The sequence below is a fragment of the Pseudophryne corroboree genome, chromosome 2 (genome assembly GCF_028390025.1).
Source record: "Pseudophryne corroboree isolate aPseCor3 chromosome 2, aPseCor3.hap2, whole genome shotgun sequence".
Taxonomy (NCBI): domain Eukaryota; kingdom Metazoa; phylum Chordata; class Amphibia; order Anura; family Myobatrachidae; genus Pseudophryne; species Pseudophryne corroboree.
The window spans coordinates 236,227,149-236,731,260 of NC_086445.1; the positions used below are offsets into that span (position 1 = coordinate 236,227,149).

The 504,112-nt window shown below is 46.4% G+C and overlaps 2 protein-coding genes, 1 long non-coding RNA gene and 1 pseudogene across 4 annotated transcripts; 3 read left to right on the top strand and 1 right to left on the bottom strand.

Annotated features, from left to right (window-relative positions):
- The first annotated feature begins 7,661 nt into the window (after nucleotides 1-7,661).
- On the top strand, nucleotides 7,662-102,585 carry LOC135011722 (retinol dehydrogenase 7-like). Of its 2 annotated transcripts, none has more exons than XM_063952484.1 (5): nucleotides 7,662-7,974; nucleotides 11,693-11,951; nucleotides 60,152-60,304; nucleotides 101,252-101,266; nucleotides 102,375-102,585. In XM_063952484.1, the coding sequence occupies exons 1-5, from the start codon at nucleotides 7,662-7,664 to the stop codon at nucleotides 102,583-102,585; spliced, it is 951 nt and encodes a 316-aa protein (XP_063808554.1). The 2 variants fall into 2 exon arrangements, with proteins under 2 accessions (XP_063808554.1, XP_063808553.1); XM_063952483.1 differs by lacking the exon at nucleotides 101,252-101,266 and adding an exon at nucleotides 65,454-65,474 and having other exon boundaries at nucleotides 60,152-60,301.
- LOC135011748 (uncharacterized) lies at nucleotides 69,696-159,307 on the bottom strand. Its single transcript, XR_010210798.1, has 3 exons — nucleotides 159,040-159,307; nucleotides 73,794-73,830; nucleotides 69,696-69,901 (listed from the first exon to the last, which is right to left on the bottom strand). It is a non-coding gene; the product is annotated as an uncharacterized LOC135011748 (long non-coding RNA).
- Nucleotides 159,308-159,398: 91 nt separating this feature from the next.
- LOC135050688 (retinol dehydrogenase 7-like) lies at nucleotides 159,399-478,156 on the top strand. Its single transcript, XM_063957097.1, has 5 exons — nucleotides 159,399-159,490; nucleotides 418,731-419,076; nucleotides 420,206-420,464; nucleotides 426,964-427,127; nucleotides 477,743-478,156. Exons 2-5 carry the CDS (start codon nucleotides 418,758-418,760, stop codon nucleotides 477,958-477,960), a joined length of 960 nt encoding a protein of 319 aa, XP_063813167.1. The 5' UTR covers nucleotides 159,399-159,490; nucleotides 418,731-418,757; the 3' UTR covers nucleotides 477,961-478,156.
- Nucleotides 229,018-229,136, top strand: LOC135051829 (5S ribosomal RNA; annotated as a pseudogene).
- Nucleotides 478,157-504,112: the final 25,956 nt, after the last annotated feature.

Below are 504,112 nucleotides of genomic sequence, written 5' to 3' on the forward strand. Positions count from 1 at the left end.
CCTGCCCGAATGACTGAAGACGGAAGTATGGGAGTAACAGGACTGTTGTCTTGAACTGGAAGAAAACTGCGTGACAGGGCATCTGCCTTGGTATTCTTGGAACCTGGCCTGAAGGTGATAATGAACTTGAAACGAGTAAAAAATAAAGCCCATCGAGCCTGCCGGGCATTCAGTCGTTTAGCTGATTCAATGTATTGAAGATTTTTGTGATCAGTCAAAACTGAAATGATATGAGTCGCTCCCTCAAGCCAATGCCTCCACTCCTCGAAAGCCCATTTAATAGCCAGCAATTCCCGGTTACCAACATCGTAGTTGGATTCAGCAGAAGAGAATTTTCTGGACATAAAGGCACAAGGGTGTAATTCAAGGGAATCCGGATCCTTCTGAGATAGGATAGCCCCTACTCCAACCTCTGAGGCATCAACCTCAACAATGAAAGGCAATTCTGGGTTGGGGTGTCTGAGGACAGGGGCTGAGACAAAGGCTTGTTTCAAGGCCTGAAAAGATAGCTCGGCTTCACGTGACCAATTGGTAGGATCCGCTCCCTTCTTAGTCAGTGCCACAATGGGAGCAACTAGGTCAGAGAGAGTGAATAAATCTTCTATAGTAGTTCGCAAACCCTAAAAAGCGCTGAATTGCTTTTAAGTTGGTGGGTTGCGCCCAACTAAGGATGGCTTGGAGCTTCTTTGGTTCCATACGGAATCCCCGAGGGGAAATAATGTATCCTAAAAAGGATACCTCCGTGACATGAAATTCACACTTCTCCAGCTTGGCATATAGGTGATTTTCACGTAATTTTTTTAGAACCTGACGCACCTGGGTAACATGTTGTTCTACAGAGTCAGAATAAATCAAAATATCGTCTAAGTAGACTACAACGAATTTTCCAAGAAATTCACGGAGCACATCGTTAATGAGATCCTGGAAAACTGCCGGAGCGTTAGACAGGCCGAATGGCATAACCAGATACTTATAGTGGCCTGACTGAGTACTGAATGCCGTTTTCCACTCATCCCCTGACTTGATTCTGATGAGGTTATATGCTCCTCTCAGGTCAATCTTAGAAAAAATCACAGCCGAACGTAGCTGATCAAAGAGGACAGAGATCAGTGGCAGAGGGTAAGTATTTTTTACTGAGATTTTATTCAAGGCTCTAAAGTCAATGCAGGGTCTGAGTGAACCATCCTTCTTCTCTACGAAGAAGAAGCCTGCACTTAAAGGGGATTTAGATGGCCTGATAAATCCTTTCCCTAGGCTTTCTTTAACATACTCATTCATGGCCACAGTTTCAGGTCCGGACAATGCATATAACCTTCCCTTAGGCAAAGTGGCACCAGGAATTAGCTCAATAGCACAATCATAAGGCCTATGGGGAGGCAGAATATCCGCATTGCCCTTGGAAAAAACATCAACAAAATCCTGGTATTCCACAGGAATGGGTGCGGGAATGGCAGCAGCTATTCTGATGGGAAGCGTAATACATTCCTTATTACAGATGGTACCCCATTGTGAGATCTCCCCCGACTGCCAATCAATGATGGGATTATGAAAGGCCAGCCAAGGGTGACCCAGAACCACTGGAACTGCTGGGCAATGGGTGAGGAAAAACTCAATTTTTTCAGAATGCAGAGCTCCTACCGAGAGTAGAACAGGAGGTGTACAGAGAGAAATAACCCCATTGGACAAGGGACTCCCATCTAAACCATGCATGGTGATACACCTACCCAAGGCTAACTGAGGAATACCTAAGGTCTTGGCCCATGTCAAATCCATAAAGTTCCCTGCAGCTCCACTGTCCACAAAAACAGAGACCGAGGAACAGAGGCTGCCAAAGGAAACTTTAGTTGGGACTAACAGTGAATTATTTGAGGAGATAAGCTGCAGACCAAAGTGAACCCCCTCACAATTCACTTGGTCGAGACGTTTCCCGACTTGTTCGGACAACTACGGCAAAATGTCCCTTACCTCCACAGTATAAACAAAGACCAGAATTTTGCCTTCTGGTTCTTTCTTCAGAAGACAGTTTGGAGAGACCTATCTGCATAGGCTCCTCTATGTCCACAGGGATGGAAAAAACACAAGGAGTTGACCCGACAGATGCTCCTTTTTCAGCCCTCCGCTCTCTGAGCCGACGATCAATCTTAATAGAGAGCTCCATGAGTTTATCGAGAGTCTCAGGAGCGGGATACTGAAGGAGACTGTCTTTTATAGACTCAGATAAGCCGAGGCGAAACTGACTGCGCAGGGCTGGGTCATTCCATCCACAGTCGTTCGACCAACGGCGAAACTCCGTACAATAAATCTCTGCGGGATTCCTACCCTGTCTGAGAGCACGCAACTGACTCTCGGCGGATGCCTCTCTATCAGGGTCATCATACAATAGCCCTAAAGACTTTAGAAAGGCGTCTACAGAAAATAAAGCCGGATCGTCTGTCTTTAAACCAAAAGCCCAGGTCTGAGGATCCCCCTGAAGCAGAGAAATAATAATTCCAACCCGCTGAGCCTCCGTACCTGAGGAGACTGGTCTCAAACGAAAATAAAGTTTACAAGACTCTTTAAAATTAAAAAACTGTTTTCTATCCCCAGAAAAACGGTCAGGCAGATGCATTTTTGGTTCAGGAATGACCCTCGGGGAAGTCCGTAACAGATCTTCCTGTGACCTCACCCGAAGAGACAGATCCTGAACCATCTGAGTAAGCTCTTGAATCTGGCTAACTAGAAGCTGGCCAGGATTTGGCCCGACACCGGTGGGATTCATGAGGCCGACAAATCTCCCAACTGAACAAGGGAAAAAATTAACTCCTGTTTAATTTTAAATTTAGTCTGGCCGGTGATAATGTTATGATTCCCGTACTCCAGACCAGAGGAGATCTTATGGCAGAGGTCTGAGTACTGGAAAGATATACTGGTTGTGGGAGCAGGAGAGCCTAGTAACCCCTGGCGCCCTAACTCCGTTGTCTCGCCCGTGTTATCAGAAATCCCCTGCGAGACTATGGTTGCTTGAGCCCATGGCAGCCGCGTTCGAAGGGCGGATTATGTCTGCCCAACCCCGATGCCCCCTCAGGTCTTAATGGGAGACAAAGGGAAATCCGAGACAGGGTGATAACAAGGGGCCCTCTGACTAAGCAACCAGGCCAGGGGTTACAAGCTAACTAACTAAACCAAAAAGTATGTGCGGACTAGCCGCCAGGGAAAAGGACAACCAAAGATCCACTGATCCGTAACTCCTATCCAGCACCGCTGGATACCAGAGTGGATCAGGGGGAGCGGAATCCTCCGCAAAAGCTCCAGAACACAAAGATACAAAATAATAAACAGTAAGCGGTCAAGCCGCAACACACGGCTACGCCGCGACTCACGAACACCACAGGATGTTAAAGGTGCTCGGTCAGACTCCAGGAACAGATGACAATTTCCGAGTACAGGATCACTGAGGACAGCAACAACCGGATTGAGCAGGACTGGAAACTCTCTGTAACCAACACAGGCAAACAGGAAGCTATCACCGGCGTCTGTGAGAAGTCCAAAGGGTGCTTATAACTGTGAGCTCCCCAATCAGGAGCCAGACTGGGTAATCACAAGTAATGCCGTGCAGCTTGCATGCTGCACGGCCAGCACACCATTATACAATTAGAAAAGACCCAGCAACGGGGAACGCGGCCCGAACGTGGCGTCCCCGTTGCTAGGGTCTGAGCGGCTCCGTGCGCCCGGCGTCTAGCGTTGCCAGGGAGCCGGCGGCTGTACGCGCACGGCGTCCCTGGTTGCTAGGCGCCGGGCCGCACCGACGAGCGGACCCCGGCGCCTAACACTACCTTGCTGAGACTTGTAGTGCCACACAGAAAAAAAAAACAGAAAAAGCAGAACACTCGTAATCAGAACAATTATAATAAACTCTACAATTTAACATGGAGTGAATTTAAAGTTCTTAGCACAATTTTTGGCAAAAAACGGGGATCCACCTACTATGGCCAGGTGTGTCCATATCTCACGCTCGCTTTCATGGTTCTCTGCACTCACGGAAGCACACACTGCTCTACCTCTACAGCTCTGCTCTCCACCACCCTGCATGACCACTCGGTTGGCTCCGTTTCAGCTTCTCCCGCTCCCCTCCTCATAACACATCCAGCTCCTTCAATGGCTTCTCTCCAACTCCTCCTTCTTCTTCCCACAAGGCTCCATTTGCTCTTAGTCTCTCTGTTGAATCAGCTCTTGCCACCTCACCAGTACAGTGACCTGTCTCTGGTCCATACTTTAACCACTGCTGTAGCAGCAAAACACTCTCCAGGTTGCAAATACTGTGATTTCCATGTTTAAAGGACCACACACAGTTTTCCAAGATGCTACACTAAGCCTTGGAGAGTGATGGAGTGGACAGAGATTAATCTATGTTTTAAGACTTGGAGGTCTATTTATCACCATCTGCATCTGATGATGCGGATGACAGGTGATCAACTCGACGAGACTCGCACTGCAATTATTGAGTACATCGCATGGATGTATCAATTATCGCATGCAGGGATAGACTGCGAAGCCTCTCCGCAGGCTGGGTCACCAAACTCCTCTTCTTACCTCTTTCCTACAGTACTCTTGGACTTTCTCCTAACAATTGGTCATCCTAAACCAGCTCAGGTGGATTGATCTATTTTCTGAAATTCTAATGGTTAAAACATATTCAGGTGTTTAATTATTAGATCCTTATTAGTGTGACACATTTTTTCATAAAAAATACCCCGATATCCTGCTGAGCATGCACACCGCCGGGATCCCCCCCATCGCTACTACCCCCACCGCCGCAAACCCCTCCTCCCCCAGATTTTATACTTACCAGTCCAGGAGCCGGTGTTCGCTGCTCCAGGAGGCTGCCGGGCGCCGGGTCCTTCCTCTGTGCTGTGACCCCTGGTGCTGTAAAGTGCACTTCTGCTTTGCAGCATCACATTTGGAGCATTTCATGAAAACTGCTCCAAATGCCCTTTAATACATTTGAGTGATACTTAAATAATTTTTCACATTATTTTAGTAAAAATAATGTTAATAAATAGGCCCCTAGGAGAGAGAAAAAGGGAGATATTTAATAAATAGGGCAGTCCAAAATTCAAATAGGGAAGTCACACCAACTGCCAGTCAGTCCCATATGGCGATGTTTGGCAGTGTTTGGGGTGGCAGTTGGTATGGCTCCCCTATTAGAATTTTGGACTGTCCTGCATCTGCCACTGGAAAAGAGATATTTATCTCTTTTTTTTATATTATTTTTTAGATAATTGTGTTTATTAAATATCCCCCATAGTACCAACCAATCAGCTCCTATCTGCCATGTTACAGGCTGTGTATGAAAAATGACAATTAGGAGCTGATTGGTTGGTACTTTATCTCCCTCCATTATATCTCTCTCCAAGGTTTAGCACATAGACCACAAAGTAACAGCCAATCAGCTCCTAACTGCCATGTTACAGGCGGTATTTGAGAAATGACATGAACTGATTGGTTGGTACTTTATCTCTTTCCACTTTTTCACTCTCCAAGGCTTAGTACACCTGACCTCTGATACATGAACTTGCAGAGTGAAGATCTCGCTTTTGGGATCTGTCCTGCAGGTTTTTGAGGGGTTTTCTGCTGCTGCATACAGCTGCGTGCACCAGCAGAGTTTGCCCCTGAGTGTGAAGTGTCCTCAGCATGCAGCAAACCACACCCTCTGTCCCGATTTATTACATTCTTCCAATGTATGGTGAGACCTCTGACTCTACTCAAAGTACATTTTTCAATTTTCCACGCCTACATATTGCTATTTACAAAGGTAGACCAAGGTGTATTTATAGTACCAAAGCATAGTAATGAGCTGTACAAAGTCTACATTTTTTCAGTACTGCAACAATTGCTTTGATTTTCACAAAACAATTATTCTGACTACTATAAGGTAAGTATACGTGTTGATATGTTTATGTTGACATTACATTACCATATAGCTGTGACTGTGTGGTCTGCACAGTAGGCCACTGGCATGTTCTTTAGTAGGTGGTCTGGATAAAAGTCTGCAAAGTTGGTTATGACAAGGATTCTTTATAGATGACAGTGAATGTAGAAAATGTACTTGAAAACCTCTTGTGGGTCCATTTTACTGCAAATATAAGGTAAAAACGAGGAACCAATCTGTTATAGAAACCATTACCCTGGGAAGTGTTTGTCATGTTATTTACTGTATACTGGAATGATGTCATAATTAATTGTTGTAACCCACAAACATCGAAAACATCTGAAATATTAAAAGGAGAAAACACCATAGAGTTGTATGTTGTACTTATTTTTCTTCTGAGCACCAATGGAGAATTTATGTTTATGAGAGCCAGGGCCGTAACTACGTGTGTGCCAAGTGGGCTTGGCACACAGCGCAGTTGCCCTGAGGGCGCACGGCCAGCGGCATATAATGAGTGAAATTGACTCATTACATGCCGCCTCTAAATCTGCGCCGTGCGCCGCAGCTGCGCTGTGCAGGGAGGAGAGCTACAGGCTAGCGCCGGGCAGGTGAGAAGGAGGAGGAGGGAGGGGGAGCAGGGAGCCGCAGCAGCGCTATGTCATTGGTAGTAAGCGCCGCTGCAGCAGCCCCCTCTCCTTCCGTATAGGCTGCCCGGCACTGCTGTGGATGCTGGGATGCGGTTCCTCCATCCCAGCATCCACAGCAGCGCCGGGCAGCCAATACGGAAGGAGAGGGGGCTGCTGCAGCGGCGCTTACTACCAATGACATAGCGCTGCTGCGGCTCCAGTCCCCCTCCCTCCTCCTCCTTCTCACCTGCCTGCACCAAGGGAGATGCCAGCACGAGGAGCCTATCAGCGGGGAGAAGGTAAGTATGTATCTCTCTCTCTCTCTCTCTCTCTCTCTCTCTCTCTCTCTCTGGGACACCGTCTGCCATAATGTGTAAAAAGGGGGCCTGGCTGCCGCAATGTGTAAAAAGGGGGCCTGGCTGCCGCAAAGTGTAAAAAGGGGGCCTGGCTGCCGCAATGTGTAAAAAGGGGGACTGGCTGCCGCAATGTGTAAAAAGGGGGCCTGGCTGCTGCAATGTGTAAAAAGGGGGCCTGGCTGCCGCAATGTGTAAAAAGGGGGCATGGCTGCCGCAATGTGTAAAAAGGGGTCCTGGCTGCTGCAATGTGTAAAAAGGGGGCCTGGCTGCCGCAATGTGTAAAAAGGGGTCCTGGCTGCCGCAATGTGTAAAAAGGGGTCCTGGCTGCTGCAATGTGTAAAAAGGGGTCCTGGCTGCTGCAATGTGTAAAAAGGGGGCCTGGCTGCCGCAATGTGTAAAACAGGTGGACTGGCTGCCGCAATGTGTAAAAAGGGGGACTGTCTGCTGTAATGTGTAAAAAGGGGGACGCTGTCTGCTGTAATGTATAAAAGGGGCTCTACCTGGTGTAGTGGCGCTACTGTGCAGCGTAATTTGAATAATGGAGACTACTGTGCACCGTAGTATGAATTGCTATTATTTTGTGGCCACGCCCCTTCCCCATGAAGCCACGCCCCTATATATTTTTTGCGCGCCTGCGGCGCACACTGCCCCTATCTTGCATGGGGGGCGCCAATGTCATTTCTTGCACACAGCGCTAAAATGCCTAGTTACGGCACTGATGAGAGCTATGTCATTACCTGTCTACCACAGTGATCAAATTCTGTTGTGGTTATGTGGCTCCCTGTGCTGGCGCTGTTGGGTTTGATATTCCTGTACAGATGGTACAGACAGAGTCAGATACTGGAGAATCTCTCAGATAAATATGTCTTCATTACCGGATGTGACACTGGTTTTGGGAACCTGTTGGCGAAGCAGCTGGACAGACGTGGAATGAGGGTTCTGGCTGCTTGTCTGACAGAGAAAGGAGCTGAGAACCTGAAGAAGGAGACCTCCAGCAGGCTGCAGACTGTAATACTGGATGTTACTGACAGCAAAAGTGTGAGCTCTGCTGCCAAGTGGGTTGCTACCATTGTCAAAGATAAAGGTCAGAAGTACATTTATTATTTTATCTTTTAATGGTGGAGATGTATCAAATTTGGAGAAAGATAAAAACTGGAGAGAGCCAATCAGCTCCTACCTGCCATGTTACAGGCTGTGTTTGAAAAATGACAATTAAGAGCTTAGTGCATAGACCCCAAAGGCTCCTGGCAAGCTTGTACAAAATCTCAACCAAACTAAACAAAGATAGATTGCTGTAAGAATCTACTTGAGGTATGCTAATACACACAAGCTTTAGACCACAGGTTTTCAAACTCGGTCCTCAGGACCCCACACAGTTTATGTTTTGCAGGTCACCTGTAGATTTTTAAAATGTGACAGTTGGTGATACACAGTGCAGCTGCTGGATGACATGGAAAACGTGAAACGTGTGGGGTCCTGAGGACCGAATTTGAGAACCACTGCTTTAGACGAATAGTGTGATCGGGCATCTGTTTCTCAGTGTATTGAACACTCTGGGGAGTATGTGTTACAATGGTTTGGGTGAAATTATTACTGCATGATAAACTGCATTCAGAATGGCAGCTACAGTACCAGATTGCAGTATTTGCCCTGAAGAACTGTGCTCCATTTGTGCCAATTAAGTTTTAGAAGGAGTTACTTAAATATTTTGAAGGGGAAAAAATTCTGTAAAGCAAAGATATTACAATTGCCACTATTTTATCAAACAGTACAGAAGAATCAGTGAGCATCCTAATGGTGATATCGATGATAGATGTTAACGTCACATACCACCAAGTCTAGTAAACAGGCTCACAAAAATAGTAAAGTCAATACTAACATATTAATAATAGGTGAGAATTCTACATCAAATCAGTGTAGAAAATAATTTGCAACTCATTTAATTACAGTTTATTACATACAACACAAAGTTGTTTCATGTCACAAACAACATTATGTTCTGCTAAGCGGCCATACTGTTACAGTTGTCCAGTAAGTCCAAGTCGTTTCCAGTGGCCTGCTCACCAATTTGGATCAAATTGGGTGCAAAATACCGGCAGTCGGTATTCTTTTAGGAGACCGATAGCAGGATCCCGACGGTAAGAATCCCAACACATCCTAGTAAGTAATTTTAGTCTACCCCTAACCGTCTCCTTCCACAGCCAAACCCTAACCTACCCCACCCCTGCAATCTAACCCTAACCTTCCCCACCTCCGCAACCTCACCCTATCTCTTCCCCTAGTTCCAAACCCCAATCCTTGTACTTACCTATGGGATGTGTCGGTCAACTGTCTGTTGGGATCCCGACTGCTGGTATTTTGACCGCATCCCTATGGGTCATGGTTATTTGCTGCCACTGCCTGTACCTGCTTACAGAGGATCATCCATCCACGTACCTGGTCCTGGTCCTTAACATTATGACACATATCAATAGCAATGGACTTTTAAAACCTCTGTCACTGACATCATCATGCGGTGCCTTAACCTCAGACTGTTTAAGTGGATTAATCCCAATCACCTGTGCTTGGGTATTATAAGTCTTTCTGCCTTGTGTTTGCAAACTCTGAAAACCTCTCCAACATATCTGGTATTGTGAAATTGCTAAATTCTTGCAACTCCTTTTGGATTCTCCTTGTCTGTACCTGTTTCTAGCTCTTTATTATCCTGCTCTATTTCTACCTGCTGGTACTTATCCTGTTACCTCAGCACTCCAGGCATTGGAATCTACCTTGACAACGGGTACTAATTTACCTTATTCTGCAACCGTCCTGGCACAAACTGAGATGAAGGTCTTGCGCCACTACAAAGCATTGTCACGCATGCAAAAGTGGCCATGCTCACTGTGGGACATTTCATGCTCTTATGAAGTACTAGGTCACCCCACTCCTTCTCTTCTATAAAGAACTGTCAATTACCAGGCACAGCAATGATAAGTAGCATGCCTCCCAAATTCCAGGCAGTCAAGAGAAAGGTTCCAACTGGCAGTAAGGCTGGACTATAGCACCTAAATCAGGACAGCTAGAAGGTATTTGGTTAAACCAGTGGTTCCCAAACTGGGTGCCTAAGGACACTAGCAGGGGTGCCTTGGATTAGTGGTCCAGGACCAATTCAAACTATTTTTGATCAAAGTACTAGACAAAACCAGTGCTTGTGGCTGCCAATTATAAAATATGAGGACAAACAGAAGCAAATATTGTCCCGCAACACACTAAAGAAACTAAGGATGACACATAAACATCATTTACTTATTGTTTTCTAAAATTGTCAAAGACAATTTTGGCCTATGGGTGCCGTGAAAAAATTCTGATACTCTATGGCGCCATGATTAAAAAAAGTTTGGGAACCACTGGGTTAAACTGTATTTGCTTACCAATCCCAAACTCCAGTGACTGGTGACATGAGGTGTACAAAGCAAAGCCTTGTAAGTAATAGGAAGTGATAAATTATGAAGGTAATGCACCAATGACTTTGAAATAATGCCATTTTGAAACTGGTTGCTAACAAGGAACATCATCGCTATGTTAACTCCAGTTGTACTCTTTTCATTTCAACTCTGTTTCAACTCCCATTAGATTATTCAGACTTGTGCTCCTCTATAATTACTATCTACTTTGCCCCACACAATCATGCAGTTTGGTGGAACTTTATGTACAAATCCCAAATAAACAAAGATTTTTTTGATTAGAGTGTTTTCAGGAACGACCCAATGCATACCCTCCAACATTTTAGACATGAAAACCGGTACAAATTAGGAAAGGGGACGCGGCCATGGGTAAAGGGTGTGTGGCCACGCCCCCTTTCCTATACTTTCAATGTCAATTTAGATAGTCAAAAATCAGTACAAAGCCTTTTTTGGCAGGTACAGACCATAAAAAAAGGTACTGTACCTGCCAGAAAGGTACAGTTGGAGGGTATGCCAATGGCCAGAGCCAGGGCAGCATTCAGGGGGGGACTGTGGGGACTGGTGTCCTGGGCCCTTTCAGAGAGCGGTGCCCACCCCTGGTTCCTACCACCAATACCTGGAGAGCTGCACCAGGCTGTGAGATAACAGCGGGCTGATGCACAGGGAGCACTTCCTAAAACAAGCCTTCCCTGTGGATCCGCTCTTTGAATCGTTCCTGTAGGTCCACCTTATTATTACAATGTATGACATCACATAGGGGTAAAGTGGTTATAACACATTATTGTTTTTTCACTATTGTTTGCAGTTGTTTTGTTTTATGTTATCACTCTTTCCAATTGTAAAGTGCAATGGAATTTGCTGCATTATATAAGAAACTGTTAATAAATAAATAATAGTGATATCCAGGCTTCAGTACAGATGGGTAAATCAAAATAACTGAAGTACTAATTAAGTCACCTGTGCTCAAGCCTGGATAACCCTAAAACCTGGGGCTATGGCTAACCCTTGGGGGTGGCAGCTAGGGCTAACCACCCCCCTAGTGCCTAACCCTAACCCCCTCAGTGCCTTCCCGGGCCCTAACTCTAACCCTGATACTCCCTTTGGGATGTCAGCTGTCAGTGATCCAGTGCCATTCTCCTGAGTGGTGTCGGGATTCCGGCGTCGATTACATGACCGCCAACATCATGACAGCTGGGAAGCTGAACGCTTCCCCTAAAATGATAGTTACAGCCCTTAAATGATGTGCATTCCCACTCAGGTAGTATGGCATGGAAGTCCCCCTCAAGAAATCTTGCGTTTGTCCCTAACTTCATGATGACTTTAATTTTCAAAACAATGGTTTCCCCTTTTTATTTCCAGGTCTTTGGGGACTGGTGAACAATGCAGGTATTGGAATCCCTAGCTGCAACAATGAATGGCTGACTAAAGATGATTTCCTGAAGGTTTTGAATGTAAATCTGTTAGGGGTTATTGAAGTGTCACTTAGTCTCCTGCCGCTGATTCGGAAAGCGAGAGGACGGGTTATTAATGTATCCAGTGTGGCTGGAAGAGTAGCCATCTGCAGTGGAGGATACTCTTTGGCCAAATATGGAGTAGAATCATTTTCGGACAGTCTACGGTGAGTAGGCATGCCGTTCTAAATTTATTCTTACATCTTTTGTATGCACTCTCAAAGTGCTTTAAGATTTTTCTTGCTTGTATGTGTCTTTAGCTATAAACCCTCTGTCATTTTGCATGCTTTTTTATGCTAATAAAAGCACAAATTAAACACATGTTCTAAGTGAAACACAGCAAAAACATGAAATAAGTGATGTTTTAAAAAAAATGCTACAGTATCTCATTGGTATGCAAGTAAAAATCCCATTAATTGTGGTAACATTAGGAATGATGATCTATAGCATCAGAGCCATGTGATTCATATGTAAAAGGCCACATAAATGAATAATTAAAATGTCAGTGGGTCCACTCCCTTAAGGGGGAACGATTATGTAACTTTTGCTAACGAACTGACACGTTTTGAATCTACTCTATATGCTCCCACACAACTAACCCATTTCACACATCCTCAGGTATCTGTAAAATTTGACTAAGTAGCTTGTTCATCTTGAAATCCCCCCTGTATAGAAAAGTGGGACCAGAATCTCATGCCCAGGGGCATTCAAGTAAATTTGAAGAAAATTTATCAAGCAATTAATGTTTGCTCCTGTAGCATTGAGGTCTTGGAAACACAATACAAGGTGATGACCAGGCGGTATTACTTTCCTAATGTCCTACACAAAATGTCCCAGAGTATCCCCTCTCAGCTGGAGGTGCCGTGGAGAAGCAGGTACACTAATTCACATATGGTGGGATTGTCCCCTTATTCCATTGTGGTTAAATATTCTGGTCTTGGCCTCAGTGATTCTGGGTACTACAGTCCCCTCGGGTCCTGACATTTGGCTCCTATCCTGCTCTGATTTCCTTATTTCTAGCTATAAGAAGTCATTGATTAAGCACTTCAATAATGCAGCTAGGGAAGGCATTGATCCCAGTACGTTGTATGTATTGAGACTGTTTTTAAACATTTCTAGACAAGAGACCTCTAAGAGTGTGTAAGGTGGATTTCATAAAGTAGGATCTACGCAGATAAAAGCTCTGGCACCAAATTAAGTATTGGTGTTACTAGAAATTGTTAGGAGTCCTTCATCTGGCTGTGTTCCTCAGATGAAAGAATGAATATTTGATCATGGCTGTCACCTGATATTCAAGTGTTAGGTCACAATCAAGGTCAACAGCAAGATTTTGTACAGGATCAGAGATTGGCAGCAAAGAACAAGCTTAAGCCCAGACAATTGATCCAGATGCAGTCTTGTCCTTTGAATGTTAGCTCCTATCACACGATTATTAGTTTTATTAGGCTTCAACTTTAGGCATTTGCAACTGGCACTCCATTCCTGGAGTTCAGTTAGACCGCAACTGAGAACTAATATACAGTAGGTGTCTTAGTACAAGGAGTAAAGAACAGGTACAGTTGAGTGTCCACTGCATAACAATGGAAATACAAGCCAAAACAACTGATTATTTCACAAGTGGTACCATTAAAAGTATATTGCAAATAGCATGGAGGGTAGGATATAGCAATGTGGACTTCCACATGTCTCTGGTGCAGCAGAGCATACTCCTGAAACATTATCTGTGACCTACCAGTGAGACCTACCAGTAAGAAACACTTTGAACTAATAAAGGACTTTACTGTGCTACCAAAATTTACTACTGAAGGAGCAAACATGGGTGGGAACAGGTCATTCATGCGTAGACAAAGTTTAGTGAGGGCAACAGAAATTGTGGGCTATGAAGAATTGTGCATATGCGTAGTTATGCCTGTATGGATCTTTTGAACCAGAGATAGGGCTGATGGAAGTGCATACTGATGATGATGATGATGATGATGATGATGGCTATGAAACCAAGTATACTGATAGGGGCAGTCTGAATGCAGAGATACGTACTGTTGTTAACATTATATTTTCTCCTGTAAATCAAGTCTGCAGCCTGGGTCTAATCCTTGACTCCTGCCTCTCCACTAATCTCCACATTTCTCTTCTACAATTACTCCAAGGTCAGACCCTTCCTAATCTAGGAGGCTACCAAATGTTTTATTCATGCCCTTGTCTTCTCTCACTTGGACTACCTCAACCTCCTACTCTCTGGCCTTCCTCTCTTCCACCACTTCACTAATAAATCTATCATCTGTGCAGCTGTTCATCTTACCTCCTAGCTTCTTGCTCTGTATTAAATACTCCTGTTCATCAACTCCTTTATTGGCTTCTTTTCCGTTTTCGGAATCCCATAAAAGTTACTCACCCTCATTATCACAGCTCTCAATCGCTCTTCCCCAGCTACATCACTGACCTCATCTCAGTCCACACTACCTCTTACTCCACTTTTTCTCTGATTGTCACCTTGTCTCTGCACTGATTACCTCCTCCCACTACACCTGTGCTTCCTCTGGAACTCTGTCTGTCTGTCTACCAAACTGCATGGATTCAGATGTGCTCTATAAATGTGCCTCTTCTTCAAAGTTCAACAGCTCTCCTCATACTCTTAACTCTTACTGTAGTTGAATTTGTACACTGGAATCTCTCTCAAAGAGTAGTTCTCCTATAACAAGGTTTTCTCCTAGTAAAATGCAGAGTTGTTCCATGAGTATTAGTTTTTCCAAGATTGAAAACAGTTTCTGGACCTGAGGATGAAACGCATTGATTCTGCATTTTAAAGACTGATCTTTTACCTTGTTCATACATGTTGCATAAAATATAATAGAACTACCTCTTTGCATTCCACATAATAGCTAAATATGTTCTTGTGAAGTTACAGATCTCGGAGCATATTTACTAAAGATCGATTTTTATCAATTCTTGTTTTATCAATTTCAAATAGATGGAAATCGATCTAAATCCATGTTGTACTTAGAAAGGCTAAAACACACATTTATTAACATTTAAAAATGAAAACTCAGTTGTTAGCCCCTGAAACCAAACATCAAGTGAGATCAATTTTCATCAATTTGTAATCAATAAAAATGTATGAAAATTGTGCACTTTGATGGGTTTAAATAGCATAATTTTATCAATTTCTCTAAAGTGCTCAATAATAGATTAAATTATGTTTGGCAGGTACATGGAGGTGTTGTATGAATGGTTAGGGGTCTTATGAACGTACAGATGTTAGCTTATAGTGTTTTTTCAAACTTGCATAAAAAATGGAAAAAATCACTTTAGAGACATTTTTATGTACCCCAAAAACACTGTAAAGAGTTTAATTTACTGAAAACAGTTTTTGGCTATAATTTTTCACCTTAATAAAAAACGTAAAAATCAGCGATTTGACACCTTTTATGACATGATCCAGGATAGCCATCTTCAACATTCATTATGCGAATGTTTGCCTCACAGAACACTTGCTGATTGAGTAAATGGGCCTTCACCCTTCCTTGGTGGTCGAGCCCACTATGTGTACATTCTATAGCTCACAGGTCAGTAGAATAGTTACTGTATATCACTTCAGCAAGTTAGCTGATTCCTGTTCCTGTGAGTTAATAATCAGCATCAGCTGTTCATCTGTGGGATCTGCTGTTTACCACTTGTCTGGCGTGGTTGCATCAGATGCGACCACACCAGGCTGGGCTTTTCCTGACATGGTCACATCTGATTTGACCTGTCAGAAAGCTCACTGTATGGCTGCAGGAAGAGAATTTTCCTGGAGATGCTGCTACTAGAGGTCCCTATGATTCCTGGTTCCCTCCCCTCTCTGCCTGATTCCTGGTTCCCTCCCCTCACTGCAGATTGACCAGCCCAGCAGCACCCCTTATCCCGCAGCTGCAGACATTAGCAGCCGCTGAGGAAATGTTAATAAGCATCCCATTAACTTTCCTCTGGACCTCACAGAGGACCTACAGAGAGAAGCAGGCACATGAAAAATATGAAGTTGCAATGTTCTGACCATCGAAGACCTGATGTTCTGCCCATCTATGTATGAACCAATGGTTTTTATTTATTTATTTTTTATTTATTTATTTTTTTTTGGGGGGGGGGGTATTATTTTTTTAAGAAAACCGGATTGGATATATTTTAAAAAGGTGTTCTTAACCCAATTCAATAATTAAAAAACAACAATTTCTGAGCTGTTTTTGGAAAAAACTATTAGCTAGTTAAGAGGTTTAGTAACATTCTGCTGCAGTCAGTCAAGATGCCTAGTTCCAGTGTTCCAGTGTTCAGACTCTTGTTCAGCAAAGCACCTCAGCCGTCTGCTGCGTCTAATATGTTGCTATTGTTCTCCAAGCCTGAATCCAGCTTCAGCCTTTGCCTGATTTAAATCTGGGTACACACTGAGCAATATGCCGGCCAATTCGCCGGATCAGGTGGCATATCAGTCAATATGGAATATATTGGGCAGTGTATATGCCAGAAATGTGTGCTCCCGCGGTCGCTAGCGATATCGCTAGGTTTGATGTGCTGCACATCAAACCTAGCAATATCACTAGCGACCTTGTTTATGCTAATGAGAGATGCTAATGAAAGATGGCACCATATTACAAAAAGGATATCCTGGAGCTAGAAAATGTTCAGAGGCGGGCGACTAAACTAATCAAGGGCATAGAGACGCTGGAATACGAGGAAAGCAGAGGCAGAACTCTGGGAGGCAACGGAGTCAGCTGCCGCCGGGCTCCTGCTTTGAAGGGGGGCACCTCTCCTCCTGTTCTATGTGTTCAGCGACATTAATCAATTAAGTTAATTGACAGCAGCCGGTACCTCTTCCGTAGCTGACTTCCCCACTAGTCACTACACCTTACAAATCACACCCTCTTTATTATAGATATACTGGAAGCAGACACCTTACTGATGAAGCTATTTGCTCCTATAAAGGAAGCATGAGAATTCTAACTATAAGTAGTTATTTCTCTGACAATTACAAGTAGCTTCATATAGTTAGAATTCTCCTACTTCCTATGCAAGAGCAGATATCGCCATCAGTAAGGTGCATGCTTCCAGTGTAATAGGTTGTGGGTTCTAATCCTGGATATGACACTTGCAAATTTATTGTCAGAGAAATAATCAGCATTGGGAGTGACTGAGCAGATCTATGTAGGGTGTGGCTGGACCTCTACATAGATCTGCCTAGTTGCAACGATTTTGTAGTAGCTTTATATTGGCCCTCATTCCGAGTTGTTCGCTCGTTCTTTTTCATCGCATCGCAGTGAAAATCCGCTTAGTACGCATGCGCAAAGTTCGCACTGCGACTGCGCCAAGTAACTTTACTATGAAGAAAGTATTTTTACTCACGGCTTTTTCTTCGCTCCGGCGATCGTAATGTGATTGACAGGAAATGGGTGTTACTGGGCGGAAACACGGCGTTTCAGGGGCGTGTGGCTTAAAACGCTACCGTTTCCGGAAAAAACGCAGGAGTGGCCGGAGAAACGGTGGGAGTGCCTGGGCGAACGCTGGGTGTGTTTGTGACGTCAACCAGGAACGACAAGCACTGAACTGATCGCACAGGCAGAGTAAGTCTGAAGCTACTCTGAAACTGCTAAGTAGTTAGTAATCGCAATATTGCGAATACATCGGTCGCAATTTTAAGAAGCTAAGATTCACTCCCAGTAGGCGGCGGCTTAGCGTGTGTAACTCTGCTAAATTCGCCTTGCGACCGATCAACTCGGAATGAGGGCCATAGTTAGAATCTGCAGGCTTGCTATGCAGGAGCAAATGTGTGTGTGTTAGTGATGTGCACCGGAAATTTTTCGGGTTTTGTGTAGAGATGAGCGCCTGAAATTTTTCGGGTTTTGTGTTTTGGTTTTGGGTTCGGTTCCGCGGCCGTGTTTTGGGTTCGAACGCGTTTTGGCAAAACCTCACCGAATTTTTTTTGTCGGATTCGGGTGTGTTTTGGATTCGGGTGTTTTTTTCAAAAAACACTAAAAAACAGCTTAAATCATAGAATTTGGGGGTCATTTTGATCCCAAAGTATTATTAACCTCAAAAACCATAATTTACACTCATTTTCAGTCTATTCTGAATACCTCACACCTCACAATATTATTTTTAGTCCTAAAATTTGCACCGAGGTCGCTGTGTGAGTAAGATAAGCGACCCTAGTGGCCGACACAAACACCGGGCCCATCTAGGAGTGGCACTGCAGTGTCACGCAGGATGTCCCTTCCAAAAAACCCTCCCCAAACAGCACATGACGCAAAGAAAAAAAGAGGCGCAATGAGGTAGCTGTGTGAGTAAGATTAGCGACCCTAGTGGCCGACACAAACACCGGGCCCATCTAGGAGTGGCACTGCAGTGTCACGCAGGATGGCCCTTCCAAAAAACCCTCCCCAAACAGCACATGACGCAAAGAAAAAAAGAGGCGCAATGAGGTAGCTGTGTGAGTAAGATTAGCGACCCTAGTGGCCGACACAAACACCGGGCCCATCTAGGAGTGGCACTGCAGTGTCACGCAGGATGTCCCTTCCAAAAAACCCTCCCCAAACAGCACATGACGCAAAGAAAAAAAGAGGCGCAATGAGGTAGCTGTGTGAGTAAGATTAGCGACCCTAGTGGCCGACACAAACACCGGGCCCATCTAGGAGTGGCACTGCAGTGTCACGCAGGATGTCCCTTCCAAAAAACCCTCCCCAATCAGCACATGATGCAAAGAAAAAGAAAAGAAAAAAGAGGTGCAAGATGGAATTGTCCTTGGGCCCTCCCACCCACCCTTATGTTGTATAAACAAAACAGGACATGCACACTTTAACCAACCCATCATTTCAGTGACAGGGTCTGCCACACGACTGTGACTGATATGACGGGTTGGTTTGGACCCCCCCCAAAAAAGAAGCAATTAATCTCTCCTTGCACAAACTGGCTCTACAGAGGCAAGATGTCCACCTCATCTTCACCCTCCGATATATCACCGTGTACATCCCCCTCCTCACAGATTATCAATTCGTCCCCACTGGAATCCACCATCTCAGCTCCCTGTGTACTTTGTGGAGGCAATTGCTGCTGGTCAATGTCTCCGCGGAGGAATTGATTATAATTCATTTTAATGAACATCATCTTCTCCACATTTTCTGGATGTAACCTCGTACGCCGATTGCTGACAAGGTGAGCGGCGGCACTAAACACTCTTTCGGAGTACACACTTGTGGGAGGGCAACTTAGGTAGAATAAAGCCAGTTTGTGCAAGGGCCTCCAAATTGCCTCTTTTTCCTGCCAGTATAAGTACGGACTGTGTGACGTGCCTACTTGGATGCGGTCACTCATATAATCCTCCACCATTCTATCAATGTTGAGAGAATCATATGCAGTGACAGTAGACGACATGTCCGTAATCGTTGTCAGGTCCTTCAGTCCGGACCAGATGTCATCATCAGCAGTCGCTCCAGACTGCCCTGCATCACCGCCAGCGGGTGGGCTCGGAATTCTGAGCCTTTTCCTCGCACCCCCAGTTGCGGGAGAATGTGAAGGAGGAGATGTTGACAGGTCGCGTTCCGCTTGACTTGACAATTTTGTCACCAGCAGGTCTTTCAACCCCAGCAGACCTGTGTCTGCCGGAAAGAGAGATCCAAGGTAGGCTTTAAATCTAGGATCGAGCACGGTGGCCAAAATGTAGTGCTCTGATTTCAACAGATTGACCACCCGTGAATCCTTGTTAAGCGAATTAAGGGCTGCATCCACAAGTCCCACATGCCTAGCGGAATCGCTCCCTTTTAGCTCCTTCTTCAATGCCTCCAGCTTCTTCTGCAAAAGCCTGATGAGGGGAATGACCTGACTCAGGCTGGCAGTGTCTGAACTGACTTCACGTGTGGCAAGTTCAAAGGGCATCAGAACCTTGCACAACGTTGAAATCATTCTCCACTGCACTTGAGACAGGTGCATTCCACCTCCTATATCGTGCTCAATTGTATAGGCTTGAATGGCCTTTTGCTGCTCCTCCAACCTCTGAAGCATATAGAGGGTTGAATTCCACCTCGTTACCACTTCTTGCTTCAGATGATGGCAGGGCAGGTTCAGTAGTTTTTGGTGGTGCTCCAGTCTTCTGTACGTGGTGCCTGTACGCCGAAAGTGTCCCGCAATTTTTCTGGCCACCGACAGCATCTCTTGCACGCCCCTGTCGTTTTTTAAAAAATTCTGCACCACCAAATTCAAGGTATGTGCAAAACATGGGACGTGCTGGAATTTGCCCATATTTAATGCACACACAATATTGCTGGCGTTGTCCGATGCCACAAATCCACAGGAGAGTCCAATTGGGGTAAGCCATTCCGCGATGATCTTCCTCAGTTGCCGTAAGAGGTTTTCAGCTATGTGCGTATTCTGGAAAGCGGTGATACAAAGCGTAGCCTGCCTAGGAAAGAGTTGGCGTTTGCGAGATGCTGCTACCGGTGCCGCCGCTGCTGTTCTTGCGGCGGGAGTCCATACATCTACCCAGTGGGCTGTCACAGTCATATAGTCCTGACCCTGCCCTGCTCCACTTGTCCACATGTCCGTGGTTAAGTGGACATTGGGTACAACTGCATTTTTTAGGACACTGGTGAGTCTTTTTCTGACGTCCGTGTACATTCTCGGTATCGCCTGCCTAGAGAAGTGGAACCTAGATGGTATTTGGTAACGGGGGCACACTGCCTCAATAAATTGTCTAGTTCCCTGTGAACTAACGGCGGATACCGGACGCACGTCTAACACCAACATAGTTGTCAAGGACTCAGTTATCCGCTTTGCAGTAGGATGACTGCTGTGATATTTCATCTTCCTCGCAAAGGACTGTTGAACAGTCAATTGCTTACTGGAAGTAGTACAAGTGGGCTTACGACTTCCCCTCTGGGATGACCATCGACTCCCAGCGGCAACAACAGCAGCGCCAGCAGCAGTAGGCGTTACACGCAAGGATGCATTGGAGGAATCCCAGGCAGGAGAGGACTCGTCAGAATTGCCAGTGACATGGCCTGCAGGACTATTGGCATTCCTGGGGAAGGAGGAAATTGACACTGAGGGAGTTGGTGGGGTGGTTTGCGTGAGCTTGGTTACAAGAGGAAGGGATTTACTGGTCAGTGGACTGCTTCCGCTGTCACCCAAAGTTTTTGAACTTGTCACTGACTTATTATGAATGCGCTGCAGGTGACGTATAAGGGAGGATGTTCCGAGGTGGTTAACGTCCTTACCCCTACTTATTACAGCTTGACAAAGGGAACACACGGCTTGACACCTGTTGTCCGCATTTCTGGTGAAATACCTCCACACCGAAGAGCTGATTTTTTTGGTATTTTCACCTGGCATGTCAACGGCCATATTCCTCCCACGGACAACAGGTGTCTCCCCGGGTGCCTGACTTAAACAAACCACCTCACCATCAGAATCCTCCTGGTCAATTTCCTCCCCAGCGCCAGCAACACCCATATCATCCTCATCCTGGTGTACTTCAACACTGACATCTTCAATCTGACTATCAGGAACTGGACTGCGGGTGCTCCTTCCAGCACTTGCAGGGGGCGTGCAAATGGTGGAAGGCGCATGCTCTTCACGTCCAGTGTTGGGAAGGTCAGGCATCGCAACCGACACAATTGGACTCTCCTTGTGGATTTGGGATTTCGAAGAATGCACAGTTCTTTGCTGTGCTGCTTTTGCCAGCTTGAGTCTTTTCATTTTTCTAGCGAGAGGCTGAGTGCTTCCATCCTCATGTGAAGCTGAACCACTAGCCATGAACATAGGCCAGGGCCTCAGCCGTTCCTTGCCACTCCGTGTGGTAAATGGCATATTGGCAAGTTTACGCTTCTCCTCCGACAATTTTATTTTAGGTTTTGGAGTCCTTTTTTTACTGATATTTGGTGTTTTGGATTTGACATGCTCTGTACTATGACATTGGGCATCGGCCTTGGCAGACGACGTTGCTGGCATTTCATCGTCTCGGCCATGACTAGTGGCAGCAGCTTCAGCACGAGGTGGAAGTGGATCTTGATCTTTCCCTAATTTTGGAACCTCAACATTTTTGTTCTCCATATTTTAATAGGCACAACTAAAAGGCACCTCAGGTAAACAATGGAGATGGATGGATTGGATACTAGTATACAATTATGGACGGGCTGCCGAGTGCCGACACAGAGGTAGCCACAGCCGTGAACTACCGCACTGTACTGTGTCTGCTGCTAATATATAGACTGGTTGATAAAGAGATAGTATACTCGTAACTAGTATGTATGTATAAAGAAAGAAAAAAAAACCACGGTTAGGTGGTATATACAATTATGGACGGGCTGCCGAGTGCCGACACAGAGGTAGCCACAGCCGTGAACTACCGCACTGTACTGTGTCTGCTGCTAATATATAGACTGGTTGATAAAGAGATAGTATACTCGTAACTAGTATGTATGTATAAAGAAAGAAAAAAAAACCACGGTTAGGTGGTATATACAATTATGGACGGGCTGCCGAGTGCCGACACAGAGGTAGCCACAGCCGTGAACTACCGCACTGTACTGTGTCTGCTGCTAATATATAGACTGGTTGATAAAGAGATAGTATACTCGTAACTAGTATGTATGTATAAAGAAAGAAAAAAAAACCACGGTTAGGTGGTATATACAATTATGGACGGGCTGCCGAGTGCCGACACAGAGGTAGCCACAGCCGTGAACTACCGCACTGTACTGTGTCTGCTGCTAATATATAGACTGGTTGATAAAGAGATAGTATACTCGTAACTAGTATGTATGTATAAAGAAAGAAAAAAAAACCACGGTTAGGTGGTATATACAATTATGGACGGGCTGCCGAGTGCCGACACAGAGGTAGCCACAGCCATGAACTACCGCACTGTACTGTGTCTGCTGCTAATATAGACTGGTTGATAAAGAGATAGTATACTCGTAACTAGTATGTATGTATAAAGAAAGAAAAAAAAACCACGGTTAGGTGGTATATACAATTATGGACGGGCTGCCGAGTGCCGACACAGAGGTAGCCACAGCCGTGAACTACCGCACTGTACTGTGTCTGCTGCTAATATATAGACTGGTTGATAAAGAGATAGTATACTCGTAACTAGTATGTATGTATAAAGAAAGAAAAAAAAACCACGGTTAGGTGGTATATACAATTATGGACGGGCTGCCGAGTGCCGACACAGAGGTAGCCACAGCCGTGAACTACCGCACTGTACTGTGTCTGCTGCTAATATAGACTGGTTGATAAAGAGATAGTATACTCGTAACTAGTATGTATGTATAAAGAAAGAAAAAAAAACCACGGTTAGGTGGTATATACAATTATGGACGGGCTGCCGAGTGCCGACACAGAGGTAGCCACAGCCGTGAACTACCGCACTGTACTGTGTCTGCTGCTAATATATAGACTGGTTGATAAAGAGATAGTATACTCGTAACTAGTATGTATGTATAAAGAAAGAAAAAAAAACCACGGTTAGGTGGTATATACAATTATGGACGGGCTGCCGAGTGCCGACACAGAGGTAGCCACAGCCGTGAACTACCGCACTGTACTGTGTCTGCTGCTAATATAGACTGGTTGATAAAGAGATAGTATACTACTAATATTATATATACTGGTGGTCAGGTCACTGGTCACTAGTCACACTGGCAGTGGCACTCCTGCAGCAAAAGTGTGCACTGTTTAATTTTAATATAATATTATGTACTCCTGGCTCCTGCTATAACCTATAACTGGCACTGCAGTAGTGCTCCCCAGTCTCCCCCACAATTATAAGCTGTGTGAGCTGAGCAGTCAGACAGATATATAATATATATAGATGATGCAGCACACTGGCCTGAGCCTGAGCAGTGCACACAGATATGGTATGTGACTGACTGAGTCACTGTGTGTATCGCTTTTTTCAGGCAGAGAACGGATATATTAAATAAACTGCACTGTGTGTCTGGTGGTCACTCACTATATAATATATTATGTACTCCTGGCTCCTGCTATAACCTATAACTGGCACTGCAGTAGTGCTCCCCAGTCTCCCCCACAATTATAAGCTGTGTGAGCTGAGCAGTCAGACAGATATATATAATATTATATATAGATAATAGATGATGCAGCACACTGGCCTGAGCCTGAGCAGTGCACACAGATATGGTATGTGACTGAGTCACTGTGTGCTGTGTATCGCTTTTTTCAGGCAGAGAACGGATTATAAAGTAAACTGCACTGTCCTCACTAGTAAACTCTCTCCACTCAGTCTCTACACTTCTACAGTAACAGTACTCCTCCTAGTCAGCTCCAGTAAATCTCTCTCAGTCTCTTATAATCTAAATGGAGAGGACGCCAGCCACGTCCTCTCCCTATCAATCTCAATGCACGTGTGAAAATGGCGGCGACGCGCGGCTCCTTATATAGAATCCGAGTCTCGCGATAGAATCCGAGCCTCGCGAGAATCCGACAGCGTCATGATGACGTTCGGGCGCGCTCGGGTTAACCGAGCAAGGCGGGAAGATCCGAGTCGCTCGGACCCGTGAAAAAAAACATGAAGTTCTGGCGGGTTCGGATTCAGAGAAACCGAACCCGCTCATCTCTAGTTTTGTGTTTTGGTTTTGGATTCGGTTCCTAGGCCGTGTTTTGGATTCGGACGCGTTTTGGCAAAACCTCCCTGAAATTTTTTTGGCGGATTCGGGTGTGTTTTGAATTCGGGTGTTTTTTTTACAAAAAACCCTCAAAAACAGCTTAAATCATAGAATTTGGGGGTCATTTTGATCCCATAGTATTATTAACCTCAATAACCATAATTTCCACTCATTTTCAGTCTTTTCTGAACACCTCACACCTCACAATATTATTTTTAGTCCTAAAATTTGCACCGAGGTCGCTGGATGACTAAGCTAAACGACCCAAGTGGCCGACACAAACACCTGGCCCATCTAGGAGTGGCACTGCAGTGTCAGGCAGGATGGCACTACAAAAAAATAGTCCCCAAACAGCACATGATGCAAAGAAAAAAAGAGGCGCAATGAGGTAGCTGTGTGACTAAGCTAAGGGACCCAAGTGGCCGACACAAACACCTGGCCCATCTAGGAGTGGCACTGCAGTGTCAGACAGGATGGCACTTCAAAAAAATAGTCCCCAAACAGCACATGATGCAAAGAAAAATGAAAGAAAAAAGAGGTGCAAGATGGAATTGTCCTTGGGCCCTCCCACCCACCCTTATGTTGTATAAACAGGACATGCACACTTTAACAAACCCATCATTTCAGCGACAGGGTCTGCCACACAACTGTGACTGAAATGACTGGTTGGTTTGGGCCCCCACCAAAAAAGAAGCAATCAATCTCTCCTTGCACAAACTGGCTTTACAGAGGCAAGATGTCCACCTCCTCCTCATTGTCCGATTCCTCACCCCTTTCACTGTGTACATCCCCCTCCTCACAGATTATTAATTCGTCCCCACTGGAATCCACCATCTCAGGTCCCTGTGTACTTTCTGGAGGCAATTGCTGGTAAATGTCTCCACGGAGGATTTGATTATAATTCATTTTGATGAACATCATCTTCTCCACATTTTCTGGAAGTAACCTCGTACGCCGATTGCTGACAAGGTGAGCGGCTGCACTAAACACTCTTTCGGAGTACACACTGGAGAGGGGGGCAACTTAGGTAAAATAAAGCCAGTTTGTGCAAGGGCCTCCAAATTGCCTCTTTTTCCTGCCAGTATACGTACGGACTGTCTGACGTGCCTACTTGGATGCGGTCACTCATATAATCCTCCACCATTCTTTCAATGGTGACAGAATCATATGCAGTGACAGTAGAAGACATGTCAGTAATCGTTGGCAGGTCCTTCAGTCCGGACCAGATGTCAGCACTCGCTCCAGACTGCCCTGCATCACCGCCAGCGGGTGGGCTCGGAATTCTTAGCCTTTTCCTCGCACCGCCAGTTGCGGGAGAATGTGAAGGAGGAGCTGTTGACGGGTCACGTTCCGCTTGACTTGACAATTTTCTCACCAGCAGGTCTTTGAACCTCTGCAGACTTGTGTCTGCCGGAAAGAGAGATACAACGTAGGTTTTAAATCTAGGATCGAGCACAGTGGCCAAAATGTAGTGCTCTGATTTCAATAGATTGACCACCCGTGAATCCTGGTTAAGCGAATTAAGGGCTCCATCCACAAGTCCCACATGCCTAGCGGAATCGCTCTGTTTTAGCTCCTCCAGTCTCTCCAGCTTCTTCTGCAAAAGCCTGATGAGGGGAATGACCTGACTCAGGCTGGCAGTGTCTGAACTGACTTCACGTGTGGCAAGTTCAAAGGGTTGCAGAACCTTGCACAACGTTGAAATCATTCTCCACTGCGCTTGAGTCAGGTGCATTCCCCCTCCTTTGCCTATATCGTAGGCAGATGTATAGGCTTGAATAGCCTTTTGCTGCTCCTCCATCCTCTGAAGCATATAGAGGGTTGAATTCCATCTCGTTACCACCTCTTGCTTCAGATGATGGCAGGGCAGGTTCAGGACTGTTTGCTGGTGCTCCAGTCTTCGGCACACGGTGGCTGAATGCCGAAAGTGGCCCGCAATTCTTCGGGCCACCGACAGCATCTCTTGCACGCCCCTGTCGTTTTTTAAATAATTCTGCACCACCAAATTCAATGTATGTGCAAAACACGGGACGTGCTGGAATTTGCCCAGATGTAATGCACGCACAATATTGGTGGCGTTGTCCGATGTCACAAATCCCCAGGAGAGTCCAATTGGGGTAAGCCAATCTGCGATGATGTTCCTCAGTTTCCGTAAGAGGTTGTCAGCTGTGTGCCTCTTATGGAAAGTGGTGATACAAAGCGTAGCCTGCCTAGGAATGAGTTGGCATTTGCGAGATGCTGCTACTGGTGCCGCCGCTGCTGTTCTTGCTGCGGGAGGCAATACATCTACCCAGTGGGCTGTCACAGTCATATAGTCCTGAGTCTGCCCTGCTCCACTTGTCCACATGTCCGTGGTTAAGTGGACATTGGGTACTACTGCATTTTTTAGGACACTGGTGACTCTTTTACTGACGTCTGTGTACATTTTCGGTATCGACTGCCTAGAGAAATGGAACCTAGATGGTATTTGGTACCAGAGACACAGTACCTCAATCAAGTCTCTAGTTCCCTGTGAATTAACGGTGGATACCGGAAACACGTTTCTCACCACCCAGGCTGCCAAGGCCTGAGTTATCCGCTTTGCAGCAGGATGACTGCTGTGATATTTCATCTTCCTCGCAAAGGACTGTTGGACAGTCAATTGCTTACTGGAAGTAGTACAAGTGGTCTTCCGACTTCCCCTCTGGGATGACGATCGACTCCCAGCAGCAACAACAGCAGAGCCAGCAGCAGTAGGCGTTACACTCAAGGATGCATCGGAGGAATCCCAGGCAGGAGAGGACTCGTCAGACTTGACAGTGACATGGCCTGCAGGACTATTGGCTTTCCTGTCTTAGGAGGAAATTGACACTGAGGGAGTTGGTGGTGTGGTTTGCAGGAGCTTGGTTACAAGAGGAAGGGATTTAGTGGTCAGTGGACTGCTTCTGCTGTCATCCAAAGTTTTTGAACTTGTCACTGAATTCTGTTGAATGCGGTCCAGGTGACGTATAAGGGAGGATGTTCCTAGGTGGTTAACGTCCTTACCCCTACTTATTACAGCTTGACAAAGGCAACACACGGCTTGACACCAGTTGTCCGCATTTGTGTTGAAATAATTCCACACCGAATAGGTGATTTTTTTTGTATTTTGACCAGGCATGTCAATGGCCATATTCGTCCCATGGACAACAGGTGTCTCCCCGGGTGCCTGACTTAAACAAACCACCTCACCATCAGAATCCTCCTTGTCAATTTCCTGCCCAGCGCCAGCAACACCCAAATCTTCATCCTGGTGTACTTCAACAGTGACATCTTCAATTTGACTATCAGGAACTGCACTGTGGGTGCTCCTTCCAGCACTTGCAGGGGGCGTGCAAATGGTGGAATGCGCAACCTCTTCCCGTCCAGTGTTGGGAAGGTCAGGCATCGCAACCGACACAATTGGACTCTCCTTGGGGATTTGTGATTTAGAAGAATGCACAGTTCTTTGCTGTTTTTTTGCCATCTTAACTCTTTTAAGTTTTCTAGCAGGAGGATGAGTGCTTCCATCCTCAGGTGAAGCTGAACCACTAGCCTTGAACATAAGCCATGGCCTCAGCCGTTCCTTGCCACTTCGTGTCGTAAATGGCACATTGGCAAGCTTACGCTTCTCCCCAGACGATTTTGATTTAGATTTTTGGGTCATTTTACTGAGCTTTATTTTTTTGGATTTTACATGCTTTCTACTATGACATTGGGCATCGGCCTTGGCAGACGACGTTGATGGCATTTCATCGTCTCGGCCATGACTAGTGGCAGCAGCTTCAGCACGAGGTGGAAGTGGATCTTGATCTTTCCCTATTTTACCCTCCACATTTTTGTTCTTCATTTTTTAATGTGTGGAATTATATGCCAGTAATAATAAGAATTTACTTACCGATAATTCTATTTCTCGTAGTCCGTAGTGGATGCTGGGAACTCCGTAAGGACCAAGGGGATTAGCGGCTCCGCAGGAGACTGGGCACAAAAAAGAAAGCTTTAGGACTACCTGGTGTGCACTGGCTCCTCCCCCTATGACCCTCCTCCAAGCCTCAGTTAGGATACTGTGCCCGGACGAGCATACACAATAAGGAAGGATTTTGAATCCCGGGTAAGACTCATACCAGCCACACCAATCACACCGTACAACTTGTGATATGAAACCCAGTTAACAGCATGATAACAGAGGAGCCTCTGAATAGATGGCTCACAACAAGAACCCGATTAGTTAACAATAACTATGTACAAGTATTGCAGACAATCCGCACTTGGGATGGGCGCCCAGCATCCACTACGGACTACGAGAAATAGAATTATCGGTAAGTAAATTCTTATTTTCTCTGACGTCCTAGTGGATGCTGGGAACTCCGTAAGGACCATGGGGATTATACCAAAGCTCCCAAACGGGCGGGAGAGTGCTGATGACTCTGCAGCACCGAATGAGAGAACTCCAGGTCCTCCTCAGCCAGGGTATCAAATTCATAGAATTTTGCAAACGTGTTTGCCCCTGACCAAGTAGCTGCTCGGCAAAGTTGTAAAGCCGAGACCCCTCGGGCAGCCGCCAAAGATGAGCCCACCGTCCTTGTGGAATGGGCTTTTATTGATTTAGGCTGCGGTAATCCTACCGCAGAATGCGCCAGCTGAATAGTGCTACAAATCCAGCGCGCAATAGACTGCTTAGAAGCAGGAGCACCCAGCTTGTTGGGTGCCATCAGGATAAACAGCGAGTCAGTTTTCCTGACTCCAGCCGTCCTGGAAAAATAAAATTTTCAGGGCCCTGACTACGTCCAGCAACTTGGAATCCTCCAAGTCCCCAGTAGCCGCAGGCACCACAATAGGTTGGTTCAAGTGAAAACCTGAGACCACCTTCGGGAGAAACTGAGGACGAGTCCTCAACTCTGCCCTATCCATATAGAAAATCAGATAAGGCCTTTTACATGACAAAGCCGCCAATTCTGACACACGCCTGGCCAAGGCCAAGGCCAACAGCATGACCACTTTCCACGGGAGATACTTTAGCTCCATGGTTTTAAGTGGCTCTACCCATGCGACTTTAGGAAATCCAACACCACGTTGAGATCCAAAAAGTGCCACAGGAGGCACAAAAAGGAGGCTGAATATGTAGTACTCCTTTAACCAAAGTCTGAACTTCAGGCAGTGAAGCCAGTTCTTTCTGGAAGAAATTCGACAGAGCCAAAATCTGGACCTTGATGGACCCCAATTTGAGGCCCAAACGTCACCCCTGCTTGCAGGAAGTGCAGGAATCGACATAGTTGAAATTCCTCCGTCGGGGCCCTCATGGCCTCCCACCAAGCAACAAATCTTCGCCAAACGCGGCGATAATGTCTTGCGGTGACATCCTTCCTGGCTATGATCAGGGTAGGGATGACTTCCTTCGGAATACCCTTTTCCTTTAGGATCCGGTGTTCTACCGCCATGCCGTCAAACGCAGCCGCGGTAAGTCTTGGAACAGACAGGGTCCCTGCTGCAGCAGGTCTTGTCTGAGCGGCAGAGGCCAAGGGTCCTCTGCCAGCATCTCTTGAAGTTCCGGGTACCAAGCTCTTCATGGCCAATCCAGAACCCCGAGTATGGTTTTCACTCCTCGCCTTCTTATTATTCTCAGTACCTTGGGTATGAGAGGTAGAGGAGGAGACACATAAACCGACTGGTACACCCATGGTGTCACTAGAGCGTCCCCAGCGATCGCCTGAGGGTCCCTTGACCTGGCGCCATATCTTTTCAACTTCTTGTTGAGGCGGGACGCCATCATGTCCACCCGTGGTCATTCCCAACGGTTTACCCGCATTTGGAAAACTTCTGGATGAAGTCCCCATTCTCCTGGGTGTAGGTCGCCCATCGGAGAATCCTTGTGGCTTCTGCCATCGCCATCCTGCTTCTTGTGCCGCCCTGTCTGTTTACATGGGTGACCGCCATGATGTCGTCTGATTGGATCAGTACCGGCTGGTTCTGAAGCAGGGGCCTTGCTTGGCTTAGGGTATTGTAAATGCCCCTTAGCTGCAGAATATTTATGTGAAGCGAAATCTCCTTGGAAATTTCTTCCCTGTGTGACTGCACCCCAGCCCCGAAGGCTGGCATCCGTGGTCACCAGGACCCAGTCCTGTATTCCGAATCTGCGGCCCTCTAGTAGATGAGCCCTCTGCAGCCACCACAGCAGCTACACCCTGTTTCTTGCTGACAGGGTTATCCGCTGTTGTATCTGTAGATGGGACCCGGACCATTAGTCCCACAGGTCCCACTGGAACGTCCTTGCGTGGAGTCTTCCGAATGGAAGTATGCTTCGTACGAAGCTACCATTTTTCCCAGGACTCGTGTGCATTGATGTACCGACACCTGTCCTGGTTTTAGGATGTCTCTGACTAGAGATGACAACTCCTTGGCTTTTTCCACTGGAAGAAACACTCTTTTCTGGTCTGCGTTCAGAAACATTCCCAGGAACAGAAGACGTGTCGTCGGGACCAGCTGTGACTTTGGAATATTGAGAATCCAGTCGTGCTGTTGTAGCACTTCTGCTACCCCCACTACCAACTGTTCTTTGGACCTCGCCTTTATCAGGAGATCGTCCAAGTACGGGAAAATAAAAACTTTCTTCTTGCGAAGGAGTATCGTCACTTCGGCCATTACCTAGGTAAAGACCTTCGGTGCCGTGGACAACTCCAACGGCCGCGTCTGGAACTGATAGTGACAGTCCTGTACCACATATCTGAGGTACTCCTGGTGAGGGGGGTAAATGGGGACATGCAGGTACGCATCCTTGATGTCCAGGGAGACCCTGTAATCCCCCTCATCCAGGCTCGTAATAACCGCCCTGAGCGATTTCATCTTGAACTTGAATCTTCCGATATAAAAGTTTAAGTAATTTAATTTCAAGATGGGTGTCACCGAACCGTTTCGGTACCACAACCACTGTGGAATAGTAACCCCTTCCTTGCTGAAGGAGGGGTACCTTGACATAGAGATGAGCGCCTGAAATTTTTCGGGTTTTGTGTTTTGGTTTTGGGTTCGGTTCCGCGGCCGTGTTTTGGGTTCGAACGCGTTTTGGCAAAACCTCACCGAATTTTTTTTGTCGGATTCGGGTGTGTTTTGGATTCGGGTGTTTTTTTCAAAAAACACTAAAAAACAGCTTAAATCATAGAATTTGGGGGTCATTTTGATCCCAAAGTATTATTAACCTCAAAAACCATAATTTACACTCATTTTCAGTCTATTCTGAATACCTCACACCTCACAATATTATTTTTAGTCCTAAAATTTGCACCGAGGTCGCTGTGTGAGTAAGATAAGCGACCCTAGTGGCCGACACAAACACCGGGCCCATCTAGGAGTGGCACTGCAGTGTCACGCAGGATGTCCCTTCCAAAAAACCCTCCCCAAACAGCACATGACGCAAAGAAAAAAAGAGGCGCAATGAGGTAGCTGTGTGAGTAAGATTAGCGACCCTAGTGGCCGACACAAACACCGGGCCCATCTAGGAGTGGCACTGCAGTGTCACGCAGGATGTCCCTTCCAAAAAACCCTCCCCAAACAGCACATGACGCAAAGAAAAAAAGAGGCGCAATGAGGTAGCTGTGTGAGTAAGATTAGCGACCCTAGTGGCCGACACAAACACCGGGCCCATCTAGGAGTGGCACTGCAGTGTCACGCAGGATGTCCCTTCCAAAAAACCCTCCCCAATCAGCACATGATGCAAAGAAAAAGAAAAGAAAAAAGAGGTGCAAGATGGAATTGTCCTTGGGCCCTCCCACCCACCCTTATGTTGTATAAACAAAACAGGACATGCACACTTTAACCAACCCATCATTTCAGTGACAGGGTCTGCCACACGACTGTGACTGATATGACGGGTTGGTTTGGACCCCCCCCAAAAAAGAAGCAATTAATCTCTCCTTGCACAAACTGGCTCTACAGAGGCAAGATGTCCACCTCATCTTCACCCTCCGATATATCACCGTGTACATCCCCCTCCTCACAGATTATCAATTCGTCCCCACTGGAATCCACCATCTCAGCTCCCTGTGTACTTTGTGGAGGCAATTGCTGCTGGTCAATGTCTCCGCGGAGGAATTGATTATAATTCATTTTAATGAACATCATCTTCTCCACATTTTCTGGATGTAACCTCGTACGCCGATTGCTGACAAGGTGAGCGGCGGCACTAAACACTCTTTCGGAGTACACACTTGTGGGAGGGCAACTTAGGTAGAATAAAGCCAGTTTGTGCAAGGGCCTCCAAATTGCCTCTTTTTCCTGCCAGTATAAGTACGGACTGTGTGACGTGCCTACTTGGATGCGGTCACTCATATAATCCTCCACCATTCTATCAATGTTGAGAGAATCATATGCAGTGACAGTAGACGACATGTCCGTAATCGTTGTCAGGTCCTTCAGTCCGGACCAGATGTCAGCATCAGCAGTCGCTCCAGACTGCCCTGCATCACCGCCAGCGGGTGGGCTCGGAATTCTGAGCCTTTTCCTCGCACCCCCAGTTGCGGGAGAATGTGAAGGAGGAGATGTTGACAGGTCGCGTTCCGCTTGACTTGACAATTTTGTCACCAGCAGGTCTTTCAACCCCAGCAGACCTGTGTCTGCCGGAAAGAGAGATCCAAGGTAGGCTTTAAATCTAGGATCGAGCACGGTGGCCAAAATGTAGTGCTCTGATTTCAACAGATTGACCACCCGTGAATCCTTGTTAAGCGAATTAAGGGCTGCATCCACAAGTCCCACATGCCTAGCGGAATCGCTCCCTTTTAGCTCCTTCTTCAATGCCTCCAGCTTCTTCTGCAAAAGCCTGATGAGGGGAATGACCTGACTCAGGCTGGCAGTGTCTGAACTGACTTCACGTGTGGCAAGTTCAAAGGGCATCAGAACCTTGCACAACGTTGAAATCATTCTCCACTGCACTTGAGACAGGTGCATTCCACCTACTATATCGTGCTCAATTGTATAGGCTTGAATGGCCTTTTGCTGCTCCTCCAACCTCTGAAGCATAAAGAGGGTTGAATTCCACCTCGTTACCACTTCTTGCTTCAGATGATGGCAGGGCAGGTTCAGTAGTTTTTGGTGGTGCTCCAGTCTTCTGTACGTGGTGCCTGTACGCCGAAAGTGTCCCGCAATTCTTCTGGCCACCGACAGCATCTCTTGCACGCCCCTGTCGTTTTTTAAAAAATTCTGCACCACCAAATTCAAGGTATGTGCAAAACATGGGACGTGCTGGAATTTGCCCATATTTAATGCACACACAATATTGCTGGCGTTGTCCGATGCCACAAATCCACAGGAGAGTCCAATTGGGGTAAGCCATTCCGCGATGATCTTCCTCAGTTGCCGTAAGAGGTTTTCAGCTGTGTGCGTATTCTGGAAACCGGTGATACAAAGCGTAGCCTGCCTAGGAAAGAGTTGGCGTTTGCGAGATGCTGCTACTGGTGCCGCCGCTGCTGTTCTTGCGGCGGGAGTCCATACATCTACCCAGTGGGCTGTCACAGTCATATAGTCCTGACCCTGCCCTGCTCCACTTGTCCACATGTCCGTGGTTAAGTGGACATTGGGTACAACTGCATTTTTTAGGACACTGGTGAGTCTTTTTCTGACGTCCGTGTACATTCTCGGTATCGCCTGCCTAGAGAAGTGGAACCTAGATGGTATTTGGTAACGGGGGCACACTGCCTCAATAAATTGTCTAGTTCCCTGTGAACTAACGGCGGATACCGGACGCACGTCTAACACCAACATAGTTGTCAAGGACTCAGTTATCCGCTTTGCAGTAGGATGACTGCTGTGATATTTCATCTTCCTCGCAAAGGACTGTTGAACAGTCAATTGCTTACTGGAAGTAGTACAAGTGGGCTTACGACTTCCCCTCTGGGATGACCATCGACTCCCAGCGGCAACAACAGCAGCGCCAGCAGCAGTAGGCGTTACACGCAAGGATGCATCGGAGGAATCCCAGGCAGGAGAGGACTCGTCAGAATTGCCAGTGACATGGCCTGCAGGACTATTGGCATTCCTGGGGAAGGAGGAAATTGACACTGAGGGAGTTGGTGGGGTGGTTTGCGTGAGCTTGGTTACAAGAGGAAGGGATTTACTGGTCAGTGGACTGCTTCCGCTGTCACCCAAAGTTTTTGAACTTGTCACTGACTTATTATGAATGCGCTGCAGGTGACGTATAAGGGAGGATGTTCCGAGGTGGTTAACGTCCTTACCCCTACTTATTACAGCTTGACAAAGGGAACACACGGCTTGACACCTGTTGTCCGCATTTCTGGTGAAATACCTCCACACCGAAGAGCTGATTTTTTTGGTATTTTCACCTGGCATGTCAACGGCCATATTCCTCCCACGGACAACAGGTGTCTCCCCGGGTGCCTGACTTAAACAAACCACCTCACCATCAGAATCCTCCTGGTCAATTTCCTCCCCAGCGCCAGCAACACCCATATCCTCCTCATCCTGGTGTACTTCAACACTGACATCTTCAATCTGACTATCAGGAACTGGACTGCGGGTGCTCCTTCCAGCACTTGCAGGGGGCGTGCAAATGGTGGAAGGCGCATGCTCTTCACGTCCAGTGTTGGGAAGGTCAGGCATCGCAACCGACACAATTGGACTCTCCTTGTGGATTTGGGATTTCAAAGAACGCACAGTTCTTTGCGGTGCTTTTGCCAGCTTGAGTCTTTTCATTTTTCTAGCGAGAGGCTGAGTGCTTCCATCCTCATGTGAAGCTGAACCACTAGCCATGAACATAGGCCAGGGCCTCAGCCGTTCCTTGCCACTCCGTGTGGTAAATGGCATATTGGCAAGTTTACGCTTCTCCTCCGACAATTTTATTTTAGGTTTTGGAGTCCTTTTTTTACTGATATTTGGTGTTTTGGTTTTGACATGCTCTGTACTATGCCATTGGGCATCGGCCTTGGCAGACGACGTTGCTGGCATTTCATCGTCTCGGCCATGACTAGTGGCAGCAGCTTCAGCACGAGGTGGAAGTGGATCTTGATCTTTCCCTAATTTTGGAACCTCAACATTTTTGTTCTCCATATTTTAATAGGCACAACTAAAAGGCACCTCAGGTAAACAATGGAGATGGATGGATTGGATACTAGTATACAATTATGGACGGGCTGCCGAGTGCCGACACAGAGGTAGCCACAGCCGTGAACTACCGCACTGTACTGTGTCTGCTGCTAATATATAGACTGGTTGATAAAGAGATAGTATACTCGTAACTAGTATGTATGTATAAAGAAAGAAAAAAAAACCACGGTTAGGTGGTATATACAATTATGGACGGGCTGCCGAGTGCCGACACAGAGGTAGCCACAGCCGTGAACTACCGCACTGTACTGTGTCTGCTGCTAATATATAGACTGGTTGATAAAGAGATAGTATACTCGTAACTAGTATGTATGTATAAAGAAAGAAAAAAAAACCACGGTTAGGTGGTATATACAATTATGGACGGGCTGCCGAGTGCCGACACAGAGGTAGCCACAGCCGTGAACTACCGCACTGTACTGTGTCTGCTGCTAATATATAGACTGGTTGATAAAGAGATAGTATACTCGTAACTAGTATGTATGTATAAAGAAAGAAAAAAAAACCACGGTTAGGTGGTATATACAATTATGGACGGGCTGCCGAGTGCCGACACAGAGGTAGCCACAGCCGTGAACTACCGCACTGTACTGTGTCTGCTGCTAATATATAGACTGGTTGATAAAGAGATAGTATACTCGTAACTAGTATGTATGTATAAAGAAAGAAAAAAAAACCACGGTTAGGTGGTATATACAATTATGGACGGGCTGCCGAGTGCCGACACAGAGGTAGCCACAGCCGTGAACTACCGCACTGTACTGTGTCTGCTGCTAATATATAGACTGGTTGATAAAGAGATAGTATACTCGTAACTAGTATGTATGTATAAAGAAAGAAAAAAAAACCACGGTTAGGTGGTATATACAATTATGGACGGGCTGCCGAGTGCCGACACAGAGGTAGCCACAGCCGTGAACTACCGCACTGTACTGTGTCTGCTGCTAATATATAGACTGGTTGATAAAGAGATAGTATACTCGTAACTAGTATGTATGTATAAAGAAAGAAAAAAAAACCACGGTTAGGTGGTATATACAATTATGGACGGGCTGCCGAGTGCCGACACAGAGGTAGCCACAGCCGTGAACTACTGCACTGTACTGTGTCTGCTGCTAATATATAGACTGGTTGATAAAGAGATAGTATACTCGTAACTAGTATGTATGTATAAAGAAAGAAAAAAAAACCACGGTTAGGTGGTATATACAATTATGGACGGGCTGCCGAGTGCCGACACAGAGGTAGCCACAGCCGTGAACTACCGCACTGTACTGTGTCTGCTGCTAATATATAGACTGGTTGATAAAGAGATAGTATACTCGTAACTAGTATGTATGTATAAAGAAAGAAAAAAAAACCACGGTTAGGTGGTATATACAATTATGGACGGGCTGCCGAGTGCCGACACAGAGGTAGCCACAGCCGTGAACTACCGCACTGTACTGTGTCTGCTGCTAATATATAGACTGGTTGATAAAGAGATAGTATACTCGTAACTAGTATGTATGTATAAAGAAAGAAAAAAAAACCACGGTTAGGTGGTATATACAATTATGGACGGGCTGCCGAGTGCCGACACAGAGGTAGCCACAGCCGTGAACTACCGCACTGTACTGTGTCTGCTGCTAATATATAGACTGGTTGATAAAGAGATAGTATACTCGTAACTAGTATGTATGTATAAAGAAAGAAAAAAAAACCACGGTTAGGTGGTATATACAATTATGGACGGGCTGCCGAGTGCCGACACAGAGGTAGCCACAGCCGTGAACTACCGCACTGTACTGTGTCTGCTGCTAATATATAGACTGGTTGATAAAGAGATAGTATACTCGTAACTAGTATGTATGTATAAAGAAAGAAAAAAAAACCACGGTTAGGTGGTATATACAATTATGGACGGGCTGCCGAGTGCCGACACAGAGGTAGCCACAGCCGTGAACTACCGCACTGTACTGTGTCTGCTGCTAATATATAGACTGGTTGATAAAGAGATAGTATACTCGTAACTAGTATGTATGTATAAAGAAAGAAAAAAAAACCACGGTTAGGTGGTATATACAATTATGGACGGGCTGCCGAGTGCCGACACAGAGGTAGCCACAGCCGTGAACTACCGCACTGTACTGTGTCTGCTGCTAATATAGACTGGTTGATAAAGAGATAGTATACTACTAATATTATATATACTGGTGGTCAGGTCACTGGTCACTAGTCACACTGGCAGTGGCACTCCTGCAGCAAAAGTGTGCACTGTTTTAATATAATATTATGTACTCCTGGCTCCTGCTATAACCTATAACTGGCACTGCAGTAGTGCTCCCCAGTCTCCCCCACAATTATAAGCTGTGTGAGCTGAGCAGTCAGACAGATATATAATATATATTATATAGATGATGCAGCACACTGGCCTGAGCCTGAGCAGTGCACACAGATATGGTATGTGACTGACTGAGTCACTGTGTGTATCGCTTTTTTCAGGCAGAGAACGGATATATTAAATAAACTGCACTGTGTGTCTGGTGGTCACTCACTATATAATATATTATGTACTCCTGGCTCCTGCTATAACCTATAACTGGCACTGCAGTAGTGCTCCCCAGTCTCCCCCACAATTATAAGCTGTGTGAGCTGAGCAGTCAGACAGATATATATAATATTATATATAGATAATAGATGATGCAGCACACTGGCCTGAGCCTGAGCAGTGCACACAGATATGGTATGTGACTGAGTCACTGTGTGCTGTGTATCGCTTTTTTCAGGCAGAGAACGGATTATAAATAAAACTGGTGGTCACTATCAGCAAAACTCTGCACTGTACTGAGTACTCCTAATGCTCCCCAAAATTAGTAAATCAAGTGTCTCTCTAATCTATTCTAAACGGAGAGGACGCCAGCCACGTCCTCTCCCTATCAATCTCAATGCACGTGTGAAAATGGCGGCGACGCGCGGCTCCTTATATAGAATCCGAGTCTCGCGATAGAATCCGAGCCTCGCGAGAATCCGACAGCGTCATGATGACGTTCGGGCGCGCTCGGGTTAACCGAGCAAGGCGGGAAGATCCGAGTCGCTCGGACCCGTGAAAAAAAACATGAAGTTCTGGCGGGTTCGGATTCAGAGAAACCGAACCCGCTCATCTCTACCTTGACAATCACTTGTTGTGATTATAGTGTTGAATATCCACCAACACCGTCTCCCTGGCAGAGGGAGGTGCCGGTAAGGCAGATTTTAGGAAACGGCGGGGGGAAGAACGTCTCGAACTCCAGCCTGTACCCCTGAGAACCTGCTTGAAGGACCCAGGGATCCATGTGAGAGAGCCCACTGTCCGCTGAAATATCTGAGACGGGCCCCCACCGTACCCGGGTCCGCCTGAGCAGCCCCAGCACCATGCTGTGGACCTACCGGACGCAGGGAGGACTTCTGCTCTTGGGAACTAGCTGTGTGTTGCAGCTTTTTTCCTCTACCTTTGCCTCTCGGCAGAAAGGATGAGCCTCTAGCCCTCTTGCTTTTCTGGGGCCGAAAGGACTGTACTTGATGATACGGTGCTTTCCTTTGTTGTGGGGTAGCCTGTGGCAAAAAAATTGATTTCCCAGCAGTAGCTGTGGAAACGAGGTCTGAAAAACTATCCCCAAACAGTTTTACCCCCTTATAGGGCAACTTCCATGTGCCGATTCGAGTCGGCATTGCCTGACCATTGTCAAGTCCATAACCCCCGTCTGGCGGCAATGGACCTAGCGCTTATTTTTGATGCCAGCCGGCAAATATCCCTCTGAGCATCACGCATGTATAAGACCACGTCTTTTATATGCTCTATTTTCAGCAAAATATTGTCCCTATCCATAGTTATTTTCCGACAGGGAATCTGACCACGCAGCGGGAGCACTGCACATCCATGCCGAAGCAACGGCTGGTCGAAATATAATGCACTAGTGTGTGACCATATCTTATAGGGTAAACTCCTGCTTTCTATCAGCAGGTTCCTTCAGGGCGGCCGTATCCAGAGACGGTAGTGCCACCTTTTCTGATAAGCGTGTAAGCGCTGTATCTACCCTATGGGGTGTTTCCCCGCGTGACCTATCCTCTGGCGGGAAAGGGTACGCTGCCAATAACCGTTGTAGAAATTATCAATGTCTTACCGGGGGAAGACCACTCTTCCTCACACACCTCATTTAATTTCTCAGATGCAGGAAAAACTACTAATAGTTTTCTCTCACCAAACACAATACCCTTTTATGTGGTACCTGGGGTATAATCATAAATGTGTAATACATTTTTCATTGCCTCAATCCTGTAACGGGTGGACCTATTTGGAGGGTACACCAGTCTCATCGATGTCGACACTGGAGTCAGTATCCGTGTCGACATCTGTGTTTGTTATTTGAGGTATCGGGCGATTTTAAAGCCCCCCATGACATTTGAGACGCTGGAACAGGCACAAGCTGAGTAGCCGGCTGTTCCGTGTCGTCGACCTTTTATGTAAGGAGTTGACATTCACATAATCCTTCCATAAGTTCAACCACCCCGGTGTCGACCCCGCAGGGGGTGACAACATATTTACAGGCATTCGCTCCGCCTCCACCTCATTATCCTCCACATACCTGTCGACACAGCCGTACCGACACACAGCACACACACAGGGAATGCTCTGATAGAGGACAGGACCCCACAAAGCCCTTTGGGGAGACAGAGGGAGAGTATGCCAGCACACACCAGGGATAGCACCTATAAAAAAAGTGTTTTCCCTTATAGCTGCATATATTTGTATACTGCGCCTAAATTGTGCCCCCCCCCCTCTCTTTTTAACCCTTTCTGTAGTGTATTAACTGCAGGGGAGAGCCAGGGAGCTTCCCTCCAACGGAGCTGTGAGGGAAAATGGCGCCAGTGTGCTGAGGAGATAGGCTCCGCCCCCTTCTCGGCGGACTTTTCTCCCGCTTTTTCTGGAATCTGGCAGGGGTTAATATACATCCATATAGCCCTGGGGGTTATATGTGATGTATTTTTGCCAGCCAAGGTGTTTATATTGCTGCTCAGGGCGCCCCCCCCCCCCCCCCAGCGCCCTGCACCCATCAGTGACCGGAGTGTGTGGTGTGCATGAGGAGCAATGGCGCACAGCTGCAGTGCTGTGCGCTACCTTGGTCAAGACTGATGTCTTCTGCCGCCGATTTTCCGGACCTCTTCTTGCTTCTGGCTCTGTAAGGGGGCCGGCGGCGCGGCTCTGGGACCGGACTCCGAGGCTGGGCCTGTGTTTGGTCCCTCTGGAGCTAATGGTGTCCAGTAGCCTAAGAAGCCCAAGCTGGCTGCAAGCAGGCAGGTTCGCTTCTTCTCCCCTTAGTCCCTCGATGCAGTGAGCCTGTTGCCAGCAGGTCTCACTGAAAATAAAAAACCTAAAACTAACTTTTTCTAAGAAGCTCAGGCGAGTCCCCTAGATTGCACCCAGCTCGGTCGGGCACAAAAATCTAACTGAGGCTTGGAGGAGGGTCATAGGGGGAGGAGCCAGTGCACACCAGGTAGTCCTAAAGCTTTCTTTTTTGTGCCCAGTCTCCTGCGGAGCCGCTAATCCCCTTGGTCCTTACGGAGTTCCCAGCATCCACTAGGACATCAGAGAAATATCAATAGCAATGGCCTACTACTATATATACTGCGCACAACTGAAATGCACCACAGGTATGGATGGATAGTATACTTGACGACAACAGAGGTAGGTAGAGCAGTGGCTTTCTGTACCGTACTGCTATATAGTATATACTGGTGGTCAGCAAACTGTGCAAATCTGAAATGCACCACAGGTATGGATAGATAGTATACTTGACAACACAGAGGTAGGTAGAGCAGTGGACTACTGTACCGTACTACTATATATATAGTTATACTGGTGGTCAGCAAACTGTGCAAAACTGAAATGCACCACAGGTATGGATGGATAGTATACTTGACGACACAGAGGTAGGTAGAGCAGTGGCCTACTGTACCGTACTGCTATATATTATATACTGGTGGTCAGCAAACTGTGCAAAACTGAAATGCACCACAGGTATGGATGGATAGTATACTTGACGACAACAGAGGTAGGTAGAGCAGTGGCCTACTGTTCCATACTGCTATATAGTATATACTGGTGGTTAGCAAACTGTGCAAAACTGAAATGCACCACAGGTATGGATGGATAGTATACTTGACGACACAGAGGTAGGTAGAGCAGTGGTCTACTGTACCGTACTGCTATATAGTATATACTGGTGGTCAGCAAACTGTGCAAAACTGAAATGCACCACAGGTATGGATGGATAGTATTCTTGACGACACAGAGGTAGGTAGAGCAGTGGCCTACTGTACCGTACTGCTATATATTATATACTGGTGGTCAGCAAACTGTGCAAAACTGAAATGCACCACAGGTAAAGATGGATAGTATACTTGATGACACAGAGGTAGGTAGAGCAGTGGCCTACTGTACCGTTCTGCTATATATTATATACTGGTGGTCAGCAAACTGTGCAAAACTGAAATGCACCACAGGTAAAGATGGATAGTATACTTGACGACACGTAGGTAGAGCAGTGGCCTACTGTACCGTACTGCTATATATTATATACTGGTGGTCAGCAAACTGTGCAAAACTGAAATGCACCACAGGTATGGATGGATAGTATACTTGACGACACAGAGGTAGGTAGAGCAGTGGCCTACTGTACCGTACTGCTATATATTATATACTGGTGGTTAGCAAACTGTGCAAAACTGAAATGCACCACAGGTATGGATGGATAGTATACTTGACGACACAGAGGTAGGTAGAGCAGTGGCCTACTGTACCGTACTGATATATATTATATACTGGTGGTCAGCAAACTGTGCAAAACTGAAATGCACCACAGGTATGGATGGATAGTATACTTGACGACACAGAGTTAGGTAGAGCAGTGGCCTTCTGTACCGTACTGCTATATAGTATATACTGGTGGTCAGCAAACTGTGCAAAACTGAAATGCACCACAGGTATGGATGGATAGTATACTTGACGACACAGAGGTAGGTAGAGCAGTGGCCTACTGTACCGTACTGCTATATATTATATACTGGTGGTCAGCAAACTGTGCAAAACTGAAATGCACCACAGGTATGGATGGATAGTATACTTGACGACACAGATGTAGGTAGAGCAGTGGCCTACTGTACCGTACTGCTATATAGTATATACTGGTGGTCAGCAAACTGTGCAAAACTGAAATGCACCACAGGTATGGATGGATAGTATACTTGACGACACAGAGGTAGGTAGAGCAGTGGCCTTCTGTACCGTACTGCTATATATTATATACTGGTGGTCAGCAAACTGTGCAAAACTGAAATGCACCACAGGTATGGATGGATAGTATACTTGACGACACAGAGGTAGGTAGAGCAGTGGTCTACTGTACCGTACTGCTATATAGTATATACTGGTGGTCAGCAAACTGTGCAAAACTGAAATGCACCACAGGTATGGATGGATAGTATTCTTGACGACACAGAGGTAGGTATAGCAGTGGCCTACTGTACCATACTGCTATATATTATATACTGGTGGTCAGCAAACTGTGCAAAACTGAAATGCACCACAGGTAAAGATGGATAGTATACTTGATGACACAGAGGTAGGTAGAGCAGTGGCCTACTGTACCGTTCTGCTATATATTATATACTGGTGGTCAGCAAACTGTGCAAAACTGAAATGCACCACAGGTAAAGATGGATAGTATACTTGACGACACAGAGGTAGGTAGAGCAGTGGCCTACTGTACCGTACTGCTATATATTATATACTGGTGGTCAGCAAACTGTGCAAAACTGAAATGCACCACAGGTATGGATGGATAGTATACTTGACGACACAGAGGTAGGTAGAGCAGTGGCCTACTGTACCGTACTGCTATATATTATATACTGGTGGTCAGCAAACTGTGCAAAACTGAAATGCACCACAGGTAAGGATGGATAGTATACTTGACGACACAGAGGTAGGTAGAGCAGTGGCCTACTGTACCGTACTGCTATATATATATATAGTTATACTGGTGGTCAGCAAACTGTGCAAAACTGAAATGCACCACAGGTATGGATGGATAGTATACTTGACGACACAGAGGTAGGTAGAGCAGTGGCCTTCTGTACCGTACTGCTTTATATATAGTTATACTGGTGGTCAGCAAACTGTGCAAAACTGAAATGCACCACAGGTATGGATGGATAGTATACTTGACAACACAGAGGTAGGTAGAGCAGTGGACTACTGTACCGTACTACTATATATATAGTTATACTGGTGGTCAGCAAACTGTGCAAAACTGAAATGCACCACAGGTATGGATGGATAGTATACTTGACGACACAGAGGTAGGTAGAGCAGTGGCCTACTGTACCGTACTGCTATATATTATATACTGGTGGTCAGCAAACTGTGCAAAACTGAAATGCACCACAGGTATGGATGGATAGTATACTTGACGACAACAGAGGTAGGTAGAGCAGTGGCCTACTGTTCCATACTGCTATATAGTATATACTGGTGGTTAGCAAACTGTGCAAAACTGAAATGCACCACAGGTATGGATGGATAGTATACTTGACGACACAGAGGTAGGTAGAGCAGTGGTCTACTGTACCGTACTGCTATATAGTATATACTGGTGGTCAGCAAACTGTGCAAAACTGAAATGCACCACAGGTATGGATGGATAGTATTCTTGACGACACAGAGGTAGGTAGAGCAGTGGCCTACTGTACCGTACTGCTATATATTATATACTGGTGGTCAGCAAACTGTGCAAAACTGAAATGCACCACAGGTAAAGATGGATAGTATACTTGATGACACAGAGGTAGGTAGAGCAGTGGCCTACTGTACCGTTCTGCTATATATTATATACTGGTGGTCAGCAAACTGTGCAAAACTGAAATGCACCACAGGTAAAGATGGATAGTATACTTGACGACACGTAGGTAGAGCAGTGGCCTACTGTACCGTACTGCTATATATTATATACTGGTGGTCAGCAAACTGTGCAAAACTGAAATGCACCACAGGTATGGATGGATAGTATACTTGACGACACAGAGGTAGGTAGAGCAGTGGCCTACTGTACCGTACTGCTATATATTATATACTGGTGGTCAGCAAACTGTGCAAAACTGAAATGCACCACAGGTATGGATGGATAGTATACTTGACGACACAGAGGTAGGTAGAGCAGTGGCCTACTGTACCGTACTGATATATATTATATACTGGTGGTCAGCAAACTGTGCAAAACTGAAATGCACCACAGGTATGGATGGATAGTATACTTGACGACACAGAGTTAGGTAGAGCAGTGGCCTTCTGTACCGTACTGCTATATAGTATATACTGGTGGTCAGCAAACTGTGCAAAACTGAAATGCACCACAGGTATGGATGGATAGTATACTTGACGACACAGAGGTAGGTAGAGCAGTGGCCTACTGTACCGTACTGCTATATATTATATACTGGTGGTCAGCAAACTGTGCAAAACTGAAATGCACCACAGGTATGGATGGATAGTATACTTGACGACACAGATGTAGGTAGAGCAGTGGCCTACTGTACCGTACTGCTATATAGTATATACTGGTGGTCAGCAAACTGTGCAAAACTGAAATGCACCACAGGTATGGATGGATAGTATACTTGACGACACAGAGGTAGGTAGAGCAGTGGCCTTCTGTACCGTACTGCTATATATTATATACTGGTGGTCAGCAAACTGTGCAAAACTGAAATGCACCACAGGTATGGATGGATAGTATACTTGACGACACAGAGGTAGGTAGAGCAGTGGTCTACTGTACCGTACTGCTATATAGTATATACTGGTGGTCAGCAAACTGTGCAAAACTGAAATGCACCACAGGTATGGATGGATAGTATTCTTGACGACACAGAGGTAGGTATAGCAGTGGCCTACTGTACCATACTGCTATATATTATATACTGGTGGTCAGCAAACTGTGCAAAACTGAAATGCACCACAGGTAAAGATGGATAGTATACTTGATGACACAGAGGTAGGTAGAGCAGTGGCCTACTGTACCGTTCTGCTATATATTATATACTGGTGGTCAGCAAACTGTGCAAAACTGAAATGCACCACAGGTAAAGATGGATAGTATACTTGACGACACAGAGGTAGGTAGAGCAGTGGCCTACTGTACCGTACTGCTATATATTATATACTGGTGGTCAGCAAACTGTGCAAAACTGAAATGCACCACAGGTATGGATGGATAGTATACTTGACGACACAGAGGTAGGTAGAGCAGTGGCCTACTGTACCGTACTGCTATATATTATATACTGGTGGTCAGCAAACTGTGCAAAACTGAAATGCACCACAGGTATGGATGGATAGTATACTTGACGACACAGAGGTAGGTAGAGCAGTGGCCTACTGTACCGTACTGCTATATATATAGTTATACTGGTGGTCAGCAAACTGTGCAAAACTGAAATGCACCACAGGTATGGATGGATAGTATACTTGACGACACAGAGGTAGGTAGAGCAGTGGCCTTCTGTACCGTACTGCTTTATATATAGTTATACTTGTGGTCAGCAAACTGTGCAAAACTGATATGCACCACAGGTATGGATGGATAGTATACTTGACAACACAGAGGTAGGTAGAGCAGTGGACTACTGTACCATACTGCTATATATATAGTTATACTGGGGGTCAGCAAAATTCTGCACTGTCCTCCTACTATATACTACAATGCAGCACAGATATGGAGCGTTTTTCAGGCAGAGAACGTATAATACTGCTGGTCACTGGTCAGCTAAACTCTGCACTGTCCTCCTACTATATAATACTGCTGGTCCCCAGTCCCCACAATAAAGCAATTAGCACACTGAGCACAGATAATTACAGCACACTGAGCACAGTCAGATATGGAGTGTTTTTCAGGCAGAGAACGTAGATATTTGCACTTGCAGCACACTGAGCACAGATATTTGTAGCACACTGAGCACAGATATTTGCAGCACAATTTGCAGCCCACTGAACATAGAAACTGAGAGGACGCCGGCCACGTCCTCTCACGATCATTTCCAATGCACGAGTGAAAAATGGCGGCGACGCGCGGCTCCTTATATAGAATACAAATCTCGCAAGAATCCGACCGTGGGATGATGACGTTCAGGCGCGCCCGGGTTAACCGAGCAAGGCAGGAGGATCCGAGTCTGCCTCGGACCCATGTAAAATGGGTGAAGTTCGGGGGGGTTCGGATCCAGAGGATCCGAACCCGCTCATCACTAGTGTGTGTGTGTGTGTGTGTGTGTGTATGTATATAGATAGATAGATAGATAGATAGATAGATAGATAGATAGATAGATAGATAGATAGATAGATAGATAGATATAGGGGCACCAATATTTTCCTTGTCTCCGGGCAACTGGGTCAAACTTACGCCACTGGAGGAAAGGCTTGCAAGGCTAGGAATGTTTACATTGGAAAAGAGGAGACTAAGAGGGGACATGATGAACATCTACAAATATATAAGGGGTCAATACACAGAGCTCGGGAGGGACCTGTTTTCTATAAGATCAGCACAGAGGACACGTGGTCACTCGCTTAGGTTAGAGGAGAGGAGTTTCCGCACATTGAGGCGAAAAGGTTTTTTCACAGTAAGGACAATACGTGTTTGGAATTCCCTGCCTGAGAGAGTAGTAAATGCGGACTCAGTCAACACCTTTAAGAATGGGTTAGATAAATTCCTATTGGATAAAGATATTCAGGGTTATGGTGCGTAGTCACGCATTATAGTTAATATAACTTTTCCTAACATAAAAATAACTAGTCCTATAATAAGACTGCAGAGGAGGCCACAAATAGATTGAACCCGATGGACAATTGTCTTTTTTCAACCTTAGTTACTATGTTATGTTACTAAAAAAAAAGGAAAAAAAAAAGGAATGTGGTCATTCTGTCCTTTATTAACATCGCTGCAGTGTGTGCGGGCTGTCTGGGCAGATAAACATTCGTTCAGATGTCGAAATGAATGCCAGTCATCCCAGTGTGAACCCAGCTTAAGTCTTCAGCAAGCTTCAGCCTTTGCCTGAGTCAAGTCTGCTGCAATTAACCTGCTGCAACAAGCCCTGTTGCTTTGCTCACCTAAGTCTTCAGCCAGATTTAGCTTTTCACTGATTCAAGTCTTCTGGTGTTAACCCTCCGTGACTACAAGTTCTGGTTCTGTATTCCAGTATCTTTTCAGTGTCAAGCACACCTGCCTGTTCTGGTACTGCACTTAAGTTTCTAAAAATGAAAAATGGTGCTTTTGCCCATAGCAACCAATCAGATTATGTCTATCATTTTCTAGGATGCAATAGAAAAATGATAGACAGAATCTGATTGGTTGCTATGGGCAACATCACCACTTTTCAGTTCAAGAAGCTTTAGTAAAATAAGAATTTACTTACCGATAATTCTATTTCTCGTAGTCCGTAGTGGATGCTGGGAACTCCGTAAGGACCAGGGGGGAATAGCGGGCTCCGAAGGAGGCTGGGCACTCTAGAAAGATCTTAGACTACCTGGTGTGCACTGGCTCCTCCCACCATGACCCTCCTCCAAGCCTCAGTTAGGTACTGTGCCCGGACGAGCGTACACAATAAGGAAGGATTTTGAATCCCGGGTAAGACTCATACCAGCCACACCAATCACACCGTACAACTCGTGATATGAAACACAGTTAACAGTATGAAACAATAGAGCCTCTCAACAGATGGCTCCACAATAACCCGATTTAGTTAACCATAACTATGTACAAGTATTGCAGATAAACCGCACTTGGGATGGGCGCCCAGCATCCACTACGGACTACGAGAAATAGAATTATCGGTAAGTAAATTCTTATTTTCTCTAACGTCCTAGTGGATGCTGGGAACTCCGTAAGGACCATGGGGATTATACCAAAGCTCCCAAACGGGCGGGAGAGTGCGGATGACTCTGCAGCACTGAATGAGAGAACTCCAGGTCCTCCTCAGCCAGGGTATCAAAATTGTAGAATTTTTGCAAACGTGTTTGCCCCTGACCAAGTAGCTGCTCGGCAAAATTGTAAAGCCGAGACCTCTCGGGCAGCTGCCCAAGATGAGCCCACCTTCCTTGTGGAATGGGCATTGACAGATTTTGGCTGTGGCAGGCCTGCCACAGTATGTGCAAGCTGAATTGTACTACAAATCCAACGAGCAATAGTCTGCTTAGAAGCAGGAGCACCCAGCTTGTTAGGTGCATATAGGATAAACAGCGAGTCAGATTTTCTGACTCTAGCCGCTCTGGAAACATATATTTTCAGTGCCCTGACAACGTCTAGCAACTTGGAGTCCTCCAAGTCCCTAGTAGCCTAGGCACCACAATAGGCTGGTTCAGGTGAAACGCTGACACCACCTTTGGGAGAAACTGGGGACGAGTCCTCAATTCTGCCCTATCCATATGGAAAATCAAATAAGGGCTTTTACAAGACAAAGCCGCCAACTTTGACACTCGCCTGGCAGAAGCCAAGGCCAATAACATAACCACCTTCCACGTGAGATATTTCAAATCCACGGTTTTTAGTGGTTCAAACCAATGTGATTTTAAGAAACTCAACACCACGTTGAGATCCCAAGGTGCCACAGGAGGCACAAACGGGGGCTGACTCTGCAGCACTCCTTTTATAAATGTCTGAACTTCAGGTACTGAAGCTAGTTCTTTTTGAAAGAAAATCGACAGAGCCGAGATCTGTACCTTAATGGAACCCAATTTAAGGCCCATAGTCACTCCTGCTTGCAGGAAATGCAGAAATCGACCTAGTTGAAATTCCTCTATTGGGGCCCTTTCGGCCTCACACCATGCAACATATTTTCGCCATATGCGGTGATAATGAGTTGCTGTAACCTCTTTCCTGGCTTTAGTAAGCGTAGGAATGACTTCCTCCGGAATGCCCTTTTCCTTCAGGATCCGGCGTTCAACCGCCATGCCGACAAACGCAGCCGCGGTAAGTCTTGGAACAGACAGGGCCCCTGCTGCCGCAGGTCCTGTCTGAGTGGCAGAGGCCATGGGTCCTCTGATATAATTTCTTGAAGTTCTGGGTACCAAGCTCTTCTTGGCCATCCACGAGTATCGTTCTTACTCCTCGCCTTCTTATTATTCTCAGTACCTTTGGTATGAGAGGCAGAGGGGAGAACACATAAACCGACTGGTACACCCACGGTGTTACCAGAGCGTCCATAGCTATCGCCTGAGGGTCCCTTGACCCGGTGCAATATCTTTTATAGCTTTTTGTTGAGGCGGGACGCCATCATGTCCACCTGTGGCCTTTCCCAATGGTGTACAATCCTATTGGAAGACTTCTGGAGGAAGTCCCCATTCTCCCGGGTGGAGGTCGTGTCTGTTGAGAAGATCTGCTTCCCAGTTGTCCACTCCGGGAATGAACACTGCTGACAGTGCTAACACATGATTTTCCGCCTATCGGAGAATCCTTGTGGCTTCTGACATCGCCATCCTGCTTCTTGTGCTGCCCTGTTGGTTTACATGGGCGACTGCCGTGATGTTGTCTGATTGGATCAGTACCGGCTGGTTTTGAAGCAGAGGCCTTGCCGGCCTCAGGGCATTGTAAATGGCCCTCAGGTCCAGAATATTTATGTGTAGGGAAATAACCTGACTTGACCAAAGTCCCTGGAAATTTCTTCCCTGTGTGACTGCCTCCCAGCCTCAAAGGCTGGAATCCATGGTCACTAGGACCTAGTCCTGTATGCCGAACCTGCGGCCCTCTTGAAGATGGGCACTCTGCAGCCACCACAGTAGAGATACCATGGTCCTTGGAGACAGGGTTATCAGCCTATGCATCGGAAGATGCGATCCGGACCACTTGTCCAACAGGTCCCTCTGAAAAGTTCTTGTATGGAACCTGCCTAATGGGATTGCTTCGTAGGAAGCTACCATTTTTCCCAGGACTCGCGTGCAATGATGCACCGCTACCTATTTTGGCTTCAGGAGGTCTCTGACTAGAAATGACAACTCCTTGGCTTTCTCCTCCGGGAGAAACACTATTTCTGGTTTATGTCCAGAACCATCCCTAGGAACAGTAGACGTGTCATAGGAACCAGCTGTGACTTTGGACTGTTTAGAATCCAACCATGCTGTTGTAGCACTTTCCAAAATAGTGCTACCCCGACTACCAACTGCTCCTTGGACCTCGCCCTTATAACGAGATTGTCCAAGTACGGGATAATTACAACTCCCTTTTTTTTAAGGAGTATCAACATTTCGGCCATTACCTTGATAAAACACCCTCGGTGCCATGTACAGTCCAAACGGCAGTGTCTGGACTTGGTAATGGTAATCCTGTACCACAAATCTGTGGTACTCCTGGCGAGGATGGTAAATGGGGACATGCAGGTAAGCATCCTTGATGTCCCAGGATACCATGTAATCCCCCTCGTCCAGGCTTGGAATAACCGCCCTGAGCGATTCCATCTTGAACTTGAATTTTTGTGTTCAAGGATTTTAAATATAAAATGGGTCACACCGAACCATGCGGTTTCGGTACCCCAACCCGTGTGGAATAGTAACCCCGTCCTTGTTGAAGTAGGGGCACCTTGAGTATTACCTGCTGGGAATACCGCTTATTAATTTCCTCTAGCACAGCCTCCCTGCCTGAGGGAGTTGTCAGCAAGGCATATTTTAGGAAACGGCTGGGGGGAGACATCTCGAATTCCAGCTTGTACCCCTGAAATACTACTTGAAAGAAACAGGGATCCACCTGTGAGCGAGCCCACTAATTGCTGAAATTTTTTGAGACGGCCCCCCACCGTACCTGGCTACACCTGTGGAGCACCCGCGTCATGGTGTGGCCTCACAGGAGGCGGGGGAAGAATCTTGATTCTGGGAACAGGCTGACTGGTGCAGCTTTTTTCCCTCTACCCTTGTCTCTGTACAGAAAGGAAGCGCCATTTGACCCGCTTGCTTTTCTGAAGCCGAAAGGATTGTACCTTTGTCTGTGAGGAAACCTGAGGTAAAATTATTTCTTCCCAGCAGTTGCTGTGGATACGAGGTCCCAGAGACCATCCCCAAATAATTCCTCACCCTTATAAGGCTCTCTATGCGCTTTTTAAGTCAGCATCACCTGTCCAGTGACAGGTCTCTAATACCCTCCTGACAGAATGGACATTACATTTATTTTGGATGCCAGCCGGCAAAATATCCCTCTGTGCATCCCCCATATATAAGACGACGTCTTTAATATGTTTTTATGTTTTCCAACTAGTATCCCTGTTTGACAGGGTCACCGACCACGCTGCAGCAGCACTATCTGCAGGTCTCAGTCTAGTACCTGAGTGTGTAAATACAGACTTCAGGATAGCCTCCTGTTTTTTATCAACAGGTACCTATTAAAGTGGCCGTATCCTAAGACGGCAGTGCCACCTTTTTTGACAAACGTGTGAGCGCCTTATCCACCCTAGGGGATATCTCCCAGCGTAAGTTATCCACCTGGCGGGAAAGGGTACGCCATCTGTAACTTTTTATAAATTACCAGTTTCTTAACGGAGGAACCCACGCTTTCACACACTTCATTTATTCATCTGATGGGGGAACAAAACACTGCCTGTTTTTTCTCCCCAAACCTAAAACCCATTTTTAGAGGTGCTTGGGTTAAAGTCAGAAATGTATAACACATTTTTTATTGCCGGGATCACGTCACGGATGTTCCTAGTGGATTGTGTATATGTCTCCACCTTGTCGACACTGGAGTCAGACTCCGTGTCGACATCTGTGTCTGCCATCTGAGAGAGCGGGCGTTTTTGAGCCCCTGATGGCCTTTGAGACGCCTGGGTAAGCGCGGGCTGCGAAGCCGGCTGTCCCACAGCTGTTACGTCATCCACCCTTTTATGTAAGGAGTTGACACTGTCGGTTAATACCTTTCACCTATCCATCCACTCTGGTGTCGGCCCCACAGGGGGCGACATCACATATATCGGCCTCTGTTCTGTCACCATATAAGCCTCCTCATTCAACATGTCGACACAGCCGTACCGACACACCGCAGACACACAGGGAATGCTCTAAACGAGGACAGGACCCACAAAAGCCCTTTGGGGGGACAGAGTAAGAGTATGCCAGCACACACCAGAGCGCTATATATATACAGGGACTAACTGAGTTATGTCCCTAATAGCTTTTATATAATATACTGTATACAGTGCCATTTTTAATGCCCCCCCTCTCTTTTCCCTCTTACTGTACTGTAGAATTGCAGGGAAGAGCCAGGGAGCTTCCCTCCAGCCGAGCTGTGAGGGAAAAATGGCGCCAGTGTGCTGAGGAGATAGGCTCCGCCCCTTTTTTCGCGGCCTATTCTCCCGTTTTTTATGGAATTCTGGCAGGGGTATTTACCTCATATATAGCCCCTGGGGCCATATATTGAGGTATTTTAGCCAGCCAAGGTGTTTTTATTGCTGCCTCAGGGCGCCCCCCCCAGCGCCCTGCACCCTCAGTGACCGGAGTGTGAAGTGTGTGAGAGGAGCAATGGCGCACAGCTGCAGTGCTGTGCGCTACCTTGGTGAAGACAGAGTCTTCATGCCGCCGATTTTCCGGACCATCTTCTTGCTTCTGGCTCTGTAAGGGGGACGGCGGCGCGGCTCCGGGACCGAACATCAAGGCTGGGCCTGCGGTCGATCCCTCTGGAGCTAATGGTGTCCAGTAGCCTAAGAAGCCCAATCCGGCTGCAAGCAGGCGAGTTCGCTTCTTCTCCCCTTAGTCCCTCGCTGCAGTGAGCCTGTTGCCAGCAGGTCTCACTGAAAATAACAAATTCTAAGACTATAACTTTCTAAGAGCTCAGGAGAGCCCCTAGTGTGCATCCAACCTCGGCCGGGCACGAAATCTAACTGAGGCTTGGAGGAGGGTCATGGTGGGAGGAGCCAGTGCACACCAGGTAGTCTAAGATCTTTCTAGAGTGCCCAGCCTCCTTCGGAGCCCGCTATTCCCCCCTGGTCCTTACGGAGTTCCCAGCATCCACTAGGACGTTAGAGAAATATACTTCTCAGAGTTCAGCTACTACACATCCGTTCACTCCAACTATGTGTGTGTATAGTGACTCACATTCCGGCATCTTCTACCGTAAGAGATACATCTGTGTTAATACTACAGCTATCCAGCTCCCACATTCATCTTATATCCTGTAAGGATATCATCGTCCTTCCTAAGGACTCTAGCAGCCTCTCATTGTGGTCCTGCCAGTGCTACCTTCTGTCTGCTATGCTGCGTACAGGCTCACCGCTAATCAGGTCCTACCTTATCCAAGGACATCCACTATTGTGCTACTATTGTTCAACATACACAGAAGATTGTATTCCCCAGCCTGCTGGTAATGAGTGACTGCTGTTCTGTTCTATTTCCTCTGCAATATTCAATAAAACTCCTTTTATGGGATGTATTCATGTGACTGGCGGTCAGGAGACCGACGGTCACCTAACCTCCCCCTACATCCCGAAGCCTCACAATCCGGCATGCTGACCAACAGGGACTATTCCCACTGATGGGTGTCACCCTTTTATGAGCTGGAACTGGCTTAGACCTCCAAGTTTTCTCCAATAACCATCCATCTGTAATTACACATCAGGAACTGACATGAATCCAGAACAAAAACAAACACAAATCCTGACAATTACCTACAGCCACTGTGTAGCCAGAGCCGGCCTTAGCTATAGGCAGTCCAAGCATGTCTCTGCAGGATCTCATGTTGGGAGGGACAGTCTGCAAACTATCTGTTACTTTCCAAATGTATATTCAGTCAGTACTTGTATACACTGCTGGTTACCAGGGCCGTAGCTAAGTGTGTGCAGAAGGGGCACCGCACATAGCGCTGCAGGGTACGGGGCACTGTTGGCAGCACTTGTCAATTATCTGTTTTAATTACTTTCACCTGCAGCTTCTCCCCTTTTTGAAGCCCAGCATCTCCTGACCACCCCTGTGTGGTACCCTGACCCCTTCTGTCGCTAATACCTATACAATATTCATGAACTCAACTTGAGATTTCTTTGTTATTCGGTCACACTTTCCTTTATTACGTTTCAAGATGCTGATATTCCCGGGATTCAAAACCATTGCCTGTGGCATTGCAGTCATCTATTCATTGCGCTATCTGCCCTTGGATAGAAAGGTATATAATTCTAAGCTAGAGAATTCTAATTATTTGAAACTTACCTTGTACTTTGTGAAAAAAATTTCAGCATTGCAGCTGAGCAGATCTATGTAGTGTGTGGCTGTAAGGGATTGAATGTGTGGCTGCACACTACATATATCTGCTCAATTGCAGTGCTGATTATTTTTTTTACATGTACCAGTAGCAAGTGTTCATAGTTTCTATGCAGGATCAAATAGCTGAATGAGTAGGGTGTTTGATTAGAATTCAACAGGTAATAGGTTTGACTCCTGGGTATGGCAGCATATTAAATGTGTTATTTAATAAAGGGTATTGTAACTGAATAACAGCGAGCTCTCAATGTAAGTGCATGAATGTGGTATAAAGAGGATTTGTGTCCAAATCCATTTTCTTGCAGTGGTCTATAAATGTGTATGTATATATATATATATATATATATATATGTGTGTGTATTTATGTGTGTATATATATATATATATATATATATATGAAATCATAAATGAAAATAGGCACCTCCTAGTGCATTACTAATGACAATTCGGTACCCTCCATCAATTTACAACACCCTTATGAATGGGAGGTGTACCGTGCAAGGTGGAATTCCAACCACCTATAGACTCAGCATGTATTGTATCACAAATCAATGTGCCCACTGCCTTTTCAAACCTCACTGTAGAGTTTTTCGGTAATCCCTCATAAATGTTCCAAAGTACATGAGATTGAAACCAAAAGGCAACAAATAGTGTAATACAGTTTTTAACACATTTATTAAACAAAAAATATGGTCCACAGGTATAACATTGCCCGTACAATAAAATAATTTAAAACAGCTTATCTGGAGTGTGAACTTTCCAATCACACTGTCTGTCTCACTCAACGTGTTTCGTCCTCTGCTAACGATGCTGGACTTCCTCAGGAGTGTATATATATATATATATATATATATATATAAATGTGGGAAGGGGCATCATGCCCCTTCCCCACAAGATATGTGCCTTATGTCCCTATTGGAAAAATGGGGGGAGGGGTGGGCACCAATCCTCTCTCTGACACATGGCACCAAAAAGTCTAGAAATGGCTCTGCTGGTTACATTTGTCAAGTAGATTGCAGACAGTCCCTTAAACTCTCTTCAACATGCTTGAATTTTGACTTTGACTTTTGAGACCTCAGACAGCAGAAGCCCGGTAACTGCAATTCCTGGACCTGTGACATTTTCACTGACTATATAAGGTTATTACTGGATGGCTCCTTATGATACTACATGTGTATTTTGGAAGACTGTTCCACATAATACTGAAAACACCTATATTGCTTGTGCTTATAGTGTGCACATGAGGGAGTGGGACCCTGCCATACTGTGTGTGTCCCTTATCCCTGTGCAAAGCCCAGGTGTCTGCAGGGATGTAACATGGGCAGTGTTCTCCTCACAATTTATTTCTCAGTCAGTCTATGCCCGTAAAATTACCCTGTAACCCAGCATTGTAACAGGTAAAACGGCCGGGATTCAATACCTGGATTGGAACCTCCAATCCCAGGGATTGTGGGATTTACCTGCCCCATTGGTTTGTTTTGTTTTTAATGCCAGGCAATGTTGAGTGTCCTCAGGAGGCTCAGATCTTGCCCTGCTCCCCTGCCTTGGCAGTGCGTACTGTGCAGCATGACATGATGTCATAGGTCACGCTGCGCAGTCTGACATGCACCACCAGGATGCACCTCACCGCCCGCAGCCCTCCCACAGTAGTGAGTCTGACACCAGCCACCCTCGCCACCCAGACCGCACCTCGCACCCGCAGCCCGACTTCCACCCAAGATGGTGAATATTTGTGTGGGCTGGCCAGTTCTTTAACCCAATCCTGGGTTTGACCTTTTTTCAATCCCAATACCCGGGATTGAAAAAAAGACCCGAGATGGCCTTCCTATGTGTAACTACTGTGTTGAATTATGTGTATTTTGAGCATTGCTAATGTGGGGCATATGTGTGAGGTGCATAACTGTGTGGAATTGTGTGTATTATAGGCATTACTAATGTGGGGCATACTGTATGTGTAAGGTGCATTACTGTGTGGAATTATGTGTATTATGGGCATTACTAATGTGGGGCATATGTGTAAGGTGCATTACTGTGTGGCATTATGCACGGTTGAACTGGTCCACAGGACCAACACCCCAGTGGGCCCCACTGCCTGAGTGTTGCTGGGTCAGATGCAGAACTAGCAGCTGCACTAGGGGGCACTAGCCAAAATCTTGCCTAGGGCATCAAATTGGCTAGGGCCGGCTCTGTGTGTAGCACATGGATGTGGCCCTTTTTATATGTAGCATGATGAAGATCAGACCAAAGGAAAGAGCTTCCACACAATACTGCCTGTCTGAAGCAAGTCATTTATTTGGGTCAAAGTGAAAAAGTGAATAGTGAGGAAGCTGGCGCTACTATTATGGGAGGTGAGGTGGATAGTTTATGAATTAAATGGGTACAAATTATCTCCAGTAATTGAGGTGTTAACTCCTCGTATAAGGTTATAAGGTTATAAGGGCTTCTTTTATATACTGATTGAGTAAGATGTTACATGAACAGCTAAAACACCATTAAAAACACCTAACTCACAGAATGAAAGGCGTGATAATAATACACATCAAGGTATCTTTCAAACTTTATGGAAAGATACCTTGATGTGTATTAACACGCCTTTCATTCTGTGAGTTAGGTGTGTTTAATGGTGTTTTTAGCTGTTCATTTAACATCTTACTCAGTCTATAAAAGAAACCCTTATACGAGGAACCTACTTACTTTGTAAGTAAGGTACACCCATATATCATTGTAACCAGGATCAGACTGGCCCACAGGGAAACCAGGGAAACCACCGGTAGGCCCCACTGCCTGAGTGCCCACTCCTTCCTCTAGGGTTCAGGTTCCAGACTGTGCATTTGTATTATACATGGTAGATATGTTGCATTACACTGCACTAGACTATTGTGTATTTCAAGCCTCTGTGGAGGCTGGCCACACCCCCTTTGTAGGCTGGCCGCACCCATAAGTATGGGCCTCTATTACTGCATTCCCCCGGTGGGCCCTTCATGCCTCAGTCCGACACTGATTGTAACACCTCAATTACTGGAGATAAATTATTTATAACCATTTCATTCATAAACTTTATATCTTTTTGAATAAGACATTGCTACACATTGTGTTCTATTCTGCTTTATTTTCCATATGTCTACGAATGAATTGGAGTACACCATCGAGGGACTAAGAACCCTCCTTGTGTTTATTAGCTAAGTATCATCAACTTGGTTTTTTTCACCTCACCTCCCATAATAGTAGCGCCAGCTTTCTCACTATTCACTTTTTCACCTTATTTCAATTCGGACCACTCGGGGTAGGTCAGTCTGCTAAAAGTGACATTTAGTAAATGTACCCCAAAGCTTGCTGGCTTACCAAAACCAGAGTTACAGTAGTCTTTATTCATCTGTATGTAAAAAAATGTTTAATGCCATAACTCTATTGTGTTTTACTTTATAGTGAAGTAAAATAATTTGGAATTCTAGAATGGACTGAACAGGGTTTATTAGTACACTCTTAACAAACCACATACTAAGCCTGAGTACACACTAGAGTGATATTGGGATGATTTGCCGTTTCATAGCGACACATCGTCTATTGTGTATGCACAATTGTGCGCTCCTGCAAACATATGCAACACCATATGCTCAGCCATTATGTGTAATTAATGATGGAACGAGGTATTGTTCCGTCATTCATTTACATTGTGTAGTGTGTTCGGCCAATCTCCCATCGGGACAATTAGCCGTTGTTACGATGTGTAGCTGAGTTAAGCATCCAGGAATGCTGGTAGCTGTGACAAGGATTCTGCAGAAAGGTAATTCCTTTTATAAACCACAATCTAACTGACAGGAATAAGGGAAGCTGTAAAAAGACTCTGCATTAAGATAATTCCTGCAAAGCTTTGATTGTCAACCAGGGCCGTAACTAGGTGTGGGCAGAGGGGGCGCTGATGGTGGCACCTGTCAATTCTCTGTTTTAGTTACTATCACTTGCAACTTCCATCCTTTTTGATGCCCAGCATCTCCTGACCGCCCCTATCTACTTAAGGGGCATACACACTTTAAGAATATCTGTTCATTTTTGCTGGTTGGAATGAAAATCTGGACAATTTACTCCCAAACATTGACTATGGACTATTTGCTCCCAAACACTGAAAACAGACAAAAATGGTCATTAAGACAAATTGGTTAAATCAGTTTGCTTTAACCAATTTGTCCGACAATTTTTGTCTGTTTATTCCATTTTCTGACACTTGGGAGCAAATGGTTGATTGTCATCTGCCCTCATATATTACCAGATTCTCATTCCAAACAACCAGATAGGACAGATAATCTTACAGTAGGTCCCTAAACTGTTCACTAAGCAGATAGCATGCACTGACAAACCCGTAATTGCTCCTGAATTACAGGGGAGAATACATTCTCGCTTGCACTTTAATTATTTGCCTTGTTTTGTATGTATACATAAATGTTTGTACGTCTATAGTATATCTGTTCCCCTCCTTTTATTAAGTGTAAAGTAATAAAAGTTAATTTTTAAATTGCATAAACCTATTCAAAATTGTGCCCCAGAAAAGACACGTAGTTGCTTTTGTCTTTTGTCTTTGCAAACCCTTATTTTTGTAGTTTCAAGGAACTATTATCTGGAAGCACCACCAACCCAGTGCTAAATCTATCTGTATAAAAAGCCGCATGTTGGTTTGACTTATTTGTTTCATTTACATACTGAATTACATATCCTGTGCAGATTTATACTACTTTTAGTCAAGGATTAATATTTAGCAATTATTCAGATTTTGTTTTATAAATAGAATACTGGGGGTTATTCCGAGTTGTTCGCTCGCAAGCTGCTTTTAGCAGCTTTGCACACGCTAAGCTGCCGCCTACTGGGAGTGAATCTTAGCTTCTTAAAATTGCGAACGAAAGATTCGCAATGTTGCGATAAGACATCTCTGTGCAGTTTCTGAGTAACTCGAAACTTACTCGGCATCTGCGATCAGTTCAGTGCTTGTCGTTCCTGGTTTGACGTCACAAACACACCCAGCGTTCGCCCAGACACTCCTCCGTTTCTCCAGCCACTCCCGCGTTTTTCCCAGAAACGGTAGCGTTTTTTCACACACACCCATAAAACGGCCAGTTTCCGCCCAGAAACACCCACTTCCTGTCAATCACAGTACGATCACCAGAACGAAGAAAAAGCCGTGAGTAAAATTCCTAACTGCATAGCAAATTTACTTGGCGCAGTCGCAGTGCGAACATTGCGCATGCGCACTAAGCGGAAAATCGCGGCGATGCGAAGAAATTTACCGAGCGAACAACTCGGAATGACCCCCACTATTTGCTATTACTTTCCTATTTAGGCGTGAAATGCTATCATTTGGAGTGAATGTGTGTATAATTGAACCTGGCTTTTATAGTACACAAATAACCAGCACAAAGTTACAAAAACAAAATGTGAAACACTGCTGGGAGCAAGCCACAGAAGAAGTCCGGAAAAGCTATGGCATAGAGCAGCCGTGGCCAACCTGTGGCTCTTGAGCCGCATGCGGCTCTTTCTTTATTCAAATGTGGCTCCCGACACTCAGTCACCTGACCACAACAGATCCTGGAAACTGGTGCACTCCAACCAGACACACAGCAGCACTACAGCGACTGAAAACTGAGGGAGCCAGATACTGGGCTGTAGTGACATATGAGGGTGGGCTGGAGTGACACAAGGGGGAGCTGGCTGGAGTGACACAGCAGGAACCTGGTAGGAGAGACATAATGGGGGAGCTGACTGGAGTTTTCACAGGAGGGTGCTGGCTGGAGTGACACAGGAGGGTACTGGCTGGAGTGACACAGGAGGGTGCTGGCTGGAGTGACACAGGAGGGTGCTGGTTGGAGTGACACAGGAGGGTGCTGGTTGGAGTGACACAGGAGGGTGCTGGCAAGAGTGACACAATGGGGAGCTGGCTGGAGTGACAAAGGATAATCCTGGCAGGAGAGACACAATGGGGAGCTGACTGGAGTGACACAGGAGGGTGCTGGCTGGAGTGACACAGGAGGGTGCTGGTTGGAGTGACACAGGAGGGTGCTGGCAAGAGTGACACAATGGGGAGCTGGCTGGAGTGACAAAGGAGAATCCTGGCAGGAGAGACACAATGGGGAGCTGACTGGAGTGACACAGGAGGGTGCTGGCTGGAGTGACACAGGAGGGTGCTGGTTGGAGTGACACAGGAGGGTGCTGGCAAGAGTGACACAATGGGGAGCTGGCTGGAGTGACAAAGGAGAATCCTGGCAGGAGAGACACAATGGGGAGCTGACTGGAGTGACACATTGACAAATAGGGGAGCTGGCTGGAGTGACACATTGAGGAGCTGAAGTGTATTATGTGAATATGGCTTTTTCAATATATTTTATGTGGATCTGGATTTTTTTATTATTTTATGTGGAAGTGTCTTTTTCAATGTATTTTATGTTGATTCTGGCTTTAAAATTTATTTTATGTGGATCTGACATTTTCATTGTCTTTTATACCAGGGGTGTGGCGTAGCAGGCACAAGTCACACCCCATTTTTGCACACGCGCCTTTGGCTTGATGTCGACTTTTTGACGTACCTAACAAGATTTTTTGGCTCTTTGTCTCTGACTGGTTGGCCACCCCTGGCATAGAGTATTTTGAAAAAAGTGAGTCAACCTATGATTAATAAAATTAATCATCTTCAATATATGATGACACTAATTTATAAAGTATAAAGATTTTTTCTTTAGAACATGTAATAAAGTATGGTTAAATATTAATCAAGAGTAGTATAAAAGTAAGCCAAAACAGTAAAGATTATGGAGTAAAAATCAATTGTTTTTTCTTAATTAGTCTTGAAAATGTCATTAATTTAGCTATAATTCTAATATAAAAATTGTAACTACAGCTGATTAGAACAATGTGTAAAAATACTGTTGCTTAATGTGCACCAGTAAAGCATGATCATTTTATTAGACATTTTTTAAAATAAAATAAAAAGTAGTTCAAAAAGAATTTCTAAGAAAGTAGAACTGCTAATACATGCATAAACAAAGTTAAACCAGTCTGAAGAAGCGTTCAGTTCTGCACCATCAGCATATGAGCCAGTTAATGTCCAGCATCCTTTTCTTTTATACTTTTATCATGATAGCAAAATATGTCTTTGCTATTAAGATGGAATAATGTAGAAATACTCGTAAATACAGCAGGTAGAACTCGCCTTCAAAATGTTTTTGTTTTTATAAAGTAAACAAACTAGTGTATGTCCAAATCGACATCAGTCTTCTTTTCTGGCATGCTCATGGCCTGATTCAGAGTATTTTGAAGGAGCATGTAAACCAGGGTGCCCAAATTTGCCTATATTTAGTATTCCTTTTTTTTTTTAGGAAATAAGTGACTTTTTCCACAAGTCTGGGAGAGGACGGGACATTCTGCAGAGCAGCGGAGAATGGTAGATCTGTCTACCTCTATGGGAGATTGGTTGGGCAATCTCATAGATTTCCTCTCCGACACTCCTGATTACTTCACTCAGTGATGTGCAGTCAGGGATGGCAGAGCCTCACCTGTCATAATGATTGAAATAATACACAGAAGATATTTATAACACATATTCTGTGTCATAAATAACTGATTTGTATTATTCAATCATTATTGCTGTGAAAATGCAGCCAGATCTAGGTTACTATAATAAAGTGTCTGAAGCAGGGGGGAAGAGGGGGGAAGGATGAGGGGGGGGGGGGGGGCAAGCCCTTTGCCAGTAAAAGCCCATTGAAAAAAATTAGGAAAAGCGGCACCAGCACGTCTGCCTCATTGATGGGGCCATGCCTTCAACCCTCATCAAGGCAGGCCCTGTCAGTGAGGCAGATGATATTGGACAGCGCTGACAGGAGCGGACTACCAGATGATCCCCAGGCTAGCCATGCTTTCACTGCTCTCATCTCCTCCTTGGACCTTCATCCACCGGAGCTTGTGACACAGAGGTTAGAGGTGCCACTGGACATGCCTGCTGACAAAGCTCAACCACAGAGCTTCCGCAGCTATGCAGCTCAAGAGCAGCTCGACCTGCAGCTGCTTGGTTGCGGTCCCCTCCAGCTCTGCAGACATCACCCCCTCTCCTCTCCAATCACCCCCTCTCCTCTCTGTCCACTAACAGCTCCCTGCAGCTGCGGGTGTCCCTCACCTGTTGCTTGATTTGCACGTCTGAGGCACATCGTATACGGCTGCTGCAGGTGAAGAGAGCTGCTGCGGGGGGAAGAGAGCAGGGAGGGTTGCTGGCCACTGCCGGCGAAAAGAGATGCTGTTGGGAGAGAGAGGGGGGTTGCCGGCTGCTGCGGGGGTGAGAGAGAGAAGGGTTGCTGGCTGCTGCAGTGGGGAGAGAGAGAAGGGTTGCCGGCTGTTGCGGGGGAAAGAGCTGCTGCTGGGGGAGAGAGAGAGGGGGGTTTGCTGGCCGCTGTGGGGGGGGGAGGGGGGGAGCAGAGAAGGAGGTTGTTGACCGCTGCTGAGGCAAGAGAGGGGGGCTGCTGGCACTGCTGTATATTGCGGCTGGGTGTCAGCTACTTATGTGTGTTGAGTCCCTACTGGGGTGGCGGTACAGTGTGGCAGGAGGTGGCAGTGCAGGTGGGCACAGTGTGGCAGGGGGTGGCGGGGCAGGTAGTTGCAGAGTGGCAGGGGGTATCAGTGCAAGTGGGTGCAGTGTGGCAAGAGGTGGTGGTGCAGTGTGGCAGGGGATAGCAGTGCAGGTGGGTGTAGTTTAGAAAGGGGAGCGTTGTAGATGGGTGCAGTGTGGCAGGAGGTGGCGGTGCAGATGGGGCAGTGTGGCAGGGGGTGTCAGTGCAGGTGGATGAAGTGTCGTTGGGGGTAGGGTGGCGGTGCAGGTGGGACCAGTGTGGCAGGAGGTTGTGGTGCAGGTGGGGGCAGTGTGGCAGGGGATTGTTAGACCCACCTCCATGTGTGCCTCCTCAGGCACTGACCTCACCACACATCACTGACTTCACTTGGCCCCTGCCACTTTGCTAATAACTTGCTTTCATGAATAGGCAATAACTGAAGGACTTTGTTCCCTAATGCAAAAATTATATTACGATTATAGAGATGTCTTTGCGTTTCCTGATGTTTATGGTTAAGCATCTGTATGGCATTTTTGAATGTTATTTTTGAAAAAGGCTCTCCCCTGCTATTAGCTGTTTTTCCCACACTTCTTGAAGAAGGTCAAGTACTCCTTGCTGTTAGCTCCCATAAAAAAAGCTTAATGAAGCAAAGCCAGTAGAATCCTGGGATATTGTATCTCCCTGACTGATAACAAGCAGGAGAGAAGCTCATCAACCCTTTCTCTGTCTAAATAACTACTTCAACATGTATTTCAGGGTGAAACCGTTTTAACTTTAAACAACCTTAACACCCCCTGCATTAATTTGGACATGAAGTTTGTCCCATGGTCGCCAAGGACTCTAATATAAAATAGCTCCAGTAGCTTAGTCACGACCTGTTTGGCTGTAATGACCCTCAGAAAAAATGCCTCTGGGTAGCGGGTGGCATAATCTAAAATGATGGTGTTTTAATTTGGCCTACTAAGTCAACCCATATTTTATCAAAGGGACCCATACAACAGGGAGGGGATTATATGGAGCATGAATTGGCCTCTTCAACGCTGTCTTTTGACTATGAACAGGCAACACAAAACTCAAAAATTCAATCCAAACACTGGCCAAAAGAATTGGGTGGTTATCATTTTAACCATCTTATCATGGCCTAAATGGCCACCCCAAGAAATTGTATGGGCTAAAAACAAAACCTAATTTTTGAAGGGGCCTGGCACCACTAACTGCTGTACCATTTCCCCCAGTTGTTTGTGCTTGACTAGGCGATATAATTCTCTTAAAGCAACACAAAACAGGAATATTAATTCCATTATATGGGACATGATGCTAACCATGAAATTATATTTTCAAAGGCCCTTTCCAGAGCAGGATCTTCCCAAGACGCAAGGGGAGGTGTTAACACTTCTTTATTGATATCACTTATCTGCACCTCAATGCTACCATCACTACTCCCATGGTCATGTCTAGTGGTCGGACCACAGACACCCACGAGAGTCAATCACAATTCCGCTAGTTGGTATCCCAGCGGTCACAAAGCCGACGCCGGAATCCCACCAGGTGGTGAAATGCCGCCACCGGAATAATGGCGACACAGGCTACTCTCCCTCTGTGAGCTCCCAAGGGGCTTTCTAGTACTCACCCCACTGTTGGCAGACTGACGGAAGGGATCCCGCAGTCAGAATCATGACAGCTGAGATCCCCCCCGCCGGTAATCAGTACAGATTCCACACTCACATAGCTTCTAGACACATCACGGTTAGATAAATCATAATTAATATGCACATTGTGAGCAGTAGTGTTACTTTAGTCAACTTTAGTGTTACCAGCACTTCATTAGAAAGCCAGTCTATGTAATTCCTCCTATATTAGTTCCAGGATTAAGGGACTTTATGTGAGACAAAAACAAATCCGGAGAGAAGGGAAATCTCAGCAAGGGTCACTGAGGATACTCAGGCAAGAACCCGTTCCTCAGGCAGGACCAGAGTCTGAAATTGTGGCCAATCATGACCTATTAACACAGGACTGGTAAACATGGACACACACCCACACATAATTTAGTAGTTTCTCCCCTGATTATCAAAGGTACCATAGTGGTAGGATATGTCTGAAACTCCCTGTGCACACAGCAGATGCAAACTAGCTTATGGGTCAACAAACACTAAAGGGAAAGCAAGTTTCATTGTACCAGGGTAGTGGTGGAGCCAAAGTCTACCAAGCCTTGACTAGTCTGTGTCCTACCTGTACAAGTACCCGTATCAGGGGTGGGACAGGACAGTATTCAGCAGTGGGAAAGCCCCAGAAAAGGAGCTGTCCATCTGTGTATTCTCTCATTCTTATGCCCAGGTTAGCCCCATGTTGAACACACCTGAGGTGGAGGTCAAAGGGAACTCACAAACTCGGAACCACTAACTTCCGAGAAGAGGACGGCCATCACCTTCCCTGTAGAGTGCTTTCTGGGGCTAAAGCCTCTTGATGCACAGTGAAGTGCAGAACTGTTTATCTGGATTTTGCCAGGGATGGCTTCTGATGAGAGAACTGGAGCCTGTCAGATTTCAGGCCTAGTCACATCTTGCATGGAGGCAAGTTTCGCTGAAGAGAGAAGCAGAGAGACCAGTCTGGTTAAGTAAGAGAGGTTTGCCAAGATTTCACTCTCCATCAAAGCATTCACCACGAACAGCCAGACCTGCATTTTGGGAAACACTGGAGCCGTCACCACTGCTTCAACGGTTATTCTGCCCCATTACATTTCCTTATGGAGAGCAGCTCTTTCCTCATTGAAATTCTTCTGCTGTTTCTGCAAAAAGTCCAAAAACTGATGCATAATAGACTCTATGTTGATTTGTTTAGGTATGATGGGATAGGACCCACCTGATCCCACTCTGACACCAAACCTGTAGCCAGTACATTCAGGTGAGCACTTGAGACTGAAGTGCTTGAAAACTTATAGACTTTTATTCCAGAAAAGAGTACAGTTAGTGCAATAGCTTTTTACACAGGAATACAAACAGCAACACAGGAACAGAACAATACAGCTTCACATGAGAACAGCAATGTGGTAAGTCAGGGTATGCAAAGTAAAATACACAGAAGGATGCCAAAGGTGCGTACCCTCCTATCACTCCCAGGAAATGACCCACACAAGCCAGTGTATATGCTGTACCTTAACTTGTGTTGATTGAAGAAAGAGTGTGTTCCTGCTCCACAGAAGGTTAACCCTTTCTTCAAATGTGGGAGTTTTCTACCCTGCCACACCTGCATATTTTCATTTTTTCAATAATAGTGTAGCCATGTATAAAGTGTATATATATATTGATATGTATTAAATAATATATAATGGTGTATTGTTCATGTATGTGTATGTATATGGATTTATTAATTTGTGTGGTAAAAGATGTATAAAATAGTGTAAATATAGGGAGGTGGGAACTGCTGTACAAAAATATAGAGGGACAGACTCCTTTTAGCGGCGCTGAAGGGGTTAAAATACATTACATGGGGCACTATGGAAGAAGCTGGGGAAGCTTCCAGAGTGTCCCCGCGCTCATAGAGCAAGGGTTCACGCGGGCAGAGCGGGAAAACAAGGGGGGCCACGAGAGGCTGAATGGGCCGTGTGCCACTGACGGGGAGAATATAAAAAGCGCTCCCCGTCAGCGGCAGGGCAGACTGCTGTTCCCCCTGTGATTACGCACACCTGGATCTCCTGCCCCGCTGACAGCTGCATATTGTCACTGCAGCCGGTGGAGTCTAGGTGATGTAGCCGGAGCAGGGCTGGCGTAGGAGCGCTGAAGAGTGGCAGGGCGAGTACTATTGATTGTACTCACCGCTGTGCCAGCGTTGCCGGGGACGCCTGTGGGATCCAGGAGGCCGGAGGGCTCAAAGACCCTGGTGCTGGAAGGCGGAGGAGGTCCGGCGCTGATCGGGCGGAGGAGTGCTGAGGCACACTGCAGCGGTGACGGCAGGACACGGGAGGCAGCGAGTGCGGAGAAGGGCTGGCGCTGGCAGAAGTAATGGCCCATAGCAACCAGAGAAGCTACCCTGGTTGGTAAGCAGAGCAGTGCCGACGCCGGCGTGAAGCAGTGAGGGATCCCAGCCCGCCCAACACCTCATCATTGAACAAGAGGAGGAGTCGGGGGAGCGGTCAGCTCAGCGGCAGTACTACTGAAGCGTGAGTGAAAAAAATCATCATGCACCTCACTCGCACCCTAGCCTAGCACTACGAAGTGACTATCATATATCCAGTAACCCTTATACAAAGGCTATGAACATCAGTGCTAGGCAGCATTAATTAAGCTGGGGACACATATATATATATATATATATATATATATATATATATATGTATATATAGAGTAACCGGAGTGACTTACATTAATATATCCTGCATTACTTCAGGGAGAGGAGCATAAAATGCATATTATTCCTATATGTAAGAAAGTAGTCTCCTGTAACCATTGACTATATTATACAGTGCAAAGAGTATTAGCAGGATCTGAACTAAGGACATTATATGTTATGTTGCTGGGACAGTGAACAAATGCTAGCACCAATTAATGGCATACCACTCAAGCTTATGCACTAACTCACAGCGCGTTGATCTAATTGTGCCATATATATATGTATACATATATATATTCGTGAAGCCATAGGAAAGAGCAGTCAGCGGCTGAGAGAAGGAGAGTTGGGGAGTTGTTACTGCAGCGCTGGGGAGCGGAGGTGTTGGTGCATTTAATCTGCTACCCTCACCATATACTAGCAGCAATCAGGGCCGGTGCAAGGTTTCTCGGCACCCTAGGCAAAATTTCTGCCTACACCCCCCCCCCCCCCCATCCTCCCGACCCTCCCCTTCCCCTGTTGCTTGGACAGTGGAGTGATCACGTTATCTAGAGGCTGTGTTAACGGTATGTTGATCCTCCTGAAGCAGCCAAATAACAGCAAAAGAAAACCTGACAAATATTATATTAAATGCACACAAGTTAAAAAGCATCCAGCCCCACATCCATATATAGTATAATACCACAGTCTGTAGTTTTATACAGTATTATAGATAGGCATCAGGGTTGTAACTAGAACTTTGTGGCAGTGACGTGCGGTGAGGTCATTGGCTATATATATATATATATATATAGTGTTCATTCTAGCACCCTGCACCTTTCAAATACTGTGCAGTTCCTCTTTCCTGCCCGGGGTGTCGCTCTCTGCTGTGGTGCTTCTCCGCACACTCTGATCTGTTACTCAGTGCTGTGATACAGACCTGTGTGTGCTGAGAAACACCAGAGCAGAGAGTGACACCCCAGGCAGGAAAGGGGAACTGCATGGATTTTGAAAGGTGCAGGGTGCTAGAATGAATACTATATATATATATATATATATACACACACACACACATACATATACAGTGGTCGAAGTAGACATTTTGAAGTGGGGGTATGGAAAAGTGAAGGTTGCAATTATGCGCGCGCCTCCGGGAGAGGGGGTGTGGCCACTCAAATGGGGACGTGTCCTTCAGTGTATTAGGACCCCTTATACTATCTAGAAATTCTTATACTATCTAGAAATTCACATTACAGCACACGGAATGAGCCGAAATTAACACTACAGCACATGGTATGAGCCAAAATTCACACTACAGCACATGGTATGAGCCAAAATTCATATTTTACCACACAGTATGAGCCAAAATTCACATTACAGCACACCGTATGAGCCGAAATTCATATTACAGCACACCGTATGAGCCGAAATTCACATTACAGCACACCGTATGATCCGAAATTCATATTTTACCACACAGTATGAGCCGAAATTCACATTACAGCACACGGTATGAGCCGAAATTCACATTACAGCGCACGGTATGAGCCGAAATTCACATTATAGCACACGGTATGAGCCGAAATTCACATTACAGCACACGGTATGAGCCGAAATTCACATTACAGCACACAGTATGAGCCAAAATTCATATTTTACTACACAGTATGAGCCGAAATTCACATTACAGCACACGGTATGAGCCGAAATTCACGTTACAGAACACGCTATGACCCAAAATTTCAGATTTTACCACACTGTATGAGCCGAAATTCACATTATAGCACACGGTATGACCCGAAATTCACATTACAGCATACTGTATGAGCCAAAATTCTGATTTTACCATATGGTATGAGACGAAATTCACATTATAGCAAACGGTATGACCCACAATTCAGGGACAGGAGAGAGAGTGACAGCAAGGACTGAGAGAGTGACAGCAGGGACTGAGAGCGTGACAGCAGGGACATAGGGTAACATTACCTGATATGTGCAGCGGAGGTGCGGAAGGGACTGTGGTTGTTGGTGGCGTATGAGCCCATGGTCTGCGGGGGATGCGGCGGTACTAAGCTGTCCTTCTTCGCTGCGGCGTTGATGTCCCTCTGACCACCGCCAGTTGTGGTCTGCGGTGGTCAGCTTTCAATGGCGGTGCAGCGTGCAGAAGTGAGCGCTGGTCAGCGGTGGGAGGCGGGCAGCTGTGATATAAATATATAATTTATTTACATTTATTTTATTTATTTTTCCCTGTCCCTGCGTCCAAGTGATCTGGGGGTGTGCTGCAGTCCAAGTGATCTTGCCCAGATCACTTGGCCTGCAGCTCACCCCCAGATCACTTGGACTGCAGCTCACCCCCAGATCACAAGGCGGGGAGCTGCAGTCCAAGTGATCTGGGGGTGAGCTGCCCAGACACTTGCCACCAAGCACAACTCCCCCACCCCTCGCCTTAGTGGTCCTGGTTCCTCAGTCCCGGAGAAAGCAGATGCTGCCGGAGATGCTGAGGGCACGGAAATAGAGGTAACAGCGCTGCCTGTTGTCTCCGGAGCTGCCGCTGCTGTAGGCAACTCCAACATCGGGAGGTGCGGGGCGGCAGGGAGGGAGGGGATAGGGAGACGTGGAGTGGGAGGGAGGGGATAGGGAGACGCAGGGCGGCAGGGAGGGAGGGGATAGGGAGACGTGGGGTGGGAGGGAGGGGATAGGGAGACGCGGGGTGGAAGGGAGGGGATAGGTAGATGCGGGGTGGGAGGGAGGAGATAGGGAGGCGCGGGGCGGCAGGGAGGGAGGGAGGGGATAGCGAGACGTGGGGCGGCAGGGAGGGGATAGCGAGACGCAAGGTGCGAGGGAGGGGATAGGGAGACGCGGGGCGGCAGGGAGTGAGGGGATAGGGAGGTGCGGGGCAGCAGGGAGGGAGGCGCGGGGAGGGAGGGGATAGCGAGACGCGGGGCGGCAGTGAGGGGACAGTGAGACGCGGGTGGGAGGGAGAGGATAGGGAGACGCGGGGCGGCAGGGAGGGAGGGGATAGGGAGACGTGGGGTGGGAGGGAGGGGATAGGGAGACGTGGGGTGGAAGGGAGGGGATAGGGAGATGCGGGGTGGGAGGGAGGAGATAGGGAGGCGCGGGGCGGCAGGGAGGGAGGGGATAGCGAGACGTGGGGCGGCAGGGAGGGGATAGTGAGACGCGGGGTGCGAGGGAGGGGATAGGGAGACGCGGGGCGGCAGGGAGTGAGGGGATAGGGAGGCGCGGGGCAGCAGGGAGGGAGGCGCGGGGAGGGAGGGGATAGCGAGACGCGGGGCGGCAGTGAGGGGACAGTGAGACGCGGGTGGGAGGGAGAGGATAGGGAGACACGGGGCGGCAGGGAGGGAGGGGATAGGGAGACGTGGGGTGGGAGGGAGGGGATAGGGAGACGTGGGGTGGGAGGGAGGGGATAGGGAGACGTGGGGTGGGAGGGAGGGGATAGCGAGACGCGTGGCGGCAGTGAGGGGATAGTGAGACGCAGGTGGGAGGGAGAGGATAGGGAGACGCGGGGCGGCAGGGAGGGAGGGGATAGGGAGACGTGGGGTGGGAGGGAGGGGATAGGGAGACGCGGGGTGGAAGGGAGGGGATAGGGAGATGCGGGGTGGGAGGGAGGAGATAGGGAGGCGCAGGGCGGCAGGGAGGGAGGGGATAGCGAGACGCGGGGTGGCAGTGAGGGGATAGTGAGACGCGGGGTGGGAGGGAGGGGATAGGGAGACGTGGGGTGGGAGGGAGGGGATAGCGAGACGCGGGGCGGCAGTGAGGGGATAGTGAGACGCGGGGTGGGAGGGAGGGGATAGGGAGACGTGGGGTGGGAGGGAGGGGATAGCGAGATGCGGGGCGGCAGTGAGGGGATAGTGAGACGCAGGTGGGAGGGAGAGGATAGGGAGACGCGGGGCGGCAGGGAGGGAGGGGATAGGGAGACGTGGGGTGGGAGGGAGGGGATAGGGAGACGCGGGGTGGAAGGGAGGGGATAGGGAGATGCGGGGTGGGAGGGAGGAGATAGGGAGGCGCGGGGCGGCAGGGAGGGAGGGGATAGCGAGACGCGGGGCGGCAGTTAGGGGATAGTGAGACGCTGGGTGGGAGAGAGAGGATAGGGAGACGCGGGGCGGCAGGGAGGGGATAGGGAGGCGCGGGGCGGCGGGGAGGGAGGGGATAGAGAGACTTCTCTTGTCTTTCAGATGTTCCAATTAAATATATTTTACACAAAAAAAAATATATTTTGATAAGTAAGCCCAGACCAGGGGCGGCCGCGGCGAGGGTCTAGCCTGCCACAGCCGTCAGTCACCTCACCTACGCCAGTGTGATTTCCCTGCGGCTGCTCCATGTCTCTAACAGAAATAGACGGAGCCGCGCGTATGAGAGAGCAGGTCTGGAGACTGGCGCCACACAAGCGCTGACGTTCGTGCTGATGGCGCCTAGCAGGATGCGTGTTAGGCTGTCAGTGTGGGCGGCGCCCGTCTCCTGACCTGCTCTCTCATACGCGCGGCTCCGTCTCTTTCTGTTTAGACATGGAGCAGCCGCAGGCCCGCAGGGAAAGCAATACACTGGGCTGGTGAGGTGACTGACGGCTGTGGCAGGCTAGACCCTCGCCGCGGCCGCCCCTGGTCTGGGCTTACTTATCAAAATATATATTTTTTTTGGTAAAATATATTTAATTGGAGCCTGCCGCCCTCCAGTGGCCAGCGCCCATAGGCAGCTGCCTAAAGCTGCCTAATGGTAGCGCCGGCCCTGGCAGCAATATAACTTTATTTGTCACAGGAGAGGAACAGATCATATTAGCCTGCACAAATAACTATGGCACTCCCAGTTGTCAGCAATAAAACAGTGTTTAAGCGCTGGAAAGAGGCGGAGTTAAATTGTCCAGGGGATTATTAGGGATAGAAACCTAAGTCACAGCTTCAGTGCGTGCAAAGTGGATAAAGGCAAAGTCAGTTAATAAATAGTAAGGAGATAGCTCTACATCACTCATACGGAGGAGTTTATTGTCCAAAAGAACCAGCCATATTGTATGTAATTGCGAAGAGACTGGCAGTTAAGGGCTGGAGTATTCAAATTAACTGAGATCCACAGTATATTCCATATAGTGTCTTTAACTAAGATATTGCTTTACCTAAGAGACAGTATACATTTAAGCTGCATCAGGATAGAGAGGACACTAAAGACCAGGAATACTAAGGCATGCAGTTTGCTTAAGGAACACCGCTGCCAGAAATAAGAATTTCCATATTTCCAAGGAGTTCAGTATAGAATTGTTCAGCCACATCCACACTTTTATTGCTTATACAGTAATGGAAGAACTAATCTACTGCTGATGTTTGCTACACCAGAGGAAAAGATACTTTTTACCTGACAGACAAAAGAGAAACATAGGTGGCAATATATTACAATATATTTGACAGCAATTGCTACAGCAATTCTGTATTGAGACAAGCACTTCTCCCACAGACTGTGAAAGGAGAGGAGAATATTATTACTAAAGTGTGATGTTAAATGTTTAGTGTCAATTATTGCTTCTTTTTATGAGTTTTATGGGCCCTTATAGTGCACTACTATATCAGGAGTACCCGAGTCACTCTAACACCTAACGGTGTTGTTTAACGAAGGTAATTTTTTGTATTGCATGAAAAGTAACTTGTATAGGTTATAAAAGGGGGGAAATAGTGGGGACTAGCCCCAAAGAAAATTCCTTTTTTGGAGCACTCTTTTGAAATGATTAATAATATGTTGTGTGAAGAATAAATGGCTAATATTAAAACTTAACTTTTATTTCTTACCCATCTAAAATAAAGGGGAGAATATACAAAAACAAATATACCAACATTAAACACTACAATAATTATCACTCGTGTTCAGTGAATATCACTATCTCCCATTAAATCAAGAGTAGATAAACATGTGCATATAGTTACTTTTATTCTTTTTACTTTTTTCTTAAAAATGCAATTGCAAAGCACTATGGTTGGAAATAGTGGGACAAGATAGTAAATGTAATTTGTCTTACTATGCTGGTAAAATGTGTTTGCTTTTAACCTTTAAATACCTTTATGATGAATAAATACCCTTACTTATACTTACCATATGTAATGTGATTCGAAAATTCCATCCGGAGATCCTGGAATGCAAACAGAAGAACAGGTATAATATTGTAAAGAATGTGTACAAATATACATTTATGAGATAGACTGATTTGCAATTTTTATTCATCACTAGAGAAAGGCTTACCCAGGCAAGCCCAAACAATTAGCTTGGGTGGAGGCACAGATATTGAGTTATACCGCATTCAGATCGCAAATGCCGGATCCCACCCGGTAAAAGAAACGTGTCCTTACCGGGTGGGATCCGGCATTTGCTCCCCTCTGCTGGCTTTCCGACCCGGCAATATACCGGGTCGGTTGCCATAGCAGCGGGGGGGCGCAGCAGCAGCAGGGGCGGGGGTGGAGGCGGCGCTGGGAGATGAGCTCATCTCCTGTGCCGCCTCTCCCTATGCTGTGAATGGGAACCGTGTCGCATCGACGCGGCTCCCATTCACACTGCACCTGACCCGGTATTCAACCCGGGTATAATCCTTCTTTTATACCGGGTTGAATTACCGGGTCAGACGACCCGCTAATTCTTGGAAAGTGCTTTCACATCGCACACTGACCCGTGTCGACACGGCAATATGCTGTCTCGATACCGGGTTATTTGTGCGATGTGAAAGGGGTATAACCATCCCTTGGTGAGATAATTAAGAATCTCATATTAGAGTATTAGGGGAGGGGTTACAATAGTGAGATAATATTATACAGGTATTTCATAAAGCATGAAACCAACTCTAATATTATGAAACATAGCAGAACACTTGTTTACTGAGAAATGAGAATACCAATCCAATGCCACACCCACATGATGTTGACATTGTGCTGAGGGAAGGGAGTCCCTATGACTCCTAAGTGTAAGACCACAGGGTTTATGCACCCCCCCCTGGCAGAGAATGCGCAGTGTGAGATTTCTGAGCATTCTGGGAGGGCCATAGTGACTGCCATAGCTTTGTCTTCTGGTTGAGAATCCCTTATTGGACACAGACACAACATATATATATATATATATATATATATATATATATATAGATGTAGTTATGTGACCGGCAACTACATCCCAAACAATCCCGACAGTCGGCATGCCGACTAACAAGGACTATTCACGAATAAAACCTGAGGCGAGCGCAGCATTCCCGCAGCACCGATCCTGTTGCAGCGATCCTGCAGCACTGATTCCGCAGCACTGAGCCTGCAGCATGGCGGGAGCAGTGAGCCCCGCATGGGGCTTCGTTGCGCTCGCTCCCCCACCAGGCATCTCAATGCCGGGATGCCAGCGTCGATATGGTGACCGTTAGTCTTCCAACCGCCGGTCACGCGATACCACACCATGTAATAGAATTTTGGTTGCCTACCGGTAAATCCTTTTCTTGTAGTCCGTAGAGGATGCTGGGGCAGAGCCGACCCTAGGCATAGGCAAATTAAGCAAATGCCTAGGGCATTTGGTATGCTTAGGGGCACCAGCAGCTTATGATGATTAAAATGATAAGCGGCATGCCTATATTCTGTGTGTAACTGAGGCTGTATCAGCATACAAAATGCTACGTTGCAGTGTATTCCTGGAAATCACTGTAATTTAGCATTTCATATGCAGATACAGCGGCAGTCGGACACAGAATATAGGCATGCTGCATATAGTGGCGAGATTCATACTAGCTCACACAACAGGCAAATCCGTCGAGATTCATACTAGTTCACACAACAGGCAAATCCGGCTAACATGCCGGAACAACTCAGCAACAGCTGAAACAGTAAATAACGCAGAACTTACCTAGGAACCAGGCAGTACTGAATTATTAAACCAATGCAGGAAAATGCAGCGCTGGGTGGGCGCCCAGCATCCTCTATGGACTACGAGAAAAGGATTTACCGGTAGGTAACCAAAATCCTATTTTCTCTTGCGTCCTAGAGGATGCTGGGGTCCATATTAGTACCATGGGGATGTACCAAAGCTCCCAGTACGGGAGGGAGAGCGCGGAGGCTCCTGCAACACTGCTTGACCAAACTTGAGGTCATCAGAGGCCAAAGTATCGAACTTGTAAAACTTGGCAAACGTGTTTGACCCAGACCAAGTAGCTGCTCGGCAGAGTTGTACAGCCGAGACACCCCGGGCAGCCACCCAGGAAGAGACCACTTTACAAGTAGAGTGGGCCTTTACAGATTTTGGACACCGCAATCCTGCCGTGGAATAAGCATACTGGATAGGGCAGTACGGATGGTGTAATGGTTAGCATTACTGCCTCACAGCACTGACGTCTTGGGTTTGATTCCCACCATGGCCCTAACTGTGTGGAGTTTGTATATTCTCCCCGTACTTGCGTGGGTTTCCTCCGGGTACTCCGGTATCCTCCCACAATCCAAAAATAAACTGGTAGGTTAATTGGCTCCCAACAAAATTAACCCTAGGGTGAATGTGTGTACATGTGGTCGGAAATATAGATTGTAAGCTCCACTGAGGCAGGGACTGATGTGAATGGCCAATTCTCTGTAAAGCGCTGCGGAATATGTGTGCGCTATATAAATAACTGGTAATAAATAAATAAATAAATAGTATACCTGATCCAACATGAAATTGACTGCTTAGAAGCAGGACACCCAATTTTCTTGGGATCATAGAGGACAAACAGAGAGTCAGTTTTTCTATGACGAGCAGTCCTCTTCACATAGATCTTCAAAGCCCTCACAACATCCAAGGCCTTTGAAGCAATTGAGGAGTCAGTAGCCACTGGCACCACAATAGGTTGGTTGATATGGAAAGCCGATAAAACCTTAGGCAGGAACTGTGGACGAGTCCTAAGTTCCGCCCTGTCTTCATGGAAGATCAGATAGGGACTTTTACAAGATAAAGCCCCCAATTCCGACACGCGTCGAGCAGAAGCCAAGGCTAACAGAGTGACCGCCTTCCACGTGAGAAACTTGATGTCAGCCTCCATTAGAGGCTCAAACCAAGCTGATTGCAGGAACTGCAACACCACATCAAGATCCCAAGGTGCCGTTGGCGCCACAAAGGGAGGTTGGATGTGCAGAACCCCTTTCAAAAAGGTCTGAATCTCAGGGAGGACAGCCAGCTGATTTTGAAAGAAGATGGACAAAGCAGAGATTTGGACCTTGATGGAGCCCAATCTCAGGCCCATATCCACACCTGCTTGCAGGAATAGGAGAAAACGTCTAAGTTGGAACTCCACCGCAGGAAATTTCTTGGATTCACACCAAGAAACATATTTCTTACAAATATGGTGGTAATGTTTAGACGTTACCCCTTTCCTAGCCTGAATCAGGGTAGGAATAACTTCACTCGGGATACCCTTCCAAGCTAAGATCTGGTGTTCAACTGCTATGCCGTCAAACGTAGCCGTAGTAAGTCTTGATAGGCGAACGGCCCCTGCAGTAGCAGATCCTCCCAAAGAGGTTAGGGCCTTGGATCCTCCAGCAGAAGATCCAGCAGATCTGCATACCAAGCCCGCCTTGGCCAGTCCGGAGCAATGAGGATTGCCAGAACCTTTGTTCTTCTTACCAGCTGCAGAACCTTTGGTATCAGAGGAAGTGGAGGGAACACATACACTGACGTGAACACCCACGGTATTACCTGTGCATCCACTGCCACTGCCTGTGGGTCTCTCGACCTGGAACAGTACCTCCGCAACTTCTTGTTGAGGCGGGAGGCCATCATGTCTATGTGAGGACCCCCCACCCACCAACCGGTTACCTCCTCGAACACCTCCGGACGGAGACCCCACTCTCCTGGATGGAGATCATGTCTGCTGAGGAAGTCTGCTTCCCAGTTGTCTACTCCCGGAATGAAGATTGCCGACATCCGCACCGCGTGCCTTTCTGCCCAGAGGAGGATTCTTGACACCTCTGACATGGCAGCCCTGCTCTTCATTCCGCCTTGTCGGTTTATGTAGGCCACTGTGGTCACGTTGTCTGACTGCACCTGAACAGCCCAATCCTGTAGAAGGTGTGCTGCTTGCAGAAGGCCATTGTACACGGCTCTTAGCTCCAGAATGTTTATCGGGAGAAGGGATTCTTGATCCGACCACCATCCTTGGAAGGTTTCCCCCTGAGCGACTGCTCCCCAACCTTTTAGACTTGCATCTGTGGTTAGAAGGACCCAGTCCTGAACTCCAAACCTTCGGCCTTCCAGAAGGTGTGGTAGTTGTAGCCACCAGAGGAGCGAAATCCTGGCTTTCAGCGACAGACGTATCCTCTGGTGCATGTGTAGGTGAGATCCCGACCACTGGTCCAAGAAATCCAGCTGAAAGGATCGAGCATGAAACCTTCCATATTGTAGAGCCTCGTAGGAGGCAATCATCTTCCCCGGAAGGTGGATGCACTGATGAACCGAGACCCGGGTAGGCTTTAAGATATCCCGGACCATTGATTGAATCACCAATACTTTCTCCACCAGCAGAAACACCCTCTACACTTCCATGTCTAGGATCATCTCCAGGTAAGACAGCCTCCTTGTTGGCTCCAGATGAGACTTCGGAAGGTTCAGGATCCAACCGTGCTCCTTGAGCAGATGTGTCGTAAGAGCAATGGATCGCAACAACTTCTCCCTGGACGACGCCTTGATCAGGATATCGTCCAGATATGGGATTATGGTCACCCCCTGCTTGCGGAGGAGAACCATCATCTCCGCCATCACCTTGGTGAAGATCCTCGGTGCTGTGGAGAGGCCAAGTGGCAGCGCCTGAAACTGATAGTGATCGTGCAAACCTGAGATATGCCTGATGCAATGACCAAATGGGAATGTGGAGGTACACATCCTTGATGTCCAGAGACACCAGGAACACCCCCTCCATCAGTCCTGAGATGACAGCTCTCAGAGATTCCATCTTGAATTTGAACTCTTTGAGATAAGGGTTCGAAGACTTTAAGTTCAGAATCGGCAATACCGAACCATCCGGTTTCGGTACCATGAAAAGGTTCGAATAATAACCTTTGTTCCACTGCTGAGGCGGAACTGGAACAATGACCTCTGACACCACCAATTTTCGGATGGCTTCCAGAAGAACTGTTCTGTCTGCCAGCAGAGCTGGCAAGCCTGACTTGAAGAAATGGTGAGGTGTGGGATTTTGAAACTCCAGTCTGTACCCCCTGGACACAATATCCAGCACCCAGGGGTCCAGGCCAGATGACACTCAGACGTGGCTGAAACATCGGAGTATCGCCCCCACCTGACCTTTCTCCAGGCCCAGCTGTCCACCGTCATGTGGAGGACTTGGGGGTATCAGAAGCAGGCTTCAGTGTTTGAGAACCTGTCGGAGCAGGTTTATTTCCTTTGGCACGACCACCTCTGAAGAAGGTGTTCGAAGGTTTGTTCATTCTAGGCCTCACGGGCCGAAAAGGACTGTGACATGGCTGGTGTATAAGGCTTCTTCGTAGCCGGTGCAGCTGAGGGGAGAAGAGGAGACTTACCCGCGGTAGCCGTGGCAATCCACGCATCCAGCACCTCCCCAAAGAGAGCCTGACCTGTACAGGGTAGGCCCTCCACACTCTTCCTGGATTCCACGTCCGCAGACTATTGGCGCAGCCAGAGACCCCTGCGAGCCGAGACGGACATAGAGGAGATCCCCGCAGCCATGAAACCCAGGTCCTTCATGGAATCTACCAGGAACCCTGCAGAATCCTGAATATGACGTAAAAATAAATCAACATCACCTCTATCCATCGTAGTCGATTCCTCCTGCAGAGTGATTGACCACCTGGCAATAGCTTTTGCAATCCAAGCACAGGCCATAGTAGGCTGTAAAATAGCCCCTGAAGCCGTGTAAATGGATTTTAGGGTAGCATCTACCTTGCGATCTGCCGGGTCCTTCAACACGGTAGATTCTGGGACTGGCAACACCACCTGTTTGGACAGCCTAGAGACAGAGGCACTCCCATTTTTTTTTTCTATCTTCCCCTGGGAAGGGAAAGGCAACCAAGACACTCTTAGGGATCTGGAATTTATTCTCCGGATTTTCCCAGGCTCTTCAAAGATAGCATTTAATTCTTTGGATGCCGGGAAGGTGAGGGGGGCTTCCTACTGTCTGTGAGAAAGGCCTCCTCCACTTGCTCAGGAGCTGTGTCAGAAATGTGCAACACATCCCTTACAGCTTCAATCATCAACTGCACCCCCTTAGCAAGTGAAGCTGTCCCCCTCGACACATCCCCGTCACCGTCTGCAGTGTCAGAATCGGTGTCCGTGTCATCCTGCATAAGTTTGGCAAGTGCATGTTTTTGAGAATGTACCGCAGGAGACCCCGAGGAAGCAGTATCAGACCATACAACCATAGTCGCATGCTCAGTCCTAGCAACCCTATCAGAAATCTGAGAAATAGTCCCCCTCAGAGAGACTAACCATTCTGGCTCTCTAGCTGGGATCTGCGCTACAACAGTGCAATCCTGATTACCAGTGACTTAACTAGACATCTTAGCGCTGTGTGCAAGAAACAGCATCGGCGCCCCCCCCCCTCCCTGCCACACACACACACACACACACACACACACACACACACACACACACACACACACACACACAAGGCAGGCAGAGACCCCTTCTTTACACATTAGGCAGCAGAGTCCCCCTTTGTTACATATTACAGCAACAGAGCCCCCTTTTTTATACACATAAGGCAGGGAGAGTGTGTGGGACTGTGTGTGTGTGTGTGTGTGTGTGTGTGTGTGTGTGTGTGTGTGTGTGTGTGTGTGTGTGTGTGTGTGTGTGTGTGTGTGTTGGAGTATATACAAGGCTGGGACTGTGTTGACATATACAGTTATAGACACTGTTCTACATTTATAGTGTAAACTTAGGAGGTGGGACGCCACGCTCCGTTGCACCACATTTTTGGACTCGATATTACATGCTTGTTTTCTCTTCACATTTTTCCTTCCCTTCTTTTCCCCTTTTTTTCCTTTATTTTAATTATAATTTTAGTATCATTATTATTATTTTCACTGTATTGTTATTCAATTCCTTTTTTGTATATTCTAGAACATTACTTTATAATCACAGTAATGCTTATCTAGTTACATCCCAAGACAGCTTGGTGTTACAATAAAAACAGATATACTTTACCAAGCACTGTCAATTGATATATTATTTATTTATTATTATTAGCAGTTTCTTATATAGCGCAGCATATTCCGTTGCGCTTTACAATTAGAACAACAATTATAGAACAAAACTGGGCAAAGACAGACAGAGGTAGGAAGGCCCTGCTCGCAAGCTTACAATCTATAGGGAAATAGGCATTGATACACAAGGATAGATTCTACCTGTTACATAATGGTTCCCCAGGTTGCTAGGTTCTTAATGGGTTGTATATGATATGATCACCCAGCAATGTTGGAAGACAAAATGTGAGTTTATGTGGACTGTACAGAGGGGATGTAACTTGATAGGGAAGCTGTTAAGGTTATGTGTGTGGGTCTGAAATTTGGTAGGCTTGTCTGAAGAGATGAGTTTTCAGAGAACGTTTAAAGGTTTAGAGACTAAAGGAGAGTCTTATTGTGCGTGGGAGTGCATTCCACAGAGTGGGTGAAGCCCGGGTAAAGTCCTGTAATTTTGAGTGGGAACAGGTAATACATGTGGATGAGAGACGCAGATCTTGTGCAGAGCGGAGAGGTCTGGTAGGGAGATATTTTGAGATGAGTGAGGAGATGTATGATGGTGCAGTTTGGTTAATAGCCTTGTATGTAAGTAAAAGTATTTTATATTTGACACGGTAGAAAACTGGTAACCAATGGAGGGACTGACAGAGCGGATCAGCAGATGGAGAACGTCTGGCGAGGAAGATTAGCCTCGCAGCTGCATTTAAAATGGATTGAAGTGGTGATAGCCTATGTTTGGGAAGACCAGTAAGGAGACTATTACAATAATCAATGCGGGAGATGATGAGTGCATGGATTAGAGTTTTTGCAGTGTCTTGTGTAAGATAAGGGCGTATTTTGGATATGTTTTTAAGGTGCATGTAACATGATTTAGAGACAGATTGAATGTGTGGAACAAAGGACAGTTCAGAGTCAAGGGTGACACCTAGGCAACGAGCTTGTGGGGTGGGGTGGATAGTTGCATTGTCAACAGTTATAGAGATATCAGGTTGGTAACTACTCTTAGCTGGTGGGAAAATAATTAATTCGGTTTTGGAAATGTTGAGTTTGAGGTGGCGAGATGACATCTAAGATGAAATGGCAGACAGGCATCAAGTGACACGAGCCAATACTGGTGGTGACAAATCTGGGGAGGATAGGTAGATTTGAGTATCATCAGCGTACAAATGACACTGAAATCCAAAGGAGCTGATTAGTTTACCAAGAGAGGAGGTATAGATTGAGAAAAGCAGAGGACCTAAGACTGAGCCTTGCGGTACTCCAACTGATAGAGGTAGAGAAGAGGAGGTAGAATCAGAGAAGTGAACACTGAAAGAGCGATTAGATAGGTAGGATGAGAACCAAGAAAGGGCTGTGTCCTGAAGACCTAGGGATTGTAGTGTTTGTATGAGTATACTTTCAGGCGCAATTGCAAAACCCCCTTTTTTCAATGTGGTAACAATGGCTGCGGACTGTCGAGGAGTTGCATTGGTGGTGTGGCTGATACCTCCGACATGCGTCGACGTGGTGGTGTGATGTGTACTGGCCTGGAAGTGATTACATGGTATGCAGTCTTCTTTTGAAGATAAATCCTCTGCAGCATATGAAACAGTGTCCCTAGACATGTTTGTACATACATACCAATCTCCCCACAAACACACAGGGTACTGGGCAGACAGAGTTTCCCCCCCAAGAATGGCAGAGAGACACAGAGATTGGAGCCAACCCACACACAGCACTATTAGAGGTATAGGGAGACCCTAAACCAGCACTGACTGTGTCCCTTAATAGGTGACACAGTCTTTACACAGCCTCCCCTCCCTTCTACAACCCCCTGGTACCGTACAGATAGCTGGAGTTGCTCTGGAGGGACCTGTTCATCCACTGGCAGTGAGCTGCAGGCAGGAAAATGACGCTGAACGCTGCTGGGTCCGCTCTGAGAAGCTCCGCCCCCTTAATGGTGATGTCTTCCCGCTCTTAGAAGATTATACTGGCCTGAGGATTTTGTGCTGGCTTGGATCCGCAGACCCCGACAGGCTTGTTTTGGTCAGTGTAGGGTCAGGTGCTGGCTCCGGGCGCCCCTCATAGTGCCGCACCGCAGTACTGCTGAGCCATCCAGGAGTGCGGTTAATACCGCGCTACAACCCTTAAGCCGCCCTCTTCACACTGACTCACCGCTTGTAAGGGGGGACAGTGACTCACTCGCCACACTTCAGCTCTGCAAGGGGGTGGCGGCTGGCTGCCGGAGTGAGCGTTCCCCTGTGGCGGGTTGCAATCTGTCCCCTCTCGAGCTCAATGTCCAGTCAGCAGAGTCAGTGGCTCAGACCCCGCAGGGTGGACACTGCTCCTACCCCTCAGTCCCTCGATGCAGGCAGGCTGTTGCCAGCAGCCTCCTGTAAAAAAACAAACTCTAAATAAAACTTTTCCAGGAAAGCTCTGTAGAGCTCCCCTAGCTGTGACCGGCTCCTCCGGGCACATTTTCTAAACTGAGTCTGGTAGGAGGAGCATAGAGGGAGGAGCCAGCCCACACTATTAAACTCTTAAAGTGCCAATGGCTCCTGGTGGACCCGCCTATACCCCATGGTACTAATATGGACCCCAGCATCCTCTAGGACATAAGAGAAATATATATATATATATATATATATATTGTGATCACAGAAACTAGATCCGGGAAGCCGCACTGACACTCTCAGATAGATTGCAGGTGTCCGGTTAATAAATGTTAATGTAGGATCTCATATCTATCCCGCAACATCACAGTCAACAGTATAGATAGAACGGGTGGTCTTCTGTATGCCGACTTTACGGGATCCCGGCGCACAGTATACCGGCGCCGGGATCCCGACAGCCGGCATACCGACACTTATTCTCCCTCGTGGGGGTCCACGACCCCCCTGGAGGGAGAATAAAATAGTGTGGCGCGCGTAGCGCACCACCGTGCCCGTAGCAAGGCGAGTGCAGCGAGCCCGCAAGGGGCTCATTTGCGCTCGCCACACTGTTGGTAAGCCGGCGGTCGGGCTCCCGGCGCCGGTATGCTGGTAGCCAGGAGCCCGACCGCCGGCATATCGTAGTGAACCCAGATAGAACCAGCACACTGCGGAATTTTTTACTCCATATGCAAAAACGTGAACAAATGCAAATGCAAGGCTCAGCTTATACTCATCGTAAAGATGCACGGTAAACACAGGTGACCTCCCAAACAGCCGTTTTCGGTGCTAATCCGTCTTCAGGGGAACAGCCAACAAAAGTGCCAAAGTGCCTTATGCAAAAAGTGTATGAAGTGCAGAAATTGCATCACTTGTGAGCACTATTTATGCTCACCTAATACTACTCACCAGCAACAGCTGTAATCCATGATGCCACCCCAGGAGGGTCGGACCCATCCAGCAGCCCCCAGGAGTCCTCCGCTGGTGGAACGCTCGCCAGCGCACCACGCGACCGGAAGTTCGGGTCCATGGAACACACCCTGCGTGTCACCAATGCGGAAGCTACCGTGTGTGGAGCGCAGCGTTAATCAAAGTCCCCTGGAGCACATCTCAGATACAGGTCCGCTATGGTGGCATTAATCACAACATAACAAATAAGCAAAATAAATATGTACATAAGTACACAAACATAACGTTTATGTACATACCAATGCCTGCATGTATAAGGGCTCCGTGCTCTATGACATAGTCTCCCAAAGTATGTAATTTATCTCAAAAACGAATTCATTTAAATTAGGGGAACAATATCATTGCAACCCATGTTATAACGCAAGCATTAGCAAAAAAAAATGACATGCACAATACATAAATAGAAGAATAATCAAGCAGATATAGCCACTATATCAACCCAGGGTACAGCATAACAATTAATAGTGCTTCATACTCAGGGCCATCCATCTGAACACCAGTACCAACCTACAAAAATGAAACAAAGGAACATTCTTCATTAAGACCTCGTGGGGTCATTGCATCCAACCGGTGTATCCACCGGCATTCTTGCTGCAGTAAAAGTTTGTGCCTGTCACCTCCCCTTCTCAAGGGCGGTACATGGTCAATGGGCATAAACATAAATTCATTAAACTTGTGTCCAAAAGTAACAAAACATCTCACCACCGGAGGTGTACTCCCATCAACTTTTTGATATGCCTTTTTGATAGAAGATCTATGCATGGTGATCCTCTCTTTAAGCATGCGGATCGTCTTCCCTATATACATTTTTTTACAGGGACAGACAATCATGTACGTCACAAATTTAGTATCACACATCATTCAGAAATGTAGCGGGTATCGGGTCCCCTTAGTTAGATGACTACAGCTCTTTCCTGTCACCGAAAAGTTACAGTTAACACAGCCGTGACATTTGAAGGCACCCTTTTGAAGTTGCAACCAGCTGGTTCCCCTTCCCACTCTGGGGCTAATGTCGGAAAAAGTTACATCTTCTTTTAAATTCCGGCTGCGATGGTAACTGAACAATGGCAGCTTGTCACTATACTGTTTCATCACTGGGTCAGACTGGAGTATGTGCCAGTGCTTGAGAATTGATTGGTGAGCATTGTCAGATGAGATGGAGTACGTGCTGGCAAAGACAAAGCGGTCAAACTCCGATTTCTCTCGAGGTCTCAATAGCTCTTCACGAGGAAGCTGCAAACATCGGCTTCTGTAACCTCTTTCGTGTCATAACCTCTATTGATGAAATTGTCACCCATCGATTTTAGAGCCTCAGGTAACCTAGCTCTGTCCGAGGTAATTCTCGCTACGTGGACTAATTGAGAATAGGGCAGTCCCTTCTTTAATGCTACCAGATAAAAGCTTGAAGCAAGCAAAAGAGAGTTTTTGTCAGTGGGCTTCCTAAACATGCCTGTGGATAATGTCCCATCATGTATACGTACTCCAAAAAGTTGATTTCAACATTACTATGGGTACTGGTGAATCTAATGGATACTGGTATCATGTTTAATTTATCAATAAATTCAATTAATAATTTCTTGCCCCCAGTCCACAGCATAAAAAGGTCATCGATGAACCGTACGTAAAATGTAATGTATTGTGCAAATAATCGATCACACCATTATATGTTGCTGCTCATACTAATACATAAATAAATTTGCATAGGATGGGGTCATGTGAGACCCCATTGCTGTGCCTTTAAGTTGTAAATAAAAAGCATTATTGAACAGAAAGTAATTTTTTACGGAGAACTACCTCCATCAGTAGCAGCAGAAATTCCAACGGGGGACCCACATACTGTGGACTGTGGCTAACATCATTCCTGACAGTAGAAATCCCTTCTAAGTGCCCAATGTTCCTATATAAACTGGTGACATCTAGTGTCACCAGAATGCATCTGGGCACTGGTGGACCGATGGCATTCAGCTTGCACAAGAAGTCGTTGGTATCCTTGATATAGTATGGAGTGGACTGAACTACCGATTGCAGGTGAAAACCAATAAATTGTGAAATGGGCTGGCCCAAAGACCCTCGAGAGGAGATAAAGGGCCTGCTGGGTGGTTTAATAACTGTCTTGTGCACTTTTGGCAAAATATAGATTAATGGAATTACGGGGAATTCCTGCTTCAAAAAATCAACAGTGGGTTCGTCAATCCAATTATTAGATTGACCAAAAAGAATAATTGAATTAATTTCCATCTTGAATCGTTCTGTGGGGTCAAAGGAGAGATGCTTATAGCACTCGCTGTCAGAGAGTTGGTGTATCACCTATTCAATATAATCATGTCTGTTCAACAGAACTATAGCCCCGCCTTTACCAGCGGGGCGTATAATAATGCTGGGGTTATCTCGTGAACCCTTAACAGCTTCTGATTCCTGTCTAGTCATATTGGAGAAACGCAACCTGGTGTTCTGTATAGAGGACAAAGTGTCATTACGCACAAGTTCATAAAGGTTTCTATTGAGGCATTCTGGGCCGGAGGGTCAAAGGTGCTTTTAGATAGATACAGATGTAGCCACCTTTATCTTGAGTGGCCGCGGCGGTTGTCCCGTTCGACCATACGCAGCGTACTGTGGCGTAGCGAGGCGCGCCTAGCCACAGAGAGGCTATCTAATCGCACGGAGACAGACATTTGACGTTTGGCGTTACCTTTACGTGTAATACCTGCGATCAGCCACCAGATGTCGCTTTTTACAATCACCACTGCGCATGCGTGTGGTCTCCCGTAAAATACAATACTGACATACATAATAAGGACTACTTTACTAAGGCGTCTCATTACGCTGCATACAGCAAATACTGTACTCATTACGCTGCATTATTTAATACAGTACTGTATATACAGTACGACACCGACGCAAATACAGTAGTACAGCATACAGTATATGATCCATCTACAATACTTTATGAATACTGTATGTGAGCGTCCAAGTCCCGCAGACAAAACACAGTACTGTAAAACCAGTAGTGTACACTGTCGCAAATGGATGTGTGTTACAAGTTCACTATTGCCTCTCAAGATTAGGAATTTTCTACAGTATGTTATCGTCCTAATCCCGTAGCCATTACAGCATAATCAAAACCAACGGATTTATACATTTGTCTGCGGCGAAGTGGTGAAGTGTTTCGCTTCCTATACTCAGAGTCCAGGGTTCGATTCCTTAAGTACGAATGCATGTTACTGTAGTTTTTTTCAGACACTTTATTATTTTTTTTATTCACATACTGTAAACCAGGGCATACAGTAGCTGCATGAGCGGTTCTATGCGATCGAGTCCGGTGTACCATAATGTGCAGGTTCTATGCAGGTTAAGGTACTATGCTCCGTACACAGTACACATACAATTCTGTAGCTGGGCAGACTGAATAGAAATGGCTACCACCTATGACTCCTTGCCCCACAGAGGCCCTAGGCTACGGAGCAAGTAATAGTCCAGATTGTACAGACTATGGGGCAATGCTGAAGGAGCGTCACAATCCCCTAGCTAAAATACACAGTATGCATATTATGGTACACCGGACTCGATGACATACTGTAGCACACTGGCAAAATGGCCGCCGCCCCTGAACCCTTGTGCAGGTTATGGGGCAATGCTGAAGGAGCGTCACAATCCCCTAGCCAAAATACACAGGGGAGGGATAAGCCACTGTAGGATTGCATACAGTATTACGGTACACCGGACTCAATCGCATAGCACACTGTCAAAACGACCACTACCCATGAACCCCCACCTCCTGAACCCCCACCTCGTGGCATGCAGCAGTTGGGTATGGAATGAGAAATGGCATAAGCTGTGCAGGCTACGGGGCGATGCTGAAGGAGCGTCACAATCCCCTAGCCAAAATACACAGAGATACTGTAAGCGAGGTCTATGCACATTACAGTACTGTACGTTACACCGGGCTCGGTCGCATAGCAAACTGACAAAACACAAGTTTTACAGTACATACAGTAAAGCAGGCCAAAGCTGCAGGAGAGTTTCTACTGTAAAGGTTCTATGCACCGTACGGTAATGTACACATACCTGTACAATTCTATAGCAGGGCAGACTCAATTGAAATGGCTACCGCCTGTGACTCCTACAGTAGCTCCTAGGAGGCACTCAGCTATGGAGCAAATAACAGCACAGATTTTGCAGGCTACGGGGCAATGCTGAAGGAGCGTCACAATCCCCTAGCTACAATACACAGGGGTGATAGAGATAATCGAGTGGCTGGAGGGGGGTCCCCTTGATTTAAGTGGCCCCCACTCCTCCAGGGTACTCCGGCCAGGTGTGACTAGTTGGGTATTTAATTCCATGGCCGCAGGGACCGGTATAAAAGTCTCCCCCGGCTGTGCATTATCTGTCCAGCTAGTGGAGCCCAGTGCTGATTCAAAAAATATGGGGAACCCCTACGCTTTTTTTGTCCCCCTTATTTTTTGCACCAGGACCAGGCGCAGAGCCCGGTGCTGGTTCTAAAAAGATGGGGGATCCCGTGTCCATTTTTTCCGTATTCCTTCCGGAATTCGACTGCAATTGCATATACAGTACTGTACCCCTTAATGTCACTGCTTACAGTATACAGTATTTAGACATGAGCTTGTGTACAGTATCTGTCATGAGGTGCTTTTTTCACTGACACTATAACTTTTTTCTATTGTGATATACTGTACAGAGGCGGCAAACTAGCCAAACGGGAATAATCAGCTTCTGCAGAATAAAATGAGATGCTACAGTACATGCCTATATTCTGTGAGTGACTGCGGCTCTATGAAATTAAATCAGAAAATTTAAATATGAAATGCATTACTAATGTGTGGCATTACTGTACTGTATGTGTATAAGGTGTACTACAATATTTTCTGGTGTAACATAAGGAAAGGGCACTACTGCATGGTCTAATGCAGTGGTTCTCAAACTTGGTCCTCAGGACCCCACACAGTGCATGTTTTGCAGGTAAACCAGCAAGTGCACAGATGTATTCATTACTAACTGACACATTTTAGAAGGTCCATACAGTAGGTGGAGCTAATTTTTTCACTTGTGATTCTGTGAGACCTGCAAAACCTGCACTGTGTGGGGTCCTGAGGACTGAGTTTGAGAACCTGTGGTCTAATGTAAATAAAGATGAATGTGGTGGGGTGTAATGTGAATAAGGGGCATTACTGTTAGGAGTAATGTGGTACTATGATATGATGTCATGAGAATAAGAGACACCACTGCATGATATAATGTGAATAAAGTTGCAGTACTGTGTTGTGTCATTTCATCTTCGGGTATTATTGTGTTACCATGCCCCTTCCCAGCAAGAACATACTGTACACTGTTTTGGGCTGGCACTAAATGTGCACATTGTTCTTATTTAGATTATAGGGGGTAGGAGCGCCAAAATGGGTGATGGTGCTGGGAAAGGGGTGCAGGGTTAGAGGCGGAACTACGTAGCATCTGTGCAAGAGGGCATCAGCCAAAATCTAGCCTAGGGCATCATGTTGGTCAGGTTTGGCTCTGATAATACTGTATACTGTACTCTTACTGTACTTTGCATTCAATACAGATACTGTTTGCACACAGGTTTTACATGAATCATTGGCAATGCTGCAGGAGTGTCTCATTAGGCAATCTAAAATATACCACGACTATGGGTGGGGATACAGTAGGGAAGTTCTGTCACCATAAGCTGTCTGCTGTGTATAGCATATTTCCATCTGAGATGCATTTGTGTGTTTGTAATAAGAAAAAAACATTTTACTGTACATTTAGTGGATACAGTATTTCTCCCCCATAATGACGTATCATACTGTACAGGTACCCTCATGTACTGTACCGTACCATACTGTAAAATTGAATATTTATTGGAAAAACATCAATATTAATGTAAAAATAAAGTATTACAACATCCGATTCCATGTACTGCACTGATCAAAATGTACAGTACTCTTATTCAGGACTTATAAAACTGAAAATAACTGTTCATACAGTACACATCAATAACATTACTACTGTATAATATTCTACATTAGTTTATGCAATAATCAGACAAAGGCAATTTTATCATTTTTTTTAATAATGCACCAATTTAAAATTTTAAACAGAAAATACAGAACTACATATTTGTGGCTTGACCATTTCTTTCAACTACAACAGGTAATACTTTATACAGGTGATTTATATAATTATTACAATGTTCAGGTGTGAGTACTTCTAGCCAAAATTTCTTTATCCCATCCACCAGTTGCTGTTTTGTTGTTGGCTTTGCAACACTCCTAACGTACCTCTTCAATTGAGCCCACACTAATTCGATTGGGTTCATGTCTGGTGATCTATATAAAAATAAAAAAAAAGCGTATAGAAAAAATTAATTACATTACAGTAAATAGAGAAAATTAAACATACAATATTGTACTGTTTATTAAACAAAATTTTTTTTTACAGTACTAGAGTGCTATCCAAAATTTTACTTGTACACTGTTGAAAGAATACTCACTCTGGTGGTGTGCGTTCCCAATTCATACCTTTCTCTTCCATAAATTTGGCTGAGGCGGAGTGTTTAGGATCATTGTCTTGGAATATCCTATGGTGAGTTGGGTAATATTTATTCACAAATGGCACCATACATTTCTCTACTATTGTTTCTTGGAAATATTTCTTATCCATGATTCCTACAGAAATCAAAAAATGTTGTTCATTAATAAGCAACTCCTTTTATTGTGCAGTTACACGTACTCTACAGTACAACATGTATTTTTACAGAACACAGGCACAGAATAAAGTATAGTACTGTACCTTCGAAAAATAATAGGGGACCAGCTCCTAATCGTGATATGCCTCCCCATACATGGACTTTCAATGGATGCTTTGGGCGTGGTTTTAAAGAGATATGGTTACGTTTCCTGAATGACATTCTGGAGAACCGCTCAAGGGCAACAGACGATTCATCTGTGAAAATGACATCATCAAATGTTTCACCACTCTCAATCCATCGCCGTGCCTGTTCCACTCTCTTTTCTTTATTCACATCTCTTATCATTGGAGATATCCTGTGAAGAGCCAAAAATAATGAAATCAGATACAGTTATGAAATTACAGATTTACAGATTACTGTATATACAGTAGACTGTATGTGCAGTATACTGTATTATATACCTACTGTATACATTAAACTGTACATACAGTACATTAAGTTACATACAGAGTAATATATATATACATACTGTACATACACACAAACACAGTATACAGTATGTAATCATCACAATAAGCCGGCAATGCTTCATTGCTGTCTCTGAGTGCCTATACAGTAGGTATCTCTTTTGGGATAGAATATATACAGTATATACACACACACATACTGTATATAGTATAAAGTACACACTCTGTATAATGATTTATGGCATTATTATATCACGTATCAAGGGATTATTAACAGTGCATTTACTGTATGGTTTATACTGCTTTCAGTATTTTACCTTGTTGCGCCAAAGGTCCATCCCATTTTCCGTCGCATCCTTCTGATGCTGGTGGCCGATATGTCCAGGTCATACTTGGAATGGAGAATTCGTTTTATTTGCAGAGCAGTACGCTCATCATCCTCACGAGTTAGTTCCTCCACAATTTGTTGCACTCTCCTACAGTACAATACAGTATGAAAAATATGAATTCATGAACAGCACAATCACAGTTACAATTGATGAAGTTTTTATTTTATTTCAAAAAAATTGTTTATGGTATAAAGCAAGTCATTTAAACATTACAGTAGTGTACAGTACGTACCATGTGCATTTTGTAGGAAATACAAATCTGGGCGTTGTTCTCTCGAATGCATGATAGCGCACCGTTTCTAAAGTGACTATAATGCCACTTTCCTTGAGCCATGCATGGATCTCTTTGATGGTTTTATTTTCTTTTTTCATGTTGGCGATTATCTTGCTCATCGTTTTGTTGATAGTTACTGGCATGTTGTCCAACTATAATTCCTGTATGGAGAGAAAACATTTGTGAATACTGTAGTCTAAAATTTACACATCTGAAAATGCATAAGAGTTTTATGATAGAAGTTAATACTGTACATGTTTACTATCCAGTACCTGATGTTCAAATTTAAGTATTGTATACTGTACAGTACTGAAAATACAACTTCAGTGTTATGGACTGCAATTAGTTTCCTGTATGAAACAGATACAGTACAGTAAATAACCCTCCTTGGAAGTGCATGGGCCCTGTGAGACTTACAGTAGTGTACAGCATAAGGGTCGACTGACATGATGTACAAGCATTACATACAGTACATGTCAGTACTGTATGTAAATTCTTCAATTATTGCCTAACAACAATGCTGCTTACTGTATATTAAATACTGTAGGCCTAGAAATGTGCATCTCAATATAGTAGTTAAAAACACAGGGGCCTATGTGGATAAGCGAGTTCTATGCACACTAAAAATGGCCACCGACCGTGAACCCCCAGCACGTGGCAGCGCTCGTATATGTAGTGAGATACAGTATGGCATACATTTCACAGTTCAGGGGGCAATGCTGAAGGAGCGTCACAATCCCCTAGCTCAATTACATTGGGATAAGCGAGGTCTATGCACATTACGGTATACCGAGCTGGATCGCTTAGCAACCTGACAAAATGGCCGCCGACCGTGAACTCCCAGCACGTGGCAGCGCTCGGATATGTAGTGAGATACAATATGGCATACATTTCACAGTTCAGGGGGCAATGCTGAAGGAGCGTCACAATCCCCTAGCTCAATTACATTGGGATAAGCGAGGTCTATGCACATTACGGTATACCGAGCTGGATCGCTTAGCAACCTGACAACATGGCCGCCGACCGTGAACTCCCAGCACGTGGCAGCGCTCGGATATGTAGTGAGATACAATATGGCATACATTTCACAGTTCAGGGGGCAATGCTGAAGGAGCGTCACAATCCCCTAGCTCAATTACATTGGGATAAGCGAGGTCTATGCACATTACGGTATACCGAGCTGGATCGCTTAGCAACCTGACAAAATGGCCGCCGACCGTGAACTCCCAGCACGTGGCAGCGCTCGGATATGGAGTGAGAGATGGTATACATTTTAAAATACACCGGGATAAGTTGTATAGGCCATGGAGCAATGCACAGGGACATTCATCATTTACGTACAGTATATAAATAATTGTAAACCGTAAATGAAAGAATTACCGGTCAAATACTGTATGACGAAACTGTGTCAATGAGCTGGAACAGTATGGCCTGTGAAGAAGTTTTCGAAGGCAGAAACGGAGAGCAAATTATCAGGAGATTTCTGAAAGGTCGGAGAAGATCCACACAGCAAGTCTGCTTACGAGGAAACAGCTTTGCAAAGTGGGTAGCGGGGCGGTGACTGAGACGCTCTTTTATTCACATTCACACAAAAGGAATTCTTACCGCTGTGATTGGTGCCAATATAGGCGCATTCATCCTTACACCAATCACAGAGCATACTGTACTTTTGAATGTGAATAAAAGAGCGTCTCAGTCACCGCCCGCTACCCACTTTGCAAATCTGTTTCCTCGTAGGCAGACTTGCTGTGTGGATCTTCTCCGACCTTTCAGAAATCTCCTGATAATTTGCTCTCCGTTTCTGCCTTCGAAAAATCTGATGAAAAGTGCTACTCTGATGGCATCAGATCAATGTCAGTAATAATTCTTACCACTAAATGCAGCAGCATCATCATCATCATCATCCTCCTCCTCCTCCATGGCCTGTTCCAGTGTAGGGCCTGTGAAAAAAAACATTAATGTGAAAAAAAAAAAGGTTCATTCCAGGAAATACACATACCCTCCAACATGACCCGCCCCACTAGGTACAAAATGCTCTGGTTCTGGACTTCCCTCTTAATTTATTATTGCCATCACCTGTGAAGAAACAGCTTTCTTATCATATAACTAGTTCAACACAGGTGATGGAAATCATAAATTAAGAGGGAAGTCTAGAAACAGAGCAGTGCGGCGGGTCATGTTGGAGGGTCTGCATACAGAAACATAGAATTTGATGACAAATACTGTAAGAACCACTTTGGCCATCTAATCTGCCTCTTTTATAATGTACTGTACCTGTAACTACAGTAACTTAAAGTACAGTAATCTACAGTAATGTACTGTACTTACAATCCCTTATGGCCTGCAGGCGTCGTGGGGTCCTCCTCACGAGGTCGCTCCATCTCCTCTGGAGAGACCTCACCGTTCTCCTCCGGTTGTAGGTCTGGAGGATAGCCCTACTTGCCCTCCTATATGCTCTAACTTTCTCCTCGTTGCTGGCGAGAGTTCTGTCCCGCCAGCGAACGAGGAGACGCAGCTCACCCAGAGCATAGGGACGGTCACGTACAGCAGCCATGCTTATGCTCAATGAGCGATCCAGACGTCGTGCGTCTCAGACGTCGTGCGTCTCAGACGTCGTGCGTTCCAGGCATTCAACGTACAGTACTGTAGTTACTGTACTTTGTGACAGTTTCCCTTAGTTTTAAATATGCCCTTTCTTTGACCACAGTATTTTCCACTGTCTTGCCCTACGCCCTTCCCTCCTGGGAGCCTTCACAGGTCTTATGCTATACACAAATACCGAAGATGCACAGTCCGTCAGAATACACTCATTTCATTCACGCTGTTTGGGTGCATTTAGCGTAAAGAATCGCTCCTGCAGATGTACTTTGATTTATGTGAAACCTGTGTGCATCCTTCCATTGACTGTCTTACAATGTAAATAAAATAATACAGTGCATTATTACAGAAAAAAAAAAAAAAAAGAAAGAAAGCACATCATGTCTCGAACCCTGGACCCCCAGTGAGGGAGGTGGGAGCCTTCACCCCTAGCCCACGATGCCTCATGAGAGATTTCTAATTTCATGTGTGAAAGTACTGCAAACAGCGCCCGGCCCTCGCCCCATTGCTGTTGGTTTATGCCTTAGAGGACTCGGACGCTCGCATTTGTAAAGCACGGTGTTTTCCTCCGCCTCCTGCTAGCCTGTTGCCCTTCCCCCATGGGAGCCTGCACAGATCATGCAGTAGACAGGGAGGGAATGCAGGTCATGTGCAATACACAAACGCCCACTGTAGTACTATTTTGCTCACTTACAGTACCGTACTGTAGGTTGCATTTAGCGTAAAGAATCGCTCCTGCAGATGTACTTTGATTTATGTGAAACCTGTGTGCATCCTTCCATTGGATGTACTGTATTGGAGAGAAAAAAAAAAATGTTAAAGTGAATGTCACGGGAACACATTAAAAATAAGGTTGGCACTTCCTTCCCATTGGTGTTGGTTTACAGTATGCCGTAGTGTACTCGGACGCTCATGTACTGTAATTGCATTTCAAAGGCACAGTATTTTCCATCGTCTCCCCCCTACCCCCATCGCCCTTCCCCCCTGGGGGCCTGCACAGGGAGGAAATTCAGGTCCTGTGCAATGCACAAACGCTGAAGATCTACAGTACTGTTTTGCTTAGTTGGTAGCGTCAGAATACACTCATTTCATTCACGCTGTTTGGGTGCATTTAGCGTAAAGAATCGCTCCTGCAGATGTACTTTGATTTATGTGAAACCTGTGTGCATCCTTCCATTGACTGTCTTACAATGTAAATAAAATAATACAGTGCATTATTACAGAAAAAAAAAAAAAAAAGAAAGAAAGCACATCATGTCTCGAACCCTGGACCCCCAGTGAGGGAGGTGGGAGCCTTCACCCCTAGCCCACGATGCCTCATGAGAGATTTCTAATTTCATGTGTGAAAGTACTGCAAACAGCGCCCGGCCCTCGCCCCATTGCTGTTGGTTTATGCCTTAGAGGACTCGGACGCTCGCATTTGTAAAGCACGGTGTTTTCCTCCGCCTCCTGCTAGCCTGTTGCCCTTCCCCCATGGGAGCCTCCACAGATCATGCAGTAGACAGGGAGGGAATGCAGGTCATGTGCAATACACAAACGCCCACTGTAGTACTATTTTGCTCACTTACAGTACCGTACTGTAGGTTGCATTTAGCGTAAAGAATCGCTCCTGCAGATGTACTTTGATTTATGTGAAACCTGTGTGCATCCTTCCATTGGATGTACTGTATTGGAGAGAAAAAATTTTTTTTAAAGTGAATGTCACGGGAACACATTAAAAATAAGGTTGGCACTTCCTTCCCATTGGTGTTGGTTTACAGTATGCCGTAGTGTACTCGGACGCTCATGTACTGTAATTGCATTTCAAAGGCACAGTATTTTCCATCGTCTCCCCCCTACCCCCATCGCCCTTCCCCCCTGGGGGCCTGCACAGGGAGGAAATTCAGGTCCTGTGCAATGCACAAACGCTGAAGATCTACAGTACTGTTTTGCTTAGTTGGTAGCGTCAGAATACACTCATTTCATTCACGCTGTTTGGGTGCATTTAGCGTAAAGAATCGCTCCTGCAGATGTACTTTGATTTATGTGAAACCTGTGTGCATCCTTCCATTGACTGTCTTACAATGTAAATAAAATAATACAGTGCATTATTACAGAAAAAAAAAAAAAAAAGAAAGAAAGCACATCATGTCTCGAACCCTGGACCCCCAGTGAGGGAGGTGGGAGCCTTCACCCCTAGCCCACGATGCCTCATGAGAGATTTCTAATTTCATGTGTGAAAGTACTGCAAACAGCGCCCGGCCCTCGCCCCATTGCTGTTGGTTTATGCCTTAGAGGACTCGGACGCTCGCATTTGTAAAGCACGGTGTTTTCCTCCGCCTCCTGCTAGCCTGTTGCCCTTCCCCCATGGGAGCCTGCACAGATCATGCAGTAGACAGGGAGGGAATGCAGGTCATGTGCAATACACAAACGCCCACTGTAGTACTATTTTGCTCACTTACAGTACCGTACTGTAGGTTGCATTTAGCGTAAAGAATCGCTCCTGCAGATGTACTTTGATTTATGTGAAACCTGTGTGCATCCTTCCATTGGATGTACTGTATTGGAGAGAAAAAAAAAAATGCTAAAGTGAATGTCACGGGAACACATTAAAAATAAGGTTGGCACTTCCTTCCCATTGGTGTTGGTTTACAGTATGCCGTAGTGTACTCGGACGCTCATGTACTGTAATTGCATTTCAAAGGCACAGTATTTTCCATCGTCTCCCCCCTACCCCCATCGCCCTTCCCCCCTGGGGGCCTGCACAGGGAGGAAATTCAGGTCCTGTGCAATGCACAAACGCTGAAGATCTACAGTACTGTTTTGCTTAGTTGGTAGCGTCAGAATACACTCATTTCATTCACGCTGTTTGGGTGCATTTAGCGTAAAGAATCGCTCCTGCAGATGTACTTTGATTTATGTGAAACCTGTGTGCATCCTTCCATTGACTGTCTTACAATGTAAATAAAATAATACAGTGCATTATTACAGAAAAAAAAAAAAAAAAGAAAGAAAGCACATCATGTCTCGAACCCTGGACCCCCAGTGAGGGAGGTGGGAGCCTTCACCCCTAGCCCACGATGCCTCATGAGAGATTTCTAATTTCATGTGTGAAAGTACTGCAAACAGCGCCCGGCCCTCGCCCCATTGCTGTTGGTTTATGCCTTAGAGGACTCGGACGCTCGCATTTGTAAAGCACGGTGTTTTCCTCCGCCTCCTGCTAGCCTGTTGCCCTTCCCCCATGGGAGCCTGCACAGATCATGCAGTAGACAGGGAGGGAATGCAGGTCATGTGCAATACACAAACGCCCACTGTAGTACTATTTTGCTCACTTACAGTACCGTACTGTAGGTTGCATTTAGCGTAAAGAATCGCTCCTGCAGATGTACTTTGATTTATGTGAAACCTGTGTGCATCCTTCCATTGGATGTACTGTATTGGAGAGAAAAAAAAAAATGTTAAAGTGAATGTCACGGGAACACATTAAAAATAAGGTTGGCACTTCCTTCCCATTGGTGTTGGTTTACAGTATGCCGTAGTGTACTCGGACGCTCATGTACTGTAATTGCATTTCAAAGGCACAGTATTTTCCATCGTCTCCCCCCTACCCCCATCGCCCTTCCCCCCTGGGGGCCTGCACAGGGAGGAAATTCAGGTCCTGTGCAATGCACAAACGCTGAAGATCTACAGTACTGTTTTGCTTAGTTGGTAGCGTCAGAATACACTCATTTCATTCACGCTGTTTGGGTGCATTTAGCGTAAAGAATCGCTCCTGCAGATGTACTTTGATTTATGTGAAACCTGTGTGCATCCTTCCATTGACTGTCTTACAATGTAAATAAAATAATACAGTGCATTATTACAGAAAAAAAAAAAAAAAAAGAAAGAAAGCACATCATGTCTCGAACCCTGGACCCCCAGTGAGGGAGGTGGGAGCCTTCACCCCTAGCCCACGATGCCTCATGAGAGATTTCTAATTTCATGTGTGAAAGTACTGCAAACAGCGCCCGGCCCTCGCCCCATTGCTGTTGGTTTATGCCTTAGAGGACTCGGACGCTCGCATTTGTAAAGCACGGTGTTTTCCTCCGCCTCCTGCTAGCCTGTTGCCCTTCCCCCATGGGAGCCTGCACAGATCATGCAGTAGACAGGGAGGGAATGCAGGTCATGTGCAATACACAAACGCCCACTGTAGTACTATTTTGCTCACTTACAGTACCGTACTGTAGGTTGCATTTAGCGTAAAGAATCGCTCCTGCAGATGTACTTTGATTTATGTGAAACCTGTGTGCATCCTTCCATTGGATGTACTGTATTGGAGAGAAAAAAAAAATGTTAAAGTGAATGTCACGGGAACACATTAAAAATAAGGTTGGCACTTCCTTCCCATTGGTGTTGGTTTACAGTATGCCGTAGTGTACTCGGACGCTCATGTACTGTAATTGCATTTCAAAGGCACAGTATTTTCCATCGTCTCCCCCCTACCCCCATTGCCCTTCCCCCCTGGGGGCCTGCACAGGGAGGAAATTCAGGTCCTGTGCAATGCACAAACGCTGAAGATCTACAGTACTGTTTTGCTTAGTTGGTAGCGTCAGAATACACTCATTTCATTCACGCTGTTTGGGTGCATTTAGCGTAAAGAATCGCTCCTGCAGATGTACTTTGATTTATGTGAAACCTGTGTGCATCCTTCCATTGACTGTCTTACAATGTAAATAAAATAATACAGTGCATTATTACAGAAAAAAAAAAAAAAAGAAAGAAAGCACATCATGTCTCGAACCCTGGACCCCCAGTGAGGGAGGTGGGAGCCTTCACCCCTAGCCCACGACGCCTCATGAGAGATTTCTAATTTCATGTGTGAAAGTACTGCAAACAGCGCCCGGCCCCCGCCCCATTGCTGTTGGTTTATGCCTTAGAGGACTCGGACGCTCGCATTTGTAAAGCACGGTGTTTTCCTCCGCCTTCTGCTAGTCCTCCATTCCCATTATGCATTAGCGAACTCAGACGCTCATATATTTAAAAAGCACGGTGTTTATACATTGTACTGTACATTCTTCCTTTTACACAATTACTGTAGTTGCGTCTCCATACACATACAGTACTGTACTCCATACTTTTTCCACCGCCTCCCGTTACGCCTACAGTATTGCCAGAGCTGTAGATCAATCCGCCGCTATACTGTACGATCGAAAGTACTGGATTAGTGGAGCATTAGCCACACAGTGGTGGAGATGTGTAATGCATGATGAGTATCTAGATCGTCTCAACGCGCCTGCCTGTGATTAAACTCAGCTATCGCCTTAGCGTGGCTAAACGCCCGTCTCGGCGGAGAAACAGTCAAGATAAAGGTGGCTACATCTGTAGATAGATAGATAGATAGATAGATAGTACCAGTCAAAAGTTTGGACACACCTTCTCATTCAATGTTTTTTATTTATTTTCATTATTTTCTACATTGTATATTAATAACGAAGATATCAAAACTATGAAAGAACATGTATGGTATTATATTGTAAGCAAAAAAAGTGTTAAAGAAATCAAAATAGATTTTAGATTCCTCAAAGTAGCCCCCTTTTGCTTTGATGACAGCTTTGCACACTATTGGCATTCTTTCAATCAGCTTCATGAGGTAGTCTCCTGGAATAGTTTTCCAACAGTTTTGAAGGAGTTCCCAGAGGTGCTGAGCACTTGTTGGCTGCTTTTCCTTCACTATGCAGTCCAACTCAACACAAATCATCTCAATTGGGTTTAGGTTGGGTGATTGTGGAGGCCAGGTCATCTAACGTAGCACTCCATCACTTTCCTTCTTGGTCAAGTAGCTCATACATAGCCTGGAGGTGTGTTTGGGGTCATTGTGTTGTTGAAAAACAAATTATGGTATCAGTAAGCGCAAACCAGATGGGATGGCATGGCGCTGCAGAATGCTGTGGTAGCCAAGCTGGTTAAGTGTGCCTTGAATTTTGAATAAATCACCAACAGTGTCACCAGCAAAGCACCCCCACCCCATCACACCTCCTCCTCCATGATTCACAGTGGTAACCACACATGCAGAAACCATCCGCTCACCTTCTCTGCATCTCACAAAGACATGGCGGATGGAACCAAAAATCTAAAATTTGGACTCCTCAGACCAAAGTATAGATTTCCACTGGTCCTTGTGTTTCTTGGCCCAAACAAGATTTCCACTGGTCCTTGTGTTTCTTGGCCCAAACAACTCTCTTCATCTTGTTATTCATCCTCAGTAGTCACTTCTTTGCAGCAATTCGACCATGAAGGCCTGATTCACGCAGTCTCCTCTGATCAGTTGATATTGAGATTTGTCTGCTACTTGAACTCTGTGAAGAATTTATGTGCGCTCTTATCTGAGGTGCTGTTAAGTAGTGGTCTCTGAGGCTGGTAACTCTAATGAACTTATCCTCTGCAGCAGAGGTTACTCTTGGTATTCCTTTCCTGGGGCGGTCCTCGTGAGAGCCAGTTTCATCATAGCGTTTGATGGTTTTTGCAACTGCACTTAAGGATATATTCAAAGTTCTTGAAATTTTCCGTATCGACTGACCTTCATGTCTTAAAGTAATGATGGACTGTAGTTTCTCTTTGCTGAGTTGAGTGGTTCGTGCCATAATATGGATTACAACAGCAGTCAAATAGGGGTGTCCACTGTGTACTCACCCTATTTCTGCACAACACAACTGATGGTCTCAAACACATTAAGAAGGCAAGTAATTCCACAGATTGACACTTGACAAGGTACACCAGTTAATTCAAAACCATTCCAGGAGACTACAGTACCTCATGAAGCTGATTGAGAGAATGCCAAGAGTGTGCAAAGCTGTCATCAAAGCAACAGGGGGCTACTTTGAGGAATCTAAAATATAAAACATATTTTGGTTTGTTTACCACTTTTTTGTTTACAACATAATTTCATATGTGTTCTTTCATAGTTTTCATGTCTTCAGTATTAATCTAGAATATAGAAAATAATTACAATTTAAAAAAAACATTGAATGAGAAGGTGAGCCCAAACTTTTGAATGGTACTTGCATATGTATATATATATATATATATATATATATATATAGATAGATAGATAGATAGATAGATAGATAGATAGATAGATAGATAGATAGATAGATAGATAGATTTACTGTAGAAGTAGGTCGGCACTCCCCAAAAAATAGTAATTTGCTCCGGTGCCCTCCGTGATGCAGTTACCATTGATTGAAGAAAGTGCTCACCTTGACAAATATTCACCCTGACAAATATTCACCTTGACAATTATTCACCTTGGCAAAGGGGCGTGTGGGTCCCCAAAACATTGGTGGCTGTTTGATGTTTCTCCAATACATTTAACTTTTCATAAAGACTCCGAGTGCCGCTGTTCTTTCTTCAATATATATATGCCTATATGCACTTGCAATATTTGCTCTAAGTTAATTATCTGAATATCATGTTTTCTGTGATTTTTGAGAAGGAATTATATTTCTTGATTAAAGCTTTGCGAGTGGGTAATAAAAGATATTAATATTGAATAGTTATTAAATAATAATTTATTTGTCTTACTATTATGACACACTACTCTTTAACACTTGGCATGATTTGCTTAGAAAGCTTCATTTAATTAGAAATACTGTACATAGAACATTCTAGTATTCCTTTCACAACATTTAATCTATATGTATTTTTTAAGTTTACAGCTCTGTTGATGCTCTGGGATCTTTATGCAGTACAAAGCAGACGCAAGTCACAGATTGCATGGAGCATGCTCTGACTGCAGCTCATCCATGGACCCGTTACTCCGCAGGCTGGGATGCCAAATTCCTATTGGTGCCTCTTTCCTATTTTCCTACAGTTATCACAGACTTTTTACTATGCCTTAGCCAGCCTAAACCAGCCCAGGCAGTCTGAACTTCTCTTCTCTTAGTGATGAGCGGATTCGGTCTTACTCGGTTTTACTCGGTTCTCAAAACCGAATCTTATTGACTCACTGATGTCACGTGTTTTGGATAGCCAATAAGATTCGGTTTTGAGAACCGAGTAAAACCGAGTAAGACCGAATCCGCTCATCGGGTCTTTTCTTTTTCTTTTTCTTTTTTTTTAAAAAACAGAATATATTTAAATAAGCAAAATATCCAATTGAAAGACACCATTATCTCTAAGCAGTAGAGATATTGAACTTTAGGAATAAAAAGTGTACTGATCTTTTGTCTCTGACATTTGTCTTGTTTCTCCGACAACTATCACTGCATTGGCGAGGATCCAACGTTTCCTCATCATCGCAAGTTTTTGCTGGAAATTGTGTAGGCAATGACCAGTCCAGTTATTGTAGTTTAACCAGGCTCATTGGTTTATTGTGGCACAGTGAATGTACAGCCATACTCACAATAGTTGGATTAGCAATAGAGCAGAGCCTGTAGGGGAGCAGGGGTGTAAGCAAATCACCAGTTGGTGACTCTCTTCTCCTAGGATAGCAGTGCAGGGTTCTGGAAATAACAGTTACATCAGGGTTAAACTGTGGGTCTCTGGCCCTAGGAGGAGGATGTCTGTCCTCCACCAAGTTGCTCAGACACAGTGGGAAGATGACAATGGGGGTCATTCTGAGTTGTTCGCTCGCTAGCAGATTTTAGCAGCATTGCACACGCTAGGCCGCCGCCCTCTGGGAGTGTATCTTAGCTTAGCAGAATTGCGAACGAAAGATTAGCAGAATTGCGAATAGAAAACTCTTAGCAGTTTCTGAGTAGCTCCAGACTTACTCCTACACTGCGATCAGCTCAGCCCATTTCGTTCCTGGTTTGACGTCACAAACACGCCCTGCGTTAGGCCAGCCACTCCCCCGTTTCTCCAGACACTCCCGTGTTTTATCCTGGCACGCCTGCGTTTTTCCGCACACTCCCTGAAAACGGTCAGTTTCCGCCCAGAAACACCCACTTCCTGTCAATCACACTCCGATCACTTCAACGATTAAAATTCTTCGTTCGGACGTGAGTAAATCTACTAAGTTTTGTGCTAAAAGACTTAGCGCATGCGCACTGCGTACCATGCGCATGCGCATTTTCGCCTCAATCACTCCGTTGTGAAAATCGGCAATGAGCGAACAATTCGGAATGACCCCCAATGTGCATGTGCAGATACTCTATACATGGCCAACTTGGCCAGCATACACCACAGTCAGACACTTAACATTTAGATCTATTTGCTCCTTGATACCAAGCTTTCTAATACTTATTATATGAGGCTATTGTAACTGTCAATTTAAACCACTGCAGATATACAAGAACACTACATAGATCTGTTTACCGGAGATGGGTTAAACTAACAATTACAACTAGCTTTGTAAAAGAGCTAAACACAGAGAGAGAGAGAGAGAGAGAGAGAGAGAGAGAATGCTCATGGGAACCCCCTTCAGCAAATCCTGAATTTGCCCTTAATGGGATTATCTTAAGTGCATACACATTTCTTAGGCTACATGAGTTACCAAAAATAAAAATTAGACAGTGCATCCGGAAAGTATTCACAGTACTTCACTTTTTCTGCATTTTGTTATGTTACAGCCTTATTCCAAACTTGAATAAATGTATTTGTTTCCTCAAAATTCTACACATAATACCCCATAATGACAACGTGAAAAATGTTTTTTTTGTTGAGATTTTTGCACATTTCTTAAAAATAAAAAACTTAAGAAATCACATGTACATAAGTATTCACAGTCTTTGCTCAATACTTTGTTGATGCACCTTTGGCAGCAAATACAGTCTCAAGTCTTTTTGAATATGATGCCACAAGTGTGGCACACCTACCATATTATCTTTGGTCAGTTTCACCCATTCCTCTTTGCAGCACCTCTCAAGCTCCATCAGGTTGGATGGGAAGCGTCGGTGCACAGCCATTTTCAGATCTCTCCAGAGATGTTCAATCGGATTCAAGTCTGTGCTCTGGCTGGGCCACTCAAGGACATTCACAGAGTTGTCATGAAGTCACTCCTTTGATATCGTGGCTGTGTGCTTAGGGTCGTTGTCCTGCTGAAAGATGAACCATTGCCCCAGTCTGAGGTCAAGAGCGCTCTGGAGCAGGTTTTCATCCAGGATGTCTCTGTACATTGCTGCATTCATCTTTCCCTCTATCCTGATTAGTCTCCCAGTTCCTGCCACTGAAAAATATCCCCACAGCATGATGCTCCCACCACCTTGCTTCACTGTAGAGATGGTGTTGGCCTGGTGATGAGCAGTGACTGCTTTCCTCCAAACATGACGTCTGACATTCACGCCAGAGAGTTCAATCTTTGTCTCATCAGACCAGAAAATTTTGTTTCTCATGGTCTGAGTGTCTTTCAGGTGCATTTTGGCAAACTCCAGGTGGGCTGCCATGTGCTTTTTACTAAGGAGTGGCTTCCGTCTGGCCACTCTACCATACAGGCCTAATTGGTGGATTGCTGCAGAGATGATTGTCCTTCTGGAAGGTTCTCCTCTCTCCACAGAGGAATGCTGTAGCTCTGACAGAGTGACCATTGGGTTCTTGGTCACCTTCCTGACTAGGGCCCTTTTCCCCCGACAGCTCAGTTTAGACGGCCGGACAGATCTAGGAAGAGTCCTGGTGGTTCCAAACTTCCTCCATTTACAGGTGATGGAGGCCACTGTGCTCATTGGGACCGTCAAAGCAGCAGATATTTTTCTGTACCCTTCCCCAGATGTTTGCCTCGAGACAATCCTGTCTCTGAGATCCACAGACAATTGCTTCATGCTTGGTTTGTGCTCAGACATGCACTGTCAAGTGTGGAACCTTATATAGACAGGTGTGTGCCTTTCCAAATCATGTCCAATCAACTGAATTTACCACAGGCTGACTCCAATTAAGCAGTAGGAACATCTCAAGGATGATCAGTGGAAACAGGATGCACCTGAGCTCAATTCATGGCAAAGGCTGTGAATACTTATGTACATGTGATTTCTTTGTTTTTTTTATTTTGTAATAAATCTGCAAAAATCTCAAAAAACTTTTTTCATGTTGTCATTATGGGGTATTGTGTGTAGAATTTTGAGGAAAAAATTAATTTATTCCACTTTGGAATAAGGCTGTAACATAACAAAATGTGGAAAAAGTGAAGCGCTGTGAATACTTTCCGGATGCACTGTAAATACACAAACCAATTGTCCAAGTGTGGTATACTTCAATATAAAAGTTTTATTAAGACATATTACATACTTCTATTTACTTAAATTAGTTCAAATTTCAGACTATAAAACAAAAAAAATAAAATAGTCATTTTAAAAATTAAAGTAAGTGCGACATTTATTTTTTGGACAACTTTATGCTTTACATTTTAATATATTTGTTTTTCAGCCCCCAAATAAATACCTTGGTTTAGGTTAGACAAGAAAAAAAGGGAAAATATTCTCCCAGAACGCTAGGAAGGTTCAGAAATGTGATTTGAATACTACATGATAACACAAATACACAGAAATTTCAGTTTCATATACTTGCAAAGATATTGATTTAGGTTACCTATATTGTTACATTTTGAATATATCCCTTGATTTCTCAGGGGGTAGTTCAACAAATATTCCTGTCATATAAAGTTTGAATGCAAGATTTAGGTTGTTTAATTCCTAAAAAAACAATAATATTGTTTCAGATAGCGATTGTTTTCTATGCTTTTGAATAATCAGATTCTGTATCGATAGGATTCTACCAGAATGGCTGTAATATAAAAAAATCTAATTTACTCATAGCATTTACATAGCAATAAAAAAAATATCTTGCACATGATGTCACTGGGATGGTTATTGTATACTTATTTATTCAATAAATCGAGCCTGTGTATAATACTGCACAATATTTAAAGATCACAGTACTGCAACCTCCTGCATCTCCAGCATGCTGTCACACTCGAAAATTTCATCATCTGACTCACCTTAGCTGTCTGTCCTGCCGGGCAGGTTTTCCTGTTGCATTTGTGTTAAGGAGCTGATGCATGGATGTCACCACGATGGATCTTGTCAGCTGACTGCATCGCCTCTAGCCAGAGTGCTCCTTACCTCAGCTGTCTCTGGCAGCCAATCTGTGACCTGCAGCTCCTACATAATGCCTTCCAGTACTCCAACTCACTGCCATAGCAATAGGTTACATTGCTAATCCCTGGCTCCTGTTTGCAGTGATTCTACATTCTCCTTGTGCCCCAAATCAGCTAAATCTCTGAAATTCAAGCTGTACATTCTCTGTTACCTGTCTCTTAGCTCAGTGCAGACTTCAGTTGCATCCCACTGATTACAGAACTACTCAGTGCATTCAAGTTACCAGCCTGCAGTAATCTACAGCCTTGTTCAAGTGTAAGCTTCTAATGTGGGCCATACATCAGACCAACTTTCCTCCAATCATCTACCTGACCAACTGTCCAACTTGTCTGTCCAACTAAAATGATACCCCACACACCCAACCAACTTTTTCATCAGACCAGTCAACCAGTCAACTTTTTCATCTGACCAGCCAACTTCTCTCCAACTTCTGTTGATACAAAAATAGGTGGGCAGTGCCCGCATACTATTGCATGTTTTAAATAGTTGTTAAAAAAAATGCAGGTCTAATTTTACAGTATACTATTTACAGTACCAGTTTACAGAGTAACATACTTTAGAAAGAAACACAATGTTTCATTTTGTTACTGGTTCTAATCTACAGTATGATGTTTTTTTTTTATTGGTCTTTTAGGAATTTTGTTGATTGTATCCCAGAATGTTTTTAATGGTATATAACCTCCTAGATAACTACACCTGAATTATTCAGCACATTTTTAATAGATTAGGATTATTTTATACATATCCCAGTAAACATATGTTTATGTACAGTTGTATTAAGCTTTTATTCAGAAGCGCGGACACAACATTATAGTCACTGGTTATTATTTGCAGTAGTTTTGCTATTTTAGCTATACATTATAATCAATGGCCATGAATTATGACTTTACTGTATATAAATATCATAACAGCACAGTGCTTAGTGGCTGTATTGTTCCACAATACGGTTAATGCCACTAACTTAGCCATCTCTAATAGGGCATTTCTTATTAATAAATATTTGTGGCACATTCCCCGAAAATACCTGTTTTCAGGAGGATATCCGCAAATATTAAGTATCACACGAATGTAAGAAGTACTGTAAATGTATAGATGGCAGCAGATATCGGAGATATCTGATGAGGCCCCTCCATTTCCGTCAGTAGCCTCAGCCCCCATAGATTTTATGGAGGATGCAATGCTCTCAGATTTACAGTACCAAGTTCCGGAATGCAAAGTATACCAGAGTTTGGCCTCTGCAGCTAACACCATCTGATGGCTTTGTGCTGCTGTAGTCTACAGTATGTGCTAAACTTCACAAACTTAACTGGCAGAGGGTTCCCCTGGAATCCTCCCAAGCAATGGCCACTGCGCATGCATGGTCAGTAGACTGCGCAGGAGTCCCGACACAAGAGTGCAGGCTCTTCACTCTGAATACATCGCAGGGATGAGCTCCTTTCGGAGCCCCTGTCTCTTCAGTGTAGAGTGATACATAGGGGCAGTATAATCGCATATTGTAATGCAATTATGGGCATTAATATTGCGCCCAGATCCCAATGCAAATATGATTATTGACAAATGGGCCCCATGATGTTATTAGTAAAGGTGTATAAGAGCTATTCACTCCTTACAGTCTGTATCTCTGTGGTGGTCGCTTATCATGAATAAGATGTATACACAATATTGCAGATGTTCTTAATAACCTGTGAATCAACTGCAGCTATACTGTAGGTCTTTATTGCTGCAGATTCAGACTCTGTCTTGCAGTCACAATTACTTTTATAGCCACTTGTGCTGGATGCTGTGTAAGCACAGTGCTACTATGAGCACTATTATCTCTATATCTAGATTTGTAACATATTATTTGTGATGGTCTGTATGGACTGTTCACCACTACTTGAGGTAAAGGCAGAAGAGAGGGAGGTTAGAAGGAGGTAGATGAGGATATGGCAGATAGAGAGAAAGGTCAGGAGGAGGTGGGTGAGGATAGGGCAGAGATTCGAAAAAGGGCAGGAGGAAGTTGGAGAGGTTAGGGCACAGATAGAGAAGTCTGGAGGAGGAGGGTGGGGTCAGGGTGCAGTGATACAGAAATCAGGAGGAACGTGGGAGAAATTAGGGTGCAGAGATAGAGAGGTCAGGGGGAGGATAGGGTGCAGAGATAGAAAGGTCAGGGGGAAGTGGGTGAGGTTAAGGTGCAGAGACAGAGAGGTCAGGGGGAGGTGGATGAGATTAGGGCACAGAGAAAGAGAGGTCAGGAGGAGGTGGGTTGGTTTGGTGAAGAGATAGAAAGGTCAGGATGAGGTGGGTGAGGTTATGGTTCAGTAATATAGAAGCCAGGGGGAGGTGGATGAGGTTATGGTGCAGAAATAGAGAGGTCAAGAGGAGGTGGGTGAGATTAGGGTGCAGTGATAGAGAAGTCAGGGGGAGGTGCAGTGCCGCTTGTGCCAGCTTTTTAGCATGTTTGACCATAATGTGTATGTGTGTGTGTGTGTGTGTGTGTGTGTGTGTGTGTGTGTGTGTGTGTGTGTGTGTGTGTGTATATATATATAGATAGATAGATGATAGATAGATAGATAGATAGATAGATAGATATAGCAAAAGTTGTAGGCAGATGTAGAAAAAATGTAAGAACGCTTTCAAAAATAGAAGTGTGATTAGTTTATTTGTATCAATTAACAAAATTAAAAGTAAATGAACAGAAGAGAAATCTAAATCAAATCAGTATTTGGTGTGACCACTCTTTGCTTTCAAAACATCAATTCTTCTAGGTAAAATTGCACACAGGTTTTGAAGGGACTCAGCAGGGAGGTTGTTCCAAACATCTTAGTGAAGTAACCACAGATCTTCTGTAGATGTAGGCTTGCTTAAATCCTTCTGTGTCTTCATGAAATCCCAGACAGACTTGATGATGTTGAGATCAGGGCTCTGTCAGGGCCATATCATCACTTCCAGGACTCCTTGTTCTTCTTTACACTGAAGCACTGTCGTACTTATAATAGGTGCAATATGGCCCTCATTCCGAGTTGATCGCTAGCTGCCGTTGTTCGCAGCGCAGCGATCAGGCTAAAAATCGGCACTTCTGCGCATGCGTATGAGGCGCAATGCGCACGTGCGACATACTTTCACAAAAGCCATTGCAGTTTCACAAAACGTCTAGCGACGCTTTTCAGTCGCACTGCTGGCCGCAGAGTGATTGACAGGAAGTGGGTGTTTCTGGGTGGTAACTGACCATTTTCGGGGAGTGTGTGTAAAAACGCAGGCGTGTCAGATACAAATGCGGGCGTGCCTGGAAAAACGCAGGCGTGGCTGGCCGAACGCAGGGCGTGTTCGTGACGTCAACACAGGAACTAAACAGTCTGAAGTGATCGCTAGCTAGGAGTAGGTCTCGAGCTACTCAGAAACTGCACAATCTTTTTTTGTAGCAGCGCTGCGATCCTTTCGTTCGCACTTCTGCTAAGCTAAGATACACTCCCAGAGGGCGGCGGCTTAGCGTTTGCAAGGCTGCTAAAAGCAGCTAGCGAGCGATCAACTCGGAATGAGGGCCTAAGTGCGGTGCACATGGACCTCTGGGGTCCAGGGGGTCCTCAGTGCACACCTTGCACCCATTCCTTTGCAGCATTGTTTGCACTCGTCTAAAACTTTTACACAATATTGTACAATTGTTATTTTTTTTCATTATGGTAAAATAATAAATAGTTTATCTGGTTGAACAGCAATTCCTATGGGAAATTTAAGGGGTAATTCAGACTGCATCGCTGCAGTGGCAGGGATCACAGTCTGTATTACTTTGTGGTGTGCGCCAGTGCAGGCGCACCCCGGGAACCCAGTGAGATGCTATCAGCATCTCACTGGCTGTGATCGCCTCTGCCTGATTGACAGGCAGTCGCACGGCGGGAGGGGGCATGGCATCGGCATTAGAATGCCGTTGGCAGGGCGCGGTCTGGACCACGGAGGCATGTCCGGACCATTGGGGGGGGGGTCCGCGTTCCTGGCTGCAGCGGCTGCGTCACGGGTACTAGCTACTCACCAGGTATAAAAGCATCGCGGCCATGTGATGCTTTTGTATCTGTGCGGGGGAAGCGCGGAGGGGGGGGGAGACCTGACGTGCTGGGCGTCTCCCCGCATATCAGAGTAAATGATCACAGATGTGCTAAATTTAGTACATCTGCGATCAACTCTGAATTACCCCCTTGCTTTCTATATTGAGGTCCCTAATTAGCACTGTTTTTGCTGTTTTTTCCACAGAATGTCCTCGTCATTTGAGCATATAGTGAATTTTATCATGTGGCTGCACTGAAAAGTATTGACATTGTTAGCAGGCGTCTTTCCATCTAGCTTCATTACTACGGTACTTCTGGGCTCCACTATCCTAGCTGTCAGTGCCACATATGAATGCAGTTAATATGTAGGTAGGCAGTGGCGTTTGTATTATTGGTGCAGTGTGTGCGGTGCACACGGGCCATTGGGTCCAGGGGTCCCCACACACTGCACCCATTTAATATACTTACCATTCCGGAGTCCCGTGGCAACTGCCCTCTAGTACAGGTATAAATCAATCAAAAATGGCCGCCAAGGCCATTTCTGAGTGATTTGCACATGCGCACTGGAGATGTCCCTGGGAACAAGGCGTGGGCACGACGTTCCCGGAGACCTGCCCATGTGCTGCCAGAGTCTACTTGCTGCAGGAGAGGAGGGGACCCGCGACAGACAGAGTCTGTGTACTGTGGGATGTCCTTAAGAAAGACTATAGGGAATTAGGCAAGAAACTTAAGGCAAGGACATCTAAGGTAATAGTCTCTGAATTATTACCCGTGCCACGCGCTAGCCCAGGCAGACAGAGGGAGCTTAGGGAGGTAAATGTGTGGTTTAGGGATTGGTGCAGGAAAGAAGGGTTTGTGTTCCTAGAACACTGGGCGGACTTCTCAGTCAGGCGCCATCTTTTTTGTCATGATGGATTGCACCTGAATGAGGAGGGGGCAGCGGTGCTGGGGGGAAGGATGGTTAGAAGGTTGGAAGAGATTTTAAACTAGGTGCCTGGGAGGAGGGTTTAGCAAGAAATCACGGGTCATTCAGTAAGAATACCACGGGTGGCGTAAGTGAACAAAACGGGGGAGGAGTAGGGGGGAGGAATAGAGCAGACGGCAAGGGTAGTAACATGGGAACTAAAAAGGGTTTTAGAATAACAGTAACCAATGACGATTACGGGTCATCTTTGCTGCATAAGAATTATGATGTCCCCACCATAAGGGGAAATACATATCTCATTGTATGTATGTAAATGCTAGAAGCCTTACAGGTAAAAAGGGGGAACTAGAAATCCTTGCAGCAAGCAAGGAATATGATATTATAGGCATTACTGAAACGTGGTGGGACGAATCTCACGATTGGACAGTCAATCTAGAGGGTTACACACGGTACAGGAGAGACAGACTAAATAAACGGGGTGGAGGGGTATGTCTTTACGTAAAGCCATTTCTAAAACCTGTTATACGGGAAGATATTCAAAAAGGGTCTGTAAATACTATTGAGACGTTATGGGTAGAAATTGCATGCAGGGGTAAAGGAATAAAGAAGTTGTTATTGGGGTTATGCTACAGGCCGCCTGGTATTAATGTGTCTGATGAGAAATTGTTACTAAATCAAATTGAAAGAGCAGCAGGAGTAGGAGACACAGTAGTGATGGGAGACTAACTATCCCGAGATAAACTGGAAAATCAATTCATGTGATACTGCTAGGGGCAATATGTTTTTAAACACGCTAAATGATAATTACTTAGTTCAGTTAATCGAGGAACCAAGTAGGTACAATGCAATATTAGACTTGGTATTAACTAACAATGGGGAATTGGTATCAAATATAGGAGAGCCCATAGGTAACAGCGACCACAATATGGTCACATTCAATATCAGTTTTCATAAGCAGTCCTATACTGGCTCAACTAGGACTCTAAACTTTAGCAAAGCCAACTTTGACATGATGAAGGAAGCGTTAGGGGACATTGAATGTGAATTTCTGTTTCAAGGAAAAAATACTACAGAGAAATGGGATGTATTAAAATCACTGCTAATTAATAATACTCGTAAATTTATTCCCTCCAGCAGCAAAAAAAGGAATAAAAATCCCAAACCAATGTGGTTTAACAGAAATATAAAGGAATTAATGGACAAAAAAGATGAGCATTTAAAAAATACAAATCTGAGGGGGATGCAGAGTCATTCCAGCACTATAAGGACTGTAACAAAATAAGCAAAAAATTAATAAGAGCAGCTAAACTAGAAACTGAAAAACTAGTAGGAAAGGAAAGCAAAGCGAATCCCAATTTTTTTTAAGTACATCAACAGCAAGAGACTAAAGAAGGAGAGTATAGGCCCTTTAAAGGACAAGAGGCGAGTCTTAATCAAAAATGATAATGACATAGCAAACAAACTAAACAAGTTTTTTTCAATGCTATTTACCAGAGAGGAACAAATGCAGGGTCTAACACAAAATCTCAACAAAGATAATGTCCCACTGCTAAATGCTTATATATGTGAGGAGGTAGTCTGTGACCGATTAAAAAAGTTAAAGATTAATAAGTCACCTGGTCCAGATGGAATTCACCTTAGAGTTCTTATGGAGTTGCACGCTGAACTAGCAAGACCTCTATTTTTGATTTTCATGGATTCGGTTAAATCGGGTATGGTTCCCAAAGACAGGCATATAGCGGAGGTAGTGCCGATATTCAAAAAGGGGAGCAAAGCTGAACCAGGTAATTATAGACCAGTTAGTCTTACATCTATAGAGTGGAAAGTTTTGGAAGGTATTCTAAAGGACAGTATTCAAAAGTTCCTTGAAGCAAATAAGGTCATTAAAAGGAACCAACATGGATTTGTGAAGGACAGATCATGTCAAAACAACTTACTTGGCTTTTATGAAACAGTAAGTGCGAACCTTGATCAGGGTAAGGAGGTGGATGTAACCTTTTAAGACTTTGCCAAAGCTTTCGACACTGTACCACACATGCATCTTATCTATAAGCTACAAGAAATAGGGCTATGGAGCACAATATGCACTTGGCTCAGTAATTGGTTAGATAACAGGGAGCAGCTCGTTGTGGTCAATGGATCATTTTCAAATTGGACTAAAGTACTAAGTGGTGCGCCACAAGGGTCTGTGCTTGGACCACTTTTGTTCAACATTTTCATCAACGACCTAACAGTAGGTCTAGAGAGCATGGTGTCAATTTTCGCAGACGATACCGTTGCTGTCTGCTATGTGAGGGGAGGAGAGCGCAGCTCCTCTTCTGCCCCTCAATGCACCATGAAGTCCGGTCTCTGGCTGCCGGCCGCGGGTATCTTGGTGCCGGTTCATTAGCCAATCAGAGCTCGTGGACCGGCAGCCAATCAGGAGCCAATCCGCGAACTCTGATTGGCTAACAAACTAAACCAAGGAGACTCGCCCTGCTGCCGCCGGAGACCATAGTAGACACTGAGCACATTGAGGGGCACATTGAGGGGCAGGAGCGGCGCTGTGCTCTCCTTCCATCACATAGCAGCAGCAGGATAGGGGCGGCCTGAGGGGCAGCGCAACAGTAGTGCGGGCGAGTGGGCATGATGCCCTGGCTACCGCTGGTGCCCCCCTCTGCTGGGCCTGCCACATGCCCCCCTCTGCTGGGCCTGCCACGTGCCCTACTCGACCCCCCTTAGTTACGCCTCTGCTTATACATTTCTTCTCTAACACAGATTGCTTTTAAAAATATGCACATAGAGGAGGTTATTCAGGTCGTATCGCTAAACCGCAGCAGCAGTGCACACATGCAGGTCCTGTCCTGCATGTGTGCTGTGCCGAATGCGATCATGCGACCTGAATGCATTGGCTGGGAATGCCTCTGACCGATTGACAGGCAGAGGCATTCGCAGGGCGGATGGGGGTGGCGAAAGACTGTTAAGTCAAGATGATCTGATATGCATTGCAGTGGTCCAAGGTCTGCCTATTGTGTAACATACATAACATAATAAGATGCTCCATCTTAGCAGCAGAGGGTCCCTGAATCTTACAGTAATTTAAATTGCTGACATGTATGTGGATGTAATACAGCTGTAGTACAAGTCTTGGAGGTGACTAATAGGATACATTTAGTGTTTAAATCAATTGGATTCGATGTGCCACATAATTTGTAGTTAAAGGGAAAAGGGTTGAGGGAAAAACCTAAGCACTGGTACATGGGTTCGAGAGATGAGATGAGCAGATCCGGCTCAACCATTAGGCAGCTTTAGGTGGCTGCCTAAGGGCACTGACCAATGGAGGGCCCCACTGAATTCATCTACCAAAAAACTGAAGGATGTCTTTGTATGTGGGTCAGTAATGAACTTACAGATGGGGGGTTGGAACACAATAAGGAGCATACATATATGTATGATGCACAAACAATTAAAGAGATGTGTTTGGCATCCCAGTGGAAGGGATGCCGGCGTTCAGTATGCTGGTGCTGGAATTCCGACATCTGTCAGCATACCGACGCCGGAATCCTGACAGCTGGTATCCTGGATGTTAGTATGCCAGGGAGGGTTAGTTAGGCTGCGGGTAGGGAGGGTTAGAGTAAGGTTAGTTCTTTTCATTCAAAATGTTGGTATTATGTTGGTCGGGATGCCACTGTTGGACACCAGACCCCATATACAGTATTACACTATATATATATATATATATATATATATATAATTTATTTATTTATTTTTATTTATTTTTATTATTATTATTTTTGCTGAGTGGCGGGATAAAATATATAGATAAATAGATATATAAATTATATGGACAAAAGTATTCAGATGCCTGACCATTGCACCAACAGGGACTATAATGACATTGTATTCAAATACATATATTTTAATATGGAGTTGTTCCCCCTTTTGCAGCTGTAACAGCTTTCACTCTTCTTGGAAGGCTGTCCACAAGATTTTGGAGTGTTTCTGTGGGAATTTGTACCCATTCATTTTGTAGATCATTTATGAGGTCAGGCACAGATGTTGGATGAGAAGGCCTGGCTTGCAATCTTCGTTCCAATTCATCCCAAAGGTGCTTGATGGGGTTGAGGCCATGTCTCTGTGTGGGCCAGTCAAGTTCATTCACACCAAAATCATCAAAACATGGGGAAAATTTACTAAGATGGGAGTTCTATTTAAGATGAGATGTTGCCCATAGCAACCAATCAGATTCCAGGTATATTCTAGAACAGGGGTGGCCAACCAGTCAGACGCAAAGAGCCAGAAAAGATCTGTAGTTAAGGGCAAGAGCCAGTATCATGCGCGCGCCGAAGGCAGGCGCGCGTGCAAAAATGGGTGCTAGCCCAGGCAGACAGAGGGAGCTTAGGGAGGTAAATGTGTGGTTTAGGGATTGGTGCAGGAAAGAAGGGTTTGTGTTCCTAGAACACTGGGCGGACTTCTCAGTCAGGCGCCATCTTTTTTGTCATGATGGATTGCACCTGAATGAGGAGGGGGCAGCGGTACTGGGGGGAAGGATGGTTAGAAGGTTGGAAGAGATTTTAAACTAGGTGCCTGGGAGGAGGGTTTAGCAAGAAATCACGGGTCATTCAGTAAGAATACCACGGGTGGCGTTAGTGAACAAAACGGGGGAGGAGTAGGGGGGAGGAATAGAGCAGACGGCAAGGGTAGTAACATGGGAACTAAAAAGGGTTTTAGAATAACAGTAACCAATGACGATTACGGGTCATCTTTGCTGCATAAGAATTATGATGTCCCTACCATAAGGGGAAATACATATCTCAATTGTATGTATGTAAATGCTAGAAGCCTTACAGGTAAAAAGGGGGAACTAGAAATCCTTGCAGCAAGCAAGGAATATGATATTATAGGCATTACTGAAACGTGGTGGGACGAATCTCACGATTGGACAGTCAATCTAGAGGGTTACACACTGTACAGGAGAGACAGACTAAATAAACGGGGTGGAGGGGTATGTCTTTACGTAAAGCCATTTCTAAAACCTGTTATACGGGAAGATATTCAAGAAGGGACTGTAAATACTATTGAGATGTTATGGGTAGAAATTGCATGCAGGGGTAAAGGAATAAAGAAGTTGTTATTGGGGTTATGCTACAGGCCGCCTGGTATTAATGTGTCTGATGAGAAATTGTTACTGAATCAAATTGAAAGAGCAGCATGAGTAGGAGACACAGTAGTGATGGGAGACTAACTATCCCGAGATAAACTGGAAAATCAATTCATGTGATACTGCTAGGGGCAATATATTTTTAAACACGCTAAATGATAATTACTTAGTTCAGTTAATCGAGGAACCAAGTAGGTACAATGCAATCTTAGACTTGGTATTAACTAACAATGGGGAATTGGTATCAAATATTGAAGTAGGAGAGCCCATAAGTAACAGCGACCGCAATATGGTCACATTCAATAGCAGTTTTCATAAGCAGTCCTATACTGGCTCAACTAGGACTCTAAACTTTAGCAAAGCCAACTTTGACATGATGAAGGAAGCGTTAAGGGACATTGAATGTGAATTTCTGTTTCAAGGAAAAAATACTACAGAGAAATGGGATGTATTAAAATCACTGCTAATTAATAATACTCGTAAATTTATTCCCTCCAGCAGCAAAAAAAGGAATAAAAATCCCAAACCAATGTGGTTTAACAGAAATATAAAGGAATTAATGGACAAAAAAGATGAGCATTTAAAAAATACAAATCTGAGGGGGATGCAGAGTCATTCCAGCACTGTAAGGACTGTAACAAAATAAGCATAAAAGTAATAAGAGCAGCTAAACTAGAAACTGAAAAACTAGTAGGAAAGGAAAGCAAAGCGAATCCCAATTTTTTTTTAGTACATCAACAGCAAGAAACTAAAGAAGGAGAGTATAGGCCCTTTAAAGGACAAGAGGCGGGTCTTAATCAAAAATGATAATGACATAGCAAACAAACTAAACAAGTTTTTTTCAACGGTATTTACCAGAGAGGAACAAATGCTGGGTCTAACACAAAATCTCAACAAAGATAATGTCCCACTGCTAAATGCTTATATATGTGAGGAGGTAGTCTGTGACCGATTAAAAAAGTTAAAGATTAATAAGTCACCGGGTCCAGATGGAATTCACCTTAGAGTTCTTATGGAGTTGCACGCTGAACTAGCAAGACCTCTATTTTTGATTTTCATGGATTCGGTTAAATCGGGTATGGTTCCCAAAGACAGGCATATAGCGGAGGTAGTGCCGATATTCAAAAAGGGGAGCAAAGCTGAACCAGGTAATTATAGACCAGTTAGTCTTACATCTATAGAGTGGAAAGTTTTGGAAGGTATTCTAAAGGACAGTATTCAAAGTTCCTTGAAGCAAATAAGGTCATTATAAGGAACCAACATGGATTTGTAAAGGACAGATCATGTCAAAACAACTTACTTGGCTTTTATGAAACAGTAAGTGCGAACCTTGATCAGGGTAAGGAGGTGGATGTAACCTTTTAAGACTTTGCCAAAGCTTTCGACACTGTACCACACATGCGTCTTATCTATAAGCTACAAGAAATAAGGCTAGGGAGCACAATATGCACTTGGCTCAGTAATTGGTTAGATAACAGGGAGCAGCTCGTTGTGGTCAATGGATCATTTTCAAATTGGACTAAAGTACTAAGTGGTGCGCCACAAGGGTCTGTGCTTGGACCACTTTTGTTCAACATTTTCATCAACGACCTAACAGTAGGTCTAGAGAGCATGGTGTCAATTTTCGCAGACGATACCGTTGCTGTCTGCTATGTGAGGGGAGGAGAGCGCAGCTCCTCTTCTGCCCCTCAATGCACCATGAAGTCCGGTCTCTGGCTGCCGGCCGCGGGTATCTTGGTGCCGGTTCGTGAGCAGATCAGAGCTCGTGGACCGGCAGCCAATCAGGAGCCAATCCGCGAACTCTGATTGGCTAACAAACTAAACCAAGGAGACTCGCCCTGCTGCCGCTGGAGACCATAGTAGACACTGAGCACATTGAGGGGCACATTAAGGGGCAGGAGCGGCGCTGTGCTCTTGTTCCATCACATAGCAGCAGCAGGATAGGGGCGGCCCGAGGGGCAGCGCAACAGTAGTGCGGGCGAGTGGGCATGATGCCCTGGCTACCGCTGGTGCCCCCCTCTGCTGGGCCTGCCACATGCCCCCCTCTGCTGGGCCTGCCACGTGCCCTACTCGACCCCCCTTAGTTACGCCTCTGCTTATACATTTCTTCTCTAACACAGATTGCTTTTAAAAATATGCACATAGAGGAGGTTATTCAGGTCGTATCGCTAAACCGCAGCGGCAGTGCACACATGCAGGTCCTGTCCTGCATGTGTGCCGAATGCGATCATGCGACCTGAATGCATTGGCTGGGAATGCCTCTGACTGATTGACAGGCAGAGGCATTCGCAGGGCGGATGGGGGTGGCGAAAGACTGTTAAGTCAAGATGATCTGATATGCATTGCAGTGGTCCAAGGTCTGCCTATTGTGTAACATACATAACATAATAAGATGCTCCATCTTAGCAGCAGAGGGTCCCTGAATGTTACAGTAATTTACATTTTTGACATGTATGTGGATGTAATACAGCTGTAGTACAAGTCTTGGAGGTGACTAATAGGATACATTTAGTGTTTAAATCAATTGGATTAGATGTGCCACATAATTTGTAGTTAAAGGGAAAAGGGTTGAGGGAAAAACCTAAGCACTGGTACATGGGTTCGAGAGATGAGATGAGCAGATCCGGCTCTACCATTAGGCAGCTTTAGGTGGCTGCCTAAGGGCACTGACCAATGGAGGGCCCCACTGAATTCATCTACCAAAAAACTGAAGGATGTCTTTGTATGTGGGTCAGTAATGAACTTACAGATGGGGGGTTGGAACACAATAAGGAGCATACATATATGTATGATGCACAAACAATTAAAGGGATGTGTTTGGCATCCCAGTGGAAGGGATGTCGGCGTTCAGTATGCTGGTGCTGGAATTCCGACATCTGTCAGCATACCGATGCCGGAATCCTGACAGCTGGTATCCTGGATGTTAGTATGCCAGGGAGGGTTAGATATATAAATTATATGGACAAAAGTATTCAGATGCCTGACCATTACACCAACAGGGACTATAATGACATTGTATTCAAATACATATATTTTAATATGGAGTTGTTCCCCCTTTTGCAGCTGTAACAGCTTTCACTCTTCTTGGAAGGCTGTCCACAAGATTTTGGAGTGTTTCTGTGGGAATTTGTACTCATTAATTTTGTAGATCATTTATGAGGTCAGGCACAGATGTTGGATGAGAAGGCCTGGCTTGCAATCTTCGTTCCAATTCATCCCAAAGGTCCTTGACGGGGTTGAGGCCATGTCTCTGTGTGGGCCAGTCAAGTTCATTCACACCAAAATCATCAAAACATGGGGAAAATTTACTAAGATGGGAGTTCTATTTAAGATGAGATGTTGCCCATAGCAACCAATCAGATTCCAGGTATATTCTAGAACAGGGGTGGACAACCAGTCAGACGCAAAGAGCCAGAAAAGATCTGTAGTTAAGGGCAAGAGCCAGTATCATGCGCGCGCCGAAGGCGCCCGTGCAAAAATGGGTGCGTGGCCTAGTTTTCACAAAGCCACACCCCATTTCGTGTGCACACCTTTCGTTATGACATTTGTAGGAGTATCACCTTGTGTCATAACTCCGTTTTTAGTCATGTTGTACAGTGCCAAATTCATATAATGTCCCCACAGTGCCACATACATATAAAAGTGTCAATAAATGGGTGTCTCCACACTGCCAGAAACATATGTCCCCACAGTGCCACATACACATATGTCCCCACAGTGCCAGATACATATATTCCTCACAGTGCCAGATATACATGTCCCCCAGTGACAGATATACATTTCCCCCCAGTGCCAGATATGCCCCCAGTGCCAGATATATATGTCCCCAAAGTGCCAGTTTTGCCCCAATGCCAGATATACATGTCCCCACACAGTGCCAGCTCAGCCCCCAGTGCCAGATATACATGTCCCCACACAGTGCCAGCTCTGCCCCCAGTGCCAGATATACATGTCCCCACACAGTGCCAGCTCTGCCCCCAGTGCCAGATATATATGTCCCCACACAGTGCCAGCTATGCCCCCGTGCCAGATATATATGTCCCCACACAGTGCCAGCTATGCCCCTGTGCCAGATATATATGCCCCCACAGTGCCAGCTATGCTCCTAGTGGCAGATATATATGTCCCCACAGTGCCAGATATGCCCCCCAGTGCCAGATATACATGTCCCCCAAGAGCCAGATATATATGTCCCCACAGTGCCAGATATATATGTCCCCACAGTGCCAGATATATATGTCCCCACAGTGCCAGCTATGCCCCCAATGCCATTGACCCCACAGTGCCAGATATACATGTCTCCCCAGTGCCAAGTATACATGTCCCCACAGTGCCAGCAATGCCCCCAGTGCGAGATATACATGACCGTCCTTCCCCCATCGCCCCCCCTTCCCCCGTGCTGCTCACCGCGCTGCTGCTGTCACTCTGTGAGGGGAGGAGAGCGCAGCGTGCGCGTCTCCTACCCCTCACTCTCCGGCGGCTGTGTCTCTTCAATTAGGCGCCGGTCCGTGAGCCAATCAAAGCTCGCGGTCCGGCAGCCTTAGCAGCCGGTCCGCGAGCTCTGATTGGCTAACGGACCGCCGCCGGAGGTGAGGGGCAGGAGAGGCGCACGCTGAGCTCTCCTCCCCTCACAGAGTGACAGCAGCAGCGCAGTGAGCACGGGGGATGGGGGGGCCAGGGCAGCGGTGGCCAGGACCCGGCTGAGCCGCATGCGGCGGATGAAAGAGTCGCATGCGGCTCGAGAGCCGCGGGTTGGCCACCCCTGTTCTAGAAGGTGCTAGATAAATGAGAAATAGAATCTGATTGGTTGCCATGGGCAACATCCCATCTTAAATAGAACTCCCATCTTAGTAAATGTACCCCCATGTCTTCTTTATAGTCCTTGCTTTGTGCACTGGGACTCAGTCATGTTGGAATCAAAAAAGGCCTTCCCCAACCTGTTTCCACAAAGTTAGAAGCATAGCATTGTTCAAAATGTCTTGTTATGCTGAAGCATTAAGAATGCTCTTCACTGGAGATAAGTGGCCTAGCCCAAACCCTGAAAAACAGCCCCATACCATTATCCCTCCTTCACCAAACTTCACAGTTGGCACAGTGTAGTCAGGCAGGTAACATTTTCTCCACAGAACACGTTTCCACTGCTCCACAGGCCAGTATTGGTGTGCTTTACACCACTCCATCCATTGCTTGGCATTGCACTTGGTGATGTGAGGCTTGCATGCAGTCGCTCTGCCATGGAAACCCCTTCCATTAAGCTCCCATCGCACAGTGTTTGTGCTTCCATTAATGCCAGTGGAAGTTTGGAACTCTCAGCTATGGCATCAGCAGAGTGTTGGTGACTTTTACACCCCATGCGCCTTAGCAGTCGTTGGCCCCCCCTCTGTGACTTTATGTGCTCTTCCGTTTCGTGGCTAAGTTGCTGTTGTTCCTAAACACTTCAAATTTCTAATAATATCCCTTACGGTTGACCGAGGAATATCCAGCAGGGATGAAATTTCACAAACCGTCTAATTGCAAAGGTTGGATCCTATCACAGTACCACAGTCACTGAGCTCTTCAGAACGACCCATTTTGCATCACAAATGTTTGCAAATGGAGACTGCATGGCTAAGTGCTTGATTTCTTTTTATTTTTTTTATTCTGGCATTCAACAAAAAAGCTAAATTGGCCTCAGTGTCCTATATGCTTCCTAACATGTCAGCTAGTACTGTATGTATACATAAAGAATAGACAGCACTCATGGACTTTTGAAGTGAAGGTATATTGTGATCAAAGGGCCTTATTCAGCATGGAATGCTGCTGCGGCAGGGTTTGCATACTGATGCCCTGTGAAGTATGCGCATGTGCAGAAGCCGCACTGCACATGCGCACACTGTGAGATACGATTGCATCTCACATCTGCGAACGCCTCTGTCTGATTGACCTAAACCATGGCGGTTAGTCATCTGCCTTAGCAGCTAGGCTGCATAGGCAGATGGCTACCCTAATCATGTATGCTGGATCTGGCATGTGGGGCGGACTTTCCCTGTGCTAGGCATCCCCCTGCATGTCAGTGTAATGGATCGTAGATGTGCAATTTTTCGCACATCTACGATCCATGCTGAATTGTGACTTTGGCTATAATATACTTTATCACTTTAAAGGTTCTTGAGTGTTGTCTTTTCTCTGTATATGTATAATGATGCAATTCACCCCAGCCCGTCTAGTGGCCACCTGCATCTCCCCTCTGGGAAGTGATGGTGTTGTGTGGTTTGCAGGTTAGGGACGCTAGGCTGAAGCTTTGCCTAGGGTGCAGAGAGATCTTGCACCAGCCCTTGAGATGAGAGAGGGTGGGTTGGCTCAAGTGTATAACGGAGGTTAAACGAAGCCTAGCAATAGTTTCACTGAGAATGCCACCATGTGAAATGACTGCATTCTGAGGATCACAATGGTTGGAGTTAGGTATCGCTGGGAGGGTTAGCTTGCAGGGGAGGGGGGATTGCTAGGGATGGTGGTTAGGGATATGGGAAGAAATACTTGCCAGAATGCCAATTCCCAGACCCGGATGTCAAAGTCAGAAAAATGTCTCTATGCACGTTGCCATATTTGCACAGCACACTGGTCCGTGCTGCGCATGCGTACGCTCTCCCGTGAAGGCGCATACCCGCAATAGCGTGCACTCGCAGGCGCGGTATGCGTATTTACGGTAGAGTTTATGTAGTCGTAGCGTGCGACTCATTCGTTACATATTTTCACAATTAATGTAGTTTATAGATCATGGTCCCTTTGATAGTTTCTGAAAGTTTGGTTAATATAGAAGGTCCCTGAGCTAAGGAATCCCTCTTTGTATCGTACGAAGGGTCTAACAGGAATCATACAGCAGTGTTTGGTACCCATCGGAAGAGTATTTAATTAGCAATATTCCGGTGTTGGTTTGGAGCGTATTAATCGCTCGTGCGAATAGTTATGGACATAAGAAGTTTATGTCCATTTCTATTATTTACACATACTCAGGTATGCGGCGGGAAACCCAGTTTCCCACCCACCTGAGCTGTTGGAAATCGTCACAGCCCACCTGTATGAATCACCCTATGACCTTTTGTTATGATGCAGGGCCGAATTCCTTCGGCCAATGGACAATGGGATTGTAGGACCAGGAGATTGCATTGTGTGTGGGGCATAAATAGGCAGGCCGACCACATCCAGCTCTCACTCTTCAACGGTTCTCATTGCTGAAAATCGGGTGCTGGATGTCCAGGCGCATGCGATCGTTTACCCTTGTGCGTAAGTTTCTCTCCGTTATCATTGTCTTTCTGTGAGCCAATTTCTCTCATCTCTCTCCGTCTCTCTCTCTCTCTCTTTCCCTTCTCACTCTCTCTCGTATCTCCCCTAGACTAGTATTGTATTGTATTAGATAGTATTGTTTAGTTCTGTGGTTAGGAAGTCTCTGTTATATTGTAGTGTATCATTTGTACTGTTATCCCCTTTTACAAGTATACTAGATATAATACAGTTAATAGGCTTTGGAACCTAAACCAGTATCTGTGTATTTTCTATAGTGTTAAGTGTTCACTTGAGCGTCGGTGACGCTCAAGCAGCTTTGTAGTTAGTCAGGTTACACAAGGTTGCACTGACACCCTGTATTCACATTAAGGTATTCCGTGTATTTCATTGGTATAAGGTTTAGACATAAAGGTATAGCGTTGTGAGCGTCTGCGCCGCTGGTGATCTCCTCGTGGTCTCGAGCGTCCGCTACGCCATAGCGAATCATTACTCTAGTCATAGCCAATAACGTGTCCTGTGATCACTGGGCCGTGAGCGAACGTGACGCTTGAGCGTCTCGCCTACGGCTGAGCGATCGTTACGCAGATAGCGTACCATTACGGTACTTCTTAAGTAAACAGCGTACAGTGTTCTTAGCTTCATAAAGGGTTGTTTATACGACAAAGGAATTTGGCATTGTCAATTGGGGGCTCGTCCTATCCTTCTCATATCTGCACTAGGTAGATCAGCAGACATTATCCATCAGCAAAGGGCGGGATCATATTCCTTGCAGTGCTGATTGGATAAGCGTCTGCTTCGCTTAGATAAAGAGTGCTGAAGGAATCCGGGAACCGGAAGTAAGAACAAAACGCTTGTGTCTTTTAAAACTGTTTTATTTTTCTTCTGTCTTGCGTATACACGCACGCATACATTTATCTGTATTTCTTTTTCAAATTTCGTATATCACTATTCCTGTTTGCCAAGTTTTATAGTTGATAGAAAGTGCAAAAAGAGATTTGCTGTTATTTCATAGTAGAGGTAATAGTTAAAGTATAGACCAACACACGGCTTGTCTGGGAGATAAGACAGTCAGTGTGGTGTGCGGTAAATGATCAGGGATCATCTACATTGATAAAGGTAGAAATTGTGTTACGGTGGATCTTTGTTTTGCGTACACGTGTCCCTAACAAAAGACTTGCGTACGCAATCCAAACGGCAGACGCACGCAGCGTACATTACGCAACGTAGCGTCTGGTTACGCCCACGTAGCTCAAGTCACGAAAAGTTGAATTAGCGCAAAGCGATAATTAGCGCAAAGGCGATAAGTAACGCACAGCGGTAAATAACGCGACGCGGTAAATAACGCAAATCTATTTTTGGAAAATCTGAAATTTAGTTTAACAGATCCTGCTCCTAATTAGTAACACTGTTGGACTGAAGACAATTTCTGCGCAGAAATAGATATAGAAACAAAAGTGTACATGTGTTGAGTGAGTGTGGTTTTGTATACAAAAGTTTATATAACTTTAAGGTGGAACCAAAAGGAAAGTCGGGTACTCGTCAAGGGACACACGTGTAAGTGACATATACGGTGGCTAGGGAGGCATCCCTGGTTAAATAATATTTGAGCATTAGAGTATAGCGGACCATAAGGTAACAGACCAGGAGGTCATAAGGTAACAGACCAGGAGGTCATTAACAGACGGTAACAGACCAGGAGGTCATAAGGTAACAGGTAAAATAGACAAAGAGGTCCGCTATAAAAGTCCAGTGGCACAACGCCTGGGGTGTTGGTGCAGAACCCATATAGGCCATAAGCTCTTGCTGAAGGAATCGCGGCCGGAAACATCGATTCCATTGATCTTTCAGTACATGACAAGTAGTGCTTATGTACTGAACGATTGGACCGCACATAATTGTGTGCAGTAGTTAGTAATCTGACCTAATACCATTAGAGTAAAGTGGTCACAAACGCTATCTGTACATTCTGACGTGATTTGTGTAATTTTTTATTTTTGGAAGGGAAGTTCGCTGGTCACTCAGGAACTATCCAACAACCGATACTTGCTGGGGAACGCGCCCCAGTAAATAAAGGTTCACAGGGGCCCTGGGTTGGGTACAGCAGCTCTGGTTACAGTGATTGCAGTACTGGCCAACGTGGGCGAGAAGTAAGTGGGGTACTTGGCAAACCGCCACCGCCGGCCTGCCCAGGACATCTTGGTTTGTTTGTAAGGGTTCGCTGAAAACCTTGAGATAAAGATCCAAGGAGGAATAAGCAACACCTGCAGAATTATGGGGGCCAGTTGTTCAGGTAGGGGGCGATCAACCTCGGTTCGGGTTGATTCAGAGAACCGACCCGTTGGGTCGGCAAGGTACATCATGGGTGAAAAATACGGAAGTCACACAGAATCTTTATGTGATGAATGGGAGAGAATGACTGTACAAGACAGGGACAAATTCCCAAGAATAGGTAGCTTCAGTCCAGACGTGTTACAAAATTTAAGGAGGAGGATATGTCTCATTGAACCAACAAAGAGACGAAGTAAACATTATGATTATTTGCAGTTATGGCAACAGGAAGGTGAATTACAAAGAGATTCAATTGACTTTTCTGAATCTTATCTTGAGAAGAGAGACATGGCATCAGGGAGGATTATGGTTGCGGAGAAAAGCACAAGGTTGAACAATAAAAACGCTCTTAGCAACTGTAGTATAGATTATAAGAATAAGTGTAATAACTGTAACAATGATTATTGTAATACTGTTGAATGTACAACTATTAACCTGTGCAAGTTGCACCCCATGTCAAACCTCCCTCAGGAATACAAACAAGAAAGTGAGCCCAGAACGATGTCAGCACCTCTTCCAGCAACCATCACAAAAGCCATCCAGGTGGACGCGACCAAATTGGTAAAGGCAATAATCGAACCCCCTAACGGAGGGTCAGGTGAGGTCGTGTCCACAGGTACGTACAATGTTTCATATCACGCACAAACAGATGTACCTCATATTGTAAGACCAACACAAGATGATGTAGCTGAGCTCGATCTGGCCAGGGTGATCTCAGTCCCCAATGGGAAGACTGACGATCAGGGAATCATTCCCGTCAAGGACAGTGCAATACGCTGTCTCTTGTACCGGACCGAATTGAGATCAATTATGTCTGAATTTCCTGATCCTAGGAAAAATCTAGCCAAATGTCAAAGGTTTATTAAAGAACTAGGAAACGCCACAGAACCCACCAACAAAGAATGGCGGACAGTGCTGAGGGCATGTTTGCCCTCCAGTGTTGACCCTGAAAAGTTCATTGCTGATTGTAAATTAAACACGGAGGTACCTTGTATGGAAGAACACAATCAGGAATGTATTAGGCAGATTAACCGACAGTTAGGAATATATTTCCCAGCTGCTGTCAAGTGGAATGAAATTTTCTCCATAAGGCAAAACGAAAAGGAAAATGTTTCTAATTATTTCAATCGAGCACTGCAAATAATGGCTAGAAACACTGGGATCGCAGACATCAAGACAAATGCACAACATAAAGGAATAGCGGTTAAGGTATTAATGAATGGTTTAAAGGATGAATTAAAAACAAAGGTACAGACCACCAACCCAAACTGGAGAGAGATCTCGGTGGCCGCACTAAGAGAGGCCGTCATTAATCATGATCAGAATATCACCAGGTACAGAGAGTCACTAAGAGATAAGTTAATGGCAGCAAATATACAGGCCCAAACCACAAGACCACCCCAACAAAAGCCACACACCCCTGCGAGAAATCCAGATATGGAAATCTGTTACAATTGTCATAAAAAGGGACACATTGCAAGAGATTGTAGATCAAGAGAAAGACAGCACCATAATCATAAAATCCAAGAAATCAGGGAAGTACAGGGGAAACGATTGATGATGATGAGCATCCGAGCGTTTGAGGAGGCATCAAATCAACCAAAACCTCAGGTCATGGACACGTGGAGGAAGCCCAGGATTTGTTATCAGTGTAGGAGAGAAGGGCATTGTGCTAGCAACTGTAATAACCCACATAAAGTTAGACCCCCTAGACCAAGAAATGAGCAAAATTACAATACACACCATTATAATCAGGGATCACATAGTCAGGAAAGGTGATCATTAGGACTGATGGTAAGCCTGAGGTAATGGTTAGTAAATTGGGAGGTCATTCACTGAAGACACAGGAATGACCAGGTTAAACGTTGTAAATGTATCAGTGAAATGTTTTCTTTTCTCTCTCTCTCTCTATCCCCATCTCTGACTAGTATTGGTAAGAATTCACACATTACATATCCACTTGGTCCTTGCAGAAGTCTACCAAACCCCAGCATGACCTCCGCCACAATGTATTTCTGGCCAGATACAGACAGTGGAGTAATGCAGGTGCTGGTGGGGAGGGACTGCTCAAGGAGACCAGTAGACACATAGATATGACAGCCTAATAAGACTGACAATGTTTTTCTAATGCTAACAAGGTTTTCTCAATGTTGACAATGTTTAAAAATGTTTTGTTTCTCTTTTCTTATTGATGGTTATTGTCGAGTTAGGTAATGTATATATGCACATGAATTGTTCTCTATTTTTTTTTCTTTTTGTGCTTTCTCTCTCTTCTCACTCATGTTTCCATGGTTTAAAGATGGTATGTCACCCCTCAGTTGGACCAATGGTAATGCCAGATTTTTTGCTCCTTACAGAAAGATCGCCGGTTAGGAAGGAATATTGCATCACCAGAATGTTCGTTTGGAAGACTGAGAGACAGCACCTTTGAGAGGACAGCAGAACAAGAAGAACAACAAGACGAGAGAACTTATTATCGTAACAAGTTCTCTCCCCCTCAAACTGTTTTCTTATACCCCCTTTACAAATTTCTTCTTTTCTCCTCCTGTAAGATGGACTTGCCCCAAGAGACTGTGATATGGATTTTCCCGTTAACCATGATGTTGACCAGAGCAGTCTGTTTCGGTGAGAGTACCAGTGAGGTCGAGAAAGGATCCAGAAAGGTCCTGATGACTGAGACGGAGGTGTAAATTTCCAATAGCAACCCAATCACCAAGCAAAGGCGAGTACCGGGCACGATCTAACAACCATGTTATCTGTAAACATTTTCTTTGAAGGATTGTTAGTTCAAAAAGAAAAATTGTATCTGTAGGCTCTGTGATAATCTGGTTGAAGATGGATGCATAAAGAAATGCCAATCTAGTTTTAATATCCATATAGACCGGCATCCATTGAGTGACTATCACTCCTTAGTGGGTAGTGTGTTAAATAAAACAGATTGTTGGGTATGCTCTCAAGTACCTCAGGGTCATAGTAAATCAGGGCTAGTACCATTTCCTTTAACGGTAGGGGAGGTACTTGAGCTAAAGGGTGGGAGACCGGTGGACAGGAGGTTTAATATCTCCAGCCCTCCTAGTTTGAAGCTCCACCAATACCATGTGGATAGGTCCCTATTATGTTTTAACATCTCCAATCCCCGAAAGCCGGGAAATTGGGAAGTGTCATGGAGCAACCTAACCATGACCTTTTCGCATAGAGCAGATAGAATGCCTACAGATACAGAGCTCGTACGCCACATAGCCAGTAGAGGAAAATCTTTCCGGTATCGATATACCTTAGGAAATAGGATTACTAGAGTTGGAGAGGTATCACCAGGATACTGTGCACATATCGTACAAACCGATACGTGCATTAAGCAGATGGAAGAATTAGGGTCAGGAGATTTCACCTGGAAGGTTTGTAACATGATCATGTCCTTCTCCGTCCCTTATGTTCTCCCCGATGATGCATATTTCATATGCGGGAGAAAGGCGTACAAGTGGCTTGCCCCAAACTCTGAAGGATTGTGTTATATTGGAAAAGTATTGCCTGAAGTGATGACTGTAACACATGACAAAATGAAGGACATACACCGTGGTGCCCAAGCTCCTTATACTCACACTCATTACGAGCACCGAGTTAAAAGACAACTGTCAGAAAGGTTAGAGCATCCGGCCTCTGATCTTATCCATGAATCCACCGGGATTCAGGTTCTGGTAGCGTTAGATTTCACTCGCACCGCTCGAGGTGTGATGAATTATAGATACATTTCCGCACTCGCCAATTTGTTAGATAATATCACTGAAATGTATGATGACACGTTTAGATACACTGGAAGAGAACTTCAAGCTTACAAAACAGAACTAGTTCAGCATAGGATGGTTCTTAATTATCTTACAGCAGTAACAGGCGGATATTGTGTTACATTGGCAACACAGTACGGCATAAAGTGTTGCACGTATATCACAAATAGCACCGAGGATCCGGTAGAGGTCATAGACCAAAAGATGGATGATATTCTCCAATTGAAGTGGGAATTTCGTCGAAAACACAATCTCACCCTTGCTGCTGTAGGTAATGAGCTGACTGGTTGGGTGTCATGGTTGAACCCGCGAAATTGGTTCTCCGGTTTGGGGGACTGGGCTCAAGGAGTCATAATGGATGTTGGAAAGTTTCTACTATGTATCTTGGGTGTCGTTATATCGATTGGATTGATATTTAGATGCGGGCAGGCTTTAATGAGGTGCAAACAAAGTACAAAAGTGATGAGCTTGAGGAGCGAGGAAACTGTAATTAACCTGGATTTGATTTATGACCCAATGATAGAAACCAGAATGTGATGAAAATGCGATTATACGGTCCGTTTCTTTCACCTGTTTTTCTGCTTTTCTCCAAGATACAAAGACCCCTTGGACGAGGAAGTTGACGAGACGGTATACAGACAAGACAACAGACAAGCACCAAAGATGAAGTTTTGACAACCTATGATATGGACACTTGATGAACTTTGCCATGGATCCCCAGTTTCCCTAGTACTTTTAAACTCACGCTAGCCCAACATTTTTTTGTAAATCTGATGGCTCAGACAAAGCTATTTGCTCATGCCTAAGGAGCAATACAGCGCAAAGAAGACGACTCTCAACAGATACCGAACACAACCTCAACGACAGATGTACATTTCCCTGACATAGAATATCATTGCATTCTCCATAAGTGTTCTTTATCTTCATCTCTACAACCCTCAGGTAATAACACACATAGACGATAGGGAATACAGGCACAGATATCAGCAACCACATACCTCCCCCATTCATGTATCATCAACTAAAATGTGCTCCCCATTTTGTTCAAAATCCGAAAAGAGCTCGGTAAAGTTTGACAGCCCATCCACAGACCTGCACCACAGGATAAGAAGGAATTCAAATGTATACTTCGCAATACCTCGAAGCTTGATGTACAACACGTACGGCACGATGATACATGACCCCCCCAAACATGGATTCATACACACATGCTTCTGCTATCTCACTAGGTCATACCCTCTTCACACCTTCTCCTCTCTCCTCCCTTACCCAACCATGGAAATCAATTAACCCCTGACTTGCATTTTTCTCCTTAAATGTTTTGTGGCAGTTATTATTGACTGCCAAAGGGTGGACTGTCAAAGTCAGAAAAATGTCTCTATGCACGTTGCCATATTTGCACCGCACACTGGTCCGTGCTGCGCATGCGTACGCTCTCCCGTGAAGGCGCATACCCGCAATAGCGTGCACTCGCAGGCGCGGTATGCGTATTTACGGTAGAGTTTATGTAGTCGTAGCGTGCGACTCATTCGTTACATATTTTCACAATTAATGTAGTTTATAGATCATGGTCCCTTTGATAGTTTCTGAAAGTTTGGTTAATATAGAAGGTCCCTGAGCTAAGGAATCCCTCTTTGTATCGTACGAAGGGTCTAACAGGAATCATACAGCAGTGTTTGGTACCCATCGGAAGAGTATTTAATTAGCAATATTCCGGTGTTGGTTTGGAGCGTATTAATCGCTCGTGCGAATAGTTATGGACATAAGAAGTTTATGTCCATTTCTATTATTTACACATACTCAGGTATGCGGCGGGAAACCCAGTTTCCCACCCACCTGAGCTGTTGGAAATCGTCACAGCCCACCTGTATGAATCACCCTATGACCTTTTGTTATGATGCAGGGCCGAATTCCTTCGGCCAATGGACAATGGGATTGTAGGACCAGGAGATTGCATTGTGTGTGGGGCATAAATAGGCAGGCCGACCACATCCAGCTCTCACTCTTCAACGGTTCTCATTGCTGAAAATCGGGTGCTGGATGTCCAGGCGCATGCGATCGTTTACCCTTGTGCGTAAGTTTCTCTCCGTTATCATTGTCTTTCTGTGAGCCAATTTCTCTCATCTCTCTCCGTCTCTCTCTCTCTCTCTTTCCCTTCTCACTCTCTCTCGTATCTCCCCTAGACTAGTATTGTATTGTATTAGATAGTATTGTTTAGTTCTGTGGTTAGGAAGTCTCTGTTATATTGTAGTGTATCATTTGTACTGTTATCCCCTTTTACAAGTATACTAGATATAATACAGTTAATAGGCTTTGGAACCTAAACCAGTATCTGTGTATTTTCTATAGTGTTAAGTGTTCACTTGAGCGTCGGTGACGCTCAAGCAGCTTTGTAGTTAGTCAGGTTACACAAGGTTGCACTTACACCCTGTATTCACATTAAGGTATTCCGTGTATTTCATTGGTATAAGGTTTAGACATAAAGGTATAGCGTTGTGAGCGTCTGCGCCGCTGGTGATCTCCTCGTGGTCTCGAGCGTCCGCTACGCCATAGCGAATCATTACTCTAGTCATAGCCAATAACGTGTCCTGTGATCACTGGGCCGTGAGCGAACGTGACGCTTGAGCGTCTCGCCTACGGCTGAGCGATCGTTACGCAGATAGCGTACCATTACGGTACTTCTTAAGTAAACAGCGTACAGTGTTCTTAGCTTCATAAAGGGTTGTTTATACGACAAAGGAATTTGGCATTGTCACGGAAGAAGATACTTCTGCAGGGACAAGGTAAGAGACCACTAGACCACCAAGGATGGTATGTCAATAGTTCATCATGTTGACGTATCATCTGGGTAGACTTGATCGCTGTCAACATGCTGTGTGTTGACAGTTTGATCCTGTCGACATTCTCATATAGACCTGATGACAAGTCATACCACACCCTACAGAGAGCCCTATTATTGTTGGTGAATGAGGGTGGATGTTTATGACTATCATATCATAGATGTCCTTTTTTGTATTGTATATTGTTTAATTATGCACTAAGCTAAGGTATTAGCCAAGTCCTTCGTGGACTGACCACTTTTTCATGGCTCCTACAACTGCATTCCCCCAGTGGGTCCTTTATGCAGCAGTCCAATATGAATCACCCTATGATCAGTGGCAGGAAAGCATATAATTGTACATAACTATGGGCCTAATTCAAAAGTGATCACTGCTACAACAGCGATCGCACTCTGAAGCCCTTTACACAGTGCGCACGTGCGGCGAGCACATTGCGCATGTGCAGCCAGTGAGATGCATCTCACAGGTGCGATTGACAGGCAGAGGCGGTCGTGGGAGGGGTTGTGACAACGTCATTAGAACCCCGTTGGTGCGGAGCGGTCTGGACAACGAAGGCTTGTCCAGACCATTGTGGGGACAGGACGCAGCGGCTGAGTGATGTTACACGCAGCCGCTGTGACCCAGAACGTGGTGGGTAGCCACCTGCTAGCGCAGCTAGGCTGCGCAAGCAGGGAGCTACTTGGCGGGTGCAATAGCATTTGAGTGGAAAAAGAATAAAGCGTTATGTGTAGCAATGCTTATCAGAAAGAAAAAAAGTAGATGTTAAAAGAGTGAAGAAAAGAAACAAAGAACAAAAAAAAATGAAATAAAATACATAAATAAAATGTTTACAAGCTCTTTTTTGTGATAGTGCAGCTTTTCCGTTAAATTTGAGGGAAGGGTTAATGGAGTCCATATTGTGCCGTTACAATTAGCTCACAATTTCTAACTGTCTCTGAATCTTCCTGTATCTTGTAGTTTTTGTAGCAGGAAGCTCATGGTCCTCGGCGCTCTGCTATGCTCAGCTGTCTGTGGTGGCTGGTCTCCCCACGGCTGTCTGCAGCTGTTCTCCCCTGCAGCTGGACGTGGCTTCTCCGTGCGAAAGCATTGCCGATGTGCGATCCTTATGCACCGGTGCGGGGGGGGGGGGGGGGCAGGGCCTGACATGCGGAGCGAACTAGCCCTGTGCTGGGTGTCCCCCCGCATGTCAGAAAAACTGATTGTAGATGTCTACGATCAGCTCGGAATCACCCCCTGTGTTTGTTTGAGAACTCATTCTTTGATTTTTCCATAGCAAATATTTTGTTCATTTATTTTGTTACAATTAACATCCCAAGACTAACACATTATACAGTGCCTACTAAAGCAGGTTGCTATTTATCCAATTTATGTTCAGTTTGCAACAGTTTAATCTAAATAAGACATGTGATATCAACCACATTAGTTTAAGTCAATGATTTCATGCAGCACAGCTGACTGCAAGTTAATGATAAGTAGGAAAAGAATAGGACGGAGCAGACCTTTATGTATCAGTAAAATGAGCCAAGTTGGAAGGGGTATATACAGTGGCGTAACAAGGGGTCAGCAACCACTGCGATCGCTTGGAGGTGCGCGGGGCGCCCTAGCCGCCGCCACTGATTCTGTTTTGGGAAGGAGGGACACGGAGGGCACAACACGCGCCTCTCCTGTGTGTCCCTCCTGGGTCTCCGGCGGCAGTGGCGTGTCTGTTAAATGAAGTGCCCGTTCGTGAGCTCTGATTGGCTCATGAACCGGCAATTCATATGATAGACACGCCGCTGCCGCCGGAGACACAGGAAGGACACACAGGAGAGGCGCGCGTTGTGCCCTCCGTGTCCCTCCTTCCCAAAACAGAACAGCACAGCAGCGGGGGAGCCCGGAGGGGGAGGGGGCAAGTTGGCACTGGGGGAACATATTTGGCACTTGGGGGGGGGGCATGTTTGGCACTGGGGGAGCATATTTGGTACTTGGGGGGGGCATATTTGGCACTGGGGGGGACATTTTTGGCACTTGGGGGGCATGTTTGGCACTGGAGGAGCATATTTGGCACTGGGGGGGCATATTTGGCACTGGGGGAACATATTTGGCACTTGGGATGGCATGTTTGGCACTGGGGGAGCATTTTTGGCACTGGGGGGGGACTATTTGGCACGGGGGGAACATATTTGGCACTTGCGGGGGCATGTTTGGCACTGAGGGAGCATATTTGGCACTTGGGGGGGCATATTTGGCACTGGGGGAGCATATTTGACCCTGGGGGAGCATATTTGGCACTGGGGGGGCATATGTGTACCTGGCAATGTGGGGGAATATCTGGCACTGGGGGCATATGTGGCACTGGGAGCACAGCCCTAGCAACAAGCATTACCCCCTGGTTACAAGCACAATACCCAGCTCATGAAATTCCTGGCAACAAGCATTACCCCTTAGCAACGAGCATGACACTCAGTGCATGAAACCCCTGGTAACGAATATTACCACCTGGCAACAAGCTTGAAACCCAGCACATGATACCTCTGGCAACAAGCATAACACCTACCGCATGAAACCCCTGGCAACGAGCATGACACCCTGAGCATGAAAACCCCTGGCACCGTGCATGGAATCAAGAGCATGAAACCTCTGGCAATGAGCAGGTAATTTAAAAGTAATTAGAAGCCTTACTGTAGGACTTAATGTGTAATGGGAATTGCGGTGTGTGGCATAATGTATCACGGACATTACGGTGTGTCATAATGTGTCACAGGCATTACGGTGTGTGGCATACTATATCATGGGCATTGTGGTATGTGGTATAATGTCTCAGGGGCATTGCAGTGTGTGGCATAATGTATAACAGGCATTGCGGTGTGTGGCATAGGGTATAACGGGCATTGCGGTGTTTGTCATAATGTGTCACAGGCATTACGGTGTGTGGCATACTATATCATGGGCATTATGGTATGTGGTATAATGTCTCAGGGGCATTGCAGTGTGTGGCATAATTTATAACGGGCATTGCGATGTGTGGCATAGGGTATAACGGGCATTGCGGTATGTGTCACAGGCATTACGGTGTGTGTGTATACTATATCACAGGCATTGTGGTATGTGGTATAATGTCTCAGAGGCATTGCAGTGTGTGGCATAATGTTTAACGGGCATTGTGGTGTGTGGCATAGGGTATAACGGCCACTGCGGCATGTGTCACAGGCATTACGGTGTGTGTGGTATACTATATCACGGGCATTGTGGTATGTGGTATAATGTCTCAGGGGCATTGCAGTGTGTGGCATAATGTTTAACGGGCATTGCGGTGTGTGGCATAGGGTATAACGGGCACTGTGGTATGTGTCACAGGCATTACGGTGTGTGTGGTATACTATATCAAGGGCATTGTGGTATGTGGTATAATGTCTTAGGGGCATTGCAGTGTGTGGCATAATGTTTAACGGGCATTGTGGTGTGTGGCATAGGGTATAACGGACATTGCAGTATGTGTCACAGGCATTACGGTGTGTGTGGTATACTATATCACGGGCATTGTGGTATGTGGTATAATGTCTCAGGGGCATTGCAGTGTTTGGCATAATGTTTAACGGGCATTGCGGTGTGTGGCATAGGGTATAACGGGCATTGCAGTATGTGTCACAGGCATTACAGTGTGTGTGGTATACTAGATCACGGGCATTGTGGTATGTGGCATAATGTCTCAGGGGTATTGCAGTGTGTGGCATAATGTATCACGGACATTGCAGTGTGTGGTATAATGTATCACTGACATTGCAGTGTGTGGCATAATGTGTCACAGGCATTGTATGTGCTATAATGTATCAGGGGCATTGCAGTGTGTAGCATAATGAATAACGGGCATTGCGATGCCTGTCATAATGTGTCACAGGCATTACGGTGTGTGGCAAAATGTGTTGGGGGCATTATGGAGTGAAGCATCTTGTGTCATGGGCATTATTGTTTGCGGCACAATGTCTAAGGGCCATTGCAGTATGTGGCATAATGCATACTGGGCATTACTATATGGAGGAAAAATGACAAATAATGTAAGGGGCATGAATCAGGATTATTTTTTTTTCCTGTGGTGGCCAACGTCTGGGCGTGCAGGTTGCAAAACTGGGGTATAAGGTAGTCTTTTCCTGCAAAACCACGCCCCTTTATGCAAAGCCATGCACATTTCAGCAAGGCCACGTCCCTTTTGCGGCACGCGCAGATTCATAGCTTTACTAGTGCCAATTATGGGGGAGGGGGGCGCCAGATAATTTTTGGGGTTGGGGGAGAAAAATTTCTGGTTACGCCACTGGGTATATATTTATTCATAGTTGAAATATTAACAATAAATGTTAGGTCTTTCACTAGGATACTAATATTAATAATCTAATTTGTCCCTTAAGTATGTTTATTGCAAATATTACAAGTCTACGCTCCATTAATATGTGGACTACTGCTGGTTATTTTTTTTTAGAACAAACCAATTTTCCAGTTTTTATTGAAATTTACACAGCTTAATATCTCAATGTACTCTGCAGTTAAATCATAGTACAAATAAGATTGTAAAAAAAAAATCAGAATAATTTTTAAAAATGAATCTAAATTTTTACTCCTCAAAGGTCCCCCTTTTGCAAATATCTCTGACAAATACATGGGAGTATATGTAATAGGGTCCGAGTTTGCCGGAGGTGCGTGATGTCATCCGAGAATGGTCATATTTTTAAATCAGCAATCATTTACAAGACAATACCAGGTTGGTTTTGCCATGTAAATTATTGCCGCTTTAAAAATACAGCCATTCTTGGCAGACATCACCCCTATGGCATTCTTAGTACAATGGAAATCAAATATTATTTGGGAAGTTCTTCCCATCACTGTTGCAGATGCTCCACAGATCTGTTGCACTTGTGGGTTGTTTAGCTTTGACCCTAGATGGCTAACCTTAACACTCCAGCTGTTGTTGAACTACACATCCCAGTATGCCCTACTACAGTTTTACTATTTGGCCATGCTAAAACTGATGCAGGGCATGCTGGGATGTGTGGTTCAACAACAGCTGGCGTGTAAAGGTTAGCCATCTCTGGCTTAGACCCTTCTGTGTAGTTCTGGGTTTAAGGCTGGAGACTATGAGGTATATTCAGCGAGAGTCAGAAACAAAGTGGCAGTTTCAAACTGATTTAGGTTGGAAGGGGTCCCAACCTATTCAATAGGGGCAGTTTTTTTCTGACAAGTCGGGAATTCTCGACTTGTCGGAAAACACGTGGATCAGCGGAATAGCGTGTTTAAAATCTGGAATTTAAAAGAATAATAATGTTAATAGCATGGGGTGTTTTGCTATGAATAGAACTGCCATTCTAAGTTTCGCCTGCCTGCAGCAGGGGTAACTGGTGATGACCCACACTTCAAAGTACAATGCCACTGGGAGACAAGTACCAAGTAAAATTAAAATAATGGCTTATCGGAAATATTTTAGTACATCTCCCCCCGGGTCTCCAATCTCCTTAGGTTTGACACAATCATATGGATTGCAAGCCTCTTAAGGAAATATTACATAATGGGCCTAATTCTGAGTTGATCGCAGCAGCAAATTTGTTAGCAGTTGGGCAAAACCATGTGCACTGCAGGTGGGGCAGATATAACATGTGCAGAGAGAGTTAGATTTGGGTGGGGTGTATTCAAACTGAAATCTAAATTGCAGTGTAAAAATAAAGCAGCCAGTATTTACCCTGCACAGAAACAAAATAACCCACCCAAATCTATCTAACTCTCTCTGCAAATGTTATATCTGCCCCCACTGCAGTGCACATGGTTTTGCCCAATTGCTAACAAACTTACTGCTGCAATCAACTCAGAATTACCCCCAATAACTAGTGATGTGCACCGGAAATTTTTGGGGTTTTTTGTTTTGGTTTTGGATTCGGTTCCACGGCCGTGTTTTGGATTCGGACGCGTTTTGGCAAAACCTCCCTGAACATTTTTTGTCGGATTCGGGTGTGTTTTGGATTCGGGTGTTTTTTTACAAAAAACCCTCAAAAACAGCTTAAATCATAGAATTTGGGGGTCATTTTGATCCCATAGTATTATTAACCTCAATAATCATAATTTCCACTCATTTCCAGTCTATTCTGAACACCTCACACCTCACAATATTATTTTTAGTCCTAAAATTTGCACCGAGGTCGCTGGATGGCTAAGCTAAGCGACCCAAGTGGCCGACACAAACACCTGGCCCATCTAGGAGTGGCACTGCAGTGTCAGACAGGATGGCACTTCAAAAAATAGTCCCCAAACAGCACATGATGCAAAGAAAAAAAGAGGTGCAATGAGGTAGCTGTGTGACTAAGCTAAGCAACCCAAGTGGCGGACACAAACACCTAGCCCATCTAGGAGTGGCACTGCAGTGTCAGACAGGATGGCACTTCAAAAAATAGTCCCCAAACAGCACATGATGCAAAGAAAAAAAGAGGTGCAATGAGGTAGCTGTGTGACTAAGCAAAGCGACCCAAGTGGCCGACACAAACACCTGGCCCATCTAGGAGTGGCACTGCAGTTTTCTAGCGAGAGGATGAGTGCTTCCATCCTCATCTATGTCTGAACCACTAGCCATGAACATAGGCCAGGGCCTCAGCCGTTCCTTGCCACTCCGTGTCGTAAATGGCATATTGGTAAGTTTACGCTTCTCATCAGACGCTTTTAATTTTGATTTTTGGGTCATTTTACTGAACTTTTGTAGTATACTTGACGACACAGAGGTAGAGCAGTGGACTACTGTACCGTACTGCTATATATATATACCGGTGGTCACAGCAACATTCTGCACTGTCCCCTCCTACTATATACTGCGCACAACTAAAATGCAGCACAGGTATGGATGCATAGTATACTTGACGACACAGAGGTAGGTAGAGCAGTGGACTACTGTACCATACTGCTATATATATACTGGTGGTCACAGCAACATTCTGCACGGTCCCCTCCTACTATATAATGTGCACAACTAAAATGCAGCACAGGTATGGATGGATAGTATACTTGACGACACAGAGGTAGGTAGAGCAGTGGACTACTATACCGTACTGCTATATATATACTGGTGGTCAGCAAAATTCTGCACTGTCCTCCTACTGTATACTACAATGCAGCACAGATATGGAGCGTTTTTCAGGCAGAGAACGTAGATATTTTCAGCACACTGAGCACAGATATTTGCAAGCACACTGAGCACAGATATTTGCAGCACACTGAGCACAGATATTTGCAGCACACTGAACACAGAAACTGAGAGAATGCTGCACGTCCTCTCGCTATCATCTCCAATGCACGAGTGAAAATGGCGGCGACGCGTGGCTCCTTATATAGAATACAAATCTCGCGAGAATCCGACAGCGGGATGATGACGTTCGGAGGCGTTCTGGTTAACCGAGCAAGGCGGGAAGATCCGAGTCTGCCTCGGAACCGTGTAAAATGGGTGAAGTTTGGGGGGGTTTGGATCCCGAGGAACCGAACCCGCTCATCACTAATAATAACGCTAAAATAGGTATATTTATTGTAAAAGAGTACGGGTAAAAAAAATTGTTGTATCATAGAGTAACGTAACACTGGTTGATAGAGTGCAAAGACTCCTCCTATCACACGATATTGGAATAGGTAGCAGCTGGGTCCTCCAAGGTCCAGTGTACAGTGTCTCTGACATGTTTTATCCTGATTGGACTTTATCAAAGGGTAAGTTGACAAAGACCCTTTCTGAGCCAAAAACGTTGATCCACTGATATAATGACCTACAGTGGCGCACCCAGGGGGGGTTCCGAGCACCCAGAAACCCCCTCCACCAAAAAAAAAATATATTTTTTTTTTTAAGCTGCATGAGTATTATTAATGGCTGTCTAGCGTCCTCTGCAGCCTGCTGTCTTCCTGGTGGAACTTGTAAGTACTTAATAAAAGTTTATTTTAATTATAGTACAGGTTGAGTCTCCCTTATCCAAAATGCTTGGGACCAGAGGTATTTTGGATATGGGATTTTTCCGTATTTTGGAATAATTGCATACCATAATGAGATATCATGGTGATGGGACCTAAATCTAAGCACAGAATGCATTTATGTTACATATACAATTTATACACACAGACTGAAGGTAATTTTAGCCAATATTTTTTATAACTTTGTGCATTAAACAAATTGTGTCTACATTCACACAATTCATTTATGTTTCATATACACCTTATACACACAGCCTGAAGAACATTTAATACAATATTTTTAATAACTTTGTGTATTAAATAAAGTTTGTGTACATTGAGCCATCAAAAAACAAAGGTTTCACTATCTCAGTCTCACGCAAAAAAGTCCGTATTTCGGAATATTCCGTATTTCGGAATATTTGGATATGGGATACTCAACCTGTACATATATATCCATGTGCATACATATATACACACATGTATATACATACATATAAACACACACACATATGATATATATACATGCATATATACATGTACATAGATATATATATATATATATATATGTGTATGCACGTGTACATATATACTGTATATATATATACATGTATGTATGCATATATACGTGTGTACATATATATATATATATATATATGTATGCATGTTTAATATGCTATGTGTATATGTATATGTGTATATGTATGTGTATATATATATATATATATATATATATATATTAGTGATGTGCACCGGACATTTTTCAGGTTTTGTGTTTTGGTTTTGGATTCGGTTCCGCTGCCGTGTTTTGGATTCGGACGCGTTTTGGCAAAACCTCCCTGAAAATTTTTTGACGGATTCGGGTGTGTTTTGGATTCGTTTTTTTTTTACAAAAACCCCTCAAAAACAGCTTAAATCATAGAATTTGTGGGTCATTTTGATCCCATAGTATTATTAACCTCAATAACCATAATTTCCACTCATTTCCAGTCTATTCTGAACACCTCACACCTCACAATATTATTTTTAGTCCTAAAATTTGCACTAAGGTCGCTGGATGACTAAGCTAAGCGACCCAAGTGGCCGACACAAACACCTGGCCCATCTAGGAGTGGACTGCAGTGTCAGACAGGATCAGGGGCGGATCCAGGACAAAATGACAGGGGGGGCACCATGACAGGTGAAAAAGTGTGGGTATTATTTTTTCCGCACATAAAGTAAGAACGCCCCTGGGAAAGTGGTCCTGGCCTTGCAACAAGGGTATAACCTCTCAAGAAAGGTTGTGGCCTCAAAGGGAATGCAGTATCCATATAATGTGGAAGCATGTGATGCCATGAAGTTGCAGAGGATGATAGGACAGAGAGAGTGATTGGGAGATAGTGACGCAGGGGAGAGGCAGGGGATGATGGGGATAGATAGTGGGAGATGGAAAGGCAGTGGGTGATAGTAAGAGGCAGTGGGTAAACCATGGAATGGGTGACAAGGGGAGGAAGAGGGTGATGCCAGGGGGAATCAGTGGGTGATGTAGAGGATGATGGTGAGAGGCAGTGGGTGACAGGGAAAGATAGTGGGAAATGGAGAAGCAGTAGGTGAGGGGGAGAGGCAGTGAGTGGCAGGAAAGGGGGATGGGGAAAGGAAGTAGGAGACAGAGAGGCAGAGGGTGACAGTGAGAGGCAATGGGTGAGGGTAGGGAGTGATAGGGAGAGGCAGTGAGTGACAGGGAGATTGTGGGTGACTGGGTAGGTAGTGGCTGACAGAGAGGCAGAGGTGACATGGAAGAAGTGGGTAACAGGGAGACAGTGGATGACAGGCAGATAGTGGGTGACTGGGGAAGAAGCAGGTGACGTGGGTGGCAGAGTGAGGCAGGGGTGAAAGGGAAAGGAAGATAGTGAAAGGGAGGCAGAGGGTGACATGGCGGCTGAAGGTGACAGTGAGTGATGGTATAGGGTGACAGAGAAAGGCAGAGAGTGACAAGGAGATAGTGGGTGACAGGGAGAGGCAGGGGTGACAGGCAGATAGTGGATGACTGGGGAGCCAGATGGTGACATGGGTGGCAGAGGTGATAGTGAAAGAAAGAGGGTGACAGGGAGATAGTGGGTAACATGGAGGCAGTGGGTGATAGAGAAGCAAGGGTGACAGATATGCAGAGGGTGACAGGCAGATAGTTGGTGACTGGGGAAGAAGCAGGTGACGTGGGTGGCAGAGTGAGGCAGGGGTGAAAGGGAAAGGAAGATAGTGAAAGGGAGGCAGAGGGTGACATGGCGGCTGAAGGTGACAGTGAGTGATGGTATAGGGTGACAGGGAGATAGTGGGTGACTGGGGAGGTACTGGGTGACATGGAGGGAGTGGATGACAGGGAGATAGTGGGTTACAAAGAGAGAAAGCGAGAGAGACTGAGGGTTACAGGGAGATAGTTGGTGACAGAGAGACTGAGGCTGACAGGGCGATAGTGGGTGACAGAGAGAGATACTGATGGTGACAGGGAGATAGTGGGTAACAGAGAGAGACTGAGGGTGACAGAGAGAGATACTGATGGTGACAGGGAGATAGTGGGTGACAGAGAGAGACTGACGACAATTCCCATGGCCTGAGCAGTAAGGATAGCGGTAGTTGAGACAGCTGGGGACGCCTGGCTCTCAGAACTATGCACAACATCAAGACACTGCTCACTGCAGGGGGAGTCTCTGACCTAATTAAGGTAGCCCATTCCGTGTGAGGGCTAAGTGGTGACCGAACACACAAGCGGAACAAGCAGCAATTCCAACTGGGGCCCTCATTCCGAGTTGTTCGCTCGCTAGCTGCTTTTAGCAGCATTGCACACGCTAAGCCGACGCCCTCTGGGAGTGTATCTTCGCTTAGCAGAATTGCGAACGAAAGATTAGCACAATTGCGAATAGAAATTTCTTAGCAGTTTCTGAGTAGCTCCAGACTTACTCAGCCATTGCGATCAGTTCAGTCAGTTTCGTTCCTGGTTTGACGTCACAAACACACCCAGCGTTCACACAGACACTCCCACGTTTTTCCCAGAAACGCCAGCGTTTTTTCACACACTCCCAGAAAACGGCCAGTTTCCGCCCATAAACACCCACTTCCTGTCAATCACAGTACGATCACCAGAACGATGAAAATTCCTTGTTATGCCGTGAGTAAAATACCTAACTTTTGTGTAAAATAACTAAGCGCATGCGCTCTGCGAACCTTGCGCATGCGCAGTAAGCGACTAATCGCAATATAGCAAAAATCGGCAACGAGCGAACAACTCGGAATGACCACCAGGGGCTCCATACAGGCAGAGTGGCAACTCATTCATATATGTGATAATAACGGGACTGCTAACTGGTGCTGTATGTTGATCAGCTGGTAATACAAAGTATATTTATAGACCATATTCACTGATTTACAGCTCATCCCACCCACCTAGCCGGAGAGCCATTGTGATAAGATACAAAGTGTCTGGACATCCACACAGTTGTTACATGCGTGACTGACACTCTGCAATATAGTTACAATTTGGCAACAAGTTTGTGCTAAAACTATGTGCTAACATTTGTGCTAAAACTATGAATTGGATATATTGAAGTGATGAATATCTTCAGATATTATCAATTCCTTTTATAATTTGTTGTAATGTATTTGTATGTGTTTTTTAAACTGTGATAAAGCATAAATTATTCTATTGAAAACCACTGACATTTCTACTTTTTAATACTATTATAATTCAATATTACACTGCTTGATCTTCTTTTTTTGGTGGTAATTTAGAGACTGAGGGTGACAGGGAGTAAGTGGGTGACAGAGAGAGAGAGAGACTGAGGGTGACAGGGAGTAAGTGGGTGACAGAGAGAGACTGAGGGTGACAGGGAGTAAGTGGGTGACAGAGAGAGAGACTGAGGGTGACAGGGAGTAAGTGGGTGACAGAGAGAGAGAGACTGAGGGTGACAGGGAGTAAGTGGGTGACAGAGAAAGAGAGACTGAGGGTGACAGTGAGTAAGTGGGTGACAGAGAGAGACTGAGGGTGACAGGGAGTAAGTGGGTGACAGAGAGAGAGAGACTGAGGGTGACAGGGAGTAAGTGGGTGACAGAGAGAGAGAGACTGAGGGTGACAGGGAGTAAGTGGGTGACAGAGAGAGAGAGAGACTGAGGGTGACAGGGAGTAAGTGGGTGACAGAGAGAGAGAGACTGAGGGTGACAGGGAGTAAGTGGGTGACAGAGAGAGAGAGACTGAGGGTGACAGGGAGTAAGTGGGTGACAGAGAGAGAGACTGAGGGTGACAGGGAGTAAGTGGGTGACAGAGAGAGAGAGACTGAGGGTGACAGGGAGTAAGTGGGTGACAGAGAGAGAGAGACTGAGGGAGACAGGGAGTAAGTGGGTGACAGAGAGAAAGACTGAGGGTGACAGGGAGTAAGTGGGTGACAGAGAGAGAGACTGAGGGTGACAGGGAGTAAGTGGGTGACAGAGAGAGAGACTGAGGGTGACAGGGAGTAAGTGGGTGACAGAGAGAGAGAGACTGAGGGTGACAGGGAGTAAGTGGGTGACAGAGAGAGAGAGAGACTGAGGGTGACAGGGAGTAAGTGGATGACTGTGGAGTGGGTGACAGAGGTGGCAGCAGCAGCAGTCTCCTTACTTCCACCTCTGTACTGACCTTTCTGCTGTCTCTAAGTTCAACCCCACCCGCTCCACACCCAGCTCATCCAGCACTGCGACTCTGCTCCTCACAGCACCCCCTCCCTAGCCCTCAGCAGCAGCAGACCTCCGTTCTCATCCACTCTCCTCCTCAGCAGCCTCTTAACTTTCACCTCTTGGCCCTTCTCCCTGCACACAGAAGCACTGATACTCCCCAATCCCAGACTAATTAAAGCAGGGCCAGGGCATTATCTTCTGATTTAGGTCAGTGCTCACCTCGTGCATACCTCGGGCATACGGATCGCGGCCCCGCCATTGTCGTGGTCATGGTGGTGGCTGACCTGGCTGGCTGGAAGTCCCTGCAGCAGCGCTGCGCTGCGCTGTCCCTCAGCAGCACTTGATCCACCTCCTCTGGGCCCCATGTGATGACTGGGCTGAGCTGTCACTTGCAGAATGGCATCCGCGTTGTGGCTGCTGAGCTCCTCTGCACTGCACTGCACATCACGTGTGCAGTGCAAGCCTAGCAGAATGCTAGAGGCAGAGCTGCTGAAAACGGAGGGCTGACAGCAGCCTAAAGTAATGAAGCTGTCCGCAGTATAAAAAAAAATCTCTAAATGACAGGGGGGGCACGTGCCTTGGTGCCCCCCCCCCCCCCCCCCCTGTATCCGCCACTGGACAGGATGGCACTTCAAAAAAATAGTCCCCAAACAGCACATGATGCAAAGAAAAAAAGAGGCGCAATGAGGTAGCTGTGTGACTAAGCTAAGCGACCCAAGTGGCCGACACAAACACCTGGCCCATCTAGGAGTGGCGCTGCAGTGTCAGACAGGATGGCACTTCAAAAAAATAGTCCCCAAACAGCACATGATGCAACGAAAAAAAAGAGGCGCAATGAGGTAGCTGTGTGACTAAGCTAAGCGACCCAAGTGGCCGACACAAACACCTGGCCCATCTAGGAGTGGCACTACAGTTTTCTAGCGAGAGGATGAGTGCTTCCATCCTCATGTGAAGCTGAACCACTAGCCATGAACATAGGCCAGGGCCTCAGCCGTTCCTTGCCACTCCGTGTCGTAAATGGCATATTGGCAAGTTTACGCTTCTCCTCAGACGCTTTTAATTTTGATTTTTGGGTCATTTTACTGAACTTTTTTGTTTTGGATTTTACATGCTCTCTACTATGACATTGGGCATCGGCCTTGGCAGACGACGTTGATGGCATTTCATCGTCTCGGCCATGACTAGTGGCAGCAGCTTCAGCACGAGGTGGAAGTGGATTTTGATCTTTCCCTATTTTACCCTCCACATTTTTGTTCTCCATTTTTTAATGTGTGGAATTATATGCCAGTATCAATAGCAATGGCCTACTACTATATATACTGCGCACAACTGAAATGCACCACAGGTATGGATGGATAGTATACTTGACGACACAGAGGTAGGTAGAGCAGTGGCCTACTGTACCGTACTGCTATATATTATATACTTGTGGTCAGCAAACTGTGCAAAACTGAAATGCACCACAGGTATGGATGGATAGTATACTTGACGCCACAGAGGTAGGTAGAGCAGTGGCCTACTGTACCGTACTGCTATATATTACATACTGGTGGTCAGCAAACTGTGCAAAACTGAAATGCACCACAGGTATGGATGGATAGTATACTTGACGACACAGAGGTAGGTAGAGCAGTGGGCTTCTGTACCGTACTCCTATATATTATATACTGGTGGTCAGCAAAATTATGCACTGTACTCCTACTATATACTACAATGCAGCACAGATATGGAGCGTTTTTCAGGCAGAGAACGTATAATACTGGTGGTCACTGGTCAGCAAAACTCTGCACTGTACTCCTCCTATATAATACTGCTGGTCCCCAGTCCCCACCATAAAGCAGTGTGAGCACAGATATATGCAGCACACTGAGCACAGATATGGAGCGTTTTTCAGGCAGAGAACGTATAATACTGGTGGTCACTGGTCAGCAAAACTCTGCACTGTACTCCTCCTATATAATACTGCTGGTCCCCAGTCCCCACAATAAAGCAGTGTGAGCACAGATATATACAGCACACTGAGCACAGATATGGAGCGTTTATCAGGCAGAGAACGTATAATACTGGTGGTCACTGGTCAGCAAAACTCTGCACTGTACTCCTCCTATAATACTGCTGGTCCCCAGAATAAAGATATTTGCAGCCCCCTGAAAGTTCTGAAACAAAGTGAGATGACGCCAGCGACGTCCTCTCACTATCATTTCCAATGCACGAGTGAAAAATGGCGGCGACGCGCGGCTCCTTATATAGAATCCGAATCTCGCGAGAATCCGACAGCGGGATGATGACGTTCGGGCGCGCTCGAGTTAACCGAGCAATACTGGAGTATCCGAGTATGCCTCGGACCCGTGTAAAATGGGTGAAGTTCGGGGGGGTTCGGATTCCGAGGAACCGAACCCGCTCATCACTAATATACATATATATGTATATACGGTATATATATGTGTGTAGATATATATATATATATATATATATATATATACATACAATGTAGAAATCAGCAGCACTCCATTCAATTATAATAAGATTTTACTCACCGGTAAATCTATTTCTCGTAGTCCGTAGTGGATGCTGGGGACTCCGTAAGGACCATGGGGAATAGACGGGCTCCGCAGGAGACTGGGCACTCTATAAGAAAGATTTGTTACTATCTGGTGTGCACTGGCTCCTCCCTCTATGCCCCTCCTCCAGACCTCAGTTAGGATACTGTGCCCGGAAGAGCTGACACAATAAGGAAGGATTTTTTGAATCCCGGGTAAGACTCATACCAGCCACACCAATCACACCGTATAACTCGTGATACTATACCCAGTTAACAGTATGAAATATAACTGAGCCTCTCAACAGATGGCTCAATAATAACCCTTTAGTTAGGCAATAACTATATACAAGTATTGCAGACACTCCGCACTTGGGACGGGCGCCCAGCATCCACTACGGACTACGAGAAATAGATTTACCGGTGAGTAAAATCTTATTTTCTCTAACGTCCTAGTGGATGCTGGGGACTCCGTAAGGACCATGGGGATTATACCAAAGCTCCCAAACGGGCGGGAGAGTGCGGATGACTCTGCAGCACCGAATGAGAGAACTCAAGGTCCTCCTCAGCCAGGGTATCAAATTTGTAGAATTTTGCAAACGTGTTTGCCCCTGACCAAGTAGCAGCTCGGCAAAGTTGTAAAGCCGAGACCCCTCGGGCAGCCGCCCAAGATGAGCCCACCTTCCGCGTGGAATGGGCTTTTACAGATTTAGGCTGCGGTAAGCCTACCGCAGAATGCGCCAGCTGAATAGTGCTACAAATCCAGCGCGCAATAGACTGCTTAGAAGCAGGAGCACCTATCTTGTTGGGTGCGTACAGGACAAAAAGCGAGTCAGTCTTTCTGACTCCAGCCGTCCTGGAAACATAAAGTTTCAGGGCCCTGACTACATCCAGTAACTTGGAATCCTCCAAGTCCCCAGTAGCCGCAGGCACCACAATAGGTTGGTTCAAGTGAAAAGCAGATACCACCTTAGGGAGAAACTGGGGACGAGTCCTCAATTCTGCCCTATCCATATGAAAAATCAGATAAGGGCTTTTACAAGACAAAGCCGCCAATTCTGACACACGCCTGGCCGGAGCCAAGGCCAATAACATGACCACTTTCCACGTGAGATATTTCAGATCCACAGTTTTAAGTGGTTCAAACCAATGTGATTTTAGGAAATTCAACACCACATTGAGATCCCAAGGTGTCACGGGAGGCACAAAAGGGGGCTGAATATGAAGCACTCCCTCTTACAAAAGTCTGAACTTCAGGCAGTGAAGCCAGTTCTTTCTGGAAGAAAATCGACAGGGCCGAAATCTGGACTTTAATGGAACCCAATTCCTCTGTTGGGGCCTTCTGAGCCTCACACCATGCAACATATCTTCTCCAAATACGGTGATAATGGTTCGCGGTTACTTCTTTCCTGGCTTTTATTAGCGTAGGAATGACTTCCCCCGGAATGCCCTTTTCCTTTAGGATCCGGAATTCAACCGCCATGCCGTCAAACGCAGCCGCGGTAAGTCTTGGAACAGACAGGGCCCCTGCTGCAGCAGATCCTGTCTGAGCGGTAGAGGCCATGGGTCCTCTGATATCATTTCCTGAGATTCCGGGTACCAAGCCCTTCTTGGCCAATCCGGAACCACGAGTATCGTTCTTACTCCTCGCCTTCTTATTATTCTCAGTACCTTTGGTATGAGAGGCAGAGGAGGGAACACATAAACCGACTGGTACACCCACGGTGTCACTAGAGCGTCCACAGCTATCGCCTGAGGGTCCCTTGACCTGGCGCAATATCTCTTTAGCTTTTTGTTGAGGCGGGACGCCATCATGTCCACCTGTGGCCTTTCCCAACGGTTTACCAACAGTAGGAAGACTTCTGGATGAAGTCCCCACTCTCCCGGGTGTAGGTCGTGTCTGCTGAGGAAGTCTGCTTCCCAGTTGTCCACTCCCGGAATGAACACTGCTGACAGTGCTAGTACGTGATTTTCTGCCCATCGGAGAATCCTTGTGGCTTCTGCCATTGCCATCCTGCTTCTTGTGCCGCCCTGTCTGTTCACATGGGCGACTGCCGTGATGTTGTCTGACTGGATCAGTACCGGCTGGTTTTGAAGCAGGGGTCTTGCCTGACTTAGGGCATTGTAAATGGCCCTTAGTTCCAGAATATTTATATGTAGGGAAGTCTCCTGACTTGACCATAGTCCTTGGAAGTTTCTTCCCTGTGTGACTGCTCCCCAGCCTCGAAGGCTGGCATCCGTGGTCACCAGGACCCAGTCCTGTATGCCGAATCTGCGGCCCTCTAGAAGATGAGCACTCTGCAGCCACCACAGTAGAGACACCCTGGTCTTTGGAAACAGGGTTATCATTTGATGCATCTGAAGATGCGATCCCGACCACTTGTCCAAGAGGTCCCACTGGAAGGTCCTCGCATGGAACCTGCCGAATGGAATTGCTTCGTATGAAGCCACCATTTTTCCCAGGACTCGTGTGCAACGATGCACCGATACCCGTTTTGGTTTTAGGAGGTCTCTGACTAGAGATGACAGCTCCTTGGCTTTCTCCTGCGGGAGAAACACTTTTTTCAGGTCTGTGTCCAAAATCATCCCCAGGAACAGTAAGCGAGTGGAAGGAACCAGCTGTGACTTTGGAATGTTCAGAATCCAGCCATGCTGTTGTAGCACCTCCTGAGATAGTGCTACTCCGACCAGTAACTGCTCCCTGGACCTCGCCTTTATAAGGAGATCGTTCAAGTATGGGATAATTAAAACTCCCTTTTTTCGAAGGAGTATCATCATTTCTGCCATTACCTTGGTAAACACCCTCGGTGCCGTGGACAGTCCAAACGGTAGTGTCTGGAATTGGTAATGGCAATCCTGTACCACAAATCTGAGGTACTCCTGGTGAGGAAGGTAAATAGGGACATGCAGGTAAGCATCCTTGATGTCCAGGGATACCATGTAATCCCCCTCGTCCAGGCTTGCAATAACCGCCCTGAGCGATTCCATCTTGAACTTGAATTTTGTTATGTAAGTGTTCAAGGATTTCAAATTTAAAATGGGTCTCACCGAACCGTCTGGTTTCGGTACCACAAACATTGTGGAATAGTAGCCCCGGCCTTGTTGAAGTAGGGGTACCTTGACTATCACCTGCTGGGAATACAGCTTGTAATGGCCTCTAGCACAGCCTCCCTGCCCGATGGAGTCGTCGGTAAGGCTGATTTGAGGAAACGGCGGGGGGGCGGCGCCTCGAATTCCAGCTTGTACCCCTGAGATACTACTTGAAGGATCCAGGGATCCACCCGTGAGCGAGCCCACTGATCGCTGAAATTTTTGAGGCGGCCCCCCACCGTACCTGGCTCCGCCTGTGGAGCCCCACCGTCATGCGGCTGATTTGGAAGAAGCGGGGGAGGACTTTTGGTCCTGGGAACCGGCTGTGTGTTGCAGCTTTTTCCCCCTTCCTCTGCCTCTAGACAGAAAGGACCCGCCTTTTCCGCGCCTGTTTTTCTGGGGTCGAAAGGACTGTACTTGGTAATACGGTGCTTTCTTAGGCTGTGAGGGGACATGGGGCAAAAATGCAGACTTCCCAGCCGTTGCTGTGGAAACAAGGTCTGAGAGACCGTCCCCGAATAACTCCTCACCCTTATAAGGCAAAACTTCCATGTGCCTTTTAGAATCTGCATCTCCTGTCCACTGCCGAGTCCATAAGCCTCTCCTAGCAGAGATGGACAAAGCACTTATTCTAGATGCCAGCCGGCAGATCTCCCTCTGTGCATCTCTCATGTATAAGACCGAGTCTTTTATATGCTCTATGGTTAGCAATATAGTGTCTCTGTCTAGGGTGTCAATATTTTCCGACAGGGAATCTGACCAAGCAGCAGCAGCAGCACTGCACATCCAGGCTGAGGCAAAAGCTGGTCTCAGTATAACACCAGTGTGTGTGTAAATAGATTTTAGGATAGCCTCCTGCTTTCTATCAGCAGGTTCCTTTAGGGCGGCCGTATCCGGAGACGGTAGTGCCACCTTTTTAGACAAACGTGTGAGCGCTTTATCCACCCTAGGGGGAGTTTCCCAACGTGACCTATCCTCTGACGAGAAAGGGAATGCCATTAGTAATTTTTTTGAAATCACCAATTTTTTATCGGGGAAAGCCCACGCTTCTTCACACACCTCATTCAATTCCTCAGATGGGGGAAAAACTATAGGTAGTTTTTTCTCCCCAAACATAATACCCTTCTTTGAGGTACCCGGGTTTATATCAGTAAGGTGTAATACCTCTTTCATTGCCTCAATCATGCCACACATGGCCCTAGTGGACATTAAATTTGACTCATCGTCGTCGACACTTGCATCAGTATCCGTGTCGACATCTGTGTCTGCCATCTGAGGTAGTGGTCGTTTCAGGGCCCCTGACGGCCTTTGAATCGCCTGGGCAGGCACGAGCTGAGAAGCCGGCTGTCCCGCATTTGGCATGTCGTCAAATTTTTTATGTAAGGAGTCGACACTTGCACGTAATTCCTTCCATAAATCCATCCACTCAGGTGTCTGCCCCGCAGGGGGTGACATCACATTAATAGGCATCTGCTCCGCCTCCACATAAGTCTCCTCATCAAACATGTCGACACAGCCGTACCGACACACCGCACACACACAGGGAATGCTCTTACAAGGAGACAGGACCCCACAAAAGCCCTTTGGGGAGACAGAGAGAAAGTATGCCAGCACACACCAGAGCGCTATAATAATACAGGGACTAACTGAATTATGACCCTTTATAGCTGCTTATTATATTAAACTGCGCCCAAATTTAGTGCCCCCCTCTCTTTTTTACCCTTTCCGTAGTGTAGACTGCAGGGGAGAGTCAGGGAGCTTCCTTCCAGCGGAACTGTGAGGGAATAATGGCGCCAGTGTGCTGAGGGAGAAGGCTCCGCCCCTTTTTCGGCGGCCTTTCTCCCGCTTTTTTCTGTAATTCTGGCAGGGGTAATCACCACATATATAGCCTCTGGGACTATATATTGTGGTTATTTTTGCCAGCCAAGGTGATATTATTGCTGCTCAGGGCGCCCCCCCCCCAGCGCCCTGCACCCTCAGTGACCGGAGTGTGAAGTGTGTATGAGGAGCAATGGCGCACAGCTGCAGTGCTGTGCGCTACCTTGGTGAAGACTGATGTCTTCTGCCGCCGATTTTCCGGACCATCTTCATGCTTCTGGCTCTGTAAGGGGGACGGCGGCGCGGCTCCGGGACTGAACACCAAGGACGAGTCCTGCGGTCGATCCCTCTGGAGCTAATGGTGTCCAGTAGCCTAAGAAGCCCAAGCTAGCTGCAAGCAGGTAGGTTCGCTTCTTCTCCCCTTAGTCCCACGATGCAGTGAGCCTGTTGCCAGCAGGTCTCACTGTAAAATAAAAAACCTAATTTTAAACTTTCTTTCTAGGAGCTCAGGAGAGCTCCTAGTGTGCAACCAGCTCGGGCCGGGCACAGAAATCTAACTGAGGTCTGGAGGAGGGGCATAGAGGGAGGAGCCAGTGCACACCAGATAGTACCAAATCTTTCTTATAGAGTGCCCAGTCTCCTGCGGAGCCCGTCTATTCCCCATGGTCCTTACGGAGTCCCCAGCATCCACTAGGACGTTAGAGAAAAGTAATTAAGTAAAGCCGGTGCCTTCCCAGTAATATCCATGTGATGGATATCCATAAACAAATGTAGTAGTTAGCGGCACTCACGGCTCCAAGTCAGGGAATGAAAGAAGACACAGGCGTTGTGTAGTCAGTCGACTGACTACACAACGCCTGTGTCTTCTTTCATTCCCTGACTGGGAGCCGTGAGTGCCGCTGACTACTACATTTATATATATATATATATATATATATATATACAGACACACTAGTTTTATGGATCCAGCATATACTGGGTCACCTCAGTCCCCACCCCCGTCCTTTGCTCCACCCAGTTCTGGAAAAAAAACCATGCAAATCCTGCATTTGCCACTGACCTACACTTGACCTACAGTGTTAACATTGTAAATGTCAACATGATGAATTTCAACAAAGTATGTGCTATTGTTTATGTAGCTATTTTCTATCTTCTTACCAGAGCTACCAAGGGATAGTAGCTCTGGTAAGTGGTAATAATACACTTACCCCTAAACAATCCACTGTCTATTTAGTGGGTTCTAGTGGGTTCCAAGCAAAATAAACGCTATATACTGTAAGTGCCACTATTGGTATGTCAAAGTAATTACAAGCCAAAGGAAACAGATCATTTAAAAAAAAAAAAAGGAAATCTGCATTTTATAGTGCATCTTACTTATTTAGAAGTCTAGTTAGCAACTAAATGTTACATAACAATTATAGAGTAGCAGACTTACTGCTGCATCAGTGTTCATGAATGTGCCCCATATTTCTGTTTATCAGAGGAAGGTTAATGTTCAGACCAGCAACATGATGTAATGGCGTCTGAGAGCTAATTCACTAAGGATTGCAGTTGCACAGCTGTTTGCAGCAGCTTTGCAATTGCAATCTTTAACAATGCAAATGCAGGAGGAGTTGCATAACAACTCTTCCCTGCATTTGCACTGCAATGCAATCGCATCTGAGATGACCATCGCGACCAGGGGGGGGATTGGGAACAAAAAGCGGCCCTTGAAAAATTTATACTAGTGGCCCCACATGGGCAGCACCAGGAGGTTTAAGGTCTAGCCATGGGCCATGGCAGCAGCTCCCTCCCCCCAAGACTTTCCAGATAGTGGGCATGTCCAGCACCAAGGGGGAAGTTAAAAAGAAATAAAATTAAATATTATGAGCACATTATATGATACACCATCAGAATTTAGGAAACTATATCATTCTTTAGAAAGATATATTTTCTTGCTTATTACACCAACCGTATCCCAATCACTATTCACTCAATCTTATATGTCAGCTAAGCAGGCAGACAGAGCATACACTAGATCAGTGGTTCTCAAACTTGGTCCTCAGGACCCCACACAGTACATGTTTTGCAGGTAACCCAGCAAGTGCACAGGTGTATTAATTACTCACTGACACATTTTAAAAGGTCCACAGGTGGAGCTAATTATTTCACTTGTGATTTTGTGAGGAGACCTGCAAAACATGCACCGTGTGGGGTCCTGAGGACTGAGTTTGAGAACCTGTGCACTAGATCATCTGCAATCAAAGGCTAAGTGGCAAAGTAATTTTCATATATGCAAATTATTTTGCATCTTATTCATTATGTCTATAAAAAGGACCACATGTCCTCAAACAAAACAGGCCCCACAGGTACGTCGGCCCACCGGGAATCTTCCCTGTGAGCCCTATGGCCAATCCGCCTCTGATCGCGACAATCAGTTGCAGTGTTCATCTGCGACGGCAGGCTAATACCCCTTTCACACCGCAGCTTTAACCCGGTAAATTGCCGATTTTTCAGCCTTCCTAAACGGTTCTAGCTGCGGTGTGAAAGGGCCACCTTGAATTTTCCGTTTTCAAAATACTGGTATTTTGAAACAGTGAAAAAGCAGGGTCCTACCCAGTTCAGAACCGTTTCATTGTGCAGTGTGACAGGCTCAGAAACGGTATTTCCAAGCCACAGAAGGTGAAAGGCTGTCTCCATGTGTGATGTCACCAGGCAGAAGCAGGAAGCTGGAGGAAAAACACATGAGACACATGAGAGTGGGTTTAGAAGCGTTTTCTTACTGCAAATATATTATACAATGGCAACTTAGAGTGATGAAGAGGTGAGGGAGCTGCTAAGAATCAGAGGGGATGAGGACATCTGCAGACAAATAACTGGGACAGTCAATGATGCACTCATATATAAAAACATGTTAAAATGCTTCAAGCTGCTGGGTTCCATCGTACGACTATCCAAATTATTAATAATTAATTAATTAATTAATAATTTTTAATAATGTGTGGGCCAGAAAAGTCCATTTATAATGACAACCACTGTTTTCTATGGGTGAAACGGGTTCAGTGTGATAGGTACCAAAACGGTAATGAAATGGTAATATACTGGTTACAACATGCGATGTGAAGGGGGTTTAACTACTCAGACCCGTTTTAAGAACCGTTTCAAAAACAGGTTTTGCGATGTGAAAGCAGCATAAGTGAGTTGCAATGTTCATCTGCAACGGCAGGCTAAGTGAGCCTATGCTTTCTCTGCCTTGCCGTTGAAGGGCAGCTTGCGAGGCCATGGTAACTGCATCTTGCGATGCAGTCCGTGGCCTCGCCACTCACGGAAAATGGGGGCGACACCCCCCATTTCACAAACGCTGGCCGCCCCTCCCCGTGAATGCCTCTTTCTGTCAATCAGGCAGAGGCATTTGCATTCCTATGCTGAGATCGCAGGAACCGACCATCGGGGTTAATGGATTACATTAGTGGCATCCCTGTGGGCGTACTGGCGCGACCAACTCCGCCCCCACGGCATTCCGGAACCTCGCACCCCTGCTGCCGGCCGCCGCATCAGCAGGACTGGACGACGCGGCGGGCCATTGAGGACCTGCCGCGTCACCCATCCCAGAGGGCAGCGCGGTGGGGTTTTTAAATGCCCGCACACGGCGGGAACAGGAGAGATCCGGACGGCGAGCAGCGTCGCGGGACCCAGACGGAGGACATCGGTGCAGTCAGCGGAGGCGGCCCTGCGGAGAACCCGGGACTAGAGTCAGACATCCGGACGCCGGTGGACCAGGTAAGCCCTCAGTGAAGCCCCTTTTCCTTCCACAGTCTGCATCTGTGTTTCCTCTTCTCCCATTTCACCACCAACGCCGGCGCTAGGCCGAGGCCCCATTGTTCCCCCACAGTTAGGCAGGCCCTAGGCCTGAGCTGTAGAGGGCGCTAGGCCCCCATTGTTTCCCCCACGGTTAGGCAGGCCCTAGGCCTGAGCTGCAGAGGGCGCTAGGCCCCCCATTGTTCCCTCACAGTTAGGCAGGCCCTAGGCCTGAGCTGCAGAGGGCGCTAGGCCCCCATTGTTTCCCCACAGTTAGGCAGGCCCTAGGCCTGAGCTGCAGAGGGCGCTAGGCCCACCATTGGTTCCTTGGGTGTGCGTTACACACGTCGTTGCGCACTGTTTATTATTGTACCTCCGTTTTTGTTATTATTGTACACCATTCACCTTGTCATACACTGTTCCACATTGTCTTGCTGATGCGCTAATATTGAGCGTTGTCGTGTACTGATTCATATAGCGATGTGCATTGCTCGTGACTGCTCGCGGGCCTTCCACCGGTAGGTTCCTATTGAAGTAGCGTATCATTTTTGGGTTGTTGTTCGAAGTTTGCTCCAGGTGCGTTTCCGTCCGGGTTGCACCCACCGTGCCTCGCACGCGGGTGTAACCAGTCTGAGGCCACAAGTGCCAATCATGACCATCCTTTAGTACAGCACGCGTCGCCCCAATTGACTTTCCCTAGTCCCCTGCCAGAGACTTAGCGCAGCTGCCCTTCTCTTTCAGATGGGAGTGCAGCTGACAAGGAAGAAAGAGAGAGATCCGGGACCATCACCGACCCGAAGGTAAGAGCCAGCGGAAGGCGAGGTGAGTAACTGCGCTCACGCACCATCGGCAGCACCCCTCCCCCACCGGCCAGGTCTCTTACTTCCCACATGGCCACCAAACTTGGACTTCATTACATCCGCCCACAGTACCAGTTTGTGACCAGATTCATCTCACAGGACTTGGCCAATAGGGGATTTCCTCTTACCATCAGTAACTGTCTGTACTGACTCCTCCCACTGCACAGTTGGTGGGTATTATGCTGTCACCACCAGACTCCTCCCACCAGCACCTGGAACCGCTGATTTCCACTCAGAATACTACCATCGGCACTGACCTGGACCAGGCCCTGCACAATAGCTGGCAGATCGCAGAGTTTGGAGATGCTGGGCTCAAACAGGTGGAGAATGGGATTGTGTGTGTCACATTCCTGATGTTTATTGTTAAAATAGCCTTAAAGAAGACTCCTTCCTCTTTCAAGGGGATACATCATATAGATGTTAACAGCAATTCAACATTCTTGATGTCACAGAAAGTATATATATATATATATATATATATATATATATATATATATATATACAAAACACTGTTACCGGCACTCCCTGATACCACACAACTTGCCCAGGTGCCTCTCTGCATTGGTCAATAAACATGTATAGGCAGGATGGATGGCACTCCGGTCACAATCAGATAGTATAAATAAGGACAGACCTCATCCTGAAGTGTATCAACGTTTCATGACTTTATGTAATTTCGTCAGGCTATAAGTGAAAAAAACAAAGTACATACCATTTATAGCATCACCCGAGTGTTCACGTTCATGCCAAATTCCAGCCCGGGATTGCGGTGACATCATCAGGTAGCGCATACTGCACCAGCGTTCCTACAATGCACCAGGGGTTGTTGGCATCAAGCGCCCATCACCATGACAACTAAACAAACCATGACATATGCATAACACACAGAAAGCTGTTGCTGGGAAACAACTAAACATACTTCCGTCCTGTAAAGTCAATGTACGAAACGGCGCAACCATTTCTAAGAGCTTCTTACAGGGACATAAAGGCCAGAAAAAACTTTAAATTACTAAAGAAAACAATTGAAAGATAACTGCTCATTCAATCCCAGAGGGTGCAGGGTTTGTAATTCATGAATCCACCAGGATTCTTTTCTTAACAAAGACCCTGCTCTATCTCCTCCTCTTATATTAGGAGCAATCCAATCAATCATTTTATATCTAAGCGTGGCTAAATTATGTCTAGCATTTTTGAAATGCCGTGCTACCGGCTGATCATTGGCTTTACCCTCCAATGCTTGTCTAATATCGCAGACCTATGGATGGTCATGCGTTCCTTGAAAAACCTAGTTGTTTTACCTATATATAGAAGTCTCTTTCCCACTGAGTAGAAGCTCTTTGAAATTCCCTGAAAACACTTAGCTGGATGGGCTGGCCAGCTTCTTCTCTAGCTTTCCATGTTACTTTCATGAGGAAGGATATAACAAGGCATTCCCTTTCATACGCGCACGCATGGGGGGTTTCCGAGTACCTAGAAACCCCCCCTGGTCTCCGATCCATCGGCGCTCCCGTCCGATTTTTTTTTTTTTTTAAATGAGGAGAAGCTTATGCAGCAACTCCCTCCTCTTTACACTGTCCGAGTGAAAGTGTGAACCTGGCTGCTGCCGCTGCCGCTGCGGGCTGCCTGTAGGGGGAGCTGCAGCGGGAGCTGCAGCGGAAGCGCGCAGCTCCTCTCAGGCAGTTCAAGGGGCCATGAGACAGAGCTACGTGAGGCAGTGTCTGCTGTTTTCGGCTCCCACTGTAGTGTAAGGTGAGGAGGGGGTTCTGTTCAATGTTAATGGATGTGTGTATTGCTATGTAAAATGTATAGTGTGTGTGTATTAATGTATGTATGCTAAGTACATGTATAGTGCGTGTAACTATGTATGTTTGCTGTGTGCATATATAGTGTGTGTATGTATATATGCTGTATGCATGTGTACTGTGTGTGCATGTATACTGTGTGTATGTACAGTATGCTGTGTGCATGTATAGTGTGTAACTATGTTTGCTGTGTGTGTATGTATATATGCTGTATGCATGTGTACTGTATGTGTTATGTGCATGTATACTGTGTGTGTGTGGCTGTGTGCAGGTATACTATGTTTGTATGTTTGCATGTATACTGTTAGTATGTATACTGTGTGTGTGTGTGTGTATGATGTGTGCATGTAAACTGTGTGTGTACACATGTATGCTGTGTACAGTATGTGTGTATGTCTATGTACAGATGTTCTGTGTGTGTGTGTGTGTGTGTGTGTGTGTGTGTGTGTGTGTGTGTATGTATGTATGTGTGTGTATGTACATATGTATATGTGTGTATATGTATGTATGTATGTATGTATGTGTGTGTGTGTGTGTGTGTGTATATATATATATATATATATATATATACATACATACACACAGCTTGTGCAGTGTGCTGGCTACTCAATTACGAGCACACACACACATACACGCGCGCGCACAGAAACCCCCCCCCCCCCCCCATGAAAATCCTGCGTTTGCCACTGCCTTTGCCTGGAAGGGAGGTGAGAAACCCAGCAGCCCACAGAGAGCTCTGGATTCCTCCTAGACCACCAGGGATAAAAGTATGTGCATTTTTACTTAAAATACATTTAAATACACTTTGCACAAATAAATATTTTGTGCGCACCAGGCTTTACACCAGAGCACTGCAGCTCGGGACCTGCGGACCCAGCTCAGTGCGACACATTTATTTTATAATACATTTGTACACATATTTTTAACACTGTGCCCAGTGCACAGCACTGGACTACCCTAGCCCTGTGGTCTGGTACTGCTGGGGTTCTCCCTTGACCTACCCAGTGGGCAACTCAATGCACTCTCCCCTGGTGTTGCACAGTGCACCAGGGGTTAACCAGCAGCATTGCCGTGGTCGCTGGAGAGGGACCAGGACAGCAGCACATAACAAGATTGACGGAATAACGGAATAACAATGGGTGATGGTCTGCAAGAGTGTACATATGCAGCAGCTGAGAATTATTGATAACTCCTGCAAGACTGTGCACCTGCAGTAGCTGTGGAAATCCTTATTACATTTAGTGACAATGAAAATGTTCTATGCTAATTCTAGCTTGGTATGAATAGATATGTCACAACCAATGGTAGCATACAATATAATAAGAATTTACTCACCGGTAATTCTATTTCTCGTAGTCCGTAGTGGATGCTGGGGACTCCGTAAGGACCATGGGGAATAGACGGCTCCGCAGGAGACTGGGCACATCTAAAGAAAGATTTAGGTCTATCTGGTGTGCACTGGCTCCTCCCCCTATGACCCTCCTCCAAGCCTCAGTTAGGACACTGTGCCCGGAAGAGCTGACACAATAAGGAAGGATTTTGAATCCCGGGTAAGACTCATACCAGCCACACCAATCACACCATATAACTCGTAATAGGAACCCCGGTTAACAGTATGATAACAACGGAGCCTCTGAACAGATGGCTCGCAATAACAACCTGATTTGTGTAACAATAACTATTTACAAGTATTGCAGACAATCCGCACTTGGGATGGGCGCCCAGCATCCACTACGGACTACGAGAAATAGAATTACCGGTGAGTAAATTCTTATTTTCTCTGACGTCCTAGTGGATGCTGGGGACTCCGTAAGGACCATGGGGATTATACCAAAGCTCCCAAACGGGCGGGAGAGTGCGGACGACTCTGCAACACCGAATGAGAGAACTCCAGGTCCTCCTCAGCCAGGGTATCAAATTTGTAGAATTTTGCAAACGTGTTTGCCCTTGACCAAGTAGCAGCTCGGCAAAGTTGTAAAGCCGAGACCCCTCTGGCAGCCGCCCAAGATGAGCCCACCTTCCTTGTGGAATGGGCTTTTACAGATTTAGGCTGCGGTAGTCCCACCGCAGAATGCGCCAGCTGAATAGTGCTACAAATCCAGCGCGCGATAGTCTGCTTAGAAGCAGGAGCACCCAGTTTGCTGGGTGCATACAGGATAAACAGCGAGTCAGTTTTCCTGACTCCAGCCGTCCTGGAAACATAAATTTTCAGGGCCCTGACTACGTCCAGTAACGTGGAATCCTCCAAGTTCCTAGTAGCCGCAGGCACCACAATAGGCTGGTTCAAGTGAAACGCTGATACCACCTTCGGGAGAAACTGAGGACGAGTCCTCAACTCTGCCCTATCCATATGGAAATTCAGATAAGGGCTTTTATAGGACAAAGCCGCCAATTCTGACACACGCCTGGCCGAAGCCAGAGCCAACAGCATGACCACTTTCCACGTGAGATATTTCAAATCCACAGTCTTAAGTGGTTCAAACCAATGTGATTTCAGGAACTCCAAAACCACATTGAGATCCCAAGGTGCCACTGGGGGCACAAAAGGAGGCTGAATACGCAGAACTCCTTTGACAAAAGTCTGAACTTCAGGCAGTGAAGCCAGTTCTTACTGGAAGAAAATCGACAGGGCCGAAATCTGGACCTTAATGGACCCCAATTTGAGGCCCAACGTCACCCCTGCTGGCAGGAAATGCAGGAATCGACCCAGTTGAAATTCCTCCGTTGGGGCCTTCCTGGCCTCACACCAAGCAACATATTTCCGCCAAATGCGGTGATAATGTTTTACGGTGACATCCTTCCTGGCTTTGATCAGGGTAGGGATGACTTCCTCCGGAATGCCCTTTTCCTTCAGGATCCGGTGTTCAACCGCCATGCCGTCAAACGTAGCCACGGTAAGTCTTGGAACAGACAGGGCCCCTGCTGCAGCAGGTCCTGTCTGAGTGGCAGAGGCCAAGGGTCCTCTGAAAGCATCTCTTGAAGTTCCGGGTACCAAGCTCTTCTTGGCCAATCCGGAACCACGAGTATAGTTTTCACTCCTCGCCTTCGTATTATTCTCAGTACCTTGGGAATGAGAGGCAGAGGAGGAAACACATAAACCGACTGGTACACCCACGGTGTTACTAGAGCGTCCACAGCGATCGCCTGAGAGTCCCTTGACCTGGCGCAATATCTTTTTAGCTTTTTGTTGAGGCGGGACGCCATCATGTCTACCTGTGGTCTTTCCCACCGGTTTACCAGCATTTGGAAGACTTCTGGATGAAGTCCCCATTCTCCCGGGTGGAGGTCGTGCCTGCTGAGGAAGTCTGCTTCCCAGTTGTCCACTCCCGGAATGAACACTGCTGTCAGTGCTAACACATGATTTTCCGCCCATCGGAGAATCCTTGTGGCTTCTGCCATTGCCCTCCTGCTTCTTGTGCCGCCCTGTCTGTTTACATGGGCGACCGCCGTGATGTTGTCTGATTGGATCAGTACCGGCTGGTTCTGAAGCAGGGGCCTTGCTTGGCTTAGGGCATTGTAAATGGCCCTTAGCTCTAGAATATTTATGTGAAGCGAAATCTCCTGATTTGACCACAGTCCTTGGAAATTTCTTCCCTGTGTGACTGCGCCCCAGCCCCGAAGGCTGGCATCCGTGGTCACCAGGACCCAGTCCTGTATTCCGAATCTGCGGCCCTCTAATAGATGAGCACTCTGCAGCCACCACAGCAGCGACACCCTGGTCCTTGCCGACAGGGTTATCCGCTGTTGCATCTGGAGATGGGACCCGGACCATTTGTCCAACAGGTCCCACTGGAAAGTCCTTGCGTGGAACCTTCCGAATGGTTTTAGGAGGTCTCTGACTAGAGATGACAACTCCTCGGCTTTTTCCACTGGAAGAAACACTTTTTTCTGGTCTGTGTCCAGAATCATTCCCAGGAACAGAAGACGTGTCGTCGGGACCAGCTGTGACTTTGGAATATTGAGAATCCAGCCGTGCTGTTGTAGCACTTCCCGAGAAAGTGCTACCCCCACTACCAACTGTTCCTTGGACCTCGCCTTTATCAGGAGATCGTCCAAGTACGGGATAATTAAAACTCCCTTCTTGCGAAGGAGTATCATCATTTCGGCCATTACCTTGGTAAAGACCCTCGGTGCCGTGGATAACCCAAACGGCAGCGTCTGGAACTGATAGTGACAGTCCTGTACCACAAATCTGAGGTACTCCTGGTGAGGAGGGTAAATGGGGACATGCAGGTACGCATCCTTGATGTCCAGGGAGACCATGTAATCCCCCTCGTCCAGGCTCGCAATAACCGCCCTGAGCGATTCCATCTTGAACTTGAACCTTTTGATATAAGTGTTCAAGGATTTTAAATTTAAGATGGGTCTCACCGAACCGTCCGGTTTCGGTACCACAAACATTGTGGAATAGTAACCCTTCCCTTGCTGAAGGAGGGGTACCTTGACAATCACTTGCTGTGAATACAGTTTTTGGATAGCCACCAACACTGCCTCCCTGGCAGAGGGAGTTGCTGGTAAGGCAGATTTTAGAAAACGGCGGAGGGGGGGACGTCTCGAATTCCAGCCTGTACCCCTGAGATACTACTTGAAGGGCCCAGGGATCCACCTGTGAGAGAGCCCACTGTGTGCTGAAATTTCTGAGACGGGCCCCCACCGTACCCGGATCCGCCTGTGAAGCCCCAGCGTCATGCTGTGGACTTACCGGACGCTGGGGAGGACTTTTGCTCTTGGGAACTGGCTGTATGCTGCAGATTTTTCCCTCTACCTTTGCCTCTCGGCAGAAAGGATGCGCCTCGCGCCCTCTTGTGTTTATGGGGCCGAAAGGACTGTACTTGATAATACGGTGCCTTCTTTTGCTGTGGGGTAGCCTGTGGCAAAAATGTCGATTTCCCAGCCGTAGCTGTGGAAACGAGGTCTGAAAGACCATCCCCAAACCGTTCCACCCCCTTATAAGGCAAAACTTCCATGTGCCTTTTTGAATCGGCATCACCTGACCACTGCCGAGTCCATAACCCCCTTCTGGCGGCAATGGACATTGCGCTTATTTTTGATGCCAGCCGGCAAATATCCCTCTGTGCATCACGCATGTATAAGACAGCGTCCTTTATATGCTCTACTGTCAGCAAAATAGTGTCCCTATCCAGGGTATCAATATTATCCGACAGGGAATCTGACCACGCAGCAGCAGCACTGCACATCCATGCTGATGCAATCGCTGGTCGCAATGTAATGCCCGTGTGTGTATATATAGCTTTTAGGGTAGCCTCCTGCTTTCTATCAGCAGGATCCTTTAGGGCGGCCGTATCCGGAGACGGTAGTGCCACCTGTTTTGATAAACGTGTAAGCGCTTTATCTACCCTAGGGGACGTTTCCCAACGTGACCTATCCTCTGGCGGGAAAGGGTACGCTGCCAATAACCGTTTAGAAATTATCAATTTCTTATCGGGGGAAGTCCAGGCTTCCTCACACACCTCATTTAATTCCTCAGATGCAGGAAAAACTACTGGTAGTTTTTTCTCACCGAACATAATACCCTTTTTTGTGGTACCTGGGGTACTATCAGAAATGTGTAATACATTTTTCATTGCCTCAATCATGTAACGGGTGGACCTATTGGAGGGTACACTAGTCTCATCGTCGTCGACACTGGAGTCGGTATCCGTGTCGACATCTGTGTCTGCCATCTGAGGTAGCGGGCGTTTTAAAGCCCCTGATGACATTTGAGACGCTGGAACAGTCACAAGCTGAGTAGCCGGCTGTCCTATGTCATCAAACCTTTTATGTAAGGAGCTGACACTGTCACGTAATTCCTTCCATAAGTCCATCCACACAGGTGTCTACCCCACAGGGGGTGACAACACATTTACAGGCATTTGCTCTGCCTCCACATCATTTTCCTCATCATACATGTCGACACAGCGGTACCGACACACAGCACACACACAGGGAATGCTCTGACGGAGGACAGGACCCCACAAAGCCCTTTGGGGAGACAGAGGGAGAGTATGCCAGCACACACCAGAGCGCTATATACCACAGGGATATCACCTATAAAGAGTGTTTTCCCTTATAGCTGCATATATATATTATACTGCGCCTAAATTTGTGCCCACCCCTCTCTTTTTTTACCCTTTCTGTAGTGCAGGACTGCAGGGGAGAGCCAGGGAGCGATCCTTCCAGCGGAGCTGTGAGGGAAAATGGCGCCAGTGTGCTGAGGGAGATGGCTCCGCCCCTTTTTCGGCGGGCTTTCTCCCGCTTTGTGTTATTCTGGCAGGGGTAATTTACACCTATATAGCCTCTGGGGCTATATATGGTGCCAGTTTTGCCAGCCAAGGTGTTAATATTGCTGCTCAGGGCGCCCCCCCCCCCCCCCCAGTGCCCTGCACCCATCAGTGACCGAAGTGTGTGGTGTGCATGAGGAGCATTGGCGCACAGCTGCAGTGCTGTGCGCTACCTTGGAGAAGACAGAAGTCTTCAGCCGCCGATTTTCCGGACCTTCTTGCTTCTGGCTCTGTAAGGGGGACGGCGGCACGGCTCCGGGAACGGACGACGAGGTCGGGTCCTGTGTGCGATCCCTCTGGAGCTAATGGTGTCCCGTAGCCTAAGAAGCCCAAGCTACCACCACTTAGGTAGGTTCGCTTCTTCTCCCCTTAGTCCCTCGCTGCAGTGAGCCTGTTGCCAGCAGGTCTCACTGTAAAATAAAAAACCTAAACTATACTTTCTTTCTAGGAGCTCAGGAGAGCCCCTAGTGTGCATCCAGCTCGGCCGGGCACAGAAATCTAACTGAGGCTTGGAGGAGGGTCATAGGGGGAGGAGCCAGTGCACACCAGATAGACCTAAATCTTTCTTTAGATGTGCCCAGTCTCCTGCGGAGCCGTCTATTCCCCATGGTCCTTACGGAGTCCCCAGCATCCACTAGGACATCAGAGAAAAATTAATTCTTATTCCAAAAAGGTGTGGCAGCAATACAAAAAAATCATAGCATAGAATTTCTAGGTTTAAATTTAAACTGATATCTAGGCAGCCCCCCACAAACACAAAAATCATGGCAGGTAGCAGCCTATGGGCTGTTTCATACACACCGGTTTTCACCGGATGGCAAAAAGCCAAACAAACGTTGTCCGGCTTTTTGCCATCCAACAGGGTCTTTCACACACCATGGCTTTGAGCCGTGTTTACTGCTGTGCGCATGCACAGCAGCAGCGGCGGCTGCTAAAAAACCTGTTGTGTGTGAAAGCTCCCATTCACACACTCGGTTCTCTGCCTACAAAGACGTCACTGCCCCGGCACAGCAGCGGGATCTTTCAGTGGATATTTACGTCTGCAACCCGACAGGTGAGCCGGGGCCATGCCGTGTGAATTAACACATTACTCTTTATGTGTCTCTGCAGAACGACCATGGCAAAAATCCGGCCGGTATTTTGCCGGCCGGCGCTACCCGGCCAGTGTGAAACAGCCCTATGAGTTTGGATTTGGACAGCTGCATTTGGATTTGGACAGCATTCAAATCAGTAAAAAATAAACTACTCTGTGACATTGAGGTCAAATTGTCTGTATGTGGCAGCAGACAGTTGCTACGTGCTGCTCCCAGCTTGGGGGTATATTTACTAAGCTCCCGATCTGGTTCGACTTTGCTTTTTTTTTCAAAGTGTCATCTCGGAAATTTACTAAACACAAATCTCGGCAGTGATGAGAGTATTCGTAATGTATTTCACGACAGAATTTCCAAATACGAATGAACACACCATCAGCCAAACACGGCTGTTTAGGTATTGAACACGGTAATTTACCAAGAATTCGTATTTGTAATCACCACCGTGAAAGGACCGTTGCGTCTGTGAAAATTAGAGATTCGTAAAAAAATACTAAAACAAAATAGACCTGCTTTTGAAAAGCGTGTTTAGATGTGTTTCATCTTAAACATAAATTCCCCCTACATTTTTGCCAACATAAAAACGAACATAAGCACATGATTACAATCCCACCCTCACAAATGGCTGTTGGCCTGTGTTGCTGTAAATTTATGTGTTCAGATGTATTCCTGACACTGCTCCATCATTTTCACATAAACCAGGGCCATGAAACCGACGATGGTTAGCAGGTTGAATAGGCTCGGCGGATGCTGCGCAGGCCTTTTTGGTTTATGTGGCCTGTTAAAAGCCCATACAGCTGATCCAGACTACATAGAATACACATTAACCGTGTGTGTGACCTTTACAATTTTGACTTACTTACAACCCGAAACAACACACTCTCACTCTGTCTTAGCCTTGACCATACTCCTGACTATGTTGAATTTACCTTAAAATGCCAGCTTTCAGGCTGTGTGTCGATATCCTTTCAATCACACAGGCCACCTTTGCCAAAAGTGTCATTTGTTGAATTGTTACAAATATACTCTGCTTTTTAAAATATGACATGTGTAATGTGACTTAACACAGTTTTAAAAATAATAGTACTGACCTCACTCACATTATTGTTAAAAATATACACACTTGTGTTGTCTGCATTGCATAGCAACCTAGATTGAACAATATGGTGGTGGAACCAGGAGTGTCAGTGGCAAACAGTCATGTAAGCTTTCTATGGGCTTGGTGGCATGGCCAATGTACACAGGTGACAGAGTTTTAACACACGTTGAGCATAATCCACCTAGGGCCAGACAGTATATTTGTAGTAAAAGAGACTTATTCTAGCAAATAAGGAGGATGATGCTCATTAGGTACTTAATATTTGTGGCCTAGAATTGGTTCAACATATGTGGCCTATTCTAGCCAAGCCATTATGTAAAGACAGTAAGTTTTGAAATATGTGTGAGCAACATTGTCTAAATCAGAGGTTCTCAAACTCGGTCCTCGGGAGCCCACACAGTGCATGTTTTGCAGGTAACCCAGCAGGTGCACAGGTGTATTAATTACTCACTGACACATTTTAAAAGGTCCACAGGTGGAGCTAATTATTTAACTTGCGATTCTGTGAGGAGACCTGCAAAACATGCACTGTGTGGGCCCCCGAGGACCGAGTTTGAGAACCTCTGGTCTAAATAATGACATAACCAAAATTTACTCATTCTAACTATATTTCTGGTGGACACAAATCAGGTAACTCATGTTTAAAAAAATCTGTTTATAACTTTATAAAACAAACACCTAATATTTCGGACAACCTGACATTGTTTACCCCCCTAAACAGATTACACCTGCAGTGGCCTACTTTATTTTTTTTGAGAACCCTTAGAGCCAGTAGAGTCTGGGCCAGGCACATTAGATCTTCTTCTGCCTGATCTCCTTACTGGGGAGGTAACTGGCGTATTTATAGGGGTGGTTGTCCCGGAGCTGGTGCTCACTTGTTGTGTGTTTAATAAAGTTATATTGTGGCTGAGGTTAGTAAGTGTGGCATTAAGTTGAGTATTTGAGGCCATGTTGTTCTCAATTATTCTTCCTAGGCTTTGAGTAAGCCTATTGTTTGTTTCCAGCAGATTGAGGTAGTTTTGGTGCTGCCTCATTTGGTCATCCATAATAGGTGCCAAAGTATTCATCATGTGGCTGTTGTTAGCACGCATTGGCTCCATACAAGTAGATATTCTACTCATCTCGGAATTTTGTCTGCTCATAGTGCGACTGATTCTCGACAGGTAATGTGGCAGACTTGAGAGCAGTTGAGTTTGTCTGCGAAGACAGTCTAAATTGTGCGACTGTTGTGTTGCCCAGCTGTCCCAAAATGCCTGCTCTGGGTTTTGAGCCTGTTGTGTGGCTGGGCTCATTTGTGGTTGCGGAGGAATTGGTGGCTGAGGCAGAGACATAGGTGGCGTGCTTGGTCTGGTAGTGTCTAGTGGCTGCAGGTCAAGCACAAAAGTATTCTCCATATCAGATGGCTGGTGGGCCGGGGTCATGCTGGCATCATCTGTGTGTGGTTTAATGTGAGAACATTTTATTACTATCTGCAAATGTTATTTTTAAGTTTTGCCTAATTGTTTTTGGTACAACAACATGCCAGAAACGTATTGATGACAATTCCTTACCTACATAAGCCAAAATTCATCCTTACCATTACGGCATGCCCTATGTCGTTTTTAGTTTGGTTATTTTTTTTTGACACAAGCTAAAGCCCAAACAGGAAGCAATATTTAAAAAAAAGGGCAATCCCTGTGGAAGTCATATTCTGCATAAATCACTATGTGGGTAGGTTAGACTACATCTATGATGGCAATACACTAAAAACACCCTGCTTTAAATAAAGTTAACAATACACAATGGTCCAATATTATACTGTGTGTAATCTTGTCTTTCTGATTTGTTTGGATACTTGAGCTAAATATGCCAGTGTAGGCTTCAAATGTTCACACATAAAAATAGCTAGATTTATTAAGGTGGTTTAAAGGCCTGGACATTTCCAGGTATCCGTTTGGATGGTCGATCATGTTATGGTCGACATTCATTAGGTCGACCACTATTGGTCGACGTTGACATGGTCGACATGGACACATGGTCGACACATGAAAATGGTCGTACATGAAAAGGTTGACAAGAGTTTTTCACAATTTTTTCTTTTGGGGAACTTTTCCATACTTTCCGATCCACTTGGACTACGATTGGGAACGGTAATCTGTGCCGAGTGCAGCGAGGCACCTTGCCCAAAGCATGGCGAGCGAAGCGAGCCATGCGTGGGGATGCGGTGCACTAATTGGGGTTTCGCGTCACTTTCCGCAGAAAATTATACCCAAAAAAGTAAAAAAAAGTCGACATTTTCATGTGTCGACCTTTCACGTGTTGACCATTTTCATGTGTCGACCATTTATCCATGTCGACCATGCCAATGTCGACCAACAGTGGTCGACCTAATGACTGTCGACCATAACATGGTCGACCATTCATACCGGAACCACATTTCCAAACCATCCTTTTTTATTATTATTTGTTAATGTAATAGGATTACTGTATGTTTTTGCTTATTAGCTAATTATGTGTAATGTTCAGTGTGTTATGTGTTGCAATGTTAATTTGTTTGGACTCACCAGGAAGATGAGGGGACTGTGGTTCCCGTGTTGGTGAAGGCGCCAACAAATCGGCCGGTGGCCTTGATGAGACCATTGATATGCGTCGCATTGGCGGAGATGCAGATTGTGGTGTCGGCAGATCTGGACAGCGTCTTTTATGTGCCATGTGTTTCCGCGTGGCTGTTTCATGGCTTGTGCGCATTTGTGCAGTCGGGTGATGCCGGGATGAACCTATTAGTAAAAAAATTTCATTATTATTTTGTACAAATTATTTCCAGCCACCTAAAGTGTAATTTCAATAATACTTTATCTGCAGCACCAGCAGCCTCATGTGCGACATTTGTGGTAGTTGTGTGGCGTGTTCTTTTTGTTGCCACTGTAAAACAAATAAGTTTGAGGTCTGTACACACAAATGTAATTGCAAATAACAGAACAAACATTCACCATTTCTCCATTATGAATGACAAACACATACCTAACCCAAAACCAACACCGATATTACATTAGGTCTATATTGTGTAATGCCACTTCTGCAAAATCAATAAAAACCACTGCAACACACATGGACACTAGTGATGTGCACCAGAAATTTTTTGGGTTTTGTGTTTGGGTTTTGGATTCGGTTCCGCGGCCGTGTTTTGGTTTCGGACGTGTTTTGGCAAAACCTCCCTGAAAATTTTTTGTCGGATTCGGGTGTTTTTTTACAAAAACCCCTCAAAAACAGCTTAAATCATAGAATTTGGGGGTCATTTTGATCCCATAGTATTATTAACCTCAATAACCATAATTTCCACTCATTTCCAGTCTATTCTGAACACCTCACAATATTATTTTTAGTCCTAAAATTTGCACCGAGGTCGCTGGATGACTAAGCTAAGCGACCCAAGTGGCCGACACAAACACCTGGCCCATCTAGGAGTGGCACTGCAGTGTCAGACAGGATGGCACTTCAAAAAAATAGTCCCCAAACAGAACATGACGCAAAGAAAAAAAGAAGCGCAATGAGGAAGCTGTGTGAATAAGCTAAGCGACCCAAGTGGCCGACACAAACACCTGGCCCATCTAGGAGTGGCACTGCAGTGTCAGACAGGATGGCAGATTTAAAAAATAGTCCCCAAACAGCACAAGATGCAAAGAATAAAAGAGGTGCACCAAGGTCGCTGGATGGCTAAGCTAAGCGACACAAGTGGCCGACACAAACACCTGGCCCATCTAGGAGTGGCACTGCAGTGTCAGACAGGATGGCAGATTTAAAAAATAGTCCCCAAACAGCACATGATGCAAAGAAAAAAGAGGTGCACCAAGGTCGCTGGATGGCTAAGCTAAGCGACACAAGTGGCCGACACAAACACCTGGCCCATCTAGGAGTGGCACTGCCGTGTCAGACAGGATGGCACTTCAAAAAAATAGTCCCCAAACAGCACATGATGCAAAGAAAAAAAGAGGCGCAATGAGGTAGCTGTGTGACTAAGCTAAGCGACCCAAGTGGCCGACACAAACACCTGGCCCATCTAGGAGTGGCACTGCAGTGTCAGACAGGATGGCACTTCAAAAAAATAGTCCCCAAACAGCACATGATGCAAAGAAAAAAAGAGGCGCAAAGAGGTAGCTGTGTGACTAAGCTAAGCGACCCAAGTGGCCGACACAAACACCTGGCCCATCTAGGAGTGGCACTGCAGTGTCAGACAGGATGGCACTTTCAAAAATAGTCCCCAAACAGGCAAACAGCACATGATGCAAAGAAAAATTAAAGAAAAAAGAGGTGCAAGATGGAATTGTCCTTGGGCCCGTCCTTGGGCCCTCCCACCCACCCTTATGTTGTATAAACAGGACATGAAAACTTTAACAAACCCATCATTTCAGCGACAGGGTCTGCCACACGACTGTGACTGAAATGACTGGTTGGTTTGGGCCCCCACCAAAAAAGAAGCAATCAATCTCTCCTTGCACAAACTGGCTCTACAGAGGCAAGATGTCCACCTCCTCCTCTTCCTCCGATTCCTCACCCCTTTTACTGTGTACATCCCCCTCCTCACAGATTATTAATTCGTCCCCACTGGAATCCACCATCTCAGGTCCCTGTGTACTTTCAGGAGGCAATTGCTGGTGAATGTCTCCACGGAGGAATTGATTATAATTCATTTTGATGAACATCATCTTCTCCACATTTTCTGGAAGTAACCTCGTACGCCGATTGCTGACAAGGTGAGCGGCTGCACTAAACACTCTTTCGGAGTACACACTGGAGGGGGGGCAACTTAGGTAAAATAAAGCCAGTTTGTGCAAGGGCCTCCAAATTGCCTCTTTTTCCTGCCAGTATACGTACGGACTGTCTGACGTGCCTACTTGGATGCGGTCACTCATATAATCCTCCACCATTCTTTCAATGGTGACAAAATCATATGCAGTGACAGTAGACGACATGTCAGTAATCGTTGGCAGGTCCTTCAGTCTGGACCAGATGTCAGCACTCGCTCCAGACTGCCCTGCATCACCGCCAGCGGGTGGGCTCGGAATTCTTAGCCTTTTCCTCTCACCCCCAGTTGCGGGAGAATGTGAAGGAGGAGCTGTTGACGGGTCACGTTCCGCTTGACTTGACAATTTTCTCACCAGCAGGTCTTTGAACCTCTGCAGACTTGTGTCTGCCGGAAAGAGAGATACAACGTAGGTTTTAAATCTAGGATCGAGCACGGTGGCCAAAATGTAGTGCTCTGATTTCAACAGATTGACCACCCGTGAATCCTGGTTAAGCGAATTATGGGCTCCATCCACAAGTCCCACATGCCTAGCGGAATCGCTGTTTTAGCTCCTCCTTCAATGCCTCCAGCTTCTTCTGCAAAAGCCTGATTAGGGGAATGACCTGGCTGGCAGTGTCTGAACTGACTTCACGTGTGGCAAGTTCAAAGGGTTGCAGAACCTTGCACAACGTTGAAATCATTCTCCACTGCGCTTGAGTCAGGTGCATTCCCCCTCCTTTGCCTATATCGTAGGCAGATGTATAGGCTTGAATGGCCGCCTGCTGCTCCTCCATCCTCTGAAGCATATAGAGAGTTGAATTCCACCTCGTTACCACCTCTTGCTTCAGATGATGGCAGGGCAGGTTCAGGACTGTTTGCTGGTGCTCCAGTCTTCGGCACGCAGTGGCTGAATGCCGAAAGTGGCCCGCAATTCTTCGGGCCACCGACAGCATCTCTTGCACGCCCCTGTCGTTTTTTAAATAATTCTGCACCACCAAATTCAATGTATGTGCAAAACATGGGACGTGCTGGAATTTACCCACATGTAATGCATGCACAATATTGCTGGTGTTGTCCGATGTCACAAATCCCCAGGAGAGTCCAATTGGGGTAAGCCATTCTGCGATGATGTTCCTCAGTTTCCGTAAGAGGTTGTCAGCTGTGTGCCTCTTATGGAAAGCGGTGATACAAAGCGTAGCCTGCCTAGGAAAGAGTTGGCGTTTGCAAGATGCTGCTACTGGTGCCGTCGCTGCTGTTCTTGCTGTGGGAGGCAATACATCTACCCAGTGGGCTATCACAGTCATATAGTCCTGAGTCTGCCCTGCTCCACTTGTCCACATGTCCGTGGTTAAGTGATATGATATGATCACCCAGCAATGTTGGAAGACAAAATGTGAGGTTATGTAGACTGTACAGAGGGGATGTAACTGGATAGGGAAGCATTGAAGGTTATGTTTGTGGGTCTGAAATCTGGTAGGCTTGTCTGAAGAGATGAGTTTTCAGGGAACGTTTAAAGGTTTGGAGACTAGAGGAGAGTCTTATTGTGCATGGGAGTGCATTCCACAGAGAGTACCTAGTTGGTTCCTTGACTAATTGAACTAAGTAATTATCATTTAGCATGTTTAAAAACATATTGCCCCTAGCAGTATCACATGAATTGATTTTCCAGTTTATCTCGGGATAGTTAGTCTCCCATCACTACTATGTCTCCTACTCCTGCTGCTCTTTCAATTTGATTCAGTAACAATTTCTCATCAGACACATTAATACCAGGCGGCCTGTAGCATAACCCCAATAATAACTTCTTTATTCCTTTACCCCCGCATGCAATTTCTACCCATAACATCTCAATAGTATTTACAGTCCCTTCTTGAATATCTTCCCGTATAACAGGTTTTAGAAATGGCTTTACATAAAGACATACCCCTCCACCCCGTTTATTTAGTCTGTCTCTCCTGTACAGCGTGTAACCCTCTAGATTGACTGTCCAATCGTGAGATTCGTCCCACCAAGTTTCAGTAATGCTTATAATATCATATTCCTTGCTTGCTGCGAGGATTTCGAGTTCCCCTTTTTTACCTGTAAGGCTTCTAGCATTTACATACATACAATTGAGATATATATTTCCCCTTATGGTAGGGACATCATAATTCTTATGCAGCAAAGATGACCCGTGATCGTCATTGGTTACTGTTATTCTAAAACCCTTTTTAGTTCCCATGTTACTACCCTTGCTGTCTGCTCTATTCCTCCCCCTACTCCTCTTCCGTTTTGTTCACTAACGCCAGCCGTGGTATTCTTACTGAATGACCCGTGATTTCTTGCTAAACCCTCCCCCCAGGCACCTAGTTTAAAATCTCCTCCAACCTTCTAACCATCCTTCCCCCCAGCACCGCTGCCCCCTCCTCATTCAGGTGCAATCCATCATGACAAAAAAGATGGCGCCTGACTGAGAAGTCCGCCCAGTGTTCTAGGAACACAAACCCTTCTTTCCTGCACCAATCCCTAAGCCACACATTTACCTCCCTAATCTCCGTCTGTCTCCCTGGGCTAGCGCGTGGCATGGGTAATAATTCAGAGAATATTACCTTAGATGTCCTTGCCTTAAGTTTCTTGCCTTATTCCCTATAGTCTTTCTTAAGGACATCCCACCTTCCACTAACTTTGTCGTTGGTGCCAACGTGCACCAAGACCGCTGGATCCTTCCCAGCCCCTCCCAACAATCTATCTACCCGGTCCACGATGTGCCGCACCCGAGCACCCGGGAGACAGCAGACCGTACGGCGATCACGGTCCCGGTAACAGATTGCCCAATCTGTCTTCCTAATAATGGAATCCCCTACCACCTGACAATCTGACTAGGTATCTTACTAACTTTTATCCCAACCGCACTAGAGGGACTGCTCCTCTGGTTGCTAGATGGAACAGTCTCCTCCGGCACCGTCATTTCCTCACTATCATCCTCCGATTCCTCATCCAGTCGTGCAAATTTATTAGTGATGAGCGGGTTCGGTTCCTCGGAAACCGAACCCCCCCCCCCGAACTTCACCCATTTTACACGGGTCCGAGGCATACTCGGATTCTCCCGTATGGCTCGGTTAATCCGAGCGCGCCCTAACGTCATCATCCCGCTGTCGGATTCTTGCGAGATTCGGATTCTATATAAGGAGCCGCGCGTCGCCGCCATTTTCACTCGTGCATTGGAAATGTTAGGGAGAGGAAGTGGCTGGCGTCCTCTCCGTTTGTGCTTATTGCTTAATTGTGGGGACTGGGGAGCAGCTGTATTATATAGGAGGAGTACAGTGCAGAGTTTTGCTGATCAGTGACCACCAGTTTTATCCGTTCTCTGCCTGAAAAACGCTCCATATCTGTGCTCAGTGTGCTGCATATATCTGTGCTCACACTGCTTTATTGTGTGGACTGGGGACTAGCAGTATTATATAGGAGGAGTACAGTGCAGAGTTTTGCTGACCAGTGACCACCAGTATACGTTGTCTGCCTGAAAAACGCTCCATATCTGTGCTCAGTGTGCTGCATATATCAGTGCTCACACTGCTTTATTGTGGGTACTGGGGACCACCAGTATATTATATAGGAGGAGTACAGTGCAGAGATTTGCTGACCAGTGACCACCAGTATATATAGCAGTACGGTACGGAAGGCCACTGCTCTACCTACCTCTGTGTCGTCAAGTATACTATCCATCTAGATTCTATACCTGTGGTGCATTTTAGTTTTGCAGTTTGCTGACAGTGACCACCAGTATATATAGCAGTACGGTACGGAAGGCCACTGCTCTACCTACCTCTGTGTCGTCAAGTATACTATCCATCTAGATTCTATACCTGTGGTGCAGTTTAGTTTTGCAGTTTGCTGACAGTGACCACCAGTATATATAGCAGTACGGTACGGAAGGCCACTGCTCTACCTACCTCTGTGTCGTCAAGTATACTATCCATCTAGATTCTATACCTGTGGTGCATTTTAGTTTTGCAGTTTGCTGACAGTGACTACCAGTATATATAGCAGTACGGTACGGAAGGCCACTGCTCTACCTACCTCTGTGTCATCAAGTATACTATCCATCTAGATTCTATACCTGTGGTGCATTTTAGTTTTGCAGTTTGCTGACAGTGATTACCAGTATATATAGCAGTACTGTATGGAAGGCCACTGCTCTACCTACCTCTGTGTCGTCAAGTATACTATCCATCTAGATTCTATACCTGTGGTGCATTTTTGTTTTGCAGTTTGCTGACAGTGACCACCAGTATATATAGCAGTACGGTACGGAAGGCCACTGCTCTACCTACCTCTGTGTCGTCAAGTATACTATCCATCCATACCTGTGGTGCATTTCAGTTGTGCGCAGTATATATAGTAGTAGGCCATTGCTATTGATACTGGCATATAATTCCACACATTAAAAAATGGAGAACAAAAATGTGGAGGTTAAAATAGGGAAAGATCAAGATCCACTTCCACATCGTGCTGAAGCTGCTGCCACTAGTCATGGCCGAGACGATGAAATGCCATCAACGTCGTCTGCCAAGGCCGATGCCCAATGTCATAGTAGAGAGCATGTAAAATCCCAAAAACAAAAGTTCAGTAAAATGACCCAAAAATCAAAATTGAAAGCGTCTGATGTGAAGCGTAAACTTGCCAATATGCCATTTACGACACGGAGTGGCAAGGAGCGGCTGAGGCCCTGGCCTATGTTCATGGCTAGTGGTTCAGCTTCACATGAGGATGGAAGCACTCATCCTCTCGCTAGAAAAATGAAAAGACTTAAGCTGGCAAAAGCACAGCAAAGAACTGTGCGTTCTTGTAAATCACAAATCCCCAAGGAGAGTCCAATTGTGTCGGTTGCGATGCCTGACCTTCCCAACACTGGACGGGAAGAGCTTGTGCCTTCCACCATTTGCACGCCCCCTGCAAGTGCTGGAAGGAGCACCCGCAGTCCAGTTCCTGATAGTCAAATTGAAGATGTCACTGTTGAAGTACACCAGGATGAAGATATGGGTGTTGCTGGTGCTGGGGAGGAAATTGACAAGGAGGATTCTGATGGTGAGGTGGTTTGTTTAAGTCAGGCACCCGGGGAGACACCTGTTGTCCGTGGGACGAATATGGCCATTGACATGCCTGGTCAAAATACAAAAAAAATCACCTCTTCGGTGTGGAATTATTTCAACACAAATGCGGACAACAGGTGTCAAGCCGTGTGTTGCCTTTGTCAAGCTGTAATAAGTAGGGGTAAGGACGTTAACCACCTAGGAACATCCTCCCTTATACGTCACCTGGACCGCATTCATCAGAAGTCAGTGACAAGTTCAAAAACTTTGGATGACAGCGGAAGCAGTCCACTGACCATTAAATCCCTTCCTCATGTAACCAAGCTCCTGCAAACCACACCACCAACTCCCTCAGTGTCAATTTCCACCTTACACAGGAAAGCCAATAGTCCTGCAGGCCATGTCACTGGCAAGTATGACGAGTCCTCTCCTGCCTGGGATTCCTCCGATGCATCCTTGAGTGTAACGCCTACTGCTGCTGGCGCTGCTGTTGTTGCTGCTGGGAGTCGATCGTTATCCCAGAGGGGAAGTCGGAAGACCACTTGTACTACTTCCAGTAAGCAACTGACTGTCCAACAGTCCTTTGCGAGGAAGATGAAATATCACAGCAGTCATCCTGCTGCAAAGCGGATAACTCAGGTCTTGTCAGCCTGGGTGGTGAGAAACGTGTGTCCGGTATCCACCGTTAATTCACAGGCAACTAGAGACTTGATTGAGGTACTGTGTCCCCGCTACCAAATACCATCTAGGTTCCATTTCTCTAGGCAGGCGATACCGAAATTGTACACAGACCTCAGAAAAAGAGTCACCAGTGTCCTAAAAAATGCAGTTGTACCCAATGTCCACTTAACCACGGACATGTGGACAAGTTGAGCAGGGCAGACTCAGGACTATATGACTGTGACAGCCCACTGGGTAGATGTATTGCCTCCCGCAGCAAGAACAGCAGCGGTGGCACCAGTAGCAGCATCTCGCAAACGCCAACTCGTTCCTAGGCAGGCTACACTTTGTATCACCGCTTTCCATAAGAGGCACACAGCTGACAACCTCTTACGGAAACTGAGGAACATCATCGCAGAATGGCTTACCCCAATTGGACTATCCTGGGGATTTGTGACATCGGACAACGCCAGCAATATTGTGCGTGCATTACATGTGGGCAAATTCCAGCACGTCCCATGTTTTGCACATACATTGAATTTGGTGGTGCAGAATTATTTAAAAAACGACAGGGGCGTGCAAGAGATGCTGTCGGTGGCCAGAAGAATTGCGGGCCACTTTCGGCATTCAGCCACCGCGTGCCGAAGACTGGAGCACCAGCAAACACTCCTGAACCTGCCCTGCCATCATCTGAAGCAAGAGGTGGTAACAAGGTGGAATTCAACCCTCTATATGCTTCAGAGGATGGAGGAGCAGCAAAAGGCCATTCAAGCCTATACATCTGCCCACGATATAGGCAAAGGAGGGGGAATGCACCTGACTCAAGCGCAGTGGAGAATGATTTCAACGTTGTGCAAGGTTCTGCAACTCTTTGAACTTGCCACACGTGAAGTCAGTTCAGACACTGCCAGCCTGAGTCAGGTCATTCCCCTCATCAGGCTTTTGCAGAAGAAGCTGGAGACATTGAAGGAGGAGCTAAAGCAGAGCGATCCCGCTAGGCATGTGGGACTTGTGGATGGAGCCCTTAATTCGCTTAACCAGGATTCACGGGTGGTCAATCTGTTGAAATCAGAGCACTACATTTTGGCCACCGTGCTCGATCCTAGATTTAAAACCTACGTTGTATCTCTCTTTCCAGCAGACACAAGTCTGCAGAGGTTCAAAGACCTGCTGGTGAGAAAATTGTCAAGTCAAGCGGAACGTGACCCGTCAACAGCTCCTCCCTCACATTCTCCCGCAACTGGGGGTGAGAGGAAAAGGCTAAGAATTCCGAGCCCACCCGCTGGCGGTGATGCAGGGCAGTCTGGAGCGAGTGCTGACATCTGGTCCGGACTGAAGGACCTGCCAACGGTTACTGACATGTCGTCTACTGTAACTGCATATGATTCTCTCACCATTGAAAGAATGGTGGAGGATTATATGAGTGACTGCATCCAAGTAGGCACGTCAGACAGTCCGTACGTATACTGGCAGGAAAAAGAGGCAATTTGGAGGCCCTTGCACAAACTGGCTTTATTCTACCTAAGTTGCCCTCCCTCCAGTGTGTACTCCGAAAGAATGTTTAGTGCAGCCGCTCACCTTGTCAGCAATCGGAGTACGAGGTTACTTCCAGAAAATGTGGAGAAGATGATGTTCATCAAAATGAATTATAATCAATTCCTCCGTGGAGACATTCACCAGCAGCAATTGCCTCCAGAAAGTACACAGGGATCTGAGATGGTGGATTCCAGTGGGGACGAATTAATAATCTGTGAGGAGGGGGATGTACACAGTGAAAGGGGTGAGGAATCGGAGGATGATGATGAGGTGGACATCTTTCCTCTGTAGAGCCAGTTTGTGCAAGGAGAGATTGATTGCTTCTTTTTTGGTGGGGGCCCAAACCAACCAGTCATGTCAGTCACAGTCGTGTGGCAGACCCTGTCGCTGAAATGATGAGTTCGTTAAAGTGTGCATGTCCTGTTTATACAACATAAGGGTGGGTGGGAGGGCCCAAGGACAATTCCATCTTGCACCTCTTTTTTCTTTGCATCATGTGCTGTTTGGGGACTATTTTTTTGAAGTGCCATCCTGTCTGACACTGCAGTGCCACTCCTAGATGGGCCAGGTGTTTGTGTCGGCCACTTGTGTCACTTTGCTTAGTCACACAGCGACCTTGGTGCGCCTCTTTTTTTCTTTGCATCATGTGCTGTTTGGGAACTATTTTTTTGAAGTGCCATCCTGCCTGACACTGCAGTGCCACTCCTAGATGGGCCAGGTGTTTGTGTCGGCCACTTGTGTCGCTTAGCTTAGCCATCCAGCGACCTCGGTGCAAGTTTTAGGACTAAAAATAATATTGTGAGGTGTGAGGTGTTCAGAATAGACTGAAAATGAGTGTAAATTATGGTTATTGAGGTTAATAATACTATGGGATCAAAATGACCCCCAAATTCTATGATTTAAGCTGTTTTTGAGGGTTTTTTGTAAAAAAACCCACCCGAATCCAAAACACCCCCGAATCCGACAAAACATTTTCAGGGAGGTTTTGGCAAAACGCGTCCAAATCCAAAACACGGCCGCGGAACCGAATCCAAAACCAAAACACAAACCCCGAAAAATTTCCGGTGCACATCTCTAAAATTTATTCGGGTTTGATAGTTCAGAGATGTCGAGCCTCCCCCTTTTTGTCTTCCTTCTAACTGTTACCCAGCTAACTGCCTGGTCATCCTCATCTACCAGTGACCCCTTCCTCAACTCCTTCACTGTTCTTTCTAAACTTCGCTCAAGATTGTGAATCTCCCTCAGTCGCGTAACAGTTTGCTCTAGATCAGTTACCTGAGCTTCCAGGGCAACCGTTCGCAAACACCTCATGCAGATGTACTCACACTGGGACGGTTGCTCCAGATGCGCGTACATCTTGCACGACATGCACTGAGTGAAAGCCTCAATCCCAGCCCCACCCATATTTTTGTAAGTTCTAACTCCCTGTTCCCCGAGAAGAAATAGAGAAGCAAAACAATCTAGGCAAAACACTCACTATACAAAAATTAAGTTGGGCTTTTACTTATCTATCCTGATAGACCAGCCTGTACATAAGCATGTGCAATCACCATTCTAATCTATCTGGCCAAGTTCTGCTTGTTAGCAGGCCAGCCACGTTTGTGAAAACTAAATAGTACGAAGAGAGAGTCAGAATTCCGAATGGAAGCAGTTCTCTTCACATAGATACGGCTAACCCGTACCACATCCAAAGACCGCTCTTTGGAAGACAACTCAGGAGAATTAAAGGCAGGAACCACAATCTCCTGGTTAAGGTGGAAGGAAGACACCACCTTAGGTAGATAACCAGGGCGCGTTCTAAGAACTGCCCGATCACTGTGAAAAAATCAGATAGGGGGACCTACAGGATAAGGCACCCAAGTCTGAAACACATCTAGCAGAAGCAATCGCTAGCAGAAACAAGACATTAAGGGACAGCCACTTAAGATCCGCAGATGCAAGAGGGTCAAAAGGAGACTCTTGCAAGGCCTCCAAAACCACCGACAAATCCCAAGGGCCTACAGGTGGGACATAAGGAGGCTGAATGCGCAACACACCCTGAGTGAAGATATGAACATCAGGCAGAGTTGCAATTTTTCTCTAAAACCATACCAACAAGGCAGAAATATGAACCTTGAGGGAGGCCAGACGAAGGCCTAGGTCCAGGCCTTGCTGTATGAAGGCCAAAAGTTTGGCCGTACTAAACTTGTAAGCATCATGATTGGTATTTGAGCACCAAGCAAAGTAAAAATTCCAGACCCTATGGTAAAATCGAGCAGAAGCGGCTTACGGGACTTCAACATAGTTTGAATGACTGCCTCAGTAAAACCTTTGGCCCTCAGTCTGGAAGCTTCAAGAGTCACGCCGTCAAAGCCAGTCTGGCCAAATCCTGGTAGACACAAAGGCCCTGAACGAAGAGGTCTGGCCGTTGTGGAAGTAGAAGGGGATGCTCTGTCTAGAGCCCCGTAGGTCTGAGAACCACTGCCGTCTGGGCCACGCGGGAGCAATTAGAAGTAGTATGCCTCCTTCTTGTTTGCACTTCCTTATCACTCTGGGCAGTAAAGACACTGGAGGGAACACATATGGCAGCCAAAAATTCCATGGGATTGCTAGTGCGTCCACGAAACGCTGCTTGAGGATCCCTTGTTCTTGCTCCGAAGAACGGAACCTTGTGATTGTGTCGAGACGCCATCAGATCCACTAGAACAAAAAAGAAAGAAATACAACCCTGCGCTGGACAACAAAAAGCAGCAAACAATATCTTCTAGTGTTATCAAAACCAGAAAAACAATTATACAATAGAAGTGGTGATATTGATTTGCACAAATTTTTAGCGGTTAATAGGAAAGCTTCTATTATCAGATTCTTACTAATGATCTCTATAAATAAATCATCCGTCTTCTCAGGTATAATGACTCCTCGATGGGAATGTTCATGTGGAGAGAAAACACACACACACAATAAAAGAACCCAATGTGCAGTGGCGTAACTACTGCCCCCGCAGTCCTCGCGGTGGCTTGGGGGCGAGGGGCTGCGGGGGCGCCACTGATTTAGAACAGATTGACATGCGGACGAGCGTCCGCATGTCAATCTGCGATCTCCTCTCCCTCCTTGCTGCGGTGCCTGCTCCCCCGGCTCTCCCCCCCCCCATGTGTTGGAGGGACAGGAGCGCATTGCGCGTCTCTCCTGTGTCCCTCCTGGCTCTCCCCCGGCCGGTCTAAGGAAGCAAGTGCCGTTCGTGAGCTCTGATTGGCTCACGAACGGCACTTCCTTTATTAGACAGCTGGGGGGGAGAGCCAGGAGGGACACAGGAGAGACGCGCAATGCGCTCGTGTCCCTCCAACACATAGGGGGGGGCCGGAGGAGCAGGCACTGGGGCATATACCCGGCACTGGGGACATATACCTCTACCTGGCACTGGGGGGGCATATACCTGGCACTGAGGGCATGTACCTGGCACTGGGGGCATATACCTGGCACTGGGGGCATATACCTGGCACTGGGGGGGCATATACCCGGCACTGGGGGCATGTACCTGGCACTGGGGGCATATACTCGGCACTGGGGGGCATATACCTGGCACTGGGGGGGCATATACCCGGCACTGGAGGCATATACCTGGCACTGGGGGGGAAGCAGGCACTAGGGGGGAATATCTGGCACTGGGGGCATGTACCTGGCACTGGGGGCATATACCCGGCACTGGGGGGGCATATACCCGGCACTGGGGGCATATACCTGGCACTGGGGGGGCATATACCCGGCACTGGAGGCATATACCTGGCACTGGGGGGGAAGCAGGCACTGGGGGGGAATATCTGGCACTGGGGGCATATAACTGGCACTGGGGGCATATAACTGGCACTGGGGGGGCATGTACCTGGCACTGGGGGCATATACCTGGCACTGGGGGCATATACCTGGCACTGGGGGGGGAATATCTGGCACTGGGAGAATATCTGGCACTGGGGGGGCATATACCTGGCACTGGGGGCATATACCTGGCACTGGGGGGGCATATACCTGGCACTGGGGGAATATACCTGGCACTGGGGGGGCATATACCCGGCACTGGGGGCATATACCCGTGACTGGGGGGCATATACCTGGCACTGGGGGGGGAAGCAGGCACTGGGAGGGAATATCTGGCACTGGGGGCATATGCCTGGCACTGTGGGGGAATATCTGGCACTGGGGGCATATACCTGGCACTGGGGGGGGGGAATATCTGGCACTGGGGGGTCATATACCTGGCACTGGGGGCATATACCTGGCACTGGAGGGGGGGATATCTGGCACTGTGGGCATATACCTGGCACTGGGGGGGAATATCTGGCACTGGGGGGGAAGCAGGCACTGTGGGGGAATATCTGGCACTGGGGGGGGGGGGGCATATACCTGGCACTGTGGGGGAATATCTGGCACTGGGTGCATATACCTGGCACTGTGGGGGAATATCTGGCACTGGGTGCATATACCTGGCACTGTGGGGGAATATCTGGCACTGGGAGCATATGTGGCACTGGGAGCACGGCCCTAGCAACAAGCACTACCCCCTAGCAACGAGCAGGACACCCAGTGCATGAAACCCCTGGCAACGAGCATGACACCCTGAGCATGAAAACCCCTGGCACCGTGCATGGAACCAAGAGCATGAAACCCCTGGCAACGAGGAGGTAATTTAAAAGTAATTGGAAGCCTTACTGTAGAACTTAATGTGTAATGGGCATTACGGTGTGTGGCATAATGTATCACGGACATTGCGGTGTGTGTAATAATGTATCAGGCATTACGGTGTGTTGTATACTATATCACGGGCATTGTGGTATGTGGTATAATGTCTCAGGATCATTGTGGTGTGTGTCATACTGTGTCACAGACATTGTGTGTGCTATAATGTATCAGGGGCATTGCAGTGTGTAGCATAATGTATAACTGGCATTGCGATTCCTGTCATAATGTGTCACAGGCATTACGGTGTGTGGCATAATGTGTCGGGGGCATTACGGTGTGTGGCATAATGTGTCGGGGGCATTACGGTGTGTGGCATAATGTGTAGGGGGCATTACGGTGTGTGCATATTGTGTCATGTGCATTATTGTCAGTGATCGCAAAAACGCGCCATGGAGCGTATTTTACCCAGAAACAGCCGCCCGGGACTCACATTTAGAAGATGAGCGGGTCCCACAGGACGCGCTCATCTGAATATGTGTTTGCATGTGTTAAGCCTGTCAGCGGAATGCAGGAGGTGACTGGCTGTTTCCTCGGCCAATCACCTCCTGTAGTCTCCATCCAATCACAGCCTGCAGCATCTCCCGCTTTGAATCCTGCTCCCCGCCAGCACATGAATCTGTGCTGCAGGGCTGACAGACTGGCCCCGCTCATCCGGCTCCACTGCCGCTCTGCCGCCAGCACCCTCCTCTGCGACTGGGAGTACAGCTTCGGATCTGCCCGCCGCCACCCCCCTACCCGGGACCCGCTCAACGCCCCACCGAGACCCGACAACTACCTTCCAGCAGGAGCCGTCCGGGCTGCGCAGCTCCCGCTGTAGGTAAGCAGTAGACAGTGCTGCATCGCCCCGCTTCACCTGGAGTAGCTGGTGCAGATGCGGGATGTCCGGGGGCTGCAAGCTCCGTGTGTGCAATGTGAGGCCGCTCAGAGTGTCAGGGCCTCACTGACACCATTTTTCTGACAGCACAGTGCAGTGAGTGCACTGGCACAAGTAGCCAGCCGGCGCCGCAGCATGAAGGAGCTATCTGTGAAATCGCAAGCAGAGGCTGGCAAGAAGGAGCTCCTCCGATCGCTTCCCCTGACGGGCTGGCCACTGCTAAATATACCAGTATATCAGTACAACTGTGCAGTGACACTGACTTTCCCATTGCACCTGGGGCTCCACTACTTTGACACAGTTGGAACTGATTATCGGTATATTTAGCAGTGGCCAGCCCGTCAGGGGAAGCGATTGGACGAGCTCCTTCTTGCCAGAGAACAGCCTCTGCTTGCGATTTCATATAGAGCTCCTCCAGGCTGCGGCTACTACAGGCGCAGGCTGGCTACTTGTGCCAGTGCACTCACTGCACTGTGCTGTCAGAAAAAATGGTGAGTGTCAGTGAGTTGCTGCTGGGGGCGGAACCACTTGTGTCAAACGGCCCCTTCGTGCAACTGGAGGTGATAAGTGAGTGGTTACTGCAATGTGCCTCAGTGCTCTACCAGGCGCATTGTGTATAATAACGTGTTCTACCTGGCGCAATGTGTATAATAACGTGTTCTACCTGGCGCAATGTGTATAATAACGTGTTCTACCTGGCACAATGTGTATGATAACGTGCTCTACCTGGCGCAATGTGTATGATAACGTGCTCTACCTGGCGCAATGTGTATGATAACGTATTCTACCTGGCGCGATGTGTATGATAACGTGTTCTACCTGGCGCAATGTGTATGATAACGTGTTCTACCTGGCGCAATGTGTATGATAACGTGCTCTACCTGGTGCAATGTGTATAATAACGTGCTCTACAAGGCGCAATGTGTATGATAACGTGCTCTACCTAGTGCAATGTGTATAATAACGTGCTCTACCAGGCGCATTGTGTATAATAACGTGTTCTACCTAGTGCAATGTGTATTATAACGTGCTCTACCAGGCGCATTGTGTATAATAACGTGTTCTACCTGGCGCAATGTGTATGATAACGTGCTCTACCTGGCGCAATGTGTATGATAACGTGTTCTACATGGCGCAATGTGTATGATAACGTGTTCTACCTGGCGCAATGTGTATGATAACGTGCTCTACCTAGTGCAATGTGTATTATAACGTGCTCTACCAGGCGCATTGTGTATAATAACGTGTTCTACCTGGCGCAATGTGTATGATAATGTGCTCTACCAGGCGCATTGTGTATAATAACGTGTTCTACCTGGCGCAATGTGTATGATAATGTGCTCTACCAGGCGCATTGTGTATAATAACGTGTTCTACCTGGCGCAATGTGGCTGATAACGTGCTCTACCAGGCGCATTGTGTATAATAACGTGCTCTACCTGGCGCAATGTGTATAATAACGTGTTCTACCTGATGCAATGTGTATGATAACTTGCTCTACCTAGCGGCAATGTGTATGATAACATGCTCTACCTGATGCAATGTGTATGATAACTTGCTCTACCTAGCGGCAATGTGTATGATAACATGCTCTACCTGGCGCAATGTGTATGATAACGTGCTCTACCTGGCGCAGTGTGTATAACGTGTTCTACCTGGCGCACTGTGTATGATAACGTGCTCTACCTAGCGGCAATGTGTATGATAACGTGCTATACCTGGTGCAAAGTGTATGACGTGCTGTACCTGGTGCAAAGTGTATGACGTGCTGTACCTGGTGCAAAGTGTATGACGTGCTGTACCTGGAGCAAAGTGTATGACGTGATCTACCTGGATCAGTGTGCATAGGAGGTTCTACCTGGTGCAATGTGTATAAGCGCCACTACTGTGTGGTGTAATGTGAATTGACACTATTATGTGGCCACGCCCCTTCCCTATGAAGCCACGCCCCTAAAATTTTGCGGCGCGCCTACGGCGCGCACTACCTGTTCTTTGTGATCTAAGTGGTCTAACACCAATTCACTTTCTGCCTAAGGGCACCAAAATGTCTAGTTACAGCTCTGGTGCAGGGTGTCCTGCATGCTACACAGCCCAGCAGCATTGTCACCCCATCCCCCCCATCTTGCAACACTTTTGTAGTGTCCAAACAAGATTAAAATTAATAAGAACCTTCATTCCGATGGGACCCAGAAAAAGACCGGTAGGACCCCAATTTTTAAAAGTGAAGGGTCCCTGGGACCCACTTTTTTTTTGGCTCAGCGCGATCACTGATTGTGTGTGGAATAATGTCTAAGGGCCATTGCAGTATGTGGAATAATGTATACTGGGCATTACTGTAAGGAGGAAAAATGACAAATAATGTAAGGGGCATGAATCAGGATTATTTTTCTTTCCTGTGGTGGCCAACGTCTGGGCGTGCAGGTTGCAAAACTGGGGTATAGAGGTAGTCTTTTCCTGCAATGCCACGCCCTCCACGCAAAGCCACGCCCATTTCGACAAAGCCACACACCCTTTTTGCCAGTGCGCGCCGCAGGCAATTACGGGGTGTATGGGGGGGGGGGGGCGCCAAAGGATTTTTTGGCTTGGGGGAGAAAAATTTCTAGTTACGCCACTGCCAATGTGTAGTATAGTCTTAATAATGAGTACAGTCAAGGGGTGAAGGGGTGAAAGAAGATGAATCAATCCTCCACTTTGTGGTGATGAGAGGCATAATGGGATCACCCAATAAGTGCAATGATCAAGGAAGGTGGTGCTCACTTCAAAGCTTACTTTAAAAAAATCTGGTTCATATACATAAAGGTATCTTTAAATGGGTCCTGGGATAGCGTCATCTAATAGATGTTATGCAAATCCCTCCACAAGATGTATATAGAAAGAGGAAATATACTGTAAATGCGCTCCAATGTGTAGTAAAAAATGAGTAAGGTGGTCTTTTGGGAATGGAGGATAATATAACCTCTAATCTGTGATACTGATAGCATTGCGGCACATTTTGGGTGATCCTTTATCTAAGTGATGCAGACTTTAAGGCTTACGTTCAAAGAGATGGATCCATACATATAAAGGTATCTTTAAACACTCTTTACCATATCGACATCCGACATAAAATCGTACATGTATGCTTACTTGAAATATGCGTTGTCCACTCCTATAGCGGTTTCTTTTTTTATCTCCTTCCCCGTATATATGGAAGTATGAGGAAAAAACTTTTATATATAAAAACGGACTTTAATCAATAAAACAAATAAAACAAAAATATGTTGCTTTTACACAGATACGGTAACCTGTTTAAGGGAAGATGTAACATTATCAGCACAAAGTGGCAGGTAGATAATACAATGGGCCCGAATTACCACTCCCACAAGAGCTGAATTCCTCAGGTACAGATCTGAGCAACACAAACAAACCACCAACGCGTTTTGACTACTTCTGTCTTCCTCAGAGTGTGTTTCCTCTTTCTATATACATCTTGTGGAGGGACTCGCAAAACATCTATTAGATAACGCTATCCCAGGACCCATTTAAAGATACCTTTATGTGTATGGACCAGATTTATTGAAAGTAAGCTTTGAAGTGAGCACCACTTTCCTGGATCATTGCACTTATTCGGTGATCCCATTATCGCCTTTCATCACCACAAAGTGGAAGATTGATTCATCTTCTTTCATCCCTTCACCCCTTGACTGTACTCATTATTAAGACTATACTACACATTGGGACCTTTATTGTGTGTGTTTTCTCTCCACATGAACATTCCCATCGAGGAGTCTCGAGTATACCTGAGAAGACAGATGATTTATTTATAGAGATCATTAGTAAGAATCTGATAATAGTAGCCATCAGATCCACATCTGGAAGGCCCCACTTGTCCACGAGGAGTTGAAATACTTCTGGATGGAGGCTCCACTCTCCAGCGTGTACGTCCTGACGACTGAGAAAGTCCGCTTCCCAGTTGAGGACCTCTGGAATGAACACTGCCAATACGGCTGGCAGATGGCGTTCTGCCCATTGAAGAATCCTTGATACTTCTGTCAAAGTCAGAAAAATATCACGATGCACACTGCCATATTTGCACCTCATACAGGTCTGCGCTGCGCATGCGTGCGCTCTCCCGTGCGTGCGCATACTCGCTGTTGCGGGCACCCGCGGGCGCGCGGTATGTGCATTTACGGTAGAGTTCATGTGTTCGTAGCGTGCGACTCAATCGTTACATATTTCCACTATATAATGTATTTTGTAGATCATGGTCCCTTTGATAGAATCTGAAAGTTTGGTTAATGTAGAATGTTCATGAACAGAGAAATCCCCCTTTGTTTGATACGAAGGGTCAGACAGGAGTAATACAGTGGTGTTTAGTATCCATCGGAAGAGTATTTAATTAGCAATATTCCGGTGTTGGTTTGAAGCGGATTAATCGCTCGTGCGAATAGTTATGGACATAAGAAGTTTATGTCCATTTACTATTATTTGCACTTACTTATCCATGCGGCGGGAAACCTAGTTTCCCACCCACCTGAGCAGTTGGAAATCGTCACAGCCCACCTGTATGAATCAACCTATGACCTTTTGTTATAATGCGAGGAGGAATTCCTGTGTCCAATGAACAATGAGATTGTAGGGACCATTGAATTGTATTGTGTGTGGGGCATAAATAGACAAGCCGATCACATCCAGCTCTCACTCTTCAACGGTTATCATTGCTGAAAATCGGGAGCTGGATGTCCAGAGGCACATGCGATCGTTTCCTTTGTGCGTAAGTTTTCTCCGCAATCATATTGTCTTTCTTGTTATTATGGGCCATATCTCTCTCTCTCTCTTCTCTTTCTCTCGTATTCTCTTAAACGTAATAGTATTGTATTGTATTTCATGTGTAGTTACCTGGTTAGTTAGTCTATGTTATATTGTAGTGTATGACTTGTATTGTATTAATTCTTTTGCAAGTATAACATTCATAATATATATATTAGGCGTTGGACCCTAAGCACGGTATCTGTGTATTTCTTATAGTGTTAAGTATTCTCAGAGCGTCGGTGACGCTCAAACAGCTTTTAAGTTAATAAGGTTACACTGTGTTGCATCTACACCCTATCTCTACACTAAGGTTTTACAGCATATTACATTGTTTATGGTTTAGATATAAAGGTTTAACATTGTGAGCGTCTGCGCCGCTGGTGATCTCCTCGTGGTCCCGAGCGGCCGCTACGCTATAGCGAATCATTACGTTAGTCGGCAGCCAATAGCGTGCCTGCCTGTGATCTCTTGGCCGTGAGCGAACGTGACGCTTGAGCGTCTCGACCACGGCTAAGCGATTGTTACGCAACGAGCGTACCCTTACGGTACTCCATACGTAAATAGCGTACAGTGTTCTTAGACCTCATAAAGGGTTTTATATAAGATAAATATTTAGCTTTATCAATTGGCGGCTCGTCCTGTCCTTCACATATCTCTGCTAGGTAATTTCAGCAGACATTATCCAGCAGCAAAGGGCGGGAGGTCATATTCCTCGTAGTGCTGTTTGGATAAGCGTCTGCTTCGCTTAGTAAAGGGTGCTGAAGGAATCCGGAACCGGAGGTAAGAACAACACGCTAGTGTCTTTTAAAACTGTTTATTTCTGTCTTGCGTACACACGCACATATCTGCATTTCTTTTTCATTCGTGTATTTTCATATATCACTCTCCTGTTTGCCATTTTATAATTGATAAAACGTGCTAAGAGAGATTTGTCGCTATTTCATAGTTAAAGTGTAAATGTAATATATAACGGGATAAAGTGTAAAACCCACACGCAACTCTACCTAAGGTATAAGGAGAGATTGGTGTGTTGCACGGGAGACGATCGAGGATCATCTATATTGATAAAACGAGTTAGTTGTGTTACGGTGGACATTGCTTCGCGTACACGTGTCTCTAACAAAGGGTGAGACTCGCGTACGCAACTCAAAGGCCGACGCACGCAGCGTAAATTACGCAACGGAGCGTCCGGGTACGCCCACGTAACTCAAATCACACGATAGTGTTATTGCAACAGGCGGAAAGGTGGCAACGTGGTAAGTAGCGCAAGTCTATTTTAGTGTCCGAAATTTAGATTAACAGATCCTTCTCCAAATTCACAACACATCTGGTCTAAAGAAAATTTCTGCGCAGAAATAGAAATAGAAACAAAAGTGTACATGTGATGAGTGAGTGTTTTTAAGTTTATACAATTTTCCAGGTTGAACCACAAGAAGTCGAGTTCTCGCAGAGGTACATACATGTAAGTGACGTGCATGGTGGCTAGGGAGGCATCTCTGGTTAAACATAAAATTTGAGCAGTAGAGTATAGTAGACCAGGAGGTCATACTACAGACCGGGAGGTCCAGGTACAGCAGACTAAGAAGTCTGCCATAAATAAGAGAAAAGGGCACAACCCAGGGGGTTGGTGCAAAACCCATATAGGCCAATAAAGCTCTGGCTGAAGGAATTCGCAGCCGAAATTTTCGATTCCACTGGTCGCTCAGCACATAAGATTAGTTGCTTATGTGCTGAACGATTGTACCGCACGTAATTGTGTACATTAGTTAATCTGACCAGTACCATTTGTGTACGATCCCGGTCATAAAACTATTTGTACACTCTGATGTGATTTGTGTAATTTTTTATTTTCTGAAGGGAAGTTCGCTGGTCACTCAGGAATTGTCCAACAACCAATAGTTACTGGAAAGAGTAAGTGTTCTGTGGATATCCCTCGCATGTTCCAGTAAATAGAGGTTCATAGGGGCCCTGGGTCGAGTACGCCAGCACTAAGGCAGTGTGTGGGTCGTATTGGTCGGCGTGGGCGAGTGAGTGGGGTACTCGGTAAACCGCCACCGTCAGCCTATCCTGAACATTTTGGTTTTTGTAAGGGTTCGCTGAAGACCCTGAAATAAGGTCAGAGGTGGTGAAAGCAACGCCTGCAAGTTATGGGGGCCAATTGTTCAGGAAGGGGGCGATCAACCTCGGTTCGGGTTGATTCAGTAAACCGACCAGTCGGGTCGGCAAGGTACGTAATGTGTGAAAAATATGGTTCACATACAGAGGTTTTATGTGATGAATGGGAGAGAATGACAGTGCATGACGGGGAGAAATTCCCAAGAGTAGGTAGCTTTAGCCCAGAAGTGTTGCAAAATTTAAGGAGGAGGATATGTCTCATTAAATCAACAAAGAGACGAATCCAACATTATGATTATTTGCAGTTATGGCAACAGGAGGGTGAAATACAGAGAGGATTGGCTCTGGCGGCGGGATCTAATCCTATCAAGAAATTGATAGCGACGGCCCCGCCACCACCATACATATCAGGGGAGAAATTGGTTGCGGAGAATGACGCATTAGGGTGTAACAAACAAACACTTAGCAACTGTGTAAATGTTAATAAGTTAACCAATGCAAGTATTAACCCGTGCAAGTTGTACCCTGTTTTGAACTTTCCCCAGGAGTGTGATCAAGAGGACGAATCGGTAACAATATCGGCGCTCTCTCTAGCAGCCACCATAGCAGAGACAACAGTAGGCACGGCTCCACCCACGAGATTAGTAACAAAAGCCCCTAGCGGAGGGATAGGTGAGGTCGTATCTACAGGTAAGTACGGCACCATACACTATGCTGAAACCATTTCACCACAGGCTGTAGAACCTACACAGAGTGATGTTAGTAGACTTAATCCTGTTAGGGTAATAGCAGTGCCAAATGGGAAAACTGACACGACAGGAATCACTCCTGTTAGGAACATTGCCATGTACAGCCCATTTTCCCGAATGGAATTAAGAACCATAGTGTCTGAATTCCCTGACCCTAGGAAAGACTTAGTTGCCAGCCAGAAATACATCAGAGACCTAGGGAACACTTTAGAGCCCAATAACAAAGACTGGCAGGTATTGCTGAAGGCATGTTTACCCTCAAATGTCGACGCAGCTCAATTTTTGGCTGACTGTGGATTAGATCAGGATGTACCTCTTACAGATGTGTACAACAAAGATAACGTAAAAAGAATAAGTTTACAGTTAAAGGAGTATTTCCCAGCGGTAGTTAAGTGGAACAAGATTTTCTCCATTAGACAGAAAGAGTCAGAAACTGCTGCAGAATATTTTCACAGGGCATTACTAGAAATGGCAAAGTACACAGGTATAGAGGACATTAAAACAAACATAAACCATCGAGAAGTAGCAGTATCTGTACTAATGGATGGTTTAAAAGAGACATTAAAGACAAGAGTACAGACCACGCAACCATGTTGGCGAGGTCTGTCGGTGGCTACTTTGAGAGAGGCTGCTATTGATCACGACCGGAATATCACCCGACACAGGGAGTCACAAGGTGATAAGTTAATGGCCGTAAGTATACAGGCCCTGACCACAAGGCAGCCTTTGTATAAATCACCAAACCCTGTGGGTAAGTCAAATGTGGTAACTTGTTTTTCTTGTCATAGACAGGGACACATGGCACGAGACTGTAGAGTGAAAAATTCACAAAACTCATATCAACCCCCTAGACAACGACACGACACACGACATTGGGAGCAGGGTCCGCAGAGACGGAGTTATGAGCCACATACAGGGGAAACAAAAAGATACCCCCCGAACAGAGACTGGCAAGCCACTGGTAGTTCCCATTTAACCCCTTCACAAGTAGTTGCTGCCAGCGGGATTCAGGGAGGTCACCATACCCAATAGGGGTGTGGCCATACCTGTAATCTGCAGCCAGTAAAATTGATTGCAAGTCTTGGGAGTGAACCAGAAATTGCAATCAATGTAGCTGGTAAATCATTAAACTTTCTTGTAGACACAGGGGCGGCCAAATCAGTGATAAATTCGACAGTGGGCATGAGAACCACTGGTAAGACAATTCCAGCCATAGGAGTAACAGGAGTAGTCCAGCACTACCCTGTTAGCAAACCAGCCGAGATTACAGTAGGGCCGTTACATACCAAGCATTCCTTTTTGCTGGCTGCATCGGCACCGACTAATCTCCTGGGAAGAGACTTATTGTGCAAAATGGGGTGCGTCATTTATTGTACTCCTGAAGGTGTATTCTTGGACATACCTGAGAATCACGCTCAGGAAGTGCGAGACATGTTAGACTCCCCGTCAAAATTAATGTCACATACCATTATGACAAATAGGACTCCATCCCAAGTAGAGGAAATGACATCCCAGATACCAGAGTCACTTTGGACTAAAGATGGACAGGACACTGGATTAATGGCAAACGTAGCTCCGGTAGTTGTACAAGTAAAAGATGGTAGGATAGCTCCAAAAATCCCACAGTACCCTCTGAAGCCAGAGGTGGAGTTAGGAGTGTATCCCGTAATAGAGCGCTTGCTACAACAGGGCATTCTGGTAAGAACGTCCAGCACTGCCAATAGTCCCATCTTCTCTGTGAAAAAGAGTGGGGGGAGGGGTTACCGGCTAGTGCAGGATCTAAGGGGGATTAACAAAATAGCTGAGAGTCAATTCCCCGTAGTGCCAAATCCAGCTGTCATCCTTATGCAAATCCCTCCCACTGCGAAATTTTTCACTGTTATTGACCTCTGCTCCGCTTTCTTTTCGGTACCTCTGCACCCTGACAGTCAATATTTGTTTGCATTCACATACAGAGGAGTCCAATACACATGGACTCGATTACCACAAGGTTTCATAGACAGTCCAAGTATCTTTTCCCAGGCTTTGCATGATTGTTTACAGTCTCTCCAGCCAGAGAGTGGATCAGTATTAATACAGTACGTGGATGATCTACTACTGTGTTCTGATTCATTGGAAGCATCCCTGAAGGATACGGAACAGCTCCTGTTTCATCTTTCAGACACAGGACACAAGGTTTCCAAAGACAAGTTGCAATTATGCCAAACTAAGGTAAAATATTTGGGACACTGTCTAACACAAGGACTGAGACACCTGACCGCTGATAGAATTCAAGCAATTAGAGACATGACTCTGCCACAAACCCAGCAACAGATCAGAACATTTTTAGGAATGTGTGGGTATTGCCGTAACTGGATTCCAGGGTTTTCCATTCTAGCGTTACCTCTGCAGGAGATGGTCTCCTCAAACAAACCTGATCGGATTTCGCATACAGACGAGTCCGAGATGGCATTTGAGAGACTTAAACAGTGCCTAACGCAGGCACCAGCATTAGGTATGCCAGACTATGGGAAACCCTTCGAGCTGTACGGAACAGAAAGTGCTGGTTGCGCGGCAGGCGTCTTAACCCAAAAGCACGGTGATGCCAGCAGGCCAGTAGCATACTACAGCGCTCAGCTAGATACGGTAGCGCGATCCCTCCCCACATGCTTGCGAAGCGTTGCTGCGATAGCATTGCTAGTAACAAAAAGCGAAGATGTAGTGCTAGGTCACAACCTCACAATTCATACACCACATGCAGTGTCAGCCTTGCTAAATTCTGCCCAAACCAGGCACGTCTCATCAGCGCGGTTTACAAGATGGGAATTGGCACTAATGGCCCCCGTAAACATCACCATAAGGAGATGCAGTGCATTAAATCCTGCAACATATCTCCCAGGTGTGCCTGGACAGGCACAAAGGGTGGAGGATGAGAGTGGTGGGGAAGGAGAATTTAACACAAAGGAGGACACACATGATTATATGGAATATTTGACCCAAAATTTTACCGCAAGGCCTGACATCAGTGACAACCCACTGGAAGATGTAGATCTAACTTTCTACACGGACGGTAGTTGTCACAGACAGTCAGACTCGGGAGACCTGTGTACTGGATACGCAGTCGTAGATGACCAAGGCACCATAGAAGCGGAACCGCTAGGCCCACCTCACTCAGCCCAGGTTGCTGAACTGGTCGCCCTAACCAGAGCATGTGAATTGGCTAAGGGCAAATCAGCCAATATCTACACCGATTCTAGATACGCATTCGGGGTAGTCCATGATTTCGGAGCCCTATGGCGCCTCAGAAATTTCATGACGGCAGCTGGTACACCGGTAGCGCATGCAGCTCACATCAAAAGGCTTCTAACAGCGATACAGGAACCCGACAGAGTGGCTGTTATCAAGTGTAAAGCACACACATATAGCCAAGACTCAGTATCACTTGGTAGCAGACGAAGCAGCTAAGTTAGCAGCTGGGACCCCCAGACAGACAGACACCACACAACTGATGGTATTTAATACCATCAACACACAGAAGTTGTGTGAGATGCAAAATTTGTGTTCCACACAGGAAAAGGCAGTCTGGAAGGCAAAGGGATATGGCCAGGAGTCCTCAGGACTCTGGACGGATGGACAAGGTAAACCGGTGGCCCCCAGAGCATATCTCCCATGTTTAGCTGAGGCAGCTCATGGGCTGACTCATCTGGGCAAGGAGGGAATGTGCAAGTTGGTAAGAGCATATTGGTGCGCCCCAGGATTTTCATCTCATGCAGGTAAGAGAGCAATGTCATGCCTTACATGTTTGAGAAAGAACATCGGAAAGGCAATACCAACAGAACCATCTCATATCCCACCTGCAGGCGGCCCTTTCCAGGTAATACAGATTGACTTCATTCAATTACCCCCTTGTCGAAATTTGAAATATGTACTTGTTTGTATAGATGTGTTCTCAAATTGGGTCGAAGCATTTCCTGCGGCCACAAATACCGCTATGTTTACCGCTAAGAAAATTGTGCAGGAATTTGTATGTAGATATGGTATCCCTAGAATAATTGAAAGTGATAGGGGTACCCATTTTACAGGTGATGTCTTTCAAGGAATGTGTAAGTTGATGGGAATTGATAGCAAGCTGCACACTCCATACCGTCCACAGGCGAGTGCGAAGGTGGAAAGAGTGAACAGCACTATTAAAAATAAACTGAGCAAAGTTATGGCAGAGACAGGATTGACATGGCCAGAAGCTCTACCCATTGTACTGTACAGCATCAGAACCACTCCCAGGCCCCCTCTTAATCTGTCTCCCTTTGAAATCTTGTTTGGTCGACAACCGCATGTTATGATTAACCCTCAGGATGATTTGAAGTGTAACAATGAAGTGACTGTAAAGTACTTGATTAACATGAGTAAACAGCTAAGGAATCAAAATGATAATTTGAAGTTGGTGATTCCTGATTTACCAGATAGTAATTGTCATGACATTGAACCTGGGGATTATGTAATGATACGGAATTTTCTACGCTCAGGTTGCCTTATTGACAGATGGGAAGGACCATACCAAGTCTTATTGACTAGCACTACAGCATTGAAAGTTGCCGAGAGAGAGACTTGGGTTCATTCGTCCCATTGTAAGAAGGTTGCTGATCCAGAGAGGTCCCGTGATAAGGAACAGACGGTAGAGGAAGTTGTATCACTGGAGTGTCTGTTCCAGGAGGACTGAGGCGGCACCTGAGCATTGAGAATCACAAGATCAAAAGCAGTTGTCGATTCCCTGTTCCCTTTTATTGTTTTTCTCCACTTCCCATTCCCCCTCCCTCAAATTATTTTTCCCCCTTCTCATTCTTCTTCGTTTCCTCCTAAGATGGACTTGCCTCAAGAGACTGTGATCCGGATTTTCCTGTTGACCATGATGTTGACCAGAGCAGTCTGTTCCGGCGAGAGTACCATGGAGTTCGAGAGAGGTTCTGGAATGGGTTCTGATGACAGAGATGAAGGCGTAGTTTTCCGAGAACAACATAATCAACAAGCAAAGGCGAGTATCAGAAAACGATCCGATAGCATTGACCATAGAAGGAATTGTGAAGGATTGTTAGCTGAAGAAAACTGTATCTGTAGGCTCTGTGACAACATAGTCGAGGATGGGTGCATTAAGAAATGCCAATCCAGTTTTAATATCCACATGGACCGACATCCATTGAGTGACTATCACTCCTTAGTGGGTAGTGTGTTAAATCAAACAGATTGTTGGGTATGCTCTCAAGTACCTCAAGGTCATAGCAAATCAGGACTAGTACCATTTCCTTTAACGATAGGGGAGGTACTTGAGCTAAGTGGTGGGAGGCCGGTGGACAGGAGGTTTAATATCTCCAGTCCTCCTAGTTTGAAGCTCCACCAATATCATGTGGATAGATCCCTCATATGTTTTAACATTACCAATCCCCGAAAGCCGGGAAATTGGGAAGTGTCATGGAGTAACCAAACCATGACCTTTTCATATAGAGCAGATAGAATGCCGACAGATACAGAGCTTATACGCCACATAGCCAGTAGAGGAAAATCTTTCCGATATAGGTATACCCTAGGAAATAGGATTACGAGAGTTGGAGAGGTATCACCAGGATACTGTGCACATATCGTACAAGCTGATACGTGTACTAGACAGATGGGAGAATTAGGGTTAGGAGATTTCACATGGAAGATGTGTAATATGGTTATGTCCTACTCCGTCCCATATGTTCTCCCCGATGATGCATATTTCATATGCGGGAGGAAGGCGTATAAGTGGCTTGCCCCAAACTCTGAAGGATTGTGTTATATTGGAAAAGTACTGCCTGAAGTAATGACTGTATCACATGCCAAAATGAAAGATATACACCGTGTTGCCCAAGCTCCTTATACTCACACCCACTACGAGCACGTAGTTAAACGGCACCTGATAGAAAGAACAGAGCATCCGGCCTCTGACATGATCCATGAATCCACCGGGATTCAGTTTCTAATCGCGTTAGATTTCACTCGCACCGCCAGAGGAGTGTTGAATTATAAATACATATCTGCGCTCGCAAATTTGTTAGACAATATCACAGAAATGTATGATGACACGTTTAGGTATACTGGAAGAGAACTTCAAGCTTATAAAACAGAACTAGTTCAGCATAGAATGATTCTCAATTATCTCATAGCAGTAACAGGTGGATATTGTGTCACACTGGCAACGCAGTACAGCGTGAAATGTTGCACATATATTACAAATAGTACCGAGGACCCGGTCGAGGTCATAGACCAAAAGATGGACGATATTCTCCAACTGAAGTGGGAATTTCGCAGGAGACACAATCTCACCCTTGCTGCTGTGAGTAAAGAGCTGACTGGTTGGGTGTCATGGTTGAACCCGCGAAATTGGTTCTCCAGTTTAGGAGAATGGGCTCAAGGAGTCATAATGGATGTAGGGAAGTTTCTCCTATGTATCTTAGGTGTTATCATAACGATTGGCTTGATATTTAGATGCGGTCAGGCTTTAATGAAGTGCAAACGAGGTACTAGGGTGATGAGCTTAAGGAGTGAGGAAATTGTAATTCCAATGGATTTGATTTATGACCCAAATGTAGAAACAATGATGTGATGAAAATGCGATTTCTACGGTCCGTTTCTTTCACCTGTTTTTCCGTTTTCTCCAAGGAAAAAAAGACCCACTTGGACGAGGAATTTGATGATCCTGTATACAGACAACTGATGGATTAAAGAAGAAGTTTTGACAACCTTATACACAGATATTTGATGAACTTTGCCATAGACCCCCAGTTTCCCTAGAAATTTTAAAATTACGCTAGCCCAACACTTTTGTAAGTCTATGGACATTGACAAAGCTTTTTGCCCACACGCCTTTTGGCAAAAGCACAAAGAAGACTGCATTCAACAGACACCGAACAAGACTTCAACCGACAAATGTTCATTTACCTGACATAGAATACCACTGCATTTACCGTAATTATGTCTTTTCTTCATCTCTACAACCTTCAGGTAATTACACACATAGTATAGGGAATACAGGCACAGATATCAACAATCACATATTCCCCCATTCATGTATCATCAACTAAAATGTGCTCCCCATTTTGTTACAACCACCGCCGAAAAGAGCTCGGTAAAGTTTGACAGCCCATCCACAGACCCGTACCACGGGATAAGAAGGAATTCAAATGTATACTTCGCAATGCCTCGAAGCTTGATTTAAAGCACGTACGGCACGATGATACATGACCCCCAAGCACGGATTCATACACACATGCTTCGGCTATCTCACTAGGTCATACCCTTTTCCTACCTTCTCCTCTCCTCCCCTACCCAACCATGTAAATGTATTAACCCCTGACATATATTTTTTCTCTTTTTGAAATGTTTTAGGAAGTGGCAGTTATTGTTGACTGCCAAAGGGTGGACTGTCAAAGTCAGAAAAATATCACGATGCACACTGCCATATTTGCACCTCATACAGGTCTGCGCTGCGCATGCGTGCGCTCTCCCGTGCGTGCGCATACTCGCTGTTGCGGGCACCCGCGGGCGCGCGGTATGTGCATTTACGGTAGAGTTCATGTGTTCGTAGCGTGCGACTCAATCGTTACATATTTCCACTATATAATGTATTTTGTAGATCATGGTCCCTTTAATAGAATCTGAAAGTTTGGTTAATGTAGAATGTTCATGAACAGAGAAATCCCCCTTTGTTTGATACGAAGGGTCAGACAGGAGTAATACAGTGGTGTTTAGTATCCATCGGAAGAGTATTTAATTAGCAATATTCCGGTGTTGGTTTGAAGCGGATTAATCGCTCGTGCGAATAGTTATGGACATAAGAAGTTTATGTCCATTTACTATTATTTGCACTTACTTATCCATGCGGCGGGAAACCTAGTTTCCCACCCACCTGAGCAGTTGGAAATCGTCACAGCCCACCTGTATGAATCAACCTATGACCTTTTGTTATAATGCGAGGAGGAATTCCTGTGTCCAATGAACAATGAGATTGTAGGGACCATTGAATTGTATTGTGTGTGGGGCATAAATAGACAAGCCGATCACATCCAGCTCTCACTCTTCAACGGTTATCATTGCTGAAAATCGGGAGCTGGATGTCCAGAGGCGCATGCGATCGTTTCCTTTGTGCGTAAGTTTTCTCCGCAATCATATTGTCTTTCTTGTTATTATGGGCCATATCTCTCTCTCTCTCTCTTCTCTTTCTCTCGTATTCTCTTAAACGTAATAGTATTGTATTGTATTTCATGTGTAGTTACCTGGTTAGTTAGTCTATGTTATATTGTAGTGTATGACTTGTATTGTATTAATTCTTTTGCAAGTATAACATTCATAATATATATATTAGGCGTTGGACCCTAAGCACGGTATCTGTGTATTTCTTATAGTGTTAAGTATTCTCAGAGCGTCGGTGACGCTCAAACAGCTTTTAAGTTAATAAGGTTACACTGTGTTGCATCTACACCCTATCTCTACACTAAGGTTTTACAGCATATTACATTGTTTATGGTTTAGATATAAAGGTTTAACATTGTGAGCGTCTGCGCCGCTGGTGATCTCCTCGTGGTCCCGAGCGGCCGCTACGCTATAGCGAATCATTACGTTAGTCGGCAGCCAATAGCGTGCCTGCCTGTGATCTCTTGGCCGTGAGCGAACGTGACGCTTGAGCGTCTCGACCACGGCTAAGCGATTGTTACGCAACGAGCGTACCCTTACGGTACTCCATACGTAAATAGCGTACAGTGTTCTTAGACCTCATAAAGGGTTTTATATAAGATAAATATTTAGCTTTATCACTTCCCTCATTGCCATGCCTCGATGATTTATGTACGCCACCCTGGTGGCGTTGTCCGACTGTACCTGAACAGGTCTATTCTAAATTAAATGCTGGGCCAGGTTCAGAGCATTGAACACCTCCCCCAGTTCCAGAATGTTGACCGGAAGGAGAGACTCCTCCTTGGTCCACCGACCCTGAAGGGAGTGTTGCTCCAAGACTGCGCCCCAGACTCTCAGACTGGCATCCATCGTCAGAAGGACCCAGTTGGAGATCCAGAAGGGACGACCCCTGCTCAAACGTCCGTCCTGCTGCCACCAGCTCATTGACAGATGGACCTCCGGAGACAAGGAGATCATGTGAGACCTGATCCGGTGAGGCAGTCCGTCCCATTTGGCAAGAATCACTTTCTGCAGAGGGCGTGAATGGAATTGAGCGTACTCCACCATGTCGAAAGTCGACACCATGAGACCTAGCACTTGCATCGCCGAATGTATCGACATTTGCGGACGAGATACTGTAGGAAGCATTGAATCCTGTCCTGAAGCTTTAGGACCTTCTCCTGAGACAAGAACAACCGCTGGTTGTGATTTTCCAACAACGCTCCTAGGTGCACCATGCTCTGCGCAGGGACCAGGGAAGATTTCTTCCAGTTGATGAGCCACCCGTGGGCTTGCAGAAACTGGACAATCAGATCTAGATGGCATACGAGAATTTCTGGGGAATTTGCCAGGATCAATAAGTTGTCCAGATACGGCAGGATCCTGACCCCTTGACGACGGAGTACAGCCGTCATTACCGCTATAACCTTGATGAAGACTCGCGCAGCCATGGTCAAACCAAAAGGTAACTCCCAAAATTGGTAATGGTGGTTGCCAACCGCAAACCTCAGGTACTGCTGATGTGACATTGCAATGGGGACATGCAGGTAAGCATCTTGTATGTCCAGGGAGACCTTATAATCCCCAGGTTCGAAGGCCAGAACAATAGAGCGAAGAGTTTCCATACGAAACTTGGAGACCCTCACAAATTTGTTCAAGGATTTGAGGTTGAGAATGGGCCGAGAGGACCCATTCGGTTTCGGGACTAGGAACAGCGGTGAATAGTACCCCTTGCCTCTCTGAGCCAGAGGCACCTGTACTACCACTCCTGTGTTCAGGAGTGGTATCAGGTAAAGGCAAAAAAATTAAGAGGTTTTTCTCCTACACTACTTCATGGCAGCCCTTACTCTTGGGATTGTATCCCATTCCGAACTTTAGACAGGGAATTTTTTACTCACTTAGGGACCAACCACTTTGGGTATATAGCCCTGCTCCTCCCCTTCCTCCACTAGTCTTTTTCCTGTCTCCTAGCTTGACAGGGTAATGTTTTTTTGCTACAGGATTTACCTCTAGTTCCCAGTAATACGCCTCATTGCAGCCGTACTGGAAGAGGGTGGCTCCCTGGGGAAGGCTGTGTGTGCTTGGGGCAGTCACGTAAGTCCCCGCTGTCAGCTAAAGGTGTCCGCCCGCTCTGTAATGCTGCTGGTCCCTCTCTCTCCCGAACCGCTGCCTAGAGCCGTCTCCCCGGGTGCAGGTTTCCTCCGCTCGCCGCAGCGCCCCATGTCTCCGGCGGACCCGGAAGTAGCGGTGGCCGGAAGGGCAGCGCAGTGAAGGGGATGTACGGCTGGCGGGCGGAAGCGCTGTAAGGAGAGGCAGCGTGCGGCGGCTAGCGGGCGGAAGTGCTGGAGCGGTCGTCCTGGTTAGGCTGTGGGACGGTCTGCTCAGCGCCTGTCTCTATGGTTTTGTTTTAAAATAAATGGTGCTGCACACCAGGAGTGATGAGAAACTCCTATGAGCTGGGCAGGATATATGTGCTTACCAGCAGGATGGAAAGAGAGCCTTCCCCCCCAAAAGCCTGTCAGTGTCCAAAAGAGGTAAGTCCTCATAGAGGGCATGTTTTTCTAGATATTCAGTTTTGTTTTCTGTTTTAAATTTTTTATCTGGAAAGCTTGGTTAGTGTAGGTTTTTTCAATAGTATTTTTTGGTGTGATTTTGTAGTGTGTCTCTGCCTAAGAAGAGACTGTGTAAAAATAGGCAGTGTGCAGCCTGTGATAAAAAAATTTCCTCTACTGAGAAGGTGAAGTTCTGTGAGGACTGTACACAGAGTGATATTCAGCAGGCTAATCAATCCAGACAGATACAGGTGTTAAAGGACTGGATTAAGAGATCCTTTGTTACTAAGAAACTACTGGCTGATTTGCAGGGAAATAAAAGATCTAGATCCCTGGCTAGTATTGATTCTCAGGATGAATCAGCCTCTGGTGATTGCAATTATGTTGATTATCAGGCTTCTAGTACGGAGTCAGAGGAGAAAGAGGAGGATAGAAAATGTAACTTGGAACTTGTGGGCAGTCTCTTAAGGAATATATTTAAGACCATGAATTATAAGCAGGCGGATAAAGGTGATGATGATGAGGATGTTCTGTTTGGGGACAAATCCAGAAAGAACAGGTGTTTTCCGGTTCACAAAGCATTGAAGGAGGTAGTGTCTAAGGAGTGGCAAAACATTGATAAGAGACTTGGCAATATTAAACGAGTTGATCGTATGTTCCCGATAGAGGATGAGCAATTTGTGGGCTGGTGTGCAGTGCCTAAAGTCGATGCGGCAGTGGCAGAAATGGTGTCCAAAACTACTATTCTGTTAGAGGACGGGGCAGTCCTGAAGGATGACATTGATAAGCGTATGGAGAGTGTAATAAAGAAATTACACATGTCCTCAGTGGGGTCTTTAAAGTCTGGTGTGGCTGTTGCGTCTGTTTCCAGAGCATTGAGAGTTTGGGGATCAGTGTTGTCCACGGATGTGGGGGAAAAGATCTCAAGACAATATTTGCAAAGAAGTCTAGGTTTCATGCTTAAAGGCATAGAGTATTTGTGCGAAGCCTCTTTGGATATGCTGGATTTTGCAGCAAAGTCCATGGCGGCAGGTGTATTGGCCAGAAAGGCCCTTTGGCTTCGGTCGTGGTCAGCAGGTATGCATTCCAAAAACTGACTGGTGCCCTTACCGTACGAGGGTTCTCTATTATTTGACAATAAACTAGAGGCCATTATACAAAAGATGTAAGGAGGTAAATCAGCGAGGTTACCTCAAGACAGAAGAAATAGATTCCATTTCCTTCCTCCAGACAGCAGTTAAGAAGGCAAGAAGTTATAGGCCAGGACGACCTTATACGGGAAGATATTCCTCGGGGATGAATAGGCAGCTTTTTTGTCGGGCTTAGAGGAAAGGTGGACGAAGACAATGACTATTGCAGGGTCCCAGTATCCTTTCCAGTAGGAGCCAGACTCCAGAAGTTTGTCAGTCAGTGGCAGAGTTCAATTCGGGATACGTGGGTACTGGACGTGATATCTCAGGGATACCGGATAGGGTTCTTCGAGGTCCCAAGAAAGGACAAATTCGTAATCTCGGAAAGACCAACTGTGAGTCTGGAACTAAGAGCCCCGGAGGACAGTTTAGAAAAACTAATCAGGGCAAAAGCAGTAGAGACAGTCCCGCCTTCAGAAAGAAAGAGCGGGTTCTATTCCAGAATATTCCTGATAAAAAAGGCGTCTGGAGACTTCAGGACTATACTAGATCGCAGACAATTCAACAAAATTTTCAGTTTACGTGCCTCCCTTGCGGTCTGAAGACGTATCCAGGGATATTTACCAAGGTCCTGTCGGCACTGGTGACCATGATAAGAGGATGAGGAATAGCAATCTGGTCATATCTGGACGACCTACTAGTATGTGGAGAGTCAGTTCGGAAGGTAAAGGAAGCATTGGAGGTGACGCTGCAGATCCTGCAAGAGCATGGCTGGTAAATAAACTGGAAAAAAAAAAAAGCCAGCTAGAACCAAGGCAAAAGATCCAGTTTCTCGGAGTACAGGTGGATACTATCAGTTATACGATAGGTATTTCGGTAGAAAGGTGCTCAAAAATTCGGGATCTGGCTTCTCTGCTAAAAGAGTGCAACAGCGTGACACTGCGCCAGGGGATGCGTCTTTTGGGGATGATGGCCTCCACCATAGACGTGGTCCCTTGGGCGAGATGGAGATATCCTAAGCTACTGTCGGAGACGTTATTCCCTGAATTATCACATAAAGTTATGTCAAAAAGCAAGGCGCTCCCTAGACTGGTGGATGGAGACTGAACTGGTCGACAGAAAGACTGCTTTGTCAGATCGTCACTATCTTATTCTAATGACAGATGCAAGTGCAGTCGGATGGGGGGCACACCTGTTGCAGCAGAACTGCCAAGGCAGGTGGAACCGGGAAGAAGAAAGACTGTCTTCAAACCACAGAGAAATGAGAGCCGTGTGGAAAGCGATGAAGTATTTCCAGGAGCAATTTCAGGGGAGACATCTCAGGATATTTTCAGACAATGTAGCAGTGGCAATCGGCAAGGTATTAATGGAAGAGGTGTCAAACAGACTACGTTGGGCAGAGGGTCATTTCGAGTCCCTGTCAGCGCTACATGTTCCAGGAGTAAACAATTCTGTATACAATTCTTGTCTGTCGGATTTCCTCAGCAGACAAGAGGTGCTACCAGGACAATGGGAATTGAACGACAGTGTTCAGGCAGATTGTACAGAAATTCGGCAAGCCTCAGGTAGATCTAATGGCCACGCACATCAATGCGAAAGTTCCTCTGTTCTTCTCCCGATATCGTCTCCCAGGATCAGGCGGAGTGGATGTCTTTTCTCTCCCGTGGAGATTAAAGCTTGCATTTGTTTCCCTCCGTTTCCAATGATCGCACGTATTCTAAGAAAGATCAGGGAAGAAAGGGCGCAGATCATAATGGTTCTCCCATATTGGCCGAAGAGAGTGTGGTTTCCCTCAGTACTGAGGATGGCAGTAGGAGAACCTTGGACGTTGCCGCTAGTAACGGATCTGTTACGTCAGGGTCCATTGCTGCACCCAAAATCTACAGCAACTTCATTTGACGGCATGGAAATTGGATGGCAATTATTGAAAAACAAAGGTTTATCTGAACAAGTCGTGAGTTTGCTGATTCAGTCGAGAAAAAAGTATCCTCTAAGGTCTATTATAGAGTCTGGAAGACTTTCATTTCTTGGTCCGGCTCAAGATTTAGCCCGCAGAAGGAAGGGACGTCTCAGGTCTTACAATTCTTGTTTGATGGCTTTGAAAAGGGGCTGGCAGTGTCCACTATCAAGGTCCAGATAGCAGCTTTGAGTGTCCTGTTGGAGCGAAGATTGTCCGACGAGGGCCTAGTGAAGAAGTTCTGTCAGGCAATTAAAAGGATAAGACCTCTGATTAGGTCGGTTCTCGCTCCATGTGATTTAAATTTAGTTTTGAATTCATTAATGTTGTCCCCGTTTGAACCGTTACAGAACGTCTCAATTAAATTTCTAACTTGGAGAGTAGTGTTTTTGGTAGGCATCACCTCAGCCAGAAGAGTAGGAGCCCTATCTCAATTTCTTTCCGGATAGACTTGTTCTAAGAGCTAATCCAGATTTTCTGCCTAAAGTGGTGTCAGATTTCCATTTTGAATCAGGACATTGTATTACTATCATTCTACACGCATCCGCAGAATGAGGAGGAGAGAATGCATATTTTGGATCTAATAAGAGCAATCTCAGTCTACTTGGAGAGAGTTGAGGAGTTTCGTAAAACAAAGCACCTGTTTTGTATTCAGGAGCAAGAAAGGGCGAGAAACCTACGAAACAAACCATTTTCAGATGGATTACGGGACTCCTGACGTTTTATTTACAAGCAGAATGGTCGTGAGGTTCCGGAGGAGCTAAAGGCACACTCTACCAGGGCTGTTGCAGCTTCTTGGGCTAGGAAGGCACGGCTCTCTGCGAAAGATTTATGTGCAGCAGCTACATGGTCTTCCATACATACAGTCTCTAGCCATTATGTGGTAGATGTTGTAGACGTCCACTTTGGAAAACGTATCTTTAAGGGGGCATTGAATTAAACAGGTTATGCTTTTCAGCATTAGGACAACGGCTCTTGTGTATTTATATTGCCCTCCCTATATTGAGCATTGGTATATCCCAAGAGTAAGGGCTGCCATGAAGTAGTGTAGGAGAAAAAAGCAAATTATACTTACCGATAATTTAATTTCTCCGAGATACTTCATGGCAGCCTACAATATACCCTCCCTTGGTAAAGTCTTAATATAGCCTGGTCGCAGGAGACACTCAAAAGACTAGTGGAGGAAGGGGAGGATCAGGGCTATATACCCAAAGTGGGTGGTCCCTAAGTGAGTAAAAAATTCCCTGTCTAAAGTTAGGAATGGGATACAATCCCAAGAGTAAGGGCTGCCATGAAGTATCTCGGAGAAATGAAATTATCGGTAAGTATAATTTGCTTTTTTGCCTTCACCTGATCTGAAGGGCCGTCTTGTCAGGCAAAATCGATGAGGGGACGATTTTTGAAGGATAGGTGTAACCTCGAGTGACGACATCCCGTACCCAGGCATCGGAAGTGGTCTTCAACCAATCCTGGGTATACCCCAGAAGTCGGCCCCCCACCCTGGGATCCCCCAGAGGGAGGCCCGCCCCGTCATGCGGCAGGCTTGTCAGTCTTGGAAGCAGTCTTACGGGCAGCCCAGGCCCGTTTGGGTTTGGGCTTATTAGGTTTGGAAGTGCGAGCCTGTTTCGGGTACACCTGACCCTTTGCTTTCCCTGAAGGATGAAAGGAGCGAAAAAAAGTACTCTTAGCCTTCGGTACTGAAGGAGCAGTACTAGGTAGACAAGCTGTTTTAGCAGAAGCTAAGTCAGCCACTATCTTGTTGAGGTCTTCTCTGAAAAGGATGTCTCCCTTAAAAGGGAGTACCTCCAGGGTTTTCTTAGAGTCCAGATCCACTGACCAGGACCGCAACCATAGAATCCGGCGAGCCAGTATGGACATAGTAGAAGCCTTGGCCGCCAGAATACCGGCATCAGAAGCCACCTCCTTAATGTAATGAGAAGCTGTGACAATATACGATAGACATTGTCTAGCATGATCAGAAGCGTTGGAAGACATCTCAGCTTCCAACTCCTGAGCCCACGCTTCAATAGCCTCTGCAGCCCAAGTCGCTGCAATGGTGGGCCGATGCGCAGCACCTGCTAGGGTGTAAATCGCCTTTAAACAACCCTCCACACATTTATCCATCGTTTTTTTCAGAGACGTGACGGTAGTTACTGACAGAGCTGAGGATACCACCAGCCGCGCCACCTGCGAATCCATTGGCGGGGTTGTTTCCCAATTTTTACTGAACTCCGCAGCGAGGGGATAGCGAGCCAGCATCTTCTTGTGAGGCGTGAATTTCTTTCCAGGATATTCCAAGGACTCCTGACGTATGTCAACTAAATGGTCAGAGTGAGGTAAAACTTGTTTAACCACTTTCTGACGTTTAAACCTGTCCGGTTTCTTAGGGGCAGTATCAGGCTCCGGGTCATCAGTAATTTGGAAAATGAGCCTGATAGCCTCCAGCACGTCAGGAACATCCACCTGTGAGACAGACTCCCCATCAGAAGCATCAGGGTCAGAATCTGTGGGGTCAGTATATACGCCATCCTCATCAGACGAGGTGTCTGGGACATTGGAGGATTGTGAGGAAGTAATGGCCTGCTTAGAGGACCCCTTGGTCTTAGGCAGGCGAGGGTTAGCCTTCTGAGTAGTCAGTGATTGGTTCAATTGCTGTAACTGAGTAGACAGTTGATCTGCCCATGGCGGGTTAACCGCGGGGACCATAAGCGGTTGTACTGGCACAGGAGGTCCCATAGGGGGCGTTAGTCTAGTTCCCAGCGTATTCAATAGCGTGGAGAAGGTTGTCCAAGGCGGGTCATTTTAAACCCCCATTGCTACGATCCCACTGGGGGGGTAAGGAACCCCCAGAACCTGAACCCTCAGCTGCTATGTTTCCCTCAAATGTGTCTGCAGCGTCACCACCACGCAATGTGGGATCAGCTCCAGCTCCGTTGCCCTTTGTAGCTGACATACCCAAAAGCTCAATGCAGGGCAATCCAGTACAATATCAGCAGCACAATACCTGACAAGAACCCCCTTTGCAGTGTATTAGCACAAACAGGGAATTCAAGAGGTATATGTGACTGAAATTCACAGAGAAAAATACACAATAAGTATATCCTGTGAACTACCTATATTAAATGATAAACCTGAAGCACCTAGCCCCCTCAGGTTATAGAATAATAGGGATAGCAATCTGAGTGAGAGACACGAAATGGAGGTCACACAGCAGCTACATGCACACACATATAGTCACAATGTACAATGCAGAAATTATGACATGCAATAAAACTGCACTGGACTAGCAATACAAAGTAATACTAAGTATGGCTATATATTTAGTAGATATATCAATGCACAGTAAAGACTCGATGTATATCACAGGGTACTTGTACTATATAACCCTGACCAAATGCACTGTTTCTTAACTAACACTGTCAAGAGACTTGTAGAATACTTAAGCGTCTTGTAAAATGCACAGCGCTGACATGCAGGCGGATTTGCCCAAACAGTCCCAGGAACAGTGCTGCTCTGTGTAATGGGGCCCAAACACTGACTGGGAGTGAGGGAGAGAGAGATATGCAGCTCTAGGGCGGGAACATTACTATAAATGGCACCCTGGGGCTGGGGGAGGGGCTACAAGTCCAAGCCTTATCCCCCTGGCTGGACTTCACCACTGGTACTGTGGGCTGTTAATAAAACGTTTTTTGTGAGGTAAAAAAAATGACTTGTGCCCTTACCCTGGTGGTTTAGTGGAGTCCCTGTCCTATTACAGTGTCCACGCCAGCGTGCGCGGCCCACCTCCCACTGGCCGCGCCGGATCGCGATTTTAGCAGGACCCGCCTAGGAGCAGTGGCTGATTTAGCGGGGGGCGATTAGGGCGAATGCCCCCCCTACACATACCGACACCGGGATAGAGGCCGGGTCCCGCCGCGGTGTTGGGAACGGGGTGGAGAGCGGTGCAGCGCAGCGGGGGAAGGGGAGAGAGAGAGCGTCCTGACGCGCGTACAGGGAGGAGGGGGCGTGGTCAGAACAGAGGTCGGCGGGGACAGGCTACAGTGATTGTATACACTGCTGCCTCTGCCGTCCGTTCTGACCACGCCCCCTCCTCCCTGTACGCGCGTCAGGACGCTCTCTCTCTCCCCTTCCCCCGCCGCGCTGCTCCGCTCTCCACCCCGTTCCCAACACCTCCATCCCGACTCCTCATGCTGCTGCGGACTAAATATGAGTAGGTGTCAGTGTATGCCATGTCTCCTCCTAAAGAGAGAGAGAGTGTGTGTGTGTGTGTGTGTGTGTGTGCGTGCGTGCGTGCGTGTGTGTGTGTGTGTGTCATCCACCCCCCCTTCTCCTCCTAGCTTGCTGGCTAAAGTGTGTGTGCCATGTCTCCCCTCCTAACTAAAGCATCTGTGTTCCATGTCTCCCCCCTCCCCTCCTAGCTGAAGTGTCTGTGTGCCATTTCTCCCCCCCTCTTCTCCTAACTAAAGTGTATGATATGTCCCCCCTCCTAGCTAAAGTGTGTGTGTGCCACGTCTCCCCCCTGTGTTTTTTTTCCCTCGCTGCCACAGTGTAAGTTAATATGGGGGTAGGATTCGGCTCATTCAGTGTGCTACAATGTGAATGTCGGCTCATTTGGTGTGCTATAATGTGAATTTCGGCTCATTCAGTGTGCTACAATGTGAATTTCAGCTCATACAGTGTGCTACAATGTGAATTTCGGCTCATTCAGTGTCCTATAATGTGAATTTCGGCTCATACAGTGTGCTATAATGTGAATTTCGGCTCATACAGTGTGCTATAATGTGAATTTCGGCTCATTCAGTGTGCTATAATGTGAATTTCGGCTCATTCTGTGTGATATAGAAACATAGAATTTGTCGGCAGATAAGAACCACTTGGCCCATCTAGTCTGCCCCTTTTTTTTTTACATTATTTTTATCTCTAACCTTATTTGATCCTTATTTCTTTGTAAGGAGATCCTTATGTCTATCCCATGCATGTTTAAATTGCCCTGCTGTCTTAGCCTCTACCACCTCTGATGGAAGGAATGGCGATTCGCCAGTCTGTATCACCAGTGCGCAGGGTTCTCTCCACTAACTGGCAACATTTTATTAGTAATGGCAACAATAGGAAATTTTAGAAGCGAACGGTAAGGGCATTACTAAGTGGGAGGGGCTATGATTAGGGGGAGGAGTCATCATTCTTAAACCGCCCCCCCTAAAAGTTAAGTCTAGATCCGCCACTGCCTAGGAGACCCACTTACCTCCTCCCTGAGTGCGGCCACGCGATCCAGGAGAATTTCGGCAGGTGTGTGACTAACAAGGAGCAAACCGCAGCCTCCGCTGTAAGTACCCGGCAACCAGGGCGCCGGAGTATACAGCGCCGCTGGGGGAGGTGATGGAGCTGCAGTAGGAGATGTCAGACTGACATCTAATACTCACAGAGTCACTGCTGCAGCCCTTGAAGTCTTCATTTTTCACTTAGAAAAGCTCTTCTCAGGGCTGCTGGAACAGCCTCCCTGTTTAATGCCTGCTTACTGCATGGCACCAACTACAAAACTGAGCTTCTGTGCACGAAGGCGGGGTTATAGACGAGGCGGCGCTATGCATCTTGGGAAGAAGGTCAAAGCTTTGAGCCTGTTGGTGCCTCGGATCAAGCTCCTACTCTACACCCCGATGTTATTCCCTGTGGAGCTCAGTGTACCCCGCAGCAAAAATACTGTGATACACTATATATTGACCCAGATGCACCTAGTACCCTAGGGTACAGTATACAGTGATAGATATATCTGGAAAACACCGCAGTGAAATCACATAGCAGATACAGACACACATAGTCACGTTTGCAATGCAGATAATTATTTTCATGACAATAAAATTGCATTGGATTATTATATGAACATATATAAATATATGGAACACAAGTGAGGTCAGTGCGCTACTTCCCTTCACAATTAATAAGATACGTATAAAGTAGAAAGTGTCTTTAGTCTGTCCAACTTGCACGTTGTACCCACAGGTAAACCTGCGAACAGCTGCTCAGTCCCTCGGGGTGTCACTAGGTTTAGCAACAAGAGAATCTGGAAAAACAAGGAGAGAGGACCAGCGCCTGATGGTGCAGTAACTTCTCACTTATTTTACTGATTTAACAAAGCATCTGTAAGTAATCTGCGTACCAGATGGTAGATATTATATCGTGCACATCAAACACAGTGGCTTATTTCTTGAATCTGTTGTTCACAGCAAAGCGGATCTACGATGGACAAGCACAAGATACACTCCTCATAGTGCAATATTAGTTTGTTAGATTGCAGTGAATACTTTACACCTCTATAGGTATTAAGCGTACCAAACAGATGAAACAATCGAGCATATCATGAGGGGTCTTTGTCCTCCAAAGGTTTGTTCACTAAATAGCAGGATCTGAAATCAGCAAGCAAAAGATACGTCTCTCATAGTGCAATATTGACTCATTCAATCAGATAGATCTTTCATATATCGCTTGGTATTAAGCGTACCAGAGCATAGAAGTAGTGTAGCATATCATGGGTGGTCTTTATCAGGTGTGGCTGACCTCCGTTATGGTGTATTATACCAATATTAACAAATCCCACAGTATAAATGAAGATGATATTAGCTGATAAAAAAATAGGTTTATTTTAGTGATGAGCGGGTTCGGTTCCTCGGAATCCGAACCCCCCCGAACTTCACCCATCTTACATGGTTCCAAGGCAGACTCTGATCCTCCCGCCTTGCTCGGTTAACCCGAGTGCGCCCATACGTCATCATCCCGCTGTCGGATTCTCGCGAAATTCGTATTCTATATAAGGAGCCGCGCGTCGCCGGCATTTTCACTCATGCTTTGGAGATGATAACGAGAGGACGTGTCTGCGTCCTCTCAGTTCTTTCTTTGTACAGTGTGCTGCAAATATCTGTGCTCTGTGTTCTGCAAATATCTGTGCTCAGTGTGCTGCAAATATCTACGTTCTCTGCCTGGAAAACGCTCCATATCTGTGCTGCATTGTAGGAGGACAGTGCAGAATTTTGCTGACCACCAGTATATAATCTATAGCAGTGCGGTACAGTAGTCCACTGCTCTACCTACCTCTGTGTCGTCAAGTATACTATGCATCCATACCTGTGATGCATTTTAGTTGTGCGCAGTATAGTAGGAGGACAGTGCAGAATTTTGTTGACCACCAGTATATAATCTATAGCAGTACGGTACAGTAGGCCACCGCTCTACCTACCTCTGTGTCGTCAAGTATACTATCCATCCATACCTGTGGTGCATTTCAGTTGTGTGCAGTATACATAGTAGGAGGACATTGCAGAATTTTGCTGACCACCAGTATATAATCTATAGCAGTACGGTACAGTAGTCCACTGCTCTACCTACCTCTGTGTCGTCAAGTATACTATCCATCCATACCTGTGGTGCATTTCAGTTGTGTGCAGTATACATAGTAGGAGGACATTGCAGAATTTTGCTGACCACCAGTATATAATCTATAGCAGTACGGTACAGTAGGCCACCGCTCTACCTACCTCTGTGTCGTCAAGTATACTATCCATCCATACCTGTGGTGCATTTCAGTTGTGTGCAGTATACATAGTAGGAGGACATTGCAGAATTTTGCTGACCACCAGTATATAATCTATAGCAGTACGGTACAGTAGTCCACTGCTCTACCTACCTCTGTGTCGTCAAGTATACTATCCATCCATACCTGGGGTGCATTTTAGTTGTGTGCAGTATATATAGTAGGAGGACAGAGCAGAATTTTGCTGACCACCAGTATATAATCTATAGCAGTACGGTACAGTAGTCCACTGCTCTACCTACGGCTGTGTCGTCAAGTATACTATCCATCCATACCTGAGGTGCATTTTAGTTGTGTGCAGTATATATAGTAGGAGGACAGTGCAGAATTTTGCTGACCACCAGTATATAATATATAGCAGTACGGTACAGTAGGCCATTGCTATTGATATATTACTGGCATATAATTCCACACATTACGAAATGGAGAACAAAAATGTGGAGGGTAAAATAGGGAAAAAAGATCAAGATCCACTTCCACCTCGTGCTGAAGCTGCTGCCACTAGTCATGGCCGAGACGATGAAATGCCATCAACGTCGTCTGCCAAGGCCGATGCCCAATGTCATAGTAGAGAGCATGTAAAATCCAAAAAACAAAAGTTCAGTAAAATGACCCAAAAATCTAAATTAAAAGTGTCTGAGGAGAGGCGTAAACTTGCCAATATGCCATTTACGACACGGAGTGGCAAGGAACGGCTGAGGCCCGCTCATATGTTCCTCATGACTAGTGGGTCAGCTTCACATGAGGATGGGAGCACTCATCCTCCCGCTAGTAAAATGAAAAGACTTAAGCTGGCAAAAGCACAGCAAAGTACTGTGCGTTCTTCTAAATCACAAATCCCCAAGGAGAGTCCAATTGTGTCAGTTGCAGTGCCTGACCTTCCCAACACTGGACGGGAAGAAGTGGCGCCTTCCACCATTTGCACGCCCACTGCAAGTGCTGGAAGGAGCACCCGCAGTCCAGTTCCTGATAGTCAAATTGAAGATGTCACTATTGAAGTACACCAGGATGAGGATATGGGTGTTGCTGGCGCTGAGGAGGAAATTGACAAGAAGGATTCTGATGGTGAGGTGGTTTGTTTAAGTCAGGCACCTGGGGAGACACCTGTTGTCCGTGGGACGAATATGGCCATTGACATGCCTGGTCAAATTACAAAGAAAAATCATCTCTTCGGTGTGGAATTATTTTAACAGAAATGCGGACAACAGGTGTCAAGCCGTGTGTCGCCTTTGTCAAGCTGTAATAAGTAGGGGTAAGGACGTTAACCAGCATGGAACATCCTCCCTTATACGTCACCTGGAGCGCATACATCAGAAGTCATTGACAAGTTCAAAAACTTTGGGTGACAGCGGAAGCAGTCCACTGACAACTAAATCCCTTCCTCTTGTAACCAAGCTCCTGCAAACCACACCACCAACTCCCTCAGTGTCAATTTCCTCCTTAGACAGGAAAGCCAATAGTCCTGCAGGCCATGTCACTGTCAAGTCTGACGAGTCCTCTCCTGCCTGGGATTCCTCCGATGCATCCTTGAGTGTAACGCCTACTGCTGCTGTTGTTGCTGCTGGGAGTCGATCGTCATCCCAGAGGGGAAGTCGGAAGACCACTTCTACTACTTCCAGTAAGCAATTGACTGTCAAACAGTCCTTTGCGAGGAAGATGAAATATCACAGCAGTCATCCTGCTGCAAAGCGGATAACTCAGGCCTTGGCAGCCTGGGTGGTCTTAAACGTGTTTCCGGTATCCACCGTTAATTCACAGGAAACTAGAGAATTGCTTGAGGTACTGTGTCCCCGCTACCAAATACCATCTAGGTTCCATTTCTCTAGGCAGGCGATACCGAGAATGTACACAGACCTCAGAAAAAAGAGTCACCAGTGTCCTAAAAAATGCAGTTGTACCCAATGTCCACTTAACCACGGACATGTCGAGCAGGGCAGACTAAGGACTATATGACTGTGACAGCCCACTGGGTAGATGTATTGCCTCCCGCAGCAAGAACAGCAGCGGCGGCACCAGTAGCAGCATATCGCAAACGCCAACTCGTTCCTAGGCAGGCTACGCTTTGTATCACCGCTTTCCATAAGAGGCACACAGCTGACAACCTCTTACGGAAACTGAGGAACATCGTTGCAGAATGGCTTATCCCAATTGGACTCTCCTGGGGATTTGTGACATCGGACAACGCCACCAATATTGTGCGTGCATTACATGTGGGTAAATTCCAGCACGTCCCATGTTTTGCACATACATTGAATTTGGTGGTGCAGAATTATTTAAAAAACGACAGGGGCGTGCAAGAGATGCTGTCGGTGGCCCGAAGAATTGCAGGCCACTTTCGGCATTCAGCCACCGCGTGCCGAAGACTGGAGCACCAGCAAACACTCCTGAACCTGCCCTGCCATCATCTGATGCAAGAGGTGGTAACGAGGTGGAATTCAACCCTCTATATGCTTCAGAGGATGGAGGAGCAGCAAAAGGCCATTCAAGCCTATACAGCTACCTTCGATATAGGCAAGCGCAGTGGAGAATGATTTCAACGTTGTGCAAGGTTCTGCAACCCTTTGAACTTGCCACACGTGAAGTCAGTTCAGACACTGCCAGCCTGAGTCAGGTCATTCCCCTCATCAGGCTTTTGCAGAAGAAGCTGGAGAGATTGAAGGAGGAGCTAAAACAGAGCGATTCCACTAGGCATGTGGGACTTGTGGATGGAGCCCTTCATTCGCTTAACCAGGATTCACGGGTGGTCAATCTGTTTAAATCAGAGCACTACATTTTGGCCACCGTGCTCGATCCTAGATTTAAAACCTACGTTGTATCTCTCTTTCCGGCAGACACAAGTCTGCAGAGGTTCAAAGACCTGCTGGTGAGAAAATTGTCAAGTCAAGCGGAACGTGACCCGTCAACAGCTCCTCCTTCACATTCTCCCGCAACTGGGGCTGCGAGGAAAAGGCTAAGAATTCTGAGCTTACCCGCTGGCGGTGATGCAGGGCAGTCTGGAGCGAGTGCTGACATCTGGTCCGGACTGAAGGACCTGCCAACGATTACTAACATGTCGTCTACTGTCACTGCATATGATTCTGTCACCATTGAAAGTATGGTGGAGGATTATATGAGTGACCGCATCCAAGTAGGCATGTTAGACAGTCCGTACGTATACTGGCAGGAAAAAGAGGCAATTTGGAGGCCCTTGCAGAAACTGGCTTTATTTTACCAAAGTTGCCCCCCCTCTAGTGTGTACTCCGAAAGAGTGTTTAGTGCAGCCACTCACCTTGTCAGCAATCGGCGTACGAGGTTACTTCCAGAAAATGTGGAGAAGATGATGTTCATCAAAATGAATTATAATCAATTCCTCCGTGGAGACATTCACCAGCAATTGCCTCCAGAAAGTACACAGGGACCTGAGATGGTGGATTCCAGTGGGGATGAATTATTAATCTGTGAGGACGGGGATGTACACAGTGATAGGGGTGAGGAATCGGAGGATGAGGAGGAGGTGGACATCTTGCCTCTGTAGAGCCAGTTTGTGCAAGAGAGATTGATTGCTTCTTTTTTGGTGGGGTCCCAAACCAACCAGTAATTTCAGTCAGAGTCATGTGGCAGTCCCTGTCGCTGAAATGATGGGTTTGTTAAAGAGTGCATGTCCTGTTTATACAACATAAGGGTGGGTGGGAGGGCCCAAGGACAATTCCATCTTGCACCTCTTTTTTCTTTCATTTTCTTTGCATCATGTGCTGTTTGGGGACTATTTTTTGAAGTGCCATCCTGTCTGACACTGCAGTGCCACTCCTAGATGGGCCAGGTGTTTGTGTCGGCCACTTGGGTCACTTAGCTTAGTCGCACAGCTACCTCATTGCACCTCTTTTTTTTCTTTGCATCATGTGCTGTTTGGGGACTATTTTTTAAATCTGCCATCCTGTCTGACACTGCAGTGCCACTCCTAGATGGGCCAGGTGTTTGTGTCGGCCACTTGGGTCGCTTAGCTTAGTCACACAGCTACCTCATTGCACATCTGTTTTTCTTTGCATCATGTGCTGTTTGGGGACTATTTTTTAAATCTGCCATCCTGTCTGACACTGCAGTGCCACTCCTAGATGGGCCAGGTGTTTGTGTCGGCAACTTGGGTCGCTTAGCTTAGTCACACAGCTACTGTTATCAACCACAGGTAGTGGTTCATTCCTATTTTATGTTTTTAGTTCTCTTGCAGGCCAGGATTTCCCTTTGCTCTGGTTCAGAAGATTATTGTTTTCTGTCAGTGGTGAGTCTGTGTAATTGCAGCCTGTTTCCATGTGGTTGGCCTCACCTGTCTGCTAATTGCATCTTGTCAGTTTGGAGTCATGCAACAGGGCAGCTGCACGACATAATTAATTAGGCCTCTCTGTTATATGCTGGCTCAGTGCAATTCACAGACGCTGGTGATATTTCCTGGGTTCCAGAGTTCTTGAGTTCTGAGCTAGTCCCTGCCAGTGCCTGAGCTCCTGTCTAGCAGTGTCTGTCTAGCTGCTTCCGGTGTCGGTTCCTGTGTCGATTCCTATGTCAGTTCCTGTGTCTGATTCCGTGTCCTGCCGTGAAGCATTCCTGTCCAGAAGTCCTGTGGCTTTGCCTGTGCCTGGTCGAGTTTCTGGATTCTTGGTGTCCACCGGTCTGTCGTTTGGGATTCTGCCTGTCCTCCAGTTCTGAGAGTCTGTGTCGGCAGCATTGGGGGTTCCTGTCCGTTTGCCAGTATTTGTACCGGTTCTATGAGTAGCGGCTTTGCCGCGTCCGTCGGCCTAGGCCGCTGTATTCCTTTGTTATATTTAGTTACTGGTGTTTTGCAGAGGGTTCTGCTTATGCTGTCACCGCCGGTACACAAAAGTATTGTGTCGGCGTGTGGACAGCATTTCCTTTGGTTGTTCTTTTCCTTTGGCGGCAAGCCGCGCATACATTTAGTTTTAGGCTAGTCAGTAGCCCCTGGCTTTGGTTGTTTCAGTTAGAGGTCCCCTTGTTATTACCCTGTCTCAGTTCACGCTTTGTCTCCCTTTAAGACCTGCGGGGGCATCGGAGTTGGGCAGACCTAATCCGCCCTTCAAACGCGGCTGCCATGGGCCCAAGAAACCATAGTCATGCAGGCGTGAACTGACCACACGGGTAAAACAACGGAGGTAGGGTGCTTGGGGCTATTTCCACACCACACCTTGTTTCAGCGTCACGTTCTGGTGCTCAGGACTCACTACGCAACATCTCCCTTGTTCTGAGCACCAGGAACCTAACAGCTACCTCATTGCACCTCTTTTTTTCTTTGCATCATGTGCTGTTTGGGGACTATTTTTTAAATCTGCCATCCTGTCTGACACTGCAGTGCCACTCCTAGATGGGCCAGGTGTTTGTGTCGGCCACTTGGGTCGCTTAGCTTAGTCATCCAGCGACCTCGGTGCAAATTTTAGGACTAAAAATAATATTGTGAGGTGTTCAGAATAGACTGGAAATGAGTGGAAATTATGGTTATTGAGGTTAATAATACTATGGGATCAAAATGACCCCCAAATTCTATGATTTAAGCTGTTTTTGAGGGGTTTTTGTAAAAAAACACCTGAATCCAAAACACACCCGAATCCGACAAAAAAAATTTCAGGGAGGTTTTGCCAAAACGCGTCCGAATCCAAAACACGGCCGTGGAACCGAATCCAAAACCAAAACACAAAACCCAAAAAATGTCCGGTGCACATCACTAGTTTATTTCCATGAACAGGGGAAGATAACAAAAAATAAACGATAAAATCAACAACAACAAAAATTAGCTTATCTGAGTAAATAAGTAAACTGTCAGGCAGTCCAGGGTATATCCACAGTGAGTGCCCACGTCAGGGGCGATCAGAATAGGTCCTCTACGTGTTTTACCTTACAAGGCTTCCTCAGGAGTGTCTGTGGGCCTGGACTGCCTGACAGTTTACTTATTTACTCAGATAAGCTAATATTTATATATTTTTTTGTATCTTTTGCTTGCTGATTTCAGATCCTGCTATTTAGTGAACAAACCTTTGGAGGACAAAGACCCCTCATGATATGCTCGATTGTTTCATCTGTTTGGTACGCTTAATACCTATAGAGGTGTAAAGTATTCACTGAAATCTAACAAACTAATATTGCACTATGAGGAGTGTATCTTGTGCTTGTCAATCGTATATCCGCTTTGCTGTGAACAACAGATTCAAGAAATAAGCCACTGTGTTTGATGTGCACAATATAAAATCTACCATCTGGTACGCAGATTACTTACAGATGCTTTGTTAAATCACTATAATAAGTGAGAAGTTACTGCACCATCAGGCGCTTGTCCTCTCTCCTGATTTTTCCATATATAAATATATATATATATATATATATATATACAGGTTGAGTATCCCATATCCAAATATTCCGAAATATGGAATATTCCGAAATACGGATGTTTTTTTAATGAGTTAGATAGTGAAACCTTTGTTTTTTTTGATGACTCAATGTACACAAACTTTGTTTAATACACAAAGTTATTAAAAATATTGTATTAAATGACCTTCAGGCTGTGTGTAAAAGGTGTATATGAAACATAAATGAATTGTGTGAAAGTACACACACTTTGTTTAATGTACAAAGTTATAAAAAATATTGGGTAAAATTACCTTCAGGCTGTGTGTATAAGGTGTATATGTAACATAAATACATTCTGTGCTTAGATTTAGGTCCCATCAACATGATATCTCATTATGGTATGCAATTATTCCAAAATATGGAAAAATCCGATATCCACAATACGTCTGGTCCCAAGCAGTTTGGATAAGGGATACTCAACCTGTATATGTGTGTGTGTGTGTGTGTGTGTGTGTGTGTGTGTGTGTGTATATGTGTATATATATATATATATATATATATATATGTAACAATGCGTGGTCTGCGACCGGATGTATATATCAGAGTACTCGTACAATATATTCTGGCACTGGTACACTTGTTCTTAACTAACGCTGTCTTATTATCGACATGTAGAATACTTAAGTGTTTGTAAAACCACGGCGGGTTTACAAAGGATACCTTGCCTTGCAGTCCTGGATACCAGTCGCATCTATTTTAGAGAATGGCACCCAGTCTCAGTCAGAGAGTGAGGGAAAGTGTGAGGCAACTCCAGGGCAGGAACCCCAGCAGTAGATGGCACCTGGTGCTGGGGGAGGGGCTTCAGGTCAAGCGCGCAGAGCCGGCCCTAACCAATACGATGCCCTAGGCAAGATTTTGGCTGGTGCCCCCTAGCACCACCGCTGGTTCCGCCTCTGACCTGACACCTCTTTCCCAGCACCATCACCCCTCACCCATAGCAGTCCTTATTTTGATGTTTGTCCCCTCTATATTTTGGGAACAGCCCAAAAAGGGGTGTGTTTTTGTGGTAAGGGGCATGGCCACACAATAGTAACCCCAATTACAATTACGCCACACAGTACTGCAACTTCATTCACATTTGATCATGCAATAGTGTCCATAATTCATATTACATCCCACAGTAGTATCACTTTACCTTATAAACGTTACTCCTCACAGTAGAGCCTCTTATTCACATTACATCACACTGAATTGCTCCTTATTCACATTACACCACACCCTATTGCTCTTTATTCACATTAGATGACACAGTAGTGACTTTTCTATATGCAACGCCACATAGTAGAGCACCTTATACACATAATGCCACACATTAGTAATGCATTTATGCACATAATTCCACACAGTAATGCCCCTTACACATATGAGACTCATTAATGTCCTTATAAACATAATGCGCCTTACACATTATGACATCCTTTATTAATGCCCTTTTACACATAATGTCCCTTACACATATGCTGCACATTATTAATGCACTTATACACATAATGACACACATAGTGCCCCTACACATTTGCTGCACATTATTAGTGCCCCTATACACATAATGACACGCATACAATAGTACCCTTTTACACCTATGCCGCACATTATTAATGCCCTTATACACATAATGACACGCATAGTGCCCCTTACATATATTCCGAACACTACTGCACAACCAACCCACTCACATGCACACAGCAATCACACTGCCACTAACACTGTGATCTCTGCCTTTGCTTGGATACAGATGTGTCCTCCTAAATCTTGCCTCAATGCTAACGTCTGGCACCTTTTTTTTAATCAAAATGCATCTTATTTTGGCTAGGATGCACAAGCAGCTTCTACTGATTAAAATGATATGCAGCATGATTATATACTGTGTGAGACTGTGGCTGTGTCTGCATATGAAATGCTACACACAGAATATAGGCATGCCGCATATCATTTTAATCAGCAGAAGCTGCTGATGCCCCTAGGCATATCAAATGCCCTAGGCAATTGCCTAGTTTGCCTATACCTATGGCCGGCTCTGCAAGCGCCTTTTCCCCTATGCTGGTCCTCACCACCAGGTACTATGGAGCCTTACACAAAACAAGAAGGTAAAGCTCACGGCGCTTAGTTAATCATGTACAATGTGAAATGAAAATGGGCTAAATTAGCCTGTAGGAGTATTATGGAGTGAGAAGGTTCTATCGAGATAGTAAAGTACTGTAGTAAGGAGGTAAATCTGAAACTGTATCCCCGTCTTTAGAAGTATCCGAAAATCCCTTCAGAACAGCACTTACTTCTTAACCCCTTGTAACGTTCCTCAAAAGGTATCTTTGTAATCCCTCTGTACATATAAGTATGCTTTCAGCAAGGAAAGGAAAACCCGTCAGTGGGTCAGCAGTAATCCAGACACCCGCTTTCTGTGAAGGCTGTGTCGTCCCTTTATACGTGTGGGTAAACTTTCAGCGTGGAGAGACCCGTCAGTATGTCAGCGGTATTTCAAACACCCAAATATTGGAGAGATTAAAATATCCAATGAGGATTTTAATGGCACAATAAAAATTCATACAGATGTAAAACAAATTAAAAATCTCTGTCTAATAGTGGGAATGGACAGTGCTCGAAGGGATCGTACCCGCTCTCTGTGGAGGCTGTGCGCTCCCGCTGAAGACGTCCGGCAAGTCTCAGCGCGCTGTCCCGGCAACAGCCTCAAGCGAGAAAGCCGAAGATGGTCTCGCTCCATCCGTCTCCGTCCCCGTCCAAATTCTGCAATGTATATCAACGCGTTTCGGAGATTCCGCCTCCTTTCTCAAGATACATTGCAGGTGCAACAGTCATCTTTTAAATACCCGTTGGTAATCCACATTTGATTGATTTACAATCTACAGGTGTTTGTAATCAATCACACTTCTTTCACACACAAGTCATTTCACATTACAGATGACAGCGTGAGTTTTCACAATGGAAGGTCAAATATACAAATACTTTTCGGTGGCCTAATTCTAGCCTAATAAATTTATATAATAATAAAAAGACAATCAAGAACAATTAGGATATTATACATACAATAGTAATAAAATTCTATACAAAAAGAAAAAACCTACCATACTATATCTATTGTTATAAATATATCATATACCATGGTAATACATATTCATTCAGTCACCATGCATAAATTAAGGGTTAAATAAATAAATAAGAAGGAGAGAAAAAAAAGGAGGGTATTAGTCATAGATTATTATAAAAACCATTTTGTCTCAAAATCTTTGTTCAAACCATGAGGCATTAAAGTTTTAAACTCAAAAATTGTTTTCATTTCTAGTTTTGTTAATCTTTCTGTTCTATCATTAGTTCTCCAATTACAGTTCACTTGTTTAATACCTGCAAAAAATTTAATAAATTTGGGATCACAGTTATGCATAGATTTAAAATGCATAGAGACATCATGGTTTTCATATCCCCGTTTAGTATTTCTCACGTGCTCTGCTAGTCTGTCCTTTAGTGGACGTATCGTACGACCAATGTACTGCTTGCCACATTGGCATTCTAAAAGGTATATTATATATTTGCTATGGCTAGTAATACATTCTTTTATGGCCAACTTTTTATTTGTGCTGTTAGAAACTACCTCTGTGATTTTTCTATCGGTTTTACAGGTTTTGCACACAGAACAATCCCCACACCTTTGGAACCTTTGTGTGGCTAAGCGAACTTCTTTTTTAGGTATATGCATGACACTGCTGAGTAAGAGGTCTTTTAGATTATTCGCTTTACGGTAAACTAATCTTGGGGTTTCCGAAATAAATTCTTTAAGACAGGGATCTGCATAAAGTATCCCACAATGTTTTCTAATGATCCCCTCCAGCTCTTTATGCTGATTCATGTACCGGGTAATAAATGGAATGTCTCGCTTACTCTCCTTTGTCCTTATTTTGGCCGCAAGTGTATCAGACCTGTCCATATTTCTACATTGATTTATTGTATAATCTACTTGATGTTTTCTGTATCCTTTATCTAAAAATTGCTGCCACATCTTTTTAGCCTGGATATCGTAAGTATCCAAATCTGTGCAGTTGCGGCGCAACCTGTGAAACTGACTATTGGGTATACTAGTAACCCAGTTTTTATGGTGATTACTATCAAAATTGATATACGAGTTACAATCTGTTGGTTTGTTATAATTTTTTGTATAAAGACAGTTATCTTTTATGTATATAGTAAGATCCAAAAAATTGATACTGAGATCACTAACCTGAAAAGTGAGACATATGTTACGGTTATTGGTATTTAATCGTTGACAAAATGAATCCAAAGAGGGCCTATCTCCCCTCCAAATGAATATCATATCATCGATATAGCGATTATATAGCACCAGGCTGGCACCTGCTTCTGGATCCGCCCATATGGCTGACTCCTCCCAATGCGCTATAAATAAATTATGTCCCTTCTATTATGAATTCCTTAAATGTGTTAGTGTAATTACTCTTATTCAGATGGAATGGGACAGAATTTATTTTGAAAAATAATTTTTTTTGGTATGGTGGAGATTTTTATATGCAATGCAGAGGCACTGCGATGGGCACCAGGCTGGCACCCAGCTACGCCAATTTATTTATGGCGCATTGGGAGGAGTCAGCCATATGGGCGGATCCAGAGGCAGGTGCCAGCCAGGTGCTATATAATCGCTATATCGATGATATTATATTCATTTGTAGGGGAGATAGGCCCTCTTTGGATTCATTTTGTCAACGATTAAATACCAATAACCGTAACATATGTCTCACTTTTCAGGTTAGTGATCTCAGTATCAATTTTTTGGATCTTACTATATACATAAAAGATAACTGTCTTTATACAAAAAATTATAACAAACCAACAGATTGTAACTCGTATATCAATTTTGATAGTAATCACCATAAAAACTGGGTTACTAGTATACCCAATAGTCAGTTTCACAGGTTGCGCCGCAACTGCACAGATTTGGATACTTACGATATCCAGGCTAAAAAGATGCGGCAGCAATTTTTAGATAAAGGATACAGAAAACTTTAAGTAGATTATACAATAAATCAATGTAGAAATATGGACAGGTCTGATACACTTGCGGCCAAAATAAAGACAAAGGAGAGTAAGCGAGACATTCCATTTATTACCCGGTACACGAATCAGCATAAAGAGCTGGAGGGGATCATTAGAAAACATTGGGGGATACTTTATGCAGATCCCTGTCTTAAAGAATTTATTTCGGAAACCCAAAGATTCGTTTACCGTAAAGCGAATAATCTAAAAGACCTCTTAGTCAGCAGTGTCATGCATATACCTAAAAAAGAAGTTCGCTTAGCCACACAAGGGTTCCAAAGGTGTTGGGGATTGTTCTATGTGCAAAACCTGTAAAACCGATAGAAAAATCACAGAGGTAGTTTCTAACAGCACAAATAAAAAGATGGCCATAAAAGAATGTATTACTTGCCATAGCAAATATATAATATACCTTTTAGAATGCCAATGTGGCAAGCAGTACATTGATCGTACGATACGTCCACTAAAGGACAGACTAGCAGAGCACGTGAGAAATATTAAACGGGGATATGAAAACCATCATGTCTCTATGCTTTTTAAATCTATGCATAACTGTGATCCCAAATGTATTAATTTTTTTGCAGGTATTAAACAAGTGAACTGTAATTGGAGAACTAATGATAGAACAGAAAGATTAGCAAAACTAGAAATGAAAACAATTTTTGAGTTTAAAACTTTAATGCCTCATGGTTTGAACAAAGATTTTGAGACAAAATGGTTTTTATAATAATCTACGACTAATACCCTCCTTTTTTTTCTCTCCTTCTTATTTATTTATTTATTTAACCCCTAATTTATGCATGGTGACTGAATGAATATGTATTACCATGGTATATGATATATTTATAACAATAGATATAGTATGGTAGGTTTTTTCTTTTTGTTTAGAATTTTATTACTATTGTATGTATAATATCCTAATTGTTCTTGATTGTCTTTTTATTATTTTATAAATTTATTAGGCTAGAATAAGGCCACCGAAAAGTATTTGTATATTTGACCTTCCATTGTGAAAACTCACGCTGTCATCTGTAATGTGAAATGACTTGTGTGTGAAAGAAGTGTGATTGATTACAAACACCTGTAGATTGTAAATCAATCAAATGTGGATTACCAACGGGTATTTAAAGGATGACTGTTGCACCTGCAATGTATCTTGAGAAAGGAGGCGGAACCTCCGAAACGCGTTGATATACATTGCAGAATTTGGACGGGGACGAAGACGGATGGAGCGAGACCATCTTCGGCTTTCACGCTTGAGGCTGTTGCCGGGACAGCGCGCTGAGACTTGCCGGACGTCTTCAGCGGGAGCGCACAGCCTCCACAGAGAGCGGGTACGATCCCTTCGATCACTGTCCATTCCCACTATTAAACAGAGATTTTTAATTTGTTTTACATCTGTATGAATTTTTATTGTGCCATTAAAATCCTCATTGGATATTTTAATCTCTCCAATATTTGGGTGTTTGAAATACCGCTGATTTACTGACGGGTCTCTCCACGCTGAAAGTTTACCCACACGTATAAAGGGACGACACAGCCTTCACAGAAAGCGGGTGTCTGGATTACTGCTGACCCACTGACGGGTTTTCCTTTCCTTGCTGAAAGCATACTTATATGTACAGAGGGATTACAAAGATACCTTTTGAGGAACGTTACAAGGGGTTAAGAAGTAAGTGCTGTTCTGAAGGGATTTTCGGATACTTCTAAAGACGGGGATACAGTTTCAGATTTACCTCCTTACTACAGTACTTTACTATCTCGATAGAACCTTCTCACTCCATAATACTCCTGCAGGCTAATTTAGCCCATTTTCATTTCACATTGTACATGATTAACTAAGCGCCGTGAGCTTTACCTTCTTGTTCTGTATATGTATTGATTGGTGCAGGTGGACACCATTAGGTAAAGACAGGCTGCTAAAAGAGGCGCGGTGTATAGGTTTTCCTTTTTTGTTATACTATGGAGCCTTATTGAAGTGCATATTTTACTAATCGACCTTTGCTCCCATGTCCTGGTGGATATAGTGGGGTCCCTCTTCTGTCACAGTGTCCACGCCAGCATTGCGGTTTATCTCCTTAAACCGCGACTGGAACGTGATTTAATGATGGGTCCCGCCTGGGGGACCCTCTTACCTCCTCCCTTAGTAGCAGCCATGCGATCCAGGAGAGCGTCTGCGGTGGTGTGCCTAGGAGCCGGAGCAACTCCGCCGCAAGTACCCGGGAACAGAGCTAGCGGGAGTATGCGACGCCGCTGGGGAGGTGATGGAGCCACGCCCACAGCACAGTATGTCACACTGACATATTAAGTGCTGCAGCCCTTGAAGTCTTCTAAAAAGCTTTTTGAGGGCTGCCTAGCGCAGCCCCTTGTTAAGTGACCTGCTTCAAGCAGGCACCAACTCTAAAACTGAGCTCACAGTGCCTGGAGGCGGGGTTAGAGAGGAGGCCCCGCAATGCATTCTGGGACAGTCTAAGGCTATAGCCTGTTGGAGCCTCTGAATCAAGATCCATCTCTGCACCCCAATGTATTCCCTGTGGAACACTGTGTACCCCGCTGCAGAAATGACAGGGGCGGATTGGCTGGTGAAATTTATCACTCACAGTGAAATTTATCACTCATTAATAAATAAGGGCATAAGTGCCTCCGTTCATTGGTGGTCACTGTTAAATATCAAGGGAGGTCCTGTGTCAACAGATCAGCTACTTACCACCGTGAAAAGGAGCTGAGTCTGGAGCAGGGTGCCAATGTCCGCGGTCCTTGAGAACGGAAGTTAGGACACCGGGTCCAGACATTCATCAGATTCATCACTTCAATCAAGGAATTTTTGTGTTAGCCTCATAAAAAGGTTAATCCAAACATAATATGTGTCTGTGTGTTTTGGATTGATGTTGTGTGTTAGAATATACTGACCTACGGTATAACCGCACTGAGCATGCCCAATCTCGTCTGATCTTGGAAGCTATGCACTGTTGGGCCTGGTCAGTACCTGGAAGGGAGACCACCAGGGAATACTAGGTACCGTAGGTATTTTACTCTTTCATGTGAAGCAGATTCAAACACTCGGAAACATTAAAGATTACATATACAATTTAGGCTTTACACAATATTGGGGTACATCCTGAGCCGAAATGAGCAACGCTTTCCTTAACAATTCCAAAATATAAGGAATAATTATTTAACTGTTATAAGGAAACCAATATTTTCACTTACATATTACCATTTATTTGCCCACATTTATTATTCATACTCTTATAAATGTACGCTTACGTCTGCTCCTCTTTTTTTTAAGTGTAGAATAATAAACGTTAAATTGTAATAAATTTCAAATTCATTATTTAAAGTGTGCCCTGGAAAAGACGCATAGTTGATTCTGGTTTTGCTCTCGCAAAACTCCCTGTTTTCCTGTGTTTGAAAAATGGCAGATTGAAGCTGATTGGTAGTAGTTTATCGCTATCCACTTTATCATTCTCCAAGGCTTAGTAAATCTGCTCCTAAATATCAAAATAGATCTGTCTATAAAAAAAAATAATTCTGGGATTTATTGCTTTTGGAATGTTGTCAGCAAGCACAAGCAGAAAATTATTAGTCAAATGTGACAACCAGTAAGGTAATTAGCTTTGTATGTACATGTCAGAGACAAGACAGACCTCAAGACTGGATTTGAAATTGACTTCCCCTCTAGGATAAATGAAGACTTATCCAGACAAGAAGATGGTACTGTAATCAACAGATGTCTTTCATGCCAACTAACAAAGAGGTGCAGCTCAGTAGAATGCATATGCAGGCCTGACTATGGGCCTGAAGATGACAAAGAGTCTATTGTGAGAAGCGGGAGAGTTGCAGTGCTGTGTGGGTGTAGCAGTGACATGTATACTACTACACTCAGGGCCAGATTAGCAATGGGGCGGGTGGAGTTGCAGCTCCAGGCCACCCATTGAAAATAGGCCCACAGGAGGAGACTGACAGCGTTGACAGGAAAAAAAAACTTTTTCCAGTCACAGACTGCCAGCGGCTGTCCTCTCTCCTCTCCCTCCCCCATGCCCTGCATCCCCGAATCCAGCACTCTTACCTAAAATGAGTCACAGCGGTGCAGGCAGTGTGGTGGCCGCATCTCACCTCCAGTCACTCCTTCTCCGGGGTCCCGAGCCTGTCACTCACAAGCTCCGCCCCCAGACAACACGAGGAGCTGCTGCTGCTGCAACTGCAGCATGAAGTTAACCCTGGTAAGTTTTATAATGGCTTCTTAAGGAGTAAGATCAATTGGTGTAAATATACTGTATGTGTGGAGTGTGTACTGTTTGTATGTGTATTGTATGTACACCAGCATTTTTCAACTAGTGTGCCGCAAGCAGTTGTCAGATGTACCGCAGCCGCCCGCCCACCAGAGATGCCTGCCATACCACTACCAACTACAGCGGTCACTGCTGTCAGGCTTGTGTAGTGGCGAAGCAGAGCTCCTCCGTGGCACGGCCTGTGACCTACTGTATCGTAGTGATGGGTAGTTCATGAATGATTAGTTCAAAATGAACTAATCTTCAAAGTAAACTAGTTCGTTCAGTTCACAGCTTTGGCAAAGATTAGTTCATCAGGAAGGAGGAGTTAGACACAGACAGAATAGAGCCAGCATTAGGCTAGTCACTGTCTCATTCACTGGATTTTCACTTCCTGATTCTGATGCTGTGAAATGAAAGTTAAAAGTACAACACAGCCCAGCAATACAGATCTAATAAAAAATAGCATCTGCACTGCCTAGCCAAAGTCTATGGGGTAAATTTACTAAGGTGGGAGATTTTTAGAACTAGTGATGTTGCCCATAGCAACCAATCAGATTATATCTATTATCTGCTAGAAGCAGCTAGATAAATGGTAAGTAGAATCTGATTGGTTGCCATGGGCAACATCACCAGTTCTAAAAATCTTCCACCTTAGTAAATTTACCCCTATGTGTGTCTGTGAGTGAGCATGTGTGGTCATGCTGCTCACCTTTCTGTGATACAATCACTGTCCTATTAGTCCAGATGTCCAAACACTTGCTGCTACTTCTGGTACTACTGGCTTCTGTGCATACTGCTGTGCTAAATCTTCTGCTGGGTGTTGTGTAGGTGCTGCTGCAGCAGCACTGTTTTTATTCAGCTCTCACTCAGCAATACTCATGAGTCAGTACATTTCTGCTGCCACAGGGGTCACTGCTGTGCTCAGACATGGAGTGGACTCACTCTGTGGAGATGATTGAACTGCATTGTCCCGATGACTCGTGAGTCATTCTCCTTGCAAGTAGTTCAGTGATTCATTACAGTTCACTGATCAGTTCACTGACTCAATGACTCATACAGCCATACCAGTCAGTACAGTACTTCTAAGCTACCATGTGTGGCACTGCTGTGCTCAGGCATATGCATTGTATGGAGCTGATACTGAACTGCATATAGCCATGATTAATTCCCCCAGTATATTAGGTGACAAGCTACACTCCCAATCAGCTAAAGACACAGTGCTGAGTGCTGCATGCTATCCTGTAGGCCCGGTATGATTTCTCCACACAAGACACAGGGGGATATGTACTATGAACTTTCAAGTGACATAAAGTTGAGCAGTTGCCCCTAGCAACCAATCAGCTTCTGTCACTTTATATACTGTTGAAGATAAATGACAGAAGCTGATTGGTTACTTTGCAACATCTCCACAATTATCTCTCTAAGGTCTGTTACATTGGGGCAAAGGGACTTTTTTTTTTTCTTTTGAAAGCAGAAAAAACAAAGTGACTCATGACATTACTCTGGATTTGGGTCTTTCACATGCATATTATGAAGTAAAAAGGAGTACCAACAATGGGATTAATATTGCAGAGATACATATGTCACTATAAGGTTGCTATATAACTTATTGCTTTTCTTAAAAATAAAAAAATCTGACATATTACACACATCTGATCATTTGAAAAAGATTATGGGGTATATGCAATTGCGGTCGAATTCCCGAAATTGACGAATTTCGGGACTTTTTCGCCCCCCCCAAAAAATCGACAATGCAATTCAGTACTTTCTGTCAAAAAAAACGGACTTTCAAAATTCGACTTTTTGAAATTCGACTTTTGTCAAATTCGACTTTTCTGTAATGATACAAGTGCTGCAATTCGACCAAAGTATATTCAATTGAAGTTTGGAAATTCGACAACAGTGCTTTTAGACAGTAAATTCGTCATTTTCAATCCGCCACACTTTGATGGGTGAAACTAATAAAAAAAATGTAAAACATGTTTTTTTTGTGGGTTTTTTTCTTGGTAATAGCATATCTATTTATATTAGAAGGGATTAGGTACTTGATTTGTCTTTTTTGGAGGCACAAGTATTATTTATATATTTATAAAAATAATATATATATATATTTTTTTTTAGATGGAATGGTAAAATCCCAGATAAAAATGTCTGCATTCGTGGAAAGGGGTCTCGTGTCAACATGGGACCCCTTTCAGTCCGCTGGTCGGGTGTTCGTTTTGTTGTTTTGACAAGTACGAGGATTTATCTCTGGACCCTGGATCAGGTGAGTATAATTATCTTTTATTTTCAGGTACCCGTGGATTCTACTTGGAGAAGAGGACCGACTGCTTCGTGTCAACATAGGTAAGTATGTGTGTGTCGGCAGGTGTGCAATAAAGTTTTACTATCAAGGTGTGTGTCTCCTGTTTTTATTTGGGTATTTTTTTCCCAGTAGTACTACAGGTACCAGCGGGCCCGTTTTTCTCCCGCATGCTGGTACTTGTGGTTCTCCAAGTACCAGCTTGCAGGGGAGGCTTGCTGGGACTTGTAGTACTACTGGGAAAAACAATATTCATGTCATTTTCCTCAAGGCTATCAGCCTCCCATCCGCAGCCCTTGGATGGGGGGGACAGCCTCGGGCTTCACCCCTGGCCCTTGGGTGGCTGGGGGGGACGACCCCTTGATTGAAGGGGTTTCCACTCCCCCAGGGTACCCCGTCCAGGGGTGACTAGTTGGATATTTAATGCCACGGCCGCAGGGCACTGTATAAAAGTGACCCCCGGCTGTGGCATTATCTGTCCAGCTAGTGGAGACCGATGCTGGTGTAAAAAATACGGGGGACCCCTACTCTTTTTGTCCCCCCTGTATTTTTTGCACCAGCACCAGGCGCAGAGCCCGGTGCTGGTTTTAAAAATACGGGGGATCCCCTGTCCAATTTTCCCCCGGATTTTTAGAACCAGGACCAGCTCGAAGAGCCCGAGGCTGGTTATACTTTGGAGAAGGGACCCCACGCCATTTTTTTTCCGGGTTTTTCCCCGTTTTTTTTAAATCGCGGCAAAATCCGTCAAATCGGCCGTTTTTCGCCCGCGGGACTGTCGAATCCGTTTTCCATTGAATATGGTGACTTTCGGCAACCACTTGCCGAAATTGGACGGTCGAATTGTGTCGAATTTAAAAACGGCGATAATTTGCCGCGATTCGCTGCTAATTGCATATACCCCTATAACTCCTACAATGAGCTAGTATTAGAAATACCTACTCTATGTGTAATAGTCTAGACTAGTTCTAAATCTAATCACTCCTTTCAGTCTCAGAGTCAGTGAGTGAAATTATGAACTAAATTAACTAATCTTCTGAACTAATCTTTTCAGTGAACTAGATCATAATGAACTAATCACCAAACTAAACTAGATTTCCCATCACTACAGTGTATCGTGACATGGCATGACTTATAGGTCACCCGCACCACGTGACATCGCCTGCCCGCCTAGCGCTTCTCCGTGGTGCTCTGCTCCTCACTGCTCCGATGCAGGGGCGTAGGGAGGGCGGTTCCAGTGGAGCGCGAACTCTAGGTGCTGAAACCACCGGAGGGCGCCGCCAGGTCCCGGAGCTGCAGGAAGGGTGAGCAGCAGAGCGGCGGGTCCCGTGAATCAGGCTACAGGCAGTGAGGGACTCTGTTTTAAAAAAAATGGAAGGGTCCTGCAGGACGCGCTCTCTATCTCTCTCTCACTGGCCTGTGTGCAAGAGCCAATACAATTCCTCAGTGCCTTGCCATCAGTGTCTCGCTGTCCAATCGCTGCCGCAAGCATCTCCTCTTCCAATAGCCCTGACGGCTATTGGAAGAGGAGACGCTTGCGGCAGCAATTGGACGGTGAGACAATCCAAGCCCACCTGAGACGTTCCTCCTGGCCTCCTCTCTGCCCGCCAGCATGCCGCTAGAGAGACATTAATCCTTTTGATTACTGCTGGCGGTCGCTGGGAAGATGCAGAGACGCTGGAGCGGGTTAGGATCTCTGACCTCCGGAAGTGGCAGCCAGGAACATCACGGTGACCAGAGGTACGGCAAGTCCAGGAGGGGCAGGGAGACTGTCCTCTGGGTTGTGTTGCTCACATGCTGCTAGTGGTATCACTTGTGGTGAGCAGCACGCCCCCTTATCCTAGTTCATGTACTGCAGACAGCAGCCTCACCGACTTAGAAGACGGCGTCCCTAGCTGCATGCGGATAATCCAAATGATGGGGGATGGAGCAGTGCCCATCATATACTCTGCACATTCCCCCACACTGCCCAAAATACAGACACCCAGTACCCCCATAGTGGACAATATATACCTACCCTCCATACCCACAGTGTCCAGCATATGCATACCCACATGGTGCCCAGATTATGTGCACACCTACAGTGCCCAGCATACACACCCCACAGTGCCCATAACACTATCCATACCCACACAGTACACCCCATGTGCCCAGCATACACACCCCTCAATGCCCATAACACCCCCCCAGAGTACCCGCATACAGTACATACCAAGTGCCCATAACACCCTCCAGAACAACACAGTGCTCATTATACACCTCCCACTTTAGCGACGTCCTGCTCCCGGCTCCTTCACTGACCTCCACAGCGGATTCCCCCAACTCCACCAGTGATGCAGAGTCTGAAGCTGTGGCGGCAGACACACCAGGGTGAATACAGCATATGGGTTGACAGGGAGGCAGTGACAATTACTGTGTGGTGGTGTATATGGGGTTACCTGGCGTAATGTGTGGGCTGAGGATGGTGAGGGGGATGTGGCTGATGAAAGTGATGGGGATGTGTTTATGTATATATGGGGGGGGGCACCGTGGCATGAGCTTGCTCCGGGTGCTATGGCTACACGTTACACCTCTGCTCCGATACGATGCTGGGAGGGGATGCTCCGTGCTGCTCCTCACTCCTACAGTGCTAAGAGTTGAGCTTTATACTGAGGTTGGGGCTATATTTTTTATTTATTTATTTGATTGCTGGGAGGGGGGGGGCGGCAATTTATGGAATAACTATGTGGGGACAGTGTGTGCTATAACTGTGGGGACAGTGTGTGCTATAACTATGTGGGGACAGTGTGTGCTATAACTATGTGGGGACAGTGTGTGCTATAACTATGTGGGGACAGTGTGTGGAATTACTATTTGGGGACAGTGTGTGCTATTGCTATGTGGGGACTGTGTGCTATAACTATGTGGGGACAGTGTGTGCTATAACTATGTGGGGACAGTGGGGGTGATTCCGAGTTGTTCGCTCGCTAGCTGCTTTTAGCAGCATTGCAGACGCTAAGCCGCCGCCCTCTGGGAGTGTATCTTAGCTTAGCAGAATTGCGAATAGAAATTTCTTAGCAGTTTCTGAGTAGCTCGAGACTTACTCCTACACTGCGGTCAGTTCAGTCAGTTTCGTTCCTGGTTTGACGGCACAAACACACCCAGCGTTCGCCCAGACACTCCCCCGTTTCTTCAGACACTCCTGCGTTTTTCCCATAAACGCCAGCGTTTTTTCCGCACACTCCCAGAAAACGGCCAGTTTCCTCCCAGAAACACCCACTTCCTGTCAATCACACTACGATCGCCAGAATGATGAAAAAACGTAGTTACGCCGTGAGTAAAATACCAAACTTTTGTGCTAATTTACTTGGCGCAGGCGCACTGCGAACATTGCGCAGGCGCAGTTTGCGACTAATCGCTCCGTAGTGAAAAAAACTAACGAGCGAACAACTCGGAATCACCTCCAGCGTGGAATTACTATTTGGGGACAGTGTGTGCTATTGCTATGTGGGGACAGTGTGTGCTATAACTATTTGGGGACAGTGTTTGCTATAACTATTTGGGATCAGTGTGTGCTATTACTATGTGGGGACAGTGTGTGGAATTACTATTTGGGGACAGTGTGTGCTATTACTATGTGGGGACAGTGTGTGCTATAACTATGTGGGGACAGTGTGTGCTATTACTATGTGGGGACAGTGTGTGGAATTACTGTTTGGGGACAGTGTGTGCTATTACTATGTGGAGACAGTGTGTGGATTTACTTTGTGGGGACAGTGTGTGCTATTACTATGTGGGGACAGTGTGTGGAATTACATTGTAGGGACAGAGGGGGTCATTCCGAGTTGATCGCTCGCTAGCAACTTTTTGCAGCGCTGCGATCAGGTTAAAACTCAGCAAAACTGTGCATGCGTATGCACCGCAATGCGCCGGAGCGTCGTACGGGTACAAAGAGGATCGGTTCAGGGCGATGGATTTAACGAAGAATCCATTCGCACAGCCGATCGCAAGGTGATTGACAGAAAGAGGGCATTTGTGGGTGTCAACTGACCGTTTTCTGGGAGTGTTTGGAAAAACGCAGGCGTGTCCAAGTGTTTGCAAGGCGAGTGTCGGACGCCAATTCCGGGACCAAAAAGTCTAAAATGATCGCAGCGGCTGAGTAAGTCCAGAGCTACTCAGAAACTGCAACAAACTTTTTTGTGCCGTCGGCTGCAAAACCGTTCGCACACTTGCAAAGTGAAAATACACTCCCACATAGGCGGCAATTATCTGATCGCAGCACAGCAAAAAGTTGCTAGCGAGCGATCAACTCGGAATGACCCCCGGTGTGTGCTATTACTATGTGCGGACAGTGTGTGGAATTACTATTACTATGTTTTATTTATAAGGGAGCCAATGTATTGTATTACAGTGAGGGTGAATGTATTTGTTTTATTACAGTTGGGGCCAAATTGTTTTATTACTGTTGATATTTGTTAAATACCGTATATACTCGAGTATAAGCCGACTTTTTCAGCACTTTTTTATGCTGAAAAAGCCCCCTCGGCTTATACTCGAGTCAGTGCCAGGAAGGAGGGACACGGAGGGCACAGTGCGCGCCTCTCCTGTGTCCCTCTGGCGGCAGCGACGGGTCTATTAAATGAAGTACCTGTTCGTGAGCTCTGATTGGCTCACGAACCGGCACTTCATTTAACAGACCCGCCGGAGACGCAGGAGGGACACAGGAGAGGCGCGCACTGTGCCCTCCGTGTCCCTCCTTCACAAAACAGCGTGGGAGGGTAAGTTTACCTGGCACTGGGGGAGCATATTTGGCATTTGGGGGGGGGGGGGCATATGTGGCACTGTGGGGGCATATCTGGCACTATGGGGGCATATCTGGCACTGTGGGGGCATATCTGGTACTATGAGGGCATATCTGGCACTGTGGGGGCATAGCTGGCACTATGAGGGCATATCTGGCACCGTGGGGGCATATCTGGCACTATGAGGGCATATCTGGCAATGTGGGGGAATATCTGGCAGTATGAGGGCATATCTGGCACTGTGGGAGCATATCTGGTAGTGTGGGGGCATATCTGGCACTGTGGGGGCATATCTGGCACTGTGGGGGGCATATCTGGCACTGTGGGGGCATATCTGGCACTGTGGGGGAATATCTGGCAGTATGAGGGCATATCTGGCACTGTGGGGGCATATCTGGTAGTGTGAGGGCATATCTGGTAGTGTGAGGGCATATCTGGCACTGTGGGGGCATATCTGGCAGTATGAGGGTATATCTGGCACTGTGGGGGCATATCTGGCACTGTGGGGGCATATCTGGCACTATGAGGGCATATCTGGCACTTTGGGGGCATATCTGGTAGTATGAGGGCTGTGTACGCTAGAGCTGCATTTCACACCCTAGGCTTATACTCGAGTCAGTAAGTTTTCCCAGGTTTTTGTGGTAAAATTAGGTGCCTCGGCTTATATTCAGGTCGACTTATACTCGAGTATATACGGTAATTATATTATTTCTCTGACGTCCTAGTGGATGCTGGGAACTCCGTAAGGACCATGGGGAATAGCGGGCTCCGAAGGAGGCTGGGCACTCTAGAAAGATTTATGACTACCTGGTGTGCACTGGCTCCTCCCACTATGACCCTCCTCCAAGCCTCAGTTAGATTTTGTGCCCGGCCGAGGTTGGATGCACACTAGGGGCTCTCCTGAGCCCTTAGAAAGAAAGTATAGATTTAGGTTTTTTATTTTCAGTGAGACCTGCTGGCAACAGGCTCACTGCAGCGAGGGACTAAGGGGAGAAGAAGCGAACTCGCCTGCTTGCAGCCGGATTGGGCTTCTTAGGCTACTAGACACCATTAGCTCCAGAGGGATCGACCGCAGGCCCAGTCCTTGGTGTTCGGTCCTGGAGCCGCGCCGCCGTCCCCCTTACAGAGCCAGAAGCAAGAAGAGGTCCGGAAAAACGGCGGCAGAAGACATCAGTCTTCACCAAGGTAGCGCACAGCACTGCAGCTGTGCGCCATTGCTCCTCATACACACTTCATACTCGAAGCATACTTCATACTGAGAAGCAATAATAACACCTTGGCTGGCAAAAATTCCACAATATATAGTCCCAGAGGCTATATATGTGGAAAATACCCCTGCCAGAATATGGAAAAAAGCGGGAGAATAGTCCGCGGAAAAGGGGCGGAGCTATCTCTCACAGCACACTGGCGCCATTTCTCCTTCACAGATCCGCTGGAAGGAAGCTCCCTGGCTCTCCCCTGCAGTCTACGCTACAGAACAGGGTAAAAACAGAGAGGGGGGGCACTAAATTTAGGCGCAGTATATAATATATAGAAAAAGCAGCTATAGGGGACATAACTCAGTTAGTCCCTGCATTATATAGCGCTCTGGTGTGTGCTGGCATACTCTCACTCTGTCCCCCCAAAGGGCTTTTGTTGGTCCTGTCCTCATTCGGAGCATTCCTTGTGTGTGTGCGGTGTGTCGGTACGGCTGTGTCGACATGTTTGATGAGGATAAAGATGTGGAGGCGGAGCAGATGCCTTTAGAAGGGATGTCACCCCCTGCGGGGCAGACACCTGAGTGGATGAGCTTATGGAAAGTAATGAGTGCACGTATAGACTCCTTACATAAGAAAATTGACGACATGCCAAATGTGGGACAGCCGACTTCTCAGCTCGTGCCTGCCCAGGCGTCGCATGGGTCGTCAGGGGCTCTAAAACGCCCGCTACCGCAAGCAGACCCAGATGTCGACACTGATACTGACACCAGTGTCGACGACGATGAGTCTAACCTGATGCCCACTAAGGCCATTCACTGCATGATTGAGGCAATGAAAGAGGTGTTAAACATTTCTGATATAACTACAGGTACCACTAAAAAGGGTATTATGTTTGGAGAGAAAAAACTACCCGTAGTTTTTCCCCCATCAGATGAATTAAATGAAGTGTGTGAAGAAGCGTGGGCTTTCCCTGATAAAAAATTGGTAATTCCTAAGAAGGTACTAATGGCGTTCCCTTTCCCGCCAGAGGATAGGTCACGTTGGGAAACACCTCCCAGGGTGGATAAAGCGCTCACACATTTGTCTAAAAAGGTGGCACTACCGTCTCCGGATACGGCCGCCCTCAAGGAACCTGCTGATAGAAAGCAGGAGGCGATCCTGAAGTCTGTATATACACACTCAGGCATTATACTTAGGCCAGCTATTGCGTCAGCTTGGATGTGCAGTGCTGCCGCTGCGTGGTCAGATAAACTGTCAGAAAATATTGACACATTAGACAGAGACACGATCCTGTTAACCATAGACCATATAAAAGACTCAGTCTTATATATGAGAGATGCACAGAGGGAAATCTGCCGACTGGCATCTAAAGTAAGTGCATTGCCCATTTCTGCTAGGAGAGGCTTATGGACTCGCCAGTGGACAGGAGATGCAGATTCTAAAAAGCACACGGAAGTGTTGCCATATAAGGGTGAGGAATTATTTGGGGATGGTCTCTCGGACCTAGTTTCCACAGCAACGTCTGGGAAGTCAGCATTTTTACCCCATGTCCCCTCACAGCCTAAGAAGGCGCCGTTTTATCAGGTTCAGTCCTTTCGGACCCAGAAAAACAGGCGTGGAAAAGGCGGGTCCTTTCTGTCCAGAGGCAGAGGTAGGGGAAAAAGGCTGCAACAAACAGCAGGTTCCCAGGAGCAAAAGTCCTCCCCCGCTTCTTCTTCCAAGTCCGCCGCATGACGGTGGGGCTCCACAGGCGGAGCCAGGTACGGTGGGGGGTCGCCTCAAGAATTTCAGCGATCAGTGGGCTCGCTCACAGGTGGATCCCTGGATCCTGCAAATAGTATCTCTGGGGTACAAACTGGAATTCGAGGCGTCCCCACCCCACCGGTTCCTAAAATCTGCCTTGCCGATTGCTCCCTCAGACAGGGAGGCGGTGCTAGCGGCAATTCACAAGCTGTATTCCCAGCAGGTGATAATCAAGGTACCCCTACTTCAACAAGGCCGGGGTTATTATTCCACACTATTTGTGGTACCGAAACCGGACGGTTCGGTGAGACCCATTTTAAATTTAAAATCCTTGAACACGTACATAAAAAAATTCAAGTTCAAGATGGAATCGCTCAGGGCGGTTATTGCAAGCCTGGACGAGGGGGATTACATGGTATCCCTGGACATCAAGGATGCTTACTTGCATGTCCCCATTTACCATCCTCACCAGGAGTACCTCAGATTTGTGGTACAGGATTGCCATTACCAATTCCAGACGCTGCCGTTTGGCCTGTCCACGGCACCGAGGGTATTTACCAAGGTTATGGCGGAAATGATGATACTCCTTCGAAAAAAGGGAGTTTTAATTATCCCGTACTTGGACGATCTCCTAATAAAAGCGAGGTCCAAGGAACAGTTGTTGGTGGGAGTAGCACTATCTCAGGAGGTGCTGCACCAGCACGGCTGGATTCTGAATATCCCAAAGTCACAGCTGGTTCCGACGACACGGCTACTGTTCCTGGGTATGATTCTGGATACAGTCCAGAAGAAAGTGTTTCTCCCGGAGGAGAAAGCCAGGGAGTTGTCATCTCTAGTCAGAGACCTCCTGAAACCAAAACAGGTATCAGTGCATCGCTGCACACGGGTCCTGGGAAAGATGGTGGCTTCTTACGAAGCAATTCCCTTCGGCAGGTTCCATGCCAGAATCTTTCAGTGGGACCTGTTGGACCAGTGGTCCGGATCGCATTTCAGATGCATCGCTTAATAACCCTGTCTCCAAGAACCAGGGTGTCTCTACTGTGGTGGCTGCAGAATGCCCATCTTCTAGAGGGCCGCAGGTTCGGCATACAGGACTGGGTCCTGGTGACCACGGATGCCAGCCTTCGAGGCTGGGGGGCAGTCATACAGGGAAGAAACTTCCAAGGACTATGGTCGAGTCAGGAGACTTCCCTTCACATAAATATTCTGGAACTAAGGGCCATCTACAATGCCCTAAGTCAAGCAAGATCCCTGCTCCTACACCAGCCGGTGCTGATCCAGTCAGACAACATCACGGCAGTCGCCCATGTAAATCGACAGGGCGGCACAAGAAGCAGGATGGCGATGGCAGAAGCCACAAGAATTCTCCGATGGGCGGAGAATCATGTACTAGCACTGTCAGCAGTGTTCATTCCGGGAGTGGACAACTGGGAAGCAGACTTCCTCAGCAGACACGACCTCCACCCGGGAGAGTGGGGACTTCACCCAGAAGTCTTCCAGATGCTGGTAAACCGTTGGGAAAAACCACAGGTGGACATGATGGCGTCCCGTTTCAACAAAAAGTTAAAAAGATATTGCGCCAGGTCAAGGGACCCTCAGGCGATAGCTGTAGACGCTCTAGTGACACCGTGGGTGTACCAGTCGGTTTATGTGTTCCCTCCTCTGCCTCTCATTCCAAAGGTATTGAGAATAATAAGAAAGCGAGGAGTAAACACAATTCTCGTGGTTCCGGATTGGCCAAGACGAGCGTGGTACCCGGAACTTCAAGAGATGCTCTCAGAGGACCCGTGGCCTCTACCGCTCAGACAGGACCTGTTACAGCAGGGGCCCTGTCTGTTCCAAGACTTACCGCGGCTGCGTTTGACGGCATGGCGGTTGAACACCGGATCCTAAAGGAAAAGGGTATTCCGGAAGAAGTCATTCCTACGCTTGTTAAGGCCAGGAAAGATGTTACGGCAACGCATTATCACCGCATATGGCGGAAATATGTTGCATGGTGCGAGGCCAATAAGGCCCCAACAGAGGAATTTCAACTAGGTCGATTTCTGCATTTCCTGCAAGCAGGAGTGGATATGGGCCTAAAACTAGGCTCCATTAAAGTACAGATCTCGGCTCTGTCGATTTTCTTTCAAAAAGAACTAGCTTCAGTACCTGAAGTTCAGACATTTGTGAAAGGAGTGCAGCATATTCAGCCCCCATTTGTGCCTCCTGTGGCACCTTGGGATCTCAACGTGATGTTGAGTTTCTTAAAATCACATTGGTTTGAGCCACTAAAAACCATGGATCTGAAATATCTCACGTGGAAAGTGGTCATGTTATTAGCCTTGGCTTCAGCCAGGCGAATGTCAGAATTGGCGGCTTTATCATGTAAAAGCCCTTATCTGATTTTCCATATGGATAGGGCAGAGTTGAGGACTCGTCCCCAATTTCTCCCTAAGGTGGTGTCAGCGTTTCACCTGAACCAGCCTATTGTGGTGCCGGCGGCTACTAGTGAATTGGAGGACTCCAAGTTGCTAGACGTTGTCAGGGCCCTGAAAATATATGTTTCCAGGACGGCTGGAGTCAGAAAATCTGACTCGCTGTTTATCCTGTATGCACCCAACAAGCTGGGTGCTCCTGCTTCTAAGCAGTCTATTGCTCGCTGGATTTGTAGTACAATTCAGCTTGCACATTCTGTGGCAGGCATACCACAGCCAAAATCTGTAAATGCCCATTCCACAAGGAAGGTGGGCTCATCTTGGGCGGCTGCCCGAGGGGTCTCGGCTTTACAACTTTGCCGAGCAGCTACTTGGTCAGGGGCAAACACGTTTGCAAAATTCTACAAATTTGATACCCTGGCTGAGGAGGACCTGGAGTTCTCTCATTCGGTGCTACAGAGTCATCCGCTCTCTCCCGCCCGTTTGGGAGCTTTGGTATAATCCCCATGGTCCTTACGGAGTTCCCAGCATCCACTAGGACGTCAGAGAAAATAAGAATTTACTCACCGGTAATTCTATTTCTCGTAGTCCGTAGTGGATGCTGGGCGCCCATCCCAAGTGCGGATTGTCTGCAATACTTGTAAATAGTTATTGTTAACTAAAAGGTTATTGTTGAGCCATCTGTTGAGAAGCTCAGTTGTTTTTCATACTGTCAAACTGGATATAGTATCACGAGTTGTACGGTGTGATTGGTGTGGCTGGTAAGAGTCTTACCCGGGATTCTAAATCCTTCCTTATTATTTCAGCTCGTCCGGGCACAGTGTCCTAACTGAGGCTTGGAGGAGGGTCATAGTGGGAGGAGCCAGTGCACACCAGGTAGTCATAAATCTTTCTAGAGTGCCCAGCCTCCTTCGGAGCCCGCTATTCCCCATGGTCCTTACGGAGTTCCCAGCATCCACTACGGACTACGAGAAATAGAATTACCGGTGAGTAAATTCTTATTATTTGATTAGAAAAGATTGACGATGTGCCTTGGCAATTTTAAAATGTTGTTTAGTGTGCCATGAGTTTAAAAAGTTGGAAAATCACTGGCCTACTCTATGAGCCTCTCTGTCTCCCTAAATACAAATGATATAATTTTGTGAAGAAAATTGAAATACTGTATGTCTGGATGTGAATACTGTTGTCCTGTCAGCTGAAGATTGTCTTTCTTCTCTCGTCATACAAAGGCAGGCTGCGTGCAGTACAAGCCTTGAGTGACTCCATGGGAAATAAACTGATTCTGAGTCCAAACAGGAGGATGGGTAATCTAGATGGAGGAGCAATATGTCCCAGGGTCCCATCATTTTCAAAATTGGGGTCTACTCCCATCATAACTTCCAGTACTTAAAACAATCTATAAATATATCATCATCATGCTGACATATATATATGATACGCCTGTTTTTTTGTGGGCGACTGGGGCTGTAGAACCATCTGATCCATTGTAAATCCAGTCCTGTATGCTTGCTAGGGGATCAGTACGAGGTCCCGGTGCTTGCCACGCTTCGGGCCCGATGGCGACCTTCGGTCCCCACAGTTTTCTATTCCCCTTCGGGTGTTGGTGTGGTCCACCACCCAAGAGGGGTAACCAGCTGATGGTCAGGACTCCCACCGCCGGTATTTCAGCTGGTGTCGGGATTCCGTCGTCGGTATCCTGACCGCTGAGATCCCGACAGGCGGTCAATTGACTGCCTACCCTGGCTAGAAGCAAAGATGTTTATCTAAGAAAATATATTAAACGGATGCTGGGAGTATGTTTCATGGCTTATGGATCAATGAGTCGACAGTCAGAAGATTGACAATGTCTAGGTCGACACCAAATGGTTGACATACACAAGGTTAACATTATGAAAAGGTCAACAGATTAACATGGAAATGGTCGACACATGAAAAGGTCAACAAGAGTTTATATGCCTTGCAGAAAAAGGCTACTTTTCACTGACATACGTAGTGTCCCTTACACCAAATTATGCCCCCACTGTAATGTTCCTGACCCCATAATATTTCCCCACATGCCCCTGTTATTATTATGCCCCCACTGTAATACCCCAGACACCATATTATGCCCCCACTGTAATGACCCATCACCATATTGTACCCCAACTGTAATGCCACAGTGTCAGCTCGTTGTCAAGGGGTTCTGCTCGTTGTTAAGGGGTTCTGCTCATTCTCATGGGATCACCTTGGCCACTGCCGCCGCTGCTGCTCTCTGAAGTCCTCAGGCGCTGTTCACACCTGCTCCCAGTTCAAAGTATTGAAAAATGACCTTCTCAAAATGGGCGCAACCTCCTCTAGTATTCTTAAAAACAGTCTTCTATGAGGTGGCGGACATTGTGGGAGGGACATTTTCAACAGTATTCCAGATGGAATACTGTAACATTCAGTTGCCGTGGCCCGCCTAAGAAACAGCACTGCACGTGAATAGTAAAGTATGAAACACTCCTGAGAAAAAAAATTCCAAAAAACTTATGTCAACCTTTTCACGTGTTGACCACTGTCATGTCGACCTTTTGTCCATGGCAACCATATGCATATCGACCGTTTGGTGTCGACCTGTTGACTATCGACCTATTATCCGGATACCATTTCGTGACAGTGCACAAGATTTATTTATTTTTTAAAGTTAAAGAAAAAAATGTAAGAAATATTGAAGATTGAAAAAACAGGATTTTAATACCTACCAGTAAATCCTTTTCTCCTAGTCCGTAGAGGATGCTGGGGTCCACTCCAGTACCATGGGGTTTAGACGGTTCCGCAGGAGCCATGGGCACTTTAAGACTCTTTCAGAGTGTGAACTGGCTCCTCCCTCTATGCCCCTCCTCCAGACCTCAGTATAGGAACTGTGCCCAGGGAGACGGACATTTCGAGAAAAGGATTTACTTTTAAGTTAATGGTGAGATTCATAACAGCTCACACCTCAACCATGCCGCACACATGGCATTCAATCTAACACATGCCAACGGGCATGAACATTACAGCAACCGTGCTGAAAGCATTTTCAACAAATTAACAACTGCAGGTAAAATACTCACTGGGCTGGGTGCCCAGCATCCTCTATGGGCTAGGAGAAAAGGATTTACCGATAGGTATTAAAATCCTGTTTTCTCATACGTCCTAGAGGATGCTGGGGTCCACTTCAGTACCATGAGGTTATACCAAAGCTCCAGTACGGGCGGGAGAGTGTGGATGACCCTGCAGCACCGATTGACCAAACTGTAGGTCCTCATCGGCCAAGGTGTCAAACTTGTAAACTTAGCAAACGTGTTTGCCCCTGACCAAGTAGCTACTCGGCAAAGTTGTAATGCCGAGACCCCCCGGGCAGCCGCCTAGGATGAGCCCACCTTTCTAAAAGAATGGGCAGTCACCGAATTCGGTACCGGCAATCCCGCCGTAGAATGAGCGTGCTGAATCGTACCTCTGATCCAGCGCGCAATAGTCTGCTTAGAAGCAGGACACCCAATCTTGTTGGGAGCGTACAGGACAGAGACTCTGTTTTCCGTATCCGAGCTGTTCTTGCGACATAGATTCTCAAAGCCCTGACCACATCTAGAGACTTTGAAGCAGCGATGGTGTCAGTAGCCACTGGCACCACAATAGGCTGGTTTATATGGAAAGAAGAAACCACCTTTGGAAGAAATTGTTGATGAGTTCGTAGCTCAGCCCTATCTTCATGGAAAACCAAGTAAGGGCTCTTGTGAGACAAGGCCCCTAACTCAGACACCCTTCTTGCGGATGCCAAGGCCAACAGCATGACCTCTTTCCAAGTGAGAAATTTCAACTCTATCTCCTGGAGAGGTTCAAACCAATCTGATTGAAGGAATCGCAACACTACGTTAAGATCCCATGGTGCCACAGGAGGCACGAATGGAGGTTGGATGTGCAGCACCCCTTTCACAAAGGTCTGAACTTCTGGAAGGGAGGCCAATTATTTCTGAACGAAAACGGACAAGGCCGAAATCTGGACCTTGATTGAACCCAATTGTAGGCCTGCATTCACACCCGCCTGGAGAAAATGGAGAAAACGTCCTAACTGAAACTCTTCCGTTGGAGCCTTCTTGGTTTCACACCAAGACACATATTTTCTCCAAATACCGTGGTAATGTTTAGACGTTACTCCTTTCCTGGCCTGAATAAGAGTGGGAATGACGTCTTTGGGAATACCCTTTCGGGCTAGGATTCAGCGCTCAACAGCCATGCCGTCAAACGTAGCCGTGGTAAGTCTTGATACACGCACGGCCCCTGCTGTAGCAGGCCCTCGCAAAGAGGAAGAGACCGAGGATCTTCTATGAGTTACTCCTGAAGATCTGGATACCAAGCTCCCCTTGGCCAGTCTGGGACAATGAGGATTGCTCGAACTCCTGTCCTTCTTATGATCTTGAGATCTTTTGGTATCAATGGAAGTGGAGGGAAGACATATACCGATTGAAACACCCACTGGGTCACCATTGCATCCACTGCTATTGCTTGAGGGTCTCTCGACCTGGAACAATATCTCTGAAGCTTCTTGTTGCAACGAGACACCATCATGTCTATTTGAGGAATTCCCCAAAGACCTGTCAACTCTGCGAAGACTGCTTGGTGGAGGCCCCATTCTCCTGCATGGAGATCGTGTCTGCTGAGGAAGTCTGCTTCCCAGTTGTCCACTCCCGGAATGAAAATTGCCGACAGAGCTTTTGCATGTCTTTCTGCCCAGAGAAGGATCTTTGACACCTCTGCCCTTGCCGCTCTGCTTTTCGTTCCGCCCTGATGGTTTATGCACGCGACTTCTGTTACATTGTCCGACTGGATCTGTACGGGTTGATCTTGAAGAAGATGCACCGCTTGCAGAAGGCCGTTGTAAATGGCTCTTAACTCCAGAACGTTTATGTGAAGACAAGTTTCTTGACTTGACCATCTTCCTTGGAAGCTGTCCCCCTGTGTGACTGCTCCCCAGCCTCGGAGACTTGCATCCGTGGTCACCAGGATCCAGTCCTGAATCCCAAACCTGCGTCCCTCTAGAAGGTGAGAACTGTGTAGCCACCACAGGAGCAAAATTCTGGCTTTTGATGACAGGATTATCCACTGATGCATGTGTAGATGGGATCCGGACCACTTGTCCAATAAGTCCCACTGGAATACTCTGGCATGGAATCGGCCAAACTGTATGGCCTCGTAGGCCGCTACCATCTTTTCCAACAACCGAATGCATTGATGAATCAACACTCTCGTTGGTTTCAGAATTTGTTTGACCATTCTCTGGATTTCCAGAGCCTTTTCTACTGGAAGAAATACCCTCTGTAATTCTGTGTCCAGTATCATCCCCAGAAAGGACAATCTTGTCGTCGGTTCCAATTGTGACTTTGGAAAATGTATGATCCAACCGTGATGTTGAAGTACTGTCAGGGAGAGTAGACAAAAGAGAGAGAAGAGAGAAAGGGATCTGTTTCCGGTGCACATAAGTTTTTTTGTGTAAAAATTAACTTTTATTATCTCCTTAAAATAATTGGAAAGAATCTACTATTGCATCCAAAATTTCTTGGATGCACTAATGCGAAATATTAAAACAAAACAAAGTATAAAGTGATATAAGAATAGACAAGACTGTGTGTGATAGAAAGAAACAGAAATAAATTGGTTAAAAACTCTCAGCTGGGCGTCTTTTTTGTGTCTATTAGCTGATATGTACTGTCTTATCTGACTAATAACAGTATATTCTGATACAATAGTGCTACAGTAATATTTATATAAAGGAACAAATATTTGCTTCTGGGTTTCTCTAAAATGTTACAACGATGTTACTCTTTAATTCTCCCAGACTGATAAATGTAACAATGTTGTTATATTGGCTCATCTAAAGGATTCTGGCTCACTGCTCAGATTATTGTAATAGATGTTTGCAAGTGACTGCTGGTTTACCTCCAGAGGGTTACAGGAAAATATTGTTAAATCATGTAATATATTTCTATATTGCCAGTGATATTATAATTATAAGAGTGAATCAGCCTTCCAAAGATATTTCTTTGATATAATCTCAATATTCACGGCAAACCAGGTTATTCCTAGATGAATGATTTGTATGTCGATATACAGTAGTTGATTAGAGACATAATATTTCCATTTGTTAGTTGGTATTATCCTCTGGGTTTAGCAGGAATATAATTTTATATCTATAGCAATATAGAGAGGGAAACGGCATCCACCTGTGATCTATATTAGATGTTCTTTTGCTTAATCAATTATATGAACATATATATATTATTGATCTTACAGGTGGCTAAATAGAGAAAGGTGGTCAGAGTATATGTATTAAGTAGCCCTTAAATGCATATACATGAAGCCTTAACCTATGTCAGCATAGATAAGTGATAGTAAGAATTATATGTATATTGATGCCGTGGGCCTACTTAATTAGTATAATGCCGCAAGTCACTCTCAAAGTGTATGTGTGCTATAATCACCAATGAATATTCATTTGCACATTAATTAGTACTGGTGGCTAGCAGGCACATATACACATCAGATTCTATGTTATCATATCTTTGCATAGATAAATGATATGCACGTGTGGTTATTGAAGAATCTCCATAGCCATAGTTATTTTGTTGGATTTATCACTCGCTTGTATATATAGGTGCCTTTAGTATCTAATATATAGGTGCCGCCAGATTTAGTAAGGAAATACCAGATTAATTGTCACTCTTATATATAAAATAGATATATTCTGTATACAGTGATTAAATTAGTAGTCACACATACACACTGTGTAGTACAGCACAGAGCGCTAATGATTACAGCGTGTGTGCCGTCCCGTATGTGATTAACTAGCGTACACCGATGAGCATAGATATTAGAATTAGCTGACGAAGCTTTTTGCAAAACGTACGTAGGACGGTACCGGCTGGGCGTCCTACATGTCTATTCTAATATCTAACTGAAAAGTTAATTCTAATATCTATGCTCATCGGTGTACGCTAGTTAATCACATACGGGACGGCACACACGCTGTAATCATTAGCGCTCTGTGCTGTACTACACAGTGTGTATGTGTGACTACTAATTTAATCACTGTATACAGAATATATCTATTTTTTCTCTGACGTCCTAGTGCAGGCCTGGCCAACCTGTGGCTCTCCAGCTGTTGTAAAACTACAAGTCCCATCATGCTTTGCCAAAGTTTTGCTATTAAGGAATTCTAAAACCGTGGCAGGGCATGCTGGGATGTGTAGTTTCACAACATCTGGAGAGCCACAGGTTGGCCAGGCCTGTCCTAGTGGATGCTGGGAACTCCGTAAGGACCATGGGGAATAGACGGGCTCCGCAGGAGACTGGGCACTCTAAAAGAAAGATTAGGTACTATCTGGTGTGCACTGGCTCCTCCCTCTATGCCCCTCCTCCAGACCTCAGTTAGGGAAACTGTGCCCGGAAGAGCTGACACAATAAGGAAAGGATTTGGAATCCCGGATAAGACTCATACCAGCCACACCAATCACACCGTACAACTCGTGATACTATACCCAGTTAACAGTATGAATAACAACTGAGCCTCACGAACAGATGGCTCATAACAAAAACCCTTTAGTTAGGCAATAACTATATACAAGTATTGCAGACAATCCGCACTTGGGATGGGCGCCCAGCATCCACTACGGACTACGAGAAATAGAATTACTGGTGAGTAAATTCTTATTTTCTCTGACGTCCTAGTGGATGCTGGGAACTCCGTAAGGACCATGGGGATTATACCAAAGCTCCCAAACGGGCGGGAGAGTGCGGATGACTCTGCAGCACCGAATGAGCAAACTCAAGGTCCTCCTCAGCCAGGGTATCAAACTTGTAGAATTTTGCAAACGTGTTTGATCCCGACCAGGTAGCAGCTCGGCAAAGTTGTAAAGCCGAGACCCCTCGGGCAGCCGCCCAAGAAGAGCCCACCTTCCTCGTGGAATGGGCCTTTACTGATTTAGGATGCGGCAGTCCAGCCGCAGAATGTGCAAGTTGAATCGTGGAGCAGATCCAGCGAGCAATAGTCTGCTTAGAAGCAGGAGCACCCAGCTTGTTGGGTGCATGCAGGATAAACAGCGAGTCAGTTTTTCTGACTCTAGCCGTCCTGGAAACACAGATTTTCAGGGCCCGGACTACGTCCAGCAACTTGGAGGCCTCCAAGTCCCGAGTAGCCGCAGGCACCACAATAGGTTGGTTCAAATGAAACGCTGATACCACCTTAGGGAGGAATTGGGGACGCGTCCTCAATTCTGCTCTGTCCATATGGAAGATCAGATAGGGGCTTTTACAGGACAAAGCCGCCAATTCTGACACCCGCCTAGCCGAAGCCAAGGCCAAAAGCATGACCACTTTCCTCCCTCTATGCCCCTCCTCCAGACCTCAGTTAGAATCTGTGCCCGGCTCGAGCTGGTTGCACACTAGGGGCTCCCCTGAGCTCCTAGTAAAGAAAGTATTTATTAGGTTTTTTATTTTCAGTGAGATCTGCTGGCAACAGACTCACTGCTATGAGGGACTTAGGGGAGAGAAGCGAACCTACCTGCTTGCAGCTAGCTTTGGCTTCTAGGCTACTGGACACCATTAGCTCCAGAGGGATCGAACACAGGCCCAGCCTCGGTCGTCCGGTCCCGGAGCCGCGCCGCCATCCCCCTTGCAGAGCCAGAAGACGGAAGATTCCGAGGAGAAAATCGGCGGCTGAAGACTCCGGTCTTCATTAAGGTAGCGCACAGCACTGCAGCTGTGCGCCATTGCTCCCCATGCACACCACATACTCCGGTCACTGATAAGTGTAGGGCGCCGGGGGGGGGGGGGGGGCGCCCTGGGCTGCATTAGAGTACCTTAACATGGCAAAAAAACACATAATATAGTCTGATAAACTATATATGTGTAAAAATCCCCTGCCATAATAGTAATAAAAGAGCGGGATAAGCCCGCCGAGAAGGGGGCGGGGCTATCTCCCTCAGCACACTGGCGCCATTTTCTCTTCACAGTTCCGCTGGAAGACAGCTCCCCAGGCTCTCCCCTGCAGTTTCCAGGCTCAAAGGGTTAAAAAGAGAGGGGGGGCACTAAATTTAGGCGCAAACTATACATGTTAAGCAGCTATAGGGAAAATCACTTTCTGTAATAGTGTAAATCCCTAATTATATAGCGCTGTGGTGTGTGCTGGCATACTCTCTCTCTGTCTCCCCAAAGGACTTTGTGGGGTCCTGTCCTCAGTCAGAGCATTCCCTGTGTGTGTGCGGTGTGTCGGTACGGCTGTGTCGACATGTTTGATGAGGATGCTTATGTGGAGGCGGAGCAGATGCCGATAAATGTGATGTCACTGCCTGCGGGGTCGACACCAGTGTGGATGGATATGTGGAAGGTATTAACCGACAGTGTCAACTCCTTACATAAAAGGTTTGATGACATAACAGCTGTGGGACAGCCGGCTTCTCAGCCTGTGCCTGCCCAGGCGTCTCAAAGGCCATCAGGGGCTCAAAAACGCCCGCTACCTCAAATGGCAGACACAGATGTCGACACGGAGTCTGACTCCAGTGTCGACGATGACGAGACAAATGTACATTCCACTAAGGCTATCCGTTGCATGATTACGGCAATGAAAAATGTGTTGCACATTTCTGACATTAACCCAGGTACCACTAAAAAGGGTATTATGTTTGGGGAGAAAAAGCAACCAGTGGTTTTTCCCCCTTCAGATGAGTTAAATGAAGTGTGTGAAGAAGCGTGGGCATCCCCTGATAAAAAATTAGTGATTTCTATAAAGTTACTAATGGCGTACCCTTTCCCGCCAGAGGACAGGGTACGTTGGGAGACATCCCCGAGGGTGGATAAAGCGCTCACACGCTTGTCAAAAAAGGTGGCACTACCGTCTCAGGATACGGCGGCCTTAAAGGAGCCTGCGGATAGAAAGCAGGATGCTATCCTGAAGTATGTATATACACACTCAGGTACTATACTGAGACCTGCTATTGCTTCAGCTTGGATGTGCAGTGCTGCAGCAGCGTGGTCTGATTCCCTGTCTGATAATATTGATTCCCTTGACAGGGACACTATATTGCTAACCCTTGAGCATATTAAAGACGTAGTCTTATACATGAGAGATGCACAGAGGGATATTTGCCGGCTGGCATCTAGAATAAATGCAATGTCCATTTCTGCCAGGAGAGTATTATGGACTCGGCAGTGGACAGGTGATGCGGATTCTAAAAGGCACATGGAGGTTTTGCCTTACAAGGGTGAGGAATTGTTTGGGGATGGTCTCTCGGACCTCGTTTCCACAGCGACAGCTGGGAAGTCGACATTTTTACCCCAGGTTCCCTCACAGCCAAAGAAAGCACCGTATTATCAGGTACAGTCCTTTCGGCCCCAGAAAGGCAAGCGGGTTAAAGGCGTGTCCTTTCTGCCCAGAGGCAGGGGTAGAGGGAAAAAGCTGCACCATACAGCCAGTTCCCAAGAACAAAAATCCTCCCCTGCTTCCACTAAATCCACCGCATGACGCTGGGGCTCCACTGGTGGAGCCAGGTGCGGTGGGGGCCCGTCTCCAGAACTTCAGCGACCGGTGGGTTCGCTCACGGGTGGATCCCTGGGTTCTACAAGTGGTATCTCAGGGATACAAGCTGGAATTTGAGACGTCTCCCCCTCGCCGTTACCTCAAATCAGCCTTGCCAGCTACTCCCCAGGACAGGGAGGTAGTGCTGGCGGCAATTCACAAGCTGTTCCTCCAGCAGGTGATAATAAAAGTTCCCCTCCTTCAACAGGGACGGGGTTACTATTCCACAATGTTTGTGGTACCAAAACCAGACGGTTCGGTGAGACCCATTCTAAATTTAAAATCCTTGAACACTTATATAAGAAGGTTCAAGTTCAAAATGGAATCGCTCAGGGCGGTTATTGCAAGCCTGGAAGAAGGGGATTACATGGTATCACTGGACATCAAGGATGCGTACCTGCATGTCCCCATTTACCCTCCTCACCAGGTGTACCTCCGTTTTGTGGTACAAGATTGCCATTACCAATTCCAGATGATGCCGTTTGGTCTGTCCACGGCACTGAGGGTATTTACCAAGGTAATGGCCGAAATGATGAAACTCTTTCGAAAGAAGGGAGTTATAATTATTCCATACTTGGACGATCTCCTTATAAAGGCGAGGTCCAGGGAGCAGTTGTTGGTCGGAGTAGCACTATCTCAGGAAGTGCTTCAACAGCACGGCTGGATTCTGAATATTCCAAAGTCGCGGCTGGTTCCTACGACACGTCTGCTGTTCCTGGGTATGGTTCTGGACACAGAACAGAAGAAGGTGTTTCTCCCGGAGGAGAAGGCCAAGGAGGTGTCATCTCTGGTCAGAGACCTCCTGAAACCAAAACAGGTGTCGGTGCATCACTGCACGCGAGTCCTGGGAAAGATGGTAGCTTCTTACGAGGCAATTCCATTCGGCAGGTTCCATGCAAGGATCTTTCAGTGGGATCTGTTAGACAAGTGGTCCGGATCGCATCTTCAGATGCATCGGCTGATCACCCTGTCCCCGGGGCGAGGGTGTCTCTGCTGTGGTGGCTGCAGAGTGCTCATCTTCTAGAGGGCCGCAGATTCGGCATACAGGACTGGGTCCTGGTAACCACGGATGCAAGTCACCGAGGTTGGGGGGCAGTCACACAGGGAAGAAACTTCCAAGGACAATGGTCGAGTCAGGAGGCTTCCCTACACATAAATATTCTGGAACTAAGGGCCATTTACAATGCCCTAAATCAGGCAAGACCCCTGCTTCAAAACCAGCCGGTGCTGATTCAGTCAGACAACATCGCGGCGGTCGCCCATGTAAACCGACAGGGCGGCACAAGAAGCAGGATGGCGATGGCAGAAGCCACAAGGATTCTCCGATGGGCGGAAAATCACGTGATAGCACTGTCAGCAGTGTTCATTCCGGGAGTGGACAACTGGGAAGTAGACTTCCTCAGCAGGCACGACCTCCACCCGGGAGAGTGGGGACTTCATCCAGAAGTCCTTCCAACTGATTGTAAACCGTTGGGAAAGGCCACAGGTGGACATGATGGCGTCCCGCCTAAACAAAAAGCTAAAAAGATATTGCGCCAGGTCAAGGGACCCTCAGGCGATAGCTGTGGACGCTCTAGTGACACCGTGGGTGTACCAGTCGGTTTATGTGTTCCCTCCTCTTCCTCTCATACCAAAGGTGCTGAGGATAATAAGAAAGAGAGGAGTAAGAACTATACTCGTCGTTCCGGGTTGGCCAAGAAGGACTTGGTACCCGAAACTGCAAGAAATGATCTCAGAGGATTGGCCTCTGCCTCTCAGACAGGACCTGCTACAGCAGGGGCCCTGTCTGTTCCAAGACTTACCGCGGCTGCGTTTGACGGCGTGGCGGTTGAACGCCGGATCCTGATGGAAAAGGGCATTCCGGTTGAAGTCATTCCTACGCTGATAAAAGCTAGGAAAGATGTGACAGCAAAGCATTATCACCGCATATGGCGAAAATATGTTGCTTGGTGTGAGGCTATGAAGGCCCCCACAGAAGAATTTCAGCTGGGTCGTTTTCTGCACTTCCTACAGTCAGGAGTGACTATGGGCCTAAAATTAGGTTCCATTAAAGTCCAGATTTCGGCCCTGTCTATTTTCTTTCAAAAAGAACTGGCTTCACTGCCTGAAGTTCAGACATTTGTTAAAGGAGTGCTGCATATTCAGCCCCCTTTTGTGCCCTCAGTGGCACCTTGGGATCTCAACGTTGTGTTGGATTTCCTAAAATCACATTGGTTTGAGCCACTTCAGACCGTGGAGTTAAAATATCTCACGTGGAAAGTGGTCATGCTTTTGGCCTTGGCTTCGGCTAGGCGGGTGTCAGAATTGGCGGCTTTGTCCTGTAAAAGCCCCTATCTGATCTTCCATATGGACAGAGCAGAATTGAGGACGCGTCCCCAATTCCTCCCTAAGGTGGTATCAGCGTTTCATTTGAACCAACCTATTGTGGTGCCTGCGGCTACTCGGGACTTGGAGGCCTCCAAGTTGCTGGACGTAGTCCGGGCCCTGAAAATCTGTGTTTCCAGGACGGCTAGAGTCAGAAAAACTGACTCGCTGTTTATCCTGCATGCACCCAACAAGCTGGGTGCTCCTGCTTCTAAGCAGACTATTGCTCGCTGGATCTGCTCCACGATTCAACTTGCACATTCTGCGGCTGGACTGCCGCATCCTAAATCAGTAAAGGCCCATTCCACGAGGAAGGTGGGCTCTTCTTGGGCGGCTGCCCGAGGGGTCTCGGCTTTACAACTTTGCCGAGCTGCTACCTGGTCGGGATCAAACACGTTTGCAAAATTCTACAAGTTTGATACCCTGGCTGAGGAGGACCTTGAGTTTGCTCATTCGGTGCTGCAGAGTCATCCGCACTCTCCCGCCCGTTTGGGAGCTTTGGTATAATCCCCATGGTCCTTACGGAGTTCCCAGCATCCACTAGGACGTCAGAGAAAATAAGAATTTACTCACCAGTAATTCTATTTCTCGTAGTCCGTAGTGGATGCTGGGCGCCCATCCCAAGTGCGGATTGTCTGCAATACTTGTATATAGTTATTGCCTAACTAAAGGGTTTTTGTTATGAGCCATCTGTTCGTGAGGCTCAGTTGTTATTCATACTGTTAACTGGGTATAGTATCACGAGTTGTACGGTGTGATTGGTGTGGCTGGTATGAGTCTTACCCGGGATTCCAAATCCTTTCCTTATTGTGTCAGCTCTTCCGGGCACAGTTTCCCTAACTGAGGTCTGGAGGAGGGGCATAGAGGGAGGAGCCAGTGCACACCAGATAGTACCTAATCTTTCTTTTAGAGTGCCCAGTCTCCTGCGGAGCCCGTCTATTCCCCATGGTCCTTACGGAGTTCCCAGCATCCACTAGGACGTCAGAGAAAAAATAGATATATTCTGTATACAGTGATTAAATTAGTAGTCACACATACACACTGTGTAGTACAGCACAGAGCGCTAATGATTACAGCGTGTGTGCCGTCCCGTATGTGATTAACTAGCGTACACCGATGAGCATAGATATTAGAATTGACTTTTCAGTTAGATATTAGAATAGACATGTAGGACGCCCAGCCGGTACCGTCCTACGTACGTTTCGCAAAAAGCTTCGTCAGCTAATTCTAATATCTATGCTCATCGGTGTACGCTAGTTAATCACATACGGGACGGCACACACGCTGTAATCATTAGCGCTCTGTGCTGTACTACACAGTGTGTATGTGTGACTACTAATTTAATCACTGTATACAGAATATATCTATTTTATATGTAAGAGTGACAATTAATCTGGTATTTCCTTACTAAATCTGGCGGCACCTATATATTAGATACTAAAGGCACCTATATATACAAGCGAGTGATAAATCCAACAAAATAACTATGGCTATGGAGATTCTTCAATAACCACACGTGCATATCATTTATCTATGCAAAGATATGATAACATAGAATCTGATGTGTATATGTGCCTGCTAGCCACAAGTACTAATTAATGTGCAAATGAATATTCATTGGTGATTATAGCACACATACACTTTGAGAGTGACTTGCGGCATTATACTAATTAAGTAGGCCCACGGCATCAATATACATATAATTCTTACTATCACTTATCTATGCTGACATAGGTTAAGCCTTCATGTATATGCATTTAAGGGCTACTTAATACATATACTCTGACCACCTTTCTCTATTTAGCCACCTGTAAGATCAATAATATATATATGTTCATATAATTGATTAAGCAAAAGAACATCTAATATAGATCACAGGTGGATGCTGTTTCCCTCTCTATATTGCTATAGATATAAAATTATATTCCTGCTAAACCCAGAGGATCAATTACCAACTAACAAATGGAAATACTATGTCACTAATCAACTACTGTATATCGACATACAAATCATTCATTTAGGAATAACCTGGTTTGCCGTGAATATTGAGATTATATCAAAGAAATATCTTTGGAAAGCTGATTCACTCTTACAATTATAATATCACTGGCAATATAGGAATATATTATATGATTTAACAATGTTTTCCTGTAACCCTCTGGAGGTAAACCAGCAGTCACTTGCAAACATCTATTACAATAATCTGGGCAGTGAGACGGAATTCTTTAGATGAGCCAATATAACAACATTGTTACATTTATCAGTCTGGGAGAATTAAAGAGTAACATCGTTGTAACATTTTAGAGAAACCCAGAAGCAAATATTTGTTCCTTTATATAAATATTACTGTAGCACTATTGTATCAGAATATACTGTTATTAGTCAGATAAGACAGTACATATCAGCTAATAGACACAAAAAAGACGCCCAGCTGAGAGTTTTTAACCAATTTATTTCTGTTTCTTTCTATCACACACAGTCTTGTCTATTCTTATATCACTTTATACTTTGTTTTGTTTTAATATTTCGCATTAGTGCATCCAAGAAATTTTGGATGCAATAGTAGATTCTTTCCAATTATTTTAAGGAGATAATAAAAGTTAATTTTTACACAAAAAAACTTATGTGCACCGGAAACAGATCCCTTTCTCTCTTCTCTCTCTTTTGTCTACAATAATGATATGATCTGTGGTAGCACCCCCTATCTATATATTCATTTAATAGAAAAATTAATAACAGGGGTTCTTTTCAACTAAATATTTTATTTAGAGATATATATTATATATCTCTAAATAAAATCAAGTTTATCTGAGTCTCCTGTGCAACAAATTCCCTTTTTCCTGTAATGCTGTCAGGGAGAGTGTAATGTTCTGCACCAACTTTTCCCTGGACCTCGCTTTTATCAGGAGATCGTCCAGGTAAGGAATTATATTGACTGCTTGCTGTCGAAAGAGGACCATCATCTCCGCCATTACCTTGGTAAACACCGTGGAGAGTCCGAACGGCAACGTCTGAAATTGGTAATGGCAATCCTGCACTGCAAATCTCAGATAAGCTTGATGTGGAGGATAAATGTGGATATGTAGGTAGGCATCTTTTATATGCACTGACACCATGAATTCCCCCTCCTCCAGACTGGAAATCACTGCCCTCAGAGATTCCATCTTGAACTTGCAGGTAGAAATTCAGATTTTTTAGCTTTAGAATTGGTCTGACCGAGCCGTCCGGCTTCGGAACTACAAATAGCCTTGAATAAAACCCTTCTCCTTGTTGTAACAAGGGAACCAGGACAATAACTTGATCCTGACACAATTTTTGTATTGCTGCTGCTACCACTTCCCTGTCCAGGACAGAAGCTGGTAAGGCCGATTTGAAAAACCGGCATGGTGGAACGTCTTGAAACTCCAGTTTGTACCCTTTGTTTGTATGACCTACGGGTCTAGGCCAGATTGAACCCAGAAGTGACTGAAAAGTTTCAGACATGCCCCCACCTGAGCGGACTCCCGCAAGGGAGCCCTAGTGTCATGCTGCAGGTTTGGCAGAAGCAGAGGTTGATTTCTGCTCCTGTGATCCCGGAGACATTGTGGGCTTTTTTCCTTTTCCCCTTCCTCTACCCGCAAAGAAAGGGGAACCTTTACCCTTTTTGTAATTGTTGGGTCGAAAGGACTGCATCTGAGAGTGATGTGTCTTTTTCGCCGGTGCAGGAGCATAAGGCAAGAATGGCGACTTACCTGCGGTAGCCGCAGAAACTAAAGCATCCAACGCATCTCCAAACAAGGCCTCACCTTTGTATGGGAGAGCCTCCATATTCCTTTTGGAATCTCCGTCAGCATTCCATTGGCGAATCCACAACGCCCTCCGTGCTGAGATTGCCATCGTAGCGGTTCTTGATTCCAAGAGACCAATATCTTTCATGGCTTCAAGCATGTACGCAGCAGCGTCATTAATATAACCTAAGGTTAGGAGTATCTCGTCTGTATCTATAGTGTCAATTTCTGATGACAAGTTTTCTCACCACTTTTCAATAGCATTATTCACCCGCGCACAGGCAATGGTAGGCCTGAGTAATGTCCCATTGGCCACATAAATAGATTTCAACGTATTCTCTAACTTGCGGTTTGCCGGCTCTTTCAGTGAAGCCGTCCCAGGTGCAGGGAGAATCACCTTTTCTCTAACGTCCTAAGTGGATGCTGGGGACTCCGTAAGGACCATGGGGAATAGCGGCTCCGCAGGAGACTGGGCACATCTAAAGAAAGCTTTAGGACTATCTGGTGTGCACTGGCTCCTCCCCCTATGACCCTCCTCCAAGCCTCAGTTAGATCTCTGTGCCCGAACGAGAAGGGTGCACACTAGGGGCTCTCCTGAGCTTCTTAGTGAAAGTTTTAGTTTAGGTTTTTTATTTTCAGTGAGACCTGCTGGCAACAGGCTCACTGCATCGAGGGACTAAGGGGAGAAGAAGCGAACTCACCTGCATGCAGAGTGGATTGGGCTTCTTAGGCTACTGGACAATAGCTCCAGAGGGACGATCACAGGCCCAGCCATGGATGGGTCCCAGAGCCGCGCCGCCGGCCCCCTTACAGAGCCAGAAGACAGAAGAGGTCCGGAAAATCGGCGGCAGAAGACATCCTGTCTTCACCAAGGTAGCGCACAGCACTGCAGCTGTGCGCCATTGCTCCTCAGCACACTTCACACTTCGGTCACTGAGGGTGCAGGGCGCTAGGGGGGGGCGCCCTGAGCAGCAATAAAAACACCTTGGCTGGCGAAAATACATCACATATAGCCCCCAGGGCTATATGGATGAATTTTAACCCCTGCCAGAATCCATAAAAAAGCAGGAGAAAAGTCCGCGAAAAAGGGGCGGAGCCTATCTCCTCAGCACACTGGCGCCATTTTCCCTCACAGCTCCATTGGAGGGAAGCTCCCCTGGCTCTCCCCTGCAGTCACTACACTACAGAAAGGGTTAAAAAAGAGAGGGGGGCACTAATTAGGCGCAGTATTAACAATACAGCAGCTATAAGGGGAAAAACACTTATATAAGGTTATCCCTGTATATATATAGCGCTTTGGTGTGTGCTGGCAAACTCTCCCTCTGTCTCCCCAAAGGGCTAGTGGGGTCCTGTTCTCTATCAGAGCATTCCCTGTGTGTGTGCTGTATGTCGGTACGTTTGTGTCGACATGTATGAGGAGAAAAATGATGTGGAGACGGAGCAGATTGCCTGTAATAGTGATGGCACCCCCTAGGGGGTCGACACCTGAGTAGATGAACTGTTGGAAGGAATTACGTGACAGTGTCAGCTCTGTATAAAAGACAGTGGTTGACATGAGACAGCCGGCTACTCAGCTTGTGCCTGTCCAGACGTCTCATAGGCCGTCAGGGGCTCTAAAGCGCCCGTTACCTCAGATGGCAGATATAGACGCTGACACGGATACTGACTCCAGTGTCGACGGTGAAGAGACAAATGTGACTTCCAGTAGGGCCACACGTTACATGATTGAGGCAATGAAAAATGTTTTACACATTTCTGATAATACGAGTACCACCAAAAAGGGGTATTATGTTCGGTGAGGAAAAACTACCTGTAGTTTTCCTGAATCTGAGAAATTAAATGAGGTGTGTGATGATGCGTGGTTTTCCCCCGATAACAACTGATAATTTCTAAAATGTTATTGGCATTATATCCTTTCCCGCCAGAGGTTAGGGTGCGTTGGGAAACACCCCCTAGGGTGGATAAAGCGCTCACACGCTTGTAAGGGCTCTACCCTCTTCTGAGATGGCCGCCCTTAAGGATCCTGCTGATAGAAAGCAGGAGGGTATCCTAAAATGTATTTACACACATACTGGTGTTATACTGCGACCAGCAATCGCCTCAGCCTGGATGTGCAGTGCTGGGTTGGCGTGGTCGGATTCCCTGACTGAAAATATTGATACCCTAGATAGGGACAGTATATTTTTGCCTATAGAGCATTTAAAAGATGCATTTCTATATATGCGTGATGCACAGCGGAATATTTGCCGACTGGCATCAAGTCTAAGTGCGTTGTCCATTTCTACCAGTAGAGGGTTATGGACACGTCAGTGGTCAGGTGATGCGTATTCCAAACGGCATTTGGAAGTATTGCCTTAATAAGAGGAGGAGTTATTTGGGGTCGGTCTTTCAGACCTGGTGGCCACGGCAACAGCTGGGAAATCCACGTTTGTACCCCAGGTCGCCTCTCAACATGAGAAGACGCCGTATTATCAGGCGCAGTCTTTTCGTGGACAAGCGGGCAAAATGTTCCTCATTTCTGCCCCGTGACAGAGGGAGAGGAAAAAGGCTGCAGAAATCAGCCAGTTCCCAGGAACAGAAACCCTCTCCCGCCTCTGCCAAGCCCTCAGTATGACGCTGGGGCTTTACAAGCAGAATCAGGCACGGTGGGGGCCCGTCTCAATGAATTTCAGCGCGCAGTGGGCTCACTCGCAAGTAGACCCCTGGATCCTTCAGGTGATATCTCAGGGGTACAAATTAGAATTCGAGACGTCTCCCCCTCGCCGTTTTCCTAAAGTCGGCTTTACCGATGTCTCCTTCTGACAGGGAGACAGTTTTGGAAGCCATTCACAAGCTGTATTCCCAGCAGGTGATAATCAAGGTACCCCTCCTGCAACAGGGAACGGGGTATTATTCCACACTGTTGTGGTACCGAAGCCGGACGGCTCGGTGAGACCGATTCTAAATCTAAAATCTTTAAACACTTACATACAGAGGTTCAAATTCAAGATTGAGTCACTCAGAGCAGTGATTGCGAACCTGGAAGAAGGGGACTACATGATGTCTCGGGACATCAAGGATGCTTACCTTCATGTCAAAATTTACCCTTCTCACCAAGGGTACCTCAGGTTTATGGTACAGAACTGTCACTATCAGTTCAGACGCTGCCGTATGGATGGTCCACGGCACCCCGGGTCTTTACCAAGGTAATGGCCGAAATGATGATATTCCTTCGAAGGAAGGGAATTTTAGTTATCCCTTACTTGGACGATTCCCTGATAAGGGTAAGATCCAGGGAACAGTTGGAGGTCGGTGTAGCACTATCTCAGGTAGTGTTGCGGCAGCACGATTGGATTCTCAATATTCCAAAATCGCAGCTGGTTCCGACGACTTGTCTTCTGTTCCTAGGGATGATCCTGGACACAGTCCAGAAAAAGGTGTTTCTCCCGGAGGGGAAAGCCAGGGAGTTATCCGAGCTAGTCAGGAACCTCCTAAAACCGAGCCAAGTCTCAGTGCATCAATGCACAAGGGTTCTGGGTAAAATGGTGGCTTCCTACGAAGCAATTCCATTCGGCAGATTCCACGCAAGAACTTTCCAGTGGGACCTGCTGGACAAATGGTCCGGGTCGCATCTTCAGATGCATCAGCGGATAACCCTGTCACCAAGGACAAGGGTGTCCCTCCTGTGGTGGTTGCAGAGTGCTCATCTTCTAGAGGGCCGCAGATTCGGCATTCAGGACTGGGTCCTGGTGACCACGGATGCCAGCCTGCGAGGCTGGGGAGCAGTCACACAGGGAAGGAATATCCAGGGCTTATGGTCAAGCCTGGAGACATCACTTCACATAAATATCCTGAAGCTAAGGGCCATTTACAATGCTCTAAGCTTAGCAAGACCTCTGCTTCAAGGTCAGCCGGTGTTGATCCAGTCGGACAACATCACGGCAGTCACCCACGTAAACAGACAGGGTGGCACAAGAAGCAGGAGGGCAATGGCAGAAGCTGCAAGGATTCTTCGCTGGGCGGAAAATCATGTGATAGCACTGTCAGCAGTATTCATTCCGGGAGTGGACAACTGGGAAGCAGACTTCCTCAGCACGACCTCCACCCGGGAGAGTGGGGACTTCACCCAGAAGTCTTCCACATGATTATAAACCGTTGGGAAAAACTCGACAGGTATTGCGCCAGGTCAAGGGACCCTCAGGCAATAGCTGTAGACGCTCTGGTAACACCGTGGGTGTACCAGTCAGTGTATGTGTTCCCTCCTCTGCCTCTCATACCCAAGGTACTGAGATTGATAAGATGGAGAGGAGTAAGCACTATATTCGTGGCTCCGGATTGGCCAAGAAGGACTTGGTAACCGGAACTTCAAGAGATGCTCACGGAGGATCCGTGGCCTCTACCTCTAAGAAGGGACCTGCTCCAACAAGGACCCTGTCTGTTCCAAGACTTACCGCGGCTGCGTTTGACGGCATGGCGGTTGAACGCCGGATCCTGAAGGAAAAAAGGCATTCCGGATGAAGTCATCCCTATCCTGATCAAAGCCAGGAAGGATGTAACCGCAAAACATTATCACCGCATTTGGCGAAAATATGTTGCGTGGTGCGAGGCCAGTAAGGCCCGACGGAGGAAATTCAACTGGGTCGATTCCTACATTTCCTGCAAACAGGAGTGTCTATGGGCCTGAAATTGGGGTCCATTAAGGTTCAAATTTCGGCCCTGTCAATTTTCTTCCTAAAAGAACTAGCTTCAGTCCCTGAAGTTCAGACGTTTGTAAAAGGGGTACTGCATATACAGCCTCCTTTTGTGCCTCCAGTGGCACTTTGGGATCTCAATGTAGTTTTTTGGGTTCCAAAAGTCACATTGGTTTGAACCACTTAAATCTGTGGAGTTAAAATATCTCACATGGAAAGTGGTCATGCTGTTGGCCCTGGCCTGGGCCAGGCGCGTGTCAGAATTGGCGGCTTTATCCTGTAAAAGCCCTTATCTGATTTTCCATTCGGACAGGGCGGAATTGAGGACTCGTCCTCAGTTTCTCCCTAAGGTGGTTTCAGCGTTTCACCTGAACCAGCCTATTGTGGTGCCTGCGGCTACTAGGGACTTGGAGGACTCCAAGTTGCTAGACGTTGTCAGGGCCCTGAAAATATGTTTCCAGGACGGCTGGAGTCAGAAAATCTGACTCGCTGTTTATCCTGTATGCACCCAACAAGCTGGGTGCTCCTGCTTCTAAGCAGACTATTGCTCGTTGGATTTCTAGTACAATTCAGCTTGCACATTCTGTGGCAGGCCTGCCACAGCCAAAAATCTGTAAATGCCCACTCCACAAGGAAGGTGGGCTCATCTTGGGCGGCTGCCCGAGGGGTCTCGGCTTTACAACTTTGCCGAGCAGCTACTTGGTCAGGAGCAAATACGTTTGTAAAATTCTACAAAATTGATACCTTGGCTGAGGAGGACCTGGAGTTCTCTCAATTGGTGCTGCAGAGTCATCCGCACTCTCCCGCCCGTTTGGGAGCTTTGGTATAATCCCCATGGTCCTTACGGAGTCCCCAGCATCCACTTAGGACGTTAGAGAAAATAAGAATTTACTTACCGATAATTCTATTTCTCGTAGTCGGTAGTGGATGCTGGGCGCCCATCCCAAGTGCGGATTGTCTGCAATACTGGTACATAGTTATTGTTACCAAAAAATCGGGTTATTGCTGTAGTGAGCCATCTTTTCTAGAGGCTCCTCTGTTATCTTGCTGTTAACTGGGTTCAGATCACAAGTTGTACGGTGTGATTGGTGTGGCTGGTATGAGTCTTACCCGGGATTCAAAATCCTTCCTTATTGTGTACGCTCGTCCGGGCACAGTATCCTAACTGAGGCTTGGAGGAGGGTCATAGGGGGAGGAGCCAGTGCACACCAGATAGTCCTAAAGCTTTCTTTAGATGTGCCCAGTCTCCTGCGGAGCCGCTATTCCCCATGGTCCTTACGGAGTCCCCAGCATCCACTACGGACTACGAGAAATAGAATTATCGGTAAGTAAATTCTTATTTTTTGTTAACCGTGACAGGGCACTGTCTAAAACAGGGGGTGACTCCCACCTTTTCCTGTCCTCTGCAGGGAAAGGGTACGCTACCTGAATTCTTTTAGGAATCTGAAACTTCTTTGCAGGATTTGCCCAGACTCCCTCAAACAAACTGTTCAGTTCATGAGATGGAGGAAAAGTTACATTAAGTTTCTTTTCTTTATAAAAGTAAGCCTTCTCCTGTGGTAAAGGAGGTGGCTCCATAACTTCTAAGACCTCCTTTATAGCCACAATCATGTATTGAATGTTTTTAGCTAATTTTGGATCTATTCCCCTGGAATCACTAGTGTCGACATAGGAATCAGAGTCTGTGTCGGTATCAGTTTGTACTATATGTGCAAATGACCTTTTATGTGACCCAGAGGGGTCTTCTGTGGATGAAGGAGCAGAACTACTAAAAATCACATCTTCCACGGATTTTCTCCAGGTTTCTGCATGAGACTCAGACTTATCCAATCTCTTACTGATATGATTCACACTATCACGTAATTCTTTCACCCATGCAGGCTCATGGTGTGCCGGCAGCGCCACCACATTACAACTGTGTCCCTAAAATGGCTCCCTCAGGGGAAGAGCTTCCTGTCTCAGACATGTCACACACGTGCACAATCACACCACAGACACTCCGGGGCTTATAGAGGACCGACTCACAGAAATCTGTCAGAAGGACACAGAAGGGACTTGCCAGCTCACAACTGTCAAAGTCGGAAAATCTTACAGTACACACATCACGTACAAACTCCACACAGATGGCCTCGTGCGCGTACTTGTTCTGCCGTGCGTGCACATATTCGCAAGTTGAGTATGACTGCTAACGCGGTCCTGTGTATTAGCGCGTGGTATGAGTAATTACGGTAGCATTTGTACTCGCATGGAAAAGCCACAAAGACATATCACATATCTAATCCACATAGTGCACAATGAACACATAGCCCACATGCACCACACCAGCAATTTATACTTGTTTAAATGGTACAACAACAAAGGGATTCACCTTTACAGGATATGAGGGGACAGCATTAGGTTATGAGGTGGTGTTTGGTATCCAGCTGTAGGGTATTTTAAGGGCAACATTCCGGTAGCAGATTGCAGAAGATAGCACGCTCCTGTGCATAATTATGCGCAGGAACAGAATATTACTATTATACTGTGTTTACTGTACTTTGGTATGCGGCGGGAACCCAGTGGATACTAACTGCAAGCACACCTGGAACAGACATCGCCCACCTATTCAAACCAACCTATGACCCCTCCTGTACTGTAAATGATTAGTCCTTTGACCTATAGATGAAGAGGTTACAGTTTCCATTGTATTGTGTTTCTCTGAAGGTCATCTTGCTTGATTGATCTGAGCACCGGACCGAGTGGCGCTGGCGAAACCAAATGTATGTACCATTGTATTGTAGCCTCTTTTCTCTTATTGTAATTGTATATTTGTTGTAACCCCCTTTTATCAATTATATGTTGGCGGGTCGGATCCCAACTTCTTAAATACAATTGGTGTCTTGTCTCTTTCCCTCTTAAAGGTTATAAGTGTATTTCAGCCACACGTGAAGCTGCATTGTGCTCTCAGCGTGTCGGTGTGTGTGTATGCACTGCATGTACTTTGTACGTCCATCGCGGCATGTGTACGGAAAGTGCGTACACGGTACGGGGCTTTGTACGCTAACTGAGTAAAAAGTATGTAGGTTAAGGATTGAATACAGCGGCCGCAGCGGCTCGATTTTAAAGTTTGAGTGTATTTTAAAGTATTGCTTTTAGTCCTGTAAGTAAATCAGCATTTACAATTGGGGGCTCGATCCGGTTTTTCACACGCTCATAGGATAGCAGATCATAGCAGACTTTAATCTATCAGCAAAGGGTGGAAATACATCTTTAAGTTAAACCTTTTCCTGGTTGCTTGGAAGTTTTAATACTCTATTTGTGTGCTGTTAGATTGCGTCTGCTCTGTCTGGTCTGCAGAGGTGCTGAAAGAACCCGGAGGTAGACAGGAAAAAAGCCATTTAAAAAAATCTGTGTCATTTTTGTTGACACCAAAAGCGTACACAAAGCGTACCAATATTTTGCATACTCCCCCCACATAGTGTTGCATAGGTTATTAGTCATTTTAGACCTGTGTGAAATCGGATACATTTGTTTGCTATATAGATAAATTTGAAATAAGTGTATTAAGGGAGTAATTATAAAGACACAAAATGCAGTTCTGGCCTGGTTGCAAAGGTTTATACAGAACAAGTGTAGGTTGTGTTTGTGAGTGATTATAGTTTGTATTGCTCACATTTATAGAGATTGTGTGATTTGTTGAATTGCGGACGTACATTTGTACACGTGGCACGGACAAAGTACAGGGTCGCAGACGCTGCGTAAAAGGCACGCACGGTAGCATGTGTACGCAAGGTTGCGTAGGAGTATGGATGCTAAGTAAAAATCACACAATAGTTGTTCAATTAAAAGGCGGGATAGTATACATTTTGTCGAAGTCAAAAATATTACATAAATAGAACATACAAACTACACACATATAAGTCGCTATACTTGCAAATACGCGCAGCGAGCACAGCAATATATGGTAACACACGCATTTACACGGACATGCCACAGAGATGGATTCGACACTTATTTCATGCAGTACATAATTGTGGTGGTATCAAGCTCCAGATATCGTGATGATTTAGAATTGTATATGATGGAGTGGTGTCATGTATGTGTATTATTTGAATGAAACAAAATAGACCGCTTATGTTTACTATTGAAGCAACCAGATTGATGTGTAGATTCATTTGATGCTTGTTATGAAGTTGTGGGACATTGCAGCGGATAGTTATGATTGAATGTATAAAAGCTAAAATCACTCTTATTAGGACAGTGGACAGGAAACTCAGGCCAGCCCTTGGGATGTCTTCAGGGCTGAATCTGATTAGCATATACAAAGGGACTGGTGACTCATCGTGAACCTCTCCCCCAGAAACTAGATAACACATTGACCACACAGGAGCTCAGTGGCTTTTTGGTCTCAGAGGAAGATGGAGTCCCAGCATTACTTTACAGAGAGAAAAAGACATAAGATGCATTGGAGGAAATGGTAATTGTATCGTTGGCCTGTAACTGGATGTATGTAACTGTATGTATTAACTACTTACTGTATGAGTTGTAACTATAGGTATACTGTACATTGTAATATATATTGAATCCATATCCTTTTAATAACAAATATATACATCAATGAGCTTTGGAACTCAGATAATGTGTGGGTGTATTGTTTTCTCTTATGGGATGCAGTGTTTTGCGATGTATAGCACACATTCAGGGCATATGGTAATAAGAGGGGCAGGCGTTTACAATATATATTAGAGCGGGCATTTTAAATATTTGTGAGAAATCAATTTGGCATTCTTAGATGGGGGCTCTTACGGGATACCACGTTCTTAATGATGCACTGTACATTACAAACGCGGCTTTAATTGACCGGCTCCGATGGATGCATCGCGAAGCTGATGAAAATAACATCCACGTTAATGTATTGTTGTGTTATTAGTAAGACGCTGATATGAAATTCAAGGGACAATGCATTTCTCATAATATTTAAGATGCTAAAATGTATTTTTATTGTTGCAAAACAAGGTTCAAATAAGTCATATTGTGTTTGATTCAGATTGGATTGTTTATCTGTTTAAGTAGCTTTAAAAGTATATTTAAAAGTTGCTGCATAGCCTTGATATAGTTTTTATTTTTTAACTCAGGCCTAAAATAACTTCTGGTGCTTGTATGATGTGTGATTTCTTTGTGACAAAGGAAGCCGCATGGTCTGTCCTCCATTTTGGACTAACCACACGGCCTGTCCACCATTTTGTGTAATATATAGTAAGGAATCATAAGCCATATAGAAAACACAGATTCGGCTAATGGGAAGAACAAAATAAATGCAACATTACCCTTTGACAAAACTAGATAACCACGAAGACTAATGTTGCATTTCACTGTTCTAGATGCATGTCCATCACAGGTAGAGGAAATTATCTCAAAGATTCCGAGTTCCCTATGAACTTAGAATGGACAGGACACTGGATTGATGGCTGGGATAGTCCCAATAGCGATACGATAAACACAATTTTTTTTAAGGGGAGTAGACCAAGTAGAGAATCACTTCCCCATAGTGCCCAATCCAGTTGTCAAATTTTTATAAAATCTTCTCCGCCTCTACAAACTCATCTGTTCGTAGGAGTATGGATGCTAAGTAAAAATCACACAATAGTTGTTCAATTAAAAGGCGGGATAGTATACATTTTGTCGAAGTCAAAAATATTACATAAATAGAACATACAAAGTACACACATATAAGTCGCTATACTTGCAAATACGCGCAGCGAGCACGGCAATATATGGTAACACACGCATTTACACGGACATGCCACAGAGATGGATTCGACACTTATTTCATGCAGTACATAATTGTGGTGGTATCAAGCGCCAGACATCGTGATGATTTAGAATTGTATATGATGGAGTGGTGTCATGTATGTGTATTATTTGAATGAAACAAAATAGACCGGTTATGTTTACTATTGAAGCAACCAGATTGATGTGTAGATTCATTTGATGCTTGTTATGAAGTTGTGGGACATTGCAGCGGATAGTTATGATTGAATGTATAAAAGCTAAAATCACTCTTATTAGGACAGTGGACAGGAAACTCAGGCCAGCCCTTGGGATGTCTTCAGGGCTGAATCTGATTAGCATATACAAAGGGACTGGTGACTCATCGTGAACCTCTCCCCCAGAAACTAGATAACACATTGACCACACAGGAGCTCAGTGGCTTTTTGGTCTCAGAGGAAGATGGAGTCCCAGCATTACTTTACAGAGAGAAAAAGACATAAGATGCATTGGAGGGAATGGTAATTGTATCGCTGGCCTGTAACTGGATGTATGTAACTGTATGTATTAACTACTTACTGTATGAGTTGTAACTATAGGTATACTGTACATTGTAATATATATTGAATCCATATCCTTTTAATAACAAATATATACATCAATGAGCTTTGGAACTCAGATAATGTGTTTGTGTATTGTTTTCTCTTATGGGATGCAGTGTTTTGCGATGTATAGCACACATTCAGGGCATATGGTAATAAGAGGTGCAGGCGTTTACAATATATATTAGAGCGGGCATTTTAAATATTTGTGAGAAATCAATTTGGCATTCTTAGATGGGGGCTCTTACGGGATATCACGTTCTTAATGATGCACTGTACATTACAACAAACGCGGCTTTAATTGACCGGCTCCGATGGATGCATCGCGAAGCTGATGAAAATAACATCCACGTTAATGTATTGTTGTGTTATTAGTAAGACGCTGATATGAAATTCAAGGGACAATGCATTTCTCATAATATTTAAGATGCTAAAATGTATTTTTATTGTTGCAAAACAAGGTTCAAATAAGTCATATTGTGTTTGATTCAGATTGGATTGTTTATCTGTTTAAGTAGCTTTAAAAGTATATTTAAAAGTTGCTGCATAGCCTTGATATAGTTTTTATTTTTTAACTCAGGCCTAAAATAACTTCTGGTGCTTGTATGATGTGTGATTTCTTTGTGACAAAGGAAGCCGCATGGTCTGTCCTCCATTTTGGACTAACCACACGGCCTGTCCACCATTTTGTGTAATATATAGTAAGGAATCATAAGCCATATAGAAAACACAGATTTGGCTAATGGGAAGAACAAAATAAATGCAACTTTACCCTTTGACAAAACTAGATACCCACGAAGACTAATGTTGCATTTCACTGTTCTAGATGCATGTCCATCACAGGTAGAGGAAATTATCTCAAAGATTCCGAGTTCCCTATGAACTTAGAATGGACAGGACACTGGATTGATGGCTGGGATAGTCCCAATAGCGATACGATAAACACAATTTTTTTTAAGGGGAGTAGACCAAGTAGAGAATCACTTCCCCATAGTGCCCAATCCAGTTGTCAAATTTTTATAAAATCTTCTCCACCTCTACAAACTCATCTGTCACCAACCTCTATTCTGTTTCTCTACAGTTTTCCTCTTCATCTTTTGCGTTCACACAGGGTGGTACAATACATGGACCCAAGTACAGTTCAAACTCCACATGCCTAGGTCCTTCAGAGTTCTGCCCGAACCCAGTATATCTCAACAGCACGATGACACCAGTATTACTGCAGTGTGCCTTGTCATGCACAAAGGGTGGAGAATGGGAATACTGGTGAAGGGAAATTTTGTATAGACACTGATATGCCTGTTGGTGAATGGCAAACCTGACATTTTCTTTTTCATTTTCTTCTTCTTTCTCTCCTCTTGAGATGTTTTTTTTTTTTTTGAGTTATGCTCATGGGGGGTCATTCCGAGTTGTTCGCTCGCAAGCTGCTTTTAGCAGCTTCGCACACGCTAAGCCGCCGCCTACTGGGAGTGAATCTTAGCTTATCAAAATTGCGAACGAAAGATTCGCAATATTGCGAAAAGACTTCTCTGTGCAGTTTCTGAGTAGCTCAAGACTTACTCTGCCAGTGCGATCAGTTCAGTGCTTGCCGTTCCTGGTTTGACGTCACAAACACACCCAGCGTTCGCCCAGACACTCCTCTGTTTCTCCAGACACTCCCGCGTTTTTCCCAGAAACGGTAGCGTTTTTTCACACACTCCCATAAAACGGCCAGTTTCCGCCCAGAAACACCCACTTCCTGTCAATCACATTACGATCACCAGAACGAAGAAAAAACCTCGTAATGCCGTGAGTAAAATTCCTAACTGCATAGCAAATTTACTTGGCGCAGTCGCACTGCGGACATTGCGCATGCGCATTAGCGACTAATCGCTCCGTTGCGAGAAAAAAATAATGAGCGAACAACTCGGAATGACACCCATGGTACTCTACATTGCAAACACACGATAGTTAAATTAAAATTAAAAATTTTTTGTGTTCCCTGTGTAATAGCAATCAATCGAGGACATACGCCAGGATCAGAAGAAAAAGCATATATGGTTTATTTTGCATCCAGGCCCAGATGGGTGTCAGCAGAGCACGCAGGCTCAGTGAGACAATTTGCGTTACAGTCATCACGGTTTATATAGCATAAAATACACATTACATCAGAAATGGCTTACGTGACAGGGGACATAGTTCGTCTTTATTACTGTCATCCAAATACAATGCTTATTCATAATTATGGGCCAGGAAAGACCTCGGGCAGTCACTTAGGGGCCACGAGTTACTAATAAAGCACTATACACCACTCTAAGCCCCTTAATTATGAAAAGGGCCCTTATCAGTGAGTCATGCACATAAAGCACAATTAACAGAAAGCAGGTGCAGATGAGAACAGAACACTTCTTGTACATGGTTCAGAATATATGTTCTACTGCAAACGAGCAATATATTGATACATCAAGCGTTTTAACCCTATCGACATTCAGTCCCAGTATAAGGGGTCCAAATTTCTCTGACACCTGCAGGAAGAGGCAGTCTGGAGGACAAAGGGGTATGGCCAGGAGTCCTCAGAACTGTGGACAGGTGGACACGGTAAGCCAGTAGCCCCCAGAGCATACCTTCCAAGTCTAGCTGAGGTGGCACACGGTCTGACTCATCTAGGCAAAGAGGGTAGGTGCAGGCTGATGAGAGCCTACTGGTGTGCGCAAGGATTCTATTCCCATGCAGGTAAAGAGAGCAATGACCTGTCTTGCTTGCTTGAGGAAGAATATTGGTAAAGCAATACCAACAGAGCCATCCCATATCCCTCCTGCAGATGGATCTTTTCAGGAAATACAAATCGACTTCGTACAGTTAACTCCCTTTAGGAATTATTGTTATGTATTGGTGTGCACTGATGTTTTCTCAAACTGGGTAGAGGCATTTCCTGCCGCCACGGATGCTGCTGTGTTTACCGCAAAGAAAAATTGCGCAGAAATTTGTGTGTAGATAATGGTACCCCTAGAAGTAGGAGCAAAGCTTGAAATTTTACTATTGTGATCATAGATACTGCCACTAGTATTATGTAGCTTCGGAACCACTCCCAGATCTTCACTCGACAAATCACCCTCTTCGAAATTTGTTTTTGTTTTGGTATTTGTGTCTTTTTGGGTTGTTTTTGGAAGACAACCTCATATCATGATTGATCCGCACAATGATCAGAAATGCACCAGTGAGGTGACAGTACAGTACCTTATTGAGATGAGCCAGCATTTGAGAACTTGGCAAAAGAACTTGAAACTGTTGATTGCTGGTATGCCAAATGCTAACTGTCTTGATTATGAACCAAGAGACTGTGTGATTGTCCTTACGCTCAGGTTGCCTAATAGACAGGTGGGAAGGACCATACCAAGTTACGTTGACAGCACTAAAGGTCGCCGAAAGAGAGATTTGGGTCCACTCGTCCCACTGCAAGAAGGTCGCTGACCCGGAGAGAACTTGTGACAAAGTAGTTTATTGCTCACATTCATCGAGTTTGTGAACTGTGTGTTCAAAGAGCAAAGTGGAGAGCAAAGTGAACTGTGTGTTCAAAGAGCAAGGCAAAGAGAACCTCATATCACCAGAGACTCTGTTCCGTGAAGACTGAGAGGCAGCACTGTTCAACACTACCTGAGCGTACTAAAGGATTGCAGAAAGACCAGTCATTGTAATTGATTTGTTATGAACAAGAGTTGTTTTGTTCTATTTCTCTTTTCTCTCTTTCCTGCTGACAAACATTTTCTTTCAGGATATTCTATTTTTGCAAGGTTTTTTTATGAGGAGTCGAGTGTGGGACTGGAACTGGTTTCTGGAGGAAGGAGTGATTTCCTTATAGGATCCCAGGATTAGCCGATCAGTTTGTTAAAATCAGAGAAAAATCAAAGGTCTAGTAGTTATAGAGTTCATAGGTAATCAGGAACAATCAGACAATGGCTACTCACACATTGCAGATAAAGAGCTCATTAATATATGTGGAAGAAAGGTTTATGAGTGGCTCTCCCCGAACTCCGAAGGTTTATGTTATTTAGGAAGGACACTACTTATAACCCTTGTTCAATGATTAAACAGAATTAGCATGCGTTCCAGAAATGGAAACAATGTTCAGAAAATGATAGGAATATGTAGATCATGAAAATTTTATATGCCACTGTCACGATTTGTTTGTGTCTTCTTCACCTACCCAGCAGAACCTCAATCGAAACCAAACATCAGTGTACAAAGACGTAGGTACATGTATGTGTGAAATGTTCGTCGCAAATCAGACATTATAGGCCAAAGCACTGTCCCAGCATACTCTATAGGTTGAATGTTGTCCCACACCCAACCAGTGGTCCCGTGACCACCGAGTGCATATAGAGGATGTCTCTTCCTCCTCCCTGTCTTCCCCAAATATAGTCAAGTGTCTGATTTGCGAAATGCATACATACTTGTGTCTAGGTCACCGATTATTGTATGAAATATTTTTTTCTTATGTTAATAATTGATGGCAGTTATTGTTTACTGCCAAAGGGTGGACTGTTGAAGTAAAAAATATTACATAAAGAGAACATACAAACTACACACATATAAGTCGCTATACTTGCAAATACGCGCAGCGAGCACAGCAATATATGGTAACACACGCATTTACACGGACATGCCACAGAGATGGATTCGACACTTATTTCATGCAGTACATAATTGTGGTGGTATCAAGCGCCAGACATCATGATGATTTAGAATTGTATATGATGGAGTGGTGTCATGCATGTGTATTATTTGAACGAAACAAAATAGACCGGTCATGTTTACTATTGAAGCAACCAGATTGATGTGTAGATTCATTTGATGCTTGTTGTGAAGTTGTGGGACATTGCATTGGATAGTTATGATTGAATGTATAAAGGCTAAAATCACTCTTATTAGGACAGTGGACAGGAAACTCAGGCCAGCCCTTGGGATGTCTTCAGGGCTGAATCTGATTAGCATATACAAAGGGACTGGTGACTAATCGTGAACCCCTCCCCCAGAAACTGGATAACACATTGACCACACAGGAGCTCAGTGGCTTTTTGGTCTCAGAGGAAGATGGAGTCCCAGCATTACTTTACAGAGAGAAAAAGACATAAGATGCATTGGAGGGAATGGTAATTGTATCGCTGGCCTGTAACTGTATGTAACTGGATGTATGTAACTGTATGTATTAACTACTTACTGTATGAGTTGTAACTATAGGTATACTGTACATTGTAATATTTATTGAATCCATATCCTTTTAATAACAAATATATACATCAATGAGCTTTGGAACTCAGACAATGTGTGGGTGTATTGTTTTCTCTTATGGGATGCAGTGTTTTGTGATGTATAGCGCACATTCAGGGGATATGGTAATAAGAGGTGCAAGTGTTTACAATATATATTAGAGCGGGCATTTTAAATATTTGTGAGAAATCAATTTGGCATTCTTAATTTAATACAATAGCACATAACTATCCGATTTCAAAAACAGGTTACCTTAAAAATTTAGTTTAAAACTGTAAGTACCTCTGGGGTAAAGTAACCAACCTAAGGGAGTGGAAATTTTCTGTACAGAAAAGAAAAACAAGGTGTATTTTAGTGAGTGAAAGCGGAGTGAGTGGAGCTGAACCCCGGAAATTCGGGTCCCGTGGAAACACTGGGTTAGTAGAGGCCTGGTGGCGTAAGGTTCGCTACCTTACGTGAACATATTGTGGAAATAAGCAAGTCATGAGGAGACTTGCACAGGAGCGTGGTAGGGAAATGAGAATTGAGACCCCATATAGTTTTTGTTACGCTCCGGCTGAGGATCGCAGCTTGTGAATTCGACTCCCACGATCATAGGGCATATAGATAACTAGTATCTATAGGCTGTGCGATTGAACCGCACGTCCGTGTGTTCTACACAGCACAACGTGATACCATTGTGTCATATGCGCTGTGGAAAAGCATACGCAGACGTGATTGTGTAAACAAAGGGGTTTTTCTTTGATAACATCGGGAAATCTCCCTGGTGGACTTCCATTGGAAAGGGTGAACAATAGTTATCTAATTTCTCTGTTTTTCACCCTACAAAAAATTCCAGTGGAAAGATGCCGAAAAGGAATTTTTCGCTGCCTCTCTCAGGAAAATATTCCAACAGAACCTCCACCGAAAGAAATTGTGGTGCTGTAAGGTCTTATAGGAGCCCTAAGTTGGGTACATTGCGATACACTATCGACAGTGTATCGTTGTACTGGCCAGCGTGGGCGAGAGCGCGTGAAAGGTGCTCGAGTAACTTTCACCGTCTGCTGGCCAGGATGGCACTCGCCAGGGGCGCCAGCCGAACAGGGGGCGCCGCCCAACGATGCCACCCTTGGACAATGGGTGGAATCCCTTAAGCCGTAGTATCTGGCAATACCTGCTGTGCTGAGCTGCCTATGCATTGCCTGGGATGGGGGGCGGATGATCACTCAGCAGGCAGGAGCTGGCACCAGTGTCCGGCACTGCAATGCACTACAGGGAAGAAACTGAAAATAAACTACAATTCCCAGCAACCCTTGCTGTTGGGAGCTCCTGGCGGCAAGGGCTGCTGGGAGCTGTAGTTTATATTAAGCTTCTTTACGTAGTTTAGTGCGGTGCCGGACACCAGTGCCAGTTCCTGCCTGCTGAGCGATCATCCGTCCTCCATCCCAGGCAGTTGGCACAGCAGGCGTTGTCAGACACCACGGCTATCTGCTGGGATGTTGTGGGGTGGGGACTAGGGCTATGTTCTGTGTGGGGAGGCTATGTATGTGTTGGGAGTGGGGGAGACTACTACTATATGCTAAAGGCGGACTACAGCTATGTGCTGGGAGGGGGATGGGGACTATGGCTATGTGCTTGGTGAGGTGAGGGGCTATGTGCAAGGAGAGGGACTATGGCTATCTATGCTGGCAGGGAACTATTGTTATGTGATGGGAGGGAGTGGGGACTACTGTATGACTGTGTTGGGAGAGGTGGAGACTACGGCTATGTACTGGGTGGACAATGGCTATTGCTTGGAGAGGTGGGGGCTATGGCTATGTGCTGAAAAGGGGTATGCGGTCTATGACTATATGACTGTGGGGGCTTATCTGGCACTGTGGGGGCATATGTGTATCTGGCACTGTGAGGGCATATCTGGTGCTATGACGGCATTTCTAGCACCATGGGGGCATGTGTATCTGTCAATGTGGCGGCATATCTGGCAACGTGGGGGCATATCTGGCACTGTGGGGGCATATGTGTATCTGGCACTGTGGGGGCATGTGTGTATCTGGCACTGTGGCGGCATATGTGTATCTGGCACTATTGAGGGCATATGTGTATCTGGCACTGCACTATTAGGGTCATATGTGTATGACGCCCCCATATTTATTGGGGGCGTGATACACATATGAAGGCACACGCACACAGTACCACTAGGGATTTTTTTTCTACTTGCACTACTATTTGATTACACTACCTGGCCTTGGGTGGCATTGCCTCCTCAGCCAGGCCAGGCACTGCTGATGTCTCCCCAGTGTTATAAGAATTACTGTGTGGGCATAATATGTAAAGAGAACTTCTACTGTGTGGTCATGATGTGTATAAGGGTTACTACTGTGTAGCTTAATTTGAATTAGGGGAACTATTGTATATTCATGCCTATTTCCCACAAGATCATGTCCCTTTTTTGAACATGCACCTTTCCTATTTCAAATATTGGGGGCACCAGTCCCTTAATTTGCCAGGGGCACCTGAACCCCTAGATACACCCCTGTCTGCTGCATTGAGTATTTTGGTGTTTGTGGATAAAGACTGACAATTATGAGAGTCAGTTGCTCAAGTGAGAGACGTTTAGTATGCAGGGTTCAGGCTGGAGAATTGTGGCCCAGGGGGTCACCAAGGTTTATTATGTGTGGGAAATATGGTCCACACGCAGAGGCTTATTGCAATGAATGGGTACGTATGACTGCTAAAGATAGGGCATCATTCCCTGGGGTGGGTAGCTTTGAATCAGAGGTACTGCAGAACATAAGGATTAAAATATGTCTGATTAAATCTAGAAAACAAAGGATCAGACATAACGATTGTTTAAATATGTGGCAGCAAGAGGGGGAGGTGCAAAGGGAACTAACTCGCACAGCAAGTTCCAAACCTGGCAGGGATGTGAGTATGAGCACACCATTACCGACACAAGTCGAAGGGGAGGAAATGGCTACAATCAATGGTACATCTGTAAATGATAGTAGAATGCAGAAGCAATGTGTTAACCCTAATCCGTGCAAGTTGTATCCTGTTTTGAAATCTCTCCAAGGTTATAGGTCACAGGAAGATGAAGGATCTAGCCTAATCTCAGCCCTCATTCAGGCAGTCACCTTACAGGAAACTCAGGTGGGCCAGGCCCAACCAGTAAGAGCAGTAAGAGTGTCCCCCACTGAAAGGACTGGTGAGATCACAGCTACTGGTAAGTGTGAGACTGTTCATTACACAGAGACATTAACACCTCACAGTGAGCAGATTAGGAATGGAATGGTAGGATTACATCCTGTCTTGGAAATAGTAACTCCCAATAGGAGGACCGATAGTCAGGGAATAATCCTCACAAGGAACAATGCAATGTATTGCCCATGGTCCAGATCAGAGCTGTGGTCAATCATTTCAGAATTCCCCGATCCCCAGAAGCCAGATGTCAGAAGTTTATCAGGGATCTGGGTAATACCCATGAACCGGCAAACAAAGATTGGCGGACACTTTTGAAAGCGTGCCTACCCCCTAATATTGACACCTAAAAAATTATTACGAATTGTAAATTAGAGTCGGATAGTCCTATGACTGACGAACACAATCAGAAGAACGTGGAGCGCATTAACATACAACTAGGATTGTATTTCCCCACTGCTGTTAAGTGGAGCAAAATTTTCTCCATAAGACAGAAGGACAGTGAAATGACATCTGAATATTTCCATCGGGCTTTGCAAATAATGGCTAGATACACTGGGGTATCGGATATAGGGAACAATGAGATTTACAGGGAGGTGGCTGTCTCTGTGCTAATGGACGGTCTCATAAAGGCATTGACGGTCAGGGTGCAGACTTCTTTACCAAATTGGAAAGGGGTCACAGTAGCTAATCTTAGAAAGTGTGCTATTGAACATCACAAGAATATTGTTAGGCGCAGAGAACAACAGTAGGAGAGGTTGAGGACGGTAAGTATACAGGCACATATAGGAAAGACCCATCAGCTAAAACCCCAGATCAAGTCAAGGTCAATAATATGTTACACTTGTAGGAAGGAAGGGCATTTTGCCAGAGATTGTAGGAGTAATAGGATATACTATAGTCAATATAGACCTCCTAGACAGGAAACACAAGCCACATTATAAAACACATAGATGGGACCAAGGGACATATAGTAAGGAATCACAAGCCATATAGAAAACACAGATTCGGCTAATGGGAAGAACGAAATAAATGCAACATTACCCTTTGACAACAAAACTTGCTAGGGTTAAGATGGGGCCTCTAAACTTTTGCTTCTTCTTCTAGCAGAAATGGCCCCTGATTAACTTAACAGGAGCTTTGTTAGATATGATATACATATAATGTGCTCCCGCTCAGGAAGTACAAAGTATGTTAGACACCCACGAAGAATAATGTTACATTTCTCTGTTCTAGATTCATGTCCATCACAGGTAGAGGAAATTATCTCACAGATACCGGGTTCCCTATGAACTTAGGATGGACAGGACACTGGATTGATGGCTGGGATAGTCCCAATAGCGATACAACAAACACAATTATTTTTTTAAGGGGAGTAGACCAAGTAGAAAATCACTTCCCCCTAGTGCCCAATCGAGTTGTCAGATTTTAGAAAATCTTCTTTGCCTCTACAAACTTATCTGTCACCGATGTCTATTCAGTTTCTCCACAATTTCCTCTTCATCTTTTGTGTTCACACAGGGTGGTCCAATACGTGGACCCGATTACAGTTTAAACACCACATGCCTACTCAGTCCTTCAGAGTTCTGCCCAAACCCAGTATTTCTCACCAACACAATTACACCAGTATTACTACAGTGTGCCTGGTCATGCACAAAGGGTGGAGAATGGGAATACTGGTGAAGGGAGATTTTGTACAGACACTGATATGCATGATGGTGTGACGGCCTGACATTTTTCTTTTTAATTTTCCCTCTCTTCTTTCATCCAGAGATGTTTTTACTTCACACAACTGATAACATGAAATAATTAAATTAAAAATTAAAAATTTGTGTTCCCTACAGGAAAAAGATGGTCTGGAAGGTGAAGGGATATGTTCAGGAGTCCTCAGCACTTTGGACAGATGGACACGGTAAGCCAGTGGCCCCCAGAACATATCTCCCAAGTCTAGCTGAGGCGGCACACGGTCTGACTCATCTGGGCAAGGAGGGTATGTGCAAGCTGGTAAGAGCCTACTGGAGTGCACCAGGATTCTCTTCTCATGCAGGTAAGAAAGCAATGACATGTCTTACTTGCTTGAGGAAGAATATTGGTAAGGCAATACCAACGGAGCCATCCCACATCCCTCCTACAGACGGACCTTTCCAGGTAATACAAATCAACTTCATACAGTTACCACCCTGTAGGAATTTGAAATATGTGTTAGTATGTACTGATGTGTTTTCCAACTGGGTAGAAGCATTTCCCGCTGCCACAAATACTGCTGTGTTCACTGCAAAGAAAATCATGCAGGAATTTGTGTGCAGATATGGTATCCCTAGAATGATTGAAAGTGATAGGGGTACCCATTTTACAGGTGGAGTCTTTCAGGTCATGTGCAAACTGATGGGAATTAATAGCAAGCTGCATACTCTGTACCGACCACAGGCGAGTGCAAAGGTTGAGAGAATGAACAACATTATTAAGAATAAGCTGAACAAAGTGATGGCTGAAACTGGATTGTTGTGGCCAGAAGCTTTGCCACTAGTGTTGTACAGCATCAGAACCACTCCCAGGTCACCGCTTAACTTATCACCTTTTGAAATTCTTTTTGGTCGACAACCACATGTAATGATAGAGAACCCCAGGTGTTAGGCGCGGCGGTCTTCGGCCGTGCCCTGACTGAGCAGCGGTCACGGCCGCCGCGCCTCTCTCCTTCCCTGTCCCCCGCACGGCGCCTAGCAACGCCAGGACGCCGTGCGCACGATAGCCGCCAGGTCCCTGGCAACGCAGGACGCCGTGCGTGCAGGGCCGCCGGGTGCATAGCAACGGGGACGCCACAGGTGGACCGCGTTCCCCGTTGCTAAGAATTGTTAATTAGGTTGCTCGTGCAGCAGGGCAGCTGCACGGCAACTAGTAATTAGGGTCTGGGGGCTGGTCCTGCGGGCCCTCCTGTTATTGGCCAGCAGGGCCTTTTTATGTGAGCCAGCACACTGCAGCCTCGCCGGTGATAGCTTCTTGTATACTGTTCCTGCCTTGCAGAACTCTGTTCCTGTCAGCCGTGTTTGGTGGATCTTGCTCCCTGCCCTTTGGAAGCCGGTCCTGGGAATCCTTCTAGTCCTTGCGAACCTGTTTGTCATCTGGGGTTCTCGCCCGGTTTCGTGAGTAGCGGCTTCTGCCGCGTGTTGCGGCCTATGCCGCTTAGTGTTTACTTTACTGTGAATTAGTGCATTTGCGGAGGTTTCCGCTTTCACTGTCCTCCCGGAACTCGGCGGTGCCGTGTAGGGGAGTGGACAGTGGTTTCTTTGTAGTTCTTTTTCCTTTGGCGGCGTGCCGCACATACGTTTAGTTTTAGGTAGTTTATAGCCCCTAGCGTAGTTGTTTCAGTTAGAGGTCCCCTTGTTATTACCCTGTCTCAGTTCACGCCTTGTCTCTCTTTAAGACCTGAGGGGGCAGCGGAGTTGGGCAGACCTAATCCGCCCTTCAAACGCGGCTGCCATGGACCCAAGAAACCATAGTCGTTCAGGCGTGAATTGATAACACGGGTAAGACAACGGAGGCAGGGTGCTAGGAGCTATTTCCTTCCCATTTCCCAATCCCAGCATTCCGTCTTGGTGCTCAGGACTCACTACATAAGATCTCCCCTGTCCTGAGCATCAGGATCGTAACATTATCACCGGCCCACATTAAAAAAAAAGGGGTTTTAATTTTTTCCGTTGTATTGGTGGGCCTAGAAATTCGGCCTCATGAATCCGGCAGGTTTAGGGCCAAACCCCAGTCAGCTTTTGGTTAACCAAATACAGGAATTAACTCAGATGGTTCAGGACCTTACTCTTCGGGTGAGATTGCAGGAAGATCTTTTGCGAGCCTCCCCGAGTATGGTTCCAGAACCAAAGATGCATTTACCTGACCGTTTTTCGGGTAACCAAAAGGATTTTTTTAATTTTAAGGAAGCTTGTAAGCCTTATTTTCGTTTAAGGCCCCGTTCCTCTGGTACTGAGTCTCAGCGGGTCGGGATTGTAATGTCTCTACTTCAGGGTGATCCACAGACCTGGGCGTTTGGGCTAAGAGCGGATGATGCCGCTTTGTTATCAGTAGACGCCTTTTTTAAATCCTTAGGCCTCTTATATGACGACCCAGATAGAGAAGCATCAGCTGAGAGTCACCTGCGTGCCCTTAAGCAAGGCAAAAATCCAGCAGAGGTGTATTGTACCGAATTTCGCCGTTGGTCGAACGACTGTGGCTGGAATGACCCGGCCCTGCGCAGTCAGTTTCGCCTCGGACTGTCGGAAGTGATTAAAGACAGTCTCCTTCAGTACCCCGCTCCTGAGACTCTAGACAAACTCATGGAGCTCGCTATTAAAATTGATCATTGTCTCCGAGAGCGGAGGGCTGAAAGAGGAACAACTTTTAGGCCTAGTCCATGTGTATATACTTTTCCTGAGGACGTCGAGGAGCCCATGCAAATGGGTCTCTCCCGGCTGTCCCCAGAGGAAAGAACCAGAAGGTTAAGTTCTGGTCTTTGTTTGTATTGTGGTGGTAAGGGACATATCGCACGTAACTGCCCGCACAAGCCGGGAAACGCTCTGACCAAGTGAATTGTGAGGGGGTTCACTTGGGTCTGCAGTTAATCTCCTCTAATAATTCTCTATTAGTTCAGGTAAAGATTTCCTTTGGCAGCCTCAGTTCGTTGGTGTCGGCCTTCATCGACAGTGGAGCTGCAGGAAATTTTATGGATTTAGCTTGGGCTAAGGCTTTAGGCGTTCCACTTATACCCTTAGATAGACGTATCACCATGCACGGCTTGGATGGGGGTCCGCTTTCCAATGGGGTTATTACTCACCGCACACCTCCAGTATTGCTGACAGTGGGGGGGCCCTACATTCAGAAGAAATAGAATTTTACCTTACACATTGTCCGGCAGTTCCAGTAGTTTTGGGTCACCCCTGGCTTGCCTTTCATAATCCCACCATAGATTGGCGGTCTGGGGAGATTTCCCAATGGGGTCCTTTTTGTGTTAAGGAGTGTATTTCCCATCCTGTCCGGGTTGCGACAGTTACCCCAGAACTTATTCCTTTGGAATATCAGGATTTTGCTGATGTGTTCTCCAAGGGTAATGCGGACGTTCTGCCTCCCCATCGGTCCTATGACTGCGCTATAGATTTAGTTCCCGGGGCCACTTTACCTAAGGGGAGATTATATGCCCTCTCCGGGCCAGAAACCACGGCTATGGATAATTATATCCAGGAAAGCCTGAAAAAAGGCTTCATTAGGCCTTCGAAATCTCCTTTGAGTGCAGGATTCTTTTTTGTTGAGAAAAAAGATGGGTCGCTCAGACCATGTATTGATTTTCGGGCTCTGAATAAAATTTCTGTTAAAAACACCTACCCTTTGCCTTTGATTTCAGTACTTTTTGATCAGTTACGCTCTGCCGTTATCTTCACAAAAATCGATCTTAGAGGAGCTTACAATCTCATCCGAATAAGATCTGGGGATGAGTGGAAGACGGCTTTCAGCACACAGTCGGGTCATTATGAATACCTGGTGATGCCCTTTGGGCTGTCAAATGCTCCTGCGGTATTTCAAGACCTCATCAATGATGTTCTTCGTGACTTTCTTGGAAAGTTCGTTTATTTAGACGACATTTTGATTTATTCTGAGTCTATGGAACAACATATTACCCATGTGCGTCTGGTTCTTCAAAAACTACGGGAGAATCATTTATACGCAAAACTAGAGAAATGTGATTTTCACATCACGGAAGTGTCCTTCTTGGGGTATATTATTTCTCCCCAGGGGTTTTTCATGGAACCGAAAAAACTCCAGGCCATCCTTAATTGGGCGCAACCCACAAATTTAAAAGCAATTCAGCGCTTTTTAGGGTTTGCAAACTATTATAGGCGGTTCATTCATACCTTTTCTGATTTGGTCGCTCCTATAGTAGCATTGACTAAAAAAGGAGCGGACCCTTCCAATTGGTCGCCTGCAGCCGAGTCTGCCTTTCGGGCCTTAAAACAGGCCTTTGTCTCGGCTCCTGTTCTCAGGCACCCTAACCCGGAGCTCCCCTTTATAGTCGAGGTAGATGCCTCAGAGGTTGGAGTGGGGGCTATCCTATCTCAGGAAGATCCGGAGTATCAGGAATTACACCCTTGTGCCTTCATGTCCAGGAAATTCTCCTCCGCAGAATCCAACTATGACGTTGGTAATCGAGAATTGCTGGCAGTTAAATGGGCTTTCGAGGAGTGGAGGCATTGGCTGGAGGGAGCTAGGCATACTATTACAGTGTTTACTGACCATAAGAACCTGCAGTATATTGAGTCAGCTAAACGGCTTAATGCTCGGCAGGCACGTTGGGCATTGTTTTTTACTCGTTTCAGGTTTATTATCACCTTCAGGCCCGGTTCCAAAAATACTAAAGCTGATGCCCTGTCACGTTGTTTTCTTCCGGTTCACAATAACCATCCTGCTACTACCCCCATAGTTCCATCATCTGTCATCCGGGTAGGCCTCACACAGGATTTATTTACTCAGTTAGTCCAGCTTCAACAGCAGGCTCCTATATGGCAGTGATATAGAAGACTTCACTGCTTGCAACATATGTCAACACATACCATCTGCTACTGTCGATGGTACTTGACTTTTGTTTTTGCATTGCAATTCTGCTGATAGATGCGCAGATTTGTGATTTCATAGGTGGGCGTCTTTTATCATTCAGAGCGGCTCTTTATATGTGATTTCTCTAACGTCCTAGTGGATGCTGGGGACTCCGTCAGGACCATGGGGAATAGCGGGCTCCGCAGGAGACAGGGCACATCTAAAAAAGCTTTTAGGTCACATGGTGCGTACTGGCTCCTCCCCCTATGACCCTCCTCCAAGCCTAAGTTAGGTTTTTGTGCCCGTCCGAGAGGGTGCAATCTAGGTGGCTCTCTTAAAGAGCTAGTTAGAAAAGTTTTTTTTTAGGTTTCTAATCAGTGTCTCCTGCTGGCGACAGGAGCACTGCAACGAGGGACTTAGGGGAGAGACTTGCAACTCACCTGCCTGCAGGAGGATTGAAGTCTTAGGCTACTGGACACTGAGCTCCAGAGGGAGTCGGAACACAGGTCAGCCTGGGGTTCGTCCCGGAGCCGCGCCGCCGATCCCCCTTACAGACGCTGAAGAACGGCAGAACGGAGGTCCGGAAACAGGCGGCAGAAGACTTCAGTCTTCATAGAGGTAGCGCACAGCACTGCAGCTGTGCGCCATTGTTGCTACACGGCTCACGGATCTCGGTCACGGAGGGTGCAGGGCGCTGCTGGGGGCGCCCTGGGCAGCAATATAGAGTACCTTAGAGGCAAATAAATACATCACATATAGCCATTAAGGCTATATGTATGTATTTAACCCAGGCCAGTTTATTAGAAAAACCGGGAGAAAAGCCCGCCGGAAAAGGGGCGGAGCTTATTCTCCTCAGCACTCGGCGCCATTTTCCTGCACGGCTCCGCTGGTGAGGAAGGCTCCCACGACTCTCCCCTGCACTGCACTACAGAAACAGGGTAACAAAGAGAGGGGGGGCATAAATTGGCGATATAAATATATATTGAGAGCGCATATATAAAAACAACACCTTCTAGGGTTGTTATATACTGTATAGCGCTTTTGGTGTGTGCTGGCAAACTCTCCCTCTGTCTCCCCAAAGGGCTAGGAGGGTCCTGTCTTCAATAGAGCATTCACTGTGTGGCTGCTGTGTGTGTCGGTACGTGTGTGTCGACATGTATGAGGACGAAGTTGGTGTGGAGGCAGAGCAATTGCCGATGATGGTAATGTCACCCCCTAGGGAGTCGACACCGGAATGGATGGCTTTGGTTATGGAATTACGTGATAATGTCAGCACATTACAAAAGTCAGTTGACGAAATGAGACGCCCGGCAAACCAGTTAGTACCGGTTCAGGCATCTCAGACACCGTCAGGGGCTGTAAAACGTCCCTTACCTCAGTCAGTCGACACGGGTACCGACACAGATGAATCTAGTGTCGACGGTGAGGAAGTAAACGTATTTTCCAATAGGGCCACACGTTATATGATCACGGCAATGAAGGAGGCTTTGCAGCTCTCTGATACTACTGGTACCTCAAAAAGGGGTATTATGTGGGGGGTGAAAAAACTACCTGTATTTTTCCCAGAATCAGAGGAATTGAATGATGTGTGTGATGAAGCGTGGGTTACCCCCGATAGAAAAATGCTAATTTCAAAGAAGTTGTTGGCATTATACCCTTTCCCACCAGAGGTTAGGGCGCGCTGGGAATCACCCCCTAAGGTGGATAAGGCGCTCACACGTTTATCAAAGCAAGTGGCGTTGCCGTCTCCTGATACGGCCGCCCTCAAGGATCCAGCAGATAGGAGGCTGGAAACTACACTGAAGAGTATATACACACATACGGGTGTTATACTGCGACCGGCAATAGCCTCAGCCTGGATGTGCAGTGCTGGGGTAGTGTGGTTGGATTCTCTGACTGAAAATATTGAGACCCTGGATAGGGACAGTATTTTATTGACTCTAGAGCAATTAAAGGATGCTTTTCTTTATATGCGAGATGCTCAGAGGGATGTTTGTACTCTAGCATCAAGAGTAAGCGCGATGTCCATATCTGCTAGAAGAAGTTTATGGACGCGACAGTGGTCAGGTGATGCGGATTCCAAGAGGCATATGGAAGTATTGCCATATAAAGGAGAGGAATTGTTTGGGGTCGGTCTTTCGGACCTGGTGACCACGGCAACTGCCGGCAAATCCACCTTTTTACCTCAGACCCCTTCACAACAGAAAAAGACACCGTCTTTTCAGCCGCAGTCCTTTCGCTCCTATAAAAAGCGACCAAAAGGACAGTCTTATCTGCCGAGAGGCAGAGGAAAGGGTAAGAAAGGGCAGCACGCAGCCCCTGCCCAGGAACAGAAGCCCGCCCCGGCTTCTACAAAGCCATCAGCATGACGCTGGGGCTTTACAAGCGGACCCAGGAACGGTGGGGGGTCGACTCAAGATTTTCAGCAATCAATGGGCTCACTCACAAGTGGACCCGTGGGTCCTGCAGATAATATCTCAGGGTTACATGCTGGAGTTCGAAAGGTTTCCCCCTCGCCGGTTCCTAAAGTCTGCTTTACCAACGTCTCCCTCAGAAAGGACGTCGGTTTTGGAAGCCATTCACAAGCTGTATTCTCAGCAGGTGATAGTCAAGGTACCCCTCCTACAACAGGGAAAGGGGTATTATTCCACACTATTTGTGGTACCGAAGCCGGACGGTTCGGTAAGACCTATTCTAAATCTGAAATCCTTGAACCTGTACATACAGAAATTCAAGTTCAAAATGGAGTCACTCAGAGCAGTGATAGCGAATCTGGAAGACGGGGACTTCATGGTGTCCCTGGACATAAAGGATGCTTATCTGCATGTCCCAATTTACCCCTCACACCAAGGGTATCTCAGTTTCAAACGATGCCGTTTGGTTTGTCTACGGCCCCTCGGGTCTTTACCAAGGTAATGACCGAAATGATGGTTCTTCTACGAAGAAAAGGCGTATTAATTATCCCTTACTTGGACGATCTCCTGATAAGGGCAAAGTCCAGAGAACAGCTGGAAGTCGGTGTAGCACTAACCCAGGTAGTGCTCCAGCAACACGGGTGGATTCTGAATCTTCCAAAATCTCAATTGACCCCGACAACTCGTCTGCTGTTCCTGGGAATGATTCTGGACACGGTTCAGAAAAAGGTGTTTCTCCCGGAGGGAAAAGCAAGGGAGTTATCCGAACTTGTCAGGAACCTCCTAAAACCAGGAACGGTGTCAGTACATCAATGCACAAGAGTCCTGGGAAAGATGGTGGCTTCGTACGAAGCGATTCCATTCGGCAGATTCCATGCACGGACATTTCAGTGGGATCTGCTGGACAAATGGTCCGGATCGCATCTGCACATGCATCAGCGGATAGCACTGTCACCAAGAACAAGGTTGTCTCTCCTGTGGTGGCTGCAGACTGCCCATCTGTTAGTGGGCCGCAGATTCGGCATACAGGACTGGGTCCTGGTGACTACGGATGCCAGCCTACGAGGTTGGGGAGCAGTCACAAAGGGAAGAAATTTCCAGGGCGTGTGGTCAAGCCTGGAGACGTCTCTTCACATAAATATACTGGAGCTAAGAGCGATCTACAATGCTCTAAGTCTGGCAAAACCGCTGCTTCAGGGTCAGCCGGTGTTGATCCAGTCCGACAACATCACGGCAGTCGCCCACGTAAACCGACAAGGCGGCACGAGAAGCAGGAGTGCAATGGCAGAAGCGGCAAGGATTCTGCGCTGGGCGGAGAATCATGTCATAGCACTGTCAGCAGTGTTCATCCCGGGAGTGGACAACTGGGAAGCAGATTTCCTCAGCAGACACGACCTTCACCCGGGAGAGTGGGGACTTCATCCAGAAGTTTTCCACATGATTGTGAACCGTTGGGAAAAACCAAAGGTAGACATGATGGCGTCTCGCCTCAACAAAAAATTGGACAGGTATTGCGCCAGGTCAAGAGACCCTCAGGCAATAGCTGTGGACGCTCTGGTAACACCGTGGGTGTACCAATCAGTGTATGTGTTCCCTCCTCTGCCTCTCATACCAAAGGTGCTGAGAATTATACGGAAAAGAGGAGTAAGAACGATACTGGTGGCTCCGGACTGGCCAAGGAGAACTTGGTATCCGGAACTTCAAGAGATGCTCACGGAGGATCCGTGGCCTCTACCTCTGAGAAGGGATCTGCTTCAGCAGGGACCTTGTATGTTCCAAGACTTACCGCGTCTGCGTTTGACGGCATGGCGGTTGAACGCCGGATTCTAAAAGAAAAGGGCATTCCAGAGGAAGTTATTCCTACCTTGATTAAGGCTAGGAAGGAAGTGACTGTACAACATTATCACCGCATTTGGCGAAAATATGTTGCGTGGTGTGAGGCCAAGAAGGCTCCAACGGAAGAATTTCAATTGGGTCGATTCTTACATTTCCTGCAAGCAGGATTGTCTATGGGCCTAAAATTGGGGTCTATTAAAGTTCAAATTTCGGCCTTATCAATTTTCTTCCAGAAGGAATTGGCGTCAGTGCCTGAAGTACAAACTTTTGTCAAAGGTGTACTACATATACAACCCCCAATAGTGCCTCCAGTGGCACCGTGGGATTTGAACGTGGTTCTAAATTTTCTCAAATCTCATTGGTTTGAGCCGTTAAAATCGGTAGAATTAAAATACCTTACATGGAAGGTAACCATGCTGTTGGCCCTGGCTTCTGCCAGGAGAGTTTCAGAGTTGGCAGCTTTGTCATACAAGAGCCCATATCTGATATTCCATTCGGACAGGGCAGAATTGAGGACGCGTCCTCAATTTCTCCCTAAGGTGGTTTCGGCATTTCACTTAAACCAGCCTATTGTGGTGCCTGCGGCTACTAGCGACTTGGAGGACTCCAAGTTACTGGACGTTGTCAGAGCATTAAAAAATAAGAATTTACTTACCGATAATTCTATTTCTCGGAGTCCGTAGTGGATGCTGGGGTTCCTGAAAGGACCATGGGGAATAGCGGCTCCGCAGGAGACAGGGCACAAAAAAGTAAAGCTTTACTAGGTCAGGTGGTGTGCACTGGCTCCTCCCCCTATGACCCTCCTCCAGACTCCAGTTAGGTACTGTGCCCGGACGAGCATACACAATAAGGGAGGCATTTTGAATCCCGGGTAAGACTCATACCAGCCACACCAATCACACCGTACAACTTGTGATCTAAACCCAGTTAACAGTATGACAACAGAAAAGGCCTCTTAAAGATGGCTCCTTAACAATAACCCGAATTAGTTAACAATAACTATGTACAAGTATTGCAGATAATCCGCACTTGGGATGGGCGCCCAGCATCCACTACGGACTCCGAGAAATAGAATTATCGGTAAGTAAATTCTTATTTTCTCTATCGTCCTAAGTGGATGCTGGGGTTCCTGAAAGGACCATGGGGATTATACCAAAGCTCCCAAACGGGCGGGAGAGTGCGGATGACTCTGCAGCACCGAATGAGAGAACTCCAGGTCCTCCTTTGCCAGGGTATCAAATTTGTAAAATTTTACAAACGTGTTCTCCCCCGACCACGTAGCTGCTCGGCAGAGTTGTAATGCCGAGACCCCTCGGGCAGCCGCCCAAGATGAGCCCACCTTCCTTGTGGAGTGGGCTTTTACAGTTTTAGGCTGTGGCAGGCCTGCCACAGAATGTGCAAGTTGAATTGTGTTACAAATCCAACGAGCAATCGACTGCTTAGAAGCAGGTGCGCCCAACTTGTTGGGTGCATACAATATAAACAGCGAGTCAGATTTTCTGACTCCAGCCGTCCTTGCAATGTATATTTTTAAGGCTCTGACAACGTCCAACAACTTGGAGTCCTCCAAGTCGCTAGTGGCCGCAGGCACCACAATAGGTTGGTTCAGATGAAATGCTGATACCACTTTAGGGAGAAAATGCGGACGAGTCCGCAGTTCTGCCCTATCCGAATGGAAGATTAGATAAGGACTTTTATAAGATAAAGCCGCCAATTCAGATACTCTCCTGGCAGAGGCCAGGGCTAGTAACATAGTCACTTTCAATGTGAGATATTTCAAATCCACCTTTTTCAATGGTTCAAACCAATGGGATTTGAGGAAATCTAAAACTACATTTAGATCCCACGGTGCCACCGGAGGCACCACAGGAGGCTGTATATGCAGTACTCCCTTGACAAAAGTCTGGACCTCAGGGACAGAGGCCAATTCTTTTTGGAAGAATATTGACAGGGCCGAAATTTGAACCTTAATGGATCCCAATTTGAGACCCATAGATAATCCTGATTGCAGGAAATGTAGGAAACGACCCAGTTGGAATTCCTCCGTCGGAACCCTCCGATCCTCGCACCACGCTACATATTTTCGCCAAATGCGGTGATAATGTTTCACGGTGACTTCCTTCCGTGCCTTAATCAAGGTAGGAATGACTTCTTCTGGAATGCCTTTCCCTTTTAGGATCTGGCGTTCAACCGCCATGCCGTCAAACGCAGCCGCGGTAAGTCTTGAAAAAGACAGGGACCCTGCTGTAGCAGGTCCCTTCTCAGAGGTAGAGGCCACGGTTCGTCCGTGAGCATCTCTTGAAGTTCCGGATACCAAGTCCTTCTCGGCCAATCCGGAACCACTAGTATTGTTCTTACTCTTCTTTGCCGTATGATCTTCAATACCTTTGGTATGAGCGGCAGAGGAGGAAACACATACACTGACTGGTACACCCAAGGAGTTACCAGTGCGTCCACAGCTATTGCCTGTGGATCTCTTGACCTGGCGCAATATTTGTCCAGTTTCTTGTTGAGGCGAGACGCCATCATGTCTACAATTGGTCTTTCCCAACGGTCTATTAACATGTTGAAGACTTCTGGATGTAGACCCCACTCTCCCGGATGAAGATCGTGTCTGCTGAGGAAGTCTGCTTCCCAGTTGTCCACGCCCGGGATGAACACTGCTGACAGTGCTATCACGTGATTCTCCGCCCAGCGAAGAATCTTGGCAGCTTCTGCCATTGCACTCCTGCTTCTTGTGCCGCCCTGCCTGTTTACATGGGCGACCGCCGTGATGTTGTCCGACTGAATCAACACCGGCTTTCCTTGCAGGAGAAGTTCCGCCTGGCTTAGAGCATTGTAGATTGCTCTTAGTTCCAGAATGTTTATGTGAAGAGACTTTTCCAGGCTCGACCACACTCCCTGGAAGTTTCTTCCTTGTGTGACTGCTCCCCAGCCTCTCAGGCTGGCGTCCGTGGTCACCAGGATCCAATCCTGAATGCCGAATCTGCGGCCTTCTAATAGGTGAGCCTTCTGCAACCACCACAGAAGTGACACCCTTGTCTTTGGTGACAGGGTTATTCGCAGGTGCATCTGCAGATGCGACCCTGACCATTTGTCCAACAGATCCCTTTGGAATATTCTTGCATGGAATCTGCCGAATGGAATTGCTTCGTAAGAAGCCACCATTTTTCCCAGGACTCTTGTGCATTGATGTACTGACACTTTTCCTGGTTTTAGGAGGTTCCTGACCAGATCGGATAACTCCTTGGCTTTTTCCTCTGGAAGGAAAACCTTTTTCTGAACCGTGTCCAGAATCATTCCTAGGAACAGCAGACGAGTTGTCGGGATTAAATGGGATTTTGGAATATTCAGAATCCACCCGTGTTGTCTTAGCACCTCTTGAGATAGTGCTAAAGCTGTCTCCAGCTGTTCTCTGGACCTTGCCCTTATTAGGAGATCGTCCAAGTATGGGATAACTAATACGCCTTTTCTTCGAAGAAGAATCATCATCTCGGCCATTACCTTGGTAAAGACCCGAGGCGCCGTGGACAATCCGAACGGCAGCGTCTGAAACTGATAGTGACAGTTTTGAACAATGAACCTGAGGTACCCCTGGTGTGCGGGGTAAATCGGAACGTGTAGATACGCATCCTTGATGTCCAAGGATACCATAAAGTCCCCTTCTTCCAGGTTCGCTATCACTGCTCTGAGTGACTCCATCTTGAACTTGAACTTTTTTATGTAGAGGTTCAAGGACTTCAGATTTAGAATAGGCCTTACCGAGCCATCCGGCTTCGGTACCACAAATAGAGTGGAATAATACCCCTTTCCTTGTTGTAATAGGGGTACTTTGACTATCACCTGCTGAGCGTACAGCTTGTGAATGGCTTCCAACACCCTCTCCCTTTCGGAAGAGACGGTTGGTAAGGCAGACTTCAGGAAACGATGAGGAGGATCCGTCTCTAATTCCAACCTGTACCCCTGAGATATTATCTGCAGGATCCAGGGGTCTACCTGCGAGTGAGCCCACTGCGCGCTGTAATTTTTGAGACGGCCCCCCACTGTCCCCGAGTCCGCTTGAGAGGCCCCAGCGTCATGCTGAGGTTTTTGCAGGAGCCGGGGAGGGCTTCTGTTCCTGGGAAGGAGCTGCCTGTTGGTGTCTCTTCCCTCTTCCTCTGCCTCGTGGCAGGTACGACAAGCCCTTTGCTCTCTTATTTTTGTAGGAGCGAAAAGGCTGCGGTTGAAAGGTCGGTGCCTTTCTCTGTTGGGGAGTGACTTGAGGTAAAAAAGTGGATTTCCCGGCAGTAGCCGTGGCCACCAAGTCTGATAGACCAACTCCAAATAACTCCTCCCCTTTATACGGCAAAACCTCCATGTGACGTTTTGAATCCGCATCGCCTGTCCACTGTCGTGTCCATAAGGCTCTTCTGGCTGAAATGGACATAGCACTCACCCGAGATGCCAGTGTGCAAATATCCCTCTGTGCATCACGCATATAGATAAATGCATCCTTTATTTGTTCTAACGACAGTAAAACATTGTCCCTATCTAGGGTATCAATATTTTCAATCAGGGATTCTGACCAAACTACTCCAGCACTGCACATCCAGGCAGTTGCTATAGCTGGTCGTAGTATAACACCTGCATGTGTGTATATATTCTTTTGAATAACTTCCATCTTTCTATCTGATGGATCCTTAAGTGCGGCCGTCTCAGGAGAGGGTAACGCCACTTGTTTGGATAAGCGTGTGAGCGCCTTGTCCACCTTAGGGGGTGTTTCCCAGCGCGCCCTAACCTCTGGCGGGAAAGGGTATAATGCCAATAACTTTTTTGAAATTATCAACTTTTTATCAGGAGCAACCCACGCTTCATCACACACGTCATTTAATTCTTCTGATTCAGGAAAAACTGTTTGTAGTTTTTTCACACCATACATAATACCCTGTTTTACGGTATCTGTAGTATCAGCTAAATGTAACGTCTCCTTCATTGCCAAAATCATATAACGTGTGGCCCTACTGGAAAATACGTTTGAATTTCTACCGTCGTCACTGGAATCAGTGCCCGTGTCTGGGTCTGTGTCGACCGACTGAGGCAAAGGGCGTTTTACAGCCCCTGACGGTGTTTGAGGCGCCTGGACAGGCATTAATTGATTGTCCGGCCGCCTCATGTCCTCAACTGACTGTTTAAGGGAAGATAAACCATCACGTAATTCCACAAATAAAGGCATCCATTCTGGTGTCGACCCCCTGGGGGGTGACATCTGCATATTTGGCAATTGCTCCGCCTCCACACCAATATCGTCCTCATACATGTCGACACCACGTACCGACACACACCGCAAACTCACAGGGAATGCTCTAATGAAGACAGGACCCACTAGCCCTTTTGGGGAGACAGAGGGAGAGTCTGCCAGCACACACCACAAAGCGCTATATATACAAGGGATATCCTTATATTAAGTGCTCCCTTATAGCTGCTTTAATATATATATATATAGCCATTAATGTGCCCCCCCTCTCTGTTTTACCCTGTTTCTGTAGTGCAGTGCAGGGGAGAGACCTGGGAGCCGTTCTGACCAGCGGAGCTGTGACAGAAAATGGCGCCGTGTGCTGAGGAGATAGGCCCCGCCCCTTTTTCGGCGGGTTCTTCTCCCGCTATTTTTCCAGTCAGGCAGGGGTTAAATATCTCCATATAGCCCCTATGGGCTATATGTGAGGTATTTTTAGCCTTGTATAAGGTTTATATTTGCCTCTCAGAGCGCCCCCCCCCAGCGCTCTGCACCCTCAGTGACTGCCCAGTGAAGTGTGCTGAGAGGAAAATGGCGCACAGCTGCAGTGCTGTGCGCTACCTTATGAAGACTGAGGAGTCTTCAGCCGCCGGTTTCCGGACCTCTTCACGCTTCAGCATCTGCAAGGGGGTCGGCGGCGCGGCTCCGGGACCGGACTCCACGGCTGGGCCTGTGTTCGATCCCTCTGGAGCTAATGGTGTCCAGTAGCCAAGCAGCAAATCCACTCTGCATGCAGGTGAGTTTACTACTTTCCCCCTAAGTCCCACGTTGCAGTGATCCTGTTGCCAGCAGGACTCACTGTAAAGAAAAAAACCTAAACTAAACTTTCTCTAAGCAGCTCTTTAGGAGAGCCACCTAGATTGCACCCTTCTCGTTCGGGCACAAAATCTAACTGGAGTCTGGAGGAGGGTCATAGGGGGAGGAGCCAGTGCACACCACCTGACCTAGTAAAGCTTTACTTTTTTGTGCCCTGTCTCCTGCGGAGCCGCTATTCCCCATGGTCCTTTCAGGAACCCCAGCATCCACTTAGGACGATAGAGAAATATATATTTCAAGGACAGCTGGAGTCAGAAAAACTGACTCGTTGTTTACATTGTATGCACCCAACAAGATGGGTGCTCCTGCGTCTAAACAGACGATTGCACGTTGGATCTGTAGCACAATCCAACTTGCACATTCTGTGGCAGGCGTGCCACAGCCTAAATCTGTAAAGGCCCACTCCACAAGGAAGGTGGGCTCATCTTGGGCGGCTGCCCGAGGAGTCTCGGCATTACAACTTTGCCGAGCAGCTACGTGGTCAGGGGAGAACACGTTTGTAAAATTTTACAAATTTGATACTCTGGCTACAGAGGACCTGGAGTTTTCTCATTCGGTGCTGCAGAGTCATCCGCACTCTCCCGCCCGTTTGGGAGCTTTGGTATAATCCCCATGGTCCTGACGGAGTCCCCAGCATCCACTAGGACGTTAGAGAAAATAAGAATTTACTTACCGATAATTCTATTTCTCATAGTCCGTAGTGGATGCTGGGCGCCCATCCCAAGTGCGGATTGTCTGCAATACTTGTACATAGTTATTGTTACAAAAATCGGGTTATTATTGTTGTGAGCCATCTTTTTAGAGGCTACTTCGTTTTGTTATCATACTGTTAACTGGGTTCAGATCACAAGTTGTATGGTGTGATTGGTGTGGCTGGTATGAGTCTTACCCGGGATTCAAGATCCTTCCTTATTGTGTACGCTCGTCCGGGCACAGTACCTAACTGAGGCTTGGAGGAGGGTCATAGGGGGAGGAGCCAGTACGCACCATGTGACCTAAAAGCTTTTTTAGATGTGCCCTGTCTCCTGCGGAGCCCGCTATTCCCCATGGTCCTGACGGAGTCCCCAGCATCCACTACGGACTATGAGAAATAGAATTATCGGTAAGTAAATTCTTATTTTTTTGCTGTAGCAATTTGAAACCATTGCAATTTCTGTCTCAATAGCGATCCAACCAGAATTAGGCCTCTAGGGGGTCATTCAGACCCGAACGCATGTTGCACTTCTTTGCAGCCGTGCGATCAGGCCAGAACTGCGCATTACGCAGGTGCGTCGTTTGGCCAGCGACGCCACAAACGAAAAATGCGGTCACAGCGGTGACCACAAGAAGATTGACAGGAGGAAGGCATTCCTGGGTGTCAGCTGACCATTTTCTGGGAGTGGTTCAGCGAACGCAGGCGTGTCCAGGAGTTTGGGGGGCGGATGTCTGACGTCAATTCCGGGACCTGCACCGCTGGATCGATTGCACAGGGTAAGCAGCGGTGCAAGTATGCAAGTACGGGTGGGTATGTCGTACCCTTAAGAATTTTGCTGTGGGTACGCCGTACCCACACCGACGGGCCGCCGCTCGTTACCGCTGATGTGAGGGGAGGAGAGCGCAGCCTGCGCCTTTCCTGCCCCTCATTGTCTTCGTTCAAATCAGCGCCGCCCATGAGCCAATCAGAGCTTGCGGAGCTTTGATTGGCTCACGGATCGGCGCTGAATTGAACTCACCCGCCGGAGACTGAGGGGAAGGAGAGGCGCAGGCTGCGCTCTCCTCCCCTCACACACGGGAGACAGGACAGCAGCAGCGGTGAGCAGGGGAAGGGGGGGGCTGCTTCATGAATACCTGGCACTGTGGGGGGCAATGTATATCTGGCACTGTGGGGGGCAATGTATATCTGGCACTGTGGGGGCAATGTATATCTGGCACTGTGGGGCATTAGTTTATCTGGCACTGTGGGGCATTTGTGTATCTGGCACTGTAGGGCATTCGTGTATCTGGCACTGTTGGGCAATGTGTATCTGGCACTGTGGGGCAACGTGTATCTGGCACTGTGGGGCAACGTGTATCTGGCACTGTGGGGCAACGTGTATCTGGCACTGTGGGGGTCACATGTGTATCTGCCCCTCCCCCATATGTGTATCACATTTTCATTGGCCACGCCCCATATGGCATTTGGCCACACCCATTTTTTGGCGCGCACACACAGTACCTGTAAGACATTTTTTCTACTTGCACCACTGAGGGGAAGTAACTGTTACCCTGGTCTAGTTCTACACAAAACTTTTTTTGCATAGCAGGGCTGCACAATCGTTCGCAGCCTTGTTATGCAATAAAGCCCTCCCACATAGGTGGCGTCTAGTTGATTGCACGGGCAGCAAAAAGTTGCTACGTGCGATCAACTCGGAATGACCCCCCTAGTCCAGTGCTCCTGCTAAAAAAAACTGCAGAACTTTTAGATGTTGTTCATTATCTACATGTTATTGTAAAAATTTATGTATCAAATGACTGTATTTAGAGAAACTTTTTGAGTGTATTTATCAGAAAAAATAATTTATCTCTGGATATAGAAACTCTACTTTATAAAGGGGTAAATTATAATATTTTTTACTATTTATGTTTGTATTACACCTCTCTGGTATAATACAAGTGGTGGATGTCTCATGTCCACGCTTGCGGTCTACCGCTTCTGTGCCTTACTTATCTTATTTATCTTATACTCCATACTCCCTTTGATGGCACCTGTCCACTGGTTTTTATATATACCTTGTACTTGTCCTATATTGTCTCAATGGGTTGGGGCTGTTATGCTGGCGGCCATGATCCCGGCGGTCAGCATCCCGACGCCGGGATCCCGGCCGCAGAAAGCCGGCAGGAGGCAAACGCAATGAAGCCCCTTGCAGACTCGGAGGTGAGCTATGCTCGCCACAGGTTCTATTCCCACTCTATGGGTGTCGTGGACACCCACAAGTGGGAATAGTCCCTGTTAGTCGGCATGCCGACTGTTGGAATTTTCAGGGGGCGGGATGGAGGTGTCGGTATTGTGATCGACGGTCTTCTGACCGCCAGTTACATAACTACAGGTACATCACGTCTCAAACTGTAGGTACTTTTTTCTTGTTTTTTAATTCGTTTATGTACTTTGTAATCGGCGCTGTGGATCCCTTGTGGTGCCATATAAATACAAGATAATAATAATAATTCCCCACTAAGCATGTGAGTGATGTATCTAGGGGTGGCACTTGCTGTGGGTGGCACAGCAGACTGATGAGGCCAGGTGATCCTTTTTTTTTGTTATTACAATGTTTTTTTTTTACATTTTATTTTATTTTGCAACTGATAGGTGTGGGACAATGGGCTGCAAATTGTGATGCAGGAGGTGGTAGTAGTGGGGTGAGGTTGGGGCTGTTTGACGATCTGAAGGCATTGGGACTGGCCTTGACATGAAGGGGGCAGTGATATGATGGAGGGGGGCGGCAACCAATAATGTGCTTATGAACGGCCTGACCCCTAAATCTTCCCCTAATATAATACGTATAAAGTGAACATAAACATCGCAAAGAGATTCACTTCTGCCTGGTAAAATACATTAACCAACATACTGCACTTTTACAAAACTTGAAGGGGTTTTACACATGTATTTAGTATTTTATTGTTTACAAAAGAGGCGGGGCATCTGTTCCATCTGTCAACGTTTGTTTTCAAACAGATACAACATCAATATAATCCATCTTCTCTTATAAAGATTTCCTGATACAGGCTTGGATACATAGTGAAAAACCTGCCCAAAATGACAAGAGTAATTTTCAAACGGTCAGGGCCGGTGCTAGGGTGTTCGGCGCCCTCCTGCGAACTATAAATTTGTGCCCTCCCTCCCAGACTTCACAAAGGGACAGCATCGCAAATAGGAGTGTGGTCTCACAAGAAAGGGGCCAAAAGGGCCCTACACACTGGCCGATTTTTTGAAAGATATGAACGAGAACTCGTTCATATCTTTCAGTGTGGAGACTCCTGCGATGAACGATGCGCGGCCCCGCGCTCGTTCATCGCTGGTCTCCCGTCGGCTGTGCATGCAGGCCAATATGGACGATCTCGTCCATATTTGCCTGCACTTCAATGCAGCCGCGTGACGGGGGAAGTGAAGAAACTTCACTCCCCCCGTCACTGCCCCCCCGCCGCCGGGTCGCTCGTCGGCCGTATCCGCCGTCGGGCAGCTCGGCGGCGGGTCGGCCAGTGAGTAGGGCCCTTTACACACATTATGCCACACAGTAATGCCCCTTTCAATACATTATACCACACAGTAATACCCCATACACATTATGTCACACACAGTAATGCCTCTTACACATTATGCCTCACTCAGTAATGCCCCTTACACATTACGCAACACACAGTAATGCCCCTTACACATTATGGAATGCCCGTTACTCATTATGCCATACACAGTAATGCCGTTTACACATTATGCCACATCTGGCGCAGTTTGTGAGCCACTGCAGCAATTCCTGATTAGCTGCCAGTGCACAAGCTTCAAGATGGCTGGGTTGGAGGTGACACAGTGACTGGGATAAAACAAAAAGGATGTGTGTGATACAGTGACTGGGACAGAACACACATGGGGGTGACACAGTAACTGGCACAGAACACGGGGGGGTGACATAGTGACAGGGACAGAACACAGGGGGGGTGACAATGGCTGATACAGAATACAGAGGGGGGTGACATCATGACTGAGACAGAACCCAGAGGGTCGGTGGTGACAAAGTAAAAAGTCACTGTGTCCCAGAGGGCTGGCGATCCGCACCCCACGATTACCTATGAGTCCCTTGTGACCTCACCTCCCAGAATCCAATAGGTCCCTCTCCTGGGTCCCTCTCCTGTGACTGTGGTGACTACAAGCTACCTGCAGTAATGCAAGATCCTGGAGTCTCTGTATTTATGTTAAGCCTGGAGTCTCTGTATTTATGTTAAGCCTCTGCCCCCACATTCCCCAAGTGACAAGAACTCACAACGGCAACAACCTGCTGGTGATGCAGGGTTTCTGGCTCCGAGTCCGACGCTGTCCGCTGTCTCTGTGGCTTTTCCCACGGACTGTGCAGTGACTGTACTGTAAGCCTTGACTGGGTATGTCTGGCGGCTGCACAAGAGAAGAGGCCGGGAGGGTGAACGGCCGCGGCAGCAGCAATATGACGCGCTGCAGTGCAGTGCAGAACGAGATGGCCCGGGTCAGAGCTTGTTGTATATTTCACTAGAGGGGTGGGGGTTGCTGAAGTCAGGTCCTCTCTATCCGCACAGTTGCTGGCGCCGCTGCCTGACATACAGACGCAGCTGCCAACTGCAACAGAAGGGACAGGGATGCAGAGCAGGGAGAGCGCCTCTTCAGCCAGGCGCCTCCCTGCTTTGCATCCCTTTGCTGAGTGGGATGCGCCGGGCCTACATACAGTACTCATCTTGTCCCATTATCTCTCCTCCCTGATCATAACTAAAACCTGTGCCCAGTGTGGGAGCTGCCAGGAGGCATGCCCAGCAGTATTTAACCCAGCAGATGGGATGCCTGCTGTCAGAATACCGACAGCGGCATCCTGTCTGTCGGGATCGCGACAATGAGGTAGCGAGTTCCCTCGCGGGCCAGCTGAGTTCATTACGCTTCAGACCTGGTAGCTCGCTTCTCTTGCCACAGGTTATATTCCCACTCGGTTGTTGACGTGGACACACCAACTGAGTGGGAATACCCGTTGGTATTTTGCATTGCGGGTGTTGGTATTTCACCGGCTGTGGGAACTCAGTCATCGGTCTCCTGAACGCCGGGATCCCAACACCCGTTATTTTAACTGCATCCCTGGGGAAGGAGTAGTGCAAGTACTTTAATAGCAACTATATACAGGCAGGCATATAGCACACAATGATTTTATCTATACCAGGGCTGGCCAAACCGGTCCTCAAGATCTACCAACAGTTCATGTTTTCCAGGCCTCCTGGAGATCTATAGAATTGTCAGTTAGGAATGAATGCAGCACATCTTAATTAGTAATGACTACACCTGTGCACCAGCTAGGTGGTCTGGAAAATGTGAACCGTTGGTAGATCTCGAGGACCGGTTTGGCCAACCCTGATCTATACAAATTATTTAATTCCATCTCTGTGACAACGCGTTCAATGCCTTCTCTGTATAGCTTATAGAAATAGCACCATTGCACAAAGGACTGCCTATATTGTTGCTTGTCTAAGCTATTTTAGTTTATTTAAATAATCCTGGGATAACACTTGCTTACCTAAAGAGGTGGCATCTAGACAATATCCTGGACTGACCAGGATTTGACTGCAGTAGCTGATCATCCCTGCAGGGAGGAGGATCACTTGTTTTACTGAATCATAAACTAAAACCAGAAAAAAAACTCATCAATAGGTAAGTGAGTGTTACATGTCTACATTTACTAGTTATAAAGTTTAGGACTATCTGTTTGGTATGACATAGATAAGTGTGTGACTTTACATATACTTTATAGAAGTATGAGGGAGAAAAAACAGAAGAAGTCTGTATTGTTGACGCACTGAGGAGAAATTGGTTTATTATAAAATATAACCTTTATTAGATATATATTAAAATAAAAATCGGGTTGGTTTGTTATCCCGGACTACAGTGAAACATAGAGGTTAAGATCACAAAGACTGACAAATAAGTGAATCAAAGAGTTGAAAAAATGTGAATAAAGAATTAAAAACGTGTCCACGTGTGTTTCTTTGTGTATTCTTTTCTTAGAATTACTGTGATAATATATATGTTATCAACATTAGATTATCTGTGTTGTATTATCAAAAGCTGTCGCAAATTGTGGTAATAAAGCCCACTCTTCTGGATCACCAATCTCACAGGTTAGTATTATAGTGTGTACATTATTCACTCCACAGAAATTACCTCCTGGGAAACCATCCCTAATATAGAGGCTGTGAGTGCAGATAGTGTACATATAACACTTGATCTCCAGTTGAAGGTTGCTTCTGATTTACAGTTATAATATTTATGAATCCCCTCTATCTAGAATCTCAGATCAAATTCTACTGGGAAATGAGTCTCCGTGTATAAGGAGCGTCACGCACTGACTATTTACATCATTTAAGAAATTCTCTTGTGCATGTGGATAAGGTTGCTTATGGAAGTATAACAATCCTTATTTTATAAATTGATACTAATTGTATCTGTCTGTCTGACTATGGTATGGAAGCATGGAGAGAGGATTCATAAATATTATAACTGTAAATCAGAAGCAACCTTCAACTGGAGATCAAGTGTTATATGTACACTATCTGCCCTCACAGCCTCTATATTAGGGATGGTTTCCCAGGAGGTAATTTCTGTGGAGTGAATAATGTACACACTATAATACTAACCTGTGAGATTGGTGATCCAGAAGAGTGGGCTTTATTACCACAATTTGCGACAGCTTTTGATAATACAACACAGATAATCTAATGTTGATAACATATATATTATCACAGTAATTCTAAGAAAAGAATACACAAAGAAACACACGTGGACACGTTTTTAATTCTTTATTCACATTTTTTCAACTCTTTGATTCACTTATTTGTCAGTCTTTGTGATCTTAACCTCGATGTTTCACTGTAGTCCGGGATAACAAACCAACTCAATTTTTATTTTAATATATATCTAATAAAGGTTATATTTCATAATAAACCAATTTCTCCTCAGTGCGTCAACAATACAGACTTCTTCTGTTTTTTCTCCCTCATACTTCAGTTCTCACATACTGTAGTTGACAGCACCCCCTATCACACTGAACATTGTTAAAGATAACAGAAAGGGGTTACTTCCAGTGAGTGTATGGTGATGAACCACATACACTCACAAAGTAACTTAATAATATATGTTGAGTGTGCAGATACCCAGCCTTTACATATACTTTATAGACCTGACTCCTGTTATTTATTACTAAATACCCCATTCATATTGATTGAATCTAGTAGGCGTTTCTAAGGAGCAAGGATTGAATTCATACACCACAAAAACTTTTTCTATGCTCACTTTACTAGCAGAGATCAGCATGAGTTTCCATCCTGCTCTGAGGTTCTGAGCACTGGGGGCCCATCCATCTGTAATTAATTGGGGCAATTACATGTTTTTCCGATGACTGGGTTGGGTTAAAAGCAAAATCTAACATGTTGGAAATCCCCAATTTTCTGATTCTGAGCCAAAAGTTATAGGAATCCGCAAGTCTGGGATTTTTAACATGTAGGATTTTGCTAGTCCGCAAAAAACTGATGATCATCAGAGTCCACTGGCAGGCAGATAGGATCGTGTTTTGCGGATCGCATTGGTACTGTATGGGGGAATCAAGGGATGGTCAGTTATATGTGTAGCCCACATTAGAGCTGTAGAATAGGTTGGCACAGGGAGCTCCAACTCTTCTATTTGAGATGTGAATAAAACTGGCCCCCTTCTCACCCTATACACAGATTATCTTGTTATTCATGTATTATACACAAAACCAGGCAATTGCTACCATTTTAATCAGTAATACATTTATTTATTATTTATTTAGTAACCGTTTCATATATAGGGGGTAATTCTGAGTTGATCGCAGCAGCAAGTTTGTTAACAATTGGGCAAAACCAGGGCCCTCATTCCGAGTTGTTCGCTCGTTATTTTCTTCGCATCGGTGCGATTTTCCGCTAATTGCGCATGCGCAATGTTCGCACTGCGGCTGCGTCAAGTAAATTTGCTAAGAAGTTTGGTATTTTACTCACGGCATTACGAGGTTTTTTCTTCGTTCTGGTGATCGGCGTGTGATTGACAGGAAGTGGGTGTTTCTGGGCGGAAACTGGCCGTTTTATGGGTGTGTGTGAAAAAACGCTGCCGTTTCTGGGGAAAACGCGGGAGTGGCTGGAGAAACAGGGGAGTGTCTGGGCGAACACTGGGTGTGTTTGTGACGTCAAACCAGGAACGAAACTGACTGAACTGATCGCAGTGGCAGAGTAAGTCTCGAGCTACTCAGAAACTGCTAAGAAATGTCTATTCGCAATTTTGAGAATCTTTCATTCGCAATTCTGCTAAGCTAAGATACACTCCCAGAGGGCGGTGGCTTAGCGTGTGCACTGCTGCGAAAAGTGGCTAGCGAGCGAACAACTCGGAATGAGGGCCCATGTGCACTGCAGGGGGAGCAGATATAACATTTGCAGAGAGAGTTAGATTTGGGTGGGTTATTTTGTTTCTTTGCATGGTAAATACTGGCTGCTTTATTTTTACATTGCAAGTTAGATTTCAGTATGAATACACCCCACCCAAATCTAACTCTCTCTGCACATGTTATATCTATCCCCCCTGCAGTGCACATGGTTTTGCCCAATTACTAAAAAATTTGCTGCTGCGATCAACTCAGAATTAGGCCCATAGTGCAGCAAATTCCGGTGTACTTTACATTTGGAAACAACAATGATAAAACCTGGGAAATAATAAGATTTTAAACCTACCGGTAAATCTTTTTCTCCTAGTCCGTAGAGGATGCTGGGGACTCCGTAAGGACCATGGGGTATAGACGGGCTCCGCAGGAGACATGGGCACTATAAAGAACTTTAGAATGGGTGTGCACTGGCTCCTCCCTCTATGCCCCTCCTCCAGACCTCAGTTAGAGAAACTGTGCCCAGAGGAGACGGACAGTACGAGGAAAGGATTTTTGTTAATCCAAGGGCAAGATTCATACCAGCCCACACCGTATAACATGGAATATACGCAACTAGTTAACAGTATGAACAAAACAGTATCAGGCAAAGACTGATTTCAACTGTAACATAACCCTTATGTAAGCAATAACTATATACAAGCCTTGCGGAAAATAGTCCGCACTGGGAAGGGCGCCCAGCATCCTCTACGGACTACGAGAAAAAGATTTACCGGTAGGTTTAAAATCTTATTTTCTCTTACGTCCTAGAGGATGCTGGGGAGTACGTAAGGACCATGGGGTTTATACCAAAGCTCCAGACCGGGCGGGAGACTGCGGACGACTCTGCAGCACCAACTGAGCAAACGCAAGGTCCTCATCAGCCAGGGTATCAAACTTATAGAACTTTGCAAAAGTGTTTGAACCCGACTAGGTAGCTGCTCGGCAAAGCTGTAAAGCCGAGACGCCTTGGGCACCCGCCCAAGAAGAGCCCACCTTCCTAGTGGAATGGGCCTTTACCGAATTTGGTAACAGCAATCCTGCCGTAGAATGAGCCTGCTGAATCGTGTTACAGATCCAGCGAGCAATAGTCTGCTTCGAAGCAGGAGCGCCAAGTTTGTTGGCTGCATACAGGACAAACAGTGTCTCTGTTTTCCTAACGCGATCCGTCCTGGCTACATAGATTTTTAAGGCCCTGACTACATCCAGGGACTTGGAGTTCTCCAAGTCACCCGTAGCCACAGGCACCACAATAGGTTGGTTCATATGAAATGATGAAACCACCTTGGGCAAAAATTGAGGACGAGTCCTCAACTCCGCTCTATCCATATGGAAAATCAGATAGGGGCTCTTGTAAGACAAGGCCGCCAATTCGGACACCCGCCTCGCATATGCCAAGGCCAACAACATGACCACCTTCCAAGTGAGAAATTTTAATTCAACCGTCTGAAGCGGTTCAAACCAGTGAGAGTTTAGGAACCGTAACACCACGTTAACGTCCCATGGTGCCACTGGGGGCACAAAAGGAGGCTGGATGTGCAGCACTCCCTTTACAAAAGTCTGGACTTCTGGGAGAGAAGCCAATTCCTTCTGAAAGAATATAGATAGGGCCGAAATCTGTACCTTAATTAAGTCTAACTTTAGGCCCATATCCACTCCTGTCTGTAGAAAGTGGAGAAAACGGCCCAGATGGAAATCTTCCGTAGGAGCATTCATGGCTTCACACCAAGATACATACTTCCTCCAGATACGGTGATAATGTTTCGCCGTCACCTCCTTCCTAGCCTTTATCAGCGTAGGGATGACTTCTTCCGGAATACCTTTCCCAGCTAGGATTCGGTGTTCAACCGCCATGCCGTCAAACGTAACCGCGGTAAGTCTTGGAACACGCAGGGCCCCTGCTGCAACAGGTCCTCCCTGAGAGGAAGAGGCCATGGATCTTCTGTGAGCATTTCCTGAAGATCTGAATACCAGGCCCTTCGAGGCCAATCTGGAACAATGAGTATTGTCTGCACTCTTTTTCGTCTTATGATTCTCAATATTTTTTTGATGAGAGGAAGAGGAGGGAACACATAGACCGACTGAAACACCCATGGTGTCACCAGGGCGTCCACCGCTACTGCCTGAGGCTCCCTTGACCTGGCACAATACCTCCGAATCTTCTTGTTGAGGCGTGACGCCATCATGTCTACTTGAGGAAGTCCCCAATGACTTGTTATCTCTGCAAAAACTTTTTGATGAAGTCCCCACTCTCCTGGATGGAGATCGTGTCTGCTGAGGAAGTCTGCTTCCCAGTTGTCCACTACCGGAATGAAGACTGCTGACAGAACGCTTACGTGATTTTCCGCCCAGCGAAGAATCCTGGTAGCTTCCGCAATTACCACTCTGCTCCTTGTCCCGCCTTGGCGGTTTACATGAGCCACGGCTGTGATGTTGTCTGATTGAATCAGAACCGGTAGGTCGCGAAGAAGATTCTCCGCTTGTCATAGGCCGTTGTATATGGCCCTCAATTCCAGTACATTGATGTGCAGACAAGCCTCCTGGCTTGACCATAGTCCCTGAAAATTTCTTCCTTGTGTGACTGCTCCCCATCCTCGGAGGCTCGCGTCCGTGGTTATCAGAACCCAGTCTTGCCGAACCTGCGACCCTCTAGAAGGTGAGCACTCTGCAGCCACCACAGGAGAGACACCCTGGCCCTGGGGGACAGGCTTATCTTCTGATATATGTGTAGATGGGACCCGGACCACTTGTCCAGAAGGTCCCACTGAAATGTCCTCGCATGGAACCTGCCGAAGGGGATGGCCTCGTAGGCTGCCACCATTTTTCCCAGAACTCGAGTGCATTGATGAAGAGGCACTCTTTTTGGTTTTAGCAGGTCTTTGACCATGTTCTGGAGGTCCTGGGCTTTTTCCATTGGGAGAAAAACCCTCTTCTGTTCCGTGTCCAGAATCATGCCTAGGAATGATAGATGAGTCGTTAGAATCAATTGAGACTTTGGCAGATTTAGAATCCAACCGTGCTGTTGTAGCACTCTCAGGGAGAGCGACATGCTCCTCTGCAATTGATCTCTCGATCTCGCTTTTATCAGGAGATCGTCCAAGTACGGGATAGTTGTGACTCCCTGCCTGTGCAGGAGCACCATCATCTCCGCCATCACCTTGGTGAAAATCCTTGGGGCCGTGGAAAGCCCAAACGGCAACTTCTGAAACTGGTAATGACAGTCCTGTACAGAGAATCTCAGGTACTCCTGATGAGGAGGATATATGGGGACATGGAGGTATGCATCCTTTATGTCTAGTGACACCATAAAATCCCCCCCCCCCCCCCTTCCAGGCTGGAGATCACTGCCCGGAGCGATTCCATCTTGAATTTGAACTTTTTCAAGTACAGGTTTAGGGATTTTAGATTTAAAATGGGTCTGACCGAGCCATCCGGTTTCGGGACCACGAACAGGGTTGAATATTAACCTTTTCCCTGTTGGACTAGGGGAGCCTTGATAATCACTTGCTTTTGACACAGCTTTTGAATTGCAGCTAACACTATTTCCCTCTCTGGGGGAGCAGCTGGCAAGGCCGACTTGAAAAATCGGCGAGGAGGCACCTCTTCGAATTCCAGTTTGTAGCCTTGGGACACAATTTCCAGCGCCCAAGGATCCACGTCTGACAAAACCCAGACCTGGCTGAAGAGTCGAAGATGTGCCCCCACCGGTGCAAACTCCCTCAGTGGAGCCCCAGCGTCATGCGGTGGATTTAGTGGAAGCCGGGGAGGACTTCTGCTCCTGGGAACTAGCCGTAGCAGGCGTTATTTTCCCTCTACCCTTACCTCTGGCGAGGAAGGATGAGCCCCGATCTCTTCTGGACTTATGCGACCGAAAGGACTGCATCTGATATTGTGGAGTTTTCTTTTGCTATGGGGGAACAAAAGGCAAAAAAGTAGATTTACCCGCGGTAGCTGTGGAAACTAGGTCCGCGAGACCTTCCCCAAATAAAACCTCACCCTTGTAAGGTAAAACGACCATATGCCTCTTTGAGTCGGCATCACCTGTCCATTGGCGGGTCCACAGGGCTCACCTAGCCGAAATCGCCATGGCGTTGGCTCTCGAACCTAGCAGCCCAACGTCTCTCTGAGCGTCTCTCATATATAAGACTGCGTCTTTAATGTGACCTAAGGTCAATAAAATGGTATCCCTATCTAGGCTATCAATGTCAGCTGACAAGGTATCTGTCCAAGCTGCAACTGCGCTACATACCCATGCCGATGCTATTGCCGGCCTGAGTAAAGCACCCGTATGTGTATAAATAGATTTTAAGGTAGTTTCCTGTCTGCGATCAGCAGGATCCTTGAGGGCTGCCGTGTCTGGAGACGGTAGCGCCACCTTCTTGGACAAGCGCGTTAAAGCCTTGTCCACCCTGGGCGATGATTCCCACCGTACCCTGTCCCGTGCAGGAAAAGCATACGCCATAAGAATCCTCTTGGGAATCTGCAGTTTTTTATCTGGAGTTTCCCAAGCTTTTTCAAATAACTCGTTCAGGTCATGAGATGGGGGAAAGGTTACCTCAGGTTTCTTTTCCTTAACATGTGCACCCTCGTGTCAGGCACAGAGGGGTCATCTGTGATATGCAAAACATCTTTTATTGCAATAATCATATAATGAATACTTTTGGCCACCCTTGGGTGTAACCTTGCATCATCGTAGTCGACACTGGAGTCAGAATCCGTGTCGGTATCAGTGTCTGCTATTTGGTATAGAGGACGTTTTTGAGACCCTGAAGGGCCCTGTGACACAGTCAAAGCCATGGATTGACTCCCTGCTTTTTCCCTGGACTCTGCTTTGTCCATCCTTTTATGTAATAAAGTCACATTTGCATTTAAAACATTCCACATATCCAACCAATCAGTTGTCGGCGTTGCTGACGGAGACACCACAATCATCTGCTCCACCTCCTCCTTAGATGAGCCTTCCGCTTCAGACATGCCGACACACTCGTACCGACACCCACACACACACAGGGATATATTTATATGGAGACAGTTCCCTAATAAGGCCCTTTGGAGAGACAGAGAGAGAGTATGCCAGCACACACCCAGCGCCAACTCACACTGGAAACAAAATTCCCAGATAAATAGCACTTTTATATATAATTATCTGTATATAATACACTCACTGCGCCTTACAAGTGCCCCCCCCCCCCTCTTTTCTGCCCTGTGTCACCGTGTTCAGCAGGGGAGAGTCCGGGGAGCCAGCTTCTCTGCAGTGCTCTGTGGAGAAAATGGCGGTGGTTAGTGCTGTGGGATCAAGCTCCGCCCCCCCAGTGGCGGGATTCGGTCCCGCTCAATTTTGTAATACTGGCGGGGGATTTTAATATATATTGCCTCCGCAGCCTATATATGTACTAGCCAGTCCTAGAGGTGTAATATTGCTGCCCAGGGCGCCCCCCCTGCGCCCTGCACCCATCCGTGCCTGCAGTGTGTGTTGTGTGTGGGAGCAATGGCGCTGCGCGTTACCGCTGCGCGTTACCTCAGAGAAGATCTGAAGTCTTCTGCCGCCTTTGAAGTCTTCTTTCTTCTTATACTCACCCGGCTTCTTTCTTCCGGCTCTGTGAGGAGGACGGCGGCGCGGCTCTGGGAGGAACGGCGAGGGGAGACCTGCGTTCTGACTCCCTCTGGAGCTAATGGTGTCCAGTAGCCTAAGAAGCAGAGCCTATCACTTAAGTAGGTCTGCTTCTCTCTCCTCAGTCCCACGATGCAGGGAGCCTGTTGCCAGTAGTGCTCCCTGAAAATAAAAAACCTAACAAAATTCTTTTTTCAGAGAAACTCAGGAGAGCTCCCTGTAATGCACTCAGTCTCCTCTGGGCACAGGAACTAACTGAGGTCTGGAGGAGGGGCATAGAGGGAGGAGCCAGTGCACACCCATTCTAAAGTTCTTTATAGTGCCCATGTCTCCTGCGGAGCCCGTCTATACCCCATGGTCCTTACGGAGCCTTCAGCATCCTCTAGGACGTAAAGAGAAAATAATTTAGATTTTTGCTGAGCACTATTTTTTGTGCTCCTAATTATACTCTTTATTTCTCTAACGTCCTAGTGGATGCTGGGGACTCCGTAAGGACCATGGGGAATAGACGGGCTCCGCAGGAGACTGGGCACTCTAAAGAAAGATTTAGTACTATCTAGTGTGCACTGGCTCCTCCCTCTATGCCCCTCCTCCAGACCTCAGTTAGAATCTGTGCCCGGACAGAGCTGGGTGCTTTTAGTGAGCTCTCCTGAGCTTGCTAATAAGAAAGTATTTTAGTTAGGTTTTTTACTTTCAGAGAGCTTCTGCTGGCAACAGACTCTCTGCTACGTGGGACTGAGGGGAGAGAAGCAAACCTACTAACTGCGGCTAGGTTGCGCTTCTTAGGCTACTGGACACCATTAGCTCCAGAGGGATCGAACACAGGACCTGACCTTGTCGTCCGTTCCCGGAGCCGCGCCGCCGTCCACCTCGCAGAGCCAGTAGACAGAAGCCGGCAGAAGCAGAGAAGACATCGAAATCGGCGGCAGAAGACTCCTGTCTTCACATGAGGTAGCGCACAGCACTGCAGCTGTGCGCCATTACGCCCACACTAACCCACACACTCCGGTCACTGTAGGGCGCAGGGGGGGGCGCCCTGGGCAGCAATTGATACCTCATGGCGAAAGCTGCATATATACAGCTGGACACTGTTATATGCATGAGCCCCCGCCATTAATTTTACACAAAATCGCGGGACAGAAGACGCCGCTGAGGGGGCGGGGCCTTCTTCCTCAGCACTCACCAGCGCCATTTACCTTCCACAGCTCCGCTGAGAGGAAGCTCCCCAGGCTCTCCCCTGCAGAATCACGGTAGAAGGGTAAAAAATAGAGATGAGCGCCTGAAATTTTTCGGGTTTTGTGTTTTGGTTTTGGGTTCGGTTCCGCGGCCGTGTTTTGGGTTCGAACGCGTTTTGGCAAAACCTCACCGAATTTTTTTTGTCGGATTCGGGTGTGTTTTGGATTCGGGTGTTTTTTTCAAAAAACACTAAAAAACAGCTTAAATCATAGAATTTGGGGGTCATTTTGATCCCAAAGTATTATTAACCTCAAAAACCATAATTTACACTCATTTTCAGTCTATTCTGAATACCTCACACCTCACAATATTATTTTTAGTCCTAAAATTTGCACCGAGGTCGCTGTGTGAGTAAGATAAGCGACCCTAGTGGCCGACACAAACACCGGGCCCATCTAGGAGTGGCACTGCAGTGTCACGCAGGATGTCCCTTCCAAAAAACCCTCCCCAAACAGCACATGACGCAAAGAAAAAAAGAGGCGCAATGAGGTAGCTGTGTGAGTAAGATTAGCGACCCTAGTGGCCGACACAAACACCGGGCCCATCTAGGAGTGGCACTGCAGTGTCACGCAGGATGTCCCTTCCAAAAAACCCTCCCCAAACAGCACATGACGCAAAGAAAAAAAGAGGCGCAATGAGGTAGCTGTGTGAGTAAGATTAGCGACCCTAGTGGCCGACACAAACACCGGGCCCATCTAGGAGTGGCACTGCAGTGTCACGCAGGATGTCCCTTCCAAAAAACCCTCCCCAAACAGCACATGACGCAAAGAAAAAAAGAGGCGCAATGAGGTAGCTGTGTGAGTAAGATTAGCGACCCTAGTGGCCGACACAAACACCGGGCCCATCTAGGAGTGGCACTGCAGTGTCACGCAGGATGTCCCTTCCAAAAAACCCTCCCCAAACAGCACATGACGCAAAGAAAAAAAGAGGCGCAATGAGGTAGCTGACTGTGAGTAAGATTAGCGACCCTAGTGGCCGACACAAACACCGGGCCCATTTAGGAGTGGCACTGCAGTGTCACGCAGGATGTCCCTTCCAAAAAACCCTCCCCAATCAGCACATGATGCAAAGAAAAAGAAAAGAAAAAAGAGGTGCAAGATGGAATTGTCCTTGGGCCCTCCCACCCACCCTTATGTTGTATAAACAAAACAGGACATGCACACTTTAACCAACCCATCATTTCAGTGACAGGGTCTGCCACACGACTGTGACTGATATGACGGGTTGGTTTGGACCCCCCCCCAAAAAAGAAGCAATTAATCTCTCCTTGCACAAACTGGCTCTACAGAGGCAAGATGTCCACCTCATCATCACCCTCCGATATATCACCGTGTACATCCCCCTCCTCACAGATTATCAATTCGTCCCCACTGGAATCCACCATCTCAGCTCCCTGTGTACTTTGTGGAGGCAATTGCTGCTGGTCAATGTCTCCGCGGAGGAATTGATTATAATTCATTTTAATGAACATCATCTTCTCCACATTTTCTGGATGTAACCTCGTACGCCGATTGCTGACAAGGTGAGCGGCGGCACTAAACACTCTTTCGGAGTACACACTTGTGGGAGGGCAACTTAGGTAGAATAAAGCCAGTTTGTGCAAGGGCCTCCAAATTGCCTCTTTTTCCTGCCAGTATAAGTACGGACTGTGTGACGTGCCTACTTGGATGCGGTCACTCATATAATCCTCCACCATTCTATCAATGTTGAGAGAATCATATGCAGTGACAGTAGACGACATGTCCGTAATCGTTGTCAGGTCCTTCAGTCCGGACCAGATGTCAGCATCAGCAGTCGCTCCAGACTGCCCTGCATCACCGCCAGCGGGTGGGCTCGGAATTCTGAGCCTTTTCCTCGCACCCCCAGTTGCGGGAGAATGTGAAGGAGGAGATGTTGACAGGTCGCGTTCCGCTTGACTTGACAATTTTGTCACCAGCAGGTCTTTCAACCCCAGCAGACTTGTGTCTGCCGGAAAGAGAGATCCAAGGTAGGCTTTAAATCTAGGATCGAGCACGGTGGCCAAAATGTAGTGCTCTGATTTCAACAGATTGACCACCCGTGAATCCTTGTTAAGCGAATTAAGGGCTCCATCCACAAGTCCCACATGCCTAGCGGAATCGCTCCGTGTTAGCTCCTCCTTCAATGTCTCCAGCTTCTTCTGCAAAAGCCTGATGAGGGGAATGACCTGACTCAGGCTGGCAGTGTCTGAACTGACTTCACGTGTGGCAAGTTCAAAGGGCATCAGAACCTTGCACAACGTTGAAATCATTCTGCACTGCGCTTGAGACAGGTGCATTCCACCTACTATATCGTGCTCAATTGTATAGGCTTGAATGGCCTTTTGCTGCTCCTCCAACCTCTGAAGCATATAGAGGGTTGAATTCCACCTCGTTACCACTTCTTGCTTCAGATGATGGCAGGGCAGGTTCAGTAGTTTTTGGTGGTGCTCCAGTCTTCTGTACGTGGTGCCTGTACGCCGAAAGTGTCCCGCAATTCTTCTGGCCACCGACAGCATCTCTTGCACGCCCCTGTCGTTTTTTAAAAAATTCTGCACCACCAAATTCAAGGTATGTGCAAAACATGGGACGTGCTGGAATTTGCCCATATTTAATGCACACACAATATTGCTGGCGTTGTCCGATGCCACAAATCCACAGGAGAGTCCAATTGGGGTAAGCCATTCCGCGATGATCTTCCTCAGTTGCCGTAAGAGGTTTTCAGCTGTGTGCGTATTCTGGAAAGCGGTGATACAAAGCGTAGCCTGCCTAGGAAAGAGTTGGCGTTTGCGAGATGCTGCTACTGGTGCCGCCGCTGCTGTTCTTGCGGCGGGAGTCCATACATCTACCCAGTGGGCTGTCACAGTCATATAGTCCTGACCCTGCCCTGCTCCACTTGTCCACATGTCCGTGGTTAAGTGGACATTGGGTACAACTGCATTTTTTAGGACACTGGTGAGTCTTTTTCTGACGTCCGTGTACATTCTCGGTATCGCCTGCCTAGAGAAGTGGAACCTAGATGGTATTTGGTAACGGGGGCACACTGCCTCAATAAATTGTCTAGTTCCCTGTGAACTAACGGCGGATACCGGACGCACGTCTAACACCAACATAGTTGTCAAGGCCTCAGTTATCCGCTTTGCAGCAGGATGACTGCTGTGATATTTCATCTTCCTCGCAAAGGACTGTTGAACAGTCAATTGCTTACTGGAAGTAGTACAAGTGGGCTTACGACTTCCCCTCTGGGATGACCATCGACTCCCAGCAGCAACAACAGCAGCGCCAGCAGCAGTAGGCGTTACACGCAAGGATGCATCGGAGGAATCCCAGGCAGGAGAGGAATCGTCAGAATTGCCAGTGACATGGCCTGCAGGACTATTGGCATTCCTGGGGAAGGAGGAAATTGACACTGAGGGAGTTGGTGGGGTGGTTTGCGTGAGCTTGGTTACAAGAGGAAGGGATTTACTGGTCAGTGGACTGCTTCCGCTGTCACCCAAAGTTTTTGAACTTGTCACTGACTTATTATGAATGCGCTGCAGGTGACGTATAAGGGAGGATGTTCCGAGGTGGTTAACGTCCTTACCCCTACTTATTACAGCTTGACAAAGGGAACACACGGCTTGACACCTGTTGTCCGCATTTCTGGTGAAATACCTCCACACCGAAGAGCTGATTTTTTTGGTATTTTCACCTGGCATGTCAACGGCCATATTCCTCCCACGGACAACAGGTGTCTCCCCGGGTGCCTGACTTAAACAAACCACCTCACCATCAGAATCCTCCTGGTCAATTTCCTCCCCAGCGCCAGCAACACCCATATCCTCCTCATCCTGGTGTACTTCAACACTGACATCTTCAATCTGACTATCAGGAACTGGACTGCGGGTGCTCCTTCCAGCACTTGCAGGGGGCGTGCAAATGGTGGAAGGCGCATGCTCTTCACGTCCAGTGTTGGGAAGGTCAGGCATCGCAACCGACACAATTGGACTCTCCTTGTGGATTTGGGATTTCGAAGAATGCACAGTTCTTTGCTGTGCTGCTTTTGCCAGCTTGAGTCTTTTCATTTTTCTAGCGAGAGGCTGAGTGCTTCCATCCTCATGTGAAGCTGAACCACTAGCCATGAACATAGGCCAGGGCCTCAGCCGTTCCTTGCCACTCCGTGTCGTAAATGGCATATTGGCAAGTTTACGCTTCTCCTCCGACAATTTTATTTTAGGTTTTGGAGTCCTTTTTTTTCTGATATTTGGTGTTTTGGATTTGACATGCTCTGTACTATGACATTGGGCATCGGCCTTGGCAGACGACGTTGCTGGCATTTCATCGTCTCGGCCATGACTAGTGGCAGCAGCTTCAGCACGAGGTGGAAGTGGATCTTGATCTTTCCCTAATTTTGGAACCTCAACATTTTTGTTCTCCATATTTTAATAGGCACAACTAAAAGGCACCTCAGGTAAACAATGGAGATGGATACTAGTATACAATTATGGACTGCCTGCCGAGTGCAGACACAGAGGTAGCCACAGCCGTGAACTACCGTACTGTACTGTGTCTGCTGCTAATATAGACTGGTTGATAAAGAGATGTCTATGTAACTATGTATGTATAAAGAAGAAAGAAAAAAAAACCACGGTTAGGTGGTATACAATTATGGACGGACTGCCTGCCGAGTGCAGACACAGAGGTAGCCACAGCCGTGAACTACCGTACTGTACTGTGTCTGCTGCTAATATAGACTGGTTGATAAAGAGATGTCTATGTAACTATGTATGTATAAAGAAGAAAGAAAAAAAAACCACGGTTAGGTGGTATACAATTATGGACGGACTGCCTGCCGAGTGCAGACACAGAGGTAGCCACAGCCGTGAACTACCGTACTGTACTGTGTCTGCTGCTAATATAGACTGGTTGATAAAGAGATGTCTATGTAACTATGTATGTATAAAGAAGAAAGAAAAAAAACCACGGTTAGGTGGTATACAATTATGGACGGACTGCCTGCCGAGTGCAGACACAGAGGTAGCCACAGCCGTGAACTACCGTACTGTACTGTGTCTGCTGCTAATATAGACTGGTTGATAAAGAGATGTCTATGTAACTATGTATGTATAAAGAAGAAAGAAAAAAAAAACACGGTTAGGTGGTATACAATTATGGACGGACTGCCTGCCGAGTGCAGACACAGAGGTAGCCACAGCCGTGAACTACCGTACTGTACTGTGTCTGCTGCTAATATAGACTGGTTGATAAAGAGATGTCGTAGTAGTATGTATGTATAAAGAAGAAAAAAAAACCACGGTTAGGTGGTATACAATTATGGACGGACTGCCTGCCGAGTGCAGACACAGAGGTAGCCACAGCCGTGAACTACCGTACTGTGTCTGCTGCGACTGGATGATAAATGATATAAAAAATATATATATATCACTACTGCAGCCGGACAGGTATATATTATATATTATATAATGACGGACCTGCTGGACACTGTCAGCAGAATGAGTTTTATTTTTATAGAATAAAAAAAACAACAACACACAAGTGAAGTCACACGACGAGTGTTTAACTTTTTCAGGCAATCACAATATAAGTATACTACTAACTATACTGGTGGTCAGTGTGGTCAGGTCACTGGTCAGTCACACTGGCAGTGGCACTCCTGCAGCAAAAGTGTGCACTGTTTAATTTTAATATAATATTATGTACTCCTGGCTCCTGCTATAACCTATAACTGGCACTGCAGTGCTCCCCAGTCTCCCCCACAATTATAAGCTGTGTGAGCTGAGCAGTCAGACAGATATATAATATATATAGATGATGCAGCACACTGGGCTGAGCCTGAGCAGTGCACACAGATATGGTATGTGACTGAGTCACTGTGTGTATCGCTTTTTTCAGGCAGAGAACGGATATATTAAATAAACTGCACTGTCTGGTGGTCACTCACTATATAATATTATGTACTCCTGGCTCCTGCTATAACCTATAACTGGCACTGCAGTGCTCCCCAGTCTCCCCCACAATTATAAGCTGTGTGAGCTGAGCAGTCAGACAGATATATAATATATATAGATGATGCAGCACACTGGGCTGAGCCTGAGCAGTGCACACAGATATGGTATGTGACTGAGTCACTGTGTGTATCGCTTTTTTCAGGCAGAGAACGGATATATTAAATAAACTGCACTGTCTGGTGGTCACTCACTAGTAAACTCTCTGCACTCTCTACACTTCTACAGTACTCCTCCTAGTCCTAAGCTCCAGTAAATCTCTCTCTCTTATAATCTAAATGGAGAGGACGCCAGCCACGTCCTCTCCCTATCAATCTCAATGCACGTGTGAAAATGGCGGCGACGCGCGGCTCCTTATATAGAATCCGAGTCTCGCGATAGAATCCGAGCCTCGCGAGAATCCGACAGCGTCATGATGACGTTCGGGCGCGCTCGGGTTAACCGAGCAAGGCGGGAAGATCCGAGTCGCTCGGACCCGTGAAAAAAAACATGAAGTTCGTGCGGGTTCGGATTCAGAGAAACCGAACCCGCTCTTTTTTACGAGAGGGGGGGCACATAAATTTAGGCGCATTAATCATAATATAGCAGCTACTGGGTAAACACTAAGTTACTGTGTGATTCCTGGGTCATATAGCGCTGGAGTGTGTGCTGGCATACTCTCTCTCTGTCTCTCCAAACGGCCTTGTGGGGGTCCTGTCCTCATTTAGAGCTTCCCCTGTGTGTGTGGTATGTCGGTACGCGTGTGTCGACATGTTTGACGAAGAGGGCTATGTGGAGGCAGAGCAAGTGCAGTTGAATGACGTGTCGCCGACGACGGTGCCGACACCTGATTGGATGGATATGTGGACGGTGTTAAATGATAATGTAAACTCCTAACATAAAAGGTTGGATAAAGCTGATACCTTGGGCCAGTCAGGGTCTCAACCCGGGATCCGGTCTGAAGATCGACAGTTCTAGGTCGACAATGTTTAGGTCGACCAGTATAGGTCGACAGTCACTAGGTTGACATGGATGGAAGGTCGACAGGGTTTCTAGGTCGACATGTGCTAGGTCGACAGGTCTAAAGGTCGACATGAGTTTTTCACTTTTTCTTTTTATTTTTTTATTTTTTCATACTTAACGATCCACGTGGACTACGATTGGAACGGTAAAGTGTGCTGAGCGAAGCAGTAGCGGAGCGAAGGCACCATGCCCAAAGCATGGCGAGCGAAGCGAGCCATGCGAGGGGACGCGGTGCACTAATTTGGGATCCCGGTCACTCTACGAAGAAAACGACACCAAAAAAAAAAAATCCTCATGTCGACCTTTAGACCTGTCGACCTAGCACATGTCGACCTAGAAAGTAGAAACCCTGTCGACCTTCCATCCATGTCGACCTAGTGACTGTCGACCTATAGTGGTCGACCTAAACATTGTCGACTTAGATACTGTCGATAAAACGAACCACACCCCTCAACCCATGCCTGATCCTACAGCGCAGAAGCCCTCGGGGTCTCAAAAGCGCCCACTATCCAAAATGGTTGACACAGATGTCGACACGGATTCTGACTCCAGTGTCGACGACGATGATGCAAAATTGCAACCGAAAATGACAAAAGCTATCCGCTACATGATTATAGCGATGAAGGATGTTTTACACATATCAGAGGTAAACCCTGTCCCTGACAAGAGGGTTTATATGTATGGGGAGAAAAAGCAAGAGGTGACTTTTCCCCCTTCACATGAGTTAAATGAGTTATGTGAAAGAGCGTGGGATTCCCCTGATAAGAAAGTCCTGATTTCCAAAAGGTTACTTATGGCGTACCCTTTCCCGCCAGAAGACAGGGTGCGCTGGGAATCCTCCCCTAGGGTAGATAAAACTCTCACACGCTTATCTAAGAAGGTGGCCCTGCCGTCACAGGATACGGCCGCCCTAAAGGATCCTGCAGATAGAAAGCAGGAAAGTATCCTGAAATCTGTTTATACACATTCAGGGACTCTACTGAGGCCGGCAATTGCGTCGGCGTGGATGTGTAGTGCTGTAGCAGCGTGGACAGATAATCTGTCTGAGGAAATGGATACCTTGGACAGGGATACCATTATGCTGACCCTGGGGCATATAAAAGACACTGTCCTATATATGAGGGATGCCCAGAGGGACATTTGTCTACTGGGCTCTAGAATTAATGCAATGTCAATTTCTGCCAGGAGGGTCCTGTGGACTCGGCAGTGGACAGGTGATGCCGACTCCAAAAAACACATGGAGGTGTTACCTTACAAGGCTGAGGAATTGTTTGGGGACGGTCTCTCGGACCTGGTTTCCACAGCTACTGCTGGGAAGTCAAACTTTTTGCCATATATTCCCTCACAACCTAAGAAAGCACCGTATTACCAAAGGCAGTCCTTTCGCGCACAAAGAAGCAAGAAGGTCAGAGGTGCTTCCTTTCTTGCTAGAGGCAGGGGTAGAGGAAAAAAGCTGCACCTTACAGCTAGTTCCCAGGAACAGAAGTCCTCCCCGGCTTCCACTAAATCCACCGCATGACGCTGGGGCTCCACGGGTGGAGCCAGGAGCGGTGGGGGCGCGTCTCCGACATTTCAGCCACCAGTGGGTTCGCTCACGGGTGGATCCCTGGGCTATACAGATTGTGTCTCAGGGATACAAGCTGGAATTCGAGGTGATGCCCCCTCAACGTTACCTAAAATCGGCCCTGCCAGCTTCCCCCATAGAAAGGGAAGTAGTGGTAGCGGCGATTCACAAGCTATTTCTCCAGCAGGTGGTGGTAAAGGTTCCCCTTCTTCAACAGGGAAAGGGATACTATTCCACAATGTTTGTGGTACCGAAACCGGACGGTTCGGTCAGACCTATATTAAATTTAAAGTCCATGAACATTTATCTGAAAAGATTTAAGTTCAAAATGGAATCGCTCAGAGCGGTCATTGCAAGCCTGGAAGAGGGGGATTTTATGGTGTCTCTGGACATCAAGGATGCTTACTTGCATGTCCCCATTTATCCGCCTCATCAGGAGTACCTCAGATTTGTGGTACAGGACTGTCATTACCAATTCCAGACGTTGCCGTTTGGGCTCTCCACGGCACCGAGAATATTTACCAAGGCAATGGCAGAAATGATGGTGATCCTGAGAAAGCAAGGAGTCACAGTTATCCCATACTTGGACGATCTCCTCATAAAGGCGAGGTCCAGGGAGCAGTTGCAGATCAGCGTAGCGCACTCTCAGGAAGTGTTGCAACAGCATGGCTGGATTCTGAATATCCCAAAGTCGCAGCTGATTCCTACGACGCGTCTGCCCTTTCTGGGCATGATTCTGGACACAGACCAGAAGAAGGTGTTTCTCCCGGAGGAGAAGGCTCAAGAGCTCGTGACTCTAGTCAGAGACCTCTTAAAACCGAAACAGGTGTCGGTGCATCGCTGCACACGAGTCCTGGGAAAGATGGTGGCATCGTACGAAGCCATTCCCTTCGGCAGGTTCCATGCGAGGATCTTTCAGTGGGATCTGTTGGACAAATGGTCCGGATCGCATCTTCAGATGCATCGGCTGATCACCCTGTCCCCCAGGGCCAGGGTGTCTCTTCTGTGGTGGCTACAGAGTGCTCACCTTCTCGAGGGCCGCAGGTTCAGCATACAGGACTGGGTCCTGGTGACCACGGATGCGAGCCTCCGAGGGTGGGGGGCAGTCACTCAGGGAATAAACTTCTAAGGGTTGTGGTCAAGTCAGGAGGCTTGTCTGCACATAAATATCCTGGAACTAAGGGCCATATTCAACGCCCTGAGTCAAGCGGAGCTCCTGCTTCGCAACCAACCGGTGCTGATTCAGTCAGACAACATCACCGCGGTGGCTCATGTAAACCGCCAGGGCGGCACAAGAAGCAGAGTCGCGATGGCGGAAGCCACCAGGATTCTTCGGTGGGCGGAGAATCACGTGCAAGCACTGTCAGGGAAGCAGACTTCCTCAGCAGGCACGACCTTCACCCGGGAGAGTGGGGACTTCATCACGAAGTCTTCACTCAGATTACAAATCGATGGGAACTGCCACAGGTAGACATGATGGCGTCCCGTCTCAACAAAAAGCTACAAAGGTATTGCGCCAGGTCAAGAGACCCTCAGGCGATAGCTGTGGACGCCATGGTAACACCATGGGTGTCCCAGTCGGTCTATGTGTTTCCTCCTCTTCCTCTCATACCCAAGGTGCTGAGAATCGTAAGAAGAAGAGGAGTGAGAACAATACTCATTGTTCCGGATTGGCCAAGAAGGACTTGGTACCCGGAACTGCAAGACATGCTCACAGAGGACCCATGGCCTCTGCCTCTCAGACAGGACCTGTTGCAACAGGGGCCCTGCCTGTTCCAAGACTTACCGCGGCTGCGTTTGACGGCATGGCGGTTGAACGCCGCATCCTAGCGGAAAAAGGCATTCCGGAGGAAGTTATTCCTACGCTGATAAAGGCTAGGAAGGACGTGACAGCAAAACATTATCACCGTATATGGCGAAAATATGTGGCTTGGTGTGAGGCCAGGAAGGCCCCTACAGAGGAATTCCAACTGGGCAGATTTCTGCACTTTCTACAGTCTGGAGTGACTATGGGCTTGAAGTTGGGATCCATAAAGGTCCAGATTTCGACCCTATCCATTTTCTTTCAAAAGGAACTGGCTTCTTTTCCTGAAGTTCAGACGTTTGTTAAGGGAGTGCTGGATATTCAGCCTCCTTTTGTGCCACCAGTGGCACCTTGGGATCTCAACGTGGTGTTGGGTTTCCTGAAATCCCACTGGTTTGAGCCACTTAAGACCGTGGAGCTGAAGTATCTCACGTGGAAAGTGGTGATTCTATTGGCCTTAGCTTCGGCTAGGCGTGTGTCAGAATTGGCGGCTTTGTCGTGTAAAAGCCCCTATCTGGTTTTCCATGTAGACAGGGCAGAATTACGGACTCGTCCCCAATTTCTGCCAAAGGTGGTGTCATCTTTTCATTTGAACCAACCTATTGCAGTGCCTGCGACTACTCGTGACTTGGAGGATTCCAGGTTACTAGATCTAGTCAGGGCTTTGAAGATTTATGTAGCCAGAACGGCTGGAGTCAGGAAAACTGACTCGCTGTTTATCCTGTATGCCCCCAACAAGTTGGGTGCTCCTGCTTCAAAGCAAACCGTTGCCAGCTGGATCTGTAACACGATTCAGCAGGCTCATTCTGCGGTTGGATTGCCGCATCCAAAATCAGTGAAAGCCCATTCCACAAGGAAGGTGGGCTCTTCTTGGGCGGCTGCCCGAGGGGTCTCGGCATTACAGCTTTGCCGAGCTGCTACTTGGTCGGGTTCAAACACATTTGCAAAATTCTACAAGTTTGATACCCTGGCTGAGGAGGACCTTGAGTTTGCCCATTCGGTGCTGCAGAGTCATCCGCACTCTCCCGCCCATTTGGGAGCTTTGGTATAATCCCCATGGTCCTTACGGAGTCCCCAGCATCCACTAGGACGTTAGAGAAAATAAGATTTTACTCACCGGTAAATCTATTTCTCGTAGTCCGTAGTGGATGCTGGGCGCCCGTCCCTAGTGCGGATTTTCTGCAATACGTGTATATAGTTATTGCTTAATAATGGGTTATGTTATGTTGGCATCCATTGTTGATGACCTGTTGTCGTTCATACTGTTGACTAGATAAGTGTATCACAAGTTATATGGTGTGATTGGTGTGGCTGGTATGAGTCTTACCCGGGATTCCAAAATCTTTTCCTTATAATGTCTGCTCTTCCGGGCACAGTTTCCTTAACTGAGGTCTGGAGGAGGGGCATAGAGGGAGGAGCCAGTGCACACCAGATCGTACTAAATCTTTCTTTAGAGTGTCCAGTCTCCTGCGGAGCCCGTCTATTCCCCATGGTCCTTACGGAGTCCCCAGCATCCACTACGGACTACGAGAAATAGATTTACCGGTGAGTAAAATCTTATTTTTATTCTTGTATTTTATTACTAAGTCACATAATCATCTTTCCTGCATACCCTGGAACGAAACCTCAGATCTCAGCTGCTTTTGTTCCCAGGGTTGGACTGGCCCACAGGGGCACAGGGGAAACCCCTGGTGGGCCCCTCTGCCTGGGGGGCCCATGTCCTTCTCTAGGGTTCAGGTTCCAGACTCTGCACTTGCATTATACATACAGTATGTCACCTTAAACTATATTGGACTATAATGAATTTTCTACAGTGCTTTTATAAATCTGGTACATTATCATCAGGGCTGGTTCTAGGGCTTTTTGCGACCTGGGTGGGAAATAGGGGCGTGGCTTCATACAGGGGGCGTGGTCAGTTACGCCCCCTTACAGTAGTAGCGCCGCTGAAATGCTGTGAGGTGCGCGATGACGTCATCGCGCACCGCACAGCAAAGGTCCTCTCCACGAAGGGAATCTAGACAAGTGCGGTGCGCGATGACGTCATCGCGCACCGCACAGTAAAGGTCCTCTCCACGAAGGGGCTACGCGTCTAGTTCCCTTCACAGTGGCGGCGGCAGCAGGCAGCGGGGGCACAGCAGTAGCGGATCTTGCCATGGTGCGGCGCCCTCCGGATGGCGCCGGCGCCCTCCGGAAGGCGGCGCCCCGGGCAAAAGTCCTGCTTGCCCGTGGCAAGATCCGCTACTGATTATCATGCATGCACTAGCAGTATTTACTATATATATTTATCAAAGGGCTATGGACTCTGTGATGGTTGGTTAAACCTGTGTGACGGCTGGCCACACCACCTCTAGAAATTGGCCACACCCCTAAACATGGGCCCCTAGTAATGTATTTTCCCCGGTGGACCCTTTATGCCCCAGTGCGACATTGTTTGCTCCCATCCCCTGTAGCACATACTGTACAAGCAGGTAGAAGAGGATACTACAGACACAGTAGAGGGTGGTACAGTACTTATCGCAAACTGTCCTCCCTGTACGGTCTCATATTGTGGTCCAGAGAGTGACTATCTGCAGTGAGACATGGAGGGAGTAACTACAATACAAATATGTTTTGTATGTCCCACTCTGTCTGTGTGTCTCTATGTGTCCCTGTATATGGACGTGTCTATGCATGGTTCTGGGTGTCTCTGTTGAATACATACTATTTACTAACGACCAGGATGCCGGCTGTCAAGATACCAAGAACAGCATCCTGGCCGCCAGTATGCTGCCAGAAAATCTCTAGAATACCCCCTGGCGTGCTGCGCTCGCCACGCTTTCATGCACACCCACAGAGGGAGATAAGGCTGTGGCGCCAGACGCCAGTATTCCGGTAGTGGCATTTCAATGCCTGGCGGAATTCCAGCAGTCTCATGATTGCTTCCCGTCTCTGTGTGTTACTGTGGCTGTATGTGTCTTTTTGTTCAAGAGTTAGATAAGTTTGGTAAATCCACAGGTTTCCAGCATAGTTTTTCTTTTTTTTCTTTTGTCTTTTTCTTTTTTTTTGGGGGGGGGGCAGGTTTCAAACTGACAGTTTTACTAATAACAAAACCGCTTAAAAACTAAAATTATACAAATTGTCACACTACATATTGCCATCCTGATCTTCTACCTGTAAAGAATAGGGACCACCAAAGTTATTAAGCTTGTAGGCTTAAGAGACCAGTTATGTTTGGTATGAAATTGATTAGCATACAACATCAGTGGCCTTGTGGTGGGACATGCCATGGCCGGAAAGGGGGTGGGCTTTGGCTGAAGGGGGCGGGGCCATGAGTTGAGGGGTGTGGTCTAGCATCACAAGCTTTGCTGAGCAGAGCAGCGGTGATCATTGGCTCTTCCAACTGCCCCCCCCTCCAGCGGGACACTGCAGCCTGCGGGTGGGACAGCGGGACAGTGTCCAATTAGCGGGACTGTGCCACTGAATTCGGAACAGTTGGGAGGTATGGATACTGTATAATACTGTAAGATCTGACATATATGTGATCTTTATGTTTTTGGTGAAATGCCCCATCCTTTCTAGACACATCACACTCCCATGCAGTGTCTAGGTGACACAAATTAATGTATACTTTCCACTCCTCTCCAAGGCTTCATTCTGTGACACCCACAGGCTTAACACAGCAGCATGATCTCAAATCAGTATTCTATAGGCTCAGAGTCTAATGCAGTGGTACCCAAACTCAGTCACCAAGGACCCCCAACAGTTCATGTTTTCCAGGTCTCCTCACACAACTACAAGTTAAATAATTAGCTCCAGCTGTGGATCTTTTAATCTTGCCAATGAGTATTGAATACGCCTGTGCACCTGCTAGGTGATCTGGAAAACGTGAACTGTTGGGGGTCCTTGAGGACTGAGTTTGGGAACCACTGGTCTAATGTTTTGGGCATTATAGATTGCACTTATATTGTGTTCACACCACATAAGCACAAGGCAGATTTGTATGTAAAGTAAACTGACACTATTAACATTCTCTGAAATTGCAGGTGCCACGTGATGATAGCAAGCTATACGTGTATGTGTGTTGTGTTGTTTAGCTATCTTGGTTCATTACATGACATCTAATCAGCAGACAATCATCCCTATATTCTACTTTGTTAGAATTCGTAGTAATGTCAAAGGATTGGCTACTGGGTATTTTCATGCAGACGTTTATGAAATGAGGCTTGTTTGCAATGCGTCACATGTGATACTTGCTGTATATGTGTATTCAAACTAAAGATTTTAATTGTGTGCTTTTTTTCAGGTGACTTAGCATATGATTGCCTAGCATACTGAAAAAGTTATGAGGCTGTCACAGTATTTCTCTATCGTCCTAGTGGATGCTGGGGTTCCTGAAAGGACCATGGGGAATAGCGGCTCCGCAGGAGACAGGGCACAAAAAGTAAAGCTTTAGGATCAGGTGGTGTGCACTGGCTCCTCCCCCTATGACCCTCCTCCAAGCCTCAGTTAGATTTTTGTGCCCGGCCGAGAAGGGTGCAATCTAGGTGGCTCTCCTAAAGAGCTGCTTAGAAAAGTTTAGCTTAGGTTTTTTATTTTACAGTGAGTCCTGCTGGCAACAGGATCACTGCAACGAGGGACTTAGGGGAGAAGAAGTGAACTCACCTGCGTGCAGGATGGATTGACTTCTTGGCTACTGGACATTAGCTCCAGAGGGACGATCACAGGTACAGCCTGGATGGTCACCGGAGCCTCGCCGCCGGCCCCCTTGCAGATGCTGAATTGAGAAGAGGTCCAGAATCGGCGGCAGAAGACTCCTCAGTCTTCTTAAGGTAGCGCACAGCACTGCAGCTGTGCGCCATTTTCCTCTCAGCACACTTCACACGGCAGTCACTGAGGGTGCAGGGCGCTGGGAGGGGGGCGCCCTGGGAGGCAAATGAAAACCTTTTTTGGCTAAAAATACCTCACATAAAGCCTCCGGGGGCTATATGGAGATATTTAACCCCTGCCAGAATCCGTTAAGAGCGGGAGACGAGGCAGCCGAAAAAGGGGCGGGGCCTATCTCCTCAGCACACAGCGCCATTTTCCCTCACAGAAAGGCTGGAGGGAAGGCTCCCAGGCTCTCCCCTGCACTGCACTACAGAAACAGGGTTAAAACAGAGAGGGGGAGCACTAATTTGGCGTTAGAAATATATAAAAAAGATGCTATAAGGGAAAACACTTATATAAGGTTGTCCCTATATAATTATAGCGTTTTTGGTGTGTGCTGGCAAACTCTCCCTCTGTCTCTCCAAAGGGCTAGTAGGTCCTGTCCTCTATCAGAGCATTCCCTGTGTGTGTGCTGTGTGTCGGTACGTGTGTGTCGACATGTATGAGGACGATGTTGGTGAGGAGGCGGAGCAATTGCCTGTAATGGTGATGTCACTCTCTAGGGAGTCGACACCGGAATGGATGGCTTATTTAGGGAATTACGTGATAATGTCAACACGCGCCAAGGTCGGTTGACGACATGAGACGGCCGACAAACAATTAGTACCGGTCCAGACGTCTCAAAAACACCGTCAGGGGTTTTAAAACGCCCGTTTACTTTAGTCGGTCGACACAGACACAGACAGGGACACTGAATCCAGTGTCGACGGTGAATAAACAAACGTATTCCTTATTAGGGCCACACGTTAAGGGCAATGAAGGAGGTGTTACATATTTCTGATACTACAAGTACCACAAAAGAGGGTATTATGTGGGATGTGAAAAAACTACCGTAGTTTTTCCTGAATCAGATAAATTAAATGAAGTGTGTGATGATGCGTGGGTTCCCCCCGATAGAAAATATGGGCGGTATACCCTTTCCCGCCAGAAGTTAGGGCGCGTTGGGAAACACCCCTTAGGGTGGATAAGGCGCTCACACGCTTATCAGAACAAGTGGCGGTACCGTCTATAGATAGGGCCGTCCTCAAGGAGCCAGCTGACAGGAGGCTGGAAAAATATCATAAAAAGTATATACACACATACTGGTGTTATACTGCGACCAGCGATCGCCTCAGCCTGGATGTGCAGAGCTGGGGTGGCTTGGTCGGATTCCCTGACTAAAAATATTGATACCCTTGACAGGGACAGTATTTTATTGACTATAGAGCATTTAAAGGATGTATTTCTATATATGCGAGATGCACAGAGGGATAATTGCACTCTGGCATCAAGAGTAAGTGCGATGTCCATATCTGCCAGAAGATGTTTATGGACACGACAGTGGTCAGGTGATGCAGATTCCAAACGGCACAAAGGTGTATTGCCGTATAAAGGAAGAGGAGTTATTTGGGGTCGGTCCATCGGACCTGGTGGCCACGGCAACTGCTGGAAAATCCACCGTTTTTACCCTAAGTCACATCTCTGCAGAAAAAGACACCGTCTTTTCAGCTTCAGTCCTTTCGTCCCTATAAGAGTCATATCTGCCCAGGGATAGAGGAAAGGGAAGAAGACTGCAGCAGGCAGCCCATTCCCAGGAACAGAAGCGTTCCAACCCTTCTGACAAGCTCTCAGCATGACGCTGAGACCGTACAGGACCCCTGGATCCTACAAGTAGTATCCCAGGGGTACAGTTTGGAATGTCGAGACGTTTCCCCTGCGCAGGCTCCTGAAGGCTGCTTTACCAAGGTCTCCCTCCGACAAGGAGGCAGTATGGGAAAAAATTCACGAGCTGTATTCCCAGCAGGTGATAATTAAATTACCCCTCCTACAACAAGAAAAGGGGTATTATTCCACACTATATTGTGGTACTGAAGCCAGAAGGCTAGGTGAGACCTATTCTAAATCTAAAAAAATTTGAACACTTACAAAGGTTCAAATCAAGATGGAGTCACTCAGAGCAGTGATAACGAACCGGGAAGAAGGGGACTATCTGGTGTCCCGAGACATCAGGGATGCTTACCTCCATGTCCCAAATTTGCCCTTATCACTAAGGGTACCTCAGGTTCGTGGTACAGAACTGTCACTATCAGTTTCAGACGCTGCCGTTTGGATTGTCTACGGCACCCCGGGTCTTTACCAAGGTAATGGCCGAAATGATGGTTCTTCTTCGAAGAAAAGGCGTCTTAATTATCCCTTACTTGGACGATCTCCTGATAAGGGCAAAGTCCAGGGAACAGTTGGAGGTCGGAGTAGCACTATCTCGGATACTGTTACAACAGCAGGGGTGGATTCTAAAGATTCCAAAATCGCAGCTGATCCCGACAACAAGTCTCCTGTGCTTATGGATGATTCTGGACACAGTCCAGAAAAAGGTGTTTCTCCCGGAAGAGAAAGCCAGGGAGTTATCCGAGCTAGTCAGGAACCTCCTAAAATCAGTGCATCATTGCACAAGGGCCATGGTAAAAAAATGGTGACTTCCTTCGAAGCAATTCCAGTCGGCAGATTTCATGCAAGAACTTTTCAGTGGGATCTGCTGGACAAATGGTCCGGATCGCATCTTCAGATGCATCAGCGGATAACCCTATATCCAAGGACAAGGGTGTCTCTCCTGTGGTGGTTACAGAGTGCTCATCTTCTAGAGGGCCGCAGATTCGGCATTCAGTTTTGGATGTTGGTGACCACGGAGGCCAGCCCGAGAGGCTGGGGAGCAGTCACACAAGGAAAAAATTTCCAGGGAGTGTGATCAAGTCTGGAGATTTTTCTCCACATAAATATAGCTAAGGGTAAATTTATAATGCTCTAAGCTTAGCAAGACCTCTGCTTCAAGGTCAGCCGGTATTGATCCAGTGGGATAAAACATCACGGCAGTCGCCCACGTAAATAGACAGGGCGGCACAAGAAGCAGGAGGGCAGTGGCAAAAACTGCAAGGACTTTTCGCTGGGCGGAAAATCATGTGATAGCACTGTCAGCAGTGTTTCATTCCGGGAATGGAAACTGGAAAGCAGACTTCCTCAGTAGGCACGACCTCCACCCGGCAGAGTGGGAACTTCATGGGGAAGTTTTCCACATAATTGTAAACCGTTGGGAATTACCAAAGGTGGACATGATGGCGTCCCGTCTGAACAAAAAACGGGACAGGTATTGCGCCAGGTTAAGAGACCCTCAGGCAATAGCTGTGGACGTTCTGGTAACACCGTGGGTGTACCAGTCGGTGTATGTGTTCCATCCTCTGCTTTTCATACCTAAGGTACTGAGAATTATAAGACGTAGAGGAGTAAGAACTATACTCATGGCTCCGGATTGGCCAAGAAGGACTTGGTACCCGGAACTTCAAGAGATGCTCACAGAGGACTTATGGCCTCTGCCGCTAAGAAGGGACTTGTTTCAGCAAGTACCATGTCTGTTCCAAGACTTACCGCAGCTGCGTTTGACTGCATGGCGGTGGAACGCCGGATCCTAAGGGAAAAGGCATTCAGGAAGAGGTCATTCCTACCCTGGTCAAAGCCAGAAAGGAGGTGACCGCACAACATTATCACCACATGTGGCGAAAATATGTTGCGTGGTGTGAGGCCAGGAAGGCCCCACGAAGAAATTTCAACTCGGTCGATTCCTGCATTTCTTGCAAACAGGAGTGTCTATGGGCCTCAAATTGGGGTCCATTAAGGTTCAAAGTTCGGCCCTGTCGATTTTTCTTCCAGAAAGAAGTGGCTTCAGTTCCTGAAGTCCAGAAGTTTGTCAAGGGAGTATTGCATATACAACCCCCTTTTGTGCCTCCAGTGGCACTGTGGGATCTCAACGTAGTTCTGGGATTCCTCAAAACACATTGGTTTAAAACCAGTCAAATCTGTGGATTTGAAGCATCTCACATGAAAAGTGAACATGCTCTTGGACCTGGCCTGGACCAGGCGAGTGTCAAATTGGTGGTTTTTTTCTCAAAAAAGCCCATATCTGTTTGTCCATTCGGACAGGGCAGAGCTGCGGACTCGTCCCCAGTTCTCTCCCTAAGGTGGTGTCAGTGTTTCACCTGAACCAGCTTATTGTGGTGTCTTGCGCCTACTAGGGACTTGGAGGACTCCAAGTTGCTAGATGTGGTCAGGGCCCTGAAAATATAGGTTCCAGGACGGCTGGAGTCAGGAAAACTGACTTGCTGTTATCCTGTATGCTCCCAACAAACTGGGTGCTCTTGCTTTTCAGCAGACTTTTGCTAGTTGGATGTGTAATACAATTCAGCTTGCACATTCTGTGGCAGGCCTGCCACAGCCAAAATATGTAAATGCCCATTCCACAAGGAAGGTGGGCTCATCTTGGGCGGCTGCCCGAGGGGTCTCGGCTTTACAACTTTGCCGAGCGGCTATTTAGTCAGGGGCAAACACGTTTGTAAAATCCTACAAATTTGATACCCTGGCTAAGGAGGACCTGGAGTTCTCTCATTCGGTGCTGCAGAGTCATCCGCACTCTCCCGCCCGTTTGGGAGCTTTGGTATAATCCCCATGGTCCTTTCAGGAACCCCAGCATCCACTAGGACGATAGAGAAAATAAGAATTTACTTACCGATAATTCTATTTCTCGGAGTCCGTAGTGGATGCTGGGCGCCCATCCCAAGTGCGGATTATCTGCATTACTTGTACATAGTTACAAAAATCGGGTTATTATTGTTGTGAGCCATCTTTTCAGAGGCTCCGCTGTTATCATACTGTTAACTGGGTTCAGATCACAGGTTGTACAGTGTGATTGGTGTGGCTGGTATGAGTCTTACCCGGGATTCATAAATCCTTCCTTATTGTGTACGCTCGTCCGGGCACAGTACCTAACTGAGGCTTGGAGGAGGGTCATAGGGGGAGGAGCCAGTGCACACCACCTGATCCTAAAGCTTTACTTTTTGTGCCCTGTCTCCTGCGGAGCCGCTATTCCCCATGGTCCTTTCAGGAACCCCAGCATCCACTACGGACTCCGAGAAATAGAATTATCGGTAAGTAAATTCTTATTTTTACCAATTTAGTGGATTCACTTATGTCAACCTGGAATTGTGCTAGCAGTAGTAGTTCTGGGTCTAATGAGCTCCAAACAAGTAAATTTGGGCTTTGCTACTGGAGGCCTACAGGTTATACTTTTAACACCCATATATAGCATATATGTTGGTATGTAGAATGTGCAGAGTCACATTACCTATTATTATAGGCCCTCATTCCGAGTTGTTCGCTCGCTAGCCACTTTTCGCAGCATTACACACGCTAAGCCGCCGCCTACTGGGAGTGATCTTAGCTTAGCAAAATTGCGAACGAAAGATTCTCAAAATTGCGAATAGAAATTTCTTAGCAGTTTCTGAGTAGCTCGACACTTACTCTGCCACTGCGATCAGTTCAGTCAGTTTCGTTCCTGGTTTGACGTCACAAACACACCCAGCGTTCGCCCAGACACTCCCCCGTTTCTTCAGACACTCCCGCGTTTTTCCCAGAAACGGCAGCGTTTTTTCACACACACCCATAAAACGGCCAGTTTCCGCCCAGAAACACCCACTTCCTGTCAATCACATTACGATCACCAGAACGAAGAAAAAACCTTGTAATGCCGTGAGTAAATTACCAAACTTCTTAGCAAATTTACTTGGCGCAGTCGGTGGGGGCGCGTCTCCGACATTTCAGCCACCAGTGGGTTCGCTCACGGGTGGATCCCTGGGCTATACAGATTGTGTCTCAGGGATACAAGCTGGAATTCGAGGTGATGCCCCCTCAACGTTACCTAAAATCGGCCCTGCCAGCTTCCCCCATAGAAAGGGAAGTAGTGGTAGCGGCGATTCACAAGCTATTTCTCCAGCAGGTGGTGGTAAAGGTTCCCCTTCTTCAACAGGGAAAGGGATACTATTCCACAATGTTTGTGGTACCGAAACCGGACGGTTCGGTCAGACCTATATTAAATTTAAAGTCCATGAACATTTATCTGAAAAGATTTAAGTTCAAAATGGAATCGCTCAGAGCGGTCATTGCAAGCCTGGAAGAGGGGGATTTTATGGTGTCTCTGGACATCAAGGATGCTTACTTGCATGTCCCCATTTATCCGCCTCATCAGGAGTACCTCATATTTGTGGTACAGGACTGTCATTACCAATTCCAGACGTTGCCGTTTGGGCTCTCCACGGCACCGAGAATATTTACCAAGGCAATGGCAGAAATGATGGTGATCCTGAGAAAGCAAGGAGTCACAGTTATCCCATACTTGGACGATCTCCTCATAAAGGCGAGGTCCAGGGAGCAGTTGCAGATCAGCGTAGCGCACTCTCAGGAAGTGTTGCAACAGCATGGCTGGATTCTGAATATCCCAAAGTCGCAGCTGATTCCTACGACGCGTCTGCCCTTTCTGGGCATGATTCTGGACACAGACCAGAAGAAGGTGTTTCTCCCGGAGGAGAAGGCTCAAGAGCTCGTGACTCTAGTCAGAGACCTCTTAAAACCGAAACAGGTGTCGGTGCATCGCTGCACGCGAGTCCTGGGAAAGATGGTGGCATCGTACGAAGCCATTCCCTTCGGCAGGTTCCATGCGAGGATCTTTCAGTGGGATCTGTTGGACAAATGGTCCGGATCGCATCTTCAGATGCATCGGCTGATCACCCTGTCCCCCAGGGCCAGGGTGTCTCTTCTGTGGTGGCTACAGAGTGCTCACCTTCTCGAGGGCCGCAGGTTCGGCATACAGGACTGGGTCCTGGTGACCACGGATGCGAGCCTCCGAGGGTGGGGGGCAGTCACTCAGGGAATAAACTTCTAAGGGTTGTGGTCAAGTCAGGAGGCTTGTCTGCACATAACTATCCTGGAACTAAGGGCCATATTCAACGCCCTGAGTCAAGCGGAGCTCCTGCTTCGCAACCAACCGGTGCTGATTCAGTCAGACAACATCACCGCGGTGGCTCATGTAAACCGCCAGGGCGGCACAAGAAGCAGAGTCGCGATGGCGGAAGCCACCAGGATTCTTCGGTGGGCGGAGAATCACGTGCAAGCACTGTCAGGGAAGCAGACTTCCTCAGCAGGCACGACCTTCACCCGGGAGAGTGGGGACTTCATCACGAAGTCTGCACTCAGATTACAAATCGATGGGAACTGCCACAGGTAGACATGATGGCGTCCCGTCTCAACAAAAAGCTACAAAGGTATTGCGCCAGGTCAAGAGACCCTCAGGCGATAGCTGTGGACGCCATGGTAACACCGTGGGTGTCCCAGTCGGTCTATGTGTTTCCTCCTCTTCCTCTCATACCCAAGGTGCTGAGAATCGTAAGAAGAGGAGTGAGAACAATACTCTGTTGATGCTGTTGGGTTTCCTGAAATCCCACTGGTTTGAGCCACTTAAGACCGTGGAGCTGAAGTATCTCACGTGGAAAGTGGTGATGCTATTGGCCTTAGCTTCGGCTAGGCGTGTGTCAGAATTGGCGGCTTTGTCGTGTAAAAGCCCCTATCTGGTTTTCCATGTAGACAGGGCAGAATTACGGACTCGTCCCCAATTTCTGCCAAAGGTGGTGTCATCTTTTCATTTGAACCAACCTATTGTAGTGCCTGCGACTACTCGTGACTTGGAGGATTCCAGGTTACTAGATCTAGTCAGGGCTTTGAAGATTTATGTAGCCAGAACAGCTGGAGTCAGGAAAACTGACTCGCTGTTTATCCTGTATGCCCCCAACAAGTTGGGTGCTCCTGCTTCAAAGCAAACCGTTGCCAGCTGGATCTGTAACACGATTCAGCAGGCTCATTCTGCGGCTGGATTGCCGCATCCAAAATCAGTGAAAGCCCATTCCACAAGGAAGGTGGGCTCTTCTTGGGCGGCTGCCCGAGGGGTCTCGGCATTACAGCTTTGCCGAGCTGCTACTTGGTCGGGTTCAAACACATTTGCAAAATTCTACAAGTTTGATACCCTGGCTGAGGAGGACCTTGAGTTTGCCCATTCGGTGCTGCAGAGTCATCCGCACTCTCCCGCCCGTTTGGGAGCTTTGGTATAATCCCCATGGTCCTTACGGAGTCCCCAGCATCCACTAGGACGTTAGAGAAAAATAAGAATTTACTTACCGATAATTCTATTTCTCATAGTCCGTAGTGGATGCTGGGACTCCGTCAGGACCATGGGGAATAGCGGGCTCCGCAGGAGACAGGGCACATCTAAATAAAGCTTTTAGGATCACATGGTGCGTACTGGCTCCTCCCCCTATGACCCTCCTCCAAGCCTCAGTTAGGTACTGTGCCCGGACGAGCGTACACAATAAGGAAGGATCTTGAATCCCGGGTAAGACTCATACCAGCCACACCAATCACACCGTACAACTTGTGATCTGAACCCAGTTAACAGTATGATAACAAAAAACGAAGTAGCCTCTGAAAAGATGGCTCACAACAATAGTAATAACCCGATCTTTGTAACAATAACTATGTACAAGTATTGCAGACAATCCGCACTTGGGATGGGCGCCCAGCATCCACTACGGACTATGAGAAATAGAATTATCGGTAAGTAAATTCTTATTTTCTCTAACGTCCTAGTGGATGCTGGGACTCCGTCAGGACCATGGGGATTATACCAAAGCTCCCAAACGGGCGGGAGAGTGCGGATGACTCTGCAGCACCGAATGAGAGAACTCCAGGTCCTCCTTAGCCAGAGTATCAAATTTGTAAAATTTTACAAACGTGTTCTCCCCTGACCACGTAGCTGCTCGGCAAAGTTGTAATGCCGAGACCCCTCGGGCAGCCGCCCAAGATGAGCCCACTTTCCTTGTGGAGTGGGCCTTTACAGATTTAGGCTGTGGCAGGCCTGCCACAGAATGTGCAAGTTGGATTGTGCTACAGATCCAACGTGCAATCGTCTGTTTAGACGCAGGAGCACCCATCTTGTTGGGTGCATACAATATAAACAACGAGTCAGATTTTCTGACTCCAGCTGTCCTTGAAATATATATTTTTAATGCTCTGACAACGTCCAGTAACTTGGAGTCCTCCAAGTCGCTAGTAGCCGCAGGCACCACAATAGGCTGGTTCAAGTGAAAAGCCGAAACCACCTTAGGGAGAAAATGAGGACGTGTCCGCAGTTCTGCCCTGTCCGAATGGAAAATCAGATATGGGCTTTTGTATGATAAAGCCGCCAACTCTGAAACTCTCCTGGCTGAAGCCAGGGCCAATAGCATGGTTACCTTCCATGTAAGGTATTTTAAATCTACCGATTTTAGAGGCTCAAACCAATGAGATTTGAGAAAATTCAAAACTACGTTCAAATCCCACGGTGCCACTGGAGGCACTATTGGGGTTTGTATATGTAGTACACCTTTGACAAAAGTTTGTACTTCAGGCACTGATGCCAATTCCTTCTGGAAGAAGATTGATAAGGCCGAAATTTGAACTTTAATGGACCCCAATTTTAGGCCCATAGACAATCCTGCTTGCAGGAAATGTAAGAATCGACCCAATTGAAATTCTTCCGTTGGAGCCTTCTTGGCCTCACACCACGCAACATATTTTCGCCAAATGCGGTGATAATGTTGTACAGTCACTTCCTTTCTAGCCTTAATCAAGGTAGGAATAACTTCCTCTGGAATGCCCTTTTCTTTTAGAATCCGGCGTTCAACCGCCATGCCGTCAAACGCAGACGCGGTAAGTCTTGGAACATACAAGGTCCCTGCTGAAGCAGATCCCTTCTTAGAGGTAGAGGCCATGGATCCTCCGTGAGCATCTCTTGAAGTTCCGGATACCAAGTTCTTCTTGGCCAGTCCGGAGCCACCAGTATTGTTCTTACTCCTCTTTTCCGTATAATTCTCAGTACCTTTGGTATGAGAGGCAGAGGAGGGAACACATACACTGACTGGTACACCCACGGTGTTACCAGAGCGTCCACAGCTATTGCCTGAGGGTCTCTTGACCTGGCGCAATATCTGTCCAATTTTTTGTTGAGGCGAGACGCCATCATGTCCACCTTTGGTCTTTCCCAACGGTTCACAATCATGTGGAAGACTTCTGGATGAAGTCCCCACTCTCCCGGGTGAAGGTCGTGTCTGCTGAGGAAGTCTGCTTCCCAGTTGTCCACTCCCGGGATGAACACTGCTGACAGTGCTATGACATGATTCTCCGCCCAGCGCAGAATCCTTGCAGCTTCTGTCATTGCTCTTCTGCTTCTCGTGCCGCCTTGTCGGTTTACGTGGGCGACTGCCGTGATGTTGTCCGACTGGATCAACACCGGCTGACCCTGAAGCAGCGATTTTGCCAGGCTTAGAGCATTGTAGATCGCTCTTAGCTCCAGTATATTTATGTGAAGGGACGTCTCCAGGTTTGACCACACGCCCTGGAAGTTTCTTCCCTGTGTGACTGCTCCCCAGCCTCGTAGGCTGGCATCCGTAGTCACCAGGACCCAGTCCTGTATGCCGAATCTGCGGCCCTCTAACAGATGGGCACTCTGCAACCACCACAGGAGAGACAACCTTGTTCTTGGTGACAGTGTTATCCGCTGATGCATGTGCAGATGCGATCCGGACCATTTGTCCAGCAGATCCCACTGAAATGTCCGTGCATGGAATCTGCCGAATGGAATCGCTTCGTAAGAAGCCACCATCTTTCCCAGGACTCTTGTGCATTGATGTACTGACACAGTTCCTGGTTTTAGGAGGTTCCTGACAAGTTCGGATAACTCCCTTGCTTTCTCCTCCGGGAGAAACACCTTTTTCTGAACCGTGTCCAGAATCATTCCCAGGAACAGCAGACGAGTTGTCGGGGTCAATTGAGATTTTGGAAGATTCAGAATCCACCCGTGTTGCTGAAGCACTACCTGGGTTAGTGCTACACCGACTTCCAGCTGTTCTCTGGACTTTGCCCTTATCAGGAGATCGTCCAAGTAAGGGATAATTAATACGCCTTTTCTTCGTAGAAGAACCATCATTTCGGTCATTACCTTGGTAAAGACCCGAGGGGCCGTGGACAAACCAAACGGCAGCGTTTGAAACTGATAATGACAGTCTTGTATCACGAACCTGAGATACCCTTGGTGTGAGGGGTAAATTGGGACATGCAGATAAGCATCCTTTATGTCCAGGGACACCATGAAGTCCCCTTCTTCCAGATTCGCTATCACTGCTCTGAGTGACTCCATCTTGAACTTGAATTTCTGTATGTACAGGTTCAAGGATTTCAGGTTTAGAATAGGTCTTACCGAACCGTCCGGCTTCGGTACCACAAATAGTGTGGAATAATACCCCTTTCCCTGTTGTAGGAGGGGTACCTTGACTATCACCTGCTGAGAATACAGCTTGTGAATGGCTTCCAAAACCGACGTCCTTTCTGAGGGAGACGTTGGTAAAGCAGACTTTAGGAACCGGCGAGGGGGAGACCTTTCGAACTCCAACATGTAACCCTGAGATATTATCTGCAGGATCCACGGGTCCACTTGTGAGCGAGCCCACTGATTGCTGAAAATCTTGAGTCGACCCCCCACCGCTCCTGAGTCCGCTTGTAAAGCCCCAGCGTCATGCTGATGGCTTTGTAGAACCCGGGGCGGGCTTCTGGTCCTGGGCAGGGGCTGCTTGCTGCCCTCTCTTACCCTTTCCTCTGCCTCGCGGCAGATAAGACTGTCCTTTTGGTCGCTTGTTTTTATAGGAGCGAAAGGACTGCGGCTGAAAAGACGGTGTCTTTTTCTGTTGGGAGGGGGTCTGAGGTAAAAAAGTGGATTTGCCGGCAGTTGCCGTGGCCACCAGGTCCGAAAGACCGACCCCAAATAATTCCTCTCCTTTATATGGCAATACTTCCATATGCCTTTTGGAATCCGCATCACCTGACCACTGTCGCGTCCATAAACTTCTTCTGGCAGATATGGACATCGCGCTTACTCTTGATGCTAGAGTACAAATATCCCTCTGAGCATCTCGCATATAAAGAAAAGCATCCTTTAATTGCTCTAGAGTCAATAAAATACTGTCCCTATCCAGGGTATCAATATTTTCAGTCAGAGAATCCAACCACACTACCCCAGCACTGCACATCCAGGCTGAGGCTACTGCCGGTCGCAGTATAACACCAGTATGTGTGTATATACTCTTCAGTGTAGTTTCCAGCCTCCTATCTGCTGGATCCTTGAGGGCGGCCGTATCAGGAGACGGCAACGCCACTTGCTTTGATAAACGTGTGAGCGCCTTATCCACCCTAGGGGGTGTTTCCCAGCGCGCCCTAACCTCTGGTGGGAAAGGGTATAATGCCAATAACTTCTTGGAAATTAGCAGTTTTCTATCTGGGTTAACCCACGCTTCGTCACACACGTCATTCAATTCCTCTGATTCTGGAAAAGCTACAGGTAGTTTTTTCACCCCCCACATAATACCCCTTTTTGAGGTACCAGCAGTATCAGAGATCTGCAAAGCCTCCTTCATTGCCGTGATCATATAACGTGTGGCCCTATTGGAAAATACGTTTGTTTCTTCACCGTCGACACTAGATTCATCTGTGTCGGTACCCGTGTCGACTGACTGAGGTAAGGGACGTTTTACAGCCCCTGACGGTGTCTGAGACGCCTGAGCCGGTACTAACTGGTTTTCCGGCCGTCTCATTTCGTCAACTGACTTTTGTAATGTGCTAACATTATCACGTAATTCCATAACTAAAGCCATCCATTCCGGTGTCGACTCCCTAGGGGGTGACATCACCATTACCGGCAATTGCTCTGCCTCCACACCAACATCGTCCTCATACATGTCGACACACACGTACCGACACACAGCAGCCACACAGGGAATGCTCTAATCGAAGACAGGACCCTCTTAGCCCTTTGGGGAGACAGAGGGAGAGTTTGCCAGCACACACCAAAAGCGCTATAAATGTATATAAACAACCCTAGAAGGTGTTGTTTTTGATATAAGCGCTTTTAATATATCAATATCGCCAAATTATGCCCCCCTTCTCTTTGTTACCCTGTTTCTGTAGTGCAGTGCAGGGGAGAGTCCTGGGAGCCTTCCTCACCAGCGGAGCTGAGCAGGAAAATGGCGCTGAGTGCTGAGGAGAATAAGCTCCGCCCCTTTTTCGGCGGGCTTTTCTCCCGGGTTTTAAGAAAACTGGCCTGGGTTAAATACATACATATAGCCTTAATGGCTATATGTGATGTATTTATTTTGCCACTAAAGGTATTTAATATTGCTGCCCAGGGCGCCCCCAGCAGCGCCCTGCACCCTCCGTGACTGAATCAGTGAGACGTGTAGCAACAATGGCGCACAGCTGCAGTGCTGTGCGCCACCTTCCTGAAGACTGAGGAGTCTTCTGCCGCCTGCTTTCCGGACCTCCGTCTTCAGCGTCTGTAAGGGGGATCGGCGGCGCGGCTCCGGGACGAACCCCAGGAGGACCTGTGTTCCGACTCCCTCTGGAGCTAAGTGTCCAGTAGCCTAAGACTCCAATCCATCCTGCACGCAGGTGAGTTGGAAATCTCTCCCCTAAGTCCCTCGATGCAGTGATCCTGTTGCCAGCAGGATTCACTGAGATTTAAACCTAAAAAAACTTTTTCTAAGCAGCTCTTTAGGAGAGCCACCTAGATTGCACCCTTCTCGGACGGGCACAAAAACCTAACTGAGGCTTGGAGGAGGGTCATAGGGGGAGGAGCCAGTACGCACCATGTGATCCTAAAAGCTTTATTTAGATGTGCCCTGTCTCCTGCGGAGCCCGCTATTCCCCATGGTCCTGACGGAGTCCCAGCATCCACTAGGACGTTAGAGAAATAAGATTTTACTCACCGGTAAATCTATTTCTCGTAGTCCGTAGTGGATGCTGGGCGCCCGTCCCTAGTGCGGATTTTCTGCAATACGTGTATATAGTTATTGCTTAATAATGGGTTATGTTATGTTGGCATCCATTGTTGATGACCTGTTGTCGTTCATACTGTTGACTAGATAAGTGTATCACAAGTTATATGGTGTGATTGGTGTGGCTGGTATGAGTCTTACCCGGGATTCCAAAATCTTTTCCTTATAATGTCTGCTCTTCCGGGCACAGTTTCCTTAACTGAGGTCTGGAGGAGGGGCATAGAGGGAGGAGCCAGTGCACACCAGATCGTACTAAATCTTTCTTTAGAGTGTCCAGTCTCCTGCGGAGCCCGTCTATTCCCCATGGTCCTTACGGAGTCCCCAGCATCCACTACGGACTACGAGAAATAGATTTACCGGTGAGTAAAATCTTATTTTTATTCTTGTATTTTATTACTAAGTCACATAATCATCTTTCCTGCATACCCTGGAACGAAACCTCAGATCTCAGCTGCTTTTGTTCCCAGGGTTGGACTGGCCCACAGGGGCACAGGGGAAACCCCTGGTGGGCCCCTCTGCCTGGGGGGCCCATGTCCTTCTCTAGGGTTCAGGTTCCAGACTCTGCACTTGCATTATACATACAGTATGTCACCTTAAACTATATTGGACTATAATGAATTTTCTACAGTGCTTTTATAAATCTGGTACATTATCATCAGGGCTGGTTCTAGGGCTTTTTGCGACCTGGGTGGGAAATAGGGGCGTGGCTTCATACAGGGGGCGTGGTCAGTTACGCCCCCTTACAGTAGTAGCGCCGCTGAAATGCTGTGAGGTGCGCGATGACGTCATCGCGCACCGCACAGCAAAGGTCCTCTCCACGAAGGGAATCTAGACAAGTGCGGTGCGCGATGACGTCATCGCGCACCGCACAGTAAAGGTCCTCTCCACGAAGGGGCTACGCGTCTAGTTCCCTTCACAGTGGCAGCGGCAGCAGGTAGCGGGTGGCACAGCAGTAGCGGATCTTGCCATGGTGCGGAGCCCTCCGGATGGCGCCGGCGCCCTCCGGAAGGCGGCGCCCCGGGCAAAAGTCCTGCTTGCCCGTGGCAAGATCCGCTACTGATTATCATGCATGCACTAGCAGTATTTACTATATATATTTATCAAAGGGCTATGGACTCTGTGATGGTTGGTTAAACCTGTGTGACGGCTGGCCACACCACCTCTAGAAATTGGCCACACCCCTAAACATGGGCCCCAAGTAATGTATTTTCCCCGGTGGACCCTTTATGCCCCAGTGCGACATTGTTTGCTCCCATCCCCTGTAGCACATACTGTACAAGCAGGTAGAAGAGGATACTACAGACACAGTAGAGGGTGTCTTATCGCAAACTGTCCTCCCTGTCTGCTTTATTTTTACATTGCAAGTTAGATTTCAGTATGAATACACCCCACCCAAATCTAACTCTCTCTGCACATGTTATATCTATCCCCCCTGCAGTGCACATGGTTTTGCCCAATTACTAAAAAATTTGCTGCTGCGATCAACTCAGAATTAGGCCCATAGTGCAGCAAATTCCGGTGTACTTTACATTTGGAAACAACAATGATAAAACCTGGGAAATAATAAGATTTTAAACCTACCGGTAAATCTTTTTCTCCTAGTCCGTAGAGGATGCTGGGGACTCCGTAAGGACCATGGGGTATAGACGGGCTCCGCAGGAGACATGGGCACTATAAAGAACTTTAGAATGGGTGTGCACTGGCTCCTCCCTCTATGCCCCTCCTCCAGACCTCAGTTAGAGAAACTGTGCCCAGAGGAGACGGACAGTACGAGGAAAGGATTTTTGTTAATCCAAGGGCAAGATTCATACCAGCCCACACCGTATAACATGGAATATACGCAACTAGTTAACAGTATGAACAAAACAGTATCAGGCAAAGACTGATTTCAACTGTAACATAACCCTTATGTAAGCAATAACTATATACAAGCCTTGCGGAAAATAGTCCGCACTGGGAAGGGCGCCCAGCATCCTCTACGGACTACGAGAAAAAGATTTACCGGTAGGTTTAAAATCTTATTTTCTCTTACGTCCTAGAGGATGCTGGGGAGTACGTAAGGACCATGGGGTTTATACCAAAGCTCCAGACCGGGCGGGAGACTGCGGACGACTCTGCAGCACCAACTGAGCAAACGCAAGGTCCTCATCAGCCAGGGTATCAAACTTATAGAACTTTGCAAAAGTGTTTGAACCCGACTAGGTAGCTGCTCGGCAAAGCTGTAAAGCCGAGACGCCTTGGGCACCCGCCCAAGAAGAGCCCACCTTCCTAGTGGAATGGGCCTTTACCGAATTTGGTAACAGCAATCCTGCCGTAGAATGAGCCTGCTGAATCGTGTTACAGATCCAGCGAGCAATAGTCTGCTTCGAAGCAGGAGCGCCAAGTTTGTTGGCTGCATACAGGACAAACAGTGTCTCTGTTTTCCTAACGCGATCCGTCCTGGCTACATAGATTTTTAAGGCCCTGACTACATCCAGGGACTTGGAGTTCTCCAAGTCACCCGTAGCCACAGGCACCACAATAGGTTGGTTCATATGAAATGATGAAACCACCTTGGGCAAAAATTGAGGACGAGTCCTCAACTCCGCTCTATCCATATGGAAAATCAGATAGGGGCTCTTGTAAGACAAGGCCGCCAATTCGGACACCCGCCTCGCATATGCCAAGGCCAACAACATGACCACCTTCCAAGTGAGAAATTTTAATTCAACCGTCTGAAGCGGTTCAAACCAGTGAGAGTTTAGGAACCGTAACACCACGTTAACGTCCCATGGTGCCACTGGGGGCACAAAAGGAGGCTGGATGTGCAGCACTCCCTTTACAAAAGTCTGGACTTCTGGGAGAGAAGCCAATTCCTTCTGAAAGAATATAGATAGGGCCGAAATCTGTACCTTAATTAAGTCTAACTTTAGGCCCATATCCACTCCTGTCTGTAGAAAGTGGAGAAAACGGCCCAGATGGAAATCTTCCGTAGGAGCATTCATGGCTTCACACCAAGATACATACTTCCTCCAGATACGGTGATAATGTTTCGCCGTCACCTCCTTCCTAGCCTTTATCAGCGTAGGGATGACTTCTTCCGGAATACCTTTCCCAGCTAGGATTCGGTGTTCAACCGCCATGCCGTCAAACGTAACCGCGGTAAGTCTTGGAACACGCAGGGCCCCTGCTGCAACAGGTCCTCCCTGAGAGGAAGAGGCCATGGATCTTCTGTGAGCATTTCCTGAAGATCTGAATACCAGGCCCTTCGAGGCCAATCTGGAACAATGAGTATTGTCTGCACTCTTTTTCGTCTTATGATTCTCAATATTTTTTTGATGAGAGGAAGAGGAGGGAACACATAGACCGACTGAAACACCCATGGTGTCACCAGGGCGTCCACCGCTACTGCCTGAGGCTCCCTTGACCTGGCACAATACCTCCGAATCTTCTTGTTGAGGCGTGACGCCATCATGTCTACTTGAGGAAGTCCCCAATGACTTGTTATCTCTGCAAAAACTTTTTGATGAAGTCCCCACTCTCCTGGATGGAGATCGTGTCTGCTGAGGAAGTCTGCTTCCCAGTTGTCCACTACCGGAATGAAGACTGCTGACAGAACGCTTACGTGATTTTCCGCCCAGCGAAGAATCCTGGTAGCTTCCGCAATTACCACTCTGCTCCTTGTCCCGCCTTGGCGGTTTACATGAGCCACGGCTGTGATGTTGTCTGATTGAATCAGAACCGGTAGGTCGCGAAGAAGATTCTCCGCTTGTCATAGGCCGTTGTATATGGCCCTCAATTCCAGTACATTGATGTGCAGACAAGCCTCCTGGCTTGACCATAGTCCCTGAAAATTTCTTCCTTGTGTGACTGCTCCCCATCCTCGGAGGCTCGCGTCCGTGGTTATCAGAACCCAGTCTTGCCGAACCTGCGACCCTCTAGAAGGTGAGCACTCTGCAGCCACCACAGGAGAGACACCCTGGCCCTGGGGGACAGGCTTATCTTCTGATATATGTGTAGATGGGACCCGGACCACTTGTCCAGAAGGTCCCACTGAAATGTCCTCGCATGGAACCTGCCGAAGGGGATGGCCTCGTAGGCTGCCACCATTTTTCCCAGAACTCGAGTGCATTGATGAAGAGGCACTCTTTTTGGTTTTAGCAGGTCTTTGACCATGTTCTGGAGGTCCTGGGCTTTTTCCATTGGGAGAAAAACCCTCTTCTGTTCCGTGTCCAGAATCATGCCTAGGAATGATAGATGAGTCGTTAGAATCAATTGAGACTTTGGCAGATTTAGAATCCAACCGTGCTGTTGTAGCACTCTCAGGGAGAGCGACATGCTCCTCTGCAATTGATCTCTCGATCTCGCTTTTATCAGGAGATCGTCCAAGTACGGGATAGTTGTGACTCCCTGCCTGTGCAGGAGCACCATCATCTCCGCCATCACCTTGGTGAAAATCCTTGGGGCCGTGGAAAGCCCAAACGGCAACTTCTGAAACTGGTAATGACAGTCCTGTACAGAGAATCTCAGGTACTCCTGATGAGGAGGATATATGGGGACATGGAGGTATGCATCCTTTATGTCTAGTGACACCATAAAATCCCCCCCCCCCCCCTTCCAGGCTGGAGATCACTGCCCGGAGCGATTCCATCTTGAATTTGAACTTTTTCAAGTACAGGTTTAGGGATTTTAGATTTAAAATGGGTCTGACCGAGCCATCCGGTTTCGGGACCACGAACAGGGTTGAATATTAACCTTTTCCCTGTTGGACTAGGGGAGCCTTGATAATCACTTGCTTTTGACACAGCTTTTGAATTGCAGCTAACACTATTTCCCTCTCTGGGGGAGCAGCTGGCAAGGCCGACTTGAAAAATCGGCGAGGAGGCACCTCTTCGAATTCCAGTTTGTAGCCTTGGGACACAATTTCCAGCGCCCAAGGATCCACGTCTGACAAAACCCAGACCTGGCTGAAGAGTCGAAGATGTGCCCCCACCGGTGCAAACTCCCTCAGTGGAGCCCCAGCGTCATGCGGTGGATTTAGTGGAAGCCGGGGAGGACTTCTGCTCCTGGGAACTAGCCGTAGCAGGCGTTATTTTCCCTCTACCCTTACCTCTGGCGAGGAAGGATGAGCCCCGATCTCTTCTGGACTTATGCGACCGAAAGGACTGCATCTGATATTGTGGAGTTTTCTTTTGCTATGGGGGAACAAAAGGCAAAAAAGTAGATTTACCCGCGGTAGCTGTGGAAACTAGGTCCGCGAGACCTTCCCCAAATAAAACCTCACCCTTGTAAGGTAAAACGACCATATGCCTCTTTGAGTCGGCATCACCTGTCCATTGGCGGGTCCACAGGGCTCACCTAGCCGAAATCGCCATGGCGTTGGCTCTCGAACCTAGCAGCCCAACGTCTCTCTGAGCGTCTCTCATATATAAGACTGCGTCTTTAATGTGACCTAAGGTCAATAAAATGGTATCCCTATCTAGGGTATCAATGTCAGCTGACAAGGTATCTGTCCAAGCTGCAACTGCGCTACATACCCATGCCGATGCTATTGCCGGCCTGAGTAAAGCACCCGTATGTGTATAAATAGATTTTAAGGTAGTTTCCTGTCTGCGATCAGCAGGATCCTTGAGGGCTGCCGTGTCTGGAGACGGTAGCGCCACCTTCTTGGACAAGCGCGTTAAAGCCTTGTCCACCCTGGGCGATGATTCCCACCGTACCCTGTCCCGTGCAGGAAAAGCATACGCCATAAGAATCCTCTTGGGAATCTGCAGTTTTTTATCTGGAGTTTCCCAAGCTTTTTCAAATAACTCGTTCAGGTCATGAGATGGGGGAAAGGTTACCTCAGGTTTCTTTTCCTTAACATGTGCACCCTCGTGTCAGGCACAGAGGGGTCATCTGTGATATGCAAAACATCTTTTATTGCAATAATCATATAATGAATACTTTTGGCCACCCTTGGGTGTAACCTTGCATCATCGTAGTCGACACTGGAGTCAGAATCCGTGTCGGTATCAGTGTCTGCTATTTGGTATAGAGGACGTTTTTGAGACCCTGAAGGGCCCTGTGACACAGTCAAAGCCATGGATTGACTCCCTGCTTTTTCCCTGGACTCTGCTTTGTCCATCCTTTTATGTAATAAAGTCACATTTGCATTTAAAACATTCCACATATCCAACCAATCAGTTGTCGGCGTTGCTGACGGAGACACCACAATCATCTGCTCCACCTCCTCCTTAGATGAGCCTTCCGCTTCAGACATGCCGACACACTCGTACCGACACCCACACACACACAGGGATATATTTATATGGAGACAGTTCCCTAATAAGGCCCTTTGGAGAGACAGAGAGAGAGTATGCCAGCACACACCCAGCGCCAACTCACACTGGAAACAAAATTCCCAGATAAATAGCACTTTTATATATAATTATCTGTATATAATACACTCACTGCGCCTTACAAGTGCCCCCCCCCCCCCTCTTTTCTGCCCTGTGTCACCGTGTTCAGCAGGGGAGAGTCCGGGGAGCCAGCTTCTCTGCAGTGCTCTGTGGAGAAAATGGCGGTGGTTAGTGCTGTGGGATCAAGCTCCGCCCCCCCAGTGGCGGGATTCGGTCCCGCTCAATTTTGTAATACTGGCGGGGGATTTTAATATATATTGCCTCCGCAGCCTATATATGTACTAGCCAGTCCTAGAGGTGTAATATTGCTGCCCAGGGCGCCCCCCCTGCGCCCTGCACCCATCCGTGCCTGCAGTGTGTGTTGTGTGTGGGAGCAATGGCGCTGCGCGTTACCGCTGCGCGTTACCTCAGAGAAGATCTGAAGTCTTCTGCCGCCTTTGAAGTCTTCTTTCTTCTTATACTCACCCGGCTTCTTTCTTCCGGCTCTGTGAGGAGGACGGCGGCGCGGCTCTGGGAGGAACGGCGAGGGGAGACCTGCGTTCTGACTCCCTCTGGAGCTAATGGTGTCCAGTAGCCTAAGAAGCAGAGCCTATCACTTAAGTAGGTCTGCTTCTCTCTCCTCAGTCCCACGATGCAGGGAGCCTGTTGCCAGTAGTGCTCCCTGAAAATAAAAAACCTAACAAAATTCTTTTTTCAGAGAAACTCAGGAGAGCTCCCTGTAATGCACTCAGTCTCCTCTGGGCACAGGAACTAACTGAGGTCTGGAGGAGGGGCATAGAGGGAGGAGCCAGTGCACACCCATTCTAAAGTTCTTTATAGTGCCCATGTCTCCTGCGGAGCCCGTCTATACCCCATGGTCCTTACGGAGCCTTCAGCATCCTCTAGGACGTAAAGAGAAAATAATTTAGATTTTTGCTGAGCACTATTTTTTGTGCTCCTAATTATACTCTTTATTTCTCTAACGTCCTAGTGGATGCTGGGGACTCCGTAAGGACCATGGGGAATAGACGGGCTCCGCAGGAGACTGGGCACTCTAAAGAAAGATTTAGTACTATCTAGTGTGCACTGGCTCCTCCCTCTATGCCCCTCCTCCAGACCTCAGTTAGAATCTGTGCCCGGACAGAGCTGGGTGCTTTTAGTGAGCTCTCCTGAGCTTGCTAATAAGAAAGTATTTTAGTTAGGTTTTTTACTTTCAGAGAGCTTCTGCTGGCAACAGACTCTCTGCTACGTGGGACTGAGGGGAGAGAAGCAAACCTACTAACTGCGGCTAGGTTGCGCTTCTTAGGCTACTGGACACCATTAGCTCCAGAGGGATCGAACACAGGACCTGACCTTGTCGTCCGTTCCCGGAGCCGCGCCGCCGTCCACCTCGCAGAGCCAGTAGACAGAAGCCGGCAGAAGCAGAGAAGACATCGAAATCGGCGGCAGAAGACTCCTGTCTTCACATGAGGTAGCGCACAGCACTGCAGCTGTGCGCCATTACGCCCACACTAACCCACACACTCCGGTCACTGTAGGGCGCAGGGGGGGGCGCCCTGGGCAGCAATTGATACCTCATGGCGAAAGCTGCATATATACAGCTGGACACTGTTATATGCATGAGCCCCCGCCATTAATTTTACACAAAATCGCGGGACAGAAGACGCCGCTGAGGGGGCGGGGCCTTCTTCCTCAGCACTCACCAGCGCCATTTACCTTCCACAGCTCCGCTGAGAGGAAGCTCCCCAGGCTCTCCCCTGCAGAATCACGGTAGAAGGGTAAAAAATAGAGATGAGCGCCTGAAATTTTTCGGGTTTTGTGTTTTGGTTTTGGGTTCGGTTCCGCGGCCGTGTTTTGGGTTCGAACGCGTTTTGGCAAAACCTCACCGAATTTTTTTTGTCGGATTCGGGTGTGTTTTGGATTCGGGTGTTTTTTTCAAAAAACACTAAAAAACAGCTTAAATCATAGAATTTGGGGGTCATTTTGATCCCAAAGTATTATTAACCTCAAAAACCATAATTTACACTCATTTTCAGTCTATTCTGAATACCTCACACCTCACAATATTATTTTTAGTCCTAAAATTTGCACCGAGGTCGCTGTGTGAGTAAGATAAGCGACCCTAGTGGCCGACACAAACACCGGGCCCATCTAGGAGTGGCACTGCAGTGTCACGCAGGATGTCCCTTCCAAAAAACCCTCCCCAAACAGCACATGACGCAAAGAAAAAAAGAGGCGCAATGAGGTAGCTGTGTGAGTAAGATTAGCGACCCTAGTGGCCGACACAAACACCGGGCCCATCTAGGAGTGGCACTGCAGTGTCACGCAGGATGTCCCTTCCAAAAAACCCTCCCCAAACAGCACATGACGCAAAGAAAAAAAGAGGCGCAATGAGGTAGCTGTGTGAGTAAGATTAGCGACCCTAGTGGCCGACACAAACACCGGGCCCATCTAGGAGTGGCACTGCAGTGTCACGCAGGATGTCCCTTCCAAAAAACCCTCCCCAAACAGCACATGACGCAAAGAAAAAAAGAGGCGCAATGAGGTAGCTGTGTGAGTAAGATTAGCGACCCTAGTGGCCGACACAAACACCGGGCCCATCTAGGAGTGGCACTGCAGTGTCACGCAGGATGTCCCTTCCAAAAAACCCTCCCCAAACAGCACATGACGCAAAGAAAAAAAGAGGCGCAATGAGGTAGCTGACTGTGTGAGTAAGATTAGCGACCCTAGTGGCCGACACAAACACCGGGCCCATTTAGGAGTGGCACTGCAGTGTCACGCAGGATGTCCCTTCCAAAAAACCCTCCCCAATCAGCACATGATGCAAAGAAAAAGAAAAGAAAAAAGAGGTGCAAGATGGAATTGTCCTTGGGCCCTCCCACCCACCCTTATGTTGTATAAACAAAACAGGACATGCACACTTTAACCAACCCATCATTTCAGTGACAGGGTCTGCCACACGACTGTGACTGATATGACGGGTTGGTTTGGACCCCCCCCCAAAAAAGAAGCAATTAATCTCTCCTTGCACAAACTGGCTCTACAGAGGCAAGATGTCCACCTCATCATCACCCTCCGATATATCACCGTGTACATCCCCCTCCTCACAGATTATCAATTCGTCCCCACTGGAATCCACCATCTCAGCTCCCTGTGTACTTTGTGGAGGCAATTGCTGCTGGTCAATGTCTCCGCGGAGGAATTGATTATAATTCATTTTAATGAACATCATCTTCTCCACATTTTCTGGATGTAACCTCGTACGCCGATTGCTGACAAGGTGAGCGGCGGCACTAAACACTCTTTCGGAGTACACACTTGTGGGAGGGCAACTTAGGTAGAATAAAGCCAGTTTGTGCAAGGGCCTCCAAATTGCCTCTTTTTCCTGCCAGTATAAGTACGGACTGTGTGACGTGCCTACTTGGATGCGGTCACTCATATAATCCTCCACCATTCTATCAATGTTGAGAGAATCATATGCAGTGACAGTAGACGACATGTCCGTAATCGTTGTCAGGTCCTTCAGTCCGGACCAGATGTCAGCATCAGCAGTCGCTCCAGACTGCCCTGCATCACCGCCAGCGGGTGGGCTCGGAATTCTGAGCCTTTTCCTCGCACCCCCAGTTGCGGGAGAATGTGAAGGAGGAGATGTTGACAGGTCGCGTTCCGCTTGACTTGACAATTTTGTCACCAGCAGGTCTTTCAACCCCAGCAGACTTGTGTCTGCCGGAAAGAGAGATCCAAGGTAGGCTTTAAATCTAGGATCGAGCACGGTGGCCAAAATGTAGTGCTCTGATTTCAACAGATTGACCACCCGTGAATCCTTGTTAAGCGAATTAAGGGCTCCATCCACAAGTCCCACATGCCTAGCGGAATCGCTCCGTGTTAGCTCCTCCTTCAATGTCTCCAGCTTCTTCTGCAAAAGCCTGATGAGGGGAATGACCTGACTCAGGCTGGCAGTGTCTGAACTGACTTCACGTGTGGCAAGTTCAAAGGGCATCAGAACCTTGCACAACGTTGAAATCATTCTCCACTGCGCTTGAGACAGGTGCATTCCACCTACTATATCGTGCTCAATTGTATAGGCTTGAATGGCCTTTTGCTGCTCCTCCAACCTCTGAAGCATATAGAGGGTTGAATTCCACCTCGTTACCACTTCTTGCTTCAGATGATGGCAGGGCAGGTTCAGTAGTTTTTGGTGGTGCTCCAGTCTTCTGTACGTGGTGCCTGTACGCCGAAAGTGTCCCGCAATTCTTCTGGCCACCGACAGCATCTCTTGCACGCCCCTGTCGTTTTTTAAAAAATTCTGCACCACCAAATTCAAGGTATGTGCAAAACATGGGACGTGCTGGAATTTGCCCATATTTAATGCACACACAATATTGCTGGCGTTGTCCGATGCCACAAATCCACAGGAGAGTCCAATTGGGGTAAGCCATTCCGCGATGATCTTCCTCAGTTGCCGTAAGAGGTTTTCAGCTGTGTGCGTATTCTGGAAAGCGGTGATACAAAGCGTAGCCTGCCTAGGAAAGAGTTGGCGTTTGCGAGATGCTGCTACTGGTGCCGCCGCTGCTGTTCTTGCGGCGGGAGTCCATACATCTACCCAGTGGGCTGTCACAGTCATATAGTCCTGACCCTGCCCTGCTCCACTTGTCCACATGTCCGTGGTTAAGTGGACATTGGGTACAACTGCATTTTTTAGGACACTGGTGAGTCTTTTTCTGACGTCCGTGTACATTCTCGGTATCGCCTGCCTAGAGAAGTGGAACCTAGATGGTATTTGGTAACGGGGGCACACTGCCTCAATAAATTGTCTAGTTCCCTGTGAACTAACGGCGGATACCGGACGCACGTCTAACACCAACATAGTTGTCAAGGCCTCAGTTATCCGCTTTGCAGCAGGATGACTGCTGTGATATTTCATCTTCCTCGCAAAGGACTGTTGAACAGTCAATTGCTTACTGGAAGTAGTACAAGTGGGCTTACGACTTCCCCTCTGGGATGACCATCGACTCCCAGCAGCAACAACAGCAGCGCCAGCAGCAGTAGGCGTTACACGCAAGGATGCATCGGAGGAATCCCAGGCAGGAGAGGAATCGTCAGAATTGCCAGTGACATGGCCTGCAGGACTATTGGCATTCCTGGGGAAGGAGGAAATTGACACTGAGGGAGTTGGTGGGGTGGTTTGCGTGAGCTTGGTTACAAGAGGAAGGGATTTACTGGTCAGTGGACTGCTTCCGCTGTCACCCAAAGTTTTTGAACTTGTCACTGACTTATTATGAATGCGCTGCAGGTGACGTATAAGGGAGGATGTTCCGAGGTGGTTAACGTCCTTACCCCTACTTATTACAGCTTGACAAAGGGAACACACGGCTTGACACCTGTTGTCCGCATTTCTGGTGAAATACCTCCACACCGAAGAGCTGATTTTTTTGGTATTTTCACCTGGCATGTCAACGGCCATATTCCTCCCACGGACAACAGGTGTCTCCCCGGGTGCCTGACTTAAACAAACCACCTCACCATCAGAATCCTCCTGGTCAATTTCCTCCCCAGCGCCAGCAACACCCATATCCTCCTCATCCTGGTGTACTTCAACACTGACATCTTCAATCTGACTATCAGGAACTGGACTGCGGGTGCTCCTTCCAGCACTTGCAGGGGGCGTGCAAATGGTGGAAGGCGCATGCTCTTCACGTCCAGTGTTGGGAAGGTCAGGCATCGCAACCGACACAATTGGACTCTCCTTGTGGATTTGGGATTTCGAAGAATGCACAGTTCTTTGCTGTGCTGCTTTTGCCAGCTTGAGTCTTTTCATTTTTCTAGCGAGAGGCTGAGTGCTTCCATCCTCATGTGAAGCTGAACCACTAGCCATGAACATAGGCCAGGGCCTCAGCCGTTCCTTGCCACTCCGTGTCGTAAATGGCATATTGGCAAGTTTACGCTTCTCCTCCGACAATTTTATTTTAGGTTTTGGAGTCCTTTTTTTTCTGATATTTGGTGTTTTGGATTTGACATGCTCTGTACTATGACATTGGGCATCGGCCTTGGCAGACGACGTTGCTGGCATTTCATCGTCTCGGCCATGACTAGTGGCAGCAGCTTCAGCACGAGGTGGAAGTGGATCTTGATCTTTCCCTAATTTTGGAACCTCAACATTTTTGTTCTCCATATTTTAATAGGCACAACTAAAAGGCACCTCAGGTAAACAATGGAGATGGATACTAGTATACAATTATGGACTGCCTGCCGAGTGCAGACACAGAGGTAGCCACAGCCGTGAACTACCGTACTGTACTGTGTCTGCTGCTAATATAGACTGGTTGATAAAGAGATGTCTATGTAACTATGTATGTATAAAGAAGAAAGAAAAAAAAACCACGGTTAGGTGGTATACAATTATGGACGGACTGCCTGCCGAGTGCAGACACAGAGGTAGCCACAGCCGTGAACTACCGTACTGTACTGTGTCTGCTGCTAATATAGACTGGTTGATAAAGAGATGTCTATGTAACTATGTATGTATAAAGAAGAAAGAAAAAAAAACCACGGTTAGGTGGTATACAATTATGGACGGACTGCCTGCCGAGTGCAGACACAGAGGTAGCCACAGCCGTGAACTACCGTACTGTACTGTGTCTGCTGCTAATATAGACTGGTTGATAAAGAGATGTCTATGTAACTATGTATGTATAAAGAAGAAAGAAAAAAAACCACGGTTAGGTGGTATACAATTATGGACGGACTGCCTGCCGAGTGCAGACACAGAGGTAGCCACAGCCGTGAACTACCGTACTGTACTGTGTCTGCTGCTAATATAGACTGGTTGATAAAGAGATGTCTATGTAACTATGTATGTATAAAGAAGAAAGAAAAAAAAAACACGGTTAGGTGGTATACAATTATGGACGGACTGCCTGCCGAGTGCAGACACAGAGGTAGCCACAGCCGTGAACTACCGTACTGTACTGTGTCTGCTGCTAATATAGACTGGTTGATAAAGAGATGTCGTAGTAGTATGTATGTATAAAGAAGAAAAAAAAACCACGGTTAGGTGGTATACAATTATGGACGGACTGCCTGCCGAGTGCAGACACAGAGGTAGCCACAGCCGTGAACTACCGTACTGTGTCTGCTGCGACTGGATGATAAATGATATAAAAAATATATATATATCACTACTGCAGCCGGACAGGTATATATTATATATTATATAATGACGGACCTGCTGGACACTGTCAGCAGAATGAGTTTTATTTTTATAGAATAAAAAAAACAACAACACACAAGTGAAGTCACACGACGAGTGTTTAACTTTTTCAGGCAATCACAATATAAGTATACTACTAACTATACTGGTGGTCAGTGTGGTCAGGTCACTGGTCAGTCACACTGGCAGTGGCACTCCTGCAGCAAAAGTGTGCACTGTTTAATTTTAATATAATATTATGTACTCCTGGCTCCTGCTATAACCTATAACTGGCACTGCAGTGCTCCCCAGTCTCCCCCACAATTATAAGCTGTGTGAGCTGAGCAGTCAGACAGATATATAATATATATAGATGATGCAGCACACTGGGCTGAGCCTGAGCAGTGCACACAGATATGGTATGTGACTGAGTCACTGTGTGTATCGCTTTTTTCAGGCAGAGAACGGATATATTAAATAAACTGCACTGTCTGGTGGTCACTCACTATATAATATTATGTACTCCTGGCTCCTGCTATAACCTATAACTGGCACTGCAGTGCTCCCCAGTCTCCCCCACAATTATAAGCTGTGTGAGCTGAGCAGTCAGACAGATATATAATATATATAGATGATGCAGCACACTGGGCTGAGCCTGAGCAGTGCACACAGATATGGTATGTGACTGAGTCACTGTGTGTATCGCTTTTTTCAGGCAGAGAACGGATATATTAAATAAACTGCACTGTCTGGTGGTCACTCACTAGTAAACTCTCTGCACTCTCTACACTTCTACAGTACTCCTCCTAGTCCTAAGCTCCAGTAAATCTCTCTCTCTTATAATCTAAATGGAGAGGACGCCAGCCACGTCCTCTCCCTATCAATCTCAATGCACGTGTGAAAATGGCGGCGACGCGCGGCTCCTTATATAGAATCCGAGTCTCGCGATAGAATCCGAGCCTCGCGAGAATCCGACAGCGTCATGATGACGTTCGGGCGCGCTCGGGTTAACCGAGCAAGGCGGGAAGATCCGAGTCGCTCGGACCCGTGAAAAAAAACATGAAGTTCGTGCGGGTTCGGATTCAGAGAAACCGAACCCGCTCTTTTTTACGAGAGGGGGGGCACATAAATTTAGGCGCATTAATCATAATATAGCAGCTACTGGGTAAACACTAAGTTACTGTGTGATTCCTGGGTCATATAGCGCTGGAGTGTGTGCTGGCATACTCTCTCTCTGTCTCTCCAAACGGCCTTGTGGGGGTCCTGTCCTCATTTAGAGCTTCCCCTGTGTGTGTGGTATGTCGGTACGCGTGTGTCGACATGTTTGACGAAGAGGGCTATGTGGAGGCAGAGCAAGTGCAGTTGAATGACGTGTCGCCGACGACGGTGCCGACACCTGATTGGATGGATATGTGGACGGTGTTAAATGATAATGTAAACTCCTAACATAAAAGGTTGGATAAAGCTGATACCTTGGGCCAGTCAGGGTCTCAACCCGGGATCCGGTCTGAAGATCGACAGTTCTAGGTCGACAATGTTTAGGTCGACCAGTATAGGTCGACAGTCACTAGGTTGACATGGATGGAAGGTCGACAGGGTTTCTAGGTCGACATGTGCTAGGTCGACAGGTCTAAAGGTCGACATGAGTTTTTCACTTTTTCTTTTTATTTTTTTATTTTTTCATACTTAACGATCCACGTGGACTACGATTGGAACGGTAAAGTGTGCTGAGCGAAGCAGTAGCGGAGCGAAGGCACCATGCCCAAAGCATGGCGAGCGAAGCGAGCCATGCGAGGGGACGCGGTGCACTAATTTGGGATCCCGGTCACTCTACGAAGAAAACGACACCAAAAAAAAAAAATCCTCATGTCGACCTTTAGACCTGTCGACCTAGCACATGTCGACCTAGAAAGTAGAAACCCTGTCGACCTTCCATCCATGTCGACCTAGTGACTGTCGACCTATAGTGGTCGACCTAAACATTGTCGACTTAGATACTGTCGATAAAACGAACCACACCCCTCAACCCATGCCTGATCCTACAGCGCAGAAGCCCTCGGGGTCTCAAAAGCGCCCACTATCCAAAATGGTTGACACAGATGTCGACACGGATTCTGACTCCAGTGTCGACGACGATGATGCAAAATTGCAACCGAAAATGACAAAAGCTATCCGCTACATGATTATAGCGATGAAGGATGTTTTACACATATCAGAGGTAAACCCTGTCCCTGACAAGAGGGTTTATATGTATGGGGAGAAAAAGCAAGAGGTGACTTTTCCCCCTTCACATGAGTTAAATGAGTTATGTGAAAGAGCGTGGGATTCCCCTGATAAGAAAGTCCTGATTTCCAAAAGGTTACTTATGGCGTACCCTTTCCCGCCAGAAGACAGGGTGCGCTGGGAATCCTCCCCTAGGGTAGATAAAACTCTCACACGCTTATCTAAGAAGGTGGCCCTGCCGTCACAGGATACGGCCGCCCTAAAGGATCCTGCAGATAGAAAGCAGGAAAGTATCCTGAAATCTGTTTATACACATTCAGGGACTCTACTGAGGCCGGCAATTGCGTCGGCGTGGATGTGTAGTGCTGTAGCAGCGTGGACAGATAATCTGTCTGAGGAAATGGATACCTTGGACAGGGATACCATTATGCTGACCCTGGGGCATATAAAAGACACTGTCCTATATATGAGGGATGCCCAGAGGGACATTTGTCTACTGGGCTCTAGAATTAATGCAATGTCAATTTCTGCCAGGAGGGTCCTGTGGACTCGGCAGTGGACAGGTGATGCCGACTCCAAAAAACACATGGAGGTGTTACCTTACAAGGCTGAGGAATTGTTTGGGGACGGTCTCTCGGACCTGGTTTCCACAGCTACTGCTGGGAAGTCAAACTTTTTGCCATATATTCCCTCACAACCTAAGAAAGCACCGTATTACCAAAGGCAGTCCTTTCGCGCACAAAGAAGCAAGAAGGTCAGAGGTGCTTCCTTTCTTGCTAGAGGCAGGGGTAGAGGAAAAAAGCTGCACCTTACAGCTAGTTCCCAGGAACAGAAGTCCTCCCCGGCTTCCACTAAATCCACCGCATGACGCTGGGGCTCCACGGGTGGAGCCAGGAGCGGTGGGGGCGCGTCTCCGACATTTCAGCCACCAGTGGGTTCGCTCACGGGTGGATCCCTGGGCTATACAGATTGTGTCTCAGGGATACAAGCTGGAATTCGAGGTGATGCCCCCTCAACGTTACCTAAAATCGGCCCTGCCAGCTTCCCCCATAGAAAGGGAAGTAGTGGTAGCGGCGATTCACAAGCTATTTCTCCAGCAGGTGGTGGTAAAGGTTCCCCTTCTTCAACAGGGAAAGGGATACTATTCCACAATGTTTGTGGTACCGAAACCGGACGGTTCGGTCAGACCTATATTAAATTTAAAGTCCATGAACATTTATCTGAAAAGATTTAAGTTCAAAATGGAATCGCTCAGAGCGGTCATTGCAAGCCTGGAAGAGGGGGATTTTATGGTGTCTCTGGACATCAAGGATGCTTACTTGCATGTCCCCATTTATCCGCCTCATCAGGAGTACCTCAGATTTGTGGTACAGGACTGTCATTACCAATTCCAGACGTTGCCGTTTGGGCTCTCCACGGCACCGAGAATATTTACCAAGGCAATGGCAGAAATGATGGTGATCCTGAGAAAGCAAGGAGTCACAGTTATCCCATACTTGGACGATCTCCTCATAAAGGCGAGGTCCAGGGAGCAGTTGCAGATCAGCGTAGCGCACTCTCAGGAAGTGTTGCAACAGCATGGCTGGATTCTGAATATCCCAAAGTCGCAGCTGATTCCTACGACGCGTCTGCCCTTTCTGGGCATGATTCTGGACACAGACCAGAAGAAGGTGTTTCTCCCGGAGGAGAAGGCTCAAGAGCTCGTGACTCTAGTCAGAGACCTCTTAAAACCGAAACAGGTGTCGGTGCATCGCTGCACACGAGTCCTGGGAAAGATGGTGGCATCGTACGAAGCCATTCCCTTCGGCAGGTTCCATGCGAGGATCTTTCAGTGGGATCTGTTGGACAAATGGTCCGGATCGCATCTTCAGATGCATCGGCTGATCACCCTGTCCCCCAGGGCCAGGGTGTCTCTTCTGTGGTGGCTACAGAGTGCTCACCTTCTCGAGGGCCGCAGGTTCAGCATACAGGACTGGGTCCTGGTGACCACGGATGCGAGCCTCCGAGGGTGGGGGGCAGTCACTCAGGGAATAAACTTCTAAGGGTTGTGGTCAAGTCAGGAGGCTTGTCTGCACATAAATATCCTGGAACTAAGGGCCATATTCAACGCCCTGAGTCAAGCGGAGCTCCTGCTTCGCAACCAACCGGTGCTGATTCAGTCAGACAACATCACCGCGGTGGCTCATGTAAACCGCCAGGGCGGCACAAGAAGCAGAGTCGCGATGGCGGAAGCCACCAGGATTCTTCGGTGGGCGGAGAATCACGTGCAAGCACTGTCAGGGAAGCAGACTTCCTCAGCAGGCACGACCTTCACCCGGGAGAGTGGGGACTTCATCACGAAGTCTTCACTCAGATTACAAATCGATGGGAACTGCCACAGGTAGACATGATGGCGTCCCGTCTCAACAAAAAGCTACAAAGGTATTGCGCCAGGTCAAGAGACCCTCAGGCGATAGCTGTGGACGCCATGGTAACACCATGGGTGTCCCAGTCGGTCTATGTGTTTCCTCCTCTTCCTCTCATACCCAAGGTGCTGAGAATCGTAAGAAGAAGAGGAGTGAGAACAATACTCATTGTTCCGGATTGGCCAAGAAGGACTTGGTACCCGGAACTGCAAGACATGCTCACAGAGGACCCATGGCCTCTGCCTCTCAGACAGGACCTGTTGCAACAGGGGCCCTGCCTGTTCCAAGACTTACCGCGGCTGCGTTTGACGGCATGGCGGTTGAACGCCGCATCCTAGCGGAAAAAGGCATTCCGGAGGAAGTTATTCCTACGCTGATAAAGGCTAGGAAGGACGTGACAGCAAAACATTATCACCGTATATGGCGAAAATATGTGGCTTGGTGTGAGGCCAGGAAGGCCCCTACAGAGGAATTCCAACTGGGCAGATTTCTGCACTTTCTACAGTCTGGAGTGACTATGGGCTTGAAGTTGGGATCCATAAAGGTCCAGATTTCGACCCTATCCATTTTCTTTCAAAAGGAACTGGCTTCTTTTCCTGAAGTTCAGACGTTTGTTAAGGGAGTGCTGGATATTCAGCCTCCTTTTGTGCCACCAGTGGCACCTTGGGATCTCAACGTGGTGTTGGGTTTCCTGAAATCCCACTGGTTTGAGCCACTTAAGACCGTGGAGCTGAAGTATCTCACGTGGAAAGTGGTGATTCTATTGGCCTTAGCTTCGGCTAGGCGTGTGTCAGAATTGGCGGCTTTGTCGTGTAAAAGCCCCTATCTGGTTTTCCATGTAGACAGGGCAGAATTACGGACTCGTCCCCAATTTCTGCCAAAGGTGGTGTCATCTTTTCATTTGAACCAACCTATTGCAGTGCCTGCGACTACTCGTGACTTGGAGGATTCCAGGTTACTAGATCTAGTCAGGGCTTTGAAGATTTATGTAGCCAGAACGGCTGGAGTCAGGAAAACTGACTCGCTGTTTATCCTGTATGCCCCCAACAAGTTGGGTGCTCCTGCTTCAAAGCAAACCGTTGCCAGCTGGATCTGTAACACGATTCAGCAGGCTCATTCTGCGGTTGGATTGCCGCATCCAAAATCAGTGAAAGCCCATTCCACAAGGAAGGTGGGCTCTTCTTGGGCGGCTGCCCGAGGGGTCTCGGCATTACAGCTTTGCCGAGCTGCTACTTGGTCGGGTTCAAACACATTTGCAAAATTCTACAAGTTTGATACCCTGGCTGAGGAGGACCTTGAGTTTGCCCATTCGGTGCTGCAGAGTCATCCGCACTCTCCCGCCCATTTGGGAGCTTTGGTATAATCCCCATGGTCCTTACGGAGTCCCCAGCATCCACTAGGACGTTAGAGAAAATAAGATTTTACTCACCGGTAAATCTATTTCTCGTAGTCCGTAGTGGATGCTGGGCGCCCGTCCCTAGTGCGGATTTTCTGCAATACGTGTATATAGTTATTGCTTAATAATGGGTTATGTTATGTTGGCATCCATTGTTGATGACCTGTTGTCGTTCATACTGTTGACTAGATAAGTGTATCACAAGTTATATGGTGTGATTGGTGTGGCTGGTATGAGTCTTACCCGGGATTCCAAAATCTTTTCCTTATAATGTCTGCTCTTCCGGGCACAGTTTCCTTAACTGAGGTCTGGAGGAGGGGCATAGAGGGAGGAGCCAGTGCACACCAGATCGTACTAAATCTTTCTTTAGAGTGTCCAGTCTCCTGCGGAGCCCGTCTATTCCCCATGGTCCTTACGGAGTCCCCAGCATCCACTACGGACTACGAGAAATAGATTTACCGGTGAGTAAAATCTTATTTTTATTCTTGTATTTTATTACTAAGTCACATAATCATCTTTCCTGCATACCCTGGAACGAAACCTCAGATCTCAGCTGCTTTTGTTCCCAGGGTTGGACTGGCCCACAGGGGCACAGGGGAAACCCCTGGTGGGCCCCTCTGCCTGGGGGGCCCATGTCCTTCTCTAGGGTTCAGGTTCCAGACTCTGCACTTGCATTATACATACAGTATGTCACCTTAAACTATATTGGACTATAATGAATTTTCTACAGTGCTTTTATAAATCTGGTACATTATCATCAGGGCTGGTTCTAGGGCTTTTTGCGACCTGGGTGGGAAATAGGGGCGTGGCTTCATACAGGGGGCGTGGTCAGTTACGCCCCCTTACAGTAGTAGCGCCGCTGAAATGCTGTGAGGTGCGCGATGACGTCATCGCGCACCGCACAGCAAAGGTCCTCTCCACGAAGGGAATCTAGACAAGTGCGGTGCGCGATGACGTCATCGCGCACCGCACAGTAAAGGTCCTCTCCACGAAGGGGCTACGCGTCTAGTTCCCTTCACAGTGGCGGCGGCAGCAGGCAGCGGGGGCACAGCAGTAGCGGATCTTGCCATGGTGCGGCGCCCTCCGGATGGCGCCGGCGCCCTCCGGAAGGCGGCGCCCCGGGCAAAAGTCCTGCTTGCCCGTGGCAAGATCCGCTACTGATTATCATGCATGCACTAGCAGTATTTACTATATATATTTATCAAAGGGCTATGGACTCTGTGATGGTTGGTTAAACCTGTGTGACGGCTGGCCACACCACCTCTAGAAATTGGCCACACCCCTAAACATGGGCCCCTAGTAATGTATTTTCCCCGGTGGACCCTTTATGCCCCAGTGCGACATTGTTTGCTCCCATCCCCTGTAGCACATACTGTACAAGCAGGTAGAAGAGGATACTACAGACACAGTAGAGGGTGGTACAGTACTTATCGCAAACTGTCCTCCCTGTACGGTCTCATATTGTGGTCCAGAGAGTGACTATCTGCAGTGAGACATGGAGGGAGTAACTACAATACAAATATGTTTTGTATGTCCCACTCTGTCTGTGTGTCTCTATGTGTCCCTGTATATGGACGTGTCTATGCATGGTTCTGGGTGTCTCTGTTGAATACATACTATTTACTAACGACCAGGATGCCGGCTGTCAAGATACCAAGAACAGCATCCTGGCCGCCAGTATGCTGCCAGAAAATCTCTAGAATACCCCCTGGCGTGCTGCGCTCGCCACGCTTTCATGCACACCCACAGAGGGAGATAAGGCTGTGGCGCCAGACGCCAGTATTCCGGTAGTGGCATTTCAATGCCTGGCGGAATTCCAGCAGTCTCATGATTGCTTCCCGTCTCTGTGTGTTACTGTGGCTGTATGTGTCTTTTTGTTCAAGAGTTAGATAAGTTTGGTAAATCCACAGGTTTCCAGCATAGTTTTTCTTTTTTTTCTTTTGTCTTTTTCTTTTTTTTGGGGGGGGGGGCAGGTTTCAAACTGACAGTTTTACTAATAACAAAACCGCTTAAAAACTAAAATTATACAAATTGTCACACTACATATTGCCATCCTGATCTTCTACCTGTAAAGAATAGGGACCACCAAAGTTATTAAGCTTGTAGGCTTAAGAGACCAGTTATGTTTGGTATGAAATTGATTAGCATACAACATCAGTGGCCTTGTGGTGGGACATGCCATGGCCGGAAAGGGGGTGGGCTTTGGCTGAAGGGGGCGGGGCCATGAGTTGAGGGGTGTGGTCTAGCATCACAAGCTTTGCTGAGCAGAGCAGCGGTGATCATTGGCTCTTCCAACTGCCCCCCCCTCCAGCGGGACACTGCAGCCTGCGGGTGGGACAGCGGGACAGTGTCCAATTAGCGGGACTGTGCCACTGAATTCGGAACAGTTGGGAGGTATGGATACTGTATAATACTGTAAGATCTGACATATATGTGATCTTTATGTTTTTGGTGAAATGCCCCATCCTTTCTAGACACATCACACTCCCATGCAGTGTCTAGGTGACACAAATTAATGTATACTTTCCACTCCTCTCCAAGGCTTCATTCTGTGACACCCACAGGCTTAACACAGCAGCATGATCTCAAATCAGTATTCTATAGGCTCAGAGTCTAATGCAGTGGTACCCAAACTCAGTCACCAAGGACCCCCAACAGTTCATGTTTTCCAGGTCTCCTCACACAACTACAAGTTAAATAATTAGCTCCAGCTGTGGATCTTTTAATCTTGCCAATGAGTATTGAATACGCCTGTGCACCTGCTAGGTGATCTGGAAAACGTGAACTGTTGGGGGTCCTTGAGGACTGAGTTTGGGAACCACTGGTCTAATGTTTTGGGCATTATAGATTGCACTTATATTGTGTTCACACCACATAAGCACAAGGCAGATTTGTATGTAAAGTAAACTGACACTATTAACATTCTCTGAAATTGCAGGTGCCACGTGATGATAGCAAGCTATACGTGTATGTGTGTTGTGTTGTTTAGCTATCTTGGTTCATTACATGACATCTAATCAGCAGACAATCATCCCTATATTCTACTTTGTTAGAATTCGTAGTAATGTCAAAGGATTGGCTACTGGGTATTTTCATGCAGACGTTTATGAAATGAGGCTTGTTTGCAATGCGTCACATGTGATACTTGCTGTATATGTGTATTCAAACTAAAGATTTTAATTGTGTGCTTTTTTTCAGGTGACTTAGCATATGATTGCCTAGCATACTGAAAAAGTTATGAGGCTGTCACAGTATTTCTCTATCGTCCTAGTGGATGCTGGGGTTCCTGAAAGGACCATGGGGAATAGCGGCTCCGCAGGAGACAGGGCACAAAAAGTAAAGCTTTAGGATCAGGTGGTGTGCACTGGCTCCTCCCCCTATGACCCTCCTCCAAGCCTCAGTTAGATTTTTGTGCCCGGCCGAGAAGGGTGCAATCTAGGTGGCTCTCCTAAAGAGCTGCTTAGAAAAGTTTAGCTTAGGTTTTTTATTTTACAGTGAGTCCTGCTGGCAACAGGATCACTGCAACGAGGGACTTAGGGGAGAAGAAGTGAACTCACCTGCGTGCAGGATGGATTGACTTCTTGGCTACTGGACATTAGCTCCAGAGGGACGATCACAGGTACAGCCTGGATGGTCACCGGAGCCTCGCCGCCGGCCCCCTTGCAGATGCTGAATTGAGAAGAGGTCCAGAATCGGCGGCAGAAGACTCCTCAGTCTTCTTAAGGTAGCGCACAGCACTGCAGCTGTGCGCCATTTTCCTCTCAGCACACTTCACACGGCAGTCACTGAGGGTGCAGGGCGCTGGGAGGGGGGCGCCCTGGGAGGCAAATGAAAACCTTTTTTGGCTAAAAATACCTCACATAAAGCCTCCGGGGGCTATATGGAGATATTTAACCCCTGCCAGAATCCGTTAAGAGCGGGAGACGAGGCAGCCGAAAAAGGGGCGGGGCCTATCTCCTCAGCACACAGCGCCATTTTCCCTCACAGAAAGGCTGGAGGGAAGGCTCCCAGGCTCTCCCCTGCACTGCACTACAGAAACAGGGTTAAAACAGAGAGGGGGAGCACTAATTTGGCGTTAGAAATATATAAAAAAGATGCTATAAGGGAAAACACTTATATAAGGTTGTCCCTATATAATTATAGCGTTTTTGGTGTGTGCTGGCAAACTCTCCCTCTGTCTCTCCAAAGGGCTAGTAGGTCCTGTCCTCTATCAGAGCATTCCCTGTGTGTGTGCTGTGTGTCGGTACGTGTGTGTCGACATGTATGAGGACGATGTTGGTGAGGAGGCGGAGCAATTGCCTGTAATGGTGATGTCACTCTCTAGGGAGTCGACACCGGAATGGATGGCTTATTTAGGGAATTACGTGATAATGTCAACACGCGCCAAGGTCGGTTGACGACATGAGACGGCCGACAAACAATTAGTACCGGTCCAGACGTCTCAAAAACACCGTCAGGGGTTTTAAAACGCCCGTTTACTTTAGTCGGTCGACACAGACACAGACAGGGACACTGAATCCAGTGTCGACGGTGAATAAACAAACGTATTCCTTATTAGGGCCACACGTTAAGGGCAATGAAGGAGGTGTTACATATTTCTGATACTACAAGTACCACAAAAGAGGGTATTATGTGGGATGTGAAAAAACTACCGTAGTTTTTCCTGAATCAGATAAATTAAATGAAGTGTGTGATGATGCGTGGGTTCCCCCCGATAGAAAATATGGGCGGTATACCCTTTCCCGCCAGAAGTTAGGGCGCGTTGGGAAACACCCCTTAGGGTGGATAAGGCGCTCACACGCTTATCAGAACAAGTGGCGGTACCGTCTATAGATAGGGCCGTCCTCAAGGAGCCAGCTGACAGGAGGCTGGAAAAATATCATAAAAAGTATATACACACATACTGGTGTTATACTGCGACCAGCGATCGCCTCAGCCTGGATGTGCAGAGCTGGGGTGGCTTGGTCGGATTCCCTGACTAAAAATATTGATACCCTTGACAGGGACAGTATTTTATTGACTATAGAGCATTTAAAGGATGTATTTCTATATATGCGAGATGCACAGAGGGATAATTGCACTCTGGCATCAAGAGTAAGTGCGATGTCCATATCTGCCAGAAGATGTTTATGGACACGACAGTGGTCAGGTGATGCAGATTCCAAACGGCACAAAGGTGTATTGCCGTATAAAGGAAGAGGAGTTATTTGGGGTCGGTCCATCGGACCTGGTGGCCACGGCAACTGCTGGAAAATCCACCGTTTTTACCCTAAGTCACATCTCTGCAGAAAAAGACACCGTCTTTTCAGCTTCAGTCCTTTCGTCCCTATAAGAGTCATATCTGCCCAGGGATAGAGGAAAGGGAAGAAGACTGCAGCAGGCAGCCCATTCCCAGGAACAGAAGCGTTCCAACCCTTCTGACAAGCTCTCAGCATGACGCTGAGACCGTACAGGACCCCTGGATCCTACAAGTAGTATCCCAGGGGTACAGTTTGGAATGTCGAGACGTTTCCCCTGCGCAGGCTCCTGAAGGCTGCTTTACCAAGGTCTCCCTCCGACAAGGAGGCAGTATGGGAAAAAATTCACGAGCTGTATTCCCAGCAGGTGATAATTAAATTACCCCTCCTACAACAAGAAAAGGGGTATTATTCCACACTATATTGTGGTACTGAAGCCAGAAGGCTAGGTGAGACCTATTCTAAATCTAAAAAAATTTGAACACTTACAAAGGTTCAAATCAAGATGGAGTCACTCAGAGCAGTGATAACGAACCGGGAAGAAGGGGACTATCTGGTGTCCCGAGACATCAGGGATGCTTACCTCCATGTCCCAAATTTGCCCTTATCACTAAGGGTACCTCAGGTTCGTGGTACAGAACTGTCACTATCAGTTTCAGACGCTGCCGTTTGGATTGTCTACGGCACCCCGGGTCTTTACCAAGGTAATGGCCGAAATGATGGTTCTTCTTCGAAGAAAAGGCGTCTTAATTATCCCTTACTTGGACGATCTCCTGATAAGGGCAAAGTCCAGGGAACAGTTGGAGGTCGGAGTAGCACTATCTCGGATACTGTTACAACAGCAGGGGTGGATTCTAAAGATTCCAAAATCGCAGCTGATCCCGACAACAAGTCTCCTGTGCTTATGGATGATTCTGGACACAGTCCAGAAAAAGGTGTTTCTCCCGGAAGAGAAAGCCAGGGAGTTATCCGAGCTAGTCAGGAACCTCCTAAAATCAGTGCATCATTGCACAAGGGCCATGGTAAAAAAATGGTGACTTCCTTCGAAGCAATTCCAGTCGGCAGATTTCATGCAAGAACTTTTCAGTGGGATCTGCTGGACAAATGGTCCGGATCGCATCTTCAGATGCATCAGCGGATAACCCTATATCCAAGGACAAGGGTGTCTCTCCTGTGGTGGTTACAGAGTGCTCATCTTCTAGAGGGCCGCAGATTCGGCATTCAGTTTTGGATGTTGGTGACCACGGAGGCCAGCCCGAGAGGCTGGGGAGCAGTCACACAAGGAAAAAATTTCCAGGGAGTGTGATCAAGTCTGGAGATTTTTCTCCACATAAATATAGCTAAGGGTAAATTTATAATGCTCTAAGCTTAGCAAGACCTCTGCTTCAAGGTCAGCCGGTATTGATCCAGTGGGATAAAACATCACGGCAGTCGCCCACGTAAATAGACAGGGCGGCACAAGAAGCAGGAGGGCAGTGGCAAAAACTGCAAGGACTTTTCGCTGGGCGGAAAATCATGTGATAGCACTGTCAGCAGTGTTTCATTCCGGGAATGGAAACTGGAAAGCAGACTTCCTCAGTAGGCACGACCTCCACCCGGCAGAGTGGGAACTTCATGGGGAAGTTTTCCACATAATTGTAAACCGTTGGGAATTACCAAAGGTGGACATGATGGCGTCCCGTCTGAACAAAAAACGGGACAGGTATTGCGCCAGGTTAAGAGACCCTCAGGCAATAGCTGTGGACGTTCTGGTAACACCGTGGGTGTACCAGTCGGTGTATGTGTTCCATCCTCTGCTTTTCATACCTAAGGTACTGAGAATTATAAGACGTAGAGGAGTAAGAACTATACTCATGGCTCCGGATTGGCCAAGAAGGACTTGGTACCCGGAACTTCAAGAGATGCTCACAGAGGACTTATGGCCTCTGCCGCTAAGAAGGGACTTGTTTCAGCAAGTACCATGTCTGTTCCAAGACTTACCGCAGCTGCGTTTGACTGCATGGCGGTGGAACGCCGGATCCTAAGGGAAAAGGCATTCAGGAAGAGGTCATTCCTACCCTGGTCAAAGCCAGAAAGGAGGTGACCGCACAACATTATCACCACATGTGGCGAAAATATGTTGCGTGGTGTGAGGCCAGGAAGGCCCCACGAAGAAATTTCAACTCGGTCGATTCCTGCATTTCTTGCAAACAGGAGTGTCTATGGGCCTCAAATTGGGGTCCATTAAGGTTCAAAGTTCGGCCCTGTCGATTTTTCTTCCAGAAAGAAGTGGCTTCAGTTCCTGAAGTCCAGAAGTTTGTCAAGGGAGTATTGCATATACAACCCCCTTTTGTGCCTCCAGTGGCACTGTGGGATCTCAACGTAGTTCTGGGATTCCTCAAAACACATTGGTTTAAAACCAGTCAAATCTGTGGATTTGAAGCATCTCACATGAAAAGTGAACATGCTCTTGGACCTGGCCTGGACCAGGCGAGTGTCAAATTGGTGGTTTTTTTCTCAAAAAAGCCCATATCTGTTTGTCCATTCGGACAGGGCAGAGCTGCGGACTCGTCCCCAGTTCTCTCCCTAAGGTGGTGTCAGTGTTTCACCTGAACCAGCTTATTGTGGTGTCTTGCGCCTACTAGGGACTTGGAGGACTCCAAGTTGCTAGATGTGGTCAGGGCCCTGAAAATATAGGTTCCAGGACGGCTGGAGTCAGGAAAACTGACTTGCTGTTATCCTGTATGCTCCCAACAAACTGGGTGCTCTTGCTTTTCAGCAGACTTTTGCTAGTTGGATGTGTAATACAATTCAGCTTGCACATTCTGTGGCAGGCCTGCCACAGCCAAAATATGTAAATGCCCATTCCACAAGGAAGGTGGGCTCATCTTGGGCGGCTGCCCGAGGGGTCTCGGCTTTACAACTTTGCCGAGCGGCTATTTAGTCAGGGGCAAACACGTTTGTAAAATCCTACAAATTTGATACCCTGGCTAAGGAGGACCTGGAGTTCTCTCATTCGGTGCTGCAGAGTCATCCGCACTCTCCCGCCCGTTTGGGAGCTTTGGTATAATCCCCATGGTCCTTTCAGGAACCCCAGCATCCACTAGGACGATAGAGAAAATAAGAATTTACTTACCGATAATTCTATTTCTCGGAGTCCGTAGTGGATGCTGGGCGCCCATCCCAAGTGCGGATTATCTGCATTACTTGTACATAGTTACAAAAATCGGGTTATTATTGTTGTGAGCCATCTTTTCAGAGGCTCCGCTGTTATCATACTGTTAACTGGGTTCAGATCACAGGTTGTACAGTGTGATTGGTGTGGCTGGTATGAGTCTTACCCGGGATTCATAAATCCTTCCTTATTGTGTACGCTCGTCCGGGCACAGTACCTAACTGAGGCTTGGAGGAGGGTCATAGGGGGAGGAGCCAGTGCACACCACCTGATCCTAAAGCTTTACTTTTTGTGCCCTGTCTCCTGCGGAGCCGCTATTCCCCATGGTCCTTTCAGGAACCCCAGCATCCACTACGGACTCCGAGAAATAGAATTATCGGTAAGTAAATTCTTATTTTTACCAATTTAGTGGATTCACTTATGTCAACCTGGAATTGTGCTAGCAGTAGTAGTTCTGGGTCTAATGAGCTCCAAACAAGTAAATTTGGGCTTTGCTACTGGAGGCCTACAGGTTATACTTTTAACACCCATATATAGCATATATGTTGGTATGTAGAATGTGCAGAGTCACATTACCTATTATTATAGGCCCTCATTCCGAGTTGTTCGCTCGCTAGCCACTTTTCGCAGCATTACACACGCTAAGCCGCCGCCTACTGGGAGTGATCTTAGCTTAGCAAAATTGCGAACGAAAGATTCTCAAAATTGCGAATAGAAATTTCTTAGCAGTTTCTGAGTAGCTCGACACTTACTCTGCCACTGCGATCAGTTCAGTCAGTTTCGTTCCTGGTTTGACGTCACAAACACACCCAGCGTTCGCCCAGACACTCCCCCGTTTCTTCAGACACTCCCGCGTTTTTCCCAGAAACGGCAGCGTTTTTTCACACACACCCATAAAACGGCCAGTTTCCGCCCAGAAACACCCACTTCCTGTCAATCACATTACGATCACCAGAACGAAGAAAAAACCTTGTAATGCCGTGAGTAAATTACCAAACTTCTTAGCAAATTTACTTGGCGCAGTCGGTGGGGGCGCGTCTCCGACATTTCAGCCACCAGTGGGTTCGCTCACGGGTGGATCCCTGGGCTATACAGATTGTGTCTCAGGGATACAAGCTGGAATTCGAGGTGATGCCCCCTCAACGTTACCTAAAATCGGCCCTGCCAGCTTCCCCCATAGAAAGGGAAGTAGTGGTAGCGGCGATTCACAAGCTATTTCTCCAGCAGGTGGTGGTAAAGGTTCCCCTTCTTCAACAGGGAAAGGGATACTATTCCACAATGTTTGTGGTACCGAAACCGGACGGTTCGGTCAGACCTATATTAAATTTAAAGTCCATGAACATTTATCTGAAAAGATTTAAGTTCAAAATGGAATCGCTCAGAGCGGTCATTGCAAGCCTGGAAGAGGGGGATTTTATGGTGTCTCTGGACATCAAGGATGCTTACTTGCATGTCCCCATTTATCCGCCTCATCAGGAGTACCTCATATTTGTGGTACAGGACTGTCATTACCAATTCCAGACGTTGCCGTTTGGGCTCTCCACGGCACCGAGAATATTTACCAAGGCAATGGCAGAAATGATGGTGATCCTGAGAAAGCAAGGAGTCACAGTTATCCCATACTTGGACGATCTCCTCATAAAGGCGAGGTCCAGGGAGCAGTTGCAGATCAGCGTAGCGCACTCTCAGGAAGTGTTGCAACAGCATGGCTGGATTCTGAATATCCCAAAGTCGCAGCTGATTCCTACGACGCGTCTGCCCTTTCTGGGCATGATTCTGGACACAGACCAGAAGAAGGTGTTTCTCCCGGAGGAGAAGGCTCAAGAGCTCGTGACTCTAGTCAGAGACCTCTTAAAACCGAAACAGGTGTCGGTGCATCGCTGCACGCGAGTCCTGGGAAAGATGGTGGCATCGTACGAAGCCATTCCCTTCGGCAGGTTCCATGCGAGGATCTTTCAGTGGGATCTGTTGGACAAATGGTCCGGATCGCATCTTCAGATGCATCGGCTGATCACCCTGTCCCCCAGGGCCAGGGTGTCTCTTCTGTGGTGGCTACAGAGTGCTCACCTTCTCGAGGGCCGCAGGTTCGGCATACAGGACTGGGTCCTGGTGACCACGGATGCGAGCCTCCGAGGGTGGGGGGCAGTCACTCAGGGAATAAACTTCTAAGGGTTGTGGTCAAGTCAGGAGGCTTGTCTGCACATAAATATCCTGGAACTAAGGGCCATATTCAACGCCCTGAGTCAAGCGGAGCTCCTGCTTCGCAACCAACCGGTGCTGATTCAGTCAGACAACATCACCGCGGTGGCTCATGTAAACCGCCAGGGCGGCACAAGAAGCAGAGTCGCGATGGCGGAAGCCACCAGGATTCTTCGGTGGGCGGAGAATCACGTGCAAGCACTGTCAGGGAAGCAGACTTCCTCAGCAGGCACGACCTTCACCCGGGAGAGTGGGGACTTCATCACGAAGTCTGCACTCAGATTACAAATCGATGGGAACTGCCACAGGTAGACATGATGGCGTCCCGTCTCAACAAAAAGCTACAAAGGTATTGCGCCAGGTCAAGAGACCCTCAGGCGATAGCTGTGGACGCCATGGTAACACCGTGGGTGTCCCAGTCGGTCTATGTGTTTCCTCCTCTTCCTCTCATACCCAAGGTGCTGAGAATCGTAAGAAGAGGAGTGAGAACAATACTCTGTTGATGCTGTTGGGTTTCCTGAAATCCCACTGGTTTGAGCCACTTAAGACCGTGGAGCTGAAGTATCTCACGTGGAAAGTGGTGATGCTATTGGCCTTAGCTTCGGCTAGGCGTGTGTCAGAATTGGCGGCTTTGTCGTGTAAAAGCCCCTATCTGGTTTTCCATGTAGACAGGGCAGAATTACGGACTCGTCCCCAATTTCTGCCAAAGGTGGTGTCATCTTTTCATTTGAACCAACCTATTGTAGTGCCTGCGACTACTCGTGACTTGGAGGATTCCAGGTTACTAGATCTAGTCAGGGCTTTGAAGATTTATGTAGCCAGAACAGCTGGAGTCAGGAAAACTGACTCGCTGTTTATCCTGTATGCCCCCAACAAGTTGGGTGCTCCTGCTTCAAAGCAAACCGTTGCCAGCTGGATCTGTAACACGATTCAGCAGGCTCATTCTGCGGCTGGATTGCCGCATCCAAAATCAGTGAAAGCCCATTCCACAAGGAAGGTGGGCTCTTCTTGGGCGGCTGCCCGAGGGGTCTCGGCATTACAGCTTTGCCGAGCTGCTACTTGGTCGGGTTCAAACACATTTGCAAAATTCTACAAGTTTGATACCCTGGCTGAGGAGGACCTTGAGTTTGCCCATTCGGTGCTGCAGAGTCATCCGCACTCTCCCGCCCGTTTGGGAGCTTTGGTATAATCCCCATGGTCCTTACGGAGTCCCCAGCATCCACTAGGACGTTAGAGAAAAATAAGAATTTACTTACCGATAATTCTATTTCTCATAGTCCGTAGTGGATGCTGGGACTCCGTCAGGACCATGGGGAATAGCGGGCTCCGCAGGAGACAGGGCACATCTAAATAAAGCTTTTAGGATCACATGGTGCGTACTGGCTCCTCCCCCTATGACCCTCCTCCAAGCCTCAGTTAGGTACTGTGCCCGGACGAGCGTACACAATAAGGAAGGATCTTGAATCCCGGGTAAGACTCATACCAGCCACACCAATCACACCGTACAACTTGTGATCTGAACCCAGTTAACAGTATGATAACAAAAAACGAAGTAGCCTCTGAAAAGATGGCTCACAACAATAGTAATAACCCGATCTTTGTAACAATAACTATGTACAAGTATTGCAGACAATCCGCACTTGGGATGGGCGCCCAGCATCCACTACGGACTATGAGAAATAGAATTATCGGTAAGTAAATTCTTATTTTCTCTAACGTCCTAGTGGATGCTGGGACTCCGTCAGGACCATGGGGATTATACCAAAGCTCCCAAACGGGCGGGAGAGTGCGGATGACTCTGCAGCACCGAATGAGAGAACTCCAGGTCCTCCTTAGCCAGAGTATCAAATTTGTAAAATTTTACAAACGTGTTCTCCCCTGACCACGTAGCTGCTCGGCAAAGTTGTAATGCCGAGACCCCTCGGGCAGCCGCCCAAGATGAGCCCACTTTCCTTGTGGAGTGGGCCTTTACAGATTTAGGCTGTGGCAGGCCTGCCACAGAATGTGCAAGTTGGATTGTGCTACAGATCCAACGTGCAATCGTCTGTTTAGACGCAGGAGCACCCATCTTGTTGGGTGCATACAATATAAACAACGAGTCAGATTTTCTGACTCCAGCTGTCCTTGAAATATATATTTTTAATGCTCTGACAACGTCCAGTAACTTGGAGTCCTCCAAGTCGCTAGTAGCCGCAGGCACCACAATAGGCTGGTTCAAGTGAAAAGCCGAAACCACCTTAGGGAGAAAATGAGGACGTGTCCGCAGTTCTGCCCTGTCCGAATGGAAAATCAGATATGGGCTTTTGTATGATAAAGCCGCCAACTCTGAAACTCTCCTGGCTGAAGCCAGGGCCAATAGCATGGTTACCTTCCATGTAAGGTATTTTAAATCTACCGATTTTAGAGGCTCAAACCAATGAGATTTGAGAAAATTCAAAACTACGTTCAAATCCCACGGTGCCACTGGAGGCACTATTGGGGTTTGTATATGTAGTACACCTTTGACAAAAGTTTGTACTTCAGGCACTGATGCCAATTCCTTCTGGAAGAAGATTGATAAGGCCGAAATTTGAACTTTAATGGACCCCAATTTTAGGCCCATAGACAATCCTGCTTGCAGGAAATGTAAGAATCGACCCAATTGAAATTCTTCCGTTGGAGCCTTCTTGGCCTCACACCACGCAACATATTTTCGCCAAATGCGGTGATAATGTTGTACAGTCACTTCCTTTCTAGCCTTAATCAAGGTAGGAATAACTTCCTCTGGAATGCCCTTTTCTTTTAGAATCCGGCGTTCAACCGCCATGCCGTCAAACGCAGACGCGGTAAGTCTTGGAACATACAAGGTCCCTGCTGAAGCAGATCCCTTCTTAGAGGTAGAGGCCATGGATCCTCCGTGAGCATCTCTTGAAGTTCCGGATACCAAGTTCTTCTTGGCCAGTCCGGAGCCACCAGTATTGTTCTTACTCCTCTTTTCCGTATAATTCTCAGTACCTTTGGTATGAGAGGCAGAGGAGGGAACACATACACTGACTGGTACACCCACGGTGTTACCAGAGCGTCCACAGCTATTGCCTGAGGGTCTCTTGACCTGGCGCAATATCTGTCCAATTTTTTGTTGAGGCGAGACGCCATCATGTCCACCTTTGGTCTTTCCCAACGGTTCACAATCATGTGGAAGACTTCTGGATGAAGTCCCCACTCTCCCGGGTGAAGGTCGTGTCTGCTGAGGAAGTCTGCTTCCCAGTTGTCCACTCCCGGGATGAACACTGCTGACAGTGCTATGACATGATTCTCCGCCCAGCGCAGAATCCTTGCAGCTTCTGTCATTGCTCTTCTGCTTCTCGTGCCGCCTTGTCGGTTTACGTGGGCGACTGCCGTGATGTTGTCCGACTGGATCAACACCGGCTGACCCTGAAGCAGCGATTTTGCCAGGCTTAGAGCATTGTAGATCGCTCTTAGCTCCAGTATATTTATGTGAAGGGACGTCTCCAGGTTTGACCACACGCCCTGGAAGTTTCTTCCCTGTGTGACTGCTCCCCAGCCTCGTAGGCTGGCATCCGTAGTCACCAGGACCCAGTCCTGTATGCCGAATCTGCGGCCCTCTAACAGATGGGCACTCTGCAACCACCACAGGAGAGACAACCTTGTTCTTGGTGACAGTGTTATCCGCTGATGCATGTGCAGATGCGATCCGGACCATTTGTCCAGCAGATCCCACTGAAATGTCCGTGCATGGAATCTGCCGAATGGAATCGCTTCGTAAGAAGCCACCATCTTTCCCAGGACTCTTGTGCATTGATGTACTGACACAGTTCCTGGTTTTAGGAGGTTCCTGACAAGTTCGGATAACTCCCTTGCTTTCTCCTCCGGGAGAAACACCTTTTTCTGAACCGTGTCCAGAATCATTCCCAGGAACAGCAGACGAGTTGTCGGGGTCAATTGAGATTTTGGAAGATTCAGAATCCACCCGTGTTGCTGAAGCACTACCTGGGTTAGTGCTACACCGACTTCCAGCTGTTCTCTGGACTTTGCCCTTATCAGGAGATCGTCCAAGTAAGGGATAATTAATACGCCTTTTCTTCGTAGAAGAACCATCATTTCGGTCATTACCTTGGTAAAGACCCGAGGGGCCGTGGACAAACCAAACGGCAGCGTTTGAAACTGATAATGACAGTCTTGTATCACGAACCTGAGATACCCTTGGTGTGAGGGGTAAATTGGGACATGCAGATAAGCATCCTTTATGTCCAGGGACACCATGAAGTCCCCTTCTTCCAGATTCGCTATCACTGCTCTGAGTGACTCCATCTTGAACTTGAATTTCTGTATGTACAGGTTCAAGGATTTCAGGTTTAGAATAGGTCTTACCGAACCGTCCGGCTTCGGTACCACAAATAGTGTGGAATAATACCCCTTTCCCTGTTGTAGGAGGGGTACCTTGACTATCACCTGCTGAGAATACAGCTTGTGAATGGCTTCCAAAACCGACGTCCTTTCTGAGGGAGACGTTGGTAAAGCAGACTTTAGGAACCGGCGAGGGGGAGACCTTTCGAACTCCAACATGTAACCCTGAGATATTATCTGCAGGATCCACGGGTCCACTTGTGAGCGAGCCCACTGATTGCTGAAAATCTTGAGTCGACCCCCCACCGCTCCTGAGTCCGCTTGTAAAGCCCCAGCGTCATGCTGATGGCTTTGTAGAACCCGGGGCGGGCTTCTGGTCCTGGGCAGGGGCTGCTTGCTGCCCTCTCTTACCCTTTCCTCTGCCTCGCGGCAGATAAGACTGTCCTTTTGGTCGCTTGTTTTTATAGGAGCGAAAGGACTGCGGCTGAAAAGACGGTGTCTTTTTCTGTTGGGAGGGGGTCTGAGGTAAAAAAGTGGATTTGCCGGCAGTTGCCGTGGCCACCAGGTCCGAAAGACCGACCCCAAATAATTCCTCTCCTTTATATGGCAATACTTCCATATGCCTTTTGGAATCCGCATCACCTGACCACTGTCGCGTCCATAAACTTCTTCTGGCAGATATGGACATCGCGCTTACTCTTGATGCTAGAGTACAAATATCCCTCTGAGCATCTCGCATATAAAGAAAAGCATCCTTTAATTGCTCTAGAGTCAATAAAATACTGTCCCTATCCAGGGTATCAATATTTTCAGTCAGAGAATCCAACCACACTACCCCAGCACTGCACATCCAGGCTGAGGCTACTGCCGGTCGCAGTATAACACCAGTATGTGTGTATATACTCTTCAGTGTAGTTTCCAGCCTCCTATCTGCTGGATCCTTGAGGGCGGCCGTATCAGGAGACGGCAACGCCACTTGCTTTGATAAACGTGTGAGCGCCTTATCCACCCTAGGGGGTGTTTCCCAGCGCGCCCTAACCTCTGGTGGGAAAGGGTATAATGCCAATAACTTCTTGGAAATTAGCAGTTTTCTATCTGGGTTAACCCACGCTTCGTCACACACGTCATTCAATTCCTCTGATTCTGGAAAAGCTACAGGTAGTTTTTTCACCCCCCACATAATACCCCTTTTTGAGGTACCAGCAGTATCAGAGATCTGCAAAGCCTCCTTCATTGCCGTGATCATATAACGTGTGGCCCTATTGGAAAATACGTTTGTTTCTTCACCGTCGACACTAGATTCATCTGTGTCGGTACCCGTGTCGACTGACTGAGGTAAGGGACGTTTTACAGCCCCTGACGGTGTCTGAGACGCCTGAGCCGGTACTAACTGGTTTTCCGGCCGTCTCATTTCGTCAACTGACTTTTGTAATGTGCTAACATTATCACGTAATTCCATAACTAAAGCCATCCATTCCGGTGTCGACTCCCTAGGGGGTGACATCACCATTACCGGCAATTGCTCTGCCTCCACACCAACATCGTCCTCATACATGTCGACACACACGTACCGACACACAGCAGCCACACAGGGAATGCTCTAATCGAAGACAGGACCCTCTTAGCCCTTTGGGGAGACAGAGGGAGAGTTTGCCAGCACACACCAAAAGCGCTATAAATGTATATAAACAACCCTAGAAGGTGTTGTTTTTGATATAAGCGCTTTTAATATATCAATATCGCCAAATTATGCCCCCCTTCTCTTTGTTACCCTGTTTCTGTAGTGCAGTGCAGGGGAGAGTCCTGGGAGCCTTCCTCACCAGCGGAGCTGAGCAGGAAAATGGCGCTGAGTGCTGAGGAGAATAAGCTCCGCCCCTTTTTCGGCGGGCTTTTCTCCCGGGTTTTAAGAAAACTGGCCTGGGTTAAATACATACATATAGCCTTAATGGCTATATGTGATGTATTTATTTTGCCACTAAAGGTATTTAATATTGCTGCCCAGGGCGCCCCCAGCAGCGCCCTGCACCCTCCGTGACTGAATCAGTGAGACGTGTAGCAACAATGGCGCACAGCTGCAGTGCTGTGCGCCACCTTCCTGAAGACTGAGGAGTCTTCTGCCGCCTGCTTTCCGGACCTCCGTCTTCAGCGTCTGTAAGGGGGATCGGCGGCGCGGCTCCGGGACGAACCCCAGGAGGACCTGTGTTCCGACTCCCTCTGGAGCTAAGTGTCCAGTAGCCTAAGACTCCAATCCATCCTGCACGCAGGTGAGTTGGAAATCTCTCCCCTAAGTCCCTCGATGCAGTGATCCTGTTGCCAGCAGGATTCACTGAGATTTAAACCTAAAAAAACTTTTTCTAAGCAGCTCTTTAGGAGAGCCACCTAGATTGCACCCTTCTCGGACGGGCACAAAAACCTAACTGAGGCTTGGAGGAGGGTCATAGGGGGAGGAGCCAGTACGCACCATGTGATCCTAAAAGCTTTATTTAGATGTGCCCTGTCTCCTGCGGAGCCCGCTATTCCCCATGGTCCTGACGGAGTCCCAGCATCCACTAGGACGTTAGAGAAATAAGATTTTACTCACCGGTAAATCTATTTCTCGTAGTCCGTAGTGGATGCTGGGCGCCCGTCCCTAGTGCGGATTTTCTGCAATACGTGTATATAGTTATTGCTTAATAATGGGTTATGTTATGTTGGCATCCATTGTTGATGACCTGTTGTCGTTCATACTGTTGACTAGATAAGTGTATCACAAGTTATATGGTGTGATTGGTGTGGCTGGTATGAGTCTTACCCGGGATTCCAAAATCTTTTCCTTATAATGTCTGCTCTTCCGGGCACAGTTTCCTTAACTGAGGTCTGGAGGAGGGGCATAGAGGGAGGAGCCAGTGCACACCAGATCGTACTAAATCTTTCTTTAGAGTGTCCAGTCTCCTGCGGAGCCCGTCTATTCCCCATGGTCCTTACGGAGTCCCCAGCATCCACTACGGACTACGAGAAATAGATTTACCGGTGAGTAAAATCTTATTTTTATTCTTGTATTTTATTACTAAGTCACATAATCATCTTTCCTGCATACCCTGGAACGAAACCTCAGATCTCAGCTGCTTTTGTTCCCAGGGTTGGACTGGCCCACAGGGGCACAGGGGAAACCCCTGGTGGGCCCCTCTGCCTGGGGGGCCCATGTCCTTCTCTAGGGTTCAGGTTCCAGACTCTGCACTTGCATTATACATACAGTATGTCACCTTAAACTATATTGGACTATAATGAATTTTCTACAGTGCTTTTATAAATCTGGTACATTATCATCAGGGCTGGTTCTAGGGCTTTTTGCGACCTGGGTGGGAAATAGGGGCGTGGCTTCATACAGGGGGCGTGGTCAGTTACGCCCCCTTACAGTAGTAGCGCCGCTGAAATGCTGTGAGGTGCGCGATGACGTCATCGCGCACCGCACAGCAAAGGTCCTCTCCACGAAGGGAATCTAGACAAGTGCGGTGCGCGATGACGTCATCGCGCACCGCACAGTAAAGGTCCTCTCCACGAAGGGGCTACGCGTCTAGTTCCCTTCACAGTGGCAGCGGCAGCAGGTAGCGGGTGGCACAGCAGTAGCGGATCTTGCCATGGTGCGGAGCCCTCCGGATGGCGCCGGCGCCCTCCGGAAGGCGGCGCCCCGGGCAAAAGTCCTGCTTGCCCGTGGCAAGATCCGCTACTGATTATCATGCATGCACTAGCAGTATTTACTATATATATTTATCAAAGGGCTATGGACTCTGTGATGGTTGGTTAAACCTGTGTGACGGCTGGCCACACCACCTCTAGAAATTGGCCACACCCCTAAACATGGGCCCCAAGTAATGTATTTTCCCCGGTGGACCCTTTATGCCCCAGTGCGACATTGTTTGCTCCCATCCCCTGTAGCACATACTGTACAAGCAGGTAGAAGAGGATACTACAGACACAGTAGAGGGTGTCTTATCGCAAACTGTCCTCCCTGTACGGTCTCATATTGTGGTCCAGAGAGTGACTATCTGCAGTGAGACATGGAGGGAGTAACTACAATACAAATATGTTTTGTATGTCCCACTCTGTCTGTGTGTCTCTATGTGTCCCTGTATATGGACGTGTCTATGCATAGTTCTGGGTGTCTCTGTTGAATACATACTATTTACTAACGACCAGGATGCCGGCTGTCAAGATACCAAGAACAGCATCCTGGCCGCCAGTATGCTGCCAGAAAATCTCTAGAATACCCCCTGGCGTGCTGCGCTCGCCACGCTTTCATGCACACCCACAGAGGGAGATAAGGCTGTGGCGCCAGACGCCAGTATTCCGGTAGTGGCATTTCAATGCCTGGCGGAATTCCAGCAGTTTCATGATTGCTTCCCGTCTCTGTGTGTTACTGTGGCTGTATGTGTCTTTTTGTTCAAGAGTTAGATAAGTTTGGTAAATCCACAGGTTTCCAGCATAGTTTTTCTTTTTTTTCTTTTTTCTTTTTCTTTTTTTTTTGGGGGGGGGCAGGTTTCAAACTGACAGTTTTACTAATAACAAAACCGCTTAAAAACTAAAATTATACAAATTGTCACACTACATATTGCCATCCTGATCTTCTACCTGTAAAGAATAGGGACCACCAAAGTTATTAAGCTTGTAGGCTTAAGAGACCAGTTATGTTTGGTATGAAATTGATTAGCATACAACATCAGTGGCCTTGTGGTGGGACATGCCATGAAAGGGGGTGGGCTTTGGCTGAAGGGGGCGGGGCCATGAGTTGAGGGGTGTGGTCTAGCATCACAAGCTTTGCTGAGCAGAGCAGCAGTGATCATTGGCTCTTCCAACTGCCCCCCCCCCCCCCCCCCCCTCCAGCGGGACACTGCAGCCTGCGGGTGGGACAGCGGGACAGTGTCCAATTAGCGGGACTGTGCCACTGAATTCGGAACAGTTGGGAGGTATGGATACTGTATAATACTGTAATTACAAGATCTGACATATATGTGATCTTTATGTTTTTGGTGAAATGCCCCATCCTTTCTAGACACATCACACTCCCATGCAGTGTCTAGGTGACGCAAATTAATGTATACTTTCCACTCCTCTCCAAGGCTTCATTCTGTGACACCCACAGGCTTAACACAGCAGCATGATCTCAAATCAGTATTCTATAGGCTCAGAGTCTAATGCAGTGGTACCCAAACTCAGTCACCAAGGACCCCCAACAGTTCATGTTTTCCAGGTCTCCTCACACAACTACAAGTTAAATAATTAGCTCCAGCTGTGGATCTTTTAATCTTGCCAATGAGTATTGAATACGCCTGTGCACCTGCTAGGTGATCTGGAAAACGTGAACTGTTGGGGGTCCTTGAGGACTGAGTTTGGGAACCACTGGTCTAATGTTTTGGGCATTATAGATTGCACTTATTTTGTGTTCACACCACATAAGCACAAGGCAGATTTGTATGTAAAGTAAACTGACACTATTAACATTCTCTGAAATTGCAGGTGCCACGTGATGATAGCAAGCTATACGTGTATGTGTGTTGTGTTGTTTAGCTATCTTGGTTCATTACATGACATCTAATCAGCAGACAATCATCCCTATATTCTACTTTGTTAGAATTCGTAGTAATGTCAAAGGATTGGCTACTGGGTATTTTCATGCAGACGTTTATGAAATGAGGCTTGTTTGCAATGCGTCACATGTGATACTTGCTGTATATGTGTATTCAAACTAAAGATTTTAATTGTGTGCTTTTTTTCAGGTGACTTAGCATATGATTGCCTAGCATACTGAAAAAGTTATGAGGCTGTCACAGTATTTTACCAATTTAGTGGATTCACTTATGTCAACCTGGAATAGTGCTAGCAGTAGTAGTTCTGGGTCTAATGAGCTCCAAACAAGTAAATTTGGGCTTTGCTACTGGAAGGCCTACAGGTTATACTTTTAACACCCATATATAGCATACACATGTTGGTATGTAGAATGTGCAGAGTCACATTACCTATTATTATAGGCCCTCATTCCGAGTTGTTCGCTCGCTAGCCACTTTTCGCAGCATTACACACGCTAAGCCGCCGCCTACTGGGAGTGATCTTAGCTTAGCAAAATTGCGAACGAAAGATTCTCAAAATTGCGAATAGAAATTTCTTAGCAGTTTCTGAGTAGCTCGACACTTACTCTGCCACTGCGATCAGTTCAGTCAGTTTCGTTCCTGGTTTGACGTCACAAACACACCCAGCGTTCGCCCAGACACTCCCCCGTTTCTTCAGAAACTCCCGCGTTTTTCCCAGAAACGGCAGCGTTTTTTCACACACACCCATAAAATGGCCAGTTTCCGCCCAGAAACACCCACTTCCTGTCAATCACATTACGATCACCAGAACGAAGAAAAAACCTTGTAATGCCGTGAGTAAATTACCAAACTTCTTAGCAAATTTACTTGGCGCAGTCGCAGTGCGAACATTGCGCATGCGCAATTAGCGGAAAATCGCTGCGATGCCAAGAAAATTACTGAGCGAACAACTCGAAATGACCACCATAGTGCACAGCCTGACAGGAGATGTACCCCAGTAGCAATGACCGTTGGTCCTGATAAAAGATCTTCAGATGCTAAATTTCACAGCACCTGTCAGTACCTTTTCCCATTTTGGGTAAACTCCAAGAGTGAAGCTAGGCTTTCTGTCACATGGGACAAGATCCATCTCAGTGCTCCCCTCGCCCATTCCTCTTGGTTTGCTCGAATACAGACATCAACATCGTAAAGTGTTATGAGTCGCTGCTGCGGCTAATTTCTATTTGTGTATCTGGCTGTCTCCTAGCAAACTGGAAGCTGGCTACTATATGTAGCAGCACACCCGTTTGGAATGCTTCATTACCTGACTCCAGCCTGTTGTCTCTTGTAAAACTCAGGAGGTTGATGGACATGCAGCACACAGCTGCAGAGAGTTGGTAATTAGGGGAAGCTGGCTGTGCTGTCACTCTCATTTGCTCTTGTCTCCTATATATGCGTTGTCTGTCTCTCACTCTTTGCTGGTCATAGTTCCTGGTTGCAGCAGGAGCCCTTGTCTCTAGGTTCTAGTACCAGTTGTGGATACCCTTGCCTAGTTTTTCTGCTACCATCCTCTGCAGTATTCCTGTGTCCAGCTCTGTGTCAATTGCATAGTTAATAGTATCCAACTCAGTTATTCCTGTGTCTAGCTATGTGTCAGTTATGTAATTATCAGCAAACAACTCTGTCTCGGTTGCATAATCTGTCATGTTGCTGTTGTTATTTCTGCTAATATTACTCCTCATCTTCTTGCTCTGTGTTTCTTCTGTTATCTGTCTCTCCTGTATACCTTCAGTACTCCCACTGCTAGTGGCTCTACCACTGTTGTTGTTTGGGCTACTTCTTTCTCTAGTATATTGTCTGTTTGTGTTCTTTATGTACTCCCCTCACCCAATAGCTGCCCAGAGTTTTGGAGAGTTCTGTGTTTTAGTGTCTATTGTTTATCCTCCTCTTCAGTAAAAGACTCGTCCTTATTCATAAACACGCCAAACATATTTCTTATGCTTTTTGTCTCCTTCCTCTCTACAGTGTTGTCTTTTCTCTTGACTTGTATTTCCTAGTCTTCATGTTTTAGTTTACTTTTAGTGTCTACTTCTTTTATCGGCATTGATTTGGGTCATTCCAGGTTAAGCTTGTACTACTTCCAGTGGAGTAAGTCCTTGTGGCATCCCAGTACCGGTAGGCATATAGCGCCTTAAGGGAAAAGTGGCTATTATAGGCTAGAAGACCTGCTAGAGAGTTCTACAAGTCTTAACCTGGGGTGTACTAGGGTCACTGCCCTGAAGGCCTTTAGAGAATACTTACTCGTCAAAGAACAGGATCCTTCAGTTGTAACATAAAGACAATATTTGTGTGGTAAGGGCAAAAGCCATGATGAATCACATTATATTAAGGTGAACATGCAGCTGCAATTACTGTGTGGTGTCTTCTCATTGAAATGGAACATGCAGGCTCCACAGGTAAGTATCGCTGCCTGTAACAAACTACCTCACCCACCACAGAGAGCCTCACAGTGACTGCCATTCTTTGCTCAGAGCATTGCAGTGAACACAGTATAATGCTGATACCATCAGTGACCACCATATAATGCAATGAACATCAGTGATTGAAAAAAAAATAAAGAGAATATCACAGTGACTGCCACATAATGCAGAGACCATTGCAATTATGACCATATAATGCAGAGACCATTACAGTTACTGCCATATAATGCCGAAAGCATCAATGACCACCGTATAATATCAAGAACTTCAGTGACTTCCATGTAATACCAAGAGCATCATTGACTACCAACAACAGTAGCAGCATCAGTAACTGCCAAATATTACAGAGACCATCATAAATATCAACTTTACAAAGTATTAAAAAGCTAGTGATGAGGACTTGTGGTGGGCGGACCTAGCTGCTGGCCGCATTTTAACAGAGCTCCCTGCTCCCCGCTAAAACCGGAGCCCTACACCACCTCTTAGCACCACGTGTGGAGCCCCAAAACCATCTGGGCATGAGTAGGAGATAATGGTGGGTAAGTGGACGGTAGTCCCGGCTACCCACCTTCCATACAGCACTGGAACTGAGGCATTTGTTAAACGCCAGCTCCCTTTCGGCCGCCATTTTTGTCCCTCTCTCCATGAGTGCAGCACCGTACCAGGGGACTGCTGCAATCTACGGTCCCCGTGCCTTCCCTGCAAACTCTGTGTGCCCTGCTGTGAGATCCGCTGCCCCTGCACTAGCAGCTGAAGTCTCCCTTGATCTCTGGCACCCTTGCTACCCGCTCAGTGTGCCTCCTTGGCTACTGGCCCCGCTTTGACAGCTCTGTGATTGTCCGTGGCCGCCAACGGGAGCACTTATCTGCTCAGACCCTGCTGTGGAATCCACTTCCCTGCTCTGACGGCTCCATAATCATCTGTGGCCGCTGGCTGGAGCGCTCCCTGCATGCTCAGTGTGCCCCGCTGCGGAGACCGCTACTTCCGGCTGCTGGCCCCTGCTCTAATGTCTGGCAGCTTTCTCTATTCTCCTGTGGCAGCCAGCTGAAGTCTGCAGGGCGCTCATCCTATAGCTGCACATCGGCACTTGGGGGCGCTTATCCTATAGCTGCACAGCGGCACTTGGCTTCAGTTTCTCTGAATACCACTGTATCATTACCCCTCCACTGACTTCCTCTCCTGCCTTTTTGGTCCTTCTACAGTGCTGCACCTAATCGCTCCTGGTCCTCTCACTGAAGGGTATTTTGTGATCTTTGCCCCCTCTACAGATCATACATTCCATTTCTGATGAGTGCACTGCTGTGGCACATATAATGCAGTGGCTGTCAAGAGTTTCTGTGGACATTCATTTGCACATAGCCGACATCGACTTTCCTTCTAATTTCTACAACCCCTGCTGGTCGGGACCACACATTTCCGGCATTTTACAGTTGTTCTCCACAGTCTCATAATCCACCATAGTTTGATACCTTCCCTGTCTCTCGACACCCCCTCACACGTCCGTGAATGGAGAAGTTTGTGGCTAAACAGCTAAAAGGGGGCAAAGGTGCCCCTGGCCCCAAACAAAGGGAGACGAAGGCCACATCATCGACGACAGCAAGCCCCCCTGCTTCCACGGCTAGGAATGATGTCCTTCTTGGTGTATCTGATCCCGCTGCCTATAATGCAGCTTCAGTAGCCAAGGCTCAGGAAATATTCGATTTGCTGTCACCTTTATTGGATAAAAAGTTAGTATAAAAGAAGCCATCGAATCCGCTCTAACGCAATGGAAGGAGCATAATACCCGTTTCGATGAGGCAGAGCAACGGATCTCCAATGCAGAGGACGAATTAGTCACAGCTAAAGCCACTATTGCTTCTCAAGCTGCCTCGCTACAAGCTGTCCATGATAAATTGGATGACCTCAAAAACCACAGTCTTCGTAATAATTTGAGGCTCATTTGCTTTCCTGAATTACTCAAACAACGTGATCTGTTGGACCTGGTGTCTATTTGGCTCCCAAAGGAGCTAGGTTGTTTACCGGAATCCGGCTCCATGCTGGTGGAACGTCCTCATCGCATTGATCCCGATCACCTAGCGGACCGCCATAGGCCCCGTCCGGTTATCTTTATCTGGATGCCTACAGGAAATCACAAGGTCTACATTATCATGACGACAAGCTTCTCCTTTTCCAGGACTTCTCATACCAAGTAGCTATGCGGCATAGGGAATTCTATCCTGTTTGCAAGACATTATTCAATGCAGGAGTACGTTTTGCCTTGCTTTATCCTGCGAATTTGATAGTGCAACACCATGGCAAGCAATACTACTTTGACTCGGTGTCCCCAGTGAAATCGTTTGCTGCTTCCTTAATGGATCCGCCTCCATCTTCCCTAATGACGCTGATTGACTTGAGTTCATCTGCAGGTATTCTACCTTCCACGTGCAGTGATGTGTCTGTTTTTGAATATGTTATTGTTTTGTTTCGTTGATACTGATGTGCATACTTATTCTGTTTTAAGTGGATTCTTAGATGCACTCGTGTTTTTTCAGTGCCGATTGCTTCCTTTATTTTTCTTTATTTTTACTATTAGGCCTATTGTGCCCCAAGTTTTGTGACCCCTCCCCCTTGTTCAATTCCTATGTGTTTCTTATGAGCGTGATTGGCCCCGCGGGTCTTTTGCTTGGGTTCTCAAAACCATGAAAATGGACTGGACTGCATACTGCACTTATTGTTTGACACTGTTATTGTTCTTATTGATTACTTTGAGAGAACATAACCAATGTTTCCTGATGGTGCCCCTGCTAGCTGGGACGAGGGGACCCATTATACTTTCTTTGCTCATCTTACTTGATATGTTTCCAAAATTAGGTATAGGTTGATATGTCTCTTCCACATTCTATATCTTCCTCTACACGGGACAAACTTAAGTTCCTGACATGGAACGTTGAGAGTCTTAACACACCACTGAAATGCAGAAAAGTTCTACAGCATATAAAGAGATTTAAACCTGACGTAGTAGTGCTACAGGAGACGCACTGGAGGGAGGGGGACCCCAATACTCTATGGAGCACATGGTTTACTGACTATTTTTCTGCTTATCACTCTAAACGTAGAGGTGTGCTTCTCCTCATTAACATTATACAGTTCTTGATACCTTATGTGACTCTGAGGGTAGATTTTTGTTTCTGAAGCTACGTCTGGAAGGGGAACTGTACACAATTGCCACTAGCAAAAAAAGTTAGAAAAGCCGTCCCGTGCGCAAATAGCTGCTAGTCAGTGTGATACTTCTAGAAGTATCCCTTTTAACCTCCACCAAGAATACAAATAACAGAAAGAATTGAAGTATACACTTAACCAGTGCTTTTCCAATGTTCCATAGGGTGGTTCTTTCACTTTAACCCTTTCCGTTTGGGATATATAAGGTATGCAAAAAGAAAAAATGGAAGGTATATAGTGTAACACCGTTTTAATTTACACAATAGACAGACAATAAATGTAAAATATTATTATGAGCATAAAAGTGCAGTGCATGGCATAATCGAGTTCTTTGTTTAGGAGGTGGCTTTCCCGTCAATAGTTAACAGTGGATAATTACCAGATTTCTTTGAACTGTGGATTAGACAGTTCAAATCACGCTCAGAACAAATAATCCCAGGGTATCCCTACTATAGGATCGGCAGAGCTTCCAGCAGTGTTCCTGTGTATCACAGACCGGGTCGCCTCCTCCACCACCACCAATTGCCACTGTTTATGCCCCCACGAGTCCCAATAATGAGCTCTTTACCGGTTTATATGTTAGACTGCAAGACTGGGCCGAGGGACATGTTATACTAGGAGGTGATTTTAATACCACCCTTAACCCCCGGCTTGATAAATCTGGGGTGTCTGCTCGTAATACCCCATCATCTAGTATTTCCCTACTTCTCTCCTCGTTAGATTTGTCTGATCCTCGGTGGTTACAGCACCCGGTAAACAGAGACTACACGTTTTATTCCCACCCTCATCACACCTCCACTAGAATAGATTATTGGCTTATTCCCACTGCTCTCTTTTCTAGGGTTTGCCAGTCCAAAATAGAAAATATAGCTATATCTGACCATGCCCCGACTTGGTTCACATTATCTCTCTCCTCCCCCAGATCACTCTCATTTAATTGGAGATTCCCATCTTATCTTGCAGATTCCTCAGATTTTAAATTATCGTTGGAACACCACTTTTTGAATTATGTTACTGATAATGCACAGCATGTAGAACAGGGCTGGCCAAACCAGTCCTCAAGATCTACCAACAGTTCACATTTTCCAGACCACCTAGCTAGTACACAGGTGTAGTCATTACCAATTAAGATGTGCTGCATTCATTCCTAACTGACAAGCCTACAGATCTCCAGGAGGCCTGGAAAACATGACCTGTTGGTAGATCTTGAGGACTGGTTTGGCCAGCCCTGATGTAGAAGATATACATTTATTTTGGGCCACTTCGAAACCGGTACTTCGTGGCCATGTTATAGCGTATGTTGTGGCTAAACGCAAAAAATTGAACCAGAAATTGCAGGATCTCAGCTTAACTGTTTCTGCCTCCTACTCCGCGATGCTAACCATCAATACTCCAGATAGTCAAAAACTCTACACAGACACTAAGGCTATGTATGACGCGGAATGTGCTGAAAAAGCGCAATACTCCCTTGATTATCAAAAGAATGGATATTTAGATGGGTAATAAGGCCGGTAAACTATTGTCCCCGGTGGTTCGTAGTCAACGCCCCCCTTTGACCATCTTTAAAATTTACTCTGACAGTTGTCAACTGACTTCTACATCTGCTAAAGCTGCATCATTTTTAGAATACTATGCAAAATTATACACAGCTCTCCCCCAACCCCCCCCCCCTTCCCCCGGATAACCCATCTTTAGGTATGGATTTTATACGGCAAGCTGACACTCCGCTGTTGACTGATGAAGAAAGAGAGACTTTAGTTGACCCAATTTCAGAACCAGAATTGCGCTCTGCCATAGGAAAATTGGCCAAAGATAAAGCATCAGGCGCTGATGGCCTAGGTGCTGAATATTATAAATTGCTATCCCCACATCTATTACCTTATCTTTTATCTTTGTTTAACTCCATATTGTCTGGTCATAGCCCCCTGCCAGACTTTAACCAAGCACAAATCATGGAGCTACCTAAACTGGGCAAAGACCCCACGCTAGTTCAGTCATATCAACCTATTTCTTTATTGAATCAAGGCCTTAAACTTTTAACCACCATTGTAGCGCAGCGTCTGCAGGCTATACTTCCAAAATTGTTGCATCCCTCCCAGACAGGTTTTGTCAAAGGCAAATATTCAGTACATAACATCCGACAAGTTGTGGCTGCTTTAACTCATTCCTTTGAGTCCATTGGGTAAAGCATTACTAGTTGTGACGCTGATAAAGCGTTCGATAGGGTATCCTGGATGCATTTACTTAGGGTGTTTCATTTATTCAACTTTGGCTCTGGATTTATTTACTTTTTTCGTAAACTCTATCATTCCCCCACAGCATTTCTTACTGTTAATGGTTTAAATACAGCTTATTTTCCCCTTTCCTGAGGTACCCGGCAGGACTGTCCTCTTTCCCCTCTCCTTTTCAACTTAGCGCAGGATCCATTGATTAGACGTTTTCATTTATATACCCCGTGGCGGGGCGTAACGCTAGGCACTAACACCTTAAAAGTCTCTGCATATGCAGATGATTTACTATTATACTTTTCTAATCCACAGGAGGCATTTCCGGGGGTTTTGAGTCTATTAAATGACTTTGAGTGCCTCTCGGGATTCCTAATTAATAAATCAAAGACTATAGCTTTAGCATTACATGCTGGTGCTTCTTAAGGTTGGTCATCTAATTTTCCTTTTGTTTGGGCCGACTCCTCGTTGCGATATCTTGGCCTTAATATCCCAGTGAACCCGGCTGAATTATACAGGTTTAATTTCCCTGGAGTGATACTGTAGCACGCATATTGTTAGACTTTCAATCTTGGCGTTATCTACCGCTATCCTATATTGGTAGGTGCCATCTCATTAAGATGATTTCCTTCCCACAATTATTGTATTTCCTTCAAATGCTTCCCTAATTGCTGAAAGGACTCAGATTTAAAGATATTGAACCGGGCAATTAGCACTTTTATTTGGGCCGGGGAAAAAAACAGGTTTTCTTTGTTTAAGCTATGCCAACCTGTCACTTCTGGTGGTATAAATTTACCCTGTATATGGAGTTACTCGTTAGCAGCAAACTACAGATATGCAGTGGATTGGATTAGTGCCACAGATAACTATGCAATCCCTGAGCTGGAACAGGCCTTTTGTCCCACTATAGCTTTGACTAGCTTATTACACATGAAACCCTCTAACTTCCCCTCTACTATATCCAATAATCTATTGTTGACCACTACCTGCGCAACCTGGTGACTTTCTCGCTCTCGTTTAGGCATTGCATCATATAATTCCATCTTTCTCCCACTGCCACAAATCACTGATAGGTGCTCTTCCACACATGCCTCATGGTGAAGGGGCGGACTCAAGGGGCGGACTCAGATTGGTTCATCACACTCTAAACGCGGATTGTACAAAAAATAGGATTTTAATTACCAACCGGTAAATCCTTTTCTTCTAGTCCGTAGAGGATGCTGGGGTCCATTTTAGTACCATGGGGTATAGACGGTTCTGCAGGAGCCTTCGGCACTTTAAGACTTTTCAACAGTGTGAACTGGCTTCTCTCTCTATGCCCCTCCTCCAGACCTCAGTATAGGAACTGTGCCCGAGGAGACGGACAACTTCGAGAGAAGAATTTACATTAAACTAGTGGCGAGATTCACACCAGCTCACACCATACAAAACATGCCGCCTAACATGGCTTTCAACATAACCCATGCTAACGTGCATGCATAACGCAACAGCAACAGCTGTGAACATCTTAACACATGAGAACCTGTGTAAAAAGATAAAATGTAATTCTGCAGGAAAAATGAGCACTGGGTGGGCGCCCAGTATCCTCTACAGACTACGAGAAAAGGATTTACCGGTAGGTAATTAAAATCCTATTTTCTCTTATGTCCTAGAGCAGGGCTGGCCAAACCGGTCCTCGAGATCTACCAACAGTTCATGTTTTCCAGGACTCCTGGAGATCTGTAGATTTGTCAGTTAGGAATGAATGCAGCACATCTTAATTAGTAATGACTACACCTGTGCAGCATCTAGGTGATCTGGAAAATGTGAACTGTTGGTAGATCTCGAGGACTGGTTTGGCCAGCTCTGTCCTAGAGGATGCTGGGGTCCATTTTAGTACCATGGGGATGTACCAAAGCTCCCAGTACGGGCGGGAAAGTGCTAATGTTTCTGCAGAACTGACTGACCAAACTGTAGGTCATCAGCAGCCAAGGTGTCAAACCTGTAAAACTTAGCAAATGTGTTTGCCCCTGACCAAGTAGCTGCTCGGCAAATTTGCAACGCCGAGACACCCCGGGCAGCCGCCCAGGAAGAACCCACTTTTCTTGTAGAGTGGGCCTTTACCGAACTCGGTAACGGCAATCCTGACGTGGAATAAGCTTGCTGAATGGTACCTCTGATCCAGTGCGCAATAGTCTGCTTAGAAGCAGGACCCCCAATCTTATAGGGGTCATAGAGGACAAACAAAGATTCTGTTTTCCTTATCCGAGCCGTTCTTGCAACATAAATCCTCAACGCTCTGACGACATCCAAGGACTTTGAAACGGCTTAGGTGTCAGAAGCCACTGGCACCACCACAGGTTGGTTGATATGGAAATAAGACACAACCTTTGGAAGAAAATGCTGACGCATCCGCAGTTCAGCTCTATCTTCATGAAAATTCAAATAAGGACTCTTGTGTGACAGAACTCCTAATTCAGACATTCGTCTGCCTGAGGCCAAGGCCAACAACATGACCACTTTCCAAGTGAGAAACTTCAACTCTACCTCTTGTAGAGGCTCAAACCAGTCTGATTTAAGGAACTGCAACACCACATTAAGATCCCATGGCGCCGCAGGAGGCACAAAGGGAGGTTGGATGCGCAGAACCTCCTTCACAAACGTGTGGACCTCAGGAAGGGAAGCCAACTGTTTCTGAAAGAAAATGGACAAGGCCGAAATTTGGACCTTGATAGACCCTAATCCCAAGCCAGCATCCACACCCGCCTGTTATAGTTGGAGCATTTAAGAGCAATATTATCAAGGCCTGCAGTCAGGACTTGGCCTGCTTGCATTTGTGAAGAATGCATCTGTTAAGAATGTATCTTAAGGATTGAGTTAGAACCGGAACTGAAAACCATCTCTCCTCTCTTCACAGGTAAAAACATCATCCTCATGCTTGTATATCTGAGTCTCTCATCTCTCTCTGGCTACACTTTTCACACCCCAAGAAAGTTTGTCTGCAAATGTGTGTGATCCTTCTTCAATGCAAAATCCCTTCTGTTAATTAGCTGAACTTCTGATTGCACACCTCCCCCCTTTGCCAGCTGTTATAGTTGGAGCATTTAAGAGCAATATTATCAAGGCCTGCAGTCAGGACTTGGCCTGCTTGCATTTGTGAAGAATGCATCTGTTAAGAATGTATCTTAAGGATGGAGTTAGAACCGGAGTTTGAACTGGATTTGGACTACACTAAAATCTCTAATTAAACTAGTTCCCCAAACACTGCAACTCAGGACCATCATGTGGCCTCTCCTCACCTCTGCCATGAGAACACCAGGACCAATGCCTACTACTCCTCTGTCCAAGAACATCGTGACTGTCCCCGGGACTACCCCTCAAGCTGAGCAGGGAACTGAGGGACGTGCGCATCAGGACCAGACTTTGCTGGGTCAGTTCCATTGGACATTCGTGTGCTCCCCACATTCTCACACCCACCCGCACTGCTCTCATGAGACCAGGACATTTATCATCTTCACAAAATAATGTTAGTACAGTTTTCCTGCAAATGTGTCTTTCTCTTCTCTTTCTTCTTACAGGGTAATTCCACCAATTGTGTGCTATTCCTGTAATGTGTACCTCCATTGGTTGCATACCCTGCCAGCAGTAAACTACGCAGTGCGCCCCACATGGCTGCCTCGGATGGTTCCTCCATGGGCAGGGTGTGCTTCATTTGGATCTTTCCATGCAGGGTATAGCGTTCTCCTACACACGTGTCAGTTCTCCCATACATGCATTTGGCCCTTGTATGGCTCATTTTCCACTTTGTAACCTTCGTAGTGCGCCCAACATGGCTGCCTTATCTGGTGCACTTGTGGATGGGATGAAAAACACATGGACCTGATGGTTTTAGTGGAACCCTACTCTGAACTTAAGGACTCTGCAATCTCCCCATTTTGTGTTCTTGTCTAGGGGTGGACTATTCCACACTGGGTAATGCTATGCAGTGCACCTAAGTGGCTGCCGCACCTGGTACCTTGTGAGGGTGGAATAAACAACCCCTGGAGGTTATTACCCAAAATGCCTATACCAATCATGCATTATTCTTTCTGTGTCTTTATTGTCTGTGTGGTTTATCTTTTGATGTAATACTTAAATCTTCTGTATTATGTGCATTGTTTGAGTTCTAGTTGGCGCCGCGGATGGCTGCCTCGGTGCTGCTCTGCCAAGCAGCCTTCGTTTTTAGTCTTACATGTATAATATGTCTAATATGTCGAGTCTATTGTACAGTTGCAATGTGCAGTATGAACTCATGTGTAATGTTTGAAATGTATGCTACGTTTTTCCCTCTTCTTATGCTATGTATTCCCCCTTCATGTTGCTGCTTGGCGATGCATTGTACCACAAAGAATTCCTAGTGTACATGAGTACACCTGGCCAATAAAGCTGATTCTGATTCTGAATTTAAACTCCACCGCAGGAGACTTCTTGGATTCACACCAAGATACATATTTTCTCCAAATACGATGGTAATGTTTGGACGTTACCCCTTTCCTGGCCAGAATAAGTGTGGGAATGACTTCATTGGGAATACCCTTATGGGCTAGGATCTCATGCTCAACAGCCATGCCATCAAACGCAGCTGCGGTAAGTCTTTATAAACAAATGGCCCCTGCTGAAGCAGGTCCTCGCGAAGAGGAAGAGGCTGAGGATCTTCCAGTAATAACGCCTGAAGATCTGGATACCAAGCCATCCTTGGCCAGTCTGGAGCAATGAGAATTGCTTGAACCCTTGTTCTTCTGATGATCTTGAGAACGTTTGGTATTAGTGGAAGTGGAGGGAACAGATACACCGACTGAAACACCCACTGGGTCATTAGTGCATCCACTGCTATTGCTTCTTGTTGAGACATGATGCCATCATATCTACTTAAGGATCGCCCCAACGATCTGCTACCTCTGCAAAGACTTCTGGGTGGAGGCCCCATTCTCCTGGATGGAGATTGTGTTTGCTGAGGAAGTCTGCTTCCCAGTTGTCCACTACCGGAATGAAAATTGCAGACAGAGCTTTTGCATGTCTTTCTGCCCAGAGGAGTATCTTTGTCACCTCTGCCATTGCCGCTCTGCTTTTTGTTCCGCCCTGGCGGTTTATGTAAGCTACTGCCGTTACATTCTCTGACTGGATCTGTATGGGACGACCTTGAAGAAGGTGTGCCGCCTGATGAAGGCTGTTGTACACAGCTCTCAATTCCAGAATGTTTATGTGAAGGAGTACTTCTTGACTTGACCATCTTCCTTGGAAGCTTTCCCCTTGCGTGACTGCTCCTCAACCTCGGAGGCTTGCATCTGTGGTCACCAGGATCCAAGTCTGAATCCCGAACCTGTGTCCCTCCAGGAGGTGAGAACTTTGAAGCCACCACAAGAGTGAAATTCTGGCTTTTGTTGACAGGATTATCCTCCGGTGCATGTGTAGGTGCGATCCGGACCACTTGTCCAGTAGGTCCCATTGGAAGACTCTGGCGTGGAATCGGCCAAATTGTATAGCCTTGTAGGCCGCTACCATCTTCCCCAGCAGGCGGATGCACTGATCATTCGATACGCGTGCTGGTTTTAAAACTTGTTTGACCATCCTCTGGATCTCCAGAGCCTTTTCCACCGGTAGGAATACTTTCTGTGCTTCCGTGTCCAATATCATTCCCAGAAATTATAACCTCCTTGTGGGTTCCAATTGTGATTTTGGAAGGTTTATGATCCAACCGTGTTGTTGAAGCACCGTCAGGGAAAGTGCAATGTTCTACACTAGTTTCTCCCTGGATCTCGTTTTTATGAGGAGATTGTCCAAGTATGGGATGACTTTGACTCCTTTCTTGTGAAGAAGAACCATCTTCTCCGCCATCACCTTGGTGAATATTCTCGGAGCCGTGGAGAGCCCGAAAGGCAATGTTTGGAACTGGTAGTGGCAGTTCTGCACCGCAAACCTCAGATATGCCTGATGCGGCGGGTAGATGGGAACATGTAAATAAGCATTTTTGATGTCCATCGATACTAGAAATTCCTTTTCCTCCAAGCTGGAGATCCCCACTCTCAGGGATTCCATCTTGAATTTGAACCTTTTCAAATAAAGGTTCAGAGTCTTTAGGTTTAAAATCGGTCTGACCGAGCCATCCGGTTTCGGCACTACAAACAGGCTTGAATAAACCCTTTTTTCCTGGTGTGACACAGGAACTAAGGAAATTACGTTGTCTTGACATAATTTCTGTATTGCGTTCGGCACTTTCGCTCTGTCCTGAACAAAAGCTTGTAAGGCTGATTTGAAAAATTGGCATGGGGGAAGGTAATGAAATTCCAATTTGTACCCTTGGGATACTATCTGCAATACCCAAGGATCCATATCTGAGTGAACCCAGACCTGGCTGAAAGACAGTAGACGTGCCCCCACCCGATCGAACTTCCGCAGGGGAGCCCCAGTGTCATGCTGAGGTTTTAGCAGAAGTAGCTATTGACTTCTGCTCCTGCAAGCCTGATGGTGTGGTAGATATTTTACCTCTTTCTCGACTTCTTCCTGCGAAGAAGGGGGTACCCTTTGCCTTTTTGGACTTGTTGGGCCGAAAGGATTGCATCATATGAGAATGAAATCCTTTCCTTAGTGGAGCAGCTGCGGAAGGCAGAAATGCTGATTTGCCTGGTGTAGTTGTTGAAATCATGGCATCCAGCTTGTCTCCAAAGAGGGCTTCTCCATTGTAAGGAAGCGCCTCAATATTCTTTTTTGATTCCGAATCAGCATTCCATTGGCAGATCCACAGAGCCCTGCGGGCTGAAATCGCCATAGCGGAGGATCTTGAACTCAGAAACCCAATATCCTTCATAGCTTCAACTAAGTAACCTGCAGCATCTTTGATATGGCCGAGAGTTAGGACTATTTCATCCCTGTCAACTGTGTCTATGTTAACAAGCAAGTTGTCAGACCATTTTTCCACAGCGTTACCTACCCAAGCACAAGCAATGGTGGGCCTGAGCACCATTCCGTTAGCCGTGTATATGGATTTTAGGGTTGTTTCTAATTTACGGTCAGCTGGATCTTTTAAAGAGGCTGAACCAGGGGCAGGCAAAACTATTTTCTTAGACAGCCGAGAAACTGAGGTGTCTATCATTGGGGGTGTCTCCCATTTGTGCCTGTCTTTCTCAGGGAAAGGGTACGCTACACGTATCCTTCTGGGAAGGGTAAAGTTCTTCTCTGGGTTAGCCCAGGATTCTTCAAAGAATGCATTCGAATCCTTTGAACGAGGAAAAGTCACAACCTGCTTCTTATTTAATTTAAAATAATCCTTTTCCTCAGGGACCAGTGTTGTTTCAGGAAACTACAACACTTCCTTTATAGCAACTATCATACATTGTATGCTTTTGGCTAATTTGGGGTCTACACCTCTCAAATCCGCAGTGTCGACGTCAGAGTCGGAATCTGTGTCTGTGTCCCCTTGCATTATCTGGGCCAGAGACATTTTCTGGGAACTGGATGGGACCCGAGTGGATGATATGGAGTGGTCAGTAAACAGTGCATCCTCCACAGACTGCCTCCAATATTTAGTCTGTTGTTCAGACTCAGAGAATTTCTTTGCAAGCATTGACATATTCTTTTGCAACATTCTCACCCACTCCGGCTCCTTCTGAGAGGGAAGGGCCACCACATTACCCTCTTGTGTATCTAAAATGGGTTCTTCCTGGGAAGAACCCTCCCCAATGTCTGACATGTTACACACTTGTATACACACACACACACACACACACACACCCCTATCACACAGGGGAGCTATTGGGGACAGACAGACCCACACTAAAGTCTGTCAGAGAGACACAGAGGGATTCGCCAGTCCACACACTGCGCTTTTATTGTGAATTGTGGAAATATTACCCACTTACAGCGCATATACCAATAATAGGCACACAGACCTAATTATAATGAACACTCTCTGCCCCTTCTATAACACCCTGTACTTGTATCAGCGTTGTCATGAGGAGAAACAGCGTTCAGGAGTTTCACACTGGAGTTTCTGTCAGGAGAAAATGGCACCCAGTGAGTGTTCTGGCAAGTCTGAGGAGCAGCCCCGCCCTTCAGCCTCAGCAATGTAATATTTATACTGGCTGGGGATGTCACATCAGAGGCTGTACATGTATGTGCCCTTTTTGCCAGTGAGAGTAAGCTTTTAAAAAATGCCCTCAGAATGCACCCACCCCGCGCTCTGCATCCTTGTGCTGAGAGACATGACCCGCGCTGCGCGTGTACCTGTATGCTACCAACGATGACTGGAGGATCCCCTCTCTGCAGGACTCCAGTAATATACTCACCAGCCTTCTGACTTCTGTCTCTGTTAGGGGGTGGCGGCAGTGCTGTGGGAGTAAACGCTGGCCAGGCTTGGGCTGTGTTCAGTACCCTTCAGGAGCTAATGGTGTCCTGTCAGCAGAAGCAGAACCATTAACTAATTGAGAAGTTGGTTCCTACTTCCCCCCCTAAGTCCCACGAAGCAGGGAAGCTGTTGCCAGCAGCTTCCTTGTAAAATAAAAAACCTAAGAAAGTCTTTTTCCAGCAAAGCTCTGTAGAGCTCCACTAGTGTGCATACAGTCTCCTGGGCACATTTTCTAAACTGAGGTCTGGAGGAGGGGCATAGAGGGATGAGCTAGTTCACACTGTTGAAGTCTTAAAGTGCCGAAGGCTCCTGCGGAACCGTCTATACCCCATGGTACTAAAATGGACCCCAGCATCCTCTAGTCCATAAGAGAAATATTGTCCTTCTTTCAGTTGGTAGAAAAATATTCTTCATTGACTATACCTCTGTTTTCTTATTATCAACTGCGAAGCTATGTATCTCATGTGATGTCCCACTCTGATACTGCCACTATTCGAAATGACATACAGTAGACTCTGTGGTTAGAACTTCAGGTGATAGGATTTACTCCACTTCATTATTATATTTCTATATTCAACGTAAACTTAATTTGGACACTTTACAAACGGGTATGGCCAAATGGTCCATGGACTTGCCTAACGTTTCCCTTACCTCACTTCTCACTGCGTTCTCTCACCTTAATAAGATGCTAGTATCCTCTTCATATGTGGAAATACAATACAAACTCCTGCATAGAACATATTATACCCCGAAACTACGGATGATGATAGGCGCCTCCACAGACTCACGATGCTTTAAATGCACAGTTACGGATGCTGATCTGCTCCATTGCATGTGGAACTGTCCTGAGGTTCACAAATTTTGGTTTACAGTGTGTGCGTACTTAAAAGATACTTATGGTATTTTATTTACCCCCACTCCAGAATGGGCTTTGTGGGATATATACACTACCCCAATACAGACCAGACCGCCTTTGGGACAACGACTGTTATTAGCTAAGTTTGCGGCTGCTGTTAGAAAAACTATACTGTCCCAATGGATTTCTTCTGTTACTCTGACACTTTCTTTACTACTACCCCAAGTTTCTCACTTATTTCATATGGACTGTGTCGAGATGTCTCTTGATAAGGAGCACAAAGCTGAAAAATTCTTTAACATATGGTTACCTCATGTCAAATCCTTGTCCCCTACTCTCCGTTGCACTCTACGGTCTGCAGTGTCGATGACCTCTTGGTACAATCTTGAAGTGATCACAGCTGGTCGCCCACCTTTTTAGTACTGTCACTTAATTGTATACCCTCCCATCTAATTGCTGGTTACCTGGTAGCTGGATGTATATTTACTCATTACTGTATCTCTTTGATATATTAACCTGTGCTCTCCCTCAAATTTACTTCATAGTTGATTACAATGTCACCTTGTAATTTTACTCTGACTATTAAATTGTCCTCTTGTATGGACTCCTTATTTCCGTGTGCAGTTCCACAATAAAATATTAATAAAAAAAAATAAAAAAAGCTAGTGATGCATTGCAAAAAATGAAAGGCATGATGACATATTCATAGTGTCCATACCTAGTTTTAAAGACCATTTTCCACTTTATTTTTCATATGACTTAGGTAATAAGCACAGCATACTGTACATTTAATTTGGTAAAGATAGTGCCTCATTTCATGCTAGCTGTGGTCTCAGGAAAAAGTGGGGAAAAAAGGAAGATTTGATTGGTTCTTTGCAGTGACGGCATTAAAATCCCTATAATCCATACCTAGTCAAAACCCCTCACCTCTCATAGCAAAATATACTTCTCCAGCTGGAGTAGTGGATTTACAAATAATGCCCAGCTCCAAGTTCTCTTGACCACAGTATGGAGAAAAGATATACAGTGGGATGTACTAAAGGGAAAATGTGGCCAAAAATCAGAAAACTGCAGTTTTCAGAATTTGGACACATTTCCCATATGTACCAAACTCTAGAATGCGATACATCCTTGAGCTTGGAGTCGGTGAGTAATGCCATCTATCTTTATGTGGCGTTACCCAATAAAAGCCTATGGGCTTCTTTCCACAATTCCTTCTAAGAGGGATCCAATCGGAACCCTCCCAGCACCCCAGGCGTTGCGTGTCAGCAGGAGTCCTGGGTCCTAAACACAGAAGACTCTTATCAGGAGAGCTGCCCTTTGTACATTTCTAGGTACATACAGGCAGGGCTGCCATCAGAAATTGTGGGTCCCGGGACTGACAAAAGAGACAGGACCCCTTCCCCCTCAAAATAAGATTCTGTCACACCACTCCAGACCTATATGCTGTCCTATATTGTGATATTACATATAGGTGGAGTATTGCGGACATACAGGAACGGTTCACTCTGCAGCTCTACAGGTATTGGTATTAGCAGCCAGGGGAGGGGCCCCCCTCTATGTAAGGGCCCAGGACACCAATCCCCACAGTCCCCCCCCCCCCCGATGGCTGCCCAGCATACAGGCGTTATTGACACCAGTATGTACCCGATAAGAGGCGGGATGTAGGATGTACTAAGCATTACATCTGTATTCTACATATTTTACAATGAGGATGGGTACATCCTAGTTTCAGATTAATAGCACAATCCCACAATGAGTTGGTACTATCTCCACATTCAACTTGTAGAAGACATCAGCAAAGGCTGAATACTGATAGGATATCTGGAATTTTAATCATTCAGAAGACATAAGGCAAGAGGCCAGTCAAACTTTTTAAAAACAGTGACAGTAACAATCCCAAACAAGTATTTGTACGGGTGTAGTATGTCTGACCGGCGGTCAGGAGACTGGCGGTCAGCATACAGACGCCGGGATCCCGGCAGCATACCGACGCCGGGATCCCGGCGGGGAGGGGCGAGTGCAGCAAGTCCCTTGCAGGCTCGCTGGTCGGCATGCCGACCATCGGGATAGTGAGGGGGCGGGATGTCGGTGGAGGTCATGTGACCGTTGGTCACCCGACCGCCGGTCACATGAATACCACCCGTTTGTACAGCAGTCCAATCCAGGGTTAGAAACCATGGTAGATCTAATACATTATAATTAATGGATATTGGGATGACCAAAAAGGAGAAAGTGTTTTTATGAATTGCTCCAATTTCCATAACTCATTGAAATGTAGGATATCAAATAGTGGCCAGCTAACCGATTGAGAACATACAAACTCTACACATTTATACCCTGATTAGACTTGAACCCATGATTTTAGCACTGTGAGCAGTATTTCTGGAAACTGGGCCATCATGCTGCTCTTAAGAGATTAATAGGAAAGCAGTGTATATGCGGCGAAATGTTTTTATCCTCAGTCATAGCTCTGCTTTTCTCTTGTTAAGATACTGTACATCCGTGAGTCCAATTTGAGCCCTAGGGAAAGCTTTTGCCAGTGTACATTGATGGGGAGGTGGTTGATAGTTAAAAGGTCGACAGTCATTAGGTCGACATCATAGGGTAGACAGTCAAAAGGTCGACAGGGTGAAAAGATCTACAGTCAAAATGTCGAAATGAAAAAAATCGACAGGTCAAAAGGTCGACACGTTTTTTTAAGTGGTTTTCATGTTATTATAATTTTTGCTACATTTACTGTCCATGCCACAAACTATTACCTTTAGTAACCTTGGGGCGAGCGAAGTGGAGCGAGCCACCGATCCTGAAGCGAGGGGATGTATTTAAAAAAATTGGGGTAAAATATTTGTAAAAACACAAAATAACACCACAAAATATATTTTTTGTCGATCTTTTGACCCTGTCGAACCTATGGTGTAGACTTAATGACTGCCTATCTTTTTAATGTCTATCTTCTGTATCACACCCCATTGATGGGGTATATTTACTAAAGGTTGATTTTAAACTATTTTAAATCAATGTTGTGTTTCAGGGGCTGAAGTGCACATTTACTAACATTTAAAAATCAATGTCAAAAATTGTCTTAGTAAATCAAAGCACAACATCGATTTAGATCAATTTAGATTAATTTACCACTGCTTAAAATCAACCTGTAAATATATACACTGAGGTGTACTTCTGTAGTAAGTTCCTAGCATCATGCTGAGACTTGAAGTTCCACACATAAAAAATATAATGCAGATGTACACTCTATAGCAGTGGTTCTCAAACTGTGTGCCTTGGCAAACTGGGATGTCTCGGAACACTAACAAGGGTGCTTTGAATTGGTGGTCCAGGACCAATTAACATTATTTATGGTCAATGTAATACTGTATGTGGACAAACAGAAGCAAATATTGTCCCTCACCACACACCTAAACCTACGGATGATACTGTATATAAAAAGAAGAGATGTGCACCGGACATTTTTCGGGTTTTGTGTTTTGGTTTTGGATTCGGTTCCGGGGCCGTGTTTTGGATTCGGACACGTTTTGGCAAAACCTCCCTGAAAATTTTTTGTCGGATTCGGGTGTGTTTTGGATTAGGGTGTTTTTTACAAAAAACCCTCAAAAACAGCTTAAATCATAGAATTTGGGGGTCATTTTGATAACATAGTCTTATTAACCTCAATAACCATAATTTCCACTCCTTTCCAGTCTATTCTGAACACCTCACACCTCACAATATTATTTTTAGTCCTAAAATTTGCACCAAGGTCGCTGTGTGACTAAGCTAAGCGACCCAAGTGGCCGACACAAACACCTGGCCCATCTAGGAGTGGCACTGCAGTGTCAGATAGGATGGCACTTTAAAAAATTGTCCCCAAACAGCACATGATGCAAAGAAAAAAAGAGGTTCACCAAGGTCGCTGGATGGCTAAGCTAAGCGACCCAAGTGGCCGACACAAACACCTGGCCCATCTAGGAGTGGCACTGCAGTGTCAGACAGTATGGCAGATTAAAAAAATAGTCCCCAAACAGCACATGATGCAAAGAAAAAAGAGGTGCACCAAGGTTGCTGGATGGCTAAGCTAAGCGACCCAAGTGGCCGACACAAACACCTGGCCCATCTAGGAGTGGCACTGCAGTGTCAGACAGGATGGCACTTCAAAAAATAGTCCCCAAACAGCACATGATGCAAAGAAAAAAAGAGGTGCACCAAGGTCGCTGGATGGCTAAGCTAAGCGACCCAAGTGGCCGACACAAACACCTGGCCAATCTAGGAGTGGCACTGCAGTGTCAGACAGGATGGCACTTCAAAAAAATAGTCCCCAAACAGCACATGATGCAAAGAAAAAAAGAGGTGCAATGAGGTAGCTGTGTGACTAAGCTAAGCGACCCAAGTGGCCGACACAAACACCTGGCCCATCTAGGAGTGGCATTGCAGTGTCAGACAGGATGGCACTTCAAAAAATAGTCCCCAAACAGCACATGATGCAAAGAAAAATGAAAGAAAAAAGAGGTGCAAGATGGAATTGTCCTTGGGCCCTCCCACCCACCCTTATTTTGTATAAACAGAACATGCACACTTTAACAAACCCATCATTTCAGCGACAGGGTCTGCCACACGACTGTGACTGAAATGACTGGTTGGTTTGGGCCCCCACCAAAAAAGAAGCAATCAATCTCTCCTTGCACAAACTGGCTCTACAGAGGCAAGATGTTCACCTCCTCCTCATCCTCCGATTCCTCACCCCTTTCACTGTGTACATCCCCCTCCTCACAGATGGTTAATTCGTCCCCACTGGAATCCACCATCTCAGGTCCCTTTGTACTTTCTGGAGGCAATTGCTGGTGAAGGTCTCCACGGAGGAATTGATTATAATTCATTTTGATGAACATCATCTTCTCCACATTTTCTGGAAGTAACCTCGTACGCCGATTGCTGACAAGGTGAGCTCACTGCACTAAACACTCTTTCGGAGTACACACTGGAGGGGGGGCAACTTAGGTAAAATAAAGCCAGTTTCTGCAAGGGCCTCCAAATTGCCTCTTTTTCCTGCCAGTATACGTACGGACTGTCTGACGTGCCTACTTGGATGCGGTCACTCATATAATCCTCCACCATTCTTTCAATGGTGACAGAATCATATGCAGTGACAGTAGACGACATGTCAGTAATCGTTGGCAGGTCCTTCAGTCCTGACCAGATGTCAGCACTCGCTCCAGACTGCCCTGCATCACCGCCAGCGGGTGGGCTCGGAATTCTTAGCCTTTCCCTCGCAGCCCCAGTTGCGGGAGAATGTGAAGGAGGAGCTGTTGACGGGTCACGTTCCGCTTGACTTGACAAGTGTCTCACCAGCAGGTCTTTTCACCTCTGCACACTTGTGTCTGCCGGAAAGAGAGATACAACATAGGCTTTAAACCGAGGATCGAGCACGATGGCCAAAATGTAGTGCTCTGATTTCAACAGATTGACCACCCGTGAATCCTGGTTAAGCGAATGAAGAGCTCCATCCACAAGTCCCACATGCCTAGCGGAATCGCTCCGTTTTAGCTCCTCCTTCAATCTCTCCAGCTTCTTCTGCAAAAGCCTGATGAGGGGAATGACAGATCTCAGGCTGGCAGTGTCTGAACTGACTTCACGTGTGGCAAGTTCAAAGGGTTGCAGAACCTTGCACAACGTTGAAATCATTCTCCACTGCGCTTGAGTCAGGTGCATTCCCCCTCCTTTGCCTATATTGTAGGCAGATGTATAGGCTTGAATGGCCTTTTGCTGCTCCTCCATCCTCTGAAGCATATAGAGGGTTGAATTCCACCTTGTTACCACCTCTTGCTTCAGATGATGGCGGGGCAGGTTCAGGAGTGTTTGCTGGTGCTCCAGTCTTCAGCACGCGGTGGCTGAATGCCGAAAGTGGCCTGCAATTCTTCGGGCCACCGACAACATCTCTTGCACACCCCTGTCGTTTTTTAAATAATTCTGCACCACCAAATTCAATGTATGTGCAAAACATGGGACGTGCTGGAATTTGCCTACATGTAATGCACGCACAATATTGGTGGCATTGTCTGATGTCACAAATCCCCAAGAGAGTCCAATTGGGGTAAGCCATTCTGCGATGATATTTCTCAGTTTCTGTAAGAGGTTGTCAGCTGTGTGCCTCTTCTCGAAAGCGGTGATACAAAGCGTAGCCTGCCTAGGAACGAGTTGGCGTTTGCGAGATGCTGCTACTGGTGCCGCTGCTGCTGTTCTTGCTGCGGGAGGCAATATATCTACCCAGTGGGCTGTCACAGTCATATAGTCCTTAGTCTCCCCTGCTCCACTTGTCCACATGTCCGTGGTTAAGTGGACATTGGGTACAACTGCATTTTTTAGGACACTGGTGACTCTTTTTCTGACGTCTGTGTACATTCTCGGTATCGCCTGCCTAGAGAAATGGAACCTAGATGGTATTTGCTACCGGGGACACAGTACCTCAAGCAATTCTCCAGTTTCCTGTGGACTAACGGTGGATACCGGAAACATGTTTGACACCACCCAGGCTGCCAAGGCCTGAGTTATCCGCTTTGCAGCAGGATGACTGCTGTGATATTTCATCTTCCTCGCAAAGGACTGTTGGACAGTCAATTGCTTACTGGAAGTAGTACAAGTGGTCTTTCGACTTCCCCTCTGGGATGACGATCGACTCCCAGCAGCAATAACAGCAGCGCCAGCAGCAGTAGGCGTTACACTCCCAGGCAGGAGAGGACTCGTCAGACTTGACAGTGACATGGCCTGCAGGACTATTGGCTTTCCTGTGTAAGGAGAAAATTGACACTGAGGGAGTTGGTGGTGTGGTTTGCAGGAGCTTGGTTACAAGAGGAAGGGATTTAGTTGTCAGTGGACTGCTTCCGCTGTCACCCAAAGTTTTTGAACTTGTCAAAGACTTCTGATGAATACGCTCCAGGTGACGTATAAGGGAGTGGGTATAAGTGACGTATAAGTGACGTATAAGGGTGGTTAACGTCCTTACCCCTATTAATTACAGCTTGACAAAGGCAACACACGGCTTGACAAATGTTGTCTGCATTTCTGTTAAAATAATTCCACACAGATGAGTTGATTTTTTTTGTAATTTGACCAAGCATGTCAATGGCCATATTTGTCCCACGGACAACAGGTGTCTCCCCGGGTGCCTGACTTAAACAAACCACCTCACCATCAGAATCCTCCTTGTCAATTTCCTCCCCAGCGCCAGCAACACCCATATCCTCATCCTGGTGTACTTCAACAGTGACCTCTTCAATTTGACTATCAGGAACTGGACTGTGGGTGCTCCTTCCAGCACTTGCAGGGGGCGTGCAAATGATGGAAGGCGCCACCTCTTCCTGTCCAGTGTTGGGAAGGTCAGGCATCGCAACCGACACAATTGGACTCTCCTTGGGGATTTGTGATTTAGAAGAACGCACAGTTCTTTGCTGTGCTTTTGCCAGCATAAGTCTTTTCATTTTTCTAGCGGGAGGATGAGTGCTTCCATCCTCATGTGAAGCTGAACCACTAGCCATGAACATAGGCCAGGGCCTCAGCCGTTCCTTGCCACTCCGTGTCGTAAATGGCATATTGGCAAGTTTACGCTTCTCCTCAGACGCTTTTATTTAGATTTTTGGGTAATTTTACTGAACTTTAGTTTTTTGGATTTTACATGCTCTCTACTATGACATTGGGCATCGGCCTTGGCAGACGACGTTGATGGCATTTCATCATCTTGGCCATGACTAGTGGCAGCAGCTTCAGCACGAGGTGGAAGTGGATCTTGATCTTTCCCTATTTTGCCCTCCAGATTTTTGTTCTCCATTTTTTAACGTGTGGAATTATATGCAAGTAATATATCAATAGCAATGGCCTACTACTATATATACTGCGCACAACTTAAATGCACCACAGGTATGGATGGATAGTATACTTGACGACACAGAGGTAGGTAGAGCAGTGGCCTACTGTACCGTACTGCTATATATTATATACTGGTGGTCAGCAAAATTATGCACTGTCCTACTACTATATATATACTGCGCACAACTTAAATGCACCACAGGTATGGATGGATAGTATACTTGACGACACAGTGGTAGGTAGAGCAGTGGCTTACTGTACCGTACTGCTATATATTATATACTGGTGGTCAGCAAAATTATGCACTGTTCTACTACTAAATATATTCTGCGCACAACTTAAATGCACCAAAGGTATGGATGGATAGTATACTTGACGACACAGAGGTAGGTAGAGAAGTGGCCTACTGTACCGTACTGCTATATATTATATACTGGTGGTCAGCAAAATTATGCACTATCCTACTACTATATATATACTGCACACAACTTAAATGCACCACAGGTATGGATGGATAGTATACTTGACGACACAGAGGTAGGTAGAGCAGTGGCCTACTGTACCATACTGCTATATATTATATACTGGTGGTCAGCAAAATTATGCACTGTCCTACTACTATATATTTACTGCGCACAACTTAAATGCACCAGAGGTATGGATGGATAGTATACTTGACGACACAGAGGTAGGTAGAGCAGTGGCCTACTGTACCGTACTGCTATATATTATATACTGGTGGTCAGCAAAATTATGCACTGTCCTACTACTATATATATACTGCGCACAACTTAAATGCACCACAGGTATGGATGGATAGTATACTTGACGACACAGAGGTAGGTAGAGCAGTGGCCTAATGTACCGTACTGCTATATATTATATACTGGTGGTCAGCAGAATTATGCACTGTTCTACTACTATATATATACTGCGCACAACTTAAATGCACCACAGGTATGGATGGATAGTTTACTTGACAACACAGAGGTAGGTAGAGCAGTGGCCTACTGTACCGTACTGCTATATATTATATACTGGTGGTCAGCAAAATTATGCACTGTCGTACTACTACATATATACTGCGCACAACTTAAATGCACCACAGGTATGGATGGATAGTACACTTGACGACACAGAGGTAGGTAGAGCAGTGGCCTACTGTACCGTACTGCTATATATTATATACTGGTGGTCAGCAAAATTATGCACTGTCCTACTACTATATATACACTGCACACAACTTAAATGCACCACAGGTATGGATGGATAGTATACTTGACGACACAGAGGTAGGTAGAGCAGTGGCCTACTGTACCATACTGCTATATATTATATACTGGTGGTCAGCAAAATTATGCACTGTCCTACTACTATATATTTACCGCGCACAACTTAAATGCACCAGAGGTATGGATGGATAGTATACTTGACGACACAGAGGTAGGTAGAGCAGTGGCCTACTGTACCGTACTGCTATATATTATATACTGGTGGTCAGCAAAATTATGCACTGTCCTACTACTATATATATACTGTGCACAACTTAAATGCACCACAGGTATGGATGGATAGTATACTTGACGACACAGAGGTGGGTAGAGCAGTGGCCTACTGTACCGTACTGCTATATATTATATACTGGTGGTCAGCAAAATTATGCACTGTCCTACTACTATATATATACTGCGCACAACTTAAATGCACCACAGGTATGGATGGATAGTACACTTGACGACACAGAGGTAGGTAGAGCAGTGGCCTAATGTACCGTACTGCTATATATTATATACTGGTGGTCAGCAAAATTATGCACTGTCCTACTACTATATATATACTGCGCACAACTTAAATGCACCACAGGTATGAATGGATAGTATACTTGACGACACAGAGGTAGGTAGAGCAGTGGCCTACTGTACCGTACTGCTATATATTATATACTGGTGGTCAGCAAAATTATGCACTGTTCTACTACTATATATATACTGCGCACAACTTAAATGCACCACAGGTATGGATGGATAGTTTACTTGACAACACAGAGGTAGGTAGAGCAGTGGCCTACTGTACCGTACTGCTATATATTATATACTGGTGGTCAGCAAAATTATGCACTGTCCTACTACTACATATATACTGCGCACAACTTAAATGCACCACAGGTATGGATGGATAGTACACTTGACGACACAGAGGTAGGTAGAGCAGTGGCCTACTGTACCGTACTGCTATATATTATATACTGGTGGTCAGCAAAATTATGCACTGTCCTACTACTATATATATATACTGCGCACAACTTAAATGCACAACAGGTATGGATGGATAGTATACTTGACGACACAGAGGTAGGTAGAGCAGTGGCCTACTGTACCATACTGCTATATATTATATACTGGTGGTCAGCAAAATTATGCACTGTCCTACTACTATATATACACTGCGCACAACTTAAATGCACCACAGGTATGGATGGATAGTATACTTGACGATTCAGAGGTAGGTAGAGCAGTGGACTACTGTACCGTACTGATATAATTCTGGTGGTCACTGGTCAGCAAAACTCTGCACTGTCCTCCTTCTATATAATACTGGTGATCCCCAGTCCCCACAATAAAGCACACTGTGCATAGATATTTGCAGCACACTGAGCTCAGATATGGAGCGTTTTTCAGGCAGAGAACGTAGATATTTGCAGCACACTGAGCACAGATATTTGCAGCACACTGAGCACAGATATTTGCAGCACACTGAACACAGATATTTGCAACGCACTGAACACAGAAACTGAGAGAACGCCAGCCACGTCCTCTCGCTATCATCTCCAAAGCACGAGTGAAAATGGCGGCGACGCGCGGCTCCTTATATAGAATACGAATCTCGCAAGAATCCGACAGCGGGATGATGACGTTCGGGCGCGCTCGGGTTAACCGAGCAAGGCGGGAGGATCCGAGTCTGCTCGGAACCATGAAAAATGGGTGAAGTTCGGGGGGTTCGGATTCCGAGGAACCGAACCCGCTCATCTCTAGTTACCACATACATGCCATGATCCCATGTGGGGTTGCAGAATGTGGCTTTGAGGTTCTCTGATTTTATTCAGTACCATTTACACATTTAGGATCCCAGAACAATGGTACACTGACATTTTGGGCCTGATTCTGAGTCACATGCAGACATGCCCCACCAATTTCCCAAACGCTGCCAGACATCATCGGCCGGTAGTTGGTGTGGCTCCTCTATTTGAATTTTAGACTGTGCTACAGCCCCACCTGTGGGGCTATCACTGGCTGATTTCTTTATTACTCAGATGCCCACTTGCAGCATCTTGCAGTAGTGCAGTTCCGTCTGGTGTGTCTTTAGACACAACATCAGTGCAACATTTGACACACCATCAAAAATAGCCCAAGCCTGCGTGGCCTGACAGCCTAAGCAGCCAGACGTGTCCTTGGTGGGCTCCTGCAAACCCTCCATATTTAAGGGATTTATTGCCCCATCCCTGCCTGGCTTGTAGCTATTTCCCATCCTGGTTGCCTCCTGGGACCCCCCTCTACACTACGGGTCTCCCCCTGCTGCATCTAACGTGACCCAGCGTGGTCCGCTCACTGCGGCCTATACAGCTTCCAGAGTCGGGGAGTGGAGTACGCATGGCGGCCGGCCGGGAGAACTAGAGACGCAGAGTCGCCCACGTTCCCGACTTGAAAACCCCAACTAGCCGGCACATACCCCCTCAACCTGCGATACCTGACCCTGGACGGAGGGAGCTGGAGGTCACGATGCAGCGGCAGGGGAAAGCGCCGCCTGGATCCTGAGCAGTGGTAAACAGGAGGATGGACCGCGTGACTTCCGGCCAGCGCTTCCCAGCGTCCGGGTAACCTTCGCCTCTGAAGGTGGGGGGGGGGGGGGGCGTGTATCTCGGTCCCGCGGCCTCAATCTACCCAGTGCTCTGAACCCTGCACCTGTGCACAGGACAGCTGGTCACAGACAGCGGACGAGAGGCGGTGTTTGCATTGGAAGAGAGGTGAGAGGGGGCTGTATTTGCGGGCACAAGTTTATGCTTCAGCTGCGCCCTTCCCCCCTCCCTCAGTACCCACTGTTCTGCATCTCCCGCACCCCATAGCAGGGGAGCATATATTTCCAGCGTGGGACAGATAGAGGAGAAATCAGGGGTACACGATCCCCACATCAGCCAACGCTGCCATCGGGTGGATATATCCAGTACTAGCAGGGGATCTTGACTCAACGGCATCATTATCTATAATACCCATTATCTACGTGGGAATTTCCATCTATACAGCTGCTGAGATTATTACCTTGAAAATTTTCTGCGGATCTCAATGGCTGCTGATATTGATGTTTGCAGGCTTCACCATGCAGGTGACTCGTCAACGTCATATGTGAACACTCGCTACACCCCTTTCCGCTCCGAAATCATATATACAGTAACATTCTGATGTAACACCTATTAACTGCCTCTATAATTACTCACACGTGCTTGAATACAACATAGTTCACCAGTGTGATTTGATATACACATACACTACCTGTGATAATGCCACCTAAACGGCAGAAGGATCCGGCCGCAGTCACTCCAGTTAATTTCTTTAAACCGCACTCTCCCCCACGTACGAATAAAAACGCTTCCTCTACCGAAAAACCCCACAAGCTATCTGCTTTGAGCTCTCCCTTTGAGCCCTCTCCTACGACTCCGATTACGCAGGTCAGCCTGGGAGATGATGCTCCGCTAACGATCGGATCAATGAAGCAGCTGTTGGCCTCCTTTAAAGCGGATATTTCAGCGGACTTCAGATCAGTGCTGCAGGTTTGCCAACAATCCATAGATGAAGTAGGTCAACGCACTGACCGGTTGGAAACCAAACTGGAAGAAGTGGTTGTATCCCACAACGGGCTTATCACCCTTCATGATGATATGCAGTCAGAAATCACTGAACTCCGCGCTAAACTTGGAGACCTTGAGGATGGGTTGCGCAGGCACTATATCAAAATACGGGGTATTCCGGAATCTGTTTCAGCAACTGACCTGCTTGAGTTCGCCACGGACATGTTTACTAAATTGCTCCTGAAAGTTACGATAACAGACTTTCTATTGGATCGAATTCACCGTCTCCCTAAATCCAAAATGCCCAAAAAGATGCCCCAAGAGACACTATAATACAGTTTCATTATTTCCATGTCAAAGAGATGGTACTTCATGCAGCTCGCCCCATCCGATTCCTCCGAAGACATCCTGGGTGGTCTCCAGATATTTGGTGATTTATCCGCTGCCACGTGGGCGTCTCGGCGTTCCTTCTACCTGGTGACCAAGGCTTTGAGGAAGGCTGATATTCCCTATCATTGGGGATTCCCAAGCAAACTAATCATCAGGAGGAATGGGGCCACAAATGTAGTCTCCACACCGGCGGCCGGCTCCCAACTTCTACGTTCCTGGAACTTGGAGGACGATTCTTCTGTAAAGGCCACAGATCATAAAATCTCTCTCGATTGGGCTACCAAGACTCATCCTCCGTGAATGCAGAATGCGACATGTATCTTAGTGACGTTGTAGCTCTGCCCTGACATTCATTTTGGTCGTATGTTTTGTTACTTTACTTAATATAATGCGCATTCTACTCGCAGTAGCGGATCTTGCCACGGGCAAGCAGGATTTTTGCCCGGGGCGCCGTCTTCCGGAGGGCGCTGGCGCCATCCAGAGGGCGCCGCACCATGGCAAGATCCACTACCAGTGCTGTGCCCCCCGCTGTGCACCGCTGCCGCTGCGTCCCGCTGTGAAGGGCATCAGGGAACTAGACGCTACGCGTCTAGTTTCCCTTCGCGGAGAGGACCTTTACTGTGCGGTGTGCGATGACATCATACGCGTCTAGTTTCCCTTCGTGGAGAGGACCTTTGCTGTGCGGGGCGCAATGACGTCATCGCGCACCGCACAGCATTTCAGCGGCACTACTACTGTACAGGGGGCATAACTGACCACGCCCTCTGTATGAAGCCACGCCCATACTACCCGCCCAGGGCGCAAAAAGGCAGAGAACCGGCCCTGTCTACTTGCATGTTTTATCTACATATGTTATGTGTTCATACTATTTTATATATGCTGATAGGTGGGATAATCGGCTACACGGCTGATCTACCTGTCTCTACCTATTAGGTTTGTGTTCACCGGTGTTTCTTATGTTTTCTCTCTTTACGGATTGTTCTATGTTACTGTATGCTCCATTGTTGTTTATATCAGAACCCGTGGTCTAAATTTATCTTATTCAAGTGATATGCTATCAGCCCGACAGGTGCGGGCGCTATAGCTATAGCCCAATTTGGACCGCGGAGTCTTTTTGTTTTTGGAGCATAGGGGGTGGCTATTCTGGCCGCTGCCTTCTATGTGCCACTATGTTAGGTGGCCTCAAGTTGCGCCCTCGAGGTGCTCGACTTATTTCTTCCTTCCTTTTGCTTTTGTTTTTGCCATTTTCTATCCCCTTGTGTACCCCCCTTACATTGCAATATGTATAGCACATGTTTACTAATAGACGTGTTCTCCGGTTCACATCCCCAAAATAATCAGTCCTTTGTTCCAGCATTATCTCCTCTACCCACAAATTGGTTAATGTAATATCCCTTAATGTTAAAGGCCTTAACTCCCCAAATAAACGGAGGCTTGCTTTATGTCATTTTGCCAAACTTAAAGCACAAGGGATTGCCTTGCAGGAAACTCACTTTATGGTGTCCTCCCCCCTCAGTTTTCGAACCACAATTTCCCAAGTTGTTACACGTCCAACGGACCTAAGAAAAAGGCTGGAGTGGCATTTTTATTCTCCCGCTCATGTAATTTTGTGTTAGATAAAAAATTCACTGATGCTGAAGGCCGATACCTGATTCTTACTGGGACATTGAATGACAAACCGGTAACATTAGCGGTGGTTTATTTCCCTAATGTCAAGCAAATCACATTTATTAGGAAATTCTGTACTACCCACCAGTCTTGCCTCAGTGGAGCATTATTAATACTGGGAGATTTTAATTTGGTCTTAGACCTATGTTTAGATAAGTCGTCTACCCAACGACCTCTGAAAACCCATTCAACCCGGGATTATTCCCAATCATTTAGACGCATATTACATGAGTGTGGCCTGTATGACGTTTAGAGGGCACGGAATCCTAACTGTAAGGTTTACAAATTCTATTTCCAAGTCCACGGATCATTCTACAGGATTGACTTGGCGTTGTCAGACAAATGGACGTTACAACAAATAAAGCGGGCCGCTATATTACCAGTCCCTTGGTCGGACCTTAAAATTCAGCCTTAAAATTACGTTGGGATTTGACTTCCCATCAGTCTCCCCCTCAACCATGGCGCCTTGGCGAGTACCTCCTCACTGATAAAGAAGCCAAGCCATGTATTTCTCAAGCTTTATCCTCCTATCTAGAATGGAATGATCCAGCTGACACATCTGTGTTTAACAACTGGTGTGCACTTAAGGCTGTATTTAGGGCTTAGTTATCCAAGCGGCAGCTCGACACCAAAAGCTGTTGCGTAAGCAGCAAGATGATGTAGAAGTGCGCTTAACAGACTTAGAACATAGACTTAAATCCTCCCCCAATAATAAATTGCTCTATCGGGAACTACTCCGCGCTAGGGAAGAATGGAATATCCTAACCATAAAAGAGGTACATAAGAACCTCTTTAGGCTAAAACATAAATTCTATACCCAGGGGGATAGGGCGGGACGAATGTTGGCCAGGAAGCTGAGAGGCAAAATGGCAACTGAAAGAGTTAAAGAAGTTTTTAATGCCAAAGGCCTGAAAGTTTCTGACCCTTCGGACATAGCCAATGCCTTCGCAGAGTACTACTCAGCCCTATATAATCTCCGCTCAGACCCCTCTACCCCGCAACCAACTAGTACTGAGATTGACACTTTTTTGAGTTAACTGAACCTACCCAGCTTAGATCCCCACTCCCTTCAATTGATGGAATGCCCCTGGACCTTAGAGGAGATTAGTCGAGTTATTGATGGTCTCCCGTCAGATAAAGCCCCTGGCCCAGATGGCTTCATGAACGGGTTTTTAAAACGTTTTAGAGATACCCTGGTCCCAGTCTTAAGGACGGTTTTTGATGAGGCTACGTCAACTGGCTCATTTCCATCAGAAATGTTGGAGGCCAGAATAGTAGCTTTCCCCAAACCTGGTAAGAACCCAGTTTTGCTATCTAACTACTGCCCTATAGCTCTCTTAAATTCAGACGTAAAAATTTGCGCAAAATTGATAGCTAATAGATTAAATCCACTACTACCATTCCTTATTAACCAAGACCATGCTCAGGGTGTCATGCTCGTTGCCAGAGGTTTCATGCACTGGGTGTCATGCTCGTTGCTAGGGGGTAGTGCTTGTTGCTAGGGCCATGCTCCCAGTGCCAGATATTCCCCCACAGTGCCAGGTATATGCCCCCAGTGCCAGATATTCCCCCACAGTGCCAGGTACATGCCCCCAGTGCCACATATACCCCCCCCCCCTCCCAGTGCCACATATGCCCCCTCAGTGCCTGCTCCCCCCAGTGCCAAATATTCCCCCACAGTGCCACATATGCCCCCTCAGTGCCTGCTCACCCCAGTGCCAGATATTCCCCCACAGTGCCACATATGCCCCCTCAGTGCCTGGTCCCCCCAGTGCCAGATATTCCCCAACAGTGCCAGGTATATGCCCCAGTGCCAGATCTTCCCCCACAGTTCCAGGTATATGCCCCCAGTGCCAGGTATATGCCCCCAGTGCCAGATATTTCCCCACAGTGCCACATATGCCTCCTCAGTGCCTGCTCCCCCCAGTGCCAAATATTCCCCCACAGTGCCAGGTATATGCCCCCAGTGCCAGGTATATGCCCTCAGTGCCAGGTATATGCCCCCAGTGCCAGATCTTCCCCCACAGTGCCAGGTATATGCCCCCAGTGCCAGATCTTCCCCCACAGTGCCAGGTATATGCCCCCAGTGCCAGATCTTCCCCCACAGTGCCAGGTATATGCCCCCAGTGCCAGATCTTCCCCCACAGTGCCTGCTCCCCCCCCCCCCTTTGTGTTGGAGGGACACGCAGCGCATAGCGCGCCTCTCCTGTGTCCCTCCTGGCTCTCCTGCCGGTCTAATAAAGGAAGTGCCGGTTCGTGAGCCAATCAGAGCTCACGAACGGCACTTCCTTTATTAGACAGGCCGGGGGAGAGCCAGGGAGGGACACAGGAGAGGCGCGCGATGTGCGCTCCGTGTCCCTCCTTACAGCAGCGGAGGGAAGGAGACCGCAGATTGACATGCGGACGCTCGTCCGCATGTCAATCTGTGCAAAGTCAGTGGCGCCCCCGCAGACCCTCGCCCCCAAGCCACCGCGAGGACTGCGGGGGCAGTAGTTAAGCCACTGCCTACAGTACATCCCACGCCGGTCACGTCCACTTGTCCAGTAGAATACAATAGGGCCGGTACCTGTAAAAATGAAAATTATACTTACAAACAAAGTATTCCACAGGAGGAGAGAGAGAGAAATGAATGAATATTATACACTCGCTGACGCGAGAGGACGTTCGCACAGACAGGGGAGAGTGCTGCTGCTAGCTGGGATGATGGAGCAAGCGCCCCCAATAGTTGTGAGCCTAGTAGCTATACCCCTAGTAGCTTTGCCCACTGTAGCAGTGCCCCCAGTAGTTGTGACTCCAGTCGCTGTGCCCCTTTTAGCTTTGCCCCCAATAGATGTGCCCCCTAGCTGTGCCCCGAGTAGTTGTGCCCCGGGGAGAGTGCTGCTGCTAGCTGGGATGATGGAGCAAGCGCCCCCAATAGTTGTGAGCCTAGTAGTTGTGCCCCCTGTAGCTTTGCCCCCAGTAGCTGTGCACCCTGTAGCTTTGCCCCCAGTAGCTGTGCCCCTTGTAGCTTTGCCCCAATAGCTGTGCCCCCTAGCTGTGCCCCCTGTCGCTGTGCCCCCTGTAACTTTGCCCCCAGTAGCTGTGACCCCAGTAGCTATGACCCCTGTAATTGTGCCCCCAGTTGCTGTGCCCCTTGTAGTTGTGCCCCCCAGTTGCTGTACCCCTTGTAGTTGTGACCCCAGTTGCTGTGCCCCTTGTAGTTGTGCCCCCCCAGTTGCTGTGCCCCTTGTAGTTGTGCCCCCCAGTTGTTGTGCCCCCAGTTGCTGTGCCCCTAGTAGTTGTGCCCCTTTTGCTGTGCCCCTTGTTGTTGTGCCCCCCAGTTGCTGTGCCCCTTATAGTTGTGTCCCTGTTGCTGTGCCCCTTGTAGTTGTGCCCCCCAGTTGCTGTGCCCCTTGTAGTTGTGCCCCCCAGTTGCTGTGCCCCTTGTTGTTGTGCCCCCGAGTTGCTGTGCCCCTTGTAGTTGTGCCCCTGTTGCTGTGCCCCTTGTTGTTGTGCCCCCCAGTTGCTGTTCCCCTTATAGTTGTGCCCCTGTTGCTGTGCCCCTTGTTATTGTGCCCCCCAGTTGCTGTGCCCCTTATAGTTGTGCCCCTGTTGCTGTGCCCCTTGTAGTTGTGCCCCTTTTGCTGTGCCCCTTATAGTTGTGCCCCTGTTGCTGTGCCCCTTATAGTTGTGCCCCTGTTGCTGTGCCCCTTGTTGTTGTGCCCCCCAATTGCTGTGCTCCTGTTGCTCTGCCCCCAACACAAACACATAAAAAAAAACACACACACATACTTACGGCTCCTGCAGCGCTGTCCTCCGTCTCCGTCCGCCGGCTCATCTCTGCTGTACTATGGGAGAGACGTCATGACTCATGACGTCTCTCCCATAGTAGCGCCGTTTAGACACCAGGGGTCAGTTATGACCTCTGGTGTCAGTCAGCGGCGCTGGCTGCAGCGGGCGCCCACACAGCCCACGGCGCCTGCTGCAGCCGGGAAGGGGGCTCGCTAGTGATTGGACAGCGGATCCAGCACTGGATCCGCTGGGCCAATCACATCTGGTGCACTGACAGGGGCGTGCATTCATCTGGGCTGAATGCACGCCCCTGTCATTGCGGCACCAGTATAGGTGCCGCTTCCCCATTCATTTTCAATGGGCTTTCACAGCCCATTGCTGCTCCCCGCCCCCTGCCCGCCCCCCGCTGCCCGGACTTTTAGTGTTAGCAGCGGGAGGCACCTCTCCCGCTGCCTCCCAGCTGTCCCTCACAAGCAGCCACAGGTGGGGGGGAATTATTAAAATAATAAAAAAAGATATTTATAACAGACTGTGTTATAAATATCTTCTTTTTATTATTTTAATCATTATGACAGGGGAGGCACTGCCTCCCCTGAGTGCACGTCCCTGGTTTAAGCAGTGGTGTAGCCAGAAATTTGTGGGCCCCATAGCAACATATTGAAGGGGCCACAGTCCCAATGCATCTAGAGATACACCTCTCCACAGCAGTTGTTACTTTTATGCCTCATAATAGTGCCCCAGTTCCTTTTCTGAACCATAGTAGTGACTTAGTTTACATTATATCACATTGTAGGGCTGCCAGTACACATTATGCAACACAGTACCCACAATTCATATTATGGTACACAGTGTCCCCAGTTCATACTAAGCAACATAACAGTGCCCCCAGTTCATATTGTGCTCTAGTTCATATTTTGTAACATTATAATGCCCTCCAGTCTATTACATTATAATGAACAGGTCCAGGGCCATAACTAGATATATTGCAGGCCCAAGGCAAACGTTTGTAAGGGTCCATATGTACCCCTTAATGATGATATATATAATATATATAACCCATTGGTGAAAAATGTATATAACACATGTAATTTTGACAGGAAAAGTAGGCCCCTCTCAGCTCTAGGCACCATAGCAGCTGTAATCCCTGCACCTATGGTAGCTACACCCTTGGGTTTAAGCACCACTACAGTAAAGGTGTGTACACACGGTGCAATGTGCACTTACCTTTCCTTACGATTTTGACTATATAGTCAAAATCGTAAGGAAAGTTAGTGCATATCGCACCATGGTGGTCATTCCGAGTTGATCGCTCAATAGCAGTTTTTAGCAGCCGTGCAAACGCATTGTCGCCGCTCACCGGGGAGTGTATTTTCACTTTGCAGAAGTGCAAACGCCTGTGCAGCAGAGCGCCTTCAAAAACATTTTGTGCAAAACAAGACCAGCCCTGAACTTACTCTCCGTGTGCGATGATTCTAACGTTGGAGGTTTGGCTTTTGACGTCACACACCCGCCCAGCGTTCACCCATCCACGCCTGCATTTTCCCTGGCACGCCTGCGTTTTTCTAAGCACTCCCTGAAAACGGTCAGTTACCACCCAGAAACGTCCCTTTCCTGTCAATCTTCTTGCGGCCGCCAGTGCGAATGAAAACGTTGCTAGAACCTGTGCAAAACCACAAAGGGCTTTGTACCCGCACATCACGCGTGCGCAATGCGGTGCATACGCAGAAATTACGAAAAAAAATTTGCCTGATCGCTGCGCTACGAACAACGGCAGCTAGCGAGCAACTCGGAATGACCCCCCATGTGTATAGTAATGTGATGCTGATGCGCGGTCCTGCGGGATCGGCATCGCAAGGAAAAATAGACTGTGCAGGCAGCCCCACATTGACTATATCTGCAGGGCCGGCCTCCGGCCCCGTCAAATAGTCAATGTCGGGCTTACGGCGCATTGCGCCGTGTCTACACACCATAAGTCATGCCTGGTTTTGCTGACACCGTCATTAGGAAAGTATTGGCAACAATTGGAGAGCCTGTAATAGGACTAGGCATTTTGTCAGCTATACATTTATATAAGAATAATGATAGAACTGCTTTTGTCCATGTCTATTACAGTGGCATACCACTACTACTGCTTGTATCATGATCATGTGGCTCCCCCTACTGGCACTGTTGGGCTTGATCCTTCTGTACAGATGGTACAGACAGAGTCAGATACTGGAGAACCTCACAGATAAATATGTCTTCATCACCGGATGTGATTCGGGTTTTGGGAACCTGCTGGCAAGGAATCTGGACAGACGTGGAATGAGGGTTCTAGCTGCCTGTCTGACGGATAGAGGGGCTGAGGAACTGAGGAAGGAAACTTCAAGCAGACTACATACAGTAATTTTAGATGTTACTGACAGTCAGAGCGTTAGTTCTGCTGCCAAATGGGCATCTACCATTGTTGGTGACAAAGGTCAGATTTTATTTACTCATATGTAAAAAAAATTATTTCCCAAATTCTTTAAAAAAATGTTCAATTGTTTATTAACAATTAAATCAAAATCACTACCAGGGGTTCCAGTGGGCCACAACGCGGCGGAACTGCGTTCCGTCACCTGTAATTGTAGCCGGAACTAATTCCCCCTCCGCTGTGGGCATGCCCTTTATACAATACTCAGTTTCTAATTATTCTGTAGGCGAGACATTAAATATAATGTATTGCAATGTAATGTGAATAAGATTGTGCTACTGTATGGCATCATTTGAATTGAGGTACTATTGTGTCTATACACCCCTTCCCTGTGAAACCACACCTCTTTTTGCGGTGCGCCCTCGGCGCGCACTGTTTTTTATAAAGTATGGGAGGTAGGACACAAATTTATAGTTTGCAGCGGGTTGCCGAACACCCTAGCACTGGCCCTGGCTCCACCTAATGGGAGGGGAGATGGATGGGGAAATTAGTTCCACTACCTCCCCAGGACCACTTTAAGCCATGGTAGTTGTTAAATCCTAGTGGGCTAAAGGACCTTTCATGCCCAGCGGGAGGCGCAAGGCCGCGGGCTTGCAGTTTCACTATCCACGCCACCACTGGTTGCCTTTAGTAACCAGGTGGTGGGCGAAGCGGAGTGTGGCGAGCGTCCGTTTGGGTCTCTTCTTCCTACCTTGCTCCTCCCCCTCTCCTGCCCTGTCACGTGACAGGTCTTTTAGCCCCCTTGAATTTAGATCTAACCTTTAAGCCATGCTTAAACATTTGGCTAACAGAGTTGCAGCTGTAGGGTCCTCTCATAAATTAGGTCCGATATTCTGAAAAACCATGGAACAGAAAATCAGTATACAGTAGCTATTGTACCTATCTTGTATACTGACATGTCCTAACTAACGATGCTGATTAAACACACCCATGTACAGTACAGTACGTTCGTAAAGTGCATAACAGAGAGGCATTTGAACTATTCTATAAGCTAGGTGTATATGATCATTTCATTGTCTGTGTAGAAAATCAGTTGCATCTTTCCCCTAACTCCTAATAGCATTATTATTTGTATTAACTGGATATTTGTTTCTAACTTGTGTACCTAATAATACAATTTTCTTCTCTGCAGGACTGTGGGGCCTAGTAAACAATGCAGGCATTAGTGTCCCGTCTTGTACCAATGAGTGGTTGAAAAAAGATGATTTTTTTAAGGTCCTAAATGTAAACCTATTGGGGGTTATTGATGTGACAATCAATCTCTTACCATTGATCCGAAAGGCCAAAGGACGAATAGTCAATGTTTCCAGTATTGCAGGAAGAATAACTATTTCCCCTGGGGGATACTGCATGTCCAAGTATGGTGTAGAGTCATTTTCAGACAGTCTGAGGTTAGTGTCTCTGGTTCCTGTTATGACCTCTAAAGCCTTCTGTCCCTATTTGTCCTTTTTATGTTAATGGGGTTTTTTTTATATTTATGTATAATTAGAGATACCACTTTGTTATATGCAGATTCTCAGCCAGGGGTGTGGCCAAAAGGTAAGACCAGAGGTGTGTCCAAAACTGCAGTACAGTTACACCCATTTAATTTGTCAGATTTCAAACCATTTTATTACCACTCTAATGAAGTCAGAAAAAAATTTTTTATGGCAACAGATTCTTGGGCGTCTATTCATGAATATATATATTGGTAGATACTCAATTAGCTTAGTGATATCATTCAGGTGCTCGAAAGGGAGGGGTATTTCTGAGCAAGAAAAAAAGGCATTTGGTTTCCCCTAGCACCCTGAATGATAACAGTAACCAGATATAAATCCCACATAATAATAGAATTCAGAGATCTTCGTTACACATATTTGCGCAAATGTGTGGTTAAGCCCCAAAGCCGCATCAAGGCGTCTCTGTATATTTGGGGTCCCTAGCGCTATATCTAGGTGCAGGGTGTGGCACCCCAAAACACCAGCATAAGCCAGAAAGCCCAGGGTAGCATACCAGTGAAAAAACTATAGTGTTAATAAATTAGTATTTAGAAAGCCGAAGCAATAGAGAGGGTGATACAAACATGAAATGTAATTAAAATATAGAAATAGTGTTAAAAAATTAATAAGTGAAAAGTGTTAATAGAATGTAAAGGTATGCCACACTAAAGCCATCCAGCTCAGCCAGTCCAGAGGCACCACACCTCACACCTCCAGTACCCCAATCTGGGTCTAATATTAACCAGCAAGGAGCCACATGATAATGGCTCCTTACTACAACATGTCTAAGCTAAGAGCTACCTACCTTGGAGCATCCCCATAATGCTCCATGAGGCATGTCAGGGCCTGCACCTCCTCCTATTGCAGGAACCTCTCTGCCTCTCACAACAGACATATATATTGGTAGATGCTCAATTAGCTTAGTGATATCATTCAGGTGCTCGAAAGGGAGGGGTATTTCTGAGCAAGAAAAAAGGCATTTGGTTTCCCCCAGCACCCTTAATGATAACAGTAACCAGATATAAATCCCACATAATAATAGAATTCAGAGATCTTCGTTACACATATTTGCGCAAATGTGTGATTAAGCCCCAAAGCCGCATCAAGGCGTCTCTGTATATTTGGGGTCCCTAGCGCTATATCTAGGTGCAGGGTGTGGCACTCTAAAACACCAGCATAAGCCAGAAAGCCCAGCGTAGCATACCAGTGAAAAAACTATAGTGTTAATAAATTAGTATTTAGGAAGCCGAAGCTATAGAGAAAGTGATACAAACATGAAATGTAATTAAAATAGAGAAATAGTGTTAAAAAATTAATAAGTGAAAAGTGTTAATAGAATGTAAAGGTATGCCACACTAAGGCCATCCAGCTCAGTCAGTCCAGAGGCACCACACCTCACACCTCCATTACCCCAATCTGGGTCTAATATTAACATTAATATTAACCACAATTTTTTAACACTATTTCTCTATTTTAATTACATTTCATGTTTGTATCACCCTCTCTATTGCTTCGGCTTCCTAAATACTAATTTATTAACACTATAGTTTTTTCACTGGTATGCTATGCTGGGCTTTATGCCTTATGCTGGTGTTTTGGGGTGCACAGGATGCCGGCTGTCAATATCCCAACAGCGGCATTCCAGCCGCCAGAATGCCAGCAGCAGGGCGGGCGCATGGAGGCCTCTTGCGGGCTCGGTGGCTTGCTGCGCTCAGCACAAGTTCTATTCCCACTCTATAGATCTGATGAGGCTGTTGGCATTCGCGGCTGATGGGATTCCGGCATCGAGATACTGAATGCCGGGATCCCAACATCCGGGATATTAACTACATCCCCAAATACCAAAGATCATAAATGTAGATTTCCTACACAACCTATCTGGGATTACTGGTACTCCAGAGAGGTGTCCAGATTTCCAAACTGTCCAGAGTAATCCTCGATGGGTGGCAATCCTATGTGAAAATAGATGATGGAGGATCCGAGAGGTAAGAGAGGTGAGATTGTAGATTTGTCTGAATTAGTGTAGATACATCAGGACACCGTGGCATTCCGTTCCTCTCCAGGTGCATAGCCTACAGTACATGGCCACTGGAGGGAACACACATCTACAGACCCTTTTTTCAACATTAGAAACACAACAGTTGTATAAATTCAAAACAGTGTTACCATGGTGAGTGTAGGAATATTGTGCATGCAAACAAATATGTACAGTTATAGCATGATAACTTGAGCTAGCATTAAAGGACAAAGGGGCAGATGTACTAAGCCTTGGAGACTGATAAAGGGGAGAGAGATAAAGAACCAGCCAATCAGCTTCTGACATTTTTCGAACACAGCAGTTAGGAGCCGATTGGTTGGCATTTTATCTCCGTCCACTTTATCACTCTCCAAGGCTTAATACATCTCTCCCAGAGTCTTGACATTTTGGATTGGGCCTGGAGACTCTTCCAGATAAGGTGATAAAGAAGGGTGCAAGTGGGACAGACTCTTGTTGTGACTAAACAGTGCCAGATATGAACATAGGGGGGTGTCTGATTTTGCAGGTTGGTTACTAGCTGAATTTCTGTCCATAACAATGAGCACTCTAATAGATTCACAGATAGTGAGGCAGATGGGACTGCAAGTTCAGGCACTCCCAGCAATTGACATCTGTTGTGTTCATTAAAATTACCATCAGCCTCTTCGACATAAGTGTTAAGACAGTTAGTTGGAATGTCCTTGATTTATGCCTGGTTTGTTGAAACCCACAGGACCCATTCACTGGAATGTGCAAATACACCTTGTATGTTGCACTGTAATCATGGCTGTAGTTGGCATTTGGACATGGGTACAGTATACCTGTGCAGGTGCACCTAGAGTGGAGATGCTGTGCAGGACAGGGTAGTCCATGTTTTGGAGTATTCCTTTGAATAAAATTGCCAAGAACATGTCTGAACATTTCTTGAACATTTATAGAGCAGGTGCATAGCAGAGCAAACTGCCCTTTCAGCAAGACCTTCTGACTGTGGCTAGTAAGAGCTACTGATCTTGTGGGTGATACACCATTGACATGTGAAGTTCTCAAATACAGTGCTCATGAACTGCTTGGTGTTGTCTGTGAAGTATAGGGCAAGAACAAGTTAAATGCTAAAAACGCAGAGAGCTAAGGCTAAACAATAAAAGTATGATGTGAGAGGCAGGTTAGATACACAGACGAACAATTTTGTAAATGAAAATAGAAAACAGGAATTCTCTCACAAAAAGTGGTCATCGCAAGAAATGTTCAGATGAGCCAGGGTCAGACATACATCTCGACTTCCATTTTGAACTGGAAACATGATGCCAGGGTTCCCCTGGTGAAGAAGGGATGAGATCGCTACTTGGCAGTGCAGAGCCTTCCACTCCAGGAGCACCAAAGTTTGGATAAACAGGGATGGGAAAAAAGTGTCAAGATCTGTGAGTACTGTATATGAAGCAAGATGACATTGCCATTGTGAGGAACTTGAAAAGTATATGGGAAACCTCAACAATATTTAAAGTTATGTTTGTGAATATCATTCATGAGGAGATTTGGGGGACTCCTGCAGCTGAAGACATTCTACCTGGAGAGGAGGGTAAGATGCAGCACCCTTCAATCTGGAGCTGAATATCTTTAGAAGTTGGCACATGCCATGGTGCGGATCACCTTCCCATCTTCCCGACAATTCTGGTTTGGATTTAGCTTTCTTGCCTTTCTCCATAAGTGACATGGAAGATATAAAAGGGTAAAGACAAGAAACGGGTAATAAGAGTTCTCAGACCGCTATGCAATTTAGCAAAAAAGAAAACAATGGGCCCCACAGAAAGAACCTAGAGAGCCATCTGGCTAGCAGTCAAATCAGAGCCAATAAGTGGAAAAAGCTATGGCCCTCATTCCGAGTTGTTCGCTCGCAAGTGAATTTTAGCAGATTTGCTCATGCTAAGCCGCCGCCTACTGGGAGTGAATCTTAGCATCTTAAAATTGCGAACGATGTATTCGCAATATTGCGATTACACACCTCGTAGCAGTTTCTGAGTAGCTTCAGACTTACTCGGCATCTGCGATCATTTCAGTGCTTGTCGTTCCTGGTTTGACGTCACAAACACACCCAGCGTTCGCCCAGACACTCCCCCGTTTCTCCAGCCACTCCTGCGTTTTTTCCGGAAACGGTAGCGTTTTTTCCCACACGCCCATAAAACGGCCTGTTTCCGCCCAGTAACACCCATTTCCTGTCAATCACATTACGATCGCCAGAACGATGAAAATGCCGTGAGTAAAATTCCGAAGTGCATAGCAAATTTACTTGGTGCAGTCGCAGTGCGGACATTGCGCATGAGCATTAAGCGGAAAATCGCTGCGATGCGAAGATTTTTACAGAGCGAACAACTCGGAATGAGGGCCTATGTTCCAGTACTACTACTACCTAGATATATTGGCTGAGGTGGTATAAATGAGGAAGCAGGCACTGTGGTGGCAGCAGTAGGTATCAGGATGCTCAAAATGGAGCCAAAGAGGAACCTACTCTTAATGCAGATACTGGGATATATCTACAGTATGCCATATAAGAAAAATGTGTGGTATTACTACCAGAGTTCTTAGAGGTAGGTAAGAACCACTGGGCCATTGAATAGCACAACTGCATGCCAGGAGCACAGTGTAGGTAGGGGTTCACTACGATATGCTGGCGGTCGGGCTCCCGGCGACCAGCATACCGGCGCCGGGAGCCCGACCGCCGGCTTACCGACAGTGTGGCGAGCGCAAATGAGCCCCTTGCGGGCTCGCTGCGCTCGCCACGCTACGCGCGCCACACTATTTTATTCTCCCTCCAGGGGGGTCGTGGACCCCCACGAGGGAGAATAAGTGTCGGTATGCCGGCTGTCGGGATCCCGGCACCGGTATACTGTGCGCCGGGATCCCGTCAGTCGGCATGCAGAAGACCACCCGTAGGTAGGTGCAAGCTTTATCAAATGTGTGCCTCAGTAGGAGAGAAGGAATAATGCTGGAGGTGGCCACAGTTTAAAAAAAAAACTGGCATGATTCCTGTGATTATCTGTAGAGTATCATTACACAAATATTAGTGCCTCCTAGTTCACATTATGCCACACACTGTGACACACTGTGGAGCCCACTATTCACATTATACCACATTGTATTGCCCCTTAGTTCACATTATGTTACAGAGTAGTGTACCCCATGTCACACTGTCAGGCCCCCAGTTCACATTATACCAAACTGTAGTGCTTCCCAGGTTACATTCTGCCACATTAAAGTGCCCCCTATTTACATTATTCAATAGTAACACATACAGTAGTACAGCATGTTCATATTATGCCATACCTCCCAACATGACCCTCTCCAGGAGGGACAGAATGCTCTGTTCCTGGACTTTCCTCTTAATGTATGATTACCATCATCTGTGTTGAACTAGTTACTTGATAAGAAAGGTGTTTCTCCACAGGTGATGGCAATCATACAGTAAGAGGAAAGAGCAGGAGCAGAACATTCTGTCCCTCCTGGAGAGGGTCATGTTGGGAGGTATGTTATGCCACACAGTGCCCCCGGAGCTTTGCCACTATTCTCACCGCTCTGTGTGTAACTGTGGCTGTTGGCAGGCTCCTGCTGATCTCCAGAGTGACCCTCCTGGCTGTCCCACTAGTAATCCAGCACTATTGCTAATTGCTATGTGTATGTCACAGTCCTTTTTAAAAGTAATAGTTCTGCTCTTGAACATATGCTTTATTCCAGCTACCAACATCACCAGGTACACTTCCACCAATTTGTATCACACTTGCCTACCTGACCCCTCCAATGCTCTGTTCCTGGACTTTCCTGGTAATGTATGATTGCCATCACCTGTGGTGAAACACCTTTCTTATCAATTAACTAGCTCACCACAGGTGATGGCAATCATACATTACCAGGAAAGTCCAGGAACAGAGCATTTTCTCCCTCATGGAGAGGGTCAGTTAGGCAAGTATGTTTTGTAGATATAGTATTGGCTACAATTTTAATGTTTGTGTATGGGGCCAAATGTAATCGGAATTCTGAAAGTCACAAGATTTTGGAAAGTTAGCAGATAACTTTAAGTTAAAAGCTATCAGTTAACTTGCTAAAATCTTGCCACTTACAGAATCCCCTACCCAGTGGTTCCCAACCTTAGTCCTCAAGTACCCCCAACAGTTCATGTTTTCCAGGTCACCTAGCAGTTGAAAAGGTGTATTCATTACTGACAGGTGGAGCTAATTATTTCACTTGCAGTCCTGTGAGGAGACCTGGAAAACATGAACTGTTGGGGGTACTTGAGGACCAAGGTTGGGAACCACTGCCCTACCCTATTACCACTGGCACATCTCTAATATTTGAATTCATGAAACATATTTCATATAACTTTTATGTTGCATGTGTATTTTTCAGGCGCGAGATGCGGCCATTTAAAGTGAAAGTATGCATTTTGGAGCCTGGGTTTTATAACTCAAATATAACCAACGGAGAATTGATACAGAGGGATATTAAAAGGAGCTGGGAAAGCCTTTCAGAAGAAGTAAAACAAAGTTATGGAGATGAGTATTGTAAAAAATGTGAGTATATTGAATAAAAACATAAAAGTATAATAAAGATAAATAACAAAGCACAAAACGGCCTCTCCGCTTTGGGCTCACTGCATCTTAATTTGGCAAATGTGCCTTACTTATCACTGTGACATGTAGATTTGTGGAACAAGACAGTTACATTTGTACATGAGCAGAGGTTTGTATGGACAGAGGGAGGAGTTGGGTAGAGCGAAGGTGTTTCTAGCAAAATACAGAAGGCCTGATTCTGATTTGTAAGCAATACCGATGTTCACTCAGCTGAGTGATTATTAGTGATGTGCACCGGAAATTTTTCGGGTTTTGGTTTTGGATTCGGTTCCGCTGCCGTGTTTTGTATTCGGACTCGTTTTGGCAAAACCTCCCTGAAATTTTTTGGTCGGAATCGGGTGTGTTTTCGATTCGGGTGTTTTTTTTTTTCAAAAAACCCTCAAAAACAGCTTAAATCATAGAATTTGGGGGTCATTTTGATCCTATAGTATTATTAACCTCAATAACCATAATTTCCACTCATTTCCAGTCTATTCTGAACACCTCACACCTCTATACGTACGGACTGTCTAACGTGCCTACTTGGATGAGGTCACTCATATAATCCTCCACCATTCTTTCAATGGTGAGAGAATCATATGCAGTGACAGTAGACGACATGTCAGTAATCGTTGGCAGGTCCTTCAGTCCGGACCAGATGTCAGCACTCGCTCCAGACTGCCCTGCATCACCGCCAGCGGGTGGGCTCGGAATTCTTAGCCTTTTCCTCGCACCCCCAGTTGCAGGAGAATGTGAAGGAGCAGCTGTTGACGGGTCACGTTCCGCTTGACTTGACAATTTCTCACCAGCAGGTCTTTGAACCTCTGCAGACTTGTGTCTGCCGGAAAGAGAGATACAACGTAGGTTTTAAATCTAGGATCTAGCACGGTGGCCAAAATGTAGTGCTCTGATTTCAACAGATTGACCACCCGTGAATCCTGGTTAAGCGAATGAAGGGCTCCATCCACAAGTCCCACATGCCTGTTTTAGCTCCTCCTTCAATCTCTCCAGCTTCTTCTGCAAAAGCCTGATGAGGGGAATGACCTGACTCAGGCTGGCAGTGTCTGAACTGACTTCACGTGTGGCAAGTTCAAAGGGTTGCAGAACCTTGCACAACGTTGAAATCATTCTCCACTGCGCTTGAGTCAGGTGCATTACCCCTCCTTTGCCTATATCGTAGGTAACTGTATAGGCTTGATAGGCCTTTTGCTGCTCCTCCATCCTCTGAAGCATATAGAGGGTTGAATTCCACCTCGTTACCATCTCTTGCTTCAGATGATGGCGGGGCAGGTTCAGGAGTGTTTGCTGGTGCTCCAGTCTTCGGCACGCGGAGGCTGAATGCCGAAAGTGGCCCGCAATTCTTCGGGCCACCGACAACATCTCTTGCACGCCCCTGCCGTTTTTTAAATAATTCTGCACCACCAAATTCAATGTATGAGCAAAACATGGGACGTGCTGGAATTTGCCCACATGTAATGCACGCACAATATTGGTGGCGTTGTCCAATGTCACAAATCCCCAGGAGAGTCCAATTGGGGTAAGCCATTCTGCGATGATGTTCCTCAGTTTCCGTAAGATGTTGTCAGCTGTGTGCCTCTTATGGAAAGCGGTGATACAAAGCGTAGCCTGCATAGGAACGAGTTGGCGTTTGCGAGATGCTGCTACTGGTGCCGCCGCTGCTGTTCTTGCTGCGGGAGGCAATACATCTACCCAGTGGGCTGTCACAGTCATATAGTCCTTAGTCTGCACTGCTACACTTGTCCACATGTCCGTCGTTAAGTGGACATTGGGTACAACTGCATTTTTTAGGACACTGGTGATTTTTTTTCTGAGGTCTGTGTACATTCTCGGTATCGCCTGCCTAGAGAAATGGAACCTAGATGGTATTTGGTACCGGGGACACAGTACCTCAAGCAATTCTCTAGTTTCCTGTGAATTAACGGTGGATACCGGAAACACGTTTAACACCACCCAGGCTGCCAAGGCCTGAGTTATCCGCTTTGCAGCAGGATGACTGCTGTGATATTTCATCTTCCTCGCAAAGGACTGTTGGACAGTCAATTGCTTACTGGAAGTAGTACAAGTGGTCTTCCGACTTCCCCTCTGGGATGACGATCGACTCCCAGCAGCAACAACAGCAGCGCCAGCAGCAGTAGGCGTTACACTCAAGGATGCATCGGAGGAATCCCAGGCAGGAGAGGACTCGTCAGACTTGACAGTGACATGGCCTGCAGGACTATTGGCTTTCCTGTGTAAGGAGGAAATTGACACTGAGGGAGTTGGTGGTGTGGTTTGCAGGAGCTTGGTTACAAGAGGAAGGGATTTAGTTGTTAGTGGACTGCTTCCGCTGTCACCCAAAGTTTTTGAAATTGTCAATGACTTCTGATGTATGCGCTCCAGGTGACGTATAAGGGAGGATGTTCCGAGCTGGTTAACGTCCTTACCCCTACTTATTACAGCTTGACAAAGGCGACACACGGCTTGACACCCGTTGTCCGCATTTCTGTTAAAATAATTCCACACCGAAGAGCTGATTTTTTTTTGTAATTTCACCATTCATGTCAATGGCCATATTCGTCCCACGGACAACAGGTGTCTCCCCGGGTGCCTAATTTAAACAAACCACCTCACCATCAGAATCCTCCTTGTCAATTTCCGCCTCAGTGCCAGCAACACCCATATCCTCATCATGGTGTACTTCAACAGTGACATCTTCAATTTGACTATCAGGAACTGGACTGCGGGTGCTCCTTCCAGCACTTGCAGGGTGCGTGCAAATGATGGAAGGCGCCACCTCTTCCCGTCCAGTGTTGGGAAGGTCAGGCATTGCAATCGACACAATTGGACTCTCCTTGGGGATTTGTGATTTAGAAGAACGCACAGTTCTTTGCTGTGCTTTTGCCAGCTTAAGCCTTTTCATTTTTCTAGCGAGAGGATGAGTGCTTCCATCCTCATGTGAAGCTGAACCACTAGCCATGAACATAGGCCAGGGCCTCAGCCGTTCCTTGCTACTCCGTGTCGTAAATGGCATATTGGCAAGTTTACGCTTCTCACCAGACGCTTTCAATTTTGATTTTTGGGTCATTTTACTGAACTTTTGTTTTTTGGATATTACATGCTCTCTGGGCATCGGACTTGGCAGACGACGTTGATGGCATTTCATCGTCTCGGCCATGACTAGTGGCAGCAGCTTCAGCACGAGGTGGAAGTAGATCTTGATCTTTCCCTATTTTACCCTCCACATTTTTGTTCTCCATTTTTTTATGTGTGGAATTATATGCCAGTAATATATCAATAGCAATGGCCTACTGTACCATACTGCTATATATTATATACTGGTGGTCAGCAAAATTCTGCAGTGTCCTCCTACTATATATACTGCGCACAACTAAAATGCACCACAGGTATGGATGGATAGTATACTTGACGACACAGAGGTAGGTAGAGCAGTGGCCTACTGTACCGTACTGCTATATATTATATACTGGTGGTCAGCAAAATTCTGCACTCTCCTCCTACTATATATACTGTGCACAACTAAAATGCACCACAGGTATGGATGGATAGTATACTTGACGACACAGGGGTAGGTAGAGCAGTGGCCTACTGTACCGTACTGCTATATATTATATACTGGTGGTCAGCAAAATTCTGCACTGTCCTCCTACTATATATACTGCGCACAACTAAAATGCACCACAGGTATGGATGGATAGTATACTTGATGACACAGAGGTAGGTAGAGCAGTGGCCTACTGTACTGTACTGCTATATATTATATACTGGTGGTCAGCAAAATTCTGCACTGTCCTCCTACTATATATACTGCGCACAACTAAAAAATGCACCACAGGTATGGATGGATAGTATACTTGATGACACAGAGGTAGGTAGAGCAGTGGCCTACTGTACCGTACTGCTATATATTATATACTGGTGGTCAGCAAAATTCTGCACTGTCCTCCTACTATATATACTGCGCACAACTAAAAAATGCTCCACAGGTATGGATGGATAGTCTACTTGACGACACAGAGATAGGTAGGGCAGTAGCCTACTGTACTGTACTGCTATATATTATATACTGGTGGTCAGCAAAATTCTGCACTGTCCTCCTACTATATATACTGCGCACAACTAAAAAATGCACCACAGGTATGGATGGATAGTATACTTGATGACACAGAGGTAGGTAGAGCAGTGTCCTACTGTACCGTACTGCTATATATTATATACTGGTGGTCAGCAAAATTCTGCACTGTCCTCCTACTATATATACTGCGCACAACTAAAAAATGCACCACAGGTATGGATGGATAGTATACTTGACTACACAGAGGTAGGTAGAGCAGTGGACTACTGTACCGTACTGATATAATACTGGTGGTCACTGGTCAGCAAAATTCTGCACTGTCCTCCTACTATATACTACAATGCAGCACAGATATGGAGCGTTTTTCAGGCAGAGAACGTAGATATTTTCAGCACACTGAGCACAGATATTTGCAAGCACACTGAGCACAGATATTTGCAGCACACTGAGCACAGATATTTGCAGCACACTGAACACAGAAACTGAGAGAACGCAGCCACGTCCTCTCCCTATCATCTCCAATGTATGACTGAAAATGGCGGCGACGCGCGGCTCCTTATATAGAATCCGAATTTCGTGAGAATCCGACAGCGGGATGATGACGTTTGGGCGCGCTCGGGTCTACCGAGCAAGGCGGGTGGATCCGAGTCTGCCTCAGAACCGTGTAAAATGGGTGAAGTTCGGGGGGGTTCGGATTCCGAGGAACCGAACCCGCTCATCACTAGTAATTATCGGTCCAATGCGCATGCATTCCAGTCGCACTGTGCACGCACCAAGGCACCTTAGCAAAGCTGGTCGCAGTGAGCTTTCATTCACAGAGTGATTGACAGGAAGGGATTATTTTTGGGAGGTAACGGGGAATGTCAGCAAAAACGCAGGAGTGCCGCGACTGTTTTTTGGGTGTGTTTATACCTACAGCTGCGATCACATACGTAGAGAAACATAGCCCCAGAATCGCTGATCCCATGGCCCATCTGCCTGACCATAGACTCACTCGGGGAGTCAATGGTGGTCATGCCGAGTTGATTGCTCGCTTGCAGTTTTTAGCAGCCGTGCAAATGCTATACCGCCGCCCACTGGGACTGTATTTTAGCTTAGCAGAAGTGATAACGAAGGGATCGCAGAGCGGCTACAAAAACTTTTTCTGCAGTTTCAGAGTAGCTTCAAACCAACTCAGCGCTTGCGATCACTTCAGACCATTCAGTTCCTGATTTGACGTCACAAACACGCCCTGCGTTCACCCAGCCACGCCTGCATTTTTCCTGGCACGCCTGCGTTTTTCCGAACACTCCCTGAAAATGGTCAGTTGACATCCAGAAATGCCCTCTTCCTGTCAATCACTCTGCGGCTGCCTGTGCGACTGAAAAGCATCGCTAGACCCTGTGTAAAACGACATCGTTCGTTGTAATAGTTCGCCGAGCGCGTGCACTGCGCCGCATACGCATGCGCAGAAGTGACGTTTTTTAGCCTCATCGCTGCACAACGAATGAATGCAGCTAGCGAACAACTCGGAATGACCACCAATGTTCCTCTCTTCTGCATCAATGCAGCCCATAGATAGATAAGGATGGTATCTGGATTCAGGCTTTTGGGATTCCAACAGTCAGAATACCGACAGCGGCATCCTGGTGCTCAGGATCCCGACACCTAGTAGGTAAGTATACTACCCCTAACCCCTAACCCTCCCTCCGCGCACCCTACCCCACCCCTCCCCACAGCCTAACCCTAACCTTCCCCGGTGGTGCCTAAACCTATCTCCCCCCACCCCGCAGCCAAAACCTGACCCCCCCCCTCCCGCAGCCTAACCCCAACCCTCCCCCCACAGCCTAAACCTAACCCCTACCCCCACCCTGCAGCTTACCTGTATGCAGTTGCAGCATTCTTACGTTCACATAACTCCCAACACGACCCATTCCAGGAGGGACAAAATGTTCTGTTTCTGGACTTCCCTTTTAATTTATGATTACCATTACCTGTGATGAAACACCTTACTTATCAATGAACTAGTTCAACGCAGCCTGGTGATGGCGATCATAAATTAAGAGGGAAGTCCAGTCAGTGGCGGAACCGGAACTAGCAAGCGGTGGGCCCAGGTGCAACAAAATGCTTTGCCCCCCCCCCCCCCCCCCCCATCCCATCCAAGTCCACCCCCTCACCCCTTTAGGGGATCTGGTGAGGGGGACCTGCTCAGGGCCAGAGAAATGGATACCTAGCAACAGTGCCGTAACTAGACATTTTAGCACTGTGTGCAAGAAACGGCATCGTAGCCCCACCCCTGCATGCAAAACAGGGGCAGTGCGCGCCGTAGGCGCGCGCAAAAATACATAATGGTGTGGCTTCGCGGGGAAGGGGTGTGGCCACAAAATAATACCAATTCCTAAAACGGTGCACAGTAGTCTCCATTCTTCAAATTACGCCGCACAGTAGCACCACTACACCAGGTAGAGACCCTTTTACACCTTACAGCGAACAGATTCCTCTTTTTACACATTACGGCAGACAGCGTCCCCTTTTTACACATTACGGCAGACAGCGTCCCCCTTTTTATACATTACGGCAGACAGCGTCCCCTTTTTACACATAACGGCAGACAGATTCCCCCTTTTTACACGTTGCGGCAGGCAGTCCCCCGTTTTTACACATTGCGGCAGGCAGATTCCCCATTTTAACACATTACGGCAGGCAGATTCTCCCTTTTTACACATAGCGGCAGGCAGATTCCCCATTTTTACACATTGCGGCAGGCAGATTCCCCATTTTTACACATTGCGGCAGGCAGTCCCCCCTTTTTACACATTGCGGCAGGCAGTCCCCCATTTTTACACATAGCGGCAGGCAGTCCACCCTTTTTACACATTGCGGTAGGCAGTCCCCCATTTTTACACATAGCGGCAGGCAGTCCCAACAAATAAAGAAAGAAAGAGACAGAAAGAAATAAAGAAAGAAAGAGACAGAAAGAAAGAAAGAAATAAAGAGAAAGAAAGAAAGTAGAATCATACTTACCCTCTCCGCTGGCTCAGGCTCTTCGTGCAGCTTGACGATTCCCGGGCAGTAGACGAGGTGGAGGAGGGAGCCGCAGCAGCGCTGTGTTATTGGTGGAGGCGCTGCTGCTGCTGCCCCCCTGCTTCACTATAGGCTGTTCTCGGAAGACAGCCTATAGTGAAGCAGAGGGGCAGCAGCAGCAGCGCCTCCACCAGTAACAAAGCGCTGCTGCGGCTCCCTCCTTCACCTCCGTCCTCCTCCTTCCCCCGTCCGTGCCGCTGCTCTTCTCCTCTGTGGGCGGCTGTGCGCTGCGGGCAGCGGTTGCCCGCAGCGCACAGCGGCATGTAATGAGTCAGTTTGACTTATTACATACTTGGGCCCCTGGACAGAGGCGGGCCCCAGTGCAACGCACTGCTTGCCCTGCCGGTAGTTCCGCCTCTGAGTCCAGTAACAGAACATTTTGTCCCTCCTGGCATGGGGCATGTTGGGAGGTATGCATTCAAGATCCCGGCGCCAGCATTGCAATCAATGCCAGCTTCCCAGTGTCAGTATTCCAAGCAGTTTCTGGATTCTGGCTTCGATATTCCGACTGCCAGGATCCCGAACGCTGGGAATTTAATCAGATCACAATAGATAGACGGGCTGCAAGCGTAAATGTTTTGATCAAAATATGATAAAATCACCAGTGTTTTACTTGCTACATATACACAGATTTGCAGTATACTGTAGTATTGTTATATGGCATTAATACTGCCACATAGCTGGCATCATGTACAATATGGGTAAAACTGACCTCGGGCACATTTCTGTACGGTTCTTTTTCCCGTATTGTAGTCAAAAAGAACAGCAATATTTGAAGCTAAAAATAATAGAATGTTAATAATAAACACAAATGTTTCCTTAGAAATACAAGAAAACCTTTAGATAATAATTGTCATTTCCATTCTCTATTATTTATTGACTTATAGCTTGTGAAACTTCATCCACACTTTTATCTGCACTGTGGAAGTTGATAACATTACACATTTTGAATTGATGTTTTTAGAAAGTGCTTAGAGGTCCTTCACTATACCTCAGGGTAATGCTAATAGGGCTGTTATGGGGTTAGATAGAATATCTGTCACTACTGGTGGCCATTAGGTGGCGGTGTGAAACAACCTGTAAGTCATACAACCTTCATGTTGGTTTGCATACTACTACTTTGCGTAGTACTTCAATGGCGGGTGGACTGCGCATCCTCTGTCACTCGCAGTGCCCTCCAGGCGCAGCATGATTGACATATTACAGCACTTTGAAACGGTGAAGCAGGGGGCAGAGAAGGGTATCATTCTATAAAACAGGGGCGTGATGCACCCATTTTGTGGGCGTTCCAGGGTTTGCATCTTCACAGATTTCCTGGCCCTGGCGGTCATACTGAGTAAGCTAAGGCTTACTCGGATGGCCAGTGGCTGCAATCATTGCGACTTGTGATCTTATGCTGTGTCTTTGTATCCTGGCAGGCAGTGTCTTTTTTTCAGACACATCATGTGGCATTAGCATTTTTACGCATCACTGCTGCGTCCATAGATGCAGCATCAATGCTAACTGTGTCCATCGTTAAATCACCTCCAACGTTTCTAGGTAGATGGCCAGAGAAAAGTACAAATGTAAGTACAGTGCCAGATTAAGGTCCTCGTGGGCCTGGAGCTGAAATTTATAAAGGGCCTATTGTGTGCCGCTGCAAGGGGTGTGACCAGCATGGCGGGGTGTGGATATTGATATGGGGGTGTAACCAGTGGTGTATATATAAGTGTGTGTGTGTGTGTGTGTGTGTGTGTGTGTGTGTGTGTGTGTGTTTGAAACATGGAAAAATCTCAGCACTGGAATGTCAAATTATATCTGCAACAAATCAATTATTGAAACAAAGACATAGGGCCGGATGTAATGACGCCAGAGTTTGGCATCCGCGCGGGCCATTTTTTTTAAAGGCAAAACCATGCCTTGTAAGTGATTGCCCCTTTAAAAAAATGTCTGAATTCGGCCGACATCCCGCACGGCCTATGAACTCGGACGTCATTACATACAGAGAAAATAGAAAAATTCCCGAAATGAAAATCATTAAAAAAAATTCCAGTTTTCATCCTAAATGGGGGGAAGGGAGTGTCATAGAATGTCCAGGGACGCGTCAGGAGCTTTGAGGAAACAATTCTGAGAAAATGGCACAATCAGGGATTCATGCGTGGGTTAAACCCATTGATTCTACTATTTACGCGGAATAAGTGAGTTCCACACCGTAATCCCCGATTTTAGGCACAGTGAAAAGGCAATTTAATTGAATAGCTTTTCCTTGCCCCTCGTGGGCTGAATCTTGAGCTAATTCAGAGGTGGACAAAGTGGCAATATGCACGCAAATGTGCAATATTTTGTCACACGTGTCCCGATTGTCTGCGCAGAGCCACAGTATAGATTTGGATGCAGGGAATTCTGGGAATTTTTATGGGACTTCCTGGGAGGCAACTGTGAGGTAACAGGTAGCAAAACTGACGCATGCTAATGTGTATTATGGGAGTGTCGGGGGCATGTCTCTGAAAGACACACAGTAGCTTACATATGAGGACTTAGGGCAGTGGTTCCCAAACTTTTTTGAATCATGGTGCCCTAGAGTATCAGAATTTTTTTCACGGCACCCTTAGGCCAATAATTTCTTAATGAGAGATTTAATAAGAAATATTAATTTAAGTAGATTGTGTTTATATGTCATCCTGAGGCTCAATTTTGTGGTGAGGGACAAGATGTGCTTCTGTTTGTCCCCATATTTTATGACTGACAGCCACCAGCACTAGTTTTGCCTTTTATATTGACCATAAATAATTTGAATTGGCCCTGGACCACCAACCCAGGGCACCCCTGCAAGTGTCCCGAGGCACCCCAGGGAGCCACGGCACAGTTTGGGAACCACTGACTTAGGGGGTATTCAATTCGTGCAGAGTTTTCAGACAGTCAGAAAACCGGCACTAATTCAACCATTGGCTATTCAATCGCGGGCGTTTTCAACATGATTTTGCTCAATTTTCAACATGCCTTTTCAATTTTTAGTGTGTCGAATCGGCATAGTCGAAAACGGACCAAACAACTGTAGAAAACGTCCGCAAATTCGACAAAACACGTGGATCAGTGGCGAATTCGCAGATCCACGTGGTTTTTGACAAGTCGAAAAATCAGGCTAGGCTTTGAATGTGTCGAAAGAAACGGCACGCATTGAATACCCCCATGGACTGAGAAAAAGCACCTGCCATAGGGTTGGTGCAAGTTTCGAAGGTGTGACCAATGATATGTTGATGATACGTCTACAAACGCACTGTATGGAAATGCAGCATCTTAAAAGCTGTGAACGAATTTCATGACATCATAAATGTATATTTTGTCCTCTGGCCCATACCTCAATTACCAAGTGTTCCTCTTCTCCACTCCCAATCCTCCAGTTCCTCATTCATTGGTGAGCTGGTGATGTACAGTGCTGTCTGCTCTGTAGCTGCAGCAGGTAGCCCTAATGCTGCAAAGTGCCACTTCTCTGTCAGCAGCAGCTAAGAGGCAGAGCCACAAGGCTGGCGCTGCATGCTGTGAGACTTACTTGCCAGTCAGCACAGCTGCAGCTCCGCTCCAATAAGCAAAGCTGCTGATTAGCACAAACACATCAAAGCAGCATTTTCTGTCAGCGCTTCGGCATAGGCTTGCTCATTCCGGCTCTCATCAGCGGCAGGCCAAGGATCGCATTGTGGGCGGCCAGGGAACACTTTCACACTGCTCCCCTGGCTCAGTCTGCCTATTGTCAGGGAGGTACTTCTGAGCCGGCCCAGTGGGGACTTGTGTTACTGAACTAGACATAGGCAGTAGGCACCATCGCGACAAAAACCCGCTTTTCCGCGGGTCCATCAGGGGGGGCGGGGCCAAAAGGACATGATGATATTAGAGGTATCTTTCATATTGGCTCCGCCACCTCCCGATGGACCCGCGAATCGCGGCATTTTGCTGCGAGGGGCGGGGCTTAATAAAAGAATGCTCTCCTCATCTATGGAGGGAGTGGGGGGTACCTGTATGCCCCATGACTGGCGGCCGGGGGATGTAGGGGATGTCTCTGAAGCCGGAAGACGGCGGGTCCTCGAATACTCACTGGCAAGCTGCTGTAGCAGGAATTTGTTTTTCCTGTCTGCAGCAGCATAGCAGTCTAAAGATGCTGTGGGCCTATTTTGATGCTGGGCTTGGAGCTGCAGCTCCATCAGCCCCATTGTTAATCCGGCCCTGTGTAAGTAGCCAAGGAAGATGTGCACTAAGGGACAGCGCAGAGTTCTGGAGATGCAGGATCAGAGAACCCAGTAAGCAGGATAACCAGGGAGCAGAGTCTAACACAAGGGTTGGTCAGCAGAGGGAGCATGAAATATAATGACAGAGCCAAGATACAGGAATAGCATATAATGAAACCATAGGCGTGCACAGCTAATTGTATTAGGGGGTGCACCGCAGGAGGGGCGTGTCTAGCACCACACAGGGACATGTCTAGAACTATTTCACATTCTTGCAGTAAAATCACAGGCTTAATCTTAATCTCTCTAGTTCCTAATAATAAAGTAGATATAATATACCCCAGAGAAATAAAATAAAACATAATGGTGCAACCGCAGGCTGGTACTGACTGTCTGTTACAGCATAACCCTGAGTCCTAGCTGCCGCTGCACTCTATCGCTGCTTATACTTCCCCAACCTATCCCTGACCGAGTGGCGGAACTAGCGAGTGGTAGGCCTAGGTGCATGTGCATACCCCTCCCCATGCATCCCACCCCTCGCACCCACCCAGCATCTACACTCTGATTTTGAGTGGACCACTCTGAAAAATATGGCAGATTTAGGGGCCGAACATTTCAGTTTTAATTAGAGATGTGCACCGGAAATTTTTTGGGTTTTGTGTTTTGGTTTTGGATTCGGTTCCGCGGCAGTGTTTTGGATTCGGACGCGTTTTGGCAAAACCTCCCTGAAAAATTTTTGTCGGATTCGGGTAGGTTTTTTTTACAAAAAACCCTCAAAAACAGCTCAAATCATAGAATTTGGGGGTAATTTTGATCCCATAGTATTATTAACCTCAATAACCATAATTTCCACTCATTTCCAGTCTATTCTGAACACCTCACACCTCACAATATTATTTTTAGTCCTAAAATTTGCACCGAGGTCGCTGGATGACTAAGCTAAGCGACCCAAGTGGGTGGCACAAACACCTGGCCCATCTAGGAGTGGCACTGCATTGTCAGACAGGATGGAACTTAAAAAAATTAGCCCCAAACATCACATGATGCAAAGATAAATAAAAAAAAGAGGTGCAAGTTGGAATTGTCCCACCCACCCTTATGTTTTATAAACAGGACATGCACACTTTAACAAACCCATCATTTCAGCGACAGGGTCTGCCACACGACCCCACCAAAAAAGAAGCAATCAAGCTCTCCTTGCACAAACTGGCTCTACAGAGGCAAGATGTCCACCTCCTCCTCATCGTCTGATTCATCACCCCTTTCACTGTGTACATCCCCCCTCCTCACAGAGTATTAATTCGTCCCCACTGGAATCCACCATCTCAGGTCCCTGTGTACTTTCTGGAGGCAATTGCTGGTGAATGTCTCCACGGAGGAATTGATTATAATTCATTTTGATGAACATCATCTTCTCCACATTTTCTTGAAGTAACCTCGTACGCCGATCACTGACAAGGTGACCGGCTGCACTAAACACTCTTTCGGAGTACACATTGGAGGGGGGGCAACTTAGATAAAATAAAGCCAGTTTGTGCAAGGAACTCCAAATTGCCTCTTTTTCCTGCCAGTATACGTATGGAGTGTCTGACGTGCCTACTTGGATGCTGTCACTCATATAATCCTCCACCATTCTTTCAATGGTGACAGAATCATATGCAGTGACAGTAGACGACATGTCAGTAATCGTTGGCAGGTCCTTCAGTCCGGACCAGATGTCAGCACTCGCTCCAGACTGCCCTGCATCACCGCCAGTGGGTGGGCTCGGAATTCTTAGCCTTTTCCTTGCAGCCCCAGTTGCGGGAGAATGTGGAGGAGGAGCTGTTGATGGGTCACGTTCTGCTTGACTTGACAAGTGTCTCACCAGCAGGTCTTTGAACATGTGCAGACTTGTGTCTGCCGGAAAGAGAGATACAACGTAGGCTTTAAACCTAGGATCGAGCACGGTGGCCAAAATGTAGTGCTCTGATTTCAACAGATTTCAACAGATTGACCACCCGTGAATCCTGGTTAAGCGAATTAAGGGCTCCATCCACAAGTCCCATATGCCTAGCGGAATCACTCCATTTTAGCTCCTCCTTCAATCCCTCCAGCTGCTTCTTCAAAAGCCTGATGCCCCTCATCAGGCTTTTGCAGAAGCAGCTGGAAAGATTAAATGACCTGACTCAGGCTGGCAGTGTCTGAACTGACTTCACGTGTGGCAAGTTCAAAGGGTTGCAGAACCTTGCACAACGTTGAAATCATTCTCCACTGCACTTGAGTCAGGTGCATTTCCCCTCCTTTGCCTATATCGTAGGCAGATGTATAGGCTTGAATGGCATTTTGCTGCTCCTCCATCCTCTGAAGCATATAGAGGGTTGAATTCCACCTCGTTACCACCTCTTGCTTCAGATGATGGTGGGGCAGGTTCAGGAGTGTTTGCTGGAGCTCCAGTCTTTGGCACGCGGTGGCTGAATGCCGAAAGTGGCACGCAATTCTTCGGGCCACCGACAGCATTTCTTGCACGCCCCTGTCATTATTTAAATAATTATGCACCACCAAATTCAATGTACGTGCAAAACATGGGACGTGCTGGAATTTGCCCACATGTAATGCACGCACAATATTGCTGGCGTTGTCCGATGTCACAAATCCCCAGGAGAGTCCAATTGGGGTAAGCCATTCTGCGATGATGTTCCTCAGTTTCCGTAAGAGGTTGTCAGCTGTGTGCCTCTTCTGGAAAGCGGTGATACAAAGCGTAGCCTGCCTAGGAACGAGTTGGCGTTTGCGAGATGCTGCTACTGGTGCCGCCGCTGCTGTTCTCGCTGCGGGAGGCAATACATCTACCCAGTGGGCTGTCACAGTCATATAGTCTTGAGTCTGCCCTACTCCACTTGTACACATGTCCGTGGTTAAGTGGACATTGGGCACAACTGCATTTTTTAGGACACTGGTGAGTCTTTTTCTGACGTCTGTGTACATTCTCGGTATCGCCTGCCTAGAGAAGTGGAACCTAGATGGTATTTGGTACCAGGGACACACTACCTCAAGAAATTCTCTAATTGCTTGTGAACTAACGGCGGATACCAGACGCACGTCTAACACCAACACAGCTGCCAAGGCCTGAGTTATCCGCTTTGCAACAGGATGACTGCTGTGATATTTCATCTTCCTCGCAAAGGACTGTTGGACAGTCAATTGCTTACTGGAAGTAGTACAAGTGGTCTTCCGACTTCCCCTCTGGGATGATGATCGACTCCCAGCAGCAACAGCAGCAGAGCCAAGAGCAGTAGGCGTTACACTCAAGGATCCATCGGAGGAATCCCAGGCAGGAGAGGACTCGTCAGACTTGACAGCGACATGGCCTGCAGGACTATTGGCTTTCCTGTCTAAGGAGGAAATTGACACTGAGGGAGTTGGTGGTGTGGTTTGCAGGAGCTTGGGTACAAGAGGAAGGGATTTAGTTGTTGCTTTTAATTTAGATTTTTGGGTCATTTTACTGAACTTTAGTTTTTTGGATTTTACATGCTCTCTACTATGACATAGGGCATCGGCCTTTGCAGACAACGTTGATGGCATTTCATCGTCTCGCCCATGACTAGTGGCAGCAGCTTCAGCATGAGGTGGAAGTGGATCTTGATCTTTTCCTATTTTACCCTCCACATTTTTGTTCTCCATTTTTTAATGTGTGGAATTATATGCCAATAATATATCAATAGCAATAGCCTACTGTACTGTCTGTACTACTACTGCTGGTCACCAAAATGCTGCACTGTACTACTATATACTGCTCACAACAAAACAATGCAGCACAGATATGGATACTTGAAGTGATATGGAGCTGCAAGATACAGCAATGGCCTACTGTACTGTAGTACTGTATATGTATACTGGTGGTCACCACAATGCTGCACTGTCTTACTATATACTGCTCACAACAACAATGCAGCACAGATATGGATAGTATACTTGACACAGAGCTGCAAGATACAGCAATGGCCTACTGTACTGTACTACTGTATATGTATACTGGTGGTCACCACAATGCTGCACTGTCTTACTATATACGGCTCACAACAACAATACAGCACAGATATGGATAGTATACGTGACACAGAGCTGCAAGATACAGCAATGGCCCACTGTACTGTACTATATGTATACTGCTGGTCACCAAAATGCTGCACTGTCCTACTATATACTGCTCACAATAATGCAGCACAGAGATAGTATACTTGACACAGAGCTGCAAGATACAGCAATGGCCTACTGTACTATATGTATGCTGCTGGTCACCAAAATGCTGCACTGTCCTACTATATACTGCTCACAATAATGCAGCACAGAGATAGCATACTTGACACAGAGCTGCAAGATACAGCAATGGCCTACTGTACTGTACTATATGTATACTGCTGGTCACCAAAATGCTGCACTGTCCTACTATATACTGCTCACAATAATGCAGCACAGAGATAGTATACTTGACACAGAGCTGCAAGATACAGCAATGGCCTACTGTACTGTACTATATGTATACTGCTGGTCACCAAATGCTGCACTGTCCTACTATATACTGCTCACAATAATGCAGCACAGAGATAGTATACTTGACACAGAGCTGCAAGATACAGCAATGGCCTACTGTACTGTACTATATGTATACTGCTGGTCACCAAAATGCTGCACTGTCCTACTATATACTGCTCACAGTAATGCAGCACAGAGATAGTATACTTGACACAGAGCTGCAAGATACAGCAATGGCCTACTGTACTATATGTATACTGCTGGTCACCAAAATACTGCACTGTCCTACTATAGACTGCTCACAATAATGCAGCACAGAGATAGTATACTTGACACAGAGCTGCAAGATACAGCAATGGCCTACTGTAATGTACTATATGTATACTGCTGGTCACCAAAATGCTGCACTATCCTACTATATACTGCTCACAATAATGCAGCACAGAGATAGTATACTTGACACAGAGCTGCAAGATACAGCAATGGCCTACTGTACTGTACTATATGTATACTGCTGGTCACCAAATGCTGCACTGTCCTACTATATACTGCTCACAATAATGCAGCACAGAGATAGTATACTTGACACAGAGCTGCAAGATACAGCAATGGCCTACTGTACTGTACTATATGTATACTGCTGGTCACCAAAATGCTGCACTGTCCTACTATATACTGCTCACAATAATGCAGCACAGAGATAGTATACTTGACACAGAGCTGCAAGATACAGCAATGGCCTACTGTACTGTACTATATGTATACTGCTGGTCACCAAAATGCTGCACTATCCTATATACTGCTCACAATAATGCAGCACAGAGATAGTATACTTGACACAGAGCTGCAAGATACAGCAATGACCTGTGGCGCTACTTGATAATGAGGAAGGCACTAATGTATAGAGTATTTGTAATATGTTTAATATGAAAAAGGTAATTCAGACAAACAATAAACAGTGATAAAAACGGGAGAACAGCAATATTTCTGTATCAGGTTTAGGATTGGATAAATATCCCAAGAGCCAAGGTCTATGTTTGACTAATCACACATTATGTTAATCAGCGCTTAAATTAAAAACTGAATCTTAGTGGTAATGTTAGTAAAACAGAGGGGTGGTGATTTCTATGATTGCTGTCTCAAGTACATAAATGCATAAATTATTGCAAAAAATAAACGTAATCCTATTTTCTTAAACCGGATAAATAAATAAACAAATAGATTGATGGTACATGTATAATAGATGAAAATGCAATAAAATGGAAATAAAAAACTTAGTGTGATGGATGCACACTATTCTGATCTTTAGTGACTTTGTCAATTAGGAAAAAAGCCTGTGTAATGAATGCAAATGAGAGAGCGCGCTCCCTCTCCTTTCTCCGGTAAAGAAAAAAAGGGTTGGGGGAGGGGATGGTTCTCTTTCTGTGGATCCGGGTGTTAGCAAGAGAAAAAAAAAAGGGTTCCTTTATGTCCAAATCGTAAAAGTTCTCACTTACATATCTTCGTCCCGCTCGGGACTCCTGATGGTATAGTCTCTAGGCGGTGTGTCAGTTTCTCCCCGCGGTCACGATGTTTTGCTGCAGGCGCCTGCAGTGCTTCTTCCCCGGTCCTCTTCGTGCTTGCGGCCAGCGCTTGCCAGGGGATCGGGAACTCCGGGTTGGGGGTAGACGTGAGGGGGGGTGTCCAACGCGTTTCACTCGGCTTCAGAGTGCCGGGCTTCCTCAGGGACTTTGTAGTGTGTACAGGTGCAGTCCTTTATTTAAGGGGGCCGGTTCCTTTCTATTGGTTAATCCGGCTGTCAATCAAATTGTTTTCTTTTTGTGTCAGTGGTTTCTTATATGATGTTCTTAAGCACAAAGAATATATAATAAAATGTACCACAAGAATATATTGATTTAACGGGTAGGTTATTGCATAAATCCAGCGAAAGAGTATATATATATATATATATATATAAAAATAAGTATAGAAATAAATAATATAAAAATAAAGAAATATTGAAAATAAATTGTTTGGTGAAAATATTTCTTTATCCGGCTGTCAGCCAAGTATATTGTTTCCTATTTATGTCCGTGAATCCTTATATAATATTGTTTCAAAAAATAATGTATGTTAAAATATATAATTGTGTCATTAAAACCAAGATGTTTTGATTCGACAGGTGGGTTATTGCTTAAATCCAAAAAAATATATATAGTACTGATAGAAATTGATGATAAATAATAAATGGTTTAGAAAAAATGAAAAGAAAATGAAAAATACACAATCTCCCTTTGTTTTCATTCAAAGGTTTGTTTGAAAAGAGGTTGCAACATTTTGTATATACATTTGTTGCTAAATGATAAAAAGAGTTTAATATGTTGCTGCTGGATAGCAGAAATATTTTTATTAACTAGGATGTTGTATCTTTATATTTGAGGTATTAACAGGTATTTTGAAATCAGAGAATTTAAGGAGAGAGTGGGGAGGCGGGGAGGGTGGGGGGGTAAGGGGAGGGGAAGTTCTCCTTTAGAGTGATTGAAGTCTCTCAAATTTATACCATAAGGGGGATGTGTCAATATCCTTGTTGTGTGGTATATTGATTTGTTGTGGTGGAATGGTGTCTTCCCACTTATGAGAGTCTTCTTTGAGTAACTGGTGTTTGATTATTGACTTTTATCTAGGTGGTCCTGTCCGAGACTGCCATCTACGGTGCGGTTTCCTTAATCCCATTCTTTTACCATAACCCACAGCTAAGTGCTCTTTCTTGTTTTTACTGTACCTAGGGTTCAGAAAGGGTCACCCGTTTCTTACTGGCTAGGCCCACTCCGTTTAACTTCCAAGTTCGAAATGGGATTGGGTGGTTCGTGAGTGGTATGACAGTATCGGTTGTTTTTAGAACCTTCTTTTCGCTGTGGGGTGGTTTAGGGCAGGATACCCCGTGCCGGAGGTCAGTCTTTCAGGAAACTTCCTATTTCGAAGTCAATGTTAAGTCCTTTTGGAGATAGTGTTTGCATGTTATATATCCATTTTGTTTCTTCTCTGGACATATTCCTGATGTAGTCCCCTCCTCTCCAAGGAATTTCTACTTTCTTTATTGCTATGAAGTTGAGGAGTGTCCCATCATGGTTGTGTGCCCTTCGGAAATGGTCTGGGACACTGTGATTTTCCATTCCTTTTTCAATATTTCTGAGATGTTTTCCTATTCTTGTTTTTAGGCTCCTTGCAGTTCTTCCTATATATTGTAACTTGCAAGGGCATGTTAGTAGGTATATTACTCCTTTTGTATCGCAGGTCATTTTTTCTTTTATCTTGAATGTTCTTTGGTTTGTGTTTGACGTAAAGGATGTAATAGGTTTTGTGCTTCTTACCTTGCATGTCTTACATGCTTTGCATTTAGTGCAGTAATAGAAGCCTGGTGCTGTGTCGTTGAGCCATGTTGTTGTTGTTGTTTTGTTTACAGGTATAAAGCTGGAGATTAGTTCTTGTTTGATGTTTGGTGCTTTTCTATATATTATTTTGGGTCGTTCCTGTATGTATTCCTGAATTTCTTCATCTTTTTTGAGTATGTGCCAGTTTTTCTTGAGTATCTTTTCCAAAGTTCTGTATTGGCTGTTGTAGTTAGTGATAAAGGTTACTTCCTTCTGTTCTTCAAAGTTTTTGTCCTTGTATTTGAGTAGATCTTCTCTTTTCATTTCCCTTGTTGCTTCTATGGATTCCTGAACAGTGTTTTCATTATAGTTCCTTTCTAGAAATTTCTCCTTCAAGGTTCTGGATTGTTCTTCGAAGGATCCGTTGTCTGAACAGTTCCTTTTAATCCTTCTGAACTGTCCTCCTGGAATGTTTTTCAACCAGTTGTTATGATGATTGCTGGTGGCTGGTATATAGTTGTTACAGTCTACAGGTTTTGTGTAAGTTTTGGTGTGGATCTTATTGTCCTCAATGTAGATTGTTAGGTCCAGGAAGTTGATGGTTTTATTGCTGTTTGTTTCTGTGAATTCGAGATTTAGATTGTTGGTGTTGAGATGTCTTGTGAATTCAGTCAGTTCGCTCGATGTTCCTTTCCAAATGACGATGATGTCGTCGATGTAGCGTTTCCATAGTGCTATATGTTTCAGTAGGTGGTTGTTTTCCCAGATGTAGTCCTCTTCCCATTGGGCCATAAACAGGTTCGCGTAACTCGGCGCGGGACCGCGATGGGTACGAAATTCGCGCCGAGTTACGCGAACCTGTTTATGGCCCAATGGGAAGAGGACTACATCTGGGAAAACAACCACCTACTGAAACATATAGCACTATGGAAACGCTACATCGACGACATCATCGTCATTTGGAAAGGAACATCGAGCGAACTGACTGAATTCACAAGACATCTCAACACCAACAATCTAAATCTCGAATTCACAGAAACAAACAGCAATAAAACCATCAACTTCCTGGACCTAACAATCTACATTGAGGACAATAAGATCCACACCAAAACTTACACAAAACCTGTAGACTGTAACAACTATGTACCAGCCACCAGCAATCATCATAACAACTGGTTGAAAAACATTCCAGGAGGACAGTTCAGAAGGATTAAAAGGAACTGTTCAGACAACGGATCCTTCGAAGAACAATCCAGAACCTTGAAGGAGAAATTTCTAGAAAGGAACTATAATGAAAACACTGTTCAGGAATCCATAGAAGCAACAAGGGAAATGAAAAGAGAAGATCTACTCAAATACAAGGACAAAAACTTTGAAGAACAGAAGGAAGTAACCTTTATCACTAACTACAACAGCCAATACAGAACTTTGGAAAAGATACTCAAGAAAAACTGGCACATACTCAAAAAAGATGAAGAAATTCAGGAATACATACAGGAACGACCCAAAATAATATATAGAAAAGCACCAAACATCAAACAAGAACTAATCTCCAGCTTTATACCTGTAAACAAAACAACAACAACAACATGGCTCAACGACACAGCACCAGGCTTCTATTACTGCACTAAATGCAAAGCATGTAAGACATGCAAGGTAAGAAGCACAAAACCTATTACATCCTTTACGTCAAACACAAACCAAAGAACATTCAAGATAAAAGAAAAAATGACCTGCGATACAAAAGGAGTAATATACCTACTAACATGCCCTTGCAAGTTACAATATATAGGAAGAACTGCAAGGAGCCTAAAAACAAGAATAGGAGAACATCTCAGAAATATTGAAAAAGGAATGGAAAATCACAGTGTCCCAGACCATTTCCGAAGGGCACACAACCATGATGGGACACTCCTCAACTTCATAGCAATAAAGAAAGTAGAAATTCCTTGGAGAGGAGGGGACTACATCAGGAATATGTCCAGAGAAGAAACAAAATGGATATATAACATGCAAACACTATCTCCAAAAGGACTTAACATTGACTTCGAAATAGGAAGTTTCCTGAAAGACTGACCTCCGGCACGGGGTATCCTGCCCTAAACCACCCCACAGCGAAAAGAAGGTTCTAAAAACAACCGATACTGTCATACCACTCACGAACCACCCAATCCCATTTCGAACTTGGAAGTTAAACGGAGTGGGCCTAGCCAGTAAGAAACGGGTGACCCTTTCTGAACCCTAGGTACAGTAAAAACAAGAAAGAGCACTTAGCTGTGGGTTATGGTAAAAGAATGGGATTAAGGAAACCGCACCGTAGATGGCAGTCTCGGACAGGACCACCTAGATAAAAGTCAATAATCAAACACCAGTTACTCAAAGAAGACTCTCATAAGTGGGAAGACACCATTCCACCACAACAAATCAATATACCACACAACAAGGATATTGACACATCCCCCTTATGGTATAAATTTGAGAGACTTCAATCACTCTAAAGGAGAACTTCCCCTCCCCTTACCCCCCCACCCTCCCCGCCTCCCCACTCTCTCCTTAAATTCTCTGATTTCAAAATACCTGTTAATACCTCAAATATAAAGATACAACATCCTAGTTAATAAAAATATTTCTGCTATCCAGCAGCAACATATTAAACTCTTTTTATCATTTAGCAACAAATGTATATACAAAATGTTGCAACCTCTTTTCAAACAAACCTTTGAATGAAAACAAAGGGAGATTGTGTATTTTTCATTTTCTTTTCATTTTTTCTAAACCATTTATTATTTATCATCAATTTCTATCAGTACTATATATATTTTTTTGGATTTAAGCAATAACCCACCTGTCGAATCAAAACATCTTGGTTTTAATGACACAATTATATATTTTAACATACATTATTTTTTGAAACAATATTATATAAGGATTCACGGACATAAATAGGAAACAATATACTTGGCTGACAGCCGGATAAAGAAATATTTTCACCAAACAATTTATTTTCAATATTTCTTTATTTTTATATTATTTATTTCTATACTTATTTTTATATATATATATATATATATATATATATACTCTTTCGCTGGATTTATGCAATAACCTACCCGTTAAATCAATATATTCTTGTGGTACATTTTATTATATATTCTTTGTGCTTAAGAACATCATATAAGAAACCACTGACACAAAAAGAAAACAATTTGATTGACAGCCGGATTAACCAATAGAAAGGAACCGGCCCCCTTAAATAAAGGACTGCACCTGTACACACTACAAAGTCCCTGAGGAAGCCCGGCACTCTGAAGCCGAGTGAAACGCGTTGGACACACCCCCTCACGTCTACCCCCAACCCGGAGTTCCCGATCCCCTGGCAAGCGCTGGCGGCAAGCACGAAGAGGACCGGGGAAGAAGCACTGCAGGCGCCTGCAGCAAAACATCGCGACCGCGGGGAGAAACTGACACACCGCCTAGAGACTATACCATCAGGAGTCCCGAGCGGGACGAAGATATGTAAGTGAGAACTTTTACGATTTGGACATAAAGGAACCCTTTTTTTTTCTCTTGCTAACACCCGGATCCACAGAAAGAGAACCATCCCCTCCCCCAACCCTTTTTTTCTTTACCGGAGAAAGGAGAGGGAGCGCGCTCTCTCATTTGCATTCATTACACAGGCTTTTTTCCTAATTGACAAAGTCACTAAAGATCAGAATAGTGTGCATCCATCACACTAAGTTTTTTATTTCCATTTTATTGCATTTTCATCTATTATACATGTACCATCAATCTATTTGTTTATTTATTTATCCGGTTTAAGAAAATAGGATTACGTTTATTTTTTGCAATAATTTATGCATTTATGTACTTGAGACAGCAATCATAGAAATCACCACCCCTCTGTTTTACTAACATTACCACTAAGATTCAGTTTTTAATTTAAGCGCTGAGTAACATAATGTGTGATTAGTCAAACATAGACCTTGGCTCTTGGGATATTTATCCAATCCTAAACCTGATACAGAAATATTGCTGTTCTCCCGTTTTTATCACTGTTTATTGTTTGTCTGAATTACCTTTTTCATATTAAACATATTACAAATACTCTATACATTAGTGCCTTCCTCATTATCAAGTAGCGCCACAGGTCCTTGTTTTTTCTGTATTTGCTATTGCCATAACGAGGAAAACTTGAAAGGAATTCCTCTTAGGCACCTGGGCTGCACTGATACGACTCATCTTACATAGACAACCCCAAATTAGAGGGAGCGCAGACCACACCACCCCCCTAAAAAAAGATACAGCAATGGCCTACTGTAATGTACTATATGTATACTGCTGGTCACCAAAATGCTGCACTATCCTACTATATACTGCTCACAATAATGCAGCACAGAGATAGTATACTTGACACAGAGCTGCAAGATACAGCAATGGCCTACTGTACTGTACTATATGTATACTGCTGGTCACCAAATGCTGCACTGTCCTACTATATACTGCTCACAATAATGCAGCACAGAGATAGTATACTTGACACAGAGCTGCAAGATACAGCAATGGCCTACTGTACTGTACTATATGTATACTGCTGGTCACCAAAATGCTGCACTGTCCTACTATATACTGCTCACAATAATGCAGCACAGAGATAGTTTACTTGACACAGAGCTGCAAGATACAGCAATGGCCTACTGTACTATATGTATACTGCTATTCACCAAAATGCTGCACTGTCCTACTATATACTGCTCACAATAATGCAGCACAGAGATAGTATACTTGACACAGAGCTGCAAGATACAGCAATGGCCTACTGTACTGTACTATATGTATACTGCTGGTCACCAAAATGCTGCACTGTCCTACTATATACTGCTCACAATAATGCAGCACAGAGATAGTATACTTGACACAGAGCTGCAAGATACAGCAATGGCCTACTGTACTGTACTATATGTATACTGCTGGTCACCAAAATGCTGCACTGTCCTACTATATACTGCTCACAATAATGCAGCACAGAGATAGTATACTTGACACAGAGCTGCAAGATACAGCAATGGCCTACTGTACTGTACTACTATAATTATATACTGGTGGTCCCCACAATGCAGCACATTGAGCACATATATTTGCAGCACACTGAGCACAGATATGGAGCGTTTTCAGGCAGAGAACATAGATATTTTCAGCAAACTGAGCACAGATATTTGCAAGCACACTGAGCACAGATATTTGCAGCACACTGAGCACAGATACAGAGCTTTTCAGGGAGAGAACGCAGCCACGTCCTCTCCGTTCAATCTACAATGCACGAGTGAAAATGACGGCGACACACGGGTCTTTATATAGAATACGAATCTTGCGAGAATTTGACAGCGCGTTCGGGTTAACCGAGCAAGGCGGGAAGATCCGAGGCTGCCTCGGACCTGTGTAAAATAGGTGAAGTTCGGGGGGGGTCGGAACTCGGAGAACCAAACCCGCTCATCTCTAGTTTTAATATAACACAAATAAGGTTTATAATTTACACATGTGCCATCAGAGCCACATCTGCCTCTTTCTATGCCATCAAACCCCTCCTCTGCAGGACACCAGCATTTGTCACATATGTCCCCATGCTCACCAGCTACTGACAGTAGTGTCCCTTATTCACATTATGCCACATGGTATGAGCTGAAATTCACATTACACCACACGGCATTAGCCGAAATTCACATTACGCCACATGGCATGAGCTGAAATTCACATTACACCACACGGCATGAGCCAAAATTCACTTTACGCCACACAGCATGAGCCAAAATTCATATTACGCCACACCATATGAGCTGAAATTCACATTAAGCCACACAGTATGAGCCGAAATTCACATTACATCACACAGTATGAGCCGAAATTCACATTACACCACACAGTATGAGCTGAAATTCACATTACACCACACAGTATGAGCTGAAATTCATATTACACCACACAGTATGAGTCAAAATTCACATTACACCCCACAGTATGAGCCGAAATTCACATTACACCCCACAGTATGAGCCGAAATTCACATTACACCATACGGTATGATCCACAGTCACATTACACCACACAGTATGAGCCAAAATTCAAATTACACCACATGGTATGAGCCAAAATTCACATTACACCACACAGTATGAGCTGAAATTCACATTACACCACACAGAATGATCCACATTCACATTACACTACACAGAATGATCCACCTTCACATTACACTACACAGAATGATCCACATTCACATTACGCCACACAGTATGAGCTGAAATTCACATTATGCTACACAGTATGAGCCGAAATTCACATTACACCACATGGTATGAGCTTTCAGTTTTATAAACTTTTGTCAAGCTACAAGCTGCTAGAACAGAGAGTATCTGTATTTCTTTCTGGAAACCTGAGTGATTCAGCCGCACCGCTGGTCTCATATATATATATATATATATATATATATATATATAAAATCTGTGCACGTATAATGTGTAAACAGGCTTCCTTTCTTCTACAATCTACAGATTTTCTCTTTTTCTTTGGGGGGGGTAACTTTATGTACATGAACTGGCTCAGCAGCAGGCCTGCAGCACTGCAGTGTACTTAACACTCACCGACTGACTGTCTGCTGAGCGATGTGTCTCACTCGGCTCCAGCTCCGACTCTGAGCCCTCCCATGAGGAATGGTGGCCTGAGGCTGTGGCTTCACCACGGCAGAGCGCGGACGGGAGGGGGGAGAGAGCTGCATACAGGAGGGGGGAGACAAAGTGCGGATGAGAGGGTGGAAAGAACCGCGGACGGGAGGGGGAGACATAGCGCGGACGGGTGGTAGAGAGAGAGAGCTGACGGGTGGCGGGAGGAAGCACAGGAACGAACAGGGATCACTTTGCTGCAGGCGTAGCATGTGGGGGTTGCCTGTGCGCACCATGCACCCCCCGTGCGCACGCCTATGAATGTAACCTTTCATTATGTAGCTCAGTGACATCACACAACCCATGTCTAGTCATCATTTATTGGTTGTGACTGTTAGCAGCAGCTTAGTATTAAACAGCACCTGAGATGGATTTAGACTACATGGGGCCCTAAGCAAGATACTGATTTAGGGGCCCCCTCCCTCAAACATTCCAAAGCACTATATTTTCATTCCTGATTTATGCCCTTTACATTATTTGTTGTTTTACCTCCATATATTCTATTGTAGTATATTACCTACCCTTCAGTGATTGCACCATGTCCCCTCACATCTAATTTCCATTATTACACCACTCAGTTACTGCATTTTAAATCAGTGCTCCCCTCACTGAATGTAGCAGGAACCCATACCCCATAATTACACCCTCACTCCAGGGGCATTTTAACAGAGGAGGGGGCTGTGTGCAGACTCCGGGTGGTGCCGTAATGTTCCTGTGACAAATCACTATTGCCCATGTGCAGCGCCCATTTTGCATGTGATTTTTGAGAGAGCTGATGATGCGGAACTCCGGAAAGGTAATTACTTAAACATGGGTGGTTTGTGAGGTGTGCCCCCCCCCCCCCTGAACCCAGGGCCCCGTGTGCACTGCACGCACAGCACCCATTAAGGATATGCTTAAGCTTCACTCACTGACTGCCAGAGCCGTAACTAGACTTTTTGGTGACCTGTGCCAGAGAAAGCATTGGTGTCGCCCACCACCCCTCCCACATTTTTTTCAATAGGGACATAAGGTGCATGCATTGTGGGGAAGGGACAAGTTTGATTCCAGAGAAAGCTCATGCTAAGATGGGCTTGAAAGATATGCCGGGTATGTCAGCATCTTGAAATGTAACAAGTACATTGTGACTGAATAACAAGAAATCTCAAGTTGAGTTCATGAGTGTTGTATAGGTATTACTCAGGGACGTGCAGTCAGGGGAGGCAGTGCCTCCCCTGTCATAATGATTAAAATAATAAAAAGAAGATATTTATAACAGAGTCTGTTATCAATATCTTTTTTCCTTATTTTAATAATCCCCCCCCTGTGGCTGCTTGTGAGGGTGGGAGGCAGCGGGAGAGGTGCCTCCCGCTGCTAACATTAAAACTCTGGGCAGCGGGGGGGCGGGCAGGGGGCGGGGCGCAGCAATGGGCTGTGAAAGCCCATTGAAAATGAATGGACAAGCGGCACCTATACTGGTGCCGCAATGACAGGGGCGTGCGATGAATGCACGCCCCTGTTAGTGTCCAGATGTGATTGGCCCAGCGGATCCAGTACTGGATCCGCTGTCCAATCACCCCCTTCCCGGCTGCAGCAGGCGCCGTGGGCTGTGTGGGCGCCCGCTGCAGCCAGCGCCGCTACTATGGGAGAGACGTCATGAGTCATGACGTCTCTCCCATAGTACAGAAGAGACGAGCCGGCGGCGGACGGACGGAGGACGGACGGAGGACAGCGCTGCAGGAGCGGTAAGTGTGTGTGTGTGTGTTGTTGTTTTTTTATAATGTGTTTGTGTTGGGGCACAGCAAGAGGGGCACAACAACTGGGGGGCACAGCAACTGGGGGGCACAGCAACTGGGGGGCACAGCAAGACGGGCACAGCAAGAGGGGCACAGCAACTGGGGGGCACTGCAACAGGGGCACAGCAACTGGGGGGCACAACAACAAGGGGCACAGCAAGAGGGACACAGCAACTGGGGGGCACAGCAACTGGGGGGCACAACAACAAGGGGCACAGCAACAGTGGCACAGCAACTGGGGGGCGCATCAACAAGGGTCACAGCAACTGGGGGGCACAACAACAAGGGGCACAGCAAAAGGGGCACAGCAACTGGGGGGCACAACAACAAGTGGCACAGCTATAAGGGGCACAGCAACTGGGGGACACAATTACAAGGGGCACAGCAACTGGGGGCACAGCAACTGGGGGGCACAACTACAAGGGGCACAGCAATTGGGGGCTCAACTACAAGGGGCACAGCAACTGGGGGCACAATTACAGGGGTCACAGCTACTGGGGGCAAAGCGACTGGGGGCACAGCGACAGGGGGCACAACTACTTCGGGCACAGCTAGGGGCAAAGCTACAAGGGGCACAGCGACTGGGGTCACAACTACTGGGGGCACAGCGACTGGGGGCACAACTACAAGGGGCACAGCAACGGGCACAGCAACTGGGGGGCGCAACAACAAGGGGCACATCAACAGGGGCACAGCAACTGGGGGGGCACAACAACAAGGGGCACAGCAACAGGGGCACAGCAACTGGGGGGCGCAACAACAAGGGGCACAGCAACTGGGGGGCGCAACAACAAGGGGCACAGCAACAGGGGCACAGCAACTGGGGGGCACATCAACAAGGGGCACAGCAACTGGGGGGCACAACAACAAGGGGCACAGCAACAGGGGCACAACAACAAGGGGCACAGCTATAAGGGGCACAAGTACAAGGGGCACAGCAACTGGGGGGCACAGCCACAAGGGGCAAAGCTACAGGGGGCACAGCTACAAGGGGCACAGCGACTGGGGGCACAACTACAGGGTCACAACTACTCGGGGCACTGCTACTGGGGGCACTGCTACAGGGGGCAAAGCTACTAGGGGTACAGCTACTAGGCTCACAACTATTGGGGGAGCCTGCTCCATCATCCCAGTTAGCAGCAGCACTCTCCCCTGTCTGTGCTAACGTCTTCCCGCGTCAGCGAGGGCATAATATTCATTAATTTCTCTCTCTCTCTCTCTCTCTCTCCTCCTGTGGATTACTTTGTTTGTAAGTATAATTTTCATTTTTACAGGTACCCCTTTTGGATTCTACTGGACAAGTGGACGTGACCGGCGTGGGATGTAGGTAAGTGATCTCTCTCTCATTTTTACAGGAACCACCTATTGGATTCTACTGGACAAGTGTACGTGACCGGCGTGGGATGTAGGTAAGTATGTGTGAGTGTGTAAGTGTGTTTTAATAAATTTTTACTTTCATGGTGTGTGTGTGTTGTGTTTTTATTTGGGTATTTTTTTTGCTGTAGAACTACAGGTACCAGCGGGCCCGTTATTTCCCCGCATGCTGGCACTTGAGGTTCTCCAAGTACCAGCAAGCGGGGGAAGCTTGCTGGGCCTTGTAGTTCCACAACAAAAAACAATATTCTTTTTTATACACACTTATGGCTATCAGCCCGGCACCCACCGCCCAGGGGTGCTGGGGACAGCCTCGGGCTTCACCCCTGGCCCTTGGGTGCCTGGAGGGGGGGGACCTCTTGATTTAAGGGGTCCCCACTCCTCCAGGGAACCCCGGCCAGGGGTGACTAGTTGGGGGGGTAATGCCACGGCCGCAGGGACCTACATAAATGTGTCCCCCGGCTGTGGCATTATGTCCCTAGCTAGTGGAGTCCGGTGCTGGTTTTAAAAATACGGGGGACCCCTACATCTTTTGTCCCCCATATTTTTGGAACCAGGACCGGTCTAAGAGCCCGGTGCTGGTTGTCTAAATACGGGGAACCCCTGTCCAATTTTTTCCCAGTATTTAAACAACCAGGACCGGCTCAAAGAGCCCGAGGCTGGTTATACTTAGGAAGGGGGACCTCACGCATTTTTTTTTTACATTTTTTAACCCATTCAGATCCTTCTCCATTAAGTTAATGGAAGCCCTGGACAACAAAATTGCATTCATGTCCTCCTCCCACGCCCTTCCCAAACACTAATTTTTATTTTTTTCTATAAAAATGTACAATATATCACAAGTATGATGAGCAGGCAGGCAGCGGGCATTGGCGGCATCGGACTGAGGTGCAAATTAGTGGCGGAGGGCTGGGTCAGTTGATGGTGGGCTAGTTTGTAAGCCATTGGCGGTGGCAGCAGGCATCGGCTCAGAGGCAGTAGCAGGCATTGGCTCGGCGGCGGTAGGGGTCATCGGCAGGATTCGGCGGACATTATGGCTGTAGTGCCTCACCAGCCTCTGACCTCACCGCACGCCACTGGTATTAGTGACAGGAGGGGTCAGGGAAGGAGCAAGCACCCACATTATATATCTAAAGCTCATCATTATCTAAAGCTCCCATATTATATATCTATATAATACACATGCATTTATAGACACAAATCCTCTTTATACCACATTCATGCAATTAACTTAAGAGCTTGTTGTTAATCAATTACAATACCCTTTATTAAATAACACATTTCAATATACTGCCATACCCAGGATTCAAAACTATAACCTGTTGAATTCTAATCAAACAACCTACTCATTGAGCTATTTGATCCTGCATACATTCTGTGAACACTATATGAAGCAACTGGTACTTTGTAAAAATATAATCAGCATAGCAATTGAGCAGATCTATGTACAGTAGTGTGCAGCCACACATACAATCTCTTACAGCCATACACTACATAGATCTGCTCAGTCACAATTAGTGCTCGGTTAACCCGAGCGCGCCCGAACGTCATCATCTCGCAAAATTCGTATTCTATATAAGGAGCCGCGCGTCGCCGCCATTTTCACTCGTGCATTGGAGATGATAGGGAGAGGAGGTGTGCAGCGTTCTCTCAGTTGCGCTCAGTGTGCTGCAAATATCTGTGCTCAGTGTGCTTGCAAATATCTGTGCTCAGTGTGCTGAAAATATCTACATTCTCTGCCTGAAAAACACTCCATATCCATGCTCAGTGTGCTGCAAATATCTGTGCTCAGTGTGCTTTATTGCGGGGACTGGGGACCACCAGTATTATATAGTAGGAGGACAGTGCAGAGTTTTGCGGACCAGTGACCACCAGTATTCTATGTTCTCTGCCTCAAAAATGCTCCATATCTGTGCTACAATGTAGTATATAGTAGGAGGACAGTGCAGAATTTTGCTGACCAGTGACCACCAGTATTATATCAGTACGGTACAGTAGTCCACTGCTCTACCTACCTCTGTGTCGTCAAGTATACTATCCATCCATACCTGTGGTGCATTTTAATTGTTGTGCGCAGTATATATAGTAGGAGGACAGTGCATAATTTTGCTGACCACCAGTATATAATATATAGCAGTGTGGTACAGTAGGCCACTGCTCTACCTACCTCTGTGTCGTCAAGTATACTATCCATCCATACCTGTGGTGCATTTTAGTTGTTGTGCGCAGTATATATAGTAGGAGGACAGTGCATAATTTTGCTGACCACCAGTATATAATATATAGCAGTACAGTACAGTAGGCCACTGATCTACCTACCTCTGTGTCGACAAGTATACTATCCAGCCATACCTGTGGTGTATTTTAGTTGTTGTGCGCAGTATATATAGTAGGAGGACAGTGCATAATTTTGCTGGCCACCAGTATATAATATATAGCAGTACGGTACAGTAGGCCACTGCTCTACCTACCTCTGTGTCGTCAAGTATACTATCCATCCATACCTGTGGTGCATTTTAGTTGTTGTGCGCAGTATATATAGTAGGAGGACAGTGCATAATTTTGCTGACCACCAGTATATAATATATAGCAGTACGGTACAGTAGGCCACTGCTCTACCTACCTTTGTGTCATCAAGTATACTATCCATCCATACCTGTGGTGCATTTTTTAGTTGTGCGCAGTATATATAGTAGGAGGACAGTGCAGAATTTTGCTGACCACCAGTATATAATATATAGCAGTACGGTACAGAAGTCCACTGCTCTACCTCTGTGTCGTTAAATATACTACAAAAGTTCAGTAAAATGACCCAAAAATCAAAATTAAAAGCGTCTGATGAGAAGCGTAAACTTGCCAATATGCCATTTACGACACGGAGTGGCAAGGAACGGCTGAGGCCCTGGCCTATGTTCATGGCTAGTGGTTCAGATTCACATGAGAATGGAAGCACTCATCCTCTCGCTAGAAAACTGCAGTGCCACTCCTAGATGGGCCAGGTGTTTGTGTTGGCCACTTGTGTCGCTTAGCTTAGCCATCCAGCGACCTTGGTGCACCTCTTTTTTTCTTTGCATCATGTGCTGTTTGGGGACTATTTTTTAAATCTGCAGTCCTGTCTGACACTGCAGTGCCACTCCTAGATGGGCCAGGTGTTTGTGTCGGCCACTTGTGTCGCTTAGCTTAGCCATCCAGCGACCTTGGTGCACCTCTTTTTTTCTTTGCATCATGTGCTGTTTGGGGACTATTTTTTAAATCTGCCATCCTGTCTGACACTGTAGTGCCACTCCTAGATGGGCCAGGTGTTTGTGTCGGCCACTTGGGTCGCTTAGCTTAGTCATCCAGCGACCTCGGTGCAAATTTTAGGACTAAAAATAATATTGTGAGGTGTTCAGAATAGACTGGAAATGAGTGGAAATAATGGTTATTGAGGTTAATAATACTATGGGATCAAAATGACCCCCAAATTCTATGATTTAAGCTGTTTTTGAGGGTTTTTTGTAAAAAAAACACCCGAATCCAAAACACACCCGAATCCGACAAAACATTTTCAGGGAGGTTTTGCCAAAACGCGTCCGAATCCAAAACACGGCCGCGGAACCAAATCCAAAACCAAAACACAAAACCTGAAAAATGTCCGGTGCACATCACTAGTCACAATACTGATCATTTCTGCAGCGGGGTACACTGGTATTCCACAGGGAATAACATTGAGGCGTAGAGTTGGATCTTGATCCGAGGCACCAACAGGCTAAAGCTTTGACTGTTCCCAAGATGCACTGCACCGCCTCCTCTATATCCCCACCTCCAGGCACTGGAGCTCAGTTTGTAAGTTGGTGCCTGCAGTGCAAGCAGCTAACAGGATGGGCTGCTCTAAGCAGCCCTAAAAAGAGCTTTTCTGAGAAGAAAGAAGACTTCAAGGGTCGCAGCACAGGCACTAGTTGCTGACATATCGTGCTGCGGCTCCCTCACCTCCCGCAGTGGCGCTGTATACTCCCGCGCCCTGGTTGCCAGGTACTTAGAGCGGAGGCGCTCCGGTTTCATCAGGCACACACATACCACCGCTGCTCCCCTGGATCACGTGACCGCACATCTAGGGAGAAAGTAAGAGGGTCCCGCAACCGGGACCCGGCAAAATCGCTATCTGGACACGGTTTCCGGAGATGGACCGCGCCACTGGCGTGGACACTGTGGCCATGCAGGGAACCCACTATATCCACCAGGGCAAGGAGCACAGTAAAAACTAAAATCTGTTTCACATAGGCTTCATAGTACCCAGTGGTGAAGTCCAGCAGAGGGGATAAGGCTCTCCCTCCCCCAGCCCCAGGCACCATCTACAGCAGATGTTCCTACTCTGTAGCTGAGGGGTTTATTTACTAAGCCTTGGATGGAGGTAAAGTGGCTGGAGATAAAGTACTAGCCAATCAGATCCTAACTGCCATGTCACAGACTTGGTTTGAAAAATAACAGTTAGGAGCCGATTGGCTGGTACTTTATCTCCTACCACTTTATCTCCATCCAAGACTTAGTAAATACACCCCTGAATCTCTCTCTCCCTAACTCCCTGTCAGCGTTTGGGTCAGGGTCATATATATATATATATATATATATATATATATAGTGTTTCACAGGATATACTATTTGGTATTTTTCTCTGTGTATTTTCAGTAACCTTATACCGCTTAAATCCTTTGTTTGTGTTCTGTGTTTGCAGTCCCCTTACACAGGGGTTTTATGTCTGGTACTGTGTTTGTCTGGCTATACTGTACTACTACGCCCTGAGGCTATGTTTCCAAGTAATGTCTGCTATACAGGGAGGGAATTCCGTGGACGCTCCTGCCTCATGCAGTGCTGACGCCACGGTTTTACCTGAGGAAAATATTTCAGCTGAGGGTCCAGGTACTAGTCAGCCTGCAGCACCGGTGGCACACCAAAACCCACCATGGGCTGCTTTCTCTAATATGCTGACTACGCTGGTAACAAGACCTATGCCCCCTGTGGGACCTCCTGTGCCATTATAGCCGCATATTGTCCCTGTAGTTAATCTGCCATGGGCGGATACTCTGTCAACACTGTTACAGCAATTAAATCAGTCCTTGGTTAAACAAACACCTAACCCTTGCCCTCCTAGAACCAAAGGCAATTTCTTCCTCACAATCCACTCATGGTTCGGATACTTCATCCGATGAAGATGGGGAATATACTGATCCATCAGACACTGCTTCTGATAAGGAATCTATAACACAGGTTTATGTACCTGACCTAGTGGAGGCTATCACACTGATTCTTCAGATGGATGACCCTCCAGATACGTCTAAGAAACCTGATGAGTTCAAACGTCAAAAGGTTACTAAATTAGTTTTACCACATTCTGAACATTTAGTTGACATACGTCAGGAATCTTGGGAGTCTCAAGGAAAGAAATTCTCCCTGTCTAAAGAGAGGCTAGCTCGGTATCCCCTCGCTGCAGAGTTAAGTAAAAATTGGAAAACACCACCTCCGGTGGACTCACATGTCGCACATCTTGTGGTGTCTTCTACTCTGCCTGTCACTACCGTCACCTCTCTGAGCCGACAGATAAGCGTGTGGAGGGTTGTTTGAAGTCTATTTACACTCTTGTAGGTGTTGTACATAGACCTACTATAGCAGCTTCTTGCGCTGCAAAAGCTCTTGAAGCCTGGGTTCAGGAAGTTGAGGCGGAGCTACATCTGTATTTTTCTAATAATGCCAGACAGTGTCTTTCATATATTACCACAGCCTCTCATTACATTTAGGAGGCGGCCTCTGATGCTGGTGTCCTGGTGGCCAAAGCGTCTACTACGTCAATTCTGGCTCACCGGATTTTGTGGTTACGGTCTCGGTCTGTGGATCTGGACTCTAAAAAGACCTTGGAGGTGATCCCTTTTAAGGGAAACATCCTTTTTGGGGAAGATATGAACAAGATTGTTGCAAAAGTACCACCTTTCATTCCTTTCGACCTCCAAGTAAAGCAAAGGGGTCAGGCGTACCCAAAACAGGCTCGCACTACCAAAACCTTTAAGTCCAAACCTAAACGTTCCTGGGCTGCCCGTCAGCCTGCTTCCAAACCAGAAAAGCCTGCTGCATAACGGATGAGGATCCCAGGATGGGAGGCCGACTTCTGCGGTTCGCCCACGTATGGTTACAGACCACTTCAGATGCCTGGGTGAAGGAAGTCGTCGCTCACGGATACACCGTCTCTTTGAAGAAACGTCCCCCTCGCCAGTTTTGCTCGACAAATATCCCTTCGGATACATTGAAAGCAAAAACTCTACATTTGGTGGTACAATCCCTCCTGGATACAGGAGTGATAGTGCCGGTGCCTCTGGCTCAGAGAGGCAAGGGGTACTATTCAACTGTGTTCCTAGTTCCGAAACCAAATGGATCCTCCTGGCCCATTCTCAACCTCAACTCTTTGAACAAATTTGGGAAGGTATCCAAATTCTGTATGGAAACTCCTCACTCTATTGTTCTGGCCTTGGAGCCCAAGGACTATATGGTATCCCTGGACATACAGGATGCTTACCTACATTTACATATTGCCATGTCGCATCAGCAATATCTACGGTTTGCTATTGGCAACCTACATTATCAATTCCAGGCCTTGCCTTTTGGACTGACCACAGCTCCGCGAATCTTCACCAAGGTCATGGCGGTCCTGACGGCCCTTCCCTGCCATCAGGGTATCAGGATCCTGCCATATCTGGACGATTTGTTGATCCTGGCAAACTCCCCGGAGGTTCTCCTCTGTCATCTGGAACTGAAGGTTCAATACCTGCAAGCCAACGGGTGGCTTATCAACTGGAAGAAATCCTCACTGGTCCCTGCAGAGCATGGTGCACCTGGGGGCGTTACTGGACACACACAACCAATGGTTGTTCTTGTCTCCAGAGAAGGTCCTGAAACTTCAGGACAAGATAAGATGCTTCCTATCTCGCCCACATGTGTCGATACACTTGGCGATGCAATTACAAGGCCTTGTGGTGTCGGCTTTCAACATGGTAGAGTACGCTCAATTTCATTCTCGCCCTCTGCAGCGGTTAATCCTTTCCAAGTGGGACGGCCTGCCTCACCGGATCAGGTCTCACAAGATTTCTTTGACTCCGGAAGTTTCTCTGTCTCTGAGCTGGTGGCTCCAGGACCAACGATTGAGCAGGGGTCGTCACTTCTGGATCTTCAACTAGGTTCTACTTACGACGGATGCCAGTCTATGGGGTTGGGGGACAGAATTGGACCAACACTGTCTTTAGGGTCGGTGGACCAGGGAGGAATCTTTCCTTCTGATAAACATTCTGGAGTTGTGGGCAGTGTTCAATGCTCTGAAACTGGCCCTGCCTCTGGTACAGAACAGGCCTGTTCAAGTACAGTCGGACAACGCCACCATGGTGGCATACATAAGTTATCAACGTGGCACTCGAAGCCGCATGGCAATGATGGAAGTGTCAAAGATTCTTTTATGGGCGGGACGCCATCTGCCAGCCATATCGGCAGTGTTCATTCCAGGGGTCCTCAACTGGGAAGCGGACTTACCCAGTCGTCAGGACATACACGCCAGAGAGTGCAGCCTTCACCCAGAAGTCTTTCAACTCCTAGTAGACAAGTGGGGCCTACCAGATGTAGACCTGATGGCGTCTCGACACAATCACAAGGTTCCGGTCTTCGGAGCAAGGACGAGGGATCCTCAAGCAGCGTTCATGGATGTGCTGGCAATTTCATGGAACTTTCGGCTGCTGTATGTGTTCCCTCCGGTGTCACTCCTGCCCAGGGTAATAAGGAAGTTCAAGCAAGAAGGAGGATTACTACTTCTAATCGCTCCAGCGTGGCCCAGATGACATTGGTTCTCAGACCTGCAGGGTCTCTCGATAGAGTGTCCTCTTCTACTTCCTCAACGCCCAGACCTCCTCATTCAGGGCCCTTGTGTCTTCCAGGATCTGGCTCGACTGGCTTTGATGGCGTGGCTCTTGAAGCAACAGTTCTGAGGGCCAAAGGATTTTCTGAGGTGGTCATTCAAACTATGTTGAAAGCCTGTAAACCGGGTTTGGCTCGGATTTATTATAGGGTCTGGAATTCTTACTTCACCTGGTGTGCGGCTAAGAATTATGATGCATACAAGTTCAGTACTGCCAAACTTTTGGCTTTTCTGCAACAGGGCCTGGACTTAGGCCTTCATCTGGACTCCCTCAAGGTTCATATTTCAGCCTTGTCGGTATGGTTTCAGAGAAAAATTGCGGCTCTGCCTGACATTCATACTTTCACTCAGGGTGTTTTACGGATTCAACCTCCCTATGTCCCTCCTGGGGCTCCTTGGGATTTGTCGGTTGTTCTGGATGCCCTACAAGAGTCTCCATTTGAACCTCTTGAGTCTGTGGACCTTAAATGGCTTACACTTAAGGTGTTATTTTTGCTGGCTATTACCTCTGCTAGAAGGGTTTCAGACTTGGGTGCCTTATCCTGTCGGTCACCCTTTCTGATTTTTCACCGTGACCGTGCGGTTCTTAGAACTCGCCCTGGTTATCTGCCTACGGTGGTGTCATATTTCCACCTTAACCAAGAGAAAATGGTTCCGGCCTTTATCTCTCCAGGTTTATCATTGAAAGAACGGTCTTTGGATGTGGTACGGGCTCTCCGTATATATGTGAAGAGAACCATCTCTCTTAGGAGATCTGATTCTCTCTTTGTCCTTTTTGGTTTTCACAAACGTGGCTGGCCTGCGAATAAGCAGACCTTGGCCAGATAGATTAGAATGGTGATTGCACAAGCTTATGTGCAGGCTGGACTTCCAGCTCCCGCTACTATCAAGGCCCATTCTACTTGGTCTATTGGACCTTCTTGGGCGGCCCGCCGTGGCACTTTCGCTGAACAATTGTGCAAGGCGGCTATGTGGTCCTCAGTGAACACGTTCATCAGGTTCTATGCCTTTGATACTTCCGCTTCCCAGGATGCTTCCTTGGGACGCCGGTTCTTGTGCCCGCTACAGTGCATCCTCTCCCATGAGGAACTGCTTTAGGACAGCCCTGATGTTATTCCCTGTGGAATACCAGTGTACCCCGCTGCAGAAAAGGAGATTTATGGTAAGTCTTACCATTGTTAAATCTCTTTCTGTGAAGTACACTGGATTCCACGGGGCGCCCACCCTGACGCACTTAGCTTCTTTGGGTTTGTATGGCATTAGCAGCTGGTACCTTCGTGATAATGTGGTTATCTGTGGCTACTAACTACTGCCGTCTCTTTTACATGCTACTGCATTGGACTGCCTAAGAAAACTGAGCTCCAGTGCCTGGAGGCGGGGATACAGAGGAGGCGGTACAGTGCATCTTGGGAACAGTCAAAGCTTTAGCCTGTTGGTGCCTCGGATCAAGATCCAACTCTATACCTATATTCTGTACCTCGCAGAAAGAGATTTAACAATGGTAAGTCTTACCATAAATCTCCTTTTTTTCACAAAGTAAAAGGTAAGATTCAAATAGAAGCAAGGCAGATAGCTCAATTAATAGATTGGGTAAGCTTCAAATAGAAGCAAGGGCAGGTAGCTCAATTAATAGATTGTCTGACTGCAATGTCACAGGCAATTGGTTTGAATCCCGGGTATGTAAGCATCTTGAAATGTAATAAAGGACATTGTGACTGAATAACAAATCTCAAGTTGAGTTCATGAATGTTGTATAGGTATTAGCGACACAAGGGGTCAGGGAAGGAGACAGCGGTGGTCAGGAGATGCTGGTCTTCAAAGAGGGGGAAAGCTGCAAGTGAAAGTAATTAAAACAGATAATTGACAAGTGTCACCAGCAGCGCCCCCTAGCCTGCAGCGCTACGTGCAGTGCCCCCTCTGCACACACCTACTTACGGTCCTGCTGACTGCATTGTATATGCGTGACAAAGGCTTACTAGCAAACCCCATTGTCTAAAATACTCAATATTATCCCCCACACTTACTGATTGCCTCTTATAACAGTATTTTATAATACCCATTATTACACCCCTCAATCAGTATGGTTGTTTTAATTATATATCAGTGCCCCACTGATTGTAGCAGGCATCTCCTGTACATGGTAGTACCTAATATAGAGTATAATAGCATACTCATATATCACCAGTGTGTGCCTCCGACCTCCCCCTCCCCAAGCCATGACTATAGCATGTGGATGTTATACACTGTACTTAAAATAACACTGTATACCCCCTATCACCGCTTTTACCCACATGATTGGATGTTATACAAAAAAATTAAAAAAAATTCTGTAATAAAGTACACTGGAAAATCTGATGTTCTTCTCTGTGCACATCCAGACTCTTTGTGTGTGTCTGACATCATCCATGCATGTTTCATGACTGGTCACATACACAATACTGCAGGACTGGAAACACAGGCATGCGCTGGAGATGGCACCCAGCAGCTGTCTAATCACTAACAGCCTGCTCTGGGTACTCAGCCAGCCCAGCTCTCAGACAATTTAATTTCGGTGGACCGTGCGGTCTGCCAAAAATGCCCTTTATACAGCCTTGTTGGCAGGCCCCCTGGGACCAGCAGGACCCTCTAGGACCCACATGGCCGTAAGCCTTGTGGTAAATCTGCTACTGGACAGCACAGTAAAACATATTGCAATGCCAGTCAATGCATGATGAAAGAAAATGTGCTGTGTATCCCCTATAGTGTTGAAGTTGATACTGTTACTCTAACATTGGGGGTCATTCTGAGTTGTTCGCTCGTTGACGATTTTCGCAACGGAGCGATTAATGCGAAAATGCGCATGCGCATGGTACGCAGTGCGCATGCGCTAAGTATTTTAGCTCAAAACTTAGTAGATTTACTCACGTCCGAACGAAGAATTTTCATCGTTGAAGTGATCGGAGTGTGATTGACAGGAAGTGGGTGTTTCTGGGCGGAAACTGACCGTTTCCTGGGAGTGTGCGGAAAAACGCAGACGTGCCAGGATAAAATGCGGGAGGGTCTGGAGAAATGGGGGAGTGGCTGTCCGAACGCAGGGCGTGTTTGTGACGTCAAACCAGGAACGAAACGGGCTGAGCTGATCGCAGTGTAGGAGTAAGTCTCGAGCTACTCAGAAACTGCTAAGAATTTTCTATTCGCAATTCTGCTAATCTTTCGTTCGCAATTCTGCTAAGCGAAGATACACTCCCAGAGGGCGGCGGCCTAGCGTGTGCAATGCTGCTAAAATCAGCTAGTGAGCGAACAACTCGGAATCACCCCCATTGCCTGATCCTTGTCTACATTGATGTTCAACTTGCAGTCTGCTTTGCTATAAAATTGGGGACAGCAGCACTGGTTACGAAACCCACATTTAATTGAAGACATCAGAAGCACAGTGGGCCCGCTATTAGTTTTACACAAAGCGATCCCTATAGTATAGCATGTGCCAAATTGTCAGTAACTCACCACTTTGGGGTGGATGTGGCTGGAGCCATTAGCTCAATATGTTTTCAGTCTGTACAGCAAGTCTAACCCTATCATGTTAAATGCAGTAATCTGCTTTTTAGTGCAACTGGTGATCCACTTATTTAAAAGACTGGTAGCAACTAGAGATGAGCGGGTTCGGTTTCTCTGAATCCGAACCCGCCAGAACTTCATGTTTTTTTTCACGGGTCCGAGCGACTCGGATCTTCCCGCCTTGCTCGGTTAACCCGAGCGCGCCCGAACGTCATCATGACGCTGTCGGATTCTCGCGAGGCTCGGATTCTATCGCGAGACTCGGATTCTATATAAGGAGCCGCGCGTCGCCGCCATTTTCACACGTGCATTGAGATTGATAGGGAGAGGACGTGGCTGGCGTCCTCTCCATTTAGATTATAAGAGACTGAGAGAGATTTACTGGAGCTGACTAGGAGGAGTACTGTTACTGTAGAAGTGTAGAGACTGAGTGGAGAGAGTTTACTAGTGAGGACAGTGCAGTTTACTTTATAATCCGTTCTCTGCCTGAAAAAAGCGATACACAGCACACAGTGACTCAGTCACATACCATATCTGTGTGCACTGCTCAGGCTCAGGCCAGTGTGCTGCATCATCTATTATCTATATATAATATTATATATATCTGTCTGACTGCTCAGCTCACACAGCTTATAATTGTGGGGGAGACTGGGGAGCACTACTGCAGTGCCAGTTATAGGTTATAGCAGGAGCCAGGAGTACATAATATATTATATAGTGAGTGACCACCAGACACACAGTGCAGTTTATTTAATATATCCGTTCTCTGCCTGAAAAAAGCGATACACACAGTGACTCAGTCAGTCACATACCATATCTGTGTGCACTGCTCAGGCTCAGGCCAGTGTGCTGCATCATCTATTATCTATATATAATATTATATATATTAGAGATGAGCGGGTTCGGTTTCTCTGAATCCGAACCCGCCAGAACTTCATGTTTTTTTTCACGGGTCCGAGCGACTCGGATCTTCCCGCCTTGCTCGGTTAACCCGAGCGCGCCCGAACGTCATCATGACGCTGTCGGATTCTCGCGAGGCTCGGATTCTATCGCGAGACTCGGATTCTATATAAGGAGCCGCGCGTCGCCGCCATTTTCACACGTGCATTGAGATTGATAGGGAGAGGACGTGGCTGGCGTCCTCTCCGTTTAGAATTAGAATAGATTAGAGAGACACTTGATTTACTAATTTTGGGGAGCATTAGGAGTACTCAGTAGTGTACAGTGCAGAGTTTTGCTGATAGTGACCAGTGACCACCACTTTTATTTATAATCCGTTCTCTGCCTGAAAAAAGCGATACACAGCACACAGTGACTCAGTCACATACCATATCTGTGTGCACTGCTCAGGCTCAGGCCAGTGTGCTGCATCATCTATTATCTATATATAATATTATATATATCTGTCTGACTGCTCAGCTCACACAGCTTATAATTGTGGGGGAGACTGGGGAGCACTACTGCAGTGCCAGTTATAGGTTATAGCAGGAGCCAGGAGTACATAATATATTATATAGTGAGTGACCACCAGACACACAGTGCAGTTTATTTAATATATCCGTTCTCTGCCTGAAAAAAGCGATACACACAGTGACTCAGTCAGTCACATACCATATCTGTGTGCACTGCTCAGGCTCAGGCCAGTGTGCTGCATCATCTATATATATTATATATCTGTCTGACTGCTCAGCTCACACAGCTTATAATTGTGGGGGAGACTGGGGAGCACTACTGCAGTGCCAGTTATAGGTTATAGCAGGAGCCAGGAGTACATAATATTATATTAAAATTAAACAGTGCACACTTTTGCTGCAGGAGTGCCACTGCCAGTGTGACTAGTGACCAGTGACCTGACCACCAGTATATAATATTAGTAGTATACTATCTCTTTATCAACCAGTCTATATTAGCAGCAGACACAGTACAGTGCGGTAGTTCACGGCTGTGGCTACCTCTGTGTCGGCACTCGGCAGCCCGTCCATAATTGTATATACCACCTAACCGTGGTTTTTTTTTCTTTCTTTATACATACATACTAGTTACGAGTATACTATCTCTTTATCAACCAGTCTATATATTAGCAGCAGACACAGTACAGTGCGGTAGTTCACGGCTGTGGCTACCTCTGTGTCGGCACTCGGCAGCCCGTCCATAATTGTATATACCACCTAACCGTGGTTTTTTTTTCTTTCTTTATACATACATACTAGTTACGAGTATACTATCTCTTTATCAACCAGTCTATATATTAGCAGCAGACACAGTACAGTGCGGTAGTTCACGGCTGTGGCTACCTCTGTGTCGGCACTCGGCAGCCCGTCCATAATTGTATATACCACCTAACCGTGGTTTTTTTTTCTTTCTTTATACATACATACTAGTTACGAGTATACTATCTCTTTATCAACCAGTCTATATTAGCAGCAGACACAGTACAGTGCGGTAGTTCACGGCTGTGGCTACCTCTGTGTCGGCACTCGGCAGCCCGTCCATAATTGTATATACCACCTAACCGTGGTTTTTTTTTCTTTCTTTATACATACATACTAGTTACGAGTATACTATCTCTTTATCAACCAGTCTATATATTAGCAGCAGACACAGTACAGTGCGGTAGTTCACGGCTGTGGCTACCTCTGTGTCGGCACTCGGCAGCCCGTCCATAATTGTATATACCACCTAACCGTGGTTTTTTTTTCTTTCTTTATACATACATACTAGTTACGAGTATACTATCTCTTTATCAACCAGTCTATATATTAGCAGCAGACACAGTACAGTGCGGTAGTTCACGGCTGTGGCTACCTCTGTGTCGGCACTCGGCAGCCCGTCCATAATTGTATATACCACCTAACCGTGGTTTTTTTTTCTTTCTTTATACATACATACTAGTTACGAGTATACTATCTCTTTATCAACCAGTCTATATATTAGCAGCAGACACAGTACAGTGCGGTAGTTCACGGCTGTGGCTACCTCTGTGTCGGCACTCGGCAGCCCGTCCATAATTGTATACTAGTATCCAATCCATCCATCTCCATTGTTTACCTGAGGTGCCTTTTAGTTGTGCCTATTAAAATATGGAGAACAAAAATGTTGAGGTTCCAAAATTAGGGAAAGATCAAGATCCACTTCCACCTCGTGCTGAAGCTGCTGCCACTAGTCATGGCCGAGACGATGAAATGCCAGCAACGTCGTCTGCCAAGGCCGATGCCCAATGTCATAGTACAGAGCATGTCAAATCCAAAACACCAAATATCAGTAAAAAGCCTCTTTTTTTCTTTGCGTCATGTGCTGTTTGGGGAGGGTTTTTTGGAAGGGACATCCTGCGTGACACTGCAGTGCCACTCCTAGATGGGCCCGGTGTTTGTGTCGGCCACTAGGGTCGCTAATCTTACTCACACAGCTACCTCATTGCGCCTCTTTTTTTCTTTGCGTCATGTGCTGTTTGGGGAGGGTTTTTTGGAAGGGCCATCCTGCGTGACACTGCAGTGCCACTCCTAGATGGGCCCGGTGTTTGTGTCGGCCACTAGGGTCGCTAATCTTACTCACACAGCTACCTCATTGCGCCTCTTTTTTTCTTTGCGTCATGTGCTGTTTGGGGAGGGTTTTTTGGAAGGGACATCCTGCGTGACACTGCAGTGCCACTCCTAGATGGGCCCGGTGTTTGTGTCGGCCACTAGGGTCGCTTATCTTACTCACACAGCGACCTCGGTGCAAATTTTAGGACTAAAAATAATATTGTGAGGTGTGAGGTATTCAGAATAGACTGAAAATGAGTGGAAATTATGGTTTTTGAGGTTAATAATACTTTGGGATCAAAATGACCCCCAAATTCTATGATTTAAGCTGTTTTTTAGTGTTTTTTGAAAAAAAACACCCGAATCCAAAACACACCCGAATCCGACAAAAAAAATTCGGTGAGGTTTTGCCAAAACGCGTTCGAACCCAAAACACGGCCGCGGAACCGAACCTAAAACCAAAACACAAAACCCGAAAAATTTCAGGCGCTCATCTCTAATATATATCTGTCTGACTGCTCAGCTCACACAGCTTATAATTGTGGGGGAGACTGGGGAGCACTACTGCAGTGCCAGTTATAGGTTATAGCAGGAGCCAGGAGTACATAATATATTATATAGTGAGTGACCACCAGACACACAGTGCAGTTTATTTAATATATCCGTTCTCTGCCTGAAAAAAGCGATACACACAGTGACTCAGTCAGTCACATACCATATCTGTGTGCACTGCTCAGGCTCAGGCCAGTGTGCTGCATCATCTATTATCTATATATAATATTATATATATCTGTCTGACTGCTCAGCTCACACAGCTTATAATTGTGGGGGAGACTGGGGAGCACTACTGCAGTGCCAGTTATAGGTTATAGCAGGAGCCAGGAGTACATAATATATTATATAGTGAGTGACCACCAGACACACAGTGCAGTTTATTTAATATATCCGTTCTCTGCCTGAAAAAAGCGATACACACAGTGACTCAGTCAGTCACATACCATATCTGTGTGCACTGCTCAGGCTCAGGCCAGTGTGCTGCATCATCTATATATATTATATATCTGTCTGACTGCTCAGCTCACACAGCTTATAATTGTGGGGGAGACTGGGGAGCACTACTGCAGTGCCAGTTATAGGTTATAGCAGGAGCCAGGAGTACATATTATATTAAAATTAAACAGTGCACACTTTTGCTGCAGGAGTGCCACTGCCAGTGTGACTGACCAGTGACCTGACCACACTGACCACCAGTATAGTTAGTAGTATACTTATATTGTGATTGCCTGAAAAAGTTAAACACTCGTCGTGTGACTTCACTTGTGTGGTTTTTTTTTTTTTTTTATTCTATAAAAATAAAACTCATTCTGCTGACAGACAGTGTCCAGCAGGTCCGTCATTATATAATATATAATATATACCTGTCCGGCTGCAGTAGTGATATATATATATTTTTTATATCATTTATCATCCAGTCGCAGCAGACACAGTACGGTAGTTCACGGCTGTGGCTACCTCTGTGTCTCTGCACTCGGCAGGCAGTCCGTCCATAATTGTAATACCACCTAACCGTGGATTTTTTTCATTCTTCTTTATACATACATAGTTACATAGACATCTTCTCTTTATCAACCAGTCTATATTAGCTGCAGACACAGTACAGTACGGTAGTTCACGGCTGTGGCTACCTCTGTGTCTGCACTCGGCAGGCAGTCCGTCCATAATTGTATACCACCTAACCGTGGTTTTTTTTCATTCTTCTTTATACATACATAGTTACATAGACATCTTCTCTTTATCAACCAGTCTATATTAGCTGCAGACACAGTACAGTACGGTAGTTCACGGCTGTGGCTACCTCTGTGTCTGCACTCGGCAGGCAGTCCGTCCATAATTGTATACCACCTAACCGTGGATTTTTTTCAGTCTTCTTTATACATACATAGTTACATAGACATCTTCTCTTTATCAACCAGTCTATATTAGCTGCAGACACAGTACAGTACGGTAGTTCACGGCTGTGGCTACCTCTGTGTCTGCAGTCGGCAGGCAGTCCATAATTGTATACTAGTATCCATCTCCATTGTTTACCTGAGGTGCCTTTTAGTTGTGCCTATTAAAATATGGAGAACAAAAATGTTGAGGTTCCAAAATTAGGGAAAGATCAAGATCCACTTCCACCTCGTGCTGAAGCTGCTGCCACTAGTCATGGCCGAGACGATGAAATGCCAGCAACGTCGTCTGCCAAGGCCGATGCCCAATGTCATAGTACAGAGCATGTCAAATCCAAAACACCAAATATCAGAAAAAAAAGGACTCCAAAACCTAAAATAAAATTGTCGGAGGAGAAGCGTAAACTTGCCAATATGCCATTTACCACACGGAGTGGCAAGGAACGGCTGAGGCCCTGGCCTATGTTCATGGCTAGTGGTTCAGCTTCACATGAGGATGGAAGCACTCAGCCTCTCGCTAGAAAAATGAAAAGACTCAAGCTGGCAAAAGCAGCACAGCAAAGAACTGTGCATTCTTCGAAATCCCAAATCCACAAGGAGAGTCCAATTGTGTCGGTTGCGATGCCTGACCTTCCCAACACTGGACGTGAAGAGCATGCGCCTTCCACCATTTGCACGCCCCCTGCAAGTGCTGGAAGGAGCACCCGCAGTCCAGTTCCTGATAGTCAGATTGAAGATGTCAGTGTTGAAGTACACCAGGATGAGGAGGATATGGGTGTTGCTGGCGCTGGGGAGGAAATTGACCAGGAGGATTCTGATGGTGAGGTGGTTTGTTTAAGTCAGGCACCCGGGGAGACACCTGTTGTCCGTGGGAGGAATATGGCCGTTGACATGCCAGGTGAAAATACCAAAAAAATCAGCTCTTCGGTGTGGAGGTATTTCACCAGAAATGCGGACAACAGGTGTCAAGCCGTGTGTTCCCTTTGTCAAGCTGTAATAAGTAGGGGTAAGGACGTTAACCACCTCGGAACATCCTCCCTTATACGTCACCTGCAGCGCATTCATAATAAGTCAGTGACAAGTTCAAAAACTTTGGGTGACAGCGGAAGCAGTCCACTGACCAGTAAATCCCTTCCTCTTGTAACCAAGCTCACGCAAACCACCCCACCAACTCCCTCAGTGTCAATTTCCTCCTTCCCCAGGAATGCCAATAGTCCTGCAGGCCATGTCACTGGCAATTCTGACGAGTCCTCTCCTGCCTGGGATTCCTCCGATGCATCCTTGCGTGTAACGCCTACTGCTGCTGGCGCTGCTGTTGTTGCCGCTGGGAGTCGATGGTCATCCCAGAGGGGAAGTCGTAAGCCCACTTGTACTACTTCCAGTAAGCAATTGACTGTTCAACAGTCCTTTGCGAGGAAGATGAAATATCACAGCAGTCATCCTACTGCAAAGCGGATAACTGAGGCCTTGGCATCCTGGGTGGTGAGAAACGTGGTTCCGGTATCCATCATTACTGCAGAGCCAACTAGAGACTTGCTTGAGGTACTGTGTCCCCGGTACCAAATACCATCTAGGTTCCATTTCTCTAGGCAGGCGATACCGAAAATGTACACAGACCTCAGAAAAAGAGTCACCAGTGTCCTAAAAAATGCAGCTGTACCCAATGTCCACTTAACCACGGACATGTGGACAAGTGGAGCAGGGCAGGGTCAGGACTATATGACTGTGACAGCCCACTGGGTAGATGTATGGACTCCCGCCGCAAGAACAGCAGCGGCGGCACCAGTAGCAGCATCTCGCAAATGCCAACTCTTTCCTAGGCAGGCTACGCTTTGTATCACCGGTTTCCAGAATACGCACACAGCTGAAAACCTCTTACGGCAACTGAGGAAGATCATCGCGGAATGGCTTACCCCAATTGGACTCTCCTGTGGATTTGTGGCATCGGACAACGCCAGCAATATTGTGTGTGCATTAAATATGGGCAAATTCCAGCACGTCCCATGTTTTGCACATACCTTGAATTTGGTGGTGCAGAATTTTTTAAAAAACGTCAGGGGCGTGCAAGAGATGCTGTCGGTGGCCAGAAGAATTGCGGGACACTTTCGGCGTACAGGCACCACGTACAGAAGACTGGAGCACCACCAAAAACTACTGAACCTGCCCTGCCATCATCTGAAGCAAGAAGTGGTAACGAGGTGGAATTCAACCCTCTATATGCTTCAGAGGTTGGAGGAGCAGCAAAAGGCCATTCAAGCCTATACAATTGAGCACGATATAGGAGGTGGAATGCACCTGTCTCAAGTGCAGTGGAGAATGATTTCAACGTTGTGCAAGGTTCTGATGCCCTTTGAACTTGCCACACGTGAAGTCAGTTCAGACACTGCCAGCCTGAGTCAGGTCATTCCCCTCATCAGGCTTTTGCAGAAGAAGCTGGAGGCATTGAAGAAGGAGCTAAAAGGGAGCGATTCCGCTAGGCATGTGGGACTTGTGGATGCAGCCCTTAATTCGCTTAACAAGGATTCACGGGTGGTCAATCTGTTGAAATCAGAGCACTACATTTTGGCCACCGTGCTCGATCCTAGATTTAAAGCCTACCTTGGATCTCTCTTTCCGGCAGACACAAGTCTGCTGGGGTTGAAAGACCTGCTGGTGACAAAATTGTCAAGTCAAGCGGAACGCGACCTGTCAACATCTCCTCCTTCACATTCTCCCGCAACTGGGGGTGCGAGGAAAAGGCTCAGAATTCCGAGCCCACCCGCTGGCGGTGATGCAGGGCAGTCTGGAGCGACTGCTGATGCTGACATCTGGTCCGGACTGAAGGACCTGACAACGATTACGGACATGTCGTCTACTGTCACTGCATATGATTCTCTCAACATTGATAGAATGGTGGAGGATTATATGAGTGACCGCATCCAAGTAGGCACGTCACACAGTCCGTACTTATACTGGCAGGAAAAAGAGGCAATTTGGAGGCCCTTGCACAAACTGGCTTTATTCTACCTAAGTTGCCCTCCCACAAGTGTGTACTCCGAAAGAGTGTTTAGTGCCACCGCTCACCTTGTCAGCAATCGGCGTACGAGGTTACATCCAGAAAATGTGGAGAAGATGATGTTCATTAAAATGAATTATAATCAATTCCTCCGCGGAGACATTGACCAGCAGCAATTGCCTCCACAAAGTACACAGGGAGCTGAGATGGTGGATTCCAGTGGGGACGAATTGATAATCTGTGAGGAGGGGGATGTACACGGTGATATATCGGAGGGTGAAGATGAGGTGGACATCTTGCCTCTGTAGAGCCAGTTTGTGCAAGGAGAGATTAATTGCTTCTTTTTTGGGGGGGGTCCAAACCAACCCGTCATATCAGTCACAGTCGTGTGGCAGACCCTGTCACTGAAATGATGGGTTGGTTAAAGTGTGCATGTCCTGTTTTGTTTATACAACATAAGGGTGGGTGGGAGGGCCCAAGGACAATTCCATCTTGCACCTCTTTTTTCTTTTCTTTTTCTTTGCATCATGTGCTGATTGGGGAGGGTTTTTTGGAAGGGACATCCTGCGTGACACTGCAGTGCCACTCCTAGATGGGCCCGGTGTTTGTGTCGGCCACTAGGGTCGCTAATCTTACTCACACAGTCAGCTACCTCATTGCGCCTCTTTTTTTCTTTGCGTCATGTGCTGTTTGGGGAGGGTTTTTTGGAAGGGACATCCTGCGTGACACTGCAGTGCCACTCCTAGATGGGCCCGGTGTTTGTGTCGGCCACTAGGGTCGCTAATCTTACTCACACAGCTACCTCATTGCGCCTCTTTTTTTCTTTGCGTCATGTGCTGTTTGGGGAGGGTTTTTTGGAAGGGCCATCCTGCGTGACACTGCAGTGCCACTCCTAGATGGGCCCGGTGTTTGTGACGGCCACTAGGGTCGCTAATCTTACTCACACAGCTACCTCATTGCGCCTCTTTTTTTCTTTGCGTCATGAGCTGTTTGGGGAGGGTTTTTTGGAAGGGACATCCTGCGTGACACTGCATTGCCACTCCTAGATGGGCCCGGTGTTTGTGTCGGCCACTAGGGTCGCTTATCTTACTCACACAGCGACCTCGGTGCAAATTTTAGGACTAAAAATAATATTGTGAGGTGTGAGGTATTCAGAATAGACTGAAAATGAGTGTAAATTATGGTTTTTGAGGTTAATAATACTTTGGGATCAAAATGACCCCCAAATTCTATGATTTAAGCTGTTTTTTAGTGTTTTTTGAAAAAAACACCCGAATCCAAAACACACCCGAATCCGACAAAAAAAATTCGGTGAGGTTTTGCCAAAACGCGTTCGAACCCAAAACACGGCCGCGGAACCGAACCCAAAACCAAAACACAAAACCCGAAAAATTTCAGGCGCTCATCTCTAGTAGCAACTTGATATAATGGACTTGACATTGGTTTAAACCCCAACACCTACATATTTGAAGACAACTACTGAATATAGAAAAATAATAGTTACTGTCCTACAGCCTCACTGACAGAAAAATCCTATGTTCACTCTGATATAATATGCATATTTTGTTTACATTTAGGTCTTTCCTACTTTGATGGAATGGAACAAAAATGTAACAAAAACCTGTCCCTAGTCACAGACTGCATGGAGCATGCTCTGACTGCGGTTCATCCCTGGACTCGATACTCTGCAGGCTGGGACGCCAAGCTCATCTTCATACCTCTCTCCTACCTACCTACAGTAATCTTGGACTTTCTCCTAACCATTGGTCAGCCTAAACCAGCTCAGGCGGATTGATCTATTTTCTTAAATTCTAATGGTTGAAACATATTGCAGTGTTTATTAGATCCTTATTAGTGTGACACATTTTCCTAAAGCACGTTGGTATATAAAGTATATAATATATAAAGCTAAAAAATAAAAACTATAAACAATTATGGGATCTTCACACAGGTAATTAACATTTCAAGTTCAATGTAGCAAAAACACAATATAAAACAAAATAAAATTTTAACTATTACATGATTTGCAATTATTATTATTATTATAATATCAGACTTTAGAGGTATCCAGTAAACTTATATACAGAATTGTGTAACGTTTACTCATTGGTTATAATATGATAAGTAGATTTTACATTTTAAAACATGTTTTGTGAACAATTTCTACAATAAAAACCTTTGGAAACAAACTAAAAAATGTACACTACTGACAAGTTATTAATCTTGGGAAAAAAAGAAAATAAGTAAATACAGGCGCACACTCTAAGCACTAAGAAAACTTGTAATCAATTATAAACATAAAAAAAAACTCGACAATTTAACATGGAGTGAAATTGAGGTTCATAGCACAATTTTCAGCAAAAAATATGGGTCCAACTACCACTGCCAGGTGGCTGTATCAGATGGATCCCTGACATATTATATAAAATGTATATACCTATCATAGTGCCCATTATAATATGTAGACAGCAGATGCAAGGACCCATACTCATTAAAAACAATTAAGGGCACATGGGTGAGGTGCTAGTACATACATACACAATTACAGAGTAAAAGGGAGGGCTGAAAAGAACACCCTAATTTTAAATGCAAAAGGTGCTACCTTGCTGAGACTTTTAGTGCCACTCAGAAAAAAACAGAAAATGCAGAACACTCGTAATCAGAACAATTATAATAAACTCTACAATTTAACATGGAGTGAATGTAAAGTTCTTAGCACAATTTTTAGCAAAAAAACGGGGATCCACCTACTATGGCCAGGTGTGTCCATATCTCACGCTCGCTTTCATGGTTCTCTGCACTCACGGAAGAACACACTGCTCTACCTCTACAGCTCTGCTCTCCACCACCCTGCATGACCACTCGGTTGGCTCCGTTTCAGCTACTTACGCTCCCCTCCTCATAACACATCCAGCTCCTTCAATGGCTTCTCTCCAACTCCTCCTTCTTCTTCCCACAAGGCTCCATTTGCTCTTACTCTCTCGGCTCTTGCCACCTCACCAGTACAGTGACCTGTCTCTGGTCCATACTTTAACCACTGATGTAGCAGCAAAACACTCTCCAGGTTGCAAATACTGTGATTTCAATGTTTAAAGGATCACACACAGTTTTCCAAGATACTACACTAAGCCTTGGACAGTGATAGAGTGGACAGAGATTAATCTATGTTCTAAGACTTGGAGGTCTATTTATCACCATCTGCATCTGAGATGGTGATCAACTCGACCAGACTCGCACTGCAATAATTGAGTACATCGCATGGATGTATCAATTATCGCATGCAGGGATAGACTACGAAGCTTCTCTGCAGGCTGGGTCACCAAACTCCTCTTCTTACCTCTTTCCTACAGTACTCTTGGACTTTCTCCTAACAATTGGTCATCCTAAACCAGCTCAGGTGGATTGATCAATTTTCTGGAATTCTAATGGTTAAAACATATTCAGGTGTTTAATTATTAGATTAGATATTAGATTATTAGATCCTTATTAGTGTGATAATAATTTTTTCATAAAAAATACCCCTGCTGCGCATGCACACCACCGGGATCTGCCCTATCGCTACTACCCCCACGTCGCAAACCCCTCCTCCCCCGGATTTTGGGGGTCATTCCAAGTTGTTCGCTCGCTAGCAGTTTTTAGCAGCTGTGCAAATGCTATGCCGCCACCCACTGGAAGTGTATTTTAGCTTAGCAGAAGTGCGAACAAAAGGATCGCAGAGCGGCTACAAAATAATTTTGTGCAGTTTCAGAGTAGCTTCAGACCTACTCAGCGCTTGCGATCACTTCAGACTGTTCAGTTCCTGTTTTGATGTCACAAACACGCCCTGCGTTCGCCCAGCCACGCCTGCGTTTTTCCTGGTGCGCCTGTGTTTTTCCGAACACTCCCTAAAAACGGTCAGTACACACCCAGAAACGCCCACTTCATGTCAATCACTCAGCGGCAACCACTGCGACTGAAAAGCTTCGCTAGACCTTGTGTGAAACTACATCGGCCATTGTGAAAGTACGTCACGCGTGTGCATTGTGCCGCATACGCATGCGCAGAAGTGCCGTTTTTTTGCATCATCGCTGCACAGCGAATGAATGCAGCTAGCGATCAACTCGAAATGACCCCATTTATACTTACCAGTCCAAGAGACGGTGTCCGCTGCTCCAGGTGGCCGCCGGGTGCCGGGTCCTTCCTCTGTGCTGTGACCCCTGGTGCTGTAAAGTGCACTTCTGCTTTGCAGCATCACATTTGGAGCATTTCATGAAAACTGCTCCAAATGCCCTTTAATACATTTGAGTGATACTTAAATAATTTTTCACATTATTTTAGTAAAAATAATGTTAATAAATAGGCCCCTAGGAGAGAGAAAAGGGGGATATTTAATAAATAGGGCAGTCCAAAATTAAAATAGGGAAGTCACAGCAACTGCCAGTCAGTCCCATATGGCGATGTTTGGCAGTGTTTGGGGTGGCAGTTGGTATGGTTCCCCTATTAGAATTTTGGACTGTCCTGCATCTGCCACTGGAAAAGAGATATTTATCTCTTTTTTTTATATTATTTTTTAGATAATTGTGTTTATTAAATATCCCCCATAGTACCATCCAATCAGCTCCTATCTGCCATGTTACAGGCTGTGTATGAAAAATGACAATTAGGAGCTGATTGGTTGGTACTTTATCTCCCTCCATTATATCTCTCTCCAAGGCTTAGCACATAGACCACAAAGTAACAGCCAATCAGCTCCTAACTGCCATGTTACAGGCGGTATTTGAGAAATGACATGAACTGATTGGTTGGTACTTTATCTCTTTCCACTTTTTCACTCTCCAAGGCTTAGTACACCTGACCTCTGATACATGAACTTGCAGAGTGAAGATCTCGCTTTTGGGATCTGTCCTGCAGGGTTTTGAGGGGTATTCTGCTGCTGCATACAGCTGCGTGCACCAGCAGAGTTTGCCCCTGAGTGTGAAGTGTCCTCAGCATGCAGCAAACCACACCCTCTGTCCCGATTTATTACATTCTTCCAATGTATGGTGAGACCTCTGACTCTACTCAAAGTACATTTTTCAATTTTCCACACCTACATATTTCTATTTACAAAGGTAGACCAAGGTGTATTTATAGTAGTGATGTGCACCGGAAATTTTTCGCGTTTTGGGTTTTGGTTTTGGGTTCGGTTCTGCGGCCGTGTTTTGGATTCGGACGCGTTTTGGCAAAACTTCACCGAAATTTTTTTGTCGGATTCGGGTGTGTTTTGGATTCGGGTGTTTTTATCAAAAAACCCTAAAAAACAGCTTAAATCATAGAATTTGGGGGTCATTTTGATCCCATAGTATTATTAACCTCAATAACCATAATTTCCACTCATTTCCAGTCTATTCTAAACACCTCACAATATTATTTTTAGTCCTAAAATTTGCACCGAGGTCGCTGGATGGCTAAGCTAAGCGACACAAGTGGCCGACACAAACACCTGGCCCATCTAGGAGTGGCACTGCAGTGTCAGGCAGGATGGCCCTTCAAAAAAATTGTCCCCAAACAGCACATGATGCAAAGAAAAAAAGAGGCGCACCAAGGTGGCTGTGTGACTAAGCTAAGCGACACAAGTGGCCGACACAAATACCTGGCCCATCTAGGAGTGGCACTGCAGTGTCAGACAGGATGGCCCTTCAAAAAAATACTCCCCAAACAGCACATGATGCAAAGAAAAATGAAAGAAAAAAGAGGTGCAAGATGGAATTGTCCTTGGGCCCTCCCATCCACCCTTATGTTGTATAAACAGGACATGCACACTTTAACGAACCCATCATTTCAGTGACAGGGTCTGCCACACGACTGTGACTGAAATGACTGGTTGGTTTGGGCCCCCACCAAAAAAGAAGCAATCAATCTCTCCTTGCACAAACTGGCTCTACAGAGGCAAGATGTCCACCTCATCATCATCCTCCGATTCCTCACCCCTTTCACTGTGTACATCCCCCTCCTCACAGATTATTAATTCGTCCCCACTGGAATCCACCATCTCAGGTCCCCGTGTACTTTCTGGAGGCAATTGCTGCTGGTGAATGTCTCCACGGAGGAATTGATTATAATTCATTTTAATGAACATCATCTTCTCCACATTTTCTGGAAGTAACCTCGTACACCGATTGCTGACAAGGTGAGCGGCTGCACTAAACACTCTTTCGGAGTACACACTGGAGGGAGGGCAACTTAGGTGGAATAAAGCCAGTTTCTGCAAGGGCCTCCAAATTGCCTCTTTTTCCTGCCAGTATACGTACGGACTGTCTGACGTGCCTACTTGGATGCGGTCACTCATATAATACTCCACCATTCTTTCAATGGTGAGAGAATCATATGCAGTGACAGTAGACGACATGTCAGTAATCGTTGCCAGGTCCTTCAGTCCGGACCAGATGTCAGCACTCGCTCCAGACTGCCCTGCATCACCGCCAGCGGGTGGGCTCGGAATTCGTAGCCTTTTCCTCGCACCCCCAGTTGCGGGAGAATGTGAAGGAGGAGATGGTGACGGGTCACGTTCCGCTTAACTTGACAATTTTCTCACCAGCAGGTCTTTGAACCTCTGCAGACTTGTGTCTGCCGGAAAGAGAGATACAACGTAGGTTTTAAATCTAGGATCGAGCACGGTGGCCAAAATGTAGTGCTCTGATTTCAACAGATTGACCACCCGTGAATCCTGGTTAAGCGAATTAAGGGCTCCATCCACAAGTCCCACATGCCTAGCGGAATCGCTCTGTTTTAGCTCCTCCTTCAATGTATCCAGCTTCTTCTGCAAAAGCCTGATGAGGGGAATGACCTGACTCAGGCTGGCAGTGTCTGAAATGACTTCACGTGTGGCAAGTTCAAAGGGTTGCAGAACCTTGCACAATGTTGAAATCATTCTCCACTGCGCTTAAGTCAGGTGCATTCCACCTCCTTTGCCTATATCGTGGCCAGATGTATAGGCTTGAATGGCCTTTTGCTGCTCCTCCATCCTCTGAAGCATATAGAGGGTTGAATTCCACCTTGTTACCACCTCTTGCTTCAGATGATGGCAGGGCAGGTTCAGGAATATTTGGTGGTGCTCCAGTCTTCTGTACGCGGTGCATGAATGCCGAAAGTGGCCCGCAATTCTTCGGGCCACCGACAGCATCTCTTGCACGCCCCTGTCGTTTTTTAAATAATTCTGCACCACCAAATTCAAGGTATGTGCAAAACATGGGACGTGATGGAATTTGCCCAGATGTAATGCACGCACAATATTGCTGGCGTTGTCCGATGTCACAAATCCCCAGGAGAGTCCAATTGGGGTAAGCCATTCTGCGATGATCTACCTCAGTTGCCGTAAGAGGTTTTCAGCTGTGTGCCTATTCTGGAAAGCGGTGATACAAAGCGTAGCCTGCCTAGGAACGAGTTGGCGTTTGCGAGATGCTGCTACTGGTGCCGCCGCTGCTGTTCTTGCTGCGGGAGGCAATACATCTACCCAGTGGGCTGTCACAGTCATATAGTCCTGAGTCTGCCCTGCTCCACTTGTCCACATGTCCGTGGTTAAGTGGACATTGGGTACAACTGCATTTTTTAGGACACTGGTGAGTCTTTTTCTGAGGTCTGTGTACATTTTCGGTATCGCCTGCCTAGAGAAATGGAACCTAGATGGTATTTGGTACCGGGGACACAGTACCTCAATCAAGTCTCTAGTTGGCTCTGAATTAACGATGGATACCGGAACCACGTTTCTCACCGCCCAGGCTGCCAAGGCCTCAGTTATCCGCTTTGCAGCAGGATGACTGCTGTGATATTTCATCTTCCTCGCAAAGGACTGTTGGACAGTCAATTGCTTACTGGAAGTAGTACAAGTGGTCTTCCGACTTCCCCTCTGGGATGACGATCGACTCCCAGCAGCAACAACAGCAGGCGTTACACTCAAGGATGCATCGGAGGAATCCCAGGCAGGAGAGGACTCGTCAGACTTGACAGTGACATGGCCTGCAGGACTATTGGCTTTCCTGGGTAAGGAGGAAATTGACACTGAGAGAGTTGGTGGTGTGGTTTGCAGGAGCTTGGTTACAAGAGGAAGGGATTTAGTGGTCAGTGGACTGCTTCCGCTGTCACCCAAAGTTTTTGAACTTGTCACTGACTTATGATGAATGCGCTGCAGGTGACGTACAAGGGAGGATGTTCCGAGGTGGTTAACGTCCTTACCCCTACTTATTACAGCTTGACAAAGGCAACACACGGCTTGACACCTGTTGTCCGCATTTGTGTTGAAATAATTCCACACCGAAAAGCTGATTTTTTTTGTATTTTGACCAGGCATGCCAATGGCCATATTCCTCCCACAGACAACAGGTGTCTCCCCGGGTGCCTGACTTAAACAAACCATCTCACCATCAGAATCCTCCTTGTCAATTTCCTCCCCAGCGCCAGCAACACCCATATCCTCATCCTTGTGTACTTCAACAGTGACATCTTCAATTTGACTATCAGGAACTGGACTGCGGGTGCTCCTTCCAGCACTTGCAGGGGGCGTGCAAATGGTGGAAGGCGCAAGCTCTTCACGTCCAGTGTTGAGAAGGTCAGGCATCGCAACCGACACAATTGGACTCTCCTTGCGGATTTGTGATTTTGAAGAAGCACAGTTCTTTGCTGTGCTTTTGCCAGCTTAAGTCTTTTCTTTTTTCTAGCGAGAGGATGAGTGCTTCCATCCTCATTTGAAGCTGAACCACTAGCCATGAACATAGACCAGGGCCTCAGCCGTTCCTTGCCACTCCGTGTCGTAAATGGCATATTGGCAAGTTTACGCTTCTCCTCAGACGCTTTTCATTTTGATTTTTGGGTCATTTTACTGAACTTTTGTGTTTTGGATTTTACATGCTCTCTACTATGACATTGGGCATCGGCCTTGGCAGACGACGTTGATGGCATTTCATCGTCTCGGCCATGACTAGTGGCAGCAGCTTCAGCACGAGGTGGAAGTGGATCTTGATCTTTCCCTTTAACCTCCACATTTTTGTTCTCCATTTTTTAATGTGTGGAATTATATGCCAGTATCAATAGCAATGGCCTACTACTATATTTACTGCGCAAAACTAAAATGCACCACAGGTATAGAATGTAGATGGATAGTATACTTAATGGATGATGAGTGACGACACAGAGGTAGGTACAGCAGTGGCCTACCGTACTGCTATAAGTAAATATATAGTATACTGGTGGACACTGTCAGCAAACTGCAAAACTGTCTAAAATGCACCACAGGTATAGAATGTAGATGGATAGTATACTTAATGGATGACGAGTGACGACACAGAGGTAGGTACAGCAGTGGCCTACCGTACTGCTATATATAGTATACTGGTGGACACTGTCAGCAAACTGCAAAACTAGTCTAAAAAAATGCACCACAGGTATACAATGTAGATGGATAGTATACTTAATGGATGACGAGTGACGACACAGAGGTAGGTACACAGCAGTGGCCTACCATACTGCTATATATAGTATACTGGTGGATACTGTCAGCAAACTGCAAAACTAAAATGCACCACAGGTATAGAATGTAGATGGATAGTATACTTAATGGATGACGAGTGACGACACAGAGGTAGGTACACAGCAGTGGCCTACCGTACTGCTATATATAGTATACTGGTGGACACTGTCAGCAAACTGCAAAACTAAAATGCACCACAGGTATAGAATGTAGATGGATAGTATACTTAATGGATGACGAGTGACGACACAGAGGTAGGTACAGCAGTGGCCTACCGTACTGCTATAAGTATATATATATATAGTATACTGGTGGACACTGTCAGCAAACTGCAAAACTGTCTAAAATGCACCACAGGTATAGAATGTAGATTGATAGTATACTTAATGGATGACGAGTGATGACACAGAGGTAGGTACACAGCAGTGGCCTACCGTGCTGCTATATATAGTATACTGGTGGACACTGTCAGCAAACTGCAAAACTAAAATGCACCACAGGTATAGAATGTAGATGGTTAGTATACTTAATGGATGACGAGTGACGACACAGAGGTAGGTACACAGCAGTGGCCTACCGTACTGCATATATATAGTATACTGGTGGACACTGTCAGCAAACTGCAAAACTGTCTAAAATGCACCACAGGTATACAATGTAGATGGATAGTATACTTAATGGATGACGAGTGACGACACAGAGGTAGGTACAGCAGTGGCCTACCGTACTGCTATATATAGTATACTGGTGGACACTGTCAGCAAACTGCTAAACTAGTCTAAAAAAATGCACCACAGGTATACAATGTAGATGGATAGTATACTTAATGGATGACGAGTGACGACACAGAGGTAGGTACACAGCAGTGGCCTACCGTACTGCTATATATAGTATACTGGTGGACACTGTCAGCAAACTGCAAAACTGTCTAAAATGCACCACAGGTATAGAATGTAGATGGATAGTATACTTAATGGATGACGAGTGACGACACAGAGGTAGGTACACAGCAGTGGCCTACCATACTGCTATATATAGTATACTGGTGGATACTGTCAGCAAACTGCAAAACTAAAATGCACCACAGGTATAGAATGTAGATGGATAGTATACTTAATGGATGACGAGTGACGACACAGAGGTAGGTACACAGCAGTGGCCTACCGTACTGCTATATATAGTATACTGGTGGACACTGTCAGCAAACTGCAAAACTAAAATGCACCACAGGTATAGAATGTAGATGGATAGTATACTTAATGGATGACGAGTGACGACACAGAGGTAGGTACAGCAGTGGCCTACCGTACTGCTATAAGTATATATATAGTATACTGGTGGACACTGTCAGCAAACTGCAAAACTGTCTAAAAAGCACCACAGGTATAGAATGTAGATGGATAGTATACTTAATGGATGACGAGTGACGACACAGAGGTAGGTACACAGCAGTGGCCTACCGTGCTGCTATATATAGTATACTGGTGGACACTGTCAGCAAACTGCAAAACTAAAATGCACCACAGGTATAGAATGTAGATGGATAGTATACTTAATGGATGACGAGTGACGACACAGAGGTAGGTACAGCAGTGGCCTACTGTACTGCTATATATAGTATACTGGTGGACACTGTCAGCAAACTGCAAAACTGTCTAAAATGCACCACAGGTATACAATGTAGATGGATAGTATACTTAATGGATGACGAGTGACGACAGAGAGGTAGGTACAGCAGTGGCCTACCGTACTGCTATAAGTATATATATAGTATACTGGTGGACACTGTCAGCAAACTGCAAAACTGTCTAAAATGCACCACAGGTATAGAATGTAGATGGATAGTATACTTAATGGATGACGAGTGACGACACAGAGGTAGGTACACAGCAGTGGCCTACCGTACTGCTATATATAGTATACTGGTGGACACTGTCAGCAAACTGCAAAACTAAAATGCACCACAGGTATAGAATGTAGATGGATAGTATACTTAATGGATGACGAGTGACGACACAGAGGTAGGTACACAGCAGTGGCCTACCGTACTGCTATATATAGTATACTGGTGGACACTGTCAGCAAACTGCAAAACTGTCTAAAATGCACCACAGGTATACAATGTAGATGGATAGTATACTTAATGGATGACGAGTAACGACACAGAGGTAGGTACAGCAGTGGCCTACCGTACTGCTATATATAGTATACTGGTGGACACTGTCAGCAAACTGCTAAACTAGTCTAAAATGCACCACAGGTATAGAATGTAGATGGATAGTATACTTAATGGATGACGAGTGACGACACAGAGGTAGGTACACAGCAGTGGCCTACCGTACTGCTATATATAGTATACTGGTGGACACTGTCAGCAAACTGCTAAACTAGTCTAAAAAATGTACCACAGGTATAGAATGTAGATGGATAGTATACTTAATGGATGACGAGTGACGACACAGAGGTAGGTACAGCAGTGGCCTACCGTACTGCTATAAGTATATATATAGTATACTGGTGGACACTGTCAGCAAACTGCAAAACTGTCTAAAATGCACCACAGGTATAGAATGTAGATGGATAGTATACTTAATGGATGACGAGTGACGACACAGAGGTAGGTACACAGCAGTGGCCTACCGTACTGCTATATATAGTATACTGGTGGACACTGTCAGCAAACTGCAAAACTAAAATGCACCACAGGTATAGAATGTAGATGGATAGTATACTTAATGGATGACGAGTGACGACACAGAGGTAGGTACACAGCAGTGGCCTACCGTACTGCTATATATAGTATACTGGTGGACACTGTCAGCAAACTGCAAAACTGTCTAAAATGCACCACAGGTATACAATGTAGATGGATAGTACACTTAATGGATGACGAGTAACGACACAGAGGTAGGTACAGCAGTGGCCTACCGTACTGCTATATATAGTATACTGGTGGACACTGTCAGCAAACTGCTAAACTAGTCTAAAATGCACCACAGGTATACAATGTAGATGGATAGTATACTTAATGGATGACGAGTGACGACACAGAGGTAGGTACAGCAGTGGCCTACCGTACTGCTATATATAGTATACTGGTGGACACTGTCAGCAAACTGCTAAACTAGTCTAAAAAAATGTACCACAGGTATAGAATGTAGATGGATAGTATACTTAATGGATGACGAGTGACGACACAGAGGTAGGTACAGCAGTGGCCTACCGTACTGCTATAAGTATATATATAGTATACTGGTGGACACTGTCAGCAAACTGCAAAACTGTCTAAAATGCACCACAGGTATAGAATGTAGATGGATCAGGGCCGTAACTACGTGTGTGCCAAGTGGGCTTGGCACACAGCGCAGTTGCCCATAGGGCGCACGGCCAGCGGCATGTAATGAGTCAAATTGACTCATTGCATGCCGCCTCTGAAGTCTGCTGTGTGCGCCGCCGCCGCGCTGTGAAGGAGAGAGCAGCACCGGGCAGGTGAGAAGGAGGAGGAGGGAGGGGACTGGAGCCGCAGCAGCGCTATTTCATTGGCAGTAAGCGCCGCTGCAGCATCCCCCTCTCCTTCCGTATAGGTTGCCCGGCACTGCTGTGGATGCTGGGATGCGGTTCCTCCATCCCATCATCCACAGCAGCGCCGGGCAGCCTATACGGAAGGAGAGGGGGATGCTGCAGCGGCGCTTACTACCAATGAAATAGCGCTGCTGCGGCTCTAGTCCCCTCCCTCCTCCTCCTTGTCCGATGCCTGCACCGAGGTAGATGCCAGCACGAGGAGCCTGTCAGCGGGGATAAGGTAAGTATATCCCTCTCTCTCTTTCTCTCTCTCTCTCTCTCTCTCTTTCTTGGGGACACCGTCTGCCATAATGTGTAAAAAGGGGTCCTGGCTGCCGCAATGTGTAAAAAGGGGTCCTGGCTGCCGCAATGTGTAAAAAGGGGGCCTGGCTGCCGCAATGTGTAAAAAGGGGGACTGGCTGCCGCAATGTGTAAAAAGGGGGACTGGCTGCCGCAATGTGTAAAAAGGGGGCCTGGCTGCCGCAATGTGTAAAAAGGGGGCCTGGCTGCCGCAATGTGTAAAAAGGGGGACTGGCTGCCGCAATGTGTAAAAAGGGGGACTGTCTGCTGTAATGTGTAAAAAGGGGGACGCTGTCGTAATGTATAAAAGGGGCTCTACATGGTGTAGTGGCGCTACTGTGCAGCGTAATTTGAATAATGGAGACTACTGTGCACCGTAGTATGAATTGCTATTATTTTGTGGCCACGCCCCTTCCCCATGAAGCCACGCCCCTATATATTTTCCGCGCACCTACGGCGCGCACTGCCCCTATCTTGCATAGGGGGGGCGGCAATGTCGTTTCTTGCACACAGCGCTAAAATGCCTAGTTATGGCACTGAGATGGATAGTATACTTAATGGATGACGAGTGACGACACAGAGGTAGGTACACAGCAGTGGCCTACCGTACTGCTATATATAGTATACTGGTGGACACTGTCAGCAAACTGCTAAACTAGTCTAAAAAAATGCACCACAGGTATACAATGTAGATGGATAGTATACTTAATGGATGACGAGTGACGACACAGAGGTAGGTACAGCAGTGGCCTACCGTACTGCTATATATAGTATACTGGTGGACACTGTCAGCAAACTGCTAAACTAGTCTAAAAAAATGCACCACAGGTATACAATGTAGATGGATAGTATACTTAATGGATGACGAGTGACGACACAGAGGTAGGTACAGCAGTGCCTACCGTACTGCTATACATAGTATACTGGTGGACACTGTCAGCAAACTGCTAAACTAGTCTAAAATGCACCACAGGTATACAATGTAGATGGATAGTATACTTAATGGATGACGAGTGACGACACAGAGGTAGGTACAGCAGTGCACTCTGCACTGTACTACTCCTATATAATATTAATTATACTGGTGGTCCCCAGTCCCCACAATAAAGCAGCACACTGTGAGCACAGATATGGAGTGTTTTTCAGGCAGACAACGTATACTGGTGGTCACTGTCAGCAAAACTCTGCACTGTACTCCTGCTATAGCTGCTCCCCAGTCCCCACAATTAAGCAGTGTGAGCACTCAGCACAGATATATCATGCAGCACACTGAGCACAGATATGGTATGGAGCGTTTTTTTCAGGCAGAGAACGGATAAAAAAACTGGTGGTCACTTATCAGCAAAACTCTGCACTGTACTCCTAACAGCTGCTCCCCAATCCTCCCCACAATTAAGCAATAAAAAACAAACAAGAATCAACTGTCTTCTACAATAAACGGAGAGGACGCCAGCCACGTCCTCTCCCTATCATCTCCAATGCACGAGTGAAAATGGCGGCGACGCGCGGCTGCTTATATAGAATCCGAATCTCGCGAGAATCCGACAGCGGGATGATGACGTTCGGGCGCGCTCGGGTTAGCCGAGCCATACGGGAGAATCCGAGTATGGCTCGGACCCGTGTAAAAAGGGTAAAGTTCGGGGAGGTTCGGTTTCTCGGAAACCGAACCCGCTCATCACTAATTTATAGTACCAAAGCATAGTAATGAGCAGTACAAAGTCTACATTTTTTCAGTACTGCAGCAATTGCTTTGATTTTCACAAAAACAATTATTCTGACTACTATAAGGTAAGTACATGTATTGATATGTTTATGTTGACATTACATTACCATATAGCTGTGACTGTGTGGTCTGCACTGTAGGCCACTGGCATGTTCTTTAGTAGGTGGTCTGGATAAAAGTCTGCAAAGTTGGTTATGACATGGGTGGTCATTCCGAGTTGTTCGCTCGTTGCCGATTTTCGCTATGCTGCGATTTGTAGCTAAATGCGCATGCGCATGGTGCGCATGCGCATGGTACGCAGCGCGCATGTGCTTAGTTATTTAACTAAAAACTTAGCAGTTTTGATGTGGATCCTGCGGCGCTTTTCAGTCGCACTGCTGATCGGTGAGTGATTGACAGGAAAGGGGCGTTTCCGGGTGGTAACTGAGCGTTTTCCGGGAGAGTGCTAAAAAACGCAGGCGTGTCAGGCAAAAACACAGGAGTGGCTGGGGAAACGGGGGAGTGGCTGGCCGAACGTAGGGCGTGCTTGTGACGTCAAACCAGGAACTAAACGGACTGAGGTGATCGCAATTTAGGAGTAGGTCAGGAGCTACTCAGAAACTGCAAGGAATTATTTAGTAGCAACTCTGCTAACCTTTCGTTCGCTATTCTGCTATGCTAAGATACACTCCCAGAGGGCGGCGGCCTAGCGATTGCAATGCTGCTAAAAGCAGCTAGCGAGCGAACAACTCGGAATGACCACCATGAATTCTTTATAGATGACAGTGAGAGAATAAAATGTACTTGAAAACCTCTTGTGGGTCCATTTTACTGGAAATATAAGGTAAAAACGAGGAACCAATCTGTTATAGAAACCATTACCCTGGGAAGTGTTTGTCATGTTATTTACTGTATACTGGAATGATGTCATAATTAATTGTAAGTAACCCACAAACATCAAAAACATTAGAAATATTAAAAGGAAAAAACACCATAGAGTTGTACAGTATTTCTTCTGCGCACCAATGGAGAATTATGTTTATGAGAGCTATGTCATTACCTGTCTACCACAGTGATCAAATTCTGTTGTGGTTATGTGGCTCCCTGTGCTGGCGCTGTTGGGTTTGATATTCCTGTACAGATGATACAGACTAGAGATGAGCGGGTTCGGTTCCTCTGAATCCGAACCCGCCCGAACTTCATGTTTTTTTTCACGGGTCCGAGCGACTCGGATCTTCCCGCCTTGCTCGGTTAACCCGAGCGCGCCCGAACGTCATCATCCCGCTGTCGGATTCTCGCGAGGCTCGGATTCTATCGCGAGACTCGGATTCTATATAAGGAGCCGCGCGTCGCCGCCATTTTCACACGTGCATTGAGAGTCATAGGGAGAGGACGTGGCTGGCGTCCTCTCCGTTTAGAGAAGAGAGAGACACAGTAGAGACGAGAGAGACACAGTAGTAGTAATTTTGGGGAGCATTATTAGGAGGAGTACTACTATACTACTATACTACTTGCTGAAGTGATATAGATTAGATAGTGTGACTGTAAGTGTATTGTATTATCTGACTTGTGGGGGAGACACTGACAGTGGGGAGCAGTTAGAGTCTGAGAGCAGGACTCAGGAGTACATATAACGTACAGTGCACACTTTTGCTGCCAGAGTCAGTGCCACACTGCCATTGTTGTGACCACACTGACCACCAGTATAATAATATATTTTGTGATTGTCTGCTTAGGACTCGGAGTACTAGTTGCAAGTTGCAACGTGAGTGACCTGACCACCAGTTTAATAATCAATCACCACCAGTTTAATATATATATATATATAATTGTATATAATATATATATATATATATATATATAATATTGTATACCACCTACCCGTGGTTTTTTTTTTTTTCATTCTTCTTTATACATACTACTATAGTAGCTTACTGTAGCAGTCTGCGGTGCTGCTGACCTGACAGTGTCCAGCAGGTCCGTCATCAGTCATTACATAATAAATATATATAGTACCTGTCCGGCTGCAGTACTAGTGATATTATATTGATTTCATCTCATTATCAATAATTTATCATCCAGTCTAGACTCTATATTAGCAGCAGACACAGTACGTTAGTCCACGGCTGTAGCTACCTCTGTGTCGGCACTCGGCAGTCCATCCATAATTGTATACCACCTACCCGTGGTTTTTTTTTTTCTTTCTTCTTTGTACATACTACTATAGTATAGTAGCTTACTGTAGCAGTCTGCGGTGCTGCTGAGCTGACAGTGTCCAGCAGGTCCGTCATCAGTCATCATTACCTAATAACTATATTATCTACCTGTCCGGCTGCAGTACTAGTGATATTATATATACATACATATATATATATTGATTTCATATCATTATCATCCAGTCTATATTAGCAGCAGACACAGTACGGTAGTCCACGGCTGTAGATACCTCTGTGTCGGCACTCGGCAGTCCATCCATAATTGTATACCACCTACCCGTGGTTTTTTTTTTTTCTTTCTTCTTTGTACATACTACTATAGTATAGTAGCTTACTGTAGCAGTCTGCGGTGCTGCTGAGCTGACAGTGTCCAGCAGGTCCGTCATCAGTCATCATTACCTAATAAATATATTATCTACCTGTCCGGCTGCAGTACTAGTGATATTATATATACATACATATATATATTGATTTCATATCATTATCATCCAGTCTATATTAGCAGCAGACACAGTACGTTAGTCCACGGCTGTAGCTACCTCTGTGTCGTTACTCGGCAGTCCATCCATAATTGTATACCACCTACCCGTGTTTTTTTTTTCTTTCTTCTTTGTACATACTACTATAGTATAGTAGCTTACTGTAGCAGTCTGCGGTGCTGCTGAGCTGACAGTGTCCAGCAGGTCCGTCATCAGTCATCATTACCTAATAAATATATTATCTACCTGTCCGGCTGCAGTACTAGTGATATTATATATACATACATATATATATTGATTTCATATCATTATCATCCAGTCTATATTAGCAGCAGACACAGTACGTTAGTCCACGGCTGTAGCTACCTCTGTGTCGGCACTCGGCAGTCCATCCATAATTGTATACCACCTACCCGTGGTTTTTTTTTTTCTTTCTTCTTTGTACATACTACTATAGTATAGTAGCTTACTGTAGCAGTCTGCGGTGCTGCTGAGCTGACAGTGTCCAGCAGGTCCGTCATCAGTCATCATTACCTAATAAATATATTATCTACCTGTCCGGCTGCAGTACTAGTGATATTATATATACATACATAGATATATTGATTTCATATCATTATCATCCAGTCTATATTAGCAGCAGACACAGTACGTTAGTCCACGGCTGTAGCTACCTCTGTGTCGGCACTCGGCAGTCCATCCATAATTGTATACCACCTACCCGTGGTTTTTTTTTTTTCTTTCTTCTTTGTACATACTACTATAGTATAGTAGCTTACTGTAGCAGTCTGCGGTGCTGCTGAGCTGACAGTGTCCAGCAGGTCCGTCATCAGTCATCATTACCTAATAAATATATTATCTACCTGTCCGGCTGCAGTACTAGTGATATTATATATACATACATATATATATTGATTTCATATCATTATCATCCAGTCTATATTAGCAGCAGACACAGTACGTTAGTCCACGGCTGTAGCTACCTCTGTGTCGGCACTCGGCAGTCCATCCATAATTGTATACCACCTACCCGTGGTTTTTTTTTTCTTTCTTCTTTGTACATACTACTATAGTATAGTAGCTTACTGTAGCAGTCTGCGGTGCTGCTGAGCTGACAGTGTCCAGCAGGTCCGTCATCAGTCATCATTACCTAATAAATATATTATCTACCTGTCCGGCTGCAGTACTAGTGATATTATATATACATACATATATATATTGATTTCATATCATTATCATCCAGTCTATATTAGCAGCAGACACAGTACGGTAGTCCACGGCTGTAGCTACCTCTGTGTCGGCACTCGGCAGTCCATCCATAATTGTATACCACCTACCCGTGGTTTTTTTTTTTTCTTTCTTCTTTGTACATACTACTATAGTATAGTAGCTTACTGTAGCAGTCTGCGGTGCTGCTGAGCTGACAGTGTCCAGCAGGTCCGTCATCAGTCATCATTACCTAATAAATATATTATCTACCTGTCCGGCTGCAGTACTAGTGATATTATATATACATACATATATATATTGATTTCATATCATTATCATCCAGTCTATATTAGCAGCAGACACAGTACGTTAGTCCACGGCTGTAGCTACCTCTGTGTCGGCACTCGGCAGTCCATCCATAAGTATACTAGTATCCATCCATCTCCATTGTTTACCTGAGGTGCCTTTTAGTTGTGCCTATTAAAATATGGAGAACAAAAATGTTGAGGTTCCTAAATTAGGGAAAGATCAAGATCCACTTCCACCTCGTGCTGAAGCTGCTGCCACTAGTCATGGCCGAGACGATGAAATGCCAGCAACGTCGTCTGCCAAGGCCGATGCCCAATGTCATAGTACAGAGCATGTCAAATCCAAAACACCAAATATCAGTAAAAAAAGGACTCCAAAACCTAAAATAAAATTGTCGGAGTAGAAGCGTAAACTTGCCAATATGCCATTTACCACACGGAGTGGCAAGGAACGGCTGAGGCCCTGGCCTATGTTCATGGCTAGTGGTTCAGCTTCACATGAGGATGGAAGCACTCAGCCTCTCGCTAGAAAAATGAAAAGACTCAAGCTGGCAAAAGCAGTAGCACCGCAAAGAACTGTGCTTTCTTCGAAATCCCAAATCCACAAGGAGAGTCCGACTCCAATTGTGTCGGTTGCGATGCCTGACCTTCCCAACACTGGACGTGAAGAGCATGCGCCTTCCACCATTTGCACGCCCCCTGCAAGTGCTGGAAGGAGCACCCGCAGTCCAGTTCCTGATAGTCAGATTGAAGATGTCAGTGTTGAAGTACACCAGGATGAGGAGGATATGGGTGTTGCTGGCGCTGGGGAGGAAATTGACCAGGAGGATTCTGATGGTGAGGTGGTTTGTTTAAGTCAGGCACCCGGGGAGACACCTGTTGTCCGTGGGAGGAATATGGCCACTGACATGCCTGGTGAAAATACCAAAAAAATCAGCTCTTCGGTGTGGAAGTATTTCAACAGAAATGCGGACAACAGGTGTCAAGCCGTGTGTTGCCTTTGTCAAGTTGTAATAAGTAGGGGTAAGGACGTTAACCACCTCGGAACATCCTCCCTTATACAAAACAAAAATGGAAGGACAGCGCTTACCGCTGACTGATGGACCAAGCTGCTAGAGAAATAGAAAGGGAATCCACTTATTCCCTATATTTGTTAAAAAGCCAAGGGAGAAAAATCTCCAAGCGCTCTGGTATCAGATGTTGACACTTCTAATAGATTGATAAACACAGCATTCATATAATGAATATTTTATTAAAATTTAAGCAATCAAAAAGTATACATTGATTCCTTCCTATAAAAAATGAGTAAAAAATATATATATGAGTAAAGATATATATTTGTGAATCCTAATACCGGTATACTGACATTCAGACAACACAACATACAACATTAAACATATAATTAGATTGAATGTCCCCACAGAGTTATCCACTTAAAGGGTAATTGATCCTTTAGTATATACTCAATAGTAAATCCTAAGCTGTTTGAATGTCCTTGTTTTGGAATCTGGTTATTACTTAGGCAAAACCTCTTGAGATGTTCATTGATGTGGGCAAAAAGTCACTTTATTCAAGTTGAATATCGCCTCCACTTACTAGAGATGAGCGGGTTCGGTTTCTCTGAATCCGAACCCGCCAGAACTTCATGTTTTTTTTCACGGGTCCGAGCGACTCGGATCTTCCCGCCTTGCTCGGTTAACCCGAGCGCGCCCGAACGTCATCATGACGCTGTCGGATTCTCGCGAGGCTTGGATTCTATCGCGAGACTCGGATTCTATATAAGGAGCCGCGCGTCGCCGCCATTTTCACACGTGCATTGAGATTGATAGGGAGAGGACGTGGCTGGCGTCCTCTCCATTTAGATTATAAGAGACTGAGAGAGATTTACTGGAGCTGACTAGGAGGAGTACTGTTACTGTAGAAGTGTAGAGACTGAGTGGAGAGAGTTTACTAGTGAGGACAGTGCAGTTTACTTTATAATCCGTTCTCTGCCTGAAAAAAGCGATACACAGCACACAGTGACTCAGTCACATACCATATCTGTGTGCACTGCTCAGGCTCAGGCCAGTGTGCTGCATCATCTATTATCTATATATAATATTATATATATCTGTCTGACTGCTCAGCTCACACAGCTTATAATTGTGGGGGAGACTGGGGAGCACTACTGCAGTGCCAGTTATAGGTTATAGCAGGAGCCAGGAGTACATAATATATTATATGGTGAGTGACCACCAGACACACAGTGCAGTTTATTTAATATATCCGTTCTCTGCCTGAAAAAAGCGATACACACAGTGACTCAGTCAGTCACATACCATATCTGTGTGCACTGCTCAGGCCAGTGTGCTGCATCATCTATTATCTATATATAATATTATATATATCTGTCTGACTGCTCAGCTCACACAGCTTATAATTGTGGGGGAGACTGGGGAGCACTACTGCAGTGCCAGTTATAGGTTATAGCAGGAGCCAGGAGTACATAATATATTATATAGTGAGTGACCACCAGACACACAGTGCAGTTTATTTAATATATCCGTTCTCTGCCTGAAAAAAGCGATACACACAGTGACTCAGTCAGTCACATACCATATCTGTGTGCACTGCTCAGGCTCAGGCCAGTGTGCTGCATCATCTATTATCTATATATAATATTATATATATCTGTCTGACTGCTCAGCTCACACAGCTTATAATTGTGGGGGAGACTGGGGAGCACTACTGCAGTGCCAGTTATAGGTTATAGCAGGAGCCAGGAGTACATAATATATTATATAGTGAGTGACCACCAGACACACAGTGCAGTTTATTTAATATATCCGTTCTCTGCCTGAAAAAAGCGATACACACAGTGACTCAGTCAGTCACATACCATATCTGTGTGCACTGCTCAGGCTCAGGCCAGTGTGCTGCATCATCTATTATCTATATATAATATTATATATATCTGTCTGACTGCTCAGCTCACACAGCTTATAATTGTGGGGGAGACTGGGGAGCACTACTGCAGTGCCAGTTATAGGTTATAGCAGGAGCCAGGAGTACATAATATATTATATAGTGAGTGACCACCAGACACACAGTGCAGTTTATTTAATATATCCGTTCTCTGCCTGAAAAAAGCGATACACACAGTGACTCAGTCAGTCACATACCATATCTGTGTGCACTGCTCAGGCTCAGGCCAGTGTGCTGCATCATCTATATATATTATATATCTGTCTGACTGCTCAGCTCACACAGCTTATAATTGTGGGGGAGACTGGGGAGCACTACTGCAGTGCCAGTTATAGGTTATAGCAGGAGCCAGGAGTACATATTATATTAAAATTAAACAGTGCACACTTTTGCTGCAGGAGTGCCACTGCCAGTGTGACTGACCAGTGACCTGACCACACTGACCACCAGTATAGTTAGTAGTATACTTATATTGTGATTGCCTGAAAAAGTTAAACACTCGTCGTGTGACTTCACTTGTGTGTTTTTTTTTTTTTATTCTATAAAAATAAAACTCATTCTGCTGACAGACAGTGTCCAGCAGGTCCGTCATTATATAATATATAATATATACCTGTCCGGCTGCAGTAGTGATATATATATATTTTTTATATCATTTATCATCCAGTCGCAGCAGACACAGTACGGTAGTTCACGGCTGTGGCTACCTCTGTGTCTCTGCACTCGGCAGGCAGTCCGTCCATAATTGTAATACCACCTAACCGTGGATTTTTTTCATTCTTCTTTATACATACATAGTTACATAGACATCTTCTCTTTATCAACCAGTCTATATTAGCTGCAGACACAGTACAGTACGGTAGTTCACGGCTGTGGCTACCTCTGTGTCTGCACTCGGCAGGCAGTCCGTCCATAATTGTATACCACCTAACCGTGGTTTTTTTTCATTCTTCTTTATACATACATAGTTACATAGACATCTTCTCTTTATCAACCAGTCTATATTAGCTGCAGACACAGTACAGTACGGTAGTTCACGGCTGTGGCTACCTCTGTGTCTGCACTCGGCAGGCAGTCCGTCCATAATTGTATACCACCTAACCGTGGATTTTTTTCAGTCTTCTTTATACATACATAGTTACATAGACATCTTCTCTTTATCAACCAGTCTATATTAGCTGCAGACACAGTACAGTACGGTAGTTCACGGCTGTGGCTACCTCTGTGTCTGCAGTCGGCAGGCAGTCCATAATTGTATACTAGTATCCATCTCCATTGTTTACCTGAGGTGCCTTTTAGTTGTGCCTATTAAAATATGGAGAACAAAAATGTTGAGGTTCCAAAATTAGGGAAAGATCAAGATCCACTTCCACCTCGTGCTGAAGCTGCTGCCACTAGTCATGGCCGAGACGATGAAATGCCAGCAACGTCGTCTGCCAAGGCCGATGCCCAATGTCATAGTACAGAGCATGTCAAATCCAAAACACCAAATATCAGAAAAAAAAGGACTCCAAAACCTAAAATAAAATTGTCGGAGGAGAAGCGTAAACTTGCCAATATGCCATTTACCACACGGAGTGGCAAGGAACGGCTGAGGCCCTGGCCTATGTTCATGGCTAGTGGTTCAGCTTCACATGAGGATGGAAGCACTCAGCCTCTCGCTAGAAAAATGAAAAGACTCAAGCTGGCAAAAGCAGCACAGCAAAGAACTGTGCATTCTTCGAAATCCCAAATCCACAAGGAGAGTCCAATTGTGTCGGTTGCGATGCCTGACCTTCCCAACACTGGACGTGAAGAGCATGCGCCTTCCACCATTTGCACGCCCCCTGCAAGTGCTGGAAGGAGCACCCGCAGTCCAGTTCCTGATAGTCAGATTGAAGATGTCAGTGTTGAAGTACACCAGGATGAGGAGGATATGGGTGTTGCTGGCGCTGGGGAGGAAATTGACCAGGAGGATTCTGATGGTGAGGTGGTTTGTTTAAGTCAGGCACCCGGGGAGACACCTGTTGTCCGTGGGAGGAATATGGCCGTTGACATGCCAGGTGAAAATACCAAAAAAATCAGCTCTTCGGTGTGGAGGTATTTCACCAGAAATGCGGACAACAGGTGTCAAGCCGTGTGTTCCCTTTGTCAAGCTGTAATAAGTAGGGGTAAGGACGTTAACCACCTCGGAACATCCTCCCTTATACGTCACCTGCAGCGCATTCATAATAAGTCAGTGACAAGTTCAAAAACTTTGGGTGACAGCGGAAGCAGTCCACTGACCAGTAAATCCCTTCCTCTTGTAACCAAGCTCACGCAAACCACCCCACCAACTCCCTCAGTGTCAATTTCCTCCTTCCCCAGGAATGCCAATAGTCCTGCAGGCCATGTCACTGGCAATTCTGACGAGTCCTCTCCTGCCTGGGATTCCTCCGATGCATCCTTGCGTGTAACGCCTACTGCTGCTGGCGCTGCTGTTGTTGCCGCTGGGAGTCGATGGTCATCCCAGAGGGGAAGTCGTAAGCCCACTTGTACTACTTCCAGTAAGCAATTGACTGTTCAACAGTCCTTTGCGAGGAAGATGAAATATCACAGCAGTCATCCTACTGCAAAGCGGATAACTGAGGCCTTGGCATCCTGGGTGGTGAGAAACGTGGTTCCGGTATCCATCATTACTGCAGAGCCAACTAGAGACTTGTTGGAGGTACTGTGTCCCCGGTACCAAATACCATCTAGGTTCCATTTCTCTAGGCAGGCGATACCGAAAATGTACACAGACCTCAGAAAAAGAGTCACCAGTGTCCTAAAAAATGCAGCTGTACCCAATGTCCACTTAACCACGGACATGTGGACAAGTGGAGCAGGGCAGGGTCAGGACTATATGACTGTGACAGCCCACTGGGTAGATGTATGGACTCCCGCCGCAAGAACAGCAGCGGCGGCACCAGTAGCAGCATCTCGCAAACGCCAACTCTTTCCTAGGCAGGCTACGCTTTGTATCACCGGTTTCCAGAATACGCACACAGCTGAAAACCTCTTACGGCAACTGAGGAAGATCATCGCGGAATGGCTTACCCCAATTGGACTCTCCTGTGGATTTGTGGCATCGGACAACGCCAGCAATATTGTGTGTGCATTAAATATGGGCAAATTCCAGCACGTCCCATGTTTTGCACATACCTTGAATTTGGTGGTGCAGAATTTTTTAAAAAACGTCAGGGGCGTGCAAGAGATGCTGTCGGTGGCCAGAAGAATTGCGGGACACTTTCGGCGTACAGGCACCACGTACAGAAGACTGGAGCACCACCAAAAACTACTGAACCTGCCCTGCCATCATCTGAAGCAAGAAGTGGTAACGAGGTGGAATTCAACCCTCTATATGCTTCAGAGGTTGGAGGAGCAGCAAAAGGCCATTCAAGCCTATACAATTGAGCACGATATAGGAGGTGGAATGCACCTGTCTCAAGTGCAGTGGAGAATGATTTCAACGTTGTGCAAGGTTCTGATGCCCTTTGAACTTGCCACACGTGAAGTCAGTTCAGACACTGCCAGCCTGAGTCAGGTCATTCCCCTCATCAGGCTTTTGCAGAAGAAGCTGGAGGCATTGAAGAAGGAGCTAAAAGGGAGCGATTCCGCTAGGCATGTGGGACTTGTGGATGCAGCTCTTAATTCGCTTAACAAGGATTCACGGGTGGTCAATCTGTTGAAATCAGAGCACTACATTTTGGCCACCGTGCTCGATCCTAGATTTAAAGCCTACCTTGGATCTCTCTTTCCGGCAGACACAAGTCTGCTGGGGTTGAAAGACCTGCTGGTGACAAAATTGTCAAGTCAAGCGGAACGCGACCTGTCAACATCTCCTCCTTCACATTCTCCCGCAACTGGGGGTGCGAGGAAAAGGCTCAGAATTCCGAGCCCACCCGCTGGCGGTGATGCAGGGCAGTCTGGAGCGACTGCTGATGCTGACATCTGGTCCGGACTGAAGGACCTGACAACGATTACGGACATGTCGTCTACTGTCACTGCATATGATTCTCTCAACATTGATAGATTGGTGGAGGATTATATGAGTGACCGCATCCAAGTAGGCACGTCACACAGTCCGTACTTATACTGGCAGGAAAAAGAGGCAATTTGGAGGCCCTTGCACAAACTGGCTTTATTCTACCTAAGTTGCCCTCCCACAAGTGTGTACTCCGAAAGAGTGTTTAGTGCCGCCGCTCACCTTGTCAGCAATCGGCGTACGAGGTTACATCCAGAAAATGTGGAGAAGATGATGTTCATTAAAATGAATTATAATCAATTCCTCCGCGGAGACATTGACCAGCAGCAATTGCCTCCACAAAGTACACAGGGAGCTGAGATGGTGGATTCCAGTGGGGACGAATTGATAATCTGTGAGGAGGGGGATGTACACGGTGATATATCGGAGGGTGAAGATGAGGTGGACATCTTGCCTCTGTAGAGCCAGTTTGTGCAAGGAGAGATTAATTGCTTCTTTTTTGGGGGGGGTCCAAACCAACCCGTCATATCAGTCACAGTCGTGTGGCAGACCCTGTCACTGAAATGATGGGTTGGTTAAAGTGTGCATGTCCTGTTTTGTTTATACAACATAAGGGTGGGTGGGAAGGCCCAAGGACAATTCCATCTTGCACCTCTTTTTTCTTTTCTTTTTCTTTGCATCATGTGCTGATTGGGGAGGGTTTTTTGGAAGGGACATCCTGCGTGACACTGCAGTGCCACTCCTAGATGGGCCCGGTGTTTGTGTCGGCCACTAGGGTCGCTAATCTTACTCACACAGTCAGCTACCTCATTGCGCCTCTTTTTTTCTTTGCGTCATGTGCTGTTTGGGGAGGGTTTTTTGGAAGGGACATCCTGCGTGACACTGCAGTGCCACTCCTAGATGGGCCCGGTGTTTGTGTCGGCCACTAGGGTCGCTAATCTTACTCACACAGCTACCTCATTGCGCCTCTTTTTTTCTTTGCGTCATGTGCTGTTTGGGGAGGGTTTTTTGGAAGGGCCATCCTGCGTGACATTGCAGTGCCACTCCTAGATGGGCCCGGTGTTTGTGTCGGCCACTAGGGTCGCTAATCTTACTCACACAGCTACCTCATTGCGCCTCTTTTTTTCTTTGCGTCATGTGCTGTTTGGGGAGGGTTTTTTGGAAGGGACATCCTGCGTGACACTGCATTGCCACTCCTAGATGGGCCCGGTGTTTGTGTCGGCCACTAGGGTCGCTTATCTTACTCACACAGCGACCTCGGTGCAAATTTTAGGACTAAAAATAATATTGTGAGGTGTGAGGTATTCAGAATAGACTGAAAATGAGTGTAAATTATGGTTTTTGAGGTTAATAATACTTTGGGATCAAAATGACCCCCAAATTCTATGATTTAAGCTGTTTTTTAGTGTTTTTTGAAAAAAAACACCCGAATCCAAAACACACCCGAATCCGACAAAAAAAATTCGGTGAGGTTTTGCCAAAACGCGTTCGAACCCAAAACACGGCCGCGGAACCGAACCCAAAACCAAAACACAAAACCCGAAAAATTTCAGGCGCTCATCTCTAGTAGCAACTTGATATAATGGACTTGACATTGGTTTAAACCCCAACACCTACATATTTGAAGACAACTACTGAATATAGAAAAATAATAGTTACTGTCCTACAGCCTCACTGACAGAAAAATCCTATGTTCACTCTGATATAATATGCATATTTTGTTTACATTTAGGTCTTTCCTA

Bases quoted from the DNA above. Each gene is read 5' to 3' on its own strand.
- LOC135011722 (XM_063952483.1), top strand. From the start codon at position 7,662: ATGTGGCTCCCTGTGCTGGCGCTGTTGGGTTTGATATTCCTGTACAGA. The intron at 11,952-60,151 runs GTGAGTAGGCAT...TTTCCTATTTAG, and splicing joins TCATTTTCGGACAGTCTACG to GCGTGAAATGCTATCATTTG. The intron at 60,302-65,453 runs GCAGCCGTGGCC...ATAATTTAGTAG, and splicing joins CGGAAAAGCTATGGCATAGA to TTTCTCCCCTGATTATCAAA.
- LOC135050688 (XM_063957097.1), top strand. From the start codon at position 418,758: ATGATCATGTGGCTCCCCCTACTGGCACTGTTGGGCTTGATCCTTCTG. The intron at 420,465-426,963 runs GTTAGTGTCTCT...TGTATTTTTCAG, and splicing joins TCATTTTCAGACAGTCTGAG to GCGCGAGATGCGGCCATTTA. The intron at 427,128-477,742 runs GTGAGTATATTG...GTTTACATTTAG, and splicing joins AGATGAGTATTGTAAAAAAT to GTCTTTCCTACTTTGATGGA.